General features: G+C 34.7%; 1 long non-coding RNA gene across 2 annotated transcripts; it reads right to left on the bottom strand.

Moving 5' to 3' along the window:
• Nucleotides 1–198,580: 198,580 nt before the first annotated feature.
• LOC112907835 (uncharacterized) lies at nucleotides 198,581–497,814 on the bottom strand. 2 transcript variants are annotated; one of them, XR_012002151.1, is made up of 6 exons: nucleotides 497,464–497,814; nucleotides 489,318–489,432; nucleotides 484,939–485,015; nucleotides 453,418–453,518; nucleotides 327,477–327,568; nucleotides 198,581–199,336 (listed from the first exon to the last, which is right to left on the bottom strand). It is a non-coding gene; the product is annotated as an uncharacterized lncRNA (long non-coding RNA). The 2 variants fall into 2 exon arrangements; XR_003232825.2 differs by lacking the exons at nucleotides 198,581–199,336; nucleotides 327,477–327,568 and adding an exon at nucleotides 359,938–360,245.
• Between the last annotated feature and the right edge of the window lie 78,902 nt (nucleotides 497,815–576,716).

Here is a 576,716-nt window from a genome sequence, read left to right as displayed (position 1 = left end):
ATCTGTTTTAAGTCTACAGATGGAAAAAATACAATTGATTCCTTTTCAGAAAGTTTTGCTCATTAAAGGGTTTGCCTCAGGAAGAGACAACACCCCAAGGTGAGCCCATTTGGGGCAGCCAGCTGCAAAAAATAGTCCTAGGTCTTTGCCACATGTCCTGGGCTCTGCCAGAGGTGGCTCCCTGCTGGATGGGGGCTTGAGGTCACTCCAGTCAGCCAGCACTTTCTCTTGTCTTTTAAACCACTCAGCTTTCCATTGCCTTGTCCTACCTCTATGTTAGCCTTACATGGCCAAATGCCTTTGGGGTCAGTGATCATGAAGCTCTGGCCAAGTTGGCCCTAGGTTACACCCAGGCTCAGGTTTCCACCCCATGTTCATCTGTCTATAAGCACTGTGAATCAGGCAGCAAAGAGCAAGATTAAAACTCATCTGGGGTTTTGAGTTGTTTTTGAGTGCCAAATGCTTTTAAAGTTAAACATATTTCAAGTAAACAAACAAACAAAAAAAGATTAAATAACATGTCCAGAACAGCTAACAGATCAAAGAAGAAAAAAGAAAAGATAACGTGTATATATATACTGAGACAAATGAAAATGGAAACAAAACACACCAAAACACAAGATTCAGCAAAAGTAGTTCTAAGAAGTTTGTGCTAATAAATCCCCACTTTAAGAAAAAGAAATATCTCAAATAAACAACCTAACTTTATATTTTAGGAAACCAGAAAAGAAAAAGTCCAAAGTTACCAGAAAGAAGGAAATAACCAAGTACAAAGTAGAAACAAGTCAAATGGAGACTAGAAGACAATTTAAAACCTCAGTGATACAGAGTCTGTTTTTGAATAAAGAAACAAAACAGAAAACCTGTTATCTAGACTTACCAAGAAAGAGAGGGGACTCAAATAAATAAAATTATATATGAAAGAGGAGCAGTATAACTGAGACCACAGAAATACAAAGGATCATGAAAGATGGCTATGAACAATCATATGCTCATACATTAGACAACCTAGAAGAAATGGATAAATTCCCAAAACATTCAACCTACCAAGACTGAATAATAAAGACACAGAAACATAATCATACAGATTACTAGCTGAACCAATAATCAAAGTCTCACAAAAAGTCCAGGACCAGATGGTTTTACTGGTGAATTTTAATAAACACTTAAGGAAGAATTAATAGCAATTCTTCCAAATGGTTCCAAAAATTGAAGAGTGGGCAACATTTCCAAACTCATTATCCTAATATCAAAGATAGAAAAACAGAGAGAAAAAATTACAGGCCAATATCCCTGATGAACATCAATGCAAACATTCTTAACAAATATGAAATTCAATACAATAAAAGGATCGTGGACTATACGAGAGATGCAAGAATGGCTTACAACTGCAAATCAAGGGTGGTGGAAGGGGAGGAGGGTGGGGGGTGGGGGTAAATGGGTGACGGGCACTGAGGGGGGCACTTGACGGGATGAGCACTGGGTGTTATTCTGTATATTGGTGAATTGAACACCAATAAAAAATAAATTTATTTAAAAAACCTGCAAATCAATAAATGTGATGCACCACATTAGCAAAATATGTTAAAAATGATGTGATCTCAATAAATTCAGAAAAAGCATTTGACAAACTTCAACATCCATTCATAAAATGTCCTATAAAAAGGTATGGAAAGAATGTGCCTCAACATAATAAAGACTATTTATGACAAATCCACAGCGAACATCTAAATCAACTGTGAAAAGCTGAAAGCTTTTCTCTAAGATTGGTAAAGTACAAGGATGCCTACTCTTGATACTTTTATTCAACATAGTTTTGAAAGTCCTAGCTAGAACAGTTGGGCAAGCAAAAGAAAGACCAGGCATTTAAAAGGGAAGGAAGAAGCAAAACTCTCTCCATTTAGGATGACGCTGTATTTTATAGAGAAAGTCCTAAAACTCCACCAAAACAAATGGCTAGAATAAATATATTTACTAAAGATGAAGGATATAGAAGTGCCTGGGTGGCTGAGTTGGTTAGTTGTCTAATTCTTGATTTCAACTTAGGTCATGATCTCAAGGTTGTGGGATAGAGGTCTGCATTGGGCTCTGTGCTCACCACAGAGTGTGCTTGTCCTTCTCCCTCTGCTCCTCCCCTCTCTTACTTGCTCTCCCTCTGTCTCTAAAATAAATAAATAAAAAAAAATGTTTTTTAAAGATGCAGGATACAAAATCAATATACCGAAGTGAGTTGCATTTCTCTACACCAACAATAAGAGAAATTTTAAAATATTCCATTTACAACTGCATCAACAAGAATAAAATACTTTTGAATAAATTTCAACAATGAGGTAAAAGACCTATACACTGAAAACTATAACACGTTGATAAAATAAATTTTAAAAAGGCACAAATATATGGAAAATATTCCATGCTCATTGAGAGAATAATATTTTTAAAATATTTATACCACCCTTGGGGAACCTAGGTGGCTCAGCTGGTTAAGCATTGACACCTGGTTTTGGCTCAAGTCATGATCTCAGAGTCCTGAGATCATGCACACCTGCACACCACAGAGTCTGCTTGAGATTCTTTCCCCCTCCCACTGGCTCCCTCTCTGCCCCCAAACCCCACTCAAACTTGCTGTCTCTCTTATATATAAATAAGTAATAATAAATAAATAATTTTAAAAAATGTTTGTACTACCCAAAGCAGTCTACAGATTCAAGCAAAATCCCTATCACAATTTCAATGTCATTTTTCACAGAAATAGAACAAACAAACTTAACTTAAATACCTTGCACTCAGGTCATGATCCCGAGGTCCTGGGATGCAGTCCTGCATGATGCAGGAGATAGTCTGCTTCTCCTTCTTAGTCTCCATCTGCTCTTGCTCTGTCTCTCTCCCTTTCCATAAATAAATAAAAATCTTTTAGAAAATACACAATATATAAAGTACTCTTTCTACTCAACACTAATAATAATGATGATAGTAAAAATAATAATTCAATTAAAAATGGGCAGAGGACCTGAATAGACATTTTTCTTAAAAGGATAATAATAACAAGTGTTGGCAAGAATGTAGAGAAAAAGGAACCCGTATGCTTTGTTGATGGGAATGTAAATTGGTGCAGCTACTCTGCAAAACATCATGAAAGATCCGTAAAAAAATTAAAATCGGAATTACCATATGATCCAATGATTCCAGTACTGAGGATTTACTCAGAGAATACAATACCTAAGACATGGAAGTAATTCCAGTAATTCCAGTAATTCCATAGGTGAATGAATAAAGAAGATATGGTATATATACACAATGGAACAGCAGTAAAAAAAGAATGAAATCTTGCCACTTGCAACAACATGGATGAACATGAGGGTATAATGTTAAGTAAAATAAGTCAGTCAAAGAAAGACAAATATCACATGATTTTACTCATATGGGGATTTAAGAAACAAAACAAATGAACAAAGGATAAAAGAGACAAACAAGAAAACAGATTCTTAAATACAGAGCACTGCTGATTGCCAAAGAGAAGTATAGGGGGGTGGGTGAAATAGAGAAGACAGAGGGTATTCATATTGTGATGAGAACTGAGTAATGTAGAGAATTTTTAAATCCTTATGTTGTACATTTGAAATTATTACCATGATATATTAATTATACTTCAATTGAAAAATAGGCAAAGGAAATACATACCCTAATTCCACAGAAGACAAAGAAATAGCCAACCGGTTCTTGAAAATTGCTCAGCATTACTAACCACTAGGAAAATGCAAATCAAAGCCATGATAAGTTTTCACCTCACAGGTGTTAGAAGAGCTATTATCAAAAAGATAAGAAATAAGAAATGAGGATGTGGAGAAAACACTGTCAATGAGAATGTAAAGTCATATGGCTACTATGGAAAACAATATGGAGTTTCCTCAAAAAATTAGCAACAGATCTATCATATGATAGATTTCATTTCTGAGCATATACCCAATGGAGATGGCATCATTATCTCTAAGATATATCTATATTCCCATGTTCATAGCACCATCATAATAAGCAAAATATGGAAACAATCTAAGTATCCATCATGGATTTTATATATATATATATATATATATATATATATATATATATATATATCACTCATACCTATACCGAATGAAATATTATTCAGCTTTTAAAGAAGGAAATCCTGTCATTTCAGACAACATAGATCATAGGTGAATCTGGAGGACTTTATGAGTAAGGGAAGTAAGCCAGTCAGAGAATGACAAATAGGGCAAAATATCACCTATATGTGAAATAAAACAACAACAAAACAACAAAACATAAAGCAAAACAAAAAAGTCAAAATCATAGAAACAAAATAAAAAAGTGGTTGCTAGGGATGAGAGTGGGTAGGGAAAACAGGAAGAGGTTGGTAAAAGGGTACAAATTTTCAGTGATAAGATGAATAAAGACTGAGGACCAAACATATAATAAGATAACTACAGTTAATAACAAATTGAACTGTGCTGAGAGAGGGCCACCTGGGTAGCTCAGTTGGTTAAGCCTTAGAGTCTTGGTTTCTGCTTGGGTTATGGTCTCATGGGTCATGTGATCGAGCCCATGAGTGTCGGACTCCGTGTTCAGCAGGGAGTCTACTTAAAGATTCTCTCCTTTGCCCCTCCCAACACTAGCACACTCTCTGTTTTTCAAATAAATATTTAAAATTTTTTTTAAAAGGGTAGAACTTAATGTTCTTATATAGTGATAGACATGTTAATTCAATGGAGAAATCCCTTCACAATTTATAGCCGTATCACAGCATCATTGCACTAAATATCTTGGAAACATATTTGTTAATTAAACCTTAATAAAATTAAAAAAATTTATGTATGTATATATAAGTACTGTTACAAATAAGTCAAATGAAATTCCATTTCCAAGGATGATAGAAAATGACGTGTCTTCTTATGAGTAACTTGACAAAATAAAAGCCATATTTTGAAAGGCTGTCAATTGAAGAAGTCAACAAAAGCAAGGAAGCCTTAACAAATTAAATTCTAGAGAGGTCTTGCTCATATGGAAGATCAGAAAGTCTTGAAAGTTGTGGACTGCATGTATGAGGTGGGCAGTGTACCATGTGCCATAAGTAACTATGCAAGGATGAAGGGAATAAAGCAGGGCTTGGATCTCATTAGGGAACTGTGAAATTGAGTGGAGTCTGGAAAAGCCACAAACACAAGAGCAGGTTCCTTGGTCCAATAACCTCTGTTCCAACCACATTAAAAAACAACCTGCAAAAGATGGCCTAGTAAGGACAGGGAAAGTGCAGGTAACACTCTTCCAAATTAACTACTAACAGGATTATAAAGGCCTCCACTCAGGAATTGGGAGTTGGTGTAATTACAAGAGAACTCTATCTAATTAAATTTGAAATCCCAAACCAGCTGACCTTGACTGTAGAAGGAGTGAAAATGATTAGTAGCCTCCTCCACCCACCCACACACTAACACCCAGAGATGAAAGGGTCTAAGCTTTCTGAGAAATAAAATACAAATATGCTTCCATTTCCAATGAACTTTTACATACAATGTATAAAATACAATTAAATTATGGATTAGAAATTTAGGGGATGTGTGGATACTCATAAAATATATCATTAAATATAATCTTTAAAAATAGATAAGCATAACAGCACATTAGATATTTAGAATAAAGAATCAATAAACTTGAAGATTGTAAATTTGGGAAATACATTTTTTTATTATTATTATTAAAGCCAAGAGAGAGGGAAAAAAAGCAGACCAACAGGAAAACTCAAACCAGGAACTCCTGGATGGCTCAGCGGTTAAGCATCTACCTTCCCTTCAGGGCATGATCCTGGAGTTCTGGGATCAAGTCCCCCAGTCAGGCTCCTTACATGGATCCTGCTTCTCCCTCTGCCTATGTCTCTGCCTCTATATCTCTCAGTGCCTTTCATGAATAAATAAATAAAATCTTACAGAGAAAAAAAAAAAAAAAGAAAACTCAAACCAGAGAATATGTTCAACTAGAAAGCCTTCAGCTATCCATTTTCCTTGGTAAACTCTAACCCACAAAATCCAATTTCTTCAATTTGCATGCTCTATGCCATCTACTTATGAAATTTCTAGTGGAGTACTGTCTTGGTCTACACATCATATTCTTGTTTATTTTTTTCTGTTTCTAACTTATTTGCTGATACAATATCAAAATCTGTTAATTATCTGAACGGATTTGTGAGAGGCAGCCTGACAGATGGCTCCCAATGACGCCCAAATCCATGGAAGCATTTCTTACATAATTTCTTTCCTAAGGGAGCAGATTGTGCCTAGGCACTTGTTTCTAAGAAACAGAATATGAGAAAAGAGAAGGAGCACCATTTCTGAGATTAGGTTACAAAAATACTGTGACTTCTATCATGCTCACCTTTTCTCTTTTTCTCTCCCTCAGATGTTCTGAGGGAAGCCTGCTGATATGTTGTGTGCTGGTTGAAGAAAAGGTTTATGTGGCAAGAAACTGGCATCACTGGCCAATGGCTATCAAGGAACCAAGGCCTATCAGCAGCCATGTAAATAAGCTTGGATGTGATTTCTCCACCAGTGAAGTATTATGATACTTGCAGCACCAATTAGCACCTTAACTGCAGCCTTGTGAGAGATCCTAACCAGCACTAAGCCCTACTAAGGCACACCCAGATTCCTAAGCTTCAGGAATTATGAGATACTAAATGCTTATCATTTGAAGGTGCAATTTGGGGGGGGTTTAAGTGGGGTGGTGGTTATTGGTGATACAGAAGTAGGTAGGTGGAAGAAAAAAGCCACTCTAGCAAATGCCTAAAAATGTAGGTGAAGGCATGAAGGATACTGAGAATCATAAGAGAAAAACCTAAGTTGACTTAAAGAGACGGTTAGTAGAAATCTGATTTTGAGGATGCTGTCTAAATAGGAAGCAATGAAAATGGCTTAAAAAGAGAAGAAGAAGAAGAAGAAGAAGAAGAAGAAGAAGAAGAAGAAGAAGAAGAAGAAGAAGAAGAAGAAAGAAGAAGAAGAAGAAGAAGAAGAAGAAGAAGAAGAAGAAGAAGAAGAAGAAAGAAGAAGAAGAAGAAGAAGAAGAAGAAGAAGAAGAAGAAGAAGAAGAAGAAGAAGAAGAAGAAGGAGGAGGAGGAGGAGGAGGAGGAGGAAGAGGAGGAGGAGGAGGAGGAGGAGGGAAATGTCATCAGAAACTGAAAAAGAAAAGGGGTATCCCTTTGTGATGAAGTGACAAAGAGCTTAACTAAACTGCTTCCTGTAGTTGTGTGGAAACTAAAAATACATCCAATGAATTTGGTGACCTAGCTAAGGAGACTTCCAAGCAAAGTATTGAAAATGCTGTCTCTTTTATTCTTGCCTCTTAATGTAACATTTATTTAAGTGGCTCTTTTAAACCTGAAGAATTTTACCTCTCTGGAACAGAAATGGGATACTTTCAAAGTCTACCCAACCACCATCTATGCATATAAACATGCATCTGTTATTTTTTTAGGTAAAAAAAATATATATTTTATACTCTAGTTTCCAAGCCTATTAGTTTAAATTTTTTTTGGAAGCAATATTCCATTCCAACTATCAATGAACTCTGAGTGGTTATTTTTCAATTTAGAATGAGGAAATGGAATTTAAACAATATCTGTGATGAGACATTGAACCTAAATGGACTTTGAATTAGAAAAACATACCCAACACAAACATAAAAACAACTAAAAATAAAGTTTCCTTTTTAAATCTATTGATTTCCAAGGTTCAATTTTGAAGGAAAGGAAAGATATGCAATTATAGGTCCAATTGGAAAAATTATTGTCAAATCAACTCATTAAATGGCCACTCTCTCTTCAGCACACTACCATCTTTTCTTCTTCAGATAAATCTTCATTTGTGTGCAAAACAATTCACTTAACCTTTCTAGGCCTCAGAGTGTCCTGCATAATAACTGTTTCATAGCACTGTTGTTGAATCAACATATTATTAGTGATTACACTTAGAACCAAACTTTGGCAAATAGTAGGAATGGTCAGTAGAACCAAACTTTGGCAAATAGTAGGAATGGTCAGTTGACTCTGAATCTATATAATTGCTGTGATAGAGATGGAGTAATCCTACTTCTTCAGATGAGCCATGATTTTGCATAATTTTTCCACTGATTCATTGACCTGAAATTTCTTTAACAAAATAAAACTAAAGGGCAGACCTAATAACACTATTTAAAAGTCCCCACTAATATTAAGGAAGGCACTTGTGATGAACCCTGACTGTTACACGTAAGTGGTGAATCGCTGAATTTTAATCCTGATAGCAATATTACACTATATGTTACCTAACAAGACTTAAATAAAAACTTGAAACAAACATAAAGCGGAGAGAATTATCTGAAATTATCTGAAAAAATAAAAGTCCCCTCAACCCTCCTGAAACCTCTTTTACTTTTTCTCGATCCCCCTTATCTGGCTCCACTTTTCATCTGTAGATTTGATCATCTTCTAATTTAAGTTTACTGTACATTATGATTAGTTGTTGTTGTCTAACTCTTCTAGAAAGTAAACACATTTTGATGAGTACAGGATCTTTGTCTATTTTGCTAGATATCCAGAAACATACTTTACACATAGTTAATATTTAATAAATGTCAAATAATTAATAAAAAATATTCAATTATTTTCTAACAGCTAATAATTGTTTAACATACATACTCTAAGAACTTAAAGAAATTCAATACCTCTTAACCAACCAACTGGACCTAACTATCTACCTATAACCCATATCTTGCTTCACATTTTAGCTTGTCTGTAGAGATGATCTTCAGAACTACTGAAGGGTTCTGACTACACTGCTAGAAGTTTATACAAGCATAGATATTTTACCAATATTTGTTCATCCAAAACATGAGCAAGAATATTTTTCCATTTATTTTTGTCATCTCCAAATATTTCATCACTGTTTCACAATTACCAGTATCGATGTTTTACCTCTTTGTTTACTTTTATTCCAGGATATCATATGGTTTTTGGTGCAGTTGATTCCTTGATTACTCTTTCTGCTACTTCATTACTGGTGTATAGAAATGCAACAGATTTCTGTGCACTGATTTTGTATGCCATGACTTTACTGAATTTATGTATCAGTTCTAGCTATTTTTTGGCGTAGTCTTTTGAGTTTTCTATATAGAGTATCACATTGTTTTCTATATAGAGTTTCTATTTAGAGTATCACATAGTTGGCAAATAGTGAAAGTTTGATTTCTTTCTTACTGATTCGGATGCCTTTTATTGCTTTCTGTTGTATGATAATTGTGGCTAGAACTTTCAGTACAAATAACAGTGGTAAGAGTGGACATCCCTGTCTTGTTCCTGACTATAAAGAAAAAGTTTACTGTTTTTCGCCATTATAGATGATACCCAAAGCAATCTACACATTTAATGCAATCTCTATCAAAATACCAACAGCCGAAACAAACAATCTAAAATGTGTGTGGAACCATGTAAGGCCAAGCAATCGTGAAATAAGAAAACAAAACTGGAGGCATCACAATTCTGGACTTCAAGTTAGATTACAAAGCTGCAGTGATCGACACAGTATGGTACTAGCACAAATACAAACACATAGATCAATAGAACAAAATAGAAAACCAGAAATGGACCCACAACTACATTGTCAACCAATCTTTGACAAAGTAGGAAAGAGTATCCAACGGAAGAAAGCAGTCTTTTCAACAAATTGTTGTGGGTCTTTAAAAAAAAAGGGGGTGACACCTGGGTGGCTCAGCGGTTTAGCGCCTGCCTTCAGCCCAGGGCATGATCCTGGAGCCCTGGGATTAAGTCCCACATCGGGCTCTGCATGGAGCATGCTTCTCTCTCTGCCTGTGTCTCTGCCTCTGTGTGTGTGTGTGTGTGTGTGTGTGTTTCTCATGAATAAATAAGTAAAATCTTATTAAAAATTGTTATGGGAAACCTGGACAGCAACATGCAAAATAATGAAACTGGACCATCTTCTTAAACAATACATACACAAAAAAAATCAAAATGGATGAAAGACCCAAATGTGAGACAAATGAGACAAGAAACCACCAAAATCCTAGAGAAGAACATAGGCAGTAACCTCTTTGACACTGGCCAGAGCAACTTCTTTCTAGATATATCTCCTGAGGAAAGGGAAACAAAAGCAAAATTAAACTATCAGAATTCCATCAAAATAAATATCTTCTGCACAGTGAAGGAAGCAATGAACAGAACTAAACAGTAACCTACAGAATGGGAGAAGACATATGCAATGATATATCTGATAAAGGGTTAGTATACAAAATACATAAATAACTTATCAAACTCAACACTCAAAAAACGAACTAATCTAATTAAAGTGGACAGAAGACATGAATAGATATTTTTCCAAAGAAGACATCCAAATAGCTGACACATGAAAAGATGTACATCATCACTCATCATCAAAGAAATACATATCAAAACTACAATTAGAAATCACATGACACCTCTCAGAATGGCTAAAATCAACAGCACAGGAAACAACAGGTGTCGGTGAGGATGTTGAGAAAGCAAAACCCTCTTGCACCATGGGTGGGAATGCAAACTAGTGCAGTGACTGTAGCACAGTATGGAGATTCTACAAAAAGTTAAAGAACTACTCTACCATCCTGAAATTGCAGTACTATGAATTCACCCAAAGAATACAAAAATATTGATTTGAAGGGATACATGCACCACAATGTTTTCAGCAGCATTATTAACAACAGCCAAATTATGAAAAGAACCCAAATATCCAATCAAGAAAGATGGTGTGTGTGTATGTATGTGTGTGTATGTATATATATATGTGTGTATATATATGCATATATGTATATGTCCATCTTTCTTGATATATATGTATGCACACATACATACACACATATATATGCTGGAAAATTACTGATCCATGAAAAGGAATTAAATCTTGCCATTTGTAGTGATGTGGGTGGTGCTAGAGAGTATCATGATAAGCAAAATAAGTCAGTTAGAGAAAGACAAATACCATGTGATTTCACTCACGTGTGGAATTTAAGAAACAAAACAAGGAGCAAAGGGGGAAAAAAAGAGAGAGAAGCAAGCCAAGAAGGAGACTCTTAACTATAGAGAACAAATTGAGGGTTGCTAGAGGGGAGTTGGGTAGAGGGGATGAGCTAAATGGGTGATGGGTATTAAGGAGGGCACTTGTGATATGCTATGGCTGTTTATGTAAGTGATGAATAATTAAGTTCTACACCTGAAACTAGTATTACACTGTACGTTAGCAAACCATAATTTAAGTGAAAATTAAAAAAAAAAAGAGTATGGTAAACAAATTGCTGTATTTCTATTATGCAGACTCTACACTGCAAACAAATATTTGCTTCTTTGGAAAACCAACATCTTTCAATAACATGATATCATGAATTCCTTTAACTGCCTAAATTCCCAAGTGGCTCATTCCCCATAAAATCTTTTTTTTTTTTTTGAAATTAGAAAATATTTTCTTAAGACATCTGAGTTGCTCAGCAGGATCCACCTCTCTCTCTCTCTTTCTCTCTCTCTCTCTCTCTCTCTGTCTCTCAAGAATAAGTAAATAAAATTTTAAAAAAGAAAAGATACTCTTATGTGAGAACCATAGTTTCAAGCCCCTCTAGGTTATACCACTGCAAATATCACAGTTCTAAATAGCCAATGTGGCTAGCAGGTGCCATGTTTTAGCCTCAGCAAAAACAAAACCTTTGGACTTCCCTCATCTAGTTATTCTTTGATAATCTAACTCAAACACGCCGTAGTATATTTTTCCTCCATCTGTTGCTCACTTTTTCTAGTTACTGCCTAGGAACAGATTGGCCTTCATCATGTTAACTAATACTCTGTGGTCCTGAACACTAAGCTTTTGGTTTATTCCAAATAGTTTAGTTACTTGTGTAAATTCCAAAGTCCTTTACAGCACGAGAGTATTTAAATTTTCCCAAATATTTGGCCATATTCTAAATAAAAAAATCATGGGACTCCTGGGTGGCTTAGTGATTGAGCGTCTGCCTTCAGCTCAGGGCGTGAATCTAGAATTCCGGGATTGAGTCCCACATTGGGTTCCCTGCATAAAATCTGCTTCTCCCTCTGCTTAGGTCTCTGCCTCTCTCTCCATGTATCTCATGAATAAATAAATAAAGTATTTAAAATAAATAAATAAATAACAAAATCATGATAACACAATTACAAAGCATTATATATTGATGGCATGCATATTATGTTTATCATTCGTTTACTTTTAAAATTATGTCATCCTACAAGTATTAAGGGAAGAATAGCATGAAACAGACCCTTCAAGAACATTTACATAACTCAGACATTCCTGTATAATTCTAAGGAAATAATAATACGCCATTTTTGTTTATGCATATCTATTCAATCATTTGGTTAAATTTCCACCAATTAATTGTAATTTTCTTTAGGTCATCAAAAATAAATTATGTATGTAATCATCCATAGTAGCTATTTACCTAATGGATATCATGGAGTTTAACCACAAGAGTACTTCATATCACAGTTGTCCAGCTTATAGGTATTTATTTTAAAATTAATTTGGTTTAAAATGAAAGCTATTTCAATTATTTATATGTTTCCTACTTTGCTTTTTGTGGTAAACAGTGTGAGCTGTTGTTTAGTTTCTTTCCCACCTAGCCACTAACCCCATGGCAGTAAATAAAAACAAAAACAAACAAACAAAAAACACCTCAATCTACTGGTCAAACTAAGAGTCTTGGTTCATCACTGCTCTAGTGTTCTTCAATGAAAATTTGTCTTGACATTAATTTGTTTATACAAAGAAGAAAATGAGCAGTCTATTGTATGTGTATATGTATGTTTAATAGATGATCTCTAAATATTGTGAGTCAACTTATCATGTGAAAGTTTATTATCAAAATATCTGAGAATACCAGGATACAAAATCAATGTATAGAAATATATTTCACTTCTATACACCAATAATGAAACAGAAGAAAGAGAAATTAAGGAATCAATCCTACTTAAAGTTGCACCAATGCAATTCGTGGAAATGCAAACTGCTGCAGCCATTCTGGAAAAGAGTATGAGGATTCTACAAAAAGTTAAAACAGAACTACCCTACCATCCTTGTATTTACCCAAGAAATACAAAAATACCAATTCAGAGGGATACATGTACCCCGAGGTTTACAGCAGCATCTTAGCCAAAATATGTAAAAGCCCAAATGTCCAACAACTGATGAAAGGAAAAAGAAGATGTGATGTGTTTCTGTATGTGTGTGTAAATGTATATGGAATAATTACTCAACCATCAAAAAGAATAAAATATTGCAATTTGCAAGGACATACATGGAGCTAGAGTGTATTATACTAAGCAAAATAAGTCAGTCAAAGACAAATACCATATGATTTCATTCATATGTGGAGTTTAAGAAACAAATGAACAAAAGGGAAAAGAAGAGAGGCAAATCAAGAAACAGACTCTTAACTACAGAGAACAGACTGATGGTTGCCAGAGGGGAAGTAGGTAGGAGGACAGGTTAAATAGGTTATTGGGATTAAGGAGTGTACTTATTGTGGTGAGCACTGCTGATATATGGAAGTCTTGAATCACTATACTGTACACTTGAAACTCATAATATCACTCTGAATGTTAACTAGCTGGAATTTATTTTTTTAAAGATTTATCTGTTTGTTTTGGAGAGAGGGAGAGAGAACAGGAGGGAAGGATAGAGGAGAGGGAAGGGGAGAGAATCTCTAGAAGACTCCATGCTGAGAGCAGAGCCCCATGCAGGGCTTGATCTCACAACACTGAGATCATGACCTGAGCTGAAATCAAGAATCAAACAACTAAGCAATCAAGAGTTTAAGCAACTGAGCCACCCAGGCATCCCACTAACTGGAATTTAAATTAAAACTTTTTTAAAAATCTGAGAATATTTTCAATAGGATGCCTAGAGACCAAATAACCTTTATCTCAAAAAGCAAGGAACGTGTCCAAAATGTATTTATATATAAAAAATGAATTGAAACACCACAAACAGTTACCACTAGAAAGTAAGCATTTCTAAGCATTTTATGGAAAATATAAAGCTTAAGGGAAGTGATTGAAGTAAATATCAACTAGCTTCTACCAAATTTTGATTCTTTCCATCCAAAGGAGAAAAAAGAAAAAGAGTTGGTAAAACAGTCATTAGTCCTTTCTAAGAGTCCCATAACCAAAGTTCAAGTCAAAGCACAGTGGTGCGGAGCAAGGACCAGACTGGGAGAGTAAGCAGGAAATCGAGATTTCAGGAACTGCCAGGATATCATGCAAATGTATTTGTGCTTTATTGAGTGGGTCACCTCAATTCACATGCAATGGAGAACAAGATAAGTGACTTTGACACAGGTAGCCACTTTTATTGGTAAGGGAGTCAGGTAGAGAGGAAGGCAATTCCCCAAATAATTTCAGGAAAATATAATATGAGGACTAAAATGATTCAGCTTAGCAATAGATTTCTGTGATGAGCTTGGCTTCTCAGAAAACCCTTCTCTAGTTACTAATCTCAGAAGAGTGCCAAAAGGAGACATGCGGGGCATCTGCAGCAGTTTGCAATGCCATGTTTCTTTTTTCTTACTGTTTTTTTGTTTGTTTGTTTGTTTTTTCAATGCCATGTTTCTTAATTACTGAAAGGGTCATTATTAATTTATCATGTTGAAGTTTGAGAGAACTCTTCTAATAAAACCATTCTTTTACATGCTGGTTTTAGACTAATTGAAAAGTAAAACATAAATAATAGAGACAGAGATTAAAACCTCTTAAAATGGACATTTGTAAGTGAGGCTTATTCACAAGGTCAAGTAATCTGAATATCAGGATTAGACAGTGAATATAGAACAGTTCTTCATACTAGATTAAAAAATACTTCTCCCACAGGCAAGGCCGTATCTTTAAGCTCACCTCATTACCATGAGTGATTGAAAGAAAGCACATTTTCCCAGGCATATTAGCTTCTAAAATATAAAGTAGCTGGGTGATGTGTTCTGATTCCTCTGTCAACCTCACCAATAACATAGGCCATTCCATCAAAGGTGAGGAAGAAGTATATTTCCTCAAAAATATCATTTCTACTTTAGGTAAGATTTCTCATAAAAATTTCATTAACATTGATTGCAACAATTATCTTTTATCCTCAGTCTGTAGACAATGTACACAACCTCGTAGCCGATTAATATATTTATTTCATGTTCATGACTGATTATGACATTTAATATAATATTAACTGAAACATAAGCACTTTCATTTTGGTCTCAAGACTGAACAATATCTCCTATGAATCTATTAGTATGGTTGTTATAAAACAATGAGGGTTATTTTTCATTAACACAGGAAACCTCAGGTTGATGAGTACATAGTTCATTTAGCAAAACAATGATCTCACGGCCTTAGGTAACCTTTTTTGATGTTCCCCTTATGTTGCAAAATGACTGCAACAGATCCAAGCTACATTTTCAATGAGTCAAAGATATCTAAATACAGAAATGAGAGGAATTCTATTTTTGCATCGCTTTCTTTTATAAGAGATTATAATTCTCCCTAGAAGCATAATACATGACACTAACATATTCTCTTTGTTCACAAAGGCCTGCATTTAATCACATATCTGGTATTCTACCGTCAACAATAGCTAGGAAAGTGAGTCCCTGACATTTTCCTGTCTACAGAGGGAAGTAGTCATTCCCAGAAAGAAGAGTGGGAGGTGGGCTTTTTGTAAGCAAACAACAATGCCTGCCATTGTCTTTGCCTATTTTGCATATATAATTACCTAACTTTTTTTTTCTTTGCTTATGAAAAATATCATATTGAACAAGCACACATATACATTTGTAACATACCTATATAAATAAAAAAATAGATTGTTTTATGTCTGCCATTAGTGCAGATTATGAGTTGGCATGAAAAGTGCTATGCAAAGAGAGACCCATATATTTGAATGAAAAAGTCAGCCAGAAGGGAATCTAAAAGATTCATTTGGGAAAAGCCCTCATAAAAGTGGGGGGGGGGGTAGTGGGAAGAAGAAAATAATATGGCATCAGGAAAAATAGAAAAAATTTTCTCCCATCCCATAAAGAAGCCTACTGGTTTCTGGTGTTCAATGGGAGACATATCCTGCAGGTCCTGAAAGTGCAGAGATTAGTACATTTTTTGGGGGGGGGGTGGAGGGAGCATGAGTAAAGGATAGAGAACAACTATCAGATGTCTCAGGGCAGGTATTAGACATTTAGAGATATGGTCACCAAAAAAGATAGAAAAACTACACACAGAGTCAATAAGAATACAGTGTTTGAGTTATCACCCATAAGACCTTCCACTCGAATACTTTTGTTTCATGCTGTTTTGGATACTACAATAAATGAGACATATATGACATTTACTTCTGAGCTTTCTCTCCTGTCTGTAGACAAGTCAATTTTGTATCTAGTTTTTATGTGCACTATTTGCATAAATTATTTAATTAAACTGGTACCATTTGACTCAAGGCCTTGGGCACACAGGAATATTAGGCAAAATACTTTCTGTGGACTCAGAGCTAAAGTTTCAGGAATCAGCCAAGGACCAGTGGTGAAGACAAGCCTTTCTGGGGGAATATGCAAAATATGAGCAACCCTGGCTTACAGAATCAACTCTTTCCTTCACAGTTCACTGCTTCCATGCAATGGCCTAGTTTCTCTTATAGCAAAATAAATTATTCTGACCGCCTATATCTAGTGAAACATTTATATTACAGATACAGTAATAGTATCAGCATGAATATGCCTAACATTTGGGGAGCTGGTATGAGGTAGAGATAGATTTAAACATATTCATTCTACAAAGCCATGACATTTTTATATTTTTATATTAATTTGATTCCTTCCTCTCCTGATCTACAGTCATATGTCAAGATAAACTTGTGCAGAACTACCAAGCATAGAAAATAACTGATGATTAGCTAAATTTAAATTCAGTTTTTCCTCAGGCCAGTCATTTTCAACCAGCATTACATCCTGAAGAGGCATTATTTGACCTCAACATATTTGATCATGATTAAGCCATTTGAAGTTTTCCCTAACCTTACTGATGCTTTTTATTGATTTTTTTCCTCCATTCTTTTGTAACTCCTCTATATTTCCTCACTGATTTCTTAGATTCATTAATCCTTTCTTCTGAAATATGTAATGTACTGTTGAACTTAGCTTGGATATTGTCATCTAACACATCATTGATTTCATGTTGTTTTTTTTTTTCTTTTCCACATTTAATATTTCTGTCCCATTTTGAGCATGTGAAATGGGACATGTTAAAATAACTGCTTTAATGTTTTATTTGCTATTTCTACCTTTTCATCAGTTCTGGTTCTATTTTGATTACTTTTTAACATATTTTTGTATTTTTTTGTTGGTTGTCAGACATTTTGTATTTTATTTTTTTGGATGCTAGAAAATTTTCTATTGCTATAAGTATTCTTGATCATTACTATTGTGAATCATGCTTTAGTGAACATGGAGCAACAGATGTCTTTTCAAGATACCGACTTCAATTCTTTGGATAAATATTTGAGATTCAGTTATCTGGAACCTCTACAAGATAGTAAGCAGGTGCAAACTGTTGGGATTGCCTTGTTTTCCATACTGCAGAGAATGTTCTTCATTGCCTGATGTCAGGTGTTCAAAACCTTTGTCACATACATTATGCTTATTGCTTTTCATTTGTATTAAGTGAGAGAGTAAATCTGATTTCTGTTTCTCCATACTAATTGGAAAGGAAAGTTCCCTTTTCTCTTTTTTAAAAGGTTTTTGATGTTGTTGCTGTCACTATTTTACAGAAGTGTTGTTACAATACTACTGTTGTAACAAATAAATATAATCTTGGTGGCTTGAACATAAAAAAATATTATCTTATTTCTATTGGATAAAAGTACAACACAGGTCTCTGAACTCAAATCAAGTATAGGGAATACTATATTACATTCTGGAGGCTGCAAGGGAGATCCATTTCCCTTCCTTTTCCAGATTCCAGAGGCCGCTGACAACCCTTGCTTCATTACCTTCTTTTTCCATATTCAAAGATAGCAACTGGGGGTTATGCCCTTTACATAGAACATCACTCTGAAGTTTCTAATTTCACATCAATTTCTCTGGCTCTGACTCTCCTCTGGCCTACCTCTTCTACTAAGGACATTGTGAATCCATTATGCCCTCCTGGATACTACAGAATAATCTACCTTCTTATTAGGAACTTTAATTCAAATTATACAATCATAATATCCTTTTTGCTACTTAATATAACATAATCATGGTTCCAGGAATTAGAATGTAGACAGCTTTTAGGGTCACAATTCTGTCTACCATGACAAGATGGAGTTGGGTCTTTCTTTTAAAATCTCCATTTTTTAACACAGAAGAGTCTGAACACTGTACATATAATGTATTTTTATAGTTGTTACATTAGTTCACAATCTTGTTATTTGTTATTTGTTTTTAATTTTTTATTCTGTTATTTTATCCAGTTTATGTTTTTAATAAAATGCATATATTAATTTCATTGTATCACTTTCAGTATGTTATATAGCTCTGATTTCACATCATTTTACTTATTTTAGTTGTTGCATCTGTGATATTGACTAATTTTTCTCCTGCTTATGGGTTATGTTTGGAATACTAATTTGTTGAGCACCAGGATTTTGTTGTGTTTAAGAATTTCGATTTTTAACAGGATGTTCAGTTGCATGCAAATCAGCTTAGTATTTTTAAACCTCATTATTAAGTTTTATTTTCTGGCATGACTAGAAAGATTTTGTTTTTGAGCTAGTTTAGTTCAACAATTCAGCTGACTCAATTGCCTTATTCATTTTCACTCTATTCAGGTTTTCTATTTCTCCATAGTTATGGTGGGTTGTATGTTTCTAGAAACATATCCGTTTATTCACCATCTTTACTGATGACTACAAGACTCTGGGAATTGGTCCACTTAGAGATTTGCAGTTGTGGCTTTCTCCACTAGTTGTTCTTTGCTTGGGTTTGTGTATTCTCGCCTGTGCATGAGCAGCTCAGTTCTCAGCCAAAAAAAAAAAAAAAAAAAAAATGCTCATTTGTAACTCTTTGTGCATTTCAGGAAATTCTTTTCTGCATATTTCCCTCTCTGTGGCCCTTTTGCTCCAAAAACTCCTGCTACATGATCCTCTTCAAACTCCAACCTCTGTTTCCTCAAAATCAGCAAGCCTGTCAGAGCTGGCTTGCTTTCTCACTTTTTGCACCTGCAATCATGGTATAGAAAAGCCTTCTAGGCAGTAAGTGATGTCATTATAAAACTTACCTTGCTTGTTTGTATTCTCTCAGATTGCTATCTTCTCCCACCTGTTGTCTAATATTAGAGTAGTATTATCCTTTTTAAATTTAGGTTCTCTTATTGTTTACTGAAGAGGGCAAATCTTGTTCCAGTTATGTCATGTGAACACCATCATCTTTGATCTTTCCAGGGTTTCCTGGTATATTAATCAGTGAAAATTCTCGGGTTTTTTTTCTATTGTATTCCAATGACATTTTCAGTAATTCATGGTGCCTCCCAGACATTTATATGTACTCTGAAAAATCTATTGCTCGTGGATCCCAGATATAAAGGCAGAATTGTCTATATATTTTATATGCTGTGTATTTATACAATAACTCTGAAGTCCTCCATGTTTGATCAACAAAATGTGTTAATGGGCTACTTTAAAATTTCTGGCTAATGTGAAAACATTGGGCTTTAAAACATGCTTTCATTTTATGCCCAACAGGCACATGATGCAAAAAGCTAAATTGTCATGACATTAATTAAATGTAAAATGGAATAGACAAGGTTTCAAAATGAAGATGATAGTTTTGCAAAACATAACTATACAGTATTCATTTATTTAATGATTTTTAAAGTGCTCTTTTAATAGCATGCTTCCAGCCATCAACTGAGTTTCAGTTGACACTAATCTAATCTACTGATTATTCAGAAAGCGAGACTGATCTTCCTTGTTAAGGAAAAGGAATAGTCAATCATCCTGAAGCAATAAAAACACATAGACTTGGAAAGCATTTTCCCATTTGGTTATTTTTCCCAAGAGTTCACTGATGCACACCAATAACAATAGTAAAATGTACACCAAAATATTTATTGAAATAAATGTCAAAAATAAAAAATATATATATTAGGAAGCAAATGATTGTAATCCCAGTAGTACCATTCTCTAATGAAAATTTATTTAAACATTTATTTAAATTTTTTCAAAACAAAACTAAATCTTGGCCCTTTGGAAGAATTACCCAGCATCTTTGGAAAATCCTTTCTGTTAGAGTGATATGAACAAGACAAAAAGATTTAATCTCCCCAGGACGCCTGGGTGGCTCAGTGGATGAGCCTCTGCCTTTGGCCTAGGGCGTGATCCTGGAACCCACATTGGGCTTTCCACAGGGAGCCTGCTTTTCCCTTCTCCTTCTGCCCATGTCTCTGCATCTCTCTGTGTCTCTCATGAATTAAAAAAAAAAAAACACAACAACAACAACAACAACAACAACAAACACTTAAAAAAGATTTAATCTCCCCAAAGTTGCAGAAGTGAAAATGTGAACATTGAGCACAAGACTGAAGACCTAGATGCTAATTTTCCATGATGAAGTAAAATCTAGATTAGGTAATTACATGTTATAATAGAAAAAGGAAAAATCATATATATTAGGGTTACATTTCATAATGGTAAAAATGAAAAGAAACACTAAAAGCAGGCTTATGTATGAGATATACAACAGGCTTCTTTCAACTATAGAATTAGATTAAAAGTAACAAAGAAAAAATAAATGTTTATTAACAAATCTAGGTGTGTCTGAGGGGCTCAGTTGGTTAAGCATCTGCCTTTGGCTCAGGTCATGATCTCAGGGTCCTGGGATCAAGCCCCGTGACCTGTAGCGACCCTGCTCAGCAGGGGAGTCTGCTTCTCCCTATTCCTCTGCCCCAGTCCTGTGTGCTCCTCCCACCCCCCTTCTCCCTCTCTTGTTCACTCTCAAATAAATAAAATCTTTGAAAAAATCATCTAATATCTTCTGCAAATATCTGAAGTATTAATATTTTCTACTTTAATTTTTTAGTTTATTTTTTATTTAAGTTCAATTTGCCAACATATAGTGTAACACACAGTGCTTATCCCATCAAGTGCCCTTCTCAATGCCCGTCTACTTCTTTAATTTTAATGGACTTTTTTTAACTTAACGTTTTTTTTTTTTCCTTCCAAATATATTATTTAAAACAACACTTTAGACAGAGAATGATAATACATAAACTAGTGCTGGATCATTTCACACAGTAAATTTCTTTGATTTCTTTAGCTGCTTTATGTAAAATACAGAGCTTTCAGGTGTTCACTGAAAGAGTTTTTACCAGCTTTCTTTAGCAAAATGACATAATTATTTAGAAACAGACAATTTTGTATTCTTTGCTGCCACATGCTCAGTGCTTTAGCAGAAGCCACATTACTGTCTAAGGCAGATTTTTTTAAATAGGAGGGTATGCTTCTTTGTCTTACGTTAATTCAGATTTCCATTCTAATAAAATCTCATAGCTGGCACCTTTCTTGATCTCTAAGGCCATCTGAGAACACTGGTAGAATGGAGGCATATTCAGCAATCACAGTCTGTCTCCAATATCTTCCAGAATGCAGACTGCAAAAATTGAAGAAAAATTTTGGTGGCAGATTTGTAAACTACAAACTGATTTACCAATCTCTCTGCCACAATGCATATCTTATCACCTGCAAAATCCAAATGCTCCTCAATCATTTTTTAAAATAAGTACACCCTACCAAATTACTCCCAGTTCATGGTTAGACTCCCTGAAGAATTTTGTTACTGTTATTGCTACAAAAAACAATGTTATTGGGGACAATTATACATGAACACTAGATGAAACCATGAGTCTATCATATTTTGAATTTGTAGATACTTTCTATATCATCCTTCAAGGCACTACCCTGAACGACAGAGGTTACTGCTATCTCACAGTTATTCTGCCTCAATTTCTAATTTTCTTTTAGCCTATGAGACTCTCTTGCATATCTTCATCCTTAGATTCCATTGTTATTAGTTTTAAGATGGAATCTCAATAAAGTTTTATTTTTCAATTCAAATCAAAACTGACCTTAGGAAGTATTTTAAAAATAACCATAGGTTATATAGTTATTATTTTTTTATTTTAATAACATTTTGATCAGATTGTAATATGTACATATTCTGACTTTGAAAAAAGACTTCTTTTTGAATCCTTTATATTATCAACTCTTTTATAATCATTTGATATTGTAAAACAATGAATTTACGTGGTATCTAGATATACATTTTCATAAGTTAAACTTGAGAACTATATTACATAAACCTCTATTTTTCTTCCATTTTACTAAATTGGGCAACTAAAAGCTGAAATTAGTATATCAAGTGTACCAACCTTGATTTTATTCTGTAAATTTCTTAAAATTTTCCTTTTTTTCTTAATTTTATTGTTAATTAATTTTCTATTTTAAATAAATATCTTTCAGATATGGAGTATCAGTGTCCTTTTACCTTAATTGTTTTCTTCCTCTAGCTTTACAAAGTTAAAAATATTTTATAGTAAAATTTACATATTTTTCTTTTGATTTCCTTCTCCATATTCTGTATGTCTCATTTAATATCTTCTTTTGCATTTTATTATTTATATTTAATTGTTTTGCCATAATGTTTTTTTCTTACATAATGTTGTTTTTCTTACACATTTCCTACACAATGCTGTTTTTCAATTTTGGGATCATTTCATTTTATGTATTTTGTCAACAGTATAAACTATTGATTCCATTTAAATCTTTTATTATATTCAGTGAAGTAATAAATTTCTAATTTTGTTCTATTTAGTATTTATATTGACATATTTTTCATTTTAAGATATGATGTGTATTTTCCTTGATATAGTTATTTCTAGCATTCTAAAACATAGATTTTTGCTTTTTTTCTGTTAGTACATCTGAGTTTTAAATAATTCATCAAAATATTTCTCAAATTCTGAACTAAGAGTATAGCAGTAGCTTTAGCATTTTCCTATGCAGCATGTAATTAAAAAACCTGTTCCTTGACTTTGTACCTCCCTGATCAACATCTCAATCTTTTTTAGTGGTGCTTTCCACATATTTTTTGCTATTTTTTTATTATTTTAGAGCTTCCATATTTTCTTTTTCAAGAAGGGCTGTTGATACCTGCATTCAAGATTATAACCAATATACAAATATAATTTAGTTTTTTTATTTTGAACTGGCTTTAATGCTAACTTCCAACCTTCTTAGTCCATGTTTCCTAGATATTTGAATCATATTTTGTTTCAGGTTGGGGACATCTTCAAGTAATTTTAGAAAATAATGATGGATATATTTGCTGATCTTCCAACTATTAAAAATGTTTACATGATTATTTCATACATGAAATTCATTTTGAATAACTTAGTTTTAATTTTGCTATTAACAATAAATCTCAATACCGTCTGCCCTAAAATTGGAGGCTTGCCTGAACTTAGTTGCGATGTATGTATTTATGATTATTTTTTCCCCCTCTGGCACTGCATAGAGATTTTTCTTCATTCTTATTCCAACCAGAACCCTGATCTTGCCTCAAGCTTGTTCCTCCAGAACTTTTCTTCATCTTTACTATAGCTCAGGCCTATTATTTGAGCATCTCTTTCTCTCTCACCAAATCTTTTCATCTGGTGTAAATTAAACATACGTGAGCCACTCAGCACCTTTCACCATTTCCCCCACTATCACTCTGGACCATGGCAATGTTGCCTGGTCTAATTCACAACCATACTGCTAACTTTGTCCCACTTGACTCTATGTTTAAAGCAGCAGGCAGAGTGATCCTGTAACAATGTCAAGTCTGATTCTGGCCCTTCTTTGCCTCCTACGCTTGTTAGACTAAAAAAGACACTGTCTACAGTAACCAAGGACTCCATAGCTACATTAGGTCTCTGATGTCATTTCCTGTAACCTAACTTTGTCCTAGACCTCCTCTCCAGCATTCTTGGATTCCTGTTCTTTATCAAACGCTTCAGGCACTTTCCCACTACAAAGCTTTTGCAGTAGTCTTTCCACCTGCCTAGAACATTCTTCTTCCACTTATTGCATGTCTCATTTTTCATGTCCTTCAGATTTTATTTTAATATCACATTTTAATTAGAGAAACTGATCTTTCAACTCTAACTCCCATTTCTAGTTTTTTTTAATTATTGATTTTAAATTTAATAAATAAAAAATCACAAAATAAAATGTGGATAATATCAAACAGAACTAGCTATTCCTACTATGTTTTATTTTATAAATTGAAGGAATAAAAATTTTTTATGTGTTGCCATTTTTTGAAAACTTGGTTAGGGTTAGATTTTTTTAAGACAGTATGAAGATTTCTGGGAAGCCTGAGTGGCTCAGCGGTTGAGCGGCCTGCCTTTGGCTCAAGGCATGATCCCAGATTCCCAGGTTTGAGTCCCACATCAGGCTCCTTGCATGCAGCCTGCTTCTCTGTCTGCCTGTGTCTCTGCCTCTCTTTCTCTGTCTCTCATGAATAAACAAATAAAATCTTTAAAAGAAAAAAGAAACCCCACCTAAAAAAGGACAGTATGAAGATTTTTGTTTTACTTTTTTTTTCTTAATTATGAATGGCCCAAATTTGGAACAAACACAATAAAGTAGAGTTGTCACAGGAGATAAAATACAAAAAAAATCTTATTCTTTAAGGACAAAAGAAATGTATGCAGTTAATATTTTGATACTGTCCAATGACTAAAAATATATACTACTAACAATGTTATTTTCAAAATCAAGAAACTTTTAAAAATTAAAGTTCAGACTTAATAGAAACTCTTGGTGATAAAAAGTAAATTTCTGTAATCTATCCACGAGGAAACTTATAACTTGATATTTTTATAAAAGAAAACCAAAATTATTGGGATTCCTGGGTGGCTCAGCAGTTAAGCATCTGCCTTCGGCTCAGGGCTTGATCCTGGAGTCCCAGGATCGAGTCCCACATCAGGCTCCCTGCATGGTTCTGCCTCTCCCTTTCTCTCTGTGTCTCTCATGAATAAATAAATACAATCTTAAAAAAGAAAAAAGAGAAAACCAAAATTCTAATACTACTCTTAAATATATCAACCATGTAAAAATGTACAATGTAGGGTCCAGAAACCCTTTTCTTTATTAATACTTGCATTAACATTGAAACAATTAAATGCTCATTTTTAGGTGTTAAAAATACAAATACTACATTCCTTAGATGTTTTATATTTACAGAATCTCTCTCTCTCTCTCTCTCACCAAATCTGTGTTTTTATCTATTCTATAAACATCCAAAATGATGTTAATATACTTATATGTGTATGCTTTGACACAAATCTATAGGTATGCAATTAACAGTTGCCTAAAATATAAATACCTTTTAGTATATTAAATGAAATGATGACTCTATTCATAACTTAATTTGCAATTTTAATAGATTACAATCATTTCCTTAAAAAGCCAGTAGATGTACTTATTATCTTGTGTTTATTTTCCACTCTGTCATCATTGTACTGAGTGTTGTCTAAGTCATTTATATTAATTACCATAATTAACCAAAATTGTCAATTTTGAGTTTTATTTTCTGAACTGAAGCACACATTTATATCAGTTTTTACATTACCTAATACATTTTAATGTAAAGGCATAAAATTTTACTTAAATTGCACCTATTTTTCTATATCTATGTTTAAAAATTACAACATGGGTAATGGATAGCTATGTCTAATAATCGATATTTTCATCTGTATTTGTCTGGAAATTGTCTAGATATATAAATAGCATATGTTAACTCAATTTAATATAGATACTAAAGTTGACTAATGGTGTAGAAGTTACAATTTAATGCAACAAATCATTTCCTTATGACTGTTGTGTTAAAATGATTTACAATATTGAAACCTTTTCAAATGACCTTAATGTTATTTAATTATGCATATTTACATTTTGTTATCTTAAATAATTTATAAAAACAGTGTAAAATTGTTGGGCTCATAGAATTAATGTGGGAATCATATGAAGTTTAAACTATAAATAATAAAACTCAAAATTTTCTTTTCTTTCTTTCTTTTTTTTTTTGTTTTAATTTGAAGTACAGGGAGGAGCAGAGGGATAGAGACAGAACACTTTGCAGGGCTCAATCGCACAACCCTAAGCATGATCCTGAGATCATGACCTGAACCAAAATCAAGAGTCAGACACTTAACTGAGCCACACAGGCAGCCCAACCCAAATCTTGTCTTAAGTCAAATATCATGTGAAAATTGTGTTTATATGGTGGTAACATTAGAAAGAGGACAGAGATTATTTTAAAACTAAAGTATACCTATTCTAATTTTTCCAAAGATTCCACTAATTATCAGGAATAGTACCTGAATTATTTTTAATATATATGTCTCTATATTCATAGAGTAAAACATTCTAACCCTTGAATTCATATTGAAAGCTCTAATTATATAACTTTTCCTCCAATCTAGGATTCAAAATGATTTTCCAAACCCACAAGTATTTTTTTCTTTTCTGTTCAGTTTTATAAGCAGAAAAACATACAAAAGCAGTATAATGAGTTTAAGTTTTCTCTTTTAGAACTTATTGACCATTTAACTTTCCTAGATATTCCTAGACTGAAGACATGAGAAAAAGGAGAGAAAATCATTGTTTATGATGAAGTAATTTCCATAATTTCCTCTAGAGAAGATAAACAGAGATGAAGCGGAAGAGAAAGAGAACTGAAATAGAACCAACTTCAGTCATGAAATTATTACCCTAAAAAGATTAATTATAGTCCTTCTGCAAGGGGAGGAGAAGCACCTATTTAGAAAAACATTCAAAACATGCACATATACAAGAGAGAGTATCACTGTACTTTATTTAAATGATAACTTGAACTCTAGGTAAGATCATCAAATTTAATGATTAAAAGTCCCTACTTGTTAATGTAGATGCCCTTTTATACAGAAAAGATAGAAAATATCTTCATAAGGCCATATTTTTTTCTAATTTGACTCATCTTTTGCATAAAAAATTAAGTGATATCTGTAATTTCAAAATTTTCTTAGACTTTACACAAAGGAAACAAGCAACTCACCTGTAGTGCCAAGAGGCACTACCTGAAAACTCTACCCATTTGTAATAATAATACTTGTGAAACTTCTTATCTCTAGAACCTGATCAAAAGCTAATGGTTACCAACTGGATAAAGGAGTGTGTCAAAAGCCCCAGCTCCCAACTCCAAGTAAATGAAAAAATTTTTAAAGTCATTTTTGTGAACACCAGAACAATACCAAGGAGAGGCTTACATGGTCTTCAAAAAGTGACCCAAAGCAGTTTGTTCTGTAGCTGTTGTTCTTATGAGATCTTCTGAATTCAGTTCTTAGGGCCAACATAAGGAGGGATTTACTAGACCTATTAGGCTTCCCCATAGATTCTCTTAAAACTTCACAACATAAAATGATAGAATGACAAAAAGATAAATAGTACTGTAAATAGCAAAGCGGATTTTGATTACAGATTGGATCAGATCAAATAAAGATTTTCTAAAAGAATCATTTCCTTGAAACAAAATAAACCATTTGGAGCTCAATGAAAATAAATCAGAGTTCACATCCTTCCCAGGACATATCTAATGTTTGTGGTCCAAAACCCATAAGCAGGTAGCTTTAAGAGACTCAGAAGAGCACACAGTTCCACCCAAGGAGTCTTGATCTATGAAAGTGTATTTATTCAATCTTTGTAGGACATCCATATTTGAATGTACGCCTTTCAAGAAATCATCAGGAAAATTTGTGAAGCATGAAAGACTAATTTTATTAAATTTACTACAACACAAGGACCAATACTATCAGAGTCTTAATGGTATCTCTGAAGGAAGAAGACAGGGAGGTATATTTATAAGGTTATTAGAGACGAGGCTGGGTAATGTTAAAGTCGGCATTATAAGAAAGAAGTAGGAGGGCCTTGTCTAGATTTTAAGGCAAAATAGCTTTGGATTGGTGGGCATAGTGAGGAAGGGTCTTGAGGTAAGTTTTGGTAAAGAAGCTGTTAGTCTGGAGAAGTATTTTATTTGATTCACAATATTGTAAGAGCAAGTTATTACCTGCAGGAAATGACAGGGTATGTCTGCTTGTTCTTAGCTGTAGGAAAATAGAAAAGGAAAGTTTGCTCAGTCCCAAAATTATTCCACATAAACCCAAGAAGAGTATTTGGTCTTAACATAGGGACAGGAAGTTACATTGTTTCAATTCTCCTAATGTTAATGTTTCCTTTGCATCCTTTGGTAGGTATAGCATAAATTATTCTCTCAAGACTATTTTTGTCTCTTCCATAGCAGTAGTATTTTTAGCTGGTATATAGTATAGGAGGATTGACATGTACATCCTTAGCATGTCCAATAGTCAGGTATAAACACAGAGTTGTGGAAATAAAAGACTACTTCAATGAGAAAAAGCATATTTGCTATAGCAAAGGAGTCAGTGACCATCACTTGAATTCTGAGACTCAAAGACAGTCAAGAGAGTGGCAAAACCTTGTAGTGGGGACAAAAATAAAACAAAAACTTCAGATACCATCTTATTAAAGGTTGATGGTAGGGGTAAACTCAAAGAGGGTGAAATAGAACTGATTTTAGGAATGTAGTTTATTTTCTTTGTTTGTTCTTAGTTGAACATAGGGGCAATAATTAGGGATTGGGTCAGAGGTCTCCTGTCACATATGTTATGCCCATGGTCTCCTGTATATTCAAGCTCTCAAAATGATGACTTATTCTATGCTAACTGCTGGGGTCTTTTTTTTTTTTAAGAAACAGCTGATACATATATACACAAAGTTCACCCCTTCTTCTATATCTTTCCTTAGCTTGGTTGCCTGGAATAGTTAAGTCATGAAGCCTCAACCACCTGTGGGATGATGAAACACAGGCTGAAAATTGTCTGGTCCCTAAGGAAACTGGGAGTAGGGTCACAGCATGACTGCTTATAACTTTTTTATGTGAATAAACTTCTATCTCATGTCAGTACCAATCTTGCTATTTGTAGCCAGACTTTTAAAAACTTAGCAATGATTCTTTTTATTGAAATCATTACAATGGCTTCAAAAAGGGCCAACTTCTACTGAAATTTACATATCTAAGTAAATGTGAAAAAAAACTGATGCTCTCAAAATAGAAACAGAGAATTGTATTCTTTGATTATTGTCATCATGTACTTTAAAAACTGAAGTCTCAGGGTACTTGGGTGGCTTAGTGGCTGAGCATCTGCCTTTGGCTCAGGGTGTGATCCCTGGGTCCCAGGATCGAGTCTTGCATCAGGCTTCCCACTGGAAGCCTGATTCTCCCTCTGCCTAGGTCTGTCTGTCTCTGTGTGTCTCTCATGAGTAAGTAAATAAAATCTTAGAAAAAAAAAAAACTGAAGTCTCTTTTGAATTTGTTATGTTAACTATGAAAGTGTATCAGTGCACATAACTGATATAAATCTCCAGATTGAGTTTTGCTTATGGATAAACTTTCTATTGATCAAACATGCCCATGAACTCCAATGGGATGGAGGAACATAGAGATTATCACAAAAAGAGATAACAATAGGGGTCACAAGCCTTTAATTCGTCCACAATAAAAGTTATGTCCATCTTTTCCCTCTTATTTAAGAATATTCAGAATTGAAATCCCCAGATGTGGACAAAATTATCTCCCAGAAGAAGAAATCAGTTTTCTTTCTGGCATATAATTCATTTTTTAATAACTTTGAAGAAATTTAAAAACATTGAATTTTATATTCCTATGGGATTCTCTTAAACCAAGGCTCCTTTTTTTTTTTTTTTAAGATTTTATTTATTTATTCATGAGAGACACAGAGAGAGGCAGAGACACAGGCAGAGGGAGAAGCAGGCTCCATGCAGGGAGGCCGACTTGGGATCCCGGGTCTCCAGGGTCAGGCCCTTGGCTGAAGGCGGCACTAAACCGCTGAGCCACCTGGGCTGCCCTAAACCAAGGCTCTTAAACTGCTCTCAATATTTCGATATGTTTGGAGATTTCAAGGGGAAATTGAGCCTAGTGTTTGCTACATACTTTTCTAAGTTTCTGAATTGCTGTGCCAATTATATTATTCATATTATTCCTATAGATCATAAATAGTTTTATCAGAAATGTATAGGTATCTAATGCTAAATTCTAAGGAAATAAAAAGAAAGCCCTAAATTAATGGAACGGTGAAAAGCATACGAGAAAAGACTTCTGCCTCTTTTTATAATTCTGAAGAGACAATTTCAAGTGACAAAGTTTCCAAGTATTTTTACCATAAGTCATTATTTTCTTTCTAAGGAAATAGCTGTTGACCAAGATAGCAAACTAATCTTCAGGTTCTAGAATTATAATTGTCTACAGCTATGATTAGATGGGTGAATTGCTTGCCTAACTATATGTGGTATTCCACACAGATTGGTAAAGAAGTGAAAGTATTTCACTTTTGTGATACAAATGATATAAACTGAATGACATATATCGTCACTATAGGTATGTAGTTACTAACTTTAAAAGATATCTTTTAAAATAATTGAAATGTGTGAAATAAGTGAGAGATAAATCTAATGCACAGATAAAAACAACTTAGAAAAAATACATATGCTTTAGAAAGCCAGTATTTCTAAATGCTGCCCATGCAGATGTTACTCTAAATGTTGACAGAGGCCTGATTTAAAATTGGTAAATTTCTTTTGTGACAGTGATAAGATCAATTACAGATGATTTGGAATTATGCTGCAATTTAAAGCAAATGAGACGAATGTTAAAAATAAGAAATATTTCAAGTCACAAGAAAATGTTTCTTATTTGATGATTGTTTTGATATAACTTGATTTCTGAATAGCTAATGGGGAATGGTAAACAACTGTTGGCATTTAAAATTTTAGGACACCTCCAGATAAAATATGGTCTTTCTACTGATATAGTTGAGACATTAACATTTAGTCTAATTTCTCTTTTGAGTAGTAGATATTTTTAATATCTTCTCTTCTTAATTTCCATTCTGTCCTTTTAGCAAGATATGTCTAAGGTTTCAGTTATTCTATTAACACATATTGCACTTTCAATATCAATAAATGTTTGATTTTCTTCAATTCTCAAAAATTCAGTTATTAATTCTTCATATATTGCCTCCCATACATTATTTTATTCTTTAGAGATCCTGGTTTAAAAAATAACAGAACTACTCATTGTATCTCCCTGTATTTTGAGTTTACTTTAATAAAATCCAACTACTGTTTCTACTGAATTTTTTGGTAGTTAGTTATGGTCCAATGCCCAAGTCACTAATTCTCCGTTCAACTCTGTCTAGTTTATTGTTCAACCCATCCACGGAGTTCTTTTTATTTTTTAGGCTTTAATGTATTTATTTCAAAACTGTGGGTTTTAAAAAAAATAGTCATAGCTGTAGTTTCTTGTGATTTGCTCATTTTATGATTCTTACCTATTATTCTTTAAGAATTTCATGCATGAGTATTTTACATTCTCTACCCGGTAACTATTTTGGCTTTAGTTTTTGTGTGTGCCCAAGAAAGCAATCGTTTGATATTTAATATTGCTATTGCCTCAAACCATAACTTTTCTTCACTTATGAATAGGAAGAGGGACATTTGGGGCTATCCCAAATTAAAATGTTTGGCAAATATCAATTTTCCATGAGAATCCTTCTGTATTTTTTTCCTTCTGTATTTTTTATTAACTTTCTTAAGTTAAAGATGATTCCTGGAGTTATTACAATTGGAAAGGCATGCACACATGTGAGGTTAAAACAATGATAGCCTGCATGCATATATGAGCTTGTCTATGGTTTTTACAGGTCAGCTATCCAGAAGTTGAAATAGGTCACACAGATGACAGAGTCATCTGTTCATTAATTTGAATATGTCATATGCACTCTCTTAAGTTGATAAGAACTACTGAAGACAGAGTATCAGGTAGCTAAGAAAAATTGTGGATGACTCTTCAGTCATGGGGGTTCTCCCTCAAACTTCAATTGCATTATCTGAGACATTGTATTCTGGTTCTGTAAGTCAGAGCAACTGACTTCTACCCCACCTAGCACTAAATATTATTTTGATCACTTCTTGATAAATCTCTGCATGGATCTCTTTAAACTAAATAAACTCTTTGCTTATGCTGATACATGTAAGAAGTTTGAATTTTAGTATCTTAAAATGGTTAAAACATGCATTGCCAGTATGTCTAAGTTCACACAGTTCTCACATAACAGAAACATTAATCTTTGCATCTTTTAAAACACCATTTCCTATATGTACAATAACCTGTTATTACAATGATGGATCTACTTTATAATGATCTATTTCCATAGAAATCACATAATGTTTAGATTTTGTGTTTATTGCTATAAAACATATTTATCTATTTTAAATATTTTATTTATTTATTCATGAGAGACACAGAGAGAGGCAGAGACACAGGCAGAGGGAGAAGTAGGCTCCTCACAGGGAGCCTGATGTGGGCCTGGATCCCCGGATCCGGGATCACACCCTGAGCCAAAGGCAGATGCTCAACCCCTGAGCCACCCAGACGTCCCAAAACATATTTATTAAACCTTCCCTATACATGATGATAATTTCCTGCTCTTCACATGTTAACAGGAGATACTGAATGCCATTTTGTGGAAGAGTTGACTGTCTTCATTGTTAATTTTCTTTTAGCCCTGCCATATAGGTTGCATAAAAAATCAACAGGGGTTTCATTTTAACACTCATCATTGGATTATATTCTCTATTCAGATACTTTAATTCCTATAATTTTATCTGCTTGATTTTTACAACTGAACCCCTATCTTCCATTGTATTAACTGATATCTAAAGAAAAAAACACAATACCATTGGTAATGATTTTATGTATTACTTTGGAATCACTCCAATTCTATGCAGTGTCTCATCAAAATTTGTTTATTAGAAGAAATGTTTGTTAAAAAAAAAGAAGAAATGTTTGTTATATAAATATTTTTTCCTATGGAAAAAGATGAAAGCACTTTATAATTGGTTGTGAAAAATATCTGTTGTCAGTAAGGTTTACAATCTACACCCTCACTAATAAACTCCTGCTCTGTGTATGAAAATAATAAAAATGCAAGTACAGTGAAAAATAAAAGAACAAAATGACTTACATCACATTTGTGTAGAGTCATGAAGACATAGATATAATCAAGATTTTTTGTTTGCTTTTAATATTGATTAGATCTATGACCAATTTCAATCAAATACAGTTTAATTTAATAAATAAATTGATGCATACAGCAATGAAAATTAGAGATATATTCTACAGAAAAATAAATCATATTGATTAATGAAAGGACACAAACTTTGCAAAATACCACCATGCTAGGGAATATGAGGATTACTGTTTAAACTCCTTGATTTTACTACTTTCTAGAATGGTATTAGTCTTTCTCATCAAATATAGCACTATAAAGAAAGGTTAAGGAGTAAATAGCATCTGCCTCCAAGCATGAAGTTTGTAGAGGAAAAAGTGTTTTATTCAGAATTTTACAAACTAACATAAGCCCTAGAAATTTAAAGATGGTAGGTCAAATTCTTCACTCTTTAAGGGTCCCTAAATGCTGTATATATAAATAAAGTAAAGACTACATTTATTTCCATACCAGTTTCCATATGAGGATTCATAACTCGACTGTCACCTGCTATGCTCCCTTTCATTTTATCTTTTGAAAAACAGAAAAAAAAAATCCTAGTAAAACTCCTACTAAACCAGTTCATAGATTTTAACATAAATCTAGATTTCAGCAATAGGAGTATAACATAAATTATTCAAAAAAGCATAAACTTGTAGTTTATTACTGTTAAAAGTAATAAATCTGCTCTGTTATACAGGCCTACATGCTGAGCATAGCATTATTATTGTGGAGAAAGCTGGCAATATATATGGTTATTTAAAATGCAGCTTCTTTTTTTGCTAAGTCCTGGGTATATACTCTAGTATTCAAAGTGTATTAGATGTTTGAGAGCATAAAAATAAAATAGAAATTAGAAATTAATGTATTGAGTTGAAAGAGAATATTCTATCCTGTCTCAGTTTTCTCATCTGTAAAATGTGGCGATTAGACTAGATCTTCTCTAAGGACTCCCCTGCCTCCTAATTACTATGAAAAAAATGTTTCAGTCATGGGAAGGAAGGGTGAAAGTCGTCCCTTAATTTTGTCATACACATGGAATGGCTCTATTTAAACTAGATGGATGCTTTCATTATCATTGTTAATTTTGCAATGTAGGAAAAAGAAGCTTGCCCTAAGTGGAAATACAATTCCCTCTTGAATGGAAACATTATATAGTTATGGTTATCTTAAAACATAATATTTCTCATTGGTAAATCACCAAGGAAATATATAGATGCCCCCGTGCTCAGATAGCTGTGTTTCAATAACATATATTACATTTATTTAGTAGCTTCTGGGTACAACCCTATCGTTATTTGGGCTTAGAAGACAAAATTAAAAGGAAAAAACTGGAAGAGCAAGATAATATTCTTGGCATCTCTGAATTTAATAGCTGATTAATTTCATTAATTCCCCATTGCTTTACCTTCTATCTGTTCCTTAGAGCTTATCTTTCTAAAACACAGAAAAAAAAAAAAGAATTTCCTTATCAAACCACAAGATTTCAATAAACAAACTACTTCAGATAAATTTAAGTTCTTTCTAATCTTGTCCCTATGCATTTTACCTGTAATAATCTATTTCCCATTCTTAATTCATTCTCAGCCTCCTTGAGTTAGCTTCCTCCTTTCAGGCTAAGCTCAAATGAAACATACTATAAGAAAGATGCCTAAATTTCCCTGGTTGCAAATATTTATCTTCTTTTCTTCCAAAGTATAGTACCTATTTCCAAATGATATTCAGTTTTTCTTTCCTTATACCAATTTATGTATAACCCTCCCTAGATATTAAGCACATTAAGATTCTTGGCAGTTTCTCATTAAATTATATTTATGTGTTTATTGGCTTATCTCTGGAAACACAAAAGGCACTTAATAATAAATGTTCAGTTGAATGTCTTATCACCAAAAAGTTATGTTGGTCAAATTTGAGGAGAAATGAGGGTGTAAGAAGTTAAAATTTCTGAAAGTTAATCATATTAAAAAGAACATCTGCTAAATTGTACCTGTGCCCTAGCTCAACCTCTGATTAAATAAAAAAAAAATCACAAGCATGTGTTTTAAGATGATAATAAACATATTCAAAACCTCAATTACTACAAAAGCAGTAACTTTGTCTAAATGAAGCAGATGCAGCTTCTGTAGTTTGTTTTATTGTGGTACCCATAAAATCCTTGAATCTTGAGAATGAGGAAACTAAGGATACTGTGGAACACCAAAGTTTCCAAAATTAAAATCCATAGTGTTAGAATAAAATTTTATAAGAAAGCCATATTTATTCTGCTTAAACTCTTAACCTGTGTTTTAAGAATCTCCAATTGAGCCTAGGGGTTGAGGGTAGAATAGTGAGGAATTCATCAGGATGTTGGTCTGTCTGGCAGGGAGAACTAAATCTGATATAATAAAAAGCCAAGTTTGATGTAGTTACTCACTTAACAACACTACATTGTTAAAGGAGAGGGAATTTGAAATATATTGTTAGGACTCTTCATCAAACACCTATCTGGTCCAAATTCCTACACGAATGTCTGAAATCTTAAGGGAAAGGGGTTGTAAGTACATTTTAAAATCTCTGTTCCCTAAACTCTAAAACTTATCAAAGTACACTTGCAAGATTGAGTAACATATTGAAGTGATGCATCCTCCTACAGACCTCTGTACTCTTAGAGTACAAATGATCAAAGCATTAGTGGTGGGTTTTCTGGAGCAGCAGCAGGTGTCTAAAGGAATGAAGACCCATGGGAAAATTTCCCTCCCTCAGCTCCATGGTTAGGAAATGGTAAAATAGCAGCTTTACCTAGTGATATTTCAAAGACAAAGAAGGATTTAATCATTAGGAATTATTGCAGATGCTTTGAGTAGGTGAGGGAAAAATATTGGGAGGTGGGGATCTGATGATTCTGTAAAACTCCCAATAGGGTTAGTCAAAAGAATGATATTAAGATTTTAATATTCCATTTATACAAGAATCCAATAAAAGGCTAAAGATGTAAGACTGTAGAATTTAACTTGAATATATATGCCCTTTCATTTTTAATGAAATATTTGACATTTTACAAAAATTTATATGTAATATAATAAACATCCATATACTTACATTTATAAAAAGAAAGTCACAGAAAATTAAATTTTGCAAATAGCCGAGGTCTGAATGGACTATCCACAAAGTAAAATTAAACTTTTAGGGCTAAGCACAGTAAGAGTAACAACATCTTTCATCATCCCATACTTATTTTTCACCTCTACATTTTTATTTTTGCCATTTTTCAATAATCCTGGCCAAAAGATGTTCATTTGGGCTTTAGGCTTACCTCCTAAAAGTAAGTAACCCTGAATATAGAGATAGGGTCTGTTACTGTGTATTTTATAGCACAAAGGAATAAAGATAATATATTCATTCTGTAAGGAGTTTACATTATTTAGGAAGACAAAAAGCAGGGTTGGGCAATGCATAATAAAGAATTTGGTTGGCTTTTGGCCTGGGCTTCTGAGAGAGAATCTCTAAATCCTTGGAATTTCCCTATATGAGTATCTTTATTATTAATGGTGGACCCCTCAGACCACACTGAATTTATGCTAGGAAAGTGATTCATGGTAGGCACCTAGAGAAGGGAACTGGCAAAATAATAATAATAATAATAATAATAATAATAATAATAATAAAATAAAAAAAGAAGGGAACTGGTCACACCAAAAGAACCAACCAGGTTATTGGAAGGTTAGGCCTTTGAGTGGTATCAGCAGGACATCCAGAGAAATGAGAGGAGCTGGATATTGAAATAACCACGTGGCCAAGGATTCAGTCAGTGAGCCTACAGGATGAAAACCTAGTGAAATATCTGCATATCTTAAGGTCAATGGACTGCCCCCTCTGATAATCATAAAGGAATGTGCTGGGAGGGTGATATGTACTGAGGACATACAAGTTTCACATGTGAAATCCTCCCAGACTTTGATCTATGTTTTTTTTTTTTCATTTGACTGATCTTGATTTATATCCCTTATAATAAATATGTAATTACAAATATGACACTCTTTTGAGTTCTGTAAACCCTTCTAACAAATTACCAAATATAAGGAAGTAATGGGAACAACCAAATTAACTGATAGTTGGTCAAAGTACAGGTAATCCCTAAACCCTGGAACTTGCAGTTGGAGTCCTAAGGGAAGGCAGTCTTGTGGGCACTATGCTTTCAACTTGTGACATTTATGCTAACTCTGGGTAGTTAGTGCCATAATGGCAATAAAGGTAGTGTTAAAAATAAGTACTCATGACACTTGTTATAGATGGTAAGACCTTACTCAGGCCATTGTGATAGGTATGGAGACACCTATGATAAATTTTTGCAATAGATTAGACAGATTGAGTTCAACTCATAGTATGGCCATGTGGGAATTTATAGCCAAAGATTAAGGTGGGGGTCAGTAGATAGGAAAATTACTAAAAAGAAACATCAGGGGAAGGGAGATTCTGGTTAAACCAAACTAACAGGATTCTTGCTAAAGACAGGTCATAGTAATTAGGTCTCACCTGGGGGATGATCAGATATTGAGAGTACTCAGATATTGAGGATGTGGAATTTCTGTTTAAATTGACTTCACAGAATTCTTGCTAAAACTAGATTTTCTAAGGAAATGCACAGATGCCCCTAGGAGAAGCTTTGGAAGGCTGACTAAAGTTTGGTCAAGCAAAGAATCTTTGTCAATAGACAGCCTCCAAATGATCAGCAATGATCACTACCATCTGGTATTAACACTATTGTGTAGCACCCTTTTGCATTGCATGATTGCTCTGCATGGATAACCAATAAAATATGGCAGAAATTATGGTGTGTCACTTCCAAGATTATTAGAGTATAAAAAGCACTGAAGCTTCCATTTGTTCTGTGTGTGTGTGAGAGAGACAGAAATCATTTGCCATGCTGTGGAAAACAGCTGTCATGTTGATGTTGTGAGTAGCGCTACAGAGAAGCATACACAGTGAGGAAATAAAACCCTCCACCAAGAGCCAATTGCATGAGCTTGGAAGCAAATACTCCAGTCTAGTCAAGCCTCCAGGTGAACAAATTTCTAGCAACTTATTGATTATTACCTTATGAGAAACTATCAGCCATAACCACTCAGATAAGCTGATTTTAGATTCTTGACACTGATAATAGTGTCCCCTAGACCCCAGATAGCCAGAATAAAAACAACCTTGAAAAGAACAAAGCTAAAGAATTCACATCTCCTAATTTCAAACTGTATTACAATATGTAGTATTCAAACAGTATTTGACATAAAAGTGGACATTTAGATCAATGGAATAATACAGAGCCCAGACATAAATCCATGCATATATGGCTGATTAATTTTTGACAAGTGAGCCAAAAATAAACAAGAGAAAGAATGGTCTCTTCAATAAATGATGTTGAAAAAAAACTGGATAGTTTCATGCAAAATAATGAAACTGGAGCTCTATTTACACCATATAAAAAATCACTCAAAATTGGGGAACTGAATTAGGACCTGAAATTGAAATATTCCAGGATGAAAAAGGGGGAGTGTATTCTCTTTGATATCTATCTCGTCAATAATATTTTGACTTTACACCAAAATCAAAGGCAACAAAAGCTAAAATAAACAAGTAGGACTACATCAAACTAAGAAGCTTTTATACAGCAAAAGGTGCCATCAACAACAACAAAAAGGCAAACTTTTGAATGGGAAAAAATATTTGCAAACCACATATCTAATAAGAGATTGATATCCAATATATTTTAAAAACTCATACAGCTCAATAGCAAACAACAACAATAATGACAAATAAATCTGATTAAAAATTGGTTAGAAGAACTGAATAGGCCTTTTCCCAAGAAGAAGAAAGAAATGGTCAACAAGTAGGATCTCAAAATCCCTTATTATCAGATATGCAAATAAAAACTACAATGAGCTATCACCTCACAGATGTTAGAATAGCTGTCATCATAAAGAAGAAATAACAAGTGTTGGTGAAAATGTGGAGAAAAGAGAATGCTTGGTGGGACTGTAAGTTGATGAACCTACAATGGAAAACAGTAGGGAGGTTCCTCAAAAATTTATTTATTTATTTTTAAAGATTTATTTATTTATTTATGAGAGAGAGAGAGAGAGAGGCAGAGGGAGAAACAGGCAGCGAGCCCGGGTCTCCAGGATCACACCTCGGGTGGAAGGCAGGCGCTAAATCGCTGAGCCACCCGGGCTGCCCCTCCTCAAAAATTACAAATAGAAATACCATATGATCCATCAATCCCCACTCTGGCTATACGTCCAAAGGAAGTGAAAACAGGATATTGAAAAGATATCTGCATTCCATATTTATGCCAACATTAATTATAATAACCAAGGTATGTAAATAACTTAAGCATCGCATCTGTCAGTAGATGAAGATGTGATACACACACACACACACACACACACACACAATGGAATATTATTGAGTCATGAGAAAGAAGAACGTCCTGCCAGTTGAGACAACATGGATACACCTTGAAGGCATTGTGTCTCAGAAATAATAAATCAGAAAAAGACAGTAATATGATATCATTTGTGGAATCTAAAAAAGCTGAACCCATAGAAACAGAAACTAGAATGGTGGTAACCAGGGGTTGGGGTATGGAAGAAAAAGGGATATGTTAGTCAAAATACAAATTTCCAGTTATGAGTAAGTTCTGGGGATCTAATGTACAACATAATAATTATAGTTAGCAGCACCTTATTATGTACTTGAAAGTTGCTAAGGGAGTGGATCTTAAATGTTCTCAGCATGAAACAGAAATGGCAATTGTGTTATATAATGTAAAGGTTAACTAAAGTTATAGTGGCAATTATTTTTCTATATATATGTGTGTGTGTGTATCAAATTAACACCTGGTATACTTTAAATATACACAGTGTAATATCACAATTATAGCTCAATAAAGCTGAGAAAAAAAAGAAAGAAATGAAGGGATATCTAAAATCCACAGCTTCCACATTAGAACACCAGAAACAGGAGAGCAAATTAATGGCAAGGTAAAGAGAGGAAAAGAAATTTAAAAATTGAGTAAATATCAATAAATTCAAAAGCAGAACATTAACAAATGAAATAAAAAAAACACTTGTTATTTGAAGAGGTCAATAACACTGATAAGTCTCTAGCTAGGAATTAAAACAGTAAGAATGAAAAACACAAATTATTAATAGCAGAAAAAAGAGTAGATATCACTACAGATACTCTGAACATTAAAAAATACTAAAGGAAAACTATGAACAAATCTATGTCCACAAATTAGATAAAATGGACAAATGCTTAAAAAGCCAAAATTTGCTCAAACTCCAACCAGAAGAAAGAGACAACCTGAATAGGACTATATCTAGAAATTAATTAAATCAATGATCAATAACCTTTCAAGACATAAGGAACATGTCCAGATGGGCTCATTGGTCAATCAGGCCAAATTTTAAAGAAGAATTTATATCAGTTCTCTACAATGTCTTTTAGAATATAGTACAATGGGAATACCTTCTATATTATTCTATGATGCATCTCTTACTGTAATACCAAATCAGACAAACATATTACAAGAAATTAAACATCAATATCTATCATGAATACAGATGCATATTTCGGGGATCCCTGGGTGGCTCAGTGGTTTAGCTAGCGCCTGCCTTTGGCCTAATGCATGATCCTGGAGTCCCAGGATCAAGTCCCACATCGAGCTCCCTGCATGGAGCCTGCTTCTCACTCTGCCTGTGTTGTGTCTCTGCCTCTCTCTCTCTCTCTGTGTCTCTCATGAATAAATAAATGAAATCTTTAAGAAATATATATAGATGCATATTTCAAACTGAAGGAATTCAGATTAAGCATCTTTGTTATAACAATAAATGCAGATATTCAAACTTCCACATATAGTATCGGTTATAGAATTGGGATAGAAATGGTGATTTTATTCATGCAATATTTACTTCTCACAATTTACCAAATTTTTCATGTAGCATATTTAAAATAACTTCTCATGTGAATATCTGATACATTCATAATAATGTTTTCATTGCCACTCCAATCTTTAGACCCTAACTGCCATATTTGCACCAATGTTTTTGTTTTTGTTTTGTTTTGTTTTTATTTCACACCTCATCTCTCTCCTTAACCATTAAGTGGTTAGGCCACTTGGTCTTCTGGACACTTAGCCAAAAAAGGATTAATCACATTTTCTCTGCTGGGAATATTGAAACAAGCTAAATGCATGCTAGCTCAGTTTGAACCGTAATGGAAGACATATCAGTTTGGTTAGCATGAAATGTCATTTTCCATTCCATTCCATAAATTGAAAAGCAGAAAAAATATGCCCCCAAAAAAGTTATAAAAAATCAGGAATTTTCGATGAAAAAGGTGGCTAAATGCTGGCTTTGATCCCCTTCTAAGGCTTGTACACAATGCCTGCCATTAATTTCAAAAGGAGATAATTTATGTAACTATACACATAATAAATATTTATATCACTTACTATGTGAGAAAAGATTTAAGCTTGTGTGGGTGCCTGGGTGGCTCAGTCGGTTAAGCATCCAAATCTTGATTTTGGCTTAGGTGAGGATCCCAGGCTCAGGAGATTGAGCCCTTCGTTGGGCTGAGGACTGAGCTTGGAATCCACTTGAGAAATCTCTTTCCCTCTCCCTGTATCCCTGCCCTAGCTCATATGTGCTGTCTCTCTCTCTCTCAAATAAGTAAGTAAGTAAATAAATAAATAAATAAATAAATAAATAAATAAATAAAATATTTAATAAAAATTAATATTGTGATGATAAAACAATTCAAAAGTAGCTAGCTTCATGGAGCTTCCCATCTAATGAGGGAGGAAAGTATTAATCTAACAAAAATAAGATTAAGCAGATAAATACTGGGATTTTAGGTACTAATAATTGATCTGTGTACTACATGATCTCCCCCTGCCTGTGTCTCTGCCTCTCTTTCTGTGTCTCTCATGAATAACTAAATAAAATATTTTGTATAAAGCAAAAGCAAAAGCATATCATATAAAGAAAGATTGGAAGAAATCATCAGGACAGAAGGAATGGTTTATATAGACAGAATGGAGAGAAAGAGAATAAAAAGATAAAGATAATTAAGCATAACATAAAATCATTTTAATGAACTTTAAAAACAAAAATATATTAATATATAAATATATGCTTGAAATAATAAAAATGAAAATCAGAATATTAGTCTATATCTGTGTTGGAAAGGAAGAAACTAGATCTAGAAAGATATATGGAATTCTCCAATATTAACTGCAATGGTGGGTTCTTGGGTTCTTCTTAATGTGTTTTTTATAACTTTTATTTTACATACTTAACTGGAAATAAACTTAATTTGTTTGAGAATGGCCAGAAGCCAATGTAAATAAAATACCTTCAGCAAGTAGAGCAGTAGTCAAACATGAGGCAGAATAAGTGGCCAAACAAAACAAGTTTTGATAAGTCCAACTAAAATTTTTTGGTATTATTCCAACTGGGATGGGAAGACATTGGTGTTAATAGTGAGGGAAGTGATGTAAATTATGTTTTTACAACATTGAGGAAATTGAAGAAAACATTTTAAATAGTCTTACTTATATGAGGGTCAGTTCATGAATTGTGTTTTAGTGCGTTAGGAGAAGCAAAGGAATGAAGAGCATTTGAAAACTTGTATAACGCTGTGCTATAGTGGCAAGAAATACAAAAGTGTATGATTTCTTTTTTAACTAGTTCACTTTCATTGTATTTTTCAAAAGTAACTGTGGATGAATTCGGGGGCAGAAAAAAAAAGGTAAGTCTTCACTAAGCACTTGAGAAGCACTGTTCCAAAGTGCAAGTGTGGAAACAAGAAATCAGAATTTTATTGAAAGAATTCCAGAACGGTAGATATATTTTGAAAAGGAAGCCAGCAGGACCTATCAAAAAATCGGTCAGATGGTGTGAGGCAAGAAAGAAACCGTGCATAGATTTTATATCTTGACAATAATTCTGTTTGTTTTAATTACGTTGAATAGGTTTAGCCTTCTCCTACTTCAGCTAGAAAAGTGGTAACTGTTACAGCACCTACTTGTATTGATATTTCAATACGGAAACTCAGAGTGAATGAGTCATTTCTAAAAATAGCCCAAATAGCATACAGAACTACTATGATTTAGACTCAAATCTATTATCAGAAAAAAACAGATGAACATAGGGGAAGAAGGAAAAAAAAAAACAGAGAGAGGAAGGGAGGCAAACCATAAGAGACTCTTAATTACAGAGAACAAACAGAACTACAGAGAGGGTTGCTGGAGGTGGACAGAGGGATGGGTTAAATGGGTGATGGGCATTAAGGAAGGCATGTGTTGAAATGAGTACTGCATGTTACATGTAAGTGATAAATCACTGAATTCTATTCTATCCTGGAACAATACTGCACTATCTGTTAAATAACTAGAATTTGAATAAAAACTTGAAATAAGTAAACAAACTAAAAAATACAAATAAAAGGAATTACTGCTTCAAAAAAAGAAAACCCGTAACTTTATGCTATATATAATTTTCTTCAAGTTTTTTAATCTTAAGATATTAAGAAAATAATTTTAAGATATTTTAATCTTAAGATATTTCAGAAGATATGATTTTGCCTTTCAATCTGTTAGTACATTGAATAATATGATACCTTAACATTGAATTTTCCAGGAAAAAAATATTAAGGCAGGATATATAATTTAATGGGCAGTTAAATTCACTATTTTATTTACAAATTTTGTGTTGTGTTAGGATTGATCTGTAGTATTTTAAAAAAAACAATCTTTATCAATCATAAATATCTAAGTCATACTGCTTCATAAAAACTTGGAAGCTTTCTACCTTTTCCTACATTTTGAGGTACTTTATTTTTTAATTGATTTGAAAATGGAATTCTTGAAACTGTAGTAAAATTTTCCTGATAAACTCTCTCTTAACCTCGTAGGCTTTTTTTCCCCCTAGTTTTGTTCCGAGAGTAGTTCTCTGGGATCGTTTTTTTTTTGTTGTTGTTGTTGTTGTTGTTTGTTTGTTTGTTTGGTTTTGTTTTTTTTTTTTGGTTTTTTATTTCTTCTCTGGAAATTTTGCTTAAATGACCTACCTCTACTAAAAACTCTCATGTAGTCTGATTACTGAGTTCGCAAACTGAATCATAATTATATAATGAGATCAATATTTTTAAAAACCTGACTATTCTACTTACTAGAAATCAATCATAAAGTAACATTAAATAAATATTTCAGGGGTGCCTGAGTGGTTCAATTGGTTAAACCTCTGACACTTGATTTAGGCTCAGGCCTTGTTCTCATGGTCCTGGGATGCAGCCTCCACATTGAGCTCTTCACTCAGCAGGCAGTCTGCTTGAGATTCCCTTCCTCTGCACCTCCCTCTTGATTGTACTCTTTCACTCTCTCTCGCTCTCAAATAAAAAATGAATATTTAAATCTTTAATCATAACTTTAACCAAACTAACAAGGTACCAACAACAATGTGTGAAATTCCAAAACACCTTTAAGGCTGTATAACTATATAAGGAGTCCTACTTTGTCAATATTGTTTTTATTAAAATTTCTCCCAAATAACCAGTATTATTTATTTTATTAAACTCCCAATGGATTATGCATAGATCTAAACACAATGATCAGAAATATGTTTTTTTAAATAAAGATAAATTCAAAATTAATCTTTAAATGAGTGATGAATGTTAAGGAGTGCACGTCTTGTAATGAGCATTGGGTGTTGCATGTAAGTGATGAATCACTAAATTGTACACCTGAAACATACTGCATTGTATGTTAATTAACTGGAATTTAGTAAAAACTTGAAAAATTAAAAAATAGAAAATATGCATTTTGCAATCTCTAAACAAAATTCAAAATTTACCTCAACAAAATAAGCGTATTATAAATGTGTTAGACATCATTGTGAAAATAATAAACTATACCATGATATTGAGAAAATTATTTTTATAATGGAAAATAATTGAATCCTCGCAGTATATATCAAATAAATTCCAAACGATGTAAAGGCTACATGTGGAAAAACAAGTATGAAAATATCTCTAAAACTATTAAAATAAATATAGAAAGTATATTTATGGGTTTCAAGTAAAAAAAGAACTTTTTACACAAGAGGAAGAAAATCATAACTAATAAGGAAAATACTGACAGATTATTGACAGACATATTTAATGTTCACATGATAAAATAAAACTTAAACCTTGAAGAGAAGGGAAGATAGTTGTAACATATAAAAAATAATTGATATGTGACTCTATTAAATGAATCTACAAATCACTAAAAAGAAGGTAAGAATTTAGGCTATGCATATAAGCACAATCTCAAATAGCTATTAAGCATACAAAAGATATTAATTAGAATTGTAGATATATAGTTGAAAATAATCATGAGATACAATGTTTATATCTATCAAGAATACAAAAGGAAAAATTGATAATGCCAAATTTTTGTGAACTTCACATCAGTGCTAAAACTTTAAGTTCCATCTCTCAAGAGACTCAAATAAAATTTAGTAAAAATTTTATTATCTTATGATTCAATACTTTCTCTTTCAGGTGCATGTTCTAAAAAGTATTTAAACATGTGTAAAAGAAGTTATATACACTGATGTTCACTGCTTATTATAAAATTGGAAAAATTGGAAAAAACAAATATCCATCAACAATTTATTGATGAATATGTTGGTCAGTTTACCAATATATGGAGATTATATATATAATCTTGAGTGAAAAATCAGAGAAAGATAGCAATTGCTCAGAGACAGCAAGTCTTCTCTTCAAAGTAAAAAGACAAATAACATGTTGTACACAGATCAAGCATTGGATGTTGGTCAAGGGGTACAAAGCTGCAGTCAGGGGAGATAAACAAGTCTAGGGATCTAACGTTCAGTATGATAACTATGGTTAAAGTATTAACCATAGTTAATGGTAAATGGAAAAATAAATGAAGGGAGGGAGGAAGGAAGGAAGGAAGGAAGGAAGGAAGGAAGGAAGGAAGGAAGGAAGGAAGGAGAGAGGAGGGAGGAAGGGAAGGAGAGAGAGGGAGGATGAAAATACAAGAAGTCTAGAAAGTGTTTAATAAAATTGTCAAGAAAGAAAATCAGGGCAGCCTAGTTGGATCAGTGGTTTGGCGCCTGCCTTCAGCCCAGGTCATGATCCTGGAGACCCAGGATAGAGTCCCACATCGGGTTCCCTGCGTGGAGCCTGCTTCTCCCTCTGCCTGTGTCTCTGCCTCTCTCTCTCTCTCTCTCTCTCTCTCTCTCTCTCAGTCTCTGTCTCTCATGAATAAGGAAATAAAATCTTAAAAAAAAAAAAAAAGAAAATCAACAGAAATTACAGCCTGGAAAGAACTGAACACAAGAACAAGAACACTTTCCTATTGTTTTGTTTTACCTGTATAACTTTTATGATGTAACATTAGTATCATAAAAATGGAAAATAATACCTGATTTAGTGGAAAATAATTTTTTTAAGATTTAAGTGAAAAACACTACATCTGGACCAGGTGCAATTCATCAATCTCAGTTACCATTCAACATGAGATATCAGGGTGCAATACATTCAGACATAAGATCCATCTTCTGCTCCTTCCCATTCCCTTCTTCTGGGTCCTAATTCACTCCTAAAACTAAGGTGGAAGCTGTGCTTAGGAGACCTGAAACCCCCTAGATGGTTCGTACATCTTGTGGTTGAATTTCATTTAATACCAGCCTGAACCATTATCCTTGTCTTTCTGAAACAGCTGAACTCATCAGTGCCCAAGTGTCATTTATAAGGACATAAATTTCTACCTATATGTGGTGATTTACTGAAATTAATTAAATAAGTGGAAGCACACATGCACATATTTCATGGCAGAAGACTTTCACATTTTTCTTCACTAAAGAATTGTATTAGTTTAGCACAATTTAATATCTTAGGTGGATAAATATTTTTAAAAGCTTAAGATAGGGTTTTGTAATTATGCATAGCCACCTGCTCTGAGTCATATATTTAGCTTAGAATGTTAAGCCTACAGATTTACAGTTTTTCCACTTGGACTCTGAATTCTGGCCTGAATCTGTCACATAATTTCTAAGTAGTTTTATACACAGAAGAGCCTGTACCACAGCCCAAATCACTGAGAACAAGTCACCAGTCATGATGGAAGCTAGTATCTCCCAGTCAGAAGGGCTGTTATCAGCTATTTATATCATAGCATGACCAGTGACAGAGTCAATAAAATATTGCACTAAAAGGGAAGTGGATAAACATTGTATTTGTGAGTTAATGGCCTTCATATGTACAATTTTATTTTTGGTAATTTACTGAGGTATAGTTATCCTATCTCCCTGGCAAAATACAGAAAAAGAAGCTTGAGACAAATGATAATACAGAAATAAATTACAGTTTTACTGCTCTATACTTAAGTCACTAATAAATCCTGACATTATTTATTTTCAAATAAGTCATTAACTAGGAAATACAATTTGCAACATAATATACATAGAAAATATGAGTGCAGAAATGTGGATAATATACCTTATATTATAGCAGTGATAATGCTAGTTTTACCATTCTATGGCTTTACATGGGAATACAGATGTCACATTCGTGTAAACATGAATAAATGCTCAAATAGCTTTAATTGAAATAGCTTCCTTTCTTTTCAGAATTTCACCCAAATCATCAGAGCTGAAATGTATAAGCCACATTACTAGTTTCCACCTACTGAAGGCTGATGCTAATATTTCAATTTTATTTTAAATGCCATTTCAAACATAAGGTATTTCTAACGGAACATGTAGGAAAATTGAAGTGAGGGTAGCCTAGGTGGCTCAGTGGTTGAGCATCTGTCTGTGGCTCAGGTCCTGATCTTGGGGTCCTGGGATTGAGTCCCACATCAGGTTCCGTGCAGGGGGTCTACTTTTCCTTCTGCCTATGTCTCTGCTTCTCTCTGTGTGTCTCTCACGAATAAAAAATAAATAAAATCTTAAAAAAAAAAGGAAAGTTGAAGTGAGGTGATGATTTCTTTTAGTAATAGGACAGGAAATAATACAAAAATATACATGATTCCCAATTCTTATGTAAGCTGAGCCTCCCTCTTTTGGTCAAATTTCTCAAAAAGCAGCATAAACAAGTCAGTTTCTAATTTAATACCACAAGGATAACTACAATATTTCATTTTAATGCACTTTGTGTTAAATCTTAATGTCATCTGTAACTTTTTCGAAAGTAGAAATGTCATTGTTATTTGTTCTCATTCAGCTCCCACCTGCAATGCAGCATTATCTGTGAGTAATGCTTATATGTGTTGTCCAGGATATCGTAGTTAGATGTAGCCCTGTGGCAAAGAGGTAATCATATTGATTTTTCACTACTGCAGCAAATACTCTTGTGTCCAACTGCTAAGCTTTGGCAAAAATAAATAAAACCACAACTATCAGATCTGCTGTTGAAGCAAGATTTCAAGTGCCTCCAAATCATCTGCTGCAAGGTCATTTCAAACAACATTGCCTTCATAAGTGGGATGCACTGGATAATATTTGCAGCTCTCCAAGCTTTCCAATGACTGATTATTCTGGGCTATTTTCTTTCTATTTTTATAGGTGTCAACACGAAGTGTTAAGGAGAAACTTGTTTTATAAATGAAGGTATAAGCAATATGTTTGTTATTCTGAGTATTAGGGAAATGAAGGTGATAAGAAAATTATGTGCTTTAGTTCTTTTGAAATAGTATTGAAATGTTTTTAAAGTATCAACAAAATATAACTTAAGAAAGGAAGAGTTTTTTTTAATGTTTTAAGCAAATCTTGTCTGAGCAATACTCACTGAAGAAGTTTCTGTAGTTGATGCCAAATGTTTATTTTCTGTTGTATTTTTGGTACTTTGGTCCAGAAATGTAGTAGATAAAATCATCTTACTTCCCTCTGACTGTGATGCTAAAGAATTTTAGCAATCATTATATTTTTTTTTGAACGTAGTACATTTCTATCTGAGAAGAAATTGTTTTTACATTTGTCTTTATTCAGGACATAAATAGCAAAATAAAATAACTTGAGTTCTATTTTAAGACCCCTGAAGCTACTTATACTCATTCACTTCCTCATTTATTCCCTAGTTCAAAATGCATTTTAGTACACAGGATTCTCTGTGCATTTGAAGAATATCATGTGTGGGAGGAAACATAGACATATAGAAAAATTTGTGCAATATTAAGTCTAACTGCAATATGAACTCAAACTACAAAATACAGATATATCATAATGATGAAAGACCATGCTGCTTCTGTTTAACACCTTCTTATGGTGGTGTTCTGGTGCCACGTAAAGTCCACTTTCCACATTAGACCCTTCTGTCTGTGATCTGGAAAGTAAATTTGAATTTTATCTGTTAGATGACAAGGATTCATAAACAAGTACAGAAGAGGAGAGGATCAAAGTTTTCTTTGTTTTTCTTTTCTGAAGGAGAAGTTAAAAAGATCATTCTACTGGCTTTTTTAGAAGGAGCTGAGACAAGAGGAAGGGAGAGTAATTAGAAGTCTATTATACCAGTGAAAGGAAAAGATGGTAAAGGTCTGAACTTAAGGCTTTGACAAGAGGATAACTTGGATTTGAGAGACACTTATGCGGTAACATTAATAGAATATGGACAACCTATTATAAAATAACAGAAGAAAAAAAAGAAATAACAGAAGAAGAGAGTCAGAGATGAAACTCATTAGTTTGGTTAAATTTTTGAATATATAGGTAGGAATGAAAGGAAATATTTAGAAGATAAAGAATAATGAGATTGGTCTTGAAAATACAAAATTTGAGGATCTGTTGTTGTATCAAATGAGGATGTTTAGATGACCAGTAGGTCTGGACACTAGGAAAGAAATTCCATCTAAAGAGGAACCATTCCACTTTGAGTCAGTATTATTTTCACAGCATCATTCATACCTCATGGAATGTAATATAGATTCCAAAACTATTTGTTGGATATACTTAATTAATAGATTTTGCAAGGATAAATAAGATAACCTCAGCAGATTATGCAGAGTGAAAAAGGAAGAACCATGTAAACCTTTAAAATATCTGTATCTATATTTAGGTGTATAAACTGGTCTCCTATGAATGGTAACTGCTGATCAGATTTTTGGCAAAAATAAAGAAAAAAATTTAAGTTATTAACTGAACTTACTTTTCATGAAAATATTTTTAAAAAATTTCTGGCTAAACTAAATTACAAAATTTAATATTAGTGAATTTTTATTTAAATGCCACCATACAAAATATCATTTAGTTTTACCTAAAAACTTAAGGAACAGTTAATTTAATGTCCCTTACCTGAATATTTCTGAATTTGATGAGGATAAAATTACATTCTAGTGAGATAGAAAAGTTACATTAGCATATCACTGGAACATAGAGCTAACAAAGAGGTTACTTTTCAACTCTGTTACTTATATTGTAGAAAGGATTTACTGGCCAAATGATGAGAATGTCACTTAACGGGAGCTATCCCTTTGTCATCCAGACATTCTCATCTGGCTCAAACATGAGCAGAATGAACTATCACAAATGTCCCTGAAAGACCACCCATGCACACATGAACACACACACACAAAATATGGAAATAATGAGAATGTGATATCTATAGTAGGCAAACTCAATGTGAAAATGAAATATTTCCCTAAGAAATATTTGGTTTACTTCTGTGCCAATGTCCACAAATCTAATAACAAAAGTCAGTTTTATTCGTGCAAGTCTTCTGAAGAAATGTCAATGAGAAAAATAATAGCTTTGTAACTCTCAGTCAGAAAAAAAAAACTTTGCAAATAGAAAGCTACAAGGTAAGTTTCAGTTGATGACCCTTGGTTGTGTTTTTCTTCTGTCATACAAAAATCAAGAAAGGCATTGCCAAAAAAGCATTTGGTATAAAAAAATAAAAAGCTCCAAACTCTCTTGCGTATTCTAAAATCTAATTCCTATATTAGTCTGTACAATGAATAATTGGAAACTCTTGCTTTATTGATTTAATTATTGGTAATTTAGTAGCAATAATCTAACCATTTGACTAAATTGAGGTAAAAGCATAACACAATACCTTATTTTATCCATATTTACAAAGCTTCAAATTTGCTTTGGATTCTATGCAGATATAATTCAAGAGTGCTGTAATAGAATTTATTTTAAAGTTAAAAAAATAAGAAAATATACCAATCAACTGAAAAGCATATTATACCATGATTTAATCATGAATTTCATTACCAAATTCCAATAAGTTAAATCAGTCTATTCTCTTCTTGAGCTTTTAATACTTCAGCAGTATGGGAAATACCTTGCATAATATGTAAAGGTGGAAATATTAGGCCTCAAAAGTTATATATTTTACAAAGGTGTGGAAGGAGCCACTGCATGTTAAAATTATACCAGTATCAACTACAAGGATAGAAAAATGGATACATTTATTTTTTCTATAAACATATAAAGAGAGAACATACTCAATTGTGAGCAATTACGCTCTTGAATATATTATAGAGAAGTCAGTGCTTATGTGTACCAGGACCATGCACAAGAAAGATCACAGAGAAAACTGTTGCCTGGCAGTAGATAAGTTGAAAATGAATGCTATAATCACTAATGGAATACAATGCAGCAATAAATATGAGTGAATGAAACAGTTACATACATTGATCCTGATGTCTTATGGCATAGAGTTTAAAAATATAAGGCAGATATACAAAATAACATACACATAATAATAATTAATAATAATAATAATAATAATAATAATATAAAAAATTAAAACTGAAAAAAGTTAGGAATGTTTAGGAAGCAGATAAATGCATAGCATCTGCTATGGACTGCTTGTGTCTCTCCAAAATTAATATGCTGAAAATCCTAATGCCCAATGTGATGGTATTTGGAGATAGGTCCTTTGAGAGATAATTAATTCATGAGATTAGTCTCCTTATAGGAGGATGTTAAGAGAGAGCTCGTTTCCTTGAAAGCTGTCTGCCATGTGAGGAGACTATGCAAAGTCAACCATTTGTAAGCCAGAAAATGGGCCTTCACCAAGAGCTAAATCTGCCTGCACCTGTATCTTAGACTCCCCAGCCTTCAGAATTATGAGAAATAAATGTTTGTTGTTGAGGCCACCTACTCTCTAGTAATTTGTTATTGCAGCCTAAGCAGACTAATACAGTATCCTAGAATGAAAAGAAGGCTTTCAATAAAAGTCAGGAGAATTAGTTTTAGAGAATGGGCTCTTTTTTAGGAAGAGGTACCTTTCAGGGGCAGGGGAGTAGGGTATTGGCAATATGTTATTCCTTCATCTGTATGGTAGTTATATAGCTGAATATTTTACAATAATTCGTTACACAAAATATTTAGAAATTTATGTACTCTCCATCATGTATTATACTTCACAATAAATCTGGTTAAAAAAGAAAAGAAAGAAAAAGAAAGACCAAAAAGAGAACAAAGACATAATAATTTTGAAGGTAATATTTAAGGGAGGGTGGGAATTAAGGTCAAGGAAGTTTAGGATTAAAAACAATAAAGTAGAACCGAAAATGATTTGGACAAACTTTCCATCTGTGGGCAGTTTTGTCTTGCCAGGTTGCATGCAGTTTATTGCTTTGCACATAAGCTAGTTAGATAAAATATAATGCATGCTACAACTACCAAGATGCTAAATGTAGAGGCCTAGTAAGACACATGGCTGGCAAATGTAAAACAAATTAATTACTTGCATAAAATTGGTGAGAAAAATAAAGAACTACAATAGGAATGTAAAGAAAATTAATCAGAAAATGCCTGTGGAGGGAGGAAGAATAATAAAGTTGGGTCAAAACTAATTAATATAGTTTACCTTTAAAATTAAGAGAGTAATTACAATGGCCTTAGATTACAATGTTTAAATATTTATGAGAAATTCTAAGAATCTAATTATGTTCAAATACCATGATACATGTTTTTGCAAATAAGATTATTAATATTACAGATGTCACTTGGTAAGCACTTCTTATGTATCTGAATACAGAAGAAATAAATATTGCAGATTAATGTTTTACTGATATTATTTTTATCTCCTGTTATGAGAAAAAAATAATTTCTTGATTTCTTAGTTCAGATTTATTTTCTATTGTATGAGACAATTTACCAAAATAATTCTAGAGTTACTATGAATAATAAGGCCATGTAAACAGTTTGCCTCTTTCTTTATTACTTGTGCATTATTAAACTTACCAGTTAAGTAATTAGAGTTTCTAAATAGTATGTATACATGAAACTGCTTAGTGACTTGTGACGGAAAAAGTATGATTAGGGAGAAAGCCGATGAAGTGTTTGTCTCCATAGCTAAAGTGAAGTGAAGAGTTTAGGCAATCACTCGCTTAATTCAAGCATTAAAAATGTTTTTGCTTCAATTGCCTAGATAATCAAAATCAAGCTGCTGGGAATTTTGCCTAACATTTCTAAGCAGTTTGTTCCATCTTTAAATGGAATTGGCCATAGAAATGTGACTTCTGAATTTTGTGGTGCTATTATTTATAGGAAAAGGAGTAAAATTTGCTACTCTTACCAAATATTGGGGTAACACTAGATTAAATGAAAAAATGAGAGGATTTTCAAACCTTTATTCTCAATTACTCAAGTTATTGCTGCATGTCCTTTGCTCCACAACTTGCCCCTCCCTTATTCTCTTTGTCTCTTACTTCTTCTATTTCTAACACACGTACGCACATGTCTGTGCACTACTCAAATTCTTCAAAAAAGCTAGGTCATTATTATATGTGTCACCTCATATTTGGAAGTATGCATAGTTGGTGAAGGAATGGAAGTTTAGTGACAAATTGCCCAAAGAACCAAGAAATATTATAGACAAGGGCTCATTGTAGTCACACAGGACAAAGTGTAGCAACTTTCAGACAATAGTATCATGAAATGATCAAGCATCAGTAAGACATTTGCTATGGACAGAATACAGTGATGTTTGTAGTGTAGGAGTGGACAGAAGACAACACTGGAATGTCAAGAGATGATCACAGAGAAAAATAGAAGCTTGTGAATAAACTATATTGGATTTCCTGCACTGTTCAATAATTTACCACCGTAGTTCTTCATGCGGAAAAGAGACAAAACCAGATTTTGAGAGGATCACATAGGTGGCAAAGAGAATGGGCTAAAGTGAAGAAAAAATAGTTACTGATCATCTAATTAGAAGATGGTTAAAATAGCCCACAGTTGCAAAAGCAATAGGTATAGAGCAGAGAACACAGATTTTCTGAATAATTCTGAGAGATAATAGACAGAAATTGTAACATATCCATTAAAGGACATGATCTAGGAAAAGTGTACATAAGGAAGAAGAAAAGCACAGCAAGATCAAAATTATTGTAATCATGAAATTATAATGAGGCAACAAAGATAGAAATACTAACAAAGTAAACTGCCAATAAACAGAGAGGTGAACCATAGAGAAATTAGAACTTTTGTCTTTGAATCTTGTCTTCAAAAAGTAGGCATCACAGCATACTGTTATATAATTATCTTTCAACTCCTGTTTACTTGCTTCAACTCAAACATATCAAGTAAATGGGCCAAGTATCTAAATCCTTAAATAAAAATAGAATACAATCTTAAAATGGCAAACTATTATTAATTTAAATACATAGATAGAAAAGTTTATTACCCATCATATTTATTGGAATTTCTGGAGCAAACTAATCACAATTTTTGATTGATTATAGTTGATTGAAAAGTTTTTGGAGTATTTTAATTTAAATCTGTATACTTTTTCAAAATTAAGAATTTTGAAATTTAAAGTTATCAGAGAAACTGAGAACTTTTCCTCAGCCAAACATCTTCTAATCTACATTTCCATACAAGTAGAACATATACTGTGAACACTATCAAACACCCATCCATTCTTTTGCACTTATGTGGCACCATTCTTATTTCTCTACTATTGTGCTTATTACATGGTAGCACAGTATTATTCTACAGATTTACCTTGCCATATTTTAAAACCAGTACAGTACCTAATGCTAAAATTTACTGAATAGCTAGAATATTAAAAACATCATAATAACAGTTTGACAGACTATTAATGACCTCTTAGGTGGTCTACTATCAAAAACACTACCTATTCTTCAGTTGATGGACACCTGGGCTGTTTCCATAATTTGGCTATTGTAGACAATGCTGCTATAAACACCAGGGTGTATGTATCCCTTTGAATCAGTATTTTTGTATTTTTTGAGTATATACTTAGTAGTGCAATTGCTAGATCATAGGATAGATCTATTTTTTACTTTTTGAGGAAACTCCATACTATTTTCCAGAGTGACTACACCTGTATTGTTGATTTTAGCCATTCTGACAGGTGTAAGGCCACATCTTATCGTATAGAAATTTGAATTTGTATTTCTTTGATGGTGATTGATGTTGAGCATCTTTTCATGTGTCTGTTGACCTAAATGATTCATTTTTGGGGTGTGGATTTTATAAGTTCTTCATATATTTTGGCTATTAATCCTTTATAAGATATGTCATTTGTAAATATCTTCTCCTATTCCATAGGTTGTCTTTTAGTTTTGTTGATTGTTTCCTTTCTTGTGCAGTTTTTTATCTTGACAAAGTCCCAACGGTTTATTCTTGCTTTTGTTTTCCTTGCTTCAGAAAACAAATCTAGAAAGAAGGTGCTATGGCTGATGTCAAAGAGGTTACAGCCTCTGTTCTTCTCTAGGATTTTGGTGGTTTCCTGTTCACATTTAGGTGTTTAATCCATTTTTCTTAGTTAAATTTGCAAAATACAGAGATAAAGAAAAATCCTAAAAGCAGCAAGACAAGAGAAGTATGTCCCTAATTTACAAGCAAACACAAATAAGGTCAATAGCAGATCTCTCTACAGAAACTTGGCAGGCAAGAAAAAAAATGGCATGATAAATTCAATGTGCTGAAGGGGGAAATATGCAGCCAAGAATATTCTATCCAGCAAGGCTATCATTCAAAATAGCAGGAAAGATAAAGAGTTTCCCAAACAAAAACTAAAGGCATTGTGACCACTAAGCCAGCCCTGCAAGAAATATTTAACAGGACTCTTTGAGTGAAAAAGAAAGACCAAAAGTGACAAAGACTAAACAGGAACAAAGAAAATCTCAAGAAATAATGAAAAAATAAGTATTAAAATGGCACTAAATTCATATCTATCAGTAATTACTTTGAATGTCAACGGACTAAATGCTCCAATCAAAAGACATAGGGTGTCAGAATAATCCATTTTAAATTTATTTTTAGGTTTTGTCTAAGAAAGTGTTCCAGTTTCAATCTTTTGCACATTGCTGTCCAGTTTTCCCAGAAAACACATAATTCAGGTAGAAATGGGCAGAAGATATAAATAGACATTTTGCAAAGGAGACATACAGACAGCCAACAGACACAGGAAAAGATGCTCAACATCTCTCATCATCAAGGAAATACAAATTTAAAACTACAGTGAGATATGGCCTCACACCTCTCAGAATGGCTAAAATCAACAATGCAGGAAACAACGGGTGTTGGAGAGGATGCAGAAAAAGAGGAATTCTCTTGCATATTGGTAGGAATGCAAACTAGCGCAGTCTCTGGAAAACAGTATGGAGTTTTCTCGAAAAGTAAAAAAAAAAAAAAAAAAAAAAAAAAAAAGATCTACCCTATGACCTAGCAATTGGACTTTGACTACTAAGTATTTACAAAAAAAAAAAAAAAAATAGTGATTCAAAGGGATACATGCACCCTGGTTTATAGCACATTGTCTACAATAACCAAATTATGGAAACAGCCCAAGTGTCCATTGACTAATGAATGGATATAGAGGAAGTAGAGGAAGTGGATTTATATATTAACAGAATATTATTCAGCCAGATAAAATAATGAAATCTTGCCATTTGCATTGGTGTGGATGAAGGTGAGAGTATCAGGCTAAGTGAAACAAGTCAGTCAGAGAAAGATAAATACTGTATGATTTCACTCATATGTAGAATTTAAGAAACAAAACGAATGAAGAAAGGAAATAAAAAGAGAGGCAAACAGACTCTTAACTACAAAGGATTTATGGTTACCAGAGGGAAGGTGGGTTGGGGGATGAATTAAATAGATGATAGGCATTAAGTGGTGCATTTATTGTGAGGGGCACCAGGTGTTGTGTGAAAGTGTTGAATCACTAAATTGTGTTCCTGGAGCTCAAACTAATATCACACTGTATGCTAAACTGGAATTTAAATAAAAACTTACACACACACTACCCAAGGCAAGTAAAGTAATGTCATCTCTAACCTTTCTCAATAAAATGTGTTTTAATATTATTATTTTAAATTCATGATCTTTAAAAAGTGTATTAAAGGGTTTTTTTTGGTTTATTAATCAGAATGATAGTATGGCTTTCTTAGTACCTCAGTCATTACTAGGTCCTCAGAGGTCTTTAATATCCAAGTTAATTCTAGACTTACTATAGTTATTGCCTCAGGAACAGGAAGCACCCTCCATTATCATTTAATTCCTATGGTACCTGTACCGGAAAGGTTTCAATTATAAATAAAAGTTGCTGCTGATCAGAGTACAAACAACTTTGCTGGACAAAAATCCAATAACAAATGAGCAACCCAATTGCTAGCATAATTTCCCTAAGGAACAATCCTTTCCATGATGCTAGCTAAAGAGCTCATGTCTCTTTCATGTTGTACCTATATTCCATAGAAGACTATTGATTTCTATATTAACTCCCAGAGAGTCTGACCTCCTTATAACAGTGCATGTGTGCTTCCATCTGAAATGCCACTGAGAGTGGCTATGCACTTGAATCATTTTCTCCAGTTACTCTGGGTTCTCCTTGAGAATAAATACACATACATTGTTATGGTGTGGTTTCATTCATTTAGAAGCCAAAAATAGCTGCATAATAAAAGCAATGATGTGCTTTAAAATGAATAGTAAATCTTACCATCTTTAATACAAATGCATGTAGTTAACTCTAAATCCCTAAGCTTTTATGAAAGTAGTCTGGTCTTATCATCCTCATACAATAAAATGTTTATACCTTCTGACCTGGATTTAGAAACACAGGATATAAAAAATATTACACTGAGATGTTCCTACCAAATATTCAGCTCTGAATTATGCCATTTTGTCTCGGACAGTTGTACATACCAACACATTTTTAGAAAAGTATGAATATCGAATTCAGTGTTAGCCAGAAATGTGAACTTGGCCATTTTTTTGTTGTTGTTTAGTTTCCTTTCCTCTATATTATGGCCCTTCGTTTCTGCCATGACCATCTCTTCCTGCCATGAGTATACAGTAACACCAAGCTGTATCTCTTAATACTTTATTTCATCTTGGGATCCCTGGAGGACTCAGCAGTTGGGCTCCTGCCTTTGGCTCAGGCTGTGATTATGGGGTCCAGGATCAAGTCCTGCATTGGGCTCCCTGTGAGGAGCCTGCTTCTCCCTCTGCCTATGTCTTAAAATCTTTAAAAAATACCTTATCTCATCTTAATGTTATATAAACCTAATTTTGTCAGAAATTTATATAATGAAAAGTCTTCTATAACTCCTTTACAAAGTTATTTCATCCATAAAGCCATACTAACAAAATAAACTATAATGGTTGAATTTCAGTCTTCAGGGGCAAGATAAGCTGCTGTTGTTGTTGCTACTGTTTTTGTTTTAGTGATCTACTCTCAAATAATTACACATATTCGGGCACATATTTGTATTGCCTCGCTGGATCTCATTATCCCTTAGCATCTTTCTGAGCTCAGAAAGGGCTCAGTGCCTCTTCTAAGGGCTTTCATCTGATTAAGTCAAGGCCACTAAAATCTTTCTTATTAACTCATAATTAACTGATTTAGATTTTAAATATGTCTGCAAAAACTTTCACCTTTGCCTTACCTTACTGGCTAGAAGAAATCACGGGTCTCAAGAAAAGACTCACATTCAAGAGGAGGACATTATCATAGAACATGAGCAGGAAGAGAAAGCTGATGGTATCATAATCCCAAATTTCAAGATATACTACAGAGCTATCTTAATCAAAATAGTATGGTACTGGCACGAAATATGACACATAGGTGAATGGAAGAGGATAGAGAGTCCAGTAATAAACCTATGCCCACATGGTCAATTAATCAACAAATAGGAGGAAAGACTATACAATGGGGAAAAGCCTGCCTTTTCAACAAATAGTGGTAGGAAAACTGGACAGCTACAAAAAAAAAAAAAAAAAGGAAAGGAAAAGAAAGAAAAGAAGAAAAAGAAAAGAAAGAAAGAAAAGAAAAGGCAGAAAGAAAGAAAGGAAAAGAAACCTGACCAAATTCTTACACCATACATTAAAATTAACTTGAAATGGAGACATAAATGTGAGACCTGAAACCATAAAATTCCTAAGAGAAAACATAGGCAATAATTCCTTGAACATCAGTTTTATCAGTACATTTATGGATATGTCTCCTTAGGAAAGGGAAACAAAAGCAAAAGTAAACTGTTGGCACTACACCAAGATAAAAAGCTTTACACAGGGAAGGAAACTAACAAAATGAAAAAGCAACCTACTGAATGGGAGATGATACATCCCATAAGTGGCTAGTATAAAAAAAAATATATAAAAAATTCGTACAACTTAATACCAAAAAAATCTGATTAAAAATGGAGAAGGTACCTGGAGACATCTTTCCAAAGACATAAAGATGGCCATCAGACACATAAAAAGATACTCAACATCACTCATCATCAGGGAAATGCTAATCTAAACCACACTGAGATATTACTTCCCACCAGTTAGAATAGCTAGTATCAAAAAGACAAAAAAAAAAAAAAAAGTGTTGGTAAGGATGTAGAGAAAAGGGAACCCTCCTGCACGGTTGGTAGAAATGTAAATTGATACAGCCAACTGTGGAAAACAGTATGAAAGTTCCTCAAAAAATTAAAAACAAAAATGCCATTTGATCCAGTAATTCCACTATTGTGTATTTACCAAAATCCCTTCCCCAAAACACTAATTCAAAAAGATATGTGTATCCCTACGTTTATTGCAGTGTTATTTATGATAACCAAGATATGGAAACAACCCAGGTGTCAAAGATAGATGAATGGATAAAGAAGGCGTGATACACACACACATACATTACTCAGCCATAAGAAAAAATGAGATCTTGCCTTTGTAACAATATGAATAAACCTAGAAAATACTATGCAAAGTGAAATGAGTCAGACAAAAAGAGATATAACATGATTTTACTTAAGCGAAGAATCCAAAAATAACCAAAAAAACCCAAAATGAACAAACAAAGAAATGAACAACACCCCCCAAACAGAAACAGATTCATAAATACAGAGAACCTGGGGTTGCCAGAGAGAAGGTGGGGGAGTAGGAGAAATAAGTGAAGGGGATTAAGAAGTACAAACTCCCAGTTATAAAATAAATAAGTCTCGGAGAGAAAAAGTACAGCACCAGGAATATAGTTGATAGTTTTGTAATAACATTGTATGGTGACACGTTGTAACCACACTTATTGTGGTAAGCATTATATACAGAATTGTTAACTCACTATGCTGTACACCTGAAACTAATATAATATTGTCAATATACTTCAATAATAAATACACATGAGAAAAACAAAAAAAATGGGAATTTAATATTGCCGTTGGATTTGATAAGCTCATGGGTAATTGATTATTGAAATTTGTGGGGTGAACATTCAGACTAGATACAATAGGGAATGGTAGATGATGTAGAAAAGATCTAGTGTATAAAATTTCTCTCATAACCTCTAGTATAAAGGAGAGGATGGGATCCAATGAAGTGTGTTCCTTATTTTATTATTTTTATGTGTTACTTTTTACTATATATTTTTATCCTGTGAGAGTGAATGGTTACAGAGAAGAATGAGAATGTACTTCGAAAGAACAGGACTTACATAGTGGAGAAAAAATGGTATCCATTGCAAACCAGGAAAGCTGTACTTTAGGTAAGAACAAGGAGGATTCATCCAATGAACTCACAGAGGAATAAAAGTAGACAGAAGGCTTGGATATGGATACCAAACAGGGTGGCAGGATTTGTACTGCCTATGAACATGATTAATGATCTGTAATTGGGCTTACAAAGATTATTTACTGTCATGAAATTCTATGCTTTTATGTCCAGCAAGAATGCTTTTGTTTTTTACTCATTTATATTATACATTAATGGAAATATTTCCTAGAAAAATGATTTGGATTACTGGTCATTTTTTTTAACTCTACTAGTACCAACTTTGCACCACACTAGTGCACTTCTAATGCAATCTAATTCACCTGTAGTATGCAAGCTGCTTCCTAGATTTTGTATAGTACAATGATAGGTGGATGTATAATTTCTAAATTCATGTGACCACAATTCAAGGATGAAATAAAACACATATATAATGACTTAATACTATCCAAATAAAAGTAATGTGTCTGTAGTAATTTTTGATAAATTTGTTTTAGCCTTTATTTCTTGTTTATGATATTTTTCATTCTTCTTTACTATGAGTGAGATAGGGAAACTGAATGGACTTCATTTTAGAAAGACTCCATGCCCACTGTTTGCCTGCCAAGTCCCATTTACTTGAGTTCCATTTCACCTTACATCTGAGTAAGCCAAAGAAGCTCTGTTCCCACTCCAAGGGGGTAGCAAGAAAGCTAATCATTCTCTGAGTATCATCCCAGCCCCTCATATACATGATAACATCTAAGAATAACCAGATCCTGAGTATATCCCAGGACATTAGCTTCAAACAAACCTGAATCTATACAGGCCTAACTTCAATTATTTATGGAATAACACCTCACAGTTACCTTTGATTGGACTGTACTGTGGATCCCTGTCCAATATAAACCCCTAATCCCAAGTGACAGAGAGACTCACTTCTTTTCTGAGTCTCCCAGACACTCTATGTGCTGTACTTTATAAGTTAGGCTATTTAATAAACTTTGCCTTCACTTTTTCCTGGCACAGGTTTGATTTCTATCCTGCACAAAGCCAAGGACCCTTTCGGCTATCGATGGATCTGACGTGCCTAAGTCATGTGTCTAATACATTTGCCTTCAATAAAATCCCAGAGTTAATGAATATTCCATTTTATAAGTTTTTTAAATAGAATCACAATAAAGTATAAGAAAACAATCTAAAAATATATGTCTCAAATGATCAAAAACATGAAAAATATGTGCTAATTGCATTTTCATAATCTTTTCCTCAAATATTACATCCAGAGTAACTGTATATATAAATGTGTTAATGAATTCATCCTAACTTGGAGGTCTCTGGAAGTAAAAACATTGTCAGCTTTTGTTATAAACCATACATATTGTAACTTTCACATTTACTGTTTCATATATATATCTATCTTTCCATATTATGCTGTGTTCTTATTACCATGTTTACATCATTTAATTTTAAGAGCTACAACAATATGTGGTAGGTGTATATTTAAGCACTAAGATTATGAAATTGATAATTTGGATGGCTTGTTATTCTAGGTGAATAAATTCTTCATTTTTAATTATTTACTGAGAACCAATAACATGGTGGGTGGTTGAACTGAAAGAAAAAAATATTTATGTTTGAATTACTTTTCAGAGAGAAACGTTTACCAAGATTTTCCTATTTACGCTTTATATAATTAAAATGTTCATGCTCAGAGAACAAATTGGATCCCATTATTAAATTAAGCATTATGATGATAAAGAATTGAAAGAAGTGAGTACTGCCAGTGGGCATTTCAAATTGCTAAGTTCTGATGACATTCCAGATAGTAAAAACATCCAAAATATAAGCTATGCAGAAACAGTGTATTTCTGGCAAGTGTGACTCAAATTAATGTGTTCATTTGCAAATGCTAAATAAACGTATTTTATTATAATTTCATTTTTTGTACAAAACTGATGTTGTATTGAAACAATAGTCTAGTAAAAACTCAGAGGAGAATCTAGCCTGAAATCTCCAGTGAATTAAATGGCTTAGAATATCAGTTTCTGAACAAATATGGAAGCCATATGACAATCATACAAGAAGTTTGAATTTTAAGGAATGAGCATGACTGTACTAAAGTTTTCCAGAATACTCTGCACTGTGTGTACTTAACTTATCTGAAAATATTCTAATATTTTCTAAAGGGTTTAGTATTCCATTTGGTAGATTGATCCAAGACAGAAATAGAGTAATAAGTACCTACTTTTCTGAGCTTCAATGAAGCAGAAGAAAAAAAAATGTAGTGATTTTTAGTGCATTCTTTAACCTCAAACTGCAACTATTTAGGGTAAAAAATATTTCCAGATCTATTCTAACCACACAGATTGTAAATGTATGTTTATATGTTTTTCCATATCTTAAACACCTCCCAAAATAGTTTCTAAACTATTAACTTTTCCCATCTAACTATACATAATTGTACAGAAATTTTCCCCTATTATTTCTAAATATTCCATAATGTAAAAGTTTTCATATTTTCCCAAATACAATAAATATTTCTGAATGCCAACTCTTTGAGAAGTGTGTAATTAGATACTGTTAGATTCATCAGCGTGGAAGGAAAAAAAAATCAAGTATGCTGTTGTCACTTATTTCAGAGTTATTTATCCATATTTTTTCTTCCTAAAAAGCATGAAGTAGAAATATTCAGTGGAGACTAAGCACTTTCTCAGCAATGATATCTCACTAAGAGTTATAGCACTACAGTATTGTTCTAATCATCTAAATAATGTAGTCTTATGCTTTCCAGAATCTATTTGTAACATAATGGTATCCATATGGCTTTATCACTAAAGGGCAACCACTTTTCTGATAAAAAGGACAGAATCACTTAAAAATGTCTCTATTGCAAAATTTTAAAGTAAAGTAACATCAATTTTTATGGAAGAAATTATCATTATGCAATGAAATTTTTTGTCATCTAAGTAATTAAGAAAAACAGAAATGTTTAAATATCATTTACAATTTTTATTCCCAAAGTTATGTATCAGCTTTTAAAAATCATGTAACTTCTCATAAATGAAATTTTTATACAAAACTGCACCAAGTTGATGCAAATCAATTAATGACCAAATTGAGCCATTATAATTAAGACAAAAATTTCATTTTGAAATTCTACATTGAATAATGCTGAATGACCTCATTACATAAATTCTTGTTGTAAAAATACAAACTCTTTCCCAATCATATTGTTTTACTTCCAGACTTGTTCCCATGGCAAGGCCATGTCTGTATCCCTAATACATGACCTTGCCTTCATTATCTTTATTCATTTTCCAATGAATTTTTTATCCAGTCCTCCCACTGATAATTCAGGAAGATTTCATAGCTTTTTGAATGTTTTCTGTTAAATACTATCATCAGCTTTTTTTTTTTTTTTTTAAGATTTGAGAGAGAGGAAGGAGAGATAGAGAAAGCATGCACATGCACATGCATATAAGTTGAGGGAAAGGCAGAGAATCTTCAAGCTGACTCCCTGCTGAGCACACAGCCCAACATGGGGCTTGATGTCAGGACCTATGAGATCATGACCTGAGCCAAAACTAAGGTGGTATGTCCAACCAACTGAGCCACCCAGGCATCCTTCCTGTCATTAGCTTTTAAAAATTGGACAAGTTTAGGGGAACCCTGCCTGGGTGGCTCAGCAGTTTAGCGCCTGCCTTCGGCCCAAGGTGTGATCCTGGAGACCCGGGATCAAGTCCCACATCATGGAGCCTGCTTCTCTGTCTGCTCTGTGCCTCTGCCTCTCTCTCTCTCTCTCTGTCTCTCATGAATAAATAAATAAAAATCTTTAAAAAAAATTAGACAAGTCTAAATTCCAATTCTGATTTTACATACAGTTTAAGTGTCTGCCATCTTCCTAACTCAACTCTGACCCACGCGTTAGGGAGCAAGAAGGTAAAGAGACATGAGAAGTTGTGAAGGTGATTAGCTTCTTTCCTTACTGTAATTCTATTATATGCTACTTCCTACTGCTCCTAGTCCTCTGCCTTAACTCCTGTCCCCTCATTTTCTCCTTGTGTCTGGCAAATTTCAATTCCCATGGCAGAAATTGCTGCCATTGCCTTTGCTTTTTCTCCAGTGTCTGTGGCCCTCCTGACATGAGAGAGGTGTACAAGCAGGAAGGGGAAGCTTTGTATTCACTGCAAGACAGGAGTGCTAAGTTTGGGTATGGTCAGGTGCCTCACCCCAACATGTGTCTGATTTATCCAACACACATCTAAAGTCAAATATAATCTCTCTTATTAAGTTAACTTGTTTTATAAAATTCTTTTTTTCTCCAGGAAAAGTTTTTATTTTTTTAACTTTTATTATTTTATTTTATTTTATTTATTTGTTCATGAGAGAGGGGGGTGGGGGGCAGAGACACAGGCAGAGGGAGAAGCAGGCTCTACGCAGGGAACTTGATGCAGCACTTGATCCTGGGACTCCAGGATCATGCCTGGGGCAGAAGGCGGCGCTAAACCTCTGAGCCACCCAGGGATCCCTCTAAGGGAAGTTTTTAATCTACTAACACTACTAATACAATTTCTTCAGAATGAATAAACTGACATAACGATAAATGAGCATTTACCTCTTCCTTCCCTGCATTTAATAGATACATTATTTCATATATTTGTGAATTATAGAACTAAAGTAACTTCAGGGACCCTACAAGAAATAAGATAAAGTTAGGTAAAAGACAATAGGAAGGGATAGAGATGTATCCAAAAGACCCTGTATGTTCTACAGGCAAAAATAAACAACAACAACCAATAAACATTAAACACTTATGTACACCAAATTGAACTTGTCTCTCCACTATCAGTTTGTGATTTGCAACTACAATGCAAACCAGGCATACCTTTTTTGTAATACTCATGTGGTTTCATATTTTTACATTTTTAGGTCTGATCTATGTAGAAATCTTTTCAACATGTTATGTAATATATAAATATATCATCTTCTTGGTTGTCTCAATACTGTTTATTAAGACTTCCATCTTTTTCTTCTTGGTTGTCTCAATACTGTTTATTAAGACTTCCATCTTTTCACCAGTTGAGAGGCCATATTTGGCATAAACAAGGCTTCATATGTACTTCAGTGTATGGCTAGACTTTCTATTCAGTTCCATTGGTAATATGACTATTCAGACGTTATAACTGGGCTGTTTTAAAGAAGTTTTGTATTTTAATATGCAATGGATATTTTCAATGTTTTCATGATTTTCCTACTCACTTCCTTGTCCCTAACCAAATTATAATTAACTTACCTAGCTAGAAAAGTTTTATTTGGGTGACATTTAATTTTTATATAAACCTAGAAATGACATGTTTTGAAATTGAGTGTGAATTAAAGGGAGAGGATGGAAAGTGGGAGATGGGGACATAATTCTCTACCTCTCCCTCTGCTCATACTACTCTCTCTCTCTCTCAAAATAAATAAACTTTTAATTAAACATACACTCACAAACAGAGAGCCTGGCTAACATTAGGCTACACAACATAAAAGGGAACACCTCCTGGCCTTCATCATCATACCGGGCAAATACCAAGCAAGAAGTAGCAGACAACTACTGGAACAAGGGTGATTGAAGAGAGGTAGAGGGAGACAGAAGGGGAGAGAGAGAGAGACAGAGACCTCCTCTTAATCACAGGTGCACAGGATAGGCTGAAATCTGGGGAGGCAAAAAAATGAGGAAAACCCTTCATCGCCCCAACTGCAACAGAAATGGAAAGCCATTCATGCACTAAAATTGACCATAACAACCATGAAACAATAACCCAGCTTAACCCATGAGTGGATTAATAACTTAAATTCCAACACTAGCAGCCTAGTATAAAAAAAAAAAAAAACATGTCACCATTTCCTGGCAAAAAATACTGAGTCTTTCCTATTCTAAAAGTGATATCTGCATGTAATAAAAAATTACGGCAGGCCCACATACAAAAACTATCCACAATAAACATAAACATGATAAACACAGATGTTTGAGCTATCAGATAAGGAATTTAAAATAAGTATGATTAATATGTTTAAATCTCTACTGCACAAGATGGAGAATTTCAACGCAGAAATGGACACTATATGATAAAATCAAATATTTCTAGTTATTCCAAACTAACTCATACCCAAATATTTTACTATTTGTGTTGGTCCCCACACTTTAGGCAGGTTAATCAGCCTGACCTGGTTATCAAGTATTTACCAAGCATTTGTAACTTGTCTTAGATTGATTTCCAGGCTAAGATATCATCATTATTTTATCAATGTGATAATAAAAACAACTAATCCTCTTCTCTGAACTATAACAACAACAAACAGGATAGTCTAACTATACCTATAAAACAACAATAAGTATGCATTGGAATCTGTCCCTATGTGAAAGCAAACCGGCTTTTTTTTTTTTTTTTTTTTGAGAGAAGGATTCAAAAGAATGTACTAGCCAATTAATCACAGAATAATAATCTCTTTCTGTTCATTGAATCAACTGACTCTATTGGAAGGATGACATTATTCAGTCTTTTTTTTTAAGATTTTATTTATTTATTCATGAGAGACACACACAGAGAGAGAGAGAGAGAGAGAGAGAGGCAAAGACACAGGCAGAGGGAGAAGCAGGCTCCATGCAGGTTGCCTAATGTGGGACTCGATCTCAGGACTCCAGAATCACACCCGGGGCTGAGGGTAGGCACCAAACTGCTGAGCCACCCAGGGATCCCCCGATTATTCAATTCTGTGTAATGTACAATTAACCTCTAGGATCGATCAGGTTTTCTGATAGACCATATTGAACCAGTAGATTGGAAATTTATGAGTATGACTACACCTGCATCTAACATACCCTTAATTAAAATTGAAACTCTTTTTTTGCTAGGAATCCTATGATAGTTTAAACTAACCAGTTCAAACTGTTTATGTAATTCTAAAGATTCCCACTTAGTATAAACAATTAAAATATGATCAAAAGAGTAATTGGAGTTCATCCAGATCCCAAAGTTTGGTTAAAGAGGAGTCTCCCATTCATACAATTCATCATTCTGATGATACATTTTGGTAAAATGAGGAAACAACCACAAATAACTGTAAAAAACTTCAACTGAATGCTTTATGCCTAAGATTAGGATCAAGGGAAGGATATTTGTTCTTACCATTTCTCTTCATTGTTGTACTGAATTATTCAACATGGGATTCAAAAAGAAAGAGAAGTCATACAGCACCCCCCGCCAAAAAAGAGCAAAATTGTATTCATTTTAAAAAGACATAATTGTCTATACACCCCCCGCCAAAAAAGAGCAAAATTGTATTCATTTTAAAAAGACATAATTGTCTATATAGAAAATCTAATCTATAAAGAGCCAACAAAACTAATAGGTGAGTTTAGTAAGATTACAGATGATAAGATTTTCATAAAGATATACATTAAAATATATATTTTTATTTCTATATTATAATAAGGGGAAATGAAAGTAAATTATGTAGTACTACCATAAAATAAAACACAAGATAAATTTGAAAAAAACTTGCACACTGAACCCTCTCAAAAATTGTTGAGAGAAATTAATGATCTAAATACATGGATTGGGGCAGCCAAGATGGCTCAGCATTTTAGTGCCGCCTTCGGCCAGGGTCTGATCCTGGAGATCCAGGATCGAGTTCCTGGTCAGGCTCCCTGAATGGAGCCAGCTTCTCCCTCTGCCTGTGTCTCTGCATTTCTCTCTTTGTCTCTCATGAATAAACAAATAAAATATTTAAAAACAACAACAACAAAAAATAAATACATGGATTGGTATATAATAAACATGGATTAAAATATTTAATATTGTGATCTTATCAATTATCCCAAAATTGATTACAATTCTGACCCACAACAGGTTTTTTTGGTAAGAAAGAGCAAGCTGTCTCTACTTTTATATGAAAATAGAAAGGTTCTATAACAGCCAAAAGAAAAACAAAGTTAGAGATTTTTATTATCTTATTTTAGGACTTATTATAAAGTCACAGTAATCAAGATAGTGTGTTATTGACATAAAGGTACATATATAGAAAGCTGAATAATAGCATATGGAATCCATAAATGATCTACACACATATCTGATTACCTGATTTTGAGAAAAAAAATGCCAAAACAATTTAATGAGTAAAGAATATTTTTTTCCAACAAATGGTGCTGGAATAATTGGATAGGACCCTTGTAATTCTTTTGCATTGCCAACAGAAATAAAAAAAAATGATACAATCACTTTGGAAAACAGGCTAACAGTTAAGCTGATATAAATTATAGGCATATATATGTGTGTATATATTCATATATATGTGTATATACATATGTATATGTGTATATTCCTAGCTGTCTGTATAAGAGAAATGAAAATTTATATCAATGCAAAAACTTAACATGAATGTTGATACCACGTCTGGGCACCTAATAACACAAAACCGAAAACAACCTAAATATTCATCAACAGATAAATGGATAAATACCGAAATACTATTCAGCCTAGGGAAACAAAAAATGTATGCATGTAACATGAATGAATTTTAAACTAATTATGTCAAATGAATGATGCCAGACCAAACAAAAATAGCAAAAATTACATATGACATGATTCCACTTATATAAAATTCTGGAAATTATAAACTAATCTATTGTAACACAAAAGGACCAGTGGCCATCTGGGATGGAAGATTGTATGGATTGCAAAAGGGGATAAGGAAACTCTCAACAGAGTATTTATTATCTTCATTGGAGTGATGATTTCCAGATTTATACAACTGTCAAACTTATCAAAATATACACTTATGAATGTGCAGCGTTCATCTTATATAAATTATACTGCAAAAATTTTTAAAAATAAATTATACTTCAGAAAAGCTTTAAAAAATAGGGACGTCTGGGTGGCTCAGCAGCTTAGCATCTGCCTTTGACCCAGAGTGTGATCCTGGAGTCCCAGGATAGAGTCCCACATTGGGTTCCCTGAATGGAGTCTGCTTCTCTCTCTGCCTATGTCTCTGCCTCTCTCTGTGTCTCTCATGAAGAAATAAATAAATAAAATCTTTAAAAAAATAGCTCTAAAAAATAAAGCTTACCCCATACCCATCCCCTTTCAAACAAATAATCTGTGGGGATTGTTGCTTTAATGTGAAAGATAAAATTATTCAGCTTCTAAAATATAACCTGGCCTAGGAAAGTCCTTCTTAAATAGGATACAAAATTATTTATCATAAACAAAACTAATAAATTCACCAGGGTATCAAAAGATACCATTTAGAGAGTAAAATGTAAATCCAGATAATAAGAAAAGAATTTGCCTAATATTTAACCAACAAAGAACTATTATCCAAATTTAATAACCCAAAATATCAATAAAAGATAATCCAATAGGTTGATGGGGAAGTCCTGAATAAGCGCTTCAAAAACAGAATATCTAAATGACCCATAAAGTTATAAAAAGATGCTCAAACCAATAAAGTCACACTGTGAAACCACTTTATGTGTACCACTGAACATGCAGTGGAATGGTCCCCCAAAAAGTCTGAAGGTCAAGTTTCAGCAAAAGCAATGGGAACTAATACGCTTCTTCTCAGTATGTAAATTGCTGGTGAATTAAATCTTCTAGTGAATTAAAAATATACATATTCTGTCACCCAAATAATTGGGTTCCTGTGGGAGATATCCAGTGGAACTGCAGACACATAAGCATCAAAGGACATGTATATAGATTCTTGCAATGACATTCCTCCTAATGATTAAAATCCAATAACAATTCAAATATCTGTCAAAACTATGATGGATATATAAATCACGATATTTTTAAACAATGAAATAATTCATACATATGTGTATGTACATAGATACACACATGTACTAGCGACTACTACTATGCATGAGATAAACATGCCAAAGATAGATGAATCTCACAAACATAATTTTGTGCAAAGAAAGTCCAACACAAAGAATACAAACTATAGGATTCTACACATAGAGAGAGACAATCCTGGCAAAACTAATCCACAATGATAGAAACTAGGTTATGGTTAATACTTTTATTTTTTCTCTTCCCCCAATATTCACTCCCTTTTTCCACTTTTATTTTTCTCTTAAAAATCACTTACAGTGAATTCTGTCCTTCAATTCTGAAAGTGAGATGCACCGAGTTCTTTGCTTAAATCTCTTATAGGTTCAATTATATCATGATGCCAAACTCAGTTTACTTTTTATTCCAAGCATGCTTCCCTGCCATTCTGACAAGCCATAGCCAATCGCCTTCCTTCTAGGCCAGAACAATTCTTCCATTGGCTCAGCCATCCAGTAGTCGAAAAACCACTGCTGCTTTCTGTGATGCTATAGCCACAGAACTAGAAACCCTTACTTGCAGTGCCAGCCCACAAAACAGACTGCTCTGCTTTATCTCTGACCATATTGCACACACAGAAGCTCTGCCTTCTTCAGCAATGCCTGGAAGAGCTATACAACAGAACAGAGAAGTGCCAGGGAGATCATGTCTCTTGGGGTGACTCTGAATAAGTGAAAAAGGAATGTAGGGCCATCCAGAAATTCAATCGTTCCATAATTCATCTCTGGAGACATAGCACTTAACTGAGAAAGCAGATGTGCTTATTGGGAAGCTGTAGCCAGCTGGTAAACACACCACATTATATTTGCTCTTCTCTGACTTTCTTTCCAATTTTTAAATCCATTTTCCCAGGACTGCATCCCTCCAATAGAGCATTATCATGGAAGCTTTGGCTTCAGGCACTGTTTTTGTTTAGTTTTGTTTTTTTCTTTTAGGGAGCCCAGGTTAAGTCATCATTCATGCCATTTTTCTCTAGCTTCTCCTCTAAACAATGACAACAAGGTTAATGGGTAGAGTTTGTTATGTTAAAATGGAGATTTTCTGTTTTAGAAGCAAGTTAATCCATATAGTGATAAAATAGAGACCTTTTAGTTCATTATCTCATTAATCATCTGTATTAAGTGACTAAGATAAATGATTCAGCCAGTCATGAATAAATGTTAAAAAATAAGATAACCAAAGGGAAAAAAATCCTAGTGCTCAGTAAACAATTATGGAAAGAAATGCATACATAATAAAAGTCATTGCTACATCTTTTTTCCTGCTTTTTACACGTTCCGGTAGTTGCCATTACTGTTAACCCTAGAATATCATATGGTCAAACATAATGTGTTACACTACATAATGTACTACTTTAAGCTTAAGCACATTTTACTGGACAAACTTAGGTTAAGGTCGTAAGTACATAATTTTTATTGTACTATTTTAAGGTTCTTAGAGCATTAAGAAAATGTGCTGACCCAAGCAGAGAGAAATGACATAAGGATCAGTAGCAGCTCACTGGCATTAAGTCATTTATCACATGCTGACAAATTACTGATAATTTGTATTGATTTCCTAGCTGGGCTTAGTGAACTGAAAAGCCAAATCCAAATACACTCTGAACTGAAATTGGAAACTTGACTGCTTTCATCAAATCAAAGTCAAGTTAAGCCGAAACTTTATTTTGTTTCTGCACATTCAACTCTGCATTTTCTATTAAATTGAAAAAAAAAACACTTGGCATAATTGCTGTAGATACAAGTATGCTTTTGCTCTTACAGACCAAAGTTTTACCCAGAGTTTTATGAAGTTGTGGAGGGACTTGGTACTTCTAAAATGGTACCTTTCTACTATGGTCAAAGTTTAATTGCTTGAAGCTAGCAAAATTTCACTTGTTTAAGCATAATTTCAAAACATATATCTTGAAATTCTTTTTTTTAATATTTTATTTATTTATTCATGACAGACACAGAGAGAGAGAGAGAGGCAGAGACATAGGCAGAGGGAGAAGCAGGCTTCATACAGGGAGCCCAATGTAGGACTTGATCCCAGATCACAGGATGAGGACCTGAACTGAAGGCAGATGCTCAACCAGCTGAGCCGCCCAGGCATCCCTAGTTCTTGAAATTCTTACTTTGTTAATACATACTATACAATAATATACTGAATATATTACATAATATTACTGAAAAAAAGCTCACACATTTTTACCAATAATCTATTCAATATGTGCCATAAGAATGTACATATATTTTGTATATAGAATCAGGTGATATAGATGGAAATATATCCCTGGATTGAATAACTACAACACAAATCTTTTTTTTTTTTTTTTCTACAACACAAATCTATAGAGATTCTCTCCACATTGTATGGAAGAGCCAGCCTCATAAATTAGCTTTTATTTCTTAAACAAAAATAAAATGAAAAATATTTATTTCTAGAATTCCACTAAAACTTATCTCTTCATTTTTACTATGCTAATAGATTTAAAGAAATTATATACTAAAATGTGTATTAGAATATTTGTAGCTATGTTATTCTCTTCTATTTGTGAACGTTTCTGGATATATACCTGAAACTGTACTTTATATCTGAAATGTATTGTTTAATATGAATTACCATTTATAATAATGAAATTATTAATTTGATGCTTTATTTTCCAATATAATAAATTAATACATTGCCTTACCATTCTTCCTTTAGGTTAGTAAGCACACTGTCAAAAATTCAAAAGAAAAATTTAAAACACTAGATAAAATAGTATTTAGTAGGTTTAATGTGCACTTAAAAACAGCTCATGAACTGGGAACTTTCAAATCTGAAATCACTATAAAGCTCAGGGACATCATATTGCAGGATGGTTTATAAAGGGAAAATGAAGAGTAGCTTAACCTTTACAATGACTGGTTATGATAATGAGGGTTCCCAGGTGCCAGAGAACTAGTTGAAAGTGACTATCTCAGACCATTTTAAGATGACTTAAAATTCTTTTAGGATTATCAGAATCGTTTATAAGAGATAACATAAGTTTCACTTATATTCATAAAAAAACTGGATTTATTTTTCCTTAAGTGACTTAAAAGGTTTTGTTTGCTAGGAAGATTCTCAAGACTGGTCTCCACTATTTTATTTTAATAATATCTTATTTTAATAATATCAAAAGATTATTTGTTGAAACAGTAGTTTTGAATGACTAAAAAGTAATGCAATGTCTTTTATTCATTAATCACTCTTTAAAGGTACTAAGCTATTTTCAATTCAAAATAGAATTTTAGGGGTTCCCTGGGTGGCTCAGCAGTTTAGCGCCTTCCTCCAGCCCAGGGCGTGATCCTGGAGTCCCAGGATCAAGTCCCACATCAGGCTTCCTGCACGGAGGCTGCTTCTCCCTCTGCCTGTGTCTCTGTCTCTCTCTGTCTCTGTCTCTGTCTCTCTCTCTGTGTCTCTCATAAATAAATAAATAAGGTCTTAAAAATAGCATTCTAAAGAATTTTAAAAGGTACAATATACTAATAATTGCATATTGGAATCACAGAATATTTTGGCATGCCTTAATCTTCCCAAAATTGCATGTAGAGATATGATGTTGTTTGCTTTATTGGCTCAGAGTGTCTTCAAGTAAAATAAGGTAGTGTTTTATTGAAAAAATAATTCATGTAAACATGGGTCAGATAAAAGTTAGTATTGTTTGATTTTATTAGGAAGAGCATGTATTCTCCATGGTCACATTTGGTCAGTTTTTCACTTTGGCATCATCTACACAGACTCTTGGTTGTATATAAATATTGCTTAATTTAAGGGATAGTTGTGAGGTGCATATAACACTGACAATCTTTTCACAGAGTAAAAAAATAACTACTATTCTTTGAAGTTATTTTTATGTTAGAAATATTTATTTAATGGAAAATGTCCAGTTAAATGAACTTTCAGTGACAGGAGGCTTTTCTTCCTGTGGTTTTAAGGTCAAGGATTTAGATTATGTAGCACTGAACTTCTTCACATATTTAATATCATATTTTCCTTGAAAATAGGAACTATTTCAAAAAATAGTAATGTTTTTCAACTAAAATGCCAACTTCCCTACATAGGGAAGGTCCTAGGTGGGTCCCAAAGGGGTCATTATCTGTCAGAGTTTTGACTTGGCCTAAGAAGTAAGCTTTTTTTGAAAAAGAGAATAAAACATAGTTCAAGTCAGCAGAATGAGTATCCCTCACTCTCTGTACCACCTCATTAGGAGGTGTGCCAGGATCAGGCCAATCACTGGACATGGTATGAGTTTCATTCTACTGAGGACAATCCTTTCCCACTGTGAACTCCTTCTTAAAATGGCAAACAAGTGAATGCTAATTTATTTTACGTGAATACACTGGAAGCTCAACATTGGACAGTATTGACTTAGGTGGCTGATATTTACAGGAATTTCCTGGAACGTCAGCTTGTCTGCACATGGAGACTGGATATCAATCAGGCCATTGGAACCAATGTGTGGTAACAAATACCTCCACTGAGCTGAAAAAGCCAAGAGCGTTGTGAAAAACTAAGCTTGAGTACCAATTCCACTGTTGGGAGAAGCCAGGCCCTCCTCCTGTCAACTAATGGTCTAGGCAACTCAAGATCTTCACAGAAGTTCAATTTCACAAAGTCTTCTTCCTTGCAAAGCATATTTTTTCTTACTTAATAAGCACACAGACATTTTAAAAAGCTAACCAACAAAATTAAGCTCTGGAGAAATTCATTAAGTACATTTTAATTAATTTATTTTGACCTTTACAAAATAGCTGATGATTCAAAACAAGATTAAAAAAGAGAATATATTTTGATGTATGTTAGGCTTGGCTAGTTTCTTTTAGAAATGCTTTAGAAATATAAATACAGTCATAAATACATTTTATGGGAGTTATTAATTATTTTTGTTAGCTTTGTGATCAGTAACACAATATTGCAAAAACTTTTGAAAAGTTTAAAAATTTTAGGGAACATTTATTTTCTGAACAATTTTCAATGATTTTTGTACTCAGTTTACAAATGTCCCAGATATTCATATTATCACCAATTACTGGGATTTAAAATACAAGGAAGAAATTGCTGTGGCATCATATTAAAATATCACTCAGATCAAACCAGGATTTCTGTTTTTACTACATCTTCCTTAAAATATGTAGATCCGGGATTCCTGGATAACTCAGCAGTTGAGCGTCTGCCTTCAGCTCAGGTCCTAATCCTGGGATCTAGGATCGAGACCCACATTGGGCTCCCTGCATGGAGCCTGCTTCTCCCTCTGCCTATGTCTCTGTCTCTCTCTCTCTCTGTGTCTCTCATGGGTAAATAAATAAAATCTTTAAAAACTATATGTAGATCCACATAGTCATATATATTACCCTAGTATATGTTGCTCAAGGTCATTAGACCATCATGCTCTTTTAAGTCTATAGGATCAAACTTGAGATCCATGTCAAAATGCTGAGTTATCCTCTGAATCATAGTTTCCATTTTCAGTAGATGAATAAAATATTTATTTTTAAATTCCAGAATTCAAATATTTATCTTTGAAAACCAAGGAATACAAGAGAAGATATTCAATATGCTAGCACCTTAGTAGCTACTGGTTTGATTTTGCAAAATACTATTGCTTTCCATCATAGGCAGGTTTTTAATCAACAATCAAAGTAGCATTAAAATAAAAGCCTAGAGAACAAATTATTGCAGTGTAATTTTCCTATCTGTTTCTTGTCTGTTTTATAAGGAATTGCTACTTATGTATTTTAATTTAATTGGTGAACACAAACATTTGAATTATAAGCTCACCTACTGATAAAAGATATTCTCTTTAAAATAGTTTTTTTTTAAACCCTGCTGAGAACTATATTTCAGCTCCTGCAAAATGACAGCTGTTTCACTCATGGGCTTCTATATAAAATCCATGAGAAATGAAAGAGCCCTGACATTTGGGCAGAGTTTAGTCCAAATCTATTTAAATGACAAGGACTCTTGCTTTCTGTTCCTGTTGACACCAACCATTCAGAGGCACAATTCAGTCACATTCCTTTAAATAGAGCATTCATGTTCACACAATATCATAGTCTATGTGTGGTCGGAGCAGTTCCATGAACTGAAGCCACATGTCCGACAGGCTGTTGCCTCAATAACTGCCAATATTTTTCAATGAACACAAAGTTCCAGGTGCAAACACATAACATCGCTAATTCTGTATCAATCATTTGGGACAAAAATCCCAAATTCTTCCAATTACCTTTCATATTTGCTACAATTATGACATTTCCCTTTAATACTCATTTACCTCAAGACATACCTATCTATCTATCATCTATCTATCTACCTATCTATCATCTATCTATCTATCATCTATTTATCTATCATCTATCTATCTATCTATCTATCATCTATCTATCTATCATCTATCTATCTATCATCTATCTATCATCTATCTATCATCTATCTATCTATCTTTAAAATTTCTATCTCAGATCAACAAGTAAGTATTAGCTAATAAAAAATAAATCTGAGACTATAAACTCAGTCTATTATAGAATATATCAATATTCTAGTTTTTAACTGTTAGGGAAAACTTTTCACCACCTTCTATGAAACTAAAATCTCTCATATTTCCTGGCCAATTATTAATCCTTTTTCCAAAGTATCCATAACATGCTGAATTTATTACAATTCATGTGTATTATAAAATTTGAAAAGCACTTTCACATTATCTAATAAAATTCTAGTGACTATATTATGAGATAGGCATAATTATTTAATTGATTCAAATTTTTTTTTTAATTTTGTATTTATTTATGATAGTCACAGAGAGAGAGAGAGAGAGGCAGAAACACAGGCGGAGGGAGAAGCAGGCTCCATGCACCGGGAGCCTGATGTGGGATTCGATCCCGGGTCTCCAGGATCGCGCCCTGGGCCAAAGGCAGGCGCCAAACCGCTGCGCCACCCAGGGATCCCCTATTTAATGGATTCAAAAATAATTTAGAGAGTCTGTTTCGTTTCTATGGTCAGAAGGTCAATAAAAACTAATAGGGCAGCCCCAGTGGTACAGCGGTTTAGTGCTGCCTGCGGCCTGGGGAGTGATCCTGGAGACCCGGGATTGAATCCCATGTGCGGCTCCCTGCATGGAGCCTGCTCCTCTCTCTGCCTGTGTCTCTGCCTCTCTCTCTCTGTCTATCATAAATAAATAAATAAATAGATAAATAAATAAATAAATAAATCTTTTTAAAAAAAATTATAATATGCCTACAAAAAAAGTTCTAAATAATAATTTTTGAGCTGTAGCTCTGAAATACCCAGGTTATATTTTCAAAATTACCACCATAATTATTCTATAGTATTTTGCTATACTCATGAATGTAATTAATACTGAAAATCAAATATTAGAATAAGCAAAATTTCTGTATTCTCTTAAGTAGTAGTAAAATATTAGTTGATTGGTTTGCAGTGACTCTATAATGAAGTTAAGGAAAATAAAGCCTTGATATAAGACAATTATTTTCAAATTTCAGTAGGCCACTTTCTTTTTGACCTTGAAGAAATGACTTTAATTCTAAATGTTACAGTTTCTTCGTCTTTAAAACACAGAAGATATTGCTTAGATATGAAAGAAAATATATAAATAATTTCTAATATTATATGCCCATATCGAATGACATATACTTTACAGAAAAAATAAACACCTCTGACTTTCTAAAAATAAATGTTTCTTATATTGAACTAAAATACTGTTCTCTTTGAAACATATTTTTTTTTGTAGGCACACCCCAAGATTCTTGGACATTTTTGTTTATAAAATTTGAGAAGGTATACTTGCATGGCCCATAAAATTTTTATTTTTTTAGTCCTTATTATTCAAAAGCTACATCTATAAGGGAAAATAACAAGAGATATTGCATTCATACTAGTTATATACCAGAGTGGTAAATGAAGCCTGGCAGTTTTATAAATAGCCTCATCTATCTAGTCAAGGGTTAGTCCTACTTTCTTTAAATACCTGTGTTGGCAGCCATATAACCACCACAGCTTGACAGAGTATGCAGCAAATATAAATAATCACAATTTAAATATTACCTTTTAGAAAAGAAAAAAAAAACAGTTGAAAATCTATGGAAGATATGAAATGGGAAACTAACAGCATAAATTTGAAGTGCTGAAACCTCTTTTAATGACCACTAGAATATTAAGTTCTAGGTTTATTTTATTTTTTTTAAAGATTTTATTTATTTATTCATGAAAGACACAGAGAGACAGGCAGAGACATAAGCAGAGGGAGAAGCAGGCTCCATGCAGGGAGCCTGATGTAGGACTCGATCCCAGGACTGCAGGATCACACCCTGGGCCAAAGGCAGGCACTAAACTGCTGAGCCACCCAGGCATCCCAAATTCTAGGTTTAAAATTAAAAAAAACATCCTCTAAAACCTCTAATTCTGAACCAAGTATAAAGGACATTGTCTTACTAAATATACCATACCCAATGCATCTAATGTCATTTTAAAAAATAGTCAATTTTCATAGAACGTTCTTCATGAACAAGAAAGATGCTAAGTCATTCACATGCACATCCATTGGATCCACAAGTGGCTCAGTTTTAGATAAGGAAAGTGAGGTAGAAAATAAGGTCATTAAAAAAAAAGAAAGAAAGAAAATAAGGTCATTCATATTACTATCCCATATTACAAAGCTGGTCAGTAGAAAGACTAGGATTTAAAAACAAATCTATCTGAATCCATTGCTTGTGTTACATGCATCATCCATGGATCAAGATAATTACAGATTTTGCTTTGAATGGCCTCCTTTTTGTACCTTCTGCCTAATATCACTAAGCTAGTGAGATTTTTGTGGAGCTATAATTTTGCAGTTTTCACTATATGAATAATGCTTGTATATCTTTTATATTTTAGAAATTATAAAACCCAAGAATATCTTCCAAATTACATCTCCTTTCCTTACTGTACATCCTTCTGGAAATCACTGCATGTCAATTTGGTGAGAATTAGCACAGACCACTTCACTTAATCCACAAGTTGAATTTATGATTAAACTAAGAATTTATGGTAGTTTCCTTCTTATTTCATAAGGAAATTTTAAACCATACCCATTATATGTCATATCTCTCAAAACATTTTACAACTGTAAAGACAAACAATCATTAAAGTACAGCTGGTAATCTTTCTTCCAAAAATAATGAAACTAGAATATATTTGTTATTGTATGAATGTCTTATTTAGTCTTACTAATGTCTGTGTAATGTGTTCACTAGCTAAAGTCATAGGAAGGAGTCAAAGTATCCCTAACCTTACTAAAATACAGTGCTAGAGATGTGAATTAGCAATATTTATCATATTCATCCTACTGTAATATTGTCATTTTTTTCAGATAAGAAACAATTATAATATATAACTTTGAGTACAATGGCCTCTCATGTCAGTTGAGTAAGAACCAGTCTGAAATACTTAGGCAGACTACTCAGGGATATCTATTATTAGACACTAATAGCTCAAATTCACAAATAAAAAGACATGCAGACACTAACATTTGTGCCATAATCTTCTTTCTTTCTTTCTTTCTTTCTTTCTTTCTTTCTTTCTTTCTTTCTTTCTTTCTTTCTTCTTTCTTTCTTTCTTTCTTTCTTTCTTCTTTCTTTCTTTCTTTCTTCTTCTTTATTTCTTCTTCCTTCCTTCCTTCCTTCCTTCCTTCCTTCCTTCCTTCCTTCCTTCTTTTCTTTCTTTCTTTCTTCTTTCTTTCTTTCTTTCTTTCTTTCTTTCTTTCTTTCTTTCTTCTTTCTTTCTCTTTCCTTCTTTCTTTCTTTCTTCTTTCTTTCTTTCTTTCTTTCTTTCTTTCTTTCTTTCTCTTTCTTTCTTTCTTTTTCTTTTCTTTTCTTTTTTTTCTTTTCTCTTTTCTTTTCTTTTCTTTTCTTTTCTTTTCTTTTCTTTTTTCTTTATGTTCAGCTGCGAATAAAGAGCACAGAGTACATAGAACCAGTGGCATTACAATATCCAACTGTAGGTCTCATGAAAAATTACAAACAGGCTCTACTCCCTGCATTTCAATGATAACAAATGTATTTCATGCTAGGAAACTAACATTTGAATTTTTCTGTCAAAGTTGAGTATATGTTTTTCTTGGCTCTGAGCATTACATTGTGTTTAGAAATAAAACATTATGACTTATGTTTTACTTTTCTGTATCCTGGTTCATGTCTGCCTCCCATAAATTAATAAAAATCATCATGAGGAAGTCCAGGGAACTGTGTTAAATCATTATTTGTTGCATATTCAACCATAAGCAAAAAATTTGCCATTTACTTATATAAAAATATCTAGTACATTAAAGAAACCATCGTTACTAATATTTAGTGTTATTGTTTCCCAAAGCATCCTTGTTTAAAGCATTCAAATGGAAAACAACCTAATCATTTTATATATAAAAGTTCTGAAAACATTTAAAAATCCCCCAGAAAATAAAACACTAAAATTAAAAGAAGCCAAAAGAAAATTACCTTTTGACAAATAAAAGTATAAAAGAAAGCTATATTGCTTTTTCCATTAGGAGACTGCTATCCAGGAAAATTATTTTCTCACACATTTTTACTCTGAATAAGTAAGCTATATTTGCTTTCCAATAAATACATTAGTATTTGTATCTTATGACCTGTCCAATGAACACAAAAGAAGATAGATTATTAAGCATAATAATTTACAAAGGTTATATATATACTGACAGGTAAAAAATACTTTCTTGTGTTGTCTTTCTGAGGATCACTGTTTATTGATAGGTGTTTTTAGATGCATTTAGAAACTTGCTTAGAAAACAGTTATTAGATGCTATAGGTATGTATGAGATTATCTCTACTTTTCACTTGATCCATTTCAAATGAAACCTTCCCAACAGCATTAAAATTTGCTTAATTCATTTCTGTTTAAAACAAGAACCCCCCCCCCATGATCTCAGTTTTCCCTCCCAGAACTCTGCTACTCTAGCCTCAGTCTTCTTTTCCATTCATTTTCACGGAGACTGCTTTATTTGAATACAAAATGGAGGAGGTAGAAAAGGAGAAGTTTGTGATGTTGTTTCTGTTTCCTGTTTCTAATAGATGTTTAATATATATATGCATATAAATAAATATATGCATATATTATTTACATTAATTACTGTAATTCATTGCAGCTTTCTAAAGTACAATTTTGGGGGGCTATATCTTGTATTTTTGCAACCTTTTTATCTTACTAGTTGTAAATACCAGAGTGTTTACCTTTTACTTAAAGCTCTCTTTCAAAATCTGCATTTCAAGGTGATGAGAAAATTCGTTATTCTTAGTAATTTGGCATTGTCTGAACAATTGTCCCTCTTTCTCATTCTTTCTATTTTCTGGAAAATATTCACTGAACACTTTCTGTGAGCTACCTGTGGAGGATACAGAGCAAAATCATTCACATTTTCTATTGAAACAGTTTATTACCTGGTTAAGAAAACCATTTTAAAGCTAGAGTCTGTTATTTTAGAAAACTTCTTCCAGCATCTGTTTAGGGAATAAGAGACAAACCTAGATTCTTGGAGGCTAGTTTAGTGACTACTGAAATTATTTAGGAAAACATATAATACAGGAGGGATTGAAAAAAGGATTAGAAAGCAGCTAGATTGCAAAGGAAAATCAAAGATGATAATGGACAGGACTAATATTATCATCTAAAAGTAGGCAGAGGAGGAAAGAGCCTAAAATAAAAACCCTGGGTTTACTACTTCAAGATGTAGGAGAAAAACAGGCAAGAAGTATCCTAGAAGCTGATGGAGAAGAATGACAAGAGAAGCAGATTTACAGTGTTAAGGGACACTAGGTAAGACAAGCACCAAAATATTCTATTCAATTTGGCAATTAGCAGGATTATTGACTTTCAGAAGTACTTGTGGTTATTGACAGTTTAAGCCTCATTGCAATATTTTGAAGAGTAAGTGGGAGGTGAAAACATGATGACAACATAGTATGTGTCAGAGGATAAGCCAGTAGAGAAGTTAAAATACCCCTTTCTTGGAGGAGAGGAGAAAAATGGGCTGTTTATAAAGCTGATTTTAAACATCAGCAAAGTTAATAACTTTACATCATAAAGAGAATATTAAATGAGTTCTCATTCATTCACAAAATCTCTTTATTTAGGTCCTATAATGTGCCTCCTTATGTGCTAGCTGCTGGCTGCGACACTCATAGAGTAAAGAACAGGAGTAGAAGGTCATTGTTTTCCCTAGAATAATTAAGAATAAAAGTTAATGCACTAGATAATTTCAAAAAGTGATTAAGTGCTGTAGGAAAAATACGGTAGAACTTGATTGGGAAGGAGGAGAGTTCAGGGTAGTGATCTATGTAGGGCTTAATGAGGAGATGAAATGAGAGCCGGTGCCTGATTAAGTAGGAAGCAGTCTTGTTTGGGGCCTTCTGGGAAGAGACAATAGCAAATGCAGGAACAAATGAAAATCATTCTCAGAAAGAGACTTTTTTTTCTATTAATTTGCTTGTGAATTTTTTCAAATGTTTTTGGAAACTTTCTATGCTTCCAATTTCCCTCTAACCACCATCTTTCAGTTTCAGCATATGAACCTATGTTTGAATACACTCCCTTTTAGTACTGGAAAGAAATATCTATGCCTAAAATCTCCATTCCTCACTTCATAGATTTTCTCATATCAGGTTAAATACCACTTATAAAAGCTGACAATGACCTACATCTCATTACTACATATAGTAAATTATCTTATTATTATTATTATTTTTGTCTAACTCAATTATAGAGCATAACCGATCATAAATGTGCATTCCCTACTTCATGATAATGGTGTTACCCACACGGATGTGCCACTTGATATGCCTTCAAGAAAGAAGTGATTGTCCGGCAGCTATGAGGAATGAATAGCCTCTAGCTATTAGCTCCTTCAGCTTATGCTCTTCCTGAATCATCCCTGACCAACAACTGAGAATGGCAAAGGTACAGAGTCAAGCCATTTCTTCCCGTTATGGGACTCCATTAATAGGCAATCTTTGCTCCAAAGCCCACCAATGGACTGGCTGTGGTTTTGTCAGGTCATATCACAGTTAGGCAGCAACCCGAGGACAATCCTGTTTCCTCCACTGTTTCTTTCAAAGATACTATCTCCCCCCAAAAATGTTTGAACTCCTAACTTCATCTGGCACCCAACCTGCATGAGTAACTCACTTACCTCCTATCCACTGGTGTGCTGCTAGTTTGAACTGACTCATCAGAGCTGGTTTTTTAAATTTTCATGTATTTTGTAAGCCATTTATTGAAGACAGGCATTAAAAAATTAAGTTACATAAACTTGCAGTAAATAAATGTTGAAACAAAATAAATGAGTCCTCAAAACTTATTAGTATTAAATATGCTATGATATTATTATGCTTTTGAGGTTGTTTCGGTCTATTTCATATATACAGTTGAATTATGTCCAGCTATATGTCTCTACCCAACTCTGCCTTCAGCGATATTGCTTTCCTAGGTTGAAATAAACCAGACAGGGAGTGTTGGCACCCCAGGAATTGACAAACATTACAAATCCCTTCTCCCCACCACTGGGCAGTAAGTCAGTTGTTAAACATTTACCATCACACTGATGCTTCTAATTCTCTTATTGCTCCTTCCCAATTTTCTTTTCAGTTTTCCTTTTCTTCTATCAGACTTCTCAATGTACTCCTAAGACGTTGCCTTTTGCCCTCTTTAGCTCTGCTTTCATGGTAGAACTTTGATCTAACTCCATAATAGGTAGATAAACACAATCTATTATTTTATTTATTACCATACCATAGTCTTTACATTTGCTTTTCTTTCTTTGTGAAACATTTTCTCTAGATCTCTATGTGGCCATTTCCTTTCCATCTTTCAAGTTTCACTCAAATTCCCTTAATAAAAAAATATTTGCCTTTCTAGATAAATTAACACCAGATCTCCTTCATCCTATTTTTACCTCTTTTCATTATACTTTAATATATGTTAAATTATAGAAAGTGTCAGGATATTTATTTTTCTGGTGTGTTTCTTCCTATAGAACATAAAAACTTTAAGAATAAGGCCTGTAACTTGTTTGATATCTCTCCAGTGACTAGGTGAATCACTGGAAAGTGTTAAAAATTTAAAACAATTAATTGTATAATTAATATATTTCAGCATTATAGAAGTATTTTCCTACTAATTCTATAGGTTCACACTTTAGGTATCAGCCCAGTGCCTTTAGAAAAGAAAACTTAGTACATCATCACTGAACCATGAACTAAAGGAGAGATTTTGGTATCGTTAATAAAATTCTTAGTATTTTTGTAATAGTAGCATCACTGTTCTAGAATTTCAATACTTATATATGCAAACCCAACAAGCATGCTTATACAAAGTTACATACTATCATATTACAGAAAGGGGAAAAAAAGCTCTTAGTAAATAAATTCTTTATCTCTAAGGATTATTCTCTGCTATTCCCTTTGATTTTCTGATAAAATTAATGTGCTTAGGCAATTGAACTGAATTCCTGAGACAAACCACAAGAATCCAACCGGTCAAAATTAGAAAACAATTTCTCACAATTTCATAGCTTTTCTTTGCCATTTAGCTATACATGTCACATGAGGTAAGGGGAATCCTTTCATAGTGTTGGAGATTACTTTGATCACATAATCGTTATAGATTTGCACTAACAGAAATACAGTTAATGTCTGAATAGTCGGATATGTTCTAACTGCTATAATTGCCTTGAAACTAGCATAGCTTGAAATGGCCATCAGCCAGTCAAATTGTTTCATTTGCTTTTGCTATGCTCCATTTGATATCCTACTACAAGGTTACGTGTTGTCAACTTGTAAATATGCCATTTACCTGTTCAAGGAAAGAAACGACCTTTTATGAAGGTTATCTCGAGGGAAGGAAAGAGAATTAGGGTACCACAAATCAATGCCCATGTACCCTCTGCAATAGAACACCAATTATAGGACTATCTTGACATATTATTTTTTATTGCAGTGGAGAAACATGAATTTGCTACAAAAACAATGTAAATATTTTGACATGCCATAATGACAAACTTATGAACGTCTTAATAGGTATTTTTAAAGGTAGAACTGAAAGATGAAAGGTAGACTGAAGAAGATATTTACACTAGTGTTCAATTCCTAATGCAGCCTATTCAAATCAGGGTGATGCTGTGGACAACACATTAGATTTTGCTCTAAGATTTTTGAGGAATTGTAAATGGCATTGTGTTCATCATGTATATTGTCATACTGTTTTGGGTACTGCAAACAATAGAAAGTTCACTATAAATTTGTAACTCTACAAGCAAAAATAATTTTAGTATGGATAAATTTTACAGCATAGAGAACATAGTCAATGGTATTGTAACAGCATTGTATGGTGACATTTGGTAGCTACACTTCTGGTAAACATAACATATAGCACTGTTGAATCATTATGCTATACAACAGAAACTAACATAACATTGTATGCCAAGTCTACATCAATTTAAGAAAAACACATTTTGGGACACCTGGGTGGCTCAGCGGTTAAGTATCTGCCTTTGGCTCAGGGTGTGATCCTGGAGTCCCCAGATCGAGTCTCACATCGGGCTCTGCATGGAGCCTACTTCTCCCTCTGTCTGTATCTCTGACTCTCTCTCTCTGTCTCATGAATAAATAAATAAAATCTTAAAAATAAATAAATAAATAATAAATAAATAAATAAATCGCATTTTATGGTACATTAAAGAATTACTAATTTAATGAATTAGTGAAAAGAAAAAGGTATAAGCAGTGAGTAAAATCTCATAAACTCTAAACTTTATTCTAGGGCTGCATTGTAAAATTTTTTTGTAAAATTATTTAATACTCAATAACATTTACTATATGTGTTTAATATTTAGGGAATTCTACCCTCACTTAAAAACATAATATAAATAGGGGGATCCCTGGGTGGCTCAGTGGTTGAGCATCAGCCTTCGGCCCAGGGTATGATCCCAGAGTCCCAGGATCTAGTCCTACATCAGGCTCCCTGCATGGAGCCTGCTTTTCCCCCTGCCTGTGTCTCTGCCTCTGTTTCTCTCTCTGTGTCTCTCATAAATAAATAAATAAAATCTTTAAATTTTTAAATATATAAATTTATACATATATCTAATAAATATATTTAAACTTTAGAGATATTTAATCTTTGTATTTCTGTGAGAATTCTGTACTTTTATCTATGAAAAAATTCTGCTTATACCCTCTTTTATAAAGATTTGGGAAAGACTGTGTTGTCCAACAGCCCAAAGAGTTCACATCATCATCTGGAGATGTGAAACAGGTTGCTGTAAGGACTAAATGAAGTTACTACCATTTTTCTTCAACAAATACTACTTCTGCCACTTTTTCATGTTCTGTCAAAATGAGGCTGTTTAAAAGAAAGACAATGATATCAGGTGCTCCCTCTGACTTTTCAGTTCATCTGATAAAAGGACATAAGTTGCAACTCTTTTTGGGTATTAGGAGAAGACAGTATGTATTTATTTTATTTTTTCTCTTTAGGATACTTTCTTAATGGTTACTACTTGAATATATAAACCATCGATTTTTGTATCATCATATGAAGGATATTTCCTTAAGCTTTCCTGTGTTTCTCTTACCTTGGAAGAAACAGATATTGCCTTTTAACCCTGAAAGTATTGTTTCTATTTTCCTAATCTAAAGTTAAGTAAATACACAATGGAATTGAGATAAATCAGTACTGGTCAGCTGATTCTGACTAAAGCTATGATTTTATTTCTCTTGCCAGATTTTATCTCCCTAATTAATATAAAATAGTTGAGTAAATATAAAATTAATCTGTTTATACTACCCAAACCCATATGAACATTAATTCTTCTTTTAATATCTTAGCCTTCTAGGAGAAGGTTCTTTGGAGAGCTACTTTGCAATATTAGAAATTATGTCAGTAAACGTAGGACCCTTTCTATTCAATGATTATTTTTATTTTTTTCATTTTATAACCTTATACACATTCCTTCTCTCTCCCTCCCTCTCTTACACACACATACACATTTTACATTTAACATATTTTGCACAATATGGTCTATCTAGTGAACAAAAATGTGTCTAAAGGATAGAATAAATGTATTAATGTATATATCAATCAAATAAACCTTTCTTTTTCTTTTAACTTCGTCTACTTTTGTTTTCTTCCCCTCCCTTATCCCCCATTGTTTGGCTTATTCTCTTATTCCCTCCTTTGACTTTTAACTGTTCTCACATCAGTTAGATCTGAAAAGCACTCAATCCTTGCTAACAAGTTAGCATGTACCCCTCAATATTCTTTTTCTGGACTCATTCTATTCATGGGGAGAGTTTCATAAACTGTTTAATATAAACAAAATAAGATAGGTCTTTTATTATCCACATTTTTCCTCACTGAATAATATCGTGAAGAAAATTTCTGAGGTTAGTTTAGAGTACTCTATTTCATATTAGTGACTTTATAATATGTTGTAATGTAGAGTCCACATACAACGTGTAGCCCTTTGATGGGCATCTATTTTATTTCATTTTTTTTTTCTTAACGGTATTTAACAAATATCACTGCAGATATGTCTGTATACCTCGGTAACATTATTTTTAATATATAGGTTCCAACAGGATAGCCTTATTCACAGACTATGCTTTTATTTTCAATTTTAATCTTAATAGATGTTGCCTGATTAATTTCAAAATAACTGTACCTGCCATATATGAGAATATTTTTTAATTCATGAGAATATTTTTTAACTCATGTCTCTGGAAGTAATGAAGTGTTTGCTTCATTACTTCCAGTCTGCTATATTCAAAGAGCAACAGTTTGCCACAATTTGCTTATCTCTTACTACTAATGAATTTCCACATCTTTCTACAAGATTATTATATTACACCTTTTGCTCTCATTCATATCACATAGTTTGCAATATCTACCATTTCTCTGTTCAGTGCTTTATGGCATATTTTCTAAACACAAATACTTTTATAAATATAGATCTAGATACAGCTATAAATATACAACACACTTTTTTAAAAAGACGTATTCATTTACTTGAGAGAGAGAGAGAGTGCAAGCACAGCTATAAAAAGATGTATTCATTTATTTGAGAGAGAAAGAGAGAATGCAAGCATGAGTGGGGAAGGGGCAAAGGGAGTGAGAGAGAATCTCAAGCAGACTGCCTGCTGAACACAGAGCCTGATACAGGGTTTTCTCTCATGACCCCAAGACCATGACCTGAACTGAAACCAAGGACACTCAACTGACACTCAACTAACACTCATGTGTTCCTATAGCACACTTTTTTAAAAGAATAATTTTATTTCACCTAAGCCTTTGGTTTGACTTATTATGAAGTCCTGATGATCCTCTGTGAAAAAAAGTCAAGAGACTTAATTCCGTCTAAGAGCTGACTGGCATTAAAGAAGTAATTAAAAGGTAATGATAAAATTTCTTTTAAGAAAGATAATTATTAAAAAAAAAAAAAAGAAAGATAATTATTGGAATTTTATCTTAATTCTTAAAGCAATAAAACCCTAAAAAATAGCGAAGTTAATAATGATCTGTGCAGAAGCAAACACCTGTAATTTTGATTCTCACTTTCAATGTCATTACAAGAAATGGACTGATGACCAAAATTACCAATATTCCATTATTCAATTATATTGACCAAATAAGTGAGAACAACCTCTGCTAAAATTTCCTGTTTACAAAGTGTTCAGCATAATAAGAATCCCCCCAAATTCTGTAATAAAAATCAATGTGCTTAAAACAATACTTAATGAAAAAATATTTACAGAATTTTTATATTAGTATATGCTTTACCACAACAGCTGGTAGCAAATGTAAAACATATCCCCAAGGAAACCATAAGCATGTCATATCATCCCTGAGTAAAAAGGACTTTAATACTCCTGAAACACATTTTAGTTGACAAAATTGGAAGATAGTGAGGTTGATTTTTAATGAAATATATTAAAACACTTATCAATATCATGAAATAACTATGGGACTAATAACCCACTCTATTTATGAAAGTTGATAATTGAAGCCACAGTTTAATTCTGATTAGTCATGATAGATTATTAGGAATTTCTCTCATCCAAATAATTTAGATTCTGCTAATGTCAGGGCCTGTCATTAACAACATTTCTTCATATTACAAACAACTATTCCAGCCTCAGCAGATATTTTAAAAATCATTTTATCAAATTATTCTCTATACCTAACTAAAAAAAAATACTACAAATAATGAGAGGGAATTATGTTTTTAGGCACAATATTCTATACTGCTATTGTAAAAAAAATATTATGGTTATAACATATAAGATAAATAGGCTAACATAGCAGCAGAGAATTCCTATTTATGCACAGATACATATACTATATATATATAATTTACACATAATATCTATACATATATAATTCAAAATATATTAAAGGTTATGTTTCATATGTGGAGAAGAAGGTCATTGAACAAATTTCTTGTTCATTTTCAAGCAATTAATTATACTTTCTTGAGTCTAATTTCCCTTATTTATTTTTTTTTAAGATTTTAAGATTCATGGAAGACAGAGAGAGAGAGAGGCAGAGACACAGGCAGAGGGAGAAGCAGGCTCCCTGCAAGGAGCCTGACCTGGGACTTGATCCCGGGTCTCCAGGATCATGCCCTGGGCGGAAGGCGTTGCTAAACTGCTGAGCCACCCAGGCTACCCCTCCCTTATTTTTCAACTGTGATTCAGTATGAGTTTAACTAGGACTGTTTATTTGAAAGGGGGAAAAAGTCAAATGAAAATGGGAAGGAAGGAAGGAAGGAAGGAAGGAAGGAAGGAAGGAAGGAAGGAAGGAGGGAGGAAGGGAGAGGGCAATATTGACTCTTACAACACTAAATCTGTGGAATAGATTTTCTTTAAGTACATCTTAATCAAAACAGACATATTTTGGGGCCATAAAATACCACTCAAGAAAATTAATGGGCAAAAAACAGAACTATAAATACAAAGAACAAACTGATGGTTGCTATAGAGAAAGAATGAAGGGGTTATACAAAATGAGTGAAGGGGAAGGTAGACCCAGGCTTCCAACTATGGAAGGAGTAAGTCATGGACATAAAAAGCAGAGCTTAAGGAATGTGGCCAGTGATACAGTAATAGTCAGTGATATGATGTAATAGGGCAGACTGTTAGTATAGTTGTGGTGAATTTATAAACTTATGTATAAACTTGTCAAATCACTAAGCTGTACAGCTGAAGCTGTTATACCAGTGTATAAACAACACCAAAAAAAAAAAAAAAAAGAAGAAGAAGAAGAAAAAGAAGAAAGAAAAGACAGAAAGAAAGAGAAAGAATCTAAAAGGGGGGAAAAAAAGACACCTTAAAGTATCTGTTACCTAGACTAGAATAATGTCTGGTACATAGCAGGTACATTTGTTTCTTATTTTTCTCTGGATATATGGTGACCCAATCACCACTAAGCAACATCACTTTTAAACACATAGTCAAGAAGACGGCGAAAGAGTAGGGTCCCCAAGTCACCTGTCCCCACCGACTTACCTAGATAACTTTCAAATCATCCTGAAAACCTACGAATTAGGCCTGAGATTTAGAGAACAGCTGGAAAGCTGCAGAGAGAAGAGTTCGAGCTTCTAACAAGGTAGGAAGACAGGGGAAAAATAAATAAATAAATAAATAAATAAATAAATAAATAAATGATAGATAGATAGATGATAGATAGATGATAGATAGATAAAAAAAATAAATAAATGAGAATCCAGTGTGGGAGGGACACGGCCAAAAGCCGGGCTAGGGCGGCCTGGCAAGAGCCCCCAGGACAGGAAAGCCCGCCCTGGGGAAGCAGGTTCTTTACCAATCTTCCCGGACGGAAAGGCACTCACAGGGAACTCGGGCAGGATCCTAGGAGGGGCAGTGATGCCCTCAGGTTCCCGGGGTCACTAATAGAGGAGGTGCTCCCGAAGGAGAGTGCACCACACCCCATGGCCGAGCTCCCTAAAGGGCTGGAGCGTGCCCCGCGGGGCTTCGGGAGCAGCTCAGGCAGCGGCTCCGTGCAGAGGGGTCACCGGCTGCGTGACCCCGGGAGCAAGATTCCAGCAGCACAGGCCCCGGAGCCCAGGGTGCGGGGGACACAGCCCAGGATCCTGTTCCCCCCGGGGACAGGCGGAGGCGGGGAGCGCACAGGACAGTGAGGTCTCTCCTGCCCCTCGGTGCCCCGAGCTGTGCAGATCAGTGCACAGCCGCCCCCAGAGCATCCGGGCCAGTGCACACTGGGAGACTGTGTGTGGTTACTGGGGGAGCTGACTCCAGGGCTGGAGAGCTGGCCGCTGCCAGTGTTGTTGTTCCTGCTGGTGTCACCTGTGCATGGGAGGGGCGGGGCCACCAGGGAACAGGGGCCTCACAGGGTCAAAAGCTCCCACTGAGACCGGCACCTGGCGGGGAGTGGCGGGGCAGCTCCTCCAGGTGCACACACCTGAGAGTCAGCACAGCAGGCCCTTCCCCCCGAAGACCAGCTAGAGGACAGGGGAAGAGCAAGTTCTTAACCAAGCAGCGCTGGAAAGCTCCAGGGACAGTCCAGGGATTTACAGTATATAGAATCAGAGGATACCCGTCCTTGTTTTTTTTGTTGTTGTTGTTATTTTTGTTCTTTGTTTTTTGTTTGTTTGTTTTTTCCTTTTTTTTCTTCCTTTTTCCAATACAACTTGTTTTTAGCCACTCTGCACTGGGCAAAATGACTAGAAAGAAGAACTCACCACAAAAGAATCAGAAACAGTATTCTCTCCCACTGAGTTACAGAATTTTAATTACAACTTGATCTCAGAGACTAACTCAGAAGCTCAGTTATAAAGCTACTGGTGGGTCTGGAAAAAAACATAAAGGATTCAAGAGACTTCATGACTGCAGAATTTAGATATAATCACGCCAAAATTAAAAATCAATTATATAGGCAGCCTGGGTGGCTCAGCGGTTTAGCACTGCCTTCAGCTGGGGCTGTGATCCTGGAGACCTGGAATCGAGTCCCACGTCAGGGTCCCTGCATGGAGCCTGCTTCTCCCTCTGCCTGTGACTCTGCCTCTCTCTCTGTGTGTCTCTCATGAATAAATAAATAAATAAAACCTTTAAAAAAACATTAAATATGAAAGATGCAATCCAAACTGGAGGTCCAAATGATGATGGTTAATGAGATAGAAGAAAGAGTGAGTGACATAGAAGACAAGTTGATGGTAAGGAAGGAAGCTGAGGGGAAAAAAAAAGAAAAAACAATTAAAAAACATGATGAAAGGTTAAGGGAAATAAATGACAGCCTCAGAGGGAAAAACTATGTTTAATTGGGGTTCCACAGGGCGCTGAAAGGGACAGAGGACCAGAAAGCATATTTGAACAAATCATAGCTGAGAACTTCCCTAACTTGGGAAGGGAAACAGGCATTCAGATCCAGGAGATAGAGAGATCCTCCCCTAAAATGAATAAAAACCATTCAACACCTCAACATCTAAAAGTGAAACTTGCAAATACCAAAAAGAAAAAGAAAATCCTTAAAGCAGCAACAGACAAGAGATCCCTAACTTATATGGGGAGAGAAGCATTAGGATAACAGTAAACCTCTCCACAGAGATCTGGCAGGCCAGAAAGGGTTGGCAGGATATATTCAGGCTCCTAAATGAACATGACATGAACAGAAATTTCACCAAATAAGACATACACATGGCCAACAAGCACGTGTGAAAATGCTCTGCCTCACTTGCCATCAAGGAAATACAAATCAAAACCACAATGAGATACCACCTCACACCAGTGAGAATGGTGAATGTTAACAAGACCAGAAACAGCAAATGTTGTTGTTGAAAGGGGAACCCTCTTTCACTGTTGGTGGGAATGTAAACTGCTGAAGCCACTCTGGAAAACTGTGTGGAGGTTCCTCAAAGAGTTAAAAATAGACCTGCCCTAAGACCCAGCAATTGCACTGTTGGGGATTTACCCCAAAGACACAGATGCAATGAAACGCCAGGACACCTGCACCCCGATGTTTGTAGCAGCAATGTCCACAATTGCCAAACTGTGGAAGGAGCCTCGGTGTCCATCGAAAGATGAATGGATAAAGAAGATGTGGTTTATGTATACAATGGAATATTACTCAGACATTAGAAACCACAAATACCCACCATTTGCTTCAACGTGGATGGAACTGGAGGGTATTATGCTGAGTGAAGTAAGTCAATCGGAGAAGGACAAACATTATATGGTCTCATTCATTTGGGGAATATAAAAAATAGTGAAAGGGAATAAAGGAGAAAGGAGAGAAGATGAGTGGGAAATATCAGATAGGGTGATAGAATATGAGAAACACCTAACTCTGGAAAAGAACAAGGGGTAGTGGAAATGGAGGTGGGTGGGGGTTCAGGGTGACTGGGTGATGGGCACTAAGGGGGGCATTTGACGGGATGAGCACTGGGTGATATGCTGTATGTTGGCAAATTGAACTCCAATAAAAAATTATAAATAAATAAATAGTAAAAAATCAAATAACCATTTGAGGGGTTTATTTGACAAATTAAGCAACAAAGCAATGGGTGCTCTGAGAATAGGTGAAGTAGATTAAAAGTACTTATTTTGATAGCACTGAGTAATGTACAGAATTCTTGAATGTTATACACCTGAAACTAATATAATTCTGTGCGTTAATTATACCAGATTTAAAATAAAAATGAAAAAAACTGAAAATCAAGTCCAAAACTAAAACAAAAACAACCATATAGTGTCCATATTCAAATTCTGATACTGTCACTTATACATTTTATAATTTAGGAAGTGTAGATATAGATTAAGAGTATCTTCTTTCTTTTTAAAAAAAAAGATTTTTATTTACATATTCATGAGAGACAGAGAGAGAGACAGAGACAGAGACACAGGCAGAGGGAGAAGCAGGCTCCATGCAGGGAACCCAGCATGGGACTGGATCCCGGGACTCCAGGATCACACCCTGGGCTGAATGAAGTCAGCGCTAAACCGCTGAGCTACCCAGGCTGCCAGAGTATCCTGTTTCTAAATTGACAAAAGAAAAGTCACCTTAAGAAATTTTCAGGGGATTAAGAGTTTACGTAAGCACAATCTCTGTTATGAAGGAGTTCACCAAAAATTAGCTGTAATCTCTCATCCAACTATCCATTTATCCCAATTTTTCCCCAGTATAGCAATACTTTATTTACCAAGCCCTCTTTGGAAGCTGCAAACTGAGGATGGAAATTACCCATAGTTATTAAGCTACACATTCAAAATATAAAACCTGTGGGTGAAGACTATAAAACAGTCATATTTTAACACTGTAACATTGATGTTTCCAAAGCTATTTCCTGGCATTAGGGAAACCCTGTATTTATAAATGAAGATTATTTGTAAATTATCTTTTTGTTGTTGATAGCCAAAGACATTTTGATTTATAGGATCCCCTAATTATTTACATATGTATTGTTTTTATTTACTCAGCAATGAAAATGAGTTATATATTTATATTGCCAAAGGCATGAACATTCCATAGGGGAAAATCCAAAGAAGATTACAGTGATTTCATGAATAGTGGATGATAGCAGACCCATTTCTCTTGTGCACAAAAAACACAAAGTGAAGTTTGATAATTCTTTTAAGATGCTTTTCTGGTTTTGAATATGACAGTACACACAAAGTAACTTTAAAGAATAAAAATAATTTTGGTTCTATTTGGCAGGGGCATGAATATAACACTACAAAAAGCAGAAAATGAGTACCAAATTAAACTCAGATCGAAGAATATTTAATTTCATCTGAGAGTAAGGCTACAGGATTTCACTCATATGGGTGGAATTTAAGAAACAAAACATATAAATATAAGGAGGGAAAAAAAAAGAGAGAGGAAAACTATAAAAGACTCTTAACGATAGACAACCACCTGAGGGTTGCTGGAAGAGAGGTGGGTATTGGGGGATGGGCTAAATGGGTGTTGGGTATTAAGGAGGGCATGTGTTGAATGAGCACTGGGTGTGATAGGTAGCTGATGAACACTAAATTCTACTCTTTAAATTAATATTATACTATATGTTAACTAATTGGAATTTAAATAAAAACTTGAAACAAAAAGAAAGGTCTCCAGCAAACACAATGTTTTCAGTTTTAAAAATCATACCAATTTATTTTCCTTTTGCTGTATTTTAGTAGAATGTTGCCAAACTATGTGCAATCATGAAATTTAAGCTATAATAATAGTCTCAACTTAGAGATGATTATGAAGAAGCAAATAATTCTTATAAATATATATCCTTATACTTATTAAAATTAATGAAAATGTACTCAAAATTAGAAACTTTTTACCCAAATGCCAAAGCAGAAATAATTTTACAGCATTTAAAACCAATGACTATCAAATAAAATGAATTGCCAACCAGGTAAAACATCTCTCATTATACAATAAATTTTGCCAATTTTAAGCAGAAGATATTAAGAAAAATACTTACTTGAAAATATTCCCTATGTTTGCTGAAAAAGATGAAGCATAAAATTGTATGGGAACATCAAAAAGGAGATGAAAAGGAACTTGGGAATGCCACTGGCATGCTCATAAATGGAAAGAGAGCAAAAAGCTGTTGAAGTGTTTAAAGACATAGGGAAAATTAGATCTAACAGGGTAAGGCAAAGAACTGTATTAAAAGATGTTCCCAATAGAAAAAAATCATTTCCAACTGATTTTTATTTCAATTACATTAAGTCAATCAATACATGAGACTAGGGATAATACCCCATAATTAAAAAAAAAAAAAAAAAAAGGCTTTCTGCTAGTTAACAAGTCTGGTTTATGGATGTTGATGAACAATTGAGGGCTGTTTGTTACATGGTGAAGAAAAATGAGGAAAAACAATGATTCATTGCCTTTGGAAGTAAATGAAGCAAATCTACCATCCTAAATATTGTTCTTAAAATATATTAATAGTGGCACCTAGGTGGCTCATTTGGTTAAGCATCTGACTCTTGACTTTGGCTTATGTCATGATCTCAGTGTTGTGAAATGAAACTCCACGTCTGACTCTGTGCTCGGTGACAGTCTGCTTCAGATTCTTTCTCCTTCTCCCTCTACCCACACATTCCTTCATGCTCTCTCTCTCTCAATGAATGGATGAATGAATGAATGAATGAATGAGTAGTATAAGACGTATAACTTTGACTATAGACTAAGAATCATGCTATATTTAATACATTACTTTTTAATATAAAGAATTAAAGTCTTTGGGGTATTCTCACCTTATTTCTAAATAAATATATCCACTACTGTAATGTAGAAAAGTTTTCACTTTCAGTTTGAATAAAGAAATATTATTGAGCGCTAAGCTATAAAATGAGTGTTGCTGCTTATGGTGGTCTTTTTGCTATGATCCATTCATTGAACAAGTATTGAGTGCTCATTTGCTATCATAACACCTAGAACTAAGAATGCAGAACTGGAAAAAACAGAAGATACATGACAGCTTCCTCTCATAAAGTTTACCATCCAATAAAAATCAGAGCTAACAGTTGTCCACATTATTCACCATGCATATCTATTTTCCAGAGTTCAAGGTCAATTCCTACAAAGCACCTACCCTTCACCTTCAAACACTGAGATAGGATTGATCATGTCCAATGTTAAACTTCAATATCATTTGAAAATATTTGACATAGATTTATTTATGGCACTTATAATTCTGTAACATTATATACATTTATTCATTTCCCTTTTAATTAACCTCATCATTTATAGCAAGTCCCACATTTTAATGACCTGTGATTTCCAGCACAGTGTAGTACCTGAAAAGTAACAGCTATCAAAATGCATCTGTTATTTAGACCTAAGTAAAGCTAGTACAGAGGAGAACACTAAAGTCATTTTGTATAAGGACAATAATTAAGTTTATATATACCACAGTTCATTTTTTTTTAATTTTATTTGTTTATGATAGTCACAGAGAGAGAGAGAGAGAGAGAGAGAGAGAGGCAGAGACACAGGCAGAGGGAGAAGCAGGCTCCACGCAGGGAGCCCGACGTGGGACTCGAGCCCGTGTCTCCAGGATCGCGCCCTGGGCCAAAGGCAGGCGCTAAACCGCTGCGCCACCCAGGGATCCCCTATACCACAGTTCAAAACAGAACTGTTCTTCCTGAGATACATAATATAGTCAAAGTTTGGTAAACATATTTTTAGATGTAGAGAAGGAGCTATCAGAGAGATTCAGTGCTTTGTCCAAAGTAATAAGCCAGGTTTAGAAACAGGACACCTTGACCAAAATTATGTATTTTGTACATAATTAAGGCAAAAAATCCAAATTTAGATATAGGTCAAAGGGACTGTGATAGTTTTTTCAGTTTCTGCTGGATGTTATCTAGCAGAATCAAATGGTTATCCCATTCTCTAGGGGTGTGTACCTTTGATTTTCTATTCATTGGTACTTACTTGTAGCAAAGTAAATGATTCATGCTCAATAGTAATGTAAATGACTATTCTCTAGTAGGAAGAGAACTATAGAGGTTATGGTTTATAATGCTAGAGTATATTAACTGCAAATTTCTTTATTTAAAAATATCCGTGTCTTTTTTTTTTTTTTAATACGCAATGTTAACATTAGTTTCAGGTGCACAACCTAGTGATTCAACTTCTCTTCACATTATGCTATGCTAACCAAGTGTAGCTACCATCTGTCACCATATAATGATATTACAATGTCACAGACTATATTCCCTCTGCTGTGCCATTTTAATGTACTTTATATGTATCTCAGCTCTTCAAAATTTGAACCAGCTTTACCATATTACTAGTCTACTCAATGAGTTAATAAATGGATGACACATGTTTACTTTTTTATTTATATCAGAGTCATGCATGCTTCTAACTTTCTGAGATTTGTATTCTAATATACCATGTAGAGTTGATTTGTCTGTCAAGGAACTCCTTTCTTCTTGGAGTCACTGCTCCTTCCCCACCCAACCATGTGAATGCAGGACAGGGAGGAGCTGCTACCTTCCTAGTATACTTCATCCCTGGCCATAAATTTAATATGTCCTAGGACATTCCAGTTACACTGCCTATAAACTAGAGTTTATTGTCTAACACTGCCCTCAGTAATGTCTAAATAATGTGGGATAGTGTCTAATAGTGTCTAATAGTGTCTTAATTTATTAAATTAAGACAGATCTTTATCCTTCCCCAGGTATGCTTTTTGTTTGTTTTTTTTTTTTTTTCATTTTTGGAGGTGAAGGAAAAGGCAGATTTGGGTAATGGAGCTAGCTGAGTGAGAATCAGTAGTTATCAACCACATTTCTCTCCCATATTGGGAAGCAGAAGAGAGAAAAAGAGAAATAATGGATTTTGATATTTTCTCTAAATTCCTGCATCAAATTCTGCTTGAAAGCACATTATTTTTAGCCCTCCCAAGTGAGGGCTAAATTATGTTTTTGCTTAAGGGAGTTTGATTTGTTTCTCTATTTTTTTCAAAAAACCAAAGAATCCAAACTAGAGGATTAAGCAATGAAAATATTGAAACATGGATTTAGAAAGGAAATAGTGATGTAATTTACATGAAATAATAAAAGCCTAAGGAAAAGAATCAGAGTAAACTTTAATTTACTATAATTAAAATACTTTGAGGAAATACTCAAAATGCACATTTTAAACATTATTGATTTTTTATTGGAATCTCTTTAGTCCAAAAGTAAAATCATAGATGAGGCTGTTTTAACTCAGACACAAGACTACAACATTGTATTGAGAATTAGAAAACCTAATGGTAATAACAGAAACCAAAACAACATGTGCTATTACTCATCTCTATGACTTACTTATTTTATAAGTGGAAGTTTGTACCTCTTAATCCCTTTTATCTATTTCAGCCATCCTCCCACTCACCCACCTCTGGCAACCACCACAGAGATTATAATAAAAAATACTGTAATGACCTTATACAGTGACAGATGGTAACTACAATTATCATGGTGAGCTTTGAGTGATGCGTAGAATTGTTGAATCAATATACTGAACACCTGAAACTAATAAGGCATTATATATGTCAATTATATTTCAATAATTAAAAAATGCATGTGCTGTAATAGTTGAAAGCTCAGGAATTTTCATGCTTTTTGAAGGTCTTAACATGGGAAGTTAAATTGAAAGATTGACATTTTGAAATATTTGAAAAATATTTGAAAATATTTGCAGTCATCCTAATAATTGAGTACGTAAGAAACTTTTGAAGCCATAGTAATACAGATGTAGTTAGAAAATATTTTTTAGAGTGTCAAGTAAAAATTTAAAAAGTTATTGTTTAAGATTATCATGAAGACATATTTTGTGCTTTTAAAAGGCCGTTTTCCAGGCAGCCCGGGTGGCTCAGCGGTTTAACGCCGCCTTCAGCCCAGGGCCTGATCCTGGAGACCAGGGATAGAGTCCTGTCTCAGGGTCCCTCCATGGAGCCTGCTTCTCCCTCTGCCTGTGTCTCTGCCCCTCTCTTTCTCTCTGTGTCTCTCATGAATAAATAAATAAAATCTTAAAAAAAAAATAAAGGACTATTTTCCTTTTATTATAAAACTTTGAGAGAATAACATGATACTTTACTTGCAGTACATTTTGTTTCATCTGAGAAAAGGGATGACAAATTTTACCTGGAAAAAAAAAAAAGATGCAATAAATGGGGTTTTTGATGTTTTTTTTGTTGTTGTTGTTGTTTGTTTGTTTGTTTGTTTGTTTTCCCTCTTAGAATAATGGAAGACGCTAGAGCCTTGGTAACTGCCCTCCTTGTCCTCTTTGGGCCTTAGGTGAATACATTTTTACTCATTACAGAGAATACAGGATTCTTTGCCCTTATTTGTGGCTTTTATCAAATAATCCATGTAGGCTTTCCTACTGAAGAATAGTTAGAGTTAGTAGAGTCAGGGTGATCCCTGGGTGGCCCAGCGGTTTAACACCTGCCTTCGGCCCAGGGCGTGGTCCTGGAGTCCACGGATTGAGTCCTATATCAGGCTCCCTGCATGGAGCCTGCCTCTCTCTCTCTCTCTCTCTTTCAATCTCTCCCTCTCATGAATAAATAAATAAAATCTTGAAAAAAAATAGTAGAGTCAGCAGTAGAGGGTGAAGGAAAGGTTTCAATCGCTGAAATATTTAAGTCTGGGATTCTTTTTCTCATTATCATAAAACATTTGCATACTCTTAAATTGAATGTACTTCTCTGAGACTTTGGCATAAATATCCTCTAAAATACTTTAATTGTATTATAGTGATTACTTTATATGTATGACTTGCACTACATCTTATTACATTTTGAGTAAAGACAAGAGAGTATTCATCATTTTAATCCACAGGGCCAAACACTGTATTATAAAAAGGATTAAATACATCTATTGTCTATCTATCTTCAATTACTTAATTAGTATGACAGTTCCTAAACTCACTTTTCTGTGACAGAGTGAGTTCTAAATAAATACAGTGAATTTGTATTTAACCCCAAACAATTCTACCATATATGCTTAACATTTTTGCAGACATACTATTTGATAGTTGATAGATTGTTTATACAGTATTGTATCATTTTAAAAAGAGATAATTTTACTACCTTTTAGAAGTTTTTAAATCACTGTCACTCTGGCATATTTCCTAGATATTTTTCAGCTTGTATCTGAGAACTGTGCAGGGTAACTGGAGGGAATGTAGACCCATCATTTGGCCTTACAGTCTTTCTAAAAGCTCAGACTTATTACAGTTTTTTCATGGTGGTATTAAGATTTCCTATGTTTCTGATAATGCTTAATACTCTTTTACAATCCACAAGAATATGCATCGAAGAATTTTACCTCCTTCTGATACTTTTATCTTTTACCTATTTTACTATCTCAGAGGTTAAAATTTTGGCTTTCTATTGGGCATTAGTATATATTGTTTACTTTAAAATATTCAATATAGAAAAGAATATGTTATCAAATCAGAAACATATGGCTGTTCACTATAAAAATGTAAATGCCTTATTATAGCATTTAGTTTTTGTACATTATTTGTAGCTATTTTATGGTGGCAACTATATTCTTATAAACACATAGCATTATATATCCTTTCTAGCTCACTCACTACATCTACATGGTGCTTAACATATTGCAACCCATTACATCCATTAGCTCCTATCTGGATATGTAAGTGCTCTTTGTCGCTGCTTTCAAACGTGTCAACAAAGAATATATTTGATAAGACTAACACATGGGTTGGCTCTTCTCTTATGCAATGATGAAAGTTACTAATGTAAATGTATATTTTTCTCCAAATATAACCAAATTAGATACCAGTAGCTCTACACATGCCTTCTTGTATTTTCAAACTGGCCATATTTTTATATTTCAGGAAAAACAAGTTAGTTGGCAATCAAATATTTTACATGAGATTTTATTAAAAAAAAAAAAACTATTACTCCTGAGTGCAGGTATATTAGAGAATTTAAAGACAGTGAGCAGATGTTGCCTTAATGTTTATCTTCCAGTGCACAGAACTTTTCATAGGGGTCAGTTGACTTAGGTCTGTGACAGATTCCCTATATTCATCTGCTCTCTATTACAAATAAAACAACTGTTTAACATTGGGTAGATATGGCATTAAGCCTGGAAAGTCAAGTAATCCTTCAAGTGCAAGCACTTTACTCAAATTTGTGTAGGTCTACTAATAGCTGTCACTCAAAAAAAAAAAAAAAAAAATCTATCTCAACCACTGAGCAACTGAAGCTCAGTTGGAGTGAGCAACTGAAGTCAGTCCTGGTCCTGCCACTAGGTGTCACTTAACCTCAGGGACTGATTTCCTTCCTCTAAATTAAGCTGTTGGATACTCTTTTATCACTAATATTTGTGATTATGTGTTTGGAGATAAGAAACAGAAAATTGTCCTAAAAGTTCACTTCATTGGGTATATATGTGACCTTTCTCCAGTATACTTACTCTTCTCATTATTAGACCTGTTCTTGGTAAATTTCACTGGTTGTTTTTGGCTGGAATGTTCCTCCTTCATAGCCTCGTTTTCTTACCCTACTCAAGTCTTCACTTATTTATCATCATTGAAATGAGGTCTGTTCTACCTTACATAAAACTAACTTTCCCTCAATCTCTCTCTGCTAATATTCCTTATTTCCTTTTTACCCTATTCTACCTTTTTTTTTTTTTTTAAATCCATGGCACTTCCCTTTTTTTAAACTCACTATATTTTTACTTTTTATTGTGTTCATGTTGATGCATCCATATTCCCTCTGCTAGACTAGGAAGTCTCCAAGGCAGGCCTTTTTAAATCCCTGCAGTATGCACAACAACTACAACAGTGCCAGCGCTTGGTTATTGTTAAATAAATATTTATGGAACACATTTCTTAGAGACCCATGCTGGCATATGTTAATCTGAAAACAAATTATGTGTTTTCAAGATAAACCCATGCCCTCTCAAAGTAAAAGAGATTGTGAAAACTATATAAAATATATAAACTGATGTGAATTAATAGAAATGGGAAAATTAGCTAACATGTATTTTCAATCTGAATTTTGGAAATAGAATCTAATTTTTTACCCAAAGAAAGCTCAGTATAAAAAACTAAGGCAGAGGGACACCTGTGTGGCTCAGTGGTTGAACATCTGCCTTTTAGCTCAGCGCATGATCCCAGGTCTGGGGATCGAGTCCCATATCCGGCTCTCCTTGGGAACCCTGCTTATCCCTCTGCCTATGTCTCTGCCTCTTTCTGTGTCTCTCCCTCATGAATAAATAAAATCTTAGAAAAAAAAAAAAAACCTAAGGCAGAAAAGGAAAAAGCCAAAAGTATGTGAGAGTTAAGAAAATTTTTTAAAAGGCTGTCTTTGAGTTGGTGTGCGTGGAAGGCAAATCTCATCCATTTATCACCTTCACTCCACCACCACCCTATCATTCAATGAGGTCCTTGCAATTTCTGAAAAAGCCTAGGATGGTGAGTCACATAGTGTGAAAAAGCTCATCATGAGAATGATGTACTGAGGCTTAAACCAAAGTTGACTAAAGTTAATGATGGAATAGTTATCCAAAGTCAGATTTTGATGGGTATTACATATCTGATTCAGTGGATTATGAGTTTATATAAAAAGCATAGGGAATTAGGGATGTGATTTAACCAATCATAGCAGTCCAAGTGTTCATAATACTCTAGAAATGTAGATAGCATTTGGTGGGAATGCAAACTGGTACCATCATTCTGGAAAACACTATGGAGATTCCACATTAAAAATAGAACTACCCTACAATCTAGCAATCACTCTACTGGGTAATTACCCTCAGAACACAGAAACACTAATTCAAAGCTTGACATGAACTCCTATGTGTATAGCAGCATTATTTATAATAGGCAAGATATGAAAGCAGCCCAAGTGTCCATCAACTGATAAATGGTATATAATGGAATATTATTCATCCATAAAAAATAATGGAATCTTCCCATTTGCAATGACATATACCAGGTTAGAGAGTATTATGCTAAGCAAAATAAGTCAGTCAGAGATAGATACCATATAATTTCATGCATATGCGGAATTTAAGAAACAAAACAAATGAATGAAGGGAACAAAAGAGAGAGAGAGAGAGAGAAATCAAGAAATAGACTCTTGAGAACAAACTGATGGCTACCACAGGGGAGAGGTGTGGGGGAGATTGGTTAAATAGATGATGAGGATTAAGGAGTGCACTTCTCATGATGATATACAGAATTGATGAGTCACTATATTGTACACCTCAAACTAATATAACACTATGTTAACTAGCTAGAATTAAAATTAAATAAATTAATGAGGTATCCATGAAAGTTTAGGTAACACTGTTTACATGGAGATTATATACTGTGTATTTCTAACCTTTTAAGGTGATTTATGCAGAAGAGAACCATTTAGATTTCCATTAACCACATCCATTGCATGGCTCTCTATCAGAGCACAGTAACAAAGTATTAGCAACATACTCAATATTTTATCTCAAGTCTTAGCTCCTAATGTTACTAAATTAATAGGTACTTTCCAGCCTTTGAATCTCCAAATCACTTACAACTAAACCGAAACAGAAATTAAGCCTGATTCATATTTCCTATGGAGCACATATGCTTGCAGTGAGAATTTTACTCTCTGACCTTTCTAATAGCATTTGCTTCAAACACGTACAAATGAGCTGTGACTCTGCTAACTACTTAGTTTGCTATCTTTGTGCCTATTTAGGCCAGTGAGTGATTGATTCAGTTTCAAAACTTGTATAGATTGTGTGGCATGACCAATATAAAAACCTAAATTACCTACTGTGGCACTGAACCAAAACAGTTCTGATGGTTTGATGCAGTTAGGCAAATAGTGTTGCACTTATATATTTTCTTGGAAAATATTGCAACATTATTTTTATTGATAGCCCTTTTAATACAATGAGGTAAATTGTGTCAATTGTCATTCAATGAATAAAATTCACAGTGTGAAAAATCACCAGACCTTACACTAAAACAAAAAAATGTTAATGATTAACAGTCACATCAGAATCTTCTCTAATCTATGTCCAAGTAAAGTAACTGCAAAATGGAATACTGATGAGAATTCCCTGTTCAAGTAGTCTATTGAGTTCTTTCATATTCCCTCAATGGTTCATATAAAACTCAAAACTCTGCTTCATGTATATAGTTCAAGGGCATACAATTGACACATATTGTGTTTCAAATAAAGCTGAATTTTTCTAACACATATTTAAAGATATTATATAACACCCATAATTATTAATGTAATTATTATAACTATTAATGTATTTATTATTGCAAATATAATTAATTTTAGTAATTAACCCATATTTATTAATGTAAACTGATAATCCAACAAGTTAGTACATGTATTGTTAATAGTAATATTGATTTATATACATCTTGTTTAAATTCAGAAATTATAATGGCCAAAAACCAGGGAGAAAAATATACAATGTTTACCAAAGAAATGGATAAAGAAATAGTATAAATATACAATGAAGATACACTTTACAATTAAAAATTAATGGACTACTGATAACATATAACAACTTGGATGAATCTCAATATCATTAACACAGGCAAAAGAAGTCAGTCAAAAAAGGAAACGGCGTAATTGCATCAAAATAAAATTTTCACAAAGTCAAACTCAACCTACAGCAATAGAAAGTATATCAAATTTTGCTAAGGTTGGTTTTATCACAAAGGAGCTTGAAAATCTTTTTGTCATTGATGGGAATATCCTGTATCTTGATTATGATTGCCATCCTATGGATTTGTCAAAATTTATAGAACCATATTTTTAAAACTCTGGCCAAATTTTAGTGGTATAAATTAAATCTGAAAAAATGATAAGCACTGTAAAAACAAACATCGTTAACATTGTACTGAAAGTCTTCCGTGGATTTGGGGACTTTATATGGAATAATGAACAGCAAACCTTGCTGAAAAGTATTTTTATCTGTCCTCAAAATTCTACTCTTTCTGACAATCCCCTAAATCACTCCTTTTTTCTCAAAAATTCTTTTTCAAAAGCATCCAGCTCCCTTTATTATTCATCACCTCCCTCAAACCTCAGGCTCAACCTTTCTTATTAACTCAACTTTTCATTGTCTGAAGTACACTAGTGCTTTTTGGTTTCTTCCAATTACCAAGAAGCACACACAGAAAAATTTAAGATTAAAAAAAGGAGAGGCATACCTAAGTGGCTCAGCTGGTTAAGCATCTGATCCTTGGTTTTGGCTCAGGTAATGATCTCAGGGTCATGAGATCCAGCCCAAGTCCGGCTCCCTGCCTACTGAGTGCAGAATCTGCTTGCAACTCTTTCTTTTTCTCCTCTGACTCTTCCTCTGGGTGCATGTGCTCTCTTCTCTCTCTCAAATAAATAAATAAAATATTTTAAAAAGAGAAGAAAAAAGAGAGTGAAAGAAAAATGAGCAGTTAGCTTAATATTTTATCTTTAAATAATTATGTTTTACCATTATTCTTCATTAAAATATAGGATGCATTCATTTACTTTAACATAAAACATAAACATAAGAAACATGGCAAAGCAACCATTCATTATTAGAACTTTACTATATTGCCCCCCCACACACACACATTTTTTTAAATAAATTAATTTTTTATTGGTGTTCAATTTACGAACATACAGAACAACACCCAGTGTTCATCCCGTCAAGTGCCCACCTCAGTGCCCATCACCCATTCACCCCCACCCCTGGCCCCCCTCCCCTTCCACCACCCCTAGTTCGTTTTCCAGAGTTAGGAGTCTTTTTCTTCTCCCTTCTCTTATATTCCCTTTCACTGTTATTTATATTCCCCAAATGAATGAGAACATATAATGTTTGTCCTTCTCCGATTGACTTACTTCACTCAGCATAATACCCTCCAGTTCCATCCACGTCGAAACAAATGGTGGGTATTTGTCGTTTCTAATTGCTGAGTAATATTCCATTGTATACATAAACCACATCTTCTTTATCCATTCATCTTTCGATGGACACCGAGGCTCCTTCCACAGTTTGGCTATTGTGGCCATTGCTGATAGAAACATCGGGGTGCAGGTGTCCCGGAGTTTCATTGCATCTGTATCTTTGGGTAAATCCCCAGCAGTTCAATTGCTGGGTCGTAGGGCAGGTCTATTTTTAACTCTTTGAGGAACCTCCACACAGTTTTCCAGAGTGGCTGCACCAGTTCACATTCCCACCAACAGTGTAAGAGGGTTCCCTTTTCTCTGCATCCTCTCCAACATTTGTGGTTTCCTGCCTTGTTAATTTTCCCCATTCTCACTGGTGTGAGGTGGTATCTCATTGTGGTTTTGATTTGTATTTCCCTGATGGCAAGTGATGCAGAGCATTTTCTCACGTGCATGTTGGCCATGTCTATGTCTTCCTCTGTGAGATTTCTCTTCATGTCTTTTGCCCATTTCATGATTGGATTGTTTGTTTCTTTGGTGTTGAGTTTAAGAAGTTCTTTATAGATCTTGGAAACTAGCCCTTTATCTGATACATCATTTGCAAATATCTTCTCCCATTCTGTAGGTTGTCTTTTAGTTTTGTTGACTGTATCCTTTGCTGTGCAAAAGCTTCTTATCTTGATGAAGTCCCAATAGTTCATTTTTGCTTTTGTTTCTTTTGCCTTTGTGGATGTATCTTGCAAGAAGTTACTGTGGCCGAGTTCAAAAAGGGTGTTCTCCTCTAGGATTTTGATGGAATCTTGTCTCACATTTAGATCTTTCATCCATTTTGAGTTTATCTTTGTGTATGGTGAAAGAGAATGGTCCAGTTTCATTCTTCTGCATGTGGATGTCCAATTTTCCCAGCACCATTTATTGAAGAGACTGTCTTTCTTCCAATGAATAGTCTTTCCTCCTTTATCAAATATTGGTTGACCATAAAGTTCAGGGTCCACTTCTGGGTTCTCTATTCTGTTCCATTGATCTATGTGTCTGTTTTTGTGCCAGTACCACACTGTCTTGATGACCACAGCTTTGTAGTATAACCTGAAATCTGGCATTGTGATGCCCCCAGCTATGGTTTTCTTTTTTAAAATTTCCCTGGCTATTCGGGGTCTTTTCTGATTCCACACAAATCTTAAAATAATTTGTTTCCATCTTTTTGTGTCTTCCTCAATTTCTTTCAGAAGTGTTCTATAGTTTTTAGGGTATGGATCCTTTACCTCACATTTTCTATAACATGAGACTTTCTTATTGGGGAAAAATTGTCTTATCACCATTAAATAAATAATAAATAACTATCTACTTGGGGAATTACTTCCGGAGGTCCTCACCATCCTCCTCGTACAAACCTGACTCTAACACACAGCTAGAAATAATTCCATTTAAGTTATCATTGGCAAATCTATTATAAGCCTAATCAGAGATTTCTTGATTAAGGTATCTCCTAAATTAGGGTAGTTGAAAACCAATGTTTCATGCATCCTGGTCGCATTGAAGCTGAACCTTAGATACACAAATGATGGAAATCTGATCACACATCATGACTTGTATGGATGAAGAGTCTGACAATACTGTCTACTACTTAAATATATACAAGTAAGACAGATTAGTGCAATGGAAAGAGTTGTAAGTAGGGATGATAGGACTCATAAACAACAACAAAAAATCACTTAATTTGAGAACACTGACTCAGAAGATTTAGCAAAAGCATGCAAAGGATTGTTGCAGATTTCTATCTGGCATATCTGATACATAGTACTAATTTTAGCATACACTTTTCTTATACCTATGCTATAAAACTTACATAGTTACATTTTGCTTTACATAGATAATCATCTCCCAAGGAGTTTAAAAATGTAAAGATGTCTCTTATATTTACCCAGAAAATATTCACCTCTGAACTCTATTTCTTTGCCTAGATACGTGTTCCATTTGATGTTATTTTTTTGAGCTAAATTATTTCTTTTAACATTTCTCGTAGTTCAGATCTAGTGGTCAAATGGGACTATGTCAACTTTTATTTGATATTTTATTTATTTTGAAAGATTTTTATTTGCATACAGAAATCTAGGTTGACTATTTTCCCCTCCATCTCAATGTGCCTCAGTTTTTAAAAACTTTATTTTGAAGTAATTGTGGATTCAAAAGAAGTAACCAAGAAATGTGCACAGAGGTCCCATACATCTTTCACTTAGGCTCTACCAGCATTAACATCTTGCATGTCTATAGTAGAATATCAAAGCCAGAGAATCCACACAATGTATTCATGTTTTACTAGTTACACAGTCACTTGTGAGAGGGGAGGGAATGGGGGGAGAGGCAATCTGCTATTATATATGCGGATTAATATAACTACCACCACAATTATGCTATCAATCTACTGTCATCAAAATCCTCCTTCATGATTTTTCTTCAAAAGCATCTCCCCCAACCCGTAACAACCACAAATGTGCTTTCCTTGTCTATCATTTCATGAATGCTATATAAATGGAATCATATAGCATGTATTCACTTGAAATTATTTTTCACTCATCATAACTCCCTTAAGTTTCATCTAAATTATTATATGTTTTAGGGAAGCCTGGGTGGCTCAGTGGTTTAGCGCTGCCTTTAGCCCAGGGTGTGGTCCTGGAGACCTGGGATCCAGTTCCACGTCAGGCTACCTGCATGGAGCCTGCTTCTCCCTCTGCCTGTGTCTCTGCCTCTCTCTGTGTGTGTCTCTCATGAATAAATAAAGAAAATCTTTAAAATAAATAAATAAATAAATAAATAAATAAATAAATAAATAATTATGTGTCTTAAAAGTTCCGTTTTATTTATTGAGTACTATTCCATACTGTGGTCACACCATATGTTTTTTAAACCATAGAATTCTATGTGGGTTTTGGCTTTCCCTCAATCTTTAAGTAATTCAGATATGTCATTCTATTGTTTCCTAGATACAGTAACATTGATTCTGATAAGAATATTTAATTTTTGTGACCTTTTTCTGAACATAATATGCCTTTGTTTTCTGTTTAACTCTTACAAAAGTACTCTTTATCAGTGGTTTCCTGGAACTCATTTGTGATATGTATTGGTGTGTGTCTCAAAAACGTTTAGCCAGCTTGGGATTTAGTACCTAAATTAGAATTCTAAGTTTAAAGTTTCCATCTAATTTGGAAACTTTCTGGGGATTATTTTTGCAAATATTTTTTTCTTTCCCCCTCAACTTTCCTGAATTCCAGTTATACATGCATTAGAACACTTAATAATGTTGCACAAGTTATCAATGTTGTTAATCATGTTTTCAGCATTAAGGTCAGATAATCATTTTCTATGATTTGGATAATTTCTATTTATAGATCTTCAGTTTTACTGATATTTGCTATGTCTACTCTGCTAATTCCACTAGTTAACTTTTTAAAAATATTTAGTTCTTTTCTATATGTCCATTTTTCTCATTATATTTATTGTTTTCTTTAAACCTTTGGCATATTTATAATCTTTATGATTATGAATCATGTCTCTTGTCTTTGTTTTAATATAAGGCTTATATTTTCCTGTTTAACTGTCTGATTATTAATTTTGATATGGAATATTCTTAAATTTATATTTTCAAAAGCTGAATTAAAAAAAACAAAGAGGGGATCCCTGGGTGGCGCAGCGGTTTAGCACCTGTCTTTGGCCCAGGGCGCGATCCTGGAGACCCGGGATCAAATCCCACATCGGGCTCCCAGTGCATGGAGCCTGCTTCTCCCTCTGCCTGTGTCTCTGCCTCTCTCTCTCTCTCTCTGTGTGACTATAATAAATAAATAAAAATAAAAAAAAAACAAAGAGTATCTAATTTCATTCTGGCAGATTTATATAGAGAGCAGTGTAAACGTTGATAGCTTATTTATATACATATTTCAGGGCAGCTCTGAAGCAAAGCCTACAGTCTACTATAAAGTCGTGTATGTTTCTGATATCTAGGGTATGGCCTATATATCCATAAAATTATTCTACTCTAGCTTGCATGAACCTGAATGATTCACAAGCCTCGTGAATGAAGTGCTTGATTCATGGTTTTTCAGCAATTATTCTTTCCTGCATCTGTTCTTTTCCTGAATTCATAGAATTTTACCCTGGAATTTATAGATTGATATTCAAAGACTCAAAAGGATGCTGTACTGATTTCTGAAGCTCTTTCTCTGCATATTCCTCTTTCCCAACACTTTGCACTAAAAATTCTTATTGGGTCTGCCTCCTTGAATGCTGTTCCTTATCATTTAATTCAAGAAGAATACTAGGCTCTATCTTTTCCTTCTTTACACCTATGGAATCTGGAAATTGTCTCCAGGTAAAAAAGCCAAGAATTTCCTACACCTTTCATAATTTGTTTTCCTTTTCTCAATAACATACTACAACTCTTGTTCAATGTTTGAAAACCATCATCCGAAAGTTGTGAAATTTTCTAAATTTTTATAATTGGAGGATAGGCATTATTTTTATTTATACCTTTAAAAATCAGAGGCTTCCTTCATGGATCCTGCTTCTCTCTCTGCCTATGTCTCTGTCTCTCTCTGTGTCTCTCACGAATAAATAAATACAATCTTTAAAAAAAAAAAAAGAATGAGTAATGTTGAGAACCTAGAGACAAAGAATAAATATATATGATATAATGTCCTAACATGAAAGAAGGAGATAGTTACTGAAAAGGAAAAAGAAGCGACTGTGTTTATGTTTAGCTCATCCTCTGAAACATACCTTCTACATTTGAAACATCGTAAATAAAGACTTAACCAGGATGAACAAGAAAAATGTGTTCTCTTTTACAATATGAAAAAAAAGAGCTTGTTGATAAAGTTTTAAGAATAATTTTGCTGAAAGCTTGAAATTATATGTACAGAATGGAGGTATATACAAAACTGAGGCAAAGAAATATTATGTGATTGATTTATTTATCCCAACCTATCTGATGTCTTCTCTTCTGACAAACAAACTGGTTCAAACAACTTCTCACATTTTATTCTTTTCCTAATAATCTTCATCTGTGCATTGAAATCCTCTACTAAAATTCTGCCAATATTTTATGAAGTAGCTCTCTCTGCTCACAAATAGGAGATGGAGTGACAGATCATGCTGTTACCACAGTCAAAACTAAATATATTAAAAGCATGATCTGTTCTCTTTGAGTCAGACCTTGCCAATAGGATGCATAATTCTGTGGTTAGCTAAAATAATGCATATGATGCTCCTCATGGAAAACAGTCTTCTGCTACTATAGAATACAGTGTTTGGGTAATTCAGTCCATCATATGGATCCTTTTTTATATTTTATGAAGACAAATTTGCATTTGTAAAATTCATACTTGTTATTCACTAGGCTGCATCTATAACTGTGATTCCACTTAAATTCCTACTAGCATGATGGTGTGACTCATTATATTAATTATCCTTCATATTTCTCAGTAAGTCTGTGTAAATAATTAAAGGGAATCCTTATGTCAAATCATATTAGTGAAGTAATACATCAAACATTTCTCATAGCAAATCCACAAAGCTCATAGTTTAACTATTTATGTCTCAAGAAATTTGATAGCATATATTGTAGGTAACACTTGTATTTATCATTGCCTATTTTGTGGAAAGGATTTTGACAAGTAATTTATAAGCATTTTATGTGGCAACTCATTTAATTCACTTGTGATTGTTATTGTGTCAACCTGACTGGGCTAAAAGCCAGATAATTTGGAAAACAATATTTCTGAATATGTCTGTGAAGATGTCTGAATCTGTACATTGAGTAAGGGACATCACTCTCACCAGTTCAGGTGGGCATCATCTAACCCAGTGCAGGTCTGAAGAGCAAAGAGTAGGAGGACGAGTCAATTCATGATCTTCATTTGAGCTGTGATATGAATGTTCTCTTGCCTTTGGACATTGGTGCTCCTGGTTCCCAGGTCTTCAAAATCAGACTGATTTATACCACTGGGTTTCTAGCTTAGAAATGTCAGATTATGGGATTTGGCCTATATGACTATGTGTACCAATTCATATAACAAACCACTTCTTACATATATCTGTAAATCTTACTGGTTCTGTTTCTCTGTAAAACCCCAATAAATCTCCCAATAATCCAATAATAAATTGTGTGTTTATATATATATATATATATATATATATATATATATATATATATATGTTGTTGATGAGACTAAGAAAAAATATTTGAATAGATTGTCTCATTTCACCTAGCTAGTAAATGGTAAAGTTAGGAATGGAGCATAGAATTTGCTAAAAGATACAACCATGGTCTTCTATAAACAAATCTTCTATATAAATATACATTTACAAAATATATTAATACTTTTTAATAAAAAAGTCTTAAATTTTGTTTTCTACATTCTAGCAGCAACTTGTCACATTACTTACTTATTTACAACAAATTTTTAAGCAATACACCATAATATTACTATGGGTAACTTTCCAAATTCTTATTTTATGTGCATATGCAATAAACCTTTGGAAAGCCTACTGTAATAAATGGTACTATGTAGTGCCTTATAATTTGGGCCTGGAAGCAAGCATACCTAAATTGAAAGCAGAACTCACAGATTTATTAAGTATATGTATTTGGCCAGTATCATAGCCTTTTAAACCTATAAAATAGAGATAATGATGTCTAACAGACAAATTTGCTGATAATATTAAAAGTGATATCTCAAATAGCATGATGAGTTTAGCTCAAGTCAGTGCATAATAAATGGTAAGCTTTTTACTTTTTTTTCTACAGTTGTACTTTAAAAACATAAACTGCCACACATACATGTAGGGATGGTTCTAAATTTAACCAAGAAAAATTGAGTATTTAATTGACTGTTCTCATCATTTAGGCTGTCTCTACTTAACTGCAGTAAGAGTTTTTGACACACACATGAATGTAGGTTTCATGCTATATGTAAATAAGAATTGTAAGAATCCTATTGACCACTTTGTGAAAATTAAAATGATTGATGAGTTTCATTATTTCAATTTAAAAATTCAGCTGCAAAATATAAGCTCTCGTGCTGCTATGGCAGTACATCTATCACTCTAATTTATGCAGTATATGCTTAGTTCCTGACCAAAACAATTTAGCAAGATTTCCATATTGACAATTGTTATATTCAATAAGGGATTCAAAATTTTGAACATTAACTTCTTGTGACTACTCCCTTACTTAAATGCCAGAAAGACCTTTGAAAGACTAACTTATAAATCCTACTAATTTTCACAGTGTTGCAAGAATGAACATTTACATATGAACTTATCATTCTTAAAATTACTAGAGACAAAAATTTGTTTTAGAATCTAAATTAAACCTTAGTTTTTCCACAACCCTAATGGGGTAATTTTCCTCCAACACTTCAATTCCATCAATTGCAAACAGAAAGGAAGACAGTGTTGACAGTTTCTCCCTCAAAGTTTAAACATTCATACATATTGTATTTATTAAAAATAGTTGAGGACAATAAAAATACTATGAACAGCACAATGTCCACAAATTTAATACTTAGATAAAATGGACCCATTCTGCAAAATACATCTGTTACCAAAAAACATGCAATAAAAGATATATAATATTAGGTCAATACCTATTGAAGAAATTGATTCAGTAATGAATACACCCTCTATAAAGAAATAATCAGGCCCAAGTTGTTGTACAGATTTAAAGAACAATTCAGAGAAAAGTACTAATTCTCCAGAATCTCTTTCAAAGAACAGAAGCAGGAGGAAACTTCTTAACTCATTCTATGAAGCAAGCAAAAACCCAAATACATTACAAATGTATGCAATCATCTCACTGAAGTGGGTAAGAAAAAAAGGTACTAAACTATGTTTGGAAATGAATGGTTTGTAAAACAGAGAACAAAATAATCTCTGCATAAGCATTGTACTACAGTTGATAAAGTTAAACCCCAAAGGTTATATAGGTTGAAAATTCTGATACGACTATACATATAGACTGCAATTGAAAAATTAAGTATATGTATGGCAGATTAATGCAGCTCAATTTCTCACTGTTGAACTGGAAAATTACAAATAAGCAAGGATAAGGGACTAGAATGATTCATTTGGTAATAGATTCATTTGAGTTTGAGAAGTCATTATGACCTCACTTTTAGCTTCATATAAATACGAATTGTTACATATAGATATATTAAAATATATGTGTGTATATACACAAGTTAGTATATACACACATTTCCTTGCTCTGCCAGCTGAGAAAACCTAAAAGCAATGACAATCACATAGTTAACAAGTAAATTTGATTACTAACATCATTCAGTAGGTTAAAAAAAATAAACATTTTCCTTGGAGAAATGACTGATACCAGGATGAAGGCAGGAAAAATACAACATGAGCTTGGATAAACTTATAAGTATCAGAAACTAAGGAAGCACTCAAAACAAAACAATACCCACAAGGATAGGAGGCAAACGAAAAATCTTCCAAAGGTCACAGCTATTCAATAATTTGAATAGCAAAATCAATAAGGTTGGATTGAATTATAACCCAAGATTTTGAATAAGTACACAAGTCCATACTAATATAAATAAATACTTGAATAAAAAAAGTGGAGGAGAAAAGACAAATCTACAATATAGAAAGATTCTAAACAATTTACATAGATATTCTGTCTTCAAAGAGGCAAAACATAATTCTCTATTTTTCACGTGTGGACTACACATGATAATTTCCTTCCAAGGAGTACAGCATGAAAAGAAGTTAAAACAAAACAAACAAAACAAAACAAAAAACAAAACAAAAACAAAGAAAACAAACCTTCCTTTACAGTATAGAAGTTTGACAAATATCACTTCAGTCAAATACTCAAGGTCATCTTCAGTGGTGCTAAGTCACGTTGATAGTACATACCTTTGATATAATGGGATGAAAATTGCACTTAACCTCTGTGTTTTTCCTCCTCAAAGCAATAAATTGAGATTCATAGTAAGAAAAACATCCAACAAATCTCAATAGAAGGGCATTCTATAAAGTACATGGCCAGTGCTCCTCCAAGCTGTCAAGGTCATTGAAAACAAAGAAGGTCTGGAAAACTTTCACAGCCAAATGTAGCCAGAGGAGAAATGATGAATGAATTTGAATGATGAGATAAGGAAGGATGAAAAATGATGAATAATGTTCTGAGTAATCCTGGAAGCAAAACAGAACATATGGTAAAATCTAACTTAAATATATTTAGTTAATAATAATGTATAAAGATCCATTCATTATTTGTAGTAAATGTACCATACAAATGTAATAATGTTAAGTTTAAACTGTGTGTAGGTTATGTGAGAACCCTGCACTATCTTCATAATTTCTTTCATAAAACTACCTCTTCTAGGAGGTAAAGTTTATATAAAATTAAAAAAAAATTCTACATAATTACTTATACAGCAGCAAAGTGTTCATTGAATGGATTTTCTATAATTTATTTAAACACTCATATTAAATATACAGATTTACTCTCTTTTATAATCCATTCATCTACTCAACAAATATGTATTATCTTCTGTGTATCAGATGCTATACGATTTGAGATTCAAAAACAACAACAAAAAACTAGAAATAAGCCCTTGAAATAACATGCTAATAATTAACGAGGGAGAGAAACATGAGACAACTAAATTTAAAGAGAAAAAAGGGCAATCAAATAAAAATAAAAGCTGGTGTAGAGTTGGGAGAGAGAGCTGTTTTAAAATAACAGCTCCATCATCTCCGGCTTTTACAGACAAGAGAATGTAGAAGTAAGAATGAACACCTCTTAATATTCTATTCCACTAGCCCAGGGGAAAAATTATGGTGGTTCTGGTTTAAACTAGAGTAGCAGCAGGGAAAATAATAAAGGACTGGCATTTGAATGTATTACCAGGAAAAGCCAAATAATTCTTTCATAATATGGATGTATGAGGAGAAAATCTAAATCAAGATTACTCTTTTTTTCAATGAAGTTATTTGCGGTGATAAATTTCTGGCTTAAAACTTCTGCTGCATCACATATACTTTGGTATATATGTTTCCATTTTCATTTGGATTTATTTTTTTTAATTTTTTCTTTGCCCCATTGATTGTCAGGAGCATGCTCTTTAATCTCTATACTTTGTTTTATTTTTTCCAGCCTTATTCTTATAACTTATTTCTAGTTTCATGCCACTGTAGTCAGAAAATATTTTTGACAGTATTTCAGTCTTCTTAAATTTGAAATTTGTTTTGTGGCCTAATAAATGTCTATACTGGAGATTGTTCCATGAACACTCGAGAAGAATATGTATTCTGCTATTGCTGGATGGAACATCCTATGAATGTCTAAATTCATCTGGTTTAAAATATATACTGGTCCTATTAAAAACATGTTCAGAGGAACTGAATATACATTTTTTTCTAACGAAAACATGCAAATGGACAAGTACAGGGAAAAAAAGTTCAATATTATCAATGATCAGGAAAATTAAAATCAGAACGACAATGAGATTATTATCTTAAACTTGTTAGAATGGATATCATCAAAAAGAGATAGCAAGTGTTGGTGAGAAAAGGAATCCTTGTGCATGGTTGGTGGGAATGTAAGTTTGTGTAGCCACTATGGGAAACAGTATAAAAGTTCTTCAAAATATTAAAAATAGAACTATCATATGATCCAGCAATCCCACTTCTGGGTATATATCCAAAGGGAATGAAAGTAACATATTGAAGAGATGTCTGCATTCCCATGTTCACTGACACATTATTCACAATAATGAAGATGTGGAAATAACCTAAGCACCAGTCAGTGGACAAATAGATGAAGACGTGGTATATAAAAACAACAGAACATTATTTAACCACGAGAAAGAAGTGCATCCTGTCATTTACAACAATATGGATGGAGCTTGAATTTATTATTCTAAGTGAAATAAGTCAGAGAAAGCCAAATTCTGTATGGTATTATTTATATGTGAAATCTAAAAATGTCCATCTCATAGAAATAGACTGTAGTGGTACTTATCAGGAGCTCAGGCTAGTGGAAGAGTGGAAATGTTGGTCAGAGTATAAAACTCCAGCCCTAAGATGAACAAATTCTGGAGATCTAGTGTACATCATAGGGATTATATCTAACAAGTTAAGAGAGTAGATATTAAATATCCTCACCACAAAAACAGAAATGGTAATTCAGTGACACAATTCAAGTGTTAACTAACACTATGGTGGTAAACATTTTGCAATATATATCAGGTCAACATGATGTGCACCTTAAGCAATATTTAATGTAAATTATATCTCAATGAAACTAGAGAAAAAAGTCTAAAGGCAAAGAAGTTAAAGAGTTAAAAGAAAGAAATTCCCTATTTGTACATAAAGGTACTTAAGATGCACAACTTTTAAGTATTTTAATACATGTGATTAATTGTCCCTAAATGAAAAAAACAAAAACTCCCACCAGTGAGATTTTCAATCTACTTGCCAAGAATTAGTACATGCATTTGAATTAGGCACTGCAAAAAAAAAAAAGTTTACAGTAAAAGTGCAATTAATATAGAAATGTTATATATGCATGTGTGTAAATAAAGTATAACCGAAGTCCAGAAGTAAGTAGCACAAGGCTCCTGTGGCTCCTCTGTGATTTTCAAAAACACACTTTTGGTTTCACTGCTGTAGTATCCTAGGATTTATTGTCTTTCATCTTCAAGTATAAGAAGGCTTTTCTCATGTCATATATGTTGCAAGAAGGAAAGATGGACAGAGAGGAGCACCTTCTAGGCAACTTTGCCAATATATTATCTTTACTAGCCTTAACTAAAATCTCATCATCACAATTGACTTTACACATCATTTTCAAGAACTCTATCATATAACCAAACCTAGCTCAATCTGCTATACAGCAGTACTACCTATAATTTATTATAATATTGTGTACTTTAAAATAAAAGGATAGATATCATAATAAGTATTCTTACCCCACATATGCACACAAATAAATTTTGGGGAATATGGGTATGTTTAGTGTTAATAGTATCATGAGATAGTGTTAATAGTACCATGAGATCAGATTAATCAAGATGTATACATTAAATGCATGCAAGTTTTTGTAAATCAATTATACCTTCTAAAGGATAAAATAGAGCAGGTCTCTATGACAAGAGAGGCAAGAATATACAATGGGGAAAAGACAGTCTCTTTAATAAATAGTGTTAGGATAACTGAATTGCCACATGCAAAATAATTAAACTGGATTGCTTTATTACACCATAAACAAAAATAAGCTTAAAAAGGATTAAAGACACATGTGAGACTCAAAACCATAAAATTTCTGAATAAAACACAGACAGTAATCTCTTGGACATCAGCCTTACCAACATATTTATAGTATGTCTCTTCAGGCAAGGAAGTCAAAAGCAAAAATAAACTATTGGGACTACATTCAAATAAAAGCCTTCTGCATTGCATAGGAAACTATTAACAAAATGAAAAGGTAACCCATTGAATGGGAGAAGATATTTGCAAGTGATAAATCTGATAAGGGGTTTCATATCCAAACTATATAAATAACTCATAGAATTAAATACCAACAAAGAGCCAAAATCCTATTAAAATAGGCAGAGGTCCTGAATAGACATTTTTCCAAAAACGACATACAAATAATCTACAGACACATGAGAAGTTGCTCAACATCACCAATCATCAAGGAAATACTAATCAAAACCACAATGAGGTATCACCTCACAACAGTCAGAATGTCTAGTTTACAAACATGTGGAGAAAAGGACACTTGCACACTTTCTGTGAAAATGTGAATTTGAAAAAAATGTGAATTGGTTTAATCATTATGGAAAATGATATGGATTTTCCTCAAAATATTAATAACACAAATGTCATTGATACAGTAAAATCCCTGCTAGGTATTTACCCCCCAAAACGAAGACATCCATCCAAAAAGATATATGCATCCTTGTATGTTGCAATATTATATACAATAACCAACATATGGAAGTAACACAAGAGTCCATTGATGGATTAATTGATAAAGAAGATATAGTACACATTCATATACACACAATTTAATATTACTTAGCCATTAAAAAATGAGATCTTGCCATTTGCAACAATGTGAATGGGTTTAAAGATGATTATGCTAAGTGAAATAAGTCAGAGAAAGACAAATATCCTATGATTTCACTTACATGTAGAATCTAAAAAGAAAATGAACAACAACAACAAAAAATACAGAGAACTTATAGTTACCAGAGGGGAGGAGGTTGGGGGAGATGAATGAAAGAGGTGAAGGGGATTAACACGTACACACTTCCAAATATAAGTAAGTCATAGAGATGAAAGGAAAAGAATAGGGAATGTGTCAATACTTTTAATAATCTTATATGGTGACTACATGTATTGAGTAATACTCATGGTGAATATTGAGTAATAAAAGAAATTGTCTATTCATTATGTCATACATCTGAAATAACGTGTTTCAAGTATACTCCAATAAATTTTTTAAAATAGGTCTCCTAACTAGATGTATTGTTTTTCATAAAAATTCAAAAAAAAAATGTTGAGGAGAAAAGTGTACCTTCAATGGAAAATTATGATTGTCTTCACTATTTGGTAACAATTAAAAATGTTGTTTAAAAATATTTTAAATGTAATACACTTGCTATTGTTTTATTTAATGGCCTTAATTAGTATAAAGTTTAATACTTAATATGTTTTATAGCCATTGATGTTTCTTCATGTATATATTTATGTGGAAATACTAATTTATGAGAAAGTCTTGAGAGATGAATCAATGGCCCAGAAAAACATAACAATTGCAGTTCAAGTTACACTGTTTGGGTGGTAGGAGGAAATGTGCTATGTGGTTAGAAAAGAGCCAGTGTAGATACAGAGTAACTTCTCATTATGGGACACATTTTGTAAAGAACGAAATATTACAAGATCCACTGTAAGATGGAAACTGTAAATTCCTTGCAACTGTCATTCTTTTTTTTTTTTTTTTTTTTTTTTTTTTAATGATAGTCACACAGACAGAGAGAGGCAGAGACACAGGCAGAGGGAGAAGCAGGCTCCATGCACCGGGAGCCCAACGTGGGATTCGATACCAGGTCTCCAGGATCGCACCCTGGCCCAAAGGCAGGCGCCAAACCGCTGCGCCACCCAGGGATCCCCGCAACTGTCATTCTTATGACATAAGCTACTATGTCTCTGGAAGGACCCTGTTCAAAAGTAATTATATTATCAGAGAAAAAAAATATTAGCAAATTTTTGTAAATTAATTTATGTTCAAATAACTGCTATAAAAATTATGGGACTCTCAGGGTTTGTACTAAGGTAAATCATGAAAAAGGAAAGGGAACAGAATATGGAAAACTGCTCCAAAGTAATTCATATTAGGGTTTACCCCTGTTATATCAGGCTATATTTCATCTGAGATTTATGTGCTTTACTAAAGTGGGATCCCAAGTATACAGAGATTCTGAAGATTAATTTTCAAACTTTATTAAGATCATCCTTGAATAGAATACATCATAAATTTCGATTTCTTTAACTTTTGATATATTGACTTAAAAACATTCAAAGCATATATGCATTTTTGAAATAAAGCATTACAAAAAATACTGGTAAATAAATATGCTTTTTTTTTTTTTCTGCATGAACCAAGGAACGCACAAAAAATGACCCTACGTCCTCTTATTCTCTACCATCAAAACATAATTTTGCTGACATGTACGGGGATGCAAAATGTCAAGATATTTTAAAAAAAGTATTTTGACAGGTTCCGTTTTATAAATAAAATTAACACCCTTGAAAGCTACTCTCTCCCTTGATAGTTATAGGCCAAATCATTTCCTGGGACAATAAACCATATTCCTTTCTCCAGCCTCTTAGTCATACTAAGTGGAAAAATTGAAGAAGGTGGGTCAAACACCTGTGAGGATTTTTTTTTTTTTTTACTAATTCATTAATGAATTAAGAAAATGGTTTTTTGAGCACTGTTTAATCTATTTCCATAAAGGTAGGGAAATACGGCAGGATGAATCCAAACAGGTGTAAACCAGGACACCAAAGCCAAGAAATAATGAGACTCAAATGCTGTTTACAAGCTCATTTCTAGTTAAGAATCACACAGTTTGATCCAGAATCTTAGCTGCCAAACTAAAGAAACAAACGAACAAAAGCAAGTGAAATAAAAGAACCCACCTAGAATAAATCAGGTTTTTCTAAAAAAAAAACCAATATTGGTAATAAATACAGGGGTGGGGGGAGCCTAGTCCAAACAGAAATAGTTCTAAAATTTATGGTCAATGTCAAGGGTGGTGGAGGATATATTTATATCAAAGTTAGGAAATGACTAATGGCCACTTTATTTAATTATATATTTAATACTTAGGTCCAAAGGAGGAGATTGCTGCTTGTAGAAGTTAAAGCACTGTTGTGTCTACTCCATGGTTGGCTTTATGTTTTGTGTTCTAAAAATTCGAGTATCTAAGTTTCCATTTGTTCCACCAGTTAGTATAGCTCAGAAATCTCAACCCGTATCATATGTCTGATATTTTTCAGAGGGCCACTTCCAATCAGAAGAAAAAGCAAAAATGTCAAGATAGGCAGCAACAAAAAACTTAATAATTTGTATTTTCTTTAATTTGTATTATTTTATAATATCTAAAAAATAAAATATGGAAGGAATATAAGACTGGTTTCCCTCATAGGAAAGGAGGGAGACTAAAATAATGAATTTTTTAAATAGGCCAATATAATGTTCCAGTTTTTATCCAGATTATACCCAGTAAGCCACCAAGAAGAGATTATTCCTCTCTGAAAGCAACTGCATTCAGTGAGTAAACTAGCTTACAAAGTGTAGGGACTAGAAGAAGGTGAAGTAGGTAGAGTAAGAAATATATTTGAGTTAATTTTAAAGAAAGATATTCCAGTGTGCAACAATAAAAGATACCTGCAGATAGCAAAGAATGGAAGGACCGTTGAATACCCTATTAGCTTATTGTTGAATCACTTTTGTGATAAAAGAATACTACTGTCAGACTGTAAATCATTAATAAAGTAGAAAAAGAAGACACAAATTAGTTTCAAGGGGCATCATATTGTGGTTGAGGTCAGTTGGTCAGATTGGAGTAGTAATAACAACCTAGAAATGTACTGACAGTAGTGGGACATGGTCTATAGCCCTGAGCTGTGGTCCAAGGCCTGAAGTAGTCGATCTGCAGATGTGGAGCAGGCATGGGAAACACCTGCTACAAGGAGACATCCTCCCTGGGAACAACTTGGGAAAATTTGTCAGGAGTCACAGGTCTATTATACAATGGTAGCTCAGTTTTATAAGGTGGATATGTTGCCATGTCTACTATGATGGTTGATCCAGGCAGTGATCTGAGAAGTGTAGCCTTGATCTGCAACTTAATGATAGTTAACTCAAGAGTCATCTTTTACTGTGGACTTCCACATGAGTGGCCTATACATTTTCATAGTAGCCATGATTTGTTTTCACATTCCATGGCCCCAAAGAGGGTTGTCCATATTTGCCAGACTTTTATTCTCCAAGTGGTACACCTAACAGTGAGGCAATTGGGAACAGCCCAAGAATCAGTTTAAAAATATCCCAAAGTTAATCTAGGCAAGTATTGGCCAGAGGTATGAGATGGCCTTGAAATCTACATAAGGAATGGGACAACTACACTTGCTTTGGGTTCTGCTCAGCTGCTGGCTCTGAAGCAGATCAGCTCTAATAGTCCAGTGAATAGTACTGGTGCTCAGCTTTGCCAAACCATCCATACTTTTTCTTTGCTATTTAACATGCCTTATGAATTTTTGGTGAGTGCTAAACAGAATACAGAAGGTAATAAGAACCAAGGTAATTAGGGTTTTAATGTGAGGTTTTATGTTAAAGTGATTTGTTGCTGCTATGTTCAAGGGTAGATGAATAAGTACAGATGCCTAATGTTAAATTTCCTTACATGTTTTCTTTTTTTTTTTCCTCCCCTGTTGTCTTTGGGTTTCATTAAAACTTAAGTAGCATCTTTCAGCTTTCTCAGTAATCCACTAACAGTTGGTTTGGCAGTGAGGTATAGGGGAATGGAAAGCAAGCTATAATTTCAAGAATAAATCTTAGCTTTTTATGGGGCCTGAACTGTGACTTTCAGAAGTTTTCCTAGGGTCACCCTCCACCCTCAACACTGTTGAACAAGATAAGAAGGCTAGAGTTGTCTAATTGTCCCTCCCACCCCCCCCACCCCCCAACCTTCATGTAAGTCTGGCTGAATTAATTTCCCTTAGAAGGCAGGCCTTTGTTATGGAGAACTCCCTGGTATATCTAAAGGTGGTCAGTTTTCCTTTTTCCTGCTGGTAACATACGGAGGATTTTTTTTTTCAATTTTCATTTTCGGAACCTAGTGGGAATCTGGATGTTAAATCTACAAAAATGTAAAAGGCCTCTTAGGAATAGCAAAATGGGCATTTAATTAGAGAATTCTTAATAGCAAAAGGTACAAAATGTTTTGTGAAATGTAGCCTTTTTTTTCCCAAACAACCTTCTTCATAACCATTTATGAAAGTTAAACAGGAAACTGGGATAGTGAATAATCATGAAGTATATGTCATATAAAATTTTGAAATGTTTGCAATTTCCTAAAATCAGCACAAATATAAAAATTCATATTATAAAATAAATACAACTTAAAATCAATATTTTCCATGATAATGCTCCAAAACAACTATAGTCTACCCTTGTAGATGCAAAACTTTAAAACTTTAAATAATAAATTAAGTAAAATATAGGTTTATAAAATAAAATTTCTGATCAAAGTGTTTATTACAGAAAAATGCAGCTTTGTATGAGCAACCATGTTGATACCCTTCTTCTTTAAATTTAAAAATATCTTAAAGAAGGAATGAATGGAAGAAGGAATGAATGGATGAATCTGGAGGACAAGTAAAATAAATGAAAGAAATCAGTCACAGAAGAAAAAATACTACGTGATTCCATTTATATAAGATGTCTAAGATAAAATTATGTATGGAAACAGAGTAGAATAACATTTGCCAGGGACTAGGACGATGGGGAAAAGAAGAGTTGCTATTCAATGGGTATAAAGTTTGAGTGATGAAAAATGAGTAAGTTATATACATCTACTATACAAAACTATATCTATAGCTAACAATGTTTTGAATATTTTGTTACCTACTTCAAAGTTTCTTGAGGGTAGATATCATATTAAATGTCTTACCAAAATAATTAGGAAAATTAATTGGAAAATATCAATAAAAATTGTAAAGAAGTTAATTGAATGTTAATATAAGATAAAATCACAAAAAAAAGCCAGGAAAATCAGGAAATGCTGAGCATAGAATAACATAGCAACATTGTATGGGAAGTAAAAATAGTTAGAAATACAACTAAATACATACATGATGTTGAAAGTTCATGCATTACTACAGGTTAAGAAGACAAAAGTAAATAAGACACTAGAATTATTTAATGTTTGAAAAAACATCTATAGATTGATATAACCTTATGCCTTAAGAATAGAAATCAATCTTCTCAAGCATGACATATCATTTACAATCACTGATCGTGGTCTGGAATGTACCATATTTCAGTGCATTCCTAGAGTAATAATTTTATGACTATTATATTTAAAATACTAGATCTTAAAAAATAAAAAATAAAAAATAAAATAAAATAAAATACTAGATCTTAATATTCAAACTTTAGAGGAAATAAACACACAAATACTTGGATATTTAGAAATATTTGTATAAATGACTGAGTTAAGCAAACTAGAAGTTAATATAGATGAGAACACTAACAAAACCCATGAAATATAGTCAAAGCTGTTTCATGTTGATAATGAAAAGGTCAAGTCTGAACCAATTGATTAGCCAATTGGTAAAGTCATCAGTAAATGATTTAGAGAGTTAACAGAAATTCAATAGAACATAATCAAAGGAAAGAATTAGCAGCTGGGGATCCCTGGGTGGCGCAGCGGTTTGGCGCCTGCCTTTGGCCCAGGGCGCGATCCTGGAGACCCGGGATCGAATCCCATGTCAGGCTCCCGGTGCATGGAGCCTGCTTCTCCCTCTGCCTGTGTCTCTGCCTCTCTCTCTCTCTCTCTCTCTCTGTGACTATCCTAAATAAATAAAAATTAAAAAAAAAAAAAAGAATTAGAGGCTGTAATGTCTAATGATACATACATACATATCTTGTTTTTTTTTTTCTAAAATATTTGGGGAACGACATTAAATATTTTACCTTAGGATTAAGTATTTTATCACCATGTTATCTCCAGGATACAGTTTTTGTTGATAATAAGGTACTTCTATCTTGAATCTTATTTCTCTGTGTAGAAATTTCCCTCAGGGAGCTCCTGGAGAAGAGAATTTAATCTAACAGAAGACCTGTGTTTTCTTGGCAAAATGTCATTATGATAGGTAATAAAGCACATGACTTCATTTATTTAATTTTTGATTCCTTACAGACTTCAAGCCCCACACTCATATTCTCCTTCCATCCTATATCTGGGCAAACTGACAGAGACTGAGGGCTCCCTCCTTTGGCCCCAGGAAGCATGTACATGAAAACTTGCATCACATTCCTACCCTCTAACCACAGTAAAATCGAAGCCATTCTCCTTTCCATTCTATCACAAACAATTTCAGACCTACTTGGAAGTCAGCCCTTCTTCTCCCAGAAAACCTCATTAGTTAGTAATAGACTTTTATCTACTCTCTTAAGGCATAAGTGGTGGCATCAGTCTTAATATCCATACTAAATTTTGTGTGATGTAACGATCACCCTACTTTGAAATGACCACAGCATAATACCTAAATTATCCTAATCACACCCTAAAAAATCTGTGATTTGTACAGGTGTTGTTGCTCTGTTCCAAATTTTACATAATATTTTTGTTTGGAAACAGCAATTCCTGAAATATGATATGAATTTGATAGACTGTTCAATCATGGCACTTTGCCCTTCCAAAAATTAGGCATATAAAATAATCATAATACATATTCTCTCTAAAAGGCTCATTTTAATCAAAATGACTGTGGCATGCTGAAAATACACCCCCACCACCACCCAGGATATCTATATCCTAATCCCTAAAACCGGTGAATATATTATCTTGCAAATTAAAAGGGACTTGAAAGATCTTGAGAAAGAAAGATTATCCTGCATTGTCTGGGCTAGCTCCAAACAATCACAGATTTCTCCTAAGAAGCAGGAAGATGTTTTAGAGGGAAAATATGAGGATGGGAGGAGACATAATCCTATACTGCTGGATTTGAAGATGAGGAAATGATTTTGAGCTAAGGAATGTAGGTGGTTTCTAGAAGCTGGAATAGGTAAGAAAATTGAGTTCCTACTACAGCCTATAGGAAGAACAAAGACTTGTAGAAACATTTTTTACTTCTGACTTCCCAAACTATAAGGATAAATATGTATTGCTTGAAGCCACTAAGTGTGTGGTAATTTGTTACAGCTGCAATAAGAAGTTAATATAATGACAAAAGGAAGGAAATTACTTGAGCTGATTTTTTTTTTCCAATGTTGCCTTCAGAAGAACATGTTGATTCATTACTGAAACTGAATCCTAATAGTTGTTCTGCTTGTATGCCTTCCAAAGTCTGGTTGTTTTTCCTTTAGCACTTTAAACAACTTCATGTACTCATAATGAATTTGATTTTTTATCAAAATAGTTATGTTTATTTTGAATTTCCTGCATTTAAAGAACCATAAATATATGATCTATTTTCCTGGAGTATTTCTAAAATAAAATGAGATAAATCAGACAATGTGCTTAATAAAAGATGGTCACTGGTATTTTTATTAATGTTATTAACAATGTTAATTTTTTCTATTGTGAAGTATAACAAAAATAATGCCAGCATTTCTAAATTTCCTTTATTTTATGCAATACTTATCATTTCTCCCTTCATAACAGTAGTCACCAATCAGGTATCAAAAATTACATTAATATTTTTGCCAATTTTTGATGTTATATAAATTGAATTACATAACATATGTTTATGCCTAGCTCTACACTCATTACTATGCTTGTGAAATTCTCCCACATTGATGCATGCAAGTGGACTTCATTTATTTTTATTGTTGTGTAAACTTATACTGCATAAATAAACCATGAAACTTTTTTGTTTTTTTATCCATTCTTCTAATGATGTACATTTTAATTTTTTTCCATTTCTTGCCCCATATGGATAATTCTTTTGTGTGCATCTTTTTGTAAAAATATGCATGCATTTATATTAGCTATATCCTCAGGAATAGTATTTTTAAGTCACAAGACATTAATATGTTAACATTAGTGAATAATTACAATCAGCTTTCTGTAATGGCTGCATAAAATCCCAGTTCCATCAGCAGTGCCTAAGAATTCTAATTTCTCATATCTTCATCAATATCTCTTAATTTTAAGCATTTTAACGTTAGTCATTCTTGTGGGTAAATAGCATTATCTCACTGATTTTAATTTGCATTTCCTTGATTACTAATAAGATTGAATAAACTTTCATGAGTTTATTGCCTACTTGGATATTCTCTTTTGTAAAGACTGTGTAAGGATTTTACATGTTTTCTCTGCTGGACTTATAACTGATTTGTAGGCATTCTTTACATATACTAGTTACAAATTCATCATTGGGTATGTGTTACAAATATCTCCCCAAATCTGTGCCTTTCTTTTTTTTTTTTTATTTATTTATTTTTTTTAATTAATTTTTATTGGTGTTCAATTTACCAACATACAGAAAAACACCCAGTGCTCATCCCGTCAAGTGTCCACCTCAGTGCCTTTCTTTTTACATATGTTAACTCTATCTTTTGATAAATAGAAATTATTAATTTCAATCTAATTTATCATTCTTTGATCTGTGGTTATACACTATGTTCCCCATTTAAGAAATATTTTCTAACCCTAATTAAAGGAGACACCTATTATCTTCTCTAATTTTGGTTAGTTTGCTTTTCTATTTAAATGTATACTCCACTTGAAATTAATTTTTGGTGTAAGGAAGGGATCCTGTGAGGAAAGAATTAGCATACTAGTTCTGTATAATATAGTCTTTGCTTGTCCTCAAAGCTGCCTGGAACCATGATGGACCCTGGCTAATTCCTGAGAATGTATTCCTTGGAAAGTTCTTTATGTTAATGATGATGAATCTTCCATCTGGAGTAATATGTTGTGCCTATCAACTTGTCAGAATTGCTTTGCACAAACACCAAGGTTAACAATGTATACTAGGTTCCATTTGGAAGGTCCTGAGTTTCAACTACTGAGGCTGATCACATAGCAGAATATGCTTATGTGACTAGTCTTCCATAAAAGCCCTGGAATCATGCTCAGACAAGCTTCTCTGGGAAGGAACACTTTGCACTTGTCCTTGAACTTCATAGTTAGAGAGAAAAACACATTCTATCCAATATCAGAAATGGACGAACATAGAAGCTTTTTCTTTTTCTTTAGATTTGCCTAATGGATATATTTTTCCTGTTTCTTATCACAAACCTTAGCAAAAATACCCTGATATTAATTCTTCTGAGTATTTGTAGCAAATTGTCAAATTTGAATGTGGAAGTGAGATTCCCAAAACATATCAAGACTCGCTTTCTTTGGGATAGATAACCAAACGGCTCTGTGCCATTATCAAAAGACCATTTTTCCCCATTGACTCTGTCCAAAATTAAGGTTATGTATAAGTATTGGGCTCTTAGCATACTAATTATTTTTTTTATCATTTACTTAGTACTACATCATCTTAAATACTAAGTTTGTTAGTCTCTAAAACAATGCTTCTCCTTGAGGATTGAGCACGCTCGAACACATTCTAAAAAGCCAAAACCAGATACACAAGAAAACAATAGATAAATATCCCTATGAATATAGATGCAAAAATTTTCAACAATATATTAGCAAATTGAATTCAATAATACATTAAAGGTATTATATACCATAACCAATAGGGGGATTCAAGGATGGTTTAACATATGTAAGTCAATAAATGTAATACATTAATAAAATATAAAAATTACATAATCACAATAGACATTTGACGGAAGACAACATACTTTCATCATAAAAATCCATAACAGAATGGGTAAAGAAGGAACATATCTCACTATAATAAAGGCCAGTGTGGCAAATCCATAAATAGCATTATACCAAATAGGGAAAAACTGAAGGCTTTTCAACTAAGATCAGAAACAAAGCAAGGTTTCCCACTCTTACCACTCCTATTATTATACTGAAAGCACTAGAAAGAGCAATTAGTCAAGACAAAAATAATAATAAAAGGCATCCAAATCAAAAAGGAATAAGTAAAATTGTGCCTCTTTGTTGATAATACATATAGAAAGTCTCAAAGAATCAATCAAAGCACTTGGAACTACTCAACAATTTGAGTAAAGTAGAAGCATACAAAATCAACATATGGAAATCAGTTGCATTTTTTAAAAGATTTATTTGAGAGGGCTCAAGCAAGAGGGGCAAAGGGAAAAAGAGAATCCTGAAGCAGGCTCTCTACTGAGTGCATAGCCCAGTGTGGGGCTCAATCCCAGTACCCTAAGATCATGACCTAACCCAAAATCAAGAGTCAGCCACTTCAATGACTGTGCCACCCAGGTGCCCTTTAGTTGCATTTTTTACACTAATGATGAACAACTGAAAGAGAAATGAAGAAAACTATCTTATTCATAATAGCATGAAAAAGAATATTTAAATTTAATCAAGGAAGTGAAACATATGAAAATGAAAACTATAAGATTTTGTTGAAAGATATCTAAGACACAAATGGAAAGACATCCTATGTTCATAGATTAGAAGAATATTGTTAAATATGCCATGCTACCCAAAGCCATCTCCAGATTCAATGCAATCCCCATCAAAATATCAAAAGTATTCTTCACAGAAATAGAATAAACAATATTTAAAGTTGTATGACATCACAAAGTACCTCAAATAGCCAAAGCAATACTGAGGGAAAAAAAGAGCCAAAGATATCACACTTCCTGATTTCAAACTATACTACAAAGCCATAGTAATAAAAACAATATGGTACTAGCACAAAAATAGACACAGTGGCCAAGACAACAGAATAGAGAGCCTAAAATTAAACTCTGGCATATACTGTCAATTAATATTTGACCCTAAAATTAAACCCTGGCATATACTGTCAATTAATATTTGACAAGGGAGTCCAGAAAATAATAAACATTTTTTAAGAAATGGTGCTGGGAAAACTGGAAAAATAAGTACAAAACAATGGAACTGGACTCCTATTTAAAGCCATTCAAGAATATTAACTCAAAATGGATCAAAGATTTAACCATAAGACCTGACATCATAAAATTCCTCAAAGAAAATGTGTAGAAGCTCCTTGATATTGGTTTGGCAATGGCTTTTTTGAACATGTTACCAAAAGTACAGACAATAAAAAAAAAAAATCAACAAATGAAACTATATCAAACTCAAATGCTTTTGCACAGTAAGGAAATTAATAAAGTCAAAAGACAATCTACAGGAGAAATTTTTTTCCAAATCATGTAACAGGTAAGGAGTTAATAGCCAAAATATATATTTTAGAAGTTATATAAGCCTAGTAACAGAAAAACAACCTGATTAATAAAAAAGAAGTGGATAGACATTTTTCCAAAGAGTACATCAAAATGGCAAACAAATGAAAGGATGTTCAACATCACTAATCATCAGGGAAATACAAATAAAAACTATAAGGAGGTGTTATCTCACATCTGTTAGAATGGGTATCATCAGGAGGACAAGAGACAACAGGTGCTGGTGAGGATACAGTGAAAGAGAACCTTTATACACTATTGAGATTGTAAATTGGTCCAATTACTGTAGAAAGCAACACAGAAGTCGCCCCTCCCCCCATAAAATTAAAAATAGATCTACCATCAATTCAGCAATTCCAATTCTACTTCTGGTATACACCCAAAGGAAATGAAAACAATTTCTGAGAGATATATGAACCCCCATGTTTACTCCAGCATTATTGACAATAACCAAGATACAGACAAAAACTAAAAGCTCATTAGTGGATAAATGAATGAAAAATATGTGGTATATATACACAACAGAATAATATTTGACTGTAAAAAAGTTTTCATGACATTCAAAACAATAGGGATGAGTCTTGAATACATTATGCTGAGTAGGATAAATCAGACAATTACTGTAAGATGTCACTTATATGTGGAACCTAAAAATGTAAAACTCATAAGAAACAGTATATTGGTGGTTCTAAGGGGATTGGAGTGGGTAGAATAAAACTATTGTTATTTAAGGGGAAAAAAAACTTGCAACAAGTAGTAAGTAAACCATCAAGATTTAATGCACAATGTAATGAACACAGACATTAATATTGTACAATGATAATATAAGTGGCAAATATGGGTACAATTGCAATATTACAATATATAAAGGCATCAATGCAACACGTTGTTTTACATTTTATTATCTTTAAAGATTTTATTTATTTTACAGAGACAGAGCTGCTGCACGCAGAGCAGAGGGAAGGACAGAGGCAGAGAATCTCCAGCAGACTCTGCTCAGTGTTGAGCCCGAGGTGGCTCCGTCCCAGGACCCTAAGATCATGACCTGAGCAGAAATCAAGGGTTGGAAGCTCAAAGGATTGAGCCACCCAGGTGCCCCTGTTGTTCACTTCCTAAAATTTACAAGTTACATGTCAAATTCATTCAATAAAATGGTGTTTGAATGTTTTATCTGTTCTCTAGCAGCATTTTCATTATCTGTAATTAGTTCTCCCTTAATTATTTTCTAGAAATAATGTATAATAGTATTCACGAATGGAGTTTACTTTGTAGGCAGATTTTTTTAAAGATTTATTTATCTGAGAGAGAGAGAGAGAGAGAGAGAGAGAGAGAGAGAGAGAGAATGACCTCGGGGAGGGGCAAATGGAGAGGGAAAGAAATCCTAAAGCAGACTCCCCAGTGAGCAGGGAGCCAGAGGTGAGACTCAATCACAGGCTCCTGAGATGACGACCTAAGGCAAATCAGAAGTCAGGTAAGCTATTCAGGATTTCAGTTTTCATCATGTGTGTTTCAATGTTATGTAATTTAAGGAATTGATGAAGTCTAATTTATTTCAAATTTGTTATTGTTTTATCTTTTTAGTATCACTAGCACTTATAGTACTCTCCCCTCTTTGATCTGATATTGGATATTTTTGTCTTATCTTTCTTGATTTGTCTTAGAAAGCATATATACATGTTATTAGTCCTTACAAAGGCCTGCTTGGTTTGATTCTCTTTATTGTGTTACTTATTTCATTAATTTCTGCTCTGTATCATTTCCATTATCCATTGTTCTCTTTAATTTGCATACTTTTTCTTCAGATGGATGCATAACACACTGACATTTCTTTAATTTCTTGCACTTGAGTTTACAATCAGATTTAACAAGTGCTTTGGCTGGATCCAACAAATTTTGATGTTTAGGGTTTTTTTTTTTAAGAGATATTTTCAAATATCCACTGTGACTTATTTATTTAAATAATATTTAAGAGTACATTTCTCTATTGTCAAATAAAAAATTTTCTAACTAATTAAAGAAGATATGCAATAAAATTTTAGTCCTTTGAAATATATTAATACTTTTTGTGGGTCAGTATATAGTCAGTTTAAAAAATTGTTCCATGTATCCTAAAACAAAATTATCTTCAAGTGTTAGCAGTTTTTTATATGTATCTATCTGATCATGTTTGCTCATGATTGGTTAAACTTGCATAATATTTCCTGTTTGGTACGATTCATATACCAGTTACTGAGTGGTATATTAAAATCATGCATTATAGATTTTTTAGTTATCTTTCCGATGAGTATAGCATTAATCATCATTAGATTACTCTCTGCTTAGCCATGCCTTTGTATTACTATCTACTTTGTCTGATATTCTGGCTTCAATTTTGCCAGTGGATTTAGATCATGTTATTAACATTTTTCATTAGTATTCACAATTATAAATTTTTAAGATAGAATGTACACTATCTGTGCAAGAGAAATATTATAATGAATATGACTATCTAAAACATTATGTAAATACAACACAAATGTTTCCTAGTAAGATGATCATATATTACTTATTTATCCATTTGGGATGTTTATGTGCAAAATTTTCTATAGATTTACCTTAGCCTGCATTGAACTATCTATAAGTTAATTGGTAACCTACATTCCACAAGTTTATACAATACAAATACTTACTGTTACTGTGCATTGATTGATAGTTGTGTAGAAATGGAAACTGACTTAACTGAATTTTTAAAGTATTTGTTAGTGGAATCTTGACTAGACAGGGAAACAAAGGTAGATGCATCAGTAGATACTAAGTTTGTGAGGGACACAATGTTGTAGAGTGGTTAAGAAAAACTAGTTGAGGCAAAGTAAGCCTAATACTGGAAGGGTGAGATACACTAAACCACAAAGGAATTTCTCCAAGATTTTAAGTAGGCTCAATATCAAGCATTAATGTAACTTTCATTGTGGCCTTCCTACAAGAGATAAAATAAAATAGAACTGAAATTCACAGGAACCAAAGGTTTTAAGGAACTCAGTGGCTTAAATGTTAGGGGAAAATTACTAAAAAAAAAAAAAAAAAAAGATATTGAATTTTCCAAGAATAATTACCTGATAAATTAAAAGGTAGGCAATGGTGTAAAGTCATTATTGAGAAGAGATATGTATATTGGAGCATAGCAAGAGAAAAAAGAGGAAAGTGGATAGCATGCATTTTAAGAGAAAAAAAGCTTTTTAAAGGCAGAAATACAATGCTTTCTTGTTTAATGCAAGAGGCAGTCTGTATTAGTCACAAAATTACTCACTTAATTCCCCTTTGCATTTGCAGAGGTACAAGTAGGAAGAGTCTTTAAATAACTGTCAATTTATTTGTTATGTGAAAAACTACATTCCATTGCAGTGAGAACATGAAATACTACTGAAGTTAGTTTAGAAGTTTTTTTCCCAAAAAATAGATAATATGATTCACAAACACACTATAAGAGGTTAAGAGGAGGTAAATTATAGCACTGTAAGGAAAGATAAGAATAAGCAGTATGGAAATAAACTCCCAGAGTGGCATTAGGAAAAATTGAAATGGGCATGAATGTAACTGAAGGGAAGAAGTCCCATAAACTAACCATGTGGGTGAAGATAGAGGAATGTGCTAAATTGGCTGAAAGAACTTGCTGTAAAATTTTAATCACATCTTATATTACAGTTACAAAACCAGGAGCAATATTATGTTCCTGGGGGTAAAGAAGACAATATTCATTATCCTTCAAAATGTATCCAAAGAAGACAACCCATAATAAAATCTTAAATTTAGTTCTGGGATAAAAATTATCTCCCTACATACAAGTGTCCATACTCCTTTTGTCAACGATGGTAATATTTGGACTAGAATATTTCCTCCTTCAACTTAGCAGGAAATGCAGTGATAAAATATATCCATTTATAAAGAAGCCTTAGCTCAGCTTCCTAGAAATACTGATTTTAAGACTTTCAAAATACATCTTTATTTTGCTTTCATTCTTTGCTATCCATTTTACCTTTAATCTTATGTTGCATAAAACTTCTTGAAACACAGAGAATAGATGCAACAAAGAGATTTCCAACAAAAATTTAATAGTCTACCAATTTTGTGTTTTACTCTCAAAATTGATATTGATCAATTGATATTTTAAATTTATATTTTGATATTATTGATATCAATAAAATATCAATTGATATTTTGATTTTATTGATATCATTAAAATATCTACTGATATTTTAAATCAATTTTTTATGTCTATGCTCTTTATCGTACAGTTTATGAAGTTTCTTCCTGTTATGCAAAATCAAATGTTTATGTATGTATATGTGGTAAGAGTCCCAGTCTGCCTATTAATTCTGAGGACAGCTTTAAGCAATAGACCAAGCACAAATGGGAGAGAATTCAGGATTGCCAAGGACATGAGCAGAGGGCAGGGTTGCACAGCCACTTTGGAGCATTAAAAAAAAAAAATTTCTCCAAGAACTGGAAAGACCTCAGAAAGGAGATCAAGGAATGAGCTGGGCAATGTGGCTGTGGAAGTCTGTTCAGTCTGCCAAGAGTCTAGCTTTCTGATTCATGGATCATGTGTTAAACACCTATAAGAGTAAGTTTCCATTGTATACGTTCTCATTCATTTGGGGAATATAAATAATAGTGAAAGGGAACATGAGGGAAGGGAGAAGAAGTGTGTGGGAAATATCAGAAAGGGAGACAGAACATAAAGACTCCTAACTCTGGGAAACGAACTAGGGGTGGTGGAAGGGGAGGAGGGCGGGGGGTGGGGGTGAATGGGTGATGGACACTGAGGGGGGCACTTGATGGGATGAGCAGTGGGTGTTATTCTGTATGTTGGCAAATTGAACACCAATAAAAAATAAATTTATTAAAAAATAAATAAATAAACGCCTATAAGAAAGGTAATATTGCACCAAAACATCCTCAATTTGCTAAGTTATAGGAGTCACAAGAATCTCAACTATATTCAGGCTTTAATTATCTTTAATTATCTGCACCAATACTCTCATATTTGAATTCAAGTATAGAAACTATAAAAAGAACCTGGAAAATATTTTAGGAAAGCTGTTTAAAACTTACCCAAATTAAGCATCCTAATAAATATACTATTCATTTTATAAAGAAAAAATGAAAGTGCTAGAATTTTCTGAAATTTCTCCATGATTACACCAAATTTTGAATGGCCATTATCCAGTAGGTAATATGTGGGTAACAGAGAGATCCCAACATGCTTATTTTAGGGAAAAGACTGAATATTTGTCAAATATTTTAGCTTTTCCATAAAAAGCATCAAGTTTACAAAAGTTATTAATGAGGAGTAAAAATAGTAAATCAAAGAGAAATATATAAAAATTATAGTTTTTTTGTGAAATTGTGTACTTTCAAAAATTCTAAGTAATTTCCACATATATTCAATACATTTATTATTATATTCATACAATTGCCTCAACATATGCATCTTTCTTATTAAAGGAGAAAAATGTCATTGACATGGATATTTTTAGTTTTCAGTGATACACACACACACACACACACACACACCCCACTCTGTAGCCAGACCTACATTTTTCTCAACACATTCCTCATGAACATTTCCAAAATTGAATATATATATATATATATATTTTAATTTACAGCAGACATGAAAAGGAAGGTATGTTTTTATTTGAGTATTTCCACATATTCCAAATATATCTATAGAGAGGTCACACACACACATGTACACCTCTTTAGAAGAAACTTATTTTTAGTTTTATATTTAAAACTAGAGGATAGGGACGCCTGGGTGGCTCCTAGTTGAACATCTGCCTTCGGTTCGGGTCATAATCCCAGGGTCCTAGGATAGAGTCCCACATAGGGCTTGCTCCAGGGAGCGTACTTCTCCCTCTGCCTATGTCTCTGCCTCTTTCTGTGTCTCTCATGAATAAGTAAATAAAATCTTTAAAAATAAAACTAGAGGATAAAATTCTAGCATCATATTTACATTAATTTTATAGGGGTTGTGGGATACAGAAGAGTAGAAGAGTTGTGGGATACAAATGCACATCGTTTGGACAAAATTTATCACATCAGCTTTGTGGAATTATATAAAGGTATTGCATTGAACAATATAGCGCAGTTTGTATTTCCATCATATTAAGCAAGATCTAGCATCTTATTTGTGACTTAAAAAATGATTATATTTTTTTAGCCTACTGCTTGAGAAAAAGATATTGCTGTTTTGTTGTTTATTGGGCCATTGTTCAATAGGATATTCAAACATATTTCCAGAAATAAGTCCTCATAATGCTATACAATAGTATACATTTCCCAAAGTGTTTTTTAAACAGGTACTTTAAGAATGAATATTCAATGTTTAGTCAGCGTATTACAGAAAATTAAAAGAAATAGAACATTATTTGTGGTAAGAATTTAAAATCTGCTTATACAGAGAGGAATGGTTAAATAAATTAGAGAATATGTACATAGTGGAACAATAACCATTAAAATTAGTTACATCTCTATCATGCATCCTGGAGGAATATTTCAAAAAGAAAATGGATAAGGCATATTTCTTCCTTTTGAAATATTCCTCCAAACCTTATAGTAGAAGCATAACTAATTACTTGTAGGTTATTCACTACTGTAAATATGCCATTATTTATAAGCACACATGTGCTTATATATGCTTTGCATATTTATAATAATATATAACTATATGGTATATATATACTTATAGGATCATGTATATGTACAGGATAATATAGGACATATATTATACCTATTACATAATTAATATATATTGCCTTGAGTAGGGAGTTATATGAAGGGATGTAATAATAGATATATTGCTGATTTTTAAACATTTATGCATTAACATAAAATACATGCATTGGCACACATATATGAAATTAAAAACTTGGGGATCCCTGGGTTGCTCAGTGGTTTAGCGCCTGCCTTCAGCCCAGGGCATGATCCTGGGGTCCCAGGATCGAGTCCCATATCAGGCTCCCTGCATGGAGCCTGGTTCTCCCTCTGCCTGTGTGTCTCTGCCTCTCTCTGCCTCTCTCTCTCTCTCTCTCTCTCTCTCATTTCTCATGAATAAATAAAATCTTTAAAAAAAGGAAATTAAAAACTATTTAAAAAGAAATAATGAAACAAGAGGGACAATCTTTTTTACTATAGCATTCTTGAATGTCTTCTGGTTCTCACTCAAAATGTTTCTTTTCTGGGGATCCCTGGGTGGCGCAGTGGTTTGGCTCCTGCCTTTGGCCCAGGGCGCGATCCTGGAGATCCGGGATCGAATCCCACATCAGGCTCCCGGTGCATGGAGCCTGCTTCTCCCTCTGCCTGTGTCTCTGCCTCTCTCTCTCACTGTGTTCCTATCATAAAAAAATAAATAAAATAAAATAAATAAAAAAAATGTTTCTTTTCTGTAAAACTTGTCCATATAAAGAATGCTGGGAAATTGTTCTTGAGCAACATATCTTAATCGATTTTTGTTGTTCTTGTGCAATTATTGTTTCACTAAGGCTTTTATAAACAAGACTCTAAATTACTTAGATTTGTGATTTGGGAAAAAACTATCAACTCAATGCATTCTCTTTCTCAAATAACATACCTACAACATGTAAGATGCTGTTTTTCATTTATTTATCATTTCATTCATTTATGCAAATAAGCCAAAAATAATTCAGCTATATACTCAAAATCCAAAGTAGCTATGTATCTGTTTGTCTCTTCAACTACTGTACCATTAGATCAAAGCCTAGCAATATTTGGCCACATGTTTACATTTTTTTCATTTTCTCCACTTTTGGGCACCTACTTTTCAGGTTTCTATTCATGTAAACAATATATAAATATATAACTAATTTTTATTCACTAATGAATAAATATTCATTATCACCAACTATATTCCAGACACTGCCTAAGAATGTGGATGGGTAACAAAATAAATAGAATTCCTGCCCATTTAATTTACAGCTCACTGAGAAAGAGAGTAGTATATTAGTAATTACAAAAATATCTTACAGTGTAGTAAATTCTGTGGGGGGACAAAGCGTAGGAAACATGAGAGCGTACTTCAGAGATCTAATTTAATCCAGGACTCAGGGGTAGGCTCCTAACAAAATTACTTTTCTTCTTAAATCCAGAATAGCAATAGCAGTTGCTAAACTAAACTAAACCAAACCAGTCATCTGCAAGCATTTTTTTAGGGGAGGGAAGGGGAGAGGACCAGGGAGAATGAATTTTAAGCAGGCTCCATGCCCAGCATACAGCCCTTATAGGACTTGATCTCCCAATCCTTATACTTCATGATCTGAGCTGAAATCAGAAGTTGGCCACTTAACCAACTGAGCTACCCAGGCACCTCTATTTTCAAACATTTTTAATTGGCACCTTATACGAAAAATGAGCCCACAAAATTTACATTCATGTGTTTACACACACATACACAAATACACTTATAGATACGTACTACTCGAATACACTAATTTCAGTACATAATTAAAATGTGAAGAGAAAAAAAAATGTGAAGAGAAGAAGATGAAGTAAAGATAAGATTACTAATAAATATCTTATAAACTATGAGAGCATCAAAATGTCATTAATATTTTAAAGCAAAATATACACATATACCATCATTCATCTTAAATGATAGCATATGCAAATCCATAGAACAAATGGTCTTTTTGAAAATGTTTTAATTAAATGGTCAAATTCTTTTCAGATTTAATGAGTGCTTAATTTCTTAGAGCAATAAAGATAAATAAATAATAAAAAGAAAGAATGAAATAGTACAAGGATTGGGATGCCTGGGTGGCTCAGGCATTGAGTGTCTGACTTCGGCTCAGGTAGTGATATGGGGTACTGTGATCGAGTCCCACATCAGGCTCACTGCAGGGAGCCTGCTTCTCCTTCTGCCTATGTCTCTGCCTCTCTTTTTCTGTCTCCCATGAATAAATAAATACAATCTTAAAAAAATAGTACTAGAATTAAGGGAATTATAGTCTTGCCAGTTTCTTGATGTTCAATTTTGCCTGCATTGTTAGATTGATATATTGTTAAGAGTATTTTAAAGTTAATTGACAATTTTAGTGAAAATTAGACAATCTCACTAGATAATTATAGATACTATAATCTATGAATCCATTTAACTATTCACATGTAAACTTTAATGCTGAACATGACTCTAGAAGTTAACAAATGTGTGAGGATGTCGTTTCCACTTCTCACTATAGTGGAACTCTTCTTCCCTTCAAAATGCTTTGTCTATGGTATCTGCCAGATGAGACTCCAGCATTTGATTAGAGTAAAAGAGTACATGTCAATCTATATATAACCAAGTTTAGTATTTGTTATTTTAGATGAAAGCAATATATAAATAATAGTTCTACATTAATGTCTACACTCCTATAGATTACGTGCCTCTCTAAGGAGAGTTCCCTATTTTAAAAAGTACTAGTACAGACAACAGGAATTGAAAAGATGATCTACCAGGGGGACAAGGTAGCCCTTACAATGGCCTTGGGACCAGGAAAGTTTGGGACTTTAGAAAAACTGCCAGCAGGCCACAGTGACTAGTGTGGCACAGGGAACTGCTTAATGGTACCCTCTGGTACCCAAAGTTTTAATACTGATTTGAACTGTACTTAAATACTTCCCAGAAAACTACTGTATTCTAATGTGGTCTGCATTCAGCATTTATAAGCTTAAAATTTTCTTTTCTCTCACATCAACTTATCAAGTCATTTTTAATCCTTATATTCAAATTAGTAACATGTAATCAAATGCATTTTTAAAATTTCCTTTGATAAAATGTTTAACTGTTTCAAAAACACAATTAGGAGAGAACTTACTTAAGAAGAACCTATAAAGGAAGGACCCATGGCTGGCTCAGTTGATGGAGCATGTGATTCTTGATCTCATGAGTTTGAGCCCCACACTGGGCAGAGAGATTGCTTAAAAAAGGAGAAACTAGGGGATCCCTGGGTGGCTCAGTGGTTTGGCGCCTGCCTTTGGCCCGGGGCGCGATCCTGGAGTCCCGGGATCGAGTCCCACGTCGGGCTCCCTGCATGGAGCCAGCTTCTCCCTCCTCCTGTGTCTCTGCCTCTCTGTCTCTCTCTCTGTCTATCATAAATGAATAAATGAATCTTTAAAAAAAAAAAAAAAAAAGGAGAAACTACAAAGAGAGATTCACCCACAGTCAAATTCTGTGGTTATGATGTGGTGACTGTCCACAAGGTGCAAAATGCCCCTTTCACTCTTTCTGAGATGACAATAGTGATTTGTAATGGTTAACTTTCCTTATTTGTTAGTCTCATTCTCCCTTATAAAGCAATTTGCTGTTGTTGTAAAAATATAAATGTTTACAGAAATATTTTATGGTTCCATTTACACATTTCATTGCAATTTATAAAACATTGTGTGGGATGTCTGGGTGGCTTAGTGGTTGAGCACCTGTCTTCCGCTCAGGGCATGGTCCCGGAGTCCCACTTCAGGCTGCCTTGAGGAGCCTGCTTCTCTCTCTGCCTATGTTTCTGCCTCTCTCTCTGTATCTCCCATGAATAAATAAATAAAATCTTTAAAAATAAATAAATAAAATTCATCATTGTGGATGAAATGTATCATGTACTAGAAAACTTAATGGCAAATTATTAAGCTGAACTTGACCTTCTATCCCCCCAGAAAAAGAATCAGCACTGCACATAGGGGAAGTAGTCCTCTACTGTGATGGATCACACAGCATTTCCAAAAGTCTTTGGACACATACAACATCTTTTCCTCATGCACCCCTGCAAAAATGTACCTTGCTATTAAGCACCAGGGCAAGATTGGCCTCTGATATGACCCTCCCAACCAAGATTTTAAAGTCAATAGAAAGTCAGGAAACAGGTGCCTGGGTAATTCAGTCTGTTAAGTGTCTGACTCTTGGTTTTGGCTCAGGTCATCTCAGGGCTGTAAGATCAAGCCCTGGTCAGGCTCTTCACTCAGTGCAGAGTCTGCTTGGGATTCTTTCCTTTACTCTCATTCCCCCTCTGCCCGTCTCCTTGAACTCTGTCTCTTTCTCTCTCAAATAATTAAATAAAATCTTACCAGAAACCCATATTTTTTTAAAGTCAGGAAACAAATAGGTTTTGCAACAGAAACTTGCTTTTGCCTCCCTATTAGAAAAACAAAAGCATTGCCCCAATTGACAAAGCTTTCAAAATCATTAGTCTAAGTTGGTACAAGTCTCTATAATAGTTTTAAACATTCAAGATATTTCCCTTCATAACCCAAAGTGTTCATGACAGATGAATATTTTGAGTTTATTCTTCTTTGTTACATCTGATCTCTTACTATTGTGACCACCAGCATTAATGATGCAAGGGATAGTTTATGGTAGGCATGCTTATTACTCTGCCTTATATTATTTTCTAAACTTTGTATGAAGTGTACACGGAAAAGTTGAGTGCATACTTTAATGTATTCTCACAAACCTAAAATGTTACTAGCATGAAGATAAAAAACAAGAATATTGCTAGCAGATTTGGAGCACCCCCTTATATTCTTATTCAGTCACTACATATTCAAGGGTAACAAATTTGATAACTTCTACTACCGTAAGTGGGTTTTGCCTGTTTTTGAAATTTATATAAATTAGATCATGTAATGTATAATTTTTGTGTCTGCTGCATTTCACTCAACATTACACGTGTGAGATTGAAAATAATTGTTGCATATAAAGGTAGTTCATATAGCCTCAATGCTGTATAAAATCTTATTCTGTGGGGCGCTTGCATGGCTCAGCAGGTTAAGCATCTGCCTTCAGCTCAGGTTATGATCTCAGGGTCTTGGGATGGATCCCTATATTGGGCTCCCTGCTCAGTGGGGAGCATGCCTCTCCTCCTCTCCATCCATGCTCTCTCTTTATATCTCTGTCACTATCTCTGTCTCTGTCTTTCTCAAATAAAAAGAAAAATCTTTTAAAAAATCTTTGAGGGCAGCCCGGGTGGCTCAGTGGTTTAGCGCCATCTTCAGCCCAGGGCCTGATCCTGGAGTCCCGGGATCCAGTCCCGCGTTGGGCTCCCTGCATGAAGCCTGCTTCTCCCTCTGCCTGTGTCTCTGCCTCTTTATCTCTCCATGTCTCTCATGAATGAATGAATATTTTTTTTAGAATCCTTTTTTTATTGGACTTCAATTTGCCAACATAGCACAACACCCAGTGCTCATCCTGCCAAGTGCCCCCCTCAGTGCCCATCACCCAGTAATCCCAAACCCCTCCCACTTCCCCTTCCATTATCCCTTGTTCATTTCCCAGAGTTAGGTGTCTCTCATGTTTTCTCACCCTCACTGATATTTTCACTCATTTTTCTCTCCTTTCCCTTTATTCCCTTTCACTAATTTTTATATTCCCCAAATGAATGAGACCATATAATGTTTGTCCTTCTCCGATTGACTTAATTCACTCAGCACAACACCCTCCAGGTCCCTCCACATCGAAGCAAATAGTAGGTATTTATTCTTTCTAATGACTGAGTTATATTCCATTGCATACATATACCACATCTTCTTTATCCATTCATCTTTTGATGGACACTGAAGCTCCTTCCAAGTTTGACTATTGTGGACACTGCTGCTATAAACATTGGATAAAGTATTCTTGGCTGCATGTTCTTCTCATTTAGGACCCTGAATATACCCTGCCCACCCTTTCTGGCCTGCCAGGTCTCTGTGGAGAGGTCTGCTGTTATCCTAATGCTTCTCTCCCCATAAAAGTCAAGGATTTCTTGTCTCTTGCTGCTTTAAGGATCTTCTCTTTATCTTTGGAATTTGCAAGTTTCACTATTAAATGTTGAGGTGTTGAACGTTTTTTATTGATTTTAGCAGGGGATCTCTCTACCTCTTGGATATGAATGCCTGTTTCCCTTCCCAAGTTAGGGAAGTTCTCAGCTATGATTTGTTCAAATACATATTCTGGACCTCTGTCCCTTTCGGTGCCCTCGGGAACCCCAATGAAACATAGATTTTTTCCTTCTGAGGCTGTCATTTACTTTCCTTAACCTATCCTCCTGATCTTTTAATTATTTTTATCTTTTCTCCTCAGTTTCCCTCCTTGCCATCAACTTGTCTTCTATGTCACTCACTCATTCTTCTACCTCGTTAACCCTCATGGTTAGAACCTCCAGTTTGGATTGTATCTCACTTAATTGATTTTTAATTTTGGCCTGATTAGATCTAAATTCTGCAGTCATGAAGTCTCTTGAATCGTTTATGCTTTCTTCTAGAGCCACCAGTAGCTTTATAATTGTGCTTCTGAATTGGCTTTCTGACATTGAATTGTAGTTCAAATTTTGTAACTCTGTGGGAGAGAGGACTGTTTCTGATTCTTTCTTTTGAGGTGAGTTTTTTCCTTCTAGTCATTTTGCTCAGTGCAGAGTGGCCAAAAACAAGTTGTACTGGAAAAAGGAGAAAAAAGGAGAAAAAGAAAAAAAAAAAAAAAAAGACAAGAAAAAAGGGGGGGGGGCAAACAGAAAACAAAAACCAAGGGGGAGTATCCTCTGATTCTATATACTGTAAATCCCTTGACTTCCCCTGGAACTTTCCAGGGCCGCTTGGTCCATAACTTGTTTTTCCCCTGTCCTTCTAGCTGGTCTTCTCGGGGAGGGGCCTGCTGTGCTGATTCTCAGTTGTGTGCACCTGGGGGAGCTGCCCAGCCCCCTGCCAGGTGCACGGCTCAGTGGGAGTTGTTTATCCTGTGAGGCCCCTGCTCAGTCCCAGGTACAAGGTGACACCAGGAGGAACAACCACAGTGGCGGTGGCCAGCTCTCCAGCCCTGGAGTCAGCTCCCGCAGCAACTCCCACAGCTCCCAGTCCGCAGGGGCCTGAATGCTCCGTGGCTGAGCGTTCTTGCTGCCCTGTGTCCTCCCGGCCTCCGCCTGTGCCAGGGGGAGCACCGGGTCCTGGGCTGTGTACCCCCGCGCCCTGGGCTCCGGGGCCTGCGTGGCTGGAATCGGGCTCCCGGGCCACGCAGCCCCCTCCCCGCAGAGCCGCTGCTGGAGCCGCCTCCGATCTGCTCCCGGGCCCCGCCAGCGTACTGCAGCCCTTTAGGGAGCTCCGTGGCTACTGGGTGAGGCGCACTCTCCCCGGGGCACAGGTGTCTGTTAGTGTCCCAGGGAGCCCGAGGGCATCCCTGCCCTTCCTGGGGTCCTGCCCGAGCTCCCTGCGAGCCTCTTTCCCTCCAGGAAGATTGGTGCAGCTCCTGCTTCTCCGGGACGGGGCTCTCCTGTCCTGGGGGCACTCGCCTGGCCTCAGCCCGGCTCCTCGCCTGCCCCTCTCCCTTGGATGCTTTTTTATTTCTTTATTTCTTTTTCTTTTTCCTACCTTGAGAGAAGCGTGAACTCTTCTCACTGTAGCATTCCAGCTGATCTCTCTTTAAATCTCAGACCGAATTCGCAGGTTTTCAAGATGATTTGAAAGTTTTCTAGGTAAGTTGGTGGGGACAGGTCACTTGGGGACCCTACTCTTCTGCCATCTTGCCCCACCTCCCTGAATGAATAAAATTATTATTATTTTTTTTCTTCTGTGAATACACTACATTACATCCATGGAAATCTGATTGGCATTTGGGTAGTTTCCAGTGTGGCACTATTAGAAATAATGCATGTGTTTTGGTGAATTTATGTTTAAAATGTTGCTTGATAAACTCCTAGGAATAGAACTGCCATGCAAAAGGACAAGCATATTGTATTCATTTCCTGTTGCTGGTGTATCAAACTATCACAAACTTAGTGGCTTACTGCATACAAATGTGTTCTCATAATTTTAGGTGTCAGAAGTCTAAAATTGGTTCCTTGGGGCTACATTTCTTCTGAAGGTCCTAGGACAGAATCTATTTCCTGGTCTTTTCTGCTTCTAGAGGTCACCTAAATTCTTTGGCTCAAGGCCTCTCCTTCTACCTTCAAAGTCAGCATCCTCTCTGCTCTCTGGCTTCTGCTTTCATCCTTACATTGTGTCTCTCTAACTCTGATCTTAGTACCTCTTAATAGGAACTTAGTGGTTACATTGGGCTCACCCAGATAATCAGTATCATTTCCCATTTCAAGATCCTTAATTTAATCACATCAGCACAGTCCTCTCACCATGTAAGGATAACTTGTACCAAGCATTAGGATACTGCCATCTCTAGAGGAGAGATTATGCAGCTTGACACCCACATGGCCAGCTTTAATGGATAACACTGAACAGCTTCTTTAAGGGCTTTATAAATTTACATGTTCACCAGGAGTATACCAAAAAATTGGTAGCTTCAGACTTATAAACAAATGGAATTATCTATTTTCATTGTAGCCATTCTGCTAGGTAAACAGAGCTATTTCATTGTGCTTAATTTGCATTTTCTTTGTACCTAATAAAGTTAAATATTTTCATTTATTTCTCTGGCATTTGGATATTTTATTTTGTAAAGTGTCCATACACATTTTTCTCATTTTTCTATTGGCTTATATAGTCCATTTTTTCTTTAGAGCTAATTGCAATAATTAAATGCATAAAATAAATTTCAAATATCTTTCCCCAATCCATAGGGTATCTTTTCACATTCATAAGGGAGTTTTGAGATGAACAGTTTTTAATCTTAATAGATTAGTCTTATAAGTCTTAATAGACTTCAGTTTGTTAAAATCTTATTCTATGGTTAGCCCTAATTATATTAAATAATTGTTTGCCTACTTCAAGATTTATCTACTCCTTTGTCAGAAATCAGATGCCTCTATGTCTGTTTCTAGACTCTCATTCTGTTCCATTGATTTGTATCTATCATTTACCAAACAAAACACTTTGCAATTTCTATAGTTTTATAATTGGTCATTCACTTACCTTTACTTTTGACATGTTTTTGTTCATGTCTCTGTGTGTGTGTGTGCGTGTGTGTGTGTGAGCATTTATGCAGCATTTAATAATACTGTACTAGTTGGTGTGTACTTAAAATCAAACAAAACCCTTGTCTATGAGCAACTTATAGTCTCCTCAAGAGGTTTAGAATGTGCCGTATTTTTAAGAATTACAAAAAGTTTTGGTTGTCCTTTATGTATCTAGTAATAGAGAACCACTAAAAAGTTTTAGAAGATAGGGAAATATATTCAGATTAGTATTATGATATATTACACTGGCAGCTGAATAAAGAATACATTGAAGTAATGCCAAAGAGGAAACAAGATTTAAATATTTGGCAGGATGTGAAGAGAACCTGTGGGTTTCAACAAGAAACTAATATTCATTTATCTGTAAATATAAAGGAGGCATAATAACATATTACTCTTTTTCCATATTTTCCCTGAATTTCAGATGAATTCTCAAAACAAAAAATAACCTCTCCAGCTGAAATGATAGATTTTGTCATATGGAACCATCACAGAGAGTCACAATTTTACTTGAAAACTGTGGCAGCACAATAAATTTAACATTTTATATATATATATATATATATATATATATATATATACACACACACACACACACACATATATATATGTGTGTGTATATATATATATACACACACACAATGTATATATATATACAATATACATACATGCATACATATATATCAGGAAGTTATAGAATATACACTTCAGGATATATATATATATATATATATATATATATATATATAATGTGTGTATATATATATACACACACACACACAATGTATATATATACAATATACATACATGCATACATATATATCAGGAAGTTATAGAATATACACTTCAGGATAAGCAAGATATTGGCAATTTATATCTGTAAACACTTGTGAGGTTTGTATGTCAATGAAAGCTATGGGTATTAGAATAACAACAAAACATAAAATTAGAGCAGGCATCATTTATATATTTAAGAACATTTAACCAAGATTAAAGATTGAATGTTTTGGCTCAAGCACCAATAGGGTATTTTTAGCCTGAAAGGGTGGATGACCGGTTGGAGTCTGGGCTAGCTCAACACTGAAGATATTCAATGAAATTAAAATGATAGGGATCCCTGGGTGGCGCAGCGGTTTGGCGCCTGCCTTTGGCCCAGGGCGCGATCCTGGAGACCCGGGATCGAATCCCACGTCGGGCTCCCGGTGCATGGAGCCTGCTTCTCCCTCTGCCTGTGTCTCTGCCTCTCTCTCTATGTGACTATCATAAATAAATTAAAAAAATAAAAAAAAAAAGAAATTAAAATGATAGAATTGTGATGCCTTAATGTAGAGGAAAGGGTCCTAAGGCCTGGGGAAATGAGAATGTTGGAGTAGTAAGTACTATTATTTGCAAATGGTTCCACTATGGCCTAAGCATGCCCCTAAAGAAGGTCTTTACCATGACATTAAGCCATGCATGGTAAGTGAAACACTGTCATACTTGAGAAGTGGAATAGTTGTCTTCAGTTTGCAGAAACTAATGTGGAAAGGATTCCATGGCTTCAGGTTTAATGAATTCATTAACAATGAATACCCAAAAGACCAAGTGGGGACATGTAACCATCAAAGACAAAGTAGGCAAAATTACCACAGTAATCATCATGAACAAAAATGGTAATCCCAGTGCTCTGAACCAAGTTCTGTTTTATCAACCAACCTGATAAGTTTCCTATGAATGAAATAAATCAGCAATCCACCAAAACACTGCTTGACTTTTGTAAGTAGTAGTTATATATCTTTTGGGTAGACATCTGTATAGTCTGAGGTGGGCATTACATCTCTTACCCTAATTATCAGACATAAACTGGTTTATAGATACACTGAAGGGGAGCCCAGTCATGTTGAGAAAGGCCTCATCAATGTGGCCAAGTTTGTACTTAGAATTACCTTGCAAGTTTTCCATAGGATGAATCTCCATCAATGAGCATACATTTGTAAAAGTTAAATGTCTAGACCTTCATGGGATTATTAGACACTGACATAAAATGCCTGTGTATATCATTCAGAGTCATCTTATCAAAGACAGTGACTTAATAGTATGTTGGCCCTAGTCTATCTTGCAATGAAGCTGTTTTTCAAGGTGGAAAAGTGAAATTCCATCTTTTGACTTTTTCCCCTAATCTCAGTTTGTACTGTGGGAATACATATATTTAATAATTTTTAAAAACTACAAATCATATCGCAGAACTGTGGCATGAAATCTACCATGGTAGGGTGGACCAAGTAGAAGCCCACTATCTCCCACTGAGACCAAACAGCAATCCAAAGCAATAACAAACATGTCTTAAGGAATTATACATATTATTCTACCACTAAAGATTTAAAAGATGTAAGGATGCTGATTCATCTCACAATCCTCACAATCAGTCATTGGGAACAGCTCTGTATTGTTTATTTCCTCCTTTTCCTTCTATTTTATATAAAGAACCCTGATGAGGCTTACATTAACTTTAGTTATACATGGAAATATGATGGAATAGAATAATTCTGAATAAATTGGAAGCTTATGAGATTTTTCTATTTCTACACAAACACACACACACAAACTCAATGGATAAAAAGTTAAATGATAGATAATTGATTTGCTTTTGCCTCTAAATCATTCTGGTCACTCTTTACAATCCTGCCACCTCAATCAAATTTCATTCTCTGCCCTGGATTCTGATCCTTAATCATTCCTTTCTCCTGGGTCTTCAGGCTGGGTGAAGCAGAAAGACTTCTATGAGACCTGAAGGCATGTCTCATACTCCTTCTCTCAGCCTCACCGAGATTCTTTTTTTTTTTTTTAATTATGTTTATCTATTCATGAGAGACACACACAGAGAGAAGCAGAGACACAGGCAGAGGGAGAAGCAGGCTCAATGCAGGGAGTGGGACTTGATCCTGGGTCTCCAGGATCACTGGAGCCCTGGGCCAAAGGAGGCACTAAACCACTGAGCCACCCGGGCTGCCGCCTCACTGAGATTCTAACAGCGTTCATCTCTTTCATTCATTCAGGGGTCTAAATACACATCTCCTTCACCTAGTCATTCAAATCCTGGGGTGATATAACTATTAACTGTTATTTATTCCTGAGTTATCATTACTGTCACTTTCCTACTCTGCTCACACTAAATTGTCCCCTACTATAAACTCTCTTTTCAGATTTTATCCACTTAGAGTGCCATTTCTTAGAGGCTATGCTATGAATATGTTTGATTCAAATTGTCTATAAGTATGCAAGAACTCTCTCAAAGCTCAAGAGAAAAGGATGATTAAAGGAATATTAGGGGGTGAGGTTATTTGTTAGTTGAATTTATTGTTCTAGAAAGTATTAATAGGGACATTGTATAATATAGAATATTTGTACTGAACAAGACAAAAAGAGATAGAATGACTGTTAGTCACAATGATCTTAGACAATAGGGAAGCAAAGAGCCTAGAAAGTTACTTGCGGGGAGACTTCTATGAATTTTTGTTTCTATTGATTCTCACACATGTCTGCCTACAGAATTACCAGTTTATATTCCATTCTTCCGACATTTTTCAAGGACAGGGATTCTGGAACTGGTTGCAGACTGGCTTATAGTAGAGAATTAGCACTACAATTAGCAATTATAGTGTAGAATTTCCCTCCACTTAGCACTAAAGCTGGCAAGTGACTTCCCTATTCATTTCCATGCAGTGGAGTTTATTTCTCACTCATCCTTACACAGAAAGTAGAAGTTCCCAATTTATGCAGAGGTTTCTGATTACAATTCTCACTTTTTCTGATCTTGAATTTATCTCTCCCATGCCCTACACCTCACTGCCACCATTACAAAAAAGAAAAAGAGAAAAGAAAGAAAGAAAGAAAGAAAGAAAGAAAGAAAGAAAGAGAAAGAAGAAAGAAAGAAAGAAAGAAAGAAAGAAAGAAAGAAGAAAGAAAGAAAGAAAGAAAGAAAGAAAGAAAGAAAGAAGAAAGAAAGAAAGAAAAGGAAAGAATGAACCAGACCAAACACCTCAAGTTCTTCAGGCTTTGTCAGAAAACCCATGGTTAAAGTCAGCTTTTAAGCCAAATTCCAGGGATCCTGTTTTAACTTCCTATTTCAGACATCATGGCTTCAATACTTTTGTGTTAGCTCAATAATGTGAGAAAAGATAGATAACATAATAATTATAGTATTCTAGCTATTTCACTATAGGATTATTCAGTGTGTCTAAATATATTACAATACTATCATTAATAATATTTTATTAATTGGGCAGTTGTGAATAACTCTAAAGACAGAGTTATGAGGTAAAAGAGAATGCCTCAGGATGGGCAAAAAGTATTGATTTTAAAGTAAGTTCTTCCTACTCTAACAGTTGAAAATCTCCTTAATTATGAATGCTTAAAAGTGGATTCTTTCAGTAATGAATGATATATTACGAAAGGTCTGGCAAAAAGTAATGAATTATGTTAACAAATTAACTCCTGAGAAGTATCTGTAAACTAAATAAAGCAAAATAAACAAATTAAAATTTTACTGTTATACTGGGATGTCAGAGTATGAAGACTTAGACTTGATAGAAGTTTAAGAAAAATAACTTTTAAAAGACAGCTTAAGGGTAATAACCTTAATGATGAAACAAAGCATATAATGAAAAAAGAGATACAGAAAAGAAAATGGACATCTGCTTTGGGGATATTAAAATTTGAGACTGGATAAAAATCTTGTTTGGAAATGGCACTCTATGGAGAGAATTCAGAATTGGCACTAATTTTTTTAAAGATTTTATCTATTTATTTAAGAGAGAGAGAGGGAATGTGGGAGAGAGCACAGATGGGAGGAGAAGTAGAGGGAGATGCAGACTCCCCACCGAGCAGGGAGCCCGATGTGGGGCTCGATTCCATGACCCCGGGATTATGACCTGAGCTGAAGGCAGATGATTAGCCGACTGAGCCATCCAGGAGTCCCAGAATTCGCTATGATAAAAAAAAACAGAAACTATGATAACCATCTATGACCACGTATACTAGTAGAAAGTATAAAATCAAGAATAAGAGGACAGATTTAGAGAGAGAAGAGATGGGTATGAAGGAGAAACATTAAGATGATCAAGAATGACTAGACTGAGTCAATATAGAAAAAGTCTGTCCTGTATGAAAATCAAGATAGAGTTACAATCATGTCAAAAAACTAAATAAATTTTAAACAATTATAAGGTAGCCAACAATGTCAGAAACAGAGTTTGAAAAATATTTCTATACTATATCCATATCTGCAAAAAGCAGATACACACAATAGCATTAAAAATAATACCATTGGGAACACCTGGATGGCTCAGTGGTTGAGTATCTGCCTTTGGCTCAGGTCATGATCCCAGGGTCCTGGGATCAAATCCCACATCAGGTTCCCCATGCCTATGCTTCTCCCTCTGCCTATGTCTCTGCCTCTCTCTCTCTCTGTGTCTCTCATGAATAAATAAATAAAATCTTTAAAAATAATAATACCATGAATTACTAAATCTGCTCATAAAAAAGGCACAGTGCAAAGAGATTTAAATATATAACCATGAATCCTCACTGCAATCCTTTGAATTGAGAAAGCACTATTTTCCAAAGCCTATATTAGGAAATAGCAGGCTGACAATCCAGTCACGGGTTTCTCTGACTCAACACTTCCACAATATTCCCAAATATAGAACTGTTCATTCACCATTTGTAAGGCATTTGTGCATATACACTCATGCGTATATACACAAGGTTTTCATATATATATATATATATATATACACACACACACATATATATGTATACATTAATGTGTGTATATATGTGTATATATATACATATACATATACATATACATATACATATACAACTTGAGATACCCATTTCCTCAGATAACCTAATAAGCAACTTTTTGTTGAATCACGTTTATTCTTTCTGCTAGTTATAGCAGCAAAGATTTATGAACCAGTTTTAACATCCTGTAGATTCTAGTTTGTCTTGTTGTGTAAAAGCATTGTTTTTACAATCAAGAGACTACTCTCTGCTAATAATTAATCATGTGATGTATGATTAAAATGTCAGATCTAAATCTGTCAATTAGTTTCCTCATTTTAGTAAATAAATTTGCTTTCACTTGTTAAAAGTTACAATTTTATGAGTTAATACTTATGAGTTAGTTTCTATTTTTTTTAAGATTTTATTTATTTATTCATGAGAGATACAGAGAGAGAGAGGCAGAGACACAGAGGAAAAGCAGGCTCCATGCAGGAAGCCCAATGTGGGACTCAGTCCCGGGACTCCAGGATCACGCCCTGAGCTGAAGGCAGGCACTAAACCACTGAGCCACTCAGGGATCCCCAGTTTCTATTATTATATGTATAACTTTTCATTACTTCTTTAGAAGATTAACATCTACTATAAGAGGCCATGCCATACGTACACAAATAGAACCTTGCAATTTCTCTTTTAACAATAAAACCTAGGGTATACTTACATTAATTTTTCTTTATGCATAATCCCTGGGTAGGCAAAAACATATACACATCCACAGTAATAACAAAACATATTCTGCATTCAGTTAGCTTTTTAAAATTTTCAAATGACTTTAAAAAGCTGATAAATATTATTGAAAAAATATTTTACAGTAAGAAAATGAACTTAAATGAAATAACTTAATGCAAATTTTCAGAGTTCATTTACTTAACATTATTATGCAACTTTCGTGACTCTGAAATGATAACTCTAATTAAGTTTAATTGTAAAATCCATTTGAGCTTTTTTAAAGTTTTTTGGATATCATTTTAAATGGTTAAGCAAATTAAAGTTTGGTAATTTAATTTGCCTATGAAAATAAGCTTACTAAATTAATCCATAGCTAGCATAATTCAACTAAATAAGAAACAGGTTATAAGTTTTAATATAATCAACTTAATTAAAGTTCATATAATAAAAAGCTCCCTCAGCATAATATTGAATTTATTAACAAAAAATATTCAAGTATCTCTCAATTTTCTCTTAATCATTCATATAGTTAAGCCATTTTGCATTGTAACAGGCATTTAAACCAAAATCTTGAGGCTGAGTCTAGAAAGGCATTGCTATATTTAAATTTACTCTCTGCTCTCAGATATATCACAATCTACTAGTAGATTCTAGAGGCTGGCACATTTGACTGGAATTCAGAGCAGTCAAGGCTGTTTGTTTTCTTCTAAATAAAACTTATTCTCTAATGAATTGTATGAACAACAATTGTACCTAGCTTGAGACTTATGAGAGAACCATTTGAACTATCTATGCCTTTCTTTCTTCATTAGGATATTCTGAAATGCATGGCCAACAAATTAAGGCTCACTGAAAAGAATTACATACAAAGTTCTGAGAGAAATTTAAGGGAGATACTCTTAAAGTATCTCATCCTAACAGACAAGAATTAACAATTTAAGCTCTGTGTTTCTCTATCATGAATTTTGTGCCTGATAGGGACAGAAAGACAAACATATTACTAAAAATACTATCCAGGGGGATGCCCAGGTGGCTCAGCGGTTGCGCATCGCATCTGCCTCCGGCCCAGGGTGTGATTCTGGAAACCAGGGGGTCAAATCCCACGTTGGGCTCCCTGCATGGAGCCTGCTTTGCCCTCTGCCTGTGTCTCTGCCTTTCTCTCTCTCTGTGTCTGTCATGAATAAATAAATAAAATCTTAAAAAAATACTGTCCATAATGCCATGCTAAAACTTCCTTGAACAATTTCATCCACAGTTATCTCTCCACACTGTGGAATCATTTTTTTCAGCTAGAAAACAGAAATATTTCTCTCAAGAAAAAATCAAGCATTACACATGGTTGTGACTCACTAAGAGGAAACACAAAGAAGAAAGACAAGATGTGTTATGTAAATTCATGAAATATAATTTGCAAAACTACTTTACAGTTGGATTCAAGCATTCATATATAAAGTAAAATGATTTTGTATTTCCCTTAGGATAACTACTTAAAAATCTATTCCGCCTTACTCTGATCAGAACAGCCCCAACTCTACATATATAATAATGTCTACGATCAAAATACCCAATTGCTATGTGGGTAATAAAAAAATCAGAATGAGTAAAATAAAACCCTACCCTTGTATAAAACATCTTTGGTTTGCACATTATGACTAACTCAGAGGAGCCTCACAGAGAATCATTATTTTGCAATGTATCAAAGAAAGGAGAAGTGATTTATCCTAGAGCTGACATGCCCTTGCACATAATCCCTACTCTACTTGAATGAGAAAACATACATACATACATCCTTCCATCCATCGTTTCTATGTACATGCTTATTTGAAAGAGATTTAAATTATGAATTTCAATTAAGTTTGGTAATATTTATATAATTTATTGTAATATTTAGAAAGATAGAATTCTAGCAGTTCAAAACAGTAAGTGCATAAACATATCTATATCAACACAGCCTTTTGTATTCCACAGAAGACAGCCTAAAGATCACTGAGGGGAACTGCACTGGAGGAGAAACATATATATAATAGAAAGTAGGAATAAAAATCGGTTACAAAAAAAAAAAAAAAAAAAATCGGTTACAGACTAGGGGATCCCTAACTATGTGTTTCAAAATACTGGGAAATGAACTAGGGGTGGTGGAAGGGGAGGAGGGCGGGGGAAGGGGGTGAATGGGTGACGGGCACTGAGGAGGGAACTTGATGGGATGAGCACTGGGTGTTATTCTGTATGTTGGCAAATTGAACACCAGTAAAAAATAAATTTATTATTAAAAAAATATATTAACATGAAGATACTAATCTCTTAAAGAGACACGACCGAGGTCTTCATCACATTGGTAAATTCATAACAAGCATTTGGTTCTTAGTTTCTATGTATTCACCATCACTGCATTCTTTACAATATAATTCAAGTCGCTGTTTACTCTAGGAAACATCAAAGGATCCTGATTTTTCTGTAATTCATTCCATCATCTCCGTTGAGGAGGAAATGATAAACTTTGCTGCCAGAATGCCTGTCAGATTTACATCATCTTTGTTTCTTTGTCTAAACAGAGACTGCACCATGCTATAATTCCATAAATTTCAACTAGAGACATGTGTTTCACAGTCTGATTGTGTGAATGAACATTCCTGCACTATGTGAATCCAGAGGCCCTGTCATTAGGCAATCTTATTTTAGTATCCATTAATCAGAAGTAAATTAGAATGACAAAAATCTGCATTTAATGATCCTCCTATTCTTTTGGCAAAATTTAACTTCTCCCATCCAAGTCATTCAGGTATACCAATAATGGACATAAGACTTACCAGAAGTGAACAAACAACTTTTTTTACAGTGTCTAAAACTTTAAAAATAAATAAATATTTCTAAATATCTAAACTTTGGTCTGTGGAGCTTCTGTTCAATAATTTATCTGTTGCATATAACACCCAGAGCTCATCATATCATATCACATGCCTTCCTTAATGTCCACCATTTAATTACCCCATCCCTCCACCCACCCCTCCTCCAACAATCCTCAGTTTGTTTTCTATAGTTATGAGTCTCTCCTGGTTTTTCTCCTTCTCTGATGACTTCCTATCCAGTTTTCCATCTATTCCCCTATGATAGTCTGTCTTATTTCTTATAATCTACATATGAATGAACCCATACGATACTTGCCTTTCTCTGACTTATTTTGCTCAGCATAACACCTTCAATTGCATCCACATTGATGTAAATGGTAAGTATTCATCCCTTCTGATCCCTTCTTCATTATATATATAATGGAATATTATATTTATATTTATATTTATATTTATATTTATATTTATATATACCATATATGTGGTATATAAATATATATATACCACAACTTTATCCATTCATCTGCCAATGGACATCTCAGGTCTTTCCACATTTTGGCTATTGTGGACATTACTGCTATGACCATTAGGCAGCAGGTGCCAGTTTGGATCACTACATTTGTATCTTTGGGGGTAAATGTCTAGTAGTGCAACTGCTGGGTTGTAGAGTAGTTCTATTTTTAACTTCTTGAGGAACTTCCATACTGCTTTCCAGAGTGGCTGTACCAGATTGCATTTCCACCAACAGTGTAAGAAGATTCTCCTTTCTCCACGTCCTCACCAACATTTGCTGTTTCCCGTCTTCTTAATTTTAGCTATTCCAACTGGTGTGAGGTGGTATCCCATTGCAGTTTTGATGTGTATTTCCTTGATGGCAAGTGATGTGCATTTTTTCATGTGTCTGTTAGCCATTTGTAGATTGTCTTTGGAGAAATGTTGGTTCATGTCTTCTGCCAATTTGATAAGTTAGTTATAGATCACAAATACTGAACCTTTAAAAGATATGTCATTTGCAAATATCTTCTCCCATTCCATGGGTTGCCTCTTAGTTTTGTTGACTATTTCTGTTGCTATGCAGAAGCTTTTTATCTTTTTTTTTTAATTTTTTTTATTTTTATTTATTTATGATAGTCACACAGAGAGAGAGAGAGAGGCAGAGACACAGGCAGAGGGAGAAGCAGGCTCCATGCACCGGGAGCCCGACGTGGGATTCGATCCCGGGTCTCCAGGATCGCGCCCTGGGCCAAAGGCAGGCGCCAAACCGCTGCGCCACCCAGGGATCCCCCAGAAGCTTTTTATCTTGATGAAATCCCGATAGATCATTTTTGCTTTTGTTTCCTTTGCCTTTGGAGATGTGTTTAGCAAGAAGTTGCTGCGGCTGAGGTCAAAGAGGTTGCTGCCTGTCTTCTCTTCTAGGATTTTGATGGATTCCTGTCTCACATTTAGGTCTTTCATCCATTTTGAGTTTATTTTTGTGTATAGTGAAAGCAAAAGCTCCAGATTTATTCTACTACACATCGCTGTCCAATTTTCCCAGCATCATTTATTGAAGAGACTTTTTTCCATTGGATATTCTTTCCTGCTTTGTCGAAGATTAGCGGACAATAAAGTTGAGGGTCCATTTCTGGGTTCTCTCTGTTCCATTGATTTATGGGTCTGTTTTATTTATTTATTTTATTATTATTATTATTATTATTATTATTATTATTATTATTTGCCAGTAGCATTTTGTCTTGATGATTACAGCTTTGTAATATAGTTTGAAGTCTGGCATTGTGATATCAATAGCTTTGTTTTTCTTTTTCAACATTCCTCTGGCTATTTGTAATTTATTCCATCCTAGTTTTTCTGGTTCCATACAAATTTTAGAATTATTTGTTCCAGCTCAGTGAAAAATATCAATGGTATTTTGATAGGGATTGCATTGAATGTATAAATTGTTCTGAGTAGCACAGATATTTTAATATTTATTTTTCCAATTAGTGAGCATGGAATGTTTTTCCATTTCTTTGGGTTTTCCTCAATTTCTTTCATAAGTGTTCTGTAGTTTGTAGAGTACAGATCCTTTACCACTTTGGTTGGGTTTATTCCTAATTATCTTAAGGTTTTTAGTGAAATTGTAAATGGGATCAATTCCTTAACTTCTCTTCCTTCTGTCTGATTAATGTTTAGAAATGCAATTAATTTCTGTGCATTATGTTTAATTCATTTTTCGAACATATAGTCTTGATGTTTCTTCATTCATTATTAAACATACACTCTTGAATTTATTCAGAAAGTAAAGAAGTATCTACAACTTAAATTGGCTACTAGGGACAATATTTCTATGTAAACTGTGAGGTCATGATTCTACAAGATACAGCAGTATGATTTTTTTTTGGTAAGATCTCTTTGTCAATAAATGGATACATATCCATTTATCACCAAAAATAAGCACTATTACTTAATAAACTCTTCACTTGACAGCTATCAGGTACAAAATATCTTAAATGATTATTTACCATAAAGTACAGTTATTTAATTAATGAAAAAAATTATTCATTTAATATTTACTTATGCAAAATGTTTTTATAATTTAAAAATGGTCCTATTTCAACAGAATATGAAGATACAAGGGAGAGATAAGATTTACTTATAGACTGAAATATAAAACTCTTGAATAACAAAAAATAAAGGAAAATTTGAATAAAGAAAGGACATTTAGGAGAAAAAAAAGAGGAAATCATGAGAGACTAATCATACAGGCAAGCAGAAATCCAAAAAGGGATCAAGTTAAAAATATTATCACAGTGATACAAATTATAGAAAAAGAATTAAGCTGTTACCATTATTAGATATATTTCATTAAAAGCATTTAGCACTTCCATAACAGAAAGCTTTAACATTACTTGCAGTTTATGATACCAACTGTATAGTGAGAGTTGCTTACACATTAAACAAAACATCACAGGAACTAATACAATCGTAAAAATCAGCAGAGAAGTTTGCATCAGTGGGAACCAACATGGAACTTCCTGGTAAGAGCCTACGCCATTCTTGAACATGTGGCAAATTTTTAAAATACGTCAATATCATAAAAAATTGTTAAGAACACATGTATCTGTTATGGTAAGAACTCCTACATAGAAAACTGTGTGCAATAGTATTTAAAAGCATAGACATAAAAGTTAGATCACCAGCTTTCAGACTTCTGCCATATCTAGTTTGAAAATCTCAGATAAGATAGTTTGAACATATATTTTCATCTATAAAATACATACATATATTTATGGGCAGGTTTGAATCAATTAACATATCTAAAGCTGTTAACATGATGTCTGTTGCATAAAATGACAGCTATTATTATTAAGTAGAACAGGTATTTCAGTATAAAATATTCAAATGATAAAGACAGGGCTGAGGTGTTGTCTTCCCTCTTGATAACTACCTTAATTATCTATCTTTATTATGTAGACATGACCTTTATGTATAAAAGGCAAATATGCAAACATTGGTCTTGGTGTAAAGAGTCTTTGATTAATAATGCTAAGTATTAATTTAGAAGAAAATGTCATGCTCCAAAGAACTAACAAGTGATGAAAATAATGAAAAACTCCTATTCAAATTCTTTAAGAAATCATCTTCTCCAATAAACAATATTGCAAACAAAATTTAAATTTCTTTAATAAAGAAATATGACTTCCATGTCATTTTGGATTGCTTACTATCTTCCTAAGCCATTGCAATTGTATCCAATTAGTTTTTTTTTTTACAATTATGTTTTTAAAATCTGAAAAATATATACTGTGATTTATGAAATACTGTGTAAAGCATGTTGCCTTTTTAAAAGTCAGTTCTCCAAATAATAGAAGGTTACATCAATATTTGATGTATTTTTCAAGTAAAATCTTAGAAATGCTCATTTGTAAGATTTCTTTAAAGAAAAGAACCTATAGAAATTCAGATCTATCAAGATCAAATAAAAAGATACTAGCAAATTTTTAAAGGTTTAAATATGTAAGTTCATTAAACATCATGTTCGTTGTATTTTTTAGATAAGCAATATATAAACATTGTACTTGCAATGACATATATATGATGCAAAATAAAATTTTACCATAGCAAAAATAATGTAGTTGCTAGCTTGAAATTAGAGTTAACTATTTTGTGCCATATTACAGTATCATACAAAAGGATTTTAGTAATACAACATATACAGGTAAGAATGAGAATTCATACTTAGAGATGCCTGAGTGGCTCAATAGTTGAGTGTCTGCCTTTGTTGGCTCAGGGCATGATCCTAGAGTCTCAGGATCAAGTCCCACATCAGGCTCCCCACGGGGAGCCTGCTTCTCCCTCTGCCTGTATCTCTGCCTCTTTTTCTGTGTGTCTCTCATAAATAAATAAATAAATAAATAAATAAATAAATAAATAAATAATAAAAAAAAGAATTTGTATTCATAGTTGCATCATATATATGCCAAAATCCTTTGATCATCCCTTATGTTTTTTGTCCCTTCCATTTTGGTGGCAATTCTATTATTTTGCCTTTCAAAATTCTTCCAGCATTCACTTTTTATTCTTCACCATCATTATTATCAACTGTTACCTTAAAACTTCATATCTGGCTTATTCTAATATTATCTGAGATACTTTTCCACTCTCTAACTTTTCAAGTTCAAGTTCACCTCAAATACATATTTAAAACAAATATTTCCATTTTATCTATTTCATTATAATATTCCCTCATTTGAAATTACTGACTCATAACTATATCAATTCTTGATTTTTTAATCTAACTCTCAAGGCTTTCTATAATTTGGTTTTCATCCACCCATACAAGTATGTTATTTATCTCTATAGGTGTTTGGGTGTGTACATGTGTAAGTGCATCTAACATGTATAAATATTATTTATGTATTATACAAATACACATGTATGTGCATTTATATGTATGTTTATTGTAAACAAACTCTTTCATAGACCTTTGCTTTTCCTGCATATGCATTGATTACTCTCGTTTTTCACTGATTTTTGCTCATTTGTATATGATGAAAATTTGTAAATTTTCTAATGAGCACTTCTAGTTTTTTTACTTCTTAGAATTAAATTAAATCAAATGTTTTTACTTTAAGTATTAGAGTCAAAGATTGGTTACTAGCAAAAAGATATTAACTACTTACTTTTACTCAAATCACAACCCATAAATGTATTAAAATTAATATAGATGTGCATCACTAGAAATAGGAATTCTTATAACAATGATCAAATAATAGAAAAGACTAGCCCTCCTGCCATAAATGACTATAAAACTAGAGGAATATGAGTTTTTTTCTCTGTATTTATAGACTTGGTTCTGCTTTTTGTTTGTTTATGCATTTGTTTTGTCTTTTGGATCTCACATATAAGTGAAATCATATAGTATGTGTCTTTCTCCGTCTGAAAGAGCAAATTATATCCAAAGAAAGCAGACATGTGAGGCTCCAGACATCTGCATAGAGCTCCCCTAAGTTGTCCAACCTTGCATATAGCAAGCTGAGACCCTTCATGTCCTGGCAGACAACAGTTACTAACAGTTACTGGAGAGCTACTCAATTAATAGATATTCCGAAGATCACACATTCTTGGAAGACGTGGGAATTCCACCATGTAGAATGGAAACCTTTTATTGAATAACCTTGGTAATTCAGTTAAAATTCCATAAAGATTCTAAAAAAAAAAGATTCCATAAAGATCACACCTAAGGGTGTTTGTACACTAGTCTTAAATGAAAAGCTACTCTAGATGTACCTTAAGAAAGCCAAAAACAAAGGGTGACTGGTTGCTTAGGTAAGCCTCCAACTCTATTTCACCTCAGGTCATGACATCAGGGTCACAGGATCAAGCCCCAAGTGGGGCTTAACCTGCACCGCAATGTTTATAGCAGCAATGTCCACAATAGCCAAACTGTGGAAGGAGCCTCAGTGTCCATCGAAAGATGAATGGATAAAGAAGCTGTGGTCTATGTATACAATGGAATATTACTCAGCCATTAAAAATGACACATACCCACCATTTGCTTCAACGTGGGTGGAACTGGAGGGTATTATACTGAGTGAAATAAGTCAATTGGAGAAGGACAAACACTATATGTTCTCATTCATTTGGAGAATATAAATAATAGTGAAAGGGAATAGAAGGGAAGGGAGAAGAAATGGGTAGGGAATATCAGAAAGGGAGACAGAACATAAAGACTCCTAACTCTGGGAAACAAACTAGGGGTGGTGGAAGGGGAGGAGGGCGGGGGTGGGAGTGAATGGGTGACGGGCACTGAGGGGGGCACTTGACGGGATGAGCACTGGGTGTTATTCTGTATGTTGGCAAATTGAACACCAATAAAAAATAAATTTATTATTAAAAAAAAAAGATTCTTAAGATGCTTAAAATTCTCTTCCTCTCCCTCTGCCCCTCATCCACTGCACTCTCTCTCAAAAAATTTAATACCTATGTTATTATGCATTATATATTATTGTGTTATATTACCTATTGTTTTAGATGATTCAATTTCTTAAATTCTAATCAGAAGCCTAAGGTATCTCCTACCCCTCCCTAAAGAAGGATACAAAAATACTTCTCCAAAATTAAGTAGTATCAATCAATAAATTTAGAATTTCTAATATATATCTAAAGCATTATTTAATAGAATATTTTGATAATGGATAGCATTATTAAAAATGTGCATTTAGATGGAATAAGAAAAATCTTGTTAATAGGTATCTACTACTGTTATTTATTTGTATTTATTTAATTAACTGATATATGTTAAAAGACTGTGTTAGATGCTAAGAGAGGATACATTCATGTTTCATAATCCACTCAAGTATTTTTAACAAGACTGGTCATCTTTTAGAAATAACTCTAAAATGGGACTATAATATAGCAAAACCTTTATTATTAGCAATTAAATAAATTATTGAAATATCATCTGATACCCAGGATGCATCCAAGAACATGTGTTGAAGTTTTAAGTTATATTTGTTATTCATATTTATATTGTATTTCTATACAAATTAGTTTTCATACATGCCAAGTGGAAATGGACATATACTTTATACCTTTCTGGATTTATCTAGTTATCTTTATACACTATAGAAGCATTTTACTATTAAACTGATTGTCCAAATGGACCTTGTTCCTGGAAAACATCAGAACAATTAAATTTTTTAAAAAGATTTTATTGATTTACTCATGAAACACACACACACACAGATGCAGAGACACACACAGTAAGAGGGAGAAGACAGGCTCCATGCAGGGAGCCTGATGTGGAACCCAATCCCAGGACTCCAGGATCACACCCCAGGCTGGAGGCAGGCACTAAATTGCTGAGCCACTAAGGAATCCCCTAGAACAATACTTCTAACAGTTTCATCTCTGGCAATTTGTGGTACGAAAATATTTCAAAACAAAAATGTATAGTTATGCTTACTCTAGCATTATCTATTAAAACCTACTTGCGTGTTATCAACTGGAAACAAGCATTTAGAGTACATTAACAATATCAGTGATCAATTTGAATTGATCAAATTTATGATGGAGATGACAAAAGGGTATGAAAAGTATTTGATGTTGAAGTATACTGCTTTTTAGGAAAGCACCAAATCTGCATTTACTCTGATTATGTAAAAAAAATTTTCTATATATAAGAACAAATCTAAAATGAATGTAGCTCAGAATAATGGATATAGTTGTCTTGTTATAATATCTAAGATATGTTGGCCACTTGCTGTGTATAAGGCAAATTGTAAACGATTTGGCCTTTCTAATAATGTTACATGGAAGTATTACTGGTTCCAAATTGTAGATGTGAAAACCTATTCCATGATAGAAATTTGTGAAAAAAGTATTGAATATCAAACAGTCTGGTTTAAAAATCCACAATGTCAAACAAAATGTAATAAAAATTGATAGTTAAATGATTGATTGTTTTAAGCAGTTTCTATAAATATAGGTTATAGTGTTTCACTTATAATAAGCTAGATTTACAAAGCATAAATCACCATATTAGTCTAGATATAAGTAGTATGAGAACAGCTATCAGTTAATTTATTTTAAAAAATACAAAGAAAGGATCCGTGGGTGGTGTAGCGGTTTGGCGCCTGCCTTTGGCCCAGGGCGCGATCCTGGAGACCCAGGATCGAGTCCCACATGGGGCTCCCAGTGCATGGAGCCTGCTTCTCCCTCTGCCTATGTCTCTGTCTCTCTCTCTCTCTCTGTGACTATCATAAATAAATAAATAAATTATTTTTAAAAATACAAAGAAAATTGAGGTAATTAAATAGATTTAAAACCATCTGGATCAAAATTAAATAAAATGTATTATTTCTGATGGTTACATACATACATAGAGATAATGAGAGACAGAATTATTATGCAAGTGAATATCAAATTATTTTCTTGATAGATTATAAATATTACTGGAAATTCACTTGTGAAATAGGAATGGTAATATCTTATTGTATATATATTTAAGCTCACTGAACAGAATTATTGCAAAACTCCTGACCATTTGACTACTAAAATATACAATTGTATTGGTATAATACTTACCATACAACAAAGATACTCAGTTGAAACTGAAAAATAGAGTTTCTAAGGTTTGCTACGACATTGTCTCATGATGAAGCAACATTACTTTTATAATTAATCAAGCCCAATGATTTGAATCTTAAAATACAAAATTTTAAATAAGGTAATAAATAATCTCATTCTTTGCCTTTCTTTTTTTTTTTTAGTTGAAGAAAACAAATTTATTTGCTCAAGAGTACATTGATATTCTAGGTTTTTTATACAAATAAGGATATTTTTGTTCTAAATATTAGCTTATGTTAACAAGTCACTTGTTTGTATGTCTACTGTATTTCTTTTTCTTTTTTTTTTTATATTTTTATTGCAGTTCGATTTGCCAACATATAGCATAACACCCAGTGCTCATCCTGCCAAGTGTGCCTCTCAGTGCCTGTCACCCAGTCAACCCAACCCCCTGCCCACCTCCCCTTCCACTACCCTTACCCCTTGTTTGTTTCAGCAAGTGTTAAGAGTCTCTCATGTTCTGTCACCCTCACTGATATTTCCCACTCATTTCCTCTCCTTTCCCTTTATTCCCTTTCACCGTTTTTTATATTCCCCAAATGAATGAGACCATATACTGTTTGCCCTTCTCTGATTGACTTATTTCACTCAGCATAATACCCTCCAGTTCCATCCACGTTGAAGCAAATGGTGGGTATTTGTCGTTTCTAATTGCTGAGTAATATTCCATTGTATACATAGACCACAGCTTCTTTATCCATTCATCTTTCGATGGACACCGAGGCTCCTTCCACAGTTTGGCTATTGTGGCCATTGCTGCTATAAACATTGGGGTGCAGGTGTCCTGCCATTTCACTGCATCTGTATCTTTGGGGTAAATCTCCAGCAGCGCAATTGCTGGGTTGTAGGGCAGGTCTATTTTTAACTCTTTGAGGAACCTCCACACAGTTTTCCAGAGTGACTGCACCAGTTCACATTCCCACCAACAGTGCAAAAGGGTTCCTCTTTCTCCACATCCTCTCCAGCATTTGTTGTTTCATGTCCTGTTAATTTTCACCATTCTCACTGGTGTGAGGTGGTACCTCATTGTGGTTTTGATTTGTATTTCCCTGATGGCCAGTGATGCAGAGCATTTTCTCATGTGCTTGTTGGCCATGTCTATGTCTTATCCGGTGAAATTTCTGTTCATATCTTTTGCCCCTTTCATGACTGGATTGTTTGTTTCTTTGCTGTTGAGTTTAATAAATTCTTTATAGAGCTTGGATACTAGCTCTTTACCTGATATGTCATTTGCAAATATCTTCTCCGATTCTGTAGGTTATCTTTTAGTTTTTTTTTTTTTGACTGTTTCTTTTGCTGTGCAGAAGCTTTATATCTTGATGAAGCCCATTTCTGGGTTCTCTATTCTGTTCCATTGATCTATGTGTCTGTTTTTGTGCCAGTACCACACTGTCTTGATGATCACAGCTTTGTAGTACAACCTAAAATCTGGCATTGTGATGCCCCCAGCTCCGGTTTTCTTTTTCAATATCCCCCTGGCTATTTGGGTCTTTTCTGATTCCACACAAATCTTAAGATAATCCGAAGAAAGTCCATGGTATTTCAATAGGGATTGCATTAAATGTGTAAATTGCTCTGGGTAGCATTGACACTTTCACAATATTAATTCTTCCAATCCATGAGCATGGAATTTTTTCCATCTCTTTGTGTCTTCCTCAATTTCTTTCAGGAGTGCTCTGTAGTTTTTAGGGTATAGATCCTTTACCTCTTTGGTTTGGTTTATTCCTAAGGATCTTATGCTTTTGGGTGCAAATGTAAATAGGATTTTATAATTCTCAGTGGGGAAACACTAGGAGATTTTCCCCTAAGATCAGGAACAAGACAGGGATGTCCACTCTCACCATTGCTACTCAACATAGTACCAAAAGTTCTAGCCTCAACAGTCAGACAACAAAAAGAAATAAAATTTATTCAAATTGGCAAAGAAGAAGTCCTTTAAGTATGATATAGTGTCCCTCTTCATCTCTTACTGCAGTCTTTGGGATAAACTTTAATTTATCTGATATAAGGATGGCTACCCCTGCTTTCTTTTGAGGACCATTTGAATGGTAAATGGTTCTCCAACTTTTTATTTTCAGGCTGTAGGTGCCCTTCTATCTAAAATGAGTCTGTTGTAGACAGCAAATAGATGGGTCCTACTTTTTTATCCAGTGTGAAACCCTGCATCGTTATGGTATCCTTAAGCCCATTTACATTTAGAGTTACTATTGAAAGATATGAATTTAGTGTCATCATAATACCTATTCAGTCCCTGTCTTTGTGGATTATTTCTTTGGGCTTCCTCTTTCTTTTACAGAAAAGAAAGGAGCTGGTTTTTGTAGAGCTTTTTGTAGAGCTGGTTTGGTGGTCACATATTCTTTCATTTTCTGCCTATCTTGGAAGCTCTTTCTCTCTCCTTCTATTCTGAATGAGATCCTTGCTGGATAGAGTATTCTTGGCTGCATGTTCTTCTCATTTAGGACCCTGAATATATCCTGCCAGCCCTTTCTGGCCTGCCAGGTCTCTGTGGAGAGGTCTGCTGTTAATCTAATATTTCTCCCCATATAAGTCAGGGATCACTTGTCTCTTGTGCTTTAAGGATTTTCTCTTTATCTTTGGAATTTGCAACTTTCACTATTAAATATCGAGGCGTTGAAAATTTTTTTATTGATATTAGCAGGGGATCTCTCTACCTCCTGGATATGAATGCCTGTTTCCCTCTCCAAATTAGGAAAGTTCTCAGCTAAAAAAAAAAAAAAGGGGGATCCCTGGGTGGCGCAGCGGTTTGGCGCCTGCCTTTGGCCCAGGGCGCGATCCTGGAGACCCGGGATTGAATCCCACGTCAGGCTCCCGGTGCATGGAGCCTGCTTCTCCCTCTGCCTGTGTCTCTGCCTCTCTCTCTCTCTCTGTGACTATCATAAATAAATAAAACTAAAAAAAAAAAAAAAAAAAAAAAAAAAAGGAAAGTTCTCAGCTATGATTTGTTCAAATATGCTTTCTGGTTCTCTGTCCCTCTCAGTGCCCTCTGGAACCCCAATTAAATATACATTTTTCCTCCTGAGGCTGTCATGTTTTCCCTTAACCTTTCCTGATGGTTTTTTAATTGTTCTTCTCTTTTTCCCTTGCTTCCCTCCTTGCCATCAACTTGTCTTTGTTGTTCACTCTTTCTTCTACCTCATTAACCCTCATTGTTAGGACCTCCAGTTTGGATTGCACCTCATTTAATTGATTTTTAATTTTGTCCTGATTAGTTCTAAATTCTGCAGTCATGAAGTCTCTTGAATCCTGTATTTTTTTTTCCAGAGCCACCAGTAGCTTTATAATTGTGCTTTAATTGGCTTTCTGACATCGAATTATAATCCAAATTCTGTAACTGTGGCAGAGAGTACTGTTTCTGATTCTTTCATTTGTGGGGAGCTCTTCTTTCTAGTCATTTTGCTCAGTGCAGAGTGATTAAAAATGAGTTGTACTGGAAAAAAGGAAGGGGGGAAAAAAGGAGTATCCTCTAGTTCTATATACTGTGAATCCCTTGACTTCCCCTGGATCTTTCCAGCTCTGCTCAGTCCAGAACTTGCTCTTCCCCTGTCTTTCCAGCTGGTCTTCTGGGGAATGGACCTTCTGTGCTGATTCTGAGGTGTGTGCACCTGGGGGAGCTGCCCCACCCCCTGCCTGATGCTGGGCTCAGTGGGAGCTGTTTATTCTGTGAGGCCCCTGTTCCCTGGTGGCCCTCGTCCATCTCAGTCACAGGGTGACACCAGAAGGAACAACCACACTGGTGGCGGCCAACTCTCCAGCTCTGGAGTCAGCTCCCCAGTAACTACTGCAGCTCCCAGTCTGCACTGGCCTAGGTGCTCCCGGGCGGGGGGCGCTGACTTGCACAGCTAGGGGGTACCCAGCAGCAGGAGCATCCTCGTCGTGCTGTGCCCTCCCTGCCTCTGCCTGTCCTGGGGGGAAGCACAGGATCCTGGGTTGTGTCCCCTGAGGCCCTGGGATCCCACCCCCGCACTGCTAGAATTGCACTCCCTGCGCCAGGGCTCCCGAAGGCAGCAGGGTGCAGCTCCCTCTGCCCGGAGCCCCCGCTTGACCAACGGCCTTCTCCCCGAGGCCCCACCGGGCTCACACTCCAGCCTTTTACCGAGCTCCGCCTGTGTGGTGTGGTGAGCTCTTCCCCCGGGGTGCACTTCCTTTGCTAGCAACCCTGGGAGACTGGAGGCTCCACTGCCCCTCCTGCGGTTCTGCCCAATTTCCCTGATAAGCGTCTTTCCATCCAGGAAGAATCCAGTGTGGACTTTTAAAGTTTCCGCTTCTCTGGGGCTGGGCTTTCCTGTCCCCAAGGCTCTCACCACCCGGCCTTAGCCCAGCTCCTCGTGGGGCCCTTCCCCGATTTGATTCTTTTTTATTTTATTTTTTTCCTTCTTCCTACCTTGTTAGAAGTGCAAACTCCTCTCTGTAGCGTTATCTCTTTAAATCTCAGGTCGAATTTGTAGGTTTTCAGGATTATTTGAAAGTTATCTAGGTAAGGTGGTGGGGACAGGTGACTTGGGGACCTTAGTCCTCCAGCATCTTGCCTGCCTCCATTCCTTGCCTTTCTAAATGAAATGTTTCTGGGCAGATCAAGTTGGCAGAATAGGATTGGCTAGCACTTACACCTCACAGAAACATCTCCTTGAAAACCCATGAAAATATCTTCCGAAGAGCTAAAGATCCCAGATATTACAACACTAATGGAAATCTAGAAATAATTAAAAGGCAAAGTGAATAACACGTGTGAAGGAGGGTAGATCTGCTCTGGGGTCACAATGGATTTAAATTAGGAATCAACAGAAAGCTAACAGGGAAAAAAATAAATGGATATTAAAGAATGCACTTCTCACTAACACATGGGTCAAAGAAGAATCTTCAAGGCAAAATTTAAAAAAATATTTTAAACTAAATGAAAATTAAAACACAACTTATACAAGTTTGTGAGATAAAGCAAAAGCAGTACTTAAAAAGAAATATATTATATTGAATACATGTATTAGAAAAGAAAAATATCTAAAATGAATAATCCATATTTTACCTTAGGAATATAGAAAATAAGGCAAATTAAATCCCAAGTAAGCAGAAGAAAAAATAAATCAATACAGTAGAAAACAGGAAATCAATAGAGAAAAATCAACTAAATCAAAAGCTGCTTCATTGAAAAGATCAATAAAATCATTAAACATTTCACCAGGTAAATTTAAAAAAAAGACACAAATTACCAATATCAGAAATGTATTCTATGAGGAAGATGGTGAAGAAGCAGGGGTACCCTAAGCTTGTATTGTCACTCAAATATAGCCAGATAAAAATCAAATCATTCTGAACACCCAAGAAATTGATCTGAAGATTGAGAAAAGGAAGCTGCACATCTACAAATAACAAAATGACCACCTTGTGGAAAGTAGGAGCTGCAGAGAGTTGATGTGGGGGAGAAAAGAAACTTGCACTGTAAAGGGGAGGAGCCCTGATCATGGAAAGAGGAGCAAGAGAGAAAAAGAGAGTTAAAAAAGAGTGAAAACATGCACGCACAAAGGACTACACATTTTAATAAATGTCCCCCAAACTACTGACTGGAAAAAGGAGAAGAGCTGAATACCACAATTCTTTTTAAAGAGCACAAAGTCTGAAGTTTTAGAGGTCCATGCCATCACCAGTTTTGTGCCTGGCTGACTTACCAGTGCTCCAGTAGGGAAGTTTGGTGGAGACCCAGCAGTGGGCAGCATGATTTGACGAGCCCCTGGGTTGCATGGGGGAAAACAGTTCTCCTGCTTGTATTACATCTGGGAAGAAGTGGGCACAGACTCTTTAGAGACCAAATTTGCTGCTGGAGCCAGTGAACTGCCCTGTTCACTAGCATAGGAATAGAGATGTGGGCTGAGTCCAGCAAGCCTTGGTGTTGGCTTTCTGCTGTGCTCCACTATAATCTTGGAGCTACTGCATAGTTGTATGACCATTTTCTGAAAAAAAAAAAAAATCACTTGGCCACAGCCCAGTAAGACCCTGGCCCAGATGATCAGCATGGCTCCACTCCATGGAGGTCTCTGAGGTTTAGAGTTTTGAAACCCAGCTGCACCTGAGATAAAAAGTGGGAGTGCTGTGCCACCTGGCAGATGGACTATGCAGACATAAACAGGGTAAAGGCAGGGATCTGATGGAACCTGGGGATATAGGAAGGGTGATTGTTTGCTGTTCTGTGGGGGCTTCCTCAGGAGTGGCATCGGCAGAAGCTTCCCACTCCAGAGACGAGAGACTGAGGCAATGCCATTGATCCTCCTGCCCCTGAACACCAACTAAAATTCAGTGAGCAAAACAGCACCACCAAATGGAGGCCAAACCCGCTTACATGAAGGGCCACCCCCCAACCCCCAAGCCCTGAATGGTATTTCTACTATGGTATTTCTATGGTATTTCTACTATGGCCACCTGAGAATCAGCTCAGCAAGCCTCACCCACCGAAACCCAGGACAACCCTCAGGGCCACCAAGGCCACTGATCATGGAGTGCTACAAACCTTCATATCAAGGGGAAATGGAATCTAACTTCCCTGGGTGTTTTGTTTTTTTCTTGTTTGTTTTGGATATAGCTTATTTTAACCAGTAGAACAAAATACACCTAGGATCTAGCTTCTTCTTTTCCCCAACTTCGTGTGTGTGTGTGTGTGTGTGTGTGTGTGTGTGTGTGTTTCTTTGATCCCTTCTTAATATAGCCATTACTCTCAGGAGCAGAAGTATAACAGGATTTCCAAACAATCACAGAGAAAAACATTTACCTTTACAAAATGACAAGAATTCACCCCAGAAGAAAGAACAGAAAGAAGTAATGACCAGTAATTTAATCAAAACAAAGATACATAAAATGTGTAAAACCAGAATTTAAAACAATAATCATAAGAATACTAGCTGGAGAGGGGGCACTTGGGTGGCTCAGTGATTGACCCATCTGTCTTTGGCTCAGGTCATGATCCCAGGGTCCTAGGATTGAGTCCCACATTGGGCTCCCTGCAGGGAGCCTGCTTCTCTCTCTGCCTGTGTCTCTGCCTCTCTCTGTGTGTCTCATGAATAAATAAATAAAATTAGAAAAAGAAAGTATACTAGTTGGGCTTGAAAAAAAACATAGAAGACACTAGAGAACCCCTTACCACAGAAATAAAAGAAGATAAAACTAGTCAGGCCAAAAAAAAAAATTAAAAATGCTGTAAACTAGATGCAAAACTGACTGGATGCCATGAAAGTGAGGATGGATGAAACCTAGGAATGAATCAGTGATACAGAAGGAAAATATATGGAAAAAAATGACACTGAAAAGAAGAGGGAAATAAAGGTAATAGTTACAAAGTTAGACTTAGGGAAATCAGCAACTCATTAAAAATATACCAACATTAATATCATAGGATTCCCAGAAGATGAAGAAAGTAAAATGGGTGGAAGATTAATTTGAGCAAATGATAGCCGAAAATTTCCCTAATTTGGGGAAGGAAACAGACAACAAAATCAAAGCAGCACACTGAACTACCATTAAATTCAACAAATGCCAGCCATTACCAGTCAAAATCACAAAATATATAAACAAGGAAAGAATCCAGAAAGCAGCAATGGCAAAAAAAAAAAAAAAAAAAAAAAAAAAAAAAAAAAAAGCCTAACATATAAGGGAAGACAGATTAGATTCTTAGTAGTAGATCTGTCCCCAGAAATTCCAAAGGCCATAATAGAGTGGCAGGATATACTCAGTATCCTGAATGGGAAGAATATGTACCCAAGAATTCTTTATCCAGAAGTCTGTCATTCATTATAGGAGAGATAAAGAGTTTCCCAAACAAATAAAAATGGAAACAGTTTGTGACCACTAATCCAGCTCTGCAAGAAATACTAAAGGAGACTCTTTTAAGTGGGGGGAAGAAAAGATCAAAAGGAACAGACTAAAAGGGACCACAGAACATTGCCAGAAACATCAGCTTTACATGTAACACAATAGCACTAAATTTTTATCTATGAATAATCACTTTGAATATAAATGGAATTCTATCAAAAGGATATTAGAATGGATTAGAGGAAGGAGAAGAAGAAAGAAGAAGAAGAAGAAGAAGAAGAAGAAGAAGAAGAAGAAGAAGAAGAAGAAGAAGAAGAAGAAGAGGAGAAGAAATAATAACGTGTACAACCCCTTCCCTTCAACTATATGATCCATTTCCTATCATTAATACAAGGATGTTGATCCAGCAATTAACACCATTTCTACTGCATTATTTTTTCCTTTGTTTAAATCATTCCTATGACCATAGAAACATGCTGAGACAAGTTCCAATAAAAAGAAAAAAAAACTGTAATTCTATGTGTCTATTCACTACAACCCATTTTCTTTATACCAAAATTTCTCTAAATTTGTCTACGCACACCAGCTTTAATTCTCTACCTATTTTCTTTTAAACTGACTTTAGACATGTGTCACCAATCCCACTGATAATTTTGTTTATTCTCAACAATGATTTCCATCTCATCAAATCTGATGAACAATTATCAGTCTCTATCATATTCAGCCATATGGCATTTACTATGCTAGGTTACTCACTCCTCCTTAATATGTGCTTCACTTTACTTTTCAAAACACCACATTTTCCTGGTTTTCTTCTGCCTCGGTAGTTATTTCTTCTCATTTATTTTGCTGAATTATATTCTTTCTCATTACTAAATAATACAATTCCCCAAGACTAAGTCTTCAGAACCCTTCTTTATTTTTTAAGATTTTATTTATTTGACAGAGAGAGACAGTGCACGAGAAAACAAGCACAAGCAGAAGGAGTGGAAGGGAGAGGGAAAGGGAGAAACAGCCCCCCCCCCACCTCCCCGCTGAGCAGGAAGTCGAATCAAGCATGGAGCTTGATCCCAGGACCCCGAGATCATGACCTGAGGTGAAAGCAGATGCTTAACTGACTGAGCCACCCAGGCACCTCAGAACCCTTTATAAAACACTTCTAGCTGTGTAATCTAGTGGAATTTCATAGCTTTAAATACCATACGCTGACTTTTGATCTACAGCTTCTATTACAGAGGGAAATGATAACATGCTGCTTGAAGGAAAACGACCTATATGAATGATGAAAGGGAAACCTTGTCATAAAACTATGCCCTGGCTGCCAAATTCACAGTAAGCACCTTCATTTTGATGCTAGTAAGCAAATCAAACCTGTAGCACCCCTGATAATTTCTAGCTCAAAAGGAGCTTTCCTTGAATTCTCTTTTTCTGATAGTTTACATCTACCTTTATCAAGTCTTATCAGTTCTACCTGTAAACTATATCCCTAATGTAGTCACTTCTCAGTAATATTTATGCTATTTGACAAAGCCAATATGACCTTCTTTAGTGACCTAAACAATTTATAAATTAACATCAGCTCATGTTATTTCTTATTTGAATATGTTCCATGGATTTCTATCATTCTGAGAATAATATATAATGATTTATATGATATGAGCCTGGTGAATACTCTAAAATTATTTTCTACATGTTTTGACTTTCACCTTCTGCTCCATTGACAATGGTCTTTTGATTTCTCAAAATACTATATTCATTCCAGTGTAGGCATTATCACTTGCTATTCTACTAACTGGAAAACATATGTCCTAGAAATCCTTGACTCTTGTTTCCTCACATTATTCATCTCTTTGCTAATTTTCAAATCCTCAGAGAGGCTTTCCCGGACTACTTTAACTAAATTAACACTATCACTCTTAAATTTCTTACTTTTTGTGATCTCACTGAGACTTAAGATTTTTTTTCCTTCAAGTGTTCCCCCCCCCTTTTTTTTGTTACTTGAATGAGAGAAAGATAGTGAGAGAGAGCACAAGGTTGGGGCAGAGGGAGAGGGACAAGCAGGTCCCCTACTGAGCAGGGAGCCCTACTCAGGGCTGGATCCCAGGAGGCTGGAATCATGACCTGAGCCAAAGGCAGACCCTTAATTGATTGAGCCACCCAGGCACCCCTCAATAGTACTTAATACTTTCTAATATGGTATTTTATATTCAGTTATTTTTCTACTGTCTATCCTCCCCTCAGAATATAAGTATTATTCTATTTTACTACTATATTGCCAAATGCTTGGTGCAGGACCATAGCTTTTTGAGGGGGGGAAAAACCTGATTCAGCAAAAAAAGAAAAAAAATCCCTTTCCTGACAGGAAGGAATGTCACAAGTCACAGAAAAAATTCAAATTATGCTGTAATCAACATTAAATGTAACATTTGAGACATGTTTTTCAAAAACCTCCAGTGTAAGAGGAGAAAAATATTTAACTCATCTGAGAAAACCTGATATTGGTGACATAAAAATGCACAAATGTTTTTGACTATTGAAAGAATAGTATTTATTTTGCAAAATCACTTTTGAAACCAAATAATTTTTTGCTATAATTATATTTGCTTTGTCTTAGCATTAATAGTAGGCTTTCAAAATGACTAAATTGCTCATTTGCACTGACAAAATAAGTTGATAAGAAGCCACATGCTTTATATGACATAAATCCTTTGCCCTAAATATCGTCTGCTTTTGTCTTTGTACATGTTTATTTAAAATTGGTTTTCTTGTGGCATAAATTCCTTCATTAATTTGATATGTTCTTTAACATTCCTGATTCATCATAGCTATTTTCCTTCTTAACATTTTATCGACTTACAGGAGACAAGATGTCCAGGCATGGAATTCTTATGAGCATATTCTGCAGAGCCTATCACATATACTGTTACTGCCAATAAAGACTACTTAAAATAATGATTGAATTACTGGCATCAGCAAAACAAATATGCTTTTTTAAGACCTCTCAAATAGTAGGTCACTATATTCTCATTAACTTAAAAAACTATTTTTAGCTCTAATCCACTGAGGTAAGGAAAAATAAGGGTTCTTAAAGATATAATGCACATCCTCCAAATTAACTTTTACAACATGTAATAAATCACTAACTTAAAACTTTCAGAAGTAGTTCAAGTAGAATTATGCAATTGTATATAATTCATCTATTCCTTATGAGACTAAAAAGATTCTACAAGTTCTAGTTCCACATTTCCAATGCTTTACTACAATTTATTCCTGGATAATCTGCTGTATCTTCCAGCTCAACATGTTTAAATTAGACTCATTTACGCCCATGGCCAGAATCTCTGATTGTCATCCTTTATGGAATTATTAGATATTTCTAGTCAATCAAGCTCAGAATTATCAATCATTTTCAAACTATCTTGATAGCTAAATTTTTTTTGCTAAGTAATATAAAATATTTGAAATATATCCATTCTCTAGGCTTTGTTTTCTATTCCCTTGGCCCCTTTTCCAATCCAGGCTCTTATTTCCTTGTTTCTAGACTAAAGCAAAAGTTTCTTTTCTTTTTTCTTAAGATTTTATTTATTTGTTTAAGAGAGAAAGAGAAAGAGCACATGAGGAGGGGGAGATGATGGGGAAAGAGGGGGAAAGAGGGCAGGGAGGGGGGGAAGCTCCATTGAGCAGGGAGCTCCAAAGGGGGCTGGATCCCAGGACCACCACCTGGTCTGAAGGCAGATGCTCAACCAACTGAGCCACACAGCCATCCCTAATGTAAAGCCTCTTGTTTCCTTGCCTCTAGCTTCTCTTCAATCTTCTCTGCACATTACTAAAAAATTAATTTTTTTAAAGAACAGATGTTTACTCCTTAATTAAAATCATATAATGAGTAAATGAATAAGATTATATTCTTTAGTCTGAGATTAAATGGCCTTTATATTTTTAAGTTTTTCTTCTGAATTTTGTCACCAATTCTCTCTAACCAACAACTATTCTTCTAAGCACCTTAGTGCTTATTGAAAATGATCTGATTTTAGTATAGATTTTTCAGTGATTATTACAATATAACTCTATGTTAAATCTCAGAAAAATATATTAATTTTCTTCACTCATGTTCAACATTAATATTTGTAAATGCGTTATGTTTCATAACATTCCACAAAAATTTATCAAATTTCCTTGAGCACATTTGGAAATCAAAATTTTGTTAGGTGATACAAAATGATTTGCCAGTTATGTTGGGATTTCCTTTTAAATATTTGGAATTTTCAAACATTAGTCAAAAAATGTATTTCTCTTGGGGACACCTGAGTGGCATAGCAGTTAAGCACCTGCCTTTGGCACTGGGTGTAATCCTTGAGTACCAGGATTGAGTCCCACATCAGGCTCCCTACATGGAGCCTGCTTCTCTGTCTGCCTATGTCTCTGCCTCTCTCTCTCACTCTTTGTGCCTCTCACAAATAAATAAAATCTTTAAAAAGTGTATTTATTTTAAGTAAGTTTACGGACACTGTGAATGTGTCAAAATTATTAAATGAAAACATTTTATACCATAATGCAGTAAAGCAGTATAAAATATTTTCTGCATTGTGCCCACATTAAAATGTGAAACAAACACTAGAGTTTTTAATATGCAAGTAAAATTAAAGTTATTAAAATATATAATAGTGCCACATCTCAGTCATGTATTGTTATGCCCTGTGAAATTATTATTTCTAATATCTTATTTGTGGTACGTGTAATTTGGGGGAAAATGAAGCACAATATAATATGACATATGGAAAGTTAGACTATTAAATTGCTAGAGTTAAATTTGTTTCATCAATTGCTCTAATTTCTAGCAATATACAGCTTTTTGAAGAAAAGTACAAAAAGGGTCATTTTAACAATTTTTTTAAATAATTTTATGAATAATTTTAGAACTCTTTCAAATACTTTTCTAAAATATAAGGAAATTATTTTTCTTAACATAGCCTAATGTAGGTCACATTATGAAATATAAATTTAGTTTTATGGATAGACTTCCGAAAATGAAAATAAATTTTTCCTTATAAAGTATAATATGGCATATATCTTATCTGTGAATTATTATAGTCAAGGGTTTTCACAACAAGCAAATAGTTTTAAGATTTATTTATTTTAGGGAGAAAAAGAGTGTGCATGCAGGGTGGAGGGGCAAAGATAGAGAAAAAGGGTATCTAAGCAGACTCCTTTCTGAGCATGGAGCCCAACAAGGGGCTTGATTCTATAACCCTGAGATCATGACCTGAGCAGAAATCAACAGACCGATGCTCAACCAACTGAGCCACCCAGGTGCCCCTACCCGCAAAGCTTCCTAAAACAGAAATACAGATAGAGTACTTAGTGATTCTTAGTGGTAATGAAGGTAATTTTATATAGTTTGATAATTCCTTAAAATCCTAAATATTTCTTAAAAGATAAGATTTTCTTCTCTTACCATACATGAGAATATTCTTTAGGTGTTAGCAGTGTGTTTCCTTTGAAAGTATGGAATTTGCCATATTTTGAGGAATTAACAGTTTTGTAAGGGCAAGAGGCTGCCTCTTTAGGCTACTTTGGTAAAAAATAGCCCAAGCACAAGGTATGATGCTTAGCAAGAACTAATAACTATTTAGAAAAAAAAAAAAAAAAAGAACTAATAACTATCTGTTAAAATATAGAATGACTGTCAAAACACAAACAAAAACAGATGACACTGACAGAACTTACAATAAGTGCAATGTGCAATAAATAATTGGCATAGGTGGACTTGTTTTATTTTTATTATTTTTTAAAAAGATTTATTTATTTATTTATGATAGACATAGAGAGAGCGACAGAGAGAGGCAGAGACACAGGAGGAGGGAGAAGCAGGCTCCCTGCTGGGAGCCTGATGTGGGACTTGATCCAGGGACTCCACGATCCTGCCCTGGGCCAAAGGCAGGCGCTAAACTGCTGAGCCATCCAGGGATCCCCGGTGGACTTGTTTTAAATATATTTTTTAAATGTTTATTTATTTATGATAGTCACAGAGAGATAGAGAGAGGCAGAGACACAGGCAGAGGGAGAAGCAGGCTCCATGCACCGGGAGCCCGACGTGGGATTCGATCCCGGGTCTCCAGGATCGCGCCCTGGGCCAAAGGCAGGCGCCAAACCGCTGCGACCCAGGGATCCCGGTGGACTTGTTTTAAATGCTGATATTACCAATGATAAAATTCATTTTTCCTTTTTTGTTTTCACTTCTGGGTCCGAGATCTTATCATGTCCAGACTTACTACAACTCTAATTACATTATTCTCTTGATCACCTTAGTCTGATCAACCAAAGTAAATCTCCTTTCTCCACCAAATATTTACCAAGACACTGAATAAAATGCATTACTGCATTTTACTTAGTATTTTCTGTTGTTTCCTGTTCAGAGCACATGGCACAAGTACTATTGTCTTTAGGTGGAGCTATGGGATCTCGTGGGTGATGTACTCTCTCTGTCAAACAGAAACTGTCAATATTTGATATGGTGGCTGCTCTCTCAGTTTGGGTCCCTAAATGAGTTTCTATGCTGACTAGTGATGACAAGTAATACGAGGGGAAAAAAATAAACTCATTATTTTAAACCACCATGATTTCAGGGCTGTCCTTTATTTTACCATAAGCTAACTAATCCAAACATATGAACCCCCAAACAAATAATTCTTAAAAACATTCTGAAAAGTAATTATAATACAGTTTTCATTCATTCATAAATTTACTTTATCAATTAATACTTATTAAATATATATAATGTTCCAGGTTTATCTTGGCACCAGTAGAACAAAGAGTCCTGAGATTGTTGTATTTTTACTGCATTGTTCTTTTAACATCTATAAGACAGGCTGTCCCATTTTAAGCATTGTATAGAAATGTTTTGCATAAATGGAAAAGAAGCATGTTAATGGATGATGGATGGAAAAGACATCATGAAGATGACCAGAAAAATAAAAGTAAAATCCTAACTTCTCTTTACAATTTTTCTTAAGCGAGGAAAATAATTGTTTTAGCAAACCCTAATGAGCTATCTTCTAAGAATAATGACCTTTATCTTAAATCTCCTAACAGAATTTCTACCAAAAATAATTGTAATTCAAATTATCAAGTTCAGGAAACAATAATTTAGAAGTCAATATATTTGATATACATCATAGTACTTTTGCAATGCTATAAAGCTTATATGCAGTAGACCTATTGTTACAAAATTTGTATGTACTTTTTCCATTTTGCTAGAATACATTCCATTTTAAATATCATTAAAAATCACAAATATAAATGCACAAAAACATTTCAGAATAACTGCAGTCATTATTAAAGAAAGTCTTCAAACATAAAATTGAATACCATTTATTGCTACCCATAGCTTCCCTCTAAATCTCTTTCTCACACTCACACACATACACACACACATTACTTACTTTAATAACTTCTAACTACTAATCCACATTTCAGTGGACTTCATATTAAAACCATCTCTTAAAAATTCCAAAATGCAAGAAAACATTCTACCTCAACGATAGATACATTTTAATTAATTGCTAGAATGGAATTGAAGAAAAAAAAATTCAGCCAAGAATTCCACATCCAGCCAAACTATCGTTCCAAAAGAAAGGAGAAATAAGGATTTCTCAAATAAACAAAACAAGAAATACCTTGCCAGCCAGGAACACTCTACAAGAAATTCTGAAAGGAGTCCTTGAAGTCAAAATGGAAAAACACTAGACTTTTATTCAAATCCATGCAAAGAAAAAAAAATAAGGATCACTGATAACGGTAACATAAGCTTATAAAAGGGACATTATAAATATACATTTTTAAATTAGATTTCTTGTCTTCTCAAACATAATTATTAAAACAATTGCAAACAGCAGTAATTATCAAGTTGTATTGATGAGTTGCAATATATAAAGATGTAATTTTCCTAATGATGATAGCACACAATGGAAAAGGTGAGAGATGGAATTATATGATAAACCTTTATATACTATTGAACTTAGGTTTGTATTAATCTAAAGGAGATTAATTGTAATCCCCAGGATAACAATTAAGAAAATAATTAAAAATACCAAAAAAAAGATAACTCAAGTGATACATTAGAAAACATTCATTTAAAGAAAATAAGGCACTATTGAAGGAAAAGAACAAAAAAATTACACATATATATAATATATATATAATATATATGTGTAGTATACATATACATACATATATATACCAAATAATAAAAGAATATATAATAACTAATAAAAGAGTACAGGGAAATTATACATTATTATTAATTACATTAAGAGCAAAAGGATTAAACACTTAAATGAAAAAGTAGAAATTGATAGAACAGATATGATTAAAATATAGACTACCTACAGAAGACACACTTTTTATTAAAAAACCCAAATATACTGAAAATAAAAAGATGGTAAAATATATACTATGAAAACAGCAACCAAAAGAGAGCTATATAGCTACATCTTTCATTTATTTGTCCTTTCTAATCTCTTTTGTTAATATCTTATAATTTTTAGTGTACAAGTCTTTCAACCTCCTTGTTTAGACTTTTTGTTAGGTATTTTACCATTGCTGATGTGATTGTGAATAAGATTGTTTTCCAATTTTCTAGAGAGTTTATTGTTTTTGTTTTTGTTTTTTTTATAGAAACAGATTGTTGATTTTGTATCCTGCAATTTTCCAATTCACTTATTAATTTTAACAGCTTTTTGAATTTTAGTATTTCCTACATGTATAATCAGGTCATCTGTAAACAGATATTTTTACATCTTTCCTTTCTAATAAGTGTGCAATTTCCTTTTTCCTTTTTTTTTTCTAAGTGCCTTGGCCAGGACTTGAGTGCTGTTCTGAAAAAGGTGGCAAAAGCAGGCATACTTGTGCACAGTATGTTAGAACAATTCATCAATTACAGTTCAGCACTGGTTCTCAAAGTAGTTTTCACTCATGATTCTTTGTTCTCGTAAGCTGTGATTCTCTGTATTCAGGTGTCTAATCTCCAGTTTTGGGGCAGTGGTTTTCCCTGTATTCTCCCCTCTCTTATAAATTCAAGAAAACTACTAATCTTTCAGTTCAATTTTGTACTTTTTACTCATCATCAGGATGGAATGATGACTTCTAAGCTCCCTGACGTGCAAAATTAGATACCAGAGGCTGTTCCACATTGGTTATTTTTTATATTTTCTTTTTTTTTAAAATGCAACTTTGAGGACACTTTAAGTGTGTTAATGTTGCTTATTGGACTATTTTATAATGCATACTTAAGATTCTCCTGCTTCTATAAGAAGTTAAGATGAAGTATAGTCCCTCTCAGTATGCAAAGGAGACTTCTCAGATGCAGAACCCATCTGAGAATGATGAGCAAAGGAGACTTCTCCTTTGCCTACTGAGCTACCAGTAGCTCTGTCATTACTAAGCAACAGAAGATTACAGAGTCATTCATTGGACAATTTTATGCCCTGTATCTTAACTTCAGAAGTTTACCAAATGTAAGTCTTCCTATCAGAGACAGAAAACAATTAAATTTCCAATAGGGTTCTTCATTTAATACGTTTGTAGAAACCTTGTATAAATTTGGAAATCTAAATAACAACAGAGTACAAAAATAAAATAAGGTTATGAAAATAAGACCATCAGGGTATTAAGCTCAGTCTGTGCCAAAGGAAGATTCCCAAACTTTGACTGGGGTTTGGCCTGAAGTAATTCAACAAAATCCCTGAATAGGCCACACCAGTTGATACAAAGTGTTAATTGAGAACAGTGGGAGATACTGGCCACCATGCATATTTGACCAAAATTATGCTTATAGCTAACCTAGATATTCAATCTACATCTTTGTTAGTGAGAAATCTAGCTCTTTTCTTGGCATTTTCCTAAGATGAACATGAAGTTATGGATCAGGCCATTGACATTAGATATTTTTATCAGTGAAAGGAAGCATCTGAAATTTTGTGAGCAGAGACCATGATACCCTAAGGGAGGTTCTACTAATAGACTTGCACAAATTGGATCCTGTGTCAAGTATTGCATAGTTTTCCCAGAGATCACAAACAGTTGTATCTTCATTCTCATTAGTTTCCATGAATCTTCTTAATTCTTCCCTAATTTCCTGGTTGACCCTTTCATCTTTTAGCAGGATGGTCCTTAACCTCCATGTGTTTGAAATCCTTCCAAACTTCTTCTTGTGATTTGCATTATGGTCTGAAAATATGCAGGGACGATGCCAATCTTTGGTATCAGTTAAGACCTGATTTGTGACCCAGTATGTGGTCTATTCTGGAGAAAGTTCCATGTGCACTTGAGAAGAATGTGTATTTAGTTGCATTTGGATGTAAACTTCTGTAAATATCTGTGATATCCATCTGGTCCAGTGTATCATTTAAAGCCGTTTCTTTGGAGATGTTGTGCGTAGAATACCTGTCGATTGTAGAAAGTGCTACATTCAAGTCACAAAGTATAAGTGTATTATTATCTAAGTATGTCTTAACTTTGGTTATTAATTGATTGATATACTTGGCAGCTCCCACATTCGGGGCTTAAATATTCATGATTCTTAGGTCCTCTTGCTGGATAGATCCTTTAAGTATGATATAGTGTCCCTCTTCATCTCTTACTGCAGTCTTTGGGATAAACTTTAATTTATCTGATATAAGGATGGCTACCTCTGCTTTCTTTTCAGGACCATTTAAATGGTAAATGGTTCTCCAACCTTTTATTTTCAGGCTGTAAGTGTCCTTAGGTCTAAAATGAGTCTCTTGTAGACAGCAAATAGATGAGTCTTGCTTTTTTATCCAGTCTGAAACCCTGCGCCTTTTGATGGAGTCACTAAGCCCATTCACGTTCAGAGTTACTATTGAAAGATATGAATTTGGTGTCATCATTATACCTATTCAATCCCTGTTTTTGTGGATTGTTCTCTTGGACTTCCTCTATTACAGAATCCCCCTTAGTATTTCTTGCAGAGCTGGCTTCGTGGTCACATATTGTTTCAGAAACTCTTTATCTCTCCTTCTATTCTGAATGAGATCCTTGCTTTATAGGATTCTTGGCTGCATGTTCTTCTCGTTTAGGACCCCGAGTATATCCTGCCCACCCTTTCTGGCCTGCCAGGTCTCTGTGGAGAGGTCTGCTGTTAATCTAATATTTCTCCCCATAAAAGTTAGGGATTTCTTGTCTCTAGCTGCTTTAAGGATCTTCTCTTTATCTTTGGAATTTGCAAGCTTCAGTATTAAATGTCGAGGTGTTGAGCGGTTTTTATGGATTTTAGGGGCAGATCTCTCTATCTTCTGGATATGAATGCCTGTTTCCCTTCCCAGGCTAGGAAAGTCCTCAGCTATGATTTGTTCAAATACATATTCTGGACCTCTGTCCCTTTTGGCACCCTCAGGAACCCCAATTGAACGTAGATTTTTCCTTTTGAGGCTGTTATTTTTTCCCTTAACCTTTCCTCATGTTTTTAAATTGTTTTTCTCTTTTTTACTCAGTTTCCCTCTTTTCCATCAACTTGTCTTCTATGTCACTCACTCGTTCTTCCACTTCGTTAACCCTGGTCGTTAGGACTTCTAGTTTGGATTGCATCTCATTCAATTGATTTTTAATTTCTGCCTGATTAGATCTAAATTCTTCAGTCATTAAGTCTCTTGAATTCTTTATGCTTTTTTCTAGAACCACTAGTAGCTTTATAATTGTTGTTCTGAATTGGCTTTCTGACATTGAATTGTAATCCAAATTTTGTAACTCTGTGGGAGAGAGGACTGTTTCTGATTCTTTCTTTTGAGGTGAGTTTTTCCTTCTAGTCATTTTGCCCAGTGCAGAGTGGCCAAAAAGAAGTTGTACTTGGAAAAGGAGAAAAAGAGAGAAGAAGAAGAAGAAGAAAAGAAGAAGAAAGAAGAAGAAGAAGAAGAAGAAGAAGAAGAAGAAGAAGAAAGAAGAAGAAGAAGAAGAAGAAGAAGAAGAAGAAGAAGAAGAAGAAGGAGGAGGAGGAGGAGGAGGAGGAGGAGGAGGAGGAGGAGGAGGAGGAAGAAGAAGAAGAAGAAGAAGAAGAAGAAGAAGAAGAAGAAGAAAGGAGAAGAAGAAGAAAGGAGAAGAAGAAGAAAAAAAAAGGGAGGGGGAGCAAACAAAAAAACAAGGGGGAGTATCCTCTGATTCTCTATACTGTAAATCCCTCGACTTCCCCTGGAACTTTCCAGTGCTGCTTGGTCAGTAACTTGTTTTTCCCCTGTCCATCTAGCTGGTCTTCTGGGGGAGGGGCCTGCTGGTGACTTTCAGGTGTGAGCTCCTGGGGGAGCTGCTCAGCGCCCTGCCTGGTGCAGGGCTCAGTGAAAGCTGTTTATCCTGTTTTCCCTGTGAGGCCACTGTGAGGCTCAGTGGCGGTTGTTTATCCTGTGAGGCCCCAGGGCGAACAACAGCAGTGGAGACTGCCAGCTCTCCAGCCCTGGAGTCAGCTCCCGCAGGAACTCCTGCAGCTCCCAGTCCGCAGGGGTCTGGATGCTCCGGGGGAGGGGGCGCTGATCTGCACAGCTCAGGGCCCCCAGGCAGCAGGACCGTCCTTGCTGTCCTATGCCCTCCCGGCCTCCGCCTCTCCTGGGGGAGCCTCCGACCGAGCCACCGCCAGAGCTGCTCCCAGGGCCCGCAGCCCCCTCCGCGGAGACACCACCGGAGCTGCCGCCTGAGCTGCTCCCCGACCCGCCAGTCCTGCACTGCAGCCCCTTAGGGAGCTCGGCTGCGGGGTGTGGTGCGCTGTCCCCGGGGCACAGGTGCTGTTAGTGTCCTTGGGAGCCTGAGGGCATCCCCGCCCCTCCTGGGATCCTGCTCCAACTGCACCTTTCCATTCGGGAATATTGGTGAAGTTCCTGCTTCTCCGGGGCTTTTCTGTCCTGGGGGCACTGGCCTGGAGGCCTTAGCCTGGCTCCTCCCTGGGCCCCTCCCCCTTGGATGCTTTTTATTTATTTATTTATTTTTTTTTTTTTCTGTTCTTCCTACCTTGATAGAAATCCGAACTCTTCACACTGTGGCATTCCAGCTGTTCTCTCTTTAAATCTCAGGCCGAATTCATACAGGATTATTGGAAAGCTATCTAGGTAATTTGGTGGGGACAGGTGACTTGGGGACCCTACTCCTCTGCCATCTTACCCGGCCTCCTCAGAGATCACAAACAAAGGAAAAGGCAAATGAGGATCCACCAATAACACAGGGGGAAAAAAGTCCAGTGGGGCTTCTAAATTTCCTCTCAAATTTCAATTAACAGTGATACTGTAAGAGATTTGTAAGGAACAGAATATGGTTTTGAAAAGACAAGATGAAATGCTATAAAGATGCAGAATCCATCTGAGAATGATAAGCTAATAAGATCCTCAAGAATAAGTAAAGGTTTTTGATAGGTTAGCCTGCATCTGCTACAGGGAGATGTTTGTCAGTGCCTGTCCATATACGGAATAGGGAGAGAGGTTTTTCATACTTTAAATCTAAACTTGCTTGCTGGTCAGAAGTGTCATGTCAAAACAGATTCAAAATGAACCAGAATACCTGTCTTTTTCTCTGACCATTAAGCTTTGTTTCAACCAAAGACACTTTCTGTTACCAAAATTGATCCCTGGAAACCCCTGGTAACTGCAGAGTATTTGCAAAGGAAGTGCACAGATGATGTGCATAACCACAAGTCCCAGTGAGAATTATCGTAGAAGTCCAATCTTAAAATGAGGGACCAAAATCTGTGCCCATCCAGTCATGATTGACCTGAATAATACAAACTGCCCTTCTATCTGCCAGGAACCAATACAGAAAAGGAACAATTTGATCTAGCAATATGAGGTCTCAACAGCACATCATTTCCTTCCCTGATTTTGGAATATCAGCCAGAACAGAAAAAGTTGTCATGGGACTTGGGAACATCTTACAAATGGAAAGCTGAGAGGTCAGACTCCTCAGGCCTGAAGCTGTCACTGTTGTAGCATTTGCGCAGTTCTTCATTGAAAAAGCAACACTACACTGTTCTCATTGAAAATACTAGCAAAGTCTACAAAAGAACCTTCATCAAATGAGAGATAAGTAACAACGGTTTAAAGGAGATGAACACCAAAAGGATGATTTTACTGCTCACTGAATTATTTTCAGAACTCCTTACTGCAAGAGTCCTTATTTTGCAATTCTGGTGATTGGTGAAGAGACTTTAGTAAAACTGCTAGATGGGGAATGTTGTGCCTCCAAAATACAAAAGGCCAATAAGATTTTGGGAATTATTTTTGGAAGTTGGTAGTTCCAAAACAAAACTAGCTCTAAAATATCTCTTTGAATTCCTCTAGATGGCCTCCTATAAAATCACCTGGGTGACAAAGTTTTGGATATTATCTGCTTGTGAACCCCAACCTCTATGTTCAGTTCTGTTGGCAGCATACACTGAAGCCTGAGCTGGGTTTTGGTTGAAGCCATTATATTGTTATCAATATAATGGAACATTTGTACCCCAATTGGCAGTTCACATTAATATAAGAAGAAGAGTATTATTACCTTTGCAAAATTTCTGTGTGTTTTCTAGTATTCTTTTTTTTAATATTTTATTTATTTATTCACGAGAGACAGAGAGAGAGAGAGAGAGGCAGAGATACAGGCAGAGGGAGAAACAGGCTCCATGCAGGGAGCCCTACGTGGGACTCGATTCCGGGTCTTCAGGATCACGCCCTGGGCTAAAGACTGTGCTAAACAACTGAGTCACCAGGGCTGCCCTGTTTTCTAGTCTTCTAAACCACACACACATCAAAAGCAATTTGATACTACTACCTGCAAACCCTTTGTATGCTAGAAAGAAAATATGGTGATTAATTACTCTAATCCAGAAAAAAATACTGTTTGCATCATTTTCTAAGAGCCATAAGTCTTAGCACTAGCACTCCAGTAGGGTTCTAAGCATTAAACCACCCATATTTGCAAAGTGTTATACAGAGAACCATTTGATCCCTGAGAAACTCAAGTCCCAAAATATCTCATTGAAAACTTATTCAGGAGGCAGTAAAGAAAACTGGGTCACTAAGTAGATGCCTATTCTCTCAAATGACAGAAAACTATATACCAATTCCCAAACCTTGGTGTCTTATATAAGAGATGCCTGAGTGGCTCAGTTGGTTAAGCATCTGCCTTTGATCAGGTCATGATCCCAGAGTCCTGAGACTGAGCCCTGTGTTCTGTTCCCAGCTCAGCAGGAAGTCTGCTTCTCCCTCTACTGCTGCTCCTCCCTAGCTCATGCTCTCTAATAAGTAAAAATCTTAAAAAAATAAAATAAATAAATAAGTAGTCATAAGTAGGAACCTTAAGGATGAAGATAAACTATTTCTTCCTATGATAATACTCCAATGATAATTTATCAATTCTCAAATTCCTCAATATTTTATCACTTTATTGATTTTCAGATTATTTAAAATTTAAGAATCTTCATAATATGAAAAGCAAGTTGGATTTTAACAAAACATAACAGAAGTGGCTCCAGAGCAAGATTGGGTTAATAGGGTTATAGGTAGGGACCAGGGACTGATTAGAATAGGAAGAGGACCAGTCTCAGTATGGAAGACTGTTTTTCCAGCTTCTAAGCCTCATCCTTTCAGTTTTCAGTTAGCTTTACTAGACTCTCAGCCTGATGATATATACCTCCTTTCCAATGCAATAGGAAAATTTCACCTCATAGAGCTACATAAGAAGTTTTGGGGGTTTTTTTGTTTAGTGGAAAGCAAATTTGGTTGTTAGCTTTCCATTTAAAAAAAAAAAAAATCAGGCATCTATTTCTTCCAAACTTTCAGTTCGGAAACAAATGCTTTCATGTAACAACACCTTTATTATTAATATCAATACAAATAACTATATCCTTTCAAGAATAAGCATTGATTTGGAGTAAAGGCCTAAAATAATAAGACTGGCATCTTAAATTATCCACTCTTGTTTTACCTGAGGAAGAGAAACATAAAGTTCCTCAAACTGACTTTATTTTCCTGAGGATGAAATAAATTATTAAAACTTATGCTCTTACAGAAATTTAAACTAGTCTCTGAATGCTAAAACCTTTTAAAGGACAGACATGCAAATTCACTGTAACAACTTTTTTTTTTAAGGGCTTTCACTTTCTTTTGTGGAATACAACCTTGCAAGTATACCTCAATTATCATGTGGAAAAGTGTAACTCTACCACTCTTACTATGTTAAACTAATAGCATAGTTTAGAAATAGTTTATTTCTTTCTCGATCCCAGAAAGATAAATTTTCCACAGATTTGCAATTACATGAAATTAAAATACATTCATTCAACAGGTAAGCTTATTTATTTACCTAGATCATTTTGATAAAGAAGCTTTAATGCCAAAATCTTACTTAAGAGTAAATCACTGCTGGGTACATGGGTAGTTCAGTTGGTTAAGTGGTCAAGGCTTGATTTCAGCTCAGGTCATGATCTCAAGGTCCTGGATCAAGCCCTGAGTCAGGCTCTGTGCTCATCAGGGAGTCTGCTTGAGGATTTTTTATTCCTCTCTCCCTGCCCCTCCCCCCACTTGTATGCACACTCTCTCTAAAATAAATAAATCTTAAAAAAAATAAATAAAAACAGTAAATCACTCCTGCTCAACTCCTGCATAGAGAGGTAAACTAAGCCATAAGCAATATAGTCTAAGTGGATAATTATCAAAATATGTTTATAAATGAATAAATAACAATCTCTCCCCTGTTCACAACTTTCCAGCAGCTTAAAACTTTTATTTTTAAGATAAAATTCCAATATTTATGGATTAAAGTGAATTAACTTGCTTCTTTATTGAAATTAAACTTATTCTTTTGGTTTATGTTCGCTGAGAAAAGTCTTCTGGCTTTGTTCTTTGGAAATAAAGTTTGAATTCTATATATTGCTTTATAGTGTGATCTAATATGGGCTTATTCTCGAGCCTTTCTTCTACCTAAAAAGCACACTAAATTACAGGTCATTCTGTCCTAAAACTGTGCATCTTTGTGTATGAGCTTTCTCAGTTTGAAATGCCTTTACTAAATACACCCTTCCAGGTCATGAAATACTCCTATTCATTTTTCTCAAATCAAGAAAGTTTTTACCTCTAGTGTGAAGTCTTTCTCCATAATAGATTCAGACAATAAAACTTTTTCCTCTCATTTGACCTTTACAGATAAATCCTTAATTGTATTTTAAAATTAATCTGCTGGAGTTGGGGGGGAACCTGAGTGGCTCAGTTAGTTAAGCATCCAAACTCTTAATCTCAGCTCAGGGTCATGAGATGGAGCCCCCTGTATATGCTGGGCATGGAGCCTGCTTAAGATTCTCTTTCTCCTTCGGCCCACTCCAACCCCCTCCAACCACTGGCTTGTGCACTCTAAAAAAATGAAAATAAAAAAATCTGCTAGGATCTTTTATTTTATTTATGAAATTTCAACCACCTCTGACAATGCCAAACATAAAAAGGGTAAAAAATACCTATTTTCTGAGCCCAAGAAATGCAGGTTGCAGGGTTAAATATATTGATTAGTAATGTCCAAGTTACATAAACTTTTTCAATGCATAGAAAAATCAGTGTAAATAATTTAAATTCATTTTAATCAATAAATTTTCTCTTTCAATGACCTTAGTCAATGTTTTAGCTAAAATTCCTGGATAAAACCAAAAAACAAAACAAAACAAAAGGCTAAAATATTTCCTTACCACAGTCATCAATATAAAATATTTATGACAGTAGAATTTTTCTTTTTTTTTCTTTTTTTTTTGACAGTAGAATTTTTCATGAAAAACACAGATAACAAAAAATGACTTTTAATGCACCAAAAGTAAAATACAATTTTTATTTTGATTGTGAATACGTTTGACATACTTCAACATTTATTTTTACTGGTATAAAACAGAGTACATGAAATTGAACTCAACTTTCAAAGGATGAACTAGAGTGTTTCCTATCACTTTCTTGAGAAATGATACTAACATAATTAGCATACCCTAAAAATATTATGAGCCTAATTAAAGAAGTTGAAGGAAAAATGCAAATATATTTTGTCTTTGCTTTGAATTTTACATAAAATATTCATGCAGCTAACTTATATTCTGAATGTTTAAACAGTGCCATTCTTAAAATAGACCACATTGTAACTGTTACAAGCCTACCTACCCCTTTCCATTCTATTCTACTTTCTAAGATTAGCCTGATTTTGTTTGGAAGACATTAAACACAGAAATAGTACTCCATGTAATAGCTTCCCCTAAAGTTAGTGATGGCTTTATGATATATTTCGAGACAATACTACATAATAGTTATTTCTAATTTCTAGGCAGGGTTTCTAGGAAATGTTTAAGACAGATAAGTAAATTAAAGTAGGTAGTACCCCTATATGTGGTAGCAAATGCATACTGTCCCTAGTGTGGGGTGATGAGGGTGGGGATTAAGCAGATCCATTAGACTGAGTTTAGCCAAGTATGAGCTAAACACAAAACAAAACAAAAATTTACAAACCAAAAAATATTTACAAACAAAAATAAGAGTAAGATTCAACAGATATTATCTAGAATTATATCTCCAAAAACATCCAGTATTAGAATTTAAAAATAGAATATAAATGACCATCTATACATTAACTAGAAAAATAAAGTGGGATTAAATATTGACAAAGAACAAGATGCTATTAAATGTAACCAGGTGGGGGCACCTGAGTGGTACAGTCAGTTAACTGACTGACTCTTGGTTTCAGCTCGGGTCGTGATCTCAGGGTTGTGGGATGGAGCCCTGAATCAGGCTCTAAACTCAATGCAGAATTGGCTTGAGATTCTCTCTCCCTCTCCCCTCTGCTACTCCTGCTCATATTCACTTTTTCTCTTTCTAAAATAAATACATCTTTAAAATGTAATCAGCTTTAAATCAGCTTTTAATTTCTTTTAATGAAAAATATAAGCATTACCATTATAGAACCTGATGAACAGTTTATCCAGCCAAATGGACATAGACAGAATGTTTATAATCTTAAAGATGAGTAGAGTATGTTGACTATAATGTAACATAGAAAGGCAGGGAGTTCAAAAATATGAATAAAAAGACCCAAAATTAAATGCCAACAGGAGGGATTTCTTTGTTAGTTAAAAAGCTTATAATAATATACATACATATATATATATATATATGTATATGTAATAATTGAGGGCACTGACTATTGCCCTCAGTAGTCAGTGGCTAGAAGTGCCATGCCTAATGTCAGAGGAAAAAGACTGGACAGTTTTGCCAAAAATCTGCTTTTCCAAAATTTAGAGGAAGATGGTAAGCTAGTCTCTCATAGATGAGATGTGGATCTCACAACAGAGAGCTGGACCAGGTCCATATTGGGAAGAAACTGAAAGATGAGAACTTCGTGGTTGGATAAAACACAATGAAAGGATGAATCACTGGAGACCAAGGGTCAAAGGGAAATTTTAAGTAAAGAGCCTGAGAATTTATCACTATGTGAAGAGAATTTGTAATGAAAAACTCCCAAAGGACTTAGGTGACCTCTAGGGGATCCTACAAAAAAGCCAAAAATTGTGCAATCACAGCATCCAGGGGATACTAACAGTAAATTATTAAGGTCAATTTTTTTCATTTTTTAAACATTATTTGTGTTTGAGAAAGAGAGAAAGAGAGAGAGAGAGAGAGAGAGAGAGAGATGCCCCCAGGATGCCTCCTCTCTGCCAGGGAGGCAATAACTCCAGTGCTTGAGGAAAAGAAAAAAAAAAGAGAGAGAGAGAGAGAGAGAGAGAGAGAGAAAGCAAGGGGAGGGGCAGAGAACACTTACCTCCCCACTGAGCACAGAGCCCGACACCAGTGCTCACTCCCAGGACCCTGAAATCATGACCTGAGCCTAAATCAAAAGCCAGCCACCTAACCAACTGAGCCACTCAGGCACCCCCAGAAAAACAGCTTCTAAAAGACTGAGTTTCCCCTTACTTCTCTCTCTTATAGCTCCAACTCTCTAGAGGTTCAAAACAGTGACAGGTAATACAGGAAAATGTGGACCATACTCCCATTTCCCACTACAGGTTTTTCAGACTTGTGATAAACCTGAACTAGGAAAGAATGTAAATTATAAAATGGATAAAAGTGTGGCGTTCATGTGATCATTGCTTTAGACTAGACTTTCATTTAATTAAGAGGGATCTAAAGGACTTTTCAATAAGAGACAGGGAAATAATTATCTAAGAGATACTAATAGGAATAGAGAAAAATAATCCATCGCTTTCTGCCTGTACTCTATCTAGTATAATAAATTGGTTTTATTACATACCCTCCACCCTGTGTTGGGCCTAAGAAATTGGTGGGTGCATATACACAGCGGCTACGGCAAAGACATACCAAGGGAACAGTCTCAAATTTTATCCCAACCTCCCAACCTTTTTTTTTTCTTCTCTTGAAAATTTGTTACCTATATTTCGATCATTTTTTCACTATTTGACTACAATATTTTCTGCTTTAATGCATACATTCTGACAAAACACAGAAAATAGCGGCATGTTTTAATCAATCCTTTCTATTTGCTCTAAACTTTATCCCAACCAAATAAAAAGAGCTGTTATTTAAAATGAACAAACTATCATATCTCCAAATCACTTTGAATGATTTTCTGCAACATTCAACAACTTAGAATTCAGAATTATTATTTGAAGGAGATTTTTAACAATTATTTTTCTGATTATCAAACAGATACACATGTGGCAGAAAAACTGGAAAGTCCAGGAAAGCAAACAGTAGTACTTTCCAACTGGTTGTAATTTCACCAGCCAAAAATAAACAATGTAAAGAGTCTTGCAATAGATTTTCCTCAAGTTTGAAATGCACCTTTTTTTAATACAATCATATGACACTATTTTATAGTCCTCTCTTTTCTCTCACCAATTTAACACCATTTCCCTATTATCGTATGTAACACTTCAGCATGATTTTACATTAGTTTTATAGCATTTCATTAAATTGAAAAAAACAGTTATTTAACCAAATAGTATGTTTACCATTTAGGCTTTTCCCATATTTCTTTTTCACAAACATGAATCCAAGTATGATAAATGTCTTCATAATGCATCTTTGAACATTCTGTTTAAAAATTAAAATTATTCTGACTCAGAAAAGGCTACAATTTAGGCTGTGAGATGGGAAAATAATATATTTCCGAGCAGTGCAGTTGTCCGCAGATCTATAAATTGATCCATGTTGTCCAATTATCCCAGCATCATGCAAGTCAAAATCATGGTACCAAAAATCTGAGAACATGGAAGATTTTCTGAAATAAACTAATTTAAATTTTAAAATTAAACATACTAATTCTGAAGTGTGTCTGATTCAGTTTTATTCTCATACAAAACAGTAAAATTGAAAACGTTTTAAAAGCAGAGTCCCAAGCAATGAACTGAAATATCTTATGCTTATTTATAAGCTTATTTTGCATGACATATAAATAGTTCTTTGTAACATCCCCTAAAATAGTTACTTTTAATATTCCTTAACCAGTTTTTCTAAGAGCTCTTTTCCCCTCACTGATTCATTTAAAAAATTATTCAAACACAATTTTCCCTAAAAGAAATCTCTATAAAATAATGTTCCACATTTCTACCCTTATCTACTTTTTCTGCACTCAAATTTAATTCCAGCAACTCATAAAAGTGCCAGTGTAAATGCTCTCTATTGATTTAGGATTCTGAAATTTAATTTTTACTCTACTAGCCTTACCAACTGAAATTCAAATGAGATGTTCAGATTTTCAACATGATCTCTATATATTTTTACCACAACGTTGTATCAATATTCCTGAAGATATTTGTAATCACTTAGCCATTAGCAAATACTAACAAAGTAATTTTTGTAGAGTTTGTGCCCTTAGTAAAATTAGTTCATTTTAATTCAGCCCCATGCGAACTTTATTGCAGAGTATTTTGAAGCAGTGGTTACCAAATTTTTAGCATGCGTAAGAATAAGCTTGTTAAAATACAAATTCGATAAATATGGGTGCAACCACAGAATGTGCATTCCTAAAATTTGACCAGTTGATCCTACTCTCCTTTTCTGGGGAATACAATTTGAGATTCTAAAGTGTGTGGACACAGCTGTCATATTATACAGATTTTTCTATATGAGTAAAATAAATATTAAATCAAATATGAGTGTTTAAGTCTTTTATGAATTCAGATATTTACTACACCACTTTACCACTTAATAAACTAGTCATTTAAACTTTCTGAGCCCCAGATTCCTAATGTATAGTATAATAGAAATGGTAATATTATATAAAATACAGTATTACTCATATTTCATATATTATAAAATATCATAACAGAAATCTAATAGAAATAATGCAATGCATGTAGTTGTATAAAATAAATGTAATAGTAATAATATCTAACCAATGGGTTGTCATGAGAGTTAAATTTACATTTATAAAGCCATTAAAATAGTGCCTACATATTGTCAGAGGGGATGGAAAGAATTATATTAACAAAGAAAAGAGTTATAAGGAAAACAAAAAGTCATCTGAGTCAATAACAGGAATGACCAATGGTAGGAAAAAAAAGAAAAAACAATAGTGGAAAAAATTTTAAAAATTCCTCAACAATGAAAAACAGTGAAAAATGACAGCAGTTACAGGTATCTTTACCTATAAAGATAAAAATCATAACAAAGAGGAAAGTAAGACACAAAATAATATATTTCATTATTCCATTGTACACAGACCCAAACTAGACAAAACAAACCAGTTATATTAACAATGCATATAGTGATTACCTCTGAGGAGGTCAAGTGCGCGGTGTTTCAGAGTAGCACAAAGGAGCCTTTTGAATTCATATTTTTATTCCATTTGCCAACCTGACTGGAGGTTACAGTGTATGTATTTTTATGAGAATTCATCGAACTAAATATTTAGGATTGGCACACTTTTCCCTAAGTAACTTTACTTCAATAAAACAATATAAGATATATTGTAACATTTTAATTTATAAATCACATTATAAATTTACTTTAGCCCTTTATATAAAATACCTTCATTGGCATCCCCATTTCTATGTTCCAAAGTAAAATTATCTTAACCTGCTCTCGTTATTCTGCTCCCTCTGTTCCACCACTCATGACTATACATCTGATCATTCTTGCATCTGCACTCTCCATAGGCAACACCATTATCTACCAGTTGTCCTTATCTAAAAGCTTAGGTATCCTCTACGACACCTTCTCTCACTCCCATATTAATTAGTCACCAAGTTTCCTTGGAACCTTATCTCTCAGATTTTTAAATTTGTTTTCTCAATCTTCAACCTTTGCTTCCTGCCTATCATTAGCAGGCAAAATCAGCAACAAAAAAACTACTTAGATTTCCTGTTGACAATCATTTGCATATGTTGCTTCCCTTTCTAGAATGTCCTTCCTTCTTTTCTCTACCAGATGATTTTTATTTATCTTCAAATTCTATTTCAAGCATCATTTCTCTTTATTCCAATTACAAAGGAAAATAATCACTTAATTTTCCTATTATGTTTGGGCTTTTTCACAAACTTTTGAAAAACCCAGCAATAAAGGAGAACAACATATTCAATTCTCTCATGATCTATTTTTCCTCATTTTCTTTCTCTGTGCACAGATTGAAAAATCAAAAATTGTAATGCATTTTTGTCACCACATCACTTTAAAGAAGCTTATCCTTGTAGACTAGCATTGGATTCAACCTACCATTTTTTTTCCTTATCAGTTGTGTATGTTCAGAGTTTAAAGCTGCATCAAAATCTCTATGCAACACATGCTTCAGCATTAGTATATTTGTTCTGTTTTTTATTCTATGTAGTAGTATCTAGTTCAACCCAAAATTTGATGAAAACTAGTAACCTGATATATTGTCAAACAGAATCCTAGATACATTGTCAGATAGCTGCTCTGAACTCAGATCGAAGTACTGAATTTGGTTGTGTCTCTAAGTACTATTTCTCCTAAATCAATGAAACATTTGATGATCTGTTTATTTCTTGTTATTTTTTTTTCAAATGTATCACTGCCAGGAATAACAAATCTACAAATATCTGATAGTTTAATTTTTTATTGAGCTACCATTAATTTTTTAAAGCTTCAAAATTTACATCATTCTTTTTTCTTCTTAAAGTAATATTTTGCATTTTTGTGTGTAGAGCTGTCAAATGTTTCCAACCCACATTTTTATTTTTTTTTCTCTAAAATGTAATCACATCGAAAACACTTGCCAAAGGTTAGCATAAACAACTAGAAAAATCTTTACTCAATTGATTGAAAATGTCCCTTTTTCCTTGGGAAACTTTTAAAGTTTTCTCTACTTCTTGGGGATGAATTTATGCTTTCAAACCCTTGAATATTATAACATAGGAGAAGGAGACCATATCATGTCAACAAAATTCACCATACTTTAGTTTTCTGCCTCCTGTATGATTAAATTAAGAAAACACATACTTAATGACATTTGCCAATTTCTGGGCTTGTTTTGACATGTCTATCTTTCAAAGCCCTTTTGAATTTGGTTTGTTTTCCTGTAGGAGTTTTATGATTTCCTTCTTTTACTGACTCTTCCACTGTTTAATAAGCATTTTCTCATTACATTTTCGCTTCTTTTTCCCACAGTTCCTCCTATATTACAACTTCAAATGAAAATGTTCCTTTTTGTTATTTTTTATTTATTTATTTTAAAACATATTTTATTTATTTATTCATGAGAGAGAGAGAGAGAGAGAGAGAGAGAGATCGAGGCAGAGGGAGAAGCAGGCTCCATGCCAGGAGCCCGATGCAGGACTGGATCTTGGGACTCCAGGATCGTGCCCTGGGCCAAAGGCAGATGCCAAACCGCTGAGCCACTCAGGGATTCCCTATTTTTTTTATTTAATTGCAACACAGTCACCTTTTATTTATTCCCAATCCTAAGACCATTACCACTTCCCTTCCCACTCACTCCATCACTCTTGGTAAAGTTCAGGGGCAAAACATCACTGTGAAATAAACAGGATCAATGTAAACTAGAAGACTAGTTTTTCTCTAACCTTATCTCTTACAGATCAATACAAAAAATTAAGATTGCTAGTAAAGAGAGATTAGTCTTTCCTCAACATAGTAGTTATTTGCTGCTTTTTAATAATATCATCACAAATTTAGGTGCTTAAAAATACATTTATTGTCTCACAGTTTCTGAGGGTCAAGATTCGTGGAACTGCTTACCTTGGTCCTTGCTTCAAGATCTCACCAAATTGCAATCTAGGTGTCAGAGCAAGGGTATCACCTGAGACTTTGGAAAGAGCTGCTTCTTGCAGAAGAATTTTTTTTTTTTTCTCTCCTGGCTGTTGGTCAGAGTCTGTTCTCAGTTCCTTGCTTCATGACTCTCTCCATATGGGTTTGGGCAGCACACCAGTGTGCCTTTCAAATCTGGTAAGAGAGAAAGTTTCTTGGTAAGATGTCTATAAATGTACTGTAGTCACATACATATCCCCTAACCTTTGTTGGCTTCTAATAGTTAGATGCAATTCAAAGTTTCCATTAACTGTCAAGGTCAGGGCATTTCACAAGTACATGAGCACCAGAAGATGAATCATGGGGACCCCCTTTGAGACTATGAACATAGAATTCTTGGATATTAGAGATTTTGGTTTTTTCAAGTATCTTTTGTTCTCGTATGTGTTTGTATGTCTGATGAGAAAAACAGTGTTTAACAGAAATACCCCTGGAATTTGGGAATATGTCTGAACAAGGGCTTTTTTTTTTTTTTTTTAAATCTGGAGATTACAGAATATAAGAGCCTTATTCAACTTGGAGGAATACTACTACACTCTCATCTGGGTCCTTCCCCATGATTCAAGGAAAAAGAGGAAGAGAAACAATTCCTCATGGTTCTATGGAAGGCAACAAAGCATTAGCTAAAGATAAAGAATTTGGGAGATTGCCACCATTTGCCTGGAAAAGTAATGTTAAGTATATCCAGAGAAGATAGGATATGTATCACTGTTTCAGCATAAGAAAAATATGAAAGTTTTCAGGAGATTCTTTCACATAGGATTTGTGTGAAAGTAAATGCCAAAGACATATTTATGTCAATAAGATGCTCCCAGCTTCAGAGTTCACCTAATGAACCAGACCAAGAACAAAGATATCATGCAGTATGCCATTATCATCAGCATGAGGAACAGAGTTAGGTAACAACTCTGGTAGTTATGGAAGCAAAGAGAAGGTCTTGGTAAGCTGGGCAAAATCCTTCTTCAACCAATGAGCTATGATCTATTTAAGAAGTTTCTTCTGTTCTATTATCCTCATTACAAGAACCCATCTGGGGATTGAGAGTCAGACGGGAAGAATAATTGAATAGTTGCCAAATGTAATTCTAATAAGCACATTGTTTAAAATTGCTGTACTGCTGATGTTAGCATATGATATTAAATCATTTGACAGGAACAAAGCCTAGGAATCATGAAGGATTAGTACATGAATTTTTAAGAATAAAAATTTTCACATTAACTCATATTTGTTTTCATATTTACTCACATTTGAATAAATATGAAATTCTGATCAATCAAATCTCATATGAATCAATCACCCTGAATAAGATTTAGCGGTCATATATTCATTTTCTTTATTTTCAATGCTACAAATTCAGGCTGATATAGAAACCTCTTTGGTGTAATCTTCCTTGGACACAGGTCTATACTTAACCATGAGGCAAATTCATTTGACTCTTCAGTTTATATATTTATAGCTGCTGTCATGTCACTAACTATAGTTATGATGAGTTTACTCCAGAGTTAAGAGTGATTAATAAGATATTAACTTCCTTATTATATTCAGCCTTGTTTCTTTTTCCTATAATCACATTGGAAGTCTAATGAATAGGAATGAAGTTGATCTCTTTAGAAGCTGTTATCTAAGGAAATGACAAAATTCTAAATAGGTTAAGACACCTTACCCTTGCCCTGTTTAATGACTTTACTGCCAATGCAGATAGTTTCTGGAATTTAAAAAAAAAATCCTATTTTGAATTCAATCACCTTCCTTCTAAATATTTCCTTTACATATCTATACACTTCTACAATTTACAGAATGTACTCCCATACCTAGTATCTGTAGAAGGCATTAATACTCTTCAAATTACCCAAGATCTATCCACTACCATTTCCTCTGAATGTCATCAGATACAGGATTGCCTTCAGGTGTTATCATAACTTGTCTGCTCTTCCTTTATGGGTCTTTTTTTTCCGTCACCTCATCTTTCTCCCCCCCCCCCCCCTTTAAAAGAGAACCAACAGGTAGCCAACCTACTACTACTGAGATCAGCTTAATGTTTATTCTACCTTTTTCCACGCTCACAATGCCAGTTCTTCCCACATCTTTCTTAGTTTGAAGTTTTACTCTAATGTGCCTACAAATGCCTCCAGGCTCCGTCCTCTCCTTCTTGAAGCATGAGATCTGTTAATGTTCCTTCTCTCCTCCCCCTTCTCTACTCACTTTCTTTCTTTCTAAAATGATCTTCTTGCAGTGTCTCAATTTAATATTCTTTAGTTTCATTTCTGGCTATTATTTTCCCTTTTTTATCTCTTCTCTCACAGGTGGTACTTAAGTCTTTCCAACAAATAACAGAAAAATCCATTCCATTATTTTATACAAGGACAATTTAAGTCTCAAAAAAGTTTAATTTACAATGTTTCTTAACTAGCAAGACCAGGTGCAAATCATAGATCCTTGAAACCTCAGTTCTATTCAATTTCAATTTGTCAGTGCTACTTCCTTCTTCATTATACTTCACAGCACTCCTGTGAGAAGGCTGAATTACAAGCAATAAGAGAGCCATTTTCCAAACAGAGGAGTTGAAGCAAAGGAGTTAATTGACCTGTGAGTGGAGAAACCACAGAGAACATAATATTCAATCATCCAAACCACACCTTCATAGCAGGCAAGAATGAATTCTGATTAGTGAGAAAATTGGAATGAATTTTATAGCAAGAACCTCATTAATTCATACTAATTAGAAGTCAAAAAATAAAGATTTTTCAAAAGTTTGAAAGTATGGAATGTTCAAACGAAATTTTTTCAGTTATTTATAACTTAGTTATTTAAATCATAATAATGATTTGTCAATATAAGCTCTTTAGGCCTTCTTTAAGTATTTGGGATAAAAGTATAGATTCATATCCAAATAGCTGCTAAGTGCTTAAGAAACTAAGCAAGCAAATATTATCAAGCATATACTAATACAAATCTTAAACTAATGCATCTTAAATAAGTGCACACATCAATGAATACATCATTTCAATTATACATATACACAATTAGCACACAATAAGACAGCTTAATGATGGCTGGATTTCTTGCATGCATTATAGAAACGTAATAACCTACTAGAATTCAGAGAATAAGAGTCCAGATAGTGAAGCAATGTATTGTCAAAGTCACATGTATTGTCTTCCTTCTCTTGTAGGGGTGCATCACTGATAGGCAACAGTTTCCATTCTAAATACCCAAAACAATCCCCTCATTAGAAGTAATTTTACTACCACATAATGAAAGTTTCTGTTCTTCCTCCTCTCATCCTTGATATGGTGCCAGGCTAAGGTCCTAAAATTTATGTTTGATTTAGTACCTTGCAAATAAGAACATTTTATAGTGGATTGTCACATAAATAAAGAATGAAATGAAGTTCCTCAGCAGAATATTACAGTTCCATCATAATCTGCTCTCACACTATCCCTTCCTCAACTCCCATTAAACCCCAAAAAGACCTTAAGAAAACAAAACAACAGCAATAACAAAACACCACCTTTTATAGTCTATGTATTTTAAAGTAGTTCTATCAAAATAAAAATTATTTCACCATTTCTAACTTTCAAAATTGTACCTACCTATTCAGGTCTACTCTTCATTTTAACTAAAGTAATTTTTCTGATGGCTATTCTAACTTTCTAAAATTATAAACCACGTTCTAGTGGTTCTAGTGGTTCTAGTGGTTCTTGACGATGAATATTTATCACATAAAAAGAAACATGACCTACTTAAGTAATTGCCATATTTTGCTCTATTTGAATACAATTATCTATCTCCTACATTGTATTCCCTATTTCTTCTATTACCTTTTGAACTCAGTCTCTTTATACTAGAAGAAAGTCTAAGTAATTGTTATGGTCGCTAATCTTGCAACCATCAAACTGACTTTTACTTTGGGGGACTACTCAGGATGACTTCTTCAGAATGCTGTTTTTAATAAAGAACTAAAGGAGTTGAGAAGTTGGTGAATGTTCCTATAAAGGTAAAAATAGGAAAACAGAAACAGCTGAGTATTTTAAAAGAATTTAATTCAGAAAATTGGTCTATAAAGACAGTAGGTTTCTGATTAAAACAACAATAACAATAAAACAAATCAAAACAAAACAAAATAAAATAAAACAAACAAACAAACAAACAAAAAACCTGATAGCTACAAAACACAACTAAGAGAAATGAAATTACACCTATAAAAGGGGGGGGGGGATATACCATGTTCATGATCAGAGAATTTATTTTTTTTTTTTTTTTTATTTTTTTTATGATCAGAGAATTTAACATAAAGGTGTCAGTTCTCCTGAAATTTATCTCAAACTACAATGAAATTCAAGTCAAAATCCCAGCAGGCTATATAGAAATGGGAGAACTGATTCTAACATCCACAAGTAAATTTTTTTTAAAATAAGCAAAACAAAACCTCAAAGAACTGAAATAATTTTGAAGAAAAAATAAATAGGGGGGATGCTTGGCTTTGAGATATTATGAATAGTTTTAGCATGGAAGCAGAAAAATAGATTAAAAATATAGAGTACAGAATCACTCATATTTAGATAATTGATTCTCAGTTAAAATGCAAGAAAATTTAGTGGAGAAAGATAGACTTTTCAAAAATTAACTGGAGTAATTGGATATCCAATGCAAAAAAAAAAAAAAAAAACCAAAACAAAACAATGTAAAACTTCAACCTATTATTCATACAAAAATAAACTCAAAATAGATCAAACTAATTGTAAAGTCTAAAACTGTTGAACTTCTAGAAGAAAATATAGGAGAACATTTTTGTAGCATTGGGTTAAGAAAAAAATGTCTAAGAGAATCTGTTAAAAAAATCTGTGAATTGGGCATTATAAAAATTAAAAATATTTCTCTTAAAAAGACACTATTCAGAAAAACAAGCCACAAGCTGGGAGGAAATAGGTGTAAGTTATATCTGATAACATATATTCAAAACATATAGACAACTGCCAAAAATCAGTAAGGAAAAGAAACTTCATATGATATATGAACAGAGACTTGAGAGATGATAGATGGATGGCAAATGAGCACATGGATAACGACATAATTAAGAATAGGAAATTAAAACCACTTGGGAGAAGATGCTCAATTTATGTCATCAGGAAAATGTAAATTAAAAACATTGAGATACAACTACAGACCTATTAGAATGACCCAAATCCATAATGCTAACAATGCCAAATAATGACATGAATGTGGAACAACAGAAATTCTCATGCACTCCTGGTGGGAATGTGGAATGCTACTTTGGGCAGTTTGGTGGTTTCTAACAAAACTACGTACATTGTTGGCATGTAATCCATCCACTGCACTCTTTGGTATTTACCCAAAGAGTTTAAAATTTAAGCCCACACAAAAACCTATATATAGATGTTTATAGCAGCTTTATTCATAATTGCCAAAACTTGGAAGCTAACAAGATGTTCTTCAGCAGATGAATGGATATAGCAACTGTTGGCACATCCAATTAATGGAATATTGATGCTTTAAAAAAAGTGCAATTGCTGGACGATAGGGTAGTTCTATTTTTAACTTTTTATAGAACTTCCATACTGTCTTCCAGAACAACTGCACGTTTGCATTCCCACTAACAGTGTAAGACGGTTCTGCTTTCTCCACATCCTCATGAACACCTATTGTTTCCTGTGCTAGTGTTAGCCATTCTGACTGATGTGAGTTGACATCTCACTGTAGTTTTGATTTGTATTTCCTTGATGCTGAGTGATGTTGATCATCTTTTCACGTGTCTCTTAGACATCTGGATGTCTTATTTGGAAAAATGTTTGTGTCTTTTGCACTTTCTTCAACTATATTATTCGGTTTTTTTTTTTTTTTTGAGTGGGGGAGTTTGATAAGTTCTTTATATATTTTGTATATTAACCCTTTATCAAATATATAATTTGCAAATATCTTCTCCCATCCTGTATGTTGTATTTTAGTTCTGTTGACTATTTCCCTCACTGTGCAAAAGCTTTTACTCTGATCAAGTCCCAACAGCTTATTTTTGCTGTTGTTTCACTTGCCTCAGGAGACATATCTAGTAAGAAGTAGCTATGGCAAATGTCAAAGAGGTTACTGCCTGTGGTCTCCTCTAAGATTCTGATGGATTCCTATCTCACACTTAGGTCTGTCATCCATTCTGAATTTATTTTTGTGTTTATTGTAAGAAAGTGGTCCAGTAATAGCACCTGTGATCCAGCAATTGCAATACTAGGTATTTACCCAAAGGATACAAAAATACAGATTTAAAAGGACACATGCACTCTGATGTTTATTTTTTATTTATTTTTTATTTTTTAAAGATTTTATTTATTTGTGTGTGAGAGAGAGAGAGAGAGAGGCAGAGACACAGGCAGAGGGAGAAGCAGGCTCCATGCAGGGAGCCTGATGTGGGACTCGATCCTGGGACTCCAGGATCACACCCTGGGCCAAAGGCGGGTACTAAACCGCTGAGCCACCCAGGGATCCCCCACTCTGATATTTATAGCACCATTATCAACAATAGCCAAATTATGGAATGATCCCAAATGTCCAATCAACTGATGAATTGATAAAGAAGAGATTATATATATACATATATATGTATGTATATATATGTGTATATATATATATTCAGCCATAAAAAAAGAATTCAGTCTTATCATTTGCAATGTCATTGATGGAGCTAGAGAGTATTACACTAAGTGAAATAAGACTGTCAGAGAAAGACAAATACCATAAAATTTACTCATATGTGGAATTTAACAAACAAAGGAGAAAAGGAAAAAAAGAGAGAGAGGCAAACCAAGAAATGGACTCTTAACTATAGAAAATAAAAGAAAAGGCAAAACTATAGAGAAAATAAAAAGATCGATGCTTGCCAGAGGTGGGGAGTTGAAGAGGAAGAGGAAGAGATGAATATGCAAAATGTAGATGAATTTTGGAACACTGAAAATACTCTGTATGATATTATAATGATAGATATATGTCATTATTCATTTGTCTAAATGGTAAGAGTGAATCCTTAGGTAAATTATGGATATTGGGTGATTATGATGTGCATTATAAGTTCAGTTCATCCTTGGAAAAAAAAAAAGCAAAATTTGGGTAATGTTGACAGTGCATGAGGCCCTGCATGTATGAGGGCACTCATACATGATATATGGAAAATCTCTGTACCCTCAAGTTTGTTTTAAATTTGAAGCAATTTTAAGAAAAAACAGACTTTATCACAAACACACAATGAAATAAGTGTGTATTTCTTAAAATGGCTAAAATTAAAAATAATGACTATACCAAGTTTTGGCTAGGTAATGATGTCAAGGTCCTGGGATGAATCCCCACACTGGGGTCCCTTTTTATGAGGTAGTTTGTTTTTTCCATTTTCCTCTGCCCCTCTGCCTGCTTGTGCTCACCCTCTCTCTTCCAAATAAATAAAACCTTAAAAAAAAAAAAAAAGAAAGAAAGAAATCTCTACATATTTTCTATAAATATCCTGGAATATATATTTTATTCTTTTAAAGGAGTTTGTCTTGACCTCTTAAAAAATTAGGTGAAATTAAAGTAAAGATGTTTTGTATTATGCTGGCATGATAAGAAATTTTTGCTGTTCAGAAAAACTGCTTGTATGTTCATGTATGAGGGGAGAGTAAGAAAGGGATAAGAGTAACATCAGCAAAATTTGGGGGATATTTTTAAATTACAGCGATTTGGGAAAAATTATTAAATACTATTCTGTTAATGAAAGACCATCAAAGAATATTTCAGACCATGTATTCTGCCCTTTGATCTCTTACATTCAACAAAAGAAAAATGCGACAATTCCTGGCATAGTAATAATCTAAAAGGCCCTCGTGATAGGTATACTATATAGATTCAAGTTATAAGTATAAAATTGGGTCTAAAGTGCAACCATACACACACACACATATAAAATAAATTTGAGAATTATACTTCAAAGAAAGCACAGCTAAAACAAATAAATTTTGGATCAGAGAATAATAAGTAGTAGACTAGGAATTACCATGTCCAGAAACACTAAAGGACAAGATAAGTCTGCTTGAAATAACAAAAGTTTTGTTGAAAATAATCTGTGAAATACCTGTTTTTGACTTTTAAACATCCACTATCTAAATTGTTTTATGATTATTAATATTAGCTCTATATCTATAAATATACAAGACATTCAAGAATCATTGCTGTACTGAACTGTGATTTTCTAAGGGATACTCCTTCCTATTCAAATTTGCAAGAACTCAGGGGTTTAAAGCATATTTTCTAAATCTCACTGATATTTTGGTAGACTTAGTTCAAAGGCCTTAAAGATAACATCCCACAGAGCTTTAAAATTAAATATCAATGGTTCTGTAAATTATTGATTAGGACCTAGAGATATATCATGATGAATTGAAAGTGTCCCTGATGTACTTGCTTGGATTTTCTTTAGTGCTCAGAAACCTGGATAAAAAAAAGACAGATAGTTGATAAATTTATGATGGTGTTTTCTCAGCAATGTGAGAAAGGGCATGGAGACAATAGAGTTGGGGACATTTACATTATTAAAATAGAATTTATATTCTTTGGATTTAGTCTACAAAGAGAAGAAATTGAAGACAAGGAGGGTACTTTACAATGGAAAAAAAATAAGACATCATGTAAGTAGTTCATTAAACCACTGTTTATGGGGAATAAAATAATGAATGCAACTGGAAGAGGTTGTTAACAAAGCAGTTATAGACAGTTTAACTTTAGAGATGAAGCAACTGCTAATGCTGTTATGTTTGGATAACATAGCTGTAGGTTTGAATAGCTGAAATGAAGTATAACTGAAATGTTTTGGATCTAAAGAAGTAAAAAAAAAAAAAAAAGGAATTTACCATGCTGGAGGGGTTTCTGTAAGAGCCTACAAATCAACAAGGACAATATTATGACTTGAGATAAGGAAGCACAGTTATGCTATATATCAAAATCTTCTATAAATATGTAAAATTTTACGCACAGCAACAGTTAAAGTATATAACCAAATTTCATATGCCAAGACTGAGAAAGGAGTTTTATATGAACATGAGAGAGAAGTGATTTGAAGGCAGCACTGGGAATCTAGATTAATATAGTCTCTACTTCCTGGCCCTGTATGAAAAATGAAAGATTCACTGTTGACAAAATAAGAAAGAAGAGAGATACATGAAGGAAAGGACTCTGGAATTACGTGGGTATGGTTTCCTATTGAACTAAAAGCTTGCAGAATATAGAAAAGGAGGAAGAAAGAAGTAGTAACTTGGATCAGAAAAAAAAGAATAGGGAAAGTTAAGGATAAAAGAATATATGACCTGAAAAGCCCTGCATGTTGGGTAAAGCTTGCTTATGTTTTGACATAACAAAATTAGCTTTGCACTTCCTCTTAGGAGACATACTTCTCAACAGTTATATCCCCTAAAGCAAGACTACCTATGCCCTTATGTAAAACATTAAAAAACCCTCTACTCATCTAAGGATGAAATATAAACTCTTTAGAATCTTTTAGTGTGGCCTAAAATGCTCAGAATGGATGCCTTTTCAACATAATCTTCGAAGTATTGCGTCTATATTCCAGCGATATCAAAACTATTACTCTGTCTACGTTTTTGATGGAATGTTGTAGACATTTAATCCTCTTGAACAAATTTCCCCCAAGTTTCAAAATTTAGCATTCATTTACTTTGTGTATGCTGCCCAAAAATGTCCTACTTTGAGATTTAAGTCTCCATGAATTTTTCACATTTCTTCATGTCTAAAAATTAAGTCCATTTGCTCAGACTTATTTTAATTCCAGAGAAAATAACTCAATTCCTGGATATTCAGATAGTTTAAAAACAAACAAAAACTGTCTTCTTTCCCTCTCTGAATGTATGCTTACAATCTAGGATACTGAAGTTAATGTCTCTTTCCAGAAAGGAGCACTGGAAAATTTTCCAGAAGCTCTCATAGGAAATTTGGGGTTTCCAAAGATCAATGATCATCAGCTGTGGCACAATTCGATTGCATATGCAGTATCCTACCCACTCTGCCTCTGTAATTGCCCCAGGATGATTTGAGATTGGAGAAAAAATGCAAACAAAAAGCTCATGTTACCTTCTGTGTCAGATAAACTCTAAATCCACTTGAGCTTCTTGTCCCTTATAAGTCAAATATATGAAAATGTTCCAAGCCTACTTATCAGCTTCCAAGTGACTACTTAAATATTGCTTGATGCCCACACACATCAAAGAGTGTCTGTCCTAAAGAAACAAACTAAAAAGTGTGTGTCCTTTCTGTGTTTCCACTGTATACTATAATTATCCCAAAACTTTATGCCTTTTCCACTAGTTTGAAAATGCCTTAGAAGATTGCATTTTCACTTACTTCTACACATTTTACCCTGTAAGAGGACTAAACACAAAAGTACAATTACTACATTACAAAAGTGCCATATAATTATAGGGAAGCACTAGAGTATAAAGTACAGAGAAGCAGTAAGGAATTCTGACTTAGATATAGGTACTACATTTGGAGTATTCAAGTTCAAGTCCTAGTTTTAACACTTACCAGCTATATGACATTGGGCAAGTTGTTTCATCTCTCTGTGCTTCTATTTCCTCATTTATAAAAATGAAAACTATAGTATACACCTAACAGGCTGTTGTGAGGATCAAATAAGTAAATGCACTAGTGGAATAGTTTTGGCACAGTTAAAATATTGAATATTTTCTACCCATTATTAGTGTCTCAATACTACTGATAAATATAAAAAGTAGCTAAAAACCATTACATAAGACAAGGACATTAGTGGAAACTATAAAAATAGTGATATTTTTAAAACTTTATTTTAATAATTGCAACCATTCTATGTAATGCTACCTGATATTATGAATTCTCAATAGATGATAGGCAAATTGAGTGATTCTCCAGGTTTTCTGGAGAACCCTAACACAAGGTCCAAAAATTAATTTTGAAGAAAACTGACAATAGGGTAAAACCTAATATTTTAGGAATGATATTCCAGGTAAGATTGGCCTAACTCAAAACTTGTGATATTGCCTACACTGCCTTGCAAAATGTTATTGAAGGGACTTATAAATGCCTAGAATTCTAAAATACAAATAAGAAATAGAATTTTTAAAATTAACAATTTTTTCAAATTTAATTAAATTTATTTTTAATAAAGAATATTTTTATAATAATGTAAGTAACAATGTTGGATGAAAAGTCTCCAACTAGAAAATAAAAACCAAGATATATTCTTCATGTCCCTATTCATAAACTTCTCAGTGTCACTCTCGATCTTCAAAGACAAAATTCCTTACTTAATCCACATCAGAGACTCAGGTGAAAAAAGAGTCCCACACTAAAATACCAGCCACCTCTCAGATAACACTGAAATTTTACAGAAATAGTATAGAAATAGAATGAGTTATGTCTTCAGCCTTCTACACAGTCTATTAATACATTTAAAAAATGCTATTTTTATAGGGATAAGATTTTTTTTCCTTTTTTTCCCCACTACATACAAAAAAGTTAAAGTAGACAATAGAGAATAAAGCATTTTTCACAGTTTACATCATTTTGGTTTCATACTTTTGTGTTCACAGATAGTTATTTTATATACCTGTATGTGAAATTCAGTAAGAATAAATTCCCAGGTCATAGAAGGGGTTGTCATTAGCATTTCGAAATTTGTTAAGTTCCCTAAAGGTATTTTAGCTCTGTTCCTAAAATCTTCATAATAGTTTAGCCCTCAAGCTTTCATCATTGGTATTGAAAATGAACTAATTCCAAAGGTGATAACTAAAATACTCATCTTTGTTATTTTTAATAGATTTTATTTTTCAGAGCAATTTTAGATTTACAGCAACATTGAGGAGTAGTTACAGAGATTGCACGAATACCCAAGGCCCCTCACGTGAATAGCCTCTTCGTTTTCAAGGTCCCCCACCAGAGTGGTACGTGTGTTGCAAGTGATAAACCTACACTGATACATCATTATCACCCCAAGTCCATAAATTACACAACTATACAACCTTAAATTGTTAGAAAGCAATGAAAGAGAACTTGGTTTGACTAGAAAATTTCTGAGATGTTGTTGTTCTTTTGTTTGGGAAGTCAGTCTCCAGAGTAGTATATGGTGAGAAATTTTAAAATGTGAATATATAAGGTATAGAAGGAACATACCTCAACATCATAAAGGCCATAAAGACCCACAGTGAATTTGGGGAAAACTTGAGCTTCTCCTTTAAGGTCAAGAAAAGGACAGAGAAATCCACTTTCACCACTATTGTTTAACACAGTAATTGAAGACCCAGCCTCAGCAATCAGACAACAGAAATAAATAAAAGACATCCAAAATAGCAAGGTAGAAGTCAAACTTTCCCTCTTTGCAAATGACATGATATTCTGTAGAAAACCTGAAAGATTCTACCAATAAATTGCTAGAACTGATACATGAATTCAGCAAAGACGCAGGATATAAAATCAAGGTACAGGAATCTGTTGCATTTCTATACACCAATAATGAAGCAGCAGAAAAGAAAATCAAGGAATTGACCCCATTACAATTGTACCAAAAACTATACGGTATCTAGGGATAAACCTAGCCAAAGAGGTAAAAGAAACAAAATAGATGAACATAGGGGAAGGGAAGGAAACATAAGACAAAAACAGAGAGGGCAGCAAACCATAAGAGACAGAGAACAAATTGAGGGTTGCTGGAGGGAAGGTGCGTGGGAGATGGGCTAAATGTGTGAAGGGTATTAAGGAGGGCATTTGTTGTGATGGAGCACTGGGAGTTATACATAAATGATGAATCACTAAATTCTGTTCCTGAAACCAGTACTACACCATATATCACTCATTTGAATTTAAATAAAAATAAATAAAATGATAATACATATGCTTCATATATGTGAAAGATACAAGAACACTCTTCCCTATCAAACTTAATAACCAATGCCTAGCCTAGTTATAGCTTTTAGCCACATAAGAAGGTGATATATAATTTATGGCTTACAGAAAAAAGTAGGGATTTTTTTTCCTTATGGCTCATTAAAACAAATATAGAAATGTCCTATATTTGTAAATATAAGTTTCAATGATTGTGTGGCATTTATTTGTTTGTAAGTGTCACATATATTGAAGAATATTTAAAGACAACCCAGGGGGTCTCAGAACATATTGAGATTCACATGCATTGACATAAGCTTTAGTTCACATGTACCTGCCCCATTTAAGTTTCTTATTTAGGAATATAAAAGGAAATAAATATATACCTGTCTCTACAGAATCAAAGTATTTTGATGCCTAAATTAATAATTTATTTTATTTCTAAGGATTCATTTACTAGATTTCATTATCACTTATTGATTTTCTAGCCCGAAAAAGAGTAAACATCAGTACTATAATTCTAAACCTCTTGGAAGAAATATATTTACTATTGGAATAAATACAAACTCAGCTGTTGTAAGTATAGAATGAATACTTAGAGATGAATAAATGAGTCAGAAATTCAAATTTCTCTCAAAGTCAGATTTAGTAGAAATAATATTAATAATTACTTATATAATCTGCAACCACACACACAGAAACTCTCAAAGCTGAGTAGTGTTGGGGAAACAATAAACTCTCACCCAAACCCAGAAAGCCTCTCAGCAAAGGTAGAGAAAAAAAGAACTTCATTATTGAATAAGCATGAAAGCAGACTGTGATGTGCATCACAGTCAATCTGCTAGGAGACTGCAAAGATGGAAAGTTATCTTGCCCCTCTCTATAGCCAAGCAGATACAACCCATTATGCACATGTTCTCAAGATAAATAATTAGTCCTCAAGTAAGATGACTTGATAGCACCATTTTATTTTTATTTTTATTTATTTATTTATTTATTTATTTATTTATTTATTTATTTATTTTACAGATAGTTCATCCTAAATTTACTTGGTAGTTGGAATCACCATCTGTGTTAGCTAATTGGTTTACCTACAGGAAAAAATAAATTCCTTATACCTTTATGAGAAGGGGCAGTTTTACAACTTAAAACTAGAGACCCTGACAAAAGAGGCTCATATTCAGGAAAACTGGGAGATAGGAGCACTATCTTTCCTGATGATGACATATCAAAGAGACTGTTCTTCAGAAAGATACTCCAAGGTCTTAAAGCTGGCAAAAGACTCAAATAGTTTTTTAAAAGACTTACGTGCATTTCAGAGAGAATGAATTTAAATTCCAAGTTTCATAAAGTAAATGTTCCCAGAGAAAAGAAACGAGGGTTTCATCTCTTATTTTCAATAGGGAGAATTGAGCCTCTTCTATGTAATTCTTATTTGACCTTGAAATACTTATGATTTTACAGGTAAGGAACTAGAGTTTAAAAAGTCTAATATATCCAAGTCTTCACAGTTAGCAAGTAACAGATCTACTTGTATTAATTAGATATCTTTTATATGAGGTCAGAGAATATCTTATGCACTAAAGGGATGCACTAAAGGATGCATATTTCATTGCTATAAAGATCTATTACAAAATACTAGATATTTTATTTTCCCGGGGGGGGGGGTGGTGGTGAAAAAAACTTTGAAGAAGTTCAAACCCTTCATTTTATTTCTTGCACCTGCTTAATTCTTTGCATTTGTTTAATTTTTTATTCTTGTGAATGAAATTTTTTCTAATTCACAGAAGTGGAAAATTTGGCTTATCTCTTCAGTTTAACTTTGAATAATAGTCCATTTATCAGTAGAGAGGCTTCTCTATGTCATACTATCTTTAATTGACAACCCTAAGGAAGGGAGTAATGGGAGCACCTCAGGTCTAAGCTATGGTGGATGCTATATAGTGCTCCCTAAATACCTTACAGGGCTAAGGATGGTTTTTTGCAGGTCTAAGAATTCTGCGGGCTGATGGGCTAATGTGAGATCTGCTCAACAGAAAAGCCTTACCCAAATCACGGCCCATTCTGGGGACAGCCTAAATTCAAGACTGGTAGAGAGGAGGTATTAAAGACCCACCCCAACATTCCATACCCAGGAAACTCTAAATTCATATCCAGACCCTCAAAGCTCTATAAGTGAAGAGTTGAGTCCTACATGTGATGGTATCTTCTCTCTCTGCCCCACTGCTCCTTCTTTCTCTTCCATAGGTATTGATCACGAAAACTCTGATAAGCCTGGTATACGGATTTCCATTTCATCATTGACAATGACACTTCTCCTTTAGTCAGGGTCCTCTAAATCCTTCCTTTGACTCGACCTCACCTTGACCTCTGTGTTTGACCAATTCATCTACTTTTGGTAATAATTCTGCCAGATGCAAGTTCAGCTGAAATTCCTCAATCTTTTAGCATGCCTTACCAAGAATCCTGCTAAGTCAGCTTAATAATTACCATAAAGCCAGATTTTTAAAATTGGTCTTAATGTAGTAAAAGATTAAAAGTTTACAAACCCAAGACTGACAATATCAGAACCATGCTCCTAGATCATTATACAAGTGGCATATGTAAAATGACCCAGAGGAGAGCCACTAAGGAGAAACTGCACAAAACCCACCTACACGTACACACATCCCTGCAATATTATATAATAATGTAATATATGGATACATATAAATATTTTTGAAATTTATGATGAGCACATTCTTATATTAGAATATTTAGATCCATATAACTACATTATCTTAAATATTTAAAAATTGAAATTAATGCTGATATAATCCAATGACTTTGGCTTCATTTCACCAGTTTTACATCTACTGGTGTATCAGTTTATTTGATTTTATGGCAATTATTTCTGTTGTGGTATAAGAACACTTCACATGAGATTTACCCTTTAAATTTTTTTAAATGTACAATAAGAATTGTTAAGTATATGCAAAATGTTTCATAGCAGATCTCTAGAATTTGTCTTGCATAACTGAAACTTTATACTTATTCAATAGCAACTCCCTATGTCTTCACCCTAGACCCTGGCAATTAGCATTCAACTCTTTTTTTTCTCGAAAGATTTGATTTAAATAATGTTTCACATAAGAGGAATCATGCAATATTTGTTTTTCTGCAACTGGTTTATTTTGCCTAGCATAATGTGCTCTATGTTTGTTCATCTTGTTATATATGGCAGGATTTTCTTCTTTTCCTTAAAGATCTACTTATTTTAAAGAGAGCGAGAAAGAGCATGAATGGGGGGAAAGGCGAAGGGAGAGGAGAGGATCTCAAGCACACTCCCTGCAGAGCATGGAGCCTGACATGGGGCTTGACCTCATTACCCTGAGATCATTACCTGAGCTGAAATCAAGAGTTCGATGCTTAACCTACTGAGCCATCTACACAACCCAGGATTTCCTTTTTTAAGGGTAAGTAATATATATTTGTGTGTTAGTGTGTCATGCTTTATTTATCCATTGATGGAAACTTAGGTTGTTTACATTTTGTAGCTATTTTCAATTCTTTTTGAATAAATACCTTGAATTGGAATTACTGTTGCATGTGGTAGTGGTATTTCTAATATTCCAAGTCACCTAAATACTATTTTTCTACTGTGGTTGTAGCATTTTGTGTTCCCATTATGAATATATTTCCATGGAAGGAGATTGTACACATGAGTGGTGCTTTCCTCTTATAGTTACAGGTACAATCCCTTGACAAGTGGCTCTGGTGACCAGTGGGACTGCATTTTCTGGTCCCATAGGACTATAACAAACAAACAAACAAACAAAAACCCCAGTTCTTAAGTATAGAACTAATGGACAAGCAGGGCTAAGTAATGAAAGATAGGTAGGAAGCCACAGAATCAGGTTCACAAAAATCCCAAAAAATGTGGAGATGAAAGGAAACTAGAGATAAACAAACCAGAGCATCCTGTCCTAGCTGTCAGAGGTGAGGTTTTATTACAAAAGCTACTTGTAACCAAGAATTATCAGACGGTAAGAAGGAAGTCAGCCATTAAAGGTGTTATCAGTGGTCCTTACTCAAAAGTGATATCAATAGATATGTCAAAAGGATTTAGGTTCCCTCATTGGCTTTCAGAAAAAAGACCAACCCTACAAGCAGCCAGTGGCAACCATGTACAGACCCATCTCCCTCCTGACAGCTTTCTCTGTATTCTTAATAAACTTTTATTGCTTTATTAACTCTCCTTTGTCTGCAAGATTCATTCCTAGCTCTCCCGCTTCAGGAAGAACAGATAGAAATGCCCATCTCCCTATCTTTCCTTGAAAGACATCTCTCTGTATACTTCAAAAGCTGCTGCTTGAGGATCTGGTTTCCAAAGAAACTACATCTTGAGGCTGACTGCTGTCCTTCTTTTTGAGACACATACAAGTCTTGCCATACTCTCAACTAAGAACAAAGAAAGCAATATATATAATCATAAAGGTTTGAGAGACACCCAATAACTCAGGCCAGGATGAACAATAAGGTGTATCTCCTACAAAAGACCACTCTGTCAAGAGAGGGGAGGTTGGTGTTTTAGCACATGTGCTGAAATCAATACAGAGAGTAGAAGAAACTGAAGAAATAGAAAAATGTGTTTCTCAACAAAAGAACATAAAACTCCAGAAAAAAAGACCTTAATGAAACTGGTATAAATGATTTCCATGATAAAGAGTTCAAAATAATGGTTATAAAGATGCTCACTGAGACCAGGAGTAAAATGTATGATTTAAAGTAAGAATTTAACTAAGGAGACAACAACAATAACAACAACAACAACAACAACAACAACAACAAAAGATAGTAAAGTACCCAACAGAAATCAGAGTACTGAAAAATACAGTAACTAAAAAAATGAATAGAGGGGGCCTAACAGGAGACTAAATCAAGTGGAAGAATGAAAGCAAACACAATGAGGGAAGTAGAATATATCTAATCATAAGGAAAAAATTAAATGAATGAAAAATAATGAAGATAAATTGAGGTACTTATGAGATACCAACAAATAGGCCAATATACACATTATAGATTTCCCAGAAGGAAAAGAGAGAGAAAGAGAGGAAGAAAACCTATTCAAATAAATTATGACAAAAACATTCCTATCCTTGAGAAAGAGAGATATCCAGATCCAGGAAACACAAAGAATCCCAATTAGAATGAATTTAAACACACCCACATTAAGACATATTACAGGGACGCCTGGGTGGCTCTGCAGTTGGGGCCTGCCTTCGGCTCAGGTCGTGATCCTGGGATCCCGGATCGAGTCCCACATTGGGCTCCCTCCAAAGAGCCTGCTTCTCCCTCTGCCTGTGTCTCTACCTCTCTCTCAGTCTGCGTCTCTCATGAATAAATAAATCTTAAAAAAAAAAGACATTATAATTAAATTGTCAAATGTTAAAGACAGATAACCTTAAAGCAGCAAGGGAACACAACTTGTTATGTACAAGAGAACTACCAGATGATTAACTGAATTTTTTTTTTAGCAGAAATGTTGCAGACCAGAGTGAGTTGCATGATATATCCAAAGAACTGAAAGGGAAAAAAAAAAACGCCAATTTACTCAGTAAATGTATTCTTTGAAACTAAAAGACAAAGAATTTTCCTGACAATTATAGCTGAAGTGGTTCACCACTACTAGACTAGCCTTACAAGAAATATTAAAGTCAGTTCTTGAAGCTTAAATAATATGAATAACAACAAAAAAAAAAGTATCAATTTAATATAGTAAATAGAGTTAAATTCAGAATACTCCAGTGTTCAAATGGGGTCACATAAATCACTTATAACCCTACAATAAAAGTTAAAACTCAGAAATATGAAAATAATTCTAATTATAGTAGTTTATTGATGGCACACAGGATAAAATGTATAAATTATAAATTTAAAAAATAAAATGTGGAGAGAAAAAATGAAGAACTTTAGTCTGTATTCAAAGTTAAGTTGCTACTAGTTAGCAATAGACTATTATAAATCCAATGTAATGCAAAGAAAAAAATATAATGGATACAAAAAAAGATAAAGAGAAAATAATCTAAGCATAAAGAGAAAATAATCTAAGCACACTACTACTAAAAATGATCAAATCAAAAAGCTAAGGAACAAGAGAGGGAAAAAAGGGAGAAAGCACTCAGAAAACAATTACCAAAATGATAATAGTAAGCCCATACCTATTCATAATTACTTTAAATTTAAATGGACACAATTCTCCAGTCAAAAGGGACAGAGTAGCTGATGAATAAAAATACAAGATCCAACTAAGTGCTGCCTATATGAGACTTAGGTTAGCTGTAAGGACACACACAGACTGAAAGTGAAGCAAAAGAAAAAGGTGTTGCATGCAAATTAAAACTTAAAGAAAGCTGGAATAACTATATTTGTATCAGAATAGATGAAAAAATAATAGACTTCAAAAATAGACTTAAAGCCAAAGACTGTAATAAGAAACAAAGGTCATTAAATAATTATAAAGGGGAAAAATTCAAGAGTATATAACATTTGTAAATATTTATGCACCCAACAAAGGTGCAGCTAAATACATAAAGCTGAAAAGAAGGAAGGAAGGAAGATACAGTAGGTAGTAGAGGACTTGAATATCGATCGGATTTTCAGTGCTGGATAGACCATCCTAGCAGATAATCAGTGAGGTAATATTGAACTTAAACAACATGTTAGAACAGATGGACTTGACTTTTACAGAACATTCTACCCAACAGCAGCAAAATACGCATTTTTTTTAAGTGCAAATGAATCATTCCCCAGGATAGCTCATCTTTTAGGCCAGTAAGTCTTAATGAATTAAAGAACACTAAAATCTTATCTTTTCCTAAGACAATTGCATGAAATGAAATCAACTATAAAATGAAACTGGAAAACTCACAAATATGTGAATATTAACCAACATGCTGTTGAATAATTTATGGGTCAAAAAGAAATCAAAGGAAATCAGAATTTTGAGACAAATGAAAATATAACACACTAAAACTTATGGGCTACACCAAAAGCAGTTCTATTTTCTTTTTCTCTTTTTTTTTATAAAGGATTTAAACCTTTTATTATTATTATTATTATTAATTTATGATAGTCACACACACAGAGAATGAGAGGCAGAGACATAGGCAGAAGGAGAAGCAGGCTCCATGCACCGGGAGCCCGACGTGGGATTCGATTCCTGGTCTCCAGGATCGCGCCCTGGGCCAAAGGCAGGCACCAAACCGCTGCACCACCCAGGGATCCCCTTTTTTCTTTTTTTTTTTTTTTTAAGATTTTATTTATTTATTCATGAATGACACTCAGACTGAGAGGCGGAGGCATAGGCAGAGGGAGATTCAGAGAAACACATTTGACAAAATTCAACAATCATTCACAATCTTAAAAGCTCTCAAAAACAGAGGAAACATAATAAAGGCCATATACGATAAGTCCACAGCTAACATCATCCTCAACTGTGAAAAACTCAAAGATTTTACTCTAAAAATCAGGAAGACAAGGGTGTTCGCTCTCACCACTTTATTTTTTTTTTAATTTTTTTTTATTTTTATTTTTTTTTTATTTATTTATGATAGTCACAGAGAGAGAGAGAGGCAGAGACACAGGCGGAGGGAGAAGCAGGATCCATGCACCGGGAGCCCGATGTGGGATTCGATCCCGGGTCTCCAGGATCGCACCCTGGGCCAAAGGCAGGCGCCAAACCGCTGCGCCACCCAGGGATCCCAACTCTCACCACTTTAATTGTATATATTTGGAAGTCCTAACTAGAACAATTAGATAAGGGGGAAAAAGTCAATAGAAGAGTAAATAGAAAAGTAAAAACTGTTCATATTGTATATGTATATGATATAGAAAACCCTAAAGATTCCATAAAAAAACTTTTAAAACTAATTCAGTGAAGCATTAGTATTTAAAATTGATATAAAAAATCATTTGTGTTTCTCTACACTAAGAGCAAACTATCAGAAAAAGAAACTTAAAAATAATCCCATATACAATTGCATCAGGAGGAGTAAAATAAATGGGAATAATGTTCTGTTTTCATGGAAACTGAAAATTCTAAAATTTATATGGAAATGCCATGGGCCAAGAAAAGCCAAGACAGATTTGGAAAAGATCAAGGGTGGAGATATATTCATATATCAGATATGAGCTCTAGTACTATTCGAAAATCTACAGCAATTAAAATGATACTATAATAATAAAAGGAGGGACAGAAAGACCAATGCAACACAATGAACAGTCTTGAAATAAATGCACAAATAATAGTCAACCTATTTGTAAATAAGCTGATGTTGCATATAAGTGGGAGGAAATGGTCTTTTCAATAATTAGTTTTTTTATTTTTTAATTTATTTTATTTTTAATTAGGTTTTTTAAACTGGATATGCACATGAATAAAAAAGAAGCTTGAATACCACCTTACACTATATTAAAAATAAATTCCAGATGATGCTCTAAATATGAAAGATAACACGATCTTCCAGAAGATAATGACAAATACTTTCATTAATTTGAAGAAGAAAAATTCATTTAAACATGATGCATCATTTATCCACCAAAGCGGGGGGGGGGGGGGAATCAATAAACTTGACTAAATTATAAACTTCTCTGTGAACTAAAAAAAGACCCTTCTAAGAGTGAAAGGATAAGCCAAAGAATGGAAAGAGTCTTTTGCAGTATATATGGCCACAAAAGCCTCAACATAAATGTGGAAAAAGTATGGGCCAAAAGGATATCCAAATGATTAACTTATAAGTGATGAGAGAAATGTACATTACACCACATGAAAAACACTTACATACTCGAATGACAAATAGCTTTAAAAGAGTGATAAAACTGCAAGTATTGTTGATGCTATAGAGAAACTGAATTTTTCATATATTGCTGCTAGCAGTAAAATTTGTTACAACCACTTTGGAAAAATTACTTGGCAATATTCTAAAGTTCAATATATACATAGGGTATTCTCCAGGCATTCTCTATTTGAAATACACCTTACAGAAATTGTGATAGATGTGCAAAAATTTATCATGGTAGAAGTAGTCAAAACAGTTGATACCTTTCAGTGGAGGGGTTAAAAGAATGATTCTAGTGTACAGTTGATACCCTATCTGTTGGGTAATAGTTGTTCACTTTGTAACAATTTTTTAAGCCGTAAACTTCTAATTGATATATAATTTCAAAAATATGTCCAGTAAGAAATAAAGTGAAGAGAATTTGAGATATTACATAAATACAGCATATGGAATTTGGGTCATAATTTGAACAAATCAGCTATTAAACATTTACTACATAACTGTGGTTAACTATGAACAATAACCAAATGTGAAGGTACTAAAGAGATATTGCTAATTTTTAGAGAGTGAAAATGGTGTTCTGTTATGAATTTTTCTTTGTTTTTGTTGCTTTATTGCTTTTTGTTTTACTTTTGGAGGACATACTAAAATCCTTCAGGTTGAAATCATATGATGCTTGGATTTCCCAAAGTAATTCAGTTGAGAACGTGGAGTAGGAGAGGTATAGATGATCAAAAATTGGCTAAGAGTTGGTTAATTGATGAAACTGGTTTATTAGTTACAAGGAGGTTATCATTTTATAATTTTCTCTGTACTTAAAATGTATAAGCACAAAAAATGTATAAGCAAAAATAACTAATTTTTAGAAAATTATCAACTCAAATTTGTGCCTACTAACATAAAGTTTCCTAGGTAAAATATGTCAAGTAAAAATTTAGTGATTCTTTTTATTCTTATGTCTGTATTTCATAATTAATTCCATATTTGTTTTATGGATTTGCTTCAGTATTTATACAGAGACAGGGAAACAGTCTGTAGCAGTCTAACAGAGATACTGAAAAAGTTTGATATGCCAGTCAACACTCTGGTGGTCTGGTTCAGACCATGCTACTGCCATGTTAAGGGGTAAGGAATAAACTATACTGTTTTATCAACTCTCAAAGCAACCCATTCAACTATCATTAGCAATGGCTAACCCACCACATGGCATATATTCCCCCTAATTTTAAAGGAAAGGTATTCACAACTCAGGTTGGGCTTTTAATCTTTTCACACTGGCTCCAGAGACAGGAGACATTAAAGTATGTTGCAATATTTGCTAAATCTGAGCTGCAATAGCTATAAAATCAGCTTCCCCATGAGGTTTCAGTTTACAAATAAATCCTCCCATGAATGGCAGATGTGAGGCTTCCCTGTGTGTCACACTTTTTTATTTGGGAACAACAGACCACCAATGTGAAAAATTATGAGTGAAAAATTCACGCTTATTGAAACAGATACAGAAGTTTCAATTACTTGAAATTGAAAAATGGAGCTTTAGCATAGAAGAGAGAGTGCTGATCCCTGAGAAAGATTATAGAAATGAAGTTCCTAAATAAGAGGAAAGTAGGATAGAACTAGCAGAAAAAGTGCACTTCATTAGCAGATTTCTGTAACTGAAGAAACAGAATCTAAGAACAGATATATTTAAGGGGTGCCTGGGTGGCTCAGTCTGTTAGGTGTGTGACTCTTGGTTTGCTTGGGTCATGATCTCATGGATGGAGAGATGAAGCCTTGTGTTGGGCTCTGCACTGAAAGAGGAATCTGCTTGAAGATTCTCTCCCTTTGCACCCTCTCACCCCCTTACAGAGTGTAGAATTTGGTTGGCTTTCCCCATTCCACTTCAGTCACTACTTCACCCTTCAGTCACCCTCGCATCTCAGAGGATGGGCTGTAACTGAAAGTTTGCATGAAAAAAAACAATGATGGGTGGCATTCATTTTAGGATTGTGGGTAGGCAATACAGTGAAAAATGCTTTTCATTGCAAAAATCAATATAACAGTAAGCTTTATTCTGTGCATTTTACCTAAAAAGCAGGAAAAAAAGTTTAAACATTCACATGAACTGAAGACAGGGGGCCCACAGATTCTGAAAATGATAGTCCAAACTACTGAAAATACTGAAGACATATTTTTACAAGAATTCAGATCAAAATGAGAGTTCAAGAACAATTTCATAAAAAGGATATTTTTGTTCTCTTTGCTTTTATAAAGGTAACATTATTATCCAGTGATATCAGTTCAATTGTATCAAATCACTGTTTGTACGGACATATCTCTTCTGACAAGTAGATTGAAATAGAATAGTAACAGGGGTCTTAAACATTAAATCATTTTAAAATTTAAATCCTAATATTATTATGAAAAGACTATTTTTTTCCTAAGGGGCTAAATCATGGGCTCTTAGTTCAGCAAAGGACAGAGGAAATTAAAGTATAATTTCTCATTAAACAGATGAAAAAGGGGCTTCTGGGTGGTTCAGTCAGTTAAATGTCTGACTTTCGATTTTGGCTCAGGTCATGATTTCAGAGTCATGAGTTCAAACCCCACATCGGGCCCGCACTCAACGCAGAGTCTGTTTACCCTTCTCCATCTGCTACCTCTCCCCCCTACTCATGCTCTCACTCTCTCAAATAAATAAAATCTTAAAACAAAAACAGCCAAAGAAACTTAAGTGTACAGAGGAGTGACTTTATAAGCTCATAAAGAGTAAAAGATAAGGTCTAAGTTTTTATGAGCCTCACACTCATGTTCATTCCCAAACCGCAATATTTACTTTTAAGTGGAAAGAAGAGTGATATATAGAGTTAAGGCTCTTTAATTAAATCTTAAAACCACAGATCAAAAGGTCTGGTTCTTAATATGTTGTTCTCTAGTTTTGTACATCCTACAGAGGAGAAATAGGTTTTGGTACTTTTATTGAAGTATACTAATATGCAGAGAGCTGCATATATTTCATGTGTATTCTTTGATGAGTTTGGACATATGTAAACATCTGTTATATCATCACCATGATCAAGGTAATTAGACATATCTATCGCCTCCAAAGTATTCTTGTGCCTCTTTTGCATGTGTGTGAGCATCTTTCCCATGTGTGTGTTGCCTCTTTCATGTGTAGGTAGGAAGTATAAAATGAGATCTATCCTCTTAACAGTTAAGTGCACAATACAGTATCAACTATATGCAAAATGTACAGATCTCTAAAATGTATTCATCATGCATAACTGAAACTTTATACCCATCAAACAAGGACTTCCTATTTTCCCCTCCTCCAAACCTCAATAACCAGTATTCTATTTTGTGCTTCTATGAGTTTGACTTTTTTAGCTATCTCATATAAATGAAATTACAATGTTTTTGTCCTTCTCTGACTGGAGTATTTTGCCAACCATAATGTCCTCTATGTTCATAACTGGTTCTACCTGCTTAACTTTGCTATTTTAAGTTAACATAATATGTATGTACAAACATGGGTATATGAAAAACCAAATACTTGAAGAATAATTGAATTCTATAAAATATTTGGATTTGTTTCACTTTTGAATTAAAATGCTTCAGTTGACATCTCTAGAAATCACAACTTAATTTGAATTCTTCTATTTCTAAGCTTTTGTATAACATCCAAGTATCTTTTTAAAAAATTCCCAAAGCTCATGAATTGATACTGTGTGCCCTTTTAATATGTTCCTTTCTGCAAGTTTGCACTTATTATTTAGTTTTTAAAAGTGAATGAATCATAGAATAAGACATAAACTATCACACCATGGAGATTTGGGGAAACCTAAGTGCTTCACAAGCAAGAGGTAATGAACTAAATTTCACAAGAAGTGTCCTCTGATAGAATTTCACTTTCATTTTGAAAATGACTTTTGCTCTTTGGGGAGAACAAGAAAAGCATATTAGAAAGCAATATCATAATGACAAGATCAATTTTTAAAAATGGAAAGTATAGAATGAATTCCAAAACCTCCATTACTTTCAACAAATATTTATTCAACACTTTTAGTAGCCCAGGTACTCTATTGAGTTTTGGGGACATAAAAGTCAACAAAAGAGAAAAAACTGTTTTCACATTGATTCTTATATAGAGGGAGAAGAGAGATATTAAAAATTAACTAGAATATATGGTTCCCTCAAACATATTAAGTGTAATAATACTTTCTTTACTCAATGACCATGGTATATAATACTTAATAAGGTAACAATGGGGTTAAATCATCATCACATAACAAAATGCTTCAGCCTAAATAAAATGCAATTCTGACAAACTAAGAGTTAAGCAGACTTTTAGCATCCTTCAAATATTTTTGAGTCCTGGCTGAGTTTTATACTACTGTGCAGCAGTTGTCGATTCTAGCTTTTCAGTACTAACCAGGAGGATATTGTGTAAGATTGCCTTATAATTTATTCTCAAAGCATGAGCAGTTTTTATAATGAAAAGATAAAAGATAGCCATTTTAACATTTTATACCAAGATCACTAACATAAACTCTGTAGGAATGCAAGGTCACTCTAATTCTGTTCTGAGTGGTTGGTATACCCAGGACAGCTAGAGGGATTCCAGGAATCTCTACATCTCTTTAAGAGAGGGCACCCATTTTGAAAGCCCATCCTAGGAAAGTAGGCTAGAGAAAGTTGAGGAATATGAGCACTCATCAGTTTCCTAAGAAAAAATTCCCTGTAATTTCTCAAATGGGTCATGTCATCCTACCCATGTATTCTCTGCTTTGAGAACTGAGGTCAGACAAAAGTCAGTTGACAAACTGTAGTCACTGTATTTGAATTAATATTGCATTTAATATAATATTATGCATAGTGATAATATAAAAAATGGAGGGTGGGGGGAAGAAATCAATGAAGGGGATAGAGTTGTGTAATTTTAAATACTGTAGCCACAGAAGAACCGTAGGAAGTTAGGAGTCCATCTAGGTATCTGGGGAAGCTGTTTCAAGAAGGCTGGGTAAAATATGTGTGTTCAAAAAACAGATTAATGTGCTTGGAGTGGAGTAAATTAAGGAGACAGAAGCAAGAAATGAAGGATAAGAGTTGAAGAAATGAAGGGTTAGAATTAGACCATGTAGAACACCAGGGGACATTGTAGGATCTTTTATTTCTACTCTCTGTACAATACAAAGGGTTCTCTGTGGAGGGGAAAGATTTGGTTCTCTATTGAAAAGTCACCATTCTAACTGTTATGTTGAAAAGGAATTCTATGGAAGAAAGATAAGGTGGGAGATCCGTGAGGCTATTATAGCAGTAAGGAGATGAGGAAGAGTAGCACTGGTGTAAGTCACTGCAGTTTGAATTTATGCATGTATTTCAGATTTTAATTATGCATATATGTATATGTACAAACTTTTATTTTGTAAAGTTTCAAATATACAAAAAAAGTAAGGACAAAATAATAAACTCCCAGGATGCCTGGGTGGCTCAGTAATAGAACACCTGCCTTTGGCTCAAGGCGTGATCTTGGATTCCCAGGATTGAGTCCCACATCAAGCTCCCTACAGGGAGCCTGCTTCTCCTTTTGCCTATGTCTCTGCCTCTCTCTGTGAGTCTCTCATGAATAAATAAATAAACAAATCTCAAAAAAAAAAAAAAACCTCCCATCATTTAGAGTCAATCTGTAAGAACATATGGCTTTATTTCATTGTCTCTAATTCCCCATCTTTGGCCTCCATGGGGGTAATTTTAGAAAAAAGTACATCATACCATTCATCCTAAGTACTTTAAAATGTAACTAATTTGTAATATTTCATTAGTACACCTAAAATATTATTTATCAATATCACAAATATTGCCAGCAAAGATTTCTAATATTCTCATAAATGTCTTTTTGTATACTGATTTAAATCCAGATCTACATACAAAATTTTGAATGTATTTTTAAATGCAGTGAATAAGGGAAAAACACATCTGAAACTCTTAAATATGGGGAAACTAGTATAAATAACTCTTTTTTAATATAAATAACTCTTAATTAGAAAGTGAGGAACAAAGAAAAAAATTCTAAGGTATCACAGCAGAATAGGGCAGCTACCATAGATCTGGGGCTACAAAAAGAAGCAGGTTAAAATTACTACAGCTTAGTGTCTTGGGGGAAGAGGCCTACATTTGTCTTCTTGGGCTGCAATAACAAAACGCCACAGCCTGGATGGCTTCAATAACAGAAAACTGTTTTCTCATAGTTCTAGGTCCTATAAGTCTGAGATCAGGGTGACAGCCTGTTGGTTCTAGTGAGACCTCTCCCTGTGTTGCACATAATTGCCTTTTTATTATGTGTGCACCTAGCCTTTCCAAGGAGCCCATGCTAAGAAAGTCATTGAAATTTCTGGTTCATGGATCATAGGGCCACCCTTATTCTCTCATTTAACTTTCATCACTTCTTGAAAGAGGCCTCATTGGAAATATAGTTACAATGGATGTTAGGGCTTCAACATACGACTTTTGAGAAGACACAAACATTCAGTCCATAGCAAGTCTCATGGAGCTAGAACCTATACATCTGAGAATATGTTGCTAAACAGTGGTTATTTGAGTCTTTGAGCATGGAGGGGCCCCCTCTATATTAAGATACAGATTTTTTTTTTAAGATTTTATTTATGTATTCATGGGAAACACAGAGAGAGACAGAGAGAGAGAGGCAGAGGCACAGGCAGAGGGAGAAGCAGGCTCCATGCTGGGAGCCCGACATAGGACTCGATCCTGGGTCTCCAGGGTCACGTCCTGGGCTGAAGGTGGCACTAAACTGCTGAGCCACCCAGGCTGCCCCAAGATTCAGATTTTAGAAGAGAACAGGATAGTTTTTGTGCTAGTGTCTCTGAAAGAGTAGGATGACTAACACTTGTCCAGCAAGTGTTAGAAAGATTGCAAATCGGCTCCAACTACTGTTAGTAAAATGAGCTGCCATTGCTGGAACAAAGTACAGCTGACAGGAATGGGAAAGGGGCAAGACTTTTCTTCAAAACAGAACAACTCCCTTCTTCCTCCTGCTTCCCTGTCTCCTAGATCTTGCTACTGGCAGAAACTAAGAGGAACAAGGTAGCAAATCAGCATGTGATTTGCAGGGTTCTAGACCAGTACAACAAAGCATAATACATTTTGTTTGGCAGTGAGATACCTATTAAATGCTGTAGTACACTCCTTCAAAATTTAAATCAATTTAAGTTGAATTTTCCTTATGGTTAAAACCTTCCTATCCTGAGTGACCATGTATCTACTCAGCCTGGGGAGAGTTCACTTTATAATTCTTATCTGACATCATCTATAATTTGTGCTCCTGTTCCCCATGAAATATGTCCATGTTTCAATGGAAATTACATGGCCACTCACAACCACCCTGACACACGTTATTTTAGACAATGACCTAATTTACTTCTTCAACACTACTAGTTCTGGGATGCCTGAGTGGCTCAGCGGTTGAGCGTCTGCCTTCAGCCCAGGGTGTGCTCCTGGAGTCCTGGGATCAAGTCCCACATCAAGCTCCCTGTATAGAGCCTGCTTCTTTTTCTGCTTATGTCTCTGCCTCTCTCTTTCTGTGTCTCTCAAGAATAAATTAATAAGATATTAAAAAAAAACTACTACTACTTCAAAATCAGTTACTTAGATTCCAAAAATAAAATATTACAAATCTGCATCTAAAGGAAACAGTGGAACAATTAAGTGATCAGTTAAGTATCGTAATGTTAGAAAATTGTACACATTTTACTCTAGTTTCACTTGAAACAACAAAATCTTCTAGGTTGCACTCAGCCTACTTTCTCTTACCCATATTGTCGCTGGAATCAATAAACAAACAAACAAACAAAAACCCTACTAAGAGAAATGAAGAATACTTTCAGTGGGCCTATCTGTAGACTGGACAAGGCTGAAGAAACCATCTCTGGGCTAGGGGATTTATCAACCAAATCCTTAAAACTGAAAAGCAAGTGAACAAAGATCAAAAGTAACAGGATATCCAAGGATTGTGAGGCAACTACAAAAAGTATACCAATTAAAGGTGGAGAGAGAGAAGAAAGAGAATAGAAGAATAGAATACTAGAAAGAGAAGAAAGGAATAGAAGAAATATTTGAAACAAAAATTAATGAAAAATTTCCCAAATTATCAGACACCAAACCACAGATAGAGGAAGCTCAAACAACCAGGAAAAAATGCCAAAACCCTACATATAGGCATCTCATTGTATTGCATGGATGGGGTTTCTGTGATTTGTCCTGCATAACTGACTACTCTGATATGCACATACAAAGGCAGGCTAAAGAATGTTGTTTGTGAGACTTGTGCTATATGAATGACCTCCAGAGCCTGGATGGACAGTCAGAACTGGCCGTTCTGGTCTGAAGGCTAAAAACTATAAATTTTGCTTTGTGTCCCCTCTGGATCCAGGCCAGGCTGGCGCTGCAGAATGGAATCTGGAGGGCCATATATAACCCCAGCTCCTTGAAGATATAAGGCATGATAACCTGGAAATGCAGCTCTCTCCAAACTGCACATAGGTAAACAAATGTTTAGCTTCAGACCTCCTCATTTACTCTATAAATAAGGCTTTGTGAGGATGGTCAGTTGGACATCTCACATGAGGGGAGAATACTCCACCCAGGCCTTTCAATCAGGCTCCAGCCTGGCTGTCTCCATTGGGCTTTCCCAGCTAATGAGGTTGGATGTTGTAAAAACCCAATTTGATGTAACTCTCTTATTCTCCTTTACTGCTTACGATTGTCCTCATCTATCCATAGATTTCTTTATTCTTGTTTCTATTTCCACTAGGTTTTTACTTTATAATATCAAGAAAGTCTTTTTTTTTTCTCCTTTGAAACTGAGAGTATGGCTGCCATGAATCTTTTCTTCACAACAATCATTTACAAATTACAGAAAATCAAATATAATTTTACAAAACCCTGAAAGAACAGAAAGGAAAATAATCACTTTACTTCTAGAAGAACAAAGAATGACATCTGATTTCTCCTGAAATACCATGCAAGATCGTGGAGTGAAATATCTAAAATATGGAGACTAAGAAACAGTCAACATAGAATTCTGTATCTTATAAAAAATTATACCTTAAAAGACCAGAGTATATAAATATATAAGAACTAATACAACTCAGTAGGAAAAAAAAACTGATTATAAAATGTGCAGAAGGTCTGACTAGACATTTTTGCAAAGATGACACAGATGGCCAACAGGTACATGAAAAGATGCTAAACATCACTACAGATGAGGGAAATACAAATAAAAAGCAAGATAAGATATCCACCTCATACCTGTGAGAATAACTATCATCAAAACATCAAAAGGACAATAAATGACAACTTTTGGTAAGGATGTGGAGTAAAGGAAACCCTTATGCACTGTTAGTGGGAATGTTAATTGGTACAGCCATTCTGGAAAACAGAATACATGTTCCTCAAAAAAATTAAAAAGAGAATTACCATATGACCCAGCGATTGCACTTTTGGGAATATACCTGAAGAAAATGAAAACACTAACTTGAAAAGATATATGCGTCCCTGTATTTATTGTAGCATTAATTCTAGTAGCCAAGATATAACAGTTACCTAAGTGTCCATTAATGGATGAATGGTTAAAGAAAATGCTGTAGGGCAGAGTTATGATGGCAGAGTAGCAGGGGGACCCTGAGCTTGCCTCATCCTTCACACACAGCTAGCTCAACATCCAACCATTTTGGACAACCAGGAATACAGTCTGAGGAAATGAGGAAACAATCTGCACAGTTGGAAGGAAAGAACGTGGCAGAGTCGAGATTTCCAGCCGTGAATTGAGGGAGAGGAAAGCTGTGTGGCATCAAAGGGGAGAGAACCATTTTGACGAGCAAAGTCAAAGAGAGAGAGATAGTGGGAGAGAGAACACAGCGGGGTAGGGACCTCACAATAACCCGTGGTGAAGAGATCCTCTAGGTCACACAGGGAAAGAATGCTCCCCTTCCTGGAGTACACATGCAAGAGCATATTTTGCCTCTCCAAGGACAAAAGGCCAGCTGGGAGCCATTGAGTGGCGCTCAACAGCAGAGTCACAAGTGTGCACAGAGGGCAGAAAACCTCTTAATAACTTTTCACTGTGAACCACAATAGGCTTAAACCTCTGTGTGTGCACTGAAGGGCTGTTTTTCTGCGGCTGAAGTGAGCAGAGAACAGAGAGACCTGGGCAGACTGCAGATAACGTGGCCACTGGTTTTCTTTGCCTCAAGATAGTCAAACCTCTGTGGTTACTTTTCCTGGACAGAGCAGATGTCCAAGATGGGGACCCATTCACACCCAGATGGTCAATAACCCGGATCCAGCTTTTTGCTGAGCATTGAAATAAACTCTAGCCTCCATATGTACTGTGCAACTGCTTTTGGGAACAAGAGAGTGGGACGATGCTATACTCTTCCTCCTCCATCATGTCCTTCCTCCCCCATCACCCAGTGAACCTCAGAAAGAAACACACCCCTTTCTGTGGAGGCTAGAGTCCCTTACACTGAACCCCACCCCCTGCACCTGCTAGAGGTGTCTTTAAAAGGGAAAGTCATCTTGTGAGCCAGCACAGCAGGCTTCTCCCTCAGAAGACTAACACTGGCACCCCCCATGCATACCAAGTCTACTGATTAAAGAATGCCCCAAAATGGCTTCTAGTGGAAATAAGACCAATCTTTTTTTTTTTTTATCTTTTTCCCTCCCCTTATTTTTTTTAAATTTAAAAAATTTTCATTTTTCTGTATCTTATTTTTTATCTTTTATTTTATATGTGTATATATTTTTTCTTTTCCTTTTTTGGTATCAGGCATATATATATATATATATATATATATATATATATATATATAGTTGTTCAATTTGCTGGTTTGTTTATTTCTTCTCTTATTTTTCAGATTAGGAATCTTACCTTTTTCCTCTTTTCCTACTCTTTTTTCCTTCTTTCTTTCTTATTCCTTGGAAACAGGCTTATAGTTTTTTTGTTTGTCTGTTTGCATTTCTTTCATTTTCCTTTTCTCCTGTCTTGGATGGCCTTTTTTTTTTTTTCTTCTTCTTTTTTTCTTTTGCAGTCTGGACATCCACATGCAAAATAATAAATCTAGATACAGACCTTATACCTTCACATAAATTTACTCATAATAAACGACAGGCCTAAATGTAAAATGTAAAACTAGAATATTCCTAAAAGGCAATATATAGGAAAACTTAGATAACATTGAGTAGAGGGAAGACTTTTTAGATATAACACCAGACACAGCCATGAGAAACTACTTGATAAGCTGGAGTTCACTAAAATTAATAGCTTTTGCTATTCAAAAGACAATACCCAAAAGAAATAAAAGTCAAGCCAGAGACTGAGACAAAATATTTGCAAGACATTACTCATAAGGAACTATTATCCAGAAAATACAAAAACCTCTTGAAACTCACCAAAGAGAAAATAATCAGATAGAAAATGGGCCAAAAAAGTTCACACACATCTACCAAAGAAGATACATAGATGGCTACATAATTTATCAAAAGAGGCTCCAAATCACATATTATCAGGGATACAAATTAAAACCACAATAAGAAGCCACTACAAACCTAATGGAATGGCCAAACTCGAGAATACTGACAACAAATAATGGTAAGGTGTGTAACAACAGTAACTCTCATACATTGCTGGTAGGAATGCAAAATAGTACAGTCACTTTGGAAAACAGTTTGGTGATTTCTTGCAAAATCAAATATAATTTTACCATAAATCCAGCAATCACACTCCCTTAGTATCCACCCAAGGGATCTCAAAATTTATGTCTAGACAAAAATTTTCCCTCAGGTGTTTATAGAAGCTTAAGTCATAATTGCCAAAATATAGAAGCAAACAAGATATCTTTAAGTTAAATGGATAAACTGCGGTATATCCAGACAATAAAATATTGTTCAGCACTAAAAAGAGATTAAGTATCAAGCCATCAAAAGACATGGAGTAAACTTAAATTCATATTACTAAATGAAAGAATACAATCAGAGAAGGCTATATTCTATATGATTTCAATGGCATGACATTCTGGAAAAAAAACTATAAAGACAAAAAAAAGATCTGTGGTCGCCAGGGATGGGAGCGATGAATAGGTACAACACAGATGATTTTTAGGTCAATACAAACATACTATAAGGTATTATAATAACGAATACATGTCATTATACATTTGTCCAAACCCAAAGAATGTGAAACACTGAATAAACCCCAAGATAAACTATGAACTCTGAGTGATTATAATGTGTCAAAGTAGGTTCAGTCTTGTTAAATAAATATACTGTTTTGAGGAGTAATGTTGATAGTGAATGAGGCTGTGCATGTATGGAGACAAGAAGAATGTGGGAAATCTGATGAGGACAAGATGGCAGAGGAGTAGGGTCCTCACCTCACCCGGCCCCACCAACTTACCTAGATAACTGTCAAATCATCCTGAAAACCTATGAATTCAACCTGAGATTTAAAGAGAGAACACCTTGAAAGCTACAGAGAGAAGGGCTTTCACTTCTAACAAGGTAGGAAGGTAGAAAAAAAATAAAAATAAAAAAGAATCAAGTGGGGGAGGAGCCCTGGGAGGAGCCGGGCTCAGGCCCAGCAGAGAGACCCCAGCCCCAGAGAAGCAGGAACTTTAAAAATCCGCACTGAAAAAAAAATAAATAAATAAAAATAAATAATAAAATAAAATAAAATAAAATAAAATAAAATAAAATAAAATAAAAAAATCCGCATCGGTTTCTTCCCGGATGGAAGGGCGCTCAGCAGGGAACTCGGGCAGGACTGCAGGAGGGACAGTGGAGCCCCCAGGTTCCCGGGATCACTAAGAGAGGAAGGGCGCCCGGGGGAGAGCGGGCCGCACATGGTGGCTGATCTCGGTAAAGGGCTGGAGCGCACCAGGTGGGGCCTCGGGGAGAAGCCGGTGGGTCGGGGGGGGGCTCCGGGCGGAGGGGGCTGCGCCCTGCTGCCTTCGGGAGCTGCACGGGGAGCCGATTCCAGCGGCACAGGCCCCGGATCCCAGGGTGCGGGGGGGACACAGCCCAGGAGCTGGCGCTTCCCCCAGGACATGCGGAAGTGGGGAGGGCACAGGACAGTGAGGGCGCACCTGCCCCGGGGCGGCCCCGAGCTGTGCAGGTCAGGACCCCCACTCAGGAGCATCCAGGCCTGTGCATCCAGGCCTGTGCAGACTGGGAGCTGCGGTAGTTACTGCGGGAGCTGACTCCAGGGCTGGAGAGCTGGCCACGGCCAGTGGTGTTCCTCCTTGTGTCACCCTGTGCCTGGGAGGGGCAGGACCCTAGGGAACAAGCACCTCACAGGATAAACAGCTCCCACTGAGCCCGGCACCCATCAGGGTATGGGGGGCAGCTCCCCCAGGTGCACACACCTGAGAGTCAGCAGAGCAGCCCCTCCCCCAGAAGACCAGCTGGAAGGACAGGGGGAGAGCAAGTTCTTGACCGAGCAGCGCTGGAAAGCTCCAGGGAAAGCCCAAGGATTTACAGTATATAGAACCAGAGGATACACCTCCTTTTTTACTCCTTCCTCTTTCCAGTACAATTCGTTTTTATATCAGACTGTAAATTTCCAATTTTTTTCTCTTTTTCCACCTTAACCACAATATTTTACCACCTCTTTATTTTTAAGATTCTTTCTTTTTGACTTTCATATTTCTACAATTGAAGGTCCTAGATGTATTTTACACTTCTAGATTCCCTTCAATATATTCAACTTAATTTAGGGAGATATACAAGATATGTTTTTTTGTTTTGTTTTGTTTTGTGGGGTTTTTTTTTTTGTTGTTGTTGTTTTGTTTTGTTTTCTCTGCCTCATTTTGTTCTACAATGGCAGAAGTTAATCCAAACATAACCAGCATGCACCCAGAACCATGTGGTATAATGTGCTGGTTCATTCTGTGAGATTCCTCATTCCCATTATACTCCCCTCTTTTATCTCATTTATGTTTTGGAAGGCAATGTTGGGGTTTTCTACAAGTATTTCTGGTTTATATAAATTTGGGACTGAGCATCTTCTAACATACAGAACTTAATATACTCAGAAACAAGAGGATCACCCTCTAGAACACCTCAGGTAGACTACATTCTCCCTCCACTACAACTTCTTCACCACCACCATCTCCCAGTCTCCCCCTCCCTTTTTTCATCTCCTTTTTTTTTTTCCATTTTCTTTTTCTTTTTTTTTTTTTTTCTCTCTTCCTCTTTAGGATTCCTGCCTTTTTTTTCTTTTTCTTTTTTCTTTTTTTTTTACTAAAAAAAATGTTTTGAAATTTGTTTTCACTTTAGTGGTTCCTTTGTTTTATTATGTTTTGATCTTTGTTTTCAATTTCTGGTCTCTGACCCGGACAAAATCATCTAGGGTGAAATTTACTTAGGTCATGGTTGATTTTCTGGACTCAGCCCACTCATACAGCCACTCTGCACTGAGCAAAATGACTAAAAAGAATAACTCTTCACAGAAGAATCAGAAAGAGTACTGTCTGCCACAGAATTACAGAATTTGGATTGCAGTTCAATGACAGAAAGCCAATTCAGAAGCACAATTATAAAGCTACTGGTAGCTCTGGAAAAAAGCATAAAACAATCAAGAGACTTCATGAGTACACAATTTAGATCTAATCAGGCCAAAATTAAAAATCAGTTAAATGAGATGCAATCCAAACTGGAGGTCCTAATGATGACGGTTAATGAGGGAGAAGAAATAGTGAGCAACATAGAAGACAAGGTGTTGGCAAGGAAGAAAGCTGAGGAAAAAAAAGAGGAAAACAAAAGACCATGAGGAAAGGCTAGGGGAAATAAGTGACAGCCTCAGAAGGAAAAAATCTACATATGATTAGGTTTCCAGAGGGTGCCAAGAGAAACAGAAAACCAGAAAGTATATTTAAACAAATCATAGCTGAGAACTCTAATTGGGGGAGGGAAACAGGCATTCAGATCCAGGAGATAGAGAGGTTCCCCCCCCCCATAAAAAGTTCAACACCTGATATTTAATAGTGAAACTTGCAAATTCCAAAGAAAAAGAGAAAATCCTTAAAGCAGCAAGAGACAAGAGATCCTTAACTTACATGGGGAGAAATATTGGATTAACAGCAGACCTCTCCACAGAGACTTGGGAGGTCAGAAAGGGCTGGCAGGATGTGTTCAGGACCTAAATGAAAAGAACATGCAGCCAAGAATACTTTATCCAGCAAGACTCTCATTCAGAATAGAAGGAGAGAGAAAGAGCTTCCAAGATAGGCAGAAACTGAAAGAATATGTGACCACCAAACTAGTTCTGCAAGAAATATTAAGGAGGACTCTGTAAAAGAAAGAGGAAGCCCAAGGAATAATCCACAAAAACAGGGACTGAATAGGTATTATGATGATGCTAAATTCATATCTTTCAAAAGTTACTCTGAACCTGAATGGGCTAACTGATCCCATTAAAAGACATAGGGTTTCAGACTGGATAAAAAAAGCAAGACCTAACTATTTACTGTCTACAAGAGAAGCATTTTAGACCTGAGGACACCTATAGCCTGAAAATGAAAGGGTGGAGAAATATTTACCATTCCAATGGTCCTTAAAAGAAAGCTGGGGTAGCAATCCTCATATCAGATAAATTAAAGTTTATCCCAAAGATTGTAGTAAGAGATGAAGCAAGACACTATATCATATTTAAAGGATCTATCCAACAAGAGGACCTAACAATCATGAATATTTGTGCCCCTAATGTTGGAGCTGCCAAGTATATCAATCAATTAATAGGCAAGGTAAAGACATATTTAGATAATAATACCCTAATACTGGGAGACTCAACATGGCATTTTCTGTAAATGACAGATATTCTAAGCACAACATCACCAAAGAAACAAGAACTTTAAATGATACACTGGACCATATGTATTGACAGATATTTACAGAACTTTACATCCGAACACCACTAAATACACATTCTTCTCTAGTGTACATGGAACTTTCTTCAAAATAGACCACATACTGGGTAACAAATCAGGTCTCAACCGATACCAAAAAATTGGGATCATCCCCTGCATATTTTCAGACCATAATGCTTTGAAACTAGAACTCAATCAAAAAAAGAAATTTGGAAGAAACTCCAACATGTGGAGGTTAAGGACCATCCTACTAAAAGATGAAAGGGTCAACCAGGAAATTAGAGAAGAATTAAAGAGGTTCATGGAAACTAATGAGAATGAAGATACAACTGTTCAAAGTCTTTGGGATACCACAAAAGCAGAACTAAGAGGGAAATACATAGCAATACAAGCATCCCTCAAAAAATTGGAAAAAACTCAGATACAGAAGCTAACCTCACACCTAAAGAACTGGGGAAAGAAAAGCAAATAAAACCTACGAAGAAGAAGAAGAAGAGACATAATAAAGATTTGAGCAGAACTCAATGAAATAGAGACCAGAAGAAATGTAGAACAGATCAACAAAACCAAGAGTTGGTTCTTTGAAAGAATTAATAAGGTAGATAAACAAAAGGCCAGCCTTTTAAAAAGAAAAAGACTCAAATTAATAAGATCATGAATGAAAAAGGAGAGATCACGACCAATACTGAGGAAATACAATTTTAAAAATGTTTTATGAGCAGCTATATACCAATAAATTAGGCATTCTAGAAGAAATGGATGCATTTCTGGAAAACCACAAACTACCAAAACTGGAACAGGAAAACATAGAAAACCTGAACAGGCCAATAACGAGGGAGGAAATTGAAGCAGTCATCAAAAACCTCCCAAGACACAAATGTCCAGGGCCAGATGGCTTCCCAGGGGAATTCTATCAAACATTTAAAGAAGAAACCATACCTATTCTACTAAAGAAGAAAGGGATGGAATACTTCCAAACTGGTTCTATGGGGCCAGCATCACCTTAATTCCAAAACCAGACAAACACCCCACCAAAAAGGAGAATTATAAACCAATATCCCTGATGAACACAGATGCAAAAAAAAGATACTAGCCAATAGGATCCAACAGTACATTATGAAGATTATTCACCATGACCAAATGGGATTTATCCCCAGGAATGCAAGGATGGTTCCACACTCATAAAGCAATCATATCAACAAGAGAAAATAAGAATGAAGTGATCCTCTCAATAGATGCAGAGAGAGCATTTGACAAAATACAAATCCACTCCTGGTCAAAACTCTTCAGAGTGTAGGGATAGAAGGAACATTCCTCAGCATCTTAAAAGTCATCTACCAAAAGCGCACAGCAAATGTCATTCTCAGTGTGGAAACACTGGGAGCCTTTCCCCTAAGATGAGGAACACCACAGGGATGTCCACTCTCACCACTGCTATTCAACATAGTACTAGAAGTCCTAGCATCAGCAGTCAGACAACAAAAAGAAATAAAAGGCATTCGAATTGGCAAAGAACAAGTCAAACTCTCCCTCTTCACAGATGACATGATACTGTATGTAGAAAACCCAAAAGACTCCACCCCAAGATTGGTAGAACTCATATAGCAATTTGGCAATGTGGCAGGATACAAAATCAATGCCCAGAAATCAGTGGCATTTCTATACACTAACAATGAGACTGAAGAAAAAGAAATTATGGAGTCAATCCCATTTACAATTGCACCCAAAAGCATAAGATACTTAGGAATAAAGGTAACCAAAGAAGTAAAGGATCTATCCTCTAAAAGCTACAGAACACTTCTGAAAGAAATTGTGGAAGACACAAAGAGATGGAAAAATACTCCATGCTCATGGATTGGAAGAATAAATATTGTGAAAATGTCAATGCTACCCAGGGCCATTTACACATTTTGTGCAATCCCTATCAAAATACCATGAACTTTCTTCAGAGAGTTGGAACAAATCATCTTAAGATTTGTGTGGAATCAGAAAAGACCCCAAAGAGCCAGGGGAATATTGAAAAAGAAAACCATAGATCCACAATGCCGGATTTCAAGTTGTATTACTAAGTTGTGATCATCAAGACAGTGTGGTACTGGCACAAAAACATAGATCAATGGAACAGAATAGAGAACCCAGAAATGGGCCCTCAACTCTCTGATCAACTAATATTTGACAAAGCAGGAAAGACTATCCACTGGAAAAAGGACAGTCTCTTCAATAAATGGTGCTGGGAAAATTGGACAGCCATGTATAGAAGAATGAAACTAGACCATTCTCTTACACCATACACAAAGATAAACTCAAAATGGATGAAAGAATTAAATGTGAGACAAGAATCCATCAAAATCCTAGAGGAGAACACAGGCAACACCCTTTTTGATCTTGGCCACAGCAACTTCTTGCAAAATATATCTATGAAGGCAAGGGAAACAAAAGCAAAAATGAAGTATTGGGACTTAATCAAGATAAGAAGCTTTTGCACAGCAAAGGATAGTCAACAAAACTAAAACACAACCTACAGGGTGGGAGAAGATATTTCCAAATGACATATCAGATAAAGGGCTAGTATCCAGGATATATAAAGAACTTATTAAACTCAACTGCAAAGAAACAAACAATCCAATCATGAAAGGGGCAAAAGACATGAACAGAAATTTCACAGAGGAAGACATAGACATGGCCAACACCCACATAAGAAAATGCTCCGCATCACTGGCCATCAGGGAAATACAAATCAAAACCACAATGAGATACCACCTCACAACAGTGAGAATGGGGAAAATTAATAAGACAGGCAACAACAAATGTTGGAGAGGATGTGGAGAAAGGGGAAGCCTCTTGCATCATTGGTGGGAATGTGAACTGGTACAGCCACTCTGAAAAACTGTGTGGAGGCTCCTTAAAGAGTTAAAAATAGATCTGCCCTATGACCCAGCAATTGCACTGTTGGGGATTTACCAACACAGATACAGATGCAGTGAAATGCCGGGACACCTCCACCCCAATGTTTATAACAGTAATGTCCACAATAGCCAAACTGTGGAAGGAACCTCGGTGTCCATTGAAAGGTGAATGGATAAAGAAGATGTGTTCTATATATACAATGGAATATTACTCACCTATTTGAAATGATAAATACCCACCATTTGCTTCAACGTGGATGGAGCTGGAGGGTATTATGCTGAGTGAAACAAGTCAATCAGAGAAGAACAAACATTATATGGTCTCATTCATTTGGGGAATATAAAAAATACTGAAGGGGAATAAAGGGGAAAGGAGAGAAAGTGAGTGGGAAATATCAGTGAGGGTGACAGAACATGAGAGACTCCTAACTCTGGGAAATGAACAAAGGGTAGTAGAAGGGGAGGTTGGCGGGCAGATGGGGTGACTGGGTGACAGCACTGAGGGGAGTACTTGACGGGATGAGCCCTGGGTGTTATGCTATATGTTGGCAAATTGAACTTAAAAAATATAGAAAAAAGAAGAAGAAGAATGTGGGAAATCTTGGCTACTTTTTCTCAAGTATGTTGTAAACCTAAATGCTCTAAAAACTTAGTCTTAGAAAAAAAAAAAAAAAAGGATTCCTAGTATTGTTGATTCTATGAGCCAAAATAGAGACCTGACAGATCCCAAAAGATATACAGCAAAGTGAAAAGTAACCGGTATGATCCTTTTAAGAAAAACCATATTATATTTGTGTATCCTGACACTTTACTAATTTTATTAGTTGTAACAACTCTTTGGTGGAGTCTTTAGATCTTTAAATATAAATAAATATATGATCTAAATCATATGATATGAATGCATGATATAAACATATCACCTCAAACATATTATAATCTTACTTATTTCTGATTTTGATGTCTTTTATTTCTTTTTAGGATTCCTGAACACTCTGACTAGAATTTGCAGTATTCTGTTGAATAGGTGGGAGGTAAGCATCTTTTCCTATTTCCCGATCATTGAGGACAACCCCAAGTTTTCCCCATTGAGTATGATGTGAGCTTCTGGATTTTTGCTTTACTGTGTGGAGATAAATTCCTTCTACACCTAATTTATTGATAGTTCCTATTATGAAAGTATATCACATTTTGTCAAATGCTTTATATTCATCTATTGAGATAATCTTGTGATTTTTAACCTCCATTCTGTTCACGTGTATCACACGTGATTGATTACTTTGTGTGTGGTAGGTCATCCTTTCTATACATTAACAATGAGCTATCTGAAGAAGAAATCAAGAAAACAATTCTATTCATAATAGCAACAAAAGGAATTAAATATTTAGTGATAAATTTAACCAATGAGGTGAAGGACTCATACATTGAAAACTATAAAATATGAAATAAATTTTAAAAGACAAGTAAATGGAAAGATATCTGTGTTCATGGCTTAAAAGAATTCCTACTTTTAAAATATTCATAGTATACAAAGTAATCTATAGATTTAACATAATTGTATCAAAATCCCAGTGTTATTCTTACAAATATAATAAAACAATCCTAAAGTTAATATAGAGGATCAAGATACTAAATAAGCAAAACAAATTTGAATAAGAGCACGGAGCCAGAATCATCCCATTTCCTCATTTAAAACATATTACAAAGCTGCAGTAATCATAGCAGTTTGGTTCTGACATAAAAATAGACATTTAGTCCAATGGAAGGTAATAGAGAGCCCAAAAATAAGTCCACACATGTGATCTTTGACTAGTGAGCCAAGAATGCACAATGGGAATTGGACAATCCCTTCAAAAAAATGGTTCTGAGAGAAATGGATATCCACATACAGAATACTGAAATTGGACCTTTATCTTATACCATACCCAAAACTCAATTCAGAATGGATGAAGAAACTTGAGCTTAAGACCTGAAATGGTACAACTCCAAGAGGAAACAGAGGAAAAATTTTTCTTGACATTGGCCATAGTAACAATTTCCTGGGGGTAACACCAAAAGTAACAGACAACAAAGGCACAAGTAAACAAATGGGATTGCATCAAACTAAAAATCTTCTACACAGCAAAAAGTCAATAGAATAAAAGAACAAACTGTAGTTTGGGCAAAAAATATTTGCAAGCCATATACCTGATAAAGTATTAATATCTGAAGTATATTAAGAATTCATAAAATTGCAAAAAAAATCCCTACAAATAATACAATTGAAAATGAGTATAAGATGTCAGATATTTGTTTAAAGGAAATAGACAAATGGACAGTAGGTATATGAAAAGGTGCTCAACTTAACTAGTCATCAGGAAAAGGCAAATTAAAAGTACACTGAGATATCATCTCTTATGTGTTAGGATGTCTATTATCAAAAAAACAAATATTTGTATTAGTACTTAAAGGATATAGGTAATATAAACTATTATAAGCCATTCATATCATTTTGATCCAGTGACTTTTATTAAATATGTATTTTATTGGTCACAATCTTAACTAATAAGCAATTTTCTTTTTTAATTTTTTAAAGATTTTATTCATTTATTCATGAGAGACACAGAGAGACAGGCAGAGACACAAGCAGAGAGAGAAGCAGGCTCCCTAAAGGGAGCCTGGTGTGGGACTCGATCCCAGGACCCCAGGATCATGATCCAAGCCAAAGGCAGACTCAAACAATGAACCACCCAGGTGTTCCAGGAGTTGTTTCTAAGACAGAAGCAATTTTAGAAGACATCTTGGCAATCTCACATCCATTACATGAACCCATTCTCCAAGTTTGACAGATAGGAAGATAATGTAATGAAATAAATTATCTTTTGCTTCATATTCATAAGTATTATAAAATCTCTGTACTAATAGAATACCTGATTCGCCTTTAAGTCCATCTGTTTTTATTGAACCCTGTCATTGGAGCCACACATTCTTTATTCATTTTACAAAGAACTGCTGAGCTCATCTTCCAGGTACTTAGAAGAGAAGAATACAATGATGAACAAACAAGAAATGCTTCATGCTCAAATGGAACTTACAGGCTAGAGGGAGAAGAAACAGATACAATTTCAATAATAAGTACAAAATTATAATTTTCATGTATGTATTAAAAATACATGATGCTCTGAGAGTGACTATTATAAGGCCTTCCTGAAAAATTCAAACTCGTCCAAATATTGAAAAGAAAGATTACATCTTTGATGCAGCATTTCACCAAATGATCTGTTTCTTTTCATGATACTAAAATTAATAACCTAAGTCTGAATGAAAGGTTTAGGGAAGTTATGAATATGTATGTATGTGTGGGAGAGAGAGAGAGAGAGAGAGAGACTGAGAGAGAGAGAGATTATGTTTGTGGGTATCATTTTGCCATTCAAGGTAACTTACTCTTTAATTCTTGCCTAGACATAGTAGAGACTGTATTTGGGGGAAATTGTAATTTACCAATGAAATAACTTTCATAGGGTATTAAGAAATAAGAATACATAAAAAGTGTAGAAGTGATTATGTACAGCATCTATAACTGTTTCTTAGTTTAGCTTCTGTTGTCAAATTTCCTTCTCTTAATAGTTTGCTCTTTATTTCAATTATGCTAATTTTCTTGCTTCTTATTTTGGCAGAATTTCAAGATTAAAACTACACATTGATCTTCCTCAACATAAAATGGGGTTATGTCATGATAAATTCATTGTAAGTTGAAAATATTTTTAAGATGAAAACTATTTAATACATCTACTGGACATTATAGCTTAGCCTAGCCTAACTTAAATGTGCTCAGAACACTTACATTTCCTATGGCAGGGCAAAATCATTTAATACAAAGCTGGTTTTATAAGAAAGTATTGAATATTTCAGTAATTTACTGAATACTGAATGTAAGAACAGAATGGTTATAAGTATATTTGCTATTTATATTCATCATCACATGGCTGACTGGGAGCTGTGGCTCCCGCCACTTCCTAGCATCACAAGGGGGTATTGTATTCATATCATTATCCTTAAAAAGAGCAAAACTCAAAATGTGAAGTATGGTTTTTACTGAATGCATATCACTTTCCCACCATCATAAAGTTAAACAATCTTAAGTCAAGCTATCATAAATTGGAGACCATCTCTACTTGGTTTTTGCACCAAGAAAGTTGGAACTAACTGAACAGAAGGAATGTAAAAAACAACAACAACAACAACAACAACAAAAAAAAACAATTGAGGCATGAGATACATATTTGACTAAGGCACATGGCTATAAGTAGCAAAACACATTACTGTAACCTTAAAAATGCAAAAAAAAAAAAAAAAAGAAAGAAAGACTATGGAGCTAAGGCTGGAGCAATCATTTTATCTTGGTGTGTATTCATGTACACATAAGAAACCAACAAAATATAAATCTTAAGAAGTGGCTACTTGGAGCAAAATTGAGAAATAAAGCACCTGTTAACACTAATTCAGCATGGAAATACATCATTTTCAAAGACACTTTCATATATATATATATATTTTTTTAATTTTCCTTTATTTATGATAGTCACACAGAGAGAGAGGGAGAGAGGCAGAGACACAGGCAGAGGGAGAAGCGGGCTCCATGCACCGGGAGCCCGACGTGGGATTCGATCCCGGGTCTCCAGGATCGCGCCCTGGGCCAAAGGCAGGCGCCAAACCGCTGCGCCACCCAGGGATCCAAAGACACTTTCAAATAATAGAGATGACTCTATACTGAATCATCAGTGTACATGCACAAAAATGTGTTTAAGTTTAAAAAATACTAATATTTGATCACTGACAAATTTGAAGAATGCAGAGCAAAACTATTGAATAAATTAGGCATAAAAGTACTTTATATTAAAGCAGAATTTTAGGAGTGCCTGGGTAGCTCAGTCAGTTTAGCTTCTGCCTTTGGCTCAGGTCATGATACCAGGGTCCTGGGATCAAACCCCGTGTCAGACTATCTGGTCAGCAGGGTGCCTGTTTCTCCCTCTCCCTCTGCCTCTGCCTGCCACTCTACCTACTTGTGTTTTAAATAAATAAAATCTTTTTTTAAAAAAAGGAGAATTTTAGGTTGGAAGAGGCCCTAGAAATAATCTCATCCATCTTTCTTATTTTATAGCTGATAAATATGATTCCAGAGATTGCAGACCAAAATTTTTACAATGTCATGGAATCAGAAATAAACAAGAGAGAAAAAACAAGTTTCACCAGTATCATATGAGTTCCAAAATGTTAAACAATTTGTTTACTTTAAAGAGATTAAGTTTTTCAAGGTTATAATCTGCTAATGCAAAATTAAGAGAGTACAAAATAGTACACATACTCCCATTTGCCACTTGCACTGTTAAACTGATTAATCAGTTTAATACTTAAAATAACCAGGAGGTATTAGCTGTACACATTCATAGAAAATCAAAATTTTTCACATGTTGATTCATGCTGTAAAATATTTCTATATTCTGAGGTTATGTCTACCTTTACATAGTCAAAAAGACCTATGGTAAGTTATGAAATAATTAGTAAAATCTTCCCTAATTTTCTTAGTAGTATAAGATATACATCTTTGTTTTAAGTTTATTGCCATGATGAATTACATTAAATTGCCTCAATTACCCCCCCTTTTCCTATGTTTGTGCTTTGCTATATGTTTTTAGCAAACCCAGAATATTGTACAATGTGGACATTATTGATGGAGACCTCCAGGATATGGATTTTTAACTAAATAAATTCATCTAAATGCCCTTAAGGAATAAACTCAACTCCAGCACAAATTCTATAATACTATTGGAAGGAGTTGGTTACAATCATGCCTTTACTTTCTCTACTTGTGTTTCAATTGGCTGTGGGAAACACATGTTGCTCATGTTGATTTTCCTATAAAGAGAACTTTAACATCTTAATATTAATATTTAACATCTTAATATCTTCCCTTCTTTCTCTCAGATATTTATAGTATGAAACATAATTCATGGTGTATTACTGGTCAGATCTAAGATACTCAAAAAACAAATAGCTAATTGTAATTGCAAATTTTTCTCCAGGAAAACAAACATCAGGAGATGTACATACATAGACAGATAAGTGTATAGATAACTGTGTTTCCCTGTAAATGGATTGTAGTGCAAGTTTAAAGGAAGTTAGGCAGAAGAATGCCCTCTTACTCAGGGGAAGGCAGCATTTTGTTCAAGCCTTAAATTGACTTCTTTTTTTTAATGTGTGTGTGTGCCTCATCCAATCTGTGTTGCTCAATCTAGAAATTTAAATACTAATCTCATCCCAGAAACTCTCACAGAAACTCTAAGAATAATTTCTGACCCAGTGTCTGTATATTCCATTGGCCAGAGAAGTCAACTAATATATTAAAGTACCTATTAGACTGCTCAAAAGATGGAATAGGAAATCTTTTTGAAATCAGATCCCATTAATGGCTTTGCACTATGCAATTACATGTGTTCTTAAAAGTTATATTATTTACATACTAAGGAAAGACTGAAACATATTTAGGACCCACCCTCTTTGTAGACAGATACAAACACTTGCTACACTTCCCACCATGCCTCATCATCCTTAAGCATACAGACTTAGATCCAGTATGGACTTATACAACTCTTTAAACACTATGTGTTTAAATTAAATTAATGTTTATTAAATTAATAAATTTAAATTAAATATAATGAAGATATTTACAATCAAAGTTTCCAATTGTTTATTTGTCCATCTCTCCAAGGCAGTGAACATATTGAGGGATAGAGCTGTGTGTTTTTCATAGATATACTCCGGTACCTAGTACATACATGCACTCAAATATGAACTCAAGAATGAGCTATTAGTAACTGTCTTATATGTAAACTACCATGCTATTTTTAACGTATTTAATGATACTTTATTTGACCCAACAGGACTCATAGCAATTGTAAAATAGCTCTCAATGCATTGGGTTCTTGTAGGTTAGCAATTATTTTGCTGTTCAAAATTTAAATTAGAATTCTGAATGTGATCTAGGTATGACATAAAGCTCTACAACTGTCCAAATTTATTCTCTTCTGTATCTTTGTAACCCATTACATCAAGACAGAGTTTTTCTTTTTTAATTTCTTTTTTTTGTAACCAGCCTAATAGTAACATTTTAGGCTTTGTGGACCATACATGTCTGTCTGTCATAACTACTCAACTCTGCCATTGTAGCAAAATCAGGTTAGACAATATGTAAGACAATATGCGGCTGTGTCTCAGGAAATTCGTATTTGCAAAAATAGGTAGTAGTGGGCATTATCTGGCCCATCTATAGTTCTACAACCCCTGCTTTAAGTAACCAACAGCAACTAAGCATGAAGAAACTTTTACAAAGCCCTTTTGGTCCAGCAAATTCTATAAATTAAAAATAGTATTGCTAAAAATATCCTAAAATGAAGAATGAGATGAGGTTTTTAAAAATATTTTATTTGTTTATTCTTGAGAGACACACTGAGAGAAAGAGAGGCAGAGACACAGGCAGAGGGAGAAGCAGGCTCCATGCAGGGAGCCTGATGTGGGACTCAGTCCTGGGACTCTAGGATCACGCCCCTGGCCGAAGGCACGTGCTAAATCTCTGAGCCACCCGGGGATCCCCAAGTTTTCTTTTTTCAGAAAGTAAACTTTATAAATATTGCCACATGACATTCTTACTTCAACAAGGAAAAATCTGTTGCTACTATATTTCTCTCATTAGCACTTTGCCCAGGCATTGGCAGCAGGTCAATGATTACTGCTGTAAAGATTACTGAAAGTCATTAGAAAATAAGGAATCTCTCTCAAAGATAAATTCATTGATCTGATCACAGTTAATATGAATATCTTTCCATGAGAGCAAAATAAGGTATTTCTGTAAACTTGTGGCTGAATAGTTCAAAAACAGATAAATGCCAATTAAATTGTAATCTCAGGAAAACACAACTATATGCAATCGTATTTAAGAGACTAAAAGTCTAATCAGTTAAAACAGATTCAATTTGGAGATCTAACAGTTAGCAGATAAGTGATTGTTAGTAAGCATAGTGGGTAACATTTTCCTATGTGAAGTTTGGGGGAGAATGATTAGATGTTGTGATTCTCTTTTTCCTACTCTACTGTAAAATCTATTGATTTGTAAGGAAAACATTCTCCTATAACTTGTATTTCTTGCATTATGAAAAAAATACAAAACCTTATATCTTAAGCAATGGGTATAGTATATAAGCAGCATTAAATTAATGTTAATGATTAATAGCCTCCATTAATACAAGAATGAATAAAGTAAATCTGGTTAATCTCTAAAATCTTAGTATCTAAGATTCTTTGAAAAGTTTGATGATGAAATTAAAGCCCCTATTAAATTTTTTTATTATTTCAATGTTCCACATTAGAGCCAACAAAGATTTATAATGAGTTTGGTTGGGCCATATGAAATCATTGATATTTGATCTTTGTGATAAAAAAGGCAGAATTATGCAATTCAATTTATAATCTTAAGTAGGGGATCCCTGGGTGGCGCAGCGGTTTGGCGCCTGCCTTTGGCCCAGGGCGCGATCCTGGAGACCCGGGATCGAATCCCACATCGGGCTCCCAGTGCATGGAGCCTGCTTCTCCCTCTGCCTGTGTCTCTGCGCCTCTCTCTCTCTCTCTGTGACTATCATAAATAAATAAAAATTAAAAAAAAATTTATAATCTTAAGTAATGCTTCAAACAACCCTACATAAGTACTGATTTTACTTGATAGGCACAGAAAACAATGCTGACTAGACTTACATAAGCCTACTATGAGAGCTAGTGATAGCCCTGGAAACCAAAACATTTTGCAATGTGCAGTGCAATAGATACTAAGATCTTAATGTACACCAAGAACTTTCCTGGGTATGAATATATTGGAATAAATTCAGTCATTTACATTCACTTATGTAGACCTCTATTTCCCATATGTTAGTTCTTTTAATCTCCCATTCCAGTTTATCCCTGAAGGAAAATAATTCTACATTTGTTATTATTTGTACCCAAGGGTGGTCCTATGGAAACATATTCCACCTTTACTGAAGTCCAGTGCCTACACTTTTTAAATCTGAAATGAGGGGATCCCTGGGTGGCGCAGCGGTTTGGCCCCTGCCTTTGGCCCAGGGCGCGATCCTGGAGACCTGGGATCGAGTCCCACGTCGGGCTCCCGGTGCATGGAGCCTGCTTCTCCCTCTGCCTGTGTCTCTGCCTCTCTCTCTCTCTCTCTCTCACTGTGTGCCTATCATAAATAAATAAAAATTAAAAAATAAATAAATAAATCTGAAATGATATTTTTTAAATTTGACCATAGAGTTTATAACAAAGCAGTACTTATTCACCTTTCATCACTGATCCACAGTGTAAAAAAAAGTATCCAAGTGGAAGGAAATCAAATCTGAAAATCATTAACCTTTTCACCATCAAAAATGTGCTTTCTGTTACAAAGTAAATGTGTGTGCTGAATAACCTCTGTGAGATCCTTTAAGTCAACTTACCATCCTTCCCCTCTCACTGGGTCTCGGGAGGATGACCACTATGAAATATTTTCAGGTAGAGTTTAGCTGATAGGAAGTTTCAGCCAAAGATTTGAGGGGAGAGAGTGAGAGAGAGAAAGGTTTTGTTATTTATTTTTTCAGAAACCTCCCCCACTGTCAGTCTTTTGGCAGTGGTTGTCTTACGTATATCAAACACTACATACAGCTCTGATTGAAAGGCCTCATGATTTCAGCACCCTCTGAAGTTCCTTAGGGTGGTAATGATTTTATATTTTTGCTAAACCCTGGGTACATCATCAAACCTGGTGAGCTCTCTTACCTCTACCAATACCTCATTAAAACAGTCTTTAGTTATTCCTCTTCTACTCCTCCTCTATTATACAGACTATAATAACTGTTTCTTGCCAGATTCCTATCACAGAGGAACTTTAAAAATATATATTAACATTATAAGTCTCCAAAATGATTTAACTTAGGGTACTATTAACTCTCAAACTCAAAAGAAACTGAAATATATAATCAAACTGCCTATTTACTAGTCCACAGAGGAAGGTATTTTTGCTTCCTATATAAAGAATAGTTATATTTTGGAATTCAACTTTGCCAACATCTAATTTGAAACTCTAATAAATATTACCAATACATTCAGCACACGGTTTTCTTTTTGATCTTTCAAAAACAGATCTCTTAGGATTTCCTTTCACTTACTCATTTGTTTAGATTTAAACACCAAAGTGAGAAGTGGAGTAGTTGTTCAATTATTTGAGGAAAAAAAGATAGGGACAAAAGTAAAAAAAAAAAAAAAAAAAAAAAAGGAATAGCTAAAGTGTTGCTCATACAATTAAGGGACAAGTAGTTTAGTTTTTGTTTTTTGCAAAAAGAGCATTTATATTCTTAAAATTTTAAGTGAATATTTTTTCCACACACATTCTGTACATAGCTATTAAGCAACTTCCTCTTCTATATAAAGACAAGATGATTTCCTAATAGCTGTGAATCCAAATGAATGACCTATGTCACAGTCACAGTCTCATAAAGAAAAGTTAAGTACTCTGCAAAGAGATATAGTTATTATACAACTGGAAGTAGGAATTCTTGTACATAATTAATCTTGCTATATAATCACCTAGATCCTGAGAGGATGAGAAATTACTTCATGTAAAAGAGCAGGGCAAAGCAGAAAATGGATATACAATTATCACTTGGCTTCTAGAACTAAAGAGAAGAAAAAGACTCTATGATTAACAAGTACTATCAAGGTGACATTTTTATGATAGTGATGAGTATCCAGATACCAATGTAATTGGCCTTTGTACTTGAATTTATTAAAAAGAAAGACTAAAGTGTAGAGTAATAAAACAAAGACTTCTGTAATTTTCAAAGACACACAAAGGCTTTTGAGGTTTTTTTATACCTCTGATTTGGGAGATGATGTTCAAAAGTAATGGAAAAAAAACTGAGTATAAGGAAAAATGAAGAAGAATGTGGTATTATTTAATTTACTCATCCAAAGAGATATTACAAATCATGTATTTTCAGGTAGAACACAAGCACTTGTGATAGAAAGATTAATGATATTGTCCTCTTCATTGAGGAGACAAATGTTTAAAGAATTATAATCCAAATCATAAATGTTATAGGAAGATAACTATATGCTATTACAGAGTATGTGACATCAGTGCTAAGACAAAAAGTTCGAGAATTTTCTGATTAGTCAGAGAAAAACATATTTTTTTAAAAAAGTAAAAAACCTAAAATAATAGTCATTTCATAGTGATCACACTGAACATTCCAATAGTTCTTTTTCCCTCTTGAGATCTAATAAGAGTTGGAATTTTGTTTTGGGAATTATAAATATGTGATTCATTAGATTTTCCTAATTTCTAAGTATGTGCAGACAGGGAACAATCAAAATATTTCTGGTCAACATATTTTAAAACAAATGCTTTGTTTATAATAGCAACTCCTATAATACTTTTTCACTGTTACTACCAGAATTTTCCTGCTAACCTTTAGGTATCTCAGCTATGTATGCATTGCCACCATCCCTGCCCAACTAACTTTCTTGGTCTCTAACCTTATTGGCAAGCTGATTTTTAGCACCTATGCATTGTTTTCTTAAATTTCCTTATTATTTTAATTTGATATTCTCTAAAATTATTTTCACATGATAGATCAATAAGTTCCTAAAGCCTAAACATTAATGAAATAATATTGCATAGTCATAAAGTTGATTCTTACAGTTGACCCTTGAATATGCAATTGAAAATTCACGTGTAACTTTTGATTCCCAAAAAACCTTACCAATAGTCTACTATTGACTGGAAGCCTTAGTATAACAGTCTATTAACACATGTTTTGTACATTTTATGTACTATATGCCATATTCTTAAAGCTAAAGAAAATATGAAAATCATAAAATACATTTACAGTGCCGTTTGAAAAAATTCCACATAAGTGTACTTATGTAGTTCAAAACCTGTGTTATCATATGTTCTACTGAAAATTGTCTATCCTCAAGCACCAAATCCATCTGCTTATCTCTCATTTAAAAAAAAAAAGATTTTATTTATTTGACAGGGAAAGAGTACAAGCAGGCAGAGTGACAAGCAGAGGGAAATAAGAAGCAGGCTCCCCACTGAGCAGAGAGCCTGACATGGGGCTTGATCCCAGGATCCTGGGATCCTGACCTGAGGTGAAGGCAGACACTCAACAAAATGAGCCACTCCGGCTTCTCACTTTTAACAGAAAATGTCATGTCTAGTGTTATAAAAAAGTTGTGTCATTTATTGCAAATCCCCTAGACTTTGCTATATTCTGCACCTCGTTCTCTTCATATTTAATCTATTGGCATGTTGTACTTGTTCAGAGGAAGAGAAGTATTCTTCCTTTTCAGGGATAATTCTTCTAATTGTACATTGACTTGATTCCCTCATAATCTCTCCAGAAGCTTAACTCATCGACTTGTTCACATCTTCACTCTCTCTTAAACTTTCTATTTAGGTAAACATCTCAGGTCTTCCAAACTAACATTTCTCCATCATTGCTATTCTTTTGCAAATTTTCAGCTAATAAATGTCATTAAAAGAAGTCTATAAGCAGTACTTAACTTCCTCATCACTCATTGCTGAACTTAAATGTCTCCTGATCCCATCATTCTACTTACTAAAAAATTCCATTAAAGCATCCTCATTCCTTGAATTGAAAACATGCAATGGCTTTTCCACAGCCTTCACCTTCCTAAAAGTAATCTTAGAAATTTCTGTTTAGCACCCTCTTTTCTAGAAAATATTTTTATCTTAGACATCATCATATTAGACATCATCATTATTTTCTTATTGTTTCTTCTCTATGTTTTAAATGTTGGCTTTTATGTTTTGTTTTTTAGTTTTATCCTTGGATATTTTCCTTACAAAATTCGCTGATTTTGTAATCATTATCAAATTTGAGGAAACTAGCATATATCAAATATATTTTTTAGAAATACTTGACTGATTTCCTATTTACCAAGCTAACAGTTAACGTTTTTTTCTACTCACATTTTGTGTATCTTTACTTATTTATGTGTATACAGGTCTGTTTCGCTACTAGAATATAATCTTTTAAGGTCAAGGTCTTCATATTTTTCTTGTCTATGAACATTCCCAAAGAGTTTTCTACAGAGTGGGAGCTTAAAAATGCATGTTCTAAATTTTTTTCATAAAATTGTATGAACCATGCTCACTGTTCCTAACCCTAACTTCACTTTAATAATACACTAAATAGCAAGACTAGACCAACTATACCTAAAATCTGCATATTAAATTTAATGATCCGCTTTTCAAATGTAGAGCTTTTACTCAGCCGGATATCACTAAAATGCCCTCATCAATTTGAATTGTAAAACATAAGGGTACTGCTGATATAGTAAACATAAGGTATATAATTTATTTTTCTGCATATTATTGTAAATGCATATAAAATATATTTACCAAATAGTTTGCCATAAATGACAAGTTCATGCAGACCTCATGTGCTTTATTCTTAATGATTTTCATGGCTAAATATATAAATATTATATCTTATTTATGCATTTTGAATAATTACACTTTGTTATTAAAGTTATGATATATTTTACTAAGAGGCTTTTTGAACATTTCCTATAACTAGCATTTCTTAAATACAGTTTTAACTGATCATCTCATGCATCGTAAAAATGGTCTTTTGCTCAAGGATTCTGAGTGTATTTCTTTACATAAAAATCATTATACAATGGGTATTCAACAAAATGAATGTTTCATATTTACTGTAATAAAATTCCAGAAATTTTTTATATGTAAAGAACTTACAACAATATAAACAAACATTCTTACAAGACCAGGGAATTAATTCAAAATCTAAGATTTCTTTGAATAATAGCTTTCCTGGATAGATACTTTTAAAGTATTTTTCATTGCAAGAAGATTTAAGAATTAGATCTTTATTCTTAATTTGCTTTCTTTCAATTCCTAACTCAATCATTATCACTTCTTATCCTGGAAGCACTCACCGTCACATCCTGCATCCAGACATGAAAAATAGTGTCTTTAAGGCATATATATTAAGAGCATGTAGTATTAACCCTTAAGTGAAGCAAGCATATCCCTTTAGAAACTTTATTTAAAATCGAGCTATAATCAAATCAGGAAATTAGGTCATTTATAAATGAAGAATAGCATGATAGGAAATCTGCTTCAATGCACATCAGCTAATGCCACATTCTTTTTATGAAGCAAAAATCTCATATATCCTCAATATGATATGTTAAAAATGGCAATTAATTTCTACATCTCTCTCCTCCCAACAACCCTTACTCCCACCTGCAGATGTCAAAGAACTCCCAGGCACAGCCCATTTAGTAAATAAAAAAAATCATACTTTTGACAAATCCATTCATGAAACAGTGTTACAGGACTGAAATTATCCAGGTAATGTATTCCAAAGAGAATGAATACAGAAAAGTAAACACTAATGATTACAAAATTAATTCCCCCAATTTAAAACAAATACACAGCAGGAACACTTAATAAAATGAAAACTAGATAAATTATTTTACAATCCAATTAAATCTCAACAAGGTTTGCTGAGGCTATGGTGGTGTTTATTAAATTATCTTTGAAACTGTTATGCAAATCATAGCTAGACCTGAATACACTATGCTAATTCTGAACTGTACATGAAATAATTGTAATACACTAATAAAACTGAACTCAGCTATTGTAAGGTCTTCTGTTAGTAAGGGACATCATGCTATGTAAAAGCACATGTAGAGGGTTTTTTGTTAATTTTGTGTTGAATAAAAGCTTCTTAAAAAAAGCATTCATAAGAATCTTCATGTCAGATTCTACTTAAGAAATTCAACAGTGTAAGATAAAAGTTCTGTGTTTATTCTGACATACTTCCACTGCCATGGTAAATCTAAGAGTTTCTAGATAGATAGATCACCATAAAACCAACACACACACACACACACACACACACACACATACACATCATCAGTTCATTAATATGATTGAATATTTAAACTTTCTAATGGCTTTAAATCATATATAGTCTTCCCTTGCAACATCTAAAGAGGATTACTGCATTAGTACCCATTGTGAATAGACCAGAGAAAAGGGAAGCAGAGGATAAGTGATTTTCTTTGGCTCTTTAAGTAAAAGAAACTGGGAAACTGTTCACTTATCTAAAACTTTCTGTTCTTTATCTTGTAATTGGCTGGCGTTTTATGATGTTTGGGATGAGTATCTCCTAGTCAATGGCCTCAGAAAATGTCTTAAAAACTTAACAACCTAATATATTTCTTTTGCTTCTAGTCAATGACCGATGATTACTTTATGAAACTGAAGAAACAATTCTAACTTAAAATGATTCAACAAGTAAACATACATATAGTATAAGTAGCTGTAGCCAGAAGATTCAGCCTCAAATTTAAAATATTGAGTTTTGGTTATTTTGAGGGTTCCTTTTTGAGCATTCACTTCTATCAGACTAGCAATATGAAAAATGATTAAATGTTTTTCAGGCTGCAGCAAAGTTTTAGCTGCTTGTACCCTACAAGATGAATAAAATAGCCAAAAGGATTATATATGTGGCCATCTAAAAAATTGCATGTTTTCATTTGCTTAAAATATATTTGATTGCTAAATGAAAAATAGTATGGGTTTATTATATGTAAAATACAGAGCATCAACAATCTCACAAAGTACGGGAGGGAAGTAAAGATTACACTAATATAAATTTCTTATATTGTTTATAACATCATGTAATATTTGAAGATACATCATAGCAATATGCATACTGTTTATTCCACATCACAAACACATAGAGCTAAAAATTCAAAAATTAAAATGAAATATTTATATACACACATATATACACAGAAGTGTAGACATATATTTGTATATACATTTATTTTTATTTCAAGTTTCATTTAAATTTCAGTTGGTTAACATTTAGTGTAATATTAGTTTCAGGAGAATTCAGAAATACAGCAAATTGTTTAGAGCATATTCCTGGGTAAATAAAACCATATTTTAAAAACATGGTTAGTACTATATAAAAGATATTATACTATATGTGGACTTGTCATGTGTATGAACCCATAATGTTTCAAAAGATGCTCATCAAAGTGTTAAATAACTGAGTGGTGAGATTTCCAAGGAAGTTTTATTATTTTTTCTTTGTAACTTAAGTTTTGCTTAATCATTGTAAGTATGAATTATTTTTTAATACAAAAAATTTAAAAAGCGTTTAATCTGGGTAAAAGTCTAATGAGTTAGCATATGTATTATTTTAAATCAGGACAGGTTTTTTTCTTATTGATAAACATCACATGTTGTTTTAAGTCAGAAGCCATTTAAAATATTTCTGAAAACATGCAATTGGTTTGTCTGGCCCTAATGTATTTGAAAAAGAACGAATTCAGTTTGCATCTCAGCTGGTTGGTACCAGCTGGACCAGATCTACATGCAAAACAGATTTTTAAAAAGCACCAGGTAAAAGTTTAAATTGTCAAATAAGTTGTCTGCAGTCTATATATGCTGGAAAGCTGAAGTAAGTATCCCATACAAGTGAAGAAAGAGCAAAGTTTTGAAGAGTCACGTTTTGGAGAAGCATTTAAATAAAACATCACACTTCAGGTTACATCACTTAAAAAACTTCTAGTATTTTTTTTAACCTGCAGTTGCTCATTAAACACAAAAGACAAGCTAATTAAACATAAAACTCAATTCTGAGTTACAAACGCTGTGTCATTCTATGAAGAGTATACAGTTTTCAAGTACTCTAAAGTTGCTATCACATCTCTATAGCTAATGTATATAGATCTTATTTGAGAATAACTGAAATATTTAGTATAATGAAATAAGCCAATATTTATATTTAGATGAATTGCCAATATTCATCTTGGGCAGTTTTGTAATGTTCCCTATAAGGGTGATAATAGCAAATTTTATCTGTAAAAGTCTGGAAGACAGTGGTTTTACTAGTGATAAACATACCAAAAATAATCTAAGGACATACCAAATGATTAGCCAGAACTTTTTTATTTAAAAGACTGAAGAGGGGATCCCTGGGTGGCGCAGCGGTTTGGTGCCCGCCTCTGGCCCAGGGCGCGATCCTGGAGACCGGGGATTGAATCCCACGTCGGGCTCCTGGTGCATGGAGCCTGCTTCTCCCTCTGCCTGTGTGTGTCTCTGCCTCTCTCACTCTCTCTCTATCTCTGTGACTATCATAAATAAATAAAAATTTAAAAAAATAATAAAATAAAAAAAATAAAAGACTGAAGAGTCATTTTAGGTTGTAGATAACATATCACAACACAGAGATGACATAAAAGTAATTCCAGATTCTGTTCTTTAATTTGAAACTGAAACATGATTTGATTTTTAGTAAAAAATTCAGTAAACCATGCATATTAGATAAATAAATATTCTGTGGTGTGATTAAATAAAAAAATGAGCTTTATCTCTCCCTTAATACATCTAGTCATTTTTGTTGTGAGAAACAGAATTTGACCAAATGGACAAACATTGTTTAACCAACATTTATCCAGAAAGAGTCCATATGTAGAAGACTCTGAGTAGCTGTATAAAATAAGAAAATATGTACATAATTAAGATTATCAATTTGATAAAAATCATTTCAAAAATTCAAATCCAAAATCACATTATTCTCCATACTGTGTGTCTCTTTGCTCACAAAATTAAAATAATTTCTCAATGTCCTTCTTTATGCATACATAACACATTTAAAATGCTCATATGTAACACTTTATGTGAAGCTTTCTGGCTAAGTCAGAAAATAGATGAAACTTTTCAAATATAGTTTTATGCAAAAAAATATCCTTATGTTCTCAGATTTCTTTATAGAGACAAATGATAACTGACGTTACCATGCTGCTGGGAAAAGCTAAAGCTGTAAGGGGTAAGAAATCTTGTTTGAATTAAAGATGATAAGTTGCAGAATTTTTATTAAGCTCATATTTCATCTGTATTCAGAAAACAAGATTAATGTCAGATCACACTCCTGAATGAAGCTGTCCTAATTAAGTACAAAATAAGATTAAAACGGATAATAAATAACATTTACTCTGGCCTTTCTTAATCTGTGGTGTCGAAAGTATCTGTTTGATATATTTCTACCTTAATCCACTCAAATAAAATTATGTTGATAAACATGAATTGAAAAAATTCTTGCTAACATTCTCTCATTATCATGGAGTTAAAATTTTATAATTAATGGTATTGTGAACGAAATCGCAAAATATACCCAATGAAAAATAGGAGATGCAAGAAAGTATGATTTTTAAATATAACAGTGAATGGTATTTCCCATTAAACATCAGAGAAGAATGAACTATTAGACTTTCGTCTTTTGATATCTATTAGTTTCTGTTATTTCTAAATCTTACAATATTTTTTTGTATATTTTTTATTGGAGTTAGATCTGCCAACATAGAATATAACACCCAGTGCTCATCCCATCAAAAATATTACGTTATTATAAACATCATTACATTTCTTCTTATTTTAAGAGGGTATGTGTTTTGCTCAAAATATAATTTGCAATTGGAAAAATACTGAAAATTATTTTCTTGCATTCTAATCAATAAATTCACTTTAGGAATTTCACCTGTGTTGAAGGCCAATTAATACAATGAAAAACATGGTTGGTATGGCTAATATAACATTATACCTGATATAGCTATTATGTATGATTTCCCTCCAGCTTTCTCTTTGCTTACTCAAAGACCAGTATCATGATTTTCTCTGGATTGTGCAGATACTTTGGATTTGGATGTTCTTCCTCATAATGGTCCTGCACAACATCTAAATTGGCCTTGCTACTTTCCACATGTAAAAGTACTATTTCCTAAAATCATGTCACCTGATGATTTTGCTAAACAAGTGTACTAAATTATGAGAATTCTTGAATGTTAATATTTAGTTGAAAGCCTTTTGATTATATTCCCAAATAGTCTTACAAAAAATCAGTTATAATTATACACTGCAGTCTGTATACTTATTTTTCAGACAGTTGACAGCATTGTGAACAGAATTAAGATGACTAGGATTCTTTGATGAAGAACCAGAAATACTTATTTGTATATGGGATCTTTCACACTCTAAGAAAGAAGTTTATTTAGGTAATGTGTTTCATTTATGAAAAACAGGAAGTGTCAGGAAACCAGAGAAGCCTATCACTCATACATGCATACATACATACATACATACATACATGTATCTCATAAATGTACTGAATATTTTCTCACTATGTACTCACTACAAAAGATTAGTCACATGCTTGCTCTCCAAAGGACTTGTTACCCATTTTTTCACTTTTGTTTCTATTTTACCTTTTGCACAAATAATCAGTTGTATCATCTAAAAATTTTTATTTTTCATTTTACCACTATTTTTCAGAGTTGCCTATGGATAGTGCTATAGGAAAGTAGCCATCCGGGATCCCTGGGTGGCGCAGCGGTTTGGCGCCTGCCTTTGGCCCAGGGCGCGATCCTGGAGACCCGGGATCGAATCCCACATCGGGCTCTCCGTGCATGGAGCCTGCTTCTCCCTCTGCCTGTGTCTCTGCCTCTCTCTCTCTCTGTGTGTGACTATCATAAATAAATAAAAATTAAAAAAAAAAAAAGGAAAGTAGCCATCCACTTCTAGTTAGAGATGGCAAATTGTATAGATCCATCTTTAAACTAGGGCTATGAATTTCCTCATCTGTTAACTATTCAGAGGCTATGGACCCAGTTGAGAGAAAGCCAACAGTAGAACTAGATACCATATTCATAAGTTAGCTACTTGTGCTCTGTGTCAGTTTAAGCCTGTTATGTATCATTTCAGTCTTATAATGAAATGTCTTTACACACAGTTTCATGGTTTGAGGAGTTATAAAAATCCAAATTAATGATCGCAGTTTTGGTTGCATATTGAGACCCTATGGTCAGTCATTTAGATTTACTAGAGCCTAGGAGAAAGTCAGAAGATGTTTTTCACGCAGAAATGAGTAGTAGGCAACAGAGAACTTGGCCTTCCTCCAAAGCGCTTCTGCACAGTGTTTCTCTACTGAGATCGGCAGAGGGTCCATCAAGCACTTCTGTCTGCCCTAGACACTTCCACTCTCAATGCATTTGATAGAATAAGAGGTCCAACTGAGCAACATGTAACATATATCTGGGCTTCTTTAAAAATGATTAGTCATACAAATTGCCAAGTAAGTAAAGCAGCTTTTCCTAATCAGTTATTTAGAGCCAAAAATAACAAGAGGTCCAGCAACTTGTCTCTCACTTCAGAAAATATATCCCAGCATGTCTCAGATCTTAAACATTTAATTGATAGTTTTGGCCAAACTCCCATGAGGCATATCTCCCACACTCCAGCACATTCATCTTAATAAATCATATATGATATTTTCAACTTCATTCTTTCCAGGCCCAATTAGCATAAAATAAGGGATCATCTTGGTATTGTGTAGTACATGAAGCTGACCAAGGTGTCTACATTATGATAAACTTCCCTGTAGTCATATCAAAAGTAAATAAGCTTCTGATTCTCTCTTCTCATTTTCTTTACTGATTGGGGATAGAAATATAAAATTATTTTCCTGGCACTTTATGACAGTGCCAGAGATTGAGGATTCCCCTATTAAATATATATACTCCTGCAATCACAGCTTTAGTTAGCATCACTATCTCATTACATTAACAATGACCTACTGTCATTTCCTGTGGTCATTCTGGTTTCTACCCTGGTAAACAGATGAGATAATACAAGCTGGGGGAGCAGTTACCACACCTGCATCTTTCAAGTCTTCCTAGTCCTCTGCAATACTTCCAAAGGTATAAAGTTGCTTTCAGTTTACATAAAGGAAGAGTTGAGGAGTTCCAGTGGTTTCTATTTGTCTTTCCTATTGTAAAATCCCCTCTACAGGTCAGAGATTCACATGGGGATTCTTCTGGTCACAAAATGTACTTTGATATTGATCAAGAAGCCAAAAATGCAGCTATAGTCTTACAAGAACCATATGTGATCAACTAGAGACAAGACTTTACTCATTGCCTAAACTCCTTAAGCTGTAGTTTCAGACTGGGCCACGATGGTGAATTTAGTTTCTGAGGATTACCATCACTTCAGAGCCACAGTCAAATATTTCACAAAAGGCCTGAGAATTTTTCCTTTCTGAGGGCACCCTGATCTTAAACAAGTGGCTACTGATGCCATTGAATATGGCCTGCAGGAATATTCATGCATAAACACTTGTGGATTCATTGCAGTGTACCATTTCGAAGAGATAGAGTCCCCTCCCACATACACACATACAAACACATATACACACATTACCATTTAAGGAGCTTAGTATCTGCCAACACCCGTGGGTTGAACACTAAATTTCCATTATAGCATGCTACCTCAAAAAGAGTTTTCTTCCATCAAAGCTGGAATTTTGTTGCCTATATATATGTCAAATAAGCACCTGTTAAGATGTCCAGTTATTTAATTTCTAGGAGTCTCATAATCAAGTATTTTCACCACAGATTTTTGTATACCAAAACTCTGATCACCATTTTTGTGGTAATTGTGCCTAGCTTGTCTCTCAGTATCAACTATGTCAACTGACTTCTACTAGTTTATCATTATATTCTCACTAAGATAAGGAAATGCATTCCACTTCAGCATCTCAATCTTCATATTTACATAGGGCACTTAGAGATTTTTCTAGAAGGCTGATGACACCTTGCAAATTACCTTAAGGAAGTGACAGCTTGACACATCCACATAGGACTGTAGACTTTGAGTCAAAATATCTGTATTTTCTGTTGTTAGTACCAATCAATTAATTTGAATGATCACTTATGATTCATTGCTTGGTTTAAAATAATTTATATCACTACGAAAGAATGAATGTGCTTAGTCCAGTAAACAATGGTATGATATATAATTTGATGGTAAAATAAGTTTAGAGCATGGGTTGTCCTTTACCTGAAAATATAGCTGACTCAATGAAATCTTGATTCTGCTTTCTAGGGCTCTCAGATTGGCAGTTAAAATCATTGTACCTTGCTCAAGAAAGTCCTGACATAATCATAAGGAAGACAAATTAATAATATTGAAGATATGACAAGATCAGTTCTTAATTGAGAAATGCACTATTTTGGACAAATTTAGGGAATATTTTTCTACCTATGAAATCTTCCCAGGTTGATTCCTTGAACAGTACATATTTTGATGGAAATTCTTCTTAGAAGCATTATATGTTTCCTTGTTTTCTTAGAGTATGAACATAATCCAAAAGATTCTTCATGGCTTTACATAATAATAAACAGTATTCCCAATTTTTACATAGCAGTGATATTCAAGTATGGAAAACTGTTGAAATGCTACTGGAACTGGAAAATTATTGAAATGCTAAATCTTGGGTTGTACTACAGCAACCAGAAAATTGTTGAAATGCTAAATCTTGGGTCGTACTCCAGATCAACTGAATAGAAAGCTCCAGGTGATTCTGATGCCCAGTAAGGCAGGAGAATATTGATTTATGTATAGGCCTGTTTTTACCTCTGCTTGGGCACAAACTTTAGAATCAGACACACTTAGGTTCAAATCTACATCCTATTAAGATCTATACCTAGATCCATTCTTAACCATGTGATCTTGGGAAAATAATATAACCTATCCAAAGCACGAAATCCTATGTGAACTCAACTCTATACAATTCTGAGGATTGTACAAGCAATTACTCATATGGGTTTTAGCATAGTGCTACACATATACCAGCAGTTTAATGGATGGATGAATTTTTTTTCTGGTTACAACATGCATCTATGTTTAACATTTCTATGCCTGATAGCTGTTTCATGCAGACTTACCCTAGCTCTTTTTTTTTTTTTAAGATTTTATTTATTTATTCATGAGAGACACAGAGAGAGAGAAAGAGAGGCAGACACACAGGCAGAGGGAGAAGCAGGCCCCACTCAGGGAGCCCTGTTAGGGACTCCAGGACCACACCCTGGGCGAAGACAGGAGCCAAACTGCTGAGCCACCCAGGGATCCCCTTAACCTAGCTTTTTAAACATATACATCATTATTTAACACGTAATTATCTTATTAAAATTCTAAAAGTATTCCATTATTGGTTTTAACATGAAATTTTTACAAATGAAGAGCTACAGAATTTTGCAGTACTTTAAACATTTTAGCTTACTTCTTGATGACTGAAGTACTCAGAAATCTTAACTCCTAACCATTTTTATTAAAATACTTTCAATATAGAATATTCAGTTTTATAGTAGAGTGTGATCCTGATCAGGCATATAGAAAAAGTTAAGAGAAGCATTATTCTAAATATGTGACATTTAGAAGAAATAAATTTAAAACAAATTGCAGAATTTTATTCATTCTTTTACTACATTCTTACATGTTCAAAATTCTTGGAAAGTACAAAGGCTAAATAAAGGAATCCTTTTGCAACAGCCAATACTATTCATCAGGTTTCCCTAAGGAAAACAGAGTTAAAAAAGAACTTAGCAAGTGACTATAAAACTGATTCTTTTTTGGTGGGTGAAAATAGAAAGATGTATTAAATCTAAATTATGAGAAGAAACTGAACTTCTTTAAAATAAAAACGAAGGAGACACTGTGTCTTCAATTATTTATCAATGGATGTCCAGAGAAAAGCCTTGTCATCAACAATCTAAACTTTTAAATATATGAGATTTGTATCAAGTATCCAATAAGAACAGGAAGTAATACATTCTATAACCATTCATAATTTCACAAGTGAAGATTAATATTCATTCTTCTTTTTCACTTACAAATTAAAAACCACATTCACTGTGAAGGATTTCCAATGATGTTTTTACAATTTTTTGTATTATAGTGAACAATTAATATGTACTTCAAAGGATATTGGCATTGCAAATTCACTCCATCAACTATATTTCATTTCAACTTGTATTGAATTTATGACTTTAAGAACATCTTAGGAAGAAATCAAACATGTGGTGTGCCTTTATTTTTTCTGCTCAGTGTTCTGGTTTTGAAAAAAGATCAATAAGATGAACAGGGGTGAAAAATCATAAAAGTGGTTATATTACAATTCCCATCTTGGATTCCATGAAAATAGCAAAACTGACTTTCTTTGCTATGAAATAATTGGTACACCTAGCCTTAAACAAAGGTCATATTTTTAAAGCTACTTATAAGACAAAATTACCCTGCTACTTAATACAAATCACTCTTTTTTGTGTACCATTTTCTTATAACTGTCTAAGAATCTTGTTCCTTAAAATATACTTTCCTTGCTACAAAAATCAGTATTTCTTCTGTGGTATATAATAAGTACCAAAAAATTACCCATATTTAATTAGTGTTTGCTTGGATTACTTACACATCATCTTTATTTTCTTTTCCTTGCATCCATGCTTCTTAAAAAAAGACTTTCTCTTAACTGATACTTTTCTTAATATTCCTTTCAGTTCAACCCTGAAATCAATCATTTATCAATAGAAATCCACTGAATTTCCTCATCTGATAGCACAGGCTACATTATGCTGCAGTAACAAATAATCCCAAATATGCATTAGCTTAAATTAGCAATAGTTTAATGATCACACAAGGCTGGTAGGTTCCTAGGTTGATAAAGATTCACCCATTTATGAAATTAAATCCTCAAAGTGCAGTAAAAAAAGGAACATAGTAAAATTTATTTTTAAGTACATCAATCTGAAAATGAGGCTCATGTGTGTTTACCTAGTGTTGGGCAAAACAAATGCCCCCTTATAAAAATGCTAGAGGAGAATGACAAACTAAAAAACTTTCAATAAAATATAACTAAAACAATGGTTGTGAAAATTCAACCTACCCTCATGGCAAAAACACATACAATTAAGAAATTCACTGTCAGGAAATTATGTTCTAGAGGAAGTCAAAGGTATGACCATACCACATTTTGCTAGTACCTCAGAAAGATAAGAACTACAAAGTAGTATATTACATAAAAGGTTCTTTGAGAAAATGTGAACATCTCAAGCTTAACCCCTCAAAGTTTTGAGGGAACTTGAGGTTTTTTATTTTTTTAGCCATCTCAGTAATAGCCAAAATAGAGACAGTATTGCCTAGGGAAGATTTTTTTTTAATGGCATGAATCCTTGTGACATACAAAGAGATACACAAAGTTTCTGAGAACTGTATAACCGCAGAAACTCTTCCCACTTGGATTGAAAGGGACACTACAAAATGAAAGATCTTTCGATTCCAGAAATTCTACTTGCAGGAAATAAGATAGTAGAAGTATTCAGCTACAAAAAATCTGCTTTCGTGAAAAAGGAAGGACAACTAAGAAGATGCAGCAGAGTACTGGAAGGGTGAAATCAATAATCATACAGAATTATCCTCAGGCCTCAAAACTAAATGCAGTTTTCACAGATGGAATTCAAAATTTCTTTAAATCAATGACTCCTTTTTTCCTTCCATTTTTTTTTCCTTTTTGAACCAGAATGTACATCACTAGTTTTCTATGCCCGCCCTGCCATAGCATTTCAGGAACAAATAATCTGCTTCTTTAGTTTCACACATGGTTCCAAAGGCAGAAAGAAATTATTCTCAGAACAAATCATACCCAGAGCTTCATCCATACCTAACTTAGAGGATTTAGATATAAAATAAAGCTTGTAAAATTTAGTTAAGATTCTATGCTTTAAGTTCATGCTCTAATAAGCTAAGACATTTGGAGTCTTGGATTGGTGAATCTATTCTGCATATGCTATGAATGTGAATCTTTGGGGGCCAGATGGTTGACTGCAACAGGCAGAATAGTGAGTTCCCCAAAATGTCAACACCCTACTCCCTGGAGTCAGTCAATAGGTTACCTTACATGGCAAAGGGAACTGCCCATATAGCATTCCAAATATGAGAGGAACTAGATACCCTTTGCTTGTTTTGAAGAGAGAAGACACAAATCATGAGTTAAGGAATATCAATGGTCTCTGGAAGCTAAAAACAGAGTCATCAGTTGGCAGCCAGAAAGAAACCAGGATCTCAGTCCTACAACCACAAGATATTAACTGCAAACAATTGGAACTGCAAGGAAACAGATTCTCCCCTAGAGCCTCTAAAAAGAACCACAGACTTGCCAACACCTAGATAGCAGACTTTTGAGATCCAAAATAAGTCTTCTGACCTATATAACTATTAGTCACTTAAAACAAGTTTATTGCCTAAATTTGTGGTAAGTTTTAAATGGCAATAATAAAAACTAATGCAAATATACATTCATATTCTTGTACACACCATACCTATGCATATATGCATACATGTATATGTATGTATATATGTAGTTTTCAGAACATTTTTATTAAACTTTTCATTACTCATATATGACAAATGGCATTTTTTACTTTATTTGTTGTAATGAAAACATCTATAGATACTAGAGTTGATAGAGCAGAACTTTTTATTGGAATTACTGTAACAAATACTTTCTGATGCAGAAGGTTGATCAAATTTAGAGCTACAGACAATCATTCATTCTCTATCCCCAACACTTAGTTTCATCTCCTTATTTCTTTCCTTTGTACATCACAGAAAATATAACTACAGCATCTGAGTTTTTTATTTTTAATTAATAATTTCAAATTAGTAAGGATTGTTGATAGGACAGAAATATTCAAAATCATAGCAAGAGGCAGAATCAAATTCCTGAGTTGGTCATAAATACCACAAGAAAACGGATCGGTATATAAATTAGTGACTATTTCAGAAACAACTTTTTTTACTGTGTTATATAATTCTCTCTCTCTCTCTTTTAAAGAATTTTCTCTCCTTACAATTTATTTGAAGATCTCTGAAGTTCATTTCTGACCAATTTATTTTAAAAACATGAGACCATGTGGTATTATTTCACTCAGAGAAATAAAGGTGCAGGATTATAAACTGTAACTTAATCTTCTTACTGAACGTTCTCCAATATGACTTTAAAGGTATTTTTTCTTTTTATTATAACAGAATTGAAAGACAAAGGCCAATTTCCATCCATCACTAGTGTGTGAAAAATACAGTAATAAGAAAACTGTAATAAAATAAGTGTAAGAAAGCCTGGGAGCCTGGCTCTGTAGTAATAAAGATAAAATAAATGGGCTTGGGAAAGATAAGAGTTATCTACTTTAGTAAGCAAGAAATGGTCACAATTGACAAGCCAAGATAGAAGTCTACTTGGAGAATTAACCTCAAGTTTAACAAATAGAGGATTGAAAAAGTTTACACAAGTAGAATAGAAATTACAAAGTTTGCCTTCATTCTGTGTCAAAAGAAGAATAATAGTTGGTCTGGTATGCTCTTCCTCAGAACATTTATTTTTCAAACCTAGGGTGACAAGTGAAAAGCAAACATGCAGATACAATCAAATTGATCTTTTATTTAAAAACTTATTAGTTTTGTTACAACATATTTTCCCCAAATATTCATTTGGAGACACTTTGCTGCATACATTTAAGATATTCTCTTTTCTATTTCTTCAAACAATTGGATTTGAAATGCACAGAGTTTTAAATTTTCTTAAATACAGATTTGACTAAATCTGTACATCTGCCAATCTGACATACAACTATGAAATTTCTCAGTTTTAGCCACTGTGATTTAACAATAATTGGAAAATATTATCATGTTTAAAGAGATTATAAGGTGCCAACTGAGGTGCCTTTATCTCAGAGGGCTGGGTTTCTCTATATTTTACCAAGATTTTTCAAGGGTATTTTATAAAGCAAAAAGAAAACTTTTCTTCCTGATATTACACTTGGAATATTTCTTCTCCCCAGATTAAAAGAGGAAAAGTATCATTAGAAAAAGTAAAAGACACTTGTTTTCTGTCCTCATGATTAATATATTTCCCTGTTTATAAAACCAATATCTCCCATAGTAAAAGTTGCATTGTTCTAGAATGTATGGGTAGTCAAAATATACTTTAGGCAATCTATTGTTCTGTATATATTAGACTGGACAACAGGAAATAGATCTGTCTGCTAACAGTCTACAGACAAGTTGGTTGTTCTATTAAGACTCAGGAAATTGCTATCCAAGTATACTACTGATGCTACAGGGTATTTCATTATCCTATAGTTAAGGGTAAGAGGAAATTTTCACTGGGGGAAGAGAATCCTCCGAGGTATTCATATTATGCTGGCAAAAACTACTTTGTTACTAAATATGAAAATTAATAGACATCATTTGATCAATACTCAAGTAGCTATTTATTTTAAAGATTTTATTTATTTATTTGAGAGAGGAAGAACAAGAGGGAGAGGGAGAAGCAGAACCACTGCTGAGAAGAGAGCCTGATGTGGGGCTTGATCCCAAAAGCCTGGGAACATGACGTGAGCCAAAGGCAGGTACTTAACTGACTGAACCACCCAGGCACCCCAATACTTAAGTATTTAAAACTATTAATTTTATATACCAAATCACTGTTCCTTAAGAATTATTATTAAAAACTTTGAAGTAAAGGAATCCATTAACATAATCACATCTTCATTGATTCTTTTTCTTAGCTCTCATTCTGGCTGAGAGCCAGAAATTGGCATTTGGTTCAACTGCCAAACCAGTTTATTTGGTAATATATTTGCCAAATTCATAGTATAATGATATGATGTATCATTTGAAAAGGCCTCTTCGGGATCCCTGGGTGGCGCAGCGGTTTGGCACCTGCCTTTGGCCCAGGGCGCGATCCTGGAGACTCAGGATCGAATCCCACGTCGGGCTCCAGGTGCATGGAGCCTGCTTCTCCCTCTGCCTGTGTCTCTGCCTCTCTCTCTCTCTGTGTGACTATCATAAATAAATAAAAAAAAATTTTTAAAAAATAAAATAAAAAAAATAAAAAAAATAAAAGGCCTCTTCATATATTCCATCAATGCAAGTTCATAACCTCCAAAAATGAGGTTAAAAATTCACCTTCTCTTTCTTGTATGTTAATGTGCGTTGTTAGAAACTTTTTTTTTTTAATTTTTATTTATTTATGATAGTCACACACAGAGAGAGAGGCAGAGACACAGGCAGAGGGAGAAGCAGGTTCCATGCACTGGGAGCCTGACGTGGGATTCGATCCTGGGTCTCCAGGATCGCGCCCTGGGCCAAAGGCAGGCGCCAAACCGCTGCGCCACCCAGGGATCCCCGTTGTTAGAAACTTTTTAATAATTGTCCTTAAACATTTCACCATATTCATTACAGGATGAATAACACTTCCACTCACTGAAAGAACATTGTGTGGAACACAGCTTGTAAGTCATTTGTTATATATATATATATATATCTTTACTGAAATTCTTAAGCCCTTCACTATGTGCATTAAAGAACATGTGTCACTTCTGTTCACTGAAATACTACTCTTGTATACAACTTGCAAGTAGACTGTTAGAAATATCTTTCTAACAAGTATTTATTATTCAATTTATGTAAACTAAAAAACCACACAAAACAGTTCACCCATTTATTTCACCCTTCAGCACCTCCTCTGGCAACCATCAACCTGTTCTCAGTATCTGTGAGTTTATTTGTTTGTATTCCTTGTTTTTGTAGTTGTTTTTGTTTTTTTTTTTTTTTTTTTGAGATTCCACATACAGGGTAGATAATATAATATTTGTCTTTCTCTGACTTATTTCACTTAATATATTTATACTAAACATTATTTGATACATTATTTAAAAAATCTTCCTTAGGTATTTCACTAGCCATGTTTCTTAAGGCCTATTTTCGATCAACAATAAGCTGAAAATAGCAAGAGCTATTTTCATTTCATTTTCATTCAGTTTCATTAATTAAGATGACTTATTTCCAAGTTCTCCATTTTTTTTCTGGTAGTATTAGATGCTTTCAAAATATAACTGGGACTAGGTATTTTAATATATAAAATATCTTTCAAAATCCTATGCTATACTTCAATAACTTTATTCATCTTCATCTTATTAAATAATATTTTTCTTAGGTAACATTGTAAAATATGTTCAACCATCCATATTCGGGTAGAGTCAAAGCTAGGGATGCAATGCAAATAGTATTAAACATAGAAATGGGGGTCGTATTCCCCCAAAGGCAATGAAAAGCTATATCAAAATTAAATTTTTGTTTAATACTGCTCTAATATCATTTATAGTGTTGAGAGACACTTGCATTTCTAGTTTATGATGACTTAAGCTCAAATTTTCTGAATGCTAAAATAAGAACTCAACTTCCATCCCTACTTATATATGGAAAGAATACACAGTATTTTGGAGTATTCCAAATTCTAAAATGATATGTTTATTTGTATTAGGATATTGGAGACAATTTTTTTTTATAGAATCATGCACCCTAGTAAATAGGTATAAAAGATTATTTTTACCTAGAAACTTTAACCTCAGTATTAGACCATTACAATTTTGGAGTAGTTCAGCAGTTAAGATTTTTTAGTACCAAAATTTTTAATGTGGATTTCTAATATGGGAGTGCAAATTGTAAAACAATATTAATGTTTTATAATTTATAGCTAAAAATAAATCAGTGTGTCATAAACCAAAATATTGCAAAGTCTAAATTTATAATATATCAAAACTCTGATTTGTCAATTTTATTACGATGGTATCTAAACTTCAACCAAGCCAAACTACTCATCAATATGTAGGACCAAACAAGTATTCCACGTAGATCCAAAATTCAGGATTATTATGGAATTACATTAAAACTGTAACAAACTTTTTAGGCCATTGATGGAATAATGCATATTTATATTTTAAGGAATAGTGCAGGTATATTTCTATTCTTCATTACCATTTTGTCACATATCAATTTTCCAAAATACATGACAGAATTATATAATTAGGTTAAAAAAGAGAAATGTGTAAACACTGAAATCAGATAGGCCTGTGTTCAAATCTCATCTCTGGTATTTTAATTTGTGAAGTTAAGCAAGTTGTTTTCCTCCCTAGCCTTAATTTTCTCTTCGTAAAGTAAGAGTTAGAATAACTATCTCAACACATTTATGAACATGAAAATAGACACCTTATATATGGTATCTATTATATGGGATAGTCAGAAATGGATAAGTACTGTCCCTTTCATTAATTATTAATTCCCTGAACTTCATACTCCCTCTGGGAAGTTTCTCAGCTTTTTTTTTTTTTTTAAGATTTTATTTATTTATTCATGAGAGAGAGGCAGAGACATAGGCACAGGGAGAAGCAGGCTCCCTGTGGTGAGCCTGATGTGAGATTTGGTCCCAGGACCTCAGGATCATGACCTGAGCTGCAGATGCTCAACCACTGAGCCACCCAGGCATACCCCTCAACTCTTTCACCATGACTCAATTCATTTCAACTAACTGGTTAGGTTTACTGTAGGTTTCCTTTTCCCTTTGGTCTCCACAATCTCTTACCTTTGTGAGAGACATTAATGGGAGTCATTTGGCTTTCAAGTGCTAGAACTAGATGTCTGAATTTATTTTTTTTAAAGATTTTATTTATTATTTGAGAGAGAGAGAGAGAGAGAGAGAGAGAGAGAGCATGCACATGCAAGGAAGGGGAGAGGGAGAGGGAAAGAAAGAAAATCTCAGGCACACTTTTCACAGAGTGTAGAGCTCAATGCAGAGTTCAATCCCACAACCCTGAGATCATGACCTGAAACCAAGAGTCAGATGCTTCACTGACTAGGCCACCCAGGTGCCTCTGGATTCAAATTCTGTTTGTATAATTATTAAAAATAATTAAGCTCTGTTGACCAGGGTTTATCATAAGCTTGCCATATTAGTTGATGTATAGTTAAATCATATTGTGTATAAATTATATATAAAAAGCTAATAGTGCCTTGTTAAGTATGCAACAAAGTTAGCTTTTATTATTTGTGATGGAACTAGGGCTTCCTTTGCAGGACACTTGAGCTTATAATGTGTTCTTTAAGATATACATATGTTGATAAAGTTAGGTGACAAACATTGCAACTGACACTTCTGCCTTTATTCACCCCATGGTATTTTTCTCCATAGCAATTTTTCTCTCTTCACTATCATTTATTTCTTCCTGTCTGCTAAATCCTTCCTTTATTGTATAAATATACTCAAAATTTTAATATTTAAAAATAAGTCAGCAAGGAATGATGTCAGTATTGTGATGACATAATTCATTTCTCTTTTCTCACACTTCTTTTTTAAACCTAATTAAACACCCATAATTGAACAAAGTGCCTCTGTACCTTATACCAAAAACCCAGGAGGATTCTAGCCCAAGTGTACACCTTAAAATAAACAAAACTCCAGGAAGTACCATAGTCAATCAAGTTAGCAACTAGCCCACCTTAAGTCTATACAATCAGAGGGAACAAGAGGACAGTGAAAACCTGCACAGAAACCCATGGAGGAGAGACAATTTGTAGAATTCCCACTTGCTTGAGGGAACAACCAGCATACCATGGGAGTGAGATAGAGACAAGTCAGAAGACAGAACAGAGAAACTCAACAGAGCTGCCCACTCCCAGGGCTGGAAACAACTAGGGCTAAACTGGTAGCAGTAGCAGTGGCCACCTCTGCCACAGAGGAGGAGAAATTTACGTAGTGAGTGACTACTTTTCTATCAAAGTAATGTGGGTTGTGGCTGGAAAAACCTGTTCTCTCCAGTAACACGTAAGCACCAGAGGATGGACCTCCGTGACTGGGGAGAGAGAATAAAAGGGAAGGAAATAGATTATCATCAAAAAATATTAAGGGAATGCACTTCCCATTGTTCGTTTTAGGACTTCACCTGGAAGTCTGCTCATAAGCTTCTGGGAGTACCCCAACTCAAGGATCTTCCCTCCAGTCCCACAGGTACCACCAAAGACCCAAATGCTAAGCCCACAACTCCCTCTACTCTGCTATTGGCTTCCTGAGTGTTCCTTCTAGTGCATCTAGGACAGCAAGTTCATAAAAGAGACCAAAGTTGGACAAGGTAGAAATCCCAAAATTAAGCTCTATCACTACCCTCTGAAATACAAAATAATTCTAAGAGTCAAAGAAAATGTAAAAGCTTAGTTAAAGATGTATCTGCTGCTTCAAATGTAAAGCTAGAAATGCAAACCTACAAATAATAAGAAAAACAACAGAAACATAGTATCACAACAAGAAAATGATAACTCTCCAGCAACCAAAATTAAGGGCACAGAATATTACATCCTAGCTGATGAAGAACTCAAAATAACTGTTACAAAGAAATTCAAAGAGAAGATAGTGGAGTAGGAGGATCCTAAGCTCACTTCATTCCGTGAACACACCTACATAATAGCTATATCAGTACAACTAACTCAGAAAATGATCCAAAGACTGGCAGAAGAGACTTTCCATAGTTAATACTAGAGAAAAGGCCACATCTCCAGGGTAGGAGAGATAGAGATGTGGTCAGAAACCAAACTCCTCATGAGACTAACAAAAGTGAGGGATACAACAAACATTAATAAGGGAGAACAGCAGACCCCACACCAGGCATCCCAGCATGGGGGATCTATATTGGAAAGATGAGTCCCTATGACATTAGAGTTTGAAAACCAGTGGGGCTTAACTTCATGAGTTTTCTGGGGCTTAATTCCAGATACTTAAAGAACAGTGGACTTAGATCTGAGAGAGCTAGAGGATGACAGGAAACAGTCTCAGCCCTTAAGGAGCAAGTCTAACAACCCCATCAAGATACAGCATAGAAACAGAAGTTTGAAAAGCACCTATAGTGTACATGAAAAATTATTTCATAATCTTAGAACATATGCTGGAGGGACAGAAATTTTTAAGAGAATTCCCCAAGAACAATAGAGCCTAGATACACAGACACCTGCAAGAAACAGCATGAACACTCTCTACCTATCTTGCTAATACTGCATGCCTCACTCTTGACTTCTGTGGATCTGTTCATCTAAACTCGCCCACACATCAGCATCCTTCCAAAGTACTTTTTGCCATATCTCATCTTACAAGCAGCCCCTGAAGAGACCAGCAACACTCCAAAGTAATCTCACCATGTTCAAAGGGGGATGTAACCACACACAACAGTCCATGTGTAATCCAAGGAGATGGACTGGGGGAAAGTATCTGCACTGACTGTAGGCCTTGCTTGCGTAGGGAAGCTTCTCAGGGGATAATACAAGGAGAGTGCCCTATACTTTGGTGGGACCATAGCCCAGGCAGATGCACTGAGCGAAGGCACTTGGTCTGACTGCTGCCCAAATACAACAAGCACACAACAGCCTCAGACTGCCCTCTTAGCAGCAAAGGAACCAAAAACTGCTATCAATTGGACTGAAGGCAAATGTGGTTCACTCACAACAGTAGGGCACATAAAACCCACAGAGAAAATTCTCCTAGATGCACCTGGTTCTGATGAAGAGGTGACATTTCACTAGAGGGCACCACAGGACCTCATCTTCAGAGGGCCACCACTTGATCAGGAGACATAGTTGTTCTTCCTAATATATACAAACAAGCACAAAGAGTTAGACAAAATGAAGAGACAGATGACATGTCCCAACTGAAAGGACAAAATCACAACAAACAGACCTAACTGAAACAGATGGCCTGATTAAAAATTATGCCTGATTAAAAATTCAAAGTAAGGATCATAAAGATACTTACTGAACTTGAAAAAAGAGTGGAAGATCTCAGTGAGACCTTCAACAAAAAGATAGAAAATAAAAAAAAACAGATATTAATTCAGTAATACAAATCAAAAATGCAATAAACAGAAATCAATAGCAGATTACAGGAGACAGTGATCTGGAAGACAGAGTAATGGAAAGGAACCAAGTTGAACAACAAAAAAGCAGAGTAAAAAAAAAAATGCAAAGAGTTTAAAGTAATTCAGCATCATCAAATGGACCACCATCAGCATTACAGCATTCCCAAAAGGAGAAGAAAGAAAAAAGGAGACATAATATTTATTTGAAGAAACAATAGCGGAAATTTCCCCAAATCTTGGGAAGGAAGCCAAAATCCAGATCCAGGAGAATACACAAAAATAAAGAGAAAAAAATTCAAGTATATCACTACAGAAAGCCATCAGACCAAAAAGAGAGAGCAAAACAAGAAGGGTCAGAAAAAATATATAAAAAACAACTGTGAAACAACAAAGTGGCAATAAATACTATCTATTAGTAATTACTTTGAATGAAAATGGACTAACTGCTCTAATCAAAAGATACAAGGTGAAACTGGGGGTTTCTAAAGGGGTGGTATGGGGGGATAGGCTGAATGAGTGATATGCAGGTCACTTGTCAGGATGAGCACTCAGTATTATATGTAAATGATGCATCACTAAATTCTACTCCTGAAACCAGTGTTGCACTATATATTAAGTAACTTGAATTTAAATAAAATACATAATTTTTAAAAAGATATAGGGTAATTGAGTGGATAAAAAAGCGAGACCTTCTATATGCTGCCTACAGGAGACTCACTTTAGCCCTAAAGACACATGCAGATCGAACGTCAAGAGATGGAAAAATATTTAACAAGGAAACAGAAGTGAAAATCAAACTGGGTTAGCAATACTTATTTCAGATAAAATAGACTTTATTTTTATTTTTTTTTAATTTTTATTTATTTATGATAGTCACTCAGAGAGAGAGAAAGATAGAGAGGCAGAGACATAGGCAGAGAGAGAAGCAGGCTCCATGCACTGGGAGCCCGACGTGGGATTCGATCCCAGGTCTCCAGGATCGTGCCCTGGGCCAAAGACAGGCGCCAAACCACTGCGCCACCCAGGGATCCCATAAAATAGACTTTAAATGGAAACTAAGAAGAGACAAAGAAGGACACTACATAATAAAAGGAACAATCCAACGAGAAGATATAGCAAAATATCTATGTACACAATGTGGGAGCACCCAAATACATAAAACTATTAACAGACATAAAGAAAAAAAATGACGGTAATACAATAACAGTAGGGGACTGTAACACTCCATTTTCATCAGTAGATTGATTACCCAGACAGCAAATCAGTAAGAAAACAGTGGCTTTGAATTACACATTGAGCCAGATGGACCTAACATATATTCAGAATATTCCATCCAAAAACAGTGAAATGTACATTCTTTTCAAGTGCACCTGGAACATTCTCCAGAATATATCACAAATTGGACCATAAAACAAGCCTCAATCAATTCAAAAAGAGATTTACCTCATATTATGCATCTTTTCTGACCAGAATGATATGAAATTAAAGCAATCACAAGAAAAAAATCTTGAAATATATCAATACACAGAGACTAAATAACATGCTACTAAACAATGAATGGGTCAACCAAGAAATCAAAAGGAAATTAAAAAATACAATGGAGACAAAAAAATGAAAACACAATGGTCTGAGATGCAGACCCTGAGATGCAGCAAATATAGCAATATAGGCCTATCTCTATGAGCAAGAGAAATCTCAAACAGTCTAACCTCACACATAAAGGAGCTATGAAAAAAAAAAAAAAACCACAAAGCCAGTAGAAGGGAAAAAATCATAAAGATTAGAGCAGAAATAAAATTAATTAGTAAAAAAAGAACAGATCAATGAAACCAGGAGATAGTTCTTTGAAAAAATATGCAGAAGTGATAAACCTTCAGCCCGATTCTTCAAAAAAAGAGGGGAGTAATAAAATCAGAAATGTGGAAGGAAAAATAACAACCAACATCACAGAAATACTAAGGATTTATGAGTATTTTGAGAAATTATATGTCAACAAATTGGATGATACAGATTAGATAAATTCCTAGCAACATATAAACTTCCAAAACTGAATCCAAAGGAAATAGAAAACTTGAACATATCAATTATCAGCAATGAAATTAAATCAGTGTAGCTGATGAATCATTAAATTCTACACCTGAAACTAATATTGCACTGTATGTTAACTAACGAATTTAAATAAAAACTCGAAAAAAAAAACCCACCTGTCAATAAAAATCTAGGACCTAATGGCTTCAGAGATGAGTTCTACCAAATATTGAAACAGTTAACAACTATCATTTCAAAGAATTCAAAAACAAAAGTGAAGGACAGCTTCCAAATTAATTCTGTGAGATGCTAAAAGAGAGACAAAGGCAAGAAAGAAAGAAAGAAAGAAAGAAAGAAAGAAAGAAAGAAGAAAGAAAGAAGAAAAGAAAGAAGAAAGAAAAGAGAAAGAAGAAAGAAAGAAAGAAGAAAGAAAGAAAGGAAAGAAAGAAAGAAAGAAAGAAAGAAAGAAAGAAGAAAGAAAGAAAGAAAAAGAAAACTAAAGGCTAATGTACATGATGAACACAGATGCAAAAATCCTCAACAAAATATCAGTAAACTAAGTTCAACAATACATTAAAAACAATCAAGTGGGATTTATCCCAGGAATGCAAGGGTGGTTCAATATTTTAAATCAATCAACATAATACTTCACATCAATAAGAGAAAGGATAAAAATTATAACATTTCAACAGGTGTAGAAAAAGCATTTCACAAAATCCAACATGCATTCAGTGTAAAAACTCAACAAAGTAGGTTTACAGGGAACATACCTCAACATAAAAAAGGCCTTATATGAAAATCCTACAACTGACATTATACTCAATTGGAAAAAACACAACTTTTTACGTAAGATCAGGAACAAGACAAGGATGTCCACTCTCATTACTTTTATTTAACATATCACTGGAAACCCTAGGCAAAGCAGCCAAATAAGAGAAAAAAAGAAATACCATCCAAATTGCTAAGAAGTACAACTGTCACTATTTGCAGATGACATAATACTACATACAGAAAACCCTAAAGATTCTACCAAAAAGTTACTAGAACTACCTAGTGAATTCAGTAATGTCACAGAACATAAAATAAATATATCAAAATCTGTTCCATTTCTAGACATTAATAATGAACTAGCTAAAACAGTAATTAAGAAAACAATCCCATTTACAATTATACCTACCAGAATAAAACACCTAGGAAGTGAAACCAAGGAAGTGAAGGAAGTGAAAGACCTGTACTCTGATAACTCTACAACACTGATGAAAGATGTTGAAGGTGACATAAATGAATGGGAAAATATTCCTTGTTCATGGAATGGGAAAACCAACATTGTTAAAATGTCTGTACTACTCAAAGCAATCTACAGATTTAATGCAGTCCCTATCAAGATAACAACAGCATTTTTCACAGAATTACAACAAATAATCCTAAAATTTATACGGAACTATACAGAAGACCCTAATTAGCCAAAGCAATCTTGAAATAGAACAAAGCTGGAGGTATCACAATCCCAGAAGTCAAGATACACTACAAAGTTATAGTAATCAAAACAGCATTGTAACAGCACAAAATAAATCACATAGATCAATGAAACAGAATAGATTCCAGAAATAAACCCATGCCTATATGGTCAACCTATAACAAAGGAGTCAAGAATGCAGGATGAGGAAGATGCTCTTCAGCAAACGGTGCTGGTAAAACTAGACAGCTACATGCAAAAGAATAAAACTGATCACTTTCTTACACCATAGACCACTTTATTACACCACACAAATGAACTAAAAATGGATTAAAGACTTCATGTGGGACCTGAAACCATAAAAATTAGAGAAGAAAGCATAGGCAGTAATTTCTTTGATACTGACTATAGAAATTTTTCTAAATATGTCTCCTAAAATAAGAGAAACAAAAGCAAAAATAAACTATTGAAACTAAATCAAAACAAAAAATCTTTTGTAAAGCCAAGGAAATCATCCACAAAACAAGAAGGCAACTTACTGCATGGAAGAAAATATTTCCAAATGTTATCCCTGATAAGGGACTAGTAACTAAAATATATAAAGAATTTGTACAAGTCAACACACACACACACACACACACACACACACACACAAATCTGATTTAAAGTTTGGAAGACCTGAATAAACATTTTTCTGAAAAAAGACATACAGATGGCCAAGACATATGAATAGGTGCTAAGCATCACTAATCAAATAAATGAAAATTAAGACCAGAATGACATATCACTTCACAGTTGCCAAAATAGCCAAAATCAGAAGACAAGAAGTAACAGGTGCTGGCAAGGATGCGAAGAAAAAGGAAACCTTGTGCACTGTTAGTGAAGATGCAAATTTGTACAGCGACTATAAAAAAGTAAAGAGGTTTCTCAAGAAATTAAAATAAAATTATTATGTGAAATAAAATTACCACAATTCTACTACTGGACATTTACCCAAAGAAAACAAAAACACTAATTCAGAAAGATATATACATCCCTCTGTTTATTGCAGGATTATTTTCAATAGCCATGGTATAGAAGTAACCCAAGTGTCCATCCACAGATGAACCAACAAAGATGTAATATGTGTGTGTAAACACACACATGCACACATTAGAATATTACTCAGCAATAAAAAAATGAAACCTTGCCATTTGCAACAGCATGGATGGATCTAGAGGGTATAATGCTAAGTGAAATCAGAGGAAGACAAATACCATTTCACTCATATTTGGATTTTAAGAAACAAAAGAAAACAAAAAATAAACCAAAGAACAAACTCAAATATAGAGAACTAGAGTTTCCCAGGGATTGGTGGTGGACAGGTAGGGTGAAATAAAGGAGATTGAGAGTACACTTACTGTGCATTGAGAAAAATATAGAATTGCTGGGTCATTATATCGTATACTTGAAACTAATATAACACTAGATGTTAAATATAGTTCAATAAAATAAATAGTTTTAAAAGAAATTAAATGAATTATAAGAAAATTAAGCTTAATAATTTAATGAAATCTAGGGAAAAACTCATGACCAGAAGGAGTCTTCACCAAAGATATTAAAGTTATAAAAAAGAAATTCTGGAGTTGAAAAATTTTCAAATTGGGATAAAGAACTCAATAGAGAGCAACTGTAATACAAAGAGTAGAAGAATAAAGAAGTTTATAGCAGCATTATCAACAATAGCCAAATTATGGAAAGAGCCCAAATGTCTTCCAATTGATGAATAGAGAAAGAAGATGTGATGTGCATGTATGTATGTGTATATATATATATATATACACATATTATATATATATATATATATACATATATATATATAATGGAATATTATTCAGCCAACAGAAAGAATGAAATCTTGCCATATGCAATGACATGGATGGAACCAAGGTGTATCATGCTAAGTGAAATAAGTCAGAGAAATACAAAAATCTTTTCATTTCACTCGTGGAATTTAAAAAACAATACAGATGAACATGGGGGAAGGGAAGGAAAAATAAAATAAGTTTAAAAAAGAGAGAGAGGCAGACCATAAGAGAACAAACTGAGGATTGCTGGAGGGTGGAGAGGTGTGCTAACTGGGTGATGGGTATTAAGGAGGCATGCATTGTAATGAGTACTGGCTGTTATACGTATGTGATGAATCACTAAATTCTACTCCTGAATCCAGTACTACACTATGATAACTAACTTGAATTTAAACAAAAATCTTAAATAAAAAATTCAAAAAAATATTTGCAAACTGAATTAGAAGCACATTAAAATGATTAGACAGCATACCAAGTGAAATTTATCCCTGAGATACAAGGAGTTCAGCATACACAAATCCAAAAATATAATACATCATAATTAGAGAAGAAAAAACATCAAATGATTATCGCAATGGACACAAATAGAATCATTTGACAAAAGTTAACATCACTTTTTCATAAACCTTCAACAGATTAAGTATAGAAGGAGCATACATAATAAAATCTATGTATGACAAATTCATAGATAACATTATACACAATGGTGAAAAACTGAAAGCTTTACTTTAAATGAGAAACAAAACACGGACACGTACTCTCACTACCTGTATTCAATATAGTACTGGAAGTTCCAGCTAGAGAAACTATAGAAGACAAAGAAAAGAAATCCAAATCAGAAAGGAAAAGGCAAACCTGTGCTTATTTTCAGATGACAGGATTTTGCCTATACACAAAGCCCAAAGACTTTACCAAAGAACTACTAGAACTGATCAAAATCAATATAGCTGCAGGATATGAAATTAACATACAAAAATCAGTTGCATTTCTATATGCTAATAATGAAATATCTGAAAAAATATCCCATTTATAATAAATAACATTAAAAACAATACCTAGAAATAAATTTAACCAAGAAAGTGAAAAATCTGTACAATGAAAACTGTAAGACTTTGTTTAAAAGAATTTACAACACAAATGGAAAGACATCTCATGTTATAACTCCAGAAAAATACTGTTAAAATATCTATACTACCCTAAACCATCTATGGATTCAAAACATTTTATTTTCTTTGAAAATTACAAAATAAAAATAATTATAGCAGTTTAACAGTGGTATAAAACATAAACGCAAAGGCCAATGAAATAGCATAGAGTACCCAGAATGAATTCCCACACCATATGGTCAACTAGTATTAGACAAATTAGTTAAGCGCACCCAAAGAAGAAATAGCCATTTCTCCTCAAAGTAGTGCTGGAAGAACTGGATCAACACTCATAAAAAAGTGAAATTGAAACCTGTTTTATTGCACTCACAAAAATCACCTCGAAATGATCAAAGACTTAAACAAAAGATCTAATACCCTACAATTGCTATAAGAAAACATAGAGAACAAACTCCTTGACATGTGTCTTAGTAATGATTTTTTGGACAGGACCCCAAAGCACAAGTAACCAAAAGCACAAATCACCAAGTGAAACTACATCAAACTGAAAAGCTTCAGAACAGCAATAGAAATGCTCAATAAACTAAAAGGCAACCTACAGAGTGGAAGAAAAAAGATTTGCAAACTATTTGTTAGACAGAAGTTAATATTGAAAATATATGAAAACTCCACGAGCTCAGTAACAACAACAAAAAAGCAAAAAACCGGATTCAAATGCACAGAAGATCCTGCCCTGCAACTGCACTACAGCCAGGTGGGCGAGTGACTTACCCAATCCAATCAGGCCACAGCCCCACCACAACCTACAGATATAACCTCCCCATGCATGGGATATCCCACGAATTTGGTTCTGGTGGTCAGAGAACATTATGTCTGGACTCCATCTGTCATCTTCTACACAAAGCCACTCCTTTCCTGCATTTTTTCAGATGACAATGCTTTAAAACTTAACTCAGTTACAAAGTAAAATTTGGAAGGAACATAAATACATGAAAGTTAAAGAGCATCCTGCTAAAGAATGAATGGGTCACCCAGGATGGGACGCCTGGGTGGCTCAGTGGTTGAGCATCTGCTGTTGACTCAGGGCATGATTCTGGGATCTGGGATTGAGTCCTGCCTGCATCAAGCTCTTTGCGAGGAGCCTGCTTCTCCCTCTACCTATGCCTCTGCCTCTCTCTGTGTGTCGCTTATAAATAAACAAATAAAATCTTAAAAAAACAAAGAAGGGTCACCTAGGAAATTAAAGAAGAATTTAAAATTTTCACAGAAATAGATGAAAATGAAAACAACTATTCAAAACCTTTGGGATGAAGCAAAAGTGGATGTAAGAGGGAAGTACATAGCAATACAAGCCTTTCTCAAGAAACAAAAAAAGTCTCAATACAGAACTTAACCATACACCTAAAGAGCTGGAGAAAGTATAGCAAATAAAGCCTAAGTCAAGCAGGAGATGAGAATTAATAAAGATTACAGCAGAAATCAATGAAGTGGAAAACAAAAGAACAGCAGAACAGATCAACAAAACTAGTAGTTGGTTCCTTGAAAGAATTAATAAGACTGATAAACTCCTAGCCAGACTTATTTAAAAGAGAGAGAGAGAGAGAGAGATCCAAATTAATAAAATTGTGAATGAAAGAGGAGAGATCACAACCAACACCAAATAAATACAAACAATTAAAAACATATTATAAACAACTATATGCCAACAAATTAGGCAATATGGAAGAAAAGGATGCATTTCTAGAAACACATATACTACCAAAACTGAAACAGGAAAAAATAGAAAACCTGAAAAGACCCATAACCAGTAAGGAAATTGAATCAGTAATCTAAAATGTCCCCAAAAAACAAGAGTCCAGGACAAAATGGCTTCCAGGAGAATTCTACCAAACATTTAAAGAAAAATTAAAACCTATTCTTCTGAAGCTATTTAAAAAAATAGAAATGGAAGGAAAACTTCTAAACTCTATGAAGCCAGCATTACCTGGCTCCCAAAAACAAAGACCTACTTCCCAAAAACGAGAATTACAAATCAGTATCCCTTATGAACATGGATGCCAAAATTCTCACCAAAATATTAGCCAGTAGGATCCAAACGTACATTAAAAGTATTATTCACCACACCAAGCAGAATTTACTCCTCGGCTACAAGGGTGGTTCAACATCTGCAAATCAATCAACATGATACACCACATTAATAAAAGAAAGGACAGAGGGCACCTGGGTGCCTCAATTGGTTAAGAATCTGCCGTCAGTTCAGGTCATGATCACAGGGTCCTCGGATGGATCCCTGCATCAGGTTCCCTGCTCTGTGGGGAGCCTGGTTCTCCTACTCCCTCTGGCTCCCTCTGCTTGTATATACTCATGCACTCTCTCTCTCTCTTAAATAAATAAATAAATAAATAAATAAATAAATAAATAAATAAATAAATAAAATCTTTAGACACAGGCAGCAAACGTTTGACCTCGGCCACTGCAACTTTTGGCTAAACATGTCTCCAGCAAGGGAAATATAGGCAAAAATCAGCTATTGGAACTTTATCAAGATAAAAAAGCTTCTGCACAGCAAAAGAAACAGTCAACAAAACCAAAAGACAACCTGAAGAATGGAAAATTTTTGCAAATGATATATCAAAGGGTTAGTATCCAAAATCAATAAAGATCTTATCAAACTCAACATCCAAAGAACAAATAACCCAGTCAAAAAATGGGCAGAAGACATGAACAGACATTTCACCAAGAAAACATACAAATGGCCAATGAACACATGAAAAAATGATCAACATCATTGGGCATCAGGGAAATACAAATCAAATCCAGAATAAGATACCACCTCACACCAGTCAGAATGGCTAAAATTAACAAGTCAGGAAACAGTAAGTGTTGGTGAGAGTGCAGAGAAAGGGGAACACTTTTATACCGCTGGTTAGAATGCAAGATGGTATAGCCACTCTGGAAAATGGTATAGAGGTTCCTCAAAGAGTTAAAAATAGAGCTACCCTACAGGTCAGCAATTGCACTGCTAGTATATACCACAAAATAGAAATGCAGTGATCCCAGGGGGCACCTGCACCCCAGGGTTTGTAGCAGCAATGCCCACAGTAACCAAACTATGGAAAGAGCCCAGATGTTCATCAATAGTTGAATGGATAAAGAAGATGTGGTATATATGTATACATATGTATATGAATGTATATATATACATATAATATATATATGCATACACACATATGTACAATGGAATATTACTCAGCCATCAAAAATGCAATCTTACCACTTGCAATGATAGGGATTGAACTAGAAAGTATTATGCTAAATGTAATAAGTCACTCAGGGAAAGGCAATTAACATATGATTTCACTCATTATGTGGAATTTAAGAAACAAAACAGAGGAGCATAGAGGAAGGGAGGAAAAATAAAGCAAGACATAATCAGAGGGGGAGACAAACCATGAGACTTTTAAACATAGGAAACAAAGTGAGGGTTTCTGGAGGGGAGGGGTGTGGGGGGGATGTGGTAACCTAGGTAATGGACATGAAGGGGGGTATATGATGTGATGAGCATTGGCTTTATATGCAACTGATTAATCACTGAACTGTATCTTTGAAACAAACAATACACCATATGTTAATTGAATTTAAATTTAAAAAAAGAAAATACAGAAAACTGACATTTCCTATGACTTTTATTTATGATTTGCTAGTTCATATATATTGGTATTTACCTTTAAGTTTCAACATTATTATTTGCATTGTGAGATGCATATTGATTAGACTGGATACAAGCCTTGAATGAAGTATGTGTGAAATTAAGCAACATTTCTGTGTAGAGGTTTTCTTCATCTCTGAGGAGATAAAATTCTTAACTGTAATGTAATATTTTGGAAACAACTTTACCACCATTAAAAGTTGAAAAAGCTTAAAGCTGCTGTTTTGAAAGGTCCTCACTTCTTCATAGACCTGGGAGCCCTTTGGAAAAGTACTTTGAAGCTGTCCATAAGAAGGGATCAAATATATACTACTAACATGTTGCCATGCTGGTGATGACAAGCACAGAGGACAGCCCATGATACCAAATAATGAGTGAGAAAATCCCTGGAAGAGCAGACCAGGTTGAAGAGAGAACCCAGGAAGACAAACAGCAATTCCAGTATAATTAACTACCATCTGACCTACTATAGGCATACCCTCCTCTTTCCCAGCTATTTACTTCCTGGTCTCCAAATGTCTATATTCCTGGGAAGGAGAATGGCTGAGAAATCTAAGTAGACATATGTCAGTAGGAAGACATATGGACATATGGAAACATATAAAAAGTCAAGTTCCCATGGACACATGGGTAATAGTGGCTTTGAACCAAAGTTTGCTCTTTCTGTAATCCTATACTCTATCTGTTCAAGATATGATGGCATTATCTATGAAAGGTTTTCCAAATTCCCTCTCCCCTATCTTAATCAACTTTGCTCAGAACTGAAAAACTCATATTTTTCTTATATTCAATTCTTCTTTCTTAATACACCTGTCTCCTCCCAAAAACTCTTACTAAAACAAACTCATAATTATGTAGTCAGTTTACAAAAATACAAGGGTTTCCAGAGTCTATAGTATTAAAAAATCATCAAAGCATAGGCCCAGAATAAAGCACAACTTCATTGCCTTTATATTATGTTGGGTAAAGCAGCCATAGAGCACTCTCAGATTCAAAGAAAGGAGAAGCAAACCCCATCTCTTGATGAGAAGAATGTCTATGTTTATGATCGCTAAAGAATATAGTATTAGTTCAAATGCACAGGTTCGAGAGGCAAACAGTTCAAAGCCAAGATATACTACTTATTAGATATGAGCTATTAAGAAAGTCATTACATATTTGATTCACAGTTTGCCTAATAATCTCACAAGGTCAAGGTGAAGACTACATAAGACAATACATGCAAAATGCTTAGAAATCATTTGCCAAAGAAGGTACTCACTAAAATTTATTGTAATCTACATTTCAGCACCATTCCTCATGTATTTTCCAATGAGGCCCAAATTTCTCCTCTGGGAGCTATCTGACAATGTCTGCAGCCATTTACAAATGACAAAAATGGAAGGTGGATTCTTCTAATGGAGATTATAGATGCAAAACATTGACATTATATAAGGCAGCAAAGAAGAACTTTCTGACCCAAAATGACAATGAAAACACTTCTTTAGCAAAAATTAAAAATCTAATAGTCACAAATATACTAAAAGCGTTTCTGGTTTTTGTTGTTGTTGACTCGAAATATTCTGAGTGACAACTCCTTCTCTTACTTAACATAACCAGAAATGACATGTGAAGTGTTTATTGTTTTTTAAGATTTTGTTTATTGATTCATGAGAGACAGAGTGGCAGAGACATAGGCAGAGGGAAAAGCAGGTTCCCCATGGGGAGCCTGATGTGGGACTTGATCCCAGGACCCTGGGATCATGACCTGAGCCAAGGCAGACACTCAACCACTGAGCCACCCAGATGCCTCACATTTGGAATTTCATAGCCTAATTTCATTATATAAAGTGCAGTGTAATTTTTAAGAAAAATAACTTATCTGATTGCTTATGACTTTGGCAATATTTTAAGTATTTATATGTATGCATATATTTAGTTATATAATCAGTCTAGAACTTATCAAAATCAAAGTAGTACTTTTGGTGTGAATAGTCACATACTCCTGCTAAAACGTATTTTTTTTTTAAGTAGATGATAAGTAGGGAAGATAGAATTTGTGGAAATTATTTAAAAGTCTTAAACTCACAAACAGCTTTATATTAGGTAATTCATTTCAATTATAAAATTGTGGCTTATAATTACAAATTTTGTGATGTTTTAGCTTTCTCTATACATCTGGCACAAAGCTGAAATCAATGAGAATTCGATACTTGAAATAGCTTTCTAGTCATTCATAAAAAATAAAGAATGCTTTCTCTGATTGAATTTCTAGAATGCCTCTTACAGAATAATTTAATTTCTAAATAGCTTAATAGAAGATAAATGTCAAGATCAAATGAGGAAAGACTAGTATAATGATCATTGAATTTATTTTTATTAATATGCAACTGTAATATTCATCTAAAAATACCATTTATTTATATACACGGAGTCAATTCCTGGAAATATAAAATTATTTAGAAAATAATTTTCATCTTCTTTCTAAATATATTTAAATATGGTTATAAGTAGAAACTGAAATGAAATTTAAGAATTATCTGAAAGGGAAATAACACTGAAACATTATAACTATATTACATCCATTTGTGCAAAAGTATTGTAGCTTAGGAAGATACAAAGGTAATTTTCCTTCAGTGATACAGAGTATACTATAAAACCATGAGAAGGGCATTTTTATACCCATATTCTTCATATGTAGTAAGTGTGGGTAGGATGAAAAAAACGTAAATTAGGTATTACTCTTGAAAACTATTCAATCAGAAATATGCTTGAATATTCCTCTTAGTTGCAATACTTTTTCAGAAAGAGTGTGGTTATTGTGCAGCTTATTTTCTCTTGTACTTATTTCTAACTAACTTGAACCTTATTTCTATTTAGTTTTATTTCTATATATACCTTGCATTTCTATACTTTATATTTTCATTTTGAAATTATCCTTCACACTCCATATAATATGTGATTTTTATTATTTACCTATAGTTTCTTTCCTCTATTTTTCTCCATCCCATCCTATTCCTTCATCCTATACCTAATCCTTCATCCATCCTCTAAACTTTTAAATGTGATATTCATTTCTGTGATGCATATAAATACTAATGATCTATCATTCTTTATTTAAATATATGGAAAATAAGATGGCTAAGGATAAGCCAATTAAAAAGTGTTTATTCTCTCAGTAAGAGAATCCAAGCAAGCCACACACACACATCTACACAAAGACAATGAAATACATCCTCCTTAAATTTGAGAAATTAAATTTTCCTGTATAAGGTTTACCTCCATAAATACTTTTCAGGCTGAAGAAGAACTGTCTGGGGATTAGGCAAGTCTTAGAGATAGCCAATGAGCATGCCTTTAGTATGCAAACTAACCATTTCAGAATATAAGTCCTTTATGTGTCCAGTGTGGGGTCAAGAGGCAATATTCCTCTGCCTTAATCATCCCAGAGCCAGGTACCAGACAACTAAGTAACATTCCTATAGTTTAGAGCCTACTAAAATTATCCAACTAGCCAATCCTTAACAGTTTACTCTGCCCAGTTTTGCTTTTCCTATGAAAACCCCCATAAGAGCACTGGCCTAATGATTTCACCCTTCTTGACTAACCTGGTATTTTCTTAGCCTTGCACAGAGTGTCAGGTCTCCCAGTTCTAGGACCTGTTAGTAGTTTACAATTGTTTTTTGAGCCTGCTTTTGGTCTTATCTTGTTGCTGTACCTTACTATCACACAAGAATATAAAACAGAAGATACAGAGAAAGTGTCAAAGGTATCCTGAAGAAAGAGAAAGAGATATTATTCATCTACATATTTAGAGAGGAAAGTTTGTCACAGGAGATGCCAAGTCATTGACAAATGTATCTAAATAATATCGAATTATTACGTGGCATGAAACAGCACAGACATGCCAAACTCAAATAAATCTCTATCATATTACTCAGCAATATATTCAGCTCAAAGGTGGGTATGTTGAAGAGATTTGGAAGCACAAACAAGATGGGATTATTTTGTTAGCAATGAAGAGCGGAATAAATACACAAATAGAAAGTTTGGTAAGTATACTGATTCAAATAAATAAATAAAGGTAAGGCAAAGTATCTTCAGAGTCCTAAGGGGGAAATGATGTATTTCAATGTTTGTAAAGATGTCTATTGCAAATTAGTGAGAAGTGAGATAGGAGTAAATAAAAATCTTAGGGACAATTGAGTTTCTAATTTAAAAGATAAAATTAAGGACTAATTAAGATGACAGAGTAGTAGGAGGACGTTAAGCTTGTCTCATCCCTCGAATACAGATGCATAATTTTTTAATTCAAATTCAAGTTAGCTAACATATAGTGTATTATTAATATCTGGAATAGAATGTAATGTTTCATCACTTAAATGTAACACCCAGTGCCCATCCCAACAAGTGCCCTCCATAATGGCCATCACCCATTTAGCCCATCCCCCCACCCAATTCCCCTCCAGCAACCCTCAATTTGTTCCCTATCATTGAGTCTTTTATGGTTTACCTCTTTTTCTGTTTTTATTCTGATTTTCCTTCCCTTCCCCTATGTTCATCTGTTTTGTTTCTTAAATTCCACATGAGTGATATCATATGAAATTTTTCTTTCTCTGACTTATTTTGCTTAGCATAATACCCTCTAGGTCTATGTATGTTGTTGCCAATGGCAAGACATCATTCTATTTGATGGCTGATAGATGATAGATAGATGATAGATGATAGATAGATAGATAGATAGATAGATAGATATACACACATGTGGTATATATATATATATATATATATATATATATATATATATACATATACATATCACGTCTTCTTCCTCCACTCATCAGTTGATGGACATTTGGGTTCTTTCCATAATTTGGCTATTGTTGATAGTGCTGCTATGAATGTTGGGGTGCATACAACACAGCTACATAATTATCAAATCATTCTGCAAAACCTGGAAATTGATCTGGGGACTGAGAAAATGAACTGCACAACTAGAGGGAGAAAGACCATGTAGTGGAGGGTAGGAAGTGTACTGATGTGATTTGGGGGAAAAAAGAATTGCAGGTACTATGAAGGGGCGGGGGGTCTGATCTGAGAGAGAGAGAGAGAAAGCAGCTTGCAGGGGCTTGCAGGGGATTGCATAAGAAAAACACTTCCTGGGGCACCTGGATGGCTCAATCAGTTAAGCATGTGACTTGATTTCAGTTCAGGTCATGATCTCAGGGTCCTGAGATTGGGCCCTGGGTCAGGTTTCACACTGAGCATGGAGCCTGCTTAAGGTTTTCGCTCTCCTTTGCCTCCTGCCTCTCCCCCTACTCTCTCTTTAAAAAAAAAGAAAAGAAAAAGAAAGAAAGAAGAAGAAAGAAAGAAAGAAAGAAAGAAAGAAAGAAAGAAAGAAAGAAGAAAGAAAGAAAGAAAGAAAGAAAGAAAGAAAGAAAGAAAGAAGAAAGAAAGAAAGAAAGAAAGAAAGAAAGAAAGAAAAAGAAAGAAAGAAAGAAAGAAAGAAAGAAAGAAAGAAAGAAAGAGAGGGAGGAAGGAAGGAAGGAAGGAAGGAAGGAAGGAGAGAAAGAAAGAAAGTAAGAAAGAAAGAAGAAAGAAAAGAAAAGAAAAGAAAAGAAAAGAAAAGAAAAAAGAAAAGAAAAGAAAGAAAAGAAAAGAAAAGAAAAGAAAAGAAAAGAAAAGAGAAAAAAAAATAAAACTTCCCCAGAACCATTGACTTGGAAAACAAGAGGGGCTGATTATCTGAAGTTTTTATAAGCAGTGGAGTGGAACATCTTAAGTTTCAGAAGTCCTCACCATCGCCCAGGTAGAGCCTGGCAGGGATAGTGGTGTTCCTGTGGTGAAGAAGAGCAGAGACCTGGGAGCAGACAGTATGCTCTGAGGATCCCCTGGGCTGTGTTGGGAGAGACAGCTCCCCTCTTTGGACTGTATTTGGGAGAGGTAGCACTGCCTCTCAGGGGATCAAAGAGCCAGTGGGTGCCATTGAGTTGCTCTTCATTAGCATAGGAGCAGAGATGCCGGCTGAGGGTAGCCAATCTCGATGCTAGCTTTTTGCTCTGCTTTACCATAAAAATCCAAGCCCCTGCACAGCTGTGTGGCTGCTTTTCTAGGACAAACCCGTACCAGCCAGAGTCCAGCAAGATTCTCCCCCAGAGGATCAGTGGGTGTCTACACCATGCCCAGTCCTTAAAATTTGGAGTTTGGGGATCCCTGGGTGGTGCAGCGGTTTGGCGCCTGCCTTTGGCCCAGGGCGCGATCCTGGAGACTCGGGACCGAATCCCACGTCGGGCTCCCGGTGCATGGAGCCTGCTTCTCCCTCTGCCTGTGTCCCTGCCTCTCTCTCTCTCTCTCTCTCTCTCTCTCTCTCTGTGACTATCATAAATAAATAAATTGAAAAAAAAATGGAGTTTTGAACCCACCTGAACTGAGAATGAACACTGTGTGTTAAGAGGTGCTATAAAATTCTCTACTTGAAGACTAGTTACCATGCATGAAATGGGTTGCATATTCCTCCCCCTGTATGGAAGCATGAGACTTTCTATCCTGTAATCTCTTTAGCAGATTTCCTGTGATGTGTATCACATTCTGATTTCATGTTTTTTTTCTGATAATAAAACATTTTTCCTTACCCCTCTATATTTGTGGAGAGATTAATAAAAGATTTGGTTTTAAATTATCTTTCCCCAAAAGAACATCATTAAAGTAAGCTAAAGAGTACCTCAGTCTTAAGAGTGTAAAATAGCAATGTCCAATAGAATTATAATGCTAGGCACATATGTAATATTAAGCTTTCTACTTACCACATTAGAAAGTATATAAAAAAGTTTGAAATATGAGCTCCATTTTACGCTTACAGCACTTCCCAAACCAATGTTAAATTTTCTTTGGAAATAGCTGACTGCATTTAGATTTTTTTTTAATGTGCAAGTGTAAAGGTAGATTCATATAACCAAGTTTTTCCAAACATACTTAAGGGTTTTTCAATAACTCAAAGATCATTGTTTAAGTTAAAAATTCAGAAAATCTGTACTTGTCACAATAATCCCATTTAAAGTGCTCAAAATTCACTTGTAGCTGGGCAGTAACTACTGTATTAGATAGGTACATAAATAGGTTTAAAACTTCAGTGATTGAGACAGTCCTTGGCGCCGCAGCGGTTTAGCGCCGCCTGCAGCCCAAGGTGTGATCCTGGAGGCACAGGATCGAGTCCCACATCGGGCTCCCTGCATGGAGCCTGCTTCTGTCTCTGCCTCTGTGTGTGTGTGTGTGTGTGTGTGTGTGTGTGTGTGTGTGTGTCATGAATAAATAAATAAAACTCGTTAAAAAAATAAAATAAATAAATAAAACCTCAGTGATTGGTACCAGCAACAGGATGTGCTATAGACAGTCGAGCTGCCACAGCAAAGGAAATGAACAGCTCTATAAGCAACAGACAAGTCAGAGTTTATGTTCTAGAAACATTGATATCTATTAATAGCAAAACCTACATTTTGGAATTGTTGACAAAGAGAGACATAACCTAGTGAACTGCAGAGGAGGGAGGTACATATATACACGTACACACATAATATTTACATATGATATGTATAATGTGTATCAAATATAATATAATATAGATATAATATAATTCACACTATGTAGAGAGAGACCTAAAATGAGATGATTTTCGAGCACATATGAGGTGCTCCTCTTCTAAAGATTCATGGCACTAATTTGGGAACAATTAGAAGGGTCTCCAAGGAGAACACTGAAATTGTCTTAGAAATAGTACTTCCATGAAGTGTTCTTTTTCTGTCACTTTGTATTCAAAGCAGCATAGTATAAATGACACAAATGTTAAAGGAACATTTCTTTGAGTGAGAACTAGTAGAAACTGTGGAGGCGTCTAAACCAAGAAAATAATACATGCACATTCATTTGATCTTTTGAATAAATGTTAACATTAATAGCCCTAGGATGAGCTTACCATCTGCTTTGCTGAAAACAATTATTATTCTAAATATGCCACACTTGTAAGTAGTACTACTACAATAAAGAATTTGGAAGAATGATATTTAATAGTGTAGCAGTTTCTAGGTATCAAACTGTCTGAAGTATAATGAATGCAAGGATTAGACTACAAAGAAGTAACTTCTTCATGCTGATATTCCAATGACACTAATTCAGGAAAATTGGTATACTTTAGGCTTTTAATAGTTATGCTCAAAAGAGTGATCTAACATTCCCTATTCATGAAAGAGTCTTACCTCCAGTGTCCTCCCAATGTTCAGTTTGAACCCACTTAAGCTAAAGCAGGTTAAATTCTTCCTTATGCTCTGTGGCCCCAGCTGATAATCACTAAGAACAAAAATTTTCTGCAATATTATATTAAACCATGGATACTACAGCTGGAAGTTGGAGGAGCAGGTGCCTTCACCTACATCCACTCATTACAGAATCTTTCTTCATGCAGCCCTTCTTCAGACTTCAGCATCTAGGGCTCTCATCTGGGGCTCCTCTGGGGCTCTCTTTTGGCCCAGAGGGCAGATTGTAAATGTTTGGCAACTGATGCCTTGGCAATAAGATTCATAGAGTTCCACAGAGGGATTAAGCTCCAGACAACCATAGTGGATGCTGATAATACCCATTATCTATTATATTTTTGGAAGGTTTCTGAGCTTTCCTTCTCATTGTCTCCTAACCCCTACCACTGTCCCCTAATCAACAACTTGTGTTCAAATATGTGTGCCAAAGTCTACCTACAGAATGGGAGAAGATATTTGCAAATGACGTATCAGATAAAGGGCTAGTTTCCAAGATCTATAAAGAACTTCTTAAACTCAAAACCAAAGAAACAAACAATCCAATCATGAAATGGGCAAAAGACATGAACAGAAATCTCACAGAGGAAGACATAGACATGGCCAACATGCACATGAGAAAATGCTCTGCATCACTTGCCATCAGGGAAATACAAATCAAAACCACAATGAGATACCACCTCACCCCAGTGAGAATGGGGAAAATTAACAAGGCAGGAAACCACAAATGTTGGAGAGGATGCAGAGAAAAGGGAACCCTCTTACACTGTTGGTGGGAATGTGAACTGGTGCAGCCACTCTGGAAAACTGTGTGGAGGTTCCTCAAAGAGTTAAAAATAGACCTGCCCTACCACCCAGCAGTTGCACTGCTGGGGATTTACCCCAAAGATACAGATGCAATGAAACACCAGGACACCTGCACCCCAATGTTTCTAGCAGCAATGGCCACAATAGGCAAACTGTGGAAGGAGCCTCAGTGTCCATCGAAAGATGAATGGATAAAGAAGATGTGGTCTATGTATACAATGGAATATTACTCAGCCATTAGAAACGACAAATACCCACCATTTGCTTCAACGTGGATGGAACTGGAGGGTATTATGCTGAGTGAAGTAAGTCAATTGGAGAAGGACAAACATTATATGTTCTCATTCATTTGGGGAATATAAATAATAGTGAAAGGGAATATAAGGGAAGGGAGAAGAAATGTGTGGGAAATATCAGAAAGGGAGACAGAACATAAAGACTCCTAACTCTGGGAAATGAACTAGGGGTGGTGGAAGGGGAGGAGGGCGGGGGGTGGGGGTGAATGGGTGACAGGCACTGAGGGGGGCACTTGACGGGATGAGCACTGGGTGTTATTCTGTATGTTGGTAAATTGAACACCAATAAAAAATAAATTCATTAAAAAACAACAAAGTCTAGCTCAGTAAAAGGGACAGCTGAGACCTGGAAAATTCGGAAATAGATTTTATTTCTCTGATCAATGAACTGATTTTTATCAAATTCTCAAGAATAAGGATCAGTGGCAAAGATATAACTAGGAAATCAGTTTAGCAAGAGTTTTGTGGGGGTTTTTTGAAGATTTTATTTATTTATTCATGAGAAACATAGAGAGAAAGAGAGCCAGAGACACAGGCAGAGAGAAAAGCAGGCCCTGTGCAAGGAGTCCAGTGCAGGACCCGATCTCGGATCCCAGGATCACGCCCTTAGCCGAAGGCAGATGCTCAACTGCTGAGCCACCCAGGCATCCCAGCAAGATTTTTTTAAATCATATATCAGTTATGGTTCCTATGAAATTAACTGCATAAATGTTTAAAAATCCACACACACTTATATTCACACACAAAGACACATAACATGAGATACAGAAATTATGAAATTTTAGTACATTAAAGATAAAAAAACGTAAAAGTTTATACAGAAAAATTATTTGACTTTCTATGGTCAAGAACTATCAAGCATTAGATATCATAACTGATGGGATCCCTGGGTGGCGCAGCGGTTTGGCGCCTGCCTTTGGCCCAGGGCGCGATCCTGGAGACCCGGGATCGAATCCCACGTCAGGCTCCCGGTGCATGGAGCCTGCTTCTCCCTCCGCCTGTGTCTCTGCCTCTCTCTCTCTCTCTGTGACTATCATAAATAAAAAAAAAAAAAAAAAGATATCATAACTGAAATACCAAGAAAGCGATTTAAAATTTTCAGTTAAAAATTACTATGATCTATAATAAGCCAAACTACGAAGATACATATTTTGTACTAACTTCTCAAGGAAATAGTATTTCCCATTCACTTGTTTTTGGGGAACACAGAAAAATTAACTAGATTTGCTCCATCAAAATGAGAAGTGAATATAGAGGATCTAGGAAATAAGAGGCCTAACTGGTGAAAGGAAAAAATCCTACTGCAATGATGGCTATGCAGCAGGCCCAAGAGAAACCAATTTAAACTGGAGGAAGAGATGTTCTAGGAAGGTTGGTTTCCTGGGGAGGAATGAAACTGATCCTCTCATGTGTAAGAAATATACATATAATCTTCCATATATGTATATAATCTCATATATATGCATCTTCCTTAACATATATTAGTTAAACCTATCATACATTCTTATCATATTCACCAACATCAACAGAATTAAAAATTAGGATTAAAAATTTATACAAACACAAAGAAATAATATATGCATATCTTTCTAAGATTTTTGAGTTTTGTACAAAGATGTTAAGCATGGATATCGAAATTTTTAATTAAAATAAAATTGATTCAAAGTCTTATATATACATATAAAATCAGACTCCCAAATTTAAGTGTGTGTATATATGTTGCACAAACTATTTATTCAATTAGAGAAGGATGGTTTCCTAGTGAATCTATGCAAAAAAACAAAACAATACAAAACTACATTGCTATAAAAAGCAAAAAGAACTTAAAGTATTTGTTCCAAAATTTCAAGGGGTCAGAACAATTTACCATTTAAAGGATCTCATTGTAGTTTGAATAAACATAATCTATTAAATTGAAGAAATTGAAGTCTAAAGACAGATGAAAAATGATAAATCTCCTCTTAAATGAAAAATATAATATTTAAAAATATAGCAAGAATATTCCAAAGCAAATAATCACAATTAGTAACACCTCATCATTCTAGCAGTCCTTCCATCTTATATAATAAATTCTACTTGAAATCTGATTTCATGGTTATCTCTTTCTAAACTGGTAAGAATCCTTAAAATTCTAAGTCTGTCCTATGTATAATTTATAAGTTGTCTAAGTACTGGTGCTCTGAAACTCTAAGTCCTATACCCAAGAGTTTATTTCTTGTACTATCAGTATTTTTTTAAATTTATTTATCTGAGAAAGAGAGAGAGAGAAAAAGAATGGGTGGAGGGGCAGAGGGAGAGAGTCTTCTAGCAGACTACCCGACTGGGGCTGGGCTTGATATCAACAACCCCATAAGCCAAAAACAAGAGGTGAGTGCTTAAATGACTGAACCACCCAGGCACCCCTTATAATACCAATATTTAAAGATACCTAATAGGCAGCCCCGGTGGCTCAGCGGTTTAGCACTGCCTTCAGCCCAGGGCATGATCCTGGAGACCCCGGATCGAGTCCATGTCAGGCTCCCTGCATGGAGCCTGCTTCTCCCTCTGCCTGTGTCTCTGCCCCTCTCTCTCTGTCTCTCATGAATAAATAAATGAAATCTTTAAAGCTACCTAATACAGTCTCTCTGAGACAGTCCTTCCTTGCTGAAGATTTAATTTCTAGCCTATATCCTTTAAGCAGAAACTTGAGGTATGCATGAAAAAAAATTAAACCTGCTAATGCTATGACTTAATGACTCTGATTAACTCATTACAGTAAAAGTATCAAATGGAAAAATGTAAAATTATCTTTTGGGATATATTTCATGAGGATTTGATCAATATTTATCTTGAAGGCAAAAACATTAAGACAGTGAGGGCACTGATACCTCTCCAGAGACCTCTAATTCTTCCTGTTACAAATTTATATTCATGATATTTTACCTGTATTAATAAAGTTAGAGAAAGCTTAAGTTCTTTTGTGATTTGATGACTCTTCCCACACAGCTTTTGCAACTACCTTGAGTTTACTTATAAATATGGAACATACCAAACAATTCAGTTATTTAAATACAGAATTATAGGGATGCCTGTGTGCCTTCAGCGATTAAGCGTCTGCCTTTGGCTCAGGGCGTGATCCTGGAGTCCCGGGATTGAGTTCGGCACTGCTCTCCCTCTGCCTATGTCTCTACCTTTCCCTCTCTCTGTGTCTCTCATGAATAAATAAATAAAATCTTTAAAAATAAAAAAATACAGAATTATGGACATAAACACTAGGTAAAATAATTAAGATTGTGGCCGTTAAAAAATGGAACTTGAGAGGTGGGGAGTAAAGGCCAAGAGGTAGCTGCTTTTAGTTTAAGATTTGTAGTAAAATGCAACTATTTAGCATATGTTTATTATGACTTTATTATTGTTGTGTAAATATTTAAGAAGAGAAAGTAAAAAGAATTATAGGTACTTTCTAAAAAGTTTAACTATGAAAGAGGATAGACAAGTGTGAAGCTGAAAGAACAAGAAAGTATTTTGGTTTAAAATGGAAGATATTACAGCATGATTTTCTTAAGATAAAAATAACAGTGTATTAGAGCTTCTACCCATAATATTAAAAGAAAATTGATGATAAAGAAGGGAAATGATCATTTGTAAGGGAAAAGTTTTGAGTATGTGGAAAGAAAAAAGATTCAGTGTAAAAGTTTTATTGGCCACATGAGTTGCTAAGTTTACATAGTATTTACTATAACTCAGAAATATTATTCTAACAGATGTTCGGTTTTATAAAGTTTTTAACATCTTTTCTTTTTTAAATTAATTTTTATTGGTGTTCAATTTACCAACATACAGAAAAACATCTTTTCAAGATTAAAAATATCCATTTAGTAACAGTTATACTAGTAAAAATAAGTACAAGAAAATGAGAAAAATGTCCATTTCAAATATATATTTCCATGTATCTTCATCTGTATTGACCTAATAAATATAATTTAGGAAGCCCCTAATGAGTAATAATATATGGCATGTGACATTTTAATACTTAGCAGAGTCACTTCCAGAAAAGCAGTGGCTTATACTATACTCCAGTGGCCAACACTGGTTGCAGAGTGATTGTTTTTCAACACATGACCACCACATAGTCATATCTTAATGTCTATACTGGCCAATGGGAAGTAAGTCCACTCCATCTTGTGTAGCAATCAGTGTTTATGGTCCAGTTTAGACAATAGGAATAACTTAATTTTTAAAATGTGTGTTTATTTTTCTCTTTTGAAGACTAAGTTTGGTTTCTCCAGACATTTGTTAGTCAATAAGCAGAGTGAATCTTTGCCCTCCATAGTCCTTAATCATCTGGAAGTAGGCATAGGGGTTTCTTTACTATATGGATTGAGTGCCTCACCATAAATGAATAACAGCAATAATGGGAGAATGTGGGTGAATGAAACAAGTTATCAATGAAACAATGAACATCCTAGGAAGTGGTGTTGGGATACATCGGTAATATATATTAAAATTACATTACTTATAAGCTAAATTTTTAAATTTCAGATATAGTGAAGGGTTAAACATAAAATTAAAACAACAAGAAGAAGATACAGGTGAGTATTTATGCAGGTGTATATAAATGGAGCATACTTTTAGAAGCAAAAATAAAATAAATTATAAGTGACAATACTGGTAGATTTGATGACACAAATACACATTTCTTTTTTAAATATGTGTAGGAGAAACAACACAAGTCAAATTTAATTGTAAATATAAAAAGAAAAAATACATAAAATGTTAATATTTATATGTCATTAGTTTGAAAAAGAATAAGGAATGAAAATTTCAGTTGAAAAAATATATATCTAGTCATACTTCAATTTAGCAAAATCCACTGAAACAACATAAAGACAGAAATTGCCAATATTGTTTAAGAGCTTTTTAAAAAAACTATAAAATACATTTAATATTTAAAGCATTAATATTTAGAATATTTAATAAACTAAAATAATTGATAACTGCTAAAAATCTTGATTTTAAAAACGATTTAAAGTCAGAGGAAAATGTTAAAAAAAAAACAGAAAGAGAAGAACAAGTAGACACGATTATAGTTTTGGTCAACGGAATGAAAGTGTGTATACCAAAATATTAGATGACAATTGCTATTTCTAAGAGTTAGGTTAAAAATAATTTCATGTACTTATTTGCATTTTCCTCAATTTTGTTACTTTTTACAGTTCATTTTTTAAAAAATCACAGAAAAAGGATCAAGCACTGGATCCAGAAATGGTACCTCTGGCAAATGAAATTCCTTTGCAATACAAATTCTTTATCGGAGTGGTAATTACAGTACGTGATATACACTATATAAATTTATAGATGTGTACCAAGTTTTGTAGTTAGTGCACTGGGGCATTCCATATGTGCTTGAAGAAAATGTTTATTCTGTCATTGCTGGATGGAATCTTCTAGATGTGTTTGTCAATTTGGTATTAAATATGGTGCAATTCTAACGTTTATTTTTTAGCTGTCTAAATGATCTCTCCAGTGATGACACTTGGGTATTTAACTTTTTTCTACTACTGTCCTCACATTTGTTAGAATTTGCTTAACGTACTTAGATGCTCCAATGTTGGTTGTGTATATTTCTACAATTATTATATCTTCCTCAAAGATACACTTTTATAAAAGACAACAAATTTCATGAATAAGTGGCTTTGTGAAACCTGTGTTCCATTTAGTAGTAATGGAAAATCTTTAAAAGTATTATTTTAATTTAGTAAGAATAGTCAATTAAGCATCGTCCTGCTTTATCATTAAGAAGTTACACTGGCCCAACATTTTTTATAAGAGTCTCATAATACACAAGAGATACTGTAACTTTGACCCAATGGCCCTATTAATCCTAAGTAATCAAAGATACAAGCAATCAAATTATTTACAAATACCTTCACGTAATTTTATGAAAGTTATGTCAAGATTTAGGATAAAAAGCCAATATTAAGAAAATGGCCAAGGAAATTATAGTACATACAAAAAGGCCAGTTTTCTTTTTTACTCAGTACTTTATGTGCGAAATCTAACATAGGAACATGTGGGATTGCATCAAAATAAAAAGCCTCTGCACAACAAAGGACACAGTCAATAAAACTGAAAGACAACTTATATAAGAGAAGAAGTTATTTGCAAACAGTATATCTGATAAAGGGTTAGTATCAAAGTATATGAAGAACTTAACTCCACCCCCCAAAAAACAAATAATCCAATTTAAAAATGGGCAGAAGACATGACCCGATATTTCTCCAAAGAAAACTTATAGGTGACCAATAGATACACAAAAAGATGCTCAACATCTCTCATCATCAGAGAAATACAAAACCACAATGAGATCTCACCTCACACCTGTCAGAATGGCTAAAATCAAAAACACAAGAAACAAGTGTTAGTAAAGATGTGGAGAAAAAGGAACCCTCATGTACTATTGATGGGAATGCAAACTGGTACAGCCACTGTGGAAAATAGACATGGAGTTTCCTAAAAAACTTAAAAATAGTGCTACCATGCAATCCAGTAATTCCACTACTGGGGATTTATCCAAAGAAGATGAAAATGCTAGCTTGAAAAGATAAAGGGACCCCTATGTTCATGACAGTGTTTACAAAAGCCAAATTATGGAAGCAGCCCAAGTATCCATCAATAGATGAATGGAGGTGAGATGGTATGTGTGTGTGTGTGTGTGTGTGTGTGTGTGTGTGTGTATATATATATATATATACATACTTATATATTCTTTTTATTAGTGTATATATATATAAACATATATATTCTTTTTATTAGCCATAAAAAGAATGAAATGCCATTTCCAACAAAATGGATGGAGCTAGAGAGTATAATGCTATGTGAAGTCCGAGAAAAAAAAAAAAACACCCTATGATGTCACTCATATGAGGGCATTTAAGAAACAACAACGAACAAAGAAAAAAAAGAGACAAACCAAAAAAACAGTCTCTTAACTGTAGCAAACAGATGGTTACCAGAGAAGAGGTGGTTTGGTTGAAAGAGGGGAAAGGAATTAACAGTACACTTATCGTAATGAGCACTGAGTATTGTATAGAATTGTTAGATCACTACATTGTACAACTGAAACTGATATAACACTATATGTCAACCACACTGGAATCAAAATTTCAAAAATGATATTTGGGGTGCCCGGGTGACTCAGTCGGTTAACCGTCAGACTCTTAGTTTCCACTCAGGTCATGATCTCACAGTCTGGATTGAGCCCCATGTCAGGGCTCTGGGCTCAGGGCAGAGTCTACTTTAGATTCTCCTTATCCCTCCTTCTTTGTCCCTCCCTCCTCAGATAGGATCCTCTCTCTCTTCTCTCAAATAAATAAAAACTTAAAAATTTTTAAAAAAATTATAATTTGCAAGCATGTATGGTTATAATGTTTAATCCATTAACAAGATTAAAATATGAAACTGCACATTCTTGTGTTCCCTTATTGATCAAAATATTTTACAAAGCAAGAAAAGCCCATTCTGATTCTTCTTTGCCAAGCATACTTGATTAACTTTTCCTCTTTTGTGTACCTAATTTACAAACTCACAAGCCTTTGATTTTCCCAAGTGCCATCAGATTTTACTTTGGCTACCTGCTACCCTGCATAGAACAGCAAAAACTGTCGGGCAATGCATTATCAATTTCCTGGGTTTCAGGGATAGATGGACACAAACATGTAAATGGCATGGTGAAATAATCGGTAATTGTCGTGCTAATGCTTTTAGAGAAACAAGTGCAATCATGCTGACAGCCTGTAGTGCTGGCAGAGAATTACAGAATCAATCTTCTTGTCTGGGAGACCACTCTTCTGAGTTCCTTTGCACACTCCAGGAACTTACACTCTCAGCAGGAATGCCATTAACAGTCTGGAAATGTTTCAGTTTTTATAATTCTTTCTTGGTACATTCATTCAAGGCTGAATGAAAGCTTTGCTCTTTTTCTATCTGCTTTTCAAGAACTAATCCCTCTCTCCCCTCACCAGAGATTATGTTTCTTTTTCGAAAGACAGCTCACTATGTAGGTGTTTGAGGCAAAGCCCTGCTTATTGGTTCGGTTTTATGTCATGGAGGATATATGCCTAGCCAAGGTAAACCTATGGAAGATTGTGCATTGTCAGGAATTTTGAACATGCACTCCCTCAGACTGAACTGTTCAGTTTTGTTGTTGTTCCTCAGTAATCTAGTATTAATCTTACAGTCTCGGAATAAATTTACAATAAAACTAAAACCATAATCATAGGAAATAATAGAAGTAAAATTTTCTACTTAGCTGATTTTTTAAGCTTTAAACACCAATACTTAAACCCCAAGCAAGCAAATGTGAGGCCTCAAGCAATAGATAAACATTGTACTTCAGGGAAAATGAAAGCATTTAAAATTTTTAGTTTTATATACATGTATATTTGTAAATAATTTCATTTCCAGTTTTTCAGCTTTTGTGCTTAGTCACCTTGCTTAAAATCTTCTCTAAATTTATTTTTCCTCAAAATGAGTGAAAAAGCTGTATATTCTACCTCAAATAATTGTTACAGCTCCCCAAATAAACTTTCCTGGCGCTTAATATGCACACAATGAAAATATAGTAGAAAGTCACAAAAATATTTTGTACTATTTTTTCATTATAAAAAATATTTCATGAAACAGGTATTTTATATGCAATCTTAAATAGTTGTTAATCATAAACTTTTAATGATCCAAGATCAACGATGTATCACTTTATCATTTGTGAAATTTTTGATATTCTCATTCATCTTTTGATAACTGCTTGCCTTATAGAAAAGACTGCTTAGCATTGCTTTTCTGATTTCTGCTTCCTGTTTTTGCTATCACTTTCTTGGCTTTCACATTTTATTATTGCCAATCTGCTTTCTACGACATTTCTTTTCCCCTTTGTATTTTATTATGATTTTTGGAAAGAAACAAAAACCTGACTACACTGGTTAAATATACAGAAAAAAGAAAGTGGTTTCAAGTGACTGCACTAAAACCTGCCAGCTCATAAAAAAAAAAAATTTAAAAAGTGTGATAGAACCACAGTGTTAATTGGGATCTCAAACCACTTTTGCCCTCTTTTCTTACCTGGTTTATATATACCTAATATTAACTTATAGCTGATACACTACCAAAATTTAATTAAACACAATAATTCCTAAGGATACAAAGTAACAGAATATTGAAGGGTCATATATGTATGACTTCTGAAGTTTTTTAAAAATCATCTATTGAAAGAAAAAGCTTTATTTTTGTTTCTGAGATTGACTTGATCATTTAAAATATGAGAAAATATAGTATTACATGGAACTTTAAGTGTCTTCCTCAATCACTCCTTCAAATCAGGACCAGTGGATCTTTTAATTGAAATGCTTATTCAAATTAACTAGAAAATAGAGTAAAAAACATCTGAATTCAGAGGTCTTTTTTAAACATCAGGTACCATGACTTGAAAATACTTTAGATCTTTATATTTTATTTGCATCACTTATCTTGACCATATATTACTTATCAAATATTTGTCTTTAAATTTTTATTTTGAGAGAATTGTAGATTCACATGTAGTTTTAAGAAATAAAGACCCAGTATATTCTTCATCCAGTTTTTTCCAGTAGTAACATCTTCCATAATAAAATATACCAGAACATTGTCATTGATACAATTTACCAACCTTATGATTTCACCAGTTAAACATGCACTGGTGTGTGTGTGTGTGTGTGTGTGTGTGTGTGTGTGTGAGAGAGAGAGAGAGAGAGAGACAGAGACAGAGACAGAGACAGAGACAGAGAGACAAAGAGACAGAGAGTGAATGATCTTAGTTTGACTTTTCACAATTGGTGCGTTTCATGACTGTGTTTCATAACTGATTACTAGGTATTATTTTAGTAGCTTCTCCCTCTTGGTTTCAAAAGCAAATAATCTTGGAGTGCTGAAATTTATATTGTTGTTTTATTAATCAACCTAAAGCCTTGGTATTGAGGTTATGTGGCATTGTTATTCCTGATCAACTGAAAAATATCCTTACTCAAAGCCAGCCACATCTGCTAAGAAGTTAGCAGAACTCCAATCAACATTCTTCTAGACATTCTATAAACTGATTAGGAAGGCTATCTCACTACAGGATAGTTAGAAAATAGGTTTGATATGTCAGTGTTCTAGATTATTCTATTAGTAAATTTTGAGAGTAATAGTATTTTTTGTCATATTGAGTAAACTAACATCCAATTAGTTATTTTTCAAGTAATAGAATATTTTCAGAGTTTGTTAGTTGCAATATAACTGTAATCAAGTTTCAAATACATGGAAAATCTACTGAAATAGATATGACACATAGAAATACATGGGATTTACTTGCTAGAAGTTAATGTAGGGTACTTTGAATGAATTGCTTTAAACCAACTCATGTTTGTGGTGATTAATCCACTCTATTTATTATAACAAGTTATCTTTACTTTTTACTGGGGAATTATATATTTTGATATAATAAAAGTACATAGGAGGTATGCAATAAATTATTACATTGGATTCTTCCAGAAATATAAAGTTAAAAAACAAAAGACTGTCCAAAACTCATTTTTGAAAGATCAACACAAACATGATACCAAAATTTGACAAGGACATTTTGAGAACTACAGGTCAATGTTATTCATGAGCACAACTGCAAAACTCCTAAATGAAATCAGCAAACCAAACCAGTACTACATAAACTAGATCATGCTGTATTAATTCTAGTGCAAAAAACAAAAGCAGCCTTGGCCACTCAGGAGCTGGCCTGGCACTGTCATCGAGGACTTGATATTGCTAATAGGTATCCTAGTAATCATACCTAGATTTCTATTTTGTCCTATAAAAATAAATCTTTCTGTAGGGTACCAATATCAGACAAGGCGACTCCGTTAAAAAAATCACCCCATTATCACATCTAGCATATATTAATCTCCAATCTCATCAAGTTGTATACATTAAATACACAAGCATGTTCACATACACACAGCTTTTTTATGTCAATCAAACTTTGATTAAGTGGTTTTAAAACAAACAAAATATTGCTCACACCACACAATAGCCAAGCACTCCCTGAGATAGGTTAATGTGAGTTACTGCCATTCCATTGCCAATGACAGAAACAAAACAAATCTGAATCTTGCACTTTATGTATAGGATGCATTAAAATACCCAATCACAAAATCGCCCCCTTGTGCTAAAAGCATTCAATAGACAACAAAGTCTGGCTTTCTTGACTGTTCCTGAAAATCACCCAATCCATCCAAATTCTATACATTCTAACAGCCCCTTACTGAGACATTCTGGGGTTTTATATGTTGTGCATTCTCCCTTGCTGTAATAATCAATAAACACAAATTGATTAAATATAAATGTTTTTGTGGTGGTCTTTGGCTTGAGGCTATTGATGTCAGAAAGGCAAAGATGATTTAATATCCAAAAATCAACCACTGCATATTTAATACATAAAATTAAGAAAAAATATATGATAATCTCAAAACAAGAATTTGATTAAATTCAATATCCATTCATGAACTTTTTAAAGTCTTAGTAAGGTATATTTAGTTTTCTTTAGTAGATATACTTATTAAAACAGGAAGGAAAGGCAAACTATCTAATTTGATAAAGTTTGTATACAAAAAAGTTTAAAAACCTATCGTGAACATACATAACAATGAAATGTTGAAAGCTTTTTCTCTGGGATCAGGGTTCACATAAGGGATGCCCACAATGACCACTTTTAAAACAAATGGCAGTGAAGGCCCTCACAAGGAGGAAAGCAAGAAACAAAGTCAAAGGATTTTAAGGAAATACTCTAACAGATGGCATGATAGTATAAGTGCTATAGATGAAAATCAATTATATTTTTATATATATGTAACAAACGCCATTTCTTAAAATATACCACTTAAAATAGTGTAGAAGTACCCATAAACATTAGCAAAAGATGTACACAGTTTCTATGCATTATAAGACAGACTTGTAAGAAAGTAAAGACTTAGATTGATATATACCTTAATATTGGATTGGTTTAATGTTAATTCTCTCCAAATTTAGATTGATTTGTAGATTTGAGGCTATACATTATTTTTTCTAGAAATAACAATACAGTTCTAGGATTTGTAATGAAATGCAAAATATCAAGAATAGCTAAAACATTGTTGAAGAAAATTTTAAAAAGAACATGCTAGCAGCTTTATTATAAGTATAGTAATTAAGGTAGTGCCCTCTTGGCCCAAGGATAGGCAAACATGACAGAGATAGAGGGGAAAGATACTGAACAATTCCTGTTTAGCCATTTGAGTTATGAAGAAATTAGCACCACAAAGAAGTGGGGAAAGCATGATCTTTTCAATATTTAGTTTCGGGACCATTTTATATCCATAGAGGGAAATGATGTTAATACTTATTTCACACTAACTACATACAAATATCAGTTCCAGGCCTATTGTTTATAAAATGCTATTGTTTACAAATTCTTGTAAAGAATCTTCTATGAAATTACACAGAAAAATATCATCATTACCTTGAGCTGGATAAATATATTTAGGAATACAAAATATGGTAACTATTAAAGAAAGATTGATAAATTACACTATTTCCAAATGAATAACTTTTATTCATCAACTGTTTGAGTGGAAGCTGACAATGCATTAAACAAGAGATATTCCATTTAAACTAGTAAACTATAATTCAGTAACATAAAGGTAAGAAGCCCTAAGGAAAATTGATTTGAAGAGTCACTTCACAAAAACACATGAAGAGGTGATGAATATATTCTGAGAAAATAGCAGTTAAAACCACAGTAAGATACCACTACACATTATACAAATATTTATTTCAGAATGTCTGCAGTTAAGACAGCTGAGAGTATCGAGTCTTAGTGAAGACATTGATCAGGAGAAATTCTCATATACTGGAGGCAGCTGGGAATAATAACTGGTTCAAGTATTTTAAGAAATGGTTTATGATTAATCCTGAAATTGAATCTATGTATAATCTATGACCCAGGAATCCCAGTCTAGGAGATTTCTTTTTGTTTGTTTGTTTTGTATATTTTTTATTGGAGTTCCATTTGCCAACATATACTATAACACCCAGCGCTCATCCTGTCAAGTGCCCCCCTCAGTGCCCATCACCCATTCACCCAGTCCCCCCACCCACCTCCCCTTCCACTACCCCTTGTTCAATTCCCAGACTTAGGAGTCTCATGTTTTGTCACCCTCTCTGATTTTTTCCCACTCATTTTCTCTCCTTTCCCCTATAAACCCTTTCACTATTATATTCCCCAGAAGAGTGGAACCATATAATGATTGTCCTTCTCCAACTGGCTTACTTCACTCAGCAGAATACCCTCCAGTTCCATCCAAGTTGAAGCAAATGATCGGTGTTCATCATTTCGAATGGCTGAGTAATAGTCCATTCTGTGTGTATATATATATATCTCACATCTTCTTTATCCATTCATCTGTCGAAGGACACCAAAACTTCTTTCACAGTTTGGCTATGTGGACATTGCTGCTATAAACTCTGGGGTGCAGGTGTCTCGTCTTTTCAGTGCATCTGTATCTCTGGGGTAAATCCCCAGTAGTGCATTTGCTGGGTCATAGGGTAGCTCTATTTTTAACTTTTTGAGGAACCTCCACCAGTTCACATTCCCACCAACAGTGCAAGAGGCTTCCCCTGTCTCCACATCCTCTCCAGCATTTGTTGTTTCCTGTCTTATTAATGTCCACCATTCTCAATGGTGTGAGGTGGTATCTCATTGTGGTTTTGATTTGTATTTCCCTGATGGCAAGTGATGCAGAGCATTTTCTCATGTGCATGGTGGCCATGTCTATGTCTTCCTCTGTGAAATTTCTCTTCATGTCTTTTGCCCATTTCATGATTGGATTGTTTGTTTCTTTGCTGTTGAGTTTAAAAGTTATTTATAGATCTTGGATACTAGCCCTTTATCTGATAGGTCATTTGCAAGTATCTTCTCCCATTCTGTAGGAGGATGCTGAGGAATGTTCCCTCTATCCCTACACTCTGAAGAGTTTTAGTTTTGTTGGCTGTTTCTTTTGCTGTGCAGAGGCTTCTTATCTTGATGAAGTCCCAATAGTTACTTTTTGCTTTTGTTTCCCTTGCCTTCATAGATGTATCTTGCAAGAAGTTGCTGTGGCCAAGTTCAAAAAGGGTGTTTCTTGTGTTCTCCTCTAGGATTTTGATGGAATCTTCACTCCCATTTAGGTCTTTCATCCATTTTGGGTTTATCTTTGTGTATGGTGTAAGAGAAAGTTCTAGTGTCATTCTTCTGCACATGGCTGTCCAATTTTCCCAGCACCATTTATTGAAGAGACTGTCCTTTTTCCACTGGATAGTCTTTCCTCTTTTATCAAATATTAGTTGACCATAAAGTTGAGGGTCCACTTCTGGGTCCTCTATTCTGTTCCATTGATCTATGTGTCTGCTTTTGTGCCAGTACTGCACTGTCTTGATGATCACGGCTTTGTAGTACAACCTGAAATCTGGTATTGCGATGCCCCCAGATCTCGTTTTCTTTTTCAATATTCCTCTGGCTATTCAAAGTCTTTTCTGATTCCACACAAATCTTAAGATGATTTGTTCCAACTCTCTGAAGAAAGCCCATGGTATTTTGATAGGGATTGCATTGAACGTGTAAATTGCCCTGAGTGGCATAGACATTTTCATGATATTAATTCTTCCAATCCATGAGCATGGAATATTTTTCCATCTCTTTGTGTCTTCCTCAATTTCCTCAGAAGTGTTCTGTAGTTTTTAGGGTATAGATCCTTTACCTCTTGGTGAGGTTTATTCCTAGGTATCTTATGCTCTGTTGCAATTGTAAAGGGGATTGACTCCTTAATTTCTCTTTCTTCAGTCTCGTTGTTAGTGTATAGAAACGCCACTGACTTCTGGGCATTGATTTTGTATCCTGCCACACTGCCAAATTGCTGTATGAGTTCTAGCAATCTCGGGGTGGAGTCTTTTGGATTTTCTATGTAGAGTATCATGTCATCTGCAAAGAGGGAGAGTTTGACTTCATCTTTGCCAATTTGAATGGCTTTTGTTTCTTCTTGTTGTCTGACTACTGAGGCTAGGATTTCTAGTTCTATGTTGAATACCAGTAGTGAAAATGAACATCCTTGTCATGTTGCTGATCTTAGGGGAAAAGGTCTCAGTTTTTCCCCATTGAGAATTATATTTGCTGTGGGTTTTTTGTAGATGGCTTTTAAGATGTTGAGGAATGTTCCCTCTATCCCTACACTCTGAAGGTTTTGATCAGGAATGGATGCTGTATTTTGTCAAATGCATTCTCTGCATCTATTGGAGGATCATATGGTTCTTGTTTTCTATTGTGATGTGTTCTAAAACATTGTCCTATGAGTGTTGAACCAGCCTTGCATCCTGGGGATAAATCCCACTTGGTCATGGTGAATAATCTTAATGTACTGTTGGATCATATTGCCTAGTATCTTGTTGAGAATTTTTGCATCTGTGTTCATCAGGAATATTGGTCTATAATTCTCCCTTTTGGTGGATCTTTTTCTGGGTTTGGAATTAAGGTGATGCTGGCCTCATAAGATGAGTTTAGAAGAATCCCATCCTTTTCTACCCTTTGGAATAGCTTTAGTAGATTAGGTATTATTTCTTCCTTAAACGTTTGATAGGGGATCCCTTGGTGGCTCAGCAGTTTAGCACCTGCTTTAAGCCCAGGGCGTGATCCTGGAGTCCTGGGATCTAGTCCTACATTGGGCTCCTTGTATGGAGTCCGCTTCTCCTTCTGCCTGTGTCTCTGCCTCTCACTCTCTCTGTGTCTCTCATAAATAAGTAAATAAAATCTTTAAAAGAATTGTTGGGTATCCCAGGTGGCTCAGCGGGTTAGTGCCACCTTCAGCCCAGGGCATGATCCAGGAGACCTGGGATCGAGTCCCAAGTCAGGCTCCCGTTATGGAGCCTGCTTCTCCCTCTGCCTGTGTCTCTGCCTCCCTCTCTCTCTCTCCCCCTCTGTCTGTTTCTCTCATGAATGAATAAAAATTGTTTAAAAAATAAGTAAATAAACGCTTGATAGAATTCCCCTAGGAAGCCATCTGGCCCTGGACATTTGTGTTTTGAGAGGTTTTTGATGACTGCTTCAATTTTCTCCCTGGTTATTGGCCTGTTTAGGTTTTCTATGTCTTCCTGTTCCAGTTTTGGTTACTTGTGGATGTCCTGAAATGCATTGATTTCTTCTAGATTGCCTAATTTATTGGTGAAAAGCTGCTCATAATACATTTTTGTATTGTTTGTATTTCCTTGGTATCGGTTGTGATCTCTCTCCTCTTTCATTTGTGATTTTATTAATTTGAGTTTTTTTTTTTTCTCCTTTCTTTTTAATAAGGCTGGCTAATGGTTTATGTATCTTATTAATTCTTTCAAAGAACCAACTCTTGGTTATGTTGATCTGTTTATAGTTCTTCTGGTCTCTATTTCATTGAATTCTGCTCAAATCTTATCTTCTCAAATCTTATCTTGAATCTTATCTCTCTTCTTCTGCTTGGTGTAGGTTTTATTTGCTGTTCTTTCTCCAGTTCCTTTAGGTTGAGGTTAGCTTGTGTATTTGAGTTTTTTCCAATTTTTTGAAGGAGGCTTGTATTGAGATGTATTTCCCTCTTAGGACTGCTTTTGCTGTATCCCAAAGATTTTTAACAGTTGTATCTTCATTTTCATTCGTTTCCATGAATCTTTTTAATTCTTCTCTAATTTCCTGGTTGACCCATTCATCGTTTAGTAGGACGCCCTTTAACTTTTATGTGTTTGAGTTTCTTCCAAATTTCTTCTTGAGATTCAGTTCTAGTTTCAAAGCATTATGGTCTGAAACTATGTAGGGGACAATCCCAATCTTTTGGTTTTGGTTGAGACCTGATTTGTGACCTAGTATGTGGACTATTCTGAAGAAAATTCCATGAGCACTTGAGAAGAATGTGTATTCAGTTGTGTTCAGGTGTTAAGTTCTGTATATATCTGCGGTATACCATCTGGTCCATTGTATCATTTAAAGCTCTTGTTTCTTTGGAAATGTTGTGCTTAGAATATCTGTCGATTATAGAAACTGCTACAGACACCAAGTAAAAGTGTATTATTATCTAAGTCTGTCTTAACTTTGGTTATTAATTGATTGATATACTTGGCAGCACCCACATTAAGGACATAAATATTCATGATTGTTAGGTCTTCTTGTTGGATAGATCCTTTAAGTATGATATAGTGTCCCTCTTCATCTCTTACTACAGTCTTTGGGATAAACTTTAATTTATCTGATATACAGATGGCTACCCCAGCTTTTTTGAAGAGGTGATAAAATATTGTAGTTAAGGTGGGAACAGAAAAAAATGGAGATTTATAGTCTGATATAAAAACAAGTTGTACTGGAAAAAGGAAAAAAAAAAGGGAGGGGTACCCTCTGGTTCTATATACTGTAGTCCCTCGATTTTCCCTGGAGCTTTACAGCACTGCCTGGTCAAGAACTTGCTCTTGCCCTGTCCTTCCAGCTGGTCTTCTGGGGGAGGGGCCTGCTGTGCTGATTCTCAGGTGTTTGCTAGGGGAGCTGCCCTGCCCTCTACTGGGTGCTGGGCTCATTGGGAGCTGTTTATTCTGTGAGGCCCCTGTTCCCTGGGGCCCCGCTCCCTCCCAGGCACAGGGTACACCAGGAGGAACAACCCCACTGGCGGCGGCCAGCTCTCCAGCTCTGGAGTCAGCTTCCACAGTAACTGCCACAGTTTCCCAGTCCATACTGGCCTGGGTGTCCTGGGGCCGGGGGGGTGGGGCGGTGGGAAGGGGGTGCTGACCTGCACAGCTCCGGGGTGCCCGGCGGCAGGAGTATCCTCGCTGTCCTGTGCCCTCCCGGTCTCCACCTGTCCCGAGGGAAGCGCAGGCTCCTGGGCTGTGTCCCCTGGCGCCCTGGTCTCTGGGGCCTGCGCTGCTGGAATTGCTCCCAGGGTGCAGCTCCTGAAGGCAGCAGGGCGCAGCCCCCTCCACCCGGAGCCCCCGCCTAACCCACCGGCTTCTCCCCGAGGCACGGCCGGGTGTGCTCCAGCCCTTTACCGAGCTCTGCCCCCAGTGTGGTGCGCTCTTCCCCGCTCTTCCCCGGGGCGCCCTTCCTCTGTTAGTGACTCTGGGAAACTGGAGGCATCACTGCCCCTCCTGCAGTTCTGCCCAGTTTCCCTGCTGAGCGTCTTTCCATCTGGGAAGAATCCAGTGCAGATTTCTGAAGTTCCTGCTTCTCCAGGGCTGGGCTTTCCTGTCCTGGAGGCTCTTGCCACCCAGCTTTCACCCAGGGATATTTCTAACAAAATGCATATATGTGACCAAAAAACATGTATAAATTCATTAAAGAATTTTCTGTAAACACACCAAACTGGTGACATCCTGAATGCCCATCAGCAGAGTGAGCTGCCATATATTTATATAATGGAAAATGCCCCAGCCGTGAAAATGAATTAATGATAGTTACACAGGAGAGCATGGACCATTCTCACATATATAATACTGACTAAAAGACTTTAGTTACAAAAACACTGTATCATTCAAATAATCTTTAACAGTTACAATTTAACTATAGTCTTAGGAGCTAGACCAAAAAAAATAGCCCCTACTCAGAAAAGGAAAAAAGTCTGTTTCACAAAGAAAGTGATAGTTGAAGACTTAAAATAAACACTGGGCTGGTGTGTTGAAGGACTACGCTGATGGTGCTCCTGGCAAGTAGTAAACAGTTTTGTTCCTGAGCAGTTACAAAGTTGAGATCTTTCCTGTTGGCGTTGAGCTCTGAGGATTGTCTTTCCATTCTACTTCTTAGGACTGAAGACAGGAGATCAGTTCACTGAACAGTGCAAATTAAACTCTAGGCTTATTTTAATTAAATAGGCTAATGAGAAATGTGATATTTCCTGTTAACCTCTGTTACTGCTTAGGGAAAAGACATATATGGTGTGAAGGTGTCTTTGCTATTCCTCTCTACTTCGAAATGGCTCCATTTTTATTACTTTATGAAAAATGATTCCATTTTTATTACTTTAGAATAAGCTTGCAGGGGATCCCTGGGTGGCTCAGCTGTTCAGCACCTGCCTTTGGCCTAGGGCGTGGGCCTGGAGCCCCAGGTCGAGTCCCGCGTCAGGCTCCTGGCATGGAGCCTGCTTCTCCCCCTGCCTGTGTCTCTGCCTCAGTCTCTCTCTCTCTCTCTTATGTGTCTATCATAAATAAATAAAATATTTTTTAAAGCAAGCTTGCAGATATTCTTGAATATAATATTTAACCCAAAAGAATATATTTATAATAAAACATTGCAGAGGAGAAAAAAAGTGGGAGATCCAAAGATAGATGCTTATCTTGTGACAACATTCTCAGCTTCATAGGCATCATTTATATGAACGTAAAAAATCAGTCCTGTTGAACCTGTGCGAGTAAAACAGACAAGTTAGGTTTTTGCCATGCCCCTTCTCTTTTGCCTCTTTTCAAAATACTTCATGAAAGTCTGTATTTTTTACAAAGGCTTTAAGTAAAATTATTGCAAAATGCAAACAAAAAATCTTTTGGAACTCACTGTTTTTTGTTCACAAAAGAAAGATAATAAAAGTCTGAAGCTAATCAGTTGGAGACCACAGGAGTAAAAGGTAGGAATCTAGGGGAAGGGGGAAGATATTTCTGTGTTAATCATTTTCAGACAAAGCAAGATTAGTTGGATAATCTGATATTATTTAATGTAATTTAAATGCAATTAATAAAGTTGATATCAAATTAGACTTCTCAATATTATCTTCTTATCTAGAAATCTACAATGAGGATTATTTCACTTGCTTTGAACTAATGGAAAGGAATTTTATATGTAATGGGCACACTTTTTTAAATTTATAGTACATAACAAATTATTAGCATAGTCACTGTATGCATTAGCACATATCATCATTTGCACCATCTTATCTAATGATTATAGTTTATCTTTTTCACCTTGTACGAAATCAGTCTAATCATAAATATAAGTTTTAACTTAATTTTTTAAATGCAGATCAATTACATTAACATATACAAAGCCAGGACAATTATTTTACAACCTCGAGAAAAATTAGGTCACTTTGTCACTTTTCTGAATTCTCAGTTACAAAAATAGCAGTCAGAGAAATAAAGCAAAATGGTAGATTTGAATTTTTTTCACTTTTCTAACATGAAAAGTATATATGCTTTTATTTTTTATTTTTTTAAATAACCCAAAATAATTTGGGTTAAAATCTTTTTTTTAAGATTTCATTTATTTATTAATGAGAGAGAGAGAGAGGCAGACACACGCAGAGGGAGAAGCAGGCTCCATGCAGGGAGCCCGATGTGGGACTCGATCCGGGTCTCCAGGATCAGGCCCTGGGCTGAAGGCTGCGCTAAACCGCTGAGCCACCTGGGCTGCCCCGTATCTATGCTTTTAAATCAGGGAGACAAAACTATCTGTCTTTGCCAACTGTAACTGAAAAAGGTGGCGTTTTATTTTTTTTTAATGCTGCCAACATGTACTTATAGAGAGATAATGAATATTTCACTGAATCAACATGTATTCATGTTAATTCTGGCTACTAATAAGTACAAAGAAAGGATACCTAGTCCCTCATTTCAGCAGGAATTTCCTAAATAGATTTTTAAAAAAGATTTTATTTATTTGAGAGAAAGAAAGTGTGTGTGTGGGTGTGTGTACAGCAGTGGGAAGAGAAGAGGGAGAGGGAGAGAGTCTCAGGCCAACTCTGCATTGAGCTCAGATCCATATGCGAGTCTCAATCACTTTTCCCAGGGATCATGACCTAAGCCAAAAATCAAGAGTCTGAGGCTTAACCAACTAAGCCACCCAGCCATTCTCTAAGCAGATTTCAATAGTTACCATCTAGCAATCTGTTATTTGCATCCAGTTTTTACATACTTACGTAAATGCATAGTGTTTCATAGCTTACAAAAATGTGATTAGGCCATAAACAGGGTACACCCTGGAATAAAGAGTCTGATAAAGCAATAGAATCATATTTGCTATTCTTAGACACAATTATTAACCAATAGTGTATGACAAAACAGCATATATAATTGCTACTAATTTTAACTTGCAAAAATAAACATTTTTGGTAAAGAAGATGGAAATAATATTAAACTTATTTTTATATAAATGCTTTTGAAAATCAGGGTTGCTGGGTATCTCAGTCAGTTAAACACTAGTCTCTTGATTTAAGATCAGGTCAGGAGCTCGGGGTCTTGAGATCAAGTCCCACGTGGGACGCAGGAGCAAGGAGGAGTCAACTTGTCCCTCTCTACTCCTTCTCTCCTCTCTCTCACTCCCTCACTCATAAATGAATAAAACCTTTTTAAAAAAATCTTTCCCCATCTTTATAGTTCACAAATAAAATTATATGTATATATATATGACATACAATGTAATCATTTGATATATACATTGTGTTAATTAACTTAATTGCTATAATTACTTCACATTTATTATCATGTAATTACTATGTGTCATGAGAATATTTATTCTCTTAATAAATGTTATACAATATTTTAAACTATAGTCACCTTACCGTACACTAGTTCCCCAGAACTTATTCATCTTACAACTGAAAGTGTATATCCTTTGACTAGCATCTCCTTATTTCCCCATTCCCCAGTCTAGTTAACTATTCCACTCTGTTTTTATCAGTTAGACTTTTTTTTTTTTCAAATATCTTATGTAAGTGAGATTGAACAATATCTGCTTTCTTCAGTCTGGTTTCTTTTATGTAACTTTGTGCCTTCTCAATTATTATCCCTTACCCCCTCTTATCCCTATGGATATTTTCACTTTAAACATTTTATTAAAACACTCATTTGGCTTCAAATCTTTGGAATTGGTGTGACCTATATTTCTTTCGAATGTTCAAAAAATCATTGTCCATCACATACATTGAACATTCTGTTAACTAGGATACAATAGTAAATTTTCTGAGTGTCTGGAAAAATTATTTTCATGGACATGAGACATATGGGAAAATATAGGTTGAGTCTTCATCTCCTGGACACAAAAAGATGACTAAAAATGTTGTTCATTTGTTATAGAGTTCATGCTGTATTTGACTGAGATCTCTTTTGGAACACTTATTTTTTTTCTTCTCATGGTTAACCCTATTACCATGCCAGTTGAGACCTAGTTGCTCAGGGATGCTAAAATTTCCTGTTATACATTTAAAAAAAATTCCCTATTGAACATAAAAGAGTAGAAATGCTTTAAGATTCATGACATATCCCTGAGATGAAAAGAGACATTTTAAATATTGTTTATTTCACAGTATTTCAGTATTTTTCCTTCCTTTTGGGCAATATGTCAGTGAGTAATCTTGGTTAGTATATAATCAGTCATGAGCAAGTATTTTAACTTTTATTTAGGAAAGTTGAAGCTTTTAGTAGATATGCATTCAAAAACACCCTGTTTAAAGGTATTAAACAAAAGAAGCACTTCTATTCACTAGAAAATAATGTATTAGCACTATTCTTGGTGAAAAGAAAGTCAAAGCTAATGCAGAAATAGAAGGTATTTTAGTTTTCTGTGATACAATAAAATGTGTATTTGTACTTTAACCTGTACTTTCAAAATGATTAGAAAATATTTTCACTGCATAAAGATACGATGGTATTCTAGCTTTGGAACAATTCCAGGTTTCCCAGTATTAGAAGATGATTCAAGCCTCGACTAATTCTCCTTACTCAGGACTGTATGAATTTAAGTTACAAAATTGTTTAATATTGCTATTGGTTATTGCATTGGGACAAAAATTCTGAAAAAATGGAGAGTATAGTTTATTTTTGAGAAAATACTGAAGTGACATTCTCGGAATGATGTTTGAGGGACTTAAGGTCTAGTTATTAACGGCTTTAGACCTCTCTTCTCATTTCTGCTCCATTTGACTTGTCTTTGTCTATTCCATGCATCTCCTATAATATCTGAAAATTAAATGCTGCTGCCATATAATTTCATATATAAGAAAACCTAAATGCATTACCTGAACTTTAAACTGAAGTATGTAATATTATAAAATGCCTTTATTTCTCATTTAAAATATTATCCTTGCTTCCTTTTTCTGGCAATAAAGGTCATTTGATGCCAGAATAAGGACTTCAGTAGTTTTACTACCCAGGACTTGATACTGTGAGTAGTTACTTTTTCATCTGTGAAAAGGCAAGACCTACTTCTTTTCTTTCAAACACACTCCAGTGATCCAACAACATTTCCTTCTGCAGAGTTCTATTTGTCAGCTAGGCTTGTCAAATATTTTGTGGAAGAAATGTTCAGTTTCCTGAGAGTAATTGAAAACTTCAAGGCACATGTTTTCAGATATAGGAGTCATCCTCTGCATCTACAGCAGGCAGAAGTTATAATTCATTACACTGGGGGTGTTTACAGGCTTGTTTCCTACAGCTGACCTTTTCTAGTTACTTACTTTTCTTTCAGGCATATCTGAAATGTAATAAACACATTTATTTCAGTCTTTGGTTTTACAAAAAATCTTAAAACAATGCAGGGCACATATGCCTCAGAAATGGATGATTTTTAACTTCAGGTTTATGCATGGTGAAAAAAATATACATTACAAGTGTCATCCAACAAATTAAGCTAACTGATTTTTCAGGTTAATAAATAAGGTTAATACCTAAAGCACAAAGTTCAGGGATCTTGTATAAAGGCCAAAGCTTACAAACATTTTCGAGAAAAAGTCTTGTCTTTTCATGTATATTTCTTATGTAAATTGACCAGTTCTTTTATTCCTTCAGAAACCTAAGTACTTAACTCCAAGCAGAAGTCTTTCTCTATGTGCTTTCACTTACCTTTCTATATAAGTCTCCTGATAAATATATTTTATATGATGCCTTTCTGGAGCACTATATAAAAATAAATTATTCAAGAGGAGCAGTCAAGATGGCAGAAGAGTAGAGGACCCTAAGCTTGACTCATCCTGGGAACACAGCTAGATAATTATCAAAACATTCTTAACACCCAAGAAATCAATATGTCCGAGAGAACAAAACTGAAAGTCTACAAGTAGAAAAATGACCCTTTTATGTAAGGTAGGAGTATGGAGAGTTGATATGAGGAGGATATAACTGTGAGTACTGCAGTAGAGAGGGAGCTCTGCTTATGGAGACTATCTCAAAGTATGATAAGTAGTATAGCACAAAATCTGAAATTTATAAGCCTGTCACCACCAGGGTCATACCTGGTTTAGAGGTGCTCAGGTGGAGAAGTGAGGCAGAGACCCAAGAGTGGACAGTGTGGTCTGAGGATCCCCTGGGTTGCAAAAAGAACTGATAATGCCATCATGCTGCACTGTTCCCAGGCATAGGAGTGGGGATTCCAGCTGAGAGTTATGAACCTGGGTACTGGTTCCCTGACACCTAGCCATAAACTCTGAACCATCATGTGATCATGCCACCACTTTCCTGCCTCCAGCTAATGATTGGCAAAAGCATAGCAAGAACCTCCCCAGAAGATCAGCACAGGTCTTGCACCACAGGAGTCCCTAAAATTTGGAGTTTTGAACCCCAGTTCTGCACCTGAGATAAAACGGTTCAGACAAAGGCAGGGTGAAGGCAGGGATCTGACAGGAGCCAAATACACAGGAGGAGTTCTGATTGTTCTTCTGTGAGGGCTTCCTGAAAAGTGGGGGCAGGGGCACAAACAGCCCCTGGGCTAGACTGTTATTTTCACCCCACTCATCTAGAGCTGAAAGTCTTCAGGGAGCAAAACAGTGCCACTTAGTGGGGGCTGAAGCCACTGACACCAAGCTCCATACCCTGTGCCCAGAATGTTCATCTCCACTAGGGCAAGTCCACCTGAGAATCAGCACAACAGGCCCCTCACTGCAGAAGACCAGCATAAACATCTCCTTTGTGCCAATCATAGAGTTGCAAAGCTTTAGCTCTAAGGGAAATAGGATCTAGTTCCATTTATTATTTTTAATTTTTTCTATTAACTTTCAAAAAATTATCATTATTTTTAAAATTTATATATATACATATATAGTTTTATTTTATTTTATTTGGATATAACTTATTTTAACAAGCAGACTAAAACACACCCAGGATCCAGGTTTGTTTTGTGTTTTGTTTGTTTTGTTTTTCTTTTTTCTTTTCTTTTCTGGACAAAATGACAAGATGGAGAAATTCACTCCAAAAGAAAGAAAGAACAGAAAGTAGAACTCATAGCCAGGGATTTAATCAATATGGATATAAGTAAGATGTCCGAACTAGAATTAAAAACAATAATTATAAGGATACTAACTGGGCTTGAAAAAAAAACATAAGAGACATAGAAAAGAATCCCTTCCTGCAAAGATAAAAGGACTAAAATCTAGTCAGTGTGAAATTCAAAATGCTATAACCAAGATGCAAACACAAATAGAGGCTATAAAAATGAGGATGGGTGAAGCACAGAAATGAACCAGTGACATAGATGATAGAAACTATGGAAAATAATGAAGCTGAAAAGAAGAGTGAAAGAAAGGTAATGGATCAAAGGTTGACTTAGGCAACTCAGTGTTATTAATATATAATAACATTTATATCATAGGTGTCCCATAAGATGAAGAGAGAGAAAAGAGGCAGAAGGTTTATTCAAGCAAATTATACCTAAAACATCCCTAATCTGGGGAAGGACACAGATATCAAAATCCAGGAAGCACAGAGAATTTCTATTAAATCAAACAAAAGCTGATTATCACCAATGCATATCATAGTCAAAGTCACAAAATACACAGACAAGGAAAGAATTCTGCAAGCAACAAGAAAAGAAAAAATTCTTAAACTGCAAAGGAAGACAGATCAGATTTGCAGCAGATCTGTCCACAGAAATTTAACAGGCCAGAAAAAGTGGCAGGATATTTTCAATACGCTGAATAGGAAGAATATGCAGCTAAGAATACTCTATCGAGCAAAGTTGTCATTCAGAATAGAAGGGGAGATAAAGAGTTTCCCAAACAAAAACTAAAGAATTTCATGACCACTAAATCCAGCTCTGCAAAAATGAATAGGAGGAAAAAAGCACAAAAAGCAACAAAGACTAGAAAGAAACAGAGAATATCACCAGAAATATCAAGTCTATAGGTAACACAATGACACTAAATTCGTAAGTTTCAATAGTCAATCTGAATGTAAATGGACTAAATACTCCAATAAAAAGACATATGGTATCAGAATGGAGAAAAAAAGCAACCAAAATCCATCATTACATTCTGCCTACAAGAAACTCATGTTAGAACTAGAGATCCCTTCAGATTGAAAGTGAGGGAATGGAGAACAATCTGTCATGCTAATGGATGTCAAAAGCAAGTCAGAGTTGCCATACTTACATCAGACTAACTATATTTCAAACCCAAGACAATAACTAGAAATGAAAAAGAGCATTATATCATAATTAAGGAGTCTATCCATCAAGAAGATCTAACAATTATAAATATTTATGCCCCAATTTGGGAGCATCCAAATGTATAAATCAATTAATAATTAAGATAAATAAACTCACCAATAGTAATACAGTAATAGTAAGGAACTTTAACACCCCATTTACAGCAATAAACAGATCATCTAAGCAGAAAATCAACAAAGAAGCAATGACTTTAAATGACACACTGAACCAGATAGACTTAACAGTTATATTCAGAACATTTTATCCTAAAGCAGCAGAATCCATAGTATTTTCTAGGGCACATGGAACATTCACCAGAGTAGATCACATACTGGGTCACAAATCAGCCCTCACAAGTGCAAGAACTTTGAGATCATATCATGCATTTTCAGACAAAAATGCTATGAAACTTGAAGTCAAGCACAAGAAAAAATTTGGAAAGATAACAAATATATGGAGGTAAAATTATATCCTATTACAGAAGGAATAAAGTAACCAGGAAATTAAAGAAGAAATTAAAAAGGACATGGAAGAAATGAAAATGAAAACACAACAGTCCAAAACCTTGGGATGCAGCAAAGGCAGTCCTAAGAGGCAAGTATGTTGCAAAACAGACCTATCTCAAGAACCAAGAAAAGTCTCAAATACACAATCTACCCTTACACCTAAAGGAGCTAGAAAAGCAACAGCAAATAAAGCCTAAAGCCAGCAGAGAAAATGAAATAATGCAGATTAGCGCAGAAATAAATGATATAGAAACAGAGGGAGAGAGAGAAGCAGAACACCTGCTGAGCAGGGAGCCCAATGTGGGGTTTGATTTCAGGACCTCAACATCATAATTTGAGTTGAAGGCAGATGCTTAACTGAATGAGCCACCCAGGCACCCCCTCTACTGGACACTTAAAGAAGGATTAATACCTATTCTCAAACAGTTCCAAAAAGTTGAAACAGAAGGAAAATTTCCAAACACACTTTACAAGGACGGCATTACTTGATTCTAAAACTGGAAAAGACCCTACAAGAAAGGAGAATCACAGGCCAATATCCCTGATGAACATGGATGCAAAAATTCTCAATAAAATTATAGCAAATTGAATTCAACAGTCCATTAAAAGAGTTATTTGCCATGATCAACTAAGATTTATTCCTGGGCTACAAGGGTGGTTCAATATTTGCAAATCAATCAATATGATACACCGTATTATTAAAAGAAAACGTAAGAACCATATCATCATATCAATAAATGCAGAAAAAGTATTTGACAAAATACAGCATCCATTCTTGATTAAAAAGCAAACAAAAAATAAGACCTCAACAAAGTGGGGATAGATGGAACATATCTCAACATCATAAAGGCCACATATGAAAGACTCACAGCTAATATCATCCTCAATGGGGAAAAACTGAGAGCCATTCCTCTATGGTCAGGAATAAGATTAAGGATTTCCACTCTCACTGTTACTATTTAACATAATAGTACTAGAAGTCTTAGCCTCAACAATCATACAAAAAGAAATAAAAGTCATCCAAGTCAGCAAGGAAGTCAAACTTTCACTATTTGCAAATGACATGGTATTTTATGTGGAAAACATGAAAGACTCTATCAAAAGATAGCTAGAATACACACATGAATTCAGCAAAGTCATGGGACACAAAATTATACCTTCAAATCTATGTACATGCAAAAGAATGAACCTGGACCACTTTCTTACACCTGAAAAAATAAATTCAAAATGGGAAAAAGACCTAAATGTGAGACACGAAATCATCAAAATTCTAGAAGAGAACACAGGCAGCAAGTTCTTTGATTTCTGCTGTAGAAAGTTCTTTCTTGGCAAGTGTCTAGAGGCAAGGCAAACAAAAGCAAAAATGAAATATTGAAAACTCATCAAGATAAAAAGCTTCCACACAGCAAAGGAAACAACACAACTAAAAGTTAACCTACAGAATGGGAGAAGATATTTGCAAACAACATATTTGATAAAGAGTATCGAAAGTATATAAAAACTTGACAAACTCAACACCACAAAACAAATAATCTAGTTAAAAAATGAGAAGACATGAATAGACATTTTTCCAAACAAGACATCCAGATGGCTAACAGACACATGAAAAGATTCTCAATATTGCTCACCAGTAAAATACAAATCAAAACCAGAATGAGATACCACCTCACACATCTCAGAATGGCTAAAATTAACAACCTGAGAAATAACAGGTATTGGAGAGGATATGGACGAAAGGGGAACCCACTTGCACTGTGTTAGGAATGCAAACTGGCACAGCTACTCTCCAGAACTGTATGGGGGCTCCTCAAAAAAACTAATAATAGAACTACCCTCCAATCCAACAGTTACACTACTAGGTATATATCCAATATACAAAAGTACTAATTTGAGGATGTATATGCATCCCATGTTTATAGCAGGATTATTGACAACAGTCAAACTATGGAGAGAGCCCAAATGTCCATTGAGTGATGAAAGGATAAATAAGATGTGGTATATGCAATAGAATATTACTCAGCCATCAAAGGGAATGAAATTTTGCCATTTGCAATGACGTGGATGGAACTAGAGTATATTAGACTAAATGAAATAAGTCCGTCATTGAAAGACCATGATCTCACTCATATGTCGAATTTAGGAAACAAAACAGATGAACATATGGGAAGGAAGATAAGGGAAAAAGAAGGAGAGAGGGAAATAAGCCATAAGTGATTCTTAATGACAGAGAATAAACTGTGGGTTGATTAAGGGACATGAGTGGGTGATGAGTTAGATGGGTGATGGGTATTAAAGAGAGCACTTGTTGTGATGAGCAGTGGGTGTTGTAAGTGATCAATCACTGAATTCTACTCCTGAAACCAATATTGCACTGTATGTTAGATAAAATTCAAATAAGAATTAAAAAATAAAATTGGAATAAAAATAAATCAATTACGCTATAGTTGACATGATGCCATAGGCCCAAATTAAACCTTATAGTCAAGACATTTAAAAGTAAAATAAAATACATAAACGAGTGAGGTATTAACTTTTTTAAAGATTATTTATTTATTTATCTATTCAATCATGAGAGACACAGAGAGAGAGGCAGAGACATAGGCAGAGGGAGAAGCAGGCTCCCTGCAAGGAACCCGATGCAGTACTCGATCCCAGGATCCCAGGATCACGACCTGAGCCAGAGGCAGAGACGCTCAGCCATTGAGCCACCCAGGTGCCCAGGTATTAACTTTTAAAACTGTAAAACTGACAACTCAACTGTACTTAATATTTTTTAAATATCCATAATATCTCAACCACATGTATTCATGTGTATATATATATGTATATACATATATACGTGTATACACACATACCTCATAACTAGCATTCTTTATAGCAAATTTTGGGGAACAAGTGTGAATGTTTTAATTTTTATGCATGTGGTCAGGGCTTTCTGAGCAAAGATAGTTGGCTCTCGGTTAAAGGATGACTGAAGAGTAGCCGTGAGATAGGGAGCTCAGATTAGATGCTATGAAAACTTTCTTTTTCTCTCCCAGAGGCACTTCTTTACTTAGGAAAGGGTTCTAAACTTTGACTTCTGTAACTATTCCTCCCCAAACAAAGACTGAGGCTCTTTCAACTTTAATCTACTGATAGTACACTGGAGGTTTGTGGGTGTAGGTAAGTAGGTTAAGCGTAGGAAAGTGTGTTCTGTAAAATTTCGGTTAAATCTCAGATGGCCTCAGTGGGCCTGTAATCTTAGGGATGTCACATTTACACATATTTTTTCAGTAGTATGACTTTTTCTCCCAGTCTCCTACTTCCTTTCCTCAATGTAGTGTCCTTAATCTATGAATATCCTTGAAGCTTTCTCTCCTGTGGACTGCATTTTTTTTTTTTTTTTTGAAATCAAAGAGGAGGACTAGAAGGGAGGCTATAACAGGAAGAATCTGCTTCTCCCAAATGGGATAAGGCTGCAACATTAGAATGTACTATAGACCAGATTCATTGTATTTTATAAAGATTTATCTTCTGCTACAGCTATGAGGGAATATTTATTGGATTTTTCACTTTGATAATCTGTTGGAATTCCCAGAAGTAAAGCCAATGAATATGACAAGATTCCCTTAGAACTGAGGACCTATGAGTGTCTTACTCAACCTAGTATACTTTCAACCTGTAGCAATTCATCAAAACTGCCATTTTGATGTCCCTAACTACATATGGTCCCAGACTCTTCTGCTCTAGTAAGCAGACCTCAGCTGTCTAGAGATACCCATCTTTCCAGATTTGGGATGATTTCCTTCCAATTTCAGGTCTTTGATGATTTTTTAAATTATTTATTTATTTATTCATGATAGAGAGAGAGGCAGAGGGAGAGAGGCAGAGACACAGGAGGAGGGAGAAGCAGGCTCAGTGCCTGGGACTCAATCCCGGGACTCCAGGATTGCGCCCTGGGCCAAAGGCAGGTGCCAAACCGTTGGCTACCCAGGGATCCCCCAGGTCTTTGATGATTTTAAGAAAAATGGCTATTCTGAATTTTTCTAGCTTTTTTGGTTATAAGGATGCAAGTTATATCCTTTTAAGATCTTTACATGTTAGTGCTGATGTCCAAAGTAGCTTTAGGTACCAAATTTGAGGACAAAGGTTTCAGCAAGGAGAATGCTGCTAGCATATCCTAGAGATTATGAAGCACAAACTCCAACCTCTAGAAACCTAGTTAATATTGACTAAGATGGGAAAATAAGGCAATTGAAAAGAAAGGGAAATTCTGCAGAGCAACATAAGATTTAGTTAATATACCAAGGCAAGGTGTAATCAAGAATATGGAGTTATCTAATGAGGAAAGCAGGACCAGGGATTTTTGTGAAACTAGGGGTATCCAGTGGAATCTGCCCCTTCAATGCCTCATCCTAAGATTGATGAATGTAGACGATTCCAAAAAAAGCCCAAACATTATTACAGGAGCCTAAAGTAAAAGATTTTGCCTTCACTGGTCTTTCACACTAAAGGACTATCACTTCTCACTCATCATACCCAGTAATATCCAGCTTGATTTATTATAGCCTACTAGCTTAGCTTCAACATTTATGTTCATCTATGCTGTGGCCTTTAACAACTGATTTATTTATTGTTTCATGTTATCTTTCTTATTCAACAAATATTCTCTATTCTATAGATTGGCCTCACTCCGTTTTTTTAAGTCTAATTTTAGACACATTCAGTGATGTCAATTAATTTACCTTTTAAGGAACCACAGAATGATTAGATACATCATGAAAGAAGTTCAATAACCAAAGTACCACTTCTCATTTTTTCCATGTTATGTCAAATTAGGTGGGAGAAAAAGAAAAAATTCACAGGGGTGAATAAGTTCTTATTTATATGCAGACAAATGAAGAAATAGATTATTCACTTACTAAGGTCCAATGAGAGAGAAACTAGGACAACAGAACACTTTGGTCTAGGTCTCAAGTGCACAGCGGTTTCCAGTTTTGATGGTTATTTGATTATGTTTAAAAAATGTCCTACCAAGGAACTTGGTTGTTTTTGAATCCTAGAATTTCTGAGTGGAAGGCAGAGTCAGCTTTACAGATTCTGAATAACATACCCTTCAAATACGTGATAGAAGGCATAGCTGAAGGTTATTTTAAACATCAGGTATTTTACTGTTATAGTCGTGATTCCTTTGTCATTTATTGAGGTTATTAAGTACCTTCCATAAATGACTTTAAACATTTATATGGTATTATTGGAAATTTTATGTTCTTTTATAACTTGTGTTTCTCCTCCAATATTTTAATGGTGTCAGCTCTTCTTATGCTCCCAATAGCCCTACATCCAGGGAATGATACATCTCCTTTAATTCCATATTACAAATTAATTGAGACATAAAAATAAACCTCATTAGGAAATAATATAACAGCAAAATTAAAAATTTAAGTGAGAACCTAAACTCTTTCTTTTAAAGAACATTAATATTTATAATTATATATAATGTCTCTATCAGTTGAACTGATCATAAAAAAAAACTCTTTCATTTTCCTTGAAAGAGTCATACCTCCCCCTTATCACTTGACTAAATGTAGAGAGCATTAGGAGAAAGATCAAAAGTGCCTCTGACCTACAGGTTAGGCACTAGGATATGTAGTCCACACATAATGGTTCCAAATTCTCAAATGATTATATATATATAAGCAAACTCATACAAATATATCTGTATCAACTATAGGCTCATCAATATTATGTATATGTATTTGCATATATACAATGCATAAATATGATAAAATAGTCATAAAATATTTATTTGTAATATTTATAAAATGCAATATTCATAATACAGGACTTGATATGATAATGAGTATGATATACATACATGAATTTTTACCTGAATCCCTATTTTCATTTTTCTAATGTCTACCATTATCCCCCACACACCAAGTTTATTCCATATGAATATTTTCAAATGCTGGTGATAATTCTCGTATATCATATATACATTCCAGTCTACCAAAGAGGCACCTTTGTGCACCCATGCTTTACAAAGTAAAACTAATGAAATCCTTCTGCATTTTTCTCTAGGCAGAAGTTCTATTTGGACACAGGGTAAAATAAAATTCAAAATCTGAAAATAGTAAGATATTCTCAGGCTGTTGAATACCCCTCACTCTTTGTCCATTATTTTTTTAAATTTATTTTAATAATAAATTTATTTTTATTGGCGTTCAATTTGCCAACATACAGAATAACACCCAGCGCTCATCCCATCAAGTGCCCCCCTCAGTGCCTGTCACCCATTCACCCCCACCCCCTGCCCTCCTCCCCTTCCACCACCCCTAGTTCGTTTCCCAGAGTTAGGAGTCTTTATATTCTGTCTCCCTTTCTGGTATTTCCTACTCATTTCTTCTCCATTATTTTTAAAGGTTTTTAGTCCTTTTGGTCATAGGGAACAATAAAAATGTCTTCCTTTCTCCAATTATAAGAAAGTAATAAATAAAAACAGAGAAAACTCACAAGTACATCTAGGATGATAACCAGCTTTCCAAGTAGACACATGATAAAAGTTGAATTGTTTTGTAGAAACAAATTGCGTGCTTTACCTTTACCTGTAAAAGTTGGGAAAAAAAATTTAAGCAAATTAAACTGGTATATTTTCCAGGAATGGTTAGACACATGGTTCATAATATTGTTTACAGAGTATTTCTAATGTAGAAAACTTTAAAACAATTTAAAACCAAATAAAACATTGTTATGTTGCCACCCCAATCCCTCATATGCCTGTAAGGCCCATGGTCTTCTGTTGACATCATCAACCTCAATTTCCTCTTCCTCTGATGCAATTTTGGCTATACTGATCTTTTTATTTTATGGTTATGTTAGCTTTCACCAATCTTAAACCCTTTGTACTTGTTTGTTCCTTCTGCTTGGAACTTTCTTACTATGGCTAGTTCCATCATTGAGATACAGTCATACATGCAACTTTCTGATCCCTTTGTCACCCATCTAAGACCATTCGAGTCTTGGTTTTATTATTTCCTACTACTTGCTAGATAAGCATCCAATGTTTTCACATGGAATATTTAATTATAGTTAGAGAAGTCTCTAAGCAGTTGCTTAAAACTGGTGAATAGATGTTAACATAAGCCTCATGAAAGCAGAGGTTACACAGTATTGTTCATGGTTACATCCCTAGTGCCTGAAGGGGTACTCTGCACAAGCTAAGCACAGAATAAATATTTGTTAATAAATGAATTAATTAGCAAGCTATAGGATTCTTTTTGATATTTAAACTAAATAGACTGTATTAGAGATGTATACATAATGTTTTAAAAAGTGGAATGTTTTTCCAGGCCTGTAAGATATTCCTGAATGGGATAAAAATCTAGAGAATATTTGATTTGATACTAAGTGGAGCAGAGGATTTTTTGAAAGTTAAAGTAAGAAAGGCAATCATCCAAGTTTCTGGAATTCCATACGGTAGCTAGAATTATCACATGGAAACACAAATGTGATCAAATTTCCACTGCAGTTGACACATAGCAATAGCTTCCAAACACATTTAGAATGAATAACACCTTCCACACAGGAGTCCATCTGATCATTATCTCAATGATAGCACCCCCTGCTGTGAAGCTGTGCATACAGAACTCAACTTGATGTCATTAAAATTTGAAATATTTCTCCAATTTCCTTCTAACTACATACTCTCCAAGAAACTGAACTGAAACCAGGTAATTTTTCCCCAAACTTACTTCACCACACCTCCCATGATTCAAACACTACAATGATATCAACATTCGTAATATGGCAGCCTCATTTCATACCATGCTTCCCTCAACTCTCTCTACTACAGTAACCACAGCCTTTTTCAATTCCTATGCTCCCTTTCTGTCGCAAGACCCATGTGTGGATAGGAATTGCTTCTTATCGTGCTTCCTTAATGCCTAGCACAGTGCCTGGCATATAGAAATTCTGATAAAGGGATCCCTGGGTGGCGCAGCGGTTTGGCGCCTGCCTTTGGCCCAGGGCGCGATCCTGGAGACCCGGGATCGAATCCCACGTCGGGCTCCCGGTGCATGGAGCCTGCTTCTCCCTCTGCCTGTGTCTCTGCCTCTCTCTCTCACTGTGTTCCTATCATAAATAAATAAAAATTAAAAAAAAAGAAATTCTGATAAATATTTGTTGGAAAAAGTGAGGAAAAAATAAATGCAATAAAATGGCATAGTGATATGTAACTTACAACATAGTTCACCTATAGAAAGAGAAAGTGTCATTTCAGTTTTTTGAAACTTCTGGTCTACCTGAGAATTTTCTGGGAAATGTTAGCCATACTTTCAGTCAAAAATCAACTTCCTTTCTAGCTGTAACTTTCAGTGATGGGGACCACCCACCAATGAAGCTTAAACCAGTTTTAGTTTGCAGAAGAGTTTGAGTAGCCATAAAAAGGCAGGCTGGTTAATATTCCAGAAAGTGATTAACTGCAAAGGATTTTGTGCACTAGGAATCCTAGGATGACTATTGGGTTTCTCTACTCCGAATATATTTAAAATGGAAAAGACAAAAAAGATAAGAAAGTTATGTACTTAATAATTTGACATTTCAAAAGAAAAGAGGTTCAGTGGAAATGATAAGATGCTATCTTGGCACATGGTTACCAATAATAACAAAAGTAACAATAACTGAAAAGTACTAAGCATTCCCCAAGTACCAGGCACTATTTCCAAGGAAGTAGGTAATTCCCAGATTAGAATGGAATCCCTATTTCAATTCATTCAGTCCATTTAAGCACAGCACAGGTTGTAAATCAAACGTGAATTTATTGATTTATATAATAGGGATTAAAAATGATAATTACTTTCTCTTCTAAAAGAAAAGAGACTTATTTAGCATCTAACAATAAGCTTGCTTTTATGTAAGTTTCCTGAATGGGTCTCTTTTCTTTGGAAATAAAGAGTATTATTCTTATATAAAATAGCAAATGAACACTGTAGCCTGTGTGTGTGTGTGTGTGTGTGTGTGTATAATTTCTTATGCAATAAGCTGAAACAACCTTCTTGAATTAGATAAAATGTGATTGGGTTTCTAGACTATGGTTTTAAGTGAGATATCAGTATTTACGTCTTCTGGTGACCAGTAGTCTGCCTTCATAATTCATTATTTATTGGAGGCCTCTTTACTTTGTGGGTCAGTTACCTCTAAGTGTTAAAATGCCTAAAGAAAATATTTATGAATTTCAAATTTCTATGCATTAGAACCCTAATATTATCATAATACTTAGTCGTATTTCCCTAGTCATATTTCCCTATTATTTAATCTTTTGAAGAACACAAATTAATTTTTTAAAGTGAGGATATTTATACAACCACCATTCACATAATGAACTGGAACTTTGCTCACACCAGAAGAAACCCTTGTCACATACCTCTCAAACATTAGACATTGTCTTATTCCTAATGTAGTCACCATCTTGATTAGAAGTATCAATATCACAGCAATGTTTTGCTTGTTTTTGAATATAATTTAATGTCACAAGGTATATACTGTTTTCTTTTGTTCCATATGATTTTTCAGCTATTCATCCATGTTGTTGGATATAGTTGTAATTAATATACTATTACTGTATAATATTCTATGGGATGCATATTACACACCTTTATATATCTATTTTATCCTTGCTGAATATTTGGGATATTTCTTGTGTGTGTGTGTGTGTGTGTGTGTGTGTTTGAAAGGCATTTTTATTATTTTTTATGTTTTATTTTTTTGAAAGTTTCAAGAAGTCACTTTTATTTATTATTCTTTTAATCATACCAAGCTTATGTTTAATTTTATTATTATTGTTTTTTATTGGAGTTCAATTTACCAACATATAGCATAACACCCAGTGCTCGTCCCACCAAGTGCCCCCCCCCATTGCCCATCACCCAGTCACCCCAAACCCCCACCCACCTCCCAATTTGGGATATTTCTAATGTTTGATTATTAGCAAGTAATGCTACTGTAAGTATGTGTAGAACAATTTATCCTCTGAGTTTTTAATTTCAGTTAGTTAAGTATTGTTTCTTCTCCATATTCTTTCTCTCTGTCTTTTGAGATGTCAATTAAACTTATATGTCATTTTGACTATATCCCATATACTTTTTTCTTCATGGGTTCTTCTAAATATATTCTGGTTCATTAAGTCTTTCCTTAGTTATATCTGATAATTGTTAGCTTTTAAAATTTTTTATTTAATATTAACATACAGTGTAATATGGGATTCAGATTTACAAAATAGTGATTCAACACAATACTTGGCACTCATTACAAGTGCAGTCCTTAATCTCCATCATGTATTTAACCCATCCCCTCCACCTACCTGCCCTCTAGTAACAATCAGTTTATTCTCTATAGATAGGAGTCTGTTTCTTGATTTGCCTCTATTTTTTTGTCCCTTTGCTCATTCATTTCATCTCAAATTCCATATATAAATGAAATCTTATGGTACTTATCTTTCTCTGACTTATTTCATTTAGCATAATACTCTCTAGCTCTATCTATGTTTTGCAAATGGCAAGTCCCATTCTTTTTTATGTCTGAGTAATATTCCATTGTGTATATAAGCCACTTCTTTATCCATTCATCAATTAGTAGATATTTGGGCTAATTCCATAATTTGGTTATAGTAGATAATTCTTGTATAAACATTGGGGTATGCGTATCCCTTTGAATTGGTATGTTGGTGTTCTTTGGGTAAATATCAAGAGGTGCAACTGCTGGATTATAGGGTAGTTATATTTTTAACTTTTTGAGGAGACTCCATATTGTTTTCCAGAGTCACTGCACCAGTTTCATTCCTACCAGCACTGCAAGAAGAGGTACTCCTTTTCTCCACATCCTCACCAACACCTGTTTCTTGTGCTGTTGATTTTAACCATTCTGATGGGTGTGAGGTGATAGTTTGTTGTAGAAGAGGTGTATAGCAATATAAGCAATATAATCCTACCTCAAGGAGGAAAATAAATCTCAAGTGAACAACATAATCTTACACCTAAAAGAGTTACAAAAAGAACAAATGAAGAAGCCCAAATCCAGTAGAATGAAAGAAATAATAAATATTAAAGCAGAAATGATACAGAAACTGAAAAAGTTACTAAAACTGATTTATCCCTAGCCACACTCAGTAAAATGAGAAAAGACCCAAATAAATAAAATCACAAATGATAATAACAACCAACACCACAGAAATACAAACAATTATGAGATTATGAAAAAGTTTATGCCAACATATTCGACAACCTGGAAGAAATGGATAAATTCCTAGAAAAATGTATATGTTACCAAGACTGAAACAGGAAGAAATAGAAAAATTGAACAGCAAATAAATTGAAAAAGTCATCACAAATCTCCCAACAAGCAAAAGGCCAGGGCCAGATGGCTTCACAGGCAAATCCTACCAAACACTTAGAGAAGAGTGAACACCTACTCTTCTCAAACTTTTCAAAAAAAAATAGAAGAGGAAGGAAAACTTCCAAAATCATTCTATGAAGCCCAGCATTACCCTGATACTAAAGCCAGATAAATATGCCTCTAAAAAAGAAAACTACAGACCAATATTTCTGATGAGCATGGATACAAAAACTCTCAACAAAAAACAGCAAATGGAATCCAACAGTATATTTTTAAAATATAAACTCACCCCAATCAAGTGAGTTATATTCCTGGATTGCAAAAGTGGTTTAACATTTGCAAATCAATCAATGTGATACACTACAATAATAAAAGGAAGGATAAGAACCATATAATCATTCCAATAGCTACAGAAAATGCATTTGACAAAGTATAATATCCATACATGATAACCTTCACCAAGTAGGTTTAGAGGGAATACCTCGATATAATAAAGGCCATATATAAAAAACTCACAGCTGATATCATCCTCAATGGGAAAAAACGGAGAGTGTTTTTTTCTCTATGATCAGGAATAAGACAAGGATGTCCACTCTCACTACTGTTACTTAAGATAGTACTGGAAGTCTTAGCCACAGCAATCAGAAAACACAAAGAAATAAAAGGCATCCAAATCAGCAAGGAAGAAGCCAAACTTTCATTATTTCCAGATGACATAATACTACATAGAAAACCCAAAAGACTCCACCAAAAAATTGCTAGAACTGATGCACAAATTTGCTAATGTCACAGGACACAAAATCAACATACAGAAATCTATTGCATTTCTCTACACCAATAACGAAGCAGCAGAAAGAAACCAAGGAATCAATTCCATTTATAACTACACAAAAAAAACTGTCATATATCTAGAAATAAACCTAATCAAAGAAGTGAAAAACCTGTATTCTGGAAATTATAAAACACTGATGAAATAAATTGAAGATGACACAAAGAAATGGAAAACATTCCATGGTTCATGGATTGAAAGAACAAATATTGTTAAAAGGCCTATACACCCAAAGCATTCTACATATTTAACGAAATCCCTATCAAAATACCACCAGCATTTTTTACAAAGCTGAAAATTTTAATGATTGTACCAGAAATTATGGCTTGCATTCTTGATTGCATTACATTGATGAGTTTCCAAGACAATATAAGGACCTTAACACATCAAAATTCCAGGACTGGGATCCCTGGGTGGCGCAGCGGTTTGGCGCCTGCCTTTGGCCCAGGGCTCCATCCTGGAGAGCCGGGATCGAATCCCACGTCGGGCTCCCTGCATGGAGCTTGCTTCTCTCTCTGCCAGTGTCTCTGCCTCTCTCTCTCTCTCTGTGACTATCATGAATAAATAAATAAATAAATAATATTAAAAAAAATTCCAGGACTTATTCCTCCCTGCTTTTCATTTTATTGTTTGGGTGATTCTATTTCTTCATTTATTTTAAACCACAAAATACATTCTCATCATTGTATAGCATGGTGAATATTTTGACTTATCTAAAAATAGCTTTCTCTTGCAGTGCATTCTTTATTTTTTTGATACATGATATTTCTTCTGCCTGAAAAACTGATTTTAGAATTTTTTTTAGAATTCAGATATGCATTGAATCAACTCAGTGTTCTGCATATCTCTTCCAATTTCAAATTTGAAGGATAATTTTTTCTTGGTATCATCTTCAGAGGTCATGTTGATAATTTCTTTCACACATTAAATATGGCATTCAATTGTTTTTGGGTGTCCATAGTTTCCACTGGAAAAAAAATAGCTTAAAACTGTAGGTAGCACCTTCTAAGTACCCCCGCCCCCAGGGATATACTGTCTTTTTGTCTTTCATTTTCAAAAGTTACTTTCTTGTACCTAGATGAGATTTTGTTATTGTATAGGAGGTAGTTGTTTTTATCCTGATTAAGTTTAATTGTGGGTCCTAAATATGTAGCTCCTCAGCTCATTTTTTTGAAAGTCCTTGGTCATTAGGTTCTCAAATATTCCTGGGCAATTGTCTTCTCTTCTCATTATTGGACCTCATATTACATTTATGATAGAATACTTCACTTTCATTTATTACATTTTAATCATTTTTGGTATGTCAAATCTACATATTAAGTATACACTTTCAGTTTTTCAAACTAATTATAGGATTTTAATTGCTAAATCACAACAAGAAGTTTGGACGTACTTCAAACATGTGGAGGTTAAGGACCATCTTGCTAAAAGATGAAAGGGTCAACCAGGAAATTAAGGAAGGATTAAAAAGATTCAGGAAACTAATGAGAATGAAGATACAACCATTCAAAATCTTTAGGATACAGCAAAAGCAGTCCTGAGGGGGAAATACATCGCAATACAAGCATCTATCCAAAAACTGAAAAGAACTCAAATGCAAAAGCTAACCTTACACCTAAAGGAGATAGAGAAAAAACAGCAAAAAATAGATCCTACACCCAGCAGAAGAGAGTTAATAAGATTCGAGCAGAACTCAATGAAATTGAGACCAGAACTGTGGAACACATCAACAAAACCAGGAGTTGGTTCTTTGAAACAATTAATAAGATAGATAAACCATTAGGCAGCCTTATTAAAAAGAAGAGAGAGAAGACTCAAATTAATAAAATCATGAATCAGAGATCACTACCAACAGCAAGGAAATACAAACGATTTTAAAAACATATTATGAACAACTATACACCAATAAATTAGGCAATCTAGAAGAAATGGACGCATTTCTGGAAAGCCACAAATTACCAAAACTGGATCAGGAAGAAATAGAAAACCTGAACAGGACAATAACCAGGGAGGAAATTGAAGCAGTCATCCAAAACCTCCCAAGACACAAAAGTCCAGGGCCAGATGGCTTCCCTGGGGAATCCTATCAAACGTTTAAAGAAGAAACCATACCTATTCTACTAAAGCTGTGTGGAAAGATAGAAAGTGATGGAGTACTTCCAAATTCATTCTATGAGGCCAGCATCACCTTAATTCCAAAACCAGACAAAGACCCTACCAAAAAGGAGAATTATAGACCAATATCCCTGATGAACATGGATGCAAAAGTTCTCAACAAGATACAATAGGTACGGGATCCCTGGGTGGCGCAGCGGTTTGGCGCCTGCCTTTGGCCCAGGGCGCGATCCTGGAGACCCGGGATCGAATCCCACGTCGGGCTCCCGGTGCATGGAGCCTGCTTCTTCCTCTGCCTGTGTCTCTGCCTCTCTCTCTCTCTCTGTGACTATCATAAATAAATAATAAAAAAAAATTAAAAAAAAAAAGATACAATAGGTACATTAGGCCAATAGGAACCAACAGTACATTAAGAAAATTATTCACCATGACCAAGTAGGATTTATTCCCGGGACACAAGGCTGGTTCAACACTCATAAAACAATCAATGTGATTCATCACATCAGCAAGAGAAAAACCAAGAACCATACGATCCTCGCAATAGATGCAGAGAAAGCATTTGACAAAATACAGCATCCATTCTTGATCAAAACTCTTCAGAGTGTAAGGATAGAGGGAACATTCCTCAGCATCTTAAAAGCCATCTACAAAAAACCCACAGCAAATATAATTCTCAATGGGGAAGCACTGGGAGCCTTTCTCCTAAGATCAGGAGCATGACAGGGATGTCCACTCTCACCACTGCTACGCAACATAGTACTGGAAGTCCTAGCCTCAGCAATCAGACAACAAAAAGACATTAAAGGCATTCAAATTGGCAAAGAAGAAGTCAAACACTCCCTCTTCGCTGATGACATGATACTCTACATAGAAAACCCAAAAGACTTCACCCCAAGATTGCTAGAACTCATACAGCAATTTGGCAGTGTGGCAGGATACAAAATCAATGCCCTGAAGTCAGTGGCATTTCTATACACAAACAACGAGACTGAAGAAAGAGAAATTAAGGAGTCAATCCCATTTACAATTGCACCCAAAACCATAAGATAACAAGGAATAAACCTAACCAAGAGGTAAAGGATCTATACCCTAAAAACTACAGAACACTTCTGAAAGAAATTGAGGAAGACACAATGAGATGGAAAAATATTCCATGCTCATGGATTGGCAGAATTAATATTGTGAAAATGTCAATGTTACCCAGGGCAATTTACATGTTTAATGCAATCCCTATCAAAATACCATGAACTTTCTTCAGAGAGTTGGAACAAATCATCTTAAGATTCGTGTGGAATCAGAAAAGACCCCGAATAGGCAGGGGAATTTTAAAAAAGAAAACCATAGATGAGGGCATCACAATGCCAGATTTCAGGTTGTACTACAAAGCTGTGGTCATCAAAACAGTGTGGTACTGGCACAAAAACAGACACATAGATCAATGGAACAGAATAGAGAACCCAGAAGTGGACACTCAACTTTATGGTCAACTAATATTCGATAAAGGAGGAAAGACTATCCACTGGAAGAAAGACAGTCTCTTCAATAAATGGTGTTGGGAAAATTGGACATCCACACGCAGAAGAATGAAACTAGACCACTCTCTTGCACCATACACAAAGATAAACTCAAAATGGTTGAAAGATCTTAATGTGAGACAAGATTCCATCAAAATCCTAGAGGAGAAGACAGGCAACACCCTTTTTGAACCCGTCCACAGCAACTTCTTGCAAGATACATCCACGAAGGCAAAAGCAAAAATGAAATATTGGGACTTCATCAAGATAAGAAGCTTTTGCACAGCAAAGGATAGTCAACAAAACTAAAAGACAACCTACAGAATGGGAGAAGATATTTGCAAATGACGTATCAGATAAAGGGTTAGTTTCCAAGATCTATAAAGAACTTATTAAACTCAATAGCAAAGAAACAAACAATCCAATCATGAAATGGGCAAAAAACATGAACAGAAATTTCACAGAGGAAGACATAGACATGGCCAACACGCACATGAGAAAATGCTCCGCATTACTTGCCATCAAGGAAATATAAATCAAAACTGCCATGAGATACCACCTCACACCAGTGAGAATGGGGAAAATTAACAAGGCAGGAAACCACAAATGTTGGATAGGATGCAGAGAAAAGGAAACCCTCTTACACTGTTGGTGGGAATGTGAACTGGTGCAGCCGCTCTGGAAAACTGTGTGGAGGTTCCTCAAAGAGTTAAAAATAGACCTGCCCTACGACCCAGCAATTGCACTGTTGGGGATTTACCCCAAAGATACAGATGCTTGAAACGCCGGGACACCTGCACCTCGATGTCTATAGCAGCAATGTCCACAATAGCCAAACTGTGGAAGGAGCCTCGGTGTCCATCGAAAGATGAATGGATAAGGAAGATGTGGTTTATGTATACAATGGAATATTACTCAGCTATTAGAAATGACAAATACCCACCATTTGCTTCAACATGGATGGAACTGGAGGGTATTATGCTTAGTGAAGTAAGTCAATTAGAGAAGGACAAACATTATATGTTCTCATTCATTTGGGGAATATAAATAATAGTGAAAGGGAATAGAAGGGAAGGGAGAAGAAATGGGTAGGAAATATCAGAAAGGGAGACAAAACATGAAGACTCCTAACTCTGGGTAATGAACTAGGGGTGGTGCAAGGGGAGAAGGGCAGGGAGTGGGGGTGAATGGGTGACGGGCACTGAGAGGGGCACTTGACGGATGAGCACTGAGTGTTATTCTGTATTTTGGCAAATTGAACACCAATAAAAAATAAATTTATTATAAAAAAAGGAATTTTAATTGCTTGTATGTACAAATTCCTGTTTTATGATAAATTACACTTCATCTTTTTTTTTTCTTAGTTATATTTTCCAATAAAATCTAACATGCTGGTCTGTTTCCATTTAATGCTTTTCTTCCTTAGTCTTATTTTTTGGTTTGGGAAATTGCCATATTGTTTCAAACACATCTCTGGTCAGCATCAAGCGCCTCTATCATGTAACTTTGAAGTTTCTTCTACTATAAGTTGAATATACTTCCTCAGTCCATTGATTTAAGGTTTAGCCATGTGGTTTATCTTGGCCGAAAGAATGTCTATGTGGATTCTGAGCCTAGACATTGAGACAGCAAACATATCCATTTACCTGCTCCTCTAGGAATTTCTGAACTCTATCAAGGAAAGAACAAGCCCTCATTCTAAGAGAAAGAAGGGCAAATGAATTGGACATAAGCCCAATCTCCAGCTTAAAACCAAGCACAGCTCAATCTATCCAAGACCACCTGCAAGACAGTTGATGAATAGATAAAAAGAAAAAAAGAAGGTAAATGACACTATTAGTGATATGCTGGTACAGCCACTCTGGAAAACAGCATGGAGGTTCCTCTAGGAGTTAAAAATAAAGCTACCTTACCACCCAGCAATTGAACTACTAGGTATTTATCCTAAAGATACAAATGTAATGATCTGAAGGGGCACCTGCACCCCAAGTTATAGCAGCACTGTCCACAGTAGCCAAACTGTGGAAAGAGCCGAGATGTCCATCAACAGATGGATAGATACAGAAGACGTAGTATACATACACAATGGAATATTATCCAGACATCAGAAAGGATAATTACCATTTACATCAACATGAATGGAACTGGAGGGTATTAGTCTGAGTGAAATAAGTCAGTCATAGAAAGACAATTATCATATGATTTCACTCATATGTGAAATATAAGAAACAGCGTAAAGGATCATAGGGGAAGGGATGAAAAACTGAAAGGGAAGTCATCAGAGATGAAGAAAAACCGTGAGAGACTCTTAGGAAACAAACTGAGGGTTGCCAGAGGAGAAGTGGGTGAGATGATGGGGGAATTGGGTGATGGGCATTAAGGAGGGCACGTGATATGATGAGCACTGCAACTGATTAATTATTGAACACTATGTCTGAAATTAAGTGTGTACTATATGTTGACTAACTGAATTTAAGTAATAATAAAGGTGATGAAAAAATTATTTTAAAAATGATATATTTAAAAAATAACTTATTTAAAGGCCCAAAAATCTTAAGATTATTAGTTCAGCAAGATTACTGTGCCAATAGTTGAATGAGACAAAAATTAGTTCATAGAAGTAAGGTAGAGCAAGGAAAATACACATACACACACACACACACACACACACAACCCTAATATGTGTCAGTGACTTTAGGAACAGGACAACAGTAAGGAAATTATTCATAAAATTGGAAAAGTATATGTCATAAGAAAATCACTATAGATAGTTGAAGTATATGATGATCTCTATTATTTACTGTGAAATATTTGGTACAACTGTCATCTGTGATAACCTGGAAGGCAGAAAATATACCTAATTAACTTGTCATGTGGGGTGAGATTTTGAAGCAGAATGCTGAATCTATGAGTTGGCTGTTGTTAGCTGCATTTTACAAGGAACCACAAGAAACAAATGAGGTTGGTGGGGGGGGGGGGGAGAACTAGCTAATTTGAAAATAAAACTTAGAAAAAATTAAAAAATGGGAACATCTGGGTGGTCAGCGGTTGAGTACCTGCTTTTGGCCCAGGGCATGATCCTGGAGTCCGGAATCAAGTCCCGCATCAGGTTTCCAGCATGGAGCCTGCTTCTCCCTCTGCCTGTGTCTCTGTCTCTCATGAATCAATAAATAAAATATTAGAAAGAAGAAAGAATTAAAAATGCCTAGAAGATGCATAGAAAACTAATCTGTTCCTTACCAGATCAAGGCACTGACAGCTTCAGCAGGGGGTATGTGGGATTCCATCACTGAAAGATGTTCTCAAAGTAAATAGGTTAGTAGTTAACCAAGTGTATAGTTAAACCTCTTTATTAATACCTTTGAGAAAATAAAAATTGTGTCTAGAACTTTTTAGCTAAATATATAGTTTCTAGAAAAATAAAGACATAGTCAAAATCATCATATTCCCCAAATAACCACACCACACACACACACAAAAAGCCTAGGCAGAAAGGCAGCTTGACAATAATTACTCATATGGCTTTGACACATGGGATCAGATTGAACCTTTTGAAGTAAAAAAAAAAAAAAAAAAAAAAAAAAAAAACAATAACAACAACAACAAAAATAAAACAAAAGTTATGTTGGCAGTACCTAAATAAACAAACAGAACATGGCTGAGATGTAAAGCTACTTTTGGGATCCCACCTTTTCACTGTTAGGCAGCAGACTGACAGAAAGTTGCTCAGCTACCAAGCAAGGCATTTTCTCTTTGTGGTAAACAAGGAAGACAGTGGAAAAGAAAGAATGGATGGAGAGAAGGATTATGGGAAAATAATGTACTGAGAGCCAATCACAGGGAGCAAAAGAAAGTCTATTCTTTAACTCCAGATTAGGGAGCCAGATAATATTTTTTCCCAACAGAATCCAAGAATTGTTATGGACTCTAGAGATTGCTTCATGTTCCTCTTGCTTCTCTTTCAAATTAGAATTTTGTTACAGATAACCCATCCCTATTGTAGAATTTATATTGAGAACTATGTGTGACAAGGGATAGAAAACTTGCCTTTTTTCTTACTAGCTCTCCAGATTAAGAAACCTCATCCAGACCAGATATAAACAACAATATTCTGGATTTGAAGCATAATACCATGATTAGATTAAACTTTTGAGGGTTTGTGAATGGATTTGAGTGAATTCTGATTGTGGTAGGTGTGAGGATAATTGTAAACAAAATGGACTACAGTGGACACCATTACCTTCTCAATTCTCCTGTCTTCCCTTAATGCATGCTCTTAGTCATTTGACTTCACAGTTCTTCTCATACAGGTTGCATTACCCCACTGATAGGAGGCTTTCTCTGTGACTCTTTTTAGCCAGTATATTCTCAGTGGAAGTGACAATTTCTAGTATTATAGTTTAGACTTTAATGGGAATCATGGGTCTCTCCTTGATCCTCTAGTAACAATCTACAATCTTACCTTCTGCTATCATGAGAAAAACTTCTGTTGAGTAGATAATACTCCTTTACCATGGGCTCTAGAATAAACACATGTAATGTAGGGTTGTTCTATCCACACATCAAATTGAAGCAACTTAGCCCCAATTAAACCACAGGTGGATGAACAACAGGTAGATAATTGTGGATATCTATGAAAAAGCTACTATACTAAAGTCCACTAATGCACTGAATCAAGCCAACTTCTGTTTTCTTATATTAATAAATTAGAAATAGTTTCATGTTATCTTAAAATTTAAAGGAAGTGAAAATATGTCAAGAAAGTATTATTTAGCATTGTCTTTTTTCCCCCTATATCTCTGGCAAGGAAAATTTACAACACACATTAATTTTTATTTTTCCCTCAAAACAATATGGATAACTAATCCTATAGAGTATACTGATAGGTATATTTATTTCATGTGGTTCTACATGCTGCTGTTTAGCAGAAAGAAGGTTTTTGAACCATGTTCTTCAGTATTTTTTTGAGTAGAACATCATTACAAATATTTCTGTACCCATAATGCAAAGTATTATACTATTATAATGTTATATTTAATTTAATTAGAAACTGCTATCCCTGTTTAACTTCATTTTCAAATCCAATTCAGTTTCTCTTGAATAGGATAAATATACAACATATTCTTATTAAAAATAGTAAAATGATTTGTTATTCATGTTTTTTAAAAAATCAAGTATAACTTTTATGATAGCTTCACATTTCACTTGCTTATTTAATTTTATATTTTACTCAAATTATTGCAGAAATATTTTGAAGCTAAAATATATTTAAAAATCAAAGTGTAATCAGTACTCATATGTAATGACTAAAATGTCAATGGCTATTTCTTGTTTACTCGAATTATACACATAAAGAATACTGACCATTGATTTTATATGAACTTTTGTCCATTTGTTCCTTCATTGAAGGAACAAATGAGCACCCACCAGATGTAAGGGTATACATATGTCTAAGAATAATGAATATAAAGATAATCTTTAAATCATTGAATTTATGAATTATTATTCATTAATACTTACCATTCACATTCTGTTTGATTGATTTTTACTTCTAAGGTAAATGTGGGGGGGGGGGGGAAACGTGGAAAGATCTCTGGGTTTCCAAAATCAATCAGTCTAAAATGCATGCATTCTATCCTCCCAAACCCACGAGGAATATAACCTGTTCTTAGGTACTATTCACATACAGTCCCATTACCACCTTATTTTGTTCATCTGTAAGCAGAGATAGAAATATAACCATGATGCCATTCAAGTCTTATTTGTGAGAAATTACACAGATTTAAGAGGTACTCCCAAACCTGCACAAGTTATTAGGACCTTTCATAGTTGAGTATATATGCTCAAAATTTGTAGTTTTAGGAGCATGTCCAACAGAAAGATGGCAGAAGAGGAAGTTTTAGACACTCTTCCTCTCTAAAGGCATACTGATTCAACAATACATGAATATATTTCCTTTGTAAGAAATTAAGAAACTAATTGACAGGCCCCTGAATTCTGAGCAACCATGAAATCAGCCATATCAAAGCTAGAATAACTCAAGACACCTTCTTTCCATAATCCATATCCCCAGCACAGTGTCATGGAATCAGGAGGAAAGCCCTGGCTTCCAGGTTCTCCCTAGGGAGGAAAAGAGATGGACCACAGTTCCAATGTTCCAACTTCTTGAGGGCTGTCCAAGGGAGTTGCTTCTGTATTTCCTATCTAATTGTGTTAATGGGCCCCAACAAACTCCGGAAATGACTGAACAAAGATGGTAGTCTGAATACCATGCAAGCATTCACCATAGTTCCCTTCATCCATTGAGTGCATAGTCAGTAAGTAAAAAAATTCCAGATCACAGCTCAGCTTCTCTCTGCCAAGGGAAAGAATTGGACCATATACCCAATCTTCCAACTTTCCCAGGAGCTGCCCAAGAAAATAGCTTCTATCTTGCCTAACTCTGAGCACTGGTGGAACCTAGGAAATCCTGGACTCCTAGCTGCTGTTAAGGAAAGGCAATGGTTTGGGGATCGCTGGGTGGCTCAGCGGTTTGGCGCCTGCCTTTGGCCCAGGGCGCGATCCTGGAGTCCCGGGATTGAGTTCCGTGTCGGGCTCCCGGCATGGAGCCTGCTTCTCCCCCCTCCTGTGTCTCTGCCTCTCTCTCTCTATGTCTATCATAAATAAATAAATCTCAAAAAAAAAAAAAGAAAGAAAGAAAGAAAAGAAAAGAAAAGGCAAAGGTTTGCATTAGCACAAGTTTGAAAAGCCCCTGAATATCTGGTTGGCTGATTTATGATGGTCTTCTGCACCAGGATATTTGTTAACTCTAGGAGAGGAAGTTTTTTTAATTTTTTTCTAATGCACATAGACATAAAATAAAAAAACATGAAGACACCAAAAAAATGTGTCCCAAGTAAAGGAACAAGTTAAGTCTCCAGAAAACAGCATTAATGAAATATAGATATTACTTACTTGACAGAGAAAAATAACTATTATAAAAATGCTCACCAAAGTCAGGATAATAATGCATGAACAACATGAGAATCTCAACAGAAACAGAAAATATTAAAAAGTACCAAAGTCCAAAAGCTGAACACAAGATGGAACTGAAAATATCATGAGATATTCAACAACAAACTAGATCAATCAAAAGCAAAGATTAGTAAACTTGATGATGGGTCAATGAAAATTATCCTGTCACAGGAATAAAAAAGAAAAAACACTTAAAATTAGTGTGGAAAGCTTAAGAAAGTTATGTGACACTATCAATTGGACAATATACACATAAAGGAGTCCCCATTATGTGAAAATTGGACAGAAAAAATAAAATAAAATAAAATAAAATAAAATAAAATAAAATAAAATAAAATAAAAGGACCAGGAGCACTAGGGCATCTTACTCAATTTTGGCTCAGGTCATGATCTAAGGTTCATGAGATCAGGCCCATTGGGCTCCACACTCAGTACAGACACTGCTTGAGATTCTCTGTTTCCCCCTCTCTTCACCCCTCCCCCTGCTCATGTGCTCTCTCTTTTAAATAAATAAAATCTTTTTGAATAATAAAATAAAAATTGCCAAAAAACTTCTCATATCTGAGGAAAGAAAAGGACAGTCACATCCGGGAAGCCAAATGGATATTAAATGCAACAAATTCAAAGAAATCCACACCAAGCCATGCTATAAGTAAATTGTTAAAAGTCAAAGACAAAGAGAATTTTAAAAGCAGCAAGAGAATTCCCTTAACTCCTATAAGCAGATTTTTCAGCAGAATCTTTGAAGTATAGAAGAAGAAAAACAAAACACAAACCTGCCAACCATGAATACCATTCTGAGCAAACCAATCCCTCAAAAATAGAGAAAATCTTTTTCAGACAAATAACACATACTAGGTAGTTCATTGCCACCAGACTTGATTTACAAAAATTACTTAAGAAAGCTCTCAGGAATTAAACTAGAATTAAATTACTAGAATTAAAAAGTTTAATTAAAAGTTAATTCAAAAGTTTAATTCTAGTAAAAGTTAAAAGATGAATATTAAAATAATTATTTATAAAAGTATGTTAGTTGATAAATATAAAAAGATACAAACTGTGATATCAAAATCATGAAGTGGGAGATGAAGTGAGGAGCTAAGTAAAAGTGTAGTTACTGGATGCTACTAAAGTTTGTTACAATAGTATATTTTAAGTTGTAACTATATTTTTTGCAAACCTTGATAACCCCCCAAAAAATACATGTAGAAAACAAATAAAAGTAAAAAAAAAATAAGCCATATTGATACCAAAAAATCAATGAAATATTAAGAAAGCAATCAAGAAGAGACAAAAGAACGACAAGACATACAGGAGACAATAATATGGTAAGAGTAAATTCTTCCCCTCAGTAATTATTTTAAATGAAAATGGGTTAATCTCCCTGCAAGACAGAGTGACTAAATGGGATTTAAAAATGCAAAGATCCAACTATATTCTGCCTACAAGAGACTTAGTTCAGATTTAGTGACACATATAGGCTGTAAGTGAAGAGATGGAAAAAAAGATATTTCATGGGAATGGTAATCAAAAAAGGAGAGATAGCTGTATTTATATCAGTAAAGATAGGCTTTACATCAAAAACTATCACAAGAGACAAAGAAGGATTTTACAGAATAATAAAAGGGTCAATTTACTTGGGAGATGTAACAAATATAATAATGCCATATTACAACATTACAAATGTAGTCATACAAACCTACATAAACATCACATAATATATAAAGCAAATACTAAAAAAAAACTAAAGGAAGAATAGACGAAATAATAGATTTTAAAATCTCATTTTCAATAATGGATAGAGCACTCAGACAGGAAAAGTCAATAAGGAAACAGAACCTGAACAACACTACAGATCAATTGGACCCAAGAGACCATTCAGAGCACTCCAACCAGCAACAGAATACATCTTCCTCTCAAGCTCACAGGAAACATTATCCAAAACAAGTTATATGTTAGGTTGCAAAACAAGTTTTAACAAATTTAAGAAGACTGTAATCATACCTAGTATCTTTTATAATCACAATGAAATGAAACTAGAAATCAATAGCAAAAGTAAAATTGTTAATTGTGACATGTTTGTGATTTTTTAAAATTTTTCAACACTGAGACAAGGATTGAATTAAAAGTCAATTAATAAATATCAGACAAATGAAAACAATCAAATATACAACATACCAAATTAGGATACAGCAAAAGGAGTGTTAAAAAGGAATTTTATAGCCATAATGCCTACATTAAAAGAGAAGACAGATCTTGACGACCTAATTTTACTCAGGAACAAATTAGAAACAGAAGAACAAACTAAGACCAAAGCTAGGAAAAAGGGAATAATATAGTAAAAATAAGTGAAATTTAGAAAAAAAATTTAAAAAATCAATGAACCTAAAGCTAAGTTTTGGAAACCAAATTGACTAATCTTTAGGTAGACTAAGAGAAAAAAGGAACAAAATCAAAAATAAAAGAGGACACATTACAACTGAAAACACAAGAAAAAAAAAAGGATCATGAAAGACTACTATAAACAATTACACTTGGACAAATTAGATAATCTAGAAGAAATAAATTCCTAGAAATATACAAACTACCAAAACTGAAGCATGTAGAAATAGAAAATGTGAACAGATCTATAACCAGTAACTGATTCAATAATCAAACACACTCCAACAAAGCCAAGAACCAGATGGCTTCACTGTTGAATACTACACAAAATGTGAGAATTAACATCCCTTCTCTTCAAACTCTTCCCAAAATTTGAAAAGGAAATACTTCCAGATTATTTTTATGAAGACAACGGTATTCTGATATCAAAGCCAGACAAAGACATTTCAAGTAAAGTACACGTGAACATAAATCCAAACATTCTCAACTAATACTAGTTAGCTGAATCAAATAGCCTATTTTAAAAGCCATACTCCATGACCACATTGTGACTTATTCCTGGGATGCAAGGATGGTTCTGCATATGAAAAATCAATGTGATGTACCACATTAATAGACTGAAGGGTAAAAGTTCCATGATCATCACAATAGATGCCAAAGAAAAAGCATTTCACAAAATTCAATACTCTTTTAAGATAAAACTCTCAACAAACTAGGAATAAGAAGCCACATATAATAAGCCCACGATTAACATCATAATCAGCAGTGGAAAGCTAAAAACTTTTCCCCTAAAATCAGGAACAAGGCAAAAAAAACCCCACCCTATTCAGTAGAGTAATGCAACTTCTAGTCAGAGCAACTAGGCAAGATATAAGTGGCATCCAAAGAAAGGAAAAGGTCAAATTATCTCTGTCTGCATGATACAATCTTATATGTAAAAAATCAAAGATTCTTTTTAACAGTGTTAAATAAACTCAAAGTTGTAGGATAGTGACTTATAAAAATCATTTTTTATAAAAAAGGAACATTTCAATAGGAAATTAAGAAAAAATAATTAATTTTTAATAGCATCATAAGTTACAAAATATGAATAAGCTAAAGAGGTGAAAAACTTGAACTCTGAAAAATATAATACATTGATGAAAGGAATTAAAGACACCGAGGTTGATCTACAGATTCAGCGCAATCTCTGTCAAAACCTTAATGACTTTTACAGAAAAAAATTTTTTTTCCAAAATTTGTATCACACCACAAATGACCATAATAGGTCAGTTTGAGAAAAACAAAACAAAACAAAACAAAAAAACAAAAGCTAGAGACACCACACTTCCTGATATCAGAATATACTACCAAATTATAGTAATTAAAGCTGTGTGGTAATGGTGTAAAAACAAACATATATATATGAATGGAACAGAATAGAGAGGCAAGAAATAAATCCACATAAATATTGCCAATTGATCTTCAGCAAGGATGTCAAGCTTATAAAATAGTAAGGGGGTAATTTCTTCATCAAATGGTTTTAGGAAAACTAAATATTCACATGCAAGATAGAGATTCAACCTTAATCTCATGCTATACACAAAAATCAACTCAAGGCAGATGAAAGATTTAAATGTAATAGCGCAAACTGTAAGATACTAGAAGAAAACAATTCCATGAATGTTTTTCCTTATGATTTCTTAGATAATATGCCAAAGCAGAGGAAACAATAGCAAAAATGGACAAATGGAACTGCATCAAACTAAAAAGTTCATGCACACCAAAGGAAATATTTAACAGAGAAAATGGTTAACTATAGAATCTGAGAAAATACTTGCAAAGCCTATTTTTGGTAAGGGGTTAATATCGAAAATACCTAAGTAACTTCCAGAAATAAGGAAGAACAACTTGATTAAAAATTGACATAAGAGTTAAATAGCTCTCCAAAGACATGCACATTGTCAAAAAATACATGAACAGATGTTCCACATCACTACTTATCATGGAAAATCAAAATCACAATGAGGTATCACCCCACATGTGTGATAGTGGCTATCAAAATATAAGTCAACTGATGTTGGTGAAAATGTGAGAAAAAGGAATTTTTGTACACTATTGGTGGAAATGTAAATTGGTGCAGCCACTATGGAAAACAGTATGGAGGTTCCTTAAAAAAATAAAAAAATGTAAGTACCATATGATTCAGAAATCCCACTTCTGATTATTTATAAAAAAAGAACTAAAATCTCCATCTTAAGAAGATATTTGCATTCCCATGACGTTTTATTCAAAGTATTCAATGCGGAAACAATCTAAATGTCCATGGACGGTTAAACCGATAAAAATGTTGAATATGCATTCAATAGACTCTTATTCAGTTTCAAAAAAGATGGAAACAGGGACATATGTGATAGCAACATATTCTCCAGTTTCACTCATTTTAAGTGAAATAAGTCAAATGCAGGACAAATACAACATGATTTAACTGAGGTATTTAAAATAGTCAAATTCATAGGAGATAATACATTCCAACAATCATTCCTTAGACATAAAACTATTGAGGAGGCCAAATTACAGTTTAAAAGATTTCTGCCAAAAAAAGTAGTGGTATGTTTGTCATTCTATTTCCAGTAGCTACTGGTTTTAAATGTTCTCTTCTACTGTCAATAGTGGGCTGAAACACATGCCTTAAATTAGAGTGTATAAAATACAGAAGTTAGCTATGCAGAACTCTTGGATCCTTGTAACTCGACTTAGATGTTAATTGAGTACTATCACACAGGTAGGAAATAGGGAAATTCTCAGGGGCAAATAAAAACATGGGAGTTTTTCATTTCTATAATCTGTACTTGGATTCGTTTTTTGGTGTTTCTGAAATTTGAGATTATGAAGATTATTTTCCTTCTTAGATTTTTTATAGAAAATGATTGTCTAAGATTTAAATGAATCTCTAAATTATAAAAGGACAAAAAACAATTATATATAAATAATTCACATTAAATCATATGTAAGAGGAAATATTTGGTTTCTATTTTCAGAAATTACACTATATCTACTGTTCTTTGAAGTGATCACTTTTGATAGAATTGAAAATCTAATATCCAATTATTTATAAACTTAGGTTTAACTCTGGTATTTTTTACCAGACTAAAATATGAATCAAAGTGATGTTTGTGGAAGACTGAATTCAAGAAAGTGTACATTAAATTTGGTATTAGTTTTCCACAGTGGAATGATTAGATTTGTTTTTGAAATGGCAGCGATTCATCTTATGCGTTGGTCTTTTAAAAAATATGAAGCAGCAGCATATAAAAATTTAAAACAGTAATAATTAAAACACCACAGTGAAAATCCTTAAGTATTTTATGGTACAAAGTTTGTACTAACATTGAGAACATTCACATTGTTGAAATACATTGATCTGAAATTAATCACTACCCTTTCACAACACAGAAATATATTCCATGCAGACAGAGCAGGAAGAAATATTTCCTTTATCATTCTAGTATGGAATGGAGTGGTCATGGTGGGAGCGATCATTCAATACACACACTTTATGGGAACTGATTTTAAAAGAAATGGCTACAGATCTGTAAAACAGAATTTGATTGAATGCTGAGCTGAACTATAGATTTTTGTGATAAACACATCTAGGTCTATTAACCAAAATTTCTCATTTTGGTTAATCATACTACCATGCATCTTATTATACAAGCCATAAATCTTGATTTTAATCTAATTTTCTGATTTCCATACTGTGCACACCCAACCATTTACCAAATCCACCACATGGCCATTGACTTAGTGCAGGCTCTTTTACTAGTGAGTTTTTGTTTCCTTGGTTTTTATGCCATGTTTTTTGGAGTCTATGTGTGTATACTCATGTATGTGATAGAATATATGGAGGAGGTTCCTTATAATTGAACATAGGCTTTGTGATAGCCTAAATAATGGACCCAAAAGATGTCCAAGTACTAATCCCTGGCCCCTGTGCTAGCTCATTTGAAAAATGGATTTTGCAAACATTATTAATTGAAAGATTTTGACAGTAGGAAGTAATCCCAAAATATCTGGGTATACTACAAATTTAATCACAAGTATCTATATAAGACGATGGCAGTGGGAGATTTATCAGAGAACAGGAGAATGTGATATGGGCAGAGATTGGAGTGATGTACTTTAAAGGCAGAGGAAGGGGACACCAGCCAAGAAAAACAGGTGGCCACTAGAAGCTGAAATGGAGTCTCCCCAGAGAGATCACAGAAGGAGCCTACAGCTTGATTTGGGGCCAGTGAAAAAGATATTGGACTCCTGACTTACAGAACTGTTATAAAAATACATTTATGTTGTTTTAAGCCACTAAATTCAGTAATTTATTATAGTGTATATATTACTAATAATATATAACAGCAGTAATAGCAAAGTAATACAAGTTTCTTGTCTTAATTCTGGATTTAGTATCACTCTAAAACACCAGTCTGATCATTTAATGGCTCCCAAAAACCTAGCAACAAAAGCATACAAAAACAGTAATCAAGATAATAGTTCACTCTGCCTCTCTGATCTCATCCCTGGGTTTCCTATACTTTATCATCTAAAAATACCAAACTTTGCAGTAGTCTTGAAGTTTTTGCCTACTTCCTAAAGTCTTTTGGAAACTTTTCTCTCTTCTGTAACACTAATTAATGTAATTACATACATCTGTTATGGTCATTATCACATGATCTTAGCTTTCAGTAGGCCTTTTCCTCTGAAACTCTGAACTCATTGAGGACTCTCAAAGACTTAGCTCAATGTCTGACACATAGAGCTGCATGAACATTTCCCAAATATATGAACACTAAATCCATCATTCTGCTCACTAAATATCCTATATATATATATATATTTTTTTTAATTTGGTCATTTCTTTTTATGTATCAATTATGAACAATGTTTACTTACACTAATAAAGCTTTCTCCACAATTTATAACAATCTTCCACTGGTAACATTATAAGTTACAAAACTACAAACACATCCCACAAGTCCCAGGAATTCACCAGCAGGCATATAAATGTATTTTTATTTTGTATCATTTGATCCCTTTAGATTTGTAGAACCTTAGCTCTTTCTTCCAGGACCTCTTCACTTCAAAGGCTTCATAATCTTTACAAGATGCTGCTGAGGTTCAACTCCTTCCATCAAAACCCTTAGTGACTGTGCTCTCTGCTAAGTAAGTTGAAATTTCTCAATATTCACATGTGAAGAATGGTTGGCAGTCATCTTTGAGGTGTAAAATGCCATGTCTATCAAAAAATCCATAGGAGAGCTGCCTGCACTTTAAGCATAAAGGGCATTTCCAGGTCCACATAGTTGTTCCCCCCCCTCAGGGCACACCCTCATTGTGGTGAGTCATTTGGACTGGTTAATTATTATTACTTTATTTTTTATTTTTAAAGATTTTACTAATTCCTTCATGAGAGACACCTGTGGGGAGCCTCTTGTGGAACCAGATCCCAGGATCCTGGGATCACAGACTGAGCCAAAGGCAGTCGCTCAACCACTGAGCCACCCAGGCACCCCTGGACTGGTTACTTTAAGTAACAATCATCATTCCTCCTCCATCTATCTCATCATCCTTTACTAATTCACTCTTTCAAGACTTCATTCAGATATTTTCTACTTTCAAATGATTTTGTGTAATACTCAAAGAATAAAAACAGTTGTATTTAAAACTTTGATTTGACATTGACTTATTAATGTCAATAACAATATTTTAAATAAAATACAAACGTTGTAAAATATTCTCCTAGCTTTATCTTAAGCATTTACTCAAAAATTTCATATTTTCACTAAAGGAGCCTTTTGATGATTCTGTAAGAAGTGACACTTTTTAAAGATTTTTTTTTTCCAAAAGTACCCTTTCTTGGCACTTTTTCCCCCAGTCATCTTTTATTGGATATTAATTCTCAATGAGGATACAAAAGGATTTAAGAGTCCAAGGCAAAGGTCATGGTCACGAATGCAGGATGCCTTGCCACATTTTCTACATAGCTAAAATATTTCTTCTATATCTCATCAACCTCTTTGTGATGTAGGAGGTGGCTATTGTCATTTCACAAATGGAAAACACATAAGAGGTTAAAAGATGACAGAGAAAACTCAGGAATGGAAATGTAGTCACTGATATATTCTAAATTTAAATATGTATTTTTTTCTGTTTTCCTTATATATATGAAGATCACAGATAGACAAAGTTCTAAGATTCCTTTTTAACAAAGCTGGTAGGATGTGACTGTATTAGACTTATACCATGTCCTAATTTTAATGGTTTATTGTCTTTATGGTTTCATCAGTCTAGAATTATTTATTTATTTATTTATTTATTTATTTATTTATTTATTTAAGATTTTATTTATTTATTCATGAGAGACACAGAGAGAGAGAGAGAGGGGCAGAGACATGGGCAGAGACAGAGAGAGAGGCAGGATCCATGCAGAAAGCCCATTGCAGGACTCAATCCCAGGTCTCTAGGATCACCCCCTGGGCTGAAGGCAAACACTTAACTGCTAAGCCACCCAGGGGTACCAGTCTAAAATATTTTAAATAACCTCATCAGCGAGGTTGATTATTTTTTTTTTTAATTTTTTTTTTTTTTATTTATTTATGATAGTCACAGGGAGAGGCAGAGACACAGGCAGAGGGAGAAGCAGGCTCCATGCACCGGGAGCCCGATGTGGGATTCGATCCCGGGTCTCCAGGATCGCGCCCTGGGCCAAAGGCAGGTGCCAAACCGCTGCACCACCCAGGGATCCCGAGGTTGATTATTTTAATCACCATGAACTTTTGGGGCAATCCGCAAACACCTTAGCACAACATTGGACCTTTTCCTGTGTGTGTGTGGGGGGGGTAGGTTCTGTATGTTTTAAGAGGGAGAAAGGGTGGGGAGGAGCAGAGGGAGAGAGAGAATCTTAAGCAGGCTCCACTTCACAACTCTGAGATCACATCCTGAGCTGAAATCAAGGTTCTGATGCTTAACTAACTAAACCACTCAGCTGCCCCTAAACCTTTTTCCTTTGATTTAGATGACAATTGCATGAAATCAAAAGTACTGTTACTTGATCTCTGCCATTTGAACTGGGTTGAAAGATAGTAGTAAATTTGTATAATATAGTTATGTAGTTGAGCATATGCCAAAAGAACAAATTTATAAAAGTTAGATATTTGGGTTCGTCTGTCTCTTAAACAAAACAAAGCTCCTTTAGCAATGAGACAAAGTTTCAGAATTGCAGAATATGCCATTCCAGAGGAGCCCCAGTTTAAAAATAAAAAAAATCTCTTATGTCCCAGAAAATATCAGGTAGAAAAGTAAAAATGAAGCAGCCTCACCTTTATGGCTAGCATTTTTGATGAGTAGGTAAGGCATAGGTGTTTGAAGGGTAAGTAGGTATTGAGACCCCTCCCATTTCCTTTGAGTAGGGTCTGCCTTTCAATGTCAGAATTCCAAACACTCCATTAATGTTTGTTCATTCAGTGGATGCATGGATGGTAAGAGCATAGCAACAAAGCAGTTTAAAAAGCATTAAGGGGGCAGCCCCAGTGGCCCAGCGGTTTAGCGCCACCTTCAGCCCAGGGTGTGATCCTGGAGATCTGGGGTCAAGTCCCACATCAGGCTCCCTGCATGGGGCCTGTGTCTCTGCCTCTCTCTCTCTCTCTCCGTGTCTGTCATGAATAAATAAATAAAATCTTTAAAAATAAATAAACAAATAAACGAATAAATAAATAGCATTAAGGAATTTAGGAACCACAATAGCCAAACTGTGGAAGGAGCCTCGGTGTCCATCGAAAGATGAGTGGGTAAAGAAGGTGTGGTCTATGTATACAATGGAATATTACTCAGCAATTAGAAACGACAAATACCCACCATTTGCTTCAACGTGGATGGAACTGGAGGGTATTATGCTGAGTGAAGTAAGTCAATCGGAGGACAAACAGTATATGTTCTCATTCATTTGGGGAATATAAATAATAGTGAAAGGGAATGTAAGGGAAGGGAGAAGAAATGTGTGGGAAATATCAGAAAGGGAGACAGAACATAAAGACTCCTAACTCTGGGAAACGAACTAGGGGTGGTGGAAGGGGAGGAGGGCGGGGGGTGGGGGTGAATGGGTGACGGCCGCTGAGGGGGGCACTTGATGGGATGAGCACTGGGTGTTATTCTGTATGTTGGTAAATTGAACACCAATAAAAAATAATTTATTAAAAAAAGGAATTTAGGAACCCAGAAAGTATAATACTATTAATATATTTGTAATTGATAACATTTTTATACTCTCCTTTTAGATCTTATCATGTATCATAAATGTTGCATGACATTTATCCTAGCACAGGTATTATATGTAAAAGATAATTAATAAATCTAAATATTCTAGTGTCATTACTGGAATTAGGACCAGGCTCAGAGGTTTGTTCCCAAGAAATTAGGCCTTAGTCTAACTACTAAAGTGAGAATCATATTTGAAAGCAAATCTGAAGAAATCACTGAGCCTGAAGCCAGGGGCCTCTTTAATTTCCTCTGAATAAGAGAAACATTAATCCCTGAAATTCAGTTGACATTAAGTCTTTAAGAAGGAGGATCTGTTTTGTCCCCAGTGTTCAATAATGAAAAGTGGATGCTAGACAGGGTCATTTTTTTTTTGGTAGCAGAAAAAGAACTGGACTTCGAATAGAATTCCTGGGTTATAATCTATCATCTCCTTGCTGTTTTGCCTTAGGGGGGAAAAGTTCTTTGATTGTTGTAAATATCAGTTTCTTTATTTGAAAAACAGGGGTTATAATGACTTTAATTTTCATTTCCTTGGACAGGAAGTATTAAACTTACTCCTCGATGTGTTACTGCTAAAGGGGAGTTTAATGACAAGAAAGGAGATGGCACAACAAAAAAAGCAATCTGATTTCAACTCAGATTCCAGACAAGAAATGATTTATCTCCCCAATGGCGAGTTTGAAATGCAACTCTCATTGCCTTAGCGCACAGAACACTAATTGTAGCAGAGAAGAATGGAATTGGCAGAAGCACACTCATGAGGACAGGAAATATTTAGGTTAGAGGAGAGAAACCAATCTCCAATGTAATCAAGTAAATCATATTACCAGAAATTAATTTTTTTTTACTTTTTTTATGTGTTCTCATGTGAAAGTCACAGAAAGTATTTGAAGAGCTTGAATTTTGCCTGTACACCTTAGAATCAGGCCAAGCCAACTTTTGTCACATGTGCCATGGCAATGTTACATACAATCTAAGCATTCTAGCATATATTGGATGAAAATGGAGCCTATATAAGACATGTATTTTATATCATTTTAACCACTTCCAGATGTAAAGGTTAAGAGTTCAATAATCAAGGTCAAGTAATAAATGACATTCCAAGTAGATTTCATAGGTCACCAAAAATGAGTTTGAACAGTGTAGAGAATACTCTATTAATCCCACTGATTAAAAAAAATTACCAGTGATTCCTTGAAGTGCTGAGATCTGAACTCAGTGTGTATCAAGTACACAGTATTTAATATGCCTATGAATGTGAAATGGTTATTTCAGAATGCGACCTCAAAGATCTGCAACAAGTATCCTTGCTCAAATCACTTATCTAAAATTCCAATTTATTTAAAATAAAGACCACAACATCTTTCATCCCAGAACATACTAAGCACACAATAAAGTGAAACTGAGCTACAATAATATAAACATACATCAACTGCCCTTTTGATACTTTATTGGCAAGATCCCAATTCTGAATTTTATTTAGTAGGCAATAGAAAAGTAGTTGAAAACCTGTATTTGAATATGCACGTGTGTTAATTTTGGAAAAGAGGGGATCCCTGGGTGGCTTAGCGGTTTAGCGCCTGACTTTGGCCGGGGGTGAGATCCTGGAGATCCTGGATTGAGTCCCACATCGGGGTCTCTGCATGGAGCCTGCTTCTCCCTCTGCCTGTGTCTTTCCTCTCTCTCTCTCTCTCTCAATCTCTCTCTCTCTGTCTCTCATGAATAAATAAATAAAACCTTTAATAAAAATTGGAAAAGAGATAGAGGGGCAAAGAGTGAAGCTTGACTACTCGGTTATTATCTAAATGTGAGTAATGATATTAGTCATCCTTATGAAATGGAATCCTATACTATCAATAAAATGAAGTAGATTTGAAGTAGATTTGTCTTGAAAATTATTTTTGTGATAGTGCCACTAGAGGCTTAAAGAAATGGGTTACAAATCAGTGATGTATAGTTTGCCCTTGGGTAAATATACATGTTTATGTATGCATGTATACTGTACATATTATATGCACCCATTACGTGCAGTAATTTTATTATGAATATCTAATAAGACAAAAACCAAGTTAAATTTAGCTTTTATGATTTCCATCATTATACTTTTTATGAAACATCCTTTACCTTGTAGGGGAGGTGGCAGATGGAGAGACAGAATCCTAAGGAGGCTCCATACCCAGCACAGAGCCCAAAGTAGGGCTTGATCTCATGATCCTGAGCCCATGACCTGAACCGAAATCAAGAGTCAGATGCTTAACCGACTGAGCCCCCCAGGTGCTCTGAGACATACTTTCTAAAAGTAATCAGAAGCTAAAAATAAAAACACACTATAAATTGTATTTGCATATTTTAGCACTTACATTTTATTCTCAAATGTCTGAAAGCTTTATTAGAAAGAAATATCCAGTATCATTCAAAAAGACAACCTACTTATGTCCCTACTGCAATATGATACTAAACTTTGGAAATATTTTCTGTGTATTTAAGACTACTTGCACTTGAGAATAATTAGTAATAATCATACATTCAAGTAAGTCAAAATTAAACATTTTACTACATATAGTAAATACAATTTTCTATTTTCTAGTTATATTAAATCTTTATTACTATTTATCTCAAATATATATTCATATATATCAAGTGGTATTAGTGACAACCTAAGCCACATTTGATACATTATACTATAGCATTTAAAAATATGAAATAGGGATCCCTGGGTGGCGCAGCGGTTTGGCGCCTGCCTTTGGCCCAGGGCGCAATCCTGGAGACCCGGGATCGAATCCCACATCAGGCTCTCGGTGCATGGAGCCTGCTTCTCCCTCTGCCTGTGTCTCTGCCTCTCTCTTTCTCTCTGTATGACTATCATAAATAAATTTAAAAAATTAAAAAAAAAAGTTTAAAAATATGAAATAAAAAAAAAAGAAAAAAAAATATGAAATGAAAAAGCCCAAATGGGGGCATCTGGGTGGCTTAGTGGTTGAGCATCTGCCTTTTGCTCAGGTCGTGATCCCAGGATCCTGGGATTGAGTTCCGCATCAGGTTCCTCATGGGGAGTCTGCTTCTCCCTCTGCTTATGTCTCTGCCTCTGTGTCTCTCATGAATAAATAAGTAAAAGCTTTATTTAAAAAAAAGCCTAAATGTATATTTCTATTTATATGTGCATAAGTATATGTAAATGACATTTCTTTGCATGTAAGAAAATACAGGAAAAGTAAATGTGCCATTGTTACAAAGGAGTGTTAAAAATCCAAAAGGTTCATAAAATAGAATTTCTTAATCTAATAGAAAATCATTACATACATGACCTGAATTATAAAAACCTACTTCATATAAAATTATATTTTCTTTTATCCTATTAGTGTCATATTCTTAACAGAAAAGCTTAGAAGAAAAACACTAGTAAAAGTTTAGTATTTACTTCTTTCAGAGAAGCTGAATTGACTTTTATAGCATCACTCTTCCTTAAAAATATGCCATATCACATCGTCCTTTAAGAATAGAGTCCTAATCTTTATGAACTTATTGGAAATAGGTAAACTTTCTATCCTATCTATATTTTCTCTAAGAAAATAAGGCCCAACTTATGAGAAAAATGTGATGTTTAATAGGATGCTATTGAAAGATTTTAAACATAGCACCCTTTTGATACAGCTTCAATAAAATTAGAGATTCTATTAAATAAATTTAAATTTTACAAAGCAGACAATATTATGCATAACTGAATTAGGTTTGCACCTCATTGGTATCAGTTTGAAGTCCAAACTCCTTCACCTAATAAAATAGTTAGCCAGATGGATTTACTTCCTTTCACATTGTACCTTTTTTTTTTCTTCTTTCTACCCTAGACTCAGGAAACATTAGGTTCTCATAGTTTGTCAAATGTCCAGATGCTCTGCCAACATCCAAATCTTTACATGTGCCACTCCTTTAGCTGGGAGCTTGAGAGCACACATTAAAACAAACCTCCGTTTCATTTGGCTGACACATTTACCTTCTCATTTCTTATTAGTTTGGTTCCATTTAGAGATGGCATTTGCAGGATGTGTAGTGATTACCTACATTCTTTCTTTTTTTTTTTTTTTTTTAAATTTTTATTTATTTATGATAGTCAGAGAGAGAGAGAGACAGGCAGAGGGAGAAGCAGGCTCCATGCACCGGAAGCCCGACGTGGGATTCGATCCCGGGTCTCCAGGATCGCGCCCTGGGCCAAAGGCAGGCGCCAAACCGCTGCGCCACCCAGGGATCCCCTTACATTCTTTCTTAATTCTCCTTCATAGAGTAGCAGATCCTGGCTTGCAAGATCCCTGACCAGCATCCCTAGTGCCTGGTATAGTACCTTATATTAGGCACTCAATACATCTTTGATGAATGGTGGATATTAATCCTGGCATATGGCTCAAAAGCATTTACTGCCAATCAAATTCAGGAATTAAGCTTTCCATTCATACTCCTGTTATGACAGTTTATCTTTTGATAGCTTAAATTAAATTAATGGGTTATTTATAAGTGTAAACATATGAAAGTATTTATTAAACCAAATGTCTATTGTGGTAAAGAAAATATTTTAGATTCAGTAAATCTCTTAGTTGATTTTAACACACAGGAATTTAAATTTTCTAGCCTCCCTCACAGTTGGGTGGGACCATAAGACTGATTTGTGGTGACTAGAATGTGGGCAGGAGTGAAATATGCTACGCCATGTGCCAGCCTCGCCTCTAAAACTTCCCTTCTGATCCCTCACAACCTCTCCACACTTGTCTCTGTGCCAAATGGAAGCAAAGAGTCTAAGTATATTAAGATCCATGTATAATCCCTCATCACCAACACCAACTTGCTTTCCATGGTGAGTCAAACAAGGGATAAAACTGTTTAGCTACTGAGACTTCAGCACAGCTGTTTATAGAAATTAGCCTGACCTGGCTCAAATAGCAGTTTGCAAAATTTTCTTCTAAAACAACACAGTGTGCTTACGATACTTAGGAGGAAAACTTTATAATTTTAGAGAGGATGCTATCAAGAGGGTTTAAACTGCAAGGGCTCTTTAAATAACAACTTTAACAAAGTTAGAGTGAGGTGAAATTTAAATTTTAGAAAAAGAAGAGTATGTTATTCCAGCATCTCTCTCCATAATGTTTTGTTTGGGAAGTTTATTGGCAAATACAAAGTAGAAAGTTATAAAATGAACCCAGGTACCTATTAGTCAGGTTTAACAATTATTAACAATTTTGGTATATAATTATCCTTTGTCCCTTTAAAGTTGAATCCTCTCAGCAAAGCTAACATACCAGATTATCTCACTCATAAATACCTGAAGCATGTATCATGTTAACAATTGTTATATAAACCATACCACTTTCACATCTAAAAATGTTGTCATTAAAATCTCTTAATATTACCTAATAGAAAGTCTAGCCTCACATTTCCCTAATTATCAACAACTCTCTTTTTTTCTTTTTTTGATGGATTATCCACCAGCTCTTGAGTTACAGCTCCCGTTTCTTTGATTCCATGGCCTTCAATTTTCATCCTCCTTGTCATTAATTTTCTGGAGAAGCAAATAGTGTCTTATAGATGTCATCTTACAAACTTGGGTCCGTGTGCTTGTACAATTTGATTCATAACCAAGTTTCTCTGGCTGGCTGATACAGTTGCTTCTGAGGCAAGACATGGTGTTTTGTAGACTGTTGTGGAAAACTCTAAAATTCTACTGGAATCAACATCTGCTGCTGCTGAAAAAGATAAAAATCAGGCCTAGAGAGGGGAAGAAAATTGGTAGGAGAATGTGGTTAGGTAAAGGATGGAAACATGAAAAAATATTCCTTCCTCTTTTTCTGGCCTTTCAGTCTCTGGCATGCATCCCTAATGGCATCCCCATTTGTGCCTATTTTTCAGGTAATAGGCATATTCTTCCTGGTTTTTATTTTCCTTTTATTTTCTAAACAATCTGTTAGTGTAGTACCAGGACTAACTTGGCTTTAATACTGAGCTAATCCCATTCTATGAATTCTCCTCCATTTCCCATGTATAAAGAGGTCTGTTCACTATGGTTCTTTAAAAAGTGGACTATTCAAGCTTTACATGATCTCTAGAAATTGTTTGACTTACCCTTTTCAGTTTTTATTTCCTTACTTTCCCAGTGTTTAATTACCAACATATACAATCAAAGCCTTGAGAGACTCCCTGGCAATCCTGCTAGTCTCTAGCTCTTCCTCCCTGCACACCTTCCTCTCCAGTGCTTGGCCCCATAAATTGTATTTGCTTTGGCATCCCTGAAATCGGAACTGTGAATCCTCAATGTGGTGGTATCAGATAGCTCCATATATAGCCCTATTCCTTTTACTAGAGCCTGAAAACGGAAGAGTAGGGAAAGTCATACAATTTACCTCATTTTGTTCCTTTCTGTCAGAGATTGTTTTCCTACCTTGCCTGTGTTCTAGTGTCTGAAAACTGTTATTTCCTATATTTAGTCTAGTTATTTCCTATATGTATCATCGTTGTTTACAGAAGGGCAATAAATTGGATTCCTGTTACTTCATCATACCTGTGAGTAAAAGCCACTTGCAACTTTTTTAAGATTAAGAAAGAGAGAGAGAGCATGAGTGGGAGGCAGAGAAAGAGAACCTGGTCGTGCGCGTAGCTGGATGTGGGTCTCAGTCTCACAACCCATGAGATCATGACCTGAGCTGAAACCAAGAGTCAGACAGTTGTTTAACTACTGAACCACTCAGGCAGCCCCCTGTTTTCTTCTAATTAGCATTTGCATAAGGACCTTTTTCATTATTGCACTTTAATCTGTATCTGTGTATTTAAAGTGAATTTCTTTTAAAGAGAAAAGGAATTTGCATCTTATTATAGTCTGATAATCTCTACATTTTAATTACAATTTTTGGACCATATATTTAATGAGATTATTGATACAATTCTGCTAAAATCTTGCTTATCTATGTCAATTTTCTTCATTTTGCCTTTCAATTTTTTTGCTTATGGTTGACATACAATGTTACATTCATTTCAAGTGTACAACATAGTGATTTAACTTTAATACATTAGGCTATGCTCAACACAAAGAGGTGTAGGGCACCGTCTGCCACCATACAACCCAATCACAGTGTCATTAAGCATATTCCCCATGCTCTATCTTTCAGCTCTGTGACATATCCATTCAGTAACTGGAAGCCTAAATCTCCCACAGAACATCATCCATTTTGACCATCCCTGTTTTCCTCTTTTTAACCGTATTATTTTAGATTAACTGAGTATAATATTTCCTATCCTTGCTATTGACTTACTAGCTTTTTATTTAATATGTTTGTTCTCGGTTTTACAATATGCATCTTTAACTTATCACCATCTACCACCAATTATACTACCTTTCATATAGATTAAGATCTTTCAATAAGATATTTTGTTTTTATTGTCATACATTTTATTCCTACCTAAACAGCCATTGTTTTCATTTTTTGTTGTCATTATTTTTCATAATATTTTGAAAAACATTTGTGTGTCACTTATGCTGCTATGTTTGTCATCTGTGATATTCATTATTTAGATTGAAAGTTTTTACATTTTCTATAAAAAGACAGACAATAAATTGTTTAGGCTTTACTGGCTCTACATAGTTTCTGTTCAATATGCTTATTCTTTAAAAAAAAAATTAACAATGTAAAACATTCTGACCTCTCAGGCTTCTGAAGAAATAGAGACAGATAGACACATCCTAAGTCAAATATGGCAGCAGGCTAAATTTTACCAAACCCTCATTTAGATGCAAAATTTTATCAAGTGCCATTTTCATTATTCACAAATGCTTACTTTCATCATAATTCTGTCACAAAGGTCTGATAACACTGAAATTTGTAAACTTTGGTTTGTCTAAAAAGTCTATCTTCATATTTGAAGCATATTTTTTGCTTGATATTCAATTTCAGGTTCACAGTTTTTTTTGTTGTTGTTGTTGTTTTGTTTTGTTTTCCTTTCAGCACTTTAATGAGATTGTTCCTCTTTGTGTTCTGGCAAGTTTAACTTCTGTCAAATCTATATGCATTCTTTGTTCTATGCAGAAGTGTCATTTCCCCGCTGGCTACCATTTAGATATTTTCTCTCAATTACTTTTTTTTAGGGTTTTTTATTATTATTCAAATGTGCTCTGGTGTGGTCTGCTTTGTTTTTTCAGCATGGTTTTGCTGATTTTTTATTTTCCCATGAAGTAAATTGGCCATTATCTCTAAATAATATGTAGACCTATCTGTATGCTCTCCAATAAAATGTTAGCCTGATATTGTCTCACTGGACATGATAATCCATTTATTTACAGTCTCTGTCTCCAGGACTTTTCCTCTATTGTTTTTATTGCTACATCAAGTTCATGGATCTTTTTCTTCCATGTCTGTTATTACTCCCATGCAGTATTTTTTTAACTTTATTTTTACATTTCAGATATTGAATTTATGTCAAGTAGTTTCATCAGAGTCTTTTGTAACTTAATTGTTCTTCACTTCATGTTCAGGCTTTATTTTAAATCCTTGAACACATTAAATGTATAATTGTTCCTTTAAACTCCTTGTCTACTGATTCCAGCTTCGATTTTTCTGCATCTGTTTTTAATGATAGATTTGTCTCTTGATAATACTTTCTATTTTTCTACCTTTTTTGTATGCCTAGCAATCTTTTCTGTATGGCAGTTTTGCAAATCATTTTGTTTAATGTTCAATTTTCATGTATTTTTGTAAAGATTATTGAAATTTATTCTAGGTCACAATTTATCTACATTTCTTCACTTTATTTCTTTTGATGCTTGATTTCAGTTAGGACAGCTTCAGAGCAGATTTATCACTGGGTTTAGTTTAGTCTTATAGCTAAGATGTGACCATTTTGGCCACTATATGATGCTCTGTGTATTAAGAGGTATTTTTATTTGGGATGATGAGAATGCCAATTGTTCTCAACCCTAAGTGATCTTCATTAATTGTTTTACCCATTGCTTCCCAGTAGTTCCATCCCTGGTCCCCTTGGAAGGCTGGTCAATACTCAGCCAACTACTTGAAAGAATCCTTCTGTGGTCTCTAGCACACCCTCTTCTCTCCTCCCTTCCTCCCTACAGTTTCCTATTTTATCTATCCACCAACCTACCAACCAATCTCCTCTATTTCTGATGTGCTGCCCTTAAAATTATAGTCAATTTGATTTCTGAAAGTATCTTCCTATCTTCCCAACTCAACTAGGTCATGTTTGGATCCCCTCTGACATTTTCTATGACATGGATAGAAACTTTCTCTAGCTAATAATGCTAGAAGTCATAGGTATCATATTTCCCCTTCCATCATGAGACTCTCTCATGTAATCCATGATCACAGACCTATGCTACCTACATTCAATGTGTGAAAAGTTATTTTTCCACTCTCATCCCCAATTTTCTTGTAATTTACATTTGTAGCAGGGTGATTCTCTATGCAGTTAAAACTCTATAGGTGAAAATGAAACTGAAAAAGCATCTTTAAATAATACATAGTTCAATGTACACACTTTTGCATGAGCCTAAACTAACTGCCACCCCAGTCATGAATAGCAGCCTTTTATAATCTCCTCATCTTGTTGGTAAGCAAAACCTGGAATTTGCTTCTAATCAATATATGGCACAAGTGAAGGATTTTTACATCAATTAAATACCTCCAATGAACTTACTTTAAGTTAATCAAAGGGGGATTATTCTGGTGGCCTTAGTCTATTCAGGAAAGTCATTTAAAAGATGGTCTAGAAGTCCCAGATTTGAAGTAGACTATTGCTGACTTTAAAAAATTAAAGAGCTGCCAAAAAAATCTCTGCTACAATGAAATGAAATCAGTCAACAACCTGAGAGCAATTGCTGAGTGGATTCTTGCCTATTGAGCCTTCAGATGAGAATGCAGCCAACCAAGACCATGATTTCAGTCTTATGAGATTCTAAGTAAGAGTTAAGAGTTCAGCTTGCAGTTCCCAGCCTTCTGACCTACAGAAATGGTTACATAAAATGACTGCTGTTTTAAGCCATTTAGTTTGTGGTAATTTATAAGGTAGCATAGGATACTAATTTAACTAAACATAATGTACTCTTCAAATGATTCTAACTATTCATTAAACTGCATTAAATGCAGCAGCAGCTACAAATAGAGACATACCCTTTCACTAAATTGCCACAAGTCAGTATTGAGATCTAAGTTTCCAAAATGTGGCATTCATTGATCACCATTTCCTCTATTTTCAGGCCCCTTCTTCAGAGAATCTGGACTCCAAAAATCTCTTGACCTTCCCAGCACTTCTATTTCATTTCATTTTCCTTTGTCACCTTTACATCTTTACTCTATTCCTATACTGCTTAAAATATCAAGGCTAATTATTAATGTCATTCCCTCACAAATATCCTAGTTCCACTTGCCCCTTTCTTGCTTTGCCATACTGTAGGAGAAAAACTTCAAAGCGAGAAAAAAACTCATCATTCTCAGTTTTTTTGTTTTACAAATCAAAAATGTCTAACAAAAATCCTTTAAAACCAGAATGGCTCCTCCTAGGATAACATTATGACAAAATTATCCTAAATTACTATTATGTGTTTTCTTTTTCTCTCTACTTTACCTGGCTCTATTTTTCTTCTATTTTGCTGAAAGAAAGGAAAGCTCACAAGAGAACTTCCACATATTTCCACCCCACATCAGAACCCCTAGTAGTATCTGTACCTGCCTGTTTCCTATGTATTTTCACCTAAAGCCAAGAAATTCCTCCATTTTTATATGTTTCCATCTTCTCTAGTGTACTTATGGACATTAATGTAGCATTTTCTTCCTCTTTCTTCTACATCAAATGTCATCTTTTCCCATCATTACTGTTTCATATCTTTGTTGACTTTTGAAAATTAATACTCCTCAGAAGTACCACCTACAATCCCTATTGTAGGCTGTGTTGTGTTTGCCACCCAACCTCCAATACCTAACAATGTTACTGTAATTGAAGATTAAGAGAAAGAGCCACTACACTGATGGGCATATGAATTAGTGCCACCCTGGTGGACACAAAAGAAAGAACACTGAGCCCAACAATTAATTTTAAGGCTTAGAATCATATGGAATTTTCCCTGCTAATTTTCAGACTTGCTGGAACCTGTGGTCCTTTCCCCTCCCCTAATATCTCCCTTTGGGAATGGTGATGTCTGTCTTACACTTGTGTTACACTGTATTTTATAAAGAGATAACTTGTCTGGTTTCTCAGGTTCACAGCTAATAAGGAACTTTGCTTCAGGATGAATTATATCTTTATTCTCAACAGTAGCTGATTTAGAGGATATTTATGTGAGATAATTAATTTGGATTTAATGTTGAAATAGGTGTAGACCTTTGGGGCTGCTGGGATAGGGTGAATATATTTTGCATTAAGGCCATGAAGTTTGAAGAACCAGACAGCAGAGTGCTATAGGCTATTTTATTTCTCACCAAAGTCCTAATCCAGAGTATCTCAAATGTGACTAAATTAGAAGATATGGTCTTCAAAGAGGTAATTAAGTTAAAATGAGTTAACTACAGTTGACCCTAATCCAGTATCACTGTTGTCCTTAAAAGAGGAAGGTATTAGGAAACAGACACAGGGAGGATAGACCACAAGAAGGCAAAGAAAAAAGATGCTATTCTACCAACCAAGGAAAGAGGCCTAAGAATAAAGCCAACCTTGCTGATATTTTGATCTTGGATATACAGCCTACAGACTGTGAATAAATTAATTTCTGTTATTTAAGCCAACCAGTCTGTCACACGTCATATGGCAGCAATAGCAAACAGTCTCCCTTTTCTCGCTTAGCCAAAGTCTAATTAGGCTTTTGTCCTCATTATGTAATTAAAACTCTTGTTGTCAGGGCCATCAATAAACTTCACATTGTGAAATTCAATGTTTCTCTCTCATATTACACATTCCTTTTGACCAATAATCAGCATTCAGCACAAATGATCAGTATCACCTCTTTGATAACGTTTTTTTCCCATTTGGTTTCCAGAATTTTACATACTCTTAGCATACCTCCTACTCTACTGTTTTTCACCCCTACTTTTTAAGATAAGAGTGCCTCAATCTTTTGTCTTTACTATAGATGTACAACTAATCCCACATATTAATTCCTACATCTACTAAGATTCTCCAAAATATACATGCCTCTTTGATAACTTTACTTGTCTGTTTAGTAACATCTCAAATTCAACATGTCCAAAATTGACTCCTATTTCCCTCTATCTATCTATCTATCTATCTATCTATCTATCCCCCGTAGCACCTCTATACAGATTTTATCATATATTTACTGGATTAGTTTGGGTTCTCCAGAGAAGCAGAACCATTACTGGTACTGTGAGACAAAATCATCATCATCATCATCATCATCATCATCATCATCTCAATCCATTAATCCCATCAATTCTTTTCAAATGTAATGAAGAGAAGTGTTATCCCCATTAGGAAATGATTGAAGTTTGCAAACAAGAAACTGATGCATAATATCAAAGGTCTGTTTTTTATAGCCATTTCTTCAACTGTTTTATCACAACATAGAAAACCAAAAATAACACTAATATTTTATTGTGGGCAATTATGGTATCCATTAATAGTTACTGAGGTGGAAGTAAATCTTGGGGACAAGAATAAAATGGTGAATAAGCAAACTCTTTTTTTGGGCAGTAGGATAAAATTTAGTACACAAGGTCATTTATAAGACTCCAATAAAAAACAAAAATACATTAGATATTATGGAAAATAAAATACAATTTCCTTGTCTATGGAATGTGTAACGCTGTGTAGAAAATAGGAAGGAGTAGAGGTGGCATGGAGAATTTTGAGAACTAAATTTTCAGTTAATAATAACAAGGGCAATAATACCTTTGCTTTGCCATCCATTGGCTTCCCCATTAACATTTCAAACAATTGAGTATTTTCTCTGTCACCTTACACTTAGGTATTCGCTATAATGTATTTATTAATATATTCCCATCCTTTAATCTGAGGTTTTCCTCCATAAATTTTGAGCTCCTGCATAGCGGTAATTATTTTCTTGTTACTATGTCATTGTTTCCTGAAATTAAGTTTCAGAAACTGGAATAACAAAGTCACTGAAATTAATGTGTATCCAAGTCCTATTGCACTTGCTAGATATCTTACATACGTGTTTGCTCAATACACCAAGATAATGCTCACAGAAAAACTTTAAAATATAAATTTCCCTCCTGAAATATATTTCCTGTATCTTCCACTGGAGTCATATTTTTTTTCTAGTATTTTGGGGACACTGTGTCTCCAGTGAGGTTAACTGGATTTTTGAGAGTAGCAGACCGCTATCAATCTTGGGAGCAATATTTGAGTGTGCTATAGAGGGATACCATTTAGTAGAGGTAACTGTAAACTTCACTGACAGGATGGTTCTACAAAGGACAAAATATCAAAATAATGATGGCCAAACAATCACAAATTCACACTGAAATGCCAGGCATAACACTCTTGAACCAAGTGACAGAATGAAAGAATAATTTACAGAGGTATTTCTTATCTATTGTACCTCACCCCTAAAAACACATTGAAGCTATGTTGAAAACTACATTACAAGTTATTGCTGCCCTGAGCTTCAATAACGTGTAAAATGCCAGCAATGCACCTACTATAAACACATTGAAAAAGCATCTTAATACATTACTGCCTCCAGGAGTGGAGACTATGTTTATGGAATTGGGACGTTATGACCCCATCTGTTACGTATGTCGAACAGCTTACCCACGGTAAAAAGGCTGCCATGCACCTTCACACATATCAGGCAGGGATAGTGGTGCTTGGCAGTGTGAATAAAACCTGGTGAAGAAACCATTTGTTTCTTAGCTCATTGCTCTTACTCCTAAATCTGGCTAATACATTGCTGTTAAAATAGTATCTCACATAAAGTATTAACCATGCTACTTTCCTCAGAGAGCTTTCTTAATCCATGTTCAAAGATGGTATTAAAAATTCGATCAAATGTAAAGCACCAACAAATGAATCACTAAAAAGTAAAGGGAGAAAAGTTCCTTTTATGAATTGGAAAGGTCATTCAAATTACTGCTTCCTGCCATTTCCTAGGATCAAAACAACCCCATGTGAATTACATCCTATCTTCTAATAAAAGATCTCACTGGTCAGCTATTCACAGACAAGCGACCATAACCTGGGAGCTAATTAGAAATGCAGAATCTCAGGTTCCACTCCAGACCTACAGAATCAGAATCAGCAACTCAACAAGCTCCCCAGGTGATCAACATGCAGATTAAAATTTGAGGAGCACTCTCTAGGGTCAAAGCAAATTGAAGAATTAATCTAGAATGACGCATCACGATCTATGTCTGCAGATATTTAGGTTAGTTTTTTTTTTTTTTACTTTAAAAAAAAATATTTTATTTATTTATTCATGAGAGACAGAAATAGAGAGAGAGAGAGAGAGGCAGAGACAGAAGCAGGCTCCATGCAGGGAGCCCAATGTGGGACTCGATCCCGGGACTCCAGGATCATGCCCTGGGCTGAAGGCAGGCGCTAAACTGCTGAGCCACCCAGGGATCCCAAGATTTAGGTTAGTATTTTTAAAGTGATGAATGTTTATTTGTGAAATGTTAGACTAAATGAAGTAAGCTGCTGTCTCTACTGCTAGACTAACAGTCTATCACAAGTCCATGCATACTGTCACTGTTCTCCAGAGGTATGTAGTACGTTAGGGTTTCTTCCTTAAAGAAGTAGAAATATCCAGTCACGTAAGTGAATTATTGCATGCAAAATATGTAACAGGCTTAAATTGGTAAGAGAATATATTTTTAAAGGGAACAATACAGGAGTGCCTGGGTGGCACAGTGGGTTGAGCTTCCAACTCTTGGTTTTGGCTCAGGTTGTAGGCTTGGATCATAGGATTGAGCCCCAGTCAGGCTCTGTGTGCTCAGCATGGAGTCTGCTTGAGTTTCTCTCTTCTTCTTCCCCTACCCAGCTCCCCCACACCCTAGCTCACCTGCTTGCACTCTCTAAAATAAATCTTTTAAAAAAATAAGAAAATTATATAACTTGATGTATTTATATTGTTTCAGTAATGTAGATATATAGATATCTAGTTTATTTAAAAAGAACTACAGATCTTTCTTGACATACAATGGGGTAAAATGCCACTGTTCAACTTTTTATGGGTTTAAGTAAACAATACAGCCAATACATATAACTTACTGAACATAACTCAGCCTAGCCTACTTTAAACATACTCAGAAAACTTATGTTAATCCACAGTTGGGCAAAATCATCTAACACAATGATTTTATAATAAAGTGTTGAATATTTCATATAATGTACTGAATACTATACTGAAAGTAAAAAACAGAATAGTTTATGAGTAGGGAGAAGTTCTCTGTCAGTTGTTCACCCTGGTGATCACGTGGCTGACAAGCAGCTATGACTACCACTGCCCAGCATCACAAGACAGTATCATACTGGGTAGTATCACAACATCTCAAGAAATGATCAAAATTCAAAATCTGAAGTATTGTTCCTAATGAATGCATATTGCTTTCACAACATCGTAAAGTCAAAAAAATCTAAGATGAACCCTTATAAGTCAGGGACTGTAGATATTTATGGCCTAAGAGGAAAGATGTTCATGATATACAAAGTGAAAAAATGTAAAAAGTATACATATAAACAGTACATATCAAATGTTACAAAGCACACAGGACATATATTATATAACATACATGGCATCTATGGTGCAGACACACATATACACAAACAAGTATGTGAAAAGAAAACATACAAGAAAACTTTGTTATTCTGAGTGCTGCAGTGAGATATTTGCGAACTTTCCCTTCTTAACATTTCTTAGAAGGAGTTTTATGGCTAATATTTACTGTATAGAGCTCCAAGAATTTTCTAGTAAAAAAAAAAATTCTTTATCCAAATGCCACTATTTCTATTGTTAAGTAGCTGATTTTACTATTTGTCTCTGATCTTTTTAACAGGTTTTTTGGTCTTTCCTCTAGGAACCATTTCCATTAGAAAAAGTAAAGCAGTAGGCAGAAAACAAAATAGTTCTTGGTAATGACTCAGACATATTTGGCAGGAGGAATATTCTAATAAAGTTCCGGTATTCTCTGTATAAATTACTTTATCCTTCCTTAAATTAAAATTAACATCATGGACTCTTGTAAAGCTCTGGTTGATCACGAATTGTGCCCTTAGGTGCCATCTATTGCCCCAACACCATGGATGAGTCATGATTCAGGAGAAAATTATGTCTTTTTACTTAAGAATCTACAGTGCCTTGATTGTTGCTCTGGCGCCCCCTGGTGGCAAAAAGTCCTGCAGCTTAGGAAAATCGAGGAGAAACCCACTAGGAATCTGTTGTCTGGAAGATAAATGTGTTGCATCTTTCAGGTAACTTCTAAGATTGGAGCACTTTGGGATGAAAGTACATTTCAGCTACATTGATTTAGTGCTATGGCCTTCTGATAAAGGCACTGTCAGGCCCTCTGTGGTGCCAGCTTCTCTGTTCTTCCTGTGGGTTTTTAATATTTAGTATAGCAGCTGTTCACAGTCAAGTTCAATATCTAGAGATGTACCAGATAAGGTCACAGAGCAAACTTGATTCTCCAAACTGTTAGGATTTAACAGTTATGTGTGTGTTTGCTTCCTATTTTAAAATTTGGCCCTGGGTTTTGTGGGGTAATCATACAGTGCCCAGAAGAAGTTTTAAAGGCAGAAATATTGAGTTGCCCCAGGCAGTCTTTGCGGTCAGATGAATATAAACTGTGTGTATATTGCAACAATTATGTATACACTGGTGCTATCATCTATGAAGTACGCAGGGTTGAATCAACATGTATATAACAGAATTATGAGGCTTAAAAGGCAATGCATTAGAGCATAATACTTAGTACATATTAAGCACTTGTTAGTAATACACAAAAGCTTTCTTTGTAATTCAAATAGAAGTACTTTTTAGTTTTTTTAGTTTTAATACCAGGAAACTGCAGATGTCTCTCTTCTATTATGTGAAAATCAAACTGTACCAATAGGGAAATATATGGATAGATGTTTTTGCACAACACAGACTTCGGTTACTATAAGCTATTGATGGCCTGGATGACAATATGTATTCTGATCCCCTTGATCATCTCTCAAAAGAGAATGCCTCCCAGCCCCAGTATTTGAATTTGGTCTAACCTGTGGGAGACAGAGATACTCTTGAAATCTCTCTGAGATTGAAAGATCTTTTATGACACCATTTCTAGGTGGTCATTCGAGTAGGCTGGGGAAGAGAAACACCCACTCCCAGTAGTCAGGAATGTGGTTTAATACTTGGCATTACCGATGTACTGATTCAGCCCAAGTGGCAGACAAGGAGTCCTGGATGGCCATCTGTTGCGATTATACTGACAGCTGCAACCTCTTCACTGAATAAGAACACCTGTAATGTCAATCCTAAGTGGACCAGCTGCATCAGGTTCCCACTGCAGCATTTTCTGAGGGGATTGGTGTTTATCCAGGCTTCTCAAGGGCGATTTTTACTTCCCTTGGGCACAAGTAAAGAAAGGCCTTTTACCATTCAAGCACCAAGGTGCATGCTATACTTTTGGGGTTTTCTCTAAAACTGAGCTGGGTATCTCACAACTAAAGTTCTGTCATCTGAGCTAAACGCACTGTTTTAGGGAAGGCTCTTTTCCCTCAGCATTTAACCAAAGGCAAGCATTAGGTTCACATGTTAGATCTAAGAATACTACCCTAACATCATTAAAGCAACTACACATAGAATCTATTTCAGATCCCTATTGTTTTATCATTACATGAGTATGCCAAAGCCTCGGCAGCTTTCCCTTATAATGTAGGTTACATATAATATAGATATATACCATTTCTAATATGTTTGTGTAGTTTCATTTAAGGTATATTACAATCGAATAGGGATAATTCTTTACATATATTTTCTGTCTATATGCATGTGAAGTATTTGTAGGGGGCACCTGATACTTCTCAATACTTATTTCTTTAGGTACCTACATAATTATTGTGCAAAAACACATATATAGTGATTATAAGATGCTCTTTAACTGCTTCACAAATATTGATTTTTAGAATTCTCCTGGAAGCCCTACTACATTCCTACTGCTACTGTAACAAATTATCATTAACTCAATGACTTAAAAAAACAAATTTATTATCATTTTGGAAGTCAGGATTCTAAAATGGATCTCACTGGGCTAATGTTAATTTAGCAACAAGACTTTCTTCTATAGGCTTGAGAGAAGAATCCATTTCCTTGCCTTTTCTAGCTTAGAAAGGCCATCCACATTCTTGGTTCATGGCTCAATTCCACCATCTGCAAAGCCATCAGTGGCCAGTCATGCCTTTATCATGCTACATTTCCCTTGTGCTCTGCTTTCATCACATTACCTAACTCTGAATTCCTGCCTATTTCATTTTTAAGGAGTATTTCTCCATCTCAGGACTGCTAATCACATCTGCAAAATCTTGTTTGGAGGTCCATGGACATTTTTAAGGGGCCATGATTTTGCGACACGTTCATAATCAACCTCATTGTACAAATGAGGAAACAAATTCAGAAGTTGAGGATTTTTTTTTAAGTTGAGGAATTTGTCCAAGGTCACACAGTTAATTAGTGGCAGAGTTTGGATTTGAAATAGGTAAGCTGGCTTCAGAGTCTCAGCCTCTAACAACTACAGTTTAATATCTGTAGACTGAAAGACCAAAGAATCAAAGAAGAAATGGACCAGAGATTTTTTTGTTTTGGTCTCTATAATCACATGCAATGCCAGCTGGCATTTAATGAATTCAACTATTACTATCAGTTAAATAATTACAGGGGGAAAAAAGACCATAGAAAAGAGAACTTAAGGACAAAAGAAACAATGCCCCAAAATAATAACTATGGGCCAGAGATTGATCATGTTTGGTATACCAACTGCCAGAGGAAGGCTGAAAGATACTAAGACACAAATAAAGAATCACAGTAAAAGATAGACTGTGTATTAAAATAACAGACAACTTTTAAAAAGCAGAAGAAAGTGAGTAGGCTCTGAAGGAGAGATCAAAGGTGCCTAATAGAGTGGAAACCGTAAAATTAGTATTTGATTGGGTAATCCAGGAATGCATATAAAATGAAAATTTCTTATCCCATCATATCCAATGACAAACTGCAGAAAATAACAAAGGTCATTCAATGTATAAAATATTTTGGTTTGTGTTATAACATGTTGGAACTCCAGGTTGAACTCTAGTATGGGATCCTTAGCCAATTTAGAGATTTTGAACTGAAACCAGGATATTGAGAAAAAATAGAACACACTCAATAACATTAGTAACTTTTTACATAAAGGTAAAGCCATGGTGTATGTATCCAAATAGGACAGCATTCTGGGCACGACTAAGTAGATGTGTATCATGTGCTCCAATTATCTACTCCTTTTCAGAAACAAACAAAAAAACTTGGTCTTCAACCAATTATAATTTCATTTATTCACTATTTAGGAACTCTTTTACAGTAAGCATTGTGTTAAAAGGCATAAAGAATGTCATATTCCCAGCCATCTACGCATGTGTTTAAGATGTGAGAGGACTTTTTTAAATACAAACATTATAACATTGATTTATCTTATTTCCAAAGAAATATATATTCAGTCTAGACAGCTTAGAAAATATAATTATTCTAGCAATCAACTAAACATCCTAATAAATGCTAGTGTTTTCAGTTGTTTCAATAGACTTTTTTACTCATGAAAACATCTGCACCTTAAGAAAAATCATAAGTTTCTAAAGTTGAGTCAACTTTTAAAAACTTTAACCATGTGTTTTGAACAAAATGCTTATACACATTTCCCCCTATCATTAAATACCATCTTGTCTAATGGCTACATACTATTCTGTTGTAAATGCACACCATAATGCATTTAGCTAAGCCACTTTTATTTGTGATTTGATTAATTTAGTCATGGAACTATATATTTCTCTAAAATGTTTGCTCCAGAATCTCTGTGGTAACACAGCTCCATAATGTCTATCACTACTTTCCATCCAACTGTATTGTACCACTTCCAGTGTCTTAACATTTTGTTACAATGGATAATACCTTTTCATTAAATATAGAACTCGGGAAAAGTTTTTAAGGTCCTTTAGACCTAGAAATATAACCAATTATAATCACTTTAGAAAAGGTTGCTAAGACATGATTTTTTGTTTCTCATTGCATTTACATGATTTCTCTAAGATTACAGACTATGCATTATTCTACAACATCTTTCCTTGCAACACCACTGCAGTTACCTCAAACTAGTGAAAACTATCATGAAAAAAAATATGCCTTGTAATCAACAAAAAGGTAACTTCCCATGAAAGTGCTTTTGGAGAACTGAACAGTAGAATTATTCTCAACAGTAGTCAGAAGTGAAATACATCATGTGATAAAAGCTTTACATCATTAAATATTGATACTGTTTTCACGATTTAATGTTGGATGGTATGGGACAATGAAAATCCAGAAAAGAGAATCAACAAGTGAAAATCTTCTTTTCAAGTGAATTCCTTATTAACTGGTTGTCTTATAACCACGAAGCAGTTTGGACCCACAAGCAAACATTGCCATGCCCCTAATGTCTCATTCACATGGTAGAAATAATCTTCACACACAAAAAAATGTGTGGATTTAAGTTTGTGTGGTGAAACCTACTTGGTACATACTAGATTCATCATTTTTTTCCTTAAAAATATGCATTTGACGTGTTTTTAAAATTAACATTAAATTTTCAGAAAAATCACACAGGAGCCATAGGTACTCAAATTTAAGACTGGATTCAACAATACAACGAATATGATTAAGATTAGTCTGTTTTTACAGATCATTTATCTACATAAGAGATCTTAAAATAAGTAGTTCTAAAATCTCTTGTGGAAAAATACTTAAACTCCTAAAATTCATACTTCAAATATCAAAATACTTCATGGTAAGATACTTCGAAGTAAAATTAAGGCACATAACAATACCAATGAACTGTGGCTTTAAAATATTCCTGATTCAATTACTAATGAAACCTGTAGATGATATTTCACCAGTAAAGAGTGAGGATGAGGCATACTGGCTGTCATTTTCAGCTACTTCTACTACCTCTTCATATAAGGACAATTCTAGTTTAAGCCCAGGCTGTGAATTTGTTTTGTGTGAATGGATAGATGTTTCTCTAGAGTCTCTGTTTTCTAATAAATGCATACTTCAAAAAGGACAAGAAAAGAATTGGTCCCTACTATATCAGAGTCTTAATGTTTGCAATTTTTTTCCATTCCAAGAATTCCTGAGGAGATTCTCAATTCCTCAAAAAACCCACCTCTTCCCCAAGAGCAGCACTTAAACCTTTAGTTAATCATTCCCTGGAGGTGACAATAGTCTCATTTCACTCAAGCCAGAACTCCATGCTCAAAGATATCAGCCTCTGAGTTCTTTTTGAAAACAATAGGTTTGGACAGCATAAATGGAGGCCATTATTTAGATTGACCTCAGTCACTGGAAGACCTACATATGGGTGGGGATTTGACACTTCCACAGTGATAGGTTATAATGGACTTTAAAATCAGGACCTGGACAGAACTAGGGCTACTTATATGCCATTAAATTAAATTAAGCACATTTCCTAGTACAGAAAAAATTTCATCATTATTTGTTAATACTGCAGCCACAAGAAAAAAAAATACTCTGAATATCCTGATTTGGCTTTCCTTCTAGGATCTGGCTGGCATAGAACGACATGACTAATGAAGTAATTCCAAGAGACCATATAAAATCACTCTGCCAGCACAGCCACCTTTATTGATTTCACTAATATTCAGGCTATTGTGAATAACTTATATTTTTGGTACCTCTAACATGACAGATGTTGCACTAACTACTTAACATGCATTGCTTCTGATATATCTTGCAACACCAATGAGAATTTTAAGTATATTCAAAACAATGACTTAGAGGGGTGGTTGGCTTAGACTCTGCCTGTTTCCAAGGCTTGCCACTTCACTAGGATGCACTATTTCTGTTCATTTTTACAAAACATGTATTGTGTTCAATAAGGTACTGTGCCTGTCACCTGTTTATAATAATAAATAATCTGGCTTTGGGAAGCTGGCTGGATCCCCAAATCAGGGCTTCACCTCCAACCATACTCTTCACCCCATGCATCACTTACATAGAGTAACTTCAGAGTCCAGCCTGGCACGCCACTTTGCAAAACCTCTTCAAGTAGCCTTAGTTACATCCAAATTTTCTCAACTTCATCAGTACCTTGTCAAATCTTTCATTATAATTATACAATTTCACATTGTAATCATTTACACCCCTATCTTTATATTAAAATGCAAGGTACTTGAAGATACGATCCATGCTTGTAATCCCAGTTCTTAATACATTGACTGGGAAAGAATAGATATTAAATAAATAATTGTTGAATGGATTACTCTGTCTCAAGAAAGATGATTTGCTGTGGAGGGATGAAAGCTGCCCCCTGGCAGGTCTGGTCTAGAAAGGATGTCTGATACTGTGAATTGTTGCTTGGAGCAGTCTTACTGCTGTGTAATTGTTTCAGCATTTCCCACTTAATCAATATTGTCTTATACGTATATTACCACATTCAATCTAGCCATCCCACAATTTACTTCCTCTGATAGAACTCTTTTGAAATACCACATCTACAATTTGTTGCAGATTACAAAGATGGGATTTGATCCTTGTAGATCAGGGTCTATGGTGGTCAGAATTAGTTGGTAAGAGTCCAAGAGAACAAAAAATGATCAATTATCTAAAGGTTTTATGGCTTATTTAAATGCAGTGCTGGGGTGCACGTGTGTGTGTGAGAGAAAGAGAGAAAGAGCAAGAGAGAGAGAGAGAGAGAGAAAGAGAGACAAAGACAGAAAACTCAAGAGTGAGCTCGGGGGCAGGGGTCAGTGCATACAGCAACAGTAAAGCAGTTAAGGGTTTTGAAGATGAGTGATGGAACTGGCCACAAATAGCCCTGAGAAATGAGAAGTCTTATAATGGTGGGAAGACACAAAAAAAGTTAAGGTCTCTGGTAAAGAACAGTATCAGGAAAAGATGTGTAATCAAATTATAAAGTTAAGGCTGAACTGAACTTATGGAGTGATTAGCAGATATGAGAGAAGTATATTCAAAGATGTTTATCTGAATGTAACAATGACCTTGGGGATCCCTGGGTGGCGCAGCGGTTTAGCGCCTGCCTTTGGCCCAGGGCGCAATCCTGGAGACCCGGGATCGAATCCCACGTCGGGCTCCTGGTGCATGGAGCCTGCTTCTCCCTCTGCCTGTGTCTCTGCCTCTCTCTCTCTCTCTCTGTGACTATAATACATAAATAAAAATAAGAAAAAAAAAAGAAACAATGACCTCACCATTCCTATATGAGGGAATACATCGAGATTCGTAAGATTCTTCTATTTTTAAGGCATCTATATGTTTTCAGTATAGCTAGATGTCCTCAGCTGAAAAGAAGATAGCCATGTATTTTTAGTTGTATTAAGTAGTGTTTAGGGATTTGGGAAGATAGAGAAATAGAAAAATCAAGCCAGCTAGGTTATATACAATCATGTCACCTCAACAGCTTTACTAGTACCTCTACTTTTATTCATTTTATCTATTAGATTTCTTGGTAAGCCTTTGGGGAATAAGTATTGTTGCCAAAATGAACGAACACACAGAAAATAAGATATAAAAGATGAATCTATCCATGTTCAAACAGAAAAATATGGGGGAACGACTGGGCATTTAAAACAGAGAGAGTAGGTATTATGCCAGTGATGGAAGAGCCTGAGAAATCAAAGCAAGCTCAGGAAAGCAATCAAGAGAATAGCACTATAGTAAGCCTCTACCACCATGCCAGGGCTGCAAGGATGAAAGGCAGACATAGGCTACAAGAACCTAGGACAGGGTCACCCAATCTCTCCTGTCCATTTTGTGGCTTCACTTTCTCTGCAAGTCACATTTTCAGACTTACCTTCTTTGAAAGATCTTTATAGCTCTGTAAAACATTCTCATGAAGATGCCAATAAATTCAGATAATTTCCAAAACAAGTAGGTAAGCTTATCACTGTGGCAGAGTGAGACATCCTGATAATTAAGGCTTGGGTAAAATGTCAGGTACTCACAAGCCTAGAGTTATATTATGTTAAAGACAGATATGGAATACATTTTAAAAATCACTAAATCTGAGACCATCATGGATTAGGGGTGGAAGTGCAATAGATGTTCTTCAGAAGAAAAGATTTATTGCCACCAGAAATATTCACATTCACTGCACAAAGCTTAGCTTACCTGAGAGTTTATTCTGTTCATAACATAACTAACTACACTTATTCAAAAAGCATATTGGAAAACAAATGATATACTGAAATACAGATTAGCTTGGACTTCCCCCATATGTAATGTTTGTGAAAAACATCATAAATCTTTGCTATTTAAGTATTAGTAAAGCTTTGTGACATTTGTGCATGACACATACTTATAACTGGAGACCACAGTTGAAATTTGATTTTCTAGGGAGACACAGGAGCAACTCCAAGTCTTTTTCCAGCAATATATGCATAAGCCAATGTTTTCGTTGCATGATAAAGCATCCTTAACGTGGAAGGAGGACTTAATGTGGAAGGAGGACATGAGAAACAGACTCCCTGGAGTATCACTGGATTCAGCAAGCAGCAGCACCAACTGCCAATTCAGAAAAAGGGAAGGAAGATCAAAAAGTTGGAAGTAGGAGAGTCGTCCCTCATGTCAGCAGCTATTCTGAAGACGCCACTCTGATGGCCTTGGTATAGAACAAAGAAAAAGAGTTTCCCTGGGTGCACCAGTGAACACTGCGGTTTCACCCACTTGGGCAGTTATATTTGTGTGAGAGATGTTTACAATTCAGGCAATACGTACTGTAAAGTATCAGCTGAATTAAAAGCTTGACCTCTGAAAAATATACCCTGCATCCAATGTTATGAGATTATGGCTTATTTTCTTACATTGTAGAGTTTATATTCAACAGTATTAGGATGAAAAACTGAAAAGCAGCTTCAAAAAGTGATTAGAAATCAACACTACATTACAGGAAAGTGAGCATAAAATTTGCTAACAGCTTTTCATCACGTACATCACACATAAATACCACAATAATAATACATATGACAGAGTATCTGCTTAGTTATCACAATATTGCAATTCTCAGAAGTTTTTTATTCTAAATTTCATTTCAGAGTAACATAAAAATACAGCAGTAAAATTAAATAGCAATGGAAAATAACGAGAGAAGAGAAAGGCATTAGTTATAGGAGTAGGAAAGAATGTTTTTAAGCGAGATTAGATTTGCAATACATAATAGGTCAATGAAGCAAATAGAGAAGTCGTATTAAAAGGCAAGATTTCAATATTTCATGTGGGTGCAATAGGTGGACAGAATGAAATCTACAGCTAAAGGCGAGATAGGAAGAGGCGGTAATTGTGTTTGAAAGTATAGGGTGATGTGTTTACTATGATTTAAAAAATAAAAGATCTCCAAAAATGAAATCATCATCATTAGTTACCTACAGTGTAAAAATGTTTTCAAATTAACATCTTTCTATATTGTCTAAACCACTTCCTGAAGACGTTTAACCTAAAATCGTGTTGCAGAAAAATTGATCTGACTTTGCAATCAGTCATCAGCTTTGAACTTTGACAGTATACTATTCTGACTCTACATCTAAACATCGAGAGACCAAATTCTTAATACTAATTTGAATTGATATTATTTGTGGAAATGGAGTTATTTCAGAGGAGGAGAATTTCTTTCACACTTTGGAAAGTAGGCAGCTGATACCAAATCAAAGAGACACTGGTAAATTAAAATCCTCTTTCATAAAATGTGATGGCTGACTTGGGAAATAAAATATAGAGATAATAGTATACCACTGAATCATATTTGAGTTTGCTTTCTGTACTTACCTCATAATTAATACCCTTTAGAAGTAACACAGATGTTTAAGACAAAGGTCCAAACATAAGGAACAACGACACTATCTCAGTTTGCTTCAAGATGTGGGCTTATTTTATCCTTATCCATTATTCAAATCAGTATTTGTCCATCTCAGTAATTCTCTACATGCCAGAATCCTAATTTTGACCTAATTTGCCAATTTTTGTCACCTAAATGTTCACTTCCTATGTCAGGCAGAAATCACCAGTCTCTTCTTTGAGGAAAAAACAAAAAACAAAACAAAAAAAAAAACATCACCCAAGTTAGAAAATAGCCACTTTTTTTTTTTTTTGCTTGTGTTTATCTTTGCACCACTACTTTTACAAATGAAGTCCTTAGTCTCCTTGATTAAATGTTTAGACTTCACATTTAATCCCTCAAAATAACTTTTGGCCAGATATTTATCACTGCAAAAATATGTAAAAGAAATATAGAATATAAAATATACAAAAGTACAAAATATATAAAAGATATAAAAAGTATTATTGATGTAGAATTACTGTGGAGAAAATTTTGGTAGAACACAGAAAAAGTCTAATATTTACTAGAAAAGTCAAATGCCACAAGGTTAAGTTGTTACTGAGTTAGATTTATGTTTCGCTGATGTGGGATTTTGAGAAGTTCCATACAAATAACTTTTCTGATGGTCCACATCTGATATTTTAGGGAATAATGAAACTAGTTCTTAAATAAAAGCGGGAGCTGCTAAATAGTGTGTGAGAAATGACTTTGTAGCTTAAGTACATTTTCCTTAACAAATATATGGGTAGCACCAACTTGGATTTGGTAGAAAATTTTCAAACCTGAATTAAAAAAAAAATAAATAAAAGAAGTGGAGAAGGATTTGTAACTAACATAATTTACTATTTTGAAATAGCAAGTGTTACTGTCCATTTTCCATGGAGCTAACCAATTTAGATATATCTCCCTGTATATGCATACATATAATTCTGCTAGTTTTTAATTACTAGGTTCTTAATCTTTAGTGGTCTCTGAAAGGCAGGTAATGACCTTATCTAAGTCAGAAGAATAGAACAGAACTAAGCAGTCATTTTAAGAATTGTTTAGTGAGGGCAGCCCGGGTGGCTCAGCGGTTTGGCGCCGCCTTCAGCCCAGGGCCTAATCCTGAAGACTAGGGATCAAGTCCCACATCGGGCTCCCTTGCATGGACCCTGCTTCTCCCTCTGCCTGTGTCTCTGCCTCTCTCTCTGCATCTCTCTGTGTCTCTCATGGATAAATAAATAAAATCTTAAAAAAGTAATGAATTGTTTGGTGAACTGATAAAATAATTACAATAAATATGTTAATTTCATATGGAAATATTTGTCGTGCTAGGTGAATGCTTTTTAAAGTTATGGGTTTTAGTTTATTCAACATCTATGTTATTTCCAGGCATTGCTTTAGATGCTGAAAATAGAGTAAATACAATTAGTTAAGTATTTGCTATCATGGGGTTAATTGGGTGAGTGATTCAGAAAATAGAGAAAATACATAGACAGATAGTGACGTATTATTTGAAAAAACAATTTTGATAATTGAATTTGAGATTGAGTGCCAGAGTGCTAGATTGGCTATTTAGGTGAACAATAGAGGACCTGAGAGAGTTAGCCATGCTTGGCACCAGGAAGAAAACATTTTGAATAATACCTGATCCATGGCTCTGTAATTCTCATGGTCTCAGAGAAAAAACAGGCACATATTCAGTTTGCTATCCAAGATAGATGTGGTTAAATGACGTGGAAAGGTAAACTAGCCTCAGAATAAAGAGTTCAGGTAAAATAATCTTAAGGACTAGAGGATTTTTATGGAGAGTATGGCACTGGAGAAATATATGGTGGAACATGTGGATGTAATCAGGGGAATTTTAGGTGGAAAAAGCATATGAACAGCAATATGGATACAGAAAATAAAATCTAAAGCGCCACCAGTAGTAGCAAGCCTGTATTGTTGAATATTGATTTTTTAGAAGTGACCAACTTGAAGCAAAGCCAATTCTAGCTTAGAACTTGAGTCAAAATTAAATGTGACAAACAAGGAAATGAGATTTCTCATGTAGTCTCTAAATGAATAAAAATACATTCTCTAATCATGCACTTGTTCTTCTTTCCCCTAGATAGCATAGTCATGATAAGAAAAGATGTCACATGAGGTTAAAAAAAATGATAAGGAGATATTTTTGTGGTAAAACAGTTACAGAAATAACCACAACTATTAGTAAAGCTATATCCTTAAGGTTTGCTTTGATGGTAAAAAGTATAATTGTTAAGGGAATAGTACTCAAAATCATTTGTACGTACTTCTAAATAAAAATGAATGTGTCTACCTATACTCATGCCTTCTAAAACAAGTGGCAGGAGTCATAGGACTCATTAAGCTGTACCCAGAGTTTAGAGTTTGGTTTTGATAAAGCTATCCTAATTTCGGGATTCCTCTCCTATGCCACAGACCAATGCATGTGCAGACATCCATCTGAACCCATCAGCATTGACCTATGGGAATTGGAGGAAGGGAAACTACTGCAGAAGGATGATCATTCTACACTCTGTGCCATGAGTAACAAAGTCTCTAGTCTCTGACCCAGGAATCTTTTATCTTTTGCTGATATACTTGAACCTGAGGCAGGCTAATTTGTCAGCTTGCAAGTAAGGTAAAATATCAGCCTCTTGACATGCATTAAAAGGCTAAGTGAATTGGTTCAAAAGAGTTACCAGATACATCACTCCATACCCACTGATCTGAGTCTCCGGGAGTAAAGCCTGGAGATTTGAATTATTGTCAACCTCCCCAAGTAATTCCTCTAACATACTCTTTCAGAACTACAATTTTAGTACATTATTCATTCTGTCAACTATTCAAAGAAGTCAAATATCTTTTTATATCTCAAGTGTAGAAAATCAGTGGATGCTGACTGCAAAGAGGTTGGCATATTACAGACAACAGCATGCAAGTGATGACTTCTCTGTTCCAGAATTTAAAAATTAAGTTAGATTTCTCTCAACTAAGGATTTTCCCTTAGCCTCTTGTCTGCAAGACCCTTCTTCTGGTTTATATAGGTAGAGTTCCTAGATGAATGTTGAAAATGCTCACTTGACAGTTCTTAGCTATGACAAGCTGATTGCTCTCATTTACTTTGATTCAATGGCCAGATGATATCAATTTGATAGACTCAATTTTTTTCTGATTTAATTCACTGTTCTTTTTGCCTTCTTTCTCTCTCCATTATTTCCTTTCACATACTCCCGTTTTTTCTGAGGTTCAATCACCATTATCTTCTTTTATTTCCTCTTAAAGACTTTCTGCTTTGTCACAATTCAGTACTTCACACATCTGTTTTTATGCATTATGCATATTTTGCTCGTTTACAGAAAATGGGCAACATACCTATATTCAAGTCAATATAACCTGTTCATCAAAAGCAGGAGTAAGAATTCCCCTTATCTATCAAACTTATCTGGAGAAGGTACAATTGATGTTGTAGAATCATGTGCAAAGTTATTTTTTCCAAGGAAGACCTAGGAGGTGAATACTGGCTATCGCCTTAATAGAAAACCAATCCACTCAGTGCCTTAGATATTCAAATTGCTTAATTCCAGCAACCTGGGCTGTTACCCCCAACCCTGTTCACCTATAGTTCTTTTTGGCTCCAATGACTTCAAAATTAATAGACTGTTAATAAATACACTCACAATCCGCAGTGGATAAAAAGGGATAATTTAAACATGTTATTTTGGCGAACACATTTTATCTAATACAGTGTGGTAAAGCAGCACTAATGCCATGTCTCAGTGGTTCTTGCCAGTTAAGTTGATAATGAGGGTCACAGTGGTCAATTTTGATATACAAGGAATTTTAAAACCATGGAAGGCATTATCTGCTATGAGCGATCTTCACAAAAACAGTATCTATAAATCAAAGTGGGGAAAAAATCCTGGAATAAATATAAAATATGTTTAAGACGACTGTTTCTGTATAGGCTCAATTACGTATTTCTTTTTTTACCACCTACCAAGTTCTGAGTTGAAGGCCTGATTTTTTTTTTTTCAAGTTAATGCCTCATGTTGAATTAGAGTGTATCTGTAAGAGAGAAAAGTAACCACATTTTTGTTACCCTTATCTTCCAAAGATTAGTATACCTTTTTTAATCATTCATGAACCATTCAGTATTTATTCTTTTGACAGAGGAAACAGTATCATTTGAATTTACAATCAACTTGTTGGAAATAAATGATCTTCGGTCATCTTTGCATTATCTAGAAAGGTGAAAGGATAAAGAACAGTTATCAATTTGGGGTCTCATCATATTTATAGTATTTTTAGTTTGGTATAGTCTTTTTTAAAAAAAAGATTTTATTTCTTTATCCATGAGAGACACCCAGAAAGAGAGGCAGAGACATAGGCAGAGGGAGAAGCAGGCTACATGCAGAAAACCCGATGTGGGACTGGATCATAGGACCGGATCCCAGGACTCTGGGATCACGCCTGAGCCAAAGGCAGATGCTCAACCACTTAGCTACCCAGGCGTCCCAGTTTGGTATAGTCTGCAAACAATGCCACAGACCATGTGATATTTGTAATTCAGCCTGGAGTTCTTATGATAGATTAATTACATATTCTCAACTAGGAAAGAGAAGAAATGGAGTCAGTTTTACCCTTAAGATTTTAGTAAGTTGTGTTTTGTTATTATTGCTGTGTAGTTGATGTCATTTTCTTTTATACGGAAGTGGCACCAAAAATACGAATTTATTTCCTTCATCACTATGTAGGAAATATTTTCTGTTTACTTTAGATGATTTTAACATAGGTCTATCATGTTTTCTAAAAAAGCAATGGTTAAAATATGCTCCAATTTTGGTTCAATAGCTCTCTTTCATGATTTAATTAACCCAAAATATCTCATTATGCTTTTGTAAATAAGATCCTGTAAAAACTAGAATGCATTTGAACTGATACCCAGATATTAAAACATTGTTAAATCTTAGGTTTTAATCTATTGGCATTTAGATGATGAGTCAACTGATTTTCACATTTAATAACTCAATTGTGTTAAGAAAAATCAATTTAGGTAATGTGAGATAATTATTTTTAAGAGGCATTCATTAAAAATACATACCCTATATTAATATACATTTATTCAGTCTGACTTAATTTTATGAAGTCTGCTAATATTTGTGGAATATACTAAATTGAGTTAAGAATCTGTGTTGTGGGCAGCCCCGGCGGCCCAGCAGTTCAGCACCGCCTTCAGCCCAGGGTGTGATCCTAGGGACCCCAATGGAGTCCCACCTCAGGCTTCCTGCATGGAGCCTGCTTCTCCCTCTACCTGTGTCTCTGCCTCTCCTCTCTCTCTGTGTCTCTCATGAATAAATAAATAAAAATCTTAAAAAAAAAAGAATCTGTGTTGTGATGTCAGAGGTTGTTTGCAACAGTCACTCTACTTAATAGTTGGGAAGCCTCACACATGTCACTTCAGCCGAGTTTCAATTCTCTTATCTGTAGAGATTGTGTAAAGGGAAAGTGTTTACCTCCAAAGGTTGTTTTAAGAATGGTGCCTGTGATCAGTGGAGGAGGCAAGGGGGTTGACCATAGTGCCTACCATTTGATTATTAACTATTATCAAGAGTTATTTTTAACCTCTTTTTAAGAGGTTGGAGTTTTGTGTTCAGGGACAGGTTTTGTTTTGTTTTGTTTTGTTTTGTTTTGTTTAAGATTTTATTTATTTATTTATTCATGAGAGACACAGGGACAGAGGCAGAGACACAGGCAGAGAGGGAGAAGCAGGCTCCCTGTGGGGAACCCAACCCCTACTGCCTACTGGATCCTAGGACGCGGGGATCACGCCCTGAGCTGAAGACAGACGCTCAACCGCTGAGCCACCCAGGCGTCCCAGGTACGGGTTTTAAATGTGTTTTAACCATGGAACTATGAGGTTTAATATACTGCATTTTTGGTTTAATAAATGGGATTGAAGGTTCTTAATATTTCATTGAAATTGAAATCACAAATAGAACTTAAATTTGCAAGATTACGATTTGGTAGCTTGTGAAGATTTTTTCTTAACATGACATTTTATTTGACTTTAGTCTGGCCGAGTTTTAAAATTAAAAAAAAAAAATCTATAGCATGTTGAAAACTCTACACCACCTATGCTGAATTAGTATTCCATTCTTTGCTTCCATTAGGCATTCTGCACATCTTTATCACATGCTTTAGCACAAGTTTTATCCCTTTTTAAGTACTGCTTTTAGTTTATAAGTTTTATCACATTGTGGTAATCTAAGGGACAAGATCTTATTTGTATTAGCTCATATTTAACCCTACCTTCTCTATCAATCAGTTTTGTGGTATAAACTATATGGTTTGTAATCATGACATTAGAAATTGAAAATTTACAATTATCATTTTACTGCTTTATTCCTAAGGTCATCATTAATATTATTAGCCAAACAGTTTAAGGCATATGGCAGGTTTGTACTTGTTCTGTCTGGTGACTGAATTGACCCTCTTAGTGTTAATAAAATGACATGATATATGTCTATGCTGAGCATTTAATTGTTAATTGAGGACCTTCCAGAGTTTTCACTTCTTTGTCATAGCAGTCAACAACATTGTATAGCATACTGTTCTGTCTGCTTGAGACACTAAGGGCCTGAAATGAAAAGAGCTCCTGCTGACACTGTGACCATGGAATGTTAGAGAGAAAAATATTTTTGTATTGAGGTGATATTTTTAGATTTTTTCCCTGACTTTTAGACTATCCTATGCTCTGATACAATGCTCTACCTTGTTAGATGGAATAAAAAAAAATCAATAGGACTTATTTTTTTTCCTGAAAAATATGATACGGAGGGCAAACATGGGTTTAGGAAAAAGGCTACATGAAGAGAATCTTCGTACTTAAATCTCTGTTCTACGGTGGCCACGTATTTACTTCATTCAGGGAAGCAAGGAGACCGTAGTCTTTCTTCGGATGGGACTTTGAATAACAGCCCAAGCAGATAAAAATACAAATATGTGTTACCAAATTAGGTATTTTCTAAAATAAGTATATAGAGATACGTTACAAATCAACTATATGGGCCTATTAGAAAGTAATCTATAAAATAAAAATGGATGTGTTAAGATAATGATGCTAAGAGAGATTTATCAATTGTCATGATCTTGGGTGTTTTCCTTTCTTAAATCATTAAAATAAAAACAAATTTCAGAGTCCTCTTATCTGATCCCCTAATGTTTATAAAGGATCTTTCAGATCTTAGAAACCTTAGTAGTATACATTCAATCCTTAGAAAGACTGACCCTAAGATGGACAAGACCTTATTCTTTAACATTGAGTTTTAGATACAATAAAAAGAACTTATTAGAATGCATATAAATCCATATTTGTTCTAAGGAAATGAATTAACATCCATGTATCTCACATTCAACAGGAAGAAATTAGCAGAAATACCTGCCAGACAGCATTTTATCTATTTTATACTCATTAGTTTAAAGATATTTTATACCATAATTATGCTTCTTAGGCATTTTCAGTTCAATTATTGCATTTGGGCTTAAGGTATAAAGTTACATAAAAGAGAAGCAGAGTTGGAAATCATGTATGGTAATATTTTCATGTAATGTGGGAAAACCTTTAATTAAAGAGAAATGAATTAAATGTGTTCAAGCAACTATATACTTTTAGCTTATAAATCTACTAAAAAGTGTACAAGCAACATTCCTAGTTTTCTATTATTGTACTCCAAATCTATGGCCTAAAACAATAGCAATCACTTATTTTGTTCATGATTCTGTGGGTTGATTGGGCTCAGGTAGGCATTTGTCCCTCTGGATGGCTCACACAATTGCAATCTGAAGGTGGATGGAGTTGGGGACATCTTGAAAACTTTTCCACTCACATTTCTGGCACCTGACTTGGGGAGATCAAATGGCTAGGAGTACTGCTAGGGATTCCTAGCACTTCTGTCTCTGTTTGGTCTTACTCTCTGGTCTCTCCATGCAGCTGCAGGGTAGCTGAACTTCCTACATGGCAGTGAGGCTCCCAGAACAAGTGTCCTAAGAGAGATCAACAGAAACCTCCTACCTGAACATACCTAACCTGCTCTTGGAAGTCACCCAGCATTGCTTCCACTATATTCTATTTGCTGACACTGTCAAAAAGGCTCAGTTTTTCAAGGGTAAGGGATACTGTTTTTGCCATTTGATGGAAAGGCATCAAAGAATTTGCAGACGTGTTTTTAAACCTTCTGTGATATAAATCAGCATTATAGAATTAGCCTATACAATGACAATGTGAGTTTGTGGAAATCCACAATCCATACTTTAGGAATTGTCTCATCTGAATCATGTCACTAAACAGCATTGCTCAATTTACTGAAGCAGGATTTTCCCAGTGAGATCAAGAAATGGTTGAACTCCTCAGCATGCAGCAATTTTACTGAGCAAGCAACTTTGTATCACCTGATGCTTCTTCTGCTTCCTCAGCAGCTGAGGCATCAATTGTCTTGAATTTCACTTCCATCCAAAGCAATAATGTGTTATTGATGGTGAGACATGCATGCTTGGCATTTAGAAGTCCTGCAAGGTAGCTGTTTTGTTTCTTCCAAACATTAAACTGATTACACAAGATTAAATATAATATTTATTTGTGACCAAATAACACAGGATTTGGCAGACTGTACAATTAGAGTTTTGAAACAAGTGACTAAAAGAATGATATCCTTTGTCTAATGGCAACATGATTTACAAAGTGGATTTTTTATAATTCCACCAACATCTGAGCAAAGCAACTATTGATTTTTTTAAAGTTGGCTGCCATTTAAATGGGGCAATTAGTTAAAGACTAAGAATAAGCAAAATCTTGCAATGCTACTGCTGTTGGTGCCCTGTGACTAATTTGAATCTTTAAGAAGACATGGATTCTAGGTCTCTAGGGAAAAAGCTCAGAGGAAAATTTTTCAGGGCTGGTGTGCCTGAAGTTACAGGAGAAAACAAGCTCCCTCCAGATCTGCCTTTTAAGGCTAATAACATTCTAATTATAGAGAGTATGGTTGCCACTACCAGCTGAAAGCATTTTGTGGATTTAAAAAGCAAATTGAAGTGAAGAAACACAGCTAATGTAACTGTAGCATCTGTGGTTTTCATAGGTTTACTTAGCCAAAACCAATATATATGTCAAGGTGACCCAAACTCTGAGGAGGTTATGTTATCTCAGGTATGTTAATATATTATTTCACAAATGACTACAAAACATTTATTCATGTCCTTGATGATATCAAAAACTCCAAATCACTTTAAGGAATTTTAGAAATACTTCACAATGAAGTTCTCCCTCCCATCAAACATATATTTTTAAAGATTTGATGAAGAGTGTGCTCACATGGGAGCAGAGGGAAGGGGAGGGGCAGAGGAAGAAGCGGACTGCCCGCAGGGTAGGGAGCTGGATGTGGGGCTTGATTCCAGGACCCTGGGATCATGACGTGAGCATAAGGCAGATGTTTAACCAACTGGGCCTCTCAGGCGCCTCCCAATAAACCTGAATTTTTATAGTATTGCATCCTTTTCTACATTTGTTGCATTTGACAAGTTGAGGAAATTACTTGACTAGCATATTCATTTCTTGAGCTATGAAATGGAATTTTCACAACTAGAATACTTGTTACACTTAAGACTTCTGCATTTTGAACCTTACTGGGCATTTTAGAACTAGCATTTGACCTTCTAACCTTTGTTACCTCCTAATCTGTATGAAAGGGTAGTTACAAAATTCATGATTGGCTTAAATTTTCATCATTTTTAAATGAAAAGAGTAATAAAATAGATTACAAATTATAAATGCTTCTTCCCTCTAAAGGATAAATTACAATATGAAGGTCTAGATTATATGGACCAAGAAGGATTTGGAAGCCAATGAGTAATTTTTCAAAGAACAATGTGCATGTATTGCTTGTGATAATTAAAGGGAAACCTCACTGAAGTGGAGTCAGGAGACAGAGAGGAAGCCACACCCCTCAACATCAGTAAGGAGGAATTGTGAGTTAAAGACTCCACCAGACATGTCAATTACAGACCCTAACAAGATGATCACCAACAGGAAATAATTAATTACGAGGCCCGAAAGGCAAAGATGTACATTGCCATTCCCTCCAAAAAAAAAAAATGGCTATCCCTGCAAGTCAGCCATGAAAACCATCATCACCCTGAATTCTTAATTTTCTCCATTGGAATTTTATTCAAAACAATCCCTCCCCTACTTCCTCCTCCTTCTGCATAAGGTAACTTTCCTCTACCTCTTGTTGGAGTTGCCGATGGCTTCACCATCGTTTGCAAATCCTGAATTACAATCCTGAATCAAAGCCATTTTTTTACTGGTAAAATAACTTATTTTTAAAGTTCACATGTTTTTACCTTGTAAAATGACTTTTTTGGCTGTGGAAAAGAGGGACTGACAACAGAAATGAGGACATAGCATCTTTCGTAGGGAAGCTGCAAGGCAATATGGAAGAAAAAGTTCTGGTAAAATTCTGACACTTCTGACCTTCCTTCTCTTCAGAGTGTAACGTTTCAAAGATAAATATGATTCTTTATAGATTTTATCTGACACATTTCAAAACTCTCTACCGAGAGTGTAATTTAATCATTTTAATGATTAGAGACTATATACAGGTTGTTGAGGGAAACTGAATTTTAAGAAAATCTTAAAGCCCTAAAAACCTTTCTATGAAAGAGAGAAGAGAAAGAAGACGGTTTCATTATTGAATAAGCCCAGAATGTGAGGTGCATCACAGGCAATCCCCTCAAAAAAGGCTGCAAAGACAGAAAGAAATCTTACCCTTTCCAACAGCGTGCAGATACCACTCATTACATACATGTTTGCAAGATAAACAATGGTTCCTCAAGTTACAGCATTCACAGCACCATTTCTCACACAGTTCATCCCAAATTCACTTGGTAGTTGAGATGACAATCTTTTTTTTTTTTCCCCCATTTGGTTAAGGCCAGTTAGCGAACAGAATCTCCTAGCTTTATAACAGGAAGCAGTAGTATAATTTGAAGTAAGGGGTCTGCCAAAATAAGGCTCCTGCACCCACCCAGAGACTGGGAGATAGAGACGCTAGCTTCCTTGATTTGCAAAAAATGGTTTCTAGGTCCTTATAAAATATATATCTGAGTCCTAAAGTCAGAAGCATATTTAGCTTTAAGAAGATTTGTGTACATTTCATAAGACTGGGAAAGAATTTCTAAATTATCGAAAGTAAATGCTCTCTCTGTAGAACATTTACTTAAACGGGGAGAATTAAGTTTCTATAATTTATATTTGCCCTTACTAGGGAAAGTGCATTCTTATAGCTGAGAGAGAAGTGTCCTATTATATAGTATAAATTAATAATCATTTGTGGATAAAAGGACTAGGAATCAGAGTATAAAAATGATTTTTTATGAAGCTAGGCCTTGACCCCCACTCCAATGTGCTTTTCCATTCTCTCTGATTGCCTCTAGGAACAGGAAGAAGTAACACACGGAGTGTTCATCCCTTTTCTTCCTCCTCTATGCACCTTCTTTATATATGAGCTCCCCAATTTCCTATGCTCATATCTAATGTTCGTTATGACAGTAACCCACAGATAGACACATTTAGGCCAGGTCTGTTCTTCCATGGGACATGGCAGTAAAATTTCACATACTAATGACTTTATAGAGGAACTTTGCAATGTGGGGAAGTAATGAAATAGGAAATCATACAAGGCTTTCCAATGTATCTAGACTTACTTTTCCCCAGAAAATAGTTTCACACAAATGACTCAACTTCATCCTACCCAAAGTAGAAAAGTTTGTGCTCTCTTCTATTTTGACTGTCTCCCTGACAACTGTGACTTATCATCCTCAGAGACCAATTCTACTCTTGCTAGCATTCTAGAAATAAATGTCGGTTACCTGTACAACTGTTATAATTCTAAAATGTCCTTACTGCTTAGTAAATAAAAGGCAAAAATAATAAATTTAGAGAATTATTTCTGAGTTTCACAAGCCCTATTTCATTTTGGCTAAATATGTTAAAAAAGCTATAATTTTCTTTGGCTTTAAAGGGTTAAGAAAATGTTCCAACTCTCCACCCAGCTACTGGGCTATGTGACCTGACATATAATGCCAACAAAGGCACTAATGTGGAACAAATTTACCTTAATTTCTCAAGTGTGTATCAAGTCATTTAAGCCATCTGCCAAAAGAATGATAGCTCAGACAAGAGCAATATAAATTCACTGATTTTATTTTAAGTGAAAAACTAGTTCAATTGCCAAATAGTCATAAAATCAAGAGCCAAAAGCAGTACTAGATGGCAAACCTAATAGATAAGAGTTGCAGGGATTGTTACAGAGGGCCATGAGCCAAGGAATATAGGCAGTTTCCAGAAACTGGAAAAAGCAAGAGAATGGATTTTCCCCTGGAGCCTCCATAGGGAATGCAGCCCTGCTTATACTTTGATATTAGGCCTGTGAGATCCATCATCTCAGACTTCAAACCTTTAGAACTATATAGTATAATAGATTTATGTTACAAACACTGAATCTGTGGCAATTTGTTAATAGCAGCAATAGAAAACTAATACAGTAATGTAACCAATATTGAGCACATTTAAATTATCAAGCTAGTTGCCACCATAGGCAACTAGCTCTCAATCCCACTCAGAACTCTAGAACCAAGACAGAACATATGTGTTAGTATTTTCCCACCCAAGTAAGAGTGATAGGTGCTAGGATATTTATCTACCAACTTCTGGAAATCTTTGGTTGAGGGTTGCTCCTGGAGAAGACGGGAGAGTGTGGTAAATATCGATACCATGTAGACTTACCTGTGGTTTATCAAGGTCAAAAAAAAAGCCTGAGATAAAGCAAGGCAGTGGCTGACTTTTGAAGATGGGCCAGTATATGTGAAAATAATGAGGGCACATGTAGTATTTAGATCTACTCATGCCCATCATAAATTTTACTCTATCCTGTCATTGATTATTCAATGTAGTGGCTAACCACAATTTCTTTTAAGAGAGAGAGAAAGAGGCCTTTGGAGGGTTTGTGCAACAAACTATACCCTCAGTTCTATAGTTGTTACCAAGGTCACAAAATGATATCACCTGTCTCCTCCAGTACCAGTTCTAGATTCTCTACCCTGGATCAGCTCTTCTGCTACTCTAGATTGCTTTTCTAGCAGGCAAACCCAGGTCAATAAACCTGAAGAATTTGAACTTCTGTTTACCCTGATACTATCTGGCCATGACTGCTACAATTTCCATCTACAATTATAACCAGACATGAGAGTACCCAAAGTATTCCTGGTGAATCCTCTAAGCTCCAGATACAGTCATTCTTGATCCCATTAGGGATCAAATTGGGCTAGTTGTTGGGTCAGCAATCTTATCTCATCATGAAAACCAGAGTTATTTATCCAAGGTAGTATAATAACTCCTTTGTCTGCTAATCTGTGGTCCTAACATGTCCAAAATTGGCCTGGAAAAAAACATAATTAAGATTAGGGAGATTCCTACTGTGCTACATGATAGAAGCAACCGTTCTGCCTTTAGGAACCAGACCTCTGGCTCAGCAGAGCTGAAATATAAAGGGATGGGAAGCACAATCACAACTGAGTGACTAGTGATTTCCAATATCCCCTTGTCCTCTACTGCAAGAGAAGAAAGTTTCTTTATACCTGGGTCATCAAATCCTTCTGATTTTACACCAGACCTTACGTTGTCAATTTCTTTTATCCATTCACTAAGCAGCAAACGAATTGCTTAGTCCTTATATTCACTATTGCCCTCATATCTCTAAATGCTAGACATATTACATAAGCCATAATATTTTTTTTCCAGATTTTCGAGCTATACATTTTATTTATTAATATCCACAAGTGAGAGTCATTTTATTTCTGTTCTAACAGAATGCCAGAGCATATCACACAATCATGTTTTTACAGCCTCTGGCCAGCCAGGGAGTGACGTGATCAAGTTCCAGAATTCCATCCTGAGACTCACTTTCCTATGTCCAGTTCCAATGAAAATTATATTAGTTTGGGTTCCCCAGAAGCAGATCCCATGACAAACATCTGGAGGCAAGTTGTTTATTTGGTGAGATGAGGAGGGGAAAAGGAGACACTAAAGAATACATTGACAGACAAATTACCTCTGTGGGCAGGGAGCTCAATCCATTTGAGAAACTCTGAGAGCCTGTAGAGAACACGACGAAGGGGCACGTAGGTGGCTCAGTGGTTGAGTGTCTGTCTTTGGCTCAGGTCATGATCCCGGGGTCCTGAGATCCAATCCTGCATCAGGCTCCTGCTTTTCCCTCTGCCTATGGCTCTGCCTCTCATTCTGTGTCTCTCATGAATAAATAAATTTAAAAAAAAAAAAAAAGGAACACGACCTAATTCAAGTTATCCCACTAAGGGCAACTGCTTGAAAGCTGTTCCAGGTATCATTAATTCTCTTGCACGCTGAGCAGACTAAACTTGGTGAGAAAGCTCAAAAATCTGGAAAAAATCTTTAAGCAAATGGAACTTTATATCAGAAGTTACAAGTTGGCCAGTGTGCAAAGAAATGATTAAATAACCTACTAGTATAACCACTTCCTTCCCTTGGTGATTTTTCTTCCTCCAACCCATGGATGACATATAGGTAAATAAATAAATAAATAAATAAATAAATAAATAAATAAATAATAGACCATCTTCTCTGCTTATGTACATATATATTTTTGGCTCCATTTTTCTTTAAATTCCAGATTTCACACAAACATGTCCTGAGCCCATCTAGAATTAGAGACCACCATTTCCGCCCATTTCTGCAGTAGATGATTAGGATTGCTATGTCAATATAGAGGTGTTGAATCTAAGCATCCCTGTTGATACGAGAATCACAAATTGTCTGTGTTTGCCATGGAATCGCAGGTTAAATTGGCATCTGAAATTATCTTTACCAAATTTCTTTGCTCCTTTTGCCAGTAGTTATAGTCATCTTAAACGTTTTCTTTCTACCTACCCCGAGACTTATGGTGACAGAGTTTATACTAGCTGCGACCTATTTTGGTTACTATGTCAAAAGCATAGCATAAGTAGTTATTCCTTAGGAGAGCCAGATTTTACCACTTTTTTTAGTTTAACGTTTGATATGATAGCAGCAGACTTCCTGCAGTGCTATTCATCATGGTGGCTACAGATTCCAGTCCTTTTTCAAAAGCACTAAAAGATACATTCCCTCTTTGTCAAAAATTCTTCTTTTTCAAATATTTTCCCAACCCTCTGAAACCTCAAAGCAAATATCAATAACCTACAAATACACAGGGATGACCTTTGGAGAACTCAAAAATTAGATGTTTGTTTTTCATGAAGGATTCTCAACCAGTTTCCTAAGATTCTTATTCTTAAAAAGGTTATTATCCTTTCAATTTGTTCTTTAATTCACATGTAAATTGTTTTTTGTATTTACTTTTTAAATATATTGTCACATATGCATGGCATGAAGAAGACTAGAAAAACACTGTTAATTTGTAGATGAAAAATATTTTTAAAAAAATAACTTGTCTATCTCAATTCAAATCAAATTTTGGGTTGGGAGAGTGGTCTTTCTTCGTGAAAGCTTTTTCTTCTATACTGAAATATTTAAGTACAATAAAATCTACATGACAGTGTGGATTTGTGGAGGTTGTATATGAAATGATAATTTCTCCAGTTCAGCTAATGTTCAATCAAATAAATATATGTGGGTGACAATACCTTTAGGCTAACACCCAATAAACATTTGAAATACAAATTTTAAAACATAATTATACATACATACATAAGCATATGTGGTAAGTCAAATAACCGCCCTCCAAAATATCAAGGTCCTCATTTCTTGAACCTCTGTGAATGTTACATTAAATGGCCAGCAAGGTCTTTACAAACATGATTTAATTTAGAATCTGGAGATGCGATTACATTTAAGTAATATAGAATAATCTGAACAAGTGTCCTTATAAAAAGGAGGTAGAGGAAGATTTGATTGCAGAAGAGGAGGAAATATAATGCAACAAAGGAGTCATGAGTAAAGAAATGCAGATACTTCCAGAAGCTAGAAAAAGAAACAGATTTTCCTGCAACCCTCCAGAGAACCAGACCTCTGACACCTTGCTTTTAGAACTGTTAAGATTCATTTTGGACTTCTGGCTTCCAGAACTGCAAGATAATAAACATGTGTTCTAAGCCATTAAGTCTAGTAATTTGTTATAGCAACCATAAGAAACCAATACAACACACAAATACATTCTGAAACAACAGAAACAAAGCCACCAGAATGTGAAGCGGGAAACAGGATTTTAGTTGCCGAAATTTTATTACAAAAGTAGGAGATGAAATTTCCAGTATTTATATGAATAAAAGGACTAAAACTGAAAACACCTTCATTTTTTAAAAAATATTTTATTTATCCATTCATGATAGACATAGAGAGAGAGGCAGAGATACAGGCAGAGGGAGAAGCAGGCTCCACACAGGGAGCCTGACGTGGGACTCGATCCCAGGACTCCGGTATCACGCCCGGGCCAAAGGCAGGCGCTAAACCACTGAGCCACCCAGGGATCCCCTGAAAACACCTTCAGATATGGAAAGTCTCCATATCTAACACATCTCTCTAATGCTTCATGAATGAAAAATTAATACCCTAAATGTTAACTGAAGTCCTAATAACTGATTTTAGGCAAAATAATGAATATTGATTACATATTCCTTCTACAACTTTTTGTAAAGCAGTCCTTTCTACAAAAGCTTTGTGGTCTCCATTTGCTCTTACTGTCCTCCTATTCAGAAAGAATGGAATATATGGATCCTCCAAAACTTGCAAGTCAGTGATGGTTAGTTTTAATTTTTCTTTAAGATTTTATTTATTTATTCATGAGTGACAGAGAGGGAGAGAGAGAGAGAGAAAGAGAGAGAGAGAGAGAGGCAGAGAAATAGGCAGAGGGAGAAGCAGACTCCATGAAGGGAGCCTGAGGTGGAACTCGATCCTGGGACTCCAGGACCATAACCTGGGCCGAAGGCAGGCACTAAACCGCTGAGCCATCCAGGGATCCCCTAGTTTTAATTTTAATATAGGTCATAACCTTAGCTTAGAATGGTAGAATGCTTTTCATTTGATTTGAAGAGGCAAATATCTCTGATTAGAGTAATTCCTAAGGGTCTCTAAAATTACAACTAGAAATAAACTGCCAAATCGGCATCAATTCAAGACCACCTATGGCCAAATGGAATAGTATCAGCTCACAGGAGCCTGGGTGATCTGGAATACTAGATATGTCCTATAGAAGAAACAAAAATAAAATTATGAAGCCTTACATCATACAGTGGAATCTGTCCAGTAAGTTAGAAAACCCTGACAAAAGTCTTTCCTTTTCTTAAATATGTGTCCCAGAGGAGTGAATTCTGGACTAGTTTTGATGTGCTAACAGGACCAAAAAAAGGCAGATCCATTGTGAAGGATAAGGATGAGAGCAGCTACTTCCCAGGGCTTAGCTGTAGACAGCACTGTCCCCACCAATGAGGCATAAAAGCATGCTAGATCAAACATGAGTATTGGGGTGCCTGGGTGGCTCAGTCAGTTAAGCAGCCGACTCTTGGTTTCGGCCCAGGTCATGATCTCAGATTCCTGGGACCACACCCCAATTTGGGTTCCATCCTCAGCAGGCAGTCTACTTGTGGGTCCTCTCTCCCTCTTCCTTTGCCCCCCTCATGCTCTGTCTATAAAACAAATAAACAAATGAATGAATGAATGAATGAATGAATGAATGAATGAATAACACAAGTGTCTATGATGGATCAAACAGTTTCACTTTCTTCTTAAGTCCACAGTGAGTTGCACTGAAAGGTAAAGAGGGAACTGGAGAATTTAGTATGGGAATGTCAAGAAGGGGAGAGTAGATCACAAAATAAATTCTAAGTGGGCTCTATATTGTGCCTTTTTTTATAAGAAAAAGACCATGGATCAGTCAGTACATCAGCTTTTACATACATGGGGATTCAAATAGATTCATAACAAAAATAATTACAGATAATTAACACTCAATATTCTATTTCTAATCAACTTGAATCTGAAGAAATGAGATTTCTATGTCTCTCCTAGCTTCTAAGAGATAAATGAAAAAAAGACTCTTAAATATAGACAGCTAGTGGTTATCACACAAGTGGGTGAGGTGATGGGTGAAATAGGTGAGGGGGATTAAGAATACATTTATGTATAGAACTATGGATAGAATTTTTGAATCACTGTAATGTATGCCAGAAACAAATATGACACTCCAATTATGCTGGAATTAATAAAAACACAGAACAAAAAGTTAAGTTGTTCTAAAGGCATGGTTTTGAGAATACGGTTTCAGGAGTTTTCTGAAGATAGTGTTCTAAGAAAAAAATGTGCTTTCATTTGGAAAGTGGAAACTAAAGAGTTTCAGAAACTAGAGACCAGTTGGAGATTTTGTAATCAGGAATCTACATGGATCTCCTATTATTTAATCCCTTGGTCCCACTTCTCAGTTTCAATCTTGTTTGCTAGATTTTTAAATTTGGTTTCCAGAGATTATTGTCTGACCATGACCAATGGAGAGGTAGAATAGAATAAAAATAAAGGATCAAGTACTAGGGAAGGAATAATATCAAAGCAAAACCTCAGTTTTAAATAAAGTAACTACTTAGTCACTTATTCCTCTCTGCTCTGTAGTAGTTCTACACCTGCATCAGTGGTTTATTCCCCTACAATATCCACAGGGGAATTATAAGCTTGAACTGGAAGGTGTGATAGATGCCTCCATACACATGAAATATAAGCTCAGTGCATTCTTGGCATTGAGATTGCAATGATTTGTTCCCTAGCGAGAGATGAGACACTAGAGATTTTAGAAAAGAGCACTACAAGAAGCTCCAAACAAAAAGCAGGTCAAATTATGAAGTGCTATAAATCAGGATGGAGGACAGGAATTAACCCAAAATGACTAAAGAAAGAACCTAAAAGCCTAGTTGTAATTCAAACAGTTGGAGGAAGAACAGCCCTGGACAAAATGTTTTCCAAATTTCTACAAACATCTTTATTAAGATATAAAGGAAAAATTTAAATGATACTAAAACCAAAGCCTTCAACTTACATGCAACCTGTATCTGATCTGTAGCAGAGTTTGTGAAAATACCTAGCATTATACTCAGGCTTAATTTTGTCCTTTGAAGATAAAAATACATTTAACCTTCCCATTCCTGGTCCCTTCCCCCAGTCACTGAATACTACACTAAAGCTATCTTTTTTTTAAAAGATTTTATTTATTTATTTATGAGAGACACAGAGAGAGAGAGAGGCAGAGACACAGGCAGAGGGAGAAGCAGCCTCCATGCAGGAAGCCCAACGTGGGACTCGATCTCAGGTCTCCAGGATCACACCCTCGACTGAAGGCAGCACTAAAACACTGAGCCACCCAGGCTGCCCTACACTAAAGCTTTCTGAAGGTCAACTAAATTAACAGCTGTACCTGTATTATGTATTATTTTATTGTGAGGATATATGCATGCTATTTGCACCCTTAGTTCCCAGCTTCCTCCAGAAGTTCTACTTCCATATATTCAATTTTCAGAAGCAGAAAGTGGGTTTAACAAGCTACAAGGGATGGCTTTATTGCATTTTGGGAATAAAATTATTATGCGTGGATGAGAAGGAAAATCTTCCTATCAATCCTGAAGATGGTAGATTCCATACAGTTGGAAACTTGGACTGGAGCTGCATGCATCATTTCATATTTGAAATATACACAAGTAGCTGCAACTAGAAACAGAGAGTGACAAACACACACACACACACACACACACACACACATACACACCTCTACTGGTAAACACTGTTGTGGGGTGATCTCTCCTCATTAAGAAACAAAAAATGGGTTCCATAAACTATTATGCTTAGCACTGAAGGAAAAAAAAAAAAGCATCATGCAGAAGAAGCAGACACAGATTACCTCAAAAGGGCAAATTTTGCTGTAAATCTCTAAGGACTCTGAAGTGTGAAGGGAAGGCTACCAAATCAGCATCCATTCCCCTTGAGCCTAATTCTTCCCAATTCAGTGGTGCAATCAAGTTCATAAGCATCCAGTAACGTTGCTCAGTGTAGTTTTGACATTAACTAAAGAGTGACTAGTCTATTTACTCTACGCTTATATCATACCAAGAGAAGATGCAATTTAAATGGTTTGGTTCTACTCGTAAAGATCTATATTAAACACAGTTTGAAGCAGTTGTCAAGGATACTAAAATAGCATATTTGGAGAACCCAGATCACGGAATATCTTAACTCTGAAACAGCCACCTACTATTTAAACTAGTTTCCCCAGGGAGAAAGAAGGAACACCCATGCCAACTCATGCTCTTTCTTATTAAAATGCCATTGCCTAAACTCAAGTCTCATTTACTGTGAGTCAATTATACCCACAGACTTTAAGGACTCCTCATGCCTAATCTAATTTTTGCCAAATATCTAAAGTACTACTTAGTTTAAGTGGCTGACTTTCTCTGCTTAAACTAGACCCTCAAACTTTGGCTCTGCCTATCAGTGTTTTCATAGCACTTTCAACAAGGTGGGGTTAGAATCTACCCTCCAGTCAAAAATCCACGCACATCTTTACTCTCCAAAAGCTTAATACCCTACTGTTCACTAGAAGCCTTGCTGATAATGAACAACTGATTAACACATTTTATGTATTATGTTCTACATTCTTACAACAAAACAAGCTAAAAAAAAAGTTGAGAAAATCCTGAGAAAATACATTTATAGTTCTGCACTGTATTTATTTATTTTTATTTTTTTTAATTTTTATTTATTTATGATAGTCACAGAGAGAGAGAGAGAGAGGCAGAGACATAGACAGAGGGAGAAGCAGGCTCCATGCACCGGGAGCCCGACGTGGGATTCGATCCCCGGTCTCCAGGATCGCGCCCTGGGCCAAAGGCAGGCGCCAAACCGCTGCACCACCCAGGGATCCCTGCACTGTATTTATAAAAAAGATTTGCAATATAAGAGGACCTGCACAGTTTAAACACTGTTAGTTCATTCTTAAATCCAAAGGCACAGCTGACATATCTGTTTCAAGCATTCTTTAGCCATTTAGGCTATTGTTTTAGGTCCAGAGGAAAAGTTGGCAGAGAGCATCTTCTCACAGACAAGGCAGGATCAGCTTTCTTTCCACTGTCACACCTGCATCTGGTCATTACCACTGTAATCCTCCATCTAATACCCTTATCCATCAAAGGCAAGGCAGACTCTATCCCTCTAGCTCAACAAACATTCCTGGATTTTATTAAATCTTTTGGACAGAGCAGGCTTGGAAAAGCACAGGAAGTTTCAACTGCAATGGGTAACACATAGGTCAGGTTCAACCTGGGGTATTACTCTACTCTTTTCAGAGTAGACGATGGGAACTGGTGGGGAGACGACACTCAACAGGAAAATGGAAATACTTCGAACCTTTCTAAGGCTACTTCCTCTGGGCCTTTGTGTCCAGCAGAGACTAATGAGACTAACCATTTACCCCCTCAAGATATTTTGACAATTTCTTAGTGTTTTCCCATACCCAGAGACGTCTAAAAGGGATCAGAGCAGGATATTTTTTCCATTTAGTTTACCTCAAGGCCACACTGTACATCCAGCTAAGTTACACACTTTTGTTTTTCTTTTAAATTATATCAGCTAAATAATACAACAAACTCACAGGGTAACACAATGAGCCCTAGGTTGCCATACAACTAAATCACAATCTGTCTACCTATGTATCTTGCATCAAGTGTGAAATGCCTCAAGTTCACTAAGATTTTGTAAAAAGATAAAATAAAATAAAAAACATAATGGGAACATTTTCACTATTTGATTCTCATGTAAATCACTTTCTTGGGAACTTCACGTACTCAATATGCCAAAAATTCTAGAAATTTTATCTCCAAACCAGACTACTAAGATTTCAACTCCTATGTCTCACTATCTCTTTGATATTTATACTTAGATGCCTAATAGACCTCTCATATCTAATGTGTTTATGACATTTAGCCCCAAAATCTCCAAAATGGCTCTAGTGAATTGCACCCCTATAGCATTTAGAGACTGCTGCCATATTGATTCTGAGTAGGGTCATGTGATTTCCTTAATCCAAGAAACACGGAGGAAGTGGGATTGTCCAATTTCAAGTTCTAAACCGTATGAGGGCCTAGCAAGTTCTGGTATTGTGCTTTTGTGCCCTGTGCCATCATTTAAGCAGTCCAGCTACTGGGCCAGAGAGACCAAGTAGAGACATGAAATCGCCCTATAGAGAGAAGCCTACCACTGGGTGTTATTCTGTATGTTGGCAAATTGAACACCAATAAAAAATAAATTTATTATTAAAAAAAGAGAGAGAGAGAGAGAGAGAGAGAGAGAAGCCTACCTGGCCTCCATGTCCTAGATTTCCAGCCATCCATAGAGAAATACTAGGCATTTGAATAAAGCCATATTGGATATTTCAGCCAGGTCAGTTTCTGGTACATCCTTATGAGACTCCAAAGGTGACAATCTAAAATTCCATAGTTGAACCTAAATCATTCCTCAGAATTATGAAATATCATAAAATGGCTATTGTTGTACCCCAGCATGATTTGGGGTATAATTTATGTAGCAGTTGATAACCTCATCATGTCTAAGGAACATTCTCATTTGGATGCTTAAGAGACATATTAACCTGACATGTTCTTCCCACCTAATCATTCCATACCCAGGATTTCTCATTTTAGGCTATGGCAACTTTGCTTTTTTTCCGGTGGCCTTTTATTCCTCATTCTGTATCATCTATCAGATCATTCTTCAGTCTCTATTTTCAAAATGCATCCAAAGTCCAATCACTTTTTGCTACATTCAAACTTAACACTCTTCCCTAACCCATCATCATGTCTACCTGGATTATTCTAGTAACCTAACAAATTTCCCTGTTTCTACTCTTGCCCTGCTATAGTCTATTCACAACACATAGCAGTTAAAGTAATCTTTTCAGTAAGTAAATCATAACATCACTGCTCTTTCCCAAATGCCTCATTTCAAAAACCAAAGTGTTTATAATTGCTTAAAAGCCCACATTATTTATTCCCCATCTCCAAACTTCCCAATCGTTTTTCTAATTCTCACATTTTCACTCTGCTCCAGGCCTTCTGAACCCACTGATATTCTTCAGTCTTGTCTGGAACATTCTCAGTTTGGGTCTTTTCACCAGTTCTTCTCTATGCCTGAAATTCTCCTCTCTTAGATATCTGCAAGATATCTGCAAAAATCACTCATCCCTCAAGCAATGGTTCAAATGCCTCCTTTATGAGATCTATTATGGACAGGCTATTAAAATTGCAACTTTTTCCCCAAAATACCACAGATTCCACTTTTACTACTTTTTTTCTTCCCCCCAGAGCACCCATCCAATAGACTAATGATGTACTTACCACAGTGGTGGTTTTTTGAGTATCCCTTACTAGAATATAAATTACCTAAGGATGGGAATCTCTATTGGCTCAATAATATACCCCTCACACATTCTATGGAATGTAGTAGGCAAATCAAATATTTGTCAAATTAAGTATGACTCAATGCCCAATACTTATGAAATTAATAGAAACTACATGTATTTAAAATTATAGTAAAATTGGTATAAAATATCTATTATTACTTCATGACTGACACTGGCTCTAAGTTGTCTTTGTAGGATTCACTCATATCGTGTATCTAGTTGTAAATCATTATTCCTTGTTGCTACATAGTATTTCACTGCATGACTATAGCAAAATCTATTCTACTCCTGATGGAGATCGAGTAATTTTCAGGTTATTTTCAGTATGGATATTGTGTTAGTTTGGTAGGGCTGTTTTAACAAAATATAGGACAGTGGATTAAACAACAAATGTATTTCTTCACAGTTCTGGAGGTTGGAAGTCTAAGACCAAAGCGCCAGTAGGTCTAATTTCTCCTGATGCCTCTCTCCTCAGCTTGATGATGGTCATTTTTCTAATTTTGTCCTCACATGGCCTTTTTGTGGTACATGCATCCCCCGTGTCTCTACCTTTTCTTATAAGGACACCAGTGATACTGGATTTGGCACTACCCATATGACCCCACTTAGCTTTATCTCTTCAAAGGTCTTATTTCCAAATACAGCCACACTGGGGTTAAGACTTCAATATAGTAAATTGGGAGAGAGGACACTTCAGTCCATAACAAGAGGTATATTACAAACTGTAATACAAATGTATTGTGATGAACATTCTGTTATGTATTTTGGTGACCCTATGTACCTATGTTTCAGGTGCTTCTAAGAAGGAATTCCTGGATCATATATCAGTTTTCAGATGTAATTGACCTTCCCAGACAGTGTTTCAAAGTATCTGTCGCAATATTCTCTACGATCAGAAGCACTTGAAAGTACTGATTGCTCCACATGCATTAATATACATTAAGACGATCTTTAAAACCTGAGAGCAGTCCCTAGCCAACATTCAATGAGAAAACAGGAACCTGGGTTCTATAGGAACTGAATTTTTCCAGTCACTGAATGAGCTAAGAGGACCACCCCAGGCTATACAAAAGAACACAGCTTGACTGACAACTTGAACACAACCTTGTGAAACCCTAAGCAGAGGGCCCAGGGAGATGATATTCATGCTCCTGGTCAATAGCAACTGCAACATAATAAACACATGTTGTTTTGAGGTACTAAGTTTGTGGTAATTTGTTATAGAACAACAAATAGAACTTCACATACCTCTTTCTTTTAGAAAAATATTTTCCAATTCACCAGTTTACCCTTCATCATAATTAATATATGTTAATAGCCTTTGAGCTGTTGGTATTTAGTTACTTGGTTTCTTGAAGGACATATTAATGGGTTTTATCATTTTAACTCACCAGTTATTTTCCTTCAGAACATTAAATATACTAATCTTAGTCTGATCTTCACTGTTTAAGGCATAAGTCCCATCTTATTTTTGTACCATCAGAACACATCATTTTGTTTTTCTTGCTTTTAAGATTTATTCATATTTGTTTTTCATAAGTCTCAATATTTGATAGTTTGAAATTGTTTCTTCTTATTTTCTCTTTATATTACTTCTATCTTCTTTCCCCTCTCCTTGCTAGGACTCCAAGTATATATATTAGACTTTTTCCCTGTACTTGATATGTCCTTTGCACAATTTCCAGTGTTTTTTATTCTTTTTCTCTGGATATTTTCTTCTGATGTCTTATACTGTACTTACTTGCTTTTTAACTATAGTTTAACTATAGCTAATCTTTTAGAACGTAACCTATTCATTGAGTTATCAATTCCATTTAGTTCTTTTCAATAGTTGTCAGTTCTTGACTTAAATTCTCAATTTTGTCTTACTTCCCTAATCACAAACTTTTTATCCTACCACACCCTGGATTCACAGCGATTTTTTATTGTCTATAATGTCTTTTGATTTGCCAACTGAAGTTCATGTTTCTACATATGCTTGATTATTATTTTATTGAAAACATATTATTTTATTTTTTTAATATAGAGAGATAATTTGAGGTTTTGGATGAAGTTATCATCCTATTTTGGGGCAAGCATCTTGCCCCAAGAGTAGGAAGTTCACAATGACAGAACATATTAAGTCTAGTGGTTAATAATGGCTGCTCCACTTTGGTAGGCCTTGAATTCCAAATTCTTCCCCCCGGTGCTTGAATCCTCGTGGATAGTCATCAGTCTCTCAACTTCTCAGCCACAATTATGGAACTGGAAGAAACTTGGAACTAAAAGTAATTCTATTAGAATTACCAGAGTTCCTTCCTTTTTCTCACTTTGTTTCTCCAATTTCTCACTGATTTGTTAGCTCCTCCTAGACCTCTAAGAAAAATCGTTAAAAATTAATTTCTTTCAATTTCCTTAGCTATTCTCAAGAGGAGAGTTGGTTGAAACCACATTCTCACTGTAAAGAGAAGAATCTTAATGTAATTATTTTACATAACTGAATGATCAAGTAATCATTCTTAGAAAAAGCTACATGTTCCAGGATAGGTAAAATAATTGGCCCAGTATAGTTGTATAAAAGAAGAACATTTATATAGAATGCAGTTCATCTATTTGCCTTCATAAGATTCTACACACTTAGTCTGGACTAATTTATAAACACCTCCAAGAAAAAAAAATTCTCCAATATACCTGCAGATTTTTTTTCCCATTCAAAACACTATTTATGAATAATTAAAATATTTTATGTTGATACACCCAATACATTGTAGCCAGCATCAGACCTTATCATCATGTGGAAAACACATCCAAACTGAGTTTTCTCCCTTAACCTTGTACACATATCAAAGCTACCTGATACAAATAGAAAGAGAGGCAAATATTGATCATTTTAGGGCTTGAAGGATTCTAAAGTGGATAGCTCAACATTTGATTGAATAATTCCCTAAGGCATGACAAAAAATAAGTGAAGTGACTGCAAGACTTAGCTGTGTTCTTTTTTTTAGTTTGATAAGTGGCCTATTCTTTTGTAATAGTAACACTTTGAACTGTTTCAGAGCAATTTAATAGCTATTAGCTCTTTTTTATCCTCAAGGTAGGAAGAACAAGTGTTATTATCCAGAGAGGTTAGGTGAACTGAGAAGATCACAGAGCAAATTAGTGCAGAGCAGAGACAAGAAATTCTTCTTTGTGTTTTTCCATTATATCATTATACCACATGTCTCCCTTGTGATGTTATAGGATACATGACACAAATGTATACATAGTGAGAAAATGAATTTCCCCTTACACACAAACTCTACTGTTAAAAGCCACTTCAATTCATGAAAAAAAATATATTAAGAGATGCAGTCGATTAAAACCACAATAAGTGTTGTTCTCGGCACAAACAGCTGTTCAAATAGTATTCCAAAGGGACAGGCAATATTACAAAGAGACACTCTAGAGTAACATGAATGGAGAGATGAGGAGGCAAATGAGGGAGCAGCTGAAGTATATCAACAAAGCAAGAAAACTTCAAGAGCCAATAGAAGGGCTAAAAAGTCGATTTATCAGATCTATAATATGCAGACTTCCAAAGAGGCTAACTTTGGGCTGTTCAGATTCTTGCAGTAAAGGCCTTTATTGGTATGTTTACATTTATCAATATATTTGTCTTTCTCTTCAGCTATTCAAAGATATTAGAATGATTTGTTTTTTTAAGGCCTCCCTCTTTTGCCATCATCATTGCTCTAGGCATGTAGGATATATAAGCTAATGTTCAATATTCTTTTAGAAAACCACTAATTGGCCATCATTATCATATCATAATGATTTTGTAAATGCAGTATTTATTTGCCTTAATCATGTAATTACTAATATTTTGCTATTCTTCTTTGCATTTTAGAACTTCCAAATCCAATTTTTAAAAATATAAACCTCAAATTTTAAAGTTTTTAGTCAAATTCCAGCTTCTCAATATACAGTGTGATATTAGTTTGGGGTGTATAAAAGTGTTGAACTGGTATTTTGTACAACACCCCGGGCTCATCACAAGTGCATTTTCTTAATCTTCATCATCTTTATTACCTATCCGCCCCCCAACTCCTTTCTAGTAACCATCAGTTCTCTATAGCTAAGTCTGTTTCTTGCTTTGCCCTCTTTCTCCCCCCTCTTTGCTTATTTCTTATATTCCACACATAATATTTCTTATGTTTAGAAGAGCCTATATTGAGAATTTGGTTTGCCTAAAAATAGTTTCTTCTACAATATTAAAATAGTTTCCTCAATACATAATTTTAAGCTTTTTTTTTCTTATATTTGAATGGTAGATAGGACTTCTTGTTTCTATTATTGCTTTTGAGAAATTAAATGTTAATCTAGTTTTTATTCTTCTTAGGCTGCTTTTAAGATCATTTACCTTTGATGTTCTGTAGCTTGACTAGCTATCATAATCCATTCAGGTTACTTTCTAATTGTATTTTAGTTCTAGAAAGTGGTTCTTTTTCAAATGTTTGGCTATTTATGAGTTGCTACTTATTTCATGTTTAAGCTATTTTATCAAAATATGAAATGCATTTATAAGCTAATTCTATACTCTGGACTCAATAACAGACATGCAATTTTTGGTGCATGATTGCGCAGTTGGTAATTTCTCTGGACTCAGTCATGGTGGTTGGTTTTCCCATGTGTTTTTTTTTTTGTCTGTGGTTTTATTGCGAGCTATCTTCCTTAGATCTGTGGGATAATTTACAGCCTGGATGTGAAATAACTCCATTGAGGATTTGCTTCTGTTTGGTAATTGAAGCCACTTTAAATTTTTGGCAGTGCACTGTTCAGGACACAGAAAATATAAATTCCAGAAGGTTCTGGTGAACATGGTGACGTAGGAAGATCCTGAACAGACCTCCACCCACAGACCCACTGAAGCTATAGCTACATATGGAAAATTCCCTTTAAAAAATGCAAAGGCTAAATAATAGCTACACATTGGACAAATGGAAGAAAACTGAGAAGTGGATTCAGAGGCTGCAACAGAATCTCACAATAAACCCCACTCCTGGTGCAAGGATACACAGTCTCGGGAGAATGCAAAACTAGAAACATCTCTCTGAGGATCCAAGGATTCAAACCTCACATCAGGCACCTGAAAATTTATGACACTTGAGAGACATGCTCTAAACACATCTAACTCTGAAAACCAACAGGGTTCCTATTGCAAGACCCCCAAGACTGTAGAATCAGAGAAACTGCTCTTAAAGAGCCCGCACATTCAAACTCACACCCATCCTCTAGAGCCTGGCTCAGAGACAGCTGCTTGTGGCCAAAGGAAAGCATGTTCACCTGTCTGTATTAAAGCTTGGGCCTGAGGGGCAAGCATCTAATTTAACACACAAATCTAGGAGCCTGCTGGAACATTTCCTGGGGATGGAGACTGGGAGGTGCCGTCTTCACACTCTTCTTTTGCCGTGCTTCAGAGGACCAGGATCTCCTGGAAGGGATTTCTTACACACATCCAGCGCCTTAATTTTTTTTTTTAATTGCTGCCACTTAGGGCATGCTTCTTGATCACCTGGCTCTAGATGTTAGGGGAGTTGGCATTCCTGATCCAGTGGATTGTAGTAACAGGTGTTACCCAGAAAGAACTCATACCTTTGTCAGGGGCCCTGATTTTTGTGACTACTGCCAGAGGACACCTCTACGTTGCCTGGTTTAGGTGGTCAGTAGGGCTTATGCTCATGGGCCCTACAGGATTATAGCCAGTAGAATCCTTAAACAGCTACAACAAACTCAAGAGTTCATTCTTTCTGTGAAGGAGACCTATTAGCTAACCATTGTGACTGTGGCTCCCATTATGACTGGGAGCATAGGCACAATCTTTGTGCTTATCCTCCACTGTACTCCAGAGTATAACTGGCTCCCAGAGGGGAGATTTACATGTGTCCGGGGCCTTGGTTATTACATCTGATGACCTGGTTTCTGCAGCTCTGCCCAGCAGATGCCCCTCAATCACCTGGCTCAGGTAGAGTTGGGGCTTGCATTCCTGGGCCCCACAAGACTGTAAAAGTTGGAAAGAGTTCTTGGCAGGCCATCACCCCCAGAACACTGCACTGATAATAGAGGGAGGCTAACTTGCCTGCCAGTCTTTCTGTAAAGGAGGCCTCTTTGCCTATCCTGGAGCTTTGGCCTGAGAAGTAGGCTTCAGGTTTGTCACAAGTTTAGTGGCCAATGAAGCTGTCCCTCAGGGAACAAAATGAAATAGCAGCTCACTAAATGAGAGAAGGTACTTGAAAATCCTATATCCAATAAAGAGTTAATATCTAAAATACATGAAGAACTTCAACTCAATAAAAAAAAAATCTAAAAAGTGGGTAGAGGAATTGAACATTTTTCCAAAGATAGCATACAGATGGCCAACAGGCACAGGAAAAATGCTCCATTTCCCTAATCAGGAAAATGAAAAAACCACAATGAATAGCTGTTTTGAGAAGTATGAGGTGACATTTATCAAAAGAAATAAGTTTTGTCAAAGATGTTTAGAAAAGGGAACCCTCATGCACTGTTGGTTGGGAATGTAAATTGGCACAAGCACAGTGGAGACACTATCAAGGTTACCAAAAAATTAAAAACAGAACTTCCACACTATCCAACAACACTACTTCTATGTGTTTATCCGAAGAAAAGGACAACACTAACTTAAAAGATATATGCACCTTCACCATCACCGCAGCATTATTTACAATAGCCAAGAAACAGAAACAACCTAAGCATCCATTAATGAATGAATGGATAAAGAAATTTTGTATATACACACACAATGGGACATTGTTCAGACATAAAAGAATGGCATAGTGCCATTTATGACAACTTAGATGGACCTCGAAGGCATAATGCCAAATGAAGTACATCAGAAAGACAAATGCTATATGATCTATCTAGTCTAGAAAATAATTTTTAGAAAAACCTGCATTGATCTGAAGAACAGACCTATGCATGCCAATTTCCCTTTTATCTGAAACCAAAAGAGGTAATGTGTTTGCAATTCACTCACTGGTATTCTGACGTTTGCAACTCACTTTTTAAAATGTGAGGTGTTTGATCCAACTTTATTTCTTGGGACCCTGTCTTTTTCTTTCTCCCAGCTCTACACCTTTAAAATATCCATATGCTACACTACCAGATAGTGGCAGATTTTTCCAGAATAAGGCATAGCATAGTGGGGATCTGAGTATTACATTACTTTCCCCTAGCTCTGGAATATATTTGTCTTTTTAAAAATTGACTTTGAATTCTGAACCAAGTGAGATCTCTGGAAATAGAAATGTAATTTTCATAATTGTTTCTATGTCCCTTTCCAGAAATCCTTGCCCTTTTCAACCTGAAGCAATTCAGGAGTGAGGGAAGACAACTGATAAAGGAATTGATCACCCACATTTGAAAATACAAATATAGGATAATCTTTATTCCACTTCTATTCAAAAACAAGCTATTTTAAAAATTGATGCAAATGGAATTTTTAAATTATTATTTCTGAATGAAAACAATCACAAATTGCCTTGACAATTCTTTTTTCAAAACAGCTTCATTTAGACTGGAAATATTTTACCAAAGAAATGAAAGTACAGAACTTTATTTTTGTCTTTTAAATCCTGTATGATTTTTCTTGTCACAAGGAATATGTTTACTAATATTACTAAATTCTGAGAAATGCCCACTGAGATACAACCATTCTCCACTTTCCAGAAGTTCACATTACACCACTCTGCTTTTTTTACCAGAGATCTACCTTTCTAGTACAAGAAAAAGTCTCTTAGGATTTGTTAGTGAAAACAAGTACTAATGTAGGTCTTTTATATGCTAAATGGTTTAATGCTAACTTCCAAAAAGTGGAAAACACTCTTTGTTTTACTCCATTTCAGCTTCAGAAGAGTTCCATAAGAGCACTCTACTTTCAGATAGTGGGGAAACCTGAACTTGTGAAAATGTGATAAATTCTGGTTCAAATTTCTTACATGCTGAAAGACAAAGTGGATTTAGCTCAACTCTCTGAAAATTTTCACAAATCTAAAGTTATATTTGGGAGAAGTCCAACACACACATTTTGCACTCTGAAAGTGTTGACATATCAGAAAGTTTGGAAAGGCCAGTGTGTGTGTTGAGTCTCAGAATGGGACTCTGATCAAAGCAGCAACTACAGCTGCAATGACAAAACTTATTTGAAGACACTTTGGTGAATACAACTTCACAGCTAGATCTTAGGGCTCCACTTACATTATGAACTAGTGGAAGTAAATACAATATGTGCTTAAATAATCTGTACATTAAACTAGGTAACAACCACAGCACACTTAAATGGGGGGGGCAACTTATAATACACCATGCCTCTGTTCGTGCATTCTTCACTGTAGTAAAATAGAGAATACTGGTGAAAATATATGGATATGAAATATCAACTTAAGATTCTGCTTTATCAAAATAATATAGATGATGTATTTGTCTTATGATACTTATTAATCTTATACAATTTTCAGTAGGATGACAGTCATTTAGGAACACCTCCTTAAACTCCAAGTGTATATATTTAAATATTTTGTAAAGTGTGTATATATCCTTAAATTTTACAAAAGTGGGGATGCCTGGGTGGCTCAGCAGTTGAGCATCTGCCTTTGGCCCAAGGCATGATCCTGGAGATCAGGTTTTACTGTCACTGGTCTATTTTAATCTTAATTTTTTATCTTTTTTAGATCTTTGTTTTGTGTCTTATCTAATTAGTAGCATACACATGTTCTGTGAGGAAAGCTGAGAAAATACAGCAATATAGAAGAATTAGATTTCCAATACCAAAGACTCATGAGCTTCACCTCCACTGAAAACTATGACTTGGGAGGGATCAAGTCCTTCTTGCCCAACACTGTATATTCAATTCCTAATCGTATGCCTAGAACATGGCTGGACTCAGTGTTCATCCAAAGAATAGATTCTAAACTATTCACATTCTTTTAGTTTTCTGTCTTTATACAGGTGTGCACACATACACCCACATAAGAAGGCTTTCTTGATAGGTTATATACCACACTTCTCAATTTATTAAACTCTTCTATCCTGTCCCCACTGCCTCTAACATCACTTTTTCCATTCTTAAGAACTCTCACCTTCCAGCTACTCAGTTGATAATCAATAGACAAGTTATACTTTCTTTTCCAACCAGCATGAGTTCAGCCAATCCTCCTCCTCTTTCCTAATGTCTTGTTGTGGTTGTTTTGTTTTACCTAGTGCTCCAGTCTCATGACCTTTCCCGTCTAATTAGCTCTACTGATGAGAAACCCCTCTTCTGGAATTTACCATCCTACAGGCAAATAACCTTAAGGTTCAATTTGCTAAAACAAGAACAAGAGATCAACATTCCACTAACTCCATTTCCTTTTCTCGATACAGCTCTCTTGCTCGTTGGTCACCAGAAAGCATCTTGGAATTTAATCCCTTATTTAGTTTTATGTTTCCTTATTGTCTGGTTAATCCTCAATCACTCCAATTTTCTTTTTGCTCCCATAGTGTTCTTTCCAGCTTTCAAAAGCATTAATAGGTGTCCATTGGCAAATTTACCAGTCATTTTTTGCTATCTGTTATGACAATAACAAGGGTATTTTCCTTCAAAACCACCATAAATAATCATGGTTATACTTCACATTAAGCTTAATTATAATATTTTTTTAGGAGAGGGTTGAGAAGTATGACATTTATAAAGCTAGATAAGACACACAACTCTAAAAAAACTGAAATAATATTTTGCATTTCTTTAGCCATAGAAGTTAGGGGGACTTGACCAAAGAGATGCTTATCCATTTTGCTCCAGGAATTTGTGAGGTAGGAGCTCACTTCACCTTGCTGCCCATATGGGGGAAGGATTCATAAAGCAAAGATGAAATGACAGGTAATATTTTAATATATAATTCAAATATTTCAGTATTTAGAAGGGCTAATTCAACCCTCATTCCTAGAAACTCTTTAAACATGCCAAGCTACTATAATTCCTGAATTTCATCACTATCATATGAAGAATAGACTGAAAATATGTTGATTCCTGGTGCCTTATATCAGCATGATGAAAACAGTAAATGATAAATGGTGTTTTTAATCATTGATCTGGAGCAATTCTGAAAAATATATAGGAATATCAATGACTATAAAGAGTCATTTTTTTAAATTGCACATGTGGAAAGTAAAGAAAAAGGACCCAGTTTGATAACCACCAGTGAATAAACGAAGTAAATGAAACAAATAGAAATAAGAAAATTTTCCATGTGTTGGGTGCCTGGGTGGCTCAGGTCATGATCTCAGAATTCTGGAAAGGAGCACCACATGTAATTCTACACTTATAAAATCAAGAATTTTTAAGTCACAGAGACCAAGTTCTAAAATATATGTATGAAAATGGTCTACATTTAACGAAAGAAGAAATAAGAAAGGAAGAAAGAAAGAAAGAAAGAAAGAAAGAAAGAAAGAAAGAAAGAAAGAAACTGTGCAGCCCGGGTGGCTCAGTGGTTTAGCGCCACCTTTAGCCCAGGGCGTGATACTGGAGTCCTGGGATCAAGTCCCGTATCAGGCTCCCTGCGTGGAGCCTGCTTCTCCCTCTGTCTGTGTCTCTGCCTCTCTCTCTCTGTGTGTCTCTCATGAATAAATAAATAAATAATCTTTTTTTTTTTAAGCAAGCAATTCAATAATTAGGCTGAGAAAAAAGTTCTCTCTTCAAGCTGGCCTCACAATTTTCTTCTTCAAATCCATGGACTCAGGTGCTCTTAACATACTATATTTTCACCATGAGGGATATAAGGGACTTAGAAAAGGTGTATCATCCAGCTTGTAATGGGGGTATTAAATTTGTTTATTCAAATACTTCAAGTATCATCTCAAAGGAATATATTTTTACTCAGGTTTATACAGATATTTTATCTCACAATTTACAGAAGAGAGCAATTTCCTATTGATCGCTTTCTCCTTTTCTTTCATTCTTCTATAGAATACAGCCCAGTTTAGCTCTGGAATAACAGAATCTGGAGCCAAATAATTCCCTTCTATGTGAAGACATTAACTTATATAAGTCATCTATAAAAGATCAGCTGACTCAGTATGAGCCATGTAAACCTATACACACTAAGAATTGAGAGACAAATGCATCCAGGCAATCACAGCTTATATCTGTTTGTTTAGAGAAGCTGAAGCCATAAACTGGAAGAAACACGGTAATTTTGAAAAACTGTTGGAAATGGAGAATGAGAAAATCTTGGGCCTAGAGTCTTAGGGAACTCCCATATGTCCATGCTCCTTAAAATCAGGAAACCCAACGTATTCTATTAAAGATTTCATACTGATTCCCTGGTGGCTCTGTCAAGGGCACAGAAAAAGTACTCACTGTGAAATACACCTGGAGAGTTCTCCATAGCAAATGCCTTCTCCACAAGGGTAATATTTTGCCAGAGCCTTCTGTCAGCTAGTGTAAGGTAATGCCTCTGACTCTAGTATGTTCTAGCCGTTTTGTATCACCTTAGAGTATAACAGTTAACTGACAACTGAGCTTGGAAGAAACATACAAGAAAACTGCAGATAAGGAATGGAGTAAGAGCCTGGGCGGGGGAGGGGGGAGAGCTATACCACTGGACAAACACTTGTAAATGTCACAGCCTCAAGACACAATATCCCTGAAGCAATGATATGCAACTGGATATTATTGAACATGCCACCTCCCCTGTACCTTACCACTATACTAACAAATATGAGTCAAATATAGTAACAGTGGATTACAGTTGGATTAGATAAAAGATACAGATTCTGAGAAATATTTAAGACAAAAATCAGGAGGGATAAATATTTATATATAAAATACATGAAATTAGAAAAATCTGAAGCTGCTGGCACCTGTAGCTACAGAGGATATTAAACACAACCAAAATATAAAGAAAATCACAGCCTAAGGGACAAAACAGTCATCAGAACCAGACTCAGACAGGACGCATAATTATCAGAGAATTTAAGATAACAGTAATATATTAAGGACTCTAATGGAAAAAAATAGACTATAGGCAATAACAGGTGAGTAATATGAGTAGAGAGAAATTTAGGATGAATTAAAAGGTAATATTAAAAAATAAATATATAGGGGATCCCTGGGTGGCGCAGCGGTTTGGCGCCTGCCTTTGGCCCAGGGCGCGATCCTGGAGACCCGGGATCGAATCCCACATCGGGCTCCCGGTGCATGGAGCCTGCTTCTCCCTCTGCCTGTGTCTCTGCCTCTCTCTCTCCCTCTCTCTGTGACTATCATAAATAAATTTAAAAATAAATAAATAAATAAATAAATAAATAAATAAATAAATAGAAACTGGGAATTCTTTAATAACATCAGTAGACTAGACATAGGCCAGGAAAGTATGAGTGACCCTGAGTAAAACAATAGAAACTATCTAAATTGAAGTGAAAAGAGTATAATACAAGGCAGCAGAAGATCCAAGAACTGTGGGACAATTTTAAGTTGTAATATACAATTGGAATACCTGGAAGAAAAGATAGAAGGAGGAGAAGTATTTGAATACTGGCCTAGGTCTTCCCAAAATTTATACTTTCTAGATCTGTGGTTTTTTGACAAGAATACAAGCAAGTACCAAAACAAGCAAACAAAACCCAACAAAACTTAGGCATATTCCTTTAACCATATAAAGCCAAAAACAAAGAAAATCTTGAAAAAATCCAGAGTCAGATAAACATACTTTACCTCTACATGGATTTATTAAGTTTTTTTGTGGCTGAGTATATAATTTTAGTGTGTGAACAATGTTCCAAGTATATGGAAAGAATGTCTATTTTAAGATAACATTCTTTATAAATCTCTTAAATTGCGTTTGATTGCTCAAATATTCTAATTTTGCCCATATGGATTTTTATTATAAAATTTAAATAAAGTTCTATTTTAACAAGTTACCCTATTTCAAGAATTCTAACTCAGTACATTTTGTTGCAGTGTTGTGTGCTATATAAGAATGCAAGTTTCTTTTGTACACCTCCTTTGGATAGTCATATAAATTGTTTTATAAAATCTTTTATTCTGGTTAGTATATATAGCCTTAATTTTCCTTTGTTCTGATACAAATATAATGAAGTGTTAAATATTAGTATTTGCCTCATTAAAAATTATAATGGAATTTTCAAAATCATATAAGCAAAAAAAAGTTATTTTTTTAAATGTTAAAAGAAAAAAGACTTCCAACTTAGAATTTATACCCAAGTAAATATCCTTAAAAGAGGAAATAATATTTTTTTCTTCAATAGTTATTTATGATAAAACTTTCCAAACAAGTATACAGGAAATAGCATACCATAATATACAAATATTATATATAACAAGCCCACAGCTGACATCACTGCAGTGAAAAAATGAAAGCTTTTCTACTAGGATCAGAAACCAGACAAGGATGCCTACTTTTGCCACTTTTATTCAATTTACTATAGGAAGGCCTAGTTAGAGAAATCAGGCAAGAAATAACTAATCAAAATCATCCAAATTAGAAAGGAAGTAGTAAAACTGTCACTATTTGCAGAATGAGATATTATATATAGAAAAACCTTAAGATTCTACACACACACACGCACACACACACACACACACAAAGTGTTACAACTGAATTTTTTTCAGTAAAGTTGCAGGATACAAAACTCAGTATATAAAAATCTGTTGCATTTCTATAAAGTAATGTACTTTCAGAGTTATTAAGGAAACTGTCCCATTTATAATTGCAAAAAAAAGAGAATAAAATACCTAGAAATAAATTTAACCTAAAAACACTAAAGAAATTGAAGACAATGCAAATAATTAAGATATGCTATGTTCATATATTAGAGAAATACTTTTAAGTCCACAGTATCTGAAACAATCTACAGATTCGATTTAATCACTATCAAAATTCCAATGGCATTTTCACAGAAAAAGAACAATCCTAAAATTTTTGTAGAACTATAAAAGATGGGCAGCCCTGGTGGTGCAGCGGTTTGGCGCCGCCTGCAGCCTGGGGTGTGATCCTGGAGACCTAGGATCGAGTCCCGCATCAGGCTCCTTGCAGGATCCTGCTTCTCTTCCTCTGCCTGTGTCTCTCTGCCTCTCTCTCTGTGTCTATGAATAAATAAGTAAAATCTTAAAAAAAAAAAGAACTACAAAAGACCCTAAATAAACCAAAGCAATCTGAAAAAGAACAAAGCCAGAGGTTTCTTGATCCTTGACTTCAAAATATATTACAAAACAATAGTAATCAGAGTACAGTATTCACATAAAAACAGACACATAGATCAATGGAAGCGAATAGTGTGCCTAGAAATAAAGCCATATGCTTATATAATCAATTACATTATGACAACAGAGTCAAGATACACAACAGGTGGAAAGTCCATCTCTTTAATATTATGTAAAGTGGAGAGTGCAGAAAATTAAAGGAGCACAGCATTTCTACATTTCTCTTGAACTGTTGAATCTTGACACCTATCTTTGTGGTGATGAAATAGTTCTAGTCTTGATTGCAATGGTTATACTTCTCAAAAAATGTGATAAAAAGCCATCTAAAATATAACTATATGCATTACAACAATTTTACTAGTGTAGATATTGTAACATATTAATGTAAGCTATAACCATTGCTGGATAACCGGGGAAGAGTACCAGAAATTGCTTTGCAAGCAAAATCTCAAATAAACAACATAACCTTACATCTGAAGGAGCTAGAAAAAAAACAAAAATCAAAACCATTAGAAGGAGATGCCTGGGTGGCTCAACGGTGGAGCGTCTGCCTTTGGCCCAGGGTGTAGGATCACGCCTAGAGTCCTAGGATCGAGTCCCACACTGGGCTTCCTGCATGGAGCCTGCTTCTCCCTCTGCCTATGTTTCTGCTTCTCTGTGTGTGTATGTCTTTCATTAATAAATAAATACAATCTTAAATAAAAACAGTAGAAGGAAGGAAATGATAAAAATTAGAACAGAAATAAATAAAACAAAAAAAAAAGCAATAGAACAGATCAATAGAACCAGCAGCTGGTTATTTCAGAAGATCAACAAATTGATAACTCAAATTGATAACTGGGAGGCAGGCAGTGTTCAAACAAAATGAAAGAGGAGAAAGAACCACTGACATAACAGAAATACAAAAGATTGTTAGAGAATACTATGAAAAATTATGTGTCAACAAATTGAACCTAGAAGAAATGAATAAATTTCTAGAAACATAACCTCCCAACACTCAATCAGGAAGACACAAAAATTTTGAACAGGTCAATTATCATTAAAGAAATTGAACTGGCAATTAAAAAATGAAAAAAGGAAAGAAAAACTACATCGTCATCATCTGCTGAGAAACAAAACTCCAGGACCAGTTGACTTCACAGATAATTTGTACTAAACATTTCATGAAGAGTTAATACCTATTCTTCTCAAACTATTCAAAAAAATAGATGAGGAAGGGAAACTTCCAAATTCATTCCAGGAAGACAGCATTACCCTGATAATAAAACCATATAAAAACAGCACAAAAGAACTGTAAGGCAAGATCTCTCATGAACACAGATGCAAAAATCCTCAATAAAAATTTGGCAAACCACATCCAAAAATACATTTAAAAAATCATTCACTATGATCAAGTGGGGTTTATTTTTTTTTTATTTTTTAAAGATTTTATTTATTTATTCATGAGAGACACAGAGAGAGAGAGGAGAGAGAGAGACAGAAACATGGGAAAAGGGAAAAGCAGACTCCTCATAGGGACTCGATCCTGGACCTCAGGATCACTTCCTGAGCCCAAAGCAGATGCTCAACCTCTGAGCCATCCAGGAGTCCCATCCAGTGGGATTTAATCCTAGGACTCAAGGGTGTTTCACTATTCACAAACCAATGTGCTATATCAACAAGTGAAATGATAAAAAACATATGATCATTTCAATAGTTGCAGAACAAGCATTTGACAAAGTACAACACCCATTCATGATAAAAAAAAAAAAAACCTCAAGAAAGCAATTTTAGAGGGAACACACTTCAACATGATAAAGTCCTATATGAAAAATCTGCAGCTAACATCATATTCAATGGTAAGACACTGAGAGCTTCCCCCCTAAGATCAGGAACAAGACAAGGATATCCACTCTCACCACTTTTATCTTTTGGAAGATTTTACTTGTTTATTCATGAGAAACAGAGAGAGAGAGAGAGAGAGAGAGGCAGAGACACAGGCAGAGGGAAGGCAGATGCTCAACTCTTGAGCCATCTAGGCATCCCCACTCTCACTACTTTTATTCAATGTACTACTGGAAGTCCTAGCCACAGTGATCAGACAACAAAAGGAATAAAAGGCATCCAAATTGGTAAGGAATAAATAAAACTTCACTATTTGCAGATGATACTATATATAAAAAACTCTGAACACTCCACCCGATAACTGTGAGTTCAGTAAGGTCACAGGATACAGAAGTCAATGTATAGAAATAAATTACATTTATATACACTAATAATGAAGCAGCAAAAAGAAATTAAGAAAGCAATCCCATTAACAATTGCAACAAAAATAATACCTAGGAATAAACTTAAGAGGTAAAAGACCTATACTGTGGTAACTATAAAAAATTGATGAAAAAACTGACGGTAACACAAACACATGGAAGGATATTTCATGCTTATGGAATGGGAGAAGAATATTGTTAAAATGTCCATACTATCCAAAGCAATCTGTGGTTTTAATCCAATCTCTATCAAAACGAACAGCATTTTTCATAGTACCAGAACAACAACAACAACAAAAACATCCTAAAAGTTGTATGGAACTACAGAACACCCTGAATAGTCAAAGCAATCTTTTTTGTTTGTTTGTTTTTGTTTTGTTTTTTAGCCAAAGCAATCTTGAACAAAACTGGAAGGTATCATAATCTCAAATTTCAAGAGATGCTACAAAGCCTTGGTTAAAAAAAAAAAAAAAAAAAGTAGCTCTAGTGTGGGTACTGCCACAATAGATATATAGACCAACAGAACAAAATAGAGAAACCAGAAACAAATCCACAATTATATGATAAATTAATCTTCAACAAAGCAGGGAATAATATCCAATGGGAAAAATATAGTGTCTTCAAAACCAGAGATCTACATGCAAAAGAATGAAATGAGACAACTTTCTTATACAACACACAAAAATAAATTCAAAATGGATTAAAGATCTGAAAACATAAAAATCTTTGAAGAGAACATAATTAGTAGCTTCTCTGACACCAGCCATAGCAACATTTTTCTAGATATGTCTAGAAAACAAAAGCACAAATTAACTATTGGGACTTCATCAAAGGCAAGGAAAACAAAAGCACAAATTAACTATTGGGACTTCATCAAAATAAAAACTTCTGCACAGCAACGGAATCAACAAACAGAAACAAAAGGCAACATATTGAATGAGAGTAGATAGTTGCAAATGACATATTCCAAAAGAGTTAGTATCCAAAATATATAAAGAATCTATAAACTCAACACCCCAAAAATGAAAAATCCAATTAAAAAAAGGCGGAAGACACCAACAGACATTTTCCCAAAGATAATGTACAAATGGCCACAGACACATGAAAAGATGCTCAGTATCACTCATCAGGAAATGCAAATCAAAACTACAATGAAATATCACCTCATACCTGTTAAAATGGCTAAAATCAACAATGCAAGAAATAAGTATTGGCAAGGATGTGGAGGAAAAGTAACTCTCGTGCACTATTATAAACGCAAACTGTGCAGTCACTTGAAAAACAATAAGGAGTATACTTAAGTTAAAAATAGAACTACTCTATGATCCAGTGATTGCATTACTGGGTTTTTACCCAAAGAATGCAAAGCCACTAATTTGAGAAGATATATGTACCCCTATGTTTATTGCAACATTATTTACAATAGCCAAACCACTTTAGCAGCTCAAGTGTCCATCCATAGATGATGGATAAAAAAGAGGTGGTACACACACACACACACACACACACACACACACACACACGATATCACTCGGCCATAAAAAATAATAAAATCTTGATATTTACAATAACATGGAACTAAAGGGTATACTGCTAAGTGAAATAAATCAGGCAGAGATAAGTACCATATGATTTCACTCATGGGAAATTTAAGAAACAATGCAAATGAAGAAAAAAGGGGGACAAACCAAGAAATAGAATCTTAACTCTAGAGAATTGATGGTTATTAGGAGGGAAAAGGGTGTGAGAGTGAGTGGGAGATAAAAGCATATTCATTGTGATGAGCACTGAGTAATGTATAGCATCGTTGTATCACTGTATTGTACACCTGAAACATAACACTGTATTAACTATGCTGGAATTAAAACAAAAACACAAATTTTAAAGAAATCTTTCTGTATTGCCTTTGCAGCTAGTTTGCTGGGAATCTATCCTCATTACAAAATTGAATTTAGAAAAAGAATTTTCTCTACCTATGGAAATATGCATTCTTTTTAAATGTCCAATATTCAAGATATTGAATATTGAAATCTCTGCATCAAACAAGTTAACAAAATGTTTCTTTTCATTTGACATTGAGTGCCAGTGTGTGCCAATTCCTGGGAGTTAGCATTCAGTAATCACTCATTTATAGAGCATTGCCTGAGTGCCAGACACTGCTCCAGTCACTGTTTCAGCCTGATTGGTTAACAAAACACCATTTGGTTGGTTTCACAATTAGTCCCTTGTCTTTAAGTATTTTCAATATTGTGAGGACATATTTCTCCATGTTGACTCCTAAGTATTTTTCTAACTCAACTTTCAAACTGCTTTTCTTTGACACTTACCTCAACTAACTACAGTGTCTTAAGGAGGAGGAGTTTCAGGGCTCCAAATCACTCATCACTTCATCTTATAAATAAAGAATTTAGTCTTTACAAAGTTTGTATTTAAGTTACATTGTGAATAAAGTTTTTTTTTTTGCTAAAATCGAAAAATAAAACTACTCTTAAACCATAAATGCTTGCAAAACTCCTTTCTATTTAATAACAGCTCTCCTCAAAAAGAGGGAGATAAAAGCAAAATAGGTTACCAGTCTTTTAGCCCTTTTCTGATTCATTTTCCTTTGCCTATCTGGTAACTTGATAATACCTGAGCCACTTTCAAAGATCTCTTTCTTAAGTACAAGCACTTTAGATAATGTAAAAATTCAATAATGAATTTTTGCTGGATGCTAAGTTTCATCTTACTATTAATACTTAAACCAAAAGGCCAATAGTTGCCTGGGATAGTAAGATTTCAAGTCCTAGATTATTGCAATGAAGTTCAGTAAAACTTATGACATAGGGGCACCTGGGTGACTCAGTCAGCTAAGCCTCCGATTTGATCTCAGATCAGGTCTCAATCTCACAGTTGTGAGTTCAAGCCCCGTCCTGGGCTCCACACAAAGTGTAGAGCCTACTTTAAAATAAATAAATAAATAAAAGCCAACAAAAACAAAACCTTCATGACATAAAATTAGATGACCAGCAATCAAACTGAGAAATAGTGGAAGTTGAAGCAGTTGGCAGGTAGAATAGATATAGAATCAGAACAGTTATGATGTTCAAAACTCCTGAAAGCGAGTCAGCACCCTTTGTTAGGCCCATACAGATCACGCTATAAGTATCTAAGCAAACCAGTAGATGGGATAGATTTTTAAATATTTCAGTATCACAGCCTTTTGAATATCCTAAAAACTTCCAACTCAATGCTAAGAGTACTAAATATAATAATAGATATAAATTGTACCTTGTCTTCCTCTCAGTAAATAGTGTCTCCAAATTAAAATATATCAGCCACATCGAAGTTTCAAATTATCTAGGAAAGTAAGTTACATTATTTTCTCACATTATGAGAGCAATAACATAACTCAACAATTACCTCAAGAATGAAATTAAAGCAAAATCCTTTTAACCATGTATTAATTTAAGCATTAATGTTGAGCATTGGATATATGTGCTTCAGACTAATCTATACCTTAAACTTGTGTAGGACTTACACATTCGTATTTTTAAATATACATAAAATATAAAATACGTATTACATTCCATAAACATAAAATATTTTTAAGTAATTATGTAACATTTACCAGGCACTTTGCTATTTATAAAGAAGCACTTTCACTCCTTTTGTCTCATTGGTCAGAACAAACTTTTGAGGGAGGCATAATTAAGCCCATTTTAGAAATGAAAAATGACTGACTCATGAAGTGGCTTGCCCACAGACACGCAGCTAGAAAGTGATAAATCTGACCTAGGGTGTCATTCTCAGGCCTGGAATTCTCACATTCCTTTTGGTCTACCAAGATACATCAATTATTGTTAAAAATAAAAAAACAGTAAGAATGCAATATAAATGAACTACGGCTTTGCCTAATCATTTTAAACACATTAGTATAAAAATCAAATAAGGTTCTTCAATGTGGACAACAGCATGAAATTTTTCAAATTGATAAGTCTGGGTAACAGTAAAGAAGAAAAAAGCTGTGTTCAGATCAGTGTTGATTTCTTTTTTTTTTTTTATTTTTTATTTTTATTTTTATTTATTTATGATAGGCACACAGTGAGAGAGAGAGAGAGAGGCAGAGACACAGGCAGAGGGAGAAGCAGGCTCCATGCACCGGGAGCCCGACGTGGGATTCGATCCCGGGTCTCCAAGATCGCGCCCTGGGCCAAAGGCAGGCGCTAAACCGCTGCGCCACCCAGGGATCCCTCAGTGTTGATTTCTGTATATTAATGAACCACAGAGTGAAAATAGTTGAGTGCTGCTTTCAAAGGTTATACAATGTAAAGCTGCAGAGACAGAAGGAAAAAAGAAGAAAAAAAAAAAAAAACCACCGTGCCATTTAGCCAATACTTGCCTGTTTAGCAAGCTTGTTTTTTGTTGTTGTTAGCAGGAACTTTAAGTGTTCCTGGTCTGAGACTGTAACAAGAAAAATGAATATTAATTGAGGAAAGAGCAAACATGTAAGAAGGATTAGTGTATGTTAAGGATCACAACTCTTAAGCTTTTGTGGCTCAAACCTATTATAATATAAAGTATTGGTTTACCTATGGTTGAATGTCTTATACACCTTCTCTTAGTTCAATAATTCTGACAACTTACCTTTAATTTCCTTGTCTCACAACATTGTTCTAAATCATAGATTTTTCTCCCTTAAAATCTGTAATTTGCAGGCTGCATTAAAGAACTGAAGGCACAGTAACACCATGAGAGGACAGTATAGAGAGCAGGGACCCATGGTGATATTTAAAGAAATGAGGAAAATGCATTCAATTCCACTCCCATATTTTATGAAACTGAGCAGAGACAGAATTAAACTTCATCCTTACTGAATGGGAGATGCCTACAAACCTGGGATTTCAGCAACTACATGATCATTATATAGGCAATGTGGTTCAAAAGAACAAGAGTAGGAACATCAAGAATTTTAAAATCCTTTGTGATTAATGATCTCAAGTGGTCATCTCCACATTTCTTCTCAAACGGCAAGTGTGATACAGTTGATGGTAATATATATTAGAGGATTACATTACATGGGTTTGGATCATAACTAGAATAGTGAATATCTAGGTAAAATGAAGTGAAAATCTATGTGAAACTTAGCATCTTTAATTCCCTACTTCCGTATTTATAAATGTCCATTAGTTATACTTATGGAAATAGCACACTTAGCAATGACTGGCCCAAGGGAAGTGCTTGATGATTTCTCTAGCCATAATTACTAGTAGGAATGCATCTTTTTCTAATATGAGAACTACTAGAAGAGAAAACCAAAGTTAGAAGCTCAATATAGCTATTTTGCCATCTAAGGGGGATGTTATAATAGGTTTAATGATTAAAAATCTGTTTATTCATTGTCCTTCTAGCATACTGGTGAATAATAGAAAAGGAAAAGTGAACATTTCAAAATCTTATTTTGTGTCCTATAGTCAATGATTCACAAACAGTACGGTACATCAATGAGTTCAGGAAATACAACAGTGAGCAACCATATTGTGGAGGAGTGTAAAGTTAAATTGCTATGTGAAATGGATTGTAGAGTTTGAGAAATCTTCATAAAGATCAGGTTCCAGAAAGTTGTGAAGAAAATATGTGAAGGGTGTATTCACAGGAAGAAAAGAAGTCAAGCAATATGTTAATGGATAGGTCTGCAGGTGCCCCAATCTCAAGAAAATTCTATCCATACATGCACATGCATGTGTACCCTGGATGACTGATAGTTTTCCAAGGGAAATCAGAGGCAATATTTGGGTCTTGTCTGGAACACAGCAGTAGAATGGGTACACAGTTGAGGGAATTCAATGATGTCCTCCGATGCAATTTTATAGAGACAGAGATTTAGAACTTTAAGAGGCTCAAAATATTCTTCATTGCCTTTCCCACTCCAATCTGCAACATGACTGAAAGATCTCCAGGCACCAATTAACATGCATCAGGATTCAAGCAGATTTAATTTGACACTATGAAGAAAGGTATCTAAGTGGCATCTGAGTTTTAGTACCATGATTGAGCATCCAAAATAGTTCATTTTCTAGTCCTCTGGTGGGTGAAACTGTCATCTGTATTCCTCTTTGAAAAGTTCCAGCCTTGGTGTTGGTTGATTTTTTTTTTTTTAATCTTCATTCTGGTTTTTGTATATGTCCTATATTTTCTGAGAAATATTAGAAATTTCTCCCTGTTTCTAAGTCTCATTTACTGTTGTTCCAGACTATTTTTTTAAAGATTTTATTTTACTTTTTTCATGAGAGACACACACAGAGAGAGCTGCAGAGACACAGGCATAGGGAGAAGCAGCCTCCATGCAGGGAGCCTGATGTGGGAATCGATCCCGGGACTCCAGGATCAAGTCCTGAGTCAAAGGTAGGTGCCAAACCGCTGAGCCACCCAGGGATCCCGTTCCAATTTTTTTTTTTAACTGTTCCAAATTTTTGAATTGTCATCATTGTTCTGTAATATCAGAACATATGATCTCTTATCTATATGTATGTTTAATTCATTTTTCTTCAACAAAAAAATTAACTCACAAATCGCTACAGTATTCTTTTAATTATTCTTGATTCACATAAAAGAAGTTTATTTCTGTCATCCTCTACTAATTCATTACCCAACAATCTAATGTCCTTTTTTTTTATACTAACTTTCCTAACCAGTTGTTCTTATCATTAAGAAATATTATATCCCTTTCATGCTAATAAGTAACACTGTTTGAACAGGAATCCAGAAGTCCTATTCTCTCTTAGTCCAGCCACCCAGAAAGAAAGAGCAATCAAGTCTAGAGTTGCATAACCATGGTGACAGAAAACTTGAAAGCAGAGGCATAGTACCAGGCAAGAGCAAGTAAGTGAGAACAAGTCAGTCAGGCAGAAGGAGCACCAAATCTGGGCTATTAGGGATCATGGTTGGTACAAGGAAATTATAGAGCAGAGCCTGAGCTTAAAGGAATCCAATCTCCAGGGAAACTCATCAAAGCAATATAAAACAGCTTTGGGATGATTTTATGAAATACTGTCAAGAAAGATTAAGGTACAGAAAGACCAATAAAACTTTGTAAGTTTGGGATGCCTGGGTAGCTCAGCGGTTGAGCGTCTGCCTTTGCTCAAGTTGTGATCCCAGGGTCCTGGGATTGAGTCTTCCACTGGGCTCCCAGTGGGGAGCTCGCTTCTCCCTCTACTTATGTCTGCCTCTTGCTGTCTTTCATGAATAAGTAAATAAAATCTTTTTAAAAACTTTGTAAGTTTAAGAACGGAGGTAAAATTTTAACATTCATCTTCACTCATTCAAAAGAGGTGAACTGAGTATGTATTATGTGCTAGGAACTGTTGTAGAATCTTAAGTACATCACTGAACAAAACCAATTGGAACAGATGAAGATTCCTGCCTTCATGGAAATTACAGTGGTAGGATCTAGAAAAGGTGAGAAGCATAAAATCTAGACTATATTAGATGCTGCCAAGTAAAAGGGGAAAAAGGTGAGAAAGAGATCAAGAATGTTGGGAGTTCATGCAATGATATGTTGCGACTGAGGGAATTCTCAGGACTGAATACTGGGCTAACTCTGAAGTGCTGATGTCTGATTGTTACCCATTTTCTGTCGTAACACATAAGAAAAATGTTTACAAAAGCACATTTATGATCACCATTAGGGTTCATAAATAGGGAGCCAAACCAATAAAATTTACACTTCACAAAAATTGTTAGATCTGCAAAATTGGGGATTAGAAAGAGGCTATGCTGAAGATGAGGAACAAGCATACAGAAGACAAGTGCAAATGATATTCAACATTTAAGAACAGAAATGAAAAATGAACTAAGACAGAGATATAGCGTCCAGAGCATTACAGAAATGCCAGCACCAGAGGGGTAAGGGAATCACGAAGGAGAGGTAAAGTTTCAAAAATGAGCATTGAAGAGACTCCAACCCTGAAGCATGTGCAAGCAAGAAAAAAAATGGCTATAAAACTAATAGAAATTAATTCATCAAAAACAAAGTAAATGGGATCCTTGAAATCAGCAATGTCTTATTGGAGACCCTAGGGAGAATATCATCAGTGACATCGTGGGACTGAAAGGCAGACTGCTGTGTGTCAAGTAATGAATGAGAGGCTAAAAGCATAATATATCAGTTCTCATAACAGATGTATGGCAACATTCAGTTCACCAGAAGAAAGAGCTTTTGTAAAATCTTTATACATCATTGAGGTATTGCCTAATGGCACTTACTTAGATTTAACTCACAAAATTGTTGAGCATCTACTACATGCTATATATATATATATATAGTTCAGGAGGCAAAAACACATAAATAAATGAGATATAGCCTCTGCCTCCAGGTTACTAATCATATAGCTAGCTATATTAATGGTAAAGATGAGCAAAGAACAGTTTATTAGACAGTGTGAAATATTAGCTGCCTAGAACACTCTAGGAGCATTGACAAATGTGCTTAATATTTGTGTGTGGTATGAAACGGCAATTTTTGAACTTTGTTGTGAAGAATGTGTAAGATTTTTGCCAGGCTTAGAATTGAACGTGTTAAAAAAAAAAGCATACACAATAAAAATTCACAAAGTGTTTGAAAATAGCAAATAGGGTAACTAGACCCTTTAAGGCATACAATGGACATGCATATGTGCCTGTATGCATGTGTATTGGGGTCAGGGTTAAAAGAAATCCATAAAAGAAAACAAAGCCCATTTTTTGAAAGTACAGGTATCATAGTAAAATATCCAATCTTGTAAGAAAGGGAAAGTTATGAGCTTTTTTGTTTTGTTTTTTAATCAGGAAAATTACTTGATCAGAATTGTGTCGTAGAAAAATCTTCTGGCAGTGCCTAGGAAGAGGAATTGAAGGAAAGGCAGGAGGTAGAGCTGGACCGGAACAAAGGAAACCAGTTGGGTGGCTATTTTAACATTCCCACAGAATACCAAGAATATACTGAACCAAAGCAATAGCAGTGGGAGGAGAAAGCAGGGAGCATAGATTTTAAAAGGTATTTGGAGCTTGAATTAAAGTGTCCTGGCAACTGACTGAAAGATGGGGTTGAGCAGCAAGGAAGATTAAAAGATACCTGATGTTTCCCACTTAGTCCCAATTACAGAAAAGTCTAAAGGCACACTTGCCAAAAGAATCAGGACAAAATTATGAAATTGCTTTTGGATAGACTTCTTCTGATTATAAAAATAATTTGTCCAATGTTAAATATATACAGTGTAGAAGTAAAATGAGAATCATAATCTGACTCAAAAAAATCAAAGGGTTAACATATTTAATCCAGCTCTTTTGTTGTATATAATTTTTAAAATATAAAGTCATATAAAAAAAAATAAAGTCATATAGCATTATGTGTCATGTTCATTTACTTAAGTATTGCCAAAGTCTTTGTTACCATGCCTCTTCTTTCTACATAATGCAGTTCAATAAACCATGTTTCCGTTCTAACATTAACACTCATGAGAATCTTGTACATAAAGATTTACATTCAAGATTAAGTTTCAAGATTAAAGATAAATTCCTGGAAATCAAATGATCTAAGCAGAGTTAAACACAAATAAGCCTTGTGATATATATAGCTCATTATTCTTCCTTGAAGTGATTTTCTCTTACACCACCACAGGACTTCTTTCTGACCATTTTTCTTCCCCTTACTGATTTGAATTTTAAAAGTTATTAGTTCAGTATTGGACATTTGTGTTTTAAATTTTAAAATATGTTGAACTTACATTTACTGAATTTTCCCAATTATCTCTTTTTCTTTTTTTCTATTTACTTAAATGAGTACTTTGTTATATCACTATAACTCATTTATTCTTTGGCTTTTATACTTTTTTCTATTTAGAAGGATGAATTTTGAAGTTCATTCCATTGCTGTTTCTTCCATTAGTTTTAATAAAATGGGAAGAATAAAATATTTACCTTAAGTTTCAATTCTGAATTTCTCAACTCATATTTTTCCTTGTAGTAGTCGGTTAATTCACAGAAATCATCTGTATTAAGATTTTGGGTTTAGTGGAATTGAGAAAAACCTTTCATGCCCATACATTTTTTAATTCAATTTCATAGGATTATAGTTAATATATATTGATAATCATGGATTCATTAAGCCTATATTTATGGCTCACATCTATTTAACTTGATATTAATCATTTAGTATGTGTTAGACTCCAGTTAACTTGGGGGTGAGGTGTGAAGAGGAAGATGTATAAAAAGATTGATTACTACTTTATAATTCTTAGACAAATTAGAAATTTTTCTTTCATGCATTTCATCCAATCTAGAGATAATAGATATGGATACAAACAATAGGTTGGGTCAAATAATATACAGTTCCTGCTTCTTTTAACTCAAATGGAAGATGATATAGTATGGGTAGAAAATGTTTTTAGAATTCAATATGGTTCATCAGATTCTGATTACTGCTTTACTAGACTTTGGGAATTTATATAAATGATTTAAACCTCCGTGTCAAAAATTAATTAATTAATTTAAAAAATAAATAAACCTCCATGTCTCCATTAAAATGGTAATGGGGGATCCCTGGGTGGCGCAGCGGTTTGGCGCCTGCCTTTGGCCCAGGGCGCGATCCTGGAGACCCGGGATCGAGTCCCACATCGGGCTCCCGGTGCATGGAGCCTGCTTCTCCCTCCGCCTGTGTCTCTGCCTCTCTCTCTCTCTCTGTGACTATCATAAATAAAAAAAAAAAAAAAAAAAAATTAAAATGGTAATGGCCACCTTTGAGGTTTTTTTTTTTCCCCCCCAGAGGATATGCAGTTTATTATGTATGATAACATGAGACATAGCAGGTATTGAAAACATTACCCTCCTATGGTATTTCCCCTCTTATCTTTCTTTTTTTTTTTTTTCTCTCTTATCTTTCCCTGCAACATTTCTAGCAAGGGATTAAGAGCATGAATTCAACAGTAAGTGATTCCAAGAGGAATGTGAATTCATCAACAACTGCCTAATTTGAATTGCTTAACTGTAAACTACTGCAGTATTAAGGAATGTGGGCACTTATTTTATGTTTGATTTATGATAAATCAGTATTTTGAGTAAGGATTCTATTGAATTCTAAACGTAGAATTTAAACTGGTCAATAATACATTGAAGAAAACTATTTAAGGATTGTCTTTCTTCCTTCATTCCTTTCTCTAAAACCCTCTCAATCTATAGAATCACTGGCTTCTTATCCTATCATCCCAGGAATCCAATCTGCCTTTAAATTCCTTTGGACAGTTGCTAGCTCAATCCCTACTTGATTTACCTTCACTTTTTTTTTTTTTAAACCAGTATACACATGATTACAGACAGTACATTCATTTTGTTGGAGTCAGTAACTGAAGTCCAGTGGGAATAGTTTTAGGATTTCTTCTGTAAGTGTAATAGATCAACTTTTCAAATGTGGCCATAAACACGTTTCACTTATCTGATCCTTTTTCTGCCATATTTTTCCAACTTCACAATAGAGTGTTTTATTTGCCTTAAAAAATAAAAAGTGATAGATCTGCACTACCTGGTGTTCACTGCTACATCTCAAAAGCCTTTGATATAGAATGAAGCACCCTCAAAGCCTACTGTGACCAATGCAATAAATTGAGCCAGTTGTGTTTGTTTTGCTTCACTCCTCCCTTTTGGAATGTCTATCAAAGTAATAGTAAGTTACATTAGTTTCACTCCTAACATAAAACTTTATGATTCTGATTATTTATGGTGGATTTCTTTTACTGTGTAGAGTACCAATCTCCTGACAAGTAGTTTTCTTATAATATTATATAAACATAACAGTAAAAGTTCTGGCCTCATAGTTTAACTATGGTATGTTAAGAAACTAGAGAAAAAAAAAGTATATTGGATTCTTCTAGTTATTAAGGAAAATGTACAATAGGAAAGAAGGGAAGTATTCTGGAGAGAAGAAAATGCAACTTAAATAGGGTTAATAGGAAAGGCATCACTAAGAATTTGTATTTGGTTAAAGATCTCAATGAAGGAGTGAAAACTTCAGATAAGAGAATACCAGAAAGAAGGAAAAGCATTAAAAAAAAAAAAAAAAAGCCCTAACTGTTTTATAAATTAATAGGAGTTCAAACAAGTGATATAAGCCTGGCTTAATGAAAGGACAGAACATAGGAGATAGTGAGTGAAAAGATACATGAGAATTTCATCAGAAATGTGAAAGTTATGTGTGGGGCCTTGAGAAGGCTTGGGCTTTAAGTGGGAATAACATGAGAAGTTATTGGAAATTTTTGTAGGGAAATGGAATAAGATGACTCAACCTTTAATAGAATTTTTGGGGGGCTGTTGTGTGGAGAACATGATGAAATGGGCTTCTATAATAATCCAAGTGAATGCTGCTGTTATTTGGGGTCAGAGGAGTTTAGATAAATAGAGTTAAAGAGAAGTGATTGGAAAGTTTAGCCAAGATTTGCTGCTAGATTGTGTGTAGGTGTGAAAGATGACTCCAAGTTTTGACTTAAGTAAATATGAAGTTGCCATTAACTTAGGGTACATAGTTGGAGGAACAAGTTTGGGACAGGGAGAAGATTAGGAGCCTAATATTAACCATATCACATGCACACACAAAAATACATATTCAGACATATGCAAGAGAGAAAAGTTTGGTTTTGTTTTTGCATTCAGTAGAAAAATCATGGGCTCTGACATCAAAACAGCAAGACTATCATTAGTTAACACTAATCTCATGATCATAAATGAAACTTGAAACCTCTGTCCTCATTTAACTGAACTGGCAAAAGAGTCCAATAAAACAATGGATTTTTGTGTAAAGTAACAATCACATTTGTTCAACTTTTATAGTGAATCTGCACTAAGTATATATAAGTATATGTATATATATATATAGCCAGATGCAAAAATGATCCCCAATTTCTCCCCTCCTGACATTTCACACTCTTTTGTAGTTCCCTCACACCATTCCAGGATTGGTCTATGTGATCAACCATATACAATAGAAATAATGTATGTTCGCTTCTCAGGTTAAGTTAGAAAGACTTTCGTCTTGGCCTCTTGGTCACTTCTTTCTCTATATTTTTGGCCTCCTGGTCACTTCTTTCTCTATATTTTTGTGTTATTTTAGCTCAAGAAAATAGCAAGTGACACCCTAAAATTTAGAATACTGAAAAATACTAGTTTAAATAAAATATCACTAAAAGAAAATGTCACTGAAGAAAGCATGAAGAAAACTCCCAAACGCGATATTGCTATGCAACTTTTTGTTTAGTATTGTCTTATTTTTTTAAAGTATACTCTGATCTTTCTTCAGGCTCTTACACAATTTTGGTGCTCTCACTTAGCCATCTGTATTCTCCTGGCCTGTGCTTCTAAGCTGCAGTCAGCACTATGTCTGGACAGGATTATTACATAATTTGAGAGTTAGTGAAGATAGCTCATAATAACTTAAGGTAAGAAGTAAAAACTCCCAACAACAAAAGTCCAGAACCAGAGTTGGAATCCTCTCTAACCATTTAAAAATTAATACCAAAACTTCTCAGATTTCTAAAATTTCAAAAATGCCATTCATCTCTATGGTTTGGTGATCGGGTCCAGTTGGCTGTCTCAGGGCTATACCAATGCCTCAGTAAAGTCATGCAAATCAGTCCATTTTCAAGTCAGGTAATTTGATAAAGATTTAAAACCATATGTTATGTGATTAAGGCAGGAAAAAAAAATGAGTCCTATTCTTCCCTATAGATGCCAAAAAATCATTCTTGCCAGTTCACTGTAGTCTCTCTTACTTTATGAATTTTATGATGGGATAAATAAGGAATAAAGTAATGGAAATAAGTATTGGAAACATGGGATACCAGAATGTTTAAAGCTTTTCAGCAAACACATATATTGAATATTTGTCTTGAGTGAAAACCACTTATGATTCATTCCTTAAACTGGATTTTATTAAGAATAATTTTAGGGATGCCTGGGTGGCTCAGCAGTTGAGTGTCTGCCTTTGGCTCAGGGTGTGATCCCAGTCCCGGGATCGAGTCCCACATTGGGTTTCCTGCAGGGAGCCTGCTTCTCCCTCTGCCTATGTGTCTGCCTTTCTTTCTCTCTGTGTCTCTCATGAATAAATAAATAAATCTTAAAAAAAAAAAACTTGCATATAGTGGTAGTACAACCACTTTTGAGAGAGATCTAATATAGTTAAAAGAAATACTACACAAGTCTATTTCCACATATATCTATGAATAATAATTTTACTGCTTTCTATATATTGGACTTTTGGGAGTTATACGGATATACACAGCCATATACACAGAATCTGCCACTTAAGGAAGAATCTGGGGTCCAGCCCAGGCAAATATTTTTTCTTTTATAAACTCTTTAGGGAATTCTAACATACAGCTGCAGTTGAAAAACAGCTTCTCTGTAATGAGTTTCTCCAAATGCCCAAAGAGAAATTTATAAGCCTATTCACTAAGTAATGTTTGTAATGGCCTCAAAATGGAAAGCAACCCAAAGTCCATTAGTAATTAAAGGGAAAAAGGTCATATTCAAAACATAAAACACAGCAGACAAAATAAACTATTGACATAAATATGGACAAATCTCAAAGCAATAGTAAAGAATAAAAAGATTACAAGATTAAAGAAAAATGTAAAAGTTTACATGAAAAACATGATTCTTTTAGGACTACTATATAGTAATAAATCATGAAGCATTGCATATAGGACCATTTCCTAAAGGTGGTTGAGTCAATGATAGAAAGGAGGAATTTTGAAAACATAAATATAGGGGAAATTCAACCCTAACTGTACAAATTATTTCATATTTTGACAAAAGGCATAATGTAATTGTGAAAAACATGTTAATATTCATTATTTGTAATACATTATTCAGAATAAAATTTGTATTCTGAGCTGTTCTAAAAACTATTTGTGTAATCTGTTTTACGGAAGGATTCCAAATAACATGTAGTACTTCCCCCTCTAAGAAGTAGGATTTTAATCCCCTTTCACCCCTTGGGCAAACTAGGCTCTATTTCAAAGAACAGAATAGATATAAGGAATATTGTTACACTTTTCAGTGTAAAAACCTGGCAACATTATATTATCCAAGATGAAGCTTAATATCACCAATTACAGTATGTGGATATCATTTAATCTCTGATATAAATTGAGCACTAGGGCATTTCAACTCCAATATTCTTTCCAAAAATCCGTAACTTAAATCTAATCATGAGAAAAACATCACAGGAGCCCAGATTAGAGGACATTCCGTAGGACATTTGGCCATTACTTTCCAATCCTACCAAGGTTACAGAAAGTAAAGGCAGAGAAACTGTTATGGTGAATTGGATCTTTGAACAGAAAGAACTTGATGAAAATGTTGTTAAACTCCAAATAAAATCTGATGTTAGTTAATGGTAACATACTAAGTAGGAATTTCTTAGTTTTGACAAATGTACTATGAGGTGTAGAATGTTAAAAAGAAGAAGTTAAGTGAGGGGAAATACTTCCTGTATTATCTTTTCTTTTTTTTTTTTTTAGATTTTATTTATTTATTTATTCATGAGAGACACAGAAAGAGAGGCAGAGACACAGGCAGAGGGAGGAGAAGCAGGCTCCGTGTAAGGAGCCCGATGTGGGACTCTGTCCCGGGAATCCAGAATCACGCCCTGAGCCAAAGGCAGATGCTCAACTGCTGAGCCACCCAGGCATCCCTGTATTATCTTTTCAACTTTTCTCTAAATCAAAATATATTATAAAATAAAACTTTAATTAAAAAATATTTATGAGCCTAATTCTAATTAAGAAAAAGCCCTTGTTCTTCCTGCCAAAGACCAGTTCCTACTTTCCAAAGTGGTACAAGGTTTTAGTTTTCCAAAGTGATATAAAGGTTTAAGAGTTCTATGTATATTGTTTTTAGAATAATATAATTGTAGTATTTAATATGGTGAATTTTGCAGATGGTCTACTATTCCTGATACTACTGGTCAATGACAAGTAGGAATCCTAGACAAAGTGCCAAGCATGTGTTTGATTATTTACAGCAAAGGGCAGTTAACTATTTTTCATTTCAGGTTGAATCCTGCTATCTAGAAGTTAAAGATTCTTCTTCTAAGACCTTTTGCCTAACTTTCCAAATTAACCAAATGGTTATATGCAAATGTTTAAAAGACGTTAACATAAGAAGTCTTCACTGATGTTCAAGGAATACGGAAGCTTGTCTACTTCCCACTGTTATTGAGCCAATAAACTTAGTTATTTCTACAAGATTGTCTTGCATTCACTACAGATTGGAAAATTACTAGTACTGGCCTCTTAATTTCCTTGGATTTTCATCTCTTTTTGCTCACAAGAGGTGTCTCTTTTTTGCTTTTTTACGGAAAGCATAACAATCTTCTTAAAATTAAGATGTACTACAATTACTATTTTTAAACCATAAATAGCACAGCCATTTATTTCAAAAGCATGACAAATGTGTTGACTAGCTAAGCCATTTAATATTCAGTTATTTATAAACTTATACTATAATTTGCTATATCAGTAAATCTGATCCTTCTGTATGGGTACATTCCACACCTTGTGCAACATTATTCTTATTGAAATCAGGAGACATTTTTCATGGTTTTTATCTTAAAATTTTGTATAATCTTGTCGCTTACTGAAGGCAGTAAAGTTTTGAAGTTATTGGGAAGTACTGATTTTATTTCTAGTATTTCTCTCTCATATGTGTGAAGCATATAAGCCTACAGTTCCCTGTCCACAAATGATCTCATTATTCAAGCTCTTGTTTTGATAGTGTCAGTCCCATTAAAATATCCTTTGCAAGCATAGCAGTCTTCTTTAAAGTCTAAAAAAAAAAAAAAGAAAGAAAAAAACTTTAAGCAAGTCTATGACTTTCTAGATCCTTAACTCCCAACATGCTAACCACATCCTGGGCTTCAGTATCTTTTATTTCCATTTTCCCATTGTCCTTTCTTCATCTACCATGATCTCTGTATTAATCTCTTTATGCTTCTCCAAACCATCCTGCACACCCTATTACACTAGTTTCCTTATGATATTTTAAGAATCCTATTATAGATTTAAGATCAATCAATGATGAAAAAAACAGTCCAAAGTCCAGAGATCCAAACTGGTAGTAGGAGTCTTATAAGGAAATGATTCATTTTATAAAATAACACCATTGAGCAGATCATTTAACCCATTTCCACAATTGTACAGGGAGACAGTTGAACCAGTTGATATCCAAATTTTCTTCCTGCTCTACAAACAAAGGTAGAACAATTTACAAATAATCTGTTTTTCCCGATCATATTGTTTCTCACTTTTCATAGAAGATGATTAAATCTCAACTATGAAGTCTGGTTGCACTTGAGGAAAACGAGTGTGTGAGTATGTATATGAAATAGTTCAATTGAACCTCCTTATGTGGCAAATCCTCTTTGCTAAATAAAGTACAAATGCTTATTTTAATTCAGTTCACGAAATGTTATGTAACTGGATGGCATTAGGATTTATGCATTTCTTCATGGTGTAACAAAGGAATAAGCCTCGGGTAATTACCAATACTTGTTTAAGCAAGCAATTGCTCCATTGTCTGTATTGAAATCTACTTTCTAAAAGAATGATTTTTAATAGAACAGTACATAATTTGAATTTTGTACTTTATAAACCACGCATAAACAAGCAAAGTTCTAGCAGGTTTTGATTTTGGTGTTAAGGTAAGATCTAAAGTTTATTTTTTGTTTTATTATTTTTTTTAAGATCTAAAGTTTAAAGGACACAATTATTTAAATAGTCATCTGGAAAATTCAAAGCAAATAACATGTCTCTCCAGAGACATGGAGAATGGATAGTAACTGGATACTTTAGATTCATACATTAATGTAATCCACTGGCAAATTATTCAAATTCCAGTGCCTTTTTTTCTGTAAAATTATAGTTTCGATACCTGCCTGGCATAGTACTAGAAGAAACTGGCCCAATCATTTTGTTTATTTTGACAGAGGACATAGTACATTGGCGTTAATTTTCAGCTCCCTTTCATTAAACTATTCAACTGATTTTAATTCACTACAGATTTCAGAGAAAAATAAGGATCTTTGGAAATCAGATCCTTTAATTTTTCAATTTGAATAGGTACACAACTGAGTTATCATTTCATAATTGCTCTTTACTTTGTTTTAAATGGAAAATGCATAATGTTGAGGACATAACAGATAATACAGAAACAAATAGTGGTAGAACAGAAAAAAGTGGGCCTTGCACAGAACCCTGAGTATAATGTTCCATGAATAGAATTAAGCCAATCCTCTGCACCTGAGGTAACTTAAAAAAAAAAGGGGGGGGGGGGAACAAAAATACCCAGCCATATGACAACTAGGACATGGAACTTAGTTTAAATTATGTGCGTTAGGCAAAATATGACCTACTAGATAGTGTGTATCCCAAAGGCTAATGATATTGTCCTCAACTTTCACTATGAATTTCACATTTTTTTGGATTCTAAGTATGATTTGGTGAGAAACATGCAAAAGTGCAAACATACAAACATCCAGTCATTTTTCAATTACATGAGCAAAGACAATTTACTGACATTTTCAGAGCATGGAAGTCACTTTTTACTCTGAAAGTAGTACTGCTGAAAAGTACATTTTTTCTTTCTCTGTGTTTTTTTTTTAATTTAATAAACTAATTTTAGACACAGCCTCTTTATTTTCCTTTACTCAAGTAACTACCTGTCCAACTGAATTATAGTAGTGAAATTTGTGAAGAGATTTGTAGGATGCTCATAAACTCAGTCATTCTTGTGATTAGTGTACTCACTCATGTGAGCTTGAATTTGAGCTATTAGAGTTGCAATGAAGAGATAGAAACTAGAAAAAAAAAAGGAAAAAAAAAACTATACTCAAGGAACAGCAGAGAGGTTAAATGATGGGCAGGAAAGTGACACTCAAAGCCAGAACTTTCCCAAAATATTTTTAGAACTACTATTAAAGTCTCCAAAACACTAATTAAGGTTTTTTTAGCTATTATGTTTCCTGAGAAGATTCTTCCATCTATGTCTGATTTTGCACATACTAATTATTCTGGTACTAATGTTAAGCTTTCTGAATCTGATGTTATTCATTCAATTTTTCTAGGATCAACTCAGTGACCTATTTTATGTGAATTCCCTTTCAAGGTGATTGTTTTGCATGCCCATATACATTTGTACATACCTCAGTTAGATTATTTATTCAACATTAGATTTCGATATCTGTCTCGTGAGACTACATTCCTTCACAATAGGCTATCTTATCCATGTGACAATGCTTTGGTTGATAAATGTGCTGTAAATAGTCAAATATGAAATATTGCTTAGTAAATCAAATGAAACAACAAGGAAATACATTCCCAATGAATGTATCCACACTGTTAAACTGCAGATATATAGTTTTAGATTTAACCAGAAGAAACATGGTATATTGAGGAAGAACAAAAAAGCATATACTCACTTCCAGAAGTGTGGAACCCAGAAGTAAGCAAAATGAGATTTTTAAAAGAATTGGATCTTACAAAAATGTTACAAAGATCCATGTGATAAATCCATTTAGTGAATTCATTATAATTTTAGGGAAAAAGAGTATCAAATTTCTTTAGATGAAAAGGAAGTGCTGGGTTCTAATAAGCAGAGGTGGATTGGGGGGGGTGAGAAACTGATAATAGCTAAGGGAGAAAATAGAAAATGCGTGACCTGCAGAGTGCAATTATGTCACTTTTTTGGCTGCCCAAGATTGGTGGTAGGTAGGGCAGGGCAACATCTCTGCCTGCAGAACTCCTAGGAAATGGGATATTAGACCTCTCTCCTCCTTTCCAGCAATCCTAAGTTTTTCGTCCTAAACTATGAAAAAACAGAGATCAACCTGGAGTTTTTTTTTTTATTATTATTATTTACTTATTCATGAGAGACATCAAGAGAGAGAGGCAGAGACACAGGGAAAAGGAGAAGCAGGTCCCCTGCAAGAAGCCCAATGTGGGACTTGATCCTGGATCCTGGATTCACGCCCTGAGCAGAGGGCAGACGCTCAACCTCTGAGCCATCCAGGCATCCACCATCTGGAGATTTTTGAATCAAAAATGAAATCATCCAAAGAAATAAGGATCAGTTTAAAATCAATGTGCTTGAGTTCTATGTCCTTCTACTCTCCTGAGTTAGTCACCACATTTCTTCTTCCTGTCTTCCATTTATTGAAATTTTACTGCACTCCTACCAATCGTATACTTCTGTGTAATAGATTAATATATTTTATTACATTTTGTTGGGGATACTGGTAGACAAAGGAGATAAATATGTATGTAAATCAACTATGATTTAACTCTCTATTATTTGAAACTTTTATTCTGATTATACCACTTAAGTATGTTCAATTAACAGTAGAAACTCATTGTGAGATTTAAATATTACAAATGGATTTAAATATTTTACTTAAACTACTGATATCATAAATTTTATACTGTTTCTATAATGTTTCATTAAATTAGGCATTAGAATGACTATCATTATACATAAAAGTTTTCTTATAAAGAGAATCACACTGTATATTTAAACAAAAAGGAAGTTACCAGGAGGGCATACATAGTTGAATTTTGATACAAATTGCCAAATCCCTTCTGAAGAATTTTGTAATTTCCATTGCTATCCTAAAAAAGTGCCGCTGTGGTTAGTCATGTAATGTAATACTATAAAATTCTCATAGAATTCTTTATCTGATCAATTTGTGAGGGGAAAACCAAAATGGAGGATCTCTCTCTAAATAGATAATCAAATGTCACAGAATCATTTCTTAAATATTTTCTTGCCTAATAGAAATTGGTCTTTTTATATGTAACTTACAAGAGAAAAGTAAGATCTTTCCTGAGTAGGCAAGCAAGGTGATCCCTAAAGATGCCTGTGACTTAATCCCCAGGAAAATATTATTTTACATGGTGAAAGGGATTTTTGATCATCCAGTTAAAAATCTTGAGGAGAGCATCATGGACTGTTCAGGTGGGCCTAGTGTAATCACAAAAATCCTAATGAGGTAGGTGGATGAGTCATAGAGAAAACTATAAATATGGTGGATGGGGATTGAAAAAGGTTACACCACTAGCTTTGGAAGTAGAAGCCATGAGTCAAGGATTACAGGCAACCGGTAGAAACCAGAGGAGGCAAGATGGAGATTCTCTCCTAGATCCTCCAGAAGGAATGCAACCCAGGCAACCCATTCTAGACTTCTTAACTGTAGAACAGTAAAAAAGTTGTTTTAAGCCACTCAATCAATGACCATTTGTTACAGCCACAATAGGAAACTGATACAGTGTATGACTAATTCTATTCTATTAACTGGTACTGCCTAACTGCTCTGAAGGCACACTATACTCCAATCACAGGCAATTAGTATAACAAATGTTAATTGCTATTCCCTTTTCAACGTGCCCAATATCAAGCAAAATTTTAAACCTTTTTTTTCTTTTAGTTTTGTTTCAAGTTTTTATTTAAATTTCACTTAGTTAACATAGAATTTAATGATTCATCACTTACAGATAATACCCATTGCTCATCACAAGTGCCCTTATTACCCAACAACCTTTTAACACATCCCCCCAATCAACCCTCTGTTCTCTATAGTTAAGAGTGTTAAGCCTTTTGAAGCAAGATTTTCTCCATTCAATATTTTACTTTCAATGGCTAGTAAAATTTACATTGTAGGCAATTACTATTGTGTGAAATGATAGGGGTTTTTTTTAATCGATGCTATGAAGGTTTTTCATAATTTTATTTCTAAATTTTAGTATTCATTTTGAAGTATTACTGATGTGTACCATTTGAAACATTTTCCAAATAAGTGATCACTATAGAAGATTTATAGACAAACATTTCAAAGATTTTGTATATATTCTAAGTTTTGTCATTAGGGCAAATAAGACCATCATAATGCTTTGCAATTACAAGGTACATTTGTGGCTTTCCCAATGTTTTCATTGATTTTTAAGTGAGGGAGACTATAAACAACGAACTCATGTGAACTTTTCCTGCATGTATTACTGGACCGATTTCTCTTGCTCTTTCATTACTAAGAATAATAACGTTATTATTCTCCCTTGCCAATGTTATTGTGTACTGTTTTGTTGTGTTTTGCTTTGAGTTTCTCTTGCACAGAAGTAATCTCTAAGTGATCATATTCCATTTCTCTTTATCCACCATGAAAGATTCTATTCAATCTACAACTCAACCACAGAAGCTATGTAGGATTTAATCATTTGTAGGATTACAAATGTAGGGTCACATTTTCATGACCTTATGTTTTATATTAAACTACACGTGTTAGTCAAGTGAAGTCATTTGTTGTCCAAAACAGACTATAAAACAAATTCCAAATTGAGTATTACTGAAAAAAAGCAAAGCCTGTGATATCTATAGTTTGTCTTTATCAGATTCCTTATTTTGATAGCTGAACATTTCTAGATATGTATGACCTTTTACTTACAAAATAGAATCATCTGTATGAATGTATTAAACACTTATATGCCTTATTGGTGTTTTAATCATTGTTTTAGAATTTTTTTGTATTTTTAAACTAATAATGAAAACAATGGGGCTATTCATAGCATTTATAGGTAAACTCCTTAATGAATATTCATTCCTACTGCAAAATGTTTATATACTTAAAATTTATTTTCAAGTTTAAATGTTGTCAAATTTCAAATATGAGCTCAGAGAGTAGAGGAATGAGGACCACTTTATTCAAGAATTTACTGAGCTCAGATCATTCACCAATGATTGTCCACAAATTATTCAGATAAAATAACTGTCACTGTCATAAAATTCACAGAGTACATAAGAATTAAAGTACTGATTGTGGTGATCCATGTCACTGATAAAACTTATTAGAATATGGTTCTAACCCAGGACCAGCAGTAGGGCAAAAAGTTTATAGGAAGATTTTCCTTGAATCCATCCTGTTGACATTTATATTTGTCATTTGTATTCTCCACAGTAAAAGAGTTCATTAATTGATAGTAAAGTTATATTGTATTAAGTTTTCTGAAATGAAGTTTAAATAAGAGATTTTATAAATAGAAGAGTGTTTATAGTTGTAAGAAGCTGAATGCTTAAAAATTGTTTTATTCATAATTGTTTTATATAGAATGATTTGCCAATATCAGTCATGATATTTTTAACATGCTTATTTTTGGAATTAAACCAGAGAATAGCTATCATAGAAGCTTTACAAATGCGGTAGTTTCGATCAGGGAACTGCAATACTCTGATTAAGGTTACACAAAAATTACAGTTATTTACGGGATCTATGTTGATCCATTAGTACCATTCTTAATGCTAGGTCTGTTTTTTTTTTTTTCCAATTTTGTTTACAATTCCCAAGTATATATCTATACCTAAGTTGTTGTTCCTTGAGGAATATATATGTTACATATCCATCTAATATATTAAATATTACATATACATGTAATATACTATATACATATTATAGATCTATACCTCTCCAGTTGAAAATAGTGTCAGAAACTTGTATAAAACTGAATTCTCCATCTCCTCCCCCCATATCTGAGCCATCTACAATCTTTCCTGACTCCATTACCAATCAATTCTTTCACTTGTTTAGTCCAAAGTTTGAGTCAATCTTAAGATCTCTCTTATCTCAAACCTTGCATTCTTTCTACCAGGAAGTCATGGAGACTATATTCAAAATGTATCAATTCAAACACATTTCATAACCCTGGTTCCCCTCACCATAGTTTATCCTCAGTACCACAGCCATAGGGATCCTTAAGAAAATTATATTGGAACACTCCTCTATATACAACCACCCCAACTCTCTAATTCAGTCAAAATAAAAGCTACTTCAAGGCCTTGATATTTCCCCCTACTACCTCTGATAGCATTTCTTACCACTCTTCCAATGTCTCACTGTTAGAGCCATAATGGTTTTCTTACGTTTCCTGGGACCGGTCAAACATGCTCCCAGCTTGGAGTTTTTGTACCCACTCCAGCTCCACTTGTACCACCCTCCTCACTGATACCCAGATGCCAATTTCCTCACTTCTTTCAAGTCTTTGCTCAAATACCAGCATTTTACTCATCTTATGTAACATTTCATCTACTCCCCCATTCTATTTCCTGTATTTTTTAGCACTTTGTTATGTACCATAAAATGTATAATTTAGTTATTTACTGTATGTCTCAAGTAGAATGTAAGCTTCACAAGGGCCAGGGTTCTTGTTTGTTCCGTTAACACAATTAAAGGATTATGGATTATGCCTGGCATAATTAGGTGTTCTACCAGGATTAGATGAATTTTAAAAGGTGGATATTGAAATGTTATAGTGTCATATTGGAACACTTCCAAAATAGTGAAGGTCTTAATAGAAATAACATAAAGAATTGTTTTAAGGAAATTTCATTGAGAAAGTACATTTGAATCAAGTATAGTTTTTTTTAAAACTTAAATATATCAACTACACTTGTCTAATAATTCAAAAAATTAACCTTTTATATTCCAGTAAGTGTATTTTGCACATACTTTCTAATATAAAGTTTTCCCCTTTTAATAGTACAAAATTACAATGGTATCATTTCTAGTTTATGTCATAAATATAGTTCTATTTATCATTCCATGACAGAGTTTCTCCTTTCCAAATTTCTGTATCCAAATACTGAACTGAGAAAACTCCATCCTGCCTTGGGGTGGGGGAGGTGAGAAAGAAAAAAAACAAAGACTCCCCTTTAGTCCTTTGGATGATATGATCCTTGACCCTGTAGTTTCATGTAGTTTCAATGGCTATGTGGCCAAACTGAAGATAGAAAACCAATTCTCCCTCCTGCTGTTGATGCTCAGGACTATATCACTGAGCATTTGAAAAGACACCTTCTCAAAAACAGCATGGAGTAAACGGCTTTCTAATATGAGAAAAACAACCTTGACTCTGAACATCACTTGGGGGTGAATCTCATTCTTGAGCTCTTTGCTTCATTTTAAATGTTTTACAGACAGTGCTCTAGATATAATCAAACGCTCTCACATACCTACACAAACACCAAATATAGTTTTCTGTAACATTGCCTATAACTTTGCATTTTAAATCCAAGTGCATGAGTCTTAAAAATTGGACACAAATCACCTCTCTCCTCTTCCCCCACCCCTATTTTGTAACCAGAAGTAACTGGATTTAGACTTTGAATTTCTTCATGAATGCAACATTTGATTTACACTTTGAAGTATATAGTCGTCATGATTGCCAATATAACTGAAATAAACTCTGTACTGCTTTTTGTTGTGATTCTTTCCTCCCCCAAATTCCATCATAATCATGTGATTATGTGTCTCTTCCACATCAACACACATTGCTTTTCATTTGGGTCATTTTATAAGGTATTACTTGCCACCACAAAGTTGTCTGATGATACTATTTGTCAAATTTTCAAAAATCATACTGTCCAGCTGTTTTTAGTTTTTAAAAATAATTTTGCTATGTTCAGTACGAATAGATTATTAAAAGCCACCTGATGAAACTCTACTTACACTAAGAAAAACATGTAATACACAAACCAATTCACTAATTTTAACAAAAAGCACATATCTTAAACAAGAAAACAATGATAACTTAAGCATTAATAAAAAATTGCATCAAATATCTGGCTCTAAGATAAATGTTTTTAAAAGATCAATTTTTTTTAACATTCTAGCAAAAAAACGCAAAAATGACAATAGAAAATACTCCATTTTCAATAGCAACCAAAATACTCAGGTACTAATTTAACAAATTTACAGGGATCTGTATGAAGAATAAAATTAAGAGATACAGCAGAGTGTCTGAATAAATGTAAAGACACATCATGTTTTTGGATGGGAAAAAATCTAAATTTAAGAACATCAATCAGGTGAGTAAACAATGTTAATAAGAATTTCATTTGAATTACAATAGTTTCTTAGAATTAGATAAAGTAAATATTGAATTCAAGATTTTAACCCACCAAACAGCTTTTAACGTAATAAATATAACAGTGAGAGTCACTTTGTCAATATATCCTAAAAGATCACTTTAATCTCTTTGATAATGGCAAAAGCATAGTAAATGAAACACTGGGAAAAGGACACTATTACTTAATGATATTGTTACTCAATAACTATAGGAACAAATAACTGAATATTTCTATCTTATGTCACATAGAAAATTATATTCAAATTTAATTAACAAATTAGATGCCAAAACTGGAATAAGAATCTTGCATGTTAATTTAAAGGACTAAATGTATTACATAAGGATGAATACCTTACTTCTAGATGACAAAGAAGATACAAAATGAATATATGTAAATGTTCTTTTAAAATATGAATAGCTGTGGAAAATAATGTTAATATACAATTTCTGCATCTGGAAAGTATTTTTAATATAGGTAAGAGAAAAAGTAATTTCTATAGTAGTTGAGTACAGCAAAAGCCTTCAATAGATGAAAACATACTATGGATAGAAGAACAAAATTCAAATGATTAAATTTATGAATATGTTCAACTAATAGGGACATACATATTAAAAGTGAATTAGCAATTTATGTCTATCAGACTGGCAAAAATTTTAAATAGATATGTAACCATTTGTTTGAAATGCAGATGAATTTTGTACATCACTGATAGAAATGTAAAGTGTCAAAGTTTCTTTAAGACTATCAGAAAAATACCTATTAAAATTTAAAATTCTTAAACCCTAAAAACAGAGCCATTTCACTTCTGAGCAATGATAGCATGGGAATAAAATGTCAATTCCTAAGGACATATATAGAATAGAATGTTTATTATAGCACTAATCTTAGAGGACAAGAACAGGAAACAATTGTTGACTGGTTGTGCTGTGATTCATCCAATGAATGAACTACAATATATTCATGTAAAAGACTCCATTGAGTTTATAAATGTAATTTGTCCAGTAGTGTATGTTGATAAAAGATGCATAAAGTATGTTAAAATTATGCTCCCTTTACCACATGCCTAGACCAGTGATTCTCGAGACCAGCAAGATTAGCATCAACTGGAACTTGTTAAAAATGAAAATTCTTGGGCACTACCCCAGCTCTACTAAATCAGAACCTCTAGGAAAGTGATTGAGTAATCAAAGTGTGTTGTTCCAAGCTTTCCTAGTTAAATTTCCTGTTGAAATTTAAGAAATGCTGGCTTACAACAAGGCATTTAATAATTATGTATGGAAAATAAGAGCATATGAATGATTTTAAGTATTAAGTAAAAATTTAAAACATATGTAACATAATACAAATGAGATTATGAAAATAATAAAGTAAAATTATACAAACATAAAATCATTTGTTTTAAATTAATCGAGATGAATAACAACACCATAGGTTTATTTTGCTTATTTGTGTCTCCTTAAAAAAAAAAAAAAAGATATTATTTATTTATTTGAGCAAGAGCAAAAGAGAGTGAGTGACATGAGCAGGTGGGAGAAGCAAAGGGAGAATGCTCAGCAGACTCCATGCTGAGCACGGAGCCTGACACGGGGCACTGGATCTTCAGATAACCCGAGCCAAAATCAAGGGTCCAAGGCTTAACTGATGGATCCACTTGAGTGCCCTGTTTCTCTTTCATTAGCCATTGGGAATTCTAAGAAAAAAACCTGTGTACCTGAAAGGCGATTAGGCCCAACTTGAACAGTTAAGAATAGTTCAAGTTGGCTCAGTCTCTTCCCCTTGTTTTTTTTCTGAAAAGGATATAAGCTATGTGCTTCAGCACTGAGTATGAAAAATTAGCAAAGCCCTGTTCACAGTCCTTCTCATAAGCTGGCATTTGAGAGGCCATCTTTAGTGAGAATGCTGAAGAACTGGAAAAGAATACCTGTATAAGCATTCTTGAAGTCTGAATTCTGATGAACGAAATCACGTAAAAATGTAGATTCAATGAGACTTCTATGATTTACATGCCTCTCCCTGAAGCACCAGAGTTCCATTTTAGTAAAATTAGTTGAATCTCAAGTTAATCAAGCAAGTCAATTACAAGATTAGAGGACCAATTGATCTGATCCATCCTTGGGAAATAGAATGAATTTTATAAATAAGGAAATGATAAAATGTTTGAGTTTTGACACACAGCCCTTGGAGTTCAGTGTTTCTCTTAACCAGTATATCTTTACTAAATGATACAGTAGCATGTGATTAATTTTTTCTTAATGTTATAATGATTTTATACATTACAAACATGGTACAGAATTTTATGTCTAAGATAGGCCTTGAGAATAAAACAGTTTAAAGGAGAATCTGTGTGCCAGAATTTGAGCCCATATTTGTCCATCTCTCAGTAACAAGTAGGCACTGTAAATTGTAAACAAAAGGACCGATCACTATGATTTTGGCTCTAAAAATAATTATAAATGATAATGATGTATAATTTATTTATAATATCTGAATGAAATATTTTTATCATTCTTTGCAAAATACCAAAAAAAAAATCATCCAGTTTAGTTAATAAGCATGAGAAAACTGCAGCCTCTATGTGTTTGATTTGGTAAGGATTTTCCATACCCTTAGATCAGACTTAATGTTTTCAAAGCTTCCCACTTCACTGCATTGTGGGTGCTCTACTTGATCACACCAACCAGCACTCCTTCAATTTGTCACATTTCCAACAAAAATAATCTTCACATCCCAAAGGTACACACTCCATTTCAGAGTAACAAGGTCTAGAGATATTTGAGAAAATTGTTTTATTGTGAGTAGCATCACAAGCTTTTCCCCTCTATTTCTAATGGGAAATATATCTTAAAATGTCTTTTATAAAGAGTATTTTTACTACTCTCTAACATTTATTTCTGACAAATCCCTTTTCTTCTTCACCACACATATAATTTCTGCATGTCTAACCATTCAGTGACCAATTTTTACATTCCCTATGTAAAAGTGTCCCTTCAGCCAAGAGAAGTTGGCTGTGGAGACAGTAGGCCCTCAGGCAATTTCAGGATAACACAAAGGTACTGATTTTGTTTCTTTCCAAAAGGCTTTCCTGCCAATTTGGATAGACTGAATATTATAGGATGCCAGGCCTTGCTAGATTATTTGGAAGTTGATATCTGTCACAGAATGTATTCATTTCAGTTTTTCTCATTAAATTAATTGAGCTACTTGCAATCAATTTTTACACTAATAGAAGTGCAATACAAATCATTTGCTATAAATTCAAATGAGTTGTCAACAAAACCTAAGCACTTATCTTAAATAGATTATATACGTTCCCAAGAGTTAATATAGTCATCGTACTTTCAAAAAATAACAGTAGCTATACCAGCTGTGAAATACTTGAACTTATTCATGGGAGATTACTTCATCTGTGTCAGCACCATCATGGGAAATTTATACATCTTGTTACTTCATGGACTACACACACACACACTTACTGTAAACACACACACACTCTCACCCAAAGACAAAATAGATGCATTGTTTTAAGCCTTTTGTGGGAAGGATGTTGCTTAGGTCAGCTAGGTAAATCTCTCCAAAAACTAACTAAAAGTGGGTTTCACTTTCTAAATAATAATAAAAATATTGAAAATAAAATCCAAAATAAAAATATTGTACTTTAAATTGATTTTTCAAAAAATGATCTAACTTGTTAGATATGATTTTAAAACATAAACATTTTTAAAATAAATAAATACAAAGAAGTGAGTAAGAACAATTGGTACAACATAATTGGCAAGCATATGACCACATTAAAAATATTTGTGGAGCAAAGCAACAATGTTTTTGTAGCTTTTAGCCTTAGCAAACATTTATTTCACATTTCTGTTAAGTGCCTATGCCTGGGGACACCTCCAATAATCAAGACTCACAGGTTTCTTACCTTCATTAATCTTATAGTCTAGTAGGAAAGGGAGAACTACCGAATTTTTTTCTAAATATTCTTTTAGGGAAAGTATATGGTGCAAGTAAAAAGGGAAAAAATAAAGAATTAAAACAAAAAATCAAACATGTTCATATCATTTTAAAAATAAATTTGACCTCAAACCATAAAGCTCCTAGGAAAAAACATAGGCAGTAAGCTCCTTGTCATAAGTCTTAGCAATGAGTTTTTGGATTTGACTCCAAAAGCAAAGATAGCAAAAACACTAAATAAGTGGGACTACATCAAACTAAAGTCTTCTACCAATCAAAGGAAACCTTAACAAAATGAAAAGGCAACCTACTGAATGGGAGAAAATATTTGCAAATCATATATCTGATGAGGGATTAACCCAAAATATATAAAAAAATATATACAACTCAATAGCAAAAACCAAACAAACAACAAGCAAAAGATCTGAATGGTTAATTTTCCAAAGAAGATATACAGATGGACAACAGGTACATGAAAAGGTGCTCAGCATCACTAATCATCAGGGAAATGCAAATTAAAACCACAATGAGATATCACCTCACACCTGTTAGAATGGGTCTTGCGAAAAAGTTAAACACGTGTTTGTGAGGTTGTGGGGAAAAGGGAACCATCATGCACTGTTGAGTATGTAAATCGGAACAGCCAATATGGAAAACAACATCCTGAAACAATTTTTTATCCTCAAAAAGTTAAAAGCAGAACTGCATATGATCCAGCAATTCCAATACTAGGGATCTATCCAAAGAAAACAAAAACACTAATTTAAAAATATATGTTTATCCTTGGGCTCATTATTTACAATTTCCAAGGCATGACAAAACCTAAATCTCCATTGGCGGATGAAAGGATAAAGAAATATATACACACACACACACACACACACACACACACACATACACACACATATATATAGATGCACACACACACCCATATACATACATGTGTATACACACACGTACAACATATATATAGTGCCAATTTTTTATTTAAACTTGAAAGTATGGGATGTTTGGATGGCTCAATCTGCCTTCGGCTCAGGGCATGATCCCAAAGATCTGAGATTGAGTCCCACATTGGGCTCCCTGCATGGAGCCTGCTTCTCCTTACTCTGCCTATGGTTCTGCCCCTCTCTGTGTGTCTCTCGTGAATAAATTAAATCTTTTTTTAAAAAGACACTTGAAAGCATTATGCTAAGTGAAATAATAACAGAGACAGATAAATAACATATAATGTCACTTATATGTAAATTCTAAAAACCCCACACAAATACAAAACAAAACCCCACACAAATACAAAACCAAAACACATCAAGCAGTTTATAGATACAGAGAACAGATTAGCTATTGCCAGAGGCAGGAGGGTGAAGAGGCTCAAAAGGAATAAATTTCCACTTACAAAATGAAAAAGTCATGGGAGTGTGATGTAAAGAATGATGTCTGCCTACGGTTAATAATGTTGTATTACATATTTGAAAGTCACTCAGACAGTAGATCTTAAAAGTTTTTATCACAAAGAAAAAATCTATGGGGACACCTGGGTGGCTCAGTCGGGTAAGTGAAGTGTCTGACTCTTGATTTTTGCTCAGGTTATGATTTCTGTATCATGAGATCCAGCCCGAAATTGGGCTCTGTGCTGGGCACAGAGCCTGCTTAAGATTCTCTCTCTCCCTCTCTCTCTGCTTCCTCATCCTGCTATCTCTCTCTTTAAAGAAAAAAAAAAGGATGTAATTAAAATATCAGGTCATTTCTACGATAAATCTATATATAATCTGTTGCCATGGTTTAAAAGGAAATAAAAATTTTCCCTAAGAAAATAAAAGAAAGAAACTGGAAATTTCAGAACAAAATAAATAACGGTAGTTTATATACATCTCAAACATTATTTGTTTCTTACATCTGTAAAGTATACAAATACATTTTAAGTGATTCAGGGCCAAAGTGACCATACATACAACTCCTCACAAATTCATATAGTCATTAAAGCAAGCTACAACTAGAAAAATTATGAAACCATAATTTTCCCAAACCATTTCATTTCTGAGGAAAATATTTTTATAAGAGTGTATTAATGTCAATAAAATAAGAAACTGCATAAAACATAAATTATCTTTATTTGTTTCATTTGAGTCCAGCTGCTTAGGTTTTCAGTGAATAGCTGATGTGAGAAAATGTTCCCACAAATTCTAGCTCAAATGATGGTAGCTGGCTTTCTTTTACTCAGGAATACAGAGAAATTATCATGAGAAAAAAGTTCAGGCATCTACAGTGGTACAGGAATAATACTGAAAAGCTTCTGTGAATGATGCCTATTTCTTTTCAAGAAGCATACAGGAAAGTGAACAGAAAATCAAGCAGTAATAGGAGTGAAGACAGATAAGGTTCCCAGTTGCACTATTAAGGGTTTGAGAAAAGATCAAGTTACCTGTAAAATGCATTTTCTGTATTTCACTCCCTTACTAATCTGTAAAATAATCTAGAGGGTATTATAAAATAAATGTAAATAAAGAACAGGTAAAAATATTTAGAACAATAGATGATATAAAATAATGGTCATTTATGGATCATTGCATGTAACTATCAGCATTCACCAACTCCCTCGTTTTCATCCTCCCTATCAAAAATCTAGCTTTAGGGGCACCTGGGTGGCACAGTTCATTAAGTATCCACCTCTTGCTTTTGGCTCAGGTCTTGTTCTCAGGGTCATGAGATTGAGCCCCCTGACAGGCTCTATGCCCTTCAGTGGGCTCCACACTCAGCACAGAATCTACTTAGGACTTTTTCTCTCTCTTCCTCTTCCTCTACCCCGCTCCATATTTGTGCTTATTCATGTGCATTCTCTCTCTCTTTATCTTTCTCTCTCTCTCTCTCAAATATATAAATCTTTCTTTAAAAAAGAAAGACATTTTACTTTAATAGAGTGGCCCACACTTCACTCCTTACCTTTGACCATTTGCTTTCAAGTTGACCAGTTCTATCCTTAACCTCATGGGAGATTTCTGACCCAAAGTGATCATGGAGTTCCCCATCAGTGACTGGAATAGCTAGAAATGAAGAATAAAATTCTGGTTAGTAAAAATAAATAAATATAATAAATAAAATTCTGGTTAGTAATGTTAGTGTATTTCTAGGAAAAACTTATTCAGTCTTAAAAGGGAAACATTGGAAATGTCTGCCTCTGAACACTGTTAATTCGGTAGGAAATGCCTAGATTTTTTGAGTAGTATTGTTGCAAACACAGGGGGATATATATCTTGTGATGGAGTTTCTATTGCAGTTGCCAAAATGGACAGATGGAAAGACCTTGGGACTTTAATGACATAATTGATCATACCATCTTCTACTTTAAGTTGTGTAAAATAACACATTTCTTGTTTGTTTAAGACAGTATGAAATGGAATATAATCTTGCCAACCTAAATCCACAAAACTCTGAAGTGACATATTATATTATCAAAAATATACACAATACGTGTGAAAATTAGCCTATATCCATGTGTAATTAATTCATTTTATGGCCTTCACTTAAAAAAATCATGTAAACATCGTATTGAGATTTGCATTAGCCTGAATCCTTAAAACAGTAGTATACTAAAACTATTTAAAAATATCTATGTGTTTTAAGTAGGTTTGGTTTATAATAATGGAGACTATTATTTGAAAATCCAAAATCCCTATTGGAAATCATTCATTCTCACCTATAAACAGCATAAATATTAAATTTTTTTCCTGTGTCTTCAAACAGTGAATTATTTCCATTGAACATAATCTACTTGAAAAGGACAGCATTCAGAACTTCTGATGAAGAACATGACTGGATCTAAACTGTGCAATACATGGTTTGGCTTATAACTAAACAAATAGATCTAGGTCTAATGGCAAGAATATAAACCGTACCAGGGATAACCTAAAACCATGGAAATAACAAGCCTAATGAAACAAAGCAGTGAGGCAAAAACAGTTAAATGTGTTTTACTGTTGTATTGGGTTCCATTTTATAGAGTTCTCTACAATGATTGCAAACTATTCCTTCTTTATCATTGCATTAACTGACACTCAGTTTTCCTTTGTGACACTCTTTTTGAGACTACTCCTCCAACACTTCACATTCTTCAGGATCAGATAATGCATCAGTGTCTTCCTCACTTCCATGTCACTTCTACACGATTACTTCTCTAAGCTTTGAGAAACCTCTGCTTTAAGATTCTACTTCCAGCTAAGATAATGTAGCTTGCAGCAAGCCAAAGGTTTGGGACTGTAGGGGAACTTTTGCAATTTGATAAACAACAGCTACCAATAACTTACTGAATTTACTCCAGCCCCCCCCCCCCCCAGTACTACAAGACATAGCAATTTTGTTGGAAACTAAAAACAAGCAGAAAACAAGAGGCAACAACAAAAAAACAACAAGAACTAGAAAAAAAAAAAAACAGAAAACAACCAGAAAAGCTATGATAAAAATAATTGTAAATGAATTTCTGATTATAAGGGAGAGTCTTTGAGGCTGCCAAAAATTGAGAAGACAAAATCTTAAAGAAGAGGGAGTCATGAATCAGTGAGTCAATTTTCAGCCATTTGATTTTTTTTCCTCGAAGCATTCACCATTTCTGGACATAAGAGTCTGAGGATCTAGGGAGTGAACCTGGGAAGAGGGACTATACTAAGAGGCAGAGAAAACAGCTTTGGTAGTATTGCAGGACTAAGGAGACAAAAATGTGAGACTGGAAGTGTCAGAATCATGGTGGAAAAGGAAAAAAAGAAAGAAGAAAAAGAAAGAAAGAAAGAAAGAAAGAAAGAAAGAAAGAAAGAAAGAAAGAAAGGAAGGAAGGAAGGAAGAAAAGAAGAAAGAAAGAAAGAAAGAAAGAAAGAAAGAAAGAAAGAAAGAAAGAAAGAAAGAAAGAAAGAAAGAAAGAAAGAATAACCTAAGCCCAAAGCTCATATGATTGTCCCTTCAAAGTTTCTGCTGAGTTCTGAAACTGTATGATCAACCAAGCCAAGAAGCCAAACAAAAAGCTTTAGAAGAGCGAAGTAACGGGGTGCCTAGGTGGCTCAGTCAGTTTTGTGTCAGATTCTTGGTTTCAGCTCAGATAATGATTTCAGGGTAGTGGGATCCCGCCCCACTTCTGGCTCCACATTCAGCATGGAATCTGCTTGAGATCCTCTCTCCCTTTGCCCCTTCCATTGATCATGCAAGCATACACACTCACTCTCTCTCAAATAAATAAATCTTTATTTAAAAAAAAAAGAGAGAGAGAGAAGATAAAAGTAAAAATGCTGCAAGTCTTTTGGTACTGAGGGTCAGGGGCAAGAGAGAGAGAAGGGAAACAAGGCTCAGTATGTTTTTCTACATATACCTTATCAAATTAATCAAATTGTAAAACTTGCCCTATACAAATCTAGATATCTGAGAATTTTTATAATGAATGAATGTTGAATTTTGTCAAATGCTTTCTCTGCATGGATTGATATATTCATATGATTTTTCTTCTTTCCCTTGTTAATATGGCAGATTTTTAAATTTTGAACCAGCCTTGCATCTCTGTAATAAAACCCATTTGGTCATGGCATATCACTACTTTTTATATTATCATACAATATATGATAATATATATTACTTATCAGGTTCAGTAGTTTATATTTTGAGGATTTTTGCACTGTACTATTCAGGAACATCTATCTGTAGTTTTCTCTTTTGTACTTTTTTTTTTTTTTCTGGTTTGGGTATCAGGGAAATTATGGCCTCATAAAATGATTTGGCATTGGTTCCCTACTCTTGGATTTCCTGGAAGAGATTGTGGAGATTTGGCATTAATTCTTCTTTAAATATCTTGTAGAATTACCCAGTGAGGGCAGCCCTGGTGGCCCAGCGGTTTAGCACCGCCTTCAGCCTAGAGCCTGATCCTGGAGTCCCAGGATCGAGTCCCATGTCAGGCTCCCTGCATGGAGCCTGCTTCTGCCTGTGTCTCTGTCTCTGTCTCTGTCTCTGTCTCTGTCTCTCTCTCTGTCTATCATGAATAAATAAATAAAATCTTAAAAAAACATACACAACAGAAAATATGTTTAAAAAATTGTAAAAAAAAAAAAAAAAAGAAAGAAAATATCCCAACCTGGAGATTTCTTTGTAAGCTTTTAATTATGACTAATTTCTTTAATGGTTACAGCACTATTCAAAGTATCTTTTTCATAGTGGGTAAATTATGGTAGTTTGTGCTTCTGAACAAAATTATCTATCTCATCTAGATTGACAAATTATGTTTGTAGAGATATTTTAAGTATTCAGCCATTCACTTTTTCATCTCTGCAGGGGCTGTAATGATGTCATATGTCTCATGACTTATGTTGGTGCTCTGTGTCTTCCATTTCTTGACTTGTCAATCTTGTTAGAAATCTACTAATTTTATTGATACCTTTAAAGAACCATATGTTTGTTTCACTCATTTTTTTCCTATTTTCCTATTTTTTATTTTATTTAATTGGTTTATACCATTTATAATTCTCTTGCTCTTCTTTTTCTACTTTCTTGAGATGAGAGCTTACATTTTAGATTTGAGATATTTCTTCTTTATAATATATAGATTTAGTGCTGTAAATTTTCCTCTTAGCCAATAGAGAAAAAGCAGGCAAGAGTTACTTCACTTTTTAGAAAGATTTTCAGAGTAACTCTTTCAACATATAAACATCAACATTCTAACTCTAAAACTACTGTTGTATTTCAGAAATAAAATAGAACTTTGAAATAGTTTAGCTGATGCAATTGCCATTTAAGCACACTCAATATATCGAAATATGAAAGGTCTACTATATTCAGAGCACTCTTGGACCTATAAAAGTGAATAATTGTTTCTGCCTTTAAGAGACTATATTAGCTCCTGTTTGTTCACCTCAAAACTACATTCATCCATTTCTCTACCTATTTCTGTATTAACATTAGTCACACAAAAAAATCTACAATAGCTTTCTAATGGGTTCCACTGCTTCCCTATAGTCCCATGTAGCAGTGAGAGTGTCCTCAAAATAAAGGAGGGGGGGATGAAGTTGGCTTATGTCGCTTCCGCTTCCCTGCTTTCATCTTGTCAATGACTTCATGCGTTTAAAATAACAACCAATCATCTATCAAACTAATGAGGCACCCATAAGGTGGATCTTTCCTTTCTTTAGAATTAATTTCTTAACATCATCTCCTCCTTTTCATTTCTCCCACATGGAAAGTCCTTTCATTTTTAAACATCCTTTAAATCTGTTTTTCCCTCTGTGTGGGAACACTCTGACCTCTGGTATTTGCTTTCCTAGCAACTTCTTTCATCCAAGGCTCATCTCACCTCAAACGCTTTCTCTTTAGAGAGGCCTTCCATGACCATTTAATCCAATATGACCTTTAAGTTATATCCTACAATACACAATATTTGTTGTATTTATAATAGTTAACGATATTTTAAATCATTTAGTTCATCAGTGTTAAATTTCTTATGTTCTCTTTCCTCCATTTACCATTTCTTTCTCAGTGCTATATTTTAAGCACATATAGCAGTTCCTGGTGCAAGATTAATACTCATTAAATATTAAGTTAAAATATGTGTAATAGAGAGCCTACACAAAATATTATAATGTGAGGCAAAATGATATAAGTAATGTAAATGCAGAAGTATTATTAAAAAACAAGTAAGGACTATTGGTTAGGGGTATGGACTTGGAGCCAGACTGCCTGAACTTAGAATTCTAATGCTATCACTATTAGCTGTGACTCTGAACAGATTAATGAATTTTCCTGTGACTTTATTTCTTCATCTGTGAAAGTGACATATTAATAGTAATTATCTCATAGAGTTTTGAGAAATAAGCGCAGTTTTACATATGAAGCACAAAGGACAGTGACTGGAATTAATAAGACCTCTATAAATATCAGATATTATTAACATTAAATTATTGTATTTATTATTATCATTGTCATTAATGTTATGAAATAATGGAGGGATCTTTGGGATTGAGTAAATCGGAGTTTCACAGAAGTTTTGGAAATTGAAGATAGTCTGAAAGTTTGGTAGGAGCATTGTGGTCATAAAAGGAAATAAAAATGAATAAATAAACAAATGAATTATATTATATATAATATGTATATATCCATATATATTTGTAGGTTATATGTATGCATATATACATGTATCTATTTATCTACCTATTTATCTATCATATGTGACAGAATACAAAATACTATACAAAGTAAAACATTTCAATCAATTCAATTTTGCTTAGGTAAATTCTAAGAAAAGAAAATGAAAGAAGTATACTCATAGATTGTAATTAGTCCATCTGCTATCCAGGAAGAGGAGAGAATCAGAAGACAGGCAGTTAGTCTACTAAAATCTTTCCTGTTAAGATTCCTATGGAATCTTAAGCAAGTAACTCAGACATTACTTTCATTATTGATGAAATAAAATAAATAATAAAATAAAATAAAATAAATAAAATAAAATAAAATAGCACTAACAAAATGCACCTTATGGGATTACTGTGGATATAAGACATTGTATAGGTTAAAAAAAATTTTAGTGGATGAGTGAGCGACCAAACACGCACATGGTAGTAGTTTCACAGATGTAAATATATACTAATCTAGTAGCAGACAAAAATAATAATTTTTTTTAATTTTATTTATTTATGATAGGCACACAGTGAGAGAGAGAGAAGCAGAGACATAGGCAGAGGGAGAAGCAGGCTCCATGCACCGGGAGCCCGACGTGGGATTCGATCCCGGGTCTCCAGGATCGCGCCCCGGGCCAAAGGCAGGCGCCAAACCGCTGCGCCACCCAGGGATCCCCGACAAAAATAATAAAATATTACCCCATTTTATAATAGCTGAAAGATTACCTGTGAAACAAATTGCTGCGTATCTTTTCATATTGTGTTGTTATATATCAAAATTGCAAAGGAACTAAAGACAGACAAAGGCATAGAGACAGAGACAGAGGGATAAACAGAAGATGAGAGGAGACATTTACAAGTATGCTCTTGAGATACATAAAGATGACTTGGTATATAATAGATGCTCAATAAATATATAGCATTAAAAACATGATTTTTAAAAATTTTATCCTCATATTATTAGCAAAACCTCTCCTAGTAAACATTGTTTTAAAAAACACCATTCCTATTCTCAGAATTACTTTTAAAGGATACTTATTTCCTTTTGAAATGATTAGGGAAATATTAGAGATTTGTGTTTCGAACCATCCATTTTGAAACAAGCTATAATTGCATTCTACTTTGGGGAGAACAAAAATAGTGATAATATTCTGATTGAATATCTGTATTTATGTTTTCTATTTCTTTTGTAATCTCTCTTTAACTTTGGAATGATAAAAGCCAATACTGAAAAAAGCATGTTTAAAGGCAATCTATTTTCTATAAAGTATTATATCATAATTTTAAGTTATCATTGAATAAAAAGCTTAAAGTTTTATCATTGAATAAAGATAAAGTGTATTCATTGAATGTAAAGGTATGAAAATTTTCTGATTTTGTTTTTATTTTGGTTAATAGGACTACCCAAAAATAAATTCTGTCCTTTGAAGATGGTGTTGTAAAGGAATATGACCAAATTCATTCTGATTTTGCTTGGAATTATGTAAGCAATTATGCTGAAATTCTTTTTTTTTTAAAGACTTTATTTATTTATTCATGAGAGACAGAGAGAGAGAGGCAGACACACGCAGAGGAAGAAGCAGACTCCACGCAGGGAGCCCGATGTGGTACTCCATCCCGGGACTCCAGGATCATGCCCTGGGCCAAAGGCAGGCGCTCAACCGCTAAGTCACCCAGGCGTCCTAATTTCTTTTTTTTAAGATTTATTTATTTATTCATGAGAGACAAAGAGAGAGAGAGAGAGGCAGAGACACAGGTAGAGCACTCTATGCAGGGAGCCCGTTGTGGGACTCAATCCCGGATCCCAGGATCACGCCCTGAGCCGAAGGCAGACACTCAACCACTGAGCCACCCAGGCATCCCCTTAATAATTTCACACAATTCAAGATCAGTGTCATTTTCTTACTTGAATTTCAAAATGATCAAATAAAGAATGGCTTAATAATATTCAGATATTAATACAATAGTTTTTCATGGAAATAGCTGGATTATTTGGATTATCTCATTTAAGATGAGTTTATATATCTCAAGATGTATTTATATATTTTCATGGACCACAGACATATTCCCCACAACAAATATAATTATTTTTAATTATTTAGCAGTCATATAGTAGATCGGTAACATACAAAAATAAGATTATAACTTTTATTTTGTTTTTCTCCTAATTTTATTGGCTTATATAAATTATAGAATTTATTGATTTATATCTAGACAGCATTTTAAAAATAGTGATAAAAGCAGGTACGTTATTATTTTTAATGGTTATCTTTCTGGTATTATACTATTAGCTATTTAATAATTCATGTCCAGCGGGGATTAAAAGTGAAAAGTATCTCATGCTTAGAAGTACATAAATGAACTCACCTTCTCCCCATTTCTACCTCCAGTTCAGTGCTTTCTATTTTTAGGCTCAGGGCTCCACACTGTATTTTACCCTACCTACAGAACCATACGGTCATCTGGGAAGGAGTTAGAAAAGTGTGACAGTACAAAATCCCTTAGAACAAACACAGATAAATAATTCCCTTCCATATGTTTCAAATATGACCATTCTATTCTTTAGAACTTCATTTTGTGTTTATAGTGCCTGGTAAATTCCTCAGGCAAAAATTTCATCATGTAGTATCCTCATGTCTTTATCTGAGGAACTGAGCTCTCTCCGGGGCGATATGCATAAGTTTAACCAACATCTCTATTCTGTTCAGCATAGTCCTCCTTGCAAATAATTCATTTCTGATTTTAACAGGTGCCTTCTGGAGACAGTGTTTTATCCAGAGGAAGAGAATTTAATCAAAACGATGTTTTTGGCCAACTGGCAAAATGTTTACAACTGTCTCTGAAAGCCAGCCACACAATTGGCCACTTACTCCACTTACACAGCAGTTCTCAGTTGCAGAAAGGGTGAGTTCTCTAAAAAGAGGCAAGAGAGTGTTTATATATCCAAACACGCTTGAATCAGGCTCTGAATCCTAACTTTGCTGTTTTAAAAATTATCATTATTAGAACAAAGTAAATACTGAATGGATATTATGTATACCTGAATATTAAAAAATTAGCTTATAGATTTTGAAATTATCTTAAGTGACAAAAGAAATATATATGACATTCTCTAAAGCACTAATTAAACTGAATTTTTTAAAAAAACAAGTCTATATGAATATTTGAATCTTTATTAGCAGCTTATGTTACCTAATATTGAATAAATCATAATAAAGAAAAATATAAATTGGGATAAAAGGGAAAACAATCTATAAAAATATTTATGTACAAGGCAATCTATTCCATTCATGTTGCTATTGCAGGTTAACAGAGCGAATATGAATTTGGATTTCAGTTGAAACTAAGGATAAATACTCTTTAACCTCCAGTTTGATGTGAACTAGGACATTTCTTCTAATTTAATTATAATGCTTATGATCTGGTTCTACAATACCAACAAAATAACCAGTAGAGATTTTGCCTGTTGCTCTATTTGCCAGACTTCACTATAAATCTCCCTCTGCAGTCATCCCCTTGTGTGTGTCATTCCTGTATCCTAACTGCAAAACATTAATCTTCTAAATTAGAAATAAACACTTTCTGGGAAGCCCCTTGGCTGAGTGTTTTAGCGCTGCCTTCAGCCCAGAGTGTGGTCCTGGAGACCGAGGATCGAGTCCCATGTCAGGCTCCCTGCATGGAGCCTGCTTCTCCCTCTGCCTGTGTCTGTGCCTCTCTCTTTCTCTCTCTCTCTGTGTCTCTATGAATAAATAAAGTCTTTAAAAAATAATATAAATAAAAATTTAAAAAATTACATACCTTCAAATCCAAAATTCTGTAAGAAAATTTCATTCTGTTTTGGAAACAATGTTTTTTTTTGAAACAATGTTTAATGTTGAAGTAAAAATCACTACACTAGTGTGAACCTCCATCCAGCATCATTTTCTGAAAATTATATCTTCATGTGATGTATAAAAATTTAACATAAAGGTGACACAGTTAGATTTAACTTTTAAAAATAAGTGGTAATTATAATAAGCTACTGGCCTTAGGCTCTTACTATCATTCAAGAACTATTCTAGAAACCTACCTACATAGATTTTTAATGTTCCTTAAAAAAAAGGATTCATGCTATTAACACACCAGTAAAGATGAAGAAATTGAGGAATACAAATGATTAAATATTAGGTTAAATCATATGATACTGTCATTTTATAAATTAAAAAATCCAAATATCAGTAATTTCATATCACTCATTCTAATACAGTAATCAAGATCATTCAGGCTGCAAATGGCAGTCAGGATGCAGACATGGTCAGTCTGGTCCCTGACCAGGCTGGAATACATTTCCACAGATATTTCGTGAATATGGACAGGTTATATGTAACTATAGAAAAGTTCGTTAGACTTTGGTATCATATAGACTTTGGTTGAAATTTTGGCCCTTGAGAAAATTATAATAGTTTTCATCTTAAATTATATGAACTATAAATTAAGAATGACAATTTCTATTTTGTAGGTCTCTGATAAGAATGAAAAGTATTTTATAGAGAAAATAGAAGAAAGAGTTACAGAAAACAAACTCATTTTATAAGGCTTATATATCTTAATACTAATACCAAATAAGTACAATGCAAATAAAATTATAGACCTACTTCACCTTTGAACTTTAAATAAAAAATCCTAAATTAAATTTAAATTTGATTATTAATAAATAAAATATTACATTAAAATCTTAATATTAGCTAACCAAATCTAATACTGTTCTCAAAAAATACAGTCAGAATCAAGTAGTTTTACCTTTAAAATGCAAGGCTACCTCAACATCAGCATAAATGTAATGATAATTTACCACATTAATAAGTTAAAATTTAAAATCATGTGACTGCCTCAAAAAATGTGGAAAAGGTGAAAAGCCTTAAAACTTATTTTTTTTTTTAAGATTTTACTTATTTTTTCATCAGAGACACACACACAGAGAGAGAGAGAGAGAGAGAGGCAGAGGCATAGGCAGAGGGAGAAGCAGTTTCCTCAGGGGGAGCTCAGTACAGGACTCGATCCCAAGACCACAGGGATCAGGCCCTGAGCCAAAGGCAGACTATCAACCCCTGAGCCACCCAGGCGTCCTGAAAAGCCATAAAACTTTAAAATAGAAAGTATTGTAAACTTGATAGAGTATTTTACTAAACAAAAATAGAAAATATAATACCCAGAGTACTTACGATTGTTTAGCATAGTACTACTATCCCTGATCACCAATATTACAAAGTGAAAATATATAAATATTGAAAAATAAATTGCTGTATTTACAAATGTCTGAAAATCATTTTAGAAATTCATATTCAAAGGTTTTTGTTACTGATAAAATAATTTTGTAAAGTTGTTAGAAATAAAATCAATTCATAAAATTTTGTATCTGTCTATACCATATATAATCAAGTAGAAAACTATTTAGAGTATCAGCTATAAAGATCATAAGAGACCTAAAACTCCAAAAAAAGTGATAGCATAAAATAAATCATAACACAAAGAGGCTGCTTATTCACCCAAATTATGCCTTATATGTTCATTCAATGCAATCCCATTCAATATTGCATTTTGATATTTTTCAGGATTTCAATTCAGTTATTATAAAATTTATTCAAAAAATAAAGATCCACAAAAGCTAACTTAACCTTAAAAAAATGAAAAAAGTAACAAGAGGAATTATTCTACTAGACATTAAAACATACAACAATGCCATAATAAAAAAAATTGGATAGTATTGTTGCACAAACAGAAAAATATCTAATGGAACAAATGGAGGCCTGAAAGAATGATCCTTAATATACATACATATGTATGACATACAAGACATACATGATAAAAATGATCCTGCAATTCAATGGTAAATGTACAGACTACTCAGGCCATGACGTCTAAAAAAACGGACTCAGTTTTGTAAAGACAAAGTTGAATTCCTATCTAATATGACATATATGAGCACACAGTTGATAGATCAAAGCACTGTGAAAGAAAAAGTATCATGTTTACAAAAAATGCAAGAAAATAGACTCTGGAAGAGAATTTTTAAACAAATTTTCAAATATGCAAATTATTAGAAAATAGATAAATTGACTAAATTATAATTGAATATTTCTATTCAATTAAAACACCGCTACCAAAATTATAGAGATGATAGGATGATAGAGAAATTACTTTTTATATAACACAGACTCATGAAATATGTAAGAATAGTTTGCAAACTATTAGTTTGCCAAAGGAAAAGTCTGCATATCAATGGAAAAATAGGACAAAGTTATGAAAAAGTAAGTGCCAAAAATTATTTAAAAAAATAAAAATATATTAAATTAGTTCATAATTAATAGTTAAATGAATGTTAAATAGTTAAGCAACAATGGGATATTCTTTTATGCCTACTGGACTTGTGGTTTTTTTTAATAATAAATTTGTTTTTTGTTGGTGTTCAATTTGCCAACATACAGAATAACACCCAGTGCTCATCCCGTCAAGTGCCCCCCTCAGTGCCCGTCACCCATTCACCCCCACCCCCTGCCCTCCTCCCCTTCCACCACCACTAATTTGTTTCCCAGAGTTAGGAGTCTTTATGTTCTATCTCCCTTTCTGATATTTCCCACACACTTCTTCTCCCTTCCCTTATGTTCCCTTTCACTATTATTTATATTCGCCCAATGAATGAGAACGTATAATGTTTGTCCTTCTCCAATTGGCTTACTTCAGTCAGCATAATACCCTCCAGTTCCATCCACGTTGAAGCAAATGGTGGGTATTTGTCATTTCTAATGGCTGAGTAATTTCCATTGTATACATAAACCACATCTTCTTGGACTTGTTTAAGTAAAAATACCATAATGTCTGGTGTTGGCAAGATAAAAAAAAAAAAAACTGACAGGAACCATCATGATCTGCTGCTTAGGGACACTGAGCTGCCATTCTGAAGAGCAAGCTGGATGTACCTGATCAAATTAAACTCAAGTCTGTCATATGGCTCAGCAACTCTGTACCAAGACATAGTTTTGCTGAAAAAATCTCTACATGGAAACTTAAAAGAACATGTTTAAGATTCTTATTATATAGTTTTAGTTTGCTTTGCATTGAAATGGAACTTTGTGATTTATTCCAACCCTAGGAATGTAGGTAAAAGTACTATATTTTACTTATTGATCTTGCTTCTAAACTGCTGATGAAATCCTCTGCTTGCTATTTCCTTCCTCAGCTATAGGACAGATGCAGAAGATCCAGTGAAGGATGTGAAGATCTCCTAGCTGTAAAACACTTGCTAGAAGGACTTTTAAGACCTGCTAGATGAAATCACCACCACTAGAGTGCAAAGCCACTCACTGACACTCACTTACTGCACTGTGGGCTATCTGAGTTAATAAAATTTAGGATATTTTTACCCCCACAGAGCCTAGCCTATTTAACAAACATGGGTGAGGGAGAGAAAACCTTGTAAGGACACAATGTGATAAAAGCAAGAAAGGCATAAATATCAGATGGAAATGCTTTTATGATGATGAACACAGAGAAATTTGGGGCTGCAGGAACAAAGTAACACTTTAGAAACTGGTGTTATTTGAGTAGTAGCTTACAAGAATGATTAGCCTTTGGAGTTCTTGCCTCTTTGGAGGGTTTTAGTTCAAGTTAACAGTATTTGTAAAGAATAAAGTATGCAGGTTTATAGTAAAAGGAAAAAATAAGAAGTAATCTAATATTGATCTGCACAATTGGGATAAGTTCAACAAAGTAAAATATTTGGCTAGAAGTCATGATTTGTCCAGATTACAGCAAAATATTAGATTATCTTAAAAAAATTATTTGCCATCACTTCAATTATCTATTGCTGCAAAATAAACTATGCCAAAAAATTATGCAGCCATTTTATTTTGTTTACAATTGAAGGAGTCAGGAATTTGGGAAGGATGTGATGTGTTTGTTCAGATCTGCTCAACATGGAGTCAGATGGAATAGCTTAGGCTGCAGGATGCACTTCCAAAGCCTCTTCTTTACTCACATGTCCAGAGACTAGACGTTTTCTTTCTCATTTCTCCTCCAGTATTACCATACTTTATGTGCCTCAGGCTTCATAAAACATGGTAATACTTTTTATATAGCAATTTGTTTTCAAGGGCAAAAAAGTGTAAAATTGCACAGCAGTTAAGAGCTTCATCAGGAAGGTAGCACATCAAGTCTACCTTATTCAGTGGATAAAAGCTGTAATATGTGCCAGATTCAGGTGGGTGAATTTTGGTGGATAGAGCCAAAGTCCATAGCAGAAGAGCATGGGTGGGGAGAGATACTGTTGTGTAAACATTTCTGGAAAAGGGCCATTAGCTATTCATGGAGAAGACCCTAAAGATTTTTCAGAAAATTTCAGTATCATAATACTTATGTTTTAAGACAAATATGTCTGGTTAATTATGACAAAGAGACTAGAGGTAAAATACAGAAACAGGAAGGAATGAGAGAAGAAAGAAGGCAGGTAGGCAAATTAAAAGGCTAGGGCATGGTTTTCTAGGTGAAATGTGATGAAGGCCTTAGATTAAGGCAAAGACCACAGGAATGAAAAAGTGTGGTATAGGATCAGCTCTGCGGGAAAATAGAAGTTTTAAATGAATTCAATGTAAAGAAGTTGGAAAAGTTAAAAACTGGGATCCCTGGGTGGCGCAGCGGTTTGGCGCCTGCCTTTGGCCCAGGGCGGGATTCTGGAGACCCGGGATCGAATCCGCGTCGGGCTCCGGGTGCATGGAGCCTGCTTCTCCCTCTGCCTATGTCTCTGCGTCTCTCTCTCTGTGTGACTATCATAAATAAATAAAAATTTAAAAAAAGGAAAAGTTAAAGATGACTTAAATTGTACTTTATAATCTGGATGGTTAAAAAAATGGTAGTGCAGTTGATTGTTGTAGAAACACTTGGGAAAGAGCAAGTTTCTTGGATCTGAAGTACTATTTGAACAAAGTATGCTTCTGTCAAATTGTGCAATTGGAAATAGATCCAAAGCTCCTACCTAGGGACTCTGAGATGAAAGTCATCTGTAAAGGGGTGACAGTTAAAGTCATGAGACTACATAAAATCTCACATGGGTCGAGTTACAGAAAAAAAGACAAGTCCAAAGGACAAAAATAACAACTAACCTAACTATTTCAGTCTCTGCTTCAGATGGAAGCTTTGAAGCTCTTTAAGTCATACTAATGTTGATTAATTTGGACATCAATCAGTTCTGGACTACATAAAGTGTTTTGGTTCTAATATACATGCCAGAGGTATTGTATATGAAGTTATTTCTAACTTTCCTCCAACATTTACCTTTCAAAGGTTGTTATTTCTGGATTGAAGGTCATGTTTTACTTTAGAGAAATGTTAATGGAACATCATTATGTTGATTTTTTTTAAAGATTTTAGTTATTTATTCATGAGAGACACAGAGAGAGAGAGAGAGAGGCAGAGACACAGGCAGAGAGAGAAGCAGGCTCCATGCAGGGAGCCCGATGTGGGACTCAATCCTGGGACTCCAGGGTCATACCCTGAGCCAAAGGCAGACACTCAGTGGCTGAGCCACCCAGATGTCCCTATGTTGATTTTTTAAAACTAATTGTGGCATTTGTATTTGTATTACAACAAGATGAACTGGGAGATAAGCAAATTTAAAAAAAAAAGGAAACTCATTGGCAAAATAGAGTTAAGTTCCCAGATTTTGTTTATTATCACTCATGAAAACCCAGAACAAATAATCAAAATTTATCATGAATGTCATAAGTGATAAGCTTTTGAAGATTTTTATGTGGAAGTTTGTCAAGGTTTCATCTTCATTTCATGAATCGAGAAAATTTCATTTGCTATCCACTTGTATGATAGCTTTTGTTCATCTTACTCTTAGAATTGATGTTTTAAGGAATTGTCCCTTAAAATATGTTTTTCCAAGCATTTCTCTAATATCCTTGGAAGTCAGTTCAGAAAAAAATAGATGTGAAAATTAGCCAGCATTATGTGAAGTGGAACTTCAAAGCAGATGCATTAAAGTGTTGAATTCAACTTTTTTTTCTTTTATTAGCCATGTTTGTTTTAATAATTTTGATTATGACTTAGACTAATGGCTGTTTCAAGTATAGTATATCAAATATCTTTGCCAGTAGAAAAGGACTATGTATACAATCTGGGATGAATTTGCTTACATTTCAGAACTCTGAATAAGGACAAGATGAAGTAAATATATATATGTGTAGTTATTTTCAGAATTTCTTAGAGGTGCTTTTTTTAATGTTAAAAATGCACAATTTGCATTCTACACCAGAGATTTGGTGATAGTATGGAAAGATGGAAAGGGATTAGTGAAGTCATTATGGCAGTTGCATTGATAAAATGTGATGAAAGAGAGCCATTTAAATAATGCATAGAAGAATACTATTTGAGGTAAACACATGGAATTTCTATTGTTGAAATGAAAGTTGGCAAGTAGTAATACTGGTTCAAGACGACTATTTAAATATGTTGAAGTCTCTTTCCAAAATGAAAACAAAATAAAAATAAAAATCATAACATTGGAAGTAAAACCAATGCCACTGGGAAAAAATGAGATCCTTCTTCATCCAGGGGGAAAAAATTAAAGTTGTTCAAACACACTAAAGAAAAACCACTAGTCTACAGGTCCCTGTCCTTCTTTTCCTTGCCAAAACACTGGAGCTGGGGAGACTACAATCAAAACCTGCATTCCCAGACATTCCCAAGTAAGCTAAGAAAGTACTGTGTTTTCCACTTCCCTATAGAGTAGACCCCACCTTGTCCATGGTGGATTCATTCCAAGACCCTCACTGGAAGCCTGAAGTGGCAGACAGTACTGAACCCAATATATGATGTTTTTTCCTATACATGCATACCTCTGATATGATTTATTTTATAACTTGGGTACAGTAAGAAAGTAACAACAAGGGCATCCCTGGTGGCTCAGTGGTTTAGCACTGAGACCTGATCCTAGAGTCCCAGGATCAAGTCCCACGTTGGGCTCCCTGCATGGAGCCTGCTTCTCCCTCTGCCTGTGTCTCTGCGCCTCTCTCTCTCTCTTTCTGTGTGTGTGTGTCTCTTATGAATAAATAAATAAAACCTTAAAAAAAAGAAAGTAACAACAGTAACTTATACTAAAATAGAACAATTATAATTATATACTATAATAAATGTTATGTGAATGTGGTGTCTCAAAATATCTCATTGTACTATACTCATCCTTTTCCTTTTAGTGTGTGAAATGACAAAATGCCTATGTGATGAGATGATGTGGGATGCATCACATAGGCATTATGACATAGCATTAGACTACTATTGACCATCATCTGGTGGCACATGAAAAGGAAGATCACCTGCTTCTGGGCTATAGTTGACCATACATAACTGAAACCATGAAAAGTGAGACTGTAGAAAAGGCAGGACTATTGCATTGTCCAAATTACAGAGCTGACCAATTACAGAACAGTCAAAAATTGCAAAATATATGATAAAAAACAAACAGCTACAAGGAAAGGCCATGAGCTCAATAAAGTCTTAACTGACAAAGCAAAAGAATACACCAGAAAATAGGAGGAAATTCTAAAATAATTATAATTATAATTAGTAATTAATTTTTGGAGACTTTGAGTAGCTATCATACCTAGAAATTGAAAAGTTTTCTCAGAACTAGAAATACTGGAATTTTTGGAAACTAAAGCTATGATTGTTGAAATTAAGACAGTAACATTACCTTCAAAATGTCCTGATAATAATAAATTAATCCAGCTAAACATTTAAAAATAAAATGAGTAGGGAAAGTAAGGGTCAAATAAGGAATTTTCTAAGATTGCAGAATAAAAGAACACAGAAATTGAAGTAGGAAATAAGTGTTGATAAACAGAGACACAGAGCCTAAAATTCCAACACACATCCTGTTAACAGTTCTTGAATAAAAGAAAATACAAGAGATAGATGATAGAAAATAAAATAGTAATGTAAGAAAAAAATAATCATGTGCTACAAAAAGACTCCAAAATACCATTAAATAAATATCAAATATGACTCTTGCTAAATTATCCTCATTTTGGTTCATCCAGGTGAAATTTCTTAGCTGCAAAGGTAAAGAGAAAATGCGTGGACCATGCACCTACTTTAATAAGTATTTATATAGATAGAAGTATCCTTATAGAATACAAAAAAGGAGTAAAGGATAATCTATGAATAGTGACATTAAAGGTAGTATTGTTTTACATTTTTAGTTAATTTATTAAAATTTCACTTACAATAAAATGTGTCCTATGTCTTATAATTTGATGAACGTAGCCTATTTTAACTTCTATCCAAAAGAAAACTTATATTTCCATACATCAAAACATTTTCTCATTCTCCTTTTTACTTGACTCCTTCCCTATCTCTGATCACAGGACACCAGCAATCTGTTGTCTGTCTCTAAAGGTTAGTTTACCTTCTAGCATTCCACATAAATTGATTAAAAAAACTACATACTTTTGTGTGTGAGTTGTTTCACTCAGTATTGTATTTTTTTAAATACCTCACTACAGTAGCATGTATCAGTAGTTCAATTTTTAATTTTTTAACAAATATTCCATTGAATATACCATAGTTTATATATGTACCTGATGGTGGATATTTGAATTCTTCCCAGTTTTGAAGTATCATAAATAAATGAATAGGGATTCTAGAAAAAATAATTTTGCAAGACACTTTCTGGACAAATATTTTGTGTTAGGTATTCATTTCTCTTAAGAGTAGAATTGTTGAAGAATGCCTGGGTGGCTCAGAGATTGAGTGTCTACCTGTGATCTCAGGATCAAGCCTTGCATTGGGCTCCCCCACGGAGCCTGCTTCTTCCTCTGCCTGTGTCTCTGCCTCTCTCTCTCTCTGTGTGTGTGTGTGTGTGTGTCTCTCACTAATAAATAAATAAATAAAATCTTAAAAAAAAGAATCTTGAGTCATATGGTAAGTTTATGTTAATTTATATAAATAATCACCAAAATGTTTCACAAAAATATGTATGAGTCCCAGTTGCTCCATAGCCTCCTCAACATTTGCTATCATCAGTAAATTTTTTAGTTTTAGGGGATCTAGTAAGTGCGTAGGAGTATTTCAGTTTTAATTTGCATTTCTCTAAAGACTAATGATGTTAATCATCTTTTATGTTTTTAATGTCTATTTTGTCTTTTATGAGGTATATGTATAAACCTTTATCCATTTCTAATTGGGTCATATGTCTTTTTCTTATTAAGTTGTAAGATTTTTTATTATATTTGAATAAAACATTTAAATATATGCATGTATAATAAATAAAAATGAATATAAATATTAAATATATAATAAATATTAAAACAGTATGTCAAGGTATGAATTGTGAAATATACATGCATTTTCATATTAAGGGTATCTTTTAAACCAAATATTTCCTAAGTTGATTAAGTTCAATTTAAAACTCTTTTTCTTTTATGATTAGTGTTTTTTTGTTATCCTCTGTTTATGAAATCTATCATAAAGTCGCATGAATTCTTTCTTATGTGATCTTTATTGTTGGCTTTACGTTTAAGTGCATACTCATTTTTAAAATAATTTTTATATATGGTGTAAAACATGAGTTGAGGTTTCTTTTTTACATATCAGGATTTAGATATTCCAGTACCTTTAAAAAAAAAAAAAAGACTGCATTGCCGTGTTTAATTCATTTGTTAGTTTTGTCAAAAATCAATTGGGAATATTGCGGGCACCACTGCTACACTTCTTTCTGTTCCATTTTTCAATATGTCTATGTTTATAGCACTGTCAAGTTGTATTGATTATTGTAGTGTTAGAGAAAGTCTTAAAATCACATAGTTTAACCCCTTTACTTTGTTCTTTAGCAGATTGTTTTGGCTACTTTATTTATTTGCACTGCCAAATAAGTTTTAGAAACAGCCTTAAAAAAAAAAAACTGATCTATGGATCAATTTAAGAACTAACATCTTAGCAGCATTTAGTCTTCCAATTGATGATCATGGACTATCTCTCAATATATTGATATATTCTTTATTGTCTCTAGCAATGTTTTTTTTTTTCCTAAAGGTCTAGTAAATATTGGCTAAATTTTTCCCAAACACTTCATGACATTGTAACTGTTTTTTTATTCAACATTTTTTATTGAAGTATAATTAGCAAACTGTGTTTTATTAGTTTCAGGTAATGATTCAACAATTCTATACATTACTCAGTGCTCATCAAGGTAAGTGTACTTTTTTAATCCCCTTTATCTATTTTGCCCATACTCTAAGCCACAGGAGATGAAATGAAATTATAGGTCAGGGCTAGGTCTCCGAAGGTATTAAAGAAATTGACAATGCAGCCTTTTGAAAGGAAAACAGAATTGTGTTCTTGCTTGTTTTATACTTTCAAAGTTTATCTTTATTTACACAGTTATATTTCTCATCATTAATTATTGAATGGTAGAAATTTAACATTCTAATATTTCTTAACACTTATTTCTTCTTTGAGTACATCCTCTAGAAGTTACTTAATATTTTTGTCTTAAAATATATCCTTTAGAATAGTTTCTTTTTTAACGTAGGCTCTGAGGACATGGAATCCCTGAGACCATTTGTCAACTCTTTTCTCACATTTTCATAGCTTTCTTACTATGCCATCATTTGCACTGATAGTACAGAAGCAATGATGAGGATACCTTGACAAAAAATCCAGACATTGTTGTTGTTTTAGAAGCCATTGTATTCTTTACTACAATATACTGCAGTAAATATTAAATGCTAGATTCACTTTAAAATGTTCTTGATAAAGCATGCAATATAAGCCCCCATTTTCTCTTGAAACTCCAAAAGTGATAACAACGTGTTTTAAATAAGGCATTAACAAACAAGTGTAAAGAGATCAGAAGAGGGAAAATAAAGCGATAAAGCTATGAGATTTAGAATGTAGACAGATAGGTAGAAACTCCCTTAGGAAACAGTTTTCAATCTTTTCTTTCGTTGCTTTGACAGTTTTGAAGGGACCTAGTCAGTTATTTTATAAAATGTTCTTGAATTTTGATTTATGTGATGTTTTCTCATGATTAGAATGGGATTGTTTATTTTGAGCAAGAACTCTAAAGGCAATGAACTCTCCTCAGTAAGTAAATACATGATATTGGTATGTTCTATTTTTGGTAATGTCAAATTCGATCACTTGGTTAAGGTGGTATCTGTGAGATTTATCTATAATGTTCTTATTTTCCTTTTGTATTTAATAATTATCTTATGAGAAGATTCTTACATACTATGTAAATATCTTATTACTCATCATACTTCTGCCAACTACTTTATCATACAATGATGGATTTTGCCATTATTACTGTGATATTTGCCTAATGATGGTTTTCTATTTTTAATTATTTCTATATTTATTAATTGAAATTTTGTTGTAAAGAAAAGCTGTTCCACAACTTAATTTTGATTGACTCAATTTGTTAATATCAGTGTGGGCTTAGGAATAATTACTTTATTCTTTAGGTTACATATCAATTCTATCATTATTTATTTTGTTGCTAAAATTGTCCCAGGTTTGGTCATTTGGATCCTTTATCCTTTAGACATGCCTCCATCATTTGTGGAACACAGCATTGCTGTTTCTGGTACTATAAGATATTTTAACCTTATGATGTGTTTCATTGACCTGACCCTGGAGATAAGTGTTTTCTCCAACAAATCCCCGTTATTTATTTGAGAATGGCATTAGATACTGTGTGTGGTACTGGCTTTTCTTGCATTCTGGGCCCCTCAGTGGACAGAACTAAGAAATATATGTATGTATAATACATTAACACATGCATACATATACATCTACATTTATCATTAAATCAATCTGTAGATGTAGGGAGACAGAGAGACAGAGAGCCAGAGAAACAGAGTATGAATTTCTATGAGTATCTCCAATTAAACCTCAACAGCATGGGGTTCATTCTAGCCATCCTCCTTTCTCTATTTGTTATTTTTATAGAACATAACTCTCATTAACTGTAATAACGTCATCTACTTCTTCAATCTTAATATACATATAAACTACTTTTAGAATTGCTACCCCATGTCCCATGAAAAATAAATTGAAAAAGTAGATCATAATATTTTTACAGCTATTTTTGTCTTTAGCCATATGGTTTATACTCAGATTACTACTTGCCAGCCTTTCTTAGGCTTATTCTTTTCTTCACCTCTCCCTTTAGTGTGTATGGAATTCATTTGTAGTAAATTAGGTTCATTTATTATTTTTTAAATTCCATTTTAGGTTCCCACCACAACTTGGTTGATTTTAATTATTTATTTATTTGGGGGGAGTATGTGTAATATTCACATATTTTTAAGAAGCAGAGCTATATAAAAAAGGATAATCAGATGAATTTCTATTCTCATCCTAATACACTGCAGCCGCAGTGGCGCAGCGGTTTAATTTTTTTTATTATTATTTATTTATGATAGTCATACAGAGAGAGAGAGAGAGGCAGAGACATAGGCAGAGGGAGAAGCAGGCTCCATGCACCGGGAGCCCGACGTGGGATTTGATCCCGGGTCTCCAGGATCGCGCCCTGGGCCAAAGGCAGGCGCCAAACCGCTGCGCCACCCAGGGATCCCCGGTGCAGTGGTTTAGCGCTGCCTGCAGCCAAGGGTGTGATCCTGGGGACCTAGATCGAGTCCTACCTCAGACTCCCTGCATGGAACCTGCTTCTCCCTCTGCCTGTGTCTCTCCCTCATCCTAATACACTGCTCTCATTCCTTCATTCTCTCCATTACAACTCATGCTACAGGTAACCAAATCTCATTACTTTCTGGTTTGCCCTTCTTGTATTTCTTCTGCTCTTTTATTTTTTATATTCCTCCTTTTTTTTCTCATATAAGAAGGGCAGTATTAAATAGATACATTGCTTTTGATACCTTAACAAAATATCCTGGAAATAATTTCACATCAGTTCATAGAAATCTTCTTCATTCCTTACTAGAGTTGCATAGTCCATTATGTGGAGGTGTCATTGTTTTTTTTTTTTTTTTAAAGTTTTATTTATTTATTTATTTTTAGAGAGAGAGAGAGAGAGAGAGAGAAGGAGAACAGGGGGAGGGGTAGAGAGAGAAGAAGAATCTCCATCAGGCTGCCACAGAGCACAGAGCTGATGCCGAGTGGGGGAGAGCTCAGTCTCATAACCCTGAGATAGTGACCCGAGCCGAAATCAAGTCAGACATAATTGACTAGCCACCCAGGCACCCCTGTGTCATAGTTTATTAAAACACTATTCAATTTAGAAAATTTCGGTTGTTTCAATTATTTGAAATCCACCAAAACAATTCTGCAATGAATAATCTTGCATTGAGAAAGTTTATTTTCATGTTGTGGGAGATATGTCATCATGGTCGATTTCTAGAGGTAGAATTGCTCTTTTGGGAATAAGTACATATATAGGCCTCTTATCTATTGCCAAATCCCACTTGAGAGGGTTTTACTGCTTTGTATTCTAACAACCAATGTATAAGATAGTCTATCTCCCCAACAAAATGTATTGTCATATTTTTAAATTTTTCACTTTTTTTGAGAGATAGTACTTCACTAGTTTGATATGAATTTATTTGGATTTTTTCATGTTATTTTTATATCTTTTATTGAATTGTATTTTCATATGTTTTGCTTACTTCCATGTTTTTTTATTCTTTGTCCTTTAGTTTTTAAGATTCTTTGTATACTAATATTAGTCCCCTTTCTGTGCCATACATTGCAAATTTTCTCTTTCAACTTATCAGAAGTCTTTTGCCATTGTTGATGAGAATTTTGCTGTTATTGTTTTGCCATGCATATTTTTGCATCATCAAATTTATCAGTTAATCTCAAAATCTTTGGATTTGAGTTATACATAAGCATTCACTCCTGTATTCTTCTAGTAGCTATATGGATTCAATTTTTTAAATATTTAGTTCCTTAATAAATTTATAATTAATTCTTGTGCATGGTGTGAAGCACAAAACTAGTTGTGTCTTCTTTTTTTTTCTCAATAGCTACCCAGTTGTCCCAATACCATTCACTACAAAGCCCATCTTGGTCCCAGTGATTTGATTTGTTAACTTCATCATATGCTAAATTTCCATATGTACTGGGAACTATGTCTTTTCTGGATTTTTATTCCATACATATACTTGTACATTTGTTTATTTTTCAATTTTATTAATTTATTTGACAGAGAGAACACAAGCAAGGGGACAGGGAGAAGGAGGAGTAGACTTCTCCCCTGAGCAAGGAGCTGTACACAGACTCCCAGGACTCTGGGATCATGACCTGAGCCAAAGACAGACGCTTAATGCACTCAATGAGCCACCCAGGTGCCCCATATATTTGTAACTTTAGTGTGAGTACTGTTATGGTACTGTTATTTTAAAATCACATGCATATACATATATCAATTATATAACCTATGTTTTATTAAAAAGGAAGTAATTTTTGAAAGCCAAACCAATCAACCCACAGAAGCCAGAGAAAAACTGTTTTTCTAAACTTAGACAAGGATAATAAAATAGTGTTAAGAATATCTGTATTTATTTTTTTCCAATGTCTCTGTTTCTAAACTGAAAGAGTAATATGTATTCATTTTCAAAAGATATTTTCTCTTGTTTACATGATATCATTATCTAGAGCAATAGCAGCTGGTCTTACTGTGCTCTCACCTGTGCTAAAATTCTGAGCATATGGCAATTTGAACTGCAAGATTTATTTTTTAGACCAGAGTGCAATGCACATAAATGGATCTTTTGGAGAATAATAGAGCATAATACCCTCACTTCATTAGATTCAGTGGGACCAAATTATATTTTTACCATCATCCAATATAATGGATTAAGACCATATCTACACATGCAAACTAAAGGAATTAAGTAAACGTGGATAATTTGAATAAAAAAGGAACAATGTTGCCTTAAACAAGAGAATATTCTAAGAAGGCTTTTGGTAAAATCTCCAGGCAACAGCCTTAGTTATATTTGATTTAGCACTTGTAGCCATTAAATCATAGACTATGTTTGTGAAGTTGGTTAACTATATAGGTTAAATCTTGAATACTGTTCTATATATTTTGTATTATTATTGCTGGAATTGTTGCTGGTGTTTATACCAATTAAAATACACTGCATTTGCTGAAATATATTCAAGGGAAGATAATATTAAAATTTACTTAGGCATATTATAAATTAAAATTGCTCCATCATTTCCAAGCTTAAATGAGCTCAGAGCAACAAGTAAAATTTCAAAATCTCCTAAACCAAGTAAAATAAAAGTTACACACGCAAAAAAAATGTTTCAACTATTTTAAAGTAATACAAAATTAAATACTTTATCCATAAGAAAAAGTACATGACTAATATTGGATTTTCAAAAAATTTATATATTTATAAATTAATATGAATTTATATTCTGGTTTGTAGGCAGGTTGCATAAATTTGGAGATTAGATTGGAGGTAGTCGAGCTTTAGAAGGTCAATATCGGGATAGACTTATAAGAATATTAAAATGGTATTGTTCATCTCAATTATACTATTACATTTGAAATATAGAAAATATCCCTTTAAAAAGGCAACATTGACTCTTTGAAAATAAAATATTCTCACATATCTTCTGCAAACATAATATACCCTGCCCTGTTAAAATTACATTTGTTGGGCAGCTAAATTGCTTTTGATGTTTTTATTACAGGCAGATATGCTCTTCCATCACTTTCATTTTATAGTAATCAAGGATATGTATTGTTTTATTATGCATTATGTTTTGAGCAAAGAATGGATAAAAGGAAAATAGATTTCACTGAGTCTGAGAAGCTTAACTATTTAAGAGGAAAGTGTTTTGCTTATACTGAATTAGTGTTAGTTTAAAGAAAACAACCATAGCTGACAGCAACACTTTCACCAGCTATTAAAGAGGTTGAAACAGTTGACAAGAAGGCCTACTTGCTACTCCTGAAGCAAAAGAAAAGGTATTTGCAGCATCACACTTCTGCTTGATTAGAGACAACCAGGTTGAACGCATAAAGAAACAAGCTGATACTCTAATATAACCAAGTATTTCACATGAAGTCGAAATGAAAGTCTGCATTGATTTTAAGATTGAAAAGAATACTTAAAGGCTATGGTATTAGTTATCAACTGCTACATATAAAAATGACCCTTCCCCCAACTTATGTGCTTTAATACAACTATAAACCTTTCTCGTTACACAGTTTCTCTGGGACAGGAATTACATTAGAGCTTAGCGGAGTGTTGCTGGCACAGGTTCTCTGCTGAAGTTTATTAAAAGATAAAATATTTAAAATTTTTAGAGTTTATTTGAGCAAAAAATCAATTGGAATGGACAATATTCAATCTAACAAATAGAAAGGAGCTCTAAGAGCTGTACAAAATGAAAAACTTACATAGGCAGAAAGGAACAGGCACAGGAAGTTATACTAGCCAAAAAAGTGGGCTAACTGTAACGAGGTTACTTTCCTTTAGGGAATGGCAGGGATTTATCAGGCAGATGACCTAAGTAATACTGATCAGGGGATTCCTGATTACCTGGTGTAGGACTCCCATTCCTGAGAAAGCCAAACTTGTGCTTAAGTCTTTGTTTGGTGATGTGGGACTTAACATAAGGAACTCCATTTTGATTTTGGACCAATAGTCTAGTTTTTAACAAGTTGTCAAGATACAGACAAGCCTGAACTACATTCATGTGGAATCCTTGTTTGGGGCTGAAGAATCCACTTCTAAAATGGCTTACTAAAATGGCTAGTAAGTTGGTTCTGGCTGTCCTGGAGAAACATAAGTTACTACCATGTGGCCTTTTCTGCTGGGCTACTTGAGTGTTTTCACAATATAACAATTGACTTTCTTCAGAGCCCATGGTCCACAAGACAGCAAGGCAGAAGCCACAAGGGCTATTTTGAACTTGCCTCAGAAATCCACTTTCATTTCTTCAATATTCCATTAGTTAGCTAACAGGAGAGAACTATCCAAAGTGGTGGGGACTACACAATGCTATGAACAGTAGGGGAGAAGGACCACTAAGGAGTCTTGGAAGTTGCCTGCCTTAGATTGGGTTTTAATAAATTAATGTCATTATAAAATTTCTCTGTTCTTTATAGAAAAAGAAACCCAAAACAAAAACTTTTCATTTTTGTTTTAATTAAAAGTAGATAATCACTAAACACATGCTTTTAATACAATATGTTTTCTGAAATATTAAGTAAGAGATACTAACAAATCAATTTGCAGGACACCTGGATAGCCCAGTCAGTTAAACGTCTAACTTTGGCACAGGTCATAATCCCAGGGTCCTAGGATCCAGACCCCACATTGAACTCCTTGCTCAGCAGGGAGCCTGCTTCTCCCTCCCCTTCTGCCTGCTGCTCCCCTACTTGTGCTCTCTCTCTGTCAAATGAATGAATAAAATCTTTAAAAAAATAATTTGCAAGATTCCTACTTCAATTAATTGTATGCTTAGGAGTCTATTGATTATAAAAATATACAGCTCTAGGAATAAAAGTGTTGCCCACTTAAATACATACACATTGCCTGTATACCATAGCTGTCCTACTCGATTAGAACTTCTATGAAGGCAAGTTCTTTGTCTTCTATCAATGCATTGCCAATAGCACCTACATAGTGCTATACACAGAAGGCACATATTAATGCTAGTTATATTATATTAAAATTTTAGGACACATTTTCTGAGAGCAAACATATTAACGTTCATGCTGGTCTTGCTAAAATGTAATGGCATTTGATAGCATGCCTCCACAGATTCAAATTAAAAACTATCTTAATGCCTGGATTTTATTGTGTCAGCACCGACTGGAGGTAGGTAAGTCTCATCCTAAGCAAATTATGGAGTAGGCAAAAATATTCTGCATTGCACTGATCTTTTCCAACTCTTGGTTCCTTTTTCCTTTCATGGTAATCTCTGTCTTTAGTTGGGCTTAGAATTCATCTAAGGTGAAGAATTGTTTTGCCCAGAGTCTTCCTAATATCAAGCACTGTGTCTTTCATCAGAGTCTGAAAGGATCTGACAGATCTATTTTGTGAGCTTTTGCATTCTCAGGGGGCTCTTTTTTTCTTCCCCAGGGGTGATTTTTCCTCTTCAGATACCCAGTGTTCCCTTTTCTTTAGCTACCTCTTTTGAACACAGAGAAACACTGTCACTCTATCTGTCATGTTCACTTGTTAATTGATGGATTTTCTTTGAAATAAAATAGTTGCTGCCAATGTATTACCTAAACCAGACAGTGCACTTCAAATGTTTCATCTCTGAGCGGTAAGTCTGATAGAAACCTTTTAAGCATTCCTGACAGCCAGAGGAAGGCATTAAAAAGGGTTCTTCCAAGGTATTTCAAGCCAATAGACACGCACCAGGAAACAGCCTAGCTTGGGCTTCAGAAAGACCATCCCAGCCACCACAGATGCCAAAGGGCCTAAGTTACAACCTCTTTAAATTCCAGGACATTCCCTACCCTATCTATCTTGCATAGATGTGTCTGGAAAATAAACTTCATAGAGAATTTCTCATACCTTTCATACTTTTTTGTTTTGCTAGTCAAGCTGTAGGGATCTTTCCTTCTTCTCCTTTGGACAAAGATCATTTTTTTTCTATGATTTTTAAACATTCTTCTACCTCCTTCTAAAGTGCTGATACATATTTTCTTTATTTTCTTTATTGTGTCTAATATTCTGGTGTTGAAGCTTTGACAACAAAACATGTTGCTGGGATGTGATATATCTTCTTTAATAACAGATGCAACTGTACCATGTAAATTATGAAAATAAATTATAAATATACAGTGCCTACTAATTAATCAGAAATAATTGTTTAAGATGCTTATTTTTTTCCCCTACAAAAATAGCAAACAAGGGCTGCCTGGGTATCTCAGTCAGTTAAGTGTCTGCCTTCTGCTCAGGTCAGGGTCTCAGGGTCTTGGGATCAAGCACTGAGTCTGGCTCCTGGCTCGGTGGGAAGTTTGCTTCTCCCTCTCCTACTTCCCTCTCTTCCTCCGTCTGCTTCTCCCCCTGCTCATGAACTCTTACTCTCTCAAATAAAGTTTTTTTAAAATAATAATAAAAGAAATAAAAATAGCCAATATGATAAAATGAGAATTATTATATGGTGTGATAATATAATAATGCAAACAGATTAAAAAATGATAAAATTTTATAGCTGGGTTTAGATTCAGTTGAGGTAAAAGAATCAGACCTTAATACTTGCCTAAGTGTGCATAGCTAAAAGAACATTAGGGCTTGAAATACCACAAGTCACTGCTGATCAGGTCCTCAATAATTTTCAAAATATCTAAGATTTATGTGGGGAAGGAGTGAGCAAGAGATACTGAACTGAGCATCTACACATGTAGAAAGAAGGGCCAGAAAGGGAAAACCAAAATGAGTCATGAGTCAATGAGTCAGAAACAGTGGGGCTAGCCACAGCTACTACTACTTTAAGAGGCCTAAATATATAAGCAACACTATGAAAGCATACTATGTGTCAAGCTCTGTGCTAGCATCCTACCCTCTCAGAGTTTACCCGGAGATATAATCACTCATAATACCACCTGATAACATAGTGAAAGAAATATGATTATGAGAAAATATTTCTAACATAAAGTATTTTTAGAAGTATTTGAAGAGCAATTTATGTTTATACAAACTAAATTATCAAAGCATCAAAAGCAAGGCATCCAAAAAAGAAAGCATATCAAATATATTAGCAAGTGCTGTGCCATGTTTTAAGGCCTATATGATAAAATAACCAATGTCTGTTCTTTACTTCAAATAAGAAAAGTGGCAATCTTACAGGTAATCATTTTCACACATTAAAGTATATAACCCAGGGGCACCTGAGTGGTTCAGTCAGTTAGGCATCTGCCTTTGGCTCAGGTCATGATCCCAGGGTCCTGGGACAGAACCCCACATCAGCTCACTTGACAGGGAGCCTGCTGCTTCTTCTCCTTATGCCCTTCCTTCTCACTCATATTCTCTCTCACTCACTCTGTTCTCTCTCAAATAAATAAATTTTAAAATATTAAAATAAATATATATATATAATAACATATATAATCCATATATAATCCTTTGGTATACCTAGCAAGGAAGTTACTATCTTGGCTACACATTTAACTCCTAATTTATATCTATCAAAGTGTTGTGAGTATGCCCCAACATTGGGAGCTCTTAGTACCATTTCCAAGGGTCGTATTTCCTTCCTATCATGCAGTGCATGCTGCCTGCCCAACATCTGTTCAGATGTTCATCAGGGCAGCGAACAATGGGAATTTCATATCTGTACTCTTGTTGTTTACTCAAAGGGAGGACAATCAAAAGCTAACACTGTCTCGAATGTGGGGGAGAGGGAGCAGAAAGAAGGAAAAATAAGGAATAGAACAATACTGCCAAACTTAACTTGCTAATCAAACTTTGTGCATTTCAATGCAGTAAAAAAAAATAGAAAAATTCAAAATAATGCTAGTTTTTTCTTTCTTTTTCAGACTGACAGAGAGAGCATGTGAGTAGGGGAGAGAGGGAAAGAGAGAATCTTTTTTTTTTTTGAAAGCGAGAATCTTAAGCAGGCTCCACACCCAGCACAGAGTCTGATGCAGGGCACAATCCCACAACTCTGAAATTATGACCTGAGCCAAAATCAGGAGTTGGACATTTAAGCAACTAAGCCACCCAGGTGCCTCAATAATGCCAGCTTCTATTTTTTTTGGAAAGATATAGTTATATTTTATAAACTATCTGTTGCATATATATTCATGTAATTTTAATAAATATTATATATTTTAAATCATAAATTTTAATTTTAAATATGGTGAATATCAATAGATATAACTCACATAGCCAAATCTCTTTGGGGTCCACAATAATTTTCAAGAGATTCCTCTGATCCAAAATTTGAGAATTGCTGGAGCAAGCAATCCAGTAATTTCACTGCCTATTTTAAGAGGAAAATTCTTTACATGTTTAACAAAGCTTTGATAATCTTTTGTGTTGGATGGTCCTTCAATTGGATGATTGGAAGTAGTCCAAAACACTTCTTAATATTTTCCATAGCAATCAATAGTCAATATCTCCTCTTGAGTCAGACTGTATCTTTAAGAGGAACACTTTTCTCACAAGCAGTCCTGCTACTCTGGATTTCAAGCATACAGAGATGCAATTAATTTTTAATACCAGTAAATTACCCAGCATCAAAATATCTAGTTTTAATGAACAAAAGTTAATGCATATTAATTTCAGAGATTTATAGGCAGATCTGCAGCATATGTAGATAGAACACTATGATGTGCAATAGTTTGCACTGGATAGTTCCTGTACAACTAAAACTGTTTGCTGACCATGGGCCATCACCATGGGCCATGAACACTACACTCTATATAATGATAGCCTCCTTCTCTCCCCAAGGATCCAAAGTCATTATGCAAGGAATATTCTTTGAATCAGCACCAATTGCTTTAACTGCACCTTTATGAGGTTCCAAATTGCTCCATAAAATACTTCATTAAATAAATTAAATGTTCTACTCTTCCTAAAAAGAACAGTCTTTAGTCAAAGTTTATATTACCCTCTTAAAGACCTAATTTTTGCTTTCTACTACTGTCTGCAGCTTTGAATAATCCCACTGAGCTACATGCTCAGTAGGGGTTTAGGGTTATAAAACACACAAGCTTGTGTTGATATGTCTTATCCTGTGGAAGAGCCTCTAGATGTCAACCTTAGTAGTTCAACACTGCCTTTAAATGTGAGCAAGAGAAGCAACTATTCCAGGTTCTGCAGTATAGAAAGTCTCATTTTGGACTTTCTCTGACCAACTTTCCACCCCCGTTTCCAGAGGAAAAAAATGGTTGCAAGGTCAAGAAATATATCCAACCTGAAAATATACTCCCCATGTCTAGACTACGTATACCAAAGGTCTCAGAATTATTGGACAAATTACTCAAACTTTGTTTCTAGGACCTGTTCTGGCCTCTCCCCTGGATCTTCCTTCCAAAAAGATGTATGTGTATTCCTAGTCCCAAGAGATAGCCAAAGGATCAGAAGTTTATAGGGTTTGAATACAGAGATTAGGTATTTAAGGTTAAAGTATCCATAAAAATACAAGAGGGCCTTCCTTCCACAATATGGAGCTAGGTGTGGGATTTGAAGGGGGCAAGGTGTCATTCTAGCACAGAATAAAGAATGTAGTTTATATTTTGCTTGATTGGTAAATTTTAATATCAATACATTATTATTTGGGCCTCCATTTGTACTCTTGCCATGAGCCCCAAAAATTTTGGAGTGGGCCTGAGCCTTACCTTTCTCTTTTAGGAGAGACTGTGATTCTTACATCCACGGTAGTTCACATCTATTCACCAGATAAGAAGTCAGTGATCTGAAATGTGAGCAATAGAAAATCAACATCCATAGATTTCAAGTATGACAAATAATGACTAAAATTTTAGTTCACTAAAGAGACAACATATTGTTATCCCTTAGGATATGGAAAATACATGCTAGAGACTTACAATCAATCCACTTAGAAAAGAGATCTTATCTTGAAACTAATAATATATTTTATGTTGACTAACTTGAATTTAAATAAAAAGAAAAAGAAAAAGTTACCCCATACATATACTTATTATATGTATTTTTGAAAGGCTTTGAATAAAAAAAGTAAAGTTTATAGATAGGTCAATCAACAATTATCTTGTTAACAACAAATGCCATAGTCTTATTTTCTCCTAAATTCTTAGATATAGCTCCTCTTCTAAGCCTTCTAATCTGGCACCTCAGAGTGTAAAGGCTTTGGCAGCTGTATACAAATGTGTATTAACTCATCCAGTGTCTCTTCACTCTCTTAGCTCTCCCAATTGCAGGGACTGAAGACAGAAAAATTGTTTTTATGTATATCCCTAATTGGTAAATAATTATTTTCACATATTTTAATGGAAGATAGTCAACTATAGTACATAAGTGTCAGTTTCATTCTGCCTTCTCTAGATGACCAGAACCATAATATGGATTTTCTTTCTTTCCTTCAATGTTCCTACTTCCTTCCAAAGAAAATTATATTGTCCAATTACACAAGCACCTCCAAAAAAAGACACATCTCTAATTTATCTCTTTTGGTTTTCATTCATTTAGTACTTATTGACTGCTGTCAGTTACATAGTGTCTTGGGAACTGGAGATACAGCAACAAACAAAACAATGCCTTTTCTATCAAGGAACTTAGTTTCTAGTATGTGCACAATATGTGGAAAAGGTAGGGAGAGGTATATTAGTAAACATACAATATGCCAATGAGTGTCAAGTGTTTTAAAGGAAAGGGAAACAAATGAAGATGGAAATGGAAGAGCAGGGGCTATTGCTTTGTTTTATAAAGGGTGGCCAGGAAAGTATTAGAAATAAAGTAATAAGAAGTGAGAGAAAATCAAGTGTATAATTGGGTTAAGAGTGTTCTAGGCGGAAGAAATAGCAAACGAAAGGGTGAATGTGGCTACCATGTTCTAAGAAGAACAAGGTCACTAATGTGCGGCTACAGTAGAAAGAATGAAATGGAGAGTCAAAGAAAATTAGGCCAGAAAGTTAGAAGGAAGAAAATTCATATTAGGACTGTCTTACTCTGAGCCACTGGAGAGGTACATGAAGAGGAGTGAATAATATGAGGCTTTAATATGATCATTCTATGTTCTGCCTTGTTGGTAGAATTTGGGTTTGTAGTAATTAGGATAGGCCAAGTTATAACAAGTGATAAATATCCTGAAAACAAATAATTTGCAACCTAAAACTAGTTCTCATTTGTACTATATCTATATTCTTGGTCAAAAAGAAGATTATGTCCATTGCAATTACTCAAAGACCCAGACCAATGGACTTGTTTTCATAACCAAAGTATAAAGACAAAGGCACGACAAACCATATATTGACTCTTCAAGCTTCTGCTACTGAGTTCTACTATCACTTCTGCTCACATTTCACTGGCCCATGAAAATCATATAACCTGACTGCTTTGAATTGGGTAAAGAATTTCAATCTACAATTTGTCCAAAGCAGAACAGACATTTTCAAACATCCTAACATGCTTCCCTGATGATCACAAATATTTAGTTTGCTCCCTTCCCCACATGTAAAATAACCTCCTAACACTCCCCAAGAAAGTTCAAGAATTCTGTCTAATAATATTATGATTTAAGAGCAGAAGTAAATATATCTATTAAAGTCCAGATGTGCCACTTCTTGTTCTAAAGACCTAGAAATTTAAAAAGAAATAAATACACAAAAATGCTCTACCATCTACCCCTCTATCCTATTCCCATTGGATTCACAGAACAAGAATAGAATCACTTGAATAAATATTTCTGGTAAGGAATAGGAAGAATGGACATGGGGAGGAAGCACTTAGAAATCACTGAACCATAGAAATTCCCCATTCCCACTGAGTGGCCACTGTGAGGGTTAGCTACCTGAGAATAGTGCTCAAGTTTGCAGTTCTCAAGGGTTCTGGGCTCTGACCTGTATACCTTATCCTCAGTATATACATCTGAAATGGATATAAGAAAATGTTGTCCATTTAGCAAGCTGAGCAGCTTGCTAAATCTTCTTTACCACCATAAGATTTGGGGTCTGGGAACTATATTTTAAATCTTTAATAGTCATAATTTCACAGGCTCGTGGGGTTTTCAACAGTACAATTATTGCAAAGTTACAGTCACCTAATTAATTCCTAATATTTACAGTCATCTTCATGTACCAATAATCCTACTTAAGTTGTTTTGGAGATGTGCCCTGCTCTCCAGACTTTATTGTGAGTATAAACTTAACAGATATCCTGGGAGAGGCCCATCCCTAGTATTTTTCTCTAGACTTTATGGTGCAACTGAAAAGACTTATGAGGTAAAGAATTCATTCATTGAGAGACTTTAACAGGTGGCTGATGGCCATTCTTTTGTTTTGGCCCTTGCTGCTGCCAGGCTGAATTTTAGCCTTTTGTTTTTTAAAAGCCTTAACAGCTTTCTTTTTACTATCTGGAATTAGAAGTCAATTGCAACTTTATTCTGCCAAATCCCACATTTCAGAACTCTCTTTAATCTCTTTCATTCTTTCTTGCAAGCCAACCAATTGTTTTATCTTTTTCCTGTTGTACATGTCAAAATGAAGTCGAAAGTAAGAAACTAGTTGTTGATGTTCACTTATTCTCTTGCGTAAAGCTACAAGCTCAATGGGTAAAATACTTGCTTTCTATGTGACCATAGGTTAGAATTTTCCCACTATATAACATGGATTACCATCCATCTGGCCTCCAATAATATTTCCTTGACACCTACCACACAATGCCATAACCAATGCCAAATATTTTTGGGTTTTGTTCCTGTTCTGGCATCTCCTGGAACAATTTATCAGTTAGGATAGGTGAAGTTAAACTGGTTGCACCCTGAAAGTCTCAGAGGCTTGAAGCAAGAAAACTGATTTTTCTCTCATCCTACAGATTTACTCATAGTCGGCAAGGTTGGGGGGCTTATAATAGGAACCATAGTGAATGGATTATGTAAATTCCATTAATCACACTGGTTCTTAATGCTACTGCCCAGAAAGGATACATGTACATTCTTATACATTTCATTGGCCCATCAAGTCACATGAGCAAAACAGAAGTTTAAGTGGGGGAGGGGAGTAGATTTTTATTAAATGGCCAGTGTGAGAAAAGTGACATTAACAAAAGGTCCTAATGAATACCACTGTGTTTAGAGATGGAACAATGAAGACCATGTAGAAAGGTACTGGAATAAGGCATAAGATGGTTGTGGCATGGATCAGAGGGTAAGAAGGCTTGTGGTAAGAAGTCATCCAACTTTCAGTACAGTTTGAAGAGAGATCTAATAGTTTTTGTTAATAGAATGGGGTATGAGAGAAAACTGAGGAGTCAAGAATGAGTCTAAAGTTTTGACCTGAACAAATGAACAAATGGGACAGAGGTGTGTCGCAGATACAAAGATATAGAAGGAGTCATTTTGGGAGGGAATATCAAAAATTCAGTTTTGTGCATGTTAATTTTGAGAACCATACTCTGCCATTGGCCCTACACAGGTAATGGTTGCTGAAAAGAGGCCCTGTCTTCTTGATGTCTAGTTATACCTGCTCTTTAAATCTGAAGCTGAAACCATTCATGCTGCAGGCAGTCTGGTGTACCTTGGGTTTATAACGATGCAGTCATCACTTTCATCTGTTTTCAGCGTTCTCTTACCCACATATATTCTAATTTTCCAAGATTTATGATGTGTTCCTACATTCAGTGACCCATAATACCTGCCAGACTAGAAGCTAATGGCATTAATTAAAAGTTCTTTATTATGCTGTCCTTAGAAAAATTGATCTTGGAGAAAGTGATCATTCTACAGCACTCCCAAAAGTGCTGGGTTATTTTTACTCTATTAAGCACTATTTCCTTTTTAAGCAGATCATGCATGTCTCACTTGTAAAGATAGAAAAATATTCCTATCTTGTAACTATCCTTTAAAAAATACTTTAGGCTCAGGAATTATTAAAATCAAATCTGCCTTAAATGTCTCAGAATCTGGGTCCAGTGCTTCCTGACGTTTTGCACTTTTAGCAAGTATGTAATAATATTACCATCCTATAGGCAACAATAGCATGCAACATGAAAAACAAATTTTGATTTCAAATAGAACACTTACTCAGTTACACCTTTCAATTCTGGACATCCATTTGCAGAAGTAGCATTATTAGGTAGCCTCTTGTCTCTTCTGCAAAAATCCAGTTTCAGCACACTGTTTCCCAGGTTATTGGAATCTGTTTGTAGTCAGTATAAAGGATTAAAACCTTATGAATTATGGCCTGATTCATAGATCAACCACCACTTCAATGGCTAAAAGTGATGTTAACTTGTTATTCAGTATCCAGTAGTACTTGGCATTAATTACCCATAATTCCTGCTCATGCATCTTTACTAAGACTTTGTCAGTCTTCTTAAAAGTGCCTGCAACTTCTGACACAGCTCGGATTCAGTGTTTAGTCTCATTTCCTGGACTTCTACTGGCTTTCATCTGGAGCCTTTGTCAATTTCCCAGTACCATAGCTCTGCGGATATTCTTTTCTTTCCTTCTTTTTTTTTTTTTTCACAATAAGAATGGATTTCTTTTTGGGTGGACTCCAGAGAATATACTAATTCTACCTATATTAGAAGAAAGTGGTTAACACAGGTGGTAACTTACTGAGTCCTACACCTAACTCCACTCCAATCTGAAACTCATAATTTTCATATACCTACTGCCTTTACCAGGACTACAATTACTTCAAATCATCTCTTAACATCTAACCTATGCATGAAGACGCAAATATGGGACCTCACCACAACCACACAATCTTATTCTTTTGTTTTGTGCTGTGCTGTTTTTTCTCTCAACTTGCTTCTCCTACACGGAAATTTGAATAAGATTAGGCTACTTCTGTGTTTAAGTTGGCTACCATTTCCCTGGCCCTGGGCTGCTCATGTAAATCAGCAATGTTTGATTTTTGATTTTGTGCCATGTATTTCCAGTACAGGCCACAATACTGGCAAAAAAAAAAAAAAAAAAAAAAATCTAATCTCAGGAAACTGCAAGTTCTTTTATCCTTTCCCTGCTGGGTGCTGAAAAACTTATGCTTTCATAGAAATTTTTGCCCTGCAGAAAACTTGTTCCAAATTCAGTAACCAGTCCAACACAGATGCAAAAGCCTTCCCAACTTTCACCCCATGTTCCAACTTAAAGGATCTATCTCTGCATTATCCAGCTGTGTATCTCAATCTTTAAGGCATTTGATTCTTTTCATCTTCCCCCAAGGGTGTTCAGTGTGTAGTCCAAATTCTTCCTTCCCAAGCACATCTCTTAGCCTCTGAAAAAAATGTCTGAACTTTTTGTCATATTGTAATCATTTTACCCAGAAGTCTTTCTTTCCCCAGGAAACAACAAACAAAACAAACTAGCATTCATTTTACATTTCATGTTAGATAAAGGAGTACATGAATCACCTTCCATATGCTATTTCTTCCAAATTCCTGCATTCAGCTGGTTTCTAACATTATAAACCTAAGTTCCTGCACTATGTTTGCAGCATGCATGTTTGACATCATCTAGCCCCCCAAGTGGGCCCATTAGAGATGACCACCATCTTCCATAGACAAGAGATGATTATTGCAATTGCTACTCATTCTGCATGGTACCCAATTTTGAGCACTACTCACTGACAGTTTAGAAGCTCTCCTTGATTGGCACTAAAAGTATAGGTTAAGTCTACCAAGGCAGAAAATACCATAGTTCCAGAAGCAATGACAGGAAATTCTTGCCTATCGCCCTAAAGTTTTAAAAGTTTAAGATTAGAAATACACACAATTTACTACTAAGCAAATATGGTAATACATGAAATCCGAAGGATGTTTTAACAATGATAATAGATAACATATATCTGACATTATGTGTCAGAACTACCTAAGTATTTTATATTTGTTAGCTCAGTTAATCTTCACAACATCTTATGAGTTCAATGCTATTGTTTATGTAAGCTGGGAGTAGGAAGCTGGAGGAAAAGAGAAGTTTGGTCATCTGTCCAAGGTCACACTGTTGAGAAGCAATAAAGGCAGGATTCCAAAAAGGCATTTTCTATGAAGTTTCTTTTCAGATGAAAACTGAAATTCAGATGAGCCCCCCTTTCCTCAAACAGCATCAGGGAATCAGTCTACTTATGTCCCCTTCTTCCTGTGTCATTCTACTACTTACCCTGCTCCAATTTCCAGAGTCCCCGTTTGCACACAATTTATTTCATATCGTTTTTGTTTGATTTTTGTTTCTTTGATGGAGGTTTAAAGTTTAACTTCAATCAGATTTGAACATCATTTCTTTTGCTATTATTTACAACTTCTTTTCACTATTTTATTAAAATCCATTGAACAAGAAAGTGGCAAGTATGGGTTGAAGGAACCCCTAACTGGCCCAAAAAACTTTTTTGATTATGTATATGCATTTATGTGCATGAATCAATTAGTCCAAAGTCAGATGGAAAACAAGTGAAGTGAAGCTTTGACCTCAGGTGGCTTGGCCTCCCATCTGTGCAGTTAACTACTGATGGTTATTACTTTTCATATCTTCATCATATTATGATAATATAATCTACCTATATGGTGGTTACTATGAGTATGATTCTTAGAAAACTACCTGGCATATAGTGCTTAACATTTTTTGTTATTATAGTTAATGTTAAGGGTGAGATTATTCCTGATTGGCTTAAAAATGTATCACATTATACCTATTTCTCTGCTTTTTTGTTTGTTTGTTGTTTGTTTTATGTCTTCAGCTCTCCTCTTACTTTCCCTTACACTAACATGTAAATCTGAGTTTTCAAGGAAATTCTATTATGCATTATTCAAGTTGTTTAAGCAATTTTTAAAGGTTACCTTGTGTCCCAAAGATAAAGCCCAAGCTCCTTAATACCCAGCTTCCCCAGCTTCTCCAACTTCATTTATCACCAATCTCTTTACTCCAGAATGCTGAGTCATGTCCCATTTCCCTTGCCCCTTATTCCTCAAAGTTGACTCCTACTTTCCTTCTTTGAACTACAGTTCAGATGGTATGAGCCCACCCCTGCCTCCCATGTAGACAGGACTGAATGAAGACCCTTACAATGTGCACTCCACAAAGTATAGGGAAGATGTTTAATATTTCCCCTGCAACATGCGTTGCTCTGTTCAATAATAATCTGTTTATTTGTTGAGACTTCCACAAGCTTATGCCTTTCTCTGAGGCCAGGTGTATATTTGTTCTGTTTAGTATCAATAAAAGGCCTGACACATGATAATGACCCAAAATATTTTTGTAGAATAAATCAGTGTATAAAAAACTAATAAGTGATATTAATATCAGCTCTATGGAAGAAGAATAATACAAATGTTGGAGTTACAACCTGTACTTTTTTTTGTCATTTACAAAGCTGGATCGTTAATTACTAAAATGTACCACTAAAATACAAGGAAGGAGGGTATTGTAACTCAGAAGACAAATTCACAATTATTGCCTGTGATAAGTAAGCAGAGTCAATGAAGTGATGCCAGGAAAGGCTAAGAGAAAAGCAATTTATCCTGGAACCAAGAGAGATTGTCTATGATAGAGACAGAAATAGAAAAGTGAGTATGGGGAGAAGGCAAAGGAAGGAAATGAGGAGGAGAAAAGAAAAAAGAAAAAGAAGTGTGAAAAGAAAGGAGAGAGGGAAGGCAAGAGGGGAGGAGGGACAGGGAAATTAAAAAGAAAGTTCTATAGATACAATGGCAGATACATGTATCTGTTTGGATAAGGTAATATATTAGCCTGAAAGAAATAATAACTAAGACAATCATTTTAGAAAAGAAGTTGTTCTACAGCAGAATCTAATCAATATGTATATATATTTTTTTCTGTTGTAAGGGTCTCTGAGTCTAAACAAAAGTCAACACTACAATGTCTCTCTCCCCTTTTTAAAGACAGTGCAAGTGATTCACTGAATCCACAAAAATACTTTGTATGTTCCATGCATAAAATAGTGAACAAGAAGGATATAGTCACTTCCTTAACTGTATTTATAGTTCAGCTAGGGAGTGGGAGCTATGAATTATTTATAATGCTCTAGGCATTGTGATATGTACTATGCATGCATTTTTTCCCATTTAACTCTTAAAATAATCGTATAATAATGTTGCTATAATTATACCCATTTCAAAGATGAGGAGAATGAGGCTTAGAGGCAACATTGTCTTGTCAGCCCTTGCTATCCATTAAAGTCACTAAGGGAGCTCTGTGAGGCAAGATCCCAAAAACAAAGGTAATGATTTATTTGACACATAATGCATCCTGATGATGAATATAGTTGACCCTTGAACAATCAGGGGTTAGGAGTTGAAAACCCTGTGCAGTCAAAAATCCACATATGATTTTTGACTCCCTCCAAACTTTACAAATATCCTATTATTGATTGGAACCTTTCCCAGTAACATAAACAGTCAATTAACACATATTTTGAATGTGATGCATTTATATACTGCATTACAATAAAGTAAGCCAGAGAAAACAAAATATTATAATTATAAGGAAGAGAAAATAAATACATTTATAGCACTGTGATGTATTTATTAAAATGAATCTAGATATAAGTGGACCTATGCAGCTCAAACCTGTTGTTCAAGGGTCAACAGTACATATTTTTAAACTCCCAGTAATTCCAATATGCACACAATTTTGAAAACTTTTGGCTTAGGCTGAGTTTATAATTTACTCGCATTTATTTTACTAGTAAATGGTAATCCAGAACTCAAGATCCAAGTCTTTCTGATACCACAGCTGGTACCCTTAATCCCTTGCTATGTCCTAATGCTAACATCAAAGGATATCAAGAATGGAGCACTGTAGATTATTCATTGAAACATACACCTCTTAATAGTCTAAAGATCCATGATGAATTAGACTGTTGAAAAAAATATGCATCAGGAGAATGGTATTCAAAAAAAGATACATTAGATATGAGGATGATATATTTCTATTGGTTTCTATGAAAAGGCTCGAAACAAATTAAAGCTAGCATTCTCACATAGTAACGGGCTCCCTTCATGATGAAAAAATTCCTGACATGAGAGACACTATAGTCACTACCCCTCTCCCTCTCTGACTGGATATTGTAATTGAATACACTCAATGCTCTCCTTCATTCCTGGATGTTGAGTGAAAATTTCCAAGTGATACATTTCCAAGTGGTTTTCAAGAAATCCCTGATTGGAATATATTACAGCAATCTAATGGCAATATAATGAATGTTCCAAAGTAATATTTAAAAATAAATAATTCCAATCTCTTTAGAGGAATATATTTTAAAATATCAAGACACAAGGCTATTTCTGTTATGTAAAACAAAAGAGTAAAGTGGAATTTAATGAGACCGTAGAAAAGCAAACCAGCAAAAAAAAAAAAAAAAAAAAAATTAGCAACCATCTTAAACAATGTCATTTCTCCTCTTACTCTCTACCATGTTTAAATTTGGTAAAGGTTTTTGTTGTACCTCATTTTCTCATGAACCATAACATCAATAAATTTTTAGTATCTAATGGAAACCAGGGAGTCAAGTTAGTCACCTGAAAGACTTCTAAAAATTCACTCATTTACTTCCTTCACAAAGGGGAGACAAATACATTTTGTGTGTAAACTTTGAGACAGAACTATGTTGTTTGAGAAATGGTTAAAGACTTACATTTAATTTAATTTTTAATATCCCTCTCAATCTTAAATCCTTAAATTCATTTTCTCCCAAATTCCACCCTACTTTCCATACTAACAAAAGAAATGTCAAAGTCCAATGATTTTTTTATTATTGTTTTATTTTTAATATACAGTTGATCATGAAAAACACCGGTTAAAGCTGTGCAAGTATACCTATAGGCAGATTTTTTTTTCCAATACAGTACTGTAAGTGTATTTTTTCTTCCTTATGATTTTTTAAATAATATTTTTTCTAGCTTACTTTGTTGTAAGAATATAATACATATAACACACAATGTATGTTTAAATCAATTAGTTGTGCTATTGGTAAGGCATTGGGTCAACGCTGTGCTACTAGTAGTTAAGTTTTGAGAGAGTCAAAAATTATATATGGATTTTCAGCTGCACAGGGGTCAACACCCATAACCCTCAAGTTGTTCAGGGATCAGATGTATATTAGTGTTAAATGGATTATTAATAAGGCAAGAAATTTCCTTATTTTTATGAATTTATTTGTAATTTTAAAATATTTTGAAGATAATTACTCTTATGGCAGGTTGGACACACAATGGATCCTCTATTCTACAGTACACCATGGTAAATGAGACAAAGTAGGAAAGCCAAGTATACAATCATAGGAATAAGGGGAATAGGAGAAAAGGTAACCAAAGACAAGAGATCCCAACAAAGCTTTGGAAAATTGAAAGGAGATAGAGGAATAAAATGAATTGTAGTTAAAAGAGTGGGAAAAGCTATTACTTATGTCTTTAAAAGGGAGAAATATAAAAGAAAACAATATTCTTGGGACCCTGGACTTAAAGGTTTCAGAATGCATATATAGGACATAGGCTGAAATTTGGGTGGTGGGTTGAAAGTCTGTACACAGAAAGGATAGACAGCCTCTTGCCATTTTGCTGGAGAACACATCACTCTACCCCTAGAAAATGTAGTCCTTATTCTCAATAGAAATTAAAGAGGCTTTTTAAAACAGAGAACAAAGAAAAACGTAGAAGGTAGAAGTGAGGCACAAGGCTAAAAAATGGGGAATTAACTGCAAGTATAAGTAACCAAGGTCTGTTCACTACAGAGGATGAATTGCAGAGGATTGCAATTCCCAGAACACTGGATTTCAGGCAAACATTAACTAGAGATAAGGCCAGATACATGGGTATGCATCTTCTGTCATCTTATGGGGACCCACACTTAGAAGGATCACACTTTTATTTTAAAGCTCTGTGATTACGGTCTTGAGGTTCTTAATTTTTTTAACAAGGAGCTCTGCATTTCCAGTTTGCATTGGCCATCACAAATTTTGCAGGGCTGACCAAATATATATTTGCTAGAGAAGAAGAATGACCAAAGACAATAGACTTCCAGGTACTGGCAAACTTGACTACAAACACTAAGAGTCTAATTATTTCTTTCATGTTTCACTCTCAAATATGAATAGATATCTAAAAATCAGCAGCCATTAGAGAGTGCATATTACATGGAAGAAAGAAAAAGAACACAAAGAAAAATATAAAAAATGAATCCAGGGAAAAAAGAATACAGAGAAAAGAGAAAGACATTCTCTTGTGAAGAAACTATAATGAATAACTCTGAAAGCTGTAATATTGCATAAATAAAACAAGGACATGATAATGTAACAATGAATATTTGCAAACTAATGAGCTATTACAAATTAAAATATTATAACTAGAATGATAAATTCAATAATAGCATTGAAAATAAATGAGGAAAAAAATAAGAAGTTAAAATAGAATGATGAAACAATGAAAAGTAGGGGGAGAAGATGAAAAAATAAGATGACTATTCTAACAAATCCAAGTGATGACACATAGCATAATTAACAGAGAAGAAAGAAATGAGAGAGAAGAGCATTTCAAAGGTATAATACAAATTTTTCCACAACTAAAGCTAGATGTATAAACACAAAGGCTTATTGAGAAGTAAAAAAAAAAACACACAGATTCAAAGTCAGTTGAATTTTAGGAGATCAATTAATTAATTGCATTAAATAGTGGCATTTTCAGAGACTATACTATTAAAAGTCTATCAGAGAGCACAACAAACCCACAGACAAATGAGACGAATGCTCTAAGTAAAGACAGAGCAGTAATAAAACTGAATAGTCAATGAATGTTCATGACCAAATATATAACACATGTATACTGGAAATACAGAATTCATGCAGGGATAGAATAACAACAATACTGAAGATAGTAACTAAAATTGCATACATTTTACTGTCCTCAAGGAACAGCCACATCTGTTATTTTACTATTTAAAATGCAATAAAAATGTAAAGAGAAAAATAAGCTAATAATGTGACAATAGTTAAATGAACAGAGCCAAAGACAGTCAACATTCTTCTTTTGTTTCAATTATCTGGGTGTTTCAAGACAAAGGACTTGTATAAACTAAATTATTTGGATACTGTCTTTATATGTACACACTTATCAAGAGAATATGTAGTCATATAATCCGTTTTCCAACTTAAATGGTAAAGAAAAAGAACATTAATATTTAAAGAGATGAAAGCCCTCTAATGTTTTGCTGAATTACTTACCTTCTTTTTAATTTGAATCCTAAATTATTACTCTCCTCCAATCTACGAAGGTTTTCAATACAATCTCCAGCTATTTCAACAGTATTTTATGGTATCCCCCTCAAAAACGGTGTAAAACTGCTTCACTCTCAGTCAGAGCATTTGGGAAAATCTTTACCATATGATTTCTGTCATCCTCTATAGGCTTCATTTGCATGAATTAAACTGAATGAGACATTTCATATTTTTTTGAAGTGAATTTAAACCAAATAAGTGGAGTGGAATGAAATTCTTCTTTCTCTTCAATTTCCCATTTCGTTCTCGGCTATGAAAAATCAGGTGGCCTGTTGTACACTTTGCTGTGTTCCAATTGAAGACGTCAAGCTGTTGAGCAATATGCAAATGAAACTCCCCTCAGGACTGCGTTTTCCTGCTCTTGATTCAAGAAAGATGACAATAAAAGTTTAATGTAAAGCCTTGTCACTGAAATGCCAAGAAATTCATATTTTCCTTCCTCACAAACTTCTGTATATGCTTGAAACCAAAATAAATTTCACTTATCTGAAAATTATTAAAAATTCCAGCTGTAAAAATGAAGACAGAAAAATCCTGGCTCCATTCAAAAATCAAGGAAAAAAAACAAAAATCAAGAAAAATGAATTCAACTTCTTTTATTTTAAAAATTATCAAAATCATATTCTTAAAGTCCTCCTCACTAGTGATCTACCACCAGAATCAAGGAATAATTAAATAGGGGTTTAAACTTCTAGGAATAGAACTGACTTTTTATTTTAATAGCACCTAAAAACATTTTTTTAATTTGTGGTTTTTCATTTCAAAAGCTTTGGTCAAGATCCAAAGAAAAGAAAGACATGGATGACAGAACGCCTACCCAGGATTCTATCCTACCATCTCTGTGCCAACTAAATTATCAAAGGTAAGGATGGGCAAGAACAGAAAGCATTAGGAAACTTATCTATGACTGTATATCCTAAGGGCCACTTAAGTCCCATGGAGGTCTCTGGACAATAACATTATGAAGAGTGGTTTTGTACAGTTTTAGAACTTTTCTGTGCCAATCAAAAAATTGGAGAGGCAACCAAGACCATGGAGAGTTTCACAAATATACCAGCCCACCATGTGCAAAGTAGCATAGATCATATAACAGAAGACTAACATAAATAGTACGGTGTCTTGAATTGAGTCGTTCATATTTGTCAGCAACTAGCAGCACTCCCCAACTTTGCTATAAACAGGCATGGTTATATCAACAGTCATAAGGCAAAGTCAAGCATAATAAAATATTATTTTTACCATTTTACTTGTCACTGAAACATTTAAATTAGGGATATAAAATTGACAACCTTACGTATGATATGAAAAGATGAGCAGTATCTAAAAATTGCTATGCAATTATTCTTTTATTTTTTAACTTCTACTTGGAAGATAACTGATGCTATAACATGCCAGAAAACCTCCCCCATCATGCAAAAAGATAAACACATAACATAGAGCAGTATCACATATAGTAATTTTTGCTCAAACCACAATAGTTACTGTCAAGGAAAATACAAAATAAAAACATACTGAAATAGAACAAACTATGCATATACACATACATATGCAAACTCCAAACTCTTCCGAAAGACACAAACATTGAGAATTCATGAAATAGATCATATTAAACAAGTTCTTTTCTAAAAAATATTAAGATAGATTGCCTAAATTCATTAATCAGTTAATGTTTAATACTATTCCACTAATAAAGAAGCAGCATTGAGGTTTTGAAAAAGCATATAGACCTGGAGGTCTTTAGGGCCACCAAGAGTCCTGATGTAATATATTGGGAGAAATCTCATGAATCTCTTTTCCTTAATATTTCACCACACCGTAATATGGTGCCACTCATTCTAATTCAGTGTCACTACAGCTGTGATGTACTGAGAATGAATGCTACTACTTATTGTTGTTTCTTTAATTTGAATTCCAGTATAGTTAACATACAGTATTATATTAGTTTCAGTATACAATATAGGGATTCAACACTTCTCTATTGAATGCTACTAATTGTAATCTCAGGCAAATCACTTAATTTATCTTAATCTCTGTTAAATGAGAATACTGTAATTCCCAGTTATACATAGTCTTGTTGAGGATAGAATGAAATATAAATGGTGAAAACCTGCTACAGAAAACCTACCACCAAGCAGGTAATGAAATAAAAAAAAATCATTGAGTTTAAACCTGCTGTACCTTCCTGCGATATTCAAAAGTAAAATAGGAAGGTAACATTTACAACAGACTAGTAATTGGCAAGTAATCAACAAGCAGTAGTCTTTACTATAATGTTGATTTTATTTTTAAAAGACAAGATCACTGCCTTCAATTAATGAGAAACAGGAAATATTCATGCTTGAAAAGTAATGAAAATTAATAGGCAATAAATAGTATTTTAAAAGTACACAAACTATAGAAATTCAGAGAAAAAAACAGTTTAAATTGGAATAATCAAATCAAGCTTTACAAGGATATGCATAATATCCAGCATACTATCAACCTCAGAGCATTTTATGTATTCTGAATGTGGCTTCCATTACTAACCATAGATACCTAGACTAAAATCCTGATTTTTATTTTTATTTTTTGTAAGATTGATTTATTTATTTTTGAGAGGGAGAAAGGGGTCGGGGAGGGGGCCCAGGGAGAGAGAGTCTTCAGCAAACCCCACACCAAGCACAGAGCCCAAGACCAGGCTCCACCTCATGACCCTGAGATCACAACCGGAGCTGAAACAAAGAGTAGGGCACTACTTAACTGACTGTGCCACTCAGGTGCTCCTAAAATCCTGAATTTAAAAACAAAAAATATTCCATACAGATCATGTATATGTGATTCTATAAAACTGGCAGCTACTGAGTGGTTTCTGTGTGTCTGCATAAGATGTGTCTCAAAAGTTTTTAATGAGTTTCTCATTTTATGTTGCTTCACAAGTAAAACCAAATAGAAACCAAAGCCGAATATGGGCAGATGGTGTGAGTGCTGAGAAGCTAAGCAGCAGAGAAAGCATTCCTTGAATTAATCAAGTTCTGTCAGAAGAAGTGAGAAATATTTCATTTACTTCCAACTATGAGTTCATCCTTTGCGGTACTGACTCTAAAGTCTAACTTTTTGGCTAATATTTATCTTCATTTTGACTTTTTTCTACCTTCAAATATATTATTAATTATTATTCTTTTCCAGATAAGATATAATTAAGTGGGGTTTCATATCATATTTGGAAGTATTGACTGTTATTAATACCTCTTCTTCCTAATATATATTACTCTTGATAGTCACCAAAATTCAATGAGAATAAATCTGTGCTCACTGAAAGGAATAAAATTGTACCTTTATACAAAATCTTAATCTATTGACTTTCAGCATAAGTATAAAAATGCATTATGTAAAAATGCTGGTGTAATAATTTGTGCATACATTTATAGATGTTGGTGTATTACTAAACCTTAATTCAGGAACATAAAGTGACTCCTTTTTCTATGAATTTCCAGGTAAAATAACTCCGTTAATATAAAAGAAAAATTTTGATCTACGCTTTGAAATCAGATGTGCTAAATACACATTCCTCAGAATCGGAAAAGTTTCTATGGAGTCAGGAAAGATAAGGAAGATGTGGTGAGGCTCTCCACATTTTACCTATTCTCTGTTTCTAGCCGTGCAGGGGAGATCTCTTGATTGCTAACCTATGCAGTCCCCATCTTTAGAGAATCTTTCTGTGAAAAATTATACAAAAAGCAAACTCTACTTAATCCTGCTTTTATGCTAAGAATCATGGCTGAGCAAGTAGAGACTTGCTCTCAGTATCCTGTAGCTGTCTGCTGGAGAAAAAGTTTGTCCTGGAGCATTCTTTGAAAAAAAGGTCCATCTTGCTGATTAAACTTCAGTTATATCTTATACATCTATCCAGAGAAATATAATCTTAAAAGCTCCCATAGGAGAATTTATAAGTTCTGGTTCTGATATCGTAGCAAACTGGTTATGCTAGAATTTCCAGCTGACCTTGCATTGACTGTTACATGATCACTATGTGCTGTTCCTCCATGTTTTTATCCCACAGATAAGTACAACCATAAAAGGCGCCAATAATATTATTACAATTGAGAAAAATGCATGTAAGATGCTTAATGTAAGATAATTCACAGGGTAAAAACTCAGTATTAGTTATTATTTCAATGTTGTTATTAATATTATATGATTATTTTATAAGCTTAGCTCTATAGTTGTGCATTGTAAAAATTCCATTCAAAATATTTGTAGTAATATACAGTCACTGACATAAGAAATATTACCATCCTTCTGTCTCAGACTTAAAAAGGTGAAGTTTAGTTATGATATAGCTTTCAATTATTACAGAAATTATTTACTAGAGTTCTATGAACAATTTTTTTTTCTCTGTAAATTAGGGAGCTTGACTTCTCATGCTGTTTACCTTGGCTGTCATGAAGTACAACTCTGATCTTGTCATAAAAGATATAGAGGTAAACCTGAAATCTACAGGACTAGAAAGAAAGGAAAGGAAAATAAAAATGAAAAAAAAAAGACTAATTTAAAAAATTGTTAGAAATGAAGGATAATCATATGTTCTAAAAGAAGACTATTTACTAAAAGCTAAAATATGCCTGCAATATGGCAATTCCTAAAAAAGAACATTGAATACTTTACCAAATATGTACAGCTACATATATTCACCACTTAAAATTTTGATTAAATAATAATTATTTTATAATAGTCAGTAACATTGAAAATTAACTCATGGGTTACTTAGCTAGTAAGCCTGGGTGCCTTAGCCAGTTAAGCATCTGACTCTTGATTTTGGCTCAGGTCATGATCTCAGGTTCTTGAGATTAAGCCCCGTGTCAAGCTCCATACTGGGTGTAGACCCTGCTTAAGATTCTTTCTTTTGTAGTGCCTAGGTGGTGCAGTTATTTAAGCCTCTGATTCTTGGCCCAGGTTGTTATCTCAGGGTTGTGAGATCAAGCCTGTTGTTGAGTCCCATGGCAGGCTCCATACTCTGTGGGGAGTCTGCTTGAAAGACTCTCCCTCCCACCATGCTCACTCACTCATTGACTTTCTCTCTCAAATAAATAAATCTTTAAAAAAATTATATTTCCCTCTCCCACTACCCTACACTAGCTCACTTGTGCTCTAAAAAAAAAAAAATTAAATTAAATTAAAAGAAAATAACATGTATCATAGTATAAAATAGTATACTTATATAAATAAAAGATGAAGATGGCTTATATTATTTCACATTTTATTACTGTATGTTATAAAATAATATATATATACTAACACATACATACTAAAATAGTAGCAGTCTTTCCAATTTCATCAACATTCCCATATGACAAGAAAAAATGAAACACTGAAATTAGAGCAACACATATACTTGAGTATGCAGTTGTTGTATATATTTGTTACTGTATGTCTATAATTTGTCTCTTGGGGAATTTCTTTCTTTATTAAATGAGCAAATACTAGTGATTATGAGTAGAGAATCTGGGGCAACTTCCTAATTGCTAATAGTGTAATTTTAGATAAATCATTTAAATGCTCTGATCTTCATTTGTAAAGTAAGGAAAAAATAATGACTTTCCCTTTAAGTGAGACAATGAGGTTCTTGGTAAACTGCTTAACACATGACAGGTTTTCCAAACTATGGTTATTGTCATCATCATCATCATCATCATCATCATCATCATCATCACCAGAAATTCTGTGAAGGCAGAGATGGTATTTCTTTAAGCCCCTATAATTCACTGACTGAGCATTAGTGAGATTAAGATGAAGATATCTCTAGTTAGCTGCTTATTAAATATTACTGTTTTATGCTGCTTCAATTCCCATAGATTTTGTTCATTTTGACGTCCATATTTTAGGAATTTTTAGCATACAAATAACAGTTTTATTGGAAGCCTATCACCAAAGTAATTTAGTTCATTTGAGAGATTTCTCCTAATGCTTACAACATGTTAGTTACAGAAACATTAATTATACTTTGAGTTTTTAATTGGTGTATTGTTAGAGCAACCATAACAGGGTATCACAAAAGTGGCTTAATCAACAAAAATTTATTTCTCACAGTTCTGGAGGCCATAAGTCTGAAATCAAGATGTCAGAAAGGTTGTTTTTTTCTGAGGCTTCTCTCCCTTGATTGTAGATGGCCATCTTCTACCTGTGTCCTCACATGATCTTCTGTCACCGTTTGTCTAAATTTCCTCTTTTTACAAGGTCCTCAGTCATGTAGGAAGAGGACCCACCTCGATGACCTTATTTATAACTTAATTATCTCTTTAAAGACCCCATCTCCAAATATAGTCATATCCTACAATACTGGGGATTAGAACTTTGATATGTAAATTTGGAGGAGATACTATTTAGCCCATAATAGTTACTTAATTCATGAAAAAACACAGTTTAATTCCTTATAGTTAAATTTAATTCTGTATATTATACTTTCTTTTCTTAAGACTGAGTCTTTGCTTTAATCTTCTATAGCATCCAAATGATATTATTTTATCAATTGTAACCAAGTGTTTTGAGATTAGTCATTCTTTTATGGAAATCTTTTTAATAGAAACAAACTTGACCTTTCACTTTTTTCTCCATTAGAAATATACTCAACTTAATCATAAGCCAGTTTTTCTTCCTAAATGAAACCTAATGCAACTTTCAAAAAACATTCAGTTTTCAGAACATTTTATACATCCTTAGATATCTTTAAGTTTTAAAATGATTGGCATAGGTTGGCATTTCATGTGTTCCTATATTATAATTTTCTATTCCATTAGATATGTGATTTATGGCCAGAATTATCTGTATCCCAGTCATAAGTATAGATGCCTAATTTTTAATTTTATGTCTATACATTGTATGAACAAGTTCTAATGTGTACTTAGGTATATCCTATTTTTTTGAAAAGTTAACAGAAACTGGAAATGCATTATAAGTATATTGGCTTTATATTACATTGGATAACTACAGTATTGGTTAAGTTCTATTTTTATTGTTATAAAGGGACATAGAGTATATTAAGTAATGGGCAGAGCTGACCAAAAGGAGAGTACACACACAAACTGTGCAATGTCTCCAATTCTCTAAGGACATATACCATAAATTATCAATATTATATATTAGTGAGATTACAAATAACAATTTTTATTTGTGTTTGTTAAGTATTATTTGTAATGTGTAAACATTCACAATGCTGTGGAATTTTAACATTTCTTTAAATATGTCAAGCACCTCAAAATGTAGAAATCATCCAGAACTCTTATTCCTGTAGTGATTTCACGTTAGGGGTATATATGTTGTAAGAGTACAAGAGAAGCAAGAAGTCCAGTAAAAGATTCAGAACATCACCCTGGGTTCCAGTACTTGCAAGAATGGAATGTTAGCCAACTTCAGGAGGCATGAAAGTAATGCATTTAAAAGTTACTTCATGGAGCGCTTGGGTGGCTCATTGGCTGAGCATCTGCCTTTGGCTCAGGTCATGATCCTGGGGTGCTAGGATAGAGTCCCACATCAGGCTCCCCACAGGGATACTGCTTCTCCCTCTGTCTATGTCTCTGCCTTTTCCTTTGTGTCTCTCATGAATAAATAAATAAAATCTTTAAAAATAAATAAATAATAAATAAATAAATAAATAATTATTTCACACACAAAAAAGCAAATCTTGATCCAGTAATTTTATTACTTCTCTTGAATATTTTAAGCCTTAAAATATTTAAAAATCTATGATGAAACAGTAATTTGTCATGTTTAAAACTGTCCTTTTTATTTTTATTTATTTATTTTTTTAAAAATTTTTTATTTATTTATGATAGTCACAGAGAGAGAGAGAGAGAGGCAGAGACACAGGCAGAGGGAGAAGCAGGCTCCATGCACCGGGAGCCTGATGTGGGATTCGATCCTGGGTCTCCAGGATCGTGCCCTGGGCCAAAGGCAGGCGCCAAACCGCTGCACCACCCAGGGATCCCTAAAACTGTCCTTTTTAGAAAAGAAAAAACTGGTAAAGAATTACAGAATTATAGAATTGACAAAATGTATAAACATTTTTTCATAAATCTCATTCTATGGATAAGGATATGCATTTATAAGGTTATGCTGAAGTATATTCACTCAAACAGCATTGTAGCGCATGTGAACTATTAAATACCACCTCATTTCCAAACATGTACAGATTTGATTTGACCTTCTGCTTGTAGCCTACCCTCTCCCTCCTCAGACATTCTAGCCATCCTAACCTCCATTGTCAGGGTACATCCTATTCTCTGCTTAAGATTCAGTTTGACATTGCCTGATATATAATATGAGGTAAACAATGAATTGATAAGATTAATGTCTAAACAAAGAAAAAAATAAACTTAACCATGCATAGTGGAATGCATGCTTCATAGTTTCATATAAAATTGAATAATCAGTGTATTTTCTATCATCAAAATTTAGCTTGATCTCTTTAATTAATTAATTTCACGGTAAATGTTTATTACACCTACTATTTGCTGTATGCTATACACCATGCTAGAAGTTAAGGAAATATTTTTGTATATAATAAAAATACAGGAGAACTAGAGCAAACAATAATTTAGTTCAAAATAAATTAGCAACTCCATATGAGGCACACTTTTTACTTGTTAATATTGTATTAAAAGCTTATTATTCAATCAACACCTCCTCAATTTTTCTTCATGTGGATTTAAGAAACCTAGACATCGAAAGACTTAGCATGATGGATTACACCAGCAAGAAAGTATGACTCTCTGTAATGGTCTATTTCTGGGCCATTAAAATTTCTGGGCCATTAAAAGTCTTCTTTTATAAAATTGAACAATTGTAAGGGAAGGATGCGGTGCAATTTAAAGGTTAAATAAGAACAGCTCCAGTAATGATAGTGATAATTCAACTATCAATATCAATATTTACCAAGTGCTTACTTAGGGCAAAAAAGGAGCTAATAAAAATATATGAATTATCTTACTTGATAATAACCTAGCTTCTCATTGTATATTTAGATATTAATTAATTACTTAAATTTACACTTGTACACACACATATATATAGAAAAACCATGTTCATTTTGCTTCCTGTTTGCCATTTCACCATTTTCTTCCTCATATACATTTTTTTCATAAATAAAAAAATTAAGCAGCTTAAATATTACATTTTCTAAATACAGTATCTCTGTCTCACAATTAGACATGAATAACTTAGGATGCATAGAGGAATCTGACATTCAATCAAATCCTATATCTCACTAAAAGCTTGAACTTTTAGATTTTTATGGTGGGTGACAACAGCTAAGGGAAAAAGGTCATCAAAAAATGTCTCTAAATTGGCATTTTCACTGCTAACGGCATTACTTGCAAAGAATACAGACAGTAACTTTATTCTTAATAATGATTACAAAAATGTATCTGGGTATAAGTTATAGGAAAATATTATAATTTGTATAATTGCTATTATTTGCATTGCTTTAAAAAGAACAATCATTTAAGCACTAAGTGTTAAAACATCAATTTCATTTAGGAGAGAAGGAAGGAAGGGCCAAGTGTTTATGAGAAGGTGGGCTATGATTTTTTTTTTCTGGAAAATTTTGAAATAAACTTCAGACTTATTTTGCTCTATTTTAGCCAATATAGAAATGTCCGTGAATACATCTTGTTCATTCATTTGATTTGTTCATTCAACGAATTTTTATTGGGCAGGAAATATTTGCCAGATCCCTGGCAAGAGATACATACTTTGGTGAAGAAAATAGAACTGTCCCTATTCAAAGAGCCTATTGTCTAATAAGACTAGATAGAAATGCATCAAATGCCAAAATAAACATAAAATCATAAATATAAGTGTTCTGAATGAGAGATAATGGCACAACAGAAAATATAAAATAGGAGAATGTTATCTGGTCAGCATAGTTAGGCAAGGCTTCCCTAAGGAAGTGGTTTTGAATTGTGATTTGTATATTGTGTTTTCTAGATAAAAAGAATGGTTACGGTTTTTCTTTCAAGAAGAAATGGAATATTAAAAGGCTTATGATGTCAGGAACCTGATTATTAAAAGGAACGTAAGAAAGGCCACTGTATCTTAAGCAGAATTTAAAAAGGAAGGATGACCAGATAAGCCAGAGAGAGGAAAGGAGGGGAGAGGAAAAGAGAGGAGAGGAAGGGAGGGGGTGAGGGGGAGGGGAGAGAAAGGGCCACATATTCAGGACTATGTAGGCTACATTAAAGATTTAGGTTATGAAAAACGAAGGTAAACAATGACAATACCTTATGAACATAATCATATTTCTGATTTGATAAAAATACTCTAAGGGAAGAAAGACTGATGAAAGCAGACCAGTTAGAAGATAGAAGGCTAGATAGCGGGGATACATTTCAAGAGAAATAAACAGAATCAAGATAAATTAGGAGGTAAATTCACATGGTGATAGAGTTGGATATGCAATAAGAATGACTGAAATGTTGGAGTTGACTCCCAGGTTTTCTGGCCACTGAAGTCAGGGAGGTTTTGTGGCATGCAAGAGGAACATTTTATAATGAAGGGAGGGAAGAGGGGAAATACTAAATTTGTGCACAACTAATAACAGAGCTTCAAAATATATAAAATCAAAATTTAGCTAAAAGGAGAAATAGGGAAATCTACAATGATGTAAAAGAGAATTTAGCACTCTTTTGGTTTGATTTTTAATAGTTGAACAAGTAGGCAAAAGACCTTTAAGGATATACAATTTAGTGACAGAAGATAAGCCCTGAAGATAAGGACAGAATGTCTAGTGTAGTCATATTTGAACTGATTACTTACTGGTCCCTCTTCACCAAGGCAGTTAGTTCAGTGGCGTGTAAGTATGTGTGTATGTGTGTAAGATGGACAGAGAGAAACTGGTGTAGGGCACAGAAGGGTGAAAGTAGTTCAGAACAAAAGAGCTTCTCCGAATTGGCTTATTTCCTCCTAAGTACAAGGTTATAAGACAGAAGTCTTGATACCATTAGTGTAAATCTACTACTTAAGCTCAATATTAGTTTAGCTTTAGTCTCCTCCATTTATATAAGTGGAAGAAACATCTAATACAAAGCACTTTACCATTTTCCCAAACTCAGTATTAAATAAGGACAAGAAAAAATTTAAGTCTCTACATTTCTAATTTCAATTGATGTTTGTGACATTAGGTGAATTGACTGCTTAACTGGCCATATTCAAATGTTGATATGGAATCACTGCCCATTTTGATGATGTGGAAAGCCACAGAGCCTCATCTTCTACTTCCTTAATGACTTGCATTAAAATACCCAAGGTAAGTTCAGAAAATGTGTGAATTATATGAATTTGGTAGGCATGATGATCATGCTCCCAGATCTGACAGGCTCAAGTGATGGGCCAAATTTAACAAGACGGATTTAATCAAAATAATTATAAGGTTACACAAGGGATATCTTATGTCCAAAAGCTAATTGCACAAAAATGATTGGAAAGAAATGTGGCTTACCAGCAAAAAGTATGGTAGAAAATTTTAAAGCAGCTTCGGAGTTTCAATTGATATCCTCTCAATATTAATTGTCAATTGTATAAGATGAACATAAAAGCAAGTTTCACCTTCTTTTTAATCAATTAAAAATAAACTTCTACAACTTGTATACCTATTATAGTCAAAACATACCTAGATTGTTTTCTCTAGTTATACAATATGCCTTTTAAAAAATATTAAAGATAGAGGGGTGCCTGTGTGTCTCAGTTGGTTAAGCATCCAACTTTTGATTTCAGCTCAGTTCATGATCTCAGGGTCTTCTGATGGAGCCCTACATTGGGCTCTGTGCTTAGCAGGGAGTCCGGTTGGATTGTCTCTCTCTCCCTCTGCCCCTCCCCCTGCTCTCTCTCTCTCAAATAAATAAATCTTTAAAAAAATATTAAAGATAGAAGGAAACACATCTAGAGGAGCATGATCAGTTAATAAAATTATAAGTCTTGAAAAATGCTATAAAATAGTTAAAAGAATCTAGATCTTTATCTTAAAGGTATTTATATAAATAAAGTAATAATGTTGTACAATCTTAAGGTATTAGTGGGTGAAAGCTGAAAATAAACTGAATATAACTCCTTATAAAGTAAAAAAGGTCGTAAGTAAATATTTGTAGTGTGTGTACTAGGTACCAGCTACCATGTTACTGAATCTCAGGATATTTGCTACTTTTCCTATTGGACACAGAAAATGAGTGCCCGATTGAGTTTTGACCATATCCAAAAACTTTGATAATCCCAATTAACCTTTATCTTATTATAGAAAGTTTTTCGAGCTCTCAGATGGGCCTATGGGTGAAATGAGCCAGCTAAAAAGGCAATGTGTTTTCAAACATTGGAAACGTTCTATCACGGGATAAAACACCATTTGCTATTTAATGAATTCTACTAAAAATGCCTTACTCCTAATTTACCATCTTTACAAATACAGTGTTTCCTTTTGTAAGTGTGTTCAAAGCATTTCCATAAGGCCATGGTCCTTTGAAGATTCTATGAATCTGTCATAACTAAACAAAGAATCCTATTCAACCAGAGTCAAGACCTACTCTAATGTTGATTCACTACTAGCTGAAAATAAAAGTTAAGAAAGCATAGATGATCTAAGCTCATAGATGTCAGAACTTTGATCAGAGAAACTATTGTTTATACATACATATAACATATGTAAATATACACACATATATGTGTGTATTCCCTAGGATTCCTTAATGCTTGCTAATTATAGATGATAACAATTACACTGCTTGTAGATTATTCAATATGTGCCAGAGACTATAATTCTACTCATAATAATATATTTAATCCTCACAACCATCCAGCAGGGCACATTTTACAGATGAAGTGACCAAATCATAGAAATATTGAATTACTTGTTCAAGGCCACACAAATAGAGAAAACCCAAGCACAACTCAAACTAGTAAGTCTTACTGCTAACTAAGCACACACTCTTAACTACTAAAGATGATGCCTCTCATAATTATCTGCCTCAGTAATCAAAATAACAAGTTACTTAAATACAAATGTCTTACTTTTGGAATTTCAGTTTACATTGGGTGAGCATGTAAAAAATCTAATTACATAATATATGAAATTTTTAATAATATAATTTATTTTTAGGGTGCGTAAGTGGCTCTGTCAGTTAAGCATCTGGCTTGATATCGGCTCAAGTCATGATCTCAGTGTTGTAAAATCAAGTCCCTCAATCAGGTTCTGTGTTCAATGCAGAGTCTGCATCTCTCCCTTTCTCTCTCTCTGCCTCTCCCCTGTTCATGTTCTTGCTCTCTTTTTTTTTTTTAAAGATTTTATTTATTTATTCATGAGAGACACAGAGAGAAGCAGAGATATAGGCAGAGGGAGAAGCAGGCTCTGCACAGGGAGCCTAATGTGGACCCGATCCTAGGGCTCCAGGATCATGCTCTGAGTCAACAGCAGCCACTCAACTGCTGAGCCACCCCGGCATCCAGTCTCGCTCTCTCTAAAATAAATAAATCTTAATATATATGTTTGTGTGTATGTGTATGTGTGTGCATGTATATACCCCCAACATTTTGGAGGGTAAGTGCCAAGTATTTTGTTTATATTTTTAGCTTAAGTTTATCTCTGAATGTCTTTATTTATTTAGCCATGTAATATGAAGCCCTCATATGTATAATGAGTAAAATTTCTACTAACCTATATTACAGAAATCTAACAAGATCAGCTAGGCTTAAGTAAAATGCACAAGTCCTTACAATATGTTAGGCACTGCAATATATGCTAGAGAGTTTTTGCCAAGAATACTATAAGGTCTCTGCATACAAGAACCATACTATTTGGGTAGATAAAAGTTGAAAATATAATACCTATAGCAATGTTATATATACTGTAATTATATAAAAGTACAGGAATAGAACAGACTGTTTTTGGGAAAGGCATGCCAGGCACTGCACTGGGAAATGGTCCAGTGAAACCTCAGCAGTATGTCATCTGAGTAAGCCTTTGAAAAATGGATATGAATTTAGCAACCAACAGAGACTTCATGCACCCTAGGACGGAGGGACTGTGTTTACAAAACATGAAGGAATAAAACAGTGGAGTGAGCAATGGAAACTATATGTAGTTCAGTATGGGAGTAAAGAATAAGAGTCAGAGCCTGCAGAGATTTAAGGAGTGGACAACATGTGAAGAGGTACTAGTACTCTGCCCCATAGCCAGCAAGGATCCATGTAGTGTCCTAAATAGGAGAATAGTGTGTGGATTATTCTGGTGGCAGTGGGGAGTAGGAAATGGAGGTAGGGCCAGACACAACAGCTCTCAGAAGCAACAATTAGGATGCTATGCCCTATAGTCTGTATAGGGTTTTGAGGGCCTGAACTTAAATATGTAGGAAAGATGGAGAGAATAGGAGTTGAGGAAATTTAAGAAAGTGTAGAAGACCTTGCTTGAGTAATTAAAGGAATGGTAGGACTGAAAAAAGAGGCCTCGGTTGAATATTTGGAGGGAAAGTGGTGCAACTAAATCAAATTCTAAATACAGGGCAAATAAAAGTTTTGGTGAAGGAAAAAAAGAAAGAAAATGTGCTCAGTACTGGAGTTTGAGGGGCCTTAGGTCATCCAAGAGAAATTTGAACATATGAATCTTGCACTCAGAAGGTAGATTAAACTAGTATTTTTGAACACATGGTTGGTAATTTAAAACTGTGCAAATCATTGCAATCGCACAATGAAAGTTAATTAAAAAATGGAAAGCCCTCCAATAAATATAAACTTATACACCAATGTATAAGATATTATTTTTAAACACTTGCATAGTGAGACATAACAGAAGAGGCACTAATCTTTGGTTACTTTGGCAAAGACAATGCTGCTATAATAATAATAAGATGCAAATTTTTATTTATGTTACAGACTGAAACAGATAACAAGACAGGTAATTTGTTTTGCTCAGAATCAGACCTAGTTGTTAAAACAAACCTATATGAACTTTCCCAAGGGGACTGATTATGATGGTGAGATTCCAATAAAACCACAGTGTTTCTGATAGCTAGGAAGACACCACAGTTTGTCTTAGGGTTACTATGGAAGAAACTGGTACTAAATTACTATCAGATTTAGGTCAAAGAAATATCATGAGCTTTTTTATGGCAGAAATTCAATGAATTTTTGTGGACAACCAACATAATCTTTTTTTTTTCACTATACAGATCAGTTATGAGAAGAGCAGACATTTTTCTATTAGAAGTCATTTATCCTGAAGCTTTCCCCTATCAACTTAGTACTTCAGAAACATTTATTTTCAATCTACAGTGATTAATTAGAAAATGTCCAACTGCTATAGAATTGGTCTGAAGACTGTGCAAGCATCCAACACAGTAGGAGTCTAGCCGTTAATATCTCATGGAATAAAGATGTTCATTTAAAAAAATAGCCTTTGAGCTGTTTAGAAAATCCTTACATAACCACACTTCCATCAGGTTCCCTTACATAGAGTAAACATGATCTTTACAGAAAATGCCTTTAGTCCTTTCCTACATTGTGTTGACAGAGCTCCCACTCCGCTACCTGAGTTAAACAACATCACTTGTATAGCAGAAAGTTCTCTGCCAATCAACAAACAAAGAAATTGTTCTTTGTACTTTGTGTTTGGTACTGTTTTATCTTTTTCAATAAATATAGAACAAACACACAATGAAAGCTTAGGTGAGAAATGTCTAAAATTTAGTTGAAAAAAGAAGTTTGTATGTAAATGCAGATGAGAAGCAGGTAAAATCAATTCCATGAAAGTTCAGTGGAAGAACTTCAGAAGACAACTGGTATAGCCAGAAAAGCTTTGTGGTAGAGAACAACATTGGGAAAGGCCTATATGTTAAAGGATAAGAAAACAAGAAAAAAAAAATCTCAGGTAATGAACTGATCAAAGGTTATTCAGGTTATCAGATTATGGCTGATTTTGAAAGCCAGCCTAAGGAATGTATAGTTGAAAAGCAAAATATCCACATTTCTCAGTTTAATTTTTGAAGATTTTTTTTCTATTTACAAATAACTTTGATTCCCTCAAGAATAGAGTGCAATACCCACTGTGTGGCATACAAATTCCTCTGAAACCTAATTTGTGTGTATCTCTAAACCATCATCATATATACTCCAGAACAATCAATGAAAAATCTATTCATAATTTCATTAAACAATATAATCTAAATATCTTCAAGAATTTGCCCCAAATTTTCAGTGTATGAAATATTTTTCTTGGATTTTCCAATCTATGAAAATTCTATGTTCTATAAAGTTTCAGTTGTAATGTCACCTAGATTGTAAAAATTCTCTTTCCCATAAATTATAATTACTTCCTTTGATCTGATATATACACATACACATTCACTTATCTATTTGTGTTTGTGTGTGTGTATATATATTATATATACAACTAATATAATACTTGTTAATTCAGTTCAGCATTTCAGTTGGGGATTTCTGTATTAATCTCCTCTCCTATACTGTAAACTAAAAACTCATAATATTTTAAAATTACTTTCTTCAGTCCATATGCTTAACACAATTTTTCCATGAGAAACACTTAAAAATATGTTAAGCGCATACACACATATACATACACATTCAGAGCAGAATTTAGTTCACAATCTGTGTTTTTCATAATAGTTGTTAAAACAAACCTATATGAACTTTACCAAGGGGACTGATTATGATGATGAGATTCCAATAAAACCACAGTGTTTCCGATAGCTAGGAAGACACCACAGTTTGTCTTCCCCTTCCATAGCAAAGAGTTAGTACTAGGGAAGTAGTTTCCCAGCGCTTTGACATTTAGGTCTGGTGTTGTTGCGGATTCTTGCCAACAGTATGCAATTAGAACTGGTATGTGTTAATCCCTCATTTTATAAAGAGGAAGATGTTCCTTCTCTATGATTTCTTTTTGTCCTTCCACAGGCTGGAAGCTGAGGTCAACAAAGCCTTATGGATAGCAAAGCTGGATCCAGAGAATCTACACATGGAAAAAGTTTAAGGCTCACTTTGATACTGCAGGGAAGCTTTAGAGTATAAATTATACTTCACTGTGCAATGCTGGCCTTTTATACTCTCAAATCAGTCAACCATTCAATCAGTGGCTAAGGGTATCAATTGATGATTTAACTTCCACGAGCACCTCTAACTCTCTCTGCATGTATGCAAAATGGTTCATGTAGCTCTGGGAAACTTCCTGGAAGAGAGTCACAAGTACAGCCGTTAGAAGCAAAAGAACACAGAAACTAGAGAAGAAATGCATTGAACTAGTTAAAGAGACCTGAGAGCATCTGAGCAGAGCACCAATAGCATCTGCTATACACACTATGTAGCCAAAAATCATTTGGCCATAGTGGGTATGACTGGAGCCCTAGTAGTCTCTACCTAGGAGGAGATTCTAACCAGATATCAACAGCCTTCTTTTCTACTAGCCTCAGAAATCTCAGGAAAAAAAAAACTATCAGAAATAATAACCGAAAATGATATAGTTTTTAAAATTCACAAGCATTCATATAGATACACATAGGAATAATTCATGTGAGTCTACACTAAAAGCAGCACAAGTGGAACTCATTATTCAGAGATTACCTCTAGCAAAGGAATCTGTCCTATCAGAGCCCTGGATAGAAGAATGCTACCATTGAAGCCTCAGTTATTTCAGATGATTGAATTTACATAAAAACTAAAATTTAACCTCAAAAATTCACAGGTATATCAAAATTTAAAGGGTAAGATGGTTCAAAATTAGTTTATAGAATAGGATGATTGGAAAGCATCCTCTTTATTGGCCCAAAAATGGACAAAACTCTTGCCTTCACTAACAATGACTCCATCAAACACTGACTGTAACAGTATGAGTGATAGTGACTATAAGTGAATATCCACACAAATTATTAATTCTCCAACAACAGGAGAATTAATGACTAATGACTCTCCCCTCAATACTAGAAGATTGGACATAGTTGTGACTCCAGTAAGATTAGTGATGGCACCAAACCAGCAGCAAAGACCACCTAAGAGGCTGACGGCATAGCAATAAGCATCTAGAGGCTGATTTCAGGATCCATGTCAATTAGAATCCCAGTCACATATACATGGATATTCAGACACTTTTGGAATGATGACGAGACCTCTAAAAGTATCATTGGCAAAACCCTCTCACCAACTTTAAGAGCCTTGAGGGTAGAGACAAAAAATTAATTCCAGTGTGGTTATTTACTGACTGAAAATAATGGAGCAAGGCATCAGTATGACATGAGGAAAAGATGAGTAAGAGCATCTTGACAGTGCTGATGATGGAATTAAATAATAGCAACAACAAAGTTGTTTTACAAAGGTGGCCAGAAGAGGAAAGAAAATACATAGGAAAAAAATATTATCCTGATGTTATGGAATTGCTTCACTTTGAACTAAAGAGACTGATCAGATCACAAGGGCGCCATTAGATTTTCTTTTGAGTCATTAAATATGAGGCTCTACATAAAGGATTAATGAGAACCAAGAACATTTATAAATCCCAAGAAAAATATATGAACCTCTGGGGCAAAATACAGCTATCTGGGCTAGTAATTAGAACAAGCTAGATGAAAATATTTGTTTTCTAACTTTCAAAACAATCCTTTTTCACATATATGATACCATTCACATTTCACCATCCATTGTTTTCCTTGATTTGGGTCCTGAGGAAATGTTTACCTTGACGGAAGTAAAACAAAATATAGACTGGTAAAATTCAGTGGGGGAAATTTATGCAAAAATTTTTAACCTCATAGGCTTGCCTTTTTTTTTCATATTAAATTTCCAGATGGGAAGCTAGAATAAATTTTTTTGTTTTTTTAAAAATCATGCTACATAATAATAACTATATTAATATATAAATAACTGATTTATGTTTAATTAACATATTAATACAATATACATTTTCGGCAAAGAGACATCTAATTGCAATTTCTTAAACTGAATTGTTCAGCTTATAGTAATATATCAATAATAAGTATCATTTTTACTTTTCCTATTAAAATGAAACAAGGATAGAATCATATATGAAAACAGTTATTCTAACATTAACATTCTTAGGACTTAACTCTCCATACTTTAAAAAATTTCTTAGAATGTTCTTCTCATTAAAATTTTTCCTTATATTAGTTATAATCACATATATTGACTCAATAATTTTAGGTTTTATTTATATGTCTTTATTGTTGTATATCCTAGCAGTATTATGCATTCATGGATTCTCTGAGACCTTATTTTCCTATTCTATTCTAGAAGTCCTATAACATTATACTCAGTGGTTGGAATTAACCTCTTCATGAGCAAAGCACTCATAAATTTAGAAAACTGTTTTTCAAAACTAATGGTCACTTGAATTTTTAAATTAAATGCAATGACTAAGTAGATTATCCTAATATACAAAAATTTTTCTTACATAAATTTTGTTAAAATTATATATATGTGTATTATATATTATATATAGTTATATATAGTTATAGTTATATATGTTATATAGTTATAATTATATACAGCATCTTATATGATAATATTTTATACTTCACTATCACTCTTTCTATAATAAGATATTACTATATAAATAGAAAAATTGAAGTGATGGAAATTCAGTTAACGTCAATATCAGTGATCTACAATCAGATAATAAACAATGGATTTCTGTTTTACATCTATGCTCATATGAGACATAGGTATAATTTGATTAGTATTTCTATTTTTAGGATTCCCTTTTAATATTATTGGAAATAAATCATAAAAATATATGGTCACAATCAATTTTGCCTATTAAGTCCAATCAAATTTCATCTACATCTCTACTTATTTATGCTCCTTCTTAGGCAAGGCCATTTGCTCCAGAGAATACAAGATTAGGTAATAAAGAGTTAGCTTGAAGAACTTGCAACTAACTGTTAAAATTCTACTTTAAAGCAACTCAGGAGAAAGTGAAGTAAATGAATTAAAGATCAAAAGAAAATGCTATTACACACCTGTGAGTGTACTGGAAAAGCTCATTTCATTAAAATTGTTTCATAAGACATATACTATGAAATTTTCAATGACCTTGAGTTACATATTGGCTCACCTACTCCAGGCATGATAAACTGAATTGAGCATGAGATTGGCTGTTTAGAGACTTCATTTCCTTTTTTGAACCTAAGAAACCTTAGGCAAATCAGCTCACCTTTTTCTAATATGAATTTCCCCAATACTGTCCCTAATTTTATATATTCAAGAATTTGCTTAAGACACTTTCATATCATGAAGTAGAACATGCTGCCAGCTGTTTTAAATTTTGCATTGTTGCCTTTTGTCTTGAGAGTTCCCACTCTACTTTTTTTACATATCCTGGCATTTTTGTGATGTTTCACAAGTATCCAAATTTTTAGAGAATTCAGGTTTTATTACACATATTGAATCCTCTAAGAATTCAATCTAGAATTGGGCAGCCCAAAGGTGGCTCAGCAGTTTAGCACTGCCTTCAGCCCAGGGCATGATCCTGGAGACCTGGGATCGAGTCCCATGTCAGGCTCCCTGCATGGAGCCTGCTTTTCCCTCTGCCTATGTCTCTGCCTCTGTGTGTGTGTGTGTGTGTGTGTGTGTGTCTTTCATAAATAAATAAATAAAATATTTTAAAAAAAAGAATTCAACCTGGAAGAATTTACAGTTCACTTCAAACTGAGTTCGTATACATCTTTATCCTTATCTCCATAGCTCTGAGCATCCAGCCCAGACTGGAGATGTGTTTCTCAGATATGGTACTTTAATAAGGTACATATATATAATATATATATATATATATATATATAAAATATATACATATTTTAATAAGGGAAAGAAAGAAAAGGTCATTATAAAAATTATTCAGTTCACAAATTCATAAATATTTGTCTTGAGAATGTAACATTTCTGCCATTTTATTAAGGTATAGTTGGAATGAGAATGAGTATGCGGAATAGATTTTAGTAAAGTGTGCGTATACTGGAGCTCAAAAATCTTTGTGGATTCTTCACTGTTGAAATCATGTTTGGAGCAGGCTATTACCTAACTCTTATATCAAAGGATAATACTTTGTGGCTAATGAACCTATGAAGATTCTGCTAGTCAAATCTTCTTTGTGATAATTGAACTCAATGTAAGACATGGCACACTTTCTCTAAAGGAGTGAAAATATATATCATTCTGTAAAATAAAAGTGCTTTAGTCAAGTAGAATGTTATAGGTATCCAAGTGGCTTGATTGACTTTTCATGTTTCCTGATCTTGCATTCTTCTTTCCCATGTAGTTTCCATCCAAGAGCAGAAAACTGACTTGGGAATGTGGGATAAAAAGCTGTCATGGGGATTCCAGATACATGTGATCATTTATTTTTTTTTTATTTTTATTTTTTGTATATTTTTTGTTGGAGTTCTATTTGCCAGCATATAGCATAACCCAGTGTTCATCCCATCAAGTGTGCTGCTCAGTGCCTGTCATCCAGTCACCGCAACCCTCTGCCCACCTCCCTTTCCACTACCCCTTGTTCATTTCCCAGAGTTAGGAGTCTCTCATGTTCTGTCACCGTCTCTGATATTTCCCACTCACTTTCTCTCCCTTCCCCTTTATTCCCTTTCACTATTTTTAAATTCCCCAAATGAACATTTATTCTTGCTGTTGACCAGAAAATGTTTTCATTCAATACTTATCCTTTACAAAGGAAGAGGTTTATAAGTTTAGCCATAAAATGTTATGAAATTAAATACATCCAGTTATCTTTTACCAGAGTAATGGAAGATCCCCTTCCTATTCTTTTTTTTTAAGATTTATGTATTTATTTGTTTATTTACTTATTTATTTGAGAGAAAGAGAGCTTGTGAGCTAGAGGTAGAAAGAGAGAGAATCTGAAGCAGAGTCCACTGAGCATAGAGCCCAATGTGGGGCTCAGCCTCACACTGCAAGATCATGACCTGAGCCTAAACCAAGAGTCAGTCACTGAACTGACTGAGCCAACCAGGCATCCTCTCTCTTCCTATTTCTAAGAAGAATATTTTCTGTCTTTGAGTTTATAATTAGTCCAAGTGACTTGTCAATAGTGTATGTGTATGTACATATACACGTCTTCTCAATTGTTGTCTTGACCTTCTAATGTTGACAAATATCACCAGAGATCACAATAAAATAAAGGTTAGCAAACATTCACAAAGGTGGAAAAAACCCTCAAGCTGTCGCTTTTCATGCTATTAACCAAGAAAATTAGAATTAAAGCACCTACTCTTAACAATAGGGAACAAACTGAGAGTTGCTGGAGGGGAAGTAGATGGGTAGATGGGGTAACTAAGTGAAAAGCATTAAGGAGGGCACTTGATATAATGAGTAATGGGTTTTATATACAACTGATGAATCACTAAATTCTACCCTGAAACTAATAATACACTATATGTTAACTAATTTGAATTTAAAAAAAAAAAGGAATTAAAGCATCTTTTTGGCATATCTTATTTTATAGCTTCCCAGAGGAAAGTTTTCCTTGGACAGTTTTCATTTGTTTAACAAGTGATACTCTTAAAACATTTACCTTATGTTTCAAATATATTTTTCCAAATTAATTGTTTTTCCTTTATATAATCATATATATTTACTTTTGCAACAAATTTAGCATTTTATGCACTTATTAAACTATATTTTTCAAAGCATATTATATTTAAACGTGCAATTTAATAATAATGTTACATATTAATATCTGTCCTTTGGAAAAACAAAAATGCATTTCCAAATCAGTCCTTAATGTTATTGTCCTTATGCACCTCATCATTTCATGATGTTCCACTCAATTCTATTCCTTCATCCTTCATTAAAGCATTATAAACTCCAATGTGCAGTAATAAGCTAAGATAATGCCTACTTACTACACTATTGGCAATGAAACTGTCACATTCCTAACCTTATATGTATTGAAATCTCTAATCCTTCATTTGATCAGATACAGACTAAAATATGAATATCAGAAGAATATTTTCATACTATAAATTAAACTACTGTTATAGGCTAAAAGAGGAGCCTAGGCAAAGATTAGATAAAAGAAAGCTCATAGTGGGGGCACCTGGGTGGCTCAGTTGGTTAATTTACTAAATCTTGATTTTGGCTCAGGTCATGATCTCGGGTTATGGGCTTGAACCCCACATGGGACTCCACACCCAGCATAGAATCTGCTTTTCCCTCACTTTCTATTCCTCCTTCCTCTCAAATAAATAAATAAAATCGAAAGAAAGAAAGAAGAAAGAAGAAGAAAGAAGAAAGAAAGAAAGAAAGAAAGAAAGAAAGAAAGAAAGCAAGCTCATAGTGGTTTAGGACATGGGGGTATGAATTAATGACTAGAAGTTAGGGGATAGAGGTACATACTGATAGGTTAGGTTAGTGGGTCCTAAATAATTAAGAATTTTAAAATTCATCATAACTTATTTGAATTTAACTATACAGATAAAGATGACTTCATTTTTTTTCTTTTTGAGAACTAAAATCATATAGCAGTTGTACAAAGGATGGACTACAGATGTAACAGAGATATAGTATAGCAAGATTCCTAAAGAAATCCTTATTTTTGCACAGTAGGCAAAATTTTGCCTGTAGTCTCTAAGGTTCTTCAGCTGGGCCTGAGGATTAAATTGACATAAAACAGATTAATAGGAGAGAAGCATACAAATTTATTTAATATATGTTTTCAGTGACACAGGAGTCTTCACAAGGAAATGAATTTCCAAAGAAGTGATAAAACCTATATGTTTTTTATATTAGGTTGAACAAGGAAGGCAACTGTGGAAAAGTTACTAAAATATATGAAAAGCAAAAAAGAAGATAGGAGTTCTTTTAACGAGATTTGTTTGTACAGAATTCTCTCATTCTCTATTCTTGTCTCTGGTGATAAGAATGTTCTTTCATCCTTGTATAGGGAGGACATCTTTCACATGGGAGTTTTATCTCCTGCTTTCAGGAAGAAAAGAGGAGGTCAGAACACTCTTCTTATACCCGCTGTTGTTGAAGTGCCTTTAGCTCAAAATAATCCAAAATAATCAAAGGAGCATATTTTGAGGTGGTATATTTTGCCATCCTTCACTTTAATAGGACACTTTAAAGAAGTTAAAATAAGAAAAACTGGGGGTCTGGGATGCTTGGGTGGCTCAGCGGTTGAGCATCTGCCTTTGGTTCAGGGCATGATCCTGGAGTCCCGGGATGGAGTCCCACACTGGACTCCCTGCATGGAGCCTGCTTCTCCCTCTGCCTATATCTCTGCCTTTCTCTCACTGTGTGTCTTTCGTGAATAAACAAATAAAATCCTTAAGGAAAAAGAAAAATAAAAACTTGGGGTCTGATTAGAATAGCAGCAGCAAGCAAAAGAAAAGAGATATGATACAGGTCATAACTGTAGATGTGGTTTTTGCTTAATATACAAGGGTTATTCAAATCAGATGTAATAAATCATTACAGTGGCTCTAATCTAAGTAAAGGAAGTTGGTTACTGTACTACTAAAGGTACAGAATGGAGAAGACAGAACAACTACCTGGAAAGATGTTTTCTGCCTGTAATTCTACCATTAGGGTAAGAGTAAGTAAATTACATGGATTTATACAATTTGAAAATATCCTCAACTAATCATTGTAAAAAATAATAGGCACTAGGGGTATTTACTGCATAATAAATTTGGTGAAATTGTATTTGTCTAGACTTCTAAGAATGTCAAAATCAACCCATAACACAATGTTATGTCCATTAATATCTAACAAAATGAAGGAATGCAATAAACACCAGCAAAAATTTCAACAGAAATCAAATAATAAAATTAATAAATGTCCTCCTTTAAAATCTTCATAAGATGGCTGCAAAAGAAACAAAGAGAAGGCTCTGATGAAAATGTGTGAGACAAAGTGTGGCTCTAAACCCTACCTACCTACAACCTTCAGAAGTAGGATGTATAAGTCAATTAAACCTCTGGAACTTGGAAAGAGTCACACTGAAGAGTATCTTATCCTTTCCACCCTCTAACTCAGACAAAAGGTTGGAATAGTGCTGAGGTGAGACTGGAGAATTGAAGAAAATGAAAAATGTATATTGTGATTTCTAGGTCAACCATGAAAAATAAATATAATTTGTACACTAAAAAAGATAAAATTGGGGTGCCTGTGTGGCTCAGTTGGTTGGGAGTCTGTCTTTGACTCATGTTATGGTCCTGGAGTCCTGGAATAGAGCCCCGCATCAGGCTCCTTGCTCAGCTGGGAGTCTATTTCTCCCTTTGCCCTTTACCCTGATCCTGCTCTCTCTCACACAAATAAATAAAATCTTTTTTTAGAAAAGGAAAAATGAAGCAATATAAAATGCTCAATTAAAACCAGAGAAGAGGGCAGTCTGGGGGGCTCAGCTGTTTAGCGCCGCCTTCAGCCCAGGGCGTGATCCTGGAGACCCGGCATCGAGTCGCACATCGGGTTCCCTGCATGGAGCCTGCTTCTCCCTCTGCCTGTCTCTCTCTCTCTCTCTCTCTCTCTCTCTCTCTCTCTCATTAATAAATAAATAAAATCTTAAAAAAAAAAAAAAGAAGAGGACGTCTGGGTGGCTCAGCGGTTGAGCGTCTGCCTCTGGCTCAGGGTGTGATCCTGGAGTCCCGGAATCGAGTGCCAGATCCAGCTCCCCCCAAGGATCCTGCTTCTCCCTCTGCCTATGTCTATACCCGCTGCCTCTCTCTCTGTGTCTCTCATGAATAAATAAATAAAATATTTTAAAAAGAGAAGAGGGGATCCCTGGGTGGCACAGCGGTTTGGCGCCTGCCTTTGGCCCAGGGCCCGATCCTGGAGACTCGGGATCGAATCCCACGTCAGGCTCCCGGTGCATGGAGCCTGCTTCTCCCTCTGCCTATGTCTCTCTCTCTCTCTCTCTCTCTCTCTAGTGATAGAGAGATATGATATGTGTGTGACTATCATAAATAAATAAAAATTTTTAAAAAATAAAAAATAAAAAAGAGAAGAGGAAGATATAATAAAAACACATGAAATGACTTAAAAAAAACTTTTACAAACAATGGCTATTAATGCAATATCAACAATCACCTAAACATGAGTATAATCATATTTAAATCATATAAATATGAGATTCTAAATACCAGTTAAAACACAGAGACTGTTTGGGTGAATTAAAAAGAAAATCCAACTATATGTTGTCTAAAAGAAACCCAATGTATATATAAAGTGTCAGGTTGGCAATAAGGGGTAGTGAAAAATAAACCATGCTAACATAATCTAAAGAAAGCTGAAGTAACTACATTAATCTCCGGCAAAGCAATTTGAAAAATAAGGAACACTGTGACAGATAAAGAGAAGCACTACAAAATAATAGAGTCAATTCTTTAAAAAGAAATATAATCCTAACTATGTCCTAACATAACCTAACTAGAAAAATGTCAAAATGCATAATATAAAAACTGATAAAACACGAAGGAGAATTAAAAGAATTTACTATTAAAGTTGAAGAATTCAACATACCTCTTTCACTAGTCAGTAGGTTAAGTAGACAGAAATCAATAAAAATATAGATGACCTAAGTAACAGTGTCAATCACCTTGATCCAACTGATATTTATAGAATTCTATATCTAGCAATAGCACAGTACACATTCTTTTCAAGCACATGTGGAACATCCATTAAGATAATCAATATTCTTGGTCATAAAACACATCCTAACAAATTTGAAAGAATAGACATCATATAAGTATATCCTCAGATGACAACACAATTAAACTAAAAATCAATAATGGAATCATAGTTGGAGATTTTTAAAACAACATGATATTTTTTTTAAATTCTTAACGAGTCAGAGAGAAATTGTCGAGAAAATAAAATTAAACTAAATACAAATGAAAATACAATTGATCAAAATTTGTGAGATGTAGTAAAAATACTGTTTACTTTTTATTACATATATAATTACATATATTACAGAATATATTACAAAAGAAGATATATTTAAAACCAATAACCTCAGTTTCCTCTCTTGAAAATTATACAAAGTATAGAGCAAGTTAAGCCTAAAACAAACAGAAAAAAAGAAAAGACTATGAATTAGAGGAGAAATCAGTTAAATTGTGGATAGGATGAAAAATAACCACTAGAAATTCAGGTCCTAATTATTGGAACCTATAAAGGTTATTGTACATGGTAAATGGGAATGTGACACGTCACTAGTTGAAGGATACTGAATGAGATAATTGCTCTGGATTATCTTGTCTGCCCTAAATATAATCATAAGTGTCCTACAAGAGAAAGTAAAGAGAGATTTGAGATATGAAACTGAAAGCAAGAAGTTGGAATGAAACAATGAAGGGGTAGTGAGCTAGTGAGCTAACACTGCAGACTGCTTCCAGGAGCAACAAAAAGATAAGAAAACCTACTCTTCCCTAAGGTGTTCAGAATGAACCAGCTCTGCTGACACCTGACTTCAGCTCGGTGACACTGATTACAGACTTTTCGCCCCCCAAAATTGTAACAGAATACATGTGTTGTTATAGGCCATTAAATTTGTGGTAATTTGGGGCAGCCCCGTGGCGCAGTGGTTTATCGTCGCCTGCTGCCCAGGGTGTGATCCTGGAGACCCTGATCAAGTCCCCTGACGGGCTCTCTGCATGGAGCCTGCTTCTCCCTCTGCCTGTGTCTCTGCCTCTCTCTCTCTGTGTGTGTCTCTATGAATAAATAAATTTAAAAAAATTTGTGGTAATTTGTTACTGCAGCCACAGGAAACTAATACAAATTTAGAACAGGGAAATAATAGAAAAAAAAAAGGAAATAAAAAGTGGCATTTATGGGGGGTACCTGGCTGGCTCAGTTTATGGAGCATGTAACTTTTGATCCTGAGGTCATGAATCCAAGCCCCACGTTGGGTCTAAAACTTACTTTTTTTTTAAAAGGTGGCCTTTATTAAAAGCTCAATAAAACTCATAAACATCTAGTCAGACTAACCAGTAAAAAAAAAAAAAAAAAAGAGAGAGAGAGAGAGAGAGAGAGAAGGACTACATAAATATATATGTAGGCACAGTTTCACTAATGAATTCTATCAACTATTTAAGAAATAAATGATACCAGATCTCTACAATCTTCCAAAATGTAATTTTCCCAAGAGAACACATTCCAATCATTTTATGAGACCAGTATTACCCCAGCAGCATAATTAGATGAAGAATACAAACTATGCCACTATCTCTCATGAGCATAAATCCCAAAAGTCACTAAATATTAGCAAATCAAAATCCAATAATAAAATATGTAATACAGGAGAATTCAAGGTTGGCTTAATCTTTAGGGGTCAATCAATGCACTTGACATATAAACCCAGTGAATTTGTGTGTGTGTGTGTGTGTGTGTGTGTGTGTGTATTTGGAGTCGTATCAGTGGATGCATAAAAAAGTATTTGACGAAATTCAATACACAATAATCAAAAAAATGCTCAAGTACCAGGAATGGAACTGATCTTCTTGAATGTAAAAAGAAAATATTTTAAAACCCTACAGCTAAAATCATATTTAATGGAGAGTTATATTATACAATCTCCTCCAAGATTCAGATGACACAAAGACATCCTCTCTCACCCCTGCTATTTAAAAATCACCTTGGGGCAGTCCCGGTGGCGCAGTGGGTTAGCGCCACCTGCAGTCCAGGGTATGATCCTGGGAACCCGGGATCCAGTCCCAGGTCAGGCTGACTGCATGGAGCCTGCTTCTCCCTTGCCTGTGTCTCTGCCTTTCTCTCTCTCTCTCTGAATAAATAAATAAATAAATAAATAAATAAATAAATAAATAATTAAAAATAAATAAAAATCACCTTAGATTTTAGTACAATAAGACAAGGTAGCGCAATTTTTTAAAAAGGTATACAGGGCAACCCAGGTTGCTCGGCAGCTTAGCGCAGCCTTCAGCCTAGGGCGTGATCTGGAGACCCAGGATCAAGTCCCACATCGGGCTCCCTGCATGGAGCCTGCTTCTCCCTCTGCCTGTGTCTCTGCCTCCTTTGTTCTCTCTGTGTCTCTAATGAATAGATAAATAAAATCTTAAAAAAGAAAAGGTATACAGATTGAAAAAGAAGAAATAAAACTATTTTTTTGCTATAACATGATAGTCTATATAGAAAACTCAAAAGAATCTACAACAAGAAACTTCTGGTACTAATAAGTAGAACATGGTTGCAAAATACAAGGTCAATATATAAAAGTTAATTTCCTATATAACAGCAGAAAGCTGGAATTTGCTATTTTTAAAAATACCATTTACACTAGCACAAAAATATTTAAATACTAAGATATAAATTTAACAAGATATGTATAGGATCTATGTGAGGAAAGTATAAAATATTGATTTAATTAATCATAGATCGGGATGCCTGGGTGGTTCAGTGGTTGAGTGTCTGCCTTCGGCTTAGGGTGTGATCCCAGCGTCTGGGATCAAGCTCCACATCGGGCTCCTTGCAGGGAGCCTACTTCTCTCTCTGCCTATGTCTCTGCCTCTCTCTCTCTCTGTCTGTGTCTCTTATGATAAATAAATAAAATCTTAAAAAAATAAATCATAGAGGATCAAAATAAATAGATAAGCTATTTGAATTAAAAGATTCAATACTTTCAGAATTTCAGTTATTCCGAACTTCATCTATGAGATCAATGAAAGGGGATCCCTGGGTGGCGCAGCGGTTTGGCGCCTGCCTTTGGCCCAGGGGGCCATCCTGGAGACCCAGGATCGAGTCCCACGTCGGGCTCCCGGTGCATGGAACCTGCTTCTCTCTCTGCCTATGTCTCTACTTCTCTCTCTCTCTGTGACTATCATAAATAAATAAATAAATAAATAAATAAATAAGAAATCAATCAAAGTCCATTCAAAACTTCAGTAAGATATTTTGTTTTTGTTTTTTTTTTTTTTCAGTAAGATATTTTGTACACAAACTGGTTTAAAATTGTATATGGAAATTGGAGGACCCAGCATAGCCAATAGAGTACGAAAGAAGAACCAAGTTGGAATATTGACACTATCTAATTTCAAGACTTCCTATAAAGCTTACTGTAGCTTGTAAATTTGTAGTAATCAAAACATTAGTAATGTTGAAAATCAAATAAACCTATACCATAGCCAAACTGTAAAACAACACAGTCACAGAGAAGAGTCTTAAAGTAGATACAGGGGAGAAAAAAAGACAACTTTAAGGGAACTATATTGACAGTGGTAGCCATCTAAACAGGAGCAGTAGAAGCCAGAACAATTTCTTCACTGTCATATGAGAATTTTATGTCAAGTAAATTATTTTACAAGAATAATTGCAAAATAAAACATTTCAGGTAAATAAAACAAAACAGATTATTATCAAGAAACTAATGAAATTTCTTAAGAATATACTTCAAAAATGAGGTTCTAAGAAGCAAAATGAACAAATAAATGGGAAAAAAACTATGAACATGAAGTTAAATATAGGCAAACCACTACTGTATATATCACTAATATCAAATTTATAAAATAAAAAATAAGCAGATAAAGCTAAAAGGCTGAATAGCAATAATGTGATCAGAATCATTATGTATTCTAAGCAATTATAATAATATTAATTGTAAATGTTTACTTATGCATGTTAAAAGTTAATGGAAAACTGTAGAATTAAATTGTATATCGTTCAAACCATTAAATGGAAAAAATGGAATTCGGTCAATATTAATAAGTTACCAAAAAAAGCCAAAAAATGATAATCCCCCAATCATATGATAGAGATAATCAATATATGTCGACAACCCAAGTAAAAATATACCAATCTTTTCAGTTGAAAGCATAGATTTTCATTTAAAAATAGCATAATTCTATCAAAATCACACTATTATCACTCCTATTCAATATATTGCCAGAAGTTCTAACCAGCACAATTTGACAATTTTACCTTTTTTAAAAATTTGATTTTTAAAAAAGGTAAAAATTAGAATTTTATTTATTCATAAGAGACATAGACTAGTGTTGGGGCACTTAGGTGGCTCAGTAGTTGAACATCTGCCTTTGGCTCAGGTGGTGATCCCAGGGTCCTGAGCTTGAGTCCCACATTGGGCTCCCCACGGGAACCCTGCTCCTCCCCCTGCCTATGCTTCTGCCTCTCTCTGTGTGTCTCTCTCATGAATAAAGGAAGAAAGACAGAAATAAAGTGAAAGATATGACTAGTGTTATTATTTGTAAGATTAAAAATGAAATATATCCTGTTTATACCAGTGATCAACAATGTAATTTCTGGAACTTAAAATAGTATTATATATTATCATTTAAAATAGCAATAAAGAAGATAAGTAGTTCTGTAGGAATAAATATGCAAAAGAAAGAAGAAAATTATAAAACTTTGAATTTGAAGATATTAAGAAAGTATATAAAACGATTATATTTTTATAAATATTGAACCATCTATATAGATGTCAACACTTCTCAATTTATATAAAGTCAGCATACTTCCAACCAACATCGCAACAAAATTTTCATTGACACATTCAACTAAAATTTACACGGACTTCCAAAAACCAAAGAATATTCAATACATTTAGCCCCCCCCCCAAAAAAAATGGTGGTAAGTAAATATTTGACCTAGCAGAAATGAAGATCTTACAAAAGAAAGATATCAAGATATTAAATGGTATGATACTAACATGACGATGGGATTATAAATAAATGACATAGAATAGGAAGCTAAGAATAACTATACATATGTAAAAGCTTTATATGACAGAGGAATCTTTGGAGAAAAGATGCATTATTTAATAAGTAGTAATGGGACAAATAAGTATTGATTTTTTAAAAAGCTAAAAACCTATGAAATGCCAATTATAAAATTTTATGTCAATATGTAAATTCATTAATTAGAAAAAAAATTAAAGAAAATATAGATTTTTCTATTCAATTTTGGGAATAGAAGGATATCTTAACAAGATACACAAAACATTAGCACTGAAACGAAGATTGAACAAAGATTGAAGATTTTGACACAAATTAAGAACTCCTCTCAATTAAAAGATACCACTAAGAAAATGGAAATACAAGCCACTAGCTGGAAAAGAAATAGTTGTAACAATTATAATAAATAATAAATATATGTAAAGTCTGTACTTAGAATAAAAGCAATTTCCCAGGTATCATTTCCTGAGCACTGAATATCCTCTAGCATAGAACAGGAATACTATTTTACATTTTATCAAGGTAAACACTATGGGAATTGATTCTACCAAATCCAGCAGAGACAGAGCAAGATGCAAATATTCAGGGAGTCTAAAGCAATCTAATACCATGGGCCAGATATTAGTAGTGTGTTGACTGCAATTCTTAACCAATGCAAAAATCTGTATTCTGTTAGTGTACTGCATATGGACTGCATAGTCTACTTTATGGATGGGATTGGAAAGCACTTCCTTCCTAGTAACACAGGGAGTTAGCTGGGTATGTAATTTGATATCTTCAGATTGCATAGCACCACATTTCCAAGCACTTCCTGATGTGAAATTTAACTTGAAAGTTACATTTGTATGCTCCAGCTCATGAACTTGACACTATTCTGACTACCACCACAGGCAAGTTATTCTCCACATAGTATGGAATTTTGGAATTTAATTAGAGATGCTACATGATTTCAGCTACTTGTGAATTGCAGAAGTGGAGAGATATGATAATCCTTTGAAAAATGTTATTTTGACAGAAAAAAAGAATAGATATGTAGTGGATTTGCATTTTAGTGTTTGATGTTAGGGTGACTGCTTTAGAGAAAACTGCAAAATTGTCTGTCGTTTATCATTTGCTCATAGAGCCTGTGTCTGGTGTGACATTACTCCCAGAACAATACAATTGATCAGGAAGTTACAGGACCTGGAATTTTGCTGTTAATGGTAATTAAGACTAAAGGCAATGCCAATAGCTGTGTGGAATAGGAAACTGAAATTCTTTATAAATAAGAAAGACACTAATACAAATCACGGCATATATAATACTATATTATACAATATTTTGTATATCTGTAACTACCATTCTACCACCAGCTCCATGAAAACAAGGACTATCAAACCTAACTTAGTGCATGTTACATGAAAGGCACTCAATAAATATTTACTGAACGAATAACTGAATGGCTAGATAAAACGATCTTTTTCTCCTTGTTGAATAGATTGTATGGAAACAAATCAAGGTTAACTGAGTTAAATACAGAGATTATTTTTGCAGTGTTCTGTGGTAGGTACTCTATGTTCTAGCAAATTTGCATTCTTAGAGAATCATCAAAACACACTGCCAACAATGCCGTGGGAGAGGTGGAAAAGGCAGTTAGGATTAGAGTTAATGTTAAAATGATGTAATTTCAAAATGTTCTAACCATAAATCACATTGTAAAATGTGTTCATATAAAGCAGAGCCTCATAAATTTGACAAAACTTCCCAAAAGCAAGTGGTATAATGATATTACGGACCAAAAAAGGGTATGTATTGTAAAACTACTCAAAAAAGGGTAACTTAGTGCAAACTTCTGCAAAAAATAGTAAGAAAAGACTCTAGATCTTAAACTAAGCAACAATATCTTTTACACATGTACCTGTAAAATAATAGGTGCATAAGAATATATTCAGCATATTAAACAATTGTCTGCATTCATATGTTACACATTTAACCTGAAAGAACATTAAATATTTAGAAAATAATTGCTTTGATTTAACACTAAAATTTCACAAGATTTAAAGAATGTTCTAGGTCACTATTAAGTGATGTGTGAATAAATTTGTTTAGAATGATTTTCTAAGAAATAAACTACTAATCAGAGGCATTCAAAACAGTTCCACAAACCCTCTTACACTGTTGGTGGGAATGTAAACTGGTGTAGCCACTCTGGAAAACTGTGTGGAGGTTCCTCAAAGAGTTAAAAATAGACCTGCCCTACGACCCAGCAATTGCACTGTTGGGGATTTACCCCAAAGATACAGATGCAATGAAACGTCGGGACACCTGCACCCCGATGTTTCTATCAGCAATGTCCACAATAGCCAAACTGTGGAAGGAGCCTCGGTGTCCATCGAAAGATGATGGATAAAGAAGATGTGGTTTATGTATACAATGGAATATTACTCAGCCGTTAGAAATGACAAATACCCACCATTTGCTTCGACATGGAGGGACTTGGAGGGTATTATGCTGAGTGAAATAAGTCAATCGGAGAAGGACAAACAGTGTATGTTCTCATTCATTTGGGGAATATAAATAATAGTGAAAGGGAATAGAAGGGAAGGGAGAAGAAATGGGTAGGAAATATCAGAAAGGGAGACAGAACATAAAGACTCCTAACTCTGGGAAACGAACTAGGGGTGGTGGAAGGGGAGGAGGGCGGGGGGTGGGGGTGAATGGGTGACGGGCACTGAGGGGGGCGCTTGACGGGATGAGCACTGGGTGTTATTCTGTATGTTGGTAAATTGAACACCAATAAAAAATAAATGTATTATTTAAAAAAAGTTCCACAAAACAAAAACAAAAACAGTTCCACAAATTTCCTAGTCATCCCCAAAACAGTATAATTCTCAGTGTGTATTTTTTCTGTTGTTGGTAGTAGTGATCATGATAACAAGTTTTTAAGATATCTAAAGAATAATCAACTCTGTCTTCTTTTAATCTTTCCTACCAATCTATTTTATCCCTTAAAATAACATATGATGAATATCAGAACTTTCAGCCTTTCCTAGAAAAACATAAAAGGAAAACTGTGATAAATTTATCTGAAACTTTAAAGATTCTAAACCTCTTTAACTGATATGTTAAAATAAGCACAAATATTCTAACAACATTTGCTCAAAGGTCATTGTGTCCACTGTGAATGGATTAAGGCACCTGGGGTATGAACATTTATTAGGTAATGCTCAATAAGTAGAGTAGATAAATAAACGTCCTACATTTGTAGGTAAGATTTATATTGGTGACTTCAGGAAAGACAGATTAATTGAATGAAATAGCTAATATTTGTAAAGTCTTTAGTATATGCCAGGCACTTTTATGTGATTTACATTAACCCTGCATCAACTGAGTGACATAAGTACCATTATTCACTCCATTTCACAGATGAGAGGACTGCGGTACAGAGAAATTAAGCAACTTGAGCTGACATTCAGACCAAGGCAATCCTATCTGAACCCAGGCTTTTAAGGACTAGTCATAATGTCTTGCAATGAATTATATGGATTTGAAATGAAACAATTTTGGGGGTGAGGGGGTGGGTGTCAGTTACTTGTGCTACACTGTGAAGGAAGTAAAGACAAATAGCACAAACCTTCTGCCCTGAAGCAGCTTTCAATCTCATAGATGTTCATAAATACTGAACACTTAGAAATGTATTCACAGATGTTTGACACACCAGACATCTTTTTATATGATATGTGATATTTCATCTCTACATGTTTTCATCTCCCTTCTCTGAATTCCTTGGTATTCCTAGTGGCCTGGATTGCATATTTTAGCATCTAATCATCTACTTTTTTGTTGTTGTGTGCAGAGTCGCTCAATTGGACAACATTGAAAGCCTTTATTGTTTAAGTTATTATAGTAACACTATTTTTGTCTTTTTTCAAACAGATGTCTTCAAACCAGGGTCCTATGTTATATAAAGACTTTACAAGAAGTCAGCATGCACAGTTTTAATGGAATTGATTTCTAAATTTTCATATTCTCATATGTCTTTCTTAAAATTTATCTGAGAACAAATCTAAATTCACATAGTCTGTTCCTGCTGTATACAGTTGCAGGCAACCCCTTTATTTTACACCTAATTTTAATAAGGTAGATTAACCTAAGTTTTTTGTTTAAAGTTTTTGTATTTATTTATTCATGAGAGACACAGAAAGAGAGGCAGAGACATAGATAGAGGTAGAAGTAGGCTCCCTACAGGGAGCCTGACGTGGGACTCGATCCCAGGACCCTGGGATCATGACCTGAGCCAAAGGCAGATGCTCAACCACTGAACCACCCAGGTGCCCCAATTAACCTGAGTTTTAAAAGACTCTAAAATGCTAAACAAAGGGATACTTTTAAATACTGATTATAGGTAATTTTCCTTTAATCATTATTCAAAGCTGTTTTAAACCTTAAAATCTTTATTCTTTTTATATACAAACACAAATACAGGCATACAATACCATATAAATACACATTCACAGAGTTTAATATTAGAAATGGATATTCTGACCTATGTCTAAAGACTGCATTCAGAATAGTCAAAGTATAAGTTGCTGATGCTCCTTCTTTAAAATGTTAATATTTAATACTTTCTGCAGGAGTATTAAATTCTGTAAGTTTTATTAGACAAAATATGTTGTTTTTTTCAGATGCTTTATTCAATTATGTAGTTTGAACTGATTTTATAAATATATGAAATATTTATTACTACTTTAATGAATTTTCAAGCTTTTTTCACATCTAAAAATGAAACATGTTATCTCTTAGAATTAAAAAATGTAGGGCCTCAGTCAATTAAGCATCCAACTCTTGATCTCAGTTCAGGCCTTGATCTGACTCATGGGTTCATGTTTCATGCTGGGTTCCATGCTGGGCAAGGAGCCTACTTAAAAAACCAAATTTTATACATCTATATGAATTTTATATATCTATATATCTATACTCAATATATTAATATTAAGAAATATATTTATTTCACCTTAGGGTTAAAAAAATAAAGCAGGTACACAGTTTTCCCAGATTTTTTAATAAGTAGTACAAAATTTGAAGAGAAAAAATTGAGAGAGCCTAGAGAATGCTATTACTATTTAAGCTCTTAAAGAACACTGCTATGAATCTACAGGAAAACTTTATAAGTGAATCTCTACTTTTAGGCTAAGCATATGTTAAAAGACATGAAATAGTAGAAGTTTAAAAAAGCATAGTCCAATACTCCAACATAAACATTCCACAATAATTAGTTTTGCTAGGAATTAAGTAAGATCTCTTCTATGGCAATGGTTGATACAAATCTTTCTCTATAGCACTGAAAGACTATTCTTTGCCACTACAATGACCTATAACATTTGTGAAAACTCTGTGTTGTTTATCCATAAACATTTGTTTACTCACAAATCTGTTGATTAGCAACAGACTAATCAAAGGGAAAACTGGAATACTCACCTCCAAATCCTGTGTCTCTCATCTTCCAGTAGCAGCCAGGGCATCCCTCACAGCAATGGGAGAAATATAAGATAGCAAGTAGAGATACTCAAGGCCTCTTGAGGCCTTGATTTAGAATTAATATAATGACACTTCTACCTCATTTCATTGGTCAAAGCCAGTCAAACGACCAAGCCCCATACAGAACACTATAAGGTTACGTGGCAAAGGTCATGGTTCCATGGAACAGTAAAAATTCGCAATCAGATCCAGTTTTGCCATGAAGCTCAGAGGTATACTCTTTGGATCACATTATTTTTCCTTATTATTTTTACAGAACAGTGAAATCTGTTTGCCTAGGTGTTAGCTTGGAGACATTTTTAACAGCTTTGAGTTAAAGTGATCATATCCTGAATGTTCTTATCTAAGGGGAACACACACACACAAAAAATTATATAGAATCAGAAATTCCAAGCTACATATGTCAATACACAGGATAATTAAAATATGTACTATTACGTTTAGAAAAGAGGTAAAGGAAAAGATTTCACAGTGTCATAGGGCCTAGAGTCAACTTGATTATTCTTTCTGCTTTTTATGTTTGCTGTACTTAGTATTTTTCTGTTACATATATGGTGTTTTTCTCTCTACTTGTCTATTAATTTGAATATGTAATACAACTATAATAGAAAAATGGGTCAATAATCAGAAGATGAAAATGAGTTAATTTTAATGCTTAACCTAAGTCTTCATTTCTCTGACCGAATTTCTTTTTTTTTAAGATTTTATTTATTTATTCATGAAAGACAGAGAGAGAGAGAGAGAGAGAGAGTCAGAGACACTGGTAGAGGGAGAAGCAGGCTCCATGCAGGGAGCCCGACGTGGGACTTGATCCTGGGTCTCCAGGATTACGCCCTGGGCTGAAGGCGGTGCTAAACGTCTGAGCCACCGGGGCTGCCCTCTGACTGAATTTCTTAAAGTGAATGATATTTCATTTTATCTTCTCTGCCCTCAGATATATGAATTTGTATAGCCCAATAGTAAGGTAAGATACAACAAATTTTCTGACTAAATGATGATGTTAGAAGAAGATTATGTTTGTGAGGAAAATTCTGGGTGAGGAGAGAGTAATTTCACTGTTCAGCAAAAAGAACAGAAATATTAAATTATTACTTTTTAATCTATGGATAGGAAGCTTTATAGGATATCATTTGAGAAATGTCAACAAAAGAAATGTTGTATTCACATAGGCTTCAATTACCAAATCTACTAAGTGGTCTAATTAGAGTCAGGTAGAAATGTGGCCTTTGCCTATGCAAATATTTAAGGCGATTTTTTTAATTTTATGTATTTATTCATGAGAGACAGAGAGAGGCAGAGACATAGGCAGAGGGAGCAGCAGGCTCCCTGTGGGGAGTCTGATGTGGGACTCAATCCCAGGACCCTTGAATCATGACCTGAGCCAAAGGCAGATGCTCAACCACTGAGCCACCCAAGCATCCCAATATTTAAGGCAATCTTTATATATATATATATATATATATATATATATATATATATATGGCAATCTTAAGAAAAATCAATGACATTAATCCTGAAGCTCTATATTTTACAGAAAAGGCTACTGAAAAATAATACAGTCCTGATGATGATAATAATGACAATGTATTTTTCCATCAGTAGAGCAATAGCTGGTGAAATCAACAAGCTCATGATACTGAGTCATATTCCATTTCCCCCAGAAAAAACACTCTTTTCTACCCCCAATGTCCAGTTTTAAATTCCATTAATGTTACACCATCCTGTGAATACACATTTGACGCTGAAATGTGAAAAGCACTGGACTAGACATTGAGGATTAAAAAAAAAATGGGAGGTAGAGAATAAGTAGTGGCCTCCCTCTAAAGTTGTTTATAAAATATTAAGAAAAATAAGACATATGCAAATAACTAAGAGATAAATTTCTATTCTCTGTAAAAGAGAATAGTTGAAGTGCTCTAGAACTTCAGAAAAGGGGCAATAACCACACTAAAGCAAAGCCATTATTGGTTGCCATAGAAAATAAGGAACATAATTCAGTTAGATAAGCAACAAGTATTTTGAAGTTTCCTCTCTGGCCCAGAAATGTCCTAGCACCTGTGACAGAGAACAAAATAAAACAAAAAGACAAGCCCAGTGACTGCCTTCCGTGATTTGTCTCTATTCACCTAGAGAAAGACTAGATGAAGTACAGAATGTAAGTGCATTTGGGACCAATGAAAAAGAGATCAGTGGAGCCTGGCAGGAAATGCTTCAGGAAGAAATGAAACCCAAAGTGAGGTGGAAAGACAAGGGAAGACAATGTCTGTGAGGTGAACGCAAGGGCATGGGCAGAGATGGAGAGTCCATAACAAGCACCTGTTTTCTAGGAAGAGTGAGCAGATACACACATTTTTATAAACGTCTCTTTGGAGGAAATGGCAATGAATTAAATATTTATTATAATAAGAGAAAGGGCAGACGAAAAGAGAAAGTGGAATTTAAATAGTAAAATGTGATTCAAAACGCAGTCAGGAGAATTTGTAGTTTCATAAATGAGTCAAGATTTGTTTGGCAGCTAACTGCAGGATGGATTGGGAGAGACAGAGGGAGGAGAAACAGATGTCAGGAAAATTTCAAATTCTTTTGCCAATAAAAAACTACATTCCATTCATCGCTCTCCGCTGAGGAATGAAGGATTTATTTCCCCATCTGCTAGAAGTGCTGCCAGCAGACAACTTTAAGTTGTCAGCCCCCTTTGGGGATTCCTTCAGCAAAAGGGAAGGACCCGGCCAAACATCACATCCCCTGCCCAGGGTGGTCTGCTTCCAGTCTTCTTGCCTTGGATGGGGAGATCTATGAAGGCTTTTGCCACCTTCAAAGTTAAGAATCTTAATTCTCCCTCAATCCAATCCTGCTTTCTTCTCCCTTCCTTTCCCTTTCCCAGGTCATCTCAAGAGTTCTCCCCAGCAGACCGCCATCTTGGAGTCTGTTTCACAGGGAATCCAAGTTGTGAACATTCTCTTTTGCTCCTCTTTACAGAACTGTAAAACTGTTCTTTGAGGCACACAATATTGCCAGAATGGATGTGATAACAGTGCCTTGGCAGCTATGTCCTCCTGTTGCCTGTCTCTGTTCTGCCTTAAGGAGCTACTGTTACACTGACATCTATACTAAGTATTTCCACAGGGCACAGAAGCACTGAAAAGACAATGGCAATAGCTACAGAAATGCTAAGAAAAATAGAGTTTCTTTTTCATTTCTAAGAGTAATGTCTTAAAATTTTCCCTCACTCCCTTTACCCTTGAGCCATCTTTCCTTGTCAAGAGGACATTATTTCAGAGAAATTTAAACAACATATTACCGATTCACTCCTCTCTTCAGTGCACCTCCCCACTATCACCATCACCTCACCTCCACTATGGGTAATATTGTGTACTCATTTTATGACCCAAATCTACCCTCATCATTCATGATAGATTAGGCCCATAAGAATTGTGGGAAAAGAAGACAGGTTTATATGTTGGTAGGTTGGTTTTCTCTGTAAAAGGTCAAGAGGGCATACCACTTCTTTTGGAGACTTTTACTGGTAGCAAGCCTTAACAAGTAGAACTGAACAAATCAAAATGCCTTATTCACCTACCCAAGCTCATTTTTTAAAAAATTATTTTATGTGTGCAGAAACCTACTTTAAGATGTTTAAAATACTGCAGTCTGCAAAATGGGACTATACTAATTTTTAAAATAATTTTGACCATTAGAAAATATTATGGATTTTAATTAAAATATTGGAGAGACCAAGGTGATATTTAAAATGAAAGGGCAGCCCGGGTGGCTCAGCAATTTAGCGCCACCTTCAGTCTTGCCTTGGATGGAGAGATCTATGAAGGCTTTTGCCACCTTCAAAGCTAAGAATCTTAATTCTTCCTCGATCCAATTCTGCTTTCTTCTCCCTTCAGTCCAGGGTGTGATCCTGGAGACCCAGGATCAAGTCCTATGTCAGGCTTCCTGCATGAAGCCTGTTTCTCACCCTGCCTGTATCTCTGCCTCTCTCTCTCTCCCTGTCTCTCATGAATAAATAAATAATAATGTTTAAAAAAAATAAAATGAAAGATAAAGTGGGGCACCAAGGTGGCTCCGTTGGTGAGGCTTGGGGCTCTTGATTTCCACTCAGGTCTTGATCTCAGGGTCCTGAGATGAGCTCCACCTGGGGCTCCTGCTCAGCTGGGAGTCTGCTTGGGATTCTCTTGCTCTGTCTGCCCCTCTCCTATTCTCTCAAATAAATAAATCTTTAAAATAAAATGAAAGATAAAGCAGGCATACCTGGTTCAACTTGTTCTCCTCATATTCATGGTACAGAGCTTTTAAGGAGAAAAACAAAAAACAAAAAACAAAAAAACAAAAAACATTACTCCTTTCCAAAATTGTTTACTCATTGACTCATAAGGGAAAAAAAGCCATATTTTTTGATAGTGCAAATTCACAAGAAAGCTAAAAGGTCACAACTACTATCATTTAATTCATTTGAAGAAGATTGCTCCAATTAAAGTACAAATGGTTCAAAATTTTTTCAGACTGGAAAACCATTAGCCTCAGGTCAGGTCTTTGACAGGGGTGCCTTTACTCGAGGATCTTTGGGCCTAGGCGATGGAGGCCAAAGAGTTTCCGGCAGGGAGGTGAGGAGGTTTCCTAGGGAATTAGGGTGCCTGGGCATATGTCCCAGGGACTTTGTTTCTCCTGGATAATAAAGGCTCATTAGTGGCTTACAGGTGCACATCCTTTATCCTGGCCACTTGCTCTGCAGCTCAGCAATCAAGGCCTCTGCTCTCTACCTCTACCTCTAGTCTACCCGGGATCAGCGAACATCCATTACCTGGGTTTCCAGGCTTGCGAGCAGGAGGTAGTCCCAAATGTCCAGCCAGGAGATCAAAGCTCCCAGAACCTGAACCTGGACAGAGCAGGGCCCCTTCTCCCTGGCCAAAACTGACAGAAACATCCCCCAACCCTCTGCCAACACCCACCCCTGCTTCCAACCCTTGGGACCCCTGGGGATGCTGGGAAACCTTGACCACAAGGGGTAGCAATGGTTTAGGTCAAGCAAATTGGGGAGTGCATGCATGGGATGGGAGAGCCCAGGACTGAGGAGTCGAGTTGGGTCTCCACCTGGGATGGGGTCGGTGTCTCCTCAGGGCCTGCCACCTTGGGGCTCTGGAGGCCTAGGCCACTCTGGCTCTGGGCACAGTGGAGGGAAGGGCATGGCCTGGGTGCTGGGGGAGCACATGGGCCCCAGAGTCTCCTGAGGCCGGGAAATGCTATCTCGTTTCAGTCCCTCTGTCCAGGCTTTTCCTGTTCTGTAGCTTCTTATGCAGGAGGGAAAGGAAGACCAGGATTTCTTTAGTCTTAAGCCTACCTAGACCCCAAATACCCACTCGCCTCACCTCTAGGTTATATTTTCTGGTTCTTTTTTTCACTTTGGAAGGAACTGGGTCCTAACTAATGAGGAAAAGGAAAAACAAGGAAGGAAAAAAGATTTTCTTTCCTTAAGGAAAGAAAACAACATCATTTGCTGAGATTAGATTGTGCACCTGAGCAGCATGTCTGGACAGTCCATCAAATCGTTATAAGTCCCATAAAATTGAATTTCTCGCTTTTGTAAGGAAACTTTATTTTAACTCTAATCTCATTTGCATCTACAGTACATCTCCCCCCACTTATCCAGCAATGCTTCAGAGAGCCAGAGTAGGTGTCTTTAACCACAGAAGATACTGAATCCTATATATAATCTGTTTTTTTTTCTAATAGGTACCTACCTATGATAAAGTTTAATTTATAAACTATGCACAGTAAGAGATTATCATAAAATAGAATACTTATAATGAATAGAAGTTATGGAAATGTTCATTCTCATGCTCTCTCCTTAAAATAACATTGTACTGTACTCACCTTTTTTTTTTTTTAAGGTTTATTTATTTATAAGAGACACAGAGAGGCAGAGACATAGGCAGAGGGAGAACAAGCTTCCTGCGGGGAGCCTGATGCAGGACTCGATCCCAGGACCCCAAGATCATGACCTGAGCCAAAGGCAGATGCTCAACCACTGAGCCACTCAGGTGCTCTGTACTCACTTTTCTTGTGATGGTATGAGGTGAAGTGAGGACAAAGAGGTAAGCATTGTGACTTAGCATTAGGCTACTAAAGATCTTATCAGGATGGGCAAGGATATTTTACCTCTGAACTGTGGTTGACCCTGGGTAACTGACACTGTAGAACCTGAAAACTTGGATAAAGGGAAATAATTGTATTATCTGTAGTCACTAGGGCTCTCTACCAGTACAAAAAAAGCAAATGAAGTAAATTTCACAAAAAAACTGCAGACAGAAAGAAAAAAGAAGAGAGGAGAGGGGAGGGCAGGGGAGGAGAGGGGAGGGGAGGAGAGGAGAGGACAGGAAAAGAGAAGAAATTAGCCAGAGCCCCAACCTTTAGATTAATAGTGGAGAGTAAAGTTAACCAAATGAATACTCATTTCCAGGGAAGCACCCAGCTGAAGTAAAAAAGGAAGCAAGGGTTATTCAACAGATTGCCCTTCTCAGACGTTGATTTAATTTTTCTGAGTTTATGCCTGGAGACTCATAGAAGATATGCTTTTGCTATATAGATTTTAAGTAACATTATACGTTAATTTTGTTTGTAAATAAATCTAAATGTAAATGAGTCTCATTTATGCAGAAATTGAGCTAAATAATATGTACTTGTTAAGTAAAAAGTTGTAGTTTTTTAAAGATTTTATTTATTAATTCATGAGAGACACAGAGAGAGAGGCAGAGACACAGGCAGAGGGAGAGGCAGGCTCCCTGCAGGGAGCGGGGTGTGACTGTCTCAGGACCCTGGAATCATGACCAGAGCCAAAGGCAGACCTCAACCACTGACTCACCCAGGCGACCAATACAAAGTTGTATTATATTTATTGTCATCTCAAATGTTACAATACTGAGTTCCTCACACAATATTGAGCAAAACTTCAGCTTTTAAAGCTAACATAAAGGCTAAAAAATAAATAAACAAAATAAGGATAAAGGCCAATCAGCAGACAGCACTTTAGCATTTTCTGGTAACCAATTAATGAAAACTGCTCTTTGGGAAAAGAAACAGTTAAGCTTTTACAATCTAATACATGGGTTGATATTAGCTAAGGAAGTCTCACCTTTGAACGAGCAAAGGGACATTCATTCAAAAAGAGCAAAATGACCCCCTCTCCAGCCTGTGAGGGCAGCCACAGAGGCAGCAGGCCAGCAGCGCCCCTCAAGTTCCTGACCTTGAGGAAGTGGCCCCAGCGGGGCTGGGCGGGAGGCTGCGGGGGGGAGCCCAAGCTGGAGCCGCAGCTCAGGTGAAATCCGAAGGCGGGTATGAGCGGGAGCCGGCCTCTGGCGCGGGGCTCAGGCTGGGGCTCCGCAGAGGAAGCAGCCTGTGGGGCAGGAGGACGTGCTGGGGCTGCAGGGGATCACGGAGGACTTAGCTCTGCTCCCCTAAGGGATGTGATGACATCCACAATCGATGTCATCAGGTTCAAGATTCAAGACAGGGACTCAGGCACTGTCCTCTTTGAAATCAAGAAGCCCCAACTCAGAGTGGTTGCCCATCAACCCACAGACCTGGACCCCAATGCTGGGTGCTTTGTCCACCACCAGTTTCAGGCCTACGGTCCTCTGCCTAAGGCAAAGGAGGAACCACGGTGGAGTTCACCGGTGAGACAAGCCTGTCAATGGCTTACACATGATTGAGAGGCACGGATTCCCAACCAGCTTCTCAAAAGCTTTAACTTCCACTTTGGCTTCTGTATCCCCAGCAGCAAGAACATCTGCCAGTACATCTATGACCCCAAGTCTTCTGCTTGGGGGGTTGGAAGGTGGTTCTAAAAGCCCTGGACCCTGAATGAAAGATGGGAGGGCAGGGGCCTGATGTCCCCAGATCGAGTCTGTGAAGCCCATGGGGCCTGTGGCACATGAGGTGGGGTGGTAGGAAGGATGTCTGCCTCGATGTACAGGAAAGCCTCCCTGTGAGGAGAAGCCAGGACTTCCAGACAGCCTAGTGGGCCTCTTGGGCCCAAGTGTAAGAATAGTGTTCCCTTATACAGGTTCTGACTAGTTTAGGTCAGGGCCCCATCCCCTGTCTCCCCCCACCCCCTTCTCTCCCAGCAAGCTATTTAGAGTTGTAAATTCACAGATGAAGATCTATGGTGGAGTCTGGCTGCCAAGCTTCCCAAGGGAATTGGGTCCACAGCCCTACCCAGCCCTTAACATCAGGGTCAGAGCCACTGCCTGAGATATGGGAGGGACCAACCCAGACTGCAGCCTATGGTAGGGACTAGACCAACTGTATGTAGTTTTCAATAAACTCTCCTTTTCTCTTAAAAATAAATACATAAATAAAATAAAATAAAATGTTAGAGAAACAGGTATCTGAACAGAAAATAATTTAAATATGGCAACTTTAACATATTCTCTTGTTTACTAATATCTTCATTTCCTTAAGTAAACTGGCTCACACTTATATGGATTTAATTCTCAAAATAGCTTCTTCTATGCATAGTTATTCAGCACTTCAGTCTATTAATAAACATATCAAAATTGGCTACAAGTTGTAACTCTTAACCGCATCCTGCTAAAGTTGTCAAACAGTATATTTAAATAACAAAAGCATGCTCATTAAGAAAGATAGTATATTTCCCATTTTCAGTGTAGAATAATTTTGCAAAACGGACAACACAAACTTAAAGGATTGATTACAGGAGGATTTGTTTAATAATCTCAGAATAGTTCAAGAAGCATCAGAAAAGTTTATGAGAAGACATGAGTTAAAAATGGTTTCTAATTTCTAATATAAAACCATAAGCATTTTTATTAAAAATTATCCATTTTTATATGTGCTTTCCTCTCCTCTTCCTAGAATGTTTACAATCTAAAAATAGGCATTCCTTTGTTAAACGTGTTTCTACTAGATATTGGTTGTTCCTTTTTTTCTTTTGATATTGTTTCTTAGTAAAAGGTCAATACATATTCTTTGACAATGATAAGATTTTACTCAGTGTCTTGAAGTATTTGAGTTTTAATACCCATTTCTATGGGTACACACGGGATACAATACAGCTCTGCAAAGATAGGTGACTCTGGAAAAGTTCATGCTCAAGCTCCTGGATCCCTGGAGCAGCAAAGGCCTAATAGCAGAACGAGTAAGGCACAAGAAAGCCAGAAAGCCACCTGGGGAGCAATGTGGTTTGTTAGGTCTATGTAGTTACAGCCTGAGTAATTGCAGGGTGCTTGCTACAGGAGCAATTTAGTTTTCGAGGTCTCTGGAGCCTTGCAACAAGCAATAGATCAGACTAGCCAGCCACCAAGGAAAGCACTCATGTTACACAGCCCTACATATGGCAAGGAAGGCAAAACAACCAAGGATGGGAATCAATCTTTTTTATGACCTCCATTGGAAAACCAAAGTAACATCATATGGTACAAGACTAAGTGACCCACCTTGGGAGAATGCAATTGTACCAATTCTTTGAAGCATGAAAGCAGCTCTGTGGATCTTTGGTTGAATGATACATGGCTCCTAAGTACACTGTTGGGAGAAAAGTGTCTTACCCGAGTGAAATGTTTTGCACCATTATTTTCTAGGTTGGGTTGTAAAAACAAGACTGTTCTAATTTATTCTCTCTTGTTTTCAGTTTAAAGGTAATATATGCTGCTTTCCTAATGTTTGATATTCAGTTGATAATATGTCAGTATTCTTTCCAAAAGATACTGTCTTCATTTGAGAAATTCCATTTTCATAAAGGGATTGAGTGTATCTAATACTAAGCATTGAGTTAGCTTAGCTGAGGAATCGTTCATCTAAAATTCATCTTCTTATAGAGATTGACTGTTTCAAATGCACAGTATTAAGCAGTCGTGTATCCAGTCAAAGAATCAAACAAGTGAAAAATGAGTAAGATGAAAATGAATTTTATCTGAAATTGGTCCCAATTATTACATTTTGGATTTCATAACTACATTCTTTTTAAAAGAATAAATTCTCCTGTAATTGCATTAAAATCATTGCAACATGAAAACATGGGAGGGAAGCTGAAAGCCCAATAAAATCAGCAGAGAGATGATTTATCTCTCCTCCACTCAAAGCCATGATTGAGCCAAAAAGAATGTTAAAAAACTGTTCCATCCACTGAAACAGAGAGCTCTATATAGAATCCCAGGGAATTGAAGGGGCCAAGGCTCTTGGATAAGCAAAGTGCACTCCAACAACTTAACACAAAGCTTAGGACAGTAAATGGAGAATAGAAAGGGTAAGAATAATGATAGACATAATTTTCAGAGTAGTAGAAATATCTTCTGTACAAACCTCTCTGGTATTTCAGCTCAGTAAGTAACACAGTACTATTTTCTCAATTGTAACACGTTATAATGACAAAGTGAATAACCATTAGGATAAAATCACAAAAGTAACTCATTTCTCTGCTAGGTGGGGTATTTCTACATTGTTGATAAGGAGGTAAGTTAAAGGAAGGGCTGATTTTATGGATGATCTTCAATTATTTTACAAAAACTTGGGACAGCTTGATCTTTAAGAATAATACAGTCATTGCTACTAGATTTTCTGGCCTTGGAGACAGCTCTACTTAAGGAAGCTAAATTAGTAGCTCTGCCTCTTGATTTACAACTCAAGTAAAATACTTCAGAGGGGATCCCAAACCCAGGATCATTCTTTTTTTCTGAGCTTTACAACCAGACTTTATGTAATTCCATTTAAATTATTCAAAAATCAGCAATAAAATTCCAGTAAGGCAGCAAGTAGGTACTATATACTTCTCTTAAATACTAGAACATTAGACATCAGGTTAATCTATGTGGTTTCAGAATAATGGAGTAGTCTGTTCCTGGTAACAATCCAATCAAAGATAATCTTAGTGTGCATAAAACTAAGAAGGTTAATACATCCTCTCCATCCACAGTCATAAGAAATATATAACTATATAATATATATCATACATGTCATACATAGTATATGTATCAGGTGCCTCCATTTTGACCTCAAACTTTCTAGTTGGTTGAAAGCTTGTCTCTTGGCTAAGGTAAAAGACCCTGAGGGCAAAGCATCCCATGATGGAAACTGAAACTACCCCCTCAAGCAATAAGGACCACCCTGAGCCAACAAGACTCCATCCATAAGTGGCGGCAAGATGATGATCTCCTTAACTTTCATTGCCTATCTGCATATACCCACTCACTTTTGCCCCCACATTTTCGTGTGTAAACCTGGGAGGATTTTTAGCATTTTGGAGATAATCTTTGAGATGCTAGTTCCTGGACTTCCTGGTGTCGGTCTCACTGAAATAAATTCCTTTCTTGTTTGACCACCACTCATTTATCTGCCTTTGCATTTTGTCATCAGCAAGTGGCTGAACCTGGTCTGTTTGAGATGCCCAGAGCCAGGAGCTCTTGTATTCTTGTGCCCTGCCTATAATAAGTGGATTCCATAGAAATATTTCAGAATCAATTTGAGGCATTGGAATCAGAAAAACATGCATGAGCTTAACTGTGTTGGAATTAGTTTCACAGCTAGCATTTTGGTATCCACCCAGAGTTGAACAGTAACAAAAATTAGATCAGAAATATCAATTATAATATCTTTGAAGTACTTTAAAGGCTAAACATTCAGTCCCAGGGGGAAACCAAACCCTTTAGTACACATCTTCTTTGGATGGCAAAAGGAGAATGAGGAGCAGCAGGAGGGAGATAGGTAATGATATAACACTGATGTAATAATTATTAGCATTTATTTATTACTTATAATAATCCAGGTACTATTTTAACCACATCACATGCATTAACTCATTTTTAAATTTTTTAATAAGATTTTATTTATTTATTTGAGAGAATGTGAGCACGAGCCAGGGTAGGGGCACAGCAAGAGGGAGAAGCAGACTCCCTGCCAAGCAGGGAACCTGATGCTTAGTTGCACTTAATCCCAGGACTCGATCCCAGGACCCTGGGATCATGACCTGAGCCAAAGGCAGACACTTAACTAACTGAGCCACCCAGGTGCCCCAGTATTAGCTTCTTTAATTCTCTGTCTGGACTGTAGGAACTACTATTGCATTTTCCAAATAAAAAAACTTGGGCAATGAGAATAAGTAACTTGCTCAATATGACACAGTCATGTAGTATCAGAGTTGGAATCAGAACACTAGCATTCTGATAACAATGCCTACATGAAAATTAATAATCTGACTCAGATGTGTCTAGATGAACGTAGAATGAGGATTTCAAGGGAAGTAGAGATAGATCCCAAGATTTTGCATAACTGGCTGATAACCCAAAGTTATTAACAACAGTAAAGATAAACTAAAAGTTAACAGTAGATTCTTCTATAGTGATAGTTGTCAATGACTTCATGTTGCCACAAATAAGATGCCTATTTCTAAACTCTATAAACAGTTTATAGTTCACCCTTTGCTTAATCAAACCATGTTGTTCCCGCCATAACACTTAAAAATTTAAAAAACCACATCGGGCAACAGATTAGATGATGTATGTGAATTTTTTTTGTTTAAGCCACATCTGTAATTTCTATTTTTATATTCAAAATTAGAAGTCAGAAAAGACACTTTTACACAATGATTTTGACCATGGCTTCTTAGTATAACCTGTATATACCTACCATTGTATTTGTTTACTATTCATTGCCACCATTTGCTCAACTTCTGAGCTTAAAAAAAAAAATACTAAAGGTTTACCAGATGTGATGTCACATGATGCTTTCATTTATATTATCACAAAAGGCTTATTGTATCCACTTAAAATATACTCTGTAAAGTATACTTTTAAACCATATTCTGAAATTCCAGCATTATAAATTTCATTGTCACTAATGGAAACTGCCCTGCTGAAACCCTACATGATAGCTGCATAATGTAGGCTGTAGTCTTCAGTGACTAATACGGCCTGTAACATATTGATTCACTCAGAAACAACTAATGCACTATTTTGCCTAGTTTTATTATTATACTCCTTCAAAGTAAAAATATTTCTTCTGTTAAAATTAAAACTTACAACTTAAGAAATAAAAATAAAAGCAGTTGCATTCCAACTTGTGTTTAAAGGCCAATGTTGAATTTTTAAAAATAAATTATAATTTTATTTGTTTATACTTCAATAAATCTGGAGAAAATTATTTGAGACATATAAAGAAAAAAAATGTAATAGCTATAGATTACCATCCAAGGTAATTTTTCAAGATATGGAGAAGTCTGCTCTAGTTTATGGGATGTCTTTTGTAGTATTCCTCAAACAGCTTCTAGATAAGAAGACATTATATTTTGTTTGACACAGAACAGTCCAGGATATACCTGATATCCCACCATTTAGAGTAATCCTTTACCTACTCAAAAGTGCCCTTGTGTGGACCAAAACTATGTGGTTACTTAAAAACAACTAAATATCCACTCACCTTCCTGTTCATCAAGTTAGCGAATATTGAATTTGATCTTATTGAACAAAGTGCTGCAGCAACAAGGTTGAGGGTACCATGTATTAGCCACAATTCCATGGACATAGAGTAAATATTGTATTACTGCAGAAGAGAATTCTGAAATATAAAGCTACTAACTTGAAATGTTTCTTTGCAGGAGTACACATCTAAGAAGCATTCCTTAAGTAATTCTACCTTGCTGAATAATTGCTCAGATTTCTGCATTGGTTTTTTTTTCTGTTTTTAATATTTGTAAAATTGTATTCAATATAAAACAAAATGACTTGCAATATGTGAACAATAATTCAAGAAATATATTTTATTGTGCTTTCTAGTCTATTCCACTTTTTAAAAAGTGATGTAATTAATTCTCTCTGAGGGATGTTAAATTAAATCAAATCTAAATACGTATATGCAATTATCAAGAAACTACTATTGCTGGTCTGGAACACCAACAAGCGTGTAAGTAAAATTTCTTAATTGAGAGAATTAAATGTGTTGGAGAGAGTTGGGTTAGGCATTTCATTAAATATAGTTCTAGAGAGAAAATTATTTTAATGTAAATACAATCTATATGAACCTTTAGGAGTTCTGTGAATATTAAGGGCACTCAATCTATCTTGAGAAGAGATGCACAGAAGATACAAGAAGAGATGGAATTCAAACTGAGATGGATTCAAAATGCCAAACTTGAAAACAATAATTATTATATAATTTTAAATAATAAATCCAATAGTTGCCCATTGCATTGTTTTCAGAAATTCATTTACTTGTATTTGCATTAACCAAAAGATTCTTAGATGTACCCCCAAAAGAGGGAGTTTTCTAATGTTTTGGGGCTGGGACCATGGTGTTAAAAATGTATACTCTTATTCAATGAAAGATTTCAACCCTAAGGTAGCCCTGTTGTAGATCTGGAATGATTGGCTGAACTGACACATCATTCTGCTAATTGGATATGATTTGGATATCCACATAATACAAAGAAGAAGGTAAAAGAGAAGGTAATATTTGCATAGTTCTTCTGTGGAGAGTCATAACTCCATAAGATTTGTTACCTCCTCCCATGTTTCTAGGAACTACTGCTAGTCTCAAAGGAAAAAAAAAAAAAAGAGTGTCTTCTCTCTGAAATACAAAGCATCACAGACAAATCCAAATCACAACCAATTAAGAGAATGATGTGTCAGTTTTGACCAATTATTTCACTGTCTGTTTATTCCTCAGGTTAGCAAACCTGGTACCTGAATCTCTTTCCTTCCTAACTCTACTTCTATGCCTCTTTAGCTGTGTCTCTATGCTCATTGGTTCATATATCATATTAAATTATTTTCTCATATGTAGTAGAGCAATAATTACTTTTAAATAAAAGAAAACAAATGTTATGGATATAAACAACTGCACAAAATTAATTTCTTAATCTTTAGGCTCTAAGTTATATTGTCTGAGAGTAATACCATCACATTTGGCTCCCAGAGTGGATCAATTTAATCAATTTACAATAACTATTTGAAGATATTTGGTGCATAGTAAGTGATTTTAGTAAGATAAGAAAAATGCCATAGAGTACCCAGTCAGTGGTGTATGTATGTAATCAGAGGGAAGATTGAGAGGGTTTGGGGAATAGATAACACCTGGAAAGGAAAAGTTGCCTTAACTTTAATATTGTTAGATCATATATAGATGTTTCCTGGGTCATATGCAAACAGTTGTCTTCCTTAACAGGGTTTTGCAAACATTTGACTTGGAGGAAGAAGAGAGATTATTGGAAGTTAAAAGAAAACGTGTATTAAGTAAATTTGTGCATCATGCTGTATAGTGACTGAAATATACAATGCACTCTCATTTTAATCCAGTGAACTAATGAGGCAAATACTACTCACAACTGAAAATCTGATTTCTGGAAACTTTAATTGGCAGTCCTACACTCCTTTGCCAGCCTCTCACTACTTAGAGGTCAGACACCCCCCCCCCCACCGCAACTCTTCAATTCAACGTTTAAAAAATAAAGTGATTTCTGAGTTTTCAACACAAAAGGTTCAAATGAAAGACATTTTATGATCCTGATGAGAGTGACCTAAGACTGAGGGAAGCTGATTTTCCCTGCGAATCACAGAAGTTCTTTTGGTACATAATAGCCACATTTGACAGTCTCAACATTTATTAATGATCTTTCACTCACAACTAAAAAATCATATATTTTCTAGCCCTTGTTTCTGGGATGCTCTTTTAACTAAAAATAAATAAATAAATAATAAAAGTACTGTTTCCACCTTTATAGTTTTTATGCTAAAAATCCTCTAAATCTTGTGGTTGAGGTTATTGCTTATTGGGTTTGAAAGGGAGGGATACTTTACCCAGTCCCCAAGTTACGAGTTTGCAACCTTTCCTCAGTAGGCTCAAGTGCAAGTCACCATGTGAGTATAAGCTAAAGAATCTGGAGGCTTCCATAAGTTATAATCAGGAAACAACAAGTTGCTCTGCACTGATACAGTAGGAATTTGATGAAACTTCAAGCTTTCTCACAGAGAATTTCAGAGAGGTAAGATCTGGAGTTGATAACCATAAAAGCTAGAGAATAACATAAAAGAAATGAATGTGTCTTTCTGTTGTCATAGTTTTCTAAATAGGAAACAAATGACGATAAATAAAATGTAAGGCAATCAATAGCAGGTTTATCCTGAAATATATTTTTTGACTGCTATACTAGGTTCTCCTATTACCCAGCACCACTATCACTCAAGAATCTCCTGGAGTTTACCATTCCCATCATGGAATTCACATTCAGGTTCACGAATCACTCATACTTTACTCTTTGTGACCATTCTGGCCTGGGAATCTCACCACCAAGACCTTACTTTTGCATCTACTTAATCATCGCTTCAGGTAAATACTCAGCATCAACCAGAATAAAGGAAAATAGAAAAAAATACAGAAAAAAAGATGTACAGACTTATTTTTAAAGCATTTAATTTCATCTACAACACCTCAAGAGAATTTCCCTTTGAAGAGTCATGATTGGGACACCTGGGTGGCTCAGTGGTTGGGCACCTGCCGTCAGCTCAGGTCGTGATCCTGGGATGCGGGATGGAGTCCTGAATCGGGTTCCCTGCGAGGAGCCTGCTTTTCCCTCTGCCTGTCTCGGCCTCTCTCTCTCTCTCAGTCTATGTCTCTCATGAATAAATAAATAAATCTTAAAAAAAAGAAGAGTCATGATTTACATCCCAAAGTATAAATTACCTAAAGCTTTAAACACTGCTTATAATATATGTTCTATTTGTGAGTCTTATTATTATGTTATTATTCTGAGACCTGTAGTTGAAGTAACAAAAATAGTATGCTTCACTGAGCACCCGTGGCTCAGTAAGTTAAGCATCCAATTCTTGATTTTGGTACAGGCATTATCTTATGGGCCATGTGATAGGGCCTGGCATCACCCAACACCTATGCTGGAATCCAGACAGAGCTGGAATCCGGAGTCTGTTTAAAGATTCTTTCCCTTTGCCCCTCCCCCAACTCTCTCTTTAGAATAAATAAACAAATCTTTTTAAAAAATGCTTCTCTTTCTGATGATGAAAGATACTTGTGAAAAGATATCTGTATATGGCATCTTCAACTTCACAGTTTGAATTATTAACATAATTGATTTTGTTATTATAATAAACAAGGAAGGTTGTTCAGAAAAATGAAAAAACTTAAATGTTCTGCTTATATACTTGAGGATGTATAGATCTAGAGATTTCTTAGATATATGTGCATTCACAGGTATGAAAGCAAATAGAAAGTCTCATAGAAAGAAAATATTTGTTTGAAAGCCTAAAAGGCAATAATCATGGAATTTCTATCATTATCACAGAAAGGAGCTGTAGGTAAGTTATGATTATCATAAGAAGCAACATTTTTGCATTTCTTGACTATAATGGTATTCCAATCTCCATCTGCCACACTGTAGACAACCTCAGCCCCTGTTGCCTTCCACGGTAAATCATGCCTGATTGCCCAGCACCAAGCTTTATAATTTGAATCTCTGGTCCAAAACATTTACTAATGATCACTGTTCCAAACAGGACTAATCAATAGAGCCTAAAATCGCAGCACTGGTCTTTCTGTTTTTAAAAAACATATTGCTTTTCTGCAGCTAATTATGTTCCACTGTAAGCAAATACAATATTTTCCTTTAAAAATTAATTTGTGCCCCTACTACTCAGTCACAATTAATTTATTTTTTAGAAAGACATGCTCCTGAAAGATACAAAGTGAACTGAAATACCACAGACAAGATGTTAATACTAAATAAAAAGCTCAAAGTAAAATCTTGAATACCACAAAAAGACAGGAGACTAGATTCTTTTGTGTATTGTTTCCATTCAATTAAATAATTTTCATCCTTTTATGTTTTCTCACTTTTTTGCTATTTTCTTGTATAAATTTCATATTTTCTTTAATAAAAATATCAGCTTTTTTGTATATACAATATAACACCATCTAAAAGACTCTAAGATATATCTAAATTGAGGATTCTGCTCTATTTTAAAAATCTTTTTATTTTCAGTTAACTAAAATATAGTGTATTCTTAGTTTCAGAGGTAGAGTTTAGTGATTCATCAGTTGCATATAACATTCAATGCTCATTACATCACATACCCATCTTAGTGCCCATCACCCAGTTACCCTATCCCTCCACCCCTTCCCCTCCAGCAACCTTCAGTTTGTTCCCTAGAGTTAAGTCTCTTATGGTTTGTCTCCCTCTCTGCTTTAGTCTTGTTTTATTGATTCTGTCCTATTTTTAAGGGTCCATTCAATTAAAAGATACCTGCTATCACTAAAATGATTTAAAGCTTGTCAAATGCGTGTTAATCTTGAAAAGATCAAAATAGTTATGTCTTCCTCTTTGTTCCCTGACTTGACCAAGGCTGCCACTAAATGTGCCTTTTGGTTAGGGACTTGTCATTATAGGGACAATATACTAATCAGCTGATTGTTAATGGACATCATTAGATAATTCACTGACACATTTAACAGGAAAGTTCTATTCTCATCATTTCCTCTGGAAATTTACTTAATTCACCTCTATTTTTATGTGCTTTACAGCCTGAATATTGCCATACAAATACTAATTTGCTCACTTATGCCCAATTTTCTTTCAATAAGAAATTTCAAAGGCATGAAGAGAGCAGTTAATGCTGTAGGCAACATTTTTGAGAAGCATACCATACCAGAATACCACTTAAAGGTAAATAAATCCATTTCAAACCAAAATGTGGTCCCATCTTCCAAAAAAAAATTGTAGTGAGGACATGAAACCATGAAAATTCCTTTTTCTCAGGGAATTTCTGGTTTTCAAATTATAACTTGCCATTTAATTCACAAGAACTATACTAGAACAATTAAAAGACATTTTATACAATCATTTTTTTCTCTAACCATGTATTTCCATCACAATCCCCTATTTTGTTCTCAAACCATTTCTACTTTAATATTATAGATAATTCACAGTGAGATGTAAAAGTACAAATGAGTTAATGCACAAACAGACATCGTTTATACACATGAGATGCTTATATTTGAGCTGTTTAAAAGTTAGAACTAGTGGAAGGTTTTTCTCTTTTCTTTTTTTTTTCTTTTCCTTTCTTTTCTTTATCAGTGAGTGAAAGAGAGAGAGCATAAGGGCTGGGGGCAGAGGGAGAGGGAGAGAATCTTAAGTAAACTCCCTGTTGAGCAGAGCCTCACAGGAAGCTGGATCAGATGACCTGAGCTGAAATCAAGAGTAGGCTGCTTAACTGACCAAGCCACCCAGGCACCCCAAGAAAGGTTTATTTTTAATTAGAGATTATCTCTCCCAACTATTAACTTGGTTTGTCTAATTTTTGGTGAGTGTAACAAGAATCATGCTTGAAAATTAAGATATTACATCTATGAATATTTTATATAACTAAGATAAAGGGAATATGCATTCTATTTTACATCCTTCTGAATGTTTCTCTCAGTCACTACTTTGGAGACCAAGTAGTGAACAGTTTGGATTTCTTACAATCATTCCCCCCACTTCAAAAATACATGTTAGCTTTACACATTGTCTTAGTTAATCCACATAATAATCTTTGAAATTAGTCATTATTATGCACAGTGTACTGTAATAAAAATAGGGTTCAGAGTTTAAATTACCTGTCAAAAGACACAGAATCAAAATACCAAATACAAGTCTTAGAGTTTGAACCCAGTGCTCTCCACAGTCCAGTATCTGGTCATTTCTAGGCCAGGCAGCATTCCCAACGTGAATAGTTGGATTGCAAGGTATATGAAGTGATTACCCATTATAATAGCAAAGAGCAACCCAGTGAGAGGAGATAATAGCACTACATAAGCACATTTCCACCATCCACTACCTTCACCACAAACTAGCTCAGCAGGGCCCAGGTACGAAGGTTAGTTTAATCAGCTTAGGGATGGTAGAGGGAAGTGCATTGCTTTCTTCCTCAGTGTTAGAATTACCTGCAAGAACTAGTGTAGCACCACTTGCCACTCTTCCTGCAGGTCTGAGTTGACTAGAGCTGTCTTAAAAATATCAAAATACAGAGACTATTTTAGATTTTGTTTTTCATATCTATAAGTACATGTTTCTGTAGCCAAAAGGACAAAGACTTTTTAGAATCCCTAGAATAGAGGGTTTGGAAAGGATTTTATATGACAAACAATATAAGGAAGGCTTGTTTTTGCAGACTATCATAGTCACTCTTACAGCAACAAATAAACATCAAACAGCCTGGCCAGAAAAATTCTAATACTTATTTTTAGTTTTTACTGCTGATGTAAAAGTGTAAATATTAATATAAACCTATATTTGGAAGACAAACAATATTCTCCCTAACCTAAATACATTATATCATTATATTTTGTAATTTGTACATTTGATACAACCTTATTTCTGAGGTAATGTTTTTCATTTTTATTTATTTATGACTGATATGATATATTTCTTTATGTAGAGTTGTTGAGTCTATGAATATATTTAGATGAGATATTTTAAATAATATGTTATTCACATATATATTTTGCTGTTTGCCCATTTTACTGGAAAAAAATGTAATCAAAGTAGTCTTCAAATCTAATGGAGGAGACTTTTTTTTAAATGACATAAGCAAAGAAACATATTCAAAGAGAAACAGTAAAATGATTTAAGGATAGTCATAAATATGTAAACTTAATGAAGAAAAAAATAGACTCTAAGACTATAAAACTGATGAGATTTCATTACAAACAATGTGCCTGTAGTTAATACTACTCTTCTGTAGATAAGAAGATAAATTTTATATTATGTGGGGTTTTTTTACACTTTAAAGAAACTGATGAGATTTTAATGTTTTCAATTTATTTTAATGATGGAAAGAATGTAAGAATTTAAGGTTAACCCAGTTAAGAAATAAATGTTAGCTGAAGATTATTATTGGCATGCTTAATAAACAAAATCGTGACATTATCATGGAAAAAATTTACAAGTATAAATATATCTGATAAAGAATAACAAATGCTGCCAGTTTTCATGGTTTACTTAAAAAAAATATACACTCTAGAGGGGCGGGGCAAGATGGTGGAGGAGTAGGGACCCAAGTCACCTGTCCCTACCAACTTACCTAGATAACTTTCAAATCATCCTGAAAACCTACGAATTCAGCCTGAGATTTAAAGAGAGAACAGCTGGAAAGCTACAGAGAGAAGAGCTTGCACTTCTAACAAGGTAGAAAGACGGGAGAAAGAAGAAAGAAGAAAGAAAGAAAAGAAGAAAGAAAGAAAGAAAGAAAGAAAGAAAGAAAGAAAGAAAGAAAGAAAGAAAGAAGAAGAAGAAAGAAAGAAAGAAGAAAGAAAGAAAGAAAGAAAGAAAGAAAGAAAGAAAGAAAGATGAAGGAAGGAAGGAAGGAAGGAAGGAAGGAAGGAAGGAAAGAAAGAAAGAAAGAAAGAAAGAAAGAAAGAAAGAAAGAAAGAAAGAGAAAGGAGAAAAAGAAAGAGAGAAAGAAAGAATCAAGTAGGGGAGGGGCCCCTGCAAGAAGATGGGCTAAGGCCAGTCAGTGAAAGCCTCCAGGACAGGAAAGCCTAGCTCTGAAGAAGCAGAAACTTTAAAAATCTGCACCGGATTCTTCCCAGATGGAAAGGCACTCAGCAGGGAACTCGGGCAGAACCGCAGGAGGGACAGTGGAGCCCCCAGGTTCCCAGGGTCTCTAATAGAGGAGGTGTGCCCCGGGGAGATGGCACTGCACACCATGGCCAGGCGCAGTAAAGGGCTGGAGCATGCCGGATGGGGCCCCGAGAGCAGCTCAGGCGGTGGTTCAGGCAGCGGCTCCCTGCAGAGGGGGCTGCCTGGCCCTGGGAGAGCGATTCCAGCAGCGCAGGCCCCAGATCCAAGGGCACCTGAGGACACAGCCCAGGATCCTGTGCTCCCCCTGAGACAGAGGGAGGCAAGAGAGGGCACAGGACGGCGAGGACTCTCCTGCCACTGGGTGCCCCTGAACTGTGCAGATCAGCACCCCCCCATCCCAGAGCATCCAGGCCAGTGTGGACTGGGAGCTGCCGTAGTTACTGTGGGAGCTGACTACAGAGCTGGAGAGCTGGCCACCGCCAGTGTGGTTGTTCCTCCTGGTGTCACCCTGTGCCTGGGACAGAGCAGCCGCCAGGGAACAGGGGCCTCACTGGGTATACAGCTCCCGCTGAGCCGTGCACCTGGCAGGGGGTGGGGTAGCTCTCCCAAGTACATACCCTGAGAATCAGCAAAGCAGGCCCCTTCCCCAGAATACCAGCTGAAAGGACAGGGGAAGAGCAAGTCCTTGACCAGTGCTGGAAAGCTCCAGGGGAAGTCAAGGGATTTATAGTATATAGAACCAGAGGATACCCTTCCTTGTTTGTTTTGTTGTTGTTGTTTGTTTTTTTCCTTTTCTTTCCTTTATCCAGTACAATCGTTTTTAGCCACTCTGCACTGAGCAAAGTGACTAGAAAAAAGAACTCACCACAAAAAATTCAGAAACAGTACTCTCACAGAGTTACAGAATTTGGAATACAATTCGATGTCAGAAAGCCAATTCAGAAGCACAAGTATAAAGCTATGTGTGGCTCTGGAAAAAAAGCATAAAGGATTCAAGAGACTTCATGACTGCAGAATTTAGATCTAATCAGGCCAAAGTTAAAAATCAATTACATGAGATGCAATCCAAACTGGAGGTCTAACGTCGAGGGTTAATGAGGTAGAAGAAAGAGTGAGTGACATAGAAGACAAGTTGATGGCAAGGAAGGAAGCTGAGGGAAAAAAAAGAAAAATAATTAAAAGCTCATGAGGATAGGTTAAAGGAAATAAATGACAGCCTCAGAAGGAAAAATCTGCATTTCATTGGGGTTCCAGAGGGCGCTGAAATGGACAGAGGACCAGAAAGTATATTCGAACAAATCATAGCTGAGAACTTCCCTAATTTGGGGAGGGAAACAGGCATTCATATCTAGGAGATAGAGAGAGCCCCCCCCCCCCAATCAATAAAAACCATTCAACACCTTGATATTTAATAGTGAAACTTGCAAATTCCAAAGATAAAGAGAAAATCCTGAAAGCAGCAAGAGACAAGAGATCCCTAACTTATATGGGGAGAAATATTAGATTAACATCAAACCTCTCCACAGAGACCTGGCAGGCCAGAAAGGGCTGGCAGGATATATTCAGGGTCCTAAATGAGAAGAACCTGAAGCCAAGAATACTTTATTCAACAAGGCTCTCATTCAGAATAGGAGAGAGAAAGAGCTTCCAAGATAGGCAGATCCTGAAATAATATGTGACCACCAAACCAGCTCTGCAAGAAATATTAAGGGGGACTCTGTAAAAGAAAGAGGATGTCCAAGAAATAACCCACAAAAACAGGGACTGAATAGGTATTATGATGACACTAAATTCATATCTTTCAATAGTAACTCTGAACATGAATGGGCTTAATGATCCCATCAAAAGGCGCAGAGTTTCAGACTGGATAAAAAAGCAAGACTCATCTATTTGCTGTCTACAAGACACTCATTTTAGACATAAGGACACCTACAGCCTGAAAATAAAAGGTTGGAGAACAATTTACCATTCAGATGGTCCTCCAAAGAAAGCAGGGGTAGCCATCCTTATATCAGATAAATTAACTTATCCAAAAGACTGTAGTAAAAGATGAAGAGAGACACTATATCATATTTAAAGGATCTATCCAACAAGAGGACCTAACGATCATGAATATTTATGCCTCTAATGTGGGAGCTGCCAAGTATATCAATCAATTAATAACCAAAGTTGACATACTTAGATAATAATACACCTATACTGGGAGATTTCAACATGGCGCTTTCTGAAAATGACAGATATTTTAAGCACAACATCTCCAAAGAAACCAGAGCTTTAAATGATACACTGGGCCAGATGGATTTCACTGATATTTGCAGAAGTTAAAAATCCGAATGCAACTGAATACACATTCTTCTCAAGTACACGTGGAACTTTCTCCAGAATAGACCACATACTGAGTCAGAAATCAGGTCTTAACTGATACCAAAAGATTGGGATTGTCTCTTGCGTATTTTCAGACCACAATGCTCTGAAACTAGAACCAATCACAAGAAGAGATTTGGAAGAAATTCAAACACGTGGAGGTTAAAGACCATCCTGCTAAAAGATGAAAGGGTCAACCAGAAAATTAGAAAAGAATTAAAGAGATTCATGGAAACTAATAGAATGAAGATACGACCATTCAAAATCTTTGGGATGCAGCAAAAGCAGTCCTGAGAGGGAAATACATCCCAATACAAGCATCCCTCAAAAAACTGGAAAAAACTCAAATACACAAACCTAACCTTGCACCTAAAGGAACTGGAGAAAGAACAGCAAATAAAACCAACACCCAGCAGAATAAGAGAGTTAATAAAGATTCGAGGAACTCAATGAAATAGATGCCAGAAGAACTGTAAACATATCAACAAAACCAAGAGTTTGTTTTTCAAAAGAATTAATAAGATAGATAAACTATTAGCCAGCCTCTTAAAAAGAAAAAAAGACTCAAATAAATAAAGTCCGTATGAAAAAGGAGAGATCACCACCAATACCAAGGAAATACAAACGATTTTAAAAACATATTATGAGCAGCTATACGTCAATAAATTAGGCAATCTAGAAGAAATGGACGCATTTCTGGAAAACCACAAACTACCAGAACTGGAACTGGAAGAAATAGAAAACCTGAATGCGCTGAGGAAATGGCCAGGGAGGAAAATGGAAGCAGTCATAAAAAACCTCCCAAGACACAAAAGTCCAGGGCCAGATGGCTTCCCTGGGGAATTCTAGTTTAAGAAGAAACAATACCGATTCTACTAAAGCTGTTCAGAAAGATAGAAAGAGATGGAATACTTCCAAACTCGTTTTATGAGGCCAGCATCACCTTAATTCCAAATCCAGACAAAGACCTAAGCAAAAAGGAGAATTATAGACCAATATCCCTGATGAACACAGATACAAAAATTCTCAACAAGATACTAGCCAATAGGATCCAACAGTACATTAAGAAGATTATTCATCATGATAACGTGGGATTTATCCCCGGGATGCAAAGCTGGTTCAATGCTCATAAAGCAATCAACATAATAGATCATATCAACAAGAGAAAAAATGGAACCATATGATCCTCTCAATAGATGCAGAGAAAGCATTTGACAAAATACAGCATCCATTCCTGATCAAAACTCTTCAGAGTGTAGGGATAGAGAGAACATTCCTCAGCATCTTAAAAGTCGTTTACGAAAAGCCCACAGCAAATATCATTCTCAAGGGGAAATACTGGAAGCCTTTCCCCTAAGTTCAGGAGCACGACAGGGATGTCCACTCTCACCACTGCTATTCAATGTAGTACTAGAAGTCCTAGCCTCAGCAATCAGGCAACTAAGAGAAATAAAATGTATTCAATTGGCAAAGAAGAAGTCAAACTCTCCCTCTTTGCAGATGACATGATACTGTACATAGAAAACCCAAAAGACTCCACCCCAAGATTGCTAGAACTCCTACAGCAGTTCAGCAATGTGGCAGGGTACAAAATCGATCCCCATAAATTAGTGGCATTTCTATACACTAACAATGAGACTAAAGAAACAGAAATTAAGGAATCAACCCTTTACAATTGCACCCAACAGCAAAAGATACCTAGGAATAAACCTAACCAAAGAGGTAAAGGATCTATCCCCTAAAAACTACAGAACACTTCCGAAAGAAATTGAGGAAGACACAAAGAGATGGAAAAATATTCCATGCTCATGGCTTGGCAGAATTAATATGTGAAAATGTCAATGTTACCCAGGGCAATTCACACATCTAATGCAATCCTTATCAGAATACCACGGACTTTCTTCAGAGAGTTGGAACAAATCATCTTAAGACTTGTGTGGAATCAGAAAAGACCCCGAATAGCCAGGGGAATATTAAAAAAAGAAAACCGGAGCTGGGGGCATCACAACGCCAGATTTCAGGTTGTACTACAAAGCTGTGATCATCAAGACAGTGCGATACTGGCACAAACACAGACACATAGATCAATGGAACAGAATAGAGAACCAAGAAATGGAGCCTCAACTTTATGGTCAAGTAATATTTGACAAAGCAGGAAAGACTATCCATTGGAAGAAAGACAGTCTCTTCAATAAATGGTGCTGGGAAAATTGGACATCCACATGCAGAAGAATGAAACTAGACCATTCTCTTTCACCATACACAAAGATAAACCCAAAATGGATGAAAGATCTAAATGTGAGACAAGAATCCATCAAAATCCTAAAGGAGAACACAGGCAACACCCTTTTTTGAACTTGGCCACAGCAACTTCTTGCAAGATACATCTCTGAAGGCAAGAGAAAAAAAAAACAAAAATGAACTATTGTGACTTCATCAAGATAAGAAGTTCTGCACAGCAAAAGAAACAGTCAACAAAACTAAAAGACAACCTACAGAATGGGAGAAGATATTTGCAAATGACGTATCAGATAAAGGGCTAGTTTCCAAGATCTATAAAGAACTTATTAAACTCAACACTAAAGAAGCAAACAATCCAATCATGAAATGGGCAAAATACATGAAGAGAAATCTCACAGAGGAAGACATGGACATGGCCAACATGCACATGAGAAAATGCTCTGCATCACTTGCCATCAGGGAAATACAAATCAAAACCACAATGAGATACCACCTTACACCAGTGAGAATGGGGAAAATTAACAAGGCAGGAAACAACAAATGTTGGAGAGGATGTGGTGAAAGGGGAACCCTCTTACACTGTTGGTGGGAATGTGAACTGGTGCAGCCACTCTGGAAAACTGTGTGGAGGTTCCTCAAAGAGTTAAAAATAGATCTGCCTTACGACCCAGCAATTGCACTGCTGGGGATTTACCCCAAAGATACAGATGCAGTGAAACACCAGGACACCTACACCCCGATGTTTTCTTTTACTTTTCATTTATTTATGATAGTCACAGAGAGACAGAAAGAGAGAGGCAGAGACACAGGCAGAGGGAGAAGCAGGCTCTGTGCACCGAGAGCCCGACGTGGGATTCGATCCCGGGTCTCCAGTATCGCGCCCTGGGCCAAAGGCAGGCGCCAAACCGCTGTGCCACCCAGGGATCCTCGATGTTTCTAGCAGCAATGGCCACAATAGCTAAACTGTGGAAGGAGCCTCGGTGTCCACTGAAAGATGAATGGATAAAGAAGCTGTGGTTTATGTATACAATGGACTATTACTCAGCCATTAGAAACGACAAATACCCATTTGCTTCAACGTGGATGGAACTGGAGGGTATTATGCTGAGTGAAATAAGTCAGTCACAGAAGGACACACATTATATGGTCTCATTCATTTGGGGAATAAAAAAATAGTGAAGGGAATAAAGGGAAAAGGAGAGAAAATGAGTGGGAAATATCAGTGAGGGTGACAGAACATGAGAGACCCCTAATTCTAGAAATGGAACAAGGGGTAGTGGAAGGGGAGGTGGGTGGGGGGTGGGGATGGGGTGAGTGGGTGACGGGCACTGAGGGGGACACTTGACAGGATGAGCACTGGGTGTTATGGTATATGTTGGCAAATTGCATTCCAATAAAAAAATACACACTTTAAGTTTTATTTTTCATGGCATTAAATAGAATACTTTGTTCAAAAACTGAGTGCATTACAATCTAAACAGAACAAGTAATGTCATACATATTAATATGAAAATATAAAGAAAGATATTAACATAAATCACTGTTTACTTAACAACAACAGAATCCTTTCTTGGGATTTCCTTGGGACCCAATGACAGCATGGAACTTACCTTTTGAATATATTTGATCACTTTTGCTTTGTTCAATTGTTCTTATAAGCAACAAACTTCCTGAGCATTATTATTAGTTGAAATAGTGTGCCTATAGAATATGTTCAGTTTTCTAGATGGACATGTATGTTCATAAGTGTTTTTTTAATCGCTTTATTTCCCTTGACTTGGTGCTACTGACTGCCATGTCCAGCATATTGTTTAATACAAAAGGTAGGGCTGGGCAACTGTGTATTTGCCTGTGAGGTTCTATTTTAAGATGACATCTGTTTAGGTTTTTGTGATATTCATAGTTAAAATTGGCCTATAGTTTTCTTCCTGTACAGTTTTATTCTCCTTGCTTTTGTTATTAATATTATTCTTAACATAAAAGAAATGAATGAATTCCTTCTTGTCCTGCCATTTGGAACTATTTGTATTGTATGGATTATCTGTTTCTGAAAAGTTTGCCAGAATTCTTGTAAAACATCATGTGTAGTTCATGTGTGTGAATACTTACTGGTCTGTTTTGTTTTTCTTTTGTTATCAAGTCAATTTAGTTAAATGCCTCTTTTTTGTAACAATAGTCTTTCCTTTAGGATTTTAACTTTCTTTTCTTTTTTTAAATGTGATATAAGTGACATATAACATATTATGTAACTAACATAGAACATGTAACTTAATATCTTACAATTGGCTAATAACATTACTTCATATTTTAAATTTCTAATATTCTATGTACTATTTGTAACTTCCTTTATCGTTCTTAATCAATCATCCCAAATGAGATTTTTCTACTTAATTCCATTTATGAAGAAATGGTTTTGGCTACTTGTCACCTATATTTTCTTTAATTTTTACTTTAAGTTCAATAATTATATATATTAATTTGCCTCCATATCTATCAATTTATTATATTTTGTAGCTTTTTGAGTTGCTATACATTAGTATTTAATCTTTCTCCTTTTCTAATGTATGAATCTATATTTATAAGTTACCTTCTAAATGCCATTTTAGCTACATCCTAGAAGTACTGTGATGCTATGTTCATGTACTTATGTCTAATTTTTCATATGAATTTTTTCTTCATAAATTATTTTGGGATATATTTTTAAATTCCTTAAGTAAGATATTAAGTCCTATCTCTTCATTATTGATTTTTTAATAATCCATTGAGAGAGATATCCTATGTAGTGTAAACTCATTTAGTCTGTGATGAGATTTCTTTTGCAGTTCAATACAAGGCCAGTGTTTATGAATATTTCATGCATGATTAAAGTGTTTGCTTGATTTTTTAAAACAAAATTCTATACTGCACTTTAGTTCAGATTTTTAAATTATATTATTAAAATATCTTGTATTTGGGCTCTTGGGTGGTTCAGGTCGTTAAGCACCCGCCACTTGATGTTGGCTCAGATCATGATCTCATAGTTGTGAGATTGTGCCCCACACCAGGCTCTGTGCTCAGTGGGGAGTCTGCTCTGCTCCGCTCTCCCTCTGCCTCTCCCCCTGCTCTCTCTCTTTCTCTCAAAATTACGTACATAATTCTTTTTTAAAAAGTACACAGTACGCCTGAGTGGCTTAGTGGTTGAGCATCTGCCTTTGGCTCAGGGCATGATCCCTGGGTCCCAGGATGGAGTCCCGCATCAAGCTCCCTTAAGACAGCCTGCTTCGCCCTCTGCCTATGTCTCTGCCTCTCTCTCTGTTTCCCTCATGAATAAATAAAATCTTTAAAAAATTTTTTACATCATTGTTTGCTTTTTGTCTATTTTATCTATTGTTGTAGACAGTTTCTATTATTTGTTTATTTATTTTTTAAGTAAGCTCCATACGCAGCATGGAGCCCAACACAGGGCTTGAACTCACAACCCTTAGATCAAGACCTGAGCTGAGATCAAGAGTCAGATGCTTAACTGACTGAGCCACCTAGGCACAATGTAGATAGTTTCTATCAAAATTTCCAAATCTGACTTTCAATTTCCATTTGTCAATGCTGAAAGTTTTGCTTTACGACATCAACATTTTATTTGTAGGGATATACAGTTTCAGTATAGTTTTTCTATGAAATCACAGAAATAATCTAAGTAATTTTCTTTGTCACCAATTTGCACACATATAAATATATACTGGTTTGCGTATACATGCACAAGTTCACACACATAAATATAATTTTATGCATTGGTATTTTTGTTCTCTATTCTATCCTTTATTTCTGAATATATGAACAATATACGCTGCTACATATTATGATTATATAAGTAATGTGTATTACTATATATATTTATTTGCCTGTTATTTTATTTATTATATTTGCTTTATTTTTTTATTATTTCCTCTCCTGCTTTGGCAATTTAACTTTGTGTTTATATTTGTAACAATATGTTTACATTTTCACAATTATTTTTTATTTTGGAAATTTCATAATTTAATTACTATCTCTTCTATTCTCCTTCTGAATAATGTAGAGTTTGAATGCTTTAATTTTAATCAACGCAATTCTATCTTATCTGTTACTATATTTATTTACTCCCAAATAGGAATTATTATCTTTAGTGTTTGCCACAATTTGTGTTTGCTCAGATTTACTCATAGATTTAGAAATTTATTCGGGCAATATCGTTTCAAGCATTTCTCTTAATCATCTGGATTCAATCTCACTTTTCTATGGACATACAACTGTCAAAATTTTTTCCTGAATAAAAGGTTTTTACTCTTTTTTTTTTTTTTTTTGGTTTTTACTCTTATATTGAGTTTACAATGTTAACTCAATGAGATGTAGAAATATTGTTGGACATTTATTTTTACTGACTTTTTATTTTATTGCTATTTGATTCAACAAGTTTAGGTATTTTTTACTGAAAATTTATAAACTTTCTTACTCTATTATTTTTCCCAGAATCAGGAATGATTATTTTTATCATTAATTTATGAATAAAATAATAAGTACCAGTTCACTTACTTTGAAGCTCAGCTGTTTGGTCACTATTCAAAAAATTTTTCAATAGAATAAGATCTATGAAGGTAATTTAAAACACTGGTTTTACTAAATTGATGTATTACCAAGAACTCATATAATTTGCATTAAATAATAACATAGAATAGTCAGAGTCATTATAATATTAATGAACAAACTTTTTTACCTGTACTAAAGTAATGTAGCTAGAATTTGTGCTCCTTCATCTGTCATAGATCCTGGAAATCCAGGATTATGGATGTCTCCAGAATTAAATGACGCTCTTGCTTGTTTTGACAGGAGTGATACACTTCTGGATGGCTCATTGTATTTGATGTCTAGATGATTCAATTAATTAACTTGACTCAGCACATTGACAGCTTCTTTTTTTCATCATACTAATTTGCCAATCATATCAATATCCTCATTATATTTTAGTGGTAAAATATAATATTACAAATATTATCTAACATCTTAAACTTGAGTACTAAAAAAAGAGAGAGATCTGTAATTGAGTACTTCCAATTACTTGGCACTGTTATAAGTATTCTATTGTTGTTAATTTATTTATATTTCACAAGAAGCCTAAATAAATTTTTCTAATAAATATATGTGATAAGTAAGAAAACAGAAGTAAAAAGAGCTTAAGTGTCTTGCTCAAGGCCACACAGATAACAAGTGATAAAATGTGCTTACAAACATGCTGGATTTCTGAGATAGCTGAAAAGCTCTGTGATACTGCTACACCATTCAGTGTCATGCAACTGAAAGGGACACTTGCAGAAATTACCTTGCAATTCAGATTGAGCTATCAAATTACAGAGAATACAGAAAAAATAACAAAAATAATATCCTCTTCACTTTTGAAGGTTACTCTTAAATTCAATAATAAATGTACAAAAACACAGGGCAAAAATTATAAATCTAACTCAAAGACAGAAGAGAAGACTTGAAAAAATCACATTATATTCCTGGTTTGGAAGGCTCACATGTATAAAAATGTTATTTCTCCCTTAATTTTTTTATTGATTCATTAAGAAAAATTCAAGATACTTTTAGCAAATAAATGCATAAAATAGAGTTCTAGAAAAACTTCCATTTAAACAAGTTAAAGTTAAATAATTTGCCCCCAAATAGGAAGATGGGCACGACGGTCAAATTGATACAAAAGAATTAAATGTGTAAAAACACAGTGTGTGTGTGTGTGTGTGTGTGTGTGTGTCAGTGTGTATATACAGTATTTGGTTTCTGAAACCTAATGGGAAAAAAAAAGCACTAAAGAATGGAGAAAATACTAAACAAATGGTGCAAATGAGAAAAATTTAAAATTTGAAAAATTAAAAATACATTTCTCTAGCATATGCCATACAACAAATACATATTTCAAACAGAAGTGAAAGTTGAAAAGTAAAATTCTAAAAATACAGCAATTTAAAACAAATATTGATGAATATTTATTATCAAGATAGTGAAGAACTAAACATAAAAACAAAGAACTACCTAGAAATTAATTAGTATATATAACTACATATAAATTTAAATTCTAATATTTGCAAATTATCATATGAAAGTATAAGGCAAATGATAAGCTCAAGAAATACATCAATATACATGATAAGGAGCTACTATGTTTAAAGCCCTTAAAATCAATGCAAAAAATATCATCCCAGTAAAATTGTGGGAATGTATATAGACTAATAAACATGTAAAAATAACCAAATTCATTATAACTTGAGGATTTGCCCAAATAATTACAATATTTTTTTCAAGGCTAGAATTCAAAGATTTTCTTTTCTTAAACCGTAATTCCTCATTTTAATGAGGGTTCAGTAAGAAACACGATTCCAGGCACTATTGGTGGATTAATAACTTAGTCCAACTCTTCTCAATGCCATTTTGTCATATGCATAAAGAATCTTCAAAGTAGCAATAACCTCTGACTGCTAGAAGTATTTGTAAGAATTTCTTACAGTTGTATTTATACTATACAAAAAAAGAAAACACCTTAATACAAAAGATAAGGGTATAGTGTGATTAATTATGATCCATTTATTTTTAAAAGATGATTCTGCAGTATTTTATATCATTTTTTGAAGAGCATTCTAACAGAGAAAACAAAGAAATATGTGTGATTCACTGATCTATGAAGTAAAGTGAACAGGGTTTTACATTATATACAATAAAAGGAAAATGTGCTTTGTTGATATATATTAGTAGTAGTATACATATAATATACATATGTATTATAGATATAGGTTTATGAAGGTGATAAAAATTATTTATGCTTCTCACAGCACCAGGAAAGGAGGAGATAATACTGAAGAGTGGGCCTGGTTTGGAACTATAGGGGCTGACATGAACTTCTTTCCAGTGGTGGAAAGGGTACTTGGTGGTGCTTAGGCTACTACCCTGGAAGTTCTGAAGGGTGAAAGTGGCTCTCAGGTGCAATATGTTAGCAAGGGCCCCAGAGGGACAGGTAGGATAGGATGCTTCCTTCATCCAGAATATTAATACTGTCTTATTTGGATAATATAGTGTTCACCTTTGGATACCTTTTTCCCCTGCGGTAGGTTACTTTTTATTTTTCAGAGTAATTCTGGTTTTCTCATGTAGAATAGTGTTAATATAAGAATAAAATTGCAGGAAGAAAGCATGCTGGTGCTCGGAAAACAGATTTGATACATTCTTCTGTTTGCACCTGGTTTTAATATAACAATGTGGAATTATAACCAAGTATATGGGTTTGCATTTATAAATACAATGATGAAGATTTTCATTGCATAGATTAACTAATTCCACCAAGAATCTGATCAATTTACTTAAATAAAATCAGATTATCCCATTATATCCTGTAAGTTATAAAAAGCATCCCTATAGTTGATTTGTTTTTCAAATTGTCCTTTAGATAAACATCCAGTTAAGGTAAATTAGGTATTTAGGGAGAAAAATTATTTTAATGGTTAAAAAAAACTACTGCAAACAAGTGATATTATTCTGAAAAATGATATTATTCTCATGTGATTTTGATGGTTTACATTAGAATATTGGAAAAATATTTTTCTGAATATTATTTTATTTATTCATTCAACAAATTTTTGTTGACTTTCTACTTCACGCCATCCACACAATTATATGGATTCTTATTCACATTTAATATAGTAAATCATCTGCACTCTTTTGAAAATGTAGTGATCACAAGCCCTCCAGATGGGAGAAAATACATGCTTTTTTTAAAGAGAGTAAATTAATTAATTAAGCATTAAGATTTTTCTTTCCTCTTAGCTTTTAACTTAGCAACTTTGAACTTTCAAACACTTTCAGATACCTTTGCAATGTGATTTTTGGTTTGGATTTTTATTTGAAGTTTATTCAGTCTGAAAAATATTCTCTAAGAGGGTCCAGTAAGAGTACTGGACATGGGGGTCTACTTACCTCCGTGTATTCTATCTGTGGCTAATTAGTAGTTTAATACTTCTAAATCCACATAACAGCAGTTTACCTGAGCTGACTGCTTAATATTTGGAGACTAATAAATATGTTCAGCTCAGTTCAGCCTACCACTGGGATCTAATCTACATACAATTGCGCTAGAGCTAATTTAAAGCAGTTTCTATAATGCCATGGAAGTTTACCTTTTACTGAATTTGCCAGGGATTTTCATATCTCAAAGGCAAAATTCTTTTTTGTCGGTACATGCACTATCTCCTAATTCCTGAGTGGATTTAGTCTTCAGCAGTGCTGAGAAAAGATGGCTTGATCTCCATTAGATCCATCTCCATTCTTGGAGATAGACAAAACAGTCTCAATCTCAGGTAAAGTGTTATGAAAAACACAGCTTCAATCTGTGCAGTTCCAACTGCATACTTTAGAGTGTGGCCATACTTTAAAGAATTTTTTTGAGCTGCCACTGAGTATTGGCAAGAACCTTATAGATGTGCCACCTAGTCACATTTGAGGGATTATCCAAAGATGATGAAAAGACATTTAAAATAAACTTGCTTGCTCACCATTCCTATCAAGACCTGTGAGTACCAATGAGAATAAGGCTCACCACACTGTATCAGAAAGTATATAAATATATTATTGTGCCACATGAAGCAAATAAAGTATTAAAAATTATGTTATGGTTGTAAGACTTTAAATATTTGTCCTCTAAAAAATGTTAGTTTCCTCATGCTAAATAAAGTTTTACAGCCAAACTAGGAAAAATAATGCTGTGTCAACTTCTCATTATGAACCTAGGCTTCCATCTTCTATACAATGATACATTCTATTTTTGAAGACAAAGGTTTCAACTGTAATTTAGTACTGAATACATTTATAAGTGATGCTTAAATAATTTAAGCTAAGTGAATTAGACCACACTTAAAACTAAAATCAATTTATATTTGTTGGATGAAATAGCTACCTCTCTAATATACTTGCATCCTGGCTCTAAAACCCAAATACTAGACTATGGTTTTTAAAACTTTATAAATTATTTCTATGGTGCCATAAAAAGGTCATCAGCATGTGCTCTAGTGGTTGCATTCAAGAGCCATAAGTCTTGAGTTATATTCTCACTATGTAAGTGATTTTTTTAATACTCTGGAAAAAATCAATCAAATAACCAGTAGTTAAATATAATTAATTTTGAATAGATCCTGAATATACTACACTGGGGCTTCTAAATTAGGGGAATTTGATGCAGCCTAACTTTAATCTTCCTTATTCTAGGGCACCAGGCTTTGGCAGGTTAAGAAAGGAAATGTGGGTAAGATTTAACAAAATTTGCAAGTAGAAAACATCTATTGTAATTGACTAAGCATGAGAAAAAAACTCTAGAAGACACAAGGTTGCATGTAAAGTCCATGGCTATTTCAATTTTAGCATGTTCTCTGCTTATTGTCTCCACATCAAGGTATCCTGTACTATTATTTTGTTCCACTTTGGAAATTAAACCTATTTCTTTGTGTTCTTTCATACCTGATTTAGTCTCTAGACAATTCAAAAAGTGATTATGCTAAATACTCATGCACTGTTGGTGGGAATGCAAACTGGTGCAGCCACCATGGAAAACAGTATGGAGGTTCCTTGAAAAGTTGAAAATGGAACTAGCTTATGATCCAGCAATTATAGCACTGGGTACCCAAAGAATGAGAAAGTACACTAATTCAAAGGGATACTTGCAACCCTCTGTTTATAGCAGCATTATTTACAATTGTCAAGATATGGAAGCAGCCTAAGTCTCCATGGATTGATGGATGAATAAAGATGTGGTGTGTGTGTTTATGTGTGTATATATATATATACACACATATATATATACTCAGTCATAAAAAGGAATGAAATCTTGCCATTTGCAACAACGTGGATGGAGCTAGAGAGTATAATGTTAAGCAAAATAAGTCAGAGAAAGACAAATACCATGATTTCACTCAGATGTGGAATTTAAGAAAAACAAACAAGCAAAGGGGAAAAATGAGAGAGAGAGAGAGAAATCAAGAACAGACTCTTAATTATGGAGAATAAATTGATGGTTCCCAGAGGGGAAGGGATGTGGGGATAGATTGAATGGGTGATGAGGATTAAGAGTGCACTTGTGATTAGCACAGGGGGATGTATGGAAGTGCAAAGTCACTGTGTTGTACACCTGAAACTAATGTAGCACTGTATGTTGACTAACAGAAATTGAAGCAAAAACTTTAAAAAAAAAATTTAAAAGAAACAAAAAACTAACTGTCTTATGGAAACTTAAGTGTATGTGTCTCATTTATTGAATGTGTCTTGGGTCTAGGAGAACTTTCCTAAGTTTATTATCATGCTCTTTTTCTTATTCACTAATTTCCCCATTAAGAACGTTTGACAGTTTTCTACTCCACACCTGCCCTCAGATTCCATATAAGATCAGCAAATTCAAGACACCTGGGTGGTTCAGCGGTTGAGCGTCTGCCTTCGGCTCTGCTGTGATCCCGGGGTCCGGGATTGTGTCCCACATCAGGCTTCTTGTGGGGAGCCTGCTTCTCTCTCTGACTGTGTCTCTGCCTCCCTCTGTGTGTCTCTCTTGAATGAATGAATGAATGAATGAATGAATGAATGAAATCTTTAAAAAAAATCAGCAAATCCATCCTATAGACCCAATCTTCTATTATTTTAATTTACCCCCTCTTCCTGTCCATACCTACTTCCTTGGTCTCTATATTTTTATATTGTGCTTAACTTCATAGATCCAATTCGCTACCTGTTATCCCCACTTAGGGCTTCTCTTCTAATCCAATAAATAAATTCTACTTTCATTTGCTATTTCTACATGACTTTTGCATATCTTTGTAAATAGTATTTTTTCATCTACTATATATATGTTATCTTTCTCTTATGCATACAGTTTGTTTATTCTTAAATTGAATTATTATTACCAATAGTAAAATAATTTTAAAGACTGTAACAATTACAGAGTTATAGTCAACACCAAGAAAGAATCATGTAGCCAACTAAGAAAAGAAACAATCATGTAACTAGGTCATCGTAAAATATTTTGAGGTAAAAATGTAAGAATATAGTTGGATATGTAAATTATAACTCACAAATGAAGTAAATAGTAAAATTTAAAGATAATTTCATAGACTTTAGGGTAAAAACTTAATATGTTGAATATCACATTAAAATCTATACACTATAGAAAAGAGGCAGAGAATAAGTAAAAGAGATGAAAAAAAACAAAAAATAATGATAGTAGAAATAAAATATTACTTAGAATTTAAATATCCAGAACTCTAGGGAAAGATAAAAAATTTATCTTATTTACTTACCTGAAACAACTGGACATTGATTAATTATCCAGTATTTTATCTTGCCTCTAACTTTAAAGACTGTCTAGAAAGAACTCTCTTGTGTAGATTTCCCTGGATACTAATTAAATATATAAATACAATATACTGAGTGATTTAACATCTAGATGTTTCTTTTCAAATACAACCATCTGGGACAGCTTTTATGGTTGTAAAAATAAAGAGCATTAAATGTTACATAATAAATAGAATTACTATTGATAATAGAGGCATCATATATCTTCACTGATTTGAAAGGAACTGAGAATAATTTGACCACTTTAATGAAGTAAATGTCATTATCGTCATCGAAATATCTTCTGAATTACTAATGTTGATTTGTTCTCTTCCTTTGTGTCAAAGACTCACATTTATCACCATTTTGGCCACATTTTGAGATCTGAGGAAATTTGAAATTCTGAGTGCAATAATGGTGACTAACTTGGTATTTCTTTCTTTTGGAAAATTTTAATGCTACCTACCTCCATATTCCTCTCTTGTGAGCTAATGCTCAAAATAATGGTGGAGGCGTTGCAATAAACATCCTTAGAGATAAAATAATTTAATTTTTTTCATTTGTAGTTTGTTTAGTCTATTAAAATACGACCTTTATATAATTAAAATTGCAACCAATTTTCCAATAATTTACCATGAAAGGGTAAACTGTGGTGTAAGTGATGGGTAGACAATACAAACTATTGATATACTCTTCCCCCTCCCATTTCCTAAAGCAGGAGTGAAATCTCAAAATAGATTTATTTCTGATATTCTGATTTCCACTAAGCTTGAGAAATGTTGTATAGACCAGTGTCATTTAAAAAAATGTTGAGGGTATCCCTGGGTGGCGCAGCGGTTTGGCGCCTGCCTTTGGCCCAGGGCGCGATCCTGGAGACCCGGGATCGAATCCCACGTCTGGCTCCCGGTGCATGGAGCCTGCTTCTCCCTCTGCCTATGTTTCTGCCTCTCTCTCTGTGACTATCATAAATAAATAAAACAAAAAAAAAAGTTTAAAAAAATGTTGAAAATACTCTTGAAAAAAGGGATTATTTACACTGTGTTATTCATTCTTGAATAAAAGAGAGTAGGCAAAGTAATGGGGCAATTGGACCATAGAACCAGAATTTAGAATGATCAAATTGTACTGTTTCAAATAACCTGCCCAAAGCAAGAATACAGTGTTGGTGTTTTGTTATTATGGATTTCATTTATCATGTAAACAAGTAAAATGATTTTTGGATCACACTATCAGAGATCTAAATGATAGTCTATTTGCATCCAAATAAGAATCATTGCAAATTTTAATTTCCCATATTTAAAAATAAAAATAAACAAAGTAAAATTATCATTCTATTTCTTGACTGCTATTCATTCAAGCATTTGTCAGTGAGTTAGTAGAAAAAAACAGCAGAGCACTGAAAGGACACCAGCATAAAATTAGTGGCAAAAATTCCTAATCTTGAAGTATTTAAAGTAAAAGTATTTTAGATTTATTTACCTTTTACAATGGCAATTTATTTATTTCCTAATTTAATAAGGTGAAACACAAATTAATACTAACAAAAACAATAAGTAAAAAGCATGATGAAAAAACCCACAAAACATTGAAATATATAGAAATTATATACAGCCAATTTTATTTATTCACAACTGTGAAGGATGCATGGTTTAATTTACTTGACTCAAACCATTTAGTTCAGTCAGGATAGCCACCATTGAGAAGGGAGCATTAAGCAGTTTTTGAAAGGAGGATCTAGGAAGTAATTTGAGCAAATTAATCATAGAAAGGATAACAGAAATATTGTGTGAAGACTGCAGTGACTTTGGGAGAGAAAATAAGTTTCTTTTCGTAGAGAAGAGCAAGAGAAGGGTAATTTAGCACCCTAGAATGGGAGTTTAAATTTTATTTTATATTGTTTAGTTACATACATATCCTCAGTATCAAAACTAAATTTGTATTGCTACTATTACCAATCAAAATTTTACATGCTAAAATAGTTTCTAGTTACCAATTCCAATGCGGGTAGTTTCCCATACCAACAAGCAATTCTCTGGACACCCACTCTATATCACTACAACTCGACTCAATTTTAAACCAATCTACTTGAAGATAGCATCAGATTTCACAGGTTAAAGGTTCAGTCCTAGAAGACTGCTTCTCTGTGGACATCAGACACAATCCCTGAATGTCCCCTGTGTTTCTGACCTACAAATTGGAGGTTCCAAAAATTCCCTCAAACTCAAGATGCCAATCCCAAACCCAGGTTATAATCTGTACTTCTGGCCAAATTGCTATAGATCAAAGGTTTCCATCATCTCCTCCTTGGGTTTTATTAATTTGCTAGAGGAGCTCACAGAACTGAGGAAATCATTTTACTCATTAGACTACTGGTTTACGATGAAAGGATATAACTCAGGAACAGCCCGATAGAAGAGATGCGTAGGGCAAGATGGAGAAAGGACAAAGTTTCCGTGCCTTTCTCAGCATATCACTCTCCCCCAAATCTTCATGTGTTCATCAACCTAGACATTCTCTGAATCCAATCCTTTTGGGTTTTTTATGAAGGCTTTATCACAGAGGCATGATTGATTAAATCATTGTTCATTGGAAATTGATTAACCTCCAGCCCCACTTCACTGCCCAAAGGTTGGGGAGCAAGGGGTGGGATGGGTAGGTGAGATAAAAAATTCCAACCCTCGGGATCCCTGGGTGGCGCAGCGGTTTAGCGCCTGCCTTTGGCCCAGGGCGCGATCCTGGAGACCCAGGATCGAATCCCACGTCGGGCTCCCGGTGCATGGAGCCTGCTTCTCCCTCTGCCTATGTCTCTGCCTCTCTCTCTCTCTCTCTCTGTGTGACTATCATAAATAAATAAAAATTAAAAAAAAAATTCCAACCCTCAAAAAAAAAAAAAAATTCCAACCCTCTAAATCACATGGTTTGTTCTCCTAGCAATCAGCCACCTACGTCAGGTATTGAGGAGAAGTCACTTCATTAACATAACAAAAACACCTTGACAACTCTCATCACGTAGGAAATGCCAAAAATTTTAGGAGCTGTGTACCAGAAATAAGACAAAGGACAAATAGATTTTTCTTATTATAGATCACAATATCATGCATGTCTAGAAAGTGGAAAAAAACATTTTATATCACTCTTTTCCATCATTCTCAGTGTTTATCATACTATACTTTGAGATACCAAATTCAGGAACACATAATCTTTGTAATCATGTATTCCCTTTGTTTTTCACAGTGTGTCTATTACGCTTATAGTGCATACAGTATGTCTTGTTTTACAACTTGCTGTTGCTGCATCTGTCAACTACAAAAATGAACCATCTTAGCCCAGGAACAAATTTTTCTATATTTATTAAATTGATTTGATATAAGCACATAGATGTTCAAAGGTCACTTATTCTCCATCTTGATCACTTAAATAAGCACAAAATTCTAACAGAAATGTGTTAAATAAAAGTAAATATGCTTATTTAATAAATAAGTGCAGATTCTATTGGTAATTTTTGTATCCTGTTTCAATTATTCTTTGTTAGGTATTATCCTAATCTCATCACAGACTTTTCCCCAGCCTCATAGCTGACTCCAAATTTGCCATTTCTGTAGATAGCTACTATTGGAATATATTTATACAGAAAATATATAGTACTTGACTTTTGTATTCAAAACACTATTTTGAGCATCATAGAAGATTCAAAAATGAATAGGGCATAGTACTTGAACTCAAAAGAATTTCAAGTCTAAAGAGGAAGGTACACATTTCAAGGGGACATTAAGCTCAAGGCTTGGTGAAGGTGGTTTAAGCTGATGTGGCAAACAAAGTACTGAAGGTAGTTTCAAAATAAGATAATAAAATCTTGTGGTTTCATAAGTAGAGTTATGATTTGGGGACATGATTCAATCCTCTTTATTTTAGGGTCATAAATTCTTTAGTTTTTGTTCATCTGGGAAACTTTATCTCTGTTTCTATTCTCAATGATAGCCTTGCTGGATAGAGTATTCTTGGCTACAGATTTTTCCCATTCAGCACTTTGAGTATACAATGCCACTGTCTCCTGACCTGCGAAGCTTCTTTGAGAACAGTTTTACTAATTTTAAGTAGCATCATTGTGATGAACTACTTTTTTTATTTTTTTACTTCTCTTTCTCAGATGGTCATTGGGTTGCTTGTACTGTGCTTCTATACCACTGTGGATCTAAATCTAATGATGTGATTTCTTATGTAAACATATGTGTGCTATGGTCTTACATTTTGTGTTTATCCTCATATCCAATTAATATGTTGCAATCTCAATACTCAAGATAATACTATTAGGAATTGGTAGGCCTTTGGGTAGTTCTTAGATCATGTGGATGGAGACCTCTTGAATTGGATTAGTGCCTTATAAAAGAGGCTCTGGAGATATCTCTAAACCTTTCCACCATGTGGGAGTGGAGTGACAA

Source organism: Vulpes vulpes, chromosome 6 (assembly GCF_048418805.1).
Source record: "Vulpes vulpes isolate BD-2025 chromosome 6, VulVul3, whole genome shotgun sequence".
NCBI lineage: Eukaryota > Metazoa > Chordata > Mammalia > Carnivora > Canidae > Vulpes > Vulpes vulpes.
Note: the sequence above shows the minus strand (reverse complement) of the source record. Positions and strands in the feature narration are given on the sequence as shown.